Source organism: Musca domestica, unplaced genomic scaffold, assembly GCF_030504385.1.
Source record: "Musca domestica strain aabys unplaced genomic scaffold, Musca_domestica.polishedcontigs.V.1.1 34, whole genome shotgun sequence".
Taxonomy (NCBI): domain Eukaryota; kingdom Metazoa; phylum Arthropoda; class Insecta; order Diptera; family Muscidae; genus Musca; species Musca domestica.
This window is the reverse complement of record NW_026712313.1, coordinates 1,210,405-1,689,480: the sequence shown is the minus strand read 5'-3', so window position 1 is coordinate 1,689,480 and position 479,076 is coordinate 1,210,405. Positions and strand designations below refer to the sequence as shown.

The 479,076-nt window shown below is 34.6% G+C and overlaps 9 protein-coding genes across 12 annotated transcripts in view; 6 read left to right on the top strand and 3 right to left on the bottom strand.

Annotated features, from left to right (window-relative positions):
- Nucleotides 1–69,500, bottom strand: part of LOC101895374 (sialin) — a 92,989-nt gene extending 23,489 nt beyond the window's left edge. The window contains exons 1-8 of one of the 2 annotated variants that reach the window (XM_005183090.4): nucleotides 68,535–69,499; nucleotides 56,205–56,259; nucleotides 21,877–22,425; nucleotides 21,726–21,812; nucleotides 17,382–17,665; nucleotides 17,178–17,310; nucleotides 14,782–15,023; nucleotides 13,414–14,712 (exon numbers count right to left, since the gene is read on the bottom strand). In XM_005183090.4, coding sequence (XP_005183147.1) covers nucleotides 14,539–14,712; nucleotides 14,782–15,023; nucleotides 17,178–17,310; nucleotides 17,382–17,665; nucleotides 21,726–21,812; nucleotides 21,877–22,425; nucleotides 56,205–56,244 — 1,509 coding nt within the window. In that variant the 5' untranslated portion in view covers nucleotides 56,245–56,259; nucleotides 68,535–69,499 and the 3' untranslated portion in view covers nucleotides 13,414–14,538. Of the gene's footprint in view, nucleotides 1–13,413; nucleotides 14,713–14,781; nucleotides 15,024–17,177; nucleotides 17,311–17,381; nucleotides 17,666–21,725; nucleotides 21,813–21,876; nucleotides 22,426–56,204; nucleotides 56,260–68,534 lie in introns of those variants that run through there. The other variant, XM_059125539.1, reaches the window with a different exon arrangement.
- A 17,398-nt stretch (nucleotides 69,501–86,898) lies between these two features.
- Nucleotides 86,899–89,744, top strand: LOC101895203 (serine/threonine-protein kinase RIO3). The gene is made up of 2 exons (XM_005183089.4): nucleotides 86,899–87,912; nucleotides 88,457–89,744. The coding sequence occupies exons 1-2, from the start codon at nucleotides 87,112–87,114 to the stop codon at nucleotides 89,555–89,557; spliced, it is 1,902 nt and encodes a 633-aa protein (XP_005183146.1). The 5' UTR covers nucleotides 86,899–87,111; the 3' UTR covers nucleotides 89,558–89,744.
- Nucleotides 89,745–94,076: 4,332 nt separating this feature from the next.
- Nucleotides 94,077–343,667, bottom strand: LOC101895549 (protein split ends). 3 transcript variants are annotated; one of them, XM_059125563.1, is made up of 14 exons: nucleotides 342,156–343,667; nucleotides 339,108–339,441; nucleotides 316,346–316,853; nucleotides 118,084–118,359; nucleotides 115,723–117,908; nucleotides 115,000–115,563; nucleotides 114,789–114,931; nucleotides 99,883–114,715; nucleotides 99,703–99,818; nucleotides 99,411–99,506; nucleotides 99,053–99,284; nucleotides 98,568–98,978; nucleotides 96,942–97,273; nucleotides 94,077–96,214 (listed from the first exon to the last, which is right to left on the bottom strand). In XM_059125563.1, exons 3-14 carry the CDS (start codon nucleotides 316,438–316,440, stop codon nucleotides 95,927–95,929), a joined length of 19,572 nt encoding a protein of 6,523 aa, XP_058981546.1. In that variant the 5' UTR covers nucleotides 316,441–316,853; nucleotides 339,108–339,441; nucleotides 342,156–343,667; the 3' UTR covers nucleotides 94,077–95,926. The 3 variants fall into 3 exon arrangements, with proteins under 3 accessions (XP_058981546.1, XP_058981548.1, XP_058981547.1); XM_059125565.1 differs by lacking the exon at nucleotides 99,411–99,506; XM_059125564.1 differs by lacking the exons at nucleotides 316,346–316,853; nucleotides 339,108–339,441; nucleotides 342,156–343,667 and adding an exon at nucleotides 120,457–121,245.
- LOC101887662 (uncharacterized) lies at nucleotides 136,096–139,546 on the top strand. The gene is made up of 7 exons (XM_059125566.1): nucleotides 136,096–136,410; nucleotides 138,367–138,477; nucleotides 138,539–138,583; nucleotides 138,641–138,703; nucleotides 138,765–138,946; nucleotides 139,035–139,185; nucleotides 139,241–139,546. The coding sequence occupies exons 2-7, from the start codon at nucleotides 138,426–138,428 to the stop codon at nucleotides 139,351–139,353; spliced, it is 606 nt and encodes a 201-aa protein (XP_058981549.1). The 5' UTR covers nucleotides 136,096–136,410; nucleotides 138,367–138,425; the 3' UTR covers nucleotides 139,354–139,546.
- Nucleotides 343,668–345,726: 2,059 nt separating the features above from the next.
- LOC101894918 (uncharacterized) lies at nucleotides 345,727–346,859 on the top strand. The gene is made up of 2 exons (XM_005183088.4): nucleotides 345,727–346,123; nucleotides 346,192–346,859. The coding sequence occupies exons 1-2, from the start codon at nucleotides 345,947–345,949 to the stop codon at nucleotides 346,627–346,629; spliced, it is 615 nt and encodes a 204-aa protein (XP_005183145.1). The 5' UTR covers nucleotides 345,727–345,946; the 3' UTR covers nucleotides 346,630–346,859.
- An 11,281-nt stretch (nucleotides 346,860–358,140) lies between these two features.
- Nucleotides 358,141–359,444, top strand: LOC131803830 (U5 small nuclear ribonucleoprotein 40 kDa protein-like). Its single transcript, XM_059125562.1, has 3 exons — nucleotides 358,141–358,367; nucleotides 358,426–358,555; nucleotides 358,610–359,444. The coding sequence occupies exons 1-3, from the start codon at nucleotides 358,263–358,265 to the stop codon at nucleotides 359,413–359,415; spliced, it is 1,041 nt and encodes a 346-aa protein (XP_058981545.1). The 5' UTR covers nucleotides 358,141–358,262; the 3' UTR covers nucleotides 359,416–359,444.
- Nucleotides 359,445–361,641: 2,197 nt separating this feature from the next.
- Nucleotides 361,642–362,506, top strand: LOC101891716 (U5 small nuclear ribonucleoprotein 40 kDa protein). The gene is given in 2 exon segments (XM_005188539.4): nucleotides 361,642–361,698; nucleotides 361,701–362,506. Coding segments are annotated over 2 exon segments (819 nt in total). The 5' UTR covers nucleotides 361,642–361,656; the 3' UTR covers nucleotides 362,478–362,506.
- Nucleotides 362,507–367,130: 4,624 nt separating this feature from the next.
- On the top strand, nucleotides 367,131–368,020 carry LOC101892061 (ADP-ribosylation factor-like protein 16). Its single transcript, XM_005188541.4, has 2 exons — nucleotides 367,131–367,633; nucleotides 367,688–368,020. The coding sequence occupies exons 1-2, from the start codon at nucleotides 367,255–367,257 to the stop codon at nucleotides 367,915–367,917; spliced, it is 609 nt and encodes a 202-aa protein (XP_005188598.2). The 5' UTR covers nucleotides 367,131–367,254; the 3' UTR covers nucleotides 367,918–368,020.
- On the bottom strand, nucleotides 367,870–381,165 carry LOC101892233 (tetratricopeptide repeat protein 8). The gene is made up of 5 exons (XM_020038568.2): nucleotides 379,861–381,165; nucleotides 371,065–371,264; nucleotides 370,292–370,998; nucleotides 368,278–368,452; nucleotides 367,870–368,214 (listed from the first exon to the last, which is right to left on the bottom strand). Exons 1-5 carry the CDS (start codon nucleotides 380,705–380,707, stop codon nucleotides 367,996–367,998), a joined length of 2,148 nt encoding a protein of 715 aa, XP_019894127.2. The 5' UTR covers nucleotides 380,708–381,165; the 3' UTR covers nucleotides 367,870–367,995.
- Between the last annotated feature and the right edge of the window lie 97,911 nt (nucleotides 381,166–479,076).

Below are 479,076 nucleotides of genomic sequence, written 5' to 3'. Positions count from 1 at the left end.
CTGTAGCATAATACAACAGACGGACCGGGCTAAGTCGCTGATCAGAATATGTATACTTTTTTTAGGTTAAGATTATTATTTCGATGACGGAATGAGGAACTTGATATACGCTCCATACTAAGTATGGTGGAGGATATAAAATTTTTTGCCATTTTAATTTTCCGTTAAAATAATAAAAAACTCTCTTTAAATTAATAAAAGATATTTTAAGTTTCCATCTTTAACGGCAACATTATTGAATCACTGTACAGTGCAGACATGGACATATTCACCCTAGGCGACTCATGCCGATTTGTATAATCTTTTGAAGACGAACTGCAAGTGCGTTAGGACACGTACGCATGTAACGCAGGACTGCAAATAAATCTGTATTTTCTGATAATTAACAAACCGAGGGAAGAAAATCACACTAATGATTAGAGAAACGTAATACGGATAACAACAATTGAAACTGCCATAATATTTGTGACATTTTTTGGGGAAGGAAAACTAGACAGTTTCATTCGAGAACGAAAGAAAAACACTGAAATAATTACAAAGCAGCCGATTGCACAATCGCCAAACTTCAAAAGATTAACAATCGAAAGAAAATTAATGAGAAACTAACCAACACGCACATGTAGTATGTATGAATTCATCATCAGCAGGGATGTTAAATAGGAAGCTGTGGCAACAGGCAGAATATCTGCCAACGCCATATCTAAGATATAATGCAGTTTTCCAAATCAAACCAAACTATCGTTAGAATTTCACTCTGCATTGGGGTTTTTTAATCGATAAAGGGAATGGAACTGCTTTGCAACTACATAAATACTAAGGGAAAGTTCGGCAAATATGTACTAATGTTCAATTCCAAAAACGTGTTTCGGATTAACAATCAAATAACCAAACACCGACACTTGTACCGAGCAAATATTGAGGCATGTGGCGGAGTGTGGGTTGGGTTGCTTGGCCGTGACAGTCGATAGACATCATTTGTTCGGTTCAATATTCAAATAATAAAAACAATCCCATGCATTATAAAGAAACTCTATGAGGTCCAGACGTTTGTATATCTGACCCCGTGGTGGTGGTGGATGATTTTGCAACGACCAGTAGTGAGTCAGCCAGCAATTAGTACTGGTCATTCGTTCAGTCATGCATGTTAGATTGTGTGAAAGTTTTATGATAATCAGATTGATGTGTGTATGTTTGATTTGAAAGATGGACGTTTGTGACAGTTCTTGCAAATATTTTTATACAATCCATGTAAAGATGGTACTTAAAAAAATATTTTAAAAATATCCATTTTCAAGGTCTTTGAAAAAATATTTTTATAGAATTGACGTTATTGATTGTTCTTAATTTTTTTAAATCAACGTTAAAGATGGTCCCTGAAAATTTGTCCTTGAAAAATCCATTTGATAATTGCCTTTGAAAAATATGTATGAAACACAAATATTTTCACAAAATCCACTCCTTATCCACTCTTTGAAAAAACATTTTAAAAAGATCTACGTTTAAAATGGTCGTTAAAAATTTTTTGTACAATCCGTGCTAATATAGTCCTTGGAGAAGACCGTCCTTGAAAAAGTATTTTTAACAAAACCAAGTCATGAAAAAATTTAAAAAAAGTTAAAATCTTGAAAAAAATTTTTATAAAGACCATAAAAAATATAATATTAAAAAAAATGCAGACCTTTTTGAGATCTTGAAAAAATATTTAAAAAAACAACATGGATGATTATGCTTGAAAAAATATTTAAAAAAATAATATTTAAAAATCCAAGTCTCTGTTAGGCTTAAAGAATAATATTTAAAAAATCCACGTATTGGTTAGTCCTTGAAAAATAATTTTTAACAAATCCACGTATTGGTTAGTCCTTGAAAAATAATTTTTAACAAATCGACGTGTTAGTTAGTCCATGAAAAAATAATTTTTAACAATCCACGTACTGGTTAATCCTTGAAAAATATTTTTAAAAAACCCACGTTGATGACAGTTCTTTAAAAAAAAATTTTAAAAAATCCACGTTGATGATAGTCCTTTGCCTTTGAAAAAATATGTTTGAAAAACAAAATATTTTTAAAAAATCACTCTAAAAAATATTTAAAAAAATCTACGTTTAAAATAGTTCTTGAAAAAATTACTTTGTACAATCCACGCTAATATAGCCCTTGAAGAAGACCGTCGTTTAAAAATATTTTTAAAAAATCCACGCCTCTGTTAGGTCTTGAAAAATATTAAGAAAAATATATATTTTTAAAAATACCACAAAAAATATAATATTTTTAAAAAATCCAGGCCTCTGTGAGATCTTGAAATAATGTTTAAAAAAATCCACGTTGATGATATTCTTGAAAAAAATATTCAAAAAATCCACGTTGATGATAATTCTTGAAAAAAAAATGTTAAAAAAAAACCACGTTGAGATAATTCTTGAAAAATATTTAAAAAAAAAATCCACGTTGATGATAATTCTTGAAAAAAAAAGAAAAAAAATGAAAAAAAAATCCACGTTGATGATAATTTAAAAAAATGTTTTTAAAAATCCACGGTGCTAATGGTCTTTAATTTTTTCCATAAATTCCACGTTGATGAGGTCTTTGAAAATAATAATTTTATAAATCCCACGTTGATGAATATCTTTGAGAATAATAATTTTGTAAAATCCACTTCTTTGATAGGCCTTAAAAATTAATTTTTAAAAATCTACGTCTTTGACAGGCCTAAAAATTATTTTTAAAAAATCCATGTCTCTGTTAGGCCTTGAAAAATATTTTTGAAAAACCCAAGTTAATTATTGTCTTTTAAAAAATATTTTAAAAAATCACGTTGATGATAGTCCTTTAAAAAACATTTAAAAAATCCAGAATGACGATAGTCCTTGAAAATTATTTCTAAAAATCCAGGATGTCGATAGTCCTTGAAAAAGATTTTTAAACAATCCATATTGATAATAGTCCTTTAAAAATATTTAAAAAAATAATCCATATTGATGATAGTTCTTTAATTTTTTTTAATCCACTTTGATGATAGTTCTTTAAAAATTATTTTTAAAAAATCCACGTTGATGAATCTTATTGGAAAAAAACTATAAATTCACGTTGATGATAGCTTTTTAAAAATTATTTAAGTGAAAGTACTCTATAAAATCTTTCTATAATTACACTCTGCGCTACACAAAAATATTTACGAGGAAAATCTGACAGCCTATGGAAATACAGGGTGAGAACCGCAGCCAACTTCAGACTGCTGTCATTTCTAAGCCATCTTCCGACAGTTGTTTAAATTATTCCAGTGACAGCTCATTATATTATTTACAAGCGTACAAACGCATTTTGGTGAGAATTTTCCAGAAAAAAAGTTATTCGTGATGGAATTCAAGCGTGATAGTGTGATTTCTTTATATTTGGCTGGAAAACCACAAGTGGCTATCGTTAGAGCACTCCAGCATTTAAATGTGAATAAATCTTTTGTGTCTCGTACCATCGCTCGTTACTGGTTGCGTGATACTGGTAGCGTAGCCCAACGTCAAGGAAGTGAACTAAGAACTTGATCGAAACCCACGTCGCAGTGGCCGAAAAATGGCTCGTGAGCTGAACATATCGCAATATTCCATTAGGCAAATATTGAAAAATGAGCTCGGGGTAAAGCCATTGAAATTCCATAAAATGCAAGAACTTACACCGCAACAGAACAGAAATAGACTCGAAAGAGCTAAAGAGTTGCTTCGCTTGGCCGAAAGTGGTGAACTGCCGAATTTGGTTTTCTCCGATGAGAAACATTCGTTGTCCAGTAGTTTGTAAACAAGCAAAATGATCGTGTTTACCTGCCAAAGAGGTCTGCTGTAAATGTGCACCTTCGGTTGGCCACCAGAACTCAAGCGCCGGCCATGGTGATGCGTGGGCCGCCATAATAGCCGATGGTCGCTCTCCACTCGTATTAATCGACCGTGGCATCAGAATAAATACCGAATATTATCGCGAAAAAAATTCTGGAGGATGTATTAAGCCTTGGGCACGCAAACTTTTCTTGCGCTCAGACCTTGGACTTCCAACAGGACTCAGCACGCGCCACCCAAGAATGGTTACAAAATTAGGTTCCTCTCTTCATTTCCAGCGTACAATGGCCACCAGAATCTCCGAATACGAATCCGTTGGACTATTGTGTCTGGAGTATTTTGGAAACAAGGTAGGCACAAAAAATACCAAAGTGTCGAGCACCTCAAGCAAATGGGACAAAATACCGCAAAGCAACATTCCGGCAGCGTGTGACGGTTTCATTGGCCGTTTGAAGGCCATAATTCGTGCCAAAGGTTACCAATTCGAACAAATCTAAACTTAGATGCTATTTCCGAAATTTTTTGCTCTCATTCAATAAAATTAAAAAAAAAAATGTAAAAATATGGCATTTGACTTTGTTGCAGTTTTTTTCATCTACCTGTATATATTTTCCATATAACCCAAAACTACTTTCCCCCAATTCTTACTTACCTTGATATTTCATGTAGATTTCCCTTTCCCGTACATTGTAGGCAAAAAAGAAATTGTGTACATTTTTGACATTGGCTTATATAATATTCTCCCTCCACTCCACTGCTCTACACACGTGCATACTAACATACCTACATATGTATGTGTGTACATATGCAAAAACGGCAGCATCCGACACACGCGCTAGCTACCGCACACGTTCTCGTTTGCCTACGAAGTAAACAAAACAAAACGAAAAAAAACACAAATTCTGATGAGTTTTGGTGTCCATCATTCCATTTAGGGTTTAAGCCCATAATTATTAAGATGAATGTGTTCCTAAGTCCACTTTTATAGTTTCATCATCATCGTCGTCATTGTCCTCGCTCTCATAAAGACCCACTATGAAGGGACGACCGAACTTTTTTTATGGGGATGAAAAGATTGGATGGCTGGAGGGAAATTTTGCCCTGTGATAGTTGTGCCTTTGTCGTTGTTGTTGTTATTTATTTTGCATGAAACTTTGTAACGAAATCCTGAATGGGAAGTAAGAATACAAAGAAGTAGGAGGACACACCGAGATATTTAGCATTAATGACAAATATGTAGATTTTTGTGTCGTTCTTTTTTTGTAGACATCTATTTGTGGTTGTATTCGACTGCTTGGTAGTGTTAGTTAACATAAAACTTTTGCAATTTATGTGGAAATATGTGTGTGTGCCTGTTTTCTTTGTAGATGTACGTCATGTGGGTGGATGCTAGAAGTGTAATGCTCGTCTCGCATGGGTTAATACATCACCCATGGCAATGTTGAATACATCTAATGTTTGAGTCTAAGTCCTCCCCCCCAAAAAGAGAATAAAGTTTCTTTTTGTCTTTGAGATGTCAGAATGTATTCAAATATATTCAAATACTGAATCAAAGGCAAAACGTGTCCGAGAGAATTTGCGTATGTATGTGTAGTTTGTTGGAAAGTTATATTGCTTTAGTATGAAGTTAGTATGAATTTCGGTTTTGTGTTGTTAATTTACATTTGGTTGGATTTTATTGGAGGCTTTATGTGTATCTATTAGCATACATACATATGTGGGTGAAAGAACTAAAAAAAAAAATAAAAGAAATTAAAGGTTTACCATTAAATACAGGAATTTTTGCAAAGAGGATTCTTTTATGGTAGGATTTCTAATTTTTAAATTACTGCCGATTTGGTTGTTAAATATGACTGAAACCTTAAAATACTTAAATTGGCATATTAGGTTACATTCTTTTAAGGGAGGGGAGCTAGAACCATTTTAAACCAGATTCGTTTAAATACCTAGTGAAAGTCTTAAAGTCGGGCGGGGCCGACTTTATGATACCCTACACCACTTTGCTAATTTATTAGAGCTCTATTTAATTTTAAGTTCAAAGGACTAAATATGCCGAAGCATTTGAATCTTTTAATTCGGATTTGTATTGCTCATTTGGTGCACAATTAATTTGAAATCGGCTAAAGATGTACGTGGGAGCTATATCCAAGTCTGAACCGATCTCGATAAAATTTGCAAAGATATTTCTGAGCTGTATTGATATATTCCCTAAATATCGTTGTTACGGAGTTTCATATTACGGTTGTGGGTAACAAATATAACAAATCGGATGAACAATATATGTATATGGGAGCTATCGCTATATCTGAACCGATCTTCACCAATTTGACATACTTGCTTCTAGACTCAATTCGGTCGTAAGTGCCAAATTCCATCCCTTTTGGACAAATATTAGACGTTTTGCAACAAATCGAACGAAGTTATATATGGGAGCTATATCCAAATCTGAACCGATCTCGAAAAAATTTAGCAAATGTATTTCTGAGCTGTATTTGCTATAATTCCCCAAATATTGTTGCCACAGAGTGTATATTACGGCTGCGGAGGACAAAAATAACAAATCGGATGAACAATATATATGGGAGCTATAGCTATATCTGAACCTATTTCGATCAAATTGGCATACTTTTTTTCAGGCCTAATTTGGTTGTATGTGCAAAATTCCATACTATCCGGCTGATATTACACGTTTGGTGCACAATAAAAGGCAAATCGGACGAAGATATATATGGGAGCTATATCTAAATTTTTACCGATTATCTTCAATTTCAAATGGGCCAAACAAATGATCTGTGCAAAATTTCATCTGGATCGGGCAATAAATGCGACCTGTACTTTGTTTACAAAATACATGGACAGACGGACGGACATGCATAAATCGGCTCAGAATGTGATTCTATGCAGATCATCAAAAAGAACTATGGGTCTATCTCGTTTCCTTTTGCCTGTTACAACAAATGCACAAAGACATAATACCCTGACCACTTTGTGGGTAGGGTATAAATATATGGGACATCGTAAAAATCCCGACATTCGACAGGTGCCGCCAGGTTTAGGTTGTAACAAATGGATAAACTTATCAGGACATTTGGAGTCGATCTAGCGAGTCCGTTCCTATGTCTGGCTGGCTGGTTGGTGCGTACGATAACTCTCGAAGGGAGTATCCGATTTTCTCCATCGTATAATATTATCAAACTTAGATCGAGTTCGGAGATGGGTAATATCGGTCTACTTCTTCTGGTAAAGTCAGAATTTTCAAAGAAAATAATTTACTGCACAGAACGGATAATCCGTTTTTTCTTCAACTCTTAAAATCCTAATATTTGCATCAGCGTCAAGTGCGAAAATGGACAATATCCGTCCAATCCATCAAGTACCTCCCCCACAAAGGATCAACATTTTTAGTAATTATAACTCTTATAATATCCGATTGTCTTCAAATTACACACATTATACAAATAACCCAAGTTTGGTGTGAAGATGGGATATATCCGTCGACTCCTTCTTGTACCACCCTCGCAAAGGGTCAACACTTTTAATAATAATGCAGCTCATATAACGCGAAATTAACATACGATTCCATTCAGCCTTGGTAGAGATAGGTCCATTTGTTCTAGTACCTCCCACACAAAGGGCAATGTTTTAAATAACAAAACGTTTATAAAATCCGAAATAAGCATCAGGTTCTCTTTATATTTCACACATCTCATTATTTCTACTAACACAAGATCCGCTATGATGATGGGGTATATCCATGAAGCTGATAAAACGCAAAATTAACATCCGATTCCATTCAGACTTGTTAAATCTCAATAAAAACAAAATCTCTTTAAATTTCACACAACCTAACATTTTTGTTAACACAAAATCTCTTGTGAAGATGATACATATCTGCCGCCATCCCGTTCTGGTACCTCAACCACAAAATGTCACAATTTCTAATACTTATTCTCTTATAATTTCGAAACAAATCGGCGATTATATAAACTTGCTATATTAAATATTTCCCTTAGCAGAAATCTGATATGATAAAAATTTATTCGAATTTATGATTTCGTATAAATTGGATATAAATGTTCGATTTCCTTTAAATTTTGCACCTACCAATGTTCTTATCTGAATTAGATGAAGTTGAATATTTCGATCCGTTATATCTGATACCTCAAGCATATCTCCACATAAAGTATAGGTATTAGGCACGTTGTAATATTTAAATCAGATTTGGAATTGGCCAACTGCTTCGGAACCTCCCCCCATATATAGGTGTTTCATTTGTTTGTATGTAATAAAAATAGGAAGAACAAATTAATTACCCACCGAAATGAAATGAAAATTTTAATCTTTATGGATTTTGTCTTTACTAAAGACGATTCAAGAAAGAACTAACTGTGTATCCATCAATTATTTGAATTACCCTATCACCTTGGAGAATCGCCCTGTGATTTTACTGTTTTAAAAGCACAGGTTAGTTTGTCACTTATTGAAAGATTTTCAAACTGTTCTCTCTTATAGTTAATTCTTCAACCACTACTGGCACAGGGTAATTCTTGAAATTACCAAGAATAGGGTGACTCAACTAACATGAGAAATTGTATGCTCAATGTTGATATACTATTCATCTCTAGATGTCGCCAAAATGGTTTTATGGGATAATAAATAAAACAAGTAAAAAAGTAGTAAGTTCGGCTAGGGCGGACTTTGAATACCCTCCACCATTTGGAACAAATTTGGAAATTTAAATAATAATTTGGAAATAAAAAATACCAAATATAGAGATGTATCGTTATTTCGGAGCTATACGAAGACCAGACCTGCATACACAATTTTTTGTCACAGGCTGTAGTGCCCATTACGAATTTTATGTAATTCCTAAAATAGTAAAAACATCGAATATCGTGAGGTACCGTTATATATGGGATATCGTGAACCTAATGGACATTTCTCTTTCAGGGGGTAAGTGCTTAGAAAGAACTTCTAATAAGGATTTTTAAATAATTCTGTTGAAATATTTAGCTAATATCATCAAAACGATATCGTGGACCTATATTGACAATACTTTTCCAGGGGGTAAGTCTCAGAAGAAACTTCTTTTCATGGATTTTCAGACAATTTAATTGAAATTTTTTAATCATTGAAATACTGAATATAGGGGCCGTTATATGGGGGCTATAAGATATTGCGGACCGATGTAGCCCATCTTCGAATTTGACCTACATGCAGACAATAAACTGATCTGTGCAAAATTTTAGCTTCCTATCTTTATTCGTTTTGACTCTAGTGGTTTTACAACAGACGGACAGAGCTAAATGGTCTTAGAATTTCATGCTGATCAAGAACATATACCTTGTTATGTCTAAAATTATTATTTCGATGAGTTCCGAACGGAATGACGAACTTAATATACTCTCCATACTATGTATGGTGGAGGGTATAAAAATAATACAAATACGTCTCGGCATTTTTTGCTTAACTAATTTCGTTCTTAAAATCACTAGCATAATTAATTCCGATTTTATTTTTTGAACAATTTTTTTGAAGCACAGTGTAGAATGTATATGAGCTCAAAATCATCGAAATAACAATTGTAGACTCCTAAAGTACATATATTCATGACCAGCATAAATTATCTATTGTAATAAAATAATTGAGGTAGAGTTCGGAAATTCTTTTTTTTTTACATGGCCAAAATCGATTCACATTCCGGTGTGTAATATTTATAGCCAAGCATAAGTAATCAGATTTTTTTTCCTTTTTTTCAGACAGTACAATATAGGGTCCAGAAATCTTTAACTGTCAGTCAAGTGGACACCATTATTTGAACCTATTTATTGACTCAATTTGTGATAAAACAAAATCTTGATTCGTCCAGGCCAGGACCTCAATGTGCAATAAAACTTAAATAAAGAAAATAAAATAGAACAAAAATCCAGCCCCAAGTCAATTGAAAGAATCGCAGTTCAATTTAAAACTATTGGATTTTCAAGGACGTTTGGTCCAAAGAGAATAAATTTCCTAATCTTAATCACACACTCGAACAATTATTGTCTACCTATGATTATAATGTTTTTTTATATTTTATACAAATTTTTAAATAAAATAAAAAAATAAAGAAATTACAAAAATGTGTTTGATTTGCGATAATATGTGAAAATGGCAAAGGTGAGTCTTCAAACAATTTGAAACCATTTTGTCTGGGTTCATGACGTCACCGTAAACCAAAACCCGATTTTGTTCAAATTTCCCTAAATACCAGGAGCCCAGAATCAAATAGCAAGTAGCTTGTTTAAAAAACAAGTAAAAAAATGGGTCTGGCAACTCCGTGTTTAAAAAATCAAAATTCAGAGCATACTTTCAGGCGCATATATTTTTCGTATTTTACGGCATTTGCCATTTCAGTATTTTGATCTGGCAATTCCCAACATAATTGTCAAATCCAAAGCAGACTTTCAGGCGCAAATTAAATTTTGATTACATGGGTTTGCCAGACCAAAATTTTTAGATTTTTTTATTTTTCGACAAATAGCCCTGCTATTGATTCTGGGCGCCTGGTATTTTCGTGTATTTCAAGAAACCATTTTTCAACTTAATCGTGACGTCCATCAACAAATTTGCCTCGTATGTGTTTATCGAAGTACTTACCAACCCTATTTCTCTCTACTTTCTTCATTTAAATAAATAAAACTTTTATTATATTTTTTTTATTTTATTTTATTGAAAAATTTTAATAAAAAATTATAATAAACAATTATAATAAAATTAAATAAGCCCTGGCCAAGCAGGCTTTTTTTATCAATATCAGGGGGACTGGGAAAATGATCGGTTTCTACGATTTTTTTTTTTTCATCTCTGAGAAATTAATGGGACCGTTTCCAAAACGGCTACTAAAAAAACATCCTGAATCGTTGTCGCTACAAATCCTTTCTTGGCTTTGTTGATGTAATAACAATTCTATAATTCTAAAAATGATGAGCCTCCAGATGTTATTAAATTGAAGATATCCAAATATTCACCGCAGACCCCATTAAGCACATACATTCCTGACTGGGTGGGGTCAAATCACCGTATTTGATATGAACATCCAGCTTGATATTTGATGGTTTCAACCTCTATTTTCAAGCGACCTCTTCAAGCGTATTTTAGTACTTTTAATAAAATGTCACCTTTCGGAAACAGGTCACATATCCCAGCCGAAGTGGTGTAATTTGGTATTTTGAAATCTTAAAAGTAGAAAATATCCTTGCAAAATGTATTTAATGTAGGATGATATTCTGACATATATGCAAATTTTACAGATCTAATAACAACTTTTAATACCCTCCGCCATAGTATGGGTGGTATACCATTTTAGAAACCACAAAGTACATATATTCTTGATCAGCATAAAATTCTATGTCGATTTAACGATGTCCGTCCGCCTGTGGAAATCACTCCAGCTTCCGAACGAAATGAAGTATGTTGATAAAATTTAGCTCAAATGTATATTATGTCCGCAGGTATTGAAATGGGCCATGCAGGTCCCCGTTTTGGTATAGCCCCCATATAAATGTACCTCCCGATTTTCAGTATTTTTATGATTTTAGCGACATTATTCACCGGAAATATTTTAATTTGGTATTTGAAGTTCTTAATAGATACCACAAGCCTATTACAGAACATTGTCCGTGCAGGTCCACGTCTTCGTATAGCCCCCATATAAATGTATATCCCGATATTCGGTATTTTGATAGTTTTAGCGACATTATTCACCGGAATTGTTTAAAATTTGGTATTTGAAGTTCATATGGATACTACAGCTTATGTCAGAAAATTATCCGTGCTGGATCACGCCTTTGCATAGCCCATATAACGGCACCTCCGGATATTCGGTATTTTGATGATTTTAGCGACAATATTCAGCGGAATTATTTCAAATTTGGTATATGAAGTTCGTAACGGATACTACAGCCTAAGACAGAAAATTATCCGTGTTGGTTCACGCCTTCGCATAGCCCCCATCTAACGGCACCTCCCGATATTCCGTATTTTGATGATTTTAGCATTATTCAGCGGAATTATTTCAAATTTCGTATATGAAGTTCGTAATGGATACTACAGCCTATGACGGAAAATTGTCTGTGCAGGTCCACGTTTTGGTGTAGACCCCATGGTACCAACCTATTATTCCGTATTTTGATCATTTTAACTACATTATTCACCGACTTTTTTTCAAGTTTCGCATTTGAGTATTGAAATGGCTTATGACAAAAGTATCCTATGCAGGTCACGTCGTCGTATAGACACCAATATAATGGCTATATTCGGTATTTTTAAGATTTTAACTGAATTTTTAACGGATTTTTTATTTTTGAAATTACCAAATTCTTTCCAAATGGCGGAGGGTATTCAAAGTCCGGTCCGGCCGAAGTTTCAGCTTTTTTACTTGTTTTGAACTAAATATGCTATAATTCAAAAATCTCGAAGACTTGCTTTAAATCTAGTCTATGACTTTTTTTCTTATTTTTTTGAACAATTTGCAATGTTTTTCATTAAAAAATTTTACCAAATGGCAGCACTTTCAAGCTAGTCTTATCTCTTGCTCATTATTTTTTAATGTCAATTTGCAATGTTTTTTTATTTAAAATAATTTTTATTAATTTTAATTTAGCATTACAACAGAGCTATTTGTATCTATTACTCTATTTCACATATCTTACAAAAACTAAGTGATGATTATTTAAAACATATTATAAAATTAAACGTATACACAGAAAAAATATTTTTTTTTTATTAAAATGGTAATTATCTTATATATAAAAATGTAAGATTTTATATTAAAACATAGGTTTTATATTGTAAAACAGAAAAACAGCTATTAAAACAAAATAAATATGTTTCAATACTGTAAAATAAAAAATGATAATGATAATATCCCTTTTGGCTGGGGGGAAAGGGGGGAAAATAAGCGGAACTAGAATAAAATAAAAGTGGGGTTATGAAAAAAAATAAAAAAATTAAATTGGCATTAAATTTCCTATTTGACCAAAGATATTGATATTTATTTTTTTTTTAATTTTCCTTCTATTTGCTATTTGACAAAACATATAACCCAATTTTTGGCAAATTTTTAAATAAAAATAATAAATTACAAATTATTTTCAATATTCAAGTTCCATCCAAGGTATATTTAATAAGGTATGAGTTAAAATAGCTAATAATAATAATAAATTGTAAGGGCCTGCACAAAATATTTCGAATTGGTTGTAAATAAATAATTTATTAAATTTAAAGCTGTATAATTAAAAAATGCTAATTATTATTATTATTTTTTTTGAAAACCCGTTATAAACAGATGAATTGGTGTTCTAATTAAGCTATTTGTATAAAATCCGAAACATTTTGGAGTATATCCTAAGAATTTTCTTTACTAAATAATTTCTATAAATTATCCAATAATTGAATCTCCTGAATTGACAATTTATTCTTTTAAGAACAATGTTATTTTAACTCATGCATATACCACAAAAATATACCTGGGTTATATTAATTCCCCTTAAATAAAAACATGTTCTATTTTATATATAAAAATATTAAATTTTGGAAGCCTTAAATATGTGAAAAATAATATTTGGAAAATTAAGAAAAATGTATATTATAAAATAATTCTAACTAAAAAATAATAATGTCTTTCTATTAATGTGTAAATTATATTTCTTTAATTATTTGTAAAATCTAAAAAAGATTTGGGCAAGTTTGGGAATTTTATTAACATTTTGCATATTTTCTAAGGTGGGATTTCTCGAAAGACAGAGATTTTTTTAATATTTACTATGAATATGAATTAATTTGTTTATATAAGCAAATAATAAATGTACTGTGCATAATATAAGGATAGGAAATAAATTCAAAGTTCATATTAAGACTTCCCACGTTGGAATAATTTTAAATGCAGGTCGATCAAAGAAAATTCCAGAAATGGGGCAAAATATTTAGAAATTGTTGATGTACGTCGAAATAAATAAGAAAACCAATTATTTACGTGTTGATTTCAATCAAATTAATATAAAAAAATAAAATTTAATTGAAAAAAAATCTATAGGTGTTTGTTTTAATTTTTGATTTTTTTAATTGAATAAATATAAAATAAATGTTAAACCACTCATAAAAAGGACTTTTTTCGCATTTCTTTTTTTCCACATACATGAACTGGCCTTGAGTTCTTCTCCAATATCGAGCCCTCATACTTAATGAAATCCGACCTTATCAAAATTATTCCAACCACGTAAATCAATCAAAATCAAATGCAAATTAACTTTACAAAATACATTGAAGATTATTTCCCACCAAGGTTATACTTTTCTTTTACAAAAGTAGATTCATTGAATTCAAACAATTTTGAACCCTTAAAACTTAAACAGCACAGTACATATACATAATATAGTAGCAATAATTGTGGCTAATAATACATACACATACATACATTAATTAACTATAGTATACACATATTTTTGTTTAATTGTTTCATTAGAATAGAGCACCCTGCATGAATTACTATGTTCACTTACTCCATACCATCTAAAACTTTGCTAAACTATAATTAATTTGTTTGTTTGATGTATAATACATAAGAAATTAAAAGAAAATGGCAAAGAACAAAGAAAAAATACACGCTCTCAATATGACAAAAAAAATGAAACTTATCACTAATTTGTATTCACGGTACTGTTGTAGGGTTTAATTAATTTTTCAGTGGTACACCCTCCTCGTTGTGCACATCTGAAACTTTTTTGCGCTCTGGTGGATTATTCCAAGGTTGTAATTCGCCAGTGCCCAGAATTAGATAAACCACAGCACCCGAGATATAGGTAATGGCCAAGATCCAAAACACAATTTGCCATTGATGATAGCATTTCTAAAATGGATAATAAAATGAATTTTTGTTTTGTTCTATTTCTAGAATAGAGGAATATTTTTGTCTTACATCTTCATAGGTCAGAGCGCCAACCATCCATGTGGACAGGAAACCACCAAAGGAGGATAAGGTATTGGCCAAACCAAAAATGGTACCACTGAAGTTGGGTGCAATATCCAAACCATTACCCAAATAACCGGGCGTCACAGCACCATGAGCAAACAGAGCCAATGTGAAAATTGTCACCGACCATGCTGCCTCAGTACCCAAAAAGACCTGGGCAATCATCAACAGACCGGGAGTGGTGAGAGCTAAAAAGAGAAAAAATTTCAACAAAATTAAAAATAATGTGACATTTTTGGAAGGTTTTTTGGCGAAAATATGTTTAATGTGGAGAGTCGGGAAAATGTTTGGGACCTGAAGAAGAAGTGTCATCATTCAGGCTGGGGTATACAGAGTGAGATAAAAATCTGCAACAAAGTCCAACGCCATAGTTTTTACATTTATTTTAAATTTTATTGAATGGAAGCAAAAATGTCGAAAATGGCATCAAATTTTAGAATAAGTTTAGATTTGTTAGAATTGGTCACCTTTGGCACGAATTATGGCCTTCAAACGGCCAAATGAAACTGTCAAACGCTATCCGAATGTTGCTCTGAAGTATTTTGGGCCATACCCAGCGAAGCGCTTGTTTGAGGTGATCGACACTTTAGTATTTTTTTAGCACCAACCTTGCTTTTCAAAATACTCCAGACACAATAGTCCAACCGATTGGTATCCGGAGATTTTGGTGGCCATTGTGCGTTGGAAATGAAGCGAGGAACCTCACGTTGTAGCCATTCTTGGGTGGCGCGTGCTGAGTGCGATGAGGCTGAGTTCTGTTGGAATGTCCAAGGTCTGCGGCCAAAATGTTTTCGTGCCCAAGGCTTTAATACACCCTCCAGAATTTTTTCGCGATAATATTCGGCATTTATTCTGATGCCACAGTCGATTAATACTCGCGGAGAGCGACTATCTGCTGTTATGGCGGCCCACACCATCACCATGGCCTGCGCTTGAGTTCTGGTGGCCAAGCGAAGATGCACATTTTCAGCTGAACTCAAAACGATCATTTTGTTTGTTTACAAACTGATGGACAACGAATGTTTTCTCATCGGAGAGAACCAAATTCGGCAGTTCACCACTTTCGGTCAAGCGAAGCTCCTCTTTAGCTCTTTGGAGTCTATTTTCTTTCTGTTGCGGTGTAAGACCTTGCACCTTTTGGAATTCCAATGGCTTTACCCCGAGCTCATTTTTCAATATTTACCGAATGGAATATTACGATATTTTCAGCTGTAGACGTGGATTATTTTTAAAGAATTTTTTCCAACTCCTTCAGAGCCATAAACGTGGATATTTTCCAAGGCCGAAAAGCCGTAGGCGTGGATTTTTTTAAAGAAGATTTTTTCTAAGGCCGGACGGCCGTAGTCGTGGATTTTTTAAAGAATGTTTTTCCAAGGCCGAAAAGCCATAGGCGTGGATTTTTTTAATGAATTTTTTTCCAAGACCTTCAATGCCGTAGGCGTCGATTTTTTAAAGATTTTTTTTCCAAGACCTTCAAAGCCGTAGGCGTCGATTTTTTTAAAGAATTTCCTTCTAAGGCCTTCAAAGTCGTAGTCTGTTTTTTTTTAAAGAATTTTCTTCCAAGGCCCTCAAAGCCGTAAGCTGTTATTTTTTTAAAGAATTTTATTCCAAGGCCTTCAAAGCCGTAGGCGTCGATTTTTTAAATATTTCTAAGGCCTTTTTTGAAAGAATTTTTTTCTAAGGCCTTTAAAGCCGTAGGCGTACATTTTTTTTAAGAATTTTTTTCCAAGGCCGAAAAGCCGTAGGCGTCGATTTTTTAAAGAATTTACAAGGAGTGGGAGATATAGTTCACTATAGATACTAACGTTGCAAAATATTGATCTTGGAAAAGTTTGAAGAAAATCTATCACACCATTAATGGACTAACATGAGCTGGATCGTGATGACAGACCGCAACGTGTTCCGTCCAAACATATACTGCCAATAAAAACTTTATTTCAATTTGATACGTTGCTCGTCCTATTCACTGAGCAATAACCTGCTATAAGAAGGCAATAACAATTTAAGAAATACCAGCAGCAGTTGTCCGTTCTGTCGTATCTTCATACCAGATCCAGAGTTGATATAAATATTGGAATGAAGTTATGATTATTTAATGTTGTAACCCTTTGTGAAACATATTTCGCTCAAAAAAACACTAGGTTCCAACAGCCTCTTTTTAAATGTGGCATGTTTTGGCCGTTATAGCCACGTGACTAATGTTAAAAAACACAACATAATTCAACTTTTACAAGAAACGTTTCTCAGTTTAGGGGTCCGGTTAAACCCAAACCGGGAGCTTATAGACAAAACTTTTACAACTCATAGCTTAAGTAATAAAAATTCTAATAATTAAAACTTACCAAACGTTGTGAATGCTTTCCTTGTTGCTGTTGTGCTCAAAACTTTCTTTTGACGCAAATAATCGGCAAAACATGAAGAACTGAAGGCCATAATGTACTTGCCCAAATATGGCAACGATGAGAAGAGACCATTCTAAAATAATACAATAAAACAATTATTAATTGATTTAATTTGGATTGTTTTGTAGTATCAATTAATTTTACCTGTTTAATATCGAAACCTAAAACCTGATTCATAAATGTGGGCAATTGATTGATGACAGTGAAGAAACCAAATACCGACAAGCCATGTGTAATGATAATGGCCCACACGGCAGGAGAACAGAACAAATCACCCCATGGTACATAGCTGGGTCGCTTTTTGGATGTTGATGTGCCGATGGCTTCTTCAATTTCGCGTCTTTCCTCGGGTGTAATACGTGGATGGGTGGCGGGTGTCTCATAGACCAAGGTGAACCACAAAACGGACCAGATGAGACCAACGGCACCTGAAATAAAAAGAAAAATATGAGAAACTGGAAAAACTGAAAGGGTACGTTTTAAAGCAATAGCAAGATAAAATCTCGGTGCAGGTGTTTTCAAAATTAAAGATTTTTAGACATTAAAAACCGAAATTGAGCTAAATGATGAAAAAATGTAGGAAGAAGAAAGCTTAGAACAATTATTTCATATTTCCTTACCGGTGGGCTTTTTCCACACATTTTCTTTTTACATTACATTATTACATAAAATTATGCTGTTCCCAGAAATTCGTTCTAATTCCAATATATTTTCCAATGGGTCAATAAACTATAATCAATTCCTTACTTAAAAACAATTATCATCTGACGAGAAATGTATTTGTATCACTTAATATTTGTCAAAAATAAATAAATTACAATTTAATTTATTTAAATATTATAAGAAATCACCCCATCTTGATATTAATTAAATAAACAATTGAAATGTTTACACTCATTTCTATATTTTCCTTAAATATTCAAATATTGTAACTACACATGGAAGTTTCCTAAAATAATTAAGTGGATTTCATATGTGTCAACTGAACCAATTTTTTTAGGTTATCATTTTCAACAAAAATTTTGAGATTATAAAAAATGTAAATTCTGAGAATATAAATAGGTACTCTAAAATTTAGTTGTCCGTTGACCTGAAAATGCAAGTCCAGAGCGGAGTTAATTCTAAATAATAAAAAAAAATAGATACTGATCGTAGTCCCAATGTTATTCTTCCAACATTCCAATGTTATTCTACCAATAGGTCAATAAACTATAATCAATTCCTTACTATATCAAATTATTGCTTAACAATAATTTAAATTCAAATAAACAAAAGGGAAAAGTGAAGGACAAGTCCGCTCATTTTTATCACCTGATAGAAAATATATTTGCATTAATTAATATTAGTCAAACAAACAAGAATTTAATTAATTTAAATATTAAACGAAACCACGTTTATTGTCAAACAAACACAACTAAATATACAAATTAAATTAACAACTGAAAGTGTTTACACACGTTTCGTTTCTTCACTCAAATGATGAAATATAACTATATTTTTGCGGAAGTTTCCACAAATAATTATTGATTTTTATCAACAGCTGTCTCAAAGAGATATAGTGGGGTGATGAACCTATAAAAATACATTTTGACTTAACCTTAACCGTTTTGAAGAGAATCGGGTATTTTATGACCGTTTTAGTTATTCAAAATATTGACCCTCTGTGGGTGAGGAGGAGTGGGCCGTTATATCTGTTGTTTACACCAGATGTTTTGTTAGCAGAAATATTAGAAGGGGTAAAATTTGAAGAGAGTCTGATGCTTATTTCGCATTTGATTGGTGTTTTTTATATCAAATTTTGGTCCGTTTCGGGGATGTACCTGAAAGAGTGGTCGGTTCCTTCTATTGTTCATACAAAATCTTGTGTTGGTGTGAAATTTGAAGATAATTGGACTCTTATTTCACAGTTTATAACAGTTATTATTCAAAATTTTGACCGTTTGTGGGGGAGGTATTGGATAAAGTTGTTATCGTTTAATTTCTCAATTTTGACTTTTAAAAGAATTTTAAAAAATTTTGAGAACTTCTCACCTATCAAGGTGATTTTGGCCAAAATAAGAAGGAAGTTAAATGTCGGTTATACAGCAAGCAAATGTTTCTTTGGGTAAAAAAAGGAGTAAAATGGATAGGAATGTGTCCCCTACTATAACCGCTGTTGGAATTGAAAAAAAACCTAAGCGCAGAAGTCCACAACGTTTCAAAACTAATAGTCGACTTTCTGTAATCGAGTTTCAATTTAAGATTTTCGTTCCTTTTTCCATTTTTATACTAGCCTAATAGTATGCAACTTTAAACGTCTTTATACTATGGACTCCATAAAAAAGGGTCACCAAAGCCAACATCAATTAAATTTTTAATGGTAATACGGCAAATCAAAAATCTAAACTCGATTTTAGTCATCTTGAGATTGGAAAGTTTGAAATCGAAAATCGATTGTAAATGATTGCGGAAATTCAATAGATGGAAAAGTGGACATTTCTGTTAAAGACAAAAATGAAAGATTCTCGGCAGCGTGTACCCAATTCGAACTAAAAATAGCCGAACAAAGAACATAATCGACACAATTTTTTTCTTGGCCTATATTTTGTAGCTTTGCATAGAGTAGTTAGTTCAGTCGAGACACATAGTGAAATATTTTGGGGTAAATTGCTACACGTCTCGTGATTAAAATATAGTTATGAACAAAATTATAGAAAGTTGTGTTGAGTAAGGTGTTTATTTGTCTTTGAATCTTACTTATCATAACATGTGTATTTTTTGTATTAGTCATAATAATCACCCCATATTTTTGCACACTATAACTTTTGGACAGCTGTTTTATTAAAATCTATAATTATTTGGGGAAACTTCCGCAAAAATATTCCATGTGTGCAGTTGCTATATTTGAAAATTTCAGCCAAAAATATAAAAACGTGTGTAAACATTTTAAATTGTTTTTTGTGCCAAGAAGCTTGGTTTCCTTTCATATTTAAATTATTGACCTGTGTTTTATTTGACTAATATTGATTGATACAAATATAATTGACGTCAGTTGATTAAATACAGCGGACTTTTCCTTTGCCTTGCCGAAGAGGCTGTTATTTGATTTTATAAATGTTAATAGGTTGGAAACATCCTTGTATCCATGTAGGTATAGGTCTAAGAGTAATCCCCATATAACGTTTGGACCCAGTTCTTGCAATTTTGAGGATCCTTCCTCAAATAAAATATAAAAATTTTTATGAGTTCTAAAAAATCGCCCATTAAAACCCCAAATTGTTGGGAATTTCAACCAGATTTGTTTAATATTAAAGTTATTCCAGGAGGAAATATAAAGATCCACCCGCCAAACTTAGCGTAATTTTTACCTGTTTTTATTTTTTAACTAAATAACTTAGATAGACTTAGAATCAACGCCCAGACGAAACGCTAAAGCTAGAATCTTGCAATTTTGCACGAGGGTCAGTCTTGGTACGTCTTCGTACTAAAAGAGTACGAAAGGTGCTAAAGGGTAACAAAAAAGTAACTGTATTTGGCAAACGGAGTGAGTAACAATTTGAAATTAGAGTCACTGATGGAGTGCAGGATATATGTATTCGTAGTAAAGGTTGGAAAATAAAATTTGATATAGGATGTTGGTTTTGGAAATGTGTACCTGGTAGGTTTCTAATGGAAACGTGGTTTTAGAAATGTGTACTACAAGTGCACGAAAAGTACTGAATAGTACTATATTTGGTATAATTTAATATTGGGTGAACAGATAGTACTTGAATTCTGAAGTTTGGTATTAGAGTCGCTGTTCATGTGTAGGTTGGACATATGAATATGGTTTTGGAAATGTGTGTCATAATTGTACGAAAAGTACTATGTGGTACTATATATGGTATTGTTAAGGGATAGGGCTGGAATTTTCAAATTTGATATTGGGGACTCTGTTGGTATATGGAATTGAGATATGGAGGTGGTTTTAGAAATTTGTGCTATATAATTGTTCGAAAAGTACTAAATTTAGTAGAGTAAAGGAAAAGGGCTGAAATCCTGAAATTTGATATGGATGTCACTGTTGGTGTATGTGGTTGAGATAATTTCGGATGATTTGTACTATGAATGTACGAAAAGTGCAAAATACCACAAAATATGCCGTTGGGTGTTGTGATAGAGATGGAATTTTGAAATTTGTTATGGAGGTCGCTGCTGGTTTCTAGGGAAACTTTGAGCTATGGTTTTACTATTAACCTCCTCGGTTAACTTCTAAATTGAAGATTTTAAACTTTTACACTTTTTGGCGTAAAAGATAATAATTCTCCAATTATTTTCTTCCGAAGAAGGAAAAACTTAAATAAATAAATCCTTGATAATCTGAAAATTTAGTACGTTTTATGAAGTTTTTATTAAATAAACTGTCAAACTGAGCAAATTGTGCATTTTGAGAATCTAAAACTTAAAGGTGGAATTTTTCCTGATGATGTAGCGGAAACTTACTAGTCGTATATATTTTTGTTAACTTACCAGTTGCATAGAAAACACTGGACCAGCCGGCAACAGAAATCAGGAAACCACAAATAGGCATGGTAATAGCAGCACCAAGGGAAGAGGCTATTAAAAAAAAATAAATTATAATTTTTTTTTATTTTAAATTTTTATATAAATTTTTATTTACCCATCATATTGGACATGAATTTCGATCTCTCATTTGGCGGAATCCAAACAGCAGCAACGGGATGTATGGCTGGCCATGAGGCACCCAACATAAAGCCCAAGACGACACGAACAATAATCAGCAGAACATAATTCAAATGAGCAGCCAAGGGTGTGATCAAAGTCAACAAACTTGCCCACAACATGGAATGACCAAAGACACGACGACCACCAATTAATTCAGCCAAACGGCCACCGGGCAACTCAGTTAAGATGTAACCCCAGAAGAAACAACCCAAAACGAAATTTTGTTGATACGTATCCCAAGAGAAACGATCATCTAGCTCATCATCTAGTGGAGGACTACTACTAGCATTCAGATTGGGCGCCACTGTCGTTGTTGTGGTAGTCGTAATGGTTGTTAGATTTCCCGCAAGGCTATCAGATTTGGTGGCATTTTCTGGCTTGACCATTGCCACAATGGCTATGGTCAGATTTACCCGCAGGGCATAGTTCAGCATGAAGCCGAACATGGTAAGCAGATTCAAGACTTGTCGACATGATAAGAAACCTGGAAGGAAAATAAGATTTTTAAGATTGGAATTAATATAAAATAATTATAAAAAAATATATATAATATATATAAATACATATAACAAAAAAATATTTTTAATATATTTATAAAAATATATATTTTTATTGAATGTATTAAAATAAATTTATGAAAATTAAATATTATATGTTTATATATTATGAATCTAAATACAATAACATAATTTTGGATAAACAAAGCAAGTGGGTCTTATTAAAAAACGATCAATTTATTTCGAAAAATAAAATAATACACTTGCCCCACCTTCAACCCCAATTCCACAAATATTCCCAAATTTCGTAATGTCTTTGGCTTTAACTCCCAATGACAAATCATAAGTGTCAAAAATTTTATCCACATAATAAAGTCATTCTAAATTATGAACAATCATTGGCGCATCCGCAAAAACACAATCACCACCATTAAAAGCATTCTCGAATTTCAAAATTTCCTTGGCATGGTCATTCTGTGTCCGCCAAGTATCAAAGAAAGATGCAACAATAAAGACAAGTTATGTGGTAATATTACAGTGTCTTATGACTCCCATCACAAAGAGTCAATAAACTCTAGAAGAACAATAACGAATTTTGGCGAAACAAAATCCTTAATGTGCTGGTGTGTAAATTTGAACCTTGACAATGGCGTTTGATTTTTTTTTTGAAGTTCTCTTCTTTTTAATGGCTGTCTGTCTGTGGTTTTTAATTTCTGATTTATGTTAATAATTCTTCGAAGATGGTAAATTTTATTGGAATGTCGTGTAGCGAATTATTGGCATGTTTTATTGAAAAATTAATAAACAAAATCATATTTTTTTATTGAGCAGAATGATGAACTAATGAAAAATTTTATTTTTCAGTGAATTTACAAAAAGTGGTCAATTTATCGGTAATTAACCCATTTCGATTTTTGTTTAAAAAATATATATACTTATTTAGGGTAATTTGGGCCCACTGATGTCAGAAAATTACTCTGAAAAAATGTTCGATTTTTCGTTTTTTTAGAAACCAGTGTTCGAAATTACGAACTGTCAAGTTTACACATACAGGGTGAGATTCAAAAACTTCAACCAACTTCAGACTGCTGTCATTACTAAGCCACTCGTCCGACAGCTGTTAAAATTATTCCAGTGACAGCTCATTATATTGTTTACAAGCGTACAAAAGTATTTTGGTGAGAATTTTCCAGATAAAAAGTTATTCGTGATGTAATTTAAGCTTGAGGCTGGAAAACCACAAGTGGCTATCGTTAGAGCACTCCAGCATTTAAATGTGAATAAATCTTTTGTGAATAAATCTTGTGTCGTACCATCACTCGTTACCGTGATACTGGTAGTGTAGCCCGACGTCAAGGAAGTGGACGGAAGAAAACATCAACATCAGCAGAAATAGTTCGAAAAGTAAAGAAGCGATCGAAACCCGCGTCGGAGAGGCCGAAAATGACTCGTGAGCTGAATATATCGCAATATTCCATTTGGCAAATATTGAAAAATGAGCTCGGGTTAATGCCATTTAAATTCCAAACAGAAAGAAAATAGACTCAAAAGAGCTAAAGAGTTGCTTCGCTTGGACGAAAGTGGTGAGCAGCCGATTTTGATTTTCGTTTTCTCCAACGAGAAAACATTCGCTGTCCAGCAGTTTGTAAACCAACAAACCAGAATGGTTACAAAATGAGGTTCCTCGCTTCATTTTCAGCGCACAATGGCCACCAAAATCTCCGGATACCAATCCGTTGTACTATTGTGTCTGGAGTATTTTGGAAAGCAGGTGTATTGGATTTTGAAATTTTGTATTGAGGTCCCTCTTGGTGGTGGGTTTACGATAAAGTGGTGACTTTTGGAAAAGTGTACTACAAGTGCACGAAAAGTACTATATTTGGTAAAATTTTGTTTAGGCTGAACGGGTGAAGCAGAATTTTTGAAATTTTATATTGAGGTCCCTTTTGGTGGTGGGTTTGAGAATTAAAGTTGATTTTGAAAATGTGTACGAAAATTATTACTTGGTGATAAAGTTGGTACAATTTTTTTTTTTTTGTGAATAGATGTGCTTGAAATCTGAAATTTGGTTTTAGGGTCGCTGTTCATTCGTAGCCTAGACATATGGAGTTGATTTCGGTAATGTGTACTATAATTGTACGAAGTACCAGTACTATATTTAACATTCCTTAAAGGGATAGAGATAAAATTCTGAAATTTGATATTTCGATTACTTATGGTATCTGAGCTTGAGATTTGGCGGCGATTCTGCAATGCGTCCTATATTTGTACGAAAAGTAATAAATTGTACTAAATTTGGTATTGGGTTAGGATGGGGATGGAATCCTCAAATTTAGTGTTGATGTATATGTTGGTATTTAGAATTGAGATATGAAGATAGTTTTGCAAATGTGTTCTAAAATTATACGAAAAGTACTAAAAAGCACTAAGTTTTTTATTGGGTAAAGAAAAATAACTTGAATCCTGAAATTTGATATGGATGTCAATGTTAGTATCTGTGGTTAAGATATAGAGATGGTTTTGAAAATTTGTACTATAATTGTACGAATGGTACTATATATAATATTGAGTAAAGATATAGAAATAAAATTCTGAAATTTGATATTAAGATATCTGTCTGAGATTTGGCGGTGGTTTGGAAATTCGTCCTATATTTGTATGAAAAGTACTGAATTTGGTATTGAGAGAAGGGATAGGGCTGGAGTCCTCAAAATTTGATATTAAGGTCTCTGTTGGTTACTGGAATTAAGACATGAAGATGCTTTTGGAAATGTGTTCTAAAATTATACGAAAAATACTAAATTTGGTATTGAGTGAAGGAATAGAACTGGAATCCTGAAATTTGATATGGATGTCATTGTTGGTATCTGTTGGTTGTTGGTGTACTAAAATTGGACGAGAAGTATTAAATGGTAACATATTTGGTATTGGGTGAAGGGATAGAGATAAAAATCTGAAATTTGATATTTAGATTACTGATGGTATCTGTGTTTGAGATTTGTCGGTGGTTTTGAACTAAATCCTATACTTGTACGAAATGTATACTAAATTTGGTATTGGCTGGAGGGATGGAGCTGGACTCCCGATGTAGGTGTCACTGTTTTTGTCTGTGTTTGAGAATTTTGCATAACTGTTGCTGTCTAAGATGGATAGATGCAGAAGGTTACTAAATTTGGTATTGGGTAAAGAGTAAAAGCTGAAATTCTGAAATAAGATATTGACAAAGACCTAAAATGGTAAAGACTAGACAAAATGCATTTTGAGCAAAGGGTTTGTGTCTACAATACATAGAGTAACAGCTCATGGCAGAGACATGTTAATATAAAAACCACAATTACAGAAACAGATAACAAATAAAAATTTGAAAAATCCAAAATTTTGGTTTCAAAATTCTATTCCATAGACCTTCCGAAAATTTGCACATTGCCTTAGCGGTTTAAACCCGTTAACATTGGTAACTATGTTGTCATGATATCGAAACAACAGAGTTATTTTCACAGGGTTACCATATCTTGACCATGTCTTGTCCTATCTTTACACTTCTATGTCTTTGATATTGAAGTCACTAGGGTTTGCATTTCGAGACAATGAAATTGTTTTGACCAGAAAAATTGGATGTGGCTCCATTGTGTTTAGTGGTATTTTTATTATTTTGCAGTGGTATATTTGGATTAATTACATAGAGTGAAATGGCGCCCAATGCGGTGGTCTTACATTATTAAGCCAAATGTAGCTCAACTTATTATCATACGTACGAAAGGGCCTGAAGACTGATGGAGCCATAATCCAATGGACTTATGGAGTCATAATCCAATGGCCTATATTCACTCTACCTTGAAATTTCCTAAACGTCATAGCAGCTGTCAGTCATTATTTTTTATCGTACAAAATTTAGCACCCCCTTTTCTTCTAACCTGTCTAAATGCATTTAAAATATGTATTTTTTATTTAACTAATGCATTTTTTATTATTGTACTTATGACGTAGGCGTAGTGTTCCACCTACATTCCTTCTTCCAGAGCTGTCAAGAACATCGACGTAGTTAATCACAAGGTCAAGACTGATTAAATCTTCTGGCCATTGTCTTATATTTCATATTCAGTTTCCAATATTTTTTTATTTACATTTTCACTGATGTAATATTTTGTTTTTATTGCATAGAGCGCGAGAGGGAGAGTGAGAAAAACAAAAAAAATATAAGGGTCAAAACTATTTCTTGGAATAATTAAATATGTTAAATAGTATTGAAAATGCAACTTGAAACAATCAATGATATTTTAGCTATTTTTATTTTGCAAAACCAGTTGGCTAAAACGTGATTTGTCAATAGAACTGTGCAAATTAATTCAATTAATACACTAAAACCGCTGACTAAATCGGAGAACGCCAGACTATCGTAAATATGTTAATTTCCAGACGACAAAAACAAAAAAGGTTTTAAAAACATACAATTATAATTTGGAAACAATTTTTTGGGAATTCCGGTCTTTTATGGGGGGCTATGTTAAAAATGTCACCTAATTTTTTAATTAATTTGAGACAGGTTTGCAAAGTAACGGTTAAGTGAGATTCTAAAAATATTGCACATAAAAGGTTCTTGGTAAAATGGAATTTTTGAATATTTTTTTAGAACCTTATAACACTGTGCAATACAAAAAATAATTTTAAGGAAAATTAGTTTAGATTATGAAATTAGAGCTAAAAATATGAATACATGTGTATCGGGGTTTTGAAAGTATACAACGGGAAGTAACCCTGCTTTGGTTTGGCGGGAATATTCCGCTCATTTTAAATTTATTTGAAAATATTCGAGGTATATAGTGTTTTTGGCAAAATTATTTTCAATAATATGTTGAATATTTTTGTAAAGCAAATTAAACCTCAATAGAGTCATTGAAGGGGTCTTTTCGGTCTTTTTCTTAAAAAAAAGTTTGAAAACTTCATTAAGATGTGATCGTAGCAGAAGCAAAATTGTTTGTCATAAATTTCTACCATATGTCCCGGAATATACCAAAACTCTAAATCTTACCTAAAAGCCGAAAATCGATATAAAGAAAAAAATCACTTTTATACCCTCCACCATCCTATGGAGGGTATACAGGGTGAGATAAATAAACTAAATTCAGACAGCTGTCATTTCTAAGCCACTCGTCCCACAGCAGTTAAAATTATTCCAGTGACAGCTCATTATATTGTTTATAAGCATGAGAATTTTTCAGAAAAAAAAGTTATTCGTGATGGAATCCAAGCGTGATAGTGTGATTTCTTTATATTTGGCTGGAAAACCACAAGTGGCTATCGTTAGAGCACTCCAGCATTTAAATGTGAGTCAATCTTTTGTGTCTCGTAGCATCGCTAGTTACAATTTTACTGGTAGCGTAGCCCGACGTCAAGGAAGTGGACGGAAAAAACAGGAACATCAGCAGAAATGGTTCGTAAAGTAAAGAAGCGACTTGATCGAAACCCGCGTTGCAGTGGCCGAAAAATTGCTCGTGAGATGAACATATCGCAATATTCCATTCAGCAAATATTGAAAAATGAGCTGGGGAAAAATCCATTGAAATTGCAAAAAGTGCCAGAAATGGGACTCAAAAGAGCCAAAGAGTTGCTTCGCTTGGCCGAAAATGGTGAACTGCCGAATTTCGGTTTCTCAGATGAGAAAACATTCGTTGTACAGCAGTTTGTAAACAAACAAAATGATCATGTTTAATTGCCAATGAGGTCAGCTGAAAATGTGCACCTTCGGTTGACCACCAGAACTCAAGCGCCGGCAATGGTGATGGTGGGCCGCCATAACAGACGATGGTTGCTCTCCGCTCGTATTAATCGACCGTGGCATCAGAATAAATGCGAATATTATCGCGAAAATATTTTGGAGGGTGTATTAAAGCCTTTGGCACGCCAACATTTTTTCCGCAGACCTTGGACATTCCAACAGGACTCAGCACCATCGCACTCAGCACGCGCCACCCAAGAATGGTTACAAAATGAGGTTCCTCGCTTCATTTCCAGCGCACAATGGCCATAAAAATCTCCGGATACCAATCCGTTGGACTATTGTGTCTGGAGTATTTTGGAAAGCAAGGTTGCCACTAAAAAATACCAAAGCATCGATCACCTCAAGCAAGCGCTTTGCCGGGCCAAAGTACCGCAAAACAAGATTCGGGCAGCGTGTGACGGTTTCGTTGGCCGCTTGAAGGCCATAATTCGTGGCAAACGTGGCCGATTCGAACAAATCTAAATTTATTCTAAAATTTGATGCTATCTCCGACATTTTTTGCTTTCATTCAATAAAATTTAAAAAAAAATGTAAAAATTATGGCATTTGAATTTGTTGCAGTTTTCTTTTCTCACCCTGTATACTTTATGGGGTCTACCACGAATATTTAGGGATGTTACAAACGGAATGACAAAGTTAATATACCCTCCTTTAAATATCTATTTAATTTAAAAGTATAAATTTTTGTGAACTTAACATTGTTGGGCTAAAGGATTTGTTTTAAAAATAAATTCAGTGGTCTAGTTTTTATATGCTTTTTATTTTCTGATATTTAGTTAAAATATTGTTTTCTATCGCCCACATAAGTATATATCTGTTTTGTGTTGTCAATATTTTAATAGAGTCCACCATGTGTCTTTGTTTTCAAAATTAATTTAACTAAATCGCAAAAAAACTCGTAGATCTATTTCTTTTTTCGTATTTGTCACTTTATTTTTATCCATTTTCCCTTGAAACTATTTAAGTAGTATATGGAAAGTTTTTTTTATTTCTTCTTCTTTGTCATACTTGCAAAATTTATGTAACACCAACCGACTTATATAACTGCGAAAAAGGCAAAATATAGTCGTTGTTGTTCCTGATAGATAAGCAGCAGCAAAGAAAATGCTTTGTAATTACCAGTGAACTTAATGCAATTGATTAAGATTCTCTTATAAGTAATTCATACATAAAGTGCATATATATGTATATTAGGGTGTTCTCAAAACAAAAACAAAAAAAACAAGTAAACAAAGGCAATAGACGTGCGGGGCCGACCATGTGATACCCAACAGCACTACAATATGTTAGAAGCCCCCTTATGTCCAACCAAATCCATTTTGGAAGATTTCGCATTTGAAATTATGTCACGGAGCACTGCTCAGATATTACCCTTAGCATTTTAGCACTTACGCACTCCGTCGTGCTGTTAGTTGTTGTGCTCCATTTTACAGCTAAATATAATCCAATGGTCATCCAAAATGCTAGAATTGTTCCCTGTCCTTAACTCTCTTCTCAGGAGTGTCGATTGGCTTCAATTGTGTGATCAGCAAATTTTTTCTGTATTTTCTTAAATACTAAATGCAAGAGGTCCCTCTGTATCTCTAAATTTAAACTCATCTACATGATTTGCTTGTCTACGATATTTGGATATATTCGCCAACGAAATCAGCATAAAAAAGCCAGAAGTTGGCCTTTTGTGTATTTCGGTTATCGCCTGTAAGTAATGCTGGTATTTTTTCACACAAAAGTAGTGGTCCATTCTACCCGCTGTCCTAAACTCTAACTTCATGCGAGAATTTGTGTCCTTTGTTTTGTTTATATTTGTGACCTTTATAACAGCTGCAAAATTTAGTTCTTGGTCCATTTCAAGCCCTATATATCTTGCGGACATCTTTGAAAACAATAGACCTTCTGAGCCTAACCCTACCCTTGTGAACATTTTCGTGAGGATCGGACGATAATTGCAATCTGTATTTAATAACCCCAACATGTGTTGTAAAGTGAAAAAATATTATAAAATATACACTTCAATATTATAAGTCAAATAGAAAAAATCGCATGCGATAAAAAATATGAAAATGTTACAAAATCTATATTAAAATCATTACTGACATCTTTTTATGCGATTTTTTAGATTTAATACTTTAATGCCAAGAGGGCATTCTGAATTAACAAATTTGTCAATATCGGTCCAGCCATTCTTGAGATATAAGCATTCTAGCTAACATCCCCTTCCTTTGTATATATACATTGTATATATTTCGCTATATATATATCCGATATATTTACTCTTCGTCTCTTTGTGATTTCGCCAGGATAAAAAATATTCGCGGTTTAATGGAATGTTTGACTTTTATTTCACACAAATGTTATGGTCTATTTCACCCACTAAATATTATTCGATGATCATTGGAAGGCTTCTGCCCAGCCCGAAGCTCTAGCTCCATGCTAACTTCCGCGTCGATCGGTCCATAATTGCAAAATCAGGAAATTTTTCAGTTTTTGGTCCATTTCATCCCCTAAATATTGTGCAGCAAAGTTTTAATACTCTCCACAATTTGGAAGGAACTTGAAAATTAAAAAAAAAAAAAAACAGAAAATACCGCTTAAATAGAAACCGTAATATGGGGGCTATACGAAGACGTATAATTTCTTTACATAGCCTATAGTATCCATTACGAACTTCAAATACAAAATTTGAAACAATTCCGATTAATAATGCCGCTAATGTCATCAAATTACCAAATAAAGAGAGGTACCGATATATGGTGGCTATACGAAGACGTGGATCGACATGACCCATTTACCAACTTATCCTGCTAAATACACACGTGTGCAAAATTTTAGATTTATATCTCAGTTCGTTGGAAAAATAGCGTGATTGCAACAGACAGACGGACATCGAATAAATCGAATTAGAATTTTATGCTGCTCCAGAAATATAGAGTCTATTATGAGTATTTGGAGGAGTTACAAACGGAATGACAAAGCTAATATAACCTCCATAAAATGGTGGAGGATATAAAAGATGAAAAGTGTATGCATTTCAATATTTCTTTTTTTACTTTTCTTGGCACACCCTAATACACCCATGTGGGATGGTAAATATAGCTTTGGCGCGTCAAACATGTGTTGCAATTGTCTCTGACAAGATGTGCTGGAAATTGGGCCACAAGTCCAGTGAGGGATGCATGAATGTTATGATGATGCCGCCGCCACAACAATGACTGTCATCAAAACGCGACTGATAGCACAGTGGCAGATATTTTTAAAGACCGAAAAATAATTATATTGCGCATTGACCTAATTGTAATTAAATTCACAACTGAGGTTCAGGGCCAAGTTTCTTAGGGGGTGAAAACTTCTTCAGTTATCATGTCCACGTTTGGGAGTAGGGTCCACATATAGGTACTTCCTGGGATATTAGACCCTCATATGACGGCCACATTTGGTATTTTTAAGATATTAACGGATTTTATTTTTTGTGAAAATTGCCAAGTTGGTTCTAAATGGTGGAGGGTATTCAAAGTTCGGCCCGGCCGACCTTACAGTTTTTTTACTTGTTTTATGTACAGATTTTAAATATGGCCAAAATACACTGGAACCTTATATTTTAAAATTTTGGTGTGTCCCTCATATAACGGTACCTCCTGATATTCAGTATTTGGAGGTTTCAATTCCTATTTTCTATATTGCTAAAAAGGTTAAATGAATACATTTTTTCAATTCAATGCCTTTGGAAATAGCACTCGAAGAACCCTAGTAACTACCTTTTCCAAGATTGACGCCTTCAGTTCTCCACGGAAAAATTTCAATATCATTTCCGTAAATCTATTTAAAAAAAGTACAAGAAAACTAAAACGGAAATGTGTCTCTTTTTTAATAACAATAACAAATATTGTTCCGATTTTGTACAGCCATTAAAAATAATTTACAAGACAATAGCTTGTTAGAAATTCACAGACAACAACAAAGGCTTTAATTTATCACAAAAACAACAGCAGCAGCAAAAATAAATTAAAAACAAAAAATGAATAGCCATTGAAAAACTTGTTTTCCATAAATTAAATATAGTGCAGCAGGCCTCCAAATAAGCCATTGCCGGCCAGGAAGATATTGGCAACGAATTTTTTTCTTGTTATTAATGCCATTGTAAAATCTCCGTTTAAATGACTTACAAGTGAGTAGAAAAACATGCGTTGTATTTTCAAAATTATTTCCTATCCAATCGAATGGATGATTTTAATTGATAGATATTCGATTAATTGAAGAGTAGATGTGGAGGAGAGGTTTGAATGAATTGTTTTTCTTATTGAATATGAAAATTGTAAAATATAAAAAGCAACAAAAACAAGTTCAAGAGCATCGGTCGGTTTTACCGACAGACGTACATCCTCAACCTATGTGCGTTTTTTAAAATATATTTAGACACGCTTTACGATTATTCAAAATGTTGACCCTTTTATAGTGGAGGTGCCGAAGGTGTAGACCAATATTATCCATTTCGGATCTGACTTAAGTCCGCTATAAATATTGCGATGTCTCACTATTATCTTCATACTCTGCTCTAAAAGAGTACGAAAAATACTTAAATGTACCAAAAATGTAATACTTTGTGTTGACAAACGGAATGAGCTATAATTCTGGAACTTGGAATGGATTCACTGATGAAGTGCAGGATAGTTGTATTAAAAAGTTTTTTTTTCGAAATTCGAACTGTATGATTTTATTTAATATATGAAGGTGGCTTTGAAAATGTGTACTAAGGGGCGAACTGTACTAAATTTGGGACAATTTGGTTTAGGGTGAACGGATGAGGCTGGAATTTTGAAATTTTGTTTTTGGTGTCCTGTTGGTGGTAGATTTGTGATACAGAGGTGGTTTTGGAAATGCACAAAAAGTACTAAATAGTACTATATTTGGTTCAAATTGGGTATTGAGAGAACAAATCTGAAACTTGGTATTAGGACTGCTCTTCATTCAGGCTACACCTGGACATATGGAGGTGGTCTCGGAAACTTGTACTATAATTGTACCAAAAGTACTGAAAGGTATCAAATTTTGTATTAGTACTGATGGTATATTAGTTTGAGATTTGCCCCCGGTTTCAAAATGCGTCCTATATTTGTACGAAAAGTGCTGAATGGCAATATATTTGATATTGGGTTAAGGGATAGGGCTGGAATTCTCAAATTTGATATTGAGATCACTGTGGGTATCTGAAATTGAGATATGAGTTTTTTGGAAATGTGTACTCAATTGTACGAAAAGTACTAAATTCGGTACAATTTCGTATTGGGTGAACAAATGAAGAGAGAGAATCTAAAATTTGGTATTAGGATCGCTGCTCATGTGTAGCTTGGTCATGTGGAGTATGTTTCGGTGATGTGTACTATAATTGTACAAAAAGTACTGGGTGGTACTAAATTAGATATTGAGTGAAGGGATAGACGTAAAATTCTGAAATTTGATATTTAAATTACTGATGGTATCTGGACGTAAAATTCTGAAATTTGAATTTAAATTACTGATTATATCTGCGTTTGAGATTTGGAACTGCGTTCCATATTCGTGGGAAATGTACTAAATAGCACTAAAATTGGTTTTGGGAAAGGAATAGGGCTGAAATCCTGAAATGTGATATAGATGTCACTGTTGGCAACTGTGGTTTTGATAATGTGTACTATAATCGTTCGAAAAGTACTAAGTGGTACTAAATAGGGCAATGGGCTAGAGATACAATTTTGAAATTTGATATTTAAATTACTGATGATATCAAAGTTTGAGATTTGCCGGTGGTTTGGAAATGCGTCCTATATTCAAACGAAAAGTACTAAATGGTACAAAATTTGGTATTGGGTGAAGGGATAGAGATTTGGCAGTGGTTTGGAAAAAGCGTCCTATATTTGAACGAAAAGTACAGTGCAAACATTTGGTATTGGAAGAAGGAATGGAGCAGGAATTCGGAAATTGGATAAGAATCTCACTATAGGTGTATGTGGTTAAGATATTAAATACGAAAAGTACTGAGTGGTACTAAATTGGGTATTGGGTAAAGAGATAGAGTTGAAATTCTGAAATTTGGCATCATTTTTGGGTTCAAAGGTTTACATATGGAGACTTTGAAATATAATCCTTTGTGGGGCAGGTAATAGAATAAGTAGTCCGTTACTCTCCATTTTCTCACATGCCTTAGGATTTGCAAAGTTCGAATGATATCGGATGGTCCTTTCTCTTTCTATGAGGAAAACTATTTTCATTGAAAATGTTGACTTTTTGTTGGGAAGTTTAGACGAAATCAGATATTCCATTCGAGAGTTGTTGTGCGTACTAGCCAGACAGACTGACGGACGGACGTAGTTAGATCGACTCTAAATGACCTACAAAATATTTCGTCCAAAGATACCCAGGATCTAAAATCGTTATTTCGATTTTAGTCGTATCAAATAATAAATATCCTCTGTAGGCATATGGCTGAGGGTATAATAAATAAAATTTGCAACCTGAAATTTTTTTAATAATCCGCGATTATTTTTTAATAATCCACAAGTTTACCTTCAAAAACATTCCTTGTTAATCCAAGAATATAACCTCAAAAATTCTTCAATAATCCACAATTATAACTCCAAAAAATATTCTTTGGAAATTCAGGAAAATCACTTCAACAAATTCTTCAATAGTCCACTTTTATAACCTCAAAATATATTCTCTCAAAATCCACGATTATAACCTCAAAAAAATTTCTGTGGTGGTCCACGATTATAACCTTAAAAATATTCTTCAATAATTCACAAATATAACCTCAAAAAATATTCTTAGGTAAATCAAGACCATAACCTCAACAATTCTTCAAAATCCACAATTATAACCCCAAAAAATATTTTTTGATAATCCACAATTATAACTTCAAAATATTCTTTAATAATCCACTCTTATAACCTCAAAATATATTCTCTAAAAATCCACGATTATAACCTCAAAAAAATTCTGTGGTGGTCCACAATTATAACCTTAATTATTAATAATTAATAATTCACAAATATAACCTCAAAAAATATTCTTTGGTAAACCAAGACTATAACCTCAAAAAATTGTTCAATAATCCGCGATTATAACCTCAAAAAATGTTTTTTTTTTTTGTAATCCACAATTATAGCCTCATAAAATATTCTGTATTAGGCCAAGATAATAACCTTAAAATATTCGTTAATAATCCACAATTAAGACATGAAAAAAATTTCTTTGGTAATCCATGATTATAACTTCAAAGAATTATTTTATAATCACTATTATAACCTCAAAATGTGTTCTCTAATAATCAAAATTTTTCTTTGCAAATTCTTGATTATGAACTCAAATTTATTCTTTAATACTAAATTTTTTCTTTGGCAATCAACGATTATAACCTCAAAAATATTTATAAAAATTCAGGATTAAAGCCTATAAGAAATAAATAAAATTTTTAATTTTTTGTATACAACAAAATTCTGAATCACCTATCAAATTAGCTTTAAGCCGAGATAAATATGTCACACGTTAGGAGTACAAAAAAAAATATTCTATAATCGCCTATTAATTAATAAAATCAAGTCATAATAAATTTTATAACAGTTCACATGACCCACCAAAATTAAGCCTCCATTGAAAAACCTTTGGCAAAAACTTGTTTACGATTTGTTTGAAATACCTACTTCAAAAAAAAAAAAAAAAAACAGAAACAAACAAAAAAAGTACCGCTTAGAGGTTAAACGTGAGTTCAATCTTGTGGTTTTTAATGATAATTTATCTTTTCTTTATTTCTGTTCTGCCAACTTTTAATGGGTGTTATGTATGAATGTGTGTGTAATCCCCAAATAACAACCGCAACATGTGACCGTTTTTTTTTGCGATTCTACCAAAAAAGCCACAACTGACAAAATGAATCATCATCGCTACCAACACTCGAAAAAAAAACGGAAACACTCAACAGATTCAAACGCACACCACAAAGAAGAGACCTCCAAAATTTGTTTGCAAATAAAACCCCCCAAAACAACAATTCGAAATCACTACAAGTATTTTCATCTTGCCAAAGGGGGTGTGTATGTGGCTCACAAAAAATAAAACCAAAAAAAATCCGAAATCCGAATGAATGGCCAATATAAAATGAAATGAAACATGTGATTCTTTTGACGCATGAATAGAGGTGTCCGTATATTTATACATATATACATACATACGTACGAATATTTATAAATGTATCACAGAGGAAACACAAAATTACGGAGTATATCAACACAAAACAATTTTATTGAATTTATGGTAATTAACTGAAATTAACGAAATAAAGCAAAAACTTTTTTGAAATTGAAGTGTGTCACCTTGCTGGAGGGCATGTGTCAAGTGTGACATGATGGTTGTTGACACATTGCTCTTCGTTATTTACAAAAAATACGATAAAAATAAATATTTTTCTACGTAGGAGAACAATTAGATTTTCAAAGAGACTATAATTGAGTTGAGTTATTTCATAGCTTGACATAAACCTTTATAGAATATTCAATGTATTGAAGAAGTCCTTAAGGTTTTATATAAATCTTCCTGAAAGTCTTCTATTGATAACGATCCAGTCTCATATATTTTAAAAATCGAACATTATAGCTTTAATATTGCTTTAATATATTAAATTAGGCAAAATCTTAAAAATGTTTTTTTTTTTTTTTTGTTCTCAAAATACCCATATTTATTACCCCAAGGGTCCTTTAAGTAATTTTCTTAAAAAATTCAATTATTCTTAAAACAAGTTAAAAAGTATCAATCGGTTTTGTCGACAGATGTATACCCTCAGCCAATGTTCGATAATAATGTATGGGCAGAATTACAAGTAAATCGAACATTAATATCCAATTTTATACGAAATCATAAATTCCATATTCGTCTCAGGTTTCTGGTTGAAGGAAATATTTAAATAAACCAAGTTGTAAAGAATCGCTGACTTGACATGACAGATAAAAGCATTGACAATTGTGACCCTTTGTGGGTGAGGTACCAGAAGGGTTTTGCAGACATATATCATCTTCACAACAATTCTTGTGGTAGCAAAATTGTTTGTATGCGTGACATTTGAAGAGAGTTAGATGCTTATTTCGCTTTCCTTGAGCGTTTTGTTTTTCAAAATCTTGAACCCTATGTAGGGGAGATACCAGAAGGAATAGTCCGATCTCTACCATCGTTATAACAGAACATTTATTAATGGAAATATTGATATGTACAAAGTGTGAATGGAATCGGATATTAATTTCGCGTTTCTTTGAGCTTCAGGGATATTCAAAATTTCTAACCTTTGTGGGGGAGGTACCAAAAGGAGTCGACCAATATATACCACCTTCGCAGCAGATCTTGCGTTAATAGCAATTATGGGATGTGGGAAATATTAAGAGAACCGGATGCTCATTTCGGATTATATGATCGTTTTGATTATTAAAAACGCTGACACCAGAAAAAATGGCTCGATCTCTACCATCTTTATAACAGATCTTGTGTAGATAGAAATATTGAGATGTGCCAAGTCTGAATGGAATTGGAAGTTAATTTCGCGTTTTTTTTTTTTTTTTTTTTTTTTTTTGGTCTTCATGGATATTCCCTTTTTGTGGGGGAGGTAGCAGAAGGAGTGAACCGATATATTCCATCTTTACAGCAGATCTTCTGTTAGTAGAAATGATGAGATGTGTGAAATATAAAGAGAATCGGATGCTTATTTCGTATTTTATAATCGTTTTGGTAATTCAAAAGTTTGACCCTTTGTGGGGGAGGTACCAGAAGGAATGGTCCGATCTCTATCACCTTTATAGCAGATTTTGTGTTAACGGAAATATTGCTATGTGTCAAATCTTAATGAAATCGGACGGTAATTTCGCGTTTTATAAGCTTCATAGATATTGGAAATTTTGATCCTTGGTGGGGATGTGTATATTTTGAAGACAATCGGACTCTTATATCACATTTTATAAGAGTTATATTTATTCAAAATTTTAACCCTTTGTGGGGGAGGTACTTGATGAAGTGCACCGATATTGTCCCTTTTTACACCTGGCTTAGCACTAATGCAAATATTAGCATTTGCAAAGTTCAAGCAAGTCCGATTATCCTTTATCTTTCTGTGCAGTAAATTATTATTAATATAAATATTATTATTATTATTATTATTATTATTATTATTATTATTATTATTATTATTATTATTATTATTATTATTATTATTATTATTATTATTATTATTATTATTATTATTATTATTATTATTATTATTATTATTATTATTATTATTATTATTATTATTATTATTATTATTATTATTATTATTATTATTATTATTATTATTATTATTATTATTATTATTATTATTATTATTATTATTATTATTATTATTATTATTATTATTATTATTATTATTATTATTATTATTATTATTATTATTATTATTATTATTATTATTATTATTATTATTATTATTATTATTATTATTATTATTTTTTTTTTTATTATTATTTTTATTATTATTATTATTATTATTATTATTATTATTATTATTATTATTATTATTATTATTATTATTATTATTATTATTATTATTATTATTATTATTATTATTATTATTATTATTATTATTATTATTATTATTATTATTATTATTATTATTATTATTATTGTTATTACTATTATTATTATTATTGTTGTTGTTATTATTATTTTGAAAATGTTGACATTTTGTGGAGGAGGTACTATACCCTCTTTAGCCATATGGCTGAGGGGATAAAAGATCACGATTGTGTGTCCGAAAATAAATAAATATCCACGACTATATCAAAATTGCGATTATATCTTCAAAAAATGTTCTTAAAATCGAAAATAATTCTTCAAAATCCCCAAAATTGTCGAAAATTATCTTTTCGAAAGCCATTCATAAAAATTCCACAATTATATTCTAAAAAATCGACGATTCTTAAATTCGAAGCTTGAATCCAAAAATTTTGTCAAAACTCCACAATTCAAAAATAGTGTTAAAAAATCCACAATTATATCTTCGATAAACATTATAAAAATATTTTCAAAAAATCACAATCTCTAAATATTCCTTACATAGGGGCCCTTATGTGGTTTTGTGTCTACATAGAACACCCTTACGTTGCCTTCCTCTTCCTCTCCAAACCTCATTATTACTTCCAACTATCTTCCACAAAAAAAGCAACAATCATTTATTGTTCTATCACTTATTTCCGTTAACATAAATTAATCAAAACGAAATCTATAAAAGGTCATAAATTTAAACAACAAAACAAAACTGCAACAATGCAAAATAGTCAATAGAATAATTAAATCTTTGTTTATGCATTTTCGCAAACAAAACAATAGTAGCAACAACACATAAACTATCTCGCCAACGAAATGTTTTTGTAATAGGAAATGAACATCGTATTCAAAATTCTATATGTTGCAAAGTGGCGATCAGTGGGGCGAGCCGGCCACTTAAATCTATTTTCGATTGGAGATTTTCCGTTTTACACACCCTCATGGTTTGGAGAACAATATGCTCAGAGAATACAATCATAAAATGTGGGATTCTAATCCCGGCGTTACAGTAGCGTTCAAAAATATGTGGCCCACCACCTCAACCACCAAAGACGTCAATGAAAGAATTTTCATTCAAATTTCCCTCTCTCTATCTCTCTCTCTCTCTGTGTATCCCTGTTTTTGGTGGTTAACCTTGAAAAGAGAAATTTATTTTTTGAAAAAGAAGAAAAACAGCAAAAAAACGTAAATGTCATCATCAATTTTCCACCATATATATGAACGGAATGATAACAAGGACCCTGATGGCAACAACAATTGGTTATTTTTGTGGTCTTTTTAAGGCGTCAATATTTTTTGGAAAATTTTATTATCAAACATGTGCCTAGTCCGTGAGTGGCCATAATTCCCCAAGAAAAACGCCACTACATTTTCCCCCTCCTTAAATGAAAATCCAATTGGTAACAAGCTGAAAATTTAGGTTTTTTATAGCTTCATTTTCTTTGTAATTAAAAAATGTGTCTGCTATTGTTGACATCGTTGTTGTTGCTGTCGCTGTTGTCTTACAACAAAATTGAGTAATGAAAAAGAAATACGCGTGTTTCATTTTCAATACAGAATACCCGTTTTACTTTTGTTCCGACGACGACGACGACAACAACGAGCCCCCCTTTGACCCCCAACGTCTGAGTTATAATAAAATGTAAGGTGCTCTGGCTAGTCGTCGCAAAAATCAGACAAACGCACACACACACACATACTCACATATTGTCATTGTGCCAATTTTTATATGATTTTCGTCGCAAGAGTACATTGATATCCGTCCATTGGTATTTATATAGCTGCGCCAATTGACTGACAACAGTCAGTCGAATATTTTGTATGCCAATTTCCCACCGAAAAGCAAACCATGTGAGCCGGTCCGGTGGGCAATTATCGTCATCATAATTTTAACTGAGACATACAAACAACAAAACAAAAAAAGTCGTTATAATTTCTTGACATTGTTGTCTAATGATCACCACCCGGCCACCACACACCGGTTGTATGTAATTTGCAAATACGATACCAACAAAAAAAGGGGGCGTGGTTTTTGCAAAGGTCATTGCTTATATGTTTGTTAATGTTTTGAGAAAAAAAGTTTTTTTTTTCGAAGAACATCGTGTCGTTTAAAGTCATAAATCAAGTTGCAAAAAAAAAAAAAAAACAGTCGAGCACCTGTTAATTACTATTGAAGCTATTTTTTTGGAATGATCTATTTTAGGGGCTTGGGGGGTTTTTGAATATGGAAAATAAACAAAATATAAAAAATGAAAAAAAAGTAAAAATGCAGTTAAGTACGGCCGTGTCGAACTTTCAATTCCCTCCACCATTTGGAAGGAACTTGAAATTTTTCAAAACAATTCCGAAAAACACCATTTAAACGATGACATTTATACGAGGGATAGCCTCCGAAAACGTGGACCTACATAAGTAATTTTTTGTCATTGACTGTAGTATCCATTCCGAACTTTACATGCGGAGTATGAAACGATTTCGGTGAATAATGCCACTAAAATCGTCAAAATATCGAATAAAGGGAGGTACTCTTATATAGGGGCTATACGAAGACGTGGGCCTGCATACGAAATTTTTAGGTACAGGCTGTAGTACCAATTACAAATTTCGAATATGAAATCATCAAAATACGCAATAAAGCGAGGTACCCTTATATGAGGCCTATATGAAGACGTGAGCCTGCATAAAACAATTTTAGGCAGGAAAAATTGTAGGAAATAATTGGGGTGAATGGTCTCGCTAAAATCATCAAAATACCGAATATCGGGAGGTACCGTTATATGGGTGCTAAAGGAAAACGTGGCCGACATGGCCCATTCAAACTTAACCTGCCTACTGGCAAAATTTTAGCTTTCTATCTCAATACGTTTGAAACATAGCGTGATTACAACTGACAGGCAGACGGACATCGCTTAGAATTTAACGCTGATACAGAATATATATACTTTGTAGGGTATATCATGAACATTTCTATGGAACATCACTTGATCTTCTTTGGAAGATCACCTGGATCTTCTATGCAAGATCACCTGGATCTTTTATGGAAGATCACCTGGATCTTCTATGGAAGATCACCTGGATCTTTTATGGAAGATCACCTGGATCTTCTATGGAAGATCACCTGGATCTTCTATGGAAGATCACCTGATCTTCTATGGAAGATCACCTGGATCTTCTATGGAAGATCACCTGATCTTCTTCTATGGAAGATCACCTGGATCTTCTATGGACGATCACCTGATCTTCTATGGAAGATCACTTGATCTTCTATGGAAGGTCACTTGATCTTCTTTGGAAGATCACCTGGATCTTGTAAGGAAGATAACTTGATCTTCTATGGATGATCACTTGATCTTCTATGGATGATCACTTTATCTTCTATGGAAGATCACTTGATCTTCTTTGGAAGATCACTTGATCTTCTATGGAAGATCACCTGGATCTTCTATGAAAGATCACCTGATCTTATATGGAAGATCACTTGATCTTCGATGGATGGTCACCTGGATCTTCTATGGGAGATCACATGGATCTGCTATATAAGATCACCTGGATCTTCTATGGAAGATCATCTGGATCTTCTATGGAACATCACTCGATCTTCTATGGAAGATCACCCGATCTCCTATGGAGGATCACCCAATCTTTTATGGAAGATCACCTGATCTCCTATGGAAGATCACCAGATAATAAGGTTATCTTTTACAGATGATTATGTGATCTTTTATAGAAGATCAGGTAATATCCTATAGAAGATCTCTAGATTTCGTCACCTGGATCTTCTATGGAAGATCACCTGATCTTCTATGGAAGATCACTTGATCTTCTATGGAAGGTCACTTGATCTTCTTTGGAAGATCACCTGGATCTTGTAAGGAAGATAACTTGATCTTCTATGGATGATCACTTGATCTTCTATGGATGATCACTTTATCTTCTATGGAAGATCACTTGATCTTCTTTGGAAGATCACCTGGATCTTCTATGAAAGATCACCTGGATCTTCTATGAAAGATCACCTGATCTTATATGGAAGATCACTTGATCTTCGATGGATGGTCACCTGGATCTTCTATGGGAGATCACATGGATCTGCTATATAAGATCACCTGGATCTTCTATGGAAGATCATCTGGATCTTCTATGGAACATCACTCGATCTTCTATGGAAGATCACCCGATCTCCTATGGAGGATCACCCAATCTTTTATGGAAGATCACCTGATCTCCTATGGAAGATAACCAGATAATAAGGTTATCTTTTACAGATGATTATGTGATCTTTTATAGAAGATCAGGTAATATCCTATAGAAGATCTCTAGATTTCGTTATGTTTTTACGGAAGATCGTCTTTATTTGATCTTCTATGTAGGAAGTATTTATTTCGAGTCTTATTTTGATTCATTTTTAAATTCTATATTTGCGATTTCTTTTGAAGGTATTGTCAATCACGACTTTTCACAATGTCTTTCTTAGTCACCATAATCACATGATCATCATCATAATAACCGTTAAAATCATGCAGTGGCCTGAGGAGGTGAGTGTCTATTCCATTGAAATAATAAATTATAGAATTACGTCTTTTCAAAACAAAAAAATATAAAGAAAAAATTCACCAACACACCTTTCTCATTGAAAAAAGACAACTAATAGGTAGGTTTCAATAACCTCCCATGTGTTAAAATGTAAATAATGAAATTCCAAAAAACAATTAAGAATTCAAGAGCTTTATTTACTCGTGGCAATTGTTGCTATTCTTGTAATAAAAGGTATTGGAACAAAAACAGAGCAGACCATTTTTCCAAGATATCCAATTGACACAAAAATATTGATTGCCCTTCGAACTAAACAAAATTTCGCTTAAATCCCAAAATGTAAAGCTATTTCAATAATGCGGAATGACCTGTAACCAAACTGGTTACCTATTATTTTCCAAAGAAAAAATGTATTTTTAAATAGTTTTTTTTTATGAACACAACGAGAATACTTCACAGGTTTTTGTTATTTTTTTCAATGATCAGCCCAAAAGCAATGCATGAATGAATGACGAAATGAGTGAATGATCACTCATCGATGCGATGGAAATGCAAACCGCCAGTATCCAGATTTAAGTAGTAGTAACTTATTCAAAAAATAAAATAAAATTAAAAAAACTAAAATCAACAACAACAATAGAATTCGATGACATTGTCTGATAGCCGACCGACTGCGGCAATATCACGACACCAGAAAAAAGATCGAAAATAGCCGCTCACAAAATACACCCAGACACTTAATGAAACGGGGGCTTAACAATGTACTGGTTCGTTAAGCTTTGTAACAGGAAATTTATTTTTATCGAATAACCTTAAATTACAAAATAACAATAACAACTTTTCCTATCTTTTTCAAGTAATTTGTTTGTCTCTTTTTGTCTATTAATCATTATCTGGAAATTCTAGAAATTATTTCGAACATTCCAAACGAAATGAGGCATCATCTTTTGATATTTGTCATTTAAAATTTACAAGGGATTAGATTAATTAATATCAATTAGGTTGGTTTGGACTGCATGTGGTTTCATGGCCTCCGGGGGTAAAAATGTGGATATGCAAAGAAGGCAGAGGATTTGATATAAAGAGGCAAATATAACGACTCCCTGCAACAATTTAGAAATCAGTCGGTTGGCCGATAGTTATATAACTTCTAACCTATAATATATTGAAAAACGCTACCAAAAGATATGGTTTGGATATATAAAATTCGTTCAATACCTAAAAAAACACAAAAAGTTGACTAAAATTAGCAAGAACATTTTTTAAACCACAACATTTTTCATAAAATGATATTGAATAAATCTTAAATCCTGAAAATATTTAAGAGTAGAACGTTTTTAAAAAATGTAAAAAAAATTATGGAAATATTGTTCGCAGAATCATTAAAAAAAGTGTTTGGACTAAAAAAATGAACTATTTTAGGTTAGATTGTTTTGAAGAATATTCTTTAAAATTTCAAAAAACCACAAGGTTTTTGAGGAAATTGATTAAAAAAATGCAAAGAAAGGCCGCGAACAAAATATATTTGGGAGGTCCCTTAAATAAATTCTTTGTAAGCAGGTCATTAAAAAATGGATTTTTGTTAAGTTCTCTGGATTTATTAGAAGATATTTGAAAATAAATTCTTAAAATCGAAAATTATTTTCATAAAATGTGTGAAAAATAATTCTTAAAAAGAAATCGCAATTTTTTTTAAATGGGTGGTGGGGTAAAGTTTTTTTTTAAAAATTAAGAATTTAGATTGAAAAATTCACGCTTTTTACTCAGATAACGATCTTAGAAAAATTTCCAAAAAAATTATTTATTTTTAGTCTAATATTTCTTTTTAAATTATTTTGGCCGCGAAAAAAAATAATTTTGGGAGGTCCTTTAAATAAATTCTTTGTAAGTAGGTCATTAAAAAATGGATTTTGCTTAGTACTCTGAAATTATTAGAAGATATTTGAAAATAAATTCTTAAAATCGAAGATTATTTTCATAAAATGTGTGAAAAATAATTCTTAAAAAGAAATCGCAATTTTTTTTAAATGGGTGGTGGGGTAAAGTTTTTTTTTTTTAAATTAAGAATTTAGATTGAAAAATTCACGCTTTTTACTCAGATGATGATCTTAGAAAAATTTCCATAAAAATATTTTTTTTTAGTCTAATATTTTTTTTAAATTATTTTTTTCATGAATTATTTTCTTAAAAATCCACGAACAAATATCTATTTTATCTTAGTGACAGACAACAAAAAGTTCCAAAATTTTTTCAAAATAGAAATTTTAATTTTTTGTTTTGAATGTTATTTGTTCTTTAAAAAAATATTTAAAAAATACGACTTTTGGTAAGAAGGTCCTTGAAAAAACAAAATTTAAAAATCCACTTTCAAAAATCAGAATTTTTGGTTAAAGGAACATTGCATTTTTTTCTCGCGAATCTACGATTTGTGGGTCCCTAAAATTTTAAAAAATCCAGAATTTTTCGTTACATTTTTTTAGTCCAAGATTTATTTTAATAGAAATAGTCCAAAGGCGAGAACGATTTCAGAGAGCCTATATAATTTCTAATATATCTAATTTCTAAAATCTCAGATTTGTTAAGAAAGATCCTCGAAAGCAGAATCTACAAAATCACGATTTTTGCCTGAAAATGATTTGAAAAGATTTTTAAATTTTTTTCAAATCCTTTTCAGCCAAAAATCGTGAATTTGTAAAATTTTCTTTGGAGGACCTTTCTTAAAAAACCTTAGATTTTTGAACAAATGGTTTATTAAAAAATTTTAAAAGTGACATTTCTTATAAAGAGGGCCAAGAATATTGCAAAAAAATATATTTTGGTATGATTATTCAAATTGTTGACCTTCTACGGAGTTGGTCTCGAAGGAATGGGTCAATATCATTTCGTATCGAACCTAAATAAATATGATATAAATATTGCGACGTGCCAGGTTTGGACTATATGGTCTACTTCCTTCAGTTTATATGAAATATGTGATAATTTTTAGAAAATTTTAAAATGTGCGTGAGGTACCAGACATAGTCGACCGAAGTATTATATTTTCATGCCTCATCTACAAAGATAAAAATATTGGTATGGGCAAAATTAGAATTAATTATATCTAATCATAAATTCCATATTCATCTCAGGTTTCTGACTGAGAGAGAAATTTAGATATAGCAAGTTGTAAAGAATCGCTGACTTGCTTCGCAAGTTATGACATATATAAGTATTGGAAATTGAGACCCTTCGTGTGTGAGCTACAAAAGGGCTTCGCAAATATATATCATCTTCACAACAGATCTTGTGTTAGTAAAAATGTTTGTGTATGAAATTTGAAGAGAGTTGGATGCTCTTCCCGTATTCTTTGAGCGTTTTTTTTTTCAAAAATCTTAAACCCTATGTGGGGGAGGTACCGGAAGAAATTGTCCGATATAGTGCTGATGCAAATATTAGGATTTACAATTTTGGAGCAAAATCGGATTATCATTTCTCCTTTTGTGCAGTGAAATATATATTTTTTCGGAGTGCACCGACATTGCCCGCCTCTGAACTCCATCTAAGTTTGATAATAATATTACGATTTGCCAGGTTTGAACCAAATCAGATACTCCCTCCGAAAGTCATGGTCATCGCTAGATTAACTCCAAATGTCTTGAAACGGATTTGGTCCAAAGAGATCTGGGGTCTAAAACCGTTATTTCGATGAGGCACATTTTGGCCGTATCAAATGATATATACCCTCTCTAGCCATATTGCTGAGGGTATAATGAGGGTAATGACCTCATTATCTGTAAAAATCCCGTCTAGCATGTTTTCCTATTTATTTTGGCCCCTTCACATTCCCTTCTTCTTCTCTTTTTAAGAACTTAAAAAAAAATAATTCTCTTACACAATGCCATCGGACGAACAACACGAACATTGTAACTTGGCAACTACAAAAACCGAGTGGTTCCCTGGAAATTAACGTCAAGTCCATTGGAGACTGATAAAATCACGAGTAATTGAATACAGTATTGAAAATGTTTTATTGTTGCTATCCAATTGCAACTTTATTTCACAAACACTAGAATTACTTTTTATCCTCCTCTCCCACCCAGAGCACGTGCTATGCATGATAAGAATAAAACTCTACTTTGTTTATTGCAAAAAAAAAATCAACAACAAAAATATTTATATTTATATAAATAAGAATTGTGTGATTTATTTCATTAGACCTGACGGACTTTCTAACAAAAACCGCAGAAGTTTTCTGTTTTTTTTTTCTTCTTTTAGTTTTTATAAAAATAAATAAATGCATTATATATTTTAGAGAAACGTGATAATTCTAAGAAATTTTGAAATGCTATTCAAGCACAGAGAAAATTTTGGTACAAAAATGTTTGCCCGGGTTTGATATAATACAAAGAAAAATAGCCAATGGAAGAATGGGAGGAAATGTGAATAGCTGCACGAAATTGTGAGGATAATCGAGTGGTACTCACAACAAAAATTTCACTTATTAAAAGTCCCATTGGTACCTTTTAGTGCCCTCTGAATATTAAAATCCTCTCTACTTTAAAAATGCACAAGCATAAACAACACCAATCGACATGCAATTTAAAAAAACCTGTTGAATAATCGACTAATTTATTGTAAATAAAAAACATGTTTAGTTGTTGTTGGGATTTTTCTTTTTTGAAATAAATAATAAATAAACATTAAAAAAATGAAAAAAAAATACAAAACCGCATAATAATGCTAAAGTAAACTTGAAAAACAAAACGAAAAAAAAACACACAACCATTTGCAACGACATTCCAATAAAAACACCAGTAACGTCAGACAAAAAAGGGGCTCGTCCCAAACCACACAAACACACACAGAGTCACACACACACATATATATTTTTGTTGATACATATTAATGTTTGCATTCGTAGAGGCTGTGGGAAATTTTGAGGTCGGGGCTGTTGTCGGCATAACTGATAATTTTAAAGATGTTGTTGCTGTTTGTTTTCAAAGGGGTTTTCTATTTGTTGATACTAATTTTCCATAGATTAAGCTCCCCTCTTTTCGTAGGTCTCTCCAGATCATTAGGCAAGTTGCATACTAAGCAGGTTTTTATCTTCGAGAAAATAAACAACTAATTAATTTCAAAAATTGAAATGACTACAAAATATGTGTGTCATTAAACAATGAATAATAATTAATTTCAATCTTGAAGTACGTTTTGTTGGGTTTTGTTGCTATGGCATCGTTGGGGGCTTTTGTTTTCAAATTTTCTAGAAGAGCTCTCAGCAAAAGAGAGCAAAAGCATTTTCAGAAAGCTTTTCGTAGAAAATTCTTTACAACATTTTAAGAAAGCGATTTTCGCAGAATTAAGGATCATTAGGTCTTCTCTGAGAAAACCTTCAAGTCTCACTGAGAAAACCTTAAAGTCTTCCATGAGAAGAAGACCTCAAATCTTCTATGAGAAGGAGACCTTAAAGTATTCTATGAGAAGAAGACCTTAAAATCTTCTATGGGAAGAACTTTAAGGCCTCTCGGAGGAGACATTTAAGGCCTCTCGAAGAAGAACTTTAAGGCCTCTCGGAGAAGACCCTTAAGGGTTCACTGAGAACAACTTTGAAGCCTCTCGGAGAACACCTTGAAGGTCTCTCGGAGAAGACGTTTAAGGCCTCTCGGAGGAGACTTTTAAGGCCTCTCGGAGAAGACCTTTAAGTCCTCTCGGAGCAGACATTTAAGGCCTCTCGGAGATGACCTTTAAGGCCTCTCGAAGAAGACCTTTAAGGCCTCTAGGAGGAGACATTTAAGGCCTCTCGGAGAAGACCTTTATAGGTTCACTGGGAACACCTTGAATGTCTCTCGGAGAAGACCTTTAAGGCTTATCTAGAAAGACCTTAAAGTCTTCTATGAGAAGACCTTAACGTATTCTACGGGAAGATCTTAAAGTCTTCTACGAGAAGAATTTTACGGCCTCTCGGAGAAGACCTTTAAGTCCACTCGGAGGAGACCTTTAAAGCTTCTCGGAGAAGACCTTTAAGGGTTCACTGAGAACACCTTGGAGGTCTCTCGGAGAAGACCTTTAAGGGTTCACTGAGAACACCTTGGAGGTCTCTCGGAGAAGACCTTTAAGGCTTATCTGGGAAGACCTTAAAGTCTTCTATGAGACGGTCTTAAAGTTGTTCTCAGTGAACCCTTCCAAGCTAAGACCTTAAAGTCTTCTATGAGAACACTTAAAGTCTTCGATGAGAAGACCTTAACGTCTTCTGTGAGAAGTCCTTATATATACAGGGTGAAATGAAAAAACTGCAACCAACTTCAGACTGCTGTCATTTATTTATTATTCCAGTGACAGCTCATTATATTGTTTACAAGCGTACAAAAGCATTTTGGTGAGAATTTTCCAGAAAAAATGTTATTCGTGATGGAATTCAAGCGTGTTAGTGTAATTTCTCTATATTTGGCTGAAAAACCACAAATGGCTAGCGTTAGAGCACTCCGGCATTTAAATGTGAAGAAATCTTTTGTGTCTCGTACCATCGGTCGTTACCATAATACTGGTAGCGTAGCCCGACGTCAAGAAAGTGGACGAAAGAAAACAGCAACATCAGCAGAAATGGTTCGAAAAGTAAAGAAGCGACTTGATCGAAACCCGCGTCGCAGTGGCCGAAAAATGGCTCGTGAGTTGAACATATCGCAATATTCCATTCGGCAAATATTGAAAAATGAGCTCGGGGTAAAGCCATTGAAATTCAAAAAATTGCAAGAACTTACACCGCAACAGGAAGAAAATAGACTCAAAAGAGCTAAAGAGTTGCTTCGCTTGGTCGAAAGTGGTGAACTGTAGAATTTGGTTTTCTCCGATGAGAAAACATTCGTTGTCCAGCAGTTTGTAAACCAATAAAATTATCGTGTCTACTCGCAAAAGAGGTCAGCTGAAAATGTGCACCTCCGGTTTGGACACCAGAACTCAAGCGCCGGCCATGGTGATGATGCGGGCCGCCATAATAGCTGATGGCCACTGTCCACTCGTATTAATCGATCGTGGCATCAGAATAAATGCCAAATATTATCGCGAAAATATTCTGGAGGGTGTATTAAAGCCTTGGGCACGCAAACATTTTGACCGCAGACCTTGGAAATTCCAACAGGACTCAACACGCGCCACCCAAGAATAGTTGCAAAATGAAGTTCCTCCCTTCATTTCCAGCGCACAATGGCCACCAAAATCTTCGGATACCAATCCGTTGGACTATTGTGTCTGGAGTATTTTGGCACTAAAAAATACCAAAGTGTCGAACACCTCAAGCAAGCGCTACGCCGGGAATGGGACAAAATACCGTAGAACAACATTCGGGCAGCGTGTGACGATTTCATTGACCGTTTGAAGGCCATAATTCGTGCCAAATGCATCAATTCGAACAAATCTAAACTAATTCTAAAATTTGATGCTATTTCCGACATTTTTTACTTTCATTGAATAAAATTTAAAAGAAAATGTAAAAATTATGGCGTTTGACTTTGTTGCAGTTTTTTGTTTATCTCACCCTGTATGAGAATGCCTTTAAGGTTTATCTGAGAAGACCTATAAAGCTACTCTGAGAAGACCTTTAAAGCTTCTCTCAAAATACCTTTAGGGCTTCTATGAAAAAACCTTTAAGGCTTCTCTGAGAAAACCTTTAAGTCTTTTATGAGAAGAACTTTAAAGCTTCTCTCAGAAGACCTTAAAGTCTTCTTTGAGAAAACCTTAAAGTCTTCTTTGAGAAGACCTTAAAGTCTTCTATGAGAAGACCTTCAAGGCTTCTACAGGGTTGCCCATATTCGACGGACCTTTGGGCCCTTTGGGCCCATTCCAATCGATGAGGCTTGTCCGCAGGCAACATTCTTTGCGTCAATTGAATTTTGTACGGGAACAAATGCAAATCAATGCGAATTGGTTCATGGTAAAAATCTGCTTGGACTAACGCTTCAAACGCGGTATGTCATTAAGCGATGTGACATCTCTGTCAAAAGTTATGGCGTTGCCTGATGGGTCCGTCGAATATGGGGAACCCTGTATGAGAAGACCTTCAAAGCTTCTTTGAGAAGACCTTTAAGGCTTCTGACAATGCCTTAAAGCCTTCTGTAAACACCTGAAGATCTTTTCTTCTATGAGAAGACCTTCAAGGCTTCTGACAATGCCTTAAGGTCTTCTGTAAAGACCTGAAGATCTTTTCAGTAAAGAATTTGAATTCTTTTCAGAGAAGACCCTTATAGAAGACTATAATATTTTATCATAGGAGATGCCAAGCAGAAGTTTAATGGCCTCATCAAGCCTTTTGCAGACAGTTTTTCTAGACGCCTGCTAAATTTGTAATCAATTTTCATTATCAAAACAAAAAATGTTGGCTAATCATCCTCAACCATGAAAACCAGACCTTAGACAAAGGAATACGTCATTTAACAAATTTCCACCCTAAATTTTATGGCCCCCATATACATTCATATGCGTCACAGTTTATGGTGTCTAGGTTCTGGTAAACAACCTTAAAAAATGTTTCCAACAGCCACTCCCAACAATCATCCATGGTTGGTATTGTTTTCATTTTATTTCTTTTCGCTTGCATTTGGAAATTCCTTCAACACACGGCCTTGATGAGGCTATAAACCTGAAGAATGATAGTTGGTAGCTTATTAGGGATTAGCTTTCTAGGACATTTGTAATGGTGAAGTCACGCCATGGACATGGACATGGAGCAAAGGATGGAGAGAGAGAGACGGCAATGGATGTGCCAAAATGTCTAGGGAAGTACATGTCTCAAATTTCAATTCAATTTATTATGGAGATGTCAGCGCTTGTTACAGAAGACAGCAATTTGAATGTCTATTACACATTTGAATAAATTTTGAATAAAGGGATATGATGTTGGTAAGGAAAGGAGATTTTATGCAGCATGTAGAAGCCTTCATATTGAGTGTGAAAACTTTTCCAGAACATTCTCGCCTTTCCATTGATCGTTTAATTGATCACCATTCATAGGCAAATATTTCCACTTTTCAATTGTCATGATCACGCCAAAGAGGTTTGCTATATTCAATAAGACAATAAATGAAGTTATAACCTCAATTGTTCACCAATACATGCACATGTTACAGCTATGCCTCATACCATTCATTGTAAGCGAAAGTAAACTCAAAATAAAAACAAAAAAAAAAGTTCGCAAGTACCCAGAAAATTGTCGACTATGAATCAGAGTTCTCGAAAAACTTTGATTTAGACGATGATGATCATGATTTATTTAATGGAGAACGCTGGGTCGCATTTATTTAATGGAGAACGCTGGCTCGACAATAAGGTTATGATGTCCCATTCAATTGTCAAGTGACAAACAAAACAATTTGCGAAAATTGCGTACCGCATGCAATTCACTTGAATGTATGTTGATATTCATACATATGTGTATGTATGTATATTTACGAATACATGTTAGGTGTCATATCGAAAGTTTCACTTTCATTGTCCACCAGAATTGAATCGCATCGCAAAATGTCATTTTGTTAATTGAATGATCTAATTTTCGATGTACTTTGAAAATAGCCGGGACAATCAATTGATTAACAAGAATGTTCTGGAAAATATTCAATGAAGAATGAAAAAACTGCAACTAACTTCATACTGCTGTCATTTCTAAGCCACTTGTCCGAAGACTGTTAAAATTATTCCAGTGACAACTCACTATATTGTTTACAAGCATACAAAAGCAATTTGGTGAGACTTATCCAGAAAAAAAAGTTATTCGTGATAGAATTCAAACGTGATTGTGTGATTTCTTTATATTTGGCTGGAAAACCACTTCGCTGTCCAGCTGTTTGTAAACAAACAAAATGATCTTGATTACTTGCCAAAGAATTCAGCTGAGAATGTGCACCTTCGGTTGGCCACCAGAAATCAAGCGCCGGCCATGGTGATGGTGTGGACCGCCATATTAGCCGATGGTCACTCTCCGCTCATATTAATCGACGTGGCATCAGAATAAATGCTGAATATTATAGCGAAAGGCCATTAAAGGCCATAATTCGTGCCAAAAGTGACCAATGTCATTTTGTTAATTGAATGATCTAATCTAAACTTATTCTAAAATTTGATGCTATTTCCAACATTTTTTGCTTTCATTCAATAAAATTTAAAAAAAATGTAAAAATTATGGCGTTTTACTTTTTGCAGTTTTTTATCTCGCCCTGAATGTGTGAAATTTGAAACGAGTTGGATGCTTATTTCGCTTTCTTTGAGCACCTTCGGTTGGCCACCAGAACTCAAGCGCCGGCCATGGAAGTGGTGTGGGTCGCCATAACAGCCGATGGTCGCTCTCCGGTCGTATTAATCGACCGTGGCATCAGAATAAGTGCCGAATATTATGGTGAAAATATTCTGGAGGATGTATTAAAGCCTTGGGCACGCAAACATTTTGGCCGCAGACCTTGGACATTCCAACAGGACTCAGGACCATTGCACTCAGCACGCGCCACCCAAGAATGGTTACAAAGTGAGGTTCCTCGCTTCATTTCCAGCGCACAATGGACTATTGTATGTGGAGTGTTTTGGAAAGCAAGGTTGGCACTAAAAAATACCAAAGTGTCGATCACCTCAAGCAAGCGTTTCGGCGGGAGTGGACCACAATACCACAGAGCAACAGTCGGGCAGCCTGTGGCGGTGTCATTGGCCATTTAAAGGCCATAATTCGTGCCAAAGGTGACCAATTCGAACAAATCTAAACTTATTCTAAATTTTGATGCTATTTCCGACATTTTTTGCTTTCATTCAATAAAATTTAAAAAAAAAATTTAAAAATTATGGTGTTGGACTTTGTTGCAGTTTTTTTATCTTGGCCTGTATGTGTGAAATTTGAAGAGAGTTGGATGCTTATTTCGCTTTCTTTGAGCGTTTTGTTTTTTAAAATCTTGAACCCTATGTGGGGGAGGTACCAGAAGAAATGGGCCGGTCTCTAACATCTTAATAACAGATCTTGTGCTAATGGAAATATTTAGATATAACATGTCTGAATGAAATCGGATATTAATTTCGCGTTTTATTAGCTTCATGGATATTCAAAATTTTGACCATTTGTAGGGGAGGAACCAGAAGAAGATGACCGATAGATTCCATCTTCCCACCAGACCTTGATTTTATAAAAATATTGGGATGTGTGAAATTTTAAGACAATCGGATTCTTACATCACATTTTATAAAATTTATAATTATTCAAAAAATTTACCCTTTGTGGGGGAGGTACTGATGGAGTGGACCAATAGTGTCCATTTTCGCACCTCGCCTAAAACTGAAGCATATATTAGGATTTCCAAAGTTGGAGCAAAATAAGATTATCGTTTTTCTTTTTGTGCAGAATATGTTTTTTTCTTTTGTTTTTGAAAATTTCAACCTTTTGGGGGGGAGGTACCAGAAGGATTTGACCGATACATTCCATCTTCACACCAGACTTTGGCTTAATAAAAATATTGTGAGGTTCGTAATTTGAAGACAATCGGACACTTACATCACATTTTATAAAATTTATAATTATTCAAAAAATGTACCCTTTGTGGGGGAGGTACCTTATGGAGTGGACCGATATTGCCCATTTTCGCGCCTTACCTAGCACTGATGAAAATATTAGAATTCGCAAAGTTGGAACAAAATCGGATTATCCCTTCTCTTTCTGTACAATAAATTATTTTCTTTGAAAAGGTTGACATTTTGTGTGGGAGGTACCAGAAGGAGTGGAGCGATATTTCCCATCTCCGAACTCGATCTAAGTTTGACGAAAATATTACGATGTACCAACTTTGGATCAAATCGGATACTCAGTTCGAGAGTTATCGTGTGCACCAGACCAGCCAGACAGACGGACGGCTAGATCGACTCCAAATGTCCTGAAACGGATTTGGTCCAAGGGGACCTGGGGTCTAAAACCGTTATTTCGACTAGGCACGTTTTGGCGTATCAAATAATATATACCTTCTGTAGCCATTTGGATGAGGGTATAAAAGAAGAGCCCAAAAATGTTCTGTTTTTATATATTTTTAAAAAGTCCACAAAAACAGTTGCCTTGAATCTCCGTTACATGACTGGAAAAACGCAACTGTCTGTCGGACTGTTGCCAACAGAATGCAGTCGAAAAAAAAGTCGAATGATCGCCGCATCACAGAAAGGCATTAAAACACACCCATTTAGATATCAACTGTATTTCATTTCAATACTAGCGAACAGGCGGTTTTCTACATATCGACAAGTATGAATAAAAAAAATGGGCACAAAAAGAGGCTCGTCACAATACAAACAAAGACGATCGCCGACAATTTTGAATTCCATGAAGCTATTGCCTACACATACATATGTATCCTATACTGACATGCTGTCAATATCAAACGAACACCATGGCAACAAAATGTCATAGACATCGTGGACTATAGACATCTAAACATTTGCATTGAATGGCTCCAAATCATTTAATATTTTTTTCATCTGATCGATCAGAGGACAACAATTAAACTCGGGCAAAGAGTGACACCACCGCTCTTTGTTGGTCAATCTGATATAGCTACATACATACATTCGTATGTATGTAGCTATGGTCAATGTAGTTCATGTTCTCGAGTTAATTAATTTATTTTGAATACAGTATGAAGTCATTTGAGTTATGTTTTTTATTAGGTGGTCATAACCAAATTGATTAATATGAACAAATCTGATTTTTATTAAAATAAATTCGTTCTTTATAATTTAGAAGAATTTCCATACAATTCTAACAAAATAAGAATTTTCTGCGAGTTTATTCAACTTTCACCAAATCTCTTTAAATATTAAATATTTATATTTATATCAATATCAATATGTATCTATTAATCATGTATTTTGAGTACTTACTTCTTATTTTTGTGACACCCTGTTTCTCCGTATTGGACATAGTTCTAGAGATTTTCTGAAAATAAAAACAAAAGATCATCATTAAAAAATATAAAAAATCTAATCAGAAACAAAATAATACTAGAGAGCCAAAAATGCAATATCTCCATTTTTAAATTTGTGTAGGATGTTAAATTTGATTAGAAAATTATTATTTTAAGCCTAGATTACACATGATGTTAAAGTCATATGTAAAGTAAATTTGTCAACAATTATCTGAAGGATTTAATATAGCATACTTTTAGGCGTTCACCAGAATTTTTAATCTGGAAATAATAGCCTAATAGTACTGTATAAATTAATATAAATATATTAAAAGTATAGTAAACTAGCAAGTAGCCGCTACTTCGTCAGCGAAAAGTCCATATTAAAATTTTATATAAGTTTTAACATTTCGTGTTAGGCCTTTTTAGTTCTCAAAATGCACAATCTGTTCAGTTTAACAAAAAATTTTAATCAAAACTTCATACACCGTACTAAATTTTCAGAATCTCAGGGCTTTATACAGTATTAAAGTTTTTCCTCTTTCGGAAAGAATAATAGGAAAATGTTTTCCTTTTACACCAAAAAGTCTTCCAAATCGTTTATTTTAAATGTAACCGAGGAGGATATTAGTAAAACCATTGCAAAATGGAGCCACATCTAATTTTTCTGCCCAAAACTATTTCAACGTTTCCATATGTAAACCCTAGAAACCTAGAGTTTCTAAACCCTAGAATAACCAATTTCAAAATTTCTGCTCTATCCCTTCACCCAATACCAAATTACGTAACATATACACATATCCAAAACACATCTACATCTCTCAATTCTAGACATCAACAGTGATCCAAAATTAGTACAATTTAGTTCTATTCGAACAATTATAGTACGCATTAGCAAAAACACCTAGAGATCTCGACACCAGATACCAACAGAGACCTCAATGGTAAATTTCGGGATTCCAGCTCTACAGGGTGAGATTAAAAAATTCGGAAATAGCATCAAATTTTAGAATAAGTTTAGATTTGTTCGAATTGGTCACATTTGGCACGAATTATGGCCTTCAAACGGCCAATGAAACCGTCACACGCTGTTGCTCTGCGGTATTTTGACCCATTCCCGACGAAGCGCTTGCTTGCTGTGATCGACACCTTGGTATTTTAGTGCCAACATTGCTTTCCAAAATACTCCAGACACAATAGTCCAACGGATTGGTATCCGGAGATTTTGATTTTGGTGGCTGGAAATGAAGCAGGGAACCTAATTTTTTAACCATTCTTGGGTGGCGCGTGCTGGGTCCTGTTGGAATGTCCAAGGTCTGTGGCAAAAATGTTTGCGTGCACGAAGCTTTATCGCGAAAATATTTTGTAGGGTGTATACAAAATATTTTCGCGATAATATTCGGCATTTGTTCTGATGCAACGGTCGATTAATATGAGCGGAGAGCGACCATCGGCTGTTCTCGCGGCCCACACCATCACCATGACCGGCACTTGAGTTCTGGTGGCTAACCGAAGGTGCACATTTTCAGCTGACCTCTTTGGCAAGTAAACACGATCATTTTGTTTGTTTACAAACTGCTGGACAACGAATGTTTTCTCATCGGAGAAAACCAAATTCGGCAGTTCAGCACTTTCGGTCAAGCGAAGCAACTCTTTAGCTCTCTTGAGTCTATTTTCCTTCTGTTGCTTTACGGCTTTACCCCGAGCTCATTTTTCAATATTTGCCGAATGGAATATCGCGACTTGTGGTTTTCCAGCTAAATATAAAGACATCACACTATCACGCTTGAATTCCATCACGAATAACTTTTTTTCCGGAAAATTCTCACCAAAATGCTTTTGTACACTTGTAAACAATATAATGAGCTGTCACTGGAAAAAATTTAACAGCTATCGGAGGAGTGGCTTAGAAATGACATCAGTCTGAAGTTGGTTTCAATGTTTTCATCTCACACTTTATATATAGTTGGGAGCCCCTAAAAATATGCAATAAAATGTTAAATAAAAAGTAACTCTACATATGACTAACAAAGCGTGTAATCGGGCCTTTAGTAAACTGTAAAGTAAACTGTGTCTCTAAACCCTGTAGTCACCTAAAATGTGCGGTCATTCGTTTAGGGTTCTTAAACAAATACACGTTTGCACAGTGTCCCAAGATGGGACTGGTTCATCCAGTATCACTAGATGGCGCACATTTCAAACACTAATAGAGCGAATCCTTCATATTTTACACGAGAATCAAAATTATTTTTATCTTTTTATGAAAAGCTGTCAGAGTGCAGTAATTTAGTACCAAATACCAGCATGGAAAATCCCACGATTTTTCTATAATTTTTTCCTTTTAAAACGTCAATAAAATATTTTTTTCTTTCATCACCCTCCTCATAACTGCTTTACAGCCCAAATAAAGCTGCACAATATTTCCGTCAATAATAATAATTTCAAAACACATTTTGTATATTATGTTGAAACATATAAATGGTCAAATTTACAAGAAATCTCTGATGTTTACAAATAATTTGCTTTTCATATAAAATATATGTAAATTTGGTGATGACGCCAGGAAAACAAAATTTTCTCTGGGAAAAACATTTTGTAAATTAATGTAGCAGAAAATGTATAAACGAAACGAAATTACAAAACAAAAAGAAAACAATTCAAATGGAATAAATTAAATTTTGTCAACAAAATTATGAAAAACGATTTTGTTGGTAATAGAGAAGAAAAACTATGAAAGAAGTTCATAAAGAAAATCTACGCAATTCGGCAATTTTGTAGGTTTTTGGCGAGAAAGTGTTTTGTTGCATGGTAGTTAATATCGTTACTATAATCATAGATTAAATGGCGCCCAACGATGAATCATTTATGAAACACTGTTTGCATTGAACGGGATTTTCTTGGGAACTTGTAAAACATAAACAAACAACAATGGGAAAATCGACCATTTATTGTCCTTCAACTGTGGGGTCATTTGATAAATTACGATTCGAAAGAAAAACATCCATCTCAAATGTGTGTTTTTATACCCTCCACCATAGTATGGAGGGTATATAACACCTCGAAATATACATTATACATATACAAATTATACATTATACATATATTTATACATATACAAAGTACAATACACTCTTGATCAGCATTAAATTCTATGTCGATTTAACGATGTCCGTCCGTCTATCCGTCTGTGAAAATCACTCTATCTTCCGAACAATGTGAAGTATGTTGATAAAATTTTATTCAAATGTATATTATGTCTGCAGGACTTTTGGTATTGAAAATAGGTCACGTGGGTCCACGTTTTGGTATAGCCCCCATATAATGGTACCTCCCTATTTTCGGTATTTTGCTGATTTAAGCGACATTATTCACCGGAAATGTTTCAAATTTGGTATTCGAAGTTCGTAATGAAAACTACAGCCTAAGACAGACAATTGTCTATGCAAGTCCACGCCTTCGTATAGTCTCCACATAACCGTATCTCCCGATATTCGGTATTTTGATGATTTAAGCGACATTGTCCACAGGAATGGTTTCAAATTTGGGATTTGAAGTTCGTAATGGATATTACAGCCTATGATAGAAAATTGTCCGAGCAGGTCCATACCTTCATATAGCCCCCATATAATGGTTCCTCCCGCTATTCGGTATTTTTAGTATTTATTTCACCGAAATTGTTTCAAATTTTGTATTTGAAGTTCGTAATGGATACTACAGCCTATGATAGAAAATTGTCTGAGCAGGTCCACGATTTGGTATAGCCCCCATATAATGGTACCTCCCTATATTCGGTATTTTGATGATTTTAGCTACATTATTCACCGGAATTGTTTCAAATTTTGTATTTGAAATTCGTAATAGATACTACAGCCTATGACAGAAAGTTGTGTGTGCAGGTGCACGTCTTCGTATAGCCCCCATATAACGGCATATTCCGATATTCGGTATTTTGATGATTTAAGCGACATTATTCACCGAAATTGTTTCAAATTTTGTATTTGAAGTTCGTCATGGATACTACAGCCTATGACAGAAAATTTTCTGTGCAGGTTCACGTCTTTGTGTAGCCCCATATAATGGTACCTCCCGATATTCGGTATTTTGATGATTTTAGTGACAAGTTCTTAATGGATACTACAGCCTAAGACAGAAAATTGTCTGTGAAGGTCCACGTCTTCGTATATATAGCATATAATGGTACCACGTCGTCGTATAGACCCTAATATAACGGAATTCTTAATAGAATTCTTAACTGATTTTTTTTTTGGGTATTCAAAGTTCGGCCCAGCTTTTTTACCTTTTAATTTAAATAATATTCAAATATTTAGTAAACACATAGAAAATAAGCATTTATTTCTAATTCAACTTCAAATTTCAAATTTCAATTTCTTTAAATTTCTAAAATTTAATTTTTTAGGTTTTTTGTTTTTTTGCTTTAAGATAGTTTTTAAAAAGTCTCAATTTAGGGTATTAATAGCATTCAATAGGAATTTTCCAATGTTGACATCTCTTTCAAAACAATAATCAAACCACCGTATATAGCTATGGTTTTCATATTGAAATAAAATGGAACAGAAACAAAACTATGGCAACATATAAATATAACTAAAACGTGCCAAAATGTTGTTAGTAAATTATTCCATTTAATATTTAGAAAAAAACGACTGTCAAAAATTCTAAAAAAACGTTTTTTATATTTTCTGATACGGTGATTTTCAATTTAATAAAAAATATATATCAATGCGAAATTAGTTTGGACTTTGAATTAGGCCGGAATATTAAAGTGTTTTCCGTGGAACATAAATAACATACTTACGGGGGCTGGTGGTTTTCCACGAAAGAGTTAATAAAACATTTGGAGGACAATGTGAAATAGTGTGCGAAATTTCAAGGTTTTGTCAAATTTTGCAAAAAATGGATATATACCCTATAAAATACTATTAGAAGGAATTATATGATGGGGAAATCCTCTATAACCCTGGATGGAAAAAAACTTAAAAAAAATAAAAAATCGGACTCGTTGAGACCACAGCCAAATATAATCTACACAGAAGAAAAGTCACACCTTAAATGGCTAGTGCTGTCAATGTTCAGGTTTCTGGATTTTATGAACTTAGTTCACTGCTGGTTTCTTGAGAGAAGCAAGAGAAAGAGAGAGCGAAGAAAAATTTTAGTGAAGAGTAATTTTTTAGCCATTATTTTTTTGGCAGCAGCTCACTCACGTTTCGTGTTTTGTTTCTCTGTCACACATCTTCAGTTTGGTTTACAATTTAAACATGAATCGTCTTACAAACGAACAACGCTTGCAAATCATTGAATTTTTTTATCAAAATAGGTTCTTAGTTAAAAAAAATAAGAGCGTGGTTATTTAATTTTACGACGAAGCTCATTTGCCGTCTTTGATATTGAAGTGAAGATATGCATTGTAAAATTCATCCAGAAAATTACGCAGTTTGGTGAGGTTTATGGTCTGGCGGCATCAATGAACAAGTAAAAAAGCATCTAAGTTCGGGTGGCAGAATCATTCATTTTGAAGGGACTGGAAAATTTTCAAAAAAAAAACCTAATTATCAAATGAAACGCCTTATATCGGGGGTCATGGGCTGTAGGTACTACCCATTAAGATCTTCAAATACGAAATTTGAAACAATTCGGGTGAATTGAGTCGCTAAAATCATCAAAATACGGAATATCAGGGGGTACCGTTATATGGGGCTATGCGAAGGCGTGGACCTGCGCTTACAATTTTCATAGTCATAGGCTGTAATATCCATTTCGAACTTCAAATACCAAAATTTTAAACTTTTCCGGTAAATAATGTCGCTAAAAACAATAATATACCCAATATCGGGAGGTGCTGTTATATGGGGGCTATACGAAGGCGGGGACATGCACAGACAATTTTCTGTCATAATATCCATTAAGAACTTAATATACCAAATTTGAAACATTTTCGGTGAATAATGTCTCTTAAATCACCTAAATACCGGGGTTGAAATAGTTAATTAACTTAGTACTCTATTCAAGGTGAGATGAAAAAACTGCAACCAACTTTAGACTGCTGTCATTTCTAAGCCACTCGTCCGACGGCGGTAAAAATTATTCTAGTGACAGCTCATTATATTGTTTACAAGCATAAAACGCATTCTGGTGAGAATTTTCCAGAAAAAAAGTTATTTGCGATGGAGTTTAAGCGTGATAGTGTGATTTCTTTACATTTGGCTGGAAAACCATAAGTGGCTGTCGTTAGAGCACTCCAGCATTTACTCCAGCTGGTAGCGTAGCCCGACGTCAAGGAAGTGGATGGAAGAAAACAGCAGAAATGGTTCGAAAAGTAAAGAAGCGACTTGATAGAAACCCGCGTCACAGAGGCCGAAAAATGACTCTTGAGTTGAATATTTCGCAATATTCCATTTGGCAAATATTAAAAAATGAGCTCGGGGTAAAGCCATTGAAATTCCAAAAAGTGCAAAAACTTACACCGCAATTGAAAGAAAATAGACTCAAAAGAGCTGAAGAGTTGCTTGGCTTGGCCGAAAGAGGTGAATTGCCGAATTTGGTTTTCTCCGATAAGAAAATATTCGTTGTCCAGCGGTTTGTAAACAAACAAAATGATCGTGTTTACATGCCAAAGAGGTCAGCTGAAAATGTGAACCTTCGGTTGGCCACCAGAACTCAAGCGCCGGCCATGGTGATGGTGTGGGCCGCCATAACAACCGATGGTTGATCTCCGCTCGTATTAATCGACCGTGACATCAGAATAAATGTCGAATATTTTCGCGAAAATATTCTGGAGGTGCATTAAAGCCTTGGGCACGCAAACATTTCGGCCGCAGACCTTGGACATTCCAACAGGACTCAGCACCATAGCACTCAACACGCGCCACCCAAGAATAGTTACAAAATGAGGTTCCTCGCTTCATTTCCAGCGCACAATTGCCACCAAAATTTCCGGATACCAATCCGTTGGACTATTGTATCTGGAGTATTTTATAAATCAAGGTTGGCATAAAAAAACACCAAAGTGTCGATCACCTCCAACAAGCGCTTCGCCGGTAATGGGCCAAAATACCGCAGAGCAACATTCGGGCAGCGTGTGACGGTTTCATAGGCCGTTTGAAGATCAAAATTCGTGCCAAAGGTGACCAATTCGAACAAATCTAAACTTATTCTAAAATTTGATGCTATTTCCGACATTTTTTTGCTTTCATTCAATAATTTTTTTTTAAAAATGTAAAAATTATGGCGTTTGACTTTGTTGCAGTTTCTTTTATCTCACCCATTTGGGTATCAAATGGTATGATATCAAATTCTTCAGATTATTAATCACCACACCCTGTATGACGTATTGAATCATAAACTGGATAATATTGGAGGGAGAGTGGGTGAAATTGTTAATTAACTTAGTACTCTATTCACCCATATTTCTACATTGTTGTAAATAGTGCATTGCCATACCCTCATTGACATTCGTGACCTACTCCAAATGATTTGACCTCAACTAAATGACTATGAAACACAATTCTGAAAGTTTGAAAAACTATCAACTCTGTGATGTATGTTTTGGGAGTAGATGGAGGGGTTATTGCATCTTTAACAATGTATGAAAGAGAAAATTTCCCCGTTTAAATATCGAGGCTATACTGTTTTGCTCACAACTGCAGATCAAATTTCTATTTCATGGTTATCAAACTGAAGAGGCAAGTCAAATTCAATTTGAAAATTATAAAGAAAAATCGCAATGAAAAATGGTCATGGAATCGATATTTCCTCAAATTTTAATATTTATACCCAAAATAATTATACTCTTCCAAAATGGTGGAATATAAACAAAATAAATAAGAAAATAAAAAAAAGCCTCTTCGGGTTTTTTGAATAAAAATATAATATGAAATCTATTATTAGAGGTTGAAATTTTTGGGTGGCAAAACTGAAAACTATTTCGTTGCTGTCTTTTCATGTGGTCGCATGTACAGGCATATATATACTAGATATATACATATGTATAAATAGATCCATAGCATATATTTCATAAAAGATTACAAGTCTATGTTTCTTTTTTAGTTGTTGACATTTTCTTTTTGTTTTAAAATAAATATACCAAAAAAAACTTAGTTTCACAATTAAAATGTATTCTCTTCGAAATGTATATTTATTTGTGGTAAATTTAAATAATATACATTTATTTCATTTTGTTTTTTTGCCATGTCTTCTTCCTCCTTGCCTTTGCGTTGGAATGTTGTTAATTATTTATTTTTGTTTTTGTATTTCTTTCCTTTAACAATTCAAATTGTTTGCTATTAATTCGTATTAAATTATTCCAATATCACGTTTTCACACATTGCTCGGCATTTTGTAAAGTGTCAATTGTGTTAATTAAATGAAGGCTATTGTCTTGCTTTCAAATACTCCGCTTAACCCTTTTCGTAGGGCATTAATGAACAAGGAAATAGAGTGTTATGAGTCAGACACACCCTCTTTGGCTGTCAAAATATATTCTAATGCAATTTTAGATTTCTACACCTCAAAAGTCTGAACCTAAAGGGTTAATGTTAGTATAATATAGTTAATAAATAATTGAAGTGTCTCATGTAGTTTGTAAAAAGTATGTAAATATTGATTAAAATGTTTTAATTTGTATTAATTATTATAATTAATTTGTTCATTTTATTTAAGCAAGTGTATGGGGTAATAACAGTAAGTGATAGTGTTTCACAAAATATTCTTTAAAAAATACAGGGTGAGATGAATAAACTGCAACCAACTTCAGACTGCTGTCATATCCAAGCCACTCGTCCGACAGCTGTTAAAATTATCCCAATGACAGCTGATTACACTGTTTACAAGCGTATAAAAGCATTTTCGTGAGAATTTTCCAGAAAAAAAGTTATTTGTGATGGAATTCAAGTGTGATAGTGTGATTTCTTTATTTTTGGGTGGAAAACCATAAGTGCCTATCGTCAGAGCACTCAAGCATTTAAATGTGAATAAATCTTTTGCGTCTCGTACCATCGCTCGTTACCGTGATACTGGCAGCGTAGCCCGGCGTCAAGAAGTGGACGGAAGAAAACAGCAACATCAGCAGAAATGGTTCGAAAAGTAAAGAAGCGACTTGATCGAAACCCGCGTCGCAGTGGCCGAAAAATGGCTCGTGAACTAAACAAATCGCAATATTCCATTCGACAAATATTGAAAAATAATGGTTTCACCCATTAAAAATCCAAAAAGTGCAAGAACTTACACCGCAAGAGAAAGAAAATACACTCAAAAGAGCTAGAGAGTTGCTTCTCTTGGCTAAAAGTGGTGAAAGGTCGAATTTGGTTTCCTCCGATGAGAAAACATTCGTTGTCCAGCAGTTTGTAAACAAACAAAATTATCGTGTTTACTTGCCAAAGAGATCAGCTGAAAATGTGCACCTTCGGTTGGCTACCAGAACTCAAGCGCCGGCCATGGTGATGTGTGGGCCGCCATAACAGTCGATGGTTGCTCTCTGCTCGTATTAATCGACCGTGGCATCAGAATGAGTGCCGAATAATATCGCGAAAATATTTTGGAGGGTGTATTAAAGCTTTGGGCACGCAAACATCTTGGCCGCAGACCTTGGTCATTCAAACAGGACTCAGCAATATCGCACTCAGCACGCGCCACCCATGAATGGTGGCAAAATGAGGTTTCTTGCTTCATTTCTAGCGTATCTCCGGATACTAATCCTTTGGACTATTGTATCTAGAGTATTTTAGAAAGCAAGGTTGGCACTAAAACATACCAACGTGTCGATCACCTCAAGCAAGCGCTTCGCCTGGAATGGGCCAAAATACCGCAGAGGAACATTCGGACAGCGTGTGACGGCCGTTTGGCCGTTTAAAGGCTATAATTCGTGCCAAAGGTGACCAGTTCGAACAAATCTAAACTGATTCTAGAATTTCCGACATTTTTTGCTTTCATTCAATAAAATTAAAAAAAAATTAAAATTATGGCGTTTGACTTTGTTGCAGTTTTTTATCTCACCCTGTATATATCCTCAGAAGCCATATCACTGAGGGTGTAGAATATTCTCTAAAAGTTCCAGGTAGAGGGTCTGATTCCGTTTAAAAATATTCTTTAAAACTTAAAGATACTTGTTCTAGTAATCCATGAAAAATATCTTTAATATTTTTGAGTAGGTTGTTCTTGCAAAGTATTCTTATAATAAAAAATTAAATTTCAAAAGTTCTGCAATTTTTACAGTATGAAACTTGATCCTTTATTTATTTATTTTATTTATTTATTTTATTTTTATTATTATTATTATTATTTTTTTTTTTTTTTTGAAAAATTCACCATTTTTGGGCTGATGATTTTTGAAAAAAAAAAAACGCTCTTGAAATATATATTCTTTAAAAAAAACACGATTTCAGGCTTCATTTTCTTTCAAAAAGATTTTTTGACAAATTTCTCGAATTTCTAACAACATGTGGAAAATATCCTCAAAAAAGTTGTTGATCTTGTTCTTCAAAAATATCCTTTTAAAAAATCCACAATTTTAGATCGAATATTTATTGAAAATCCCACGATTTATAGTCTGGCGGAAGGTATTTGAAAAATATTCTTTAAAAAATGCGATATTTGGTCGGATTGTTTTTGAAAAAAAAACTGTTACGGATCTCGAAAAAAAAATCCTTCAAAAATACACGATTTCTGGTCTGATGGTTCTTAAAACACATTCTTTAAAAAAGTTTTCGATTGGCTTTTGATAAAATATTCTATAAAAAATCAGCGTTTAGTTGCCTTGGAGAAAATTTATATTTAATGCCTCTGACTGTACAGAAAAATATAACGGTATGACAAAGTCCAGAAGCGTAGAATCTGCTCGATTTTGAACGACTCTTGCTACCACTGAAAAGCGAGGAAAGTATGCTGGCTCTTATTCGAGCGATAAAGAAAAATTGAATCGACCCGATTTTTTCCTGGTTCCAGGAACTCACACGAATTCGAATGAGTTTCAGTCTTTGTACAAATTTGAGCGAGTTTATCGGTGGTGCACAAAGGCAAAATTACTCTCAAAAGTCGATGTTTAATGGCTTTGGCAATACTTCAAAAAATCCAGCATATTTTATCTGATAGCCCTCTAAACATATTCTTTATGAAATCCACGGTTATGGCTCTGATAGTCCATAAAATATATTCTCTACAAATGCAATACCTATTAAACAAATATTTTTTTTTTTTAATTTTACGATTAAAATTATTATAGCCCATGAAGAAACAATCTTTAAAAAATCCACGATCATACAAAAAAATATTATTTTTAAATCAACAATTATAGTCCCTAAAAAAATGCATTAAAAAGTCACAATTATATAAAAAAATAATAAATCCAACAGTTTTGGTCTATTGATTTTTGAAAAAAAATATATTAAAAAAGTCCCCGATTATAGTTCTGACGTTTCCTTAAAAAATATTCATTTGAAAAATCTATTATATAATATTAATTAATAAATTATAAAATAAAAATATATTTTTTGATATTTTCTGTTTTTTTTAATATAGGTATATTATTTAAAAAATAGTATTTCCAAAAAAAAGACTATTTTTTATTCGTGTTTGTAGCCCTCAAATTTCATACAATTTAAATTTTAACAATCTGATATTTTTTTTATATTTTTTATAATCTACGATTTTCTATAAAACATGACATTTCCCAAATATACTATTTTTTCTTTTAAATCCGTATTTTTTTTTTAAAAAAAAGTCTATTTTTATCCGTGTTTATAGCCCTCACATTTCATACAATTTAAATTTTAACAATCTGATATTTCGTAAAAATTCATTTTTTATATATTTTTTTTAATCTACGATTTTCTAAAAAATATGACATTTCTCAAATATACTATTTTTTCTTTTAAATATGTATTTATTTTCAAAAAAGACTATTTTTATCCGTGTTTATAGCTCTCACATTTCATAAAATTTAAATTTTAACAATCTGATATTTCGTAAAAATTCATTTTTTTTATATATTTTTTTTAAATCTACGATTTTCTGAAAAACATGACATTTCCCACATATATTCTATTTTTAATTTAAATTCGTGTTTATATTTTAAAAATCTGATATTTCGTAAAAATTTATATTTTTATTTTTTTTTTTTTAAATCTGCGATTAGAGCCCTAATATTTTTTAAAAATCTGTGAATTTTCTTAAAACGTGTTATTTCAAAAATCCACAATTTTAGTAAAATCCAACGTCATCTAAAAATGCTATTTTTTAAATTCGTTTCAAAAATAGCATTATTTTTTTTAATTTCTTAAAAAAAATGTACACTTACCTTCTAATTTATGTATCGAATATCACCGGAAAGTACAAAATGCACTTAGAACACAATTCAATTGCAAACACCCCACGCAGATTTGTCTAGGGATAAGAGAACCAGACAAATATCCCCAACACCGACAATTTATTAATTATCAACAATAGTTTACTTTTTTCAATGTCACACAGTTACCGGAAAAAATAAACAAAACACATTTGCAAATGACACGCGCGATATTTTTTGACAGTTCTTTATGTCAATATGAACGCCAACGAAAAGAAAAAACAATCCAGAATACACGCAAGGCAAATAAACAAAAAAAAAGGAATAAATTCGGTGGGTTCTATTTTTTGTAATGTTCCAGGGGACGAGGGACGACAAAACGGTACCAAACGTTGTTGTTGATAGACGTCAACACGATAAAAACAACAACAGAAAAACAGTTTTACAGCAACAACATCAAATGTAAAAAAAATACAACGAAATTCCTTTTTGCCACAAAGGCATTCGCAAGTGAAAATTAAAATTGAAAATTCAACGAATAAAAACTGTCACTTTCCACTCGATTTTCTTTTGTGTGGTGGATTTTTACACAAATTGTTCTTAACATATGTTTGTTGTTTTTGCCTTAATTTTTTTTAAGGATTCCGGGGAAAAGTTTTTGTTTTTCAAAAAAATCCCTTATTGCTGGGGGAAGGATCTGTTTTTATTCAAACTTTATTTTTTCACCACAATTTGAATAATTTTTATTTTGAATTTATTTTTCACTTAACTTGACGAAATAAATTACAGAAAAAAAACGAAACGAACGAAAATTCGAAAACTTTTCTGTCAATTTGTTTTCTTTTATTGGGGAATTCTTGTAATTTTTGTTTAGCGTTCAGAAAGAAAATAAAACAGCCACAATGAAATAACGAACTGTTGCGCTGTTGTTTTGTTGGCGTCCGCCTTGCACGCAGAGAGATCGAGAACTGAAATTTTTGCTCGCTGTGACCGGCCTTTTTCTGGTTTCGCTCTCCTTAACAAAACCCCCAATAACAACAACAGCAACAATAAAAACAATAACAATATTGTCATCATCATCATCACCATCGAAAGCGGGCAGGCAGGCAGTCAGTCAGCAGCACCAGCCATGGTGTGCACCCAAACTCATTTGAGTTCGTTACTTGCTTGGTTAAATGGGGGTTCATTGCTTGGAGGGGCGGCCAAAACCGCACCAGCAGCGCTAGCAGACAACTCTACCGACGACTGACTGTAGTAATAATCGTCACAGCTGAAATCATCATGTGTGATATGTGTATGTTTGTTCGCTCGAGGAGCACACTACACACAGTTGACACAAGTAAAACTATCATACAGGGTACGCTATAGCTGTAAAGCCGGGATTTTTTAGGAACATTTTTTAAGGACCATACGACGTATATTAACATTTTTCAAAGTCCATCCTTTCAAGAAACGTAGATTATTAAAGAATATTTTTTAAGGATAAATAGCCCAAGAAATTTGGTTTTCTTAAGAATATTTTTTCAAAGACCATCAAGGCATGAAATGTGGATTGTTTAAAGAATATTTTTTCAAGGACCTTGAAAGCATGAAATGGAATTTTCTAAAGAATATTTTTCAAGGACCTTCAAAGCATGATTTTTGGTTTTTTAAGGATATTTTTTCAGAACCTGCGAAGCGTTAGAAGTGAATTTTCTAAATAATATTTTTTAAGGACCTTCAAAGCATGAAATGTGGATTTTTAACTTTTTTTTACCTTTTGCCTTTTCAAGGTCCCATAGACCATGAAACATGGATTTTTAAAAAAAAAATTCAAGGACCCATAGACCATCAAACGTGTTTTTTTAATATTCTTTCAAGGAAATTTAAAGCGACCTACAGATTTTTAAATATATTTTAAGGATTTAAGGAACGTGGATTTTTTTAAAGAATACATTTTTTTCAAGGACCTTCAAAGCATTAAAACGTGGATTTTATAAACAATACAATTTTTTCAAGGACCTTCAAAGCATTAAAACGTGGATTTTTTAAACAATACAATTTTTTCAAGGACATTCAAAAAAAAGCGTGGGTTTTTTAAACAATACAATTTTTTCAAGTACCTTCAAAGCATTAAAACGTGGATTTTTTAAACAATACAATTTTTTCAAGAACCTTCAAAGCATTAAAACTTGGATTTTTTAAACAATACAATTTTTTCAAGTACCTTCAAAGCATTAAAACGTGGATTTTTTAAACAATACAATTTTTTCAAGGACCTTCAAAGCATTAAAACTTGGATTTTTTAAACAATACAATTTTTTCAAGTACCTTCAAAGCATTAAAACGTGGATTTTTTAAACAATACAATATTTTCAAGGACCTTCAAAGCATTAAAACGTGGATTTTTTAAACAATACTATTTTTTCAAGGACTTTCGAAATATTAAACAAAAGAATGCAATATTTTCAAGGACCTTCAAAACATTAAGACGTGGATTTTTTAAAGAATACAATCAAGGACTTTCAAAACATTAAACAAAAGAATACAATATTTTCAACGGCCTTCAAAACATTTTTTAAATAATAAAATGAATAAACGTGGATTTATCATTTTTCAAAGGATCAAACTATATTGTCGACCACAACTCCCCTTTTACAGAGAGAAACAATTTATATCCCTCTCTTTCTCTCTCTCTCTCTCTCTCCAAAAATTACAACTGCATTTTTACATTGTTTAGCTCTCCTAACCTTCGTGGCGAAATGCAAATTGCAAAGCATTTGCGGTAGCCAGCCACACTGTAACGAGGAAAGCAACGCCTCGACACCAGCGGCAACAGCAACTACAACCACCGCCACAACCAATCATGATTATTATTGCGAATATCATCAATATGTGTGATTAAGATCGTTCGTTTGTTGTCTGCCAACGTCATGATTGTCATCGCTCGTTCGTTCGTCGTTCAGTTTAAGTTTGAAATGCTAGGAGTTGGAATTGTTTTTGTTATTGTTGTTGCTGTTGTTTCTTCACTTGACTTGGCTGTTCATGCAGATCTGTCTTTATTTTTATTTTATTTACGTTCCTACGTAAATACCAATATAATAGGTGGACATTTTTGTTATAGAAAAATAGACATATGGACGTATGTATGATAAGAGGAGGGTGCAATAAGTGGGGAAGATTGCAAGAACCACACAAATTGTAAGAAGTTCGCTGGCGGATGAGCTTTTATAATTTTCCAGATTTTCGGAGAGGATTCTAATTTAGGTACTCTTTGCTGCATTAGGAGCAAAATGTGTTACTTATCCTTTTGGTATAAAATGGTACCATATGTAATTTTCTGCCGCCAGAGGAAAATTGCTTAGATTATATTCTTCCCTCACTGGGTAAAACAATGAAAATCTGTATTACCAATACTATAATGGTATGACTAAGTACATTTTGAGTCTTTTTTGGAAATTCCGTATGTATTTTGCTCTGACCCAATCATACTACTCCCCTTATTCTGGTTTGTTGGCGCCGTCACATATATGTATGTTGTCAATATTATGATTTGCTTGTTGTTTTAAAGCAAATGCCAAAACGTAGTTTTTATTATGTCAATTTCAACTGTTCTACGAGATGTAGCAAGGAATGTGGGGATTTTTCTGTGTTCCACATAAACTCAGGTCTATTGGGATGTTAGTATGGAATTTTCATCATAATCGGAAAATTTGAAAAACTTAATAATAGATTTGGAAATAATAAAAATGGGAAATTTCTTTGAGGGTAAATTCATGGAATTTTCTAAACAACACTTAATTCGGATTTTAACAACATTTTTTTCAAGAAATCTCTGATTATGGTACGTGGTTTCTTTACATTTTTTCCAGAACTATCAAATTAAAAATCGGGGTTTTTTAAAGAATAGGTGTTTAACAAGTAAAATAGTATCAGTCGGTTTTGCCGATAGATGTATACCCGCATCTTGAGTTATGATTGTTCAAACTGTTCACCCTTTATGGGGAGGATTCCGAAGCAGTTGGCCAATATTGACCTAGGACAGATATAAATATTACAACGTGCCACAACGTTCCTACAATTTATATGAGATATGTGCAAATTTTTGGAAAATGTGGAAATATGCGTGAGGTAACAGATATAACGGACGGAAGTATTCCATTTTCATACTTCATCTAATACAGAAAAAAATATTGTATGGGCAAAAGTAGAAGAAAATCGAATATTTATGTTCAATTTTAAGCGAAATCATAAATTCCATATTCATCTCAGGTTTCTGGTTGAGAAAAATATTTAGATATAGCAAGTTGTAAAGAATCGCCTAGTTTTGAATTATATATTGGAAATTGTGACCCTTTGTGGGTGGGATACCAGAAGGGGTTCGCAGATATATATCATATTCACAACAGATCTTGCTGATATTTGAATGCGTGAAATTTGAAGAGAGTTAGATGCTTATTTCGCTTTCTTTGAGCGTTTTGCTTTTCAAAATCTTGAACCCTAGGTGGGGGAGGTACCAGAAGAAATGGTCCGATCTCTACCATCTTTTTAACAGATCTTGTGTTGATGGAAATATCCAAAACTTTGACCCTTTGTGGGGGAGATACAAGAAAAAGATCTTGTTTTGATGGAAATATTGAGATGTACCAAGTCTGAATGGAGTCGGATGTTAATTTCCCGTTATATGAGCTTCATGAATCTTAAAATGTTGAACCTTTTGTGGGTTAAGTACCAGAAGGAGTGAGACGATAAATCTTCGCACCAGACCTTGGGTTAATAAAATTATTGTGACATGTGTAATTTCAAAAGAATCGGATGCTTATTTCGGATTTTATGATCGTTTTGGTTATTCAAAACTTTGACCCTTTGTGGGTGAGGTACAAGAAGGAATGGTCCGATCTCTACCATATTTATAACAGATGGGGTTGATGGAAATATTGTGATGTGCCAAGGCTGAATTGAATCGGATGTTAATTTCGTGTTTTATGAGCTTCATGAATATTCAAAATGCTGACCCTTTGTGGGGAGGTACCAGAAAGAGTGGACCGTTATATTCCATCTTTACAGCGGACCTTAGGTTAATAAAAATATTGTGACTTGTGTAATTTGAAGAGAATCGGATGTTAATTTCATGTTTTATGAGCTTCATTAATATTCAAAATGTTGACCCTTTGTGGGGGAGGTACCAGAAGGAGCGGACCGATATTTCCCATCTTCACACCAGACATTGCCTTAATAAAAATAATGTGTGTGACAATCGGACACTTATATCACATTTTATAAGAGTTATAATTATTCGAAATTTTGGCCCTTTGTGGGGGAGGTACTGGATGGAGTGGACCGATATTGTCTATTTTCGCACATGACCTAGCACTGGTGCAAATGTTAGTATTTGCAAAATTGTAGAAAAATCGGATTAACCTTCCTCTTTCTGCGCAGTAAATAATTTTCTTTGAAAATGTTGATATTTTGTGGAGGAGGTACCAGAAGGAGTGGACCGATAGTGACCATCTCCTAACTAGATCTAAGTTTAATAATAATATTTAGATGTGCCAAGTGTGGATCAAAACGGATTTTCCCTTCGAGAGTTATCGTTTGCATCAGCCAGACAGACGGACGACTCCAAATGGCCTGAAAAGGATTTGGTCCAAAGAGACCTAGGATCTAAAACCGTTATTTCGATGAGGCACATTTTGGCCGTAACAAATGTTACATACCCTCTCTAGCCATATGGCTGAGGGTATAAAAAAGTACTTCAAACCGAATTGATGTGTCATTTAATAGCTTCTGGAGAATCTGCTATAGATTATTTATTAAACGCAATAGACCTTCTTGATTTCAAATGAATCGCTTTCCAACTACCGCCTTATTCATAAATTGGAATTTGATTTCAATATGTCTGTCCCACCGCATCAATTTGATTTCCTAGTCCCAATTTAACAGCAGCAGCAACAACACCAACATTTTGCTGTAATAAATTTCTTATCAATTAATATGTCAATTATTTAATACATTAGTGTTATCACAAAAAAAGGTATTTTTTAATTGCAAATTTTCTAATAGAAAAATATTTTCTCAATCGATCAGTCTGTGTGACGAGTGTGGGATTTGAAAATTGACGCAACTAATCAATCAAAATTCAAATTCACATAAAATAATAAAACAAATATTGTTTTATGAACTTTTGCGTGCAAATAAAATAAAGCTGTGACGAACTTTGATATGTTTTGAAAAAAGTTATTAAAAACAAATAAATAAAAAATAAGGATCGTTAAAAGAAAATAATTTCTTATTTATTTGATTTTATTTTGTATTTATTATATTATTGTTACTATTATAATTATCAATATTTTTTTCTTGCAAAATATTTCCAAAATTGTGTCATGATATATTGCGATATGTAAAAGAACTTCTTAAAATAAATATTAAAAATATTTCTGACTAAAAAAAACTCTATCGATTGCAGTTTAATTTATTCAAATCTATCGTTATGAGTGCGGGCCTAATTAAAGAGTCTCACAAATTAATTAAAATATATGCAATAATTTTCTGAATAAATGATGATATCAATTTTTAAATTTGCAAAAAATTGCGATCCTTTATTTAGTCACATATTCTCATTGTAGAGCTAAAAACAAAAAAATAACTTGGCCTCAATCTGGCACGTGACGATGACAAAATGTCGAACAACAATTTTTTTTTTTTTGAAAAATGAAAATATACTTATAAAACAATGATTAATTAACACCTGTTATTGTTTATAGGAGTTATTTTATTGTTTCATTCGCAGCTAGGTTTCTGGGAAATGCGAAACGTTTTACTCCACATCGAAGTCGCTAAACTTTGAAGACGATGCAATATTACATTTTATGAAAAGTGAATCGTCGGTTAGTGCTCGTACATGGAGGACGATTTCGTACAAGGTGCGTTTCAAATGACACGTATCTTGATAAAATATTAATTGCTTGCATTTATTTATTTATATGGCCTATACGTTTGCCTTATCTAGGGAAATCATGTGTTATGGGTAAATAATTGACAGCAATAGGTGATTAATAATTATGAAATAAATCAACAAAAATTTAAAAATTAATAATAAAAAATTCCATGTTTGATGACTGTGATAGTCCTTGAAAAAAATATTATGTGAAAATGCATTATGATTGTAGTAATAGATCGGTTATAAAGAATATTAACAAAAAAATACAATAAAATTTCTTAAAACAAATTTAAAAATCAAAGGATAACTTTGAAAATTCTTAAAAATAGATTCAAAATCCACGTTTATAGTCCGTGAAAAAAGAATATTTAAAAAATTAGCGATTATACACCTTTAAAAGTATTAAAAAGTTCACGATCACCATGCATTTTTATATTTCTTGCAAAATAAATTAAAAAATCATGAAAAATATTTTATAAATCCACGTTTATAGTTCTCGGAAAATATTTTATAAATCCACGTTTATAGTTCTCGGAAAATATTTTATAAATCCACGTTTATAGTTCTCGGAAAATATTTTATAAATCCACGTTTATAGTTCTCGGAAAATATTTTATAAATCCACGTTTATAGTTCTCGGAAAATATTTTATAAATCCACGTTTATAGTTCTCGGAAAATATTTTATAAATCCACGTTTATAGTTCTCGGAAAATATTTTATAAATCCACGTTTATAGTTCTCGGAAAATATTTTATAAATCCACGTTTATAGTTCTCGGAAAATATTTTATAAATCCACGTTTATAGTTCTCGGAAAATATTTTATAAATCCACGTTTATAGTTCTCGGAAAATATTTTATAAATCCACGTTTATAGTTCTCGGAAAATATTTTATAAATCCACGTTTATAGTTCTCGGAAAATATTTATAAATCCACGTTTATAGTTCTCGGAAAATATTTTATAAATCCACGTTTATAGTTCTCGGAAAATATTTTATAAATCCACGTTTATAGTTCTCGGAAAATATTTTATAAATCCACGTTTATAGTTCTCGGAAAATATTTTATAAATCCACGTTTATAGTTCTCGGAAAATATTTTATAAATCCACGTTTATAGTTCTCGGAAAATATTTTATAAATCCACGTTTATAGTTCTCGGAAAATATTTTATAAATCCACGTTTATAGTTCTCGGAAAATATTTTATAAATCCACGTTTATAGTTCTCGGAAAATATTTTATAAATCCACGTTTATAGTTCTCGGAAAATATTTTATAAATCCACGTTTATAGTTCTCGGAAAATATTTTATAAATCCACGTTTATAGTTCTCGGAAAATATTTTATAAATCCACGTTTATAGTTCTCGGAAAATATTTTATAAATCCACGTTTATAGTTCTCGGAAAATATTTTATAAATCCACGTTTATAGTTCTCGGAAAATATTTTATAAATCCACGTTTATAGTTCTCGGAAAATATTTTATAAATCCACGTTTATAGTTCTCGGAAAATATTTTATAAATCCACGTTTATAGTTCTCGGAAAATATTTTATAAATCCACGTTTATAGTTCTCGGAAAATATTTTATAAATCCACGTTTATAGTTCTCGGAAAATATTTTATAAATCCACGTTTATAGTTCTCGGAAAATATTTTATAAATCCACGTTTATAGTTCTCGGAAAATATTTTATAAATCCACGTTTATAGTTCTCGGAAAATATTTTATAAATCCACGTTTATAGTTCTCGGAAAATATTTTATAAATCCACGTTTATAGTTCTCGGAAAATATTTTATAAATCCACGTTTATAGTTCTCGGAAAATATTTTATAAATCCACGTTTATAGTTCTCAGAAAATATTTTATAAATCCACGTTTATAGTTCTCGGAAAATATTTTAAAAATCCACGTTTATAGTTCTCGAAAAATATTTTATTAATCCACGTTTATAGTTCTCGGAAAATATTTTATAAATCCACGTTTAAAGATCTTGAAATAATCACGTTTATAGTCCTTTAAAAAATATTTAAAAAATCCATGTTTATAGTCTTAAAAATATACAAAAAGGATTTAGAAAGTCGATTTTGACCATTGATGTATACTCTCATGCTATTTTCGTTTATTTAAATATATTTTGACCTTCGTTACGGTTATTCAAACTGTAAAGCATTTAGATCTTGTGTCGATATAAGTACTGGGATGTGCCGAGTTTGAAAGAAATCGGATATACATTTCACGTTTTATGAGATTTGTGGTTTGAGGGAGCGCTCTTTACTGTCGGTTACTCATACCAGCCAGATCAACTTCAAATGTTCGGAACAGGATTTCGTCCAAGGAGACCTAGAATCGAAAACCGTTACTTCAATAAGGCACGTTTTGATCGTATCAAATGATATATACCCTCTGTAGCCATATGGCTGAGGGTATAATTACTCTAGGTCTTTTTGAACCAAATCCGTTTCAGGACATTTGGAGTTGATCTAGCGATATCCGTCTGTCTGACTGGATGGTGCGCACGATAAGTTTTGAAGGGAGTATCCGATTTGAACCGAACTTGGTACATCGTCATATTATTGCCAAACTTACATCGAGTTCGGAGATGGGCATTATCGGTCCACTGCTTTTGGTACCTCCCCAACAAAAGGTTGACATTTTCAAAGGAAATATTTTACTGCACAGAAAGAGAAAGGATAATACGATTTTGCTCCAACTTTGCAAATCCTAATATTGGTCTCAATGCTACGTCAGGTACAAAAATGGACAATATCGGTCCACTCCACCAATTAATTATAATTATAACTCTTATAAGATGTGATACACATATCACAATATTTTTATTATCCCAAGGTCTGGTGTAAAGATGGTAGAGATCGGTCGAGTCCTTCTGGTACCTCCCCCACAAATGGTCAGAATTTGGAATATTCATGAAGCTCATAAACACGAAATTAACATCCCATTCCGTTCGTACTTGGCACATCTCAATATTTCTATCAACACAAGATCTGTTATAAATATGGTAGAGATCGGACAATTCTTTCAGGTACCTCTCCCACAAGGGTCAAAGTTTTGAATAACCATAACGATCATAAAATCCAAAATAAGCATCGGGTTCTCTTCAAATTTCACACATGCCATTATTTTTAGAAGCACAAGAACTGCCGTGAAGATGGAATATACCGGTCCTCTTCTGGTACCACCCCCACGAAGGGTCAAAATTTTGAATATCCATGAATTTCATAAAAAGCGAAATTAACATCCGATTGCATTCAGACTTAGCACATCTCATTATTTCTATCAACACAAGATCTGTTATAAAGATGGTAGAGATCGGACAATTCTTTCTGGTACCTCCCCCACAAGGGGTCAAACTTTTGAATAACCAAAACTATCATTAAATCCAAAATAAGCATCCGGTTCACACATGCCATTATATTTTGTAACACAAGATGTGCAGTGAAAATGAGATATATCGACGCAGTCCTTTTGGTACTTCCTCCACAAAGGTTCAAAATTTTTAAAAAACAAACACTCATAAAACGCAAAATAAGCGTCTAACTCTCTTCAAATTTCACACATCCACACATTTTTGTTAACACAAAATCTGTTGTGAAGATGATATCTGCCAACCCATTCTGGTACCTCAACCACAAAGAGTAACAATTTTTAATACTTATATCTGTCATAACTTGCGAAACAAGTCGGCGATTCTATACAACTCGCTATATCTAAATATTTTCCTTAGCCAGAAATCTGACATGAATATGTAATCAATCGAATGGACAAAACTGTCCAACTGCTTCGGAACGTCCCCCCAAAAAGGGTCAACAGTTAGTATAATCATAACTCAAGGCTGGGGGTATACATCTGTCGACAAAACCGACTGATATTATTTAACTTGTTTTTTTTCTGTTTTTGGCCCATTTCACGAAGAGTATTTTCTAACTCTATTTCTAAATTTCGTGAAGATCGGAGCAAAAACGCGTCCTTTAGCGTTATTACAAATTAGCATGAACACGTATTGCTAGATCGACGCAGATCAGCGAAATAGGAAGATTTATATATAACATCGTGGATCTCGGATCAACATTTCGAGGTGTTAAAAACTTTTTGGCCCTATTAAAACCATTGCACAGTCTTTAAAAATGATTTTAAAAACAAATATTGAAATTATTTTAAAATTTATTTTCAACATACTTACCCTTCCTTATTTAGATGCTAATGGGCATACCGGTCTACTGCATCATTAATTGTATTGTGGCGCTAGCCATAGTTTCGAAATATCTCAAAAAAACTGATGTCTGAAATGCAGCAGCGAGTTGCAACCAGAATGTACTGGTTTCGTCGAGTGTTGCCAAGCATGTCTCAAAAGCATACAACCAAAATTAGGGGGAACACTTAACAGCTCTTCTATCATCGAGAAATGGAAAAATTTTGGAGAAATTACATAGATATTTGTAGTTAAAATTATGTAAAAATTTACCTGGCAACTCTGGTTAAAATAAAAAAATTTAAATTTGATGTCAGTATTTGTAAGCGATGGAGTAAATTATGCTGCTTCCCAGCCACCATGTTTGTATGTATGTTATGGTGTATATCTCTGTATATATTTGTGTGCGCCATAGTTTTTTTGGGGGCTCGCTTAGTATTGGCCTCCAAAAATGTTCAAATAAATTAATGAACGATCTGCAGCAGCAAGTGTTTCTATTTCTATCGGCGTCAGCTTCTACGCATTAAGTTGCTGTGGAATAGAAAGAAAAAAATCTGATGAATAAGATGGCACATAAAACAACAATCAAGTTATTTTCAAATTAATAGAAACTATTGTGATCAATTTTTTATTTTATTAATTTATACATATTTGTACAGGGTGAGATAAAAAAACTGCAACAGAGTCAAACGCCTTAATTTTTACATTTTTTTAATTTTATTGAATGAAAGCAAATTTTAGAATAAGTTTAGATTTGTTAGAATTGGTCACCTTTGGCACGAATTATGACCTTCAAACAGCCAATGAAACCGTCACATGCTGCCTGAATGTTACTCTGCGGTATTTTGACCCATTCCCGGCGAAGCGCTTGCTGGAGGTGATCGACACTATGGTATTTTTTGGTGCCAACATTGCTTTTCAAAATACTCCAGACAGAATAGTCCAACGGATTGGTATCCGGAGATTTTGATGGCCATTGTGTGCTGGATTTAAGCGAGGAACCTCATTTTGTAACCAATCTTGGGTGGCGCGTGCTGAGTGCGATGGTGCCGAGTCCTGTTGGAATGTCCAAGGTCTGCGGCCAAAATGTTTGCGTGTTCAAGGCTTTAATACACCCTCAAGAATATTTTCACAATCATATTCGGCATTTATGCTGATGCCACGGCCTATTAGTACGATTGGAGAGCAACTATCGGCTGTTATGGCAGCCCCCACCATCACCCTGGCCGGCGCTTGAGTTCTGGTGGTCAACCGAAGGTGCACATTTTCAGCTGACCTCTTTGGCAAATAAACACGATAATTTTGTTTGTTTAAAAACTGCTGGACAGCGAATTTTTTCTCATCGGAAAACCAAATTCGGCAGTTCACCACTTTCGGCCAAGCGAAAATGCTTTTGTGCGCTTATAAACAACACAATGAGCTGTCACTGAAATAATTTTAACAGCTGTCGGACACGTGGCTTAGAAATGACAGCAGTCTGAAGTTGGTTGCAGCTTTTTCATCTCACCCTGTATATGTGTGAATATATATTTTCATTGTGATCATAAATCTAAATCAAAAAAATATTTAAAATTTAAAGGTTTAAACGATGATAGTCCAGAAGAAATCATTTTCAATAAATCATAGCTTTTTTAAGAATATATATTTTTTTATTTCCAAATTACAGCCCCGATTTTTCTCGCACACAGTTATGGATCTTTAATACATAAAAAATGTTCGAAAAAAATCCACGAACTCTGCCTTTTGATAGCACGAGACAATTTGCATTAAAATATTATGAAAAAAATTGAAAATCCTTTATCAAACATTTTGACCAAATACTTCACTCCCCAATTTCTATCTAATTAAGGACTTACAAGCCTCTGTTGGCCACCGGCCAACAAATGCAATAAAAATAATAAAACTTAACGATTAAACAACCGACATTCATTATAACAAAGAACGCTTGCAATTTTTAAGACCGAAAACTGCATTTAGCTACCATCTAAGGAATTAAGTTATTTTTAGAATCAAATACAGATCCACCCAATTGTTTTTTTTTTTGTTTAGACAACATCGAAAAGACATACCATGGCGTTCTATCAGACCATCATCGTCGTTGAGAAAGCAAACACAAATCTAGTTTATGGTCCAACGACAACATTTGCAATTCCTTGACTTGGTCAGCATTTCAATGAAAATAGCCTCAAAGTTTGTTTTAGCAGCAGGAAAAAAGGAGGCTCGCCTATGATTTGAACTAAAACCGGATTACAGCTCAAATCGTATATATGGAGGCACAAACTTAATAATTATTTTTAATAATGATGATAATTGGCAATGGGCCAATAAAAGAATCTATAAAATTGGAATTTTGGTATACATGGTGGGTCGTGTTTTTCTCTGCAAGGAACAAAGAAATGCAAATGTTTTTTTTTTTCGCTTTAATAAATTTTGTGGGCTTCTTATTAGGTTATCTAACTAAATTTTGTATTTTTTTTCTAAAAATTTTTAATAATATATAAGATTTATATATTTTGTTCTTTTTATTATTTTATACATTTCAATTGGTATTTTATATTTTGAATTGTAAAAAACATATTTTTATATCCAAAACCATATGATGTAGAGCGTACATACTTTTTGATAGTGTCAAACTCGGCTTAATCGAAATAGCAAATTTAGAACTTTCGTCACTTTGGACCAAATCCGTTTCAATATTTTTGGAGTCGATCTAGGGGTGTCTGTCCATCCGTCTGTTTGGCTGGCTGGTGCGCACGTAGTTTTATTAGCAAACTTAGGTCGAGTTCAGAGATGGACAATATTGATCCACTCATTCTGGTACCTGCCCACAAAAAGTAAAACATGTCGCAAATACAAACTTTTATTTTTGAAGAAAGAATCGTCATATTTTGTTCAAAATTTTTATCAGTGCTAGGTCAAGAGCGAGAGTAGACAAAAATCCATCAAGTTCCTTCACCACAAAGGGTCAATAAAAATTTAATAATTAAAAATGTAAAATAAAACAAGTAATATAGTATCAGTCGGTTTTGCCGACAGATTTATGCCCCCAGCCTTCAGGTATGATTATTCAAACTGTTGACCCTTTACGGGTGAGGTTCAGAAGCAGTTGGTTTTAAGACTAATAAAAATATAACAACGTGCCAAATTTGGACTATATCGACTACTTTCTATCACCTGTGATTTTTATATCACCCTGCGATATAAAAAAACTGCAACAAACGTCATTTTGTAACCATTCTTGGATGGCGCGTGCTGTGTCCTGTTGAAATGTCCAAGGTATGCGGCCAAAATGTTTGCATGCCCAAGGCTTTAATACACCCTTTTGAATATTTTCGCGATAATATTCGGCATTTGTTCTGATACCACGGTCGATTAATTCGAGCGGAGAGCGACCATCGGCTGTTATGGCGGCCCCCACCATCACCACGGCCAGCGCTTGAGTTCTGGTGGCCAACCGAAGGGGCACATTTTCAGCTGACCTTTCTGGCAAGTAAACACAATCATTTTGTTCGTTTACAAACTGCTGGACAACGAATGTTTTCTCATCGGAGAGAACCTAATTCCGCAGTTCACCACTTTCGACCAAACGAAGCAACTGTATAGCTCTTTTGAGTCTTTTCTCTTTCCGTTGCGGTGTAAGTTCTTGCACTTTTGGGAATTTCAATGGCTTCACCCCGAGCTCAATTTTTAATAATTGCCGAATGCAATATTGCAATATGACAAATATTCGGCCTCTGCAACGCGGGTTTCGATCAAGTCGCTTCCTTACTTTTCGAACCATTTCTGCTGATGTTGCTATTTTCTTTCGTCCACTTCCTTGACGTCGGGCTACGATCCCAGTATCACGGTAACGAGCGTTTGTACGAGACACAAAAGATTTATTCACATTTAGATGCTGGAGTGCTCGAACGATATCCACTAGAGGTTTTCCAGCTAAATATAAAGAAATCACACTATAACGCTTGAATTCCATCACAAATAACTTTTTTTCTGGAAAATTATAACCAAATGCTTTTTACGCAGTTTTTTCATCTCACTCTGTGTATATAGTATATAATACTTAATATTTGTTATTTCAAAAAACAATAATAAATTTATTTTTAATTTTTTTTACATATTATACATTTGTTATTTTTTTAAATTTAATATTTTTATGTTACATATAAATAGCTTATATTTAGTTATTTTATATTTTTATTTTTTACTTTTTTGATATTATTTTATGTTTCACATTTTATATATTGTTTTCTATTTTATACCTCTATTTTAGAATTTTAATATCTTATATTTGTATTTTTAGTTTTTTCTTTTTATTATATATGTTCAACATTATATTTCATGTTGTATATTTATAATACTAAATACTTAATATTTATTATTTTATAAAAATAAAAAATTTATATTTTTTCATATTTTATACATTTTTGTTAATTTTTTTAATTAAATATTTTCATTTTATAATTTCATATTTTCGCATTTATTAATTTTACTGTATATTTTCCCATCCTTAGCAGCACCCCCAAGCTCCCTGAGTCTAAAATAACTCATAATTTCACTTTCAATCAAGAAACCCCGCAGAAAAAAAGCACATTGTATGTATGTTTGCAATATTAATTAAAACTTTGGATCACTTGCTCAAACCTTCATATCTCATGGGGCCAAACTAATATTTAAAACTGCATAATAAATTGTTGTAGTTCTATTTATAAATTGTTCTTCGTCCAGTCTTAACCATGGCATTACAAAAAAACTTGTTTCTTTGCCATCTATGCTGCAGACTACATTATATTATATACACATGTATGTGTGTACGTACGTACGTTAGGACAAAGCAGAAGACAAAACGATGTTGGAATTCCAAATCAAGGATCATTATCATTTGGGATCTTTGCTATTGACTGCAAATGAACCAACGTGATTATCATCAACATTGTTGATTCCTTATCTTCATAATCATGTTAATGAATAGTTGGCTACCTTAATTTTAAAGTTGAGACTAGAGTGCAGACAGATGTTGGTTTTTGCATTGTATTGCTCGTAGGTTGAGGTAGCAATTAATGATTCATTTTCTTTTCTTGACTTAGTTAACTCTACCTAGATCCCTTATTAATTAAAATAAAAATGAAATATTAAGCTGACGTTAGGCTCGTTTAAGAATATTGGGAATTTCTTCAATTATAGAAAGAGTTGGAAATAGAAATTTTGACATTTATTTCAGTGAGAGTTTGCAAATTTTTGCTGGACAAATTTCTTCTTGCAATCACTTGCAACTCTTCTTCTTCTCATTCATCGACATTCAATCAGATGTGTTCTATTGTTTGTTTATTTCTTTTTGTGCTTTCAATTTGAAAATATTTTTTTGGAATAAACAAGACTAATTGTTTCAGGAGAACAACTTTACAAAATGTGAAAACCATAAATATTAATAAAAAAATAAAAATAAAAGAATATTTCCAACATTTTTAGACAAACGCCATTAGCAACACGTTTAAAGGATTACGGGGAACACATCAAATCTATCTTTCTTTTATTGCTCATATTTTTATTTTATTGCAAACTTCCTTTTTATTTATAAAAACTTGTAAAATTGGCTTTTTTAATTCTTTTAATGGGGGACAAATTTGTTTGTTTTACAAAGCAGCTAATTAGTTGCAAGCATGGTACAATGATATCAAGGTAGGGCAGAACTACCATATGATTTCAATTTTTTTATTTTCTTGGCCTAATACGTCATCTTTTTTTGTTTATGTATGTGTTTTCTTTTCAATAACAAAAAAATTGTTCAGAAAACATTCAAATTCGGGTGTTTTCAAAATGTTCATTTCAACGCATGCATCGACAAAATCTAGAGTTTTGTAGCGAAATAATCCTTTAGAGACATATAGTACATGATTTTGAAAAGAAGTGTTGACCTTTCATTCAGTTATCGCGGTTTTCAATTATTTATTCAAAATAAATGCAACAAGTTGTTTGATTTTTTATTGTTTTGATACTAATTCTGACATTACAAGCCAAACAGGTAGACCTCTATACTTGCAATTTTTTCAAAGTTGACCTACCTTCTCTTCATTGTACCATGGTTGCAAGCTTCTACAGGAATACCATCTGTTTACTTTTCGCATTTTTCTTGCAAAAGAGAATAAAACTACTTTACTCTCTCAGAAAGATGTTGCTGGACAACCAGAAACATCTAATGTCTAATTTGAAAAGCATTACTCTTTATCTAATAGTTTCACAAGTCCCAACTATCCAAAATAAATATATCGCTTTTACATCATAAAATCCACAAATTCCCCATAACAAATACGAAATTCCTAAAGTTGTTTAAATAACATTTAAATTGATTTTTATTGATCGTATACGTTTTATTAACATATGGTTTCCTTAATGCAAACCATTAAAAAAAACTGAAACAATAGATTGTTGGGTATATATTCATTCATATAATCGCACAGTAATAATTTCTTCCACAATTTCATTTTAATCGATGGCAAACAATTTATTTCAATTGTCAATGGACACATAACATGATTTATGGATTTATTACCCGGGCACTAATCGAACAAACATCAGTAGTATGTGGTTCAAGGAAATAATACAATATAGGTAGGTAGTGGTAAAATTTTATCAGCGGAAGTATTTTTCGAGGATAGATTTACAATTTATTATTTTAGAGGCCTTGATTTAATAAAATCCATACGATTCATTGCTTTTCCGTATGAATGGAGCTCTATTCTGCTCAACATTTTAAACTACAGAAAAAATATTAAGTGGAGTCATATGTCCTGTTCCAGAAACTGCAAGAATTCACTAAATATTCAAACGTTCATAACAACATTGGAGATATAGAAAAAAACATTCTTCTGGTGGGAAATTTTATTCCATTGTATCACATACATAGGTCAATTGATGAAAGATTTTGCTCTGCAACTAGTTGTTGATTACAGTTATATGCATAAATCAAAATTGATGAAAGTTGTTGACAAAGTATTTTTCATATCCATGACATAGATTAAGAGTTGAACGTCAGCCCAAAAATATATCGCATTCTATTTAGTACAATTTTCTTGAAAATATAAAAAATATCTAACAATATTTATTATCATACTCATAAAAACCACGTTTTTATATAAGGTAGCACTGCTGGTAGTAAGCTCAACACAACCATTAATACAGTACCCTGTACAGTACATTGTGAAATTGTGATTGGTGTTATCACAACCAAGTGAATGTCAAACAGCCAAAAAGCACAAGCACAGCTGTCAAAACATTTCACAACTTTTAACTTTTATCCATAGCCGAGACAAAAGAAATTTGTTTTCTTTACAAAAAAAAAACAATCCGAAGGAAAATATTTCGCAATTTTTTATACAAACGTACTATAAGTACCATAAATACAGGATCATCAACTATTTTAAGCATAGTAATTGTAAGTAAATCACACACATACACAATGGCTGCCAACAACAACAACAATACAAACAACAATCAACCACTTCCAATGACGTCGTCGAATAATTGTTGGGGAACTGTTCCAAAACCCATTGTGGAAGACATGAATTTCGCTGCCATTGTAAAAAATCAGAAAAAAGAAAAAGTCCTTAAGCAAGCAACCGAAAGAGAAAAACGTAAGCAGCAAGAAGAACGTGATTTAGAGGAGGCTTTGGTCAAAAGCCTTGAAATGGCCACTATGCAAGATGCCCAGCCGGATGAGGACGAAGATGAATGGGATTTACTTAATGAAGAAGATGACTTCAAATTCATTTTGCCACCAGAAGTTTTGGAATTCCTTAAAAGTGAAGAAGAAGAGCTGGCTGCAGCTGAAAAGGCAGCCTTAGAAGGCTGTGAGTCGGATGCTGTAATTGCTCAAATGTTGCAGGCTCAATTCGACAAGGAATACAATGAAGAAGTAAAGCGTATCGAAAAAGCCCAAAATAAACAATCCAAGATTACGGTGTGCTTGGATAAGTATATCAAGCCCTACATCAGGGATGTGGGTGAAGACCTCGAAAGTGATGATTACGAAGAAGATGAGATACATCGTGAAAAACGTGATTGGGATCGTTTTGAGACTAACGAACGTATACTGGAAGCCATACCCAAGTGTGGCTATGGCATGGATAAGGATGGTGAAATGATTACAAAACATGATGAAAAGTTGTGTGGTGTGCGGAATGCTTGCCGCATGATGTCGCTGCCGTTGGAATTTGCAACTGGTGACGGGGCTGGTTTTGATATGAAACTGTCGAATAGGGTGAGTGTGTGGAGAAACATTTTTAAAGTATTTTTTGAGCCAGGAGAGCTCTCAATTGATGTGATTTTTAAATGCTTTAAAAACAATCAATTTTTTAATTAGGATATTTAAAACGCTTTCTAGCGACTATCAGCGACAATATTTGTGAATTCTTAGTTATTTTCTGAAGGACTGTCTAATTTCGGATGCTAATTAAAGGCTTATTTTCTATAGGAGTTAAAAGATCTCCTTTCAAGGGGAGGTAACCATTCGAGTTTTGCTCTATAGAGGATATTTAAAATCTTGTATTGATCTCGTCATTTTTAGAGGAAATCTCTATATAGCATTTTTTACGAAGACCCTTTAAAGAAGAGTTCTAACAATAGAATTCCTTTTAGAATTCTGTCTATGGAAGACCTAAACCTCAACATCTTGTGGTACTCTATGAGACTTTTTGGAAGCAATTCTAATTTGGAATACTTTAAGTAGACACATATTTTAGAACTTCCTATTTTTTACAATTCCTTTCTATTAAAAACCAAACATAATTTGTTGTACATTTCAGGTTTTTAACGAACTTAAAACCTATTCCCGCAAGGGCCAGAAGAAGAACGCTCGTATGCAGGATCGTAAGGATAATGTCGCCACCGCCGAAATGGGTGTCGATGGTCGTACTCGTTTAATACTCTACAAATTGATTAACAATTTGATTTTGGAACAAATTAATGGCATCATTTCTACCGGCAAGGAAGCTGTTATCTTACATGCAAATTCTGATCCTGCCTTTGTTGGACCAGATCCAGAAAATCCCCTTGTTATGCCCAAGGAGTGCGCTGTGAAAATATTTAAAACCACTCTTAATGATTTCAAGCAGCGTGATAGATACATCAAGGACGATTATCGTTTCAAGGGCCGTTTCAATGTTCGTTTCGGCAAACAGAACAACTTCGTCATCATTAATATGTGGGCCGAAAAGGAAATGCACAATTTAACCCGCATGCAGAGTGTGGGAATCAATTGCCCCGAAGTTGTAATGCTCAAGAAACATGTGCTGGTCATGTCGTTTATCGGTGAAAATAATAAGGCCGCTCCCAAACTTAAAGATGCTATTCTCAGTGCAGCCCAATGGATTGCCGCCTACGATGAGGTGGTAACTGCAATGTACAAGCTATACAATGAGGCTAAATTGGTACATGCCGATTTGAGTGAATACAATATTTTGTGGCACGACGATAAATGCTGGTTTATTGATGTTGCCCAATCGGTGGAACCGCAACATCCCTCAGCACTGGAGTTCCTAATGAGAGATTGTAACAATATTGTCAGTTTCTTTGAGAAGAAGGGTGTTCCCAATTGCCACACCAAGGAGCAGCTATTCGAACACATTACATCCCTCAATGCCGAAACAATTAATGTCGCCATGCTGGAACGTATCCACACCAAAGGTGCCAACATACAACTGGCCACCGCTCCAAATCAAGATGAATGTCCCCTGGAGGCTAAACCATTGGAATATCCATTTGATTTGGCATGGGAAAAAACCATGCAGAATGCCGCCAATGTTGACTGTAAAGTACAAGCTGCATTAGTTGAGAATGCGAAAACTGAATCATCCATGCCACAACCAATTATTGTTAATTCTCTTACTGACACTGCCAACATTTAATTAACACAAGGCATATAACAATTTATCATAAATACACATATTTAAGTAGACTTTTGTGGTATCTTTCTCTGAGAAGATAAAATACTAATTTAAATTATTAAGATTTTAACAAAAACTGTTGTGTGCAGGAAGCGAAACACCCTTTTGACAAAGGTAATAAATGGTAGCTTTAGAAACTCCAAAACAATGTGAAGATCTTTCTAAAAATATTTGGTAAGTAATGTGGTAAATGTCCTATAACTTGGTTTTAATAACCACCAACATAGAAAATTGAGAAAATAGTTTTAGCAACTTCCAGAAATAAGGATTTTATAGCTATTATTGGGATACCTTTTACCGGATTGACCTAATTAGCAGATGCCCCTTATATTTTTATCAAAATCTATAGATAAAAATTTGGAATAAAATTCTTTACATATTGGATAAAAATTCGATATTTTTCAGCGAAAAAATCCTACATTCGATATCGAAAAAATGTTGTTCGCATTTGACTCATTTTGGCGTGAAAAATAATAAAATTTCAATGTATGGAATTGCAAAAAAAGGAGTTTCTTGCAGGCTCCGGAACAGAGCAATAGTCAAGCTAACATGAGAAAACTTGGTCTCAGGCCATCAACATAAAATCCAAAAGAATAGGTTCTACGTAACATTATATCCCTGTATGCGAAAGATTTTGCATCAATGTGAAGTTCTTGGGTTTCAAAAGAACTTAAACTTGTGTTAAAAGAAAATTCCTACTTTTTTGTAAAAGTTTTTATGACGTAGTCCATGTCGGAATCTTTCTGTAAGTAAATATTTCCCGCAAATCAAAACGCTCTAATATTCCAATTGGATATTTTGTCGAGTTCTAACGTCCATATCTCGGAAGGACTCCACTTGAATATCCTTTGTAGCCTCAAATCGTGGAAAGTATAGACTTACACAAGTGAACTCTTATATTGTTGTAAAAAGGACGCCACGGATAATTTATTCTCAAAATGAATCGAAAAGGGCTGTAAACTTGACTTGTTTCCCAATAAATAAATGGAAAATACTTACCTTGATGATGAATTAAATTGACTTTCCTTGTTGCTTGTTCAACCAAAATAACAAAGCGACTATTCACTTGGCGCAATAATTGACAACAATGAAGTTTCTGAACCTTCTTGTCAAGAACATAGAAATGGTAGCCCACTGAAAGTGGTTCACATAACGGATCCTTATCACAATTACTGGGTAACGCACTGCAGTCCACATATATCTGACATCCTAATAATACAAATTCTGTCACAAAAATATTATAGTTTGTTATTGATTTGACATCAATCTCTGATGCTCCAATAAAATTTGTTATTTTCGGAAATTTATTTAAAGAAATATAAATACAAACCTTGTGAAAATGTCAATTTAAATTGTTACGGTACTCCACGAACACGTTACGGTGTCAATAACATAGTTTTTCACGTGTTATCAATATAAAATCATGATTGAAGAGGAAGAAGAAGAAGAAGCAAATCAAGTTCTAGTTTGAATTTCATAAGAGGCATAGACTTTCTGCAATATTTATGTTTAAATTGTGTAGAATTAAGTAATTATTGTGAAAATTTTGTAGAACTTTGTGGGTAAGTCAGTTTTGAAGTTTTTTTTTTTAAATTATTATTATGTAAATATTAGTCTATAAGTACATATTTCCAAGAAAATTTCTGCGTTGCTCAACCGCTATGTTAGGTATGGCGTTACAAGGGTTCAGCAAACACTAATCCAAAAAGACCACAGCAAGACTTCTTGACACTTTTATCATCTATATGATTCCTAGGAAATGTATTAAATATTTGCCACAGGCAAATAACTATATCCATGTATAAATACGTTATTACGGGGGTAAGTCCGTGCTAAACACATTTCTCTACGAGGCACTTTGACATTTTGCGCTCTTAACCATTTTTACTAGAGGTCATTCTTTAGATAAGGTCAGAAGAGTATTTGAATAGTTGATGTCTTCAAACTTTAAACATCTCATTATTTTTGCCAAAATGGGTGGAAAATGGTCCACTTACCTTGATAAATTCTACATAATAAAAACCACATCATTTAGTAAGCGAAGTGTCCGGCACGCGCCACCCAAGAAGGGTTACAAAATGGGGTTCCTCGCTTCATTTCCAGCGCACAATGGCCACCAAAATCTCCGGATACCAATCCGTTGGACTATTGTGTCTGGAGTATTTTGGCAAGATTGGCACTAAAAAATCCCAAAGTGTTGGACACCCTAAGCAAGCGCTTCGCCGGGAATGGGCCAAAATAACGCAGAGCCACATTCGGGCAGAATGCGACGGTTTCATTGGCCGTTCGAAGGCCATAATTCGTGACCAAGGTGACGAATTCGAACAAATGTAAACTTATTCTATAATTTGATGCTATTTCCCATATTTTTTGCAACAAAATTAAAAAAAAATGTAAAAATTAAGGCGTTTGACTTTGATGCAGTTTTTTATCTCACCCTGTATTTAACGTCCAATCAAATAAAAGTGTGTCTTGTTTTTTCTTTCCATTTTTTTGTGTTCTTGTATTGTCTTCTCTTCCGGGTATTATTTGTGTTTCCAATTTTTGAAATCATTATAGACCTTAATATTTTGTGATTAACACAAGTACTCCCAAACCCATTACTAGGAAAACTAAAGAAACTTCTACAATTTAGAATTAGATAGAGATCCGGCATGAACCAAATTCCACTATAGGCCACAGCTAACTTTACTACGTTTACTACTCATCAAGTGTAAAAGAAAAATGACACAACAAAGAGGTTTTTTATTGAATTTGTTTTTCGTTTTTATTTCAAAATAAAAATTAAATAAAATTCTTTTATTCTTCTTTAGATTTTTTGTTTTGTTATGTTTTTAATATTTATCTGTTTTCAGATTTTTCTTCTTCTTGTTGTTGTTTATTTGTTTTTATATTTTTTTGTTTTGTTTTAATAATAATACAACTTAAAATTAAAAAAGATAATAATAATGCTTAACGTGTAAAGATTTTGTTTATTTTTATTCTCATTTATTTCTTAATTTATTTCTTTTTGTTAATAATAATAATAATATTTATATTATTTCTGTATGTATATATATATTTATTATTTGTAAGGTAGTTTTTTTCTCATTTATTAATAGTTATTAACATGCTAATTTGTTGGTTGTATTTTTTTTGCGTTTTTTTTTATTTTTTTCTGGTATGTTTTAAATAGCAATATAATAACGATGTTTATTTTGTTTTACTTTTTTGTAGTTTAATAATATATTACAATTAGGTTTTTTGTTGTGTTTACTTTTAGAATTATAACATACAGTTAATAATATATTATTTACTTTTTTATATTTTATTATAGTTTTTAAAGCTAAATTCTAAGAAATTGGGGAAGGAAGGGGTACTGTACAAAGTTTTTTTATATTTATTTTTAGAATTGTTCATTTTTATAGGACTTAGTAGTAGTATTTATTTTCGCTTTGATTTATATACATTGGGGGTAGGGTATTTAGGAAAATAGTTTTCCCGGAAAGTAGTTTTTATGTTACACAGGAGTTTATGTTTTCTATGTATTTATATAATATTTTGAATTGAAAAAAAAAAAACTATTGTGAGCTCAACAAAACATTGATTGTTTGAGTTTGTCGAAAAGTAGCAGTGACATTTGAAAATATTTAAGTGACAATTAAATTTGCTTTGTGTGTTAAATGTTAAATAAAACGTTCAATTTGTGTAATTAATATTTAACATATTGACTGTGATATCTCGGAGTTAACATCTAATGTATATAATTTCATTCCATTTTCAGTATTTGAAAGTGTTTCATATTTCTTGACATCCCAAATTTTTTGCTAAATTCCTTGCATAGGTTTTTCACTTCACACACCGTGCAACTAAGTTTTCTACTTGTAATACCTTCCATCCCTCTAGATTTTCTACAGTGAATAATGTTATTTTTCCAAGGAGATGGTGAATTCTCACTGACCTAATTGGAATTATAAATAACTTTATACTCTCTTCAGGGTGGCATGTTTGCCTTATTACTTTGAAACAAATCCTGGAATTCTGTTCATAGAACTTTCTCATTAAACAAATATACATTAAAAATTTTCGCTTCTGTGGGAAAAAAATTCCATCCATGGGGAAAGTAGATTGTGGCAAATTCAAGCCCAATAGAATGGGATGGATGTCTTATATGCAGATTATACTCATTTAAAATTGGATGAATATAAATAGTTTTTTCTTTGTTACTCCCACAAGACATCACAGCCAATATGTTATTAACTTAGTTTAAAATTAAATCTTAATTTTAAAATCAGTTTAAAATATTTTAATTACAAAAAATAAATAAATTATAAAACTTGGAGAAAACAAGGGAAATAAAATGTTCCAAAAGCACCGAACCGGATAGATATTCAATCCATTACAATGGAAACGATGATGCTGCTGCGTTAGGTTGCAATTGAAGAAGATTTTCCTTTTATTCTTATTTTTAAATTTGTTTGAGTGTGGCAGTGTCTGTGTGATCTAAATATAAAACGTATTTACATTTGTTTTCTTGAAAGCATTGAATTTATTTTTTGTTTCGGCCATGGAAAAAGATACACCAACAAAAAAATTGTTATTTTAATATGAAACTATTTTCAAGGAAGTTGAGAAAAACTGATTTTAAAATTCACACCAATGAAGAATCTACAGAAAAAGTGGAAGTTTCCCTTTTCTATATCTCTTCGTACTTTTATAGCATGTCTCATTCTTGAGTTAATAATTGATCCTTTTCGGGGTAAAGTGTAACTGCCATCACCATTTTGAAAAACAAAAAATAAAGTAAAGGCTTTCCTCCTCCCAAATGTATTGCGGCAATACATAAATATGGTATATAGAAATTTTCCATTTTTAATAAAAAATTCTAAAAACTTAAAATTAAAAGCTTCTCAGGCGGAAAAATATGGAAAATTCTATAAAACATATGCAATAACAATGCAAAATTAAAATTGAACTTTAAATAACATTTAAACACACTCGTCAAAAAAAAAAAAAAAAAACATTTAAAACAAAAATAAAATAAAAATTTCAAAAAACACTTAAACATTTTCATTTCACTTTGGGACTTGATTCAGAATACATTTAACATAGACACAAAAATTTGGGTTATTTTTATTAACATGTTACGTTATACGGACAGGAGTTACAATATATAATATTTTTTGTTTTTTTATTTTATTTTGAATTTTACTTTTTATTTTTTTCATATGTTGTCGTCGTCATTGAGATCAAAAAATAATAATAATAAATTAATGTATGTAATTGTTTTTGTTTGTATTTTGTTTAACTGTTTTTATTACCTTATTATAATATATTATTAAAATTAGAAAATAAACTAATTACGTAAAAATAACGGTAAATTATAAAAAATAATAAAAATTAAAAAAATACGTAATATATCAAACTATAGTCTATACGTTCATTATTAGAGCAAAAGTTTATATATGATTAACATTAAAAAAATAATTAAATAAAACAAAAATCTTAATAATTTAATATTATGCTTATTTCTTTGCTTCTATTTCTTTCCTTCTTCTTTTTCACAAAAACAAATTCAACATCAACTTATAACAGCTGTTTGTTTGTATTTTTGTTTCCTATACAAAAAGTTTATTATTTATATATATTGTTGTGTGTTTGAAAACCTTACAAAAAAAAATTATATAAGTTATTTATAATTAAAAGAAACACTTAGGATCCAGTATTATTATTTTTTTTATAAATATTATTATATTAGCATTTGTATATATATAGTTCATATTGTATAGTACAAGAGGGTGAAAAGAAGGGAGGGGGAACTGTTTAAATATTATTATCTTTTCGTGTTTTGTTTTTTTTTTTCTTTATACATTTTTTTGTTTTTGTGTTGTGTTTTAAGATATTTATCTTAACCGTTTTTTTTTCTTCTTGTTTTGTTTTTAGTTTCATCGCTAACTAGAGTCTGGTGAATTTGTATTTCTTACGTTTTCTTTTCATTTATATATTTTCTGTGTTAAAAATTTGTAGTTTTTTAATATTCTTATTTTGTTTGTTGCTTCTGTTTGTTTTTTGTTTATATGTTATAAATATTACAATCACTAATAGCATGAAATCACACTATTTGTTGTTTTAAAATAACTTTGCTTTTTTACGTTAAAATTTGGTTTGATCATCATCATCATTTTTCATTGTTATTATTAGTAGTAATAGTAGTTTTATTATCCAACATCATCATCATAATCACGATTTTGGTATTTTTAGAGTGTGGCAGGAAATAAAGTAATATTATTCCTGCCATTTCTTAATCAGTTTAGTTAGTTTGTATTTTTGTGGACGTTTTGTGTGGTGTATTTAGACGGTAGCTATAACTATCAACAGATGAGCGATATCAGCTACACGATTCTTTAGATCTGGTGCTGCCTTCTCTAGATTTTCATTGGCAAAATCACATGAGGGGAATATGTGTACCACATAGGCTGCCTGTTCGCTTCCCGGCATTGGTATATTCACAATTCCGGCAGCCATTTTCTGTTGCAAATAGGTTATAAATCCAGATTGTAGGTTGCGAGATTGTTGCAAGACATCGGCATGATCACGGCCACAGGGCAACGCCAACAGCATACAATGTTCATTTTCAAACTGAAAAAAAAAAAAAAATGGAAAAAAAAATGGAAAAATTAATATTATTCAGTGTACTGGCCTATGGTCTATATGAGGTCGGTCAGTAAGCCCATCTGAAAACTAATTTTGAAGTCAAAAGATTTAATTGTGATTGTGAAACTCAAAGATAAATAAGTCACAAGCTTATAAAAGGTCGGCCAGAAAGATCATCTGACTACTAAAAATTTTATATCAGAAGACATAATTGTGACTACTAAGTTTTGTTCAACTTCAACCAACTTCAGACTGCTGTAATTTATAAGCCACTCGTCCGACAACTGTTAAAATTATTCCATTCATTATATTGTTTACAAGCGTACAAAAGCATTTTGGTGAGAATTTCCCAGAAAAAAACTATTCGTGATGGAATTCAAGCGTGATCGTGTGATTTCTTTATATTTGGCTGGAAACCCACAAGGGGCTATCGTTAGGGCACTACAGCTTTTAAATGTGTTTACATTTTTTGAGTCTCGTATCATCGTGATACTGGTAGCGTAGTCCGATGTCAAGGAAGTGGACGGAAGAAAACAGCAACATCAGCAGAAATGGTTCAAAAGTAAAGAAGCGACTTGATCGAAACACGCGTTGTTGCAGTTTTTTTTTTATCTCACCCTGTATTTTCAAAACATCCATATTTTTTTCTCCCCCAAAATATTTTTTCATATGCCTTTAAGAAAACTAAAAAGGAGAATGTTCCTTGACTTACCTGCATTTTCTTGGCAACTCCCTCCAGTTGTGTCTGTTCCAAACGCATACGCTGTGCTATACGCAATGGTGGTGTACTGCCATCGCTGTTGCACGGCAACGAGGCACGTGCAACATGCGGATTTCCAAAGACAAAATGCATTTGGACTGCAGCTTGATCGGTTTTCAAGGCCAGCAAACCTTGCCACATAACTGGATACCGTTGAAGCAATGTCAGCAGTGAATCTGCTTGAGGTGGTGGTGGAACTTGGCCATGTGCCACGGCTGGATGTGGGGGTAGTTGATGTGTCGATGATGAGGATGCAGCTGTCACTTGCATATTATGGGCATCACCTAAGGAAATAGAGAAAAATTAAAAATTTATTATTTAAATGTAAAAAAATATATATGGGGTCCCAGATTGTATTGGAGCTTTCTATTGCGTTGTCGAAGCACACAAGAACCTTGGGGTTTATTAAACAGTTAATAGGCATAAGCGTGAATAAGTGTTACCGATTTTTGGAAAAAAAAAATGACATATAAAAACTGCGTTTAGTTCTTTATACTATCCACCGTGGGTAAATCTTGATTATGAAAAAATCACATATTTTCAACATTGTTCCCACTGTTGTACCCAAATATAGTTCGAAATTGAGACAGATACTTTCCAAATAAGGAAAATAACGAGGTACCCATATATGGGTACTATTACTAAAACTAGGATCTGCATTGAAAATTCTTTTGCGAGGATTTAATGTATTCGCAGAGAACTAGTATTCTCAAATTATAGCAAAAATTGCTTGGAAATTGAGGCGAAAATCTCAACAATACCAATAATCGGGAGGCGCCGTTATAAGAGGCTATATTCCAGCCGCAAATAATTAAAGAGATTCTATGTAATGACATGATTTGACTGAATTCTTCTATGTAATGGCATGATTTGACTGAGTTCGGACGAAGTCAACATACTTCAGCATTTGAACTAATTCCTTCAATAAAGGCATTTTAGTAAACAAAATGTACAGTACCCCAGCAGCTAAGGTTTGGGGAAGATACCATCTCCAAAATTGCTGTAAAATGTCGTACCAAATGATTCCATAATTCCATTCTTAGAATCCCAAAAACGATTTGAATCTTTTGCATGTTACTATTTTGTAAAACGTATTGGAAGTGTCAAAAGATTAAACATTTATTGGGTATCAATAACCTCAACTGAATAATAACACAATTTTGAAACTCAATCTTTAAATGTTATGCTGATCTTTTTATGGGACCTCTGAGAATATTTCGAGGAGTTATTCGTTTGTGGTTGAATTTTTCAGATTTTTCAGATTTCCACATGTCTTTTATAGGTAATAGGCTTTCAGCCAGTCTGCTTTATTGTTGTTGTATATATGATCAACTTTTTATAGGCTTTCCACAATTAAAAGGCATATAATAAGCCTTCTAGATAGCTATCTTTCATAACTTAATAAGTCTTGATCGTGAATTTGGCTTCATTCCTTGTCGATTTTATCGGGCGCTTGAAAAACAATCATTTTGGAAGCTAACAAAAAAACTGAACACAGGCTGCCTCAAATTCTTTCGCATGTACACTGTATCTTATCCACGTACACAGTTCTCTTGAATCAAATCACTATAATCTTACCTGTCCTAACGAGAATTTGTTCTTTTTCACGCAACAGCTGTTGTTCCCTCTCTCGGTCGCGTTGTTCCCTTTCACGTTCCATTAATTGTTTGGAGTGATGTAGTGCAGCTGAAGTTCCACCAGCAGTTAGTGGTACATTCGTTGCGGGCGGAGCGGAGGGCATAAATGGACTACTACTGCCCGCCGATGGGTGGGGTACAACTACAGTTGGTGGTGGTGCCACCACACTATGAGCCGTTGCTGATCGATGGGCAGGTGGAGGTTCCAAATTCAATTGCCTTGCAGGATCATAATATGCAGATGGTGGCCCACCTGGAGCCCCAGTCGTAGTGGGACGACCAGCTACATCGTAATGTGCATGGGCGGGTAGACGTGCATTATGGACATAAACTTGAGCCACTTGGGGTGAATCTAAGAGAGAGAGAGAAAGAGAGAGGAATGATTTAGTTTCAAATAAAGAGTTTTTAATTAGGCCTTTATCATACCAGTTGCTCTATCCTGAGGACTTTGTAGACTGTGTGGTACAGCCACTGTCCGTGGTACACTGCTAGGTCTTCTCAATTCCAATGGTGGACTGGTGCCCAACAATTGTTCATCATATTCACGCAAAGCGGGCGGATTCAAAGCATCATGCTGGCGCAATATTTGTTGGTATATCATCAAATGTTCCCGCGTGGGAACTGCACGTATTGGTCCACCAGGGAATGTTGCATCATTCTGAAGAGATAGGAAAAAGGTAAGGTTAGATTCTATATTTAAAATAATTTTTGTATACAAATATTTATAAAAACAAAAAAATAATTTGAAAATTAAAAAAAAATTGAATAAATTTGAAAAGTTTACCGGTGTTATAGGAGACGCTTGTTGATGAGCAGGTGGAGGACTATGTGCATTGCGTACAACGCCTTTAGGGGCACTATTATACGTGTTCATATCATGCTGCGTCCATAAGTTTAAATTAGATTGTTTTATGAGTCAAATAATTTGGAATGGAAATTTTTGTGTTATTCAGGATTTACAAAAGAAAACTCCCATATTTTTGGATTGTTTTCTTCTAAGAGATTTTCTAAGTCTGGCTCCCGAATAGCATTTAATTTGCGCTTAAATATTTATTATTAAAAAAAGAATAGCTTACCAGATTTGTTTCAAAGTGTGGTGGCACTTGTATACCACCAGGCATCAATATGGTTCCCATGCGAGCTTGACTTTGTGGACTAATCGTTGGCACTGACGTTCGCAAATTGGCGCCACCTGAAATATAAATTTATAAAATTAAATAAGACATTGTTAAAAATTATTTTCTTTTTTAACTTACCACCAACAACATTTGCTGTTATTGTTGATGTCGACTGAGGGGATGGCTTTCCTCCGGCCTGTTGCTGTTGTTGTTGGGGTGGTGGAGAACCAACGGCACTGAGAACACCACGTGCAACACTTTGACTTTGTAAACTATGAAGCATTGGATTTGTTGGCGGAGCTTTGGACAAATGTGGAACTTGCTGTAAGGGTGGCGATGGAGTATGCTGGGCCGTATGCTGCATATGACTGAGGGCTGCAGATGTTGCAGTCGCCACAGTTGACGATGATGATGGTGCTTGTGTTGGCGGTGCAGATGTCTTGGTTTGTATCACCATGGCAGAATGTTGGGCGAGACCCATTAGTCCCAGTGGCAAAGATGATGCTGAGGTATTTGTTTTCTGTTGGCCAGCCAAGATTTGCTGGTGAGCAGTTGGAAGATGTTGTTGAACTGAAGAAGTTTGGTTTTGTTGCAAATACGGATTAAATGGCTTTACAACCGCCACTGCTGCCTGTTGCATTAGATGCATTGAGGCTGCTGCAGCGGCCGCTGAAGTGGCAACCGCAGAAGGCACCATACCACCGGTAGCAGCAGCACTTTTGTTTGGTGTTGGAGGCGTTGCTTTGGAACTAACCACATGTAAAATTTGCGATGGATGCAACTCGTCACCTTGTTTCATGATGATTGATTGCTGATGACCTGGCTGCTGTGGCATCGTGACCTGTGGTTGATGTTGCATCCTTGGTGAATTCAAATTACTGGCGGCCGTTGCATGTGGTGAATGTTGAGTTGTTGGTGGTGGTATATTCACCAACAGCTGTTGTTTGATTGGACCCATTTGGGCCTGTGGTGGGGTTTGACGTTGTACAATATTTGCTTGTTGTATTACATGGCCAGTAGGAGGAGGAGGTTGTTGTTGTACCACCGTTCCAGATTGTTGATGGACCAGATGATGCGTTTGCTGTTGCTTGGAGGGTGTTTGCGGAGCGTGCAACTGCTGATGGTGATGCTGTTGTTGTTGTTGTTGCTGCTGCTGTTGTTGTCCCCCAACCGAAGCTGACATTTGCAGTTGTTGCTGCTGTTGTTGTAATTTTTGACTATTCAACACATGCGCCTTTAGACTCGTTGGCGGCCTCACATTTGTGTGCTGAGCATGCATCACCAGCGGTGTTTGCTGCTGCATAATGATCGGTTGCTTCGTTGGAGTTGATATGTCAGCCGGTCTGGTTTGTTGCTGGTGGGTCTGAGCTACCACCTGTTGACTGGTAATGTGTGTCGCTGTTGCCGGACTTGATGGAACTGTCGAAGTCTTGACGACAACGCTCACCGAAGACTTATTGAGCAGGGCAGTAGTCACCGATGATGCTGCCGCAGCAGCTGCTGTGGCAGTTTCAGCTTGCACCGGTTTGGTAAGAGCAGTTATTGGTGTCGCCACTGATGCCTGAGACATTGTGGTGGATGGTGTCGAGGACAACGGTTTGTTGCCCATTACACTACTCTCAGATACGGCGGCAGCTGCGGCTACCGCAGCCTGCATCATTTTCTTGGGGTCCAGCGGTGGACGCTGTGGTTGAGCAGCAGCAGTGGCCGACGGCAAATTACCAGCCTTAGCCTGCTGCATTTGCTGCCCGGACACAATGCCAGCAGTGTTTGTGTCTATAACGGGTTTATTAACTGAATCGGCTGCAGCACCACCGGTTGTCTTTTGCGAGGCAGGTGCAGCGGTATTTAGCATTGGAACACCACCACACGATGGGAGAGCTGAATGAATATTTGAAGTATTCACTGTGCCTTGGTTCTGATACGACTCAATTTCGGCAGCGGCCAAAGCCTTCTTTTTGGGATGTTGTGGTATGGTGGAGCTGATGGAGGAGGTAACTGACTGCGGTGCAGAAATATTGGTGTTTGATTGTTGTGCTGCTGCGGAAACTGGCACGGTGGATGATGTCGCCGGTGGTTGTACAACCGATCCACCAACTGCGCTAGTAGGGGGCTGTTGCTTATCCTCCAACGATTGCGTGCCAGATTTTAAAGGATTTTCTGGTGTATCATCCAAATCTACAATTTCATGTACCACACCACTTCCTTTAGATGGCGGCTGTGGTGAAGCAATCGACTGTTCGCTATCCATTTCATTAATGCTTTTACGATCTTTGGATTTTCTTGGTCGACCAATGGCATTGGGAGTAGTAGTGGCTATACCAACAGCTGCTGCTGCCGCTGATTCGCCAACAATTCCAGTCTTAGATTTGGGCTGAGTGGCAGCAGAGGTGCGACCTGATCTTCGCGGCGGTGTTTGGGCACCCTTTGGCAAGGCATTGGAAATCACATTTGCAGCCTGAAGTGGTATGGGCTGTGGATTATTTGTGGACATTGCTGTTGTTGCCGATACTTGTTGTCCAGCACCAGGTGGCACAGCGGTATTTCGCACCACATCTTCAATAATATCATCAATGGTACTGCGATCTTTTTCAAGCAATCTACGAGATTTTCTGGTATTAGCAAGAGAATTCAAATCGCCTTCGGTTTGTGCGGAGTTTGCTCCGCTTGTTGGTGCCGAAGATTGGATTTCTGATTGCTGTTGTGGTTGTTGTTGTTGCGTTGCAGATGTTTCGCTCAATGGAGCCGCCACTGTTGCTGTTGGCGTTGGCTGTTGCTCATTGGCAATTTTCTCGCTGGTCTTGACCACGGGCGTGGGGTTATGTGGACTTTTTATGGTTAAAATCAAACGCGGCCGATTGTCAACACCGCTTACTATGCTGCTAGCCACTGAAGAGCTTGATGGTGCCGCTGATCCGCTGCCTGATTTGCCACTTTCTTCACCAGAATCGTCATGGAATTCATAAACATCGCTTTTATTGTGATGATGAACCTCTGAAAGTGAAGCCAATGTTGCTGCTGCTGATGCAGCTTGACTTCTTGCCTTCTTTTCGGCTGCCGTTAATACCGATGGCCCAGTTACTGAAGAGGAAGCACCAGTGGTACCTGCCACATTTGTAGATGGTACCGTCGAGGGAGTTTGCAACTCTTGTTGTTGTTGCTGCTGTTGCTGTAATAGCAAATTCCTTGGTGGCCTACCTTTGCGACCTCTTGTTGCTGGTGTTGCAGCATTGGGTTTTCTCAAACGTGTTTGAACTCCTGCTGCATTGCCAGATGGTGGTATAATATCTTGCAACTGATTCGCAGCAACGGCAGGTGTAGCATTTGGTATAACAGCTGCTGCCTTTTTGCCACCTCTTGGCTGGCGACCACGTTTAGCTCCGGTACCCCGAGTATTGGGTCTACCTTGTACCGAGATCTGTTCAAATGCTGGCATTTGTTGTGTCTCCGTTTCATCCTCTGTGTCATGATCGGTGTTAACCGTAGTTGCCGATGAGGAATTCGCTGGATTCACATTGTAAGACGCCGTTGATGTAGGTGGCTGTGTCTGAGCCACAGGTTCTGGCACAGTGCTAATTGTGTCCCCTGAATTAGTTTTGGCATGTGGCACATCTGTGGTAGATTTTGTGGGCTGAGTTTGAGGATACTTAGCTGCTGCCTTTGCATCTTCAATTGTTGTTGCAGCAGCGTTTTGCTGTTGTTGTTGCTGTTTGCTTGGGTTAGTGTTGATTGGAAGCGTATTTGTTGAAGGTGTTGCCACAGAGGTTGAGGTCGCCATTGCATTATCATTCTTCTTGATAACGCTGCTGGCAGCCAAACTGCTGGTAGTTGTGGCACCTCCACCACTGTTAGGCTCCACCACATTCAATTCCTTGGCTGACCAATAATCACTATCCTCTTTGGAGTCCTGTTCGATTTCATCGTGTTTGGGTGGCGATATTTTGGTGATATTCTCTTCCGTCAGGGCAGCTGTAGCTGTTATGGGCGAGGCCCTTGTGAGTGAAGTAGCTGGCTCAGCAGCCGATATATTCGCTGGAGCACTGTTATTTGTTGATGACGCCACCACCGGGACAGTAGTCTCCTTATTAACATGTTGTGTAGGTGGGGCCACAATTGTTGATGTGGTTGTTGCTGCCGTTGTCGTGACAGTTGATGCCACAATATTTGTGGGAGTTGGAGTCCTGATTACTGAAACATTTTCAACATGTTTTGGTTGAGTAGCGGCGACTCCGTTATTATCACCAGTTGTTGCTGCTGTTGTTTGTCCAGCAACTGTGGGAGCAGATGTTTGTGGTGTTGAGACGATAATACGAGACACTGTTTCGGTTAGGCCAACAGGGGTTGCAGTCGATGTTTCTTGTTGTGCTCCAGTTGGAACTGGTGAACGTTGTTGTCCTGCCATACTGGGAGACTGTTGCAAGGACTGCAGATGCAGTTGCTGTGGCGATTTTCCAAACACAACATTGGATTGTTGGTGTTGCTGCTGCATGGTGGGTGAAGATCTTTGCTGTTGTTGCATGGCAATATTCTGTTGTTGCTGCGATTGCGGCGTCTGCAAATGGGGAATCCCCACAATATGTTGCTGCACCAAAAATCGTTGCGGTGTTGTTGGTGTTTGTATAACATTTTGCTGCGGCTGTTGATTGCTTGCATGTGCCGTTGGCTGCGTACTGCTGGATGAAGCATGCGGCGACTGGGGTGATGCAGACGATGGATGTAGCTGCTGATATTGGGACTTTATTTGATGTGATTGCAACTGATGCATTGTTGGCTGCTGTGGAGCCTGGGTGTGTTGGAGATGCTGATGTTGCTGAGGCGGCATCAGTTGTTGAGGCGAATTCATTGGCCCGCGTTGTTGCTGTTGATTGGCAACATATTGTTGTTGCTGCTGCTGCTGCTGCTGCATTTTTTGTTGTTGCTGTTGTTGATGGAACATTTGTTGATGCTGCATTTGCATTATGTGCTGATGCATTTGTTGTCGCTGTTGTTGGTGATGTTGCTGTTGTTGCCTTTGTTGTTGTATCATTTGTATTTGTGCTTGGACGCTCTGCTGTTGTTGTTGCTGCACCGAAATATTACCCATTTGCTGTATAATTTGTGGAGAGTGCCTCGAGCTGGGAGATGGCGGAGAATAAACCGCTGCAGATTTTGGTGAGTTCTGTTGATTTTGTAGACCACCAGGACTGTGAGGCGGCATTGTGGATTGCTGAGCCTGCTGTGGCGTGACCGTCACCACCTTGCTGATTATTGTCGGATGCGAAGGAACAGGTGGCATTTTTTGTACCGATATTGGTAAAATGTGCTGTCCTATGGGATGTGAATGTTGTTGCTGGTGTTGTTCAATGGCAGGCTTTCCACCCGTCGCCACCTGTTGTTGCTGTCCAGCGTGGGGTGAACATTGTTGAGGATTTTGGGCATTTTGAGGTGGCGGTATGCGTATGCTCACCACATTCGCCGTTTGCATTGGCGGCGTGGAATAGTTGTTAATCTTGATCATATGTTGCTCTGGTGCACCACCGCTCGGCGAACTGTGCGGAGGCATTTTCTGCAATGTGGATGTTAACAGGTGTTGTTGTTGTTGCTGCTGCCGTGGGGATTGTGTTGAGTTGGGACTGGCCATGGGGCTATTCATTGCCACCGCCGACTGTGTTCCCACCATCAACTGAGAGTTGTTCGGAGACATCTGAGATTGTTGCTGATGCACTGAACCACCTCCCCTTTGGATTAAAATGTTTTGTTGTGATGCCATTGAAATTGTAACTGGAGGTGGTGGTGTGGGCGTATGGGGACTTTGCTGCCTTGGCGTTGGTGTGTTACCACGCGAGGTATTACGCGGACTATGGGGTGATTGGGCTCGCATGCCCATTATATAAGCCGTACTAAGTGGTGACTGTGGCGGCATTTGAATTCCCGAAGATTGTGGTGAATGAATGGCCGTCGATGATGTCAAGGACAATGATGAAGAAGAGGCGGACGAATCATGGACATTTGTGGCTGTTACCACTCCATGTGGTGACAACACCATTTGCGGCACTACAAAATGTGGTGTCGGATCGGGAATGCTAATGGTGGGAGGTTGCATAACATAAGCCATTGTAGCCGGGGTCATGGTGGTTGTCTGGGGCAAAGACAACGGCTTAATGATTGTTGCCTGATGGGGAGATTGGAGAGCTTGTTGTTGTTTGGGTGTTGAAGATGTTGTCGCCGATGGGGCAAATGTTATGGATGTCTTTGTGGGTGTAGATGTGCAAGAGATTGTGGTCGCTGGACCGGATGTCATCGATGATGTAGAAGATGAAGAAGTCATTAATGCAGACGCACCCACCGAGCTAACAACAACAGAGGTGATTGTCTCATTCGTCGTTGCTGGTATAACAGACTGCACTGGTTGCACAGCTGGCTGATCTTGTTTCGAAATGGTTGGTGGTTCCAATTTTGGTTCCCCGGAAACTTGTGCCACATTGCCAGCAGTCGATTCCATCTTTGTTATAACAGAAGATTGTTGTTGTTGTTGCATTGTTTTGGCTTCTGTTGCCCTCTCGCTCATTTGTTGATTGTCCCCTTGGGTATCGGACAATATAGAGGTGGTATTGTTTTGAGCCTTCTCTGATAGCGAGCTACTATTATTGGATTGGGCCGTCTCATCGATTTTCAAACTATGACTACCACTGCTGTCAGCCTCGTCGGCATTCTCCTCGGTATCTGTGTCGATTTGAAGATCACGTACAGACTGTGGTGTATCTGCCGATTTGAGTTCCAACTCTTCCTGGCGCAGGCTTTGTATAGCTTTGCACACCTCTTCGGCATCGGTGTCTTCAACGACCACATCTGTGACGGGATTACTTTCCACCTCACACTCGATGGCTTTGGCGGCAAGGGCTGCTTCTTCGTCGGGCTCGGCCGGTGTCATCATGACCGGTTCGGGCTCTGCACTTACACTATTTAAGTCGTCCAAAGGTACATCGTCGTCAAACGAATAGTCAGCCGAAGAATTTCCAAAGCTTTCACCCAACAGAGCAGAAACAGCACTTTCCGTCTCCTCCTGTGATATGGTGACACGTGATTTCGACTCTTCCAGTTTTTCCAATTTAGAGGCGTCTGGCGGAGATTCCACAGGTATTTTTGGCTCATCAGCCGTGGGATCTAGAGGCGGATTAAACTCGGCCGATATGGATTGCACTGCAGATTCGCTTATCTTTTCATCGATTTCCCCATCAAAGCCGGGTATGAAGATGTCTGGTTTTTTCTTCTGTGTTGGGGGCAACGAGGTGAGCGATGATGTTGTGGTGGGAGAGACCATTGCATTCGATGTTGTTGATGTTGTGGAAGAGGTAGTGGAATCAGTTGATTTATTCAAAGTGCTCGTCGTGGTAGCACCAGCAGCAGCAGCATTGGCTGCGGCATTTCCGACTGTGGAAGACGTTGGTGTTGTGCTGATGGCGTTAGTATTGTGAGTACTGCTGTCCATTGTAGATGAGGTAGGAGTTGTTGGTGTTAATTTTTTCATATTCTCCATTGAATTAAGGCCACTAGTATTGCTTATCGTTGGAGTTTTTGGTATGGGGCTAATCATTTGTTTATCACCTCTCATGTGGGGAGAAAGCGAAAGTAAATCCTTTGATGAAGATCGATGTGGTGTAGTGCAAGCAGTTGCACAAGTCAATGACGTGTTGGGTGTTGTCTTCACCGGTGGTTGGGTGGTGGTGCTTGGCAGAATCTCCTCGTCATCATCACCGATCAGACACGGCAAACTGGGTGATGGTTTACACAGGGGCGAGGTCTTGGTGGTGGAGGACTGTTCGCCATGCTCCTCGTTTGCCAATTTCTGGGCATTTTTATTGGCTGCTGCAATATCTATGGTTAATTTTGCGGTGCTTGCGGATTGGGATGCATTCGTGGCATGTTGAGATGCATTCGAAGATGAAGATTCTCTTCTTTGTTGATGATGTAGCTGTTTCTCTTCTTTGGAACGTTTCTTCTTTTTCTTCTTGGTTTTCATGCCACTGTTCAGGCTAATGTTCGTAGCATGTTCCTTCTCCGCCATGCCGCCGCTCACATCTCGATTCTCATGTTTACTGGTTGGAGCTGAACTTCCCGTTACCTCTAATGAGTTTTCGTCTCCATCAGAGAAACGGAACACGTCGGTCATATCACTGCGATAAGTTGTAGCCGTTGAAGGAGTTGCATCCTCGGTAGCTTTATTATCCGAATCTTCCATAAGTTGGGCTTCGAGAGCACGTCCTGCTGCATCTAAATCAACGCTATTTTCATCCTCCAAAGGTTTGGCGGGAGTTGTTGTGCTACTAACTGCTGCAGGTGATGGCATAAATTGTGCTGCGGTTGCAACCACCGTCATACTCTGATCCAGGCCAGAGCCCCGTGATTTCTCGCGATCCTTACGCTTCTTCTCTCTCTTCTCTTTGCGATGCTGTCGTTCAACAGATCTTTCGATGTGAGATGGCGGACCGCTTAATGAGGGACATTTTTGCTTGTTCTCCTCGTTTTCTTCCACGGTATGTGATTTCGGTGTCAGGGGTTCTTGTTTGTAGGGATTCAAGGCTGCGGAAACAATGGGTCCTGTCACATTGGCTGTCAAGGCATTGCGATTTGGAAGACAATTCAAATCTCTACCAGCGCCAATGTCACTGTCCGTCATTTCTTCTTCCTCGTCGGATATGGGACCGAAAATGTCTTCCATTTTCTCGCCACTTCTCTGTTTTTGTTGAGATGTGGTAAAGCCATCACTACAGCCACCGCCACTGGTGGGCGAGGAAGCTGAGCCCGGAATTTGCAAACTCATTCCCGAACTTTGGCTTGCTAATTGTCGAATCATATCTAAACTCTTGGATTTCTTGGACTTCTTGAGGCGATGATGCTTTTCCTTTTCATAAAGCTTGTCCATTTCAATGCCTTGGCCACCAATATCGGCACTCATGTGACGTAATTTTTCCCTCTTCTTTTCCTTTCTGTCCTTGTGACGCTTCTTTTCACCAACTGTCGCCACATGTGAATCTGTCATTAGAATGTGAGGATTTAATGGCTCTGAGTTCTTTAGCTCATCAAATGGATCGTAGTTAGGTGATGTTGGCAAATGTTTAACCACATTTTGGGGACTAACATTCTTTGCATTGGATTTAGTTGTTGTCGTTGTCGTGGTGGTGTCAAGTCCGCCATCACTGCAGACGCCAGCAACTGTTGATGTGCCTGAACTTTTCTGCATATCAACGGATGACAGTGATTCCTTTGCCGTTGACACAACCAATCCCACGCCGTCCTGTGTTGGTGTCTTCTGGCGTTTTTTGCTCTTTTTGTGCTTTTTAATTTTGCCATGATCCGATTTTTGGAATTTGTCTTCAGACGACTCAACATAATCGTCACCATAAAAGTCCTTATATTCCTTTTTGATCTCATTCACTGTTAGGACATTCGATTCACTCTTTATTGTGGCCAACATTGATGTCTCAGCCTCACTTGTATTGGAATGAAGTAAATTCAGATGTTTCGGTTTTATGTCATCGAAATCCGACGATTCAATGGCACTGGCATGGGCAGATGTTTCCATGTTCTCAACTTCTTCCTTCTTTATTTTGTATTTCATTTGTTTTAGAATCGGTGTTGAGGTGCCATCATCGTTAGATGTTTCAATGGGTTCCTGTTTCAGTTTGATATCACATGGCGGCTGAGACTGAGATTCTGAATCCGATGCTATGCGCGATGTGTGGTGGAGTAAACGTTTACTGCCGCCACTTGTACTGTTGCGGCGTATCAGATCATCATCGGAACTGTCATCAACAGCGCACAATCTGCGGATGTTGTCTTGCAACTTTAGGCCTCTTTGTATTTCCGAATCATCCGAGTCCGAGCAGAGGCGATTGGGTTGCGTGGATGCGGCTGATGATGATGCCTGGGAATTTCGTCTTCTCTCTTCACAGGGAGACTTTTGGCCATCGCGTTGATCCTGATCATCATCGCTTGAGGTTAACGCCCCGCTAAGCATTTTATATGAACTGCCACCGCCACCACTGCGATTATGATGACTACCGCTGCGGTGATGGTGTGACGACATATCTCCCGAATTATCAAAGTCTGAATCGGAATCTCCGTCATAGCTTGTTGAGCGTTTCTTCTCCTCCCTCTTGGCCCTGGATTGTTTCAGTTGACAGAATTTGGCTTTGATCTTTTTCTCTTCTTCCTGCTTCTGCATATTCTTGCAGGATCTAGCTTTAACCTTGTCATACATGGAAACATATGGCCCCTCATCGGGTATATCAAATATTGAATGCTTTCTGTTCATTGAATCTGAATCGTCGTCATCATCGTCACAACCTAAACCACCGCCGCCGCCATCCGTATCTTCAGCAGAGCTAAGAAGAATTTTCCGTGACCCAGATTGGGGTGTGCTCTTATTGTAGGCGGAAGATTGACGACTTGAAGGTGTCTGTGGTGGTTCCTCCGAACCGCGTGAGTGTTTCCGCTCAGTGACATGTTCACTTTTGTGAGATGGTTTTGTTTGAGTTTCCATTGAATTTCCACTGTTATTCGACGATGTTCGTTTTGGCGCGACCGATTCAACTGATGAAGAGATGTGTTCGTCATCTGTTGCCGCCACATTGCTAATATTGGCTGACACTGGAAATTGGCCGGTGGATGCTGTGGGTGCCTCATTTGTTGCAGCTGGTGTGGCATCTGCAATAACAGGTGTGGAATGCCGTTTCTTTTCTCGATGGTGTTCACGATCTCGTTTACCACTTTTGTGGCGACTGTGGTGGCTTCCACCACTACCATGCTCTTTGTGTTTGTGACCACCACCACCGCCACTCCCAGAAACTGGTTTATTTGTAGAACTGTGTTGATGGTGACTTGTTTCTTCATCCTCAGAGGAGATTGATTTCGTCTTAGTAGTTTCCACTTCGTGGTCAGAATTGTTTGGTTCATTTTCGATTTTAACTGTTGCAACTTTATCGCCACCCTCCGATTTTATGGCATTTGTTGTCACTTCTGTCGATTCTCCAGAAAGTGTATTACTACTTTGTTGCTCAGTTTGTGATGACGATTGTTGTTGTTGCTGTTTTTGATGATGATGTTTGTTGCGATGATGTTTTGCATTGTGTTCCTTTTCCGAGGAAGTAGCCAAATTGATTCGGTGGCTCGATGATGATGACGATGACAAACGACTGTGTTTGTTATTTCTATCTTTGCTGTGGTGTTGTTGTTCCTTTGATTCCCGCTTCTCGTTCAACACGGCATTACTTGCGTGATTATTAGCAACATGGGACGAAGGAGTCGAGTGTGTATCAATACGCATGCGCTTGGCGTCTTCTGCATGGGCTTCGGCAGATTCGGCGTTACCACCACTGTTGCTGGCATTGCTATCCTGGCTGCTAAGTCTACGTTTCGGGTGCCGCACTGGCGATGTATTTCGCGATGTTTTGCGATTTTTATGTTTTCCACTGCTAGCTCCCGATGCAGATTCAGCCGTAGTAGCAGCAAATTCACCAGTTGTGGAGCTCTCTTTAGGCTTCTCTGATTCACCATGTCGAATGTGATCCCCAGTTTGATTGGAAGTTGTACCACCGCTGGAGGATAGATCATTACTAGCATTGCCGCCCTTTGTTTGCTGTTCCTGTTGAAGAACGGAAGACGGGTTTTCTTTTCTGCGATGATTTTCCTTGGAGCTGTGAAGTTCGCGCTTTTCATTAGCGATTTCTTCGTGCAGTTTACGTTCACGTTCTTTTTCCTCTCGTGAACGCTGCCTTTCAAGCCTCTCTTTTTCACGCAGTTCACTTTCTTCACGCTCTTTTCTTTCTTTTCGCAGTCTCTCTTCTTGTTCTTCACGTTTACGTCTTTCGTTTTCTTCGCGTTCCTTCCGCTCCAGCTCTTCTCGCTCCTTTCGTTCGCGTTCCTCACGCTCTTTGCGTTCCCTTTCTTCGCGTTCTTTTTTCTCGCGCTCTCTTTGTTGCTGTTGTTCTTTTAGTTTGCGCTCGTTCTCTTCGCGCTCTTTCCGTTCACGTTCTTCGCGCGCCTTTTCCTCCTCTTTGCGTAAACGTTCCTTTTCTCGTTGCACACGCTCCTGTTCTTCCTGCTCCAAACGTTCTTTTTCCAATCGCTCTCTTTCAAGGCGTTCCTTTTCAAGTCTTTCTCGCTCTTCCCTTTCGCGTTCTTCTCGTTCACGTTCTTCCCTTTCTTGTTGCTTTCTCAATTCTTTTTCGCGTTTTTCTTGGCGTTCCTTCTGCTTTTCCGAACGGCTGGAGGATTCACGTTCTTTGCGGTGTTCGACGAAATCTCTTTCGTCCGCATCACTTGACTCTGCCGCCGAAACTTGTGAGATTTGGGATTGAGATGAGTTGGAATTTTTCCGTTTATCGCTTTTGGATGATTTCTTTTCATCGCTGCTGCGATGATTATGTTTGTGCGATTTATTGTTGTCACTACGCTTACTACCACCACCTGCAGTTTCGGATATTGTGGAAACTGAAGTGGGGTTACTTGCTGTTGTTGTTTTCGTTTCAGTGGAGGAACTGTTACCGGTTTGCATTTTCAGCTGCTGCTTTTGTTCTACAGAAACTGTAGCTGCTGTTGTTTTTATGGTTCCCACATTTGTACTGCCAGGAACTGATACTGATTTTGTGAGGGTACGAGGCGACTCCGAGGGAGCTGATGTCGGTGCGGGTCCAACGGCTGTTGGTACACTCAAGCTTTTCGATAGAGTTGATGTCTTTGGCTTTGAAGTAACATTCACCGTGTGTTGCGGCGCTGTAGGTGTCGTCAACGAGGCTGCAGTCACTGGCGGAGGTTGAGGTGGTTGATGGACTTCCATAGGAGGCAGGGGAGGTGGTTTTGACATTTCTGCAGGCGGAGGTGGTATTGGTTGATTGTTTGGCGAAGGAGCTGCAGTGTTTGGCAATGGTGGATGTGTTGGGAATGGATATTGCAAACATTTGCTGCCGCTCGACGCCGTTGTTGGAGCTGGTGGAGTACCAGCTCCCGTTGCACAACCAGAGGAAACAGGAGAAGGCGAAGCCATTGTATTTCCACTGCTACATGTCGCTGTCGTTTTTGCTCCTGTCTGTAGACTGGACAGAGTGGATGAACTATTAACAGATGGAGACATGGATGGACTGTTGTACGGTGACATCGACGCCTGAGGTGAGTTCATGGGCGACAGGCTAGTTAAACGCTGTAATAGGGCACCAGATGTTTTGTTCGTGGTATTCCCCGCCGATGCCATGGGCAACGTGTTTCCAACTACCGGCGTCTTTGTGGCCTGTAAATTTGGCAGTCCCGGCGAAGTACAAACACCTACGGCATTCTTCGCCATTTGAGAAGAATCAGTCGATGGTTCATACCAATGATTTTTCTTTAAACGCTGCAGATCATCATCAAATATCGATTTTTTCGCCAAAACCGATTTGACAATCTCCGACGGTTGTATCTCCTTGACATCAATATCGAGGAATTTGTGACGACTGGCGGGTGTTGAAGGCGTTCCACTGCTCTGCCGTACATCACCCGTAGATGATGATGTGACGGCCGACGTTGCCGCTGTGGTTGCCGAATGATGCAGGTCGGTTTGTGAAGAAGAACGATGATGTTGCCAGGTCGGTGGTGTATTACTGAAATCGTGGCGTTTGGCCACATTTGACGCTGCAGCAGTGGTTGAACTACCGCCGCCCGACCAACGCTCGTACATCTCGTCCAAAGTACGTATACGTTCTTCCAATGAAGGGCTACCGCTTGCTTGGCCAGTTACATCAGAATCACTGGAATTCGAGCTGAGAGAACGTGATCTCATCGGACTAACCATTGATGATGACGACGAGGGTGTAGCGCCACCACCATGATGCCCACCGCTACCGTGATGATGGTGATGATGAGTATGTGGCCGCCAGGGCTGATATCGTGACGATGGACTGGGCAAATAACATCCGCCACCAGATGATGATGATGTTGTCTGTAATCCAGGCGTTGTTGTGGTTGTTGCTGAGGATGTCGCCGATGTTATAGAACTATGACTAGAATGATTACTGTTAATTCCTCCTTCGCCGCTTCCAACTCCACGATTCGATAAGCTGTTTGACAGCATGTGCGAACTACCGGAGTTGGTGCTACCAACTGCAGCAGAAGCAGTTGAAGAACTTGCAAAACCACTACTGCTGTGATGATGATGATAGGATGTCGTCGCACCCATATTCGAAGACGAGCCATTGTTGCTACGATATTGTTGAAAGAACAGAATGCCAAATTTGGGCAATGGCAGTACCATCGGCTCTCGTGGTCGTTCACGTGGTACTCTACGCGGTTCACTAGGTAAAACTTCTGGCCTTTCGTCGCACAACGGTGTACCAGGTCGTGAACCATCAGCACTTTCACCGCCGCTAGCCTCGTGTGAGTGATGGGAATGTAATTGATGACCACGACCTCGAGAGGCATGATGATGGAAATCATCACCACTGCCGAACGACGACGACGCCAAGTTTGCGTTACCACTGGAGGAGCCCGATGAAATTAATGCGGCATTTGTACTCAGAGCACTACTGCTTCCACTACTTCCAATCACCCGTCTTCTTTTACATGCCAGAGAAGATGATGATGACGATGACTGATGTGGTGGCGGGTGATGGTCACTATTTGAACTGCTTGTACTACCATGCCGTGTGGATAAATTGCCACTGCCACCTCCTATGCTGGAACTTGCACCCACACCTCCACCACCACCTCCGGTCGCCATATAATCAATGGACGGTCGGCGACTCAACTGATGTTGCTGTTGATGATGGTGGTGATGAGGATTTATTGAATGATGCGAGTGGTGGTGATGATTTGCTTGTTGTTGGTATTTGTTGAGACTGTTACTGCATTCCGATAGTCTTCTTACTTCACCCTTGCGATGCAACGAATCATTTAGAAGATAATCACAGTTTGAGTTTTTGTTTTGTTGTTGTGTTTGTTCTTCCAACGAATGAGACTGTGACTATAAAATGAAAGATATTAAATCATTAGAATTTTTGTAAGGAAACGCTTTAAAAGAAATATTTAATACATACCAATCCACTGCTGGAATTAATGGAATGATGATCAATTTTTATACGCTTGCGCGGGCTTACTATGCTTTCATCTCCACTGGACGGGTACTCTTCGAGCTGTTCCAACAAAACTGCACGTTCTTTTTGAAACAATCGTACATCACCTGAGGAGAAGGAAAATAGGTTTTAATAAAATTTTCCAAAAAACCTACAATTTTATATTGAAACAAACCTTTTTGTTTTGCAGGACTTTTATCACAACGTCGACGACTTAAAGCCATCTCCAACATATCACTATTGGACTCTTTACCACTACTGTTGTTTACAATAGGACCCAGCCGTGATAACAATGGTGAATCAGACCTTAAACCGATCCCACTGTAAGAGTTCGCATTGGATGATGATGTCGGGTGATTTGACATGATTGCATCTTCGTCGTGCGAAGCTCCTGATCCCTGACTATATTCGTCATATGATCGAAATCTTCGGGTATCGATATAATCGTAGTCCATTGTGTGACGGGAACTGCGAGATCCCCGACTACGAGCTGGCGTGGTGTTACCTGAAGCTTGTCCCACAACAGATGGTAAGGTGGTACCACTTGGATTGGAATTTATGGACGAACCGGCAACAATTGCTGATGACAGTGTAGGCGCTGAGGGTGGTATGCCAGCACTACTACTGCTGCTACTGCCAGGCGTATTGCTGGGGGAACAGCCATCATTCGAATTCTGATGTCGGCTGAATGATGAAGCGCGGGAACGTGACTGTGATTCGTAGCGGCTAAAACGAGATCCTGGAATGACATGACAAAAAAACGTTTAATAAATTAGCAGATCTTTTTAACCCTCTTAAAGTCCAATAAAATATTCTTTAAAACTTCCAAAATAGATGTTTTATAAGGCCATGGGAAATATTCAACCAACATTTAAAAATTCATCAAAAATAAACGTACCTGCAGCTTGCTTTTCCAATTTTTCATAAAATGCATCCTGACATTCTCTGGAAGCAAAGTCCACCTGCAACTTTCGGCCTCGCAGTGTTGCTCCTCTCATCTCTTTTACTGCTGTCTGTGCATATTGTATTTGCTCGTATAACACCAAAGCCAGTTGCCTTTGCCGGTCTATCACCACCTTACTGACCGCACCATATCTCGAAAATTGAGATTGCAAATGCGACTCAGAGATTTTCTCGCCAATACCATCGATCCAAACACAATTTGTAGGCATTGATTTGCCAAAGCCCAACTTTATGCGATTGTTACCCAAATGTTCGCCATCCATTTTGCGCATGGCTTTGACCACAGATACAATATCGGAATACTGACAGAATGCATAGGCGGACATGCCTTGCTTTTTAATGTCGATTTCTATGATTTCGCCGAAGCACTCAAAGTGCAGCCTCAGTTCACTGGCGGTAATTTCCTTTTCCAGATTGCCAATGAATAGGGTACGTGTAGATTTTGGATGGTACTCGTCCAATTCGGCTTCGTAGGGACGAAATTCGTTATCCTCCACATCGTAACCCTGATACGGTTCTACCTCGATCTTACATCCAAAAAATAACTTGTCATGAGAAACCTCAAGAGCTTTTTCCACATCTTCAGGTTTCTTAAAACAAACTAGAGCATAGCGTTCAGCATTTTGCCCCACCACCTTTACCCATGTAACTTTGCCATGCTTTTTGTACTCATGGAAAAGACCGTCCTTTAGTGATGTGTCTGAAGAGCGAGCCGGCAAGTTTCGCACACGTATCGCCAATGGCCGATTGTCTTCGGAATGTACAACGGGATTTGTAGATGGCGTTCCCGAACCAGTAGAACTCGAACTGCTGCTACTACTGCTGCAGGCATTTGAGCCACTGGGATTCAAAGCCGACGATGTTCCCGGCACCGCCACGGCAGATTGAAGGCTTCGTGACCCTCCTCGCCCCGCCGGAGCTGTAGACGTACTTGTCTCGACATCTCGACCACCCACCGGACTTGAGGCATGAGAGTGTGACGAGGCAGTGGATGAGGACGACGAGGAAGAACTATGTGAAGAACTGTAGCTACTCGGCGATCGGGAATGCGAACGACTTGACGATGTGGTACTGCGCCCGTGCAGATGCGCATGGACCGCTGCACGAGATGTGTGATGCGAGGCGGATGTTGAAGGATTGTTGGAAGTGGAGGAGGAGTTGGCATTCGACGATGTAGAATTTGAATGTACATTATTGCTGCTGCTACTGCTACCTTTGTGATTGTGGTGGCCATCTGTTGATGAACTGCCATTAGAGGCGGCTGCCGCCAACGCAGCGGCATTTAGAATCCCGCTAACGTTTCTACTACTGTCTCCTGCATTTGCTGCTGCAGTCGACGATGATGACGACGACGACGTTAGTAAACTATTATTATGATTATTTGTATTACTACTATTGATTGTACTACTAATGCTACTACAACTACTATTATTTGCCGTTTGGTTGTTGTTATTGTTGTTGGCCGATGCTGCTGCTGTTGATGATGATGACGACGAAGAATTTGAGGTGGTATTAGCGGCGGAAGCGGCAGATGTCGAGGATGAAGTCATTGTTGATGATGCCACCACTCCTGCCGTTGCCGCTGATGATGTTGGTGACGCTGAACCACTGCGTGATGATGAGGAGCAGGACTTTAAAAGTTTATGTTTATTTTTATTTAACAACGGATTTCCGTCTGTGCCGGAGTCGTTGTCTCTCTGTTGATGATGATAGTAGCCACCACTGTGTCCTGCAGCACTTGATGCGTTGCCGTACGACGCTGAATTGTTTCGTGGTGTATTGAAGGCTGCAGTTGTCGACGACGACGATGCTGTCGTCGCTGTTGACGATAAACTTGAATTGCTGTTGTTCTTGTGGGCAGGTGAAGAAACGTATGAATATGCGTTGTATGCAGTGGGATTGTTTGTAGAGGAATTTGCTGTAGACACTTGTGTTGCTGTTGCTGCTTGCGTATCTGTTGAGGCGGCAGTTTGATAATGGTTGTTGATATTTGCTGCTGAGACGTCGGCATTGCCACTGCCACCAGGACCGTTTGTATACGTCGCAGCAGCTTCGTACCATGACGCAGGCGGAACACGATTGTTATTGTTGTGTTTGCTTGCAGCGCCACCACTTGAGCTTCTGGAATACACATTAAATTAGATGTTGTAAGAATTTTTGTTTCTATTTTCAGAACTTTATTTAAGGTTTTGTGTTATTATTAATTGTTAAACAATTAAAAATTTTCTGTGCAATATAGAGTGATATGGTATTTGAGAGCTAATAGATACATTTCCACTACAAGATTCTCACTTACCGTTCACTCAATATAGTCGTTGCTGCAGACGAACTGGATGATGACAAACCACCACTTGTAGCATAAGGACCATTTCTGTATACTCTGTCTCTTGTTCGGCTTCTGCTGTTGTCTAAATTGGATGTTGAATTACTACTGCTTTGATAATTACTAATTGTATTATTGCTATTGGAACGTCTTAAATAGGAATCGGTGTCAGCAACTAAACGGGAGTTACGTTCATAATAGCCACTGTTCCGTTCTGAAAAGTTCGGTGGTGATACGTCTTCTGTAGACCTGGTAAAAGTAAAGTAAATGAAGGGTTGTATGTTTTTAAAACTTGAAGATATTTCTTAATTATTTTTTATTACATAGTGTTTTTGCACAATTGAAATTCTTATTATGTGTGTAAAAGAAAACTGTAAAATATATAAACAAAGTGACATTTGTTAAAACATTTTGACAGTTAAGTTGATCGGTTAAGTAATGAAGTGTTGCCATTAAGAAATAAAATAAAAATCGCCATGTTTTTTTGGAGATGCTGTTATTGTTTGACTGTTGATGTCTTTATAGTATTAGTTGAAAATAATATTTTTCCATTCCTAAAAGTTATTTCTTATAAAGCAAACAATGATTGGTATTATTGATATATCACAAAAGACACGAAATGCAAGAACTTTCATTCGAATATACGGAGTTTTGAGTCATGATAGCTCAATTTAATTAGGAAAATATTTTTACAATAAGTTGTTTGTATTTATTATTTTTAATAGTATTGAATACATATTAAAACATATGTTGCACTTTTTTTCTTGTTTTTTTTTATTTTATTTTATGCACAAAACAATAACACTGTAAAACGTAAACGTACTATAAATCTATTTTTTAATTTCTTTTAATACAAACATTTTGTAATATTTTCGGAGACATTACAAAACTATTTGATAATCTTATTTTGTATTTTAATTTTTGAATCAAATCGAGTTAGCGTTGTTTTTAAATTTCCTCTTTTTTATTCTTATACACATGTAAAATCTTTATTTTTCCTTTATTGGTACAGGCAACAGCAATGATTCGATTTTTTAAAACACAGGAAACGATTCCTTCTGTTATTTGGCCAATATTAAATTTGTAATTACTTTAATTTTGTGCATTGAAATTAAAAAGAGAAGTATTAAAATTATAAAAATAAATTTTAGGCACATGTTGGTAATTTTCCTTTTAATTTGCTGATGTTATCGTATCCATTTACACGCTTCTATTGAGTTGTTTATTATTTGGTTTCGCCTCGCGTTCACATTTTTCCGAAGCTGATATAGCAGAACATATTGTATTGTAGAACATGGTATTTTTGTAGTAAACTTAAAATTTTCTAATACTTCACCAGAAATTAATATTTATTTTTAACTATTTTGACACATCCAAATTAAAGCAGACTTGTATTAATAACAATTTGATGTTGAGATATCCAAATTTACATATTTTCATTCAAAACACTCTGGATATTTTATAAAGCATTTTGTGAAAATATACCTTTTTTTAAAAAATATGTAACTTTATAGTTTTTTTTTTTTTAAGATATATTTATTTTACGATATGTTTTATACATTAATTTGGTAATATTCACTAATTGTAACCATTTTTTATTTATATTAAATGCCAAAAATCTGTTGTAACCATTTTTCCACAATTCATTCGTGTCATACAAACTTAAACGCCGGCTTAACTGCAAGCATTGACAACACTGATATATTTTTATGTTTCTTCTTTATCCCATTCTTTTCTTTACTTTGCGCCACTAAATTTCTTTAACGCACACCATGTTGTTTTTTCATCAAATTCATTTGGAAATTAAATCAATTTATCAAATATTCCAATCACTATATACTTTACACTTTACCTATGCATAATTTATTAACAAATAATTCTTTAACATTTAGCTTGTTATATTTTTCTTGCGTTTATTAATATAGTTTCACATTAAAATAAACAAGCCCATTCGTGGAGAGCAACACACCGAAGAAAAAAAAACTACTACTACAATACACTACGGTGAAAGAGAGGAGCGCAATGTTGCTTTTCTGATGTTAGGGTTGCTGCGTGCTTGTTTTAATCACCCGCCGCATACATAGTTGTATTTTAAGGTATTATTTTGTTATGTTGATGGTAATGGTTTTGCATAGAGAATATGACTAAATTAACTATATTGAGAACACTGAATTAAGTAAATAATTTTGAATATTTAACCACTATCCAACTGTATGGCTAAATATTTTGTTTTTTTCTTTTGTTGGTAAAGCAATATTTTCAGACTCTATCCAACGGTGAGTCGTTTAATGCTTGAATATTGCTTTTATGTGTATTTATAAATAATTTAGGCTATACTTTTTTTACATTTCACTCCAATGATGCCGTTTTAACTTGGTTAAATATTATGTTTCTTTGTACAACTTCGTTTTTGTTATCATAGCTTGGCTATATTTCAATTTTTTTGTTTTACACTTTTTGTTGTATTTTTAATTTTGTTGAGCACTGATCTTTCTTGATTTTTTGTTTTTTTATTCTTTTACTTTTATTACATTTTATTCGTTCGTATTCTTCTTTAGTTTTATGAGACCGTGTGTCCCTGTTTACGATGTAAACAAGCTGCGCATTAAATGCAAAATACTACGGTAGAAGAGAAAAAATGCATCCGAAGGCCACGCTAGAATTTTTGGGTCTTTTGAGGGATGATTTCCCACTATCTGGTTATTTGTTAGCAGTGATGAGACTAATGGCAGCAAGCGTACTTTTTTTGTACCTTTAATTTTGTTGGAATTCTGTATATTTGTGTAGTATATTTTTACCTTTTTATTACACTTTTCATTTATGTATATTTGTTTATTAATTTAAATTCTACAAAAATATTCTTTAATACATGCCTTTATTTTGATCTTCAAAGCCACACCATACTTTTAGTACTAAACAACATAACTCCATGACTCCGTTTCATCTCTGCCTTATGTTTCTTTTAATTTCTCTCTCTCTCGAATTCTGCGTGAGAGTGAGGTGAATTTCATTGTTGTTTACCCACATGTAGTGTGCGTATGTGTGCAGTAGTAGTTATTGTCAGTTTACCTTACCAGTAATGCCAATTCATTGCCACTGATTTATTTAGTTGTGTTTTTTTTTCTTTTATTAGAAACGATCTTGTTTTGTTAAATACTAACATTTTTAAATAGTTTATAATGGTATTTATCAGTTATTTCCTTCTCTCATTTTTAATATAAGCATTCCCTAAATTTACCCCATACCATCAATTTTCATTTCACAACAAAATAATATGCTTGAAGGAGAAAAACAAAAACGAAGAAAACATCCCCCTTTGAGTTACCAGGAATTTATTATGTTTAGCTCGCTTTTTCTTTTTTCGAGACAGCAAATGTGTTACACAGGGATAATAATTAAGTAAATGTATGAAATTTTTGTTCGTGCAGAATACAAACAGCTGCCGGGGGTACATTCGTTGTATTTTCTATGTTCCATCGTCGTCGTCGTCATCGACATCATCACATGTCGAAGCATTGTTTTTGGCAAAAATTATTTGTTGGTAGGGGCGCGTTTTATGTTACGAGAATAACACGCGTTTCAATGAAAACCAAAAGAAAAAAAACAACTTTTGTAAAAACAAACATGTTATGGAATGCTATATACAGTTAACTATCCAGCAGGAATAGAAAAATGTAGATATTTTATAGGGAAGGCTCAGAGTGGTAAACGTCGATTTTTTGGGAATATTTTTTAAGAAAAAAATATAATAACATAAGAAAATAAATATATTTTTGGAAACCCAATAAATTTGAGGAATAGAGTCATTTTAAAAAAAATTATTATTTTTGAGACCCAATAAAAATCGATCATTTTTTTTTAAATATTGCTTTAAACCAATGAAATCGTGTTTTTTTTAATTCGAAGATTTGTTAAAAAATATTTTTTTTTCAAAATAAAAAAATTAATATTTTTTGTCAAATATGTTTTCAAAACTTATAAATTAAAGAAAAAATAAAAAATATATTTTTAAAAATTTATAAAAATCAAAGACCTTTATGTTTTTGAAAAACCATTAAAATTTTTGGATAAAAAAATATCGTTTTGACAAGCTATTAAAAAGTTGCAAGATTATTTTATTAAAAAAAATTGAATTTTTTCAAAAATATTCTTAGAAAACGACAATAAAAATTCTAAAAATATTTTAAATATTTTTCGAAAACATGCTTTTTTATGTAAAAAAAAAAAATAAAGACGTAGAGTTTTTAAATTTTTCTAAAAATATTTTAATTGTTTTTCGAAAAAATGCTATTTTATATAAAAACAGTTTAAGATGCAACGTTTATAATTTATTTTTAATTTAAGTTTTTATAAATATATTTTGAAAATGGTGTTTCAAAACCCCATGATTTGTCAAAAAAAAAAAAATTTTTTTTAAAACCATAACAAATTACCGTTAACTTATTACCTAGAAGCTACTAATTTTGAAATCTTTTCCTTTTCTTATGAAAAAGATTTCTTTCAATTTAATTTCAAAATCTGTCATTTCCATGAAACAAAATGTCCTAACTACCAAACTATTCCAAATTTTGACTTCGTTTCGGTTATACATGTTCCCAAAAATGCCACTTAAATTGTGTTATGGAAGATCCGTATTTAAATGATTAATTGCATATTTTAATCCTCAATTTCGTAAAATGTCATATGCGAAGAGATCACCCAGCAAATGGTGAGAGAAGATCAACAAATATAGGTAGCTTCATTTTCAGCCGCTAGCCGCCAGTTTCATTAGCTAACACGTTAGGCAAATGCAGAGCATACCAAATGCCCTATTCAAATGTAGATAATTTTACGGATCAACCATAACTTGTGAATCCTCCGGACCATTAACAAATACAACAACAATATACTAAGCATGCATACTTGTTGTTGTTTTTGTATGATATTTTAAAGCAAAGAAAAAAACAATAGTTTTCTTTATTTTTCGGAAAACAGAATATTTGACTGCTACTGCTGTGTTGAAGGGACACAACAGAACATGTATTCTTTCTCACTCTCTCTCTCGAACACACTCGAGCTACTCTCAGGTATTAGGATTATAATATTTAACTAACGAAATAACAACAATGTTCCAGACAAAAAAGGAATATACCAGAGTAACAAGAACGAACAATTCACCAATAAATAATGTCCCAAAACAATACTAACACCAAACAAGTTTGTTGTGTCCTCTGGTTATCCTCTGTTGTTGTTTTCTGGCTTACTACAACATTCATGGACACATTCTCATTTTCGTTTGTTGTCTACCTGAGTTGAGAGATAACAACAACAACACTAATGACAAGAATATGTTTGGCTCTTCTTCTGTTCTTTAATAGCTGATACGGGGTACTTTGAAAACATGTTTCTTTGCCGGCACCAAAAAATATGTTTGGTTTTACTGCATTTGGAAAAATATCCCTGCGAAGAAGCCAAAAACTGATATAAAAATGAATCAGGTAGCTGGATTTGAAATTGGATGGGTAAGCAGCATTTGAAAACAACAGAGAATCGCACACGCATGCACACAAATACATTAACGTGTTCATTTTATTTAAAATGCCAAAGCAACGGAACAGCAACAAAATAACATCTCATCTTAAATGGAGTTGCCAACCATGTTTAGGTGATAATAAGGGTACTCATTATGAACATGAAATGGCGTGTGTGTGGTGGGAATTGTTAATGTTGGTAAGTAATAAATGCGGATAATTATCTGTAACTTAAATTGGGGCTCTTACCGCTGAAACAATATTAAGAATGAACAGCTTTGTGAGAAAACTAACTAAAATGACAGTCAATGACACCTTTTTTAAACCATGTACTAGAAAACCCAACTTCTGCCCTTTTGACAAACCAGTCGTCTTGTGATATCAATCACAATAAATATTTTGACAACTTAACTAATGATCAGCTGCGAAAAATAACTGGTACTTCTACAAGGTGGCGCAAAAGTAATCCTCCTATAAGAGAATGCTATATATGTTATGATTGGCCCCTAATGACTTAATTACAGCTTGTAAAAGCTTAATCTCTTTTAAAAGGGTGTTCTTTAAAAAAACTTACTAAGAACTGATTTCAAAAGTGACCGATAATAGCTAATCCTAAAAAGGTCTTACGCTTTTTAAAAAGTGCGAACTTCTTTAATCTGCTTTTTGTTGAATAATGACATTTTAATTTTCCTTTTATCTTTGTCTGTCGTATTTTTCAAAAATATTTAATAATATTTTATAGTAAATAACTTGTTTTAAAGACTTTAATGTAAACGTATTACAATGCTCAATAATTTTAATTTAATTTTATTTTTTATAAACAGATACTAAGATCTGATTTTTAAAAAAGTAACAAACGATACATAAATCAATTGCGTTTTTACGCTTTTTAAAAAGGCTGAACTTCTCTAATCAGACGTTTGTTGAATGATGACATTTTTAAACTCCTATTTCCGTGTCCCGATGACCAAAATTAATATTTTTAGAGGGAAATATATTAAGTTTATGCTAAAACCCTGATAAAATAATTAATAACATTTTACAGTACATGACGTGATTTATTAGAAAAAGAGTTTTATGTAAACGTTAGTTGAAATTACTATTGTATTTTATAAGCTTAACCTTTTTGTAATGCTAGGAACACAATTGGAGCGAACGACGAATTTCGCCCTACGCGGCGACAAAATGAGCCGCGAAAATTCGTCGTATGGAACACAATACCGACGAAATTATAAAACAGCTGATGAAGTTGTTTACTTTTTGCTCATTTGTTGACTACAATGAATTATACAAGAACACATAATTCTTTACGTTCTCTATTATAATTTCACTTATGTCCATCTTCTCTATTATAAATTCACTGATATCCATCTTCACTCAGGCGCAAGTACACAAATAAATAAACAAATTAATTATGTTTTTTTTTATACGAATAACAGATAGTAGAGTGACCATAACAAATTTTAAAGTAAAAAGTAACTTTATTTACTAAAACACATAAAATTCGTACAAGTATGGCCACCTTGTACTGTTTTGTTCGCCGGTCGCCGGCGTATGAAATAGAAATAAAGCTAATTGAGTTCGCGGCGACCGACGAAATTTTCGCCGGTGCCGTGATTGTGTGCACTTCCATATACACATATGTGTTTTATTTTTGACGACGAACATACGCCGCGAAAAAATTCGTCGTTCGCTCCAATTGTGTTCCTAGCATAAAGGTTATTCTTTAATAAACCATTACTAAGAACTGATTTCAAAAGTGACCGACAATGACGGATTGCATTAAGGTCTCACGCTTTTTTATAAAGGTCGAACTTTTCCAAGCAGCTGTTTGTTGAATGATGACAATTTTATTTTTCTCTTGTCCCTTATTTTTCAAAAATATTTAATAACATGTTATAGTAAGTGACGTGATTTATTATAGAGTTTAATGTAGACGTAAGCAGAATATTATAACAATGTTTTAAGAGCTCAATATATTTAATTTAATTTTTTTTTAACCGTTACTAACAACTCATTTATGAACAAAGTAAAAAACGATGCATAAATCAATTGAGTTTGCACGCTTTTTAAAAAGGTTGAATTTTCCTAATCAGCTGTTTTTTTGAATGATGACATTTTTAATCTCCTATTTCCGTGTTCTGACGAACAAAACTAATAATTTTAAAGGGAAATATCTTAAGTTTCCAATAAAACCTTAGCTTCATTGAGCTCTAAATCCTTATTAACCTTTTTTTATTAAATTCCCTTAAATTTACAGGCCAAAAAGCAATTGCGGACTTTAAATTACTTTTGGGTTATATCCTTTAAAGATTTACGAAATGGTATGTATGTGTGTGTTAGTACATAGTTCTGGTAAGAATCCAATACAACGACGACAGTAAAATATAAACATTTTAAAAGCGCAGGCGCCATCTACGCGGTGTACACAACAATACACAGACATACCCATATATTTACATATTGTTGGTATGTTTTGAAAAAGTTTACTGCTGCCACTACCAAAAGCAGCTTCTGCCAGTGTTACTGCAATTCCTTTTCGTTGAGCTGGGATCCATCGTCATCATCATTAACAACCCAAGCATGCCTGCCTAGCCTGGCCTGCTCTGGTCTGGCAGCAGTACCATAGTAGTGTTGGCTGCTTTGCCCAGTAATGTAAATGCAAAAAATCAATTCATCTAAAATTTTGCTGTGCAGGAGAGATAAAACCCAGACTCTCTCTCTCTTCCTGGGATGATGTGAGGTAATACAACAACTATAACAAGAAAAAGCTTGTGTTATGTATAAATGACATAGACATGTATACATAGAAGTGTTCCATTTCCATTGGGAGGAGGTGTGTGTGGTTTGTTCGTAGAGCTGTTGTTTGGTGGTGGGTGGGTGATGTAAATTTTTGGGGACTCTTCTTCTTCTCCTTTTTGTATGGGATAAACAAAAACATAACACAACATTTGTTGCTTTTCTCCATGCCATGCCATGTAACGGGTAAGTAACTGAGAAGAGAATCGTATGTAATGAAAGAGAGAGAGAGGGAGAGTGTTTACTACCCATAAAAAGAGAGCAGGGATGTCCACAGAACTTTGTTGGTATTTTTTTCGGGATGATAATGGCTAGTAAATAAATAAAGACACATACAGTCATACATACATGTATATATCCTGAATATATATCTCTGAATGCATGTACATTTTTATGAATGCTGCAAAATTTAAATGACCATTTTCTGCAGTAAAATGGAACAGTGCGCTGAATTAAAATACACAAAAATATCCAGGCAGAAGTAAACTGCATATGCACACAAAAAGCTGCTATATAAATAAATACCTGTGTGTATATAAGCCATATATGCAAAGAGGATATATCTAGGTTCTGGTATTTAATATATATACAGCAGTAGGATTCTCAAATATTCTATGTACAATCGTACATTCACATAGGCTTACACCCACACACACACATGTATGCGTACACATAAATAAACCATTGTTTATATGTGTACGTAGGGAGAAGAGGCTTAAATTTAAATAATTTCTTTCCCCGGAACATTTGTTAATTAGCATGGAGGACGCAAATCCGATTTTGGTATTGCATTTATTTGGTTTAAAGCCGAAGGATTAAAATTGTAGCTTCATTTTGCAATAAGGATATAATTTAATAAATTCTTTATTTCAAACAAAGGAAAATTGTATTAAATGGAATTTAGCTTAAACCCTATCATATAGGTAGTGGTATTATCAACTTGAATTGGATTTTGTGTGTACTTCATAAAAGTCTTTTATTTGAAACTTATGACAATGGAGAAAAGGATATGTTTAACAAATTTCAAGTGAGTCAAATTAGAAAAACTCAGCGTTTGCCAAAAAATAGTATTTCACCAGAAAAATTATTACTGAAAAATAAATTATTAGAAGTATTTTTTTGTTTTATATGTTAAACAATTAAATCGACTTTATGTTCGATCAGGTCGACCATTTCATACCTGAACCATGTGGAAATTAGGCCTGCTTTAAATACATACCAATAAGTGATAGCGCTGAACGTATTTAAATAAGGTTGCACATCAACATAATTGAACGCCATTTAATTACGTTTACCTTAAATACGTCCGGAATGTGAGAGAATTCAGAAATGACAACATTTTAGATTGGACGGAAATATTAATATTTTTTTGGCATTTGAAAACTAAATTGCTGCACGTCATTTAAATATATCCCGGAATGTGAGAATAACAAAGTTAATATACCAACCATTTTAGGGCGGAAAAATTAATATTTGTTGGCATTTGTATTTCCAAAAAACTCAAAAAGAGAATTATGTTAGAAAACTAAAGAAGTAAGAGTAATAATTTAAATTTAAACTATAATAGTTTTATATAAACCATCTTAAATTGTGGCACATCATTTAATTAAGTCTACCTATAATTACACCCACATAGGTGATAGCATTGAACGCATTTAAATTAGGTTGCCCATAAGGACAACTACCTTTAAATTCAAACATGTATGTTATAGCGTTGAACGCATTTAAATTAGGTTGCTTATAGAGACATTAACATACGCTTTGTTCCAATGCCGGCAAGAATCTACTAGTTTTGCAATTTCCTCCGATATTCGATGCCTAGAGTATGCACAAGAAAATTTGTTTAAAATCAGAGCTGTATTTTAATGATTCAAACATACTAGGTCCAATTGTTTAGCCACTATCTAGTTGTTTTTCTCTTTTCCAGACAGTAAATTCCAAGAAAAATTAAAAAATAGGATTTTTCATTTATTTTCAGCGACTAAGCCACACTAACCTTTTACATTTTTTTGAAAATTAATACCTAAACTCAATTATCCTTGGTAAACTCAGGTTTAGATTAGTTTCATGAGATCAGCTGATCATCAGACTAGTAGGGATACGTAGGTCGAAATTCGATCGTCACAAAAACAAATGTGGCTTTTCAAAACTTTAGATTTTTGCGTGTGAGGAACTGGAACCGGTCCCTTTAGAACTCATTTAAACTTGACAAAAACTATTACGTGGATCGAATCGTGTACTAACTCCCTACGTGAGTCATCGAGAGCCTGACAAGAAACGGACGGATTTCGTTAGATCAACTTCGAATGTCTTGAAACGGATTTTCTCCAAATAAACATGGAGTCTAATAACCATTATTTTGATGAGGCACTTGCGGCCGGGAGCGTCAGTTCCATAATTTCAACTTAAGCTCTTCTTTCACTTCCACATATGTATTTACATATTTATATATGCATGTTTGTGCGCATCAGAAATTTCTCCAAAGGATACTCTTCTGGGCACAAGAAATTTATCTTCATCATGTCATTGTCATTGTTGCAGTTGACAATGTCTACAGCACAGAGGTCCTTCTTTGCTTATTACAACGTTATGTCGTTTCGATGCCAGTTAATACGTTACGTTAACACACACATACATACAGATGTATGTTTGCATCTACACTAACTTATGCAGTTATGTAGTTATAGGTTTTCCTATATATACCATAGTCCGGTCCAACCAAAGAGTCATCCAGATCTTTTCATTCATTAGTACTTTAGCATGAATTGTGTGCTTGCCTCTGTGTGTGTGTGTGCATGTGGTGTACCAGGACGTGTAAAATGCATTGCAATGACGACTTCCAATAAAGTTTCATGGGACCCTGGGTGATGATGTCCTTGTTATTTGCCATTACCCCAGGAGGATTACAAACATTTCATCCATGGCTTTCAGTGTGTGTGTGTGAGTGTGTTTGTGTGATTCATAGCTCAAATGATGGCGTTGACGTCCGTTCCTCACTGAATCACCACCATCACCCGAGTTATTGCAGAGGAATTATTGCATTTTCCATTTGGCATTCGGTTTGTCCATTCATTTATTTTTGTTTTGGGTTTCCTTTAATTAATTTAACTTGATTTAGGGTTATATTTTTGGTAAAAGGATTCTGTTTTTTTTTCAGGCCAGAGGTTAACTGTAATTTAGGATGGATATTTAAAATGTTGTGTGTGCGTCGAAGGAGGAGCTATATAAGGAAACATTAAGAGTAAGAAAAGTTTTCGGTATACAATAATAATCGATAGCAATCCTTTTATTGGAACATTTAAGGCATAAGAAATTCAGAATTCAGCCGTTTACTTGGAAAATCTTTCATTTTCAAAAAAAAAAAGAAAAATAAACAAATAAATGAATAAATAAAACAAATAAATAATTTGACATGCCAAACAAGGAATTTAATTTTTCATAAAATAGATTTGTTCAGTGATTTTTCTTTTATAAAAAAATAACTGAATAAATTTTCGACCAACAACAGTTTGCGACTTTATTTACGAAGGGAGTTAGTTCAGATTCATTTCATATAAGGAAAGTAAATCCAGCTATATTTTACTCAATACAATGGTAAGTCAGAAGGAAACTTTTATTTCAAAATATTTCATAAACACAATATAAATATTGCCTTAAAAACAGTTAATTACATAGAAGAGTACATAAATTAATGTAGTTTCATGTAAACTGTTATTAAATTCTTGTACGTCATTTAATTAGGTCTACCTTTAATACATCACTGCGTGTGAGAGCGTTGTACACATTTGAATAAGGTTGCACAGTCTCATAATGACATTCGCCATAATTTGATAACACTGTGCAATACATCAAATGATTACAATGAAAATCCAGGCAATTATGAACGTTGAGCTAGAAAAGGAAAGTTTACATCGAAAAGTAACCTAAAGAGAGGGCAATATTGCAGATAAAAATTCGAGGAATATTTCGGTAGAAAATTTTAAATCTCAATCAAGACACCAAACGGTTTTTTTGGTTCATATTGGGAATTTTGGTTAAAAACTCACATTAAACGGGATCATAGGAAGTTAAAATATTCTACAGGTTCATTTGTCATTAAATTCTACTATAGGTCCCAGAAGACAATAAAAACATTTAATTACATAGAAGAGTACATAAATCTATATCAAAACTGTTATTAAATTGTTGTACGTTATTGGATTAGGTCTACCTTAAATACACCTATCTATACCTGTGAGAGCGTTGAACACATTTAAATAAGGTTGCACGCTCTCATAATGACATTCACCATAATTTGATAACATTCTGCAACACATCAAATAATTACAAGGAAAATCTAGCAGATTATGAAATTACAGCAAGAAAAGCAATTCGTGTATTGGCATTTGGAAAGTTTACATCGAAAAGTAATCAAATAGAGGCAGAAAGATCCTCCCTCTACCACATTTTTTTTTTAATTTTTGTCTGTCTGTCTTTGGTGATATTGTAAATAAAAATACAAGGATTATTTTTGCCGACAAGTGTAACCCTAAAACGAGTCAAGAAATAGGCCTTTTTGTCGTTTATTGAAAATATTGTTAAAAACTCCCCTTATAGTGACCGTAGCCCGTCAAAATATTCTTCGAAATTATTTGTCATGAAATTCTACCATAGGTTCCAGAAGACATTAAAAGTGTACATCTTTCATAAACGTCAGGAATTCATATTTGTTAAAATCATATTTTAGGGTTAAAGCCGTATCTTATGTGAGTTTAGGCAATATTATCCTACAAAACAGCATTTTATAAGGTCGACGTCAAAGACAAAATTATTCTTCATCAAATTCCATGTACGTTATTTAATTAGGTCTACCTTGAATACATCACTGCGAGTGAGAGCGTTGAACACATTTTAATAAGGTTGCACACTCTCATAATGACATTCACCATAATTTGATAACACTATGCAACACATCAAATAAATACAGGGAAAATCTAGCAGATTACGAAAGTTAAGCTAGAAAAGGAAAGTTTACATCAAAAGGTAAACTAAATAGAGCCAAAAAGTTCCTCCCTGTTCAACATTGTTTTATATCGTTTTTACTTGCCAAATAGGTCAGCTGAAAATGTGCACCTTCGGTTGACCACCAGAACTCCGGCGCCGGCCATGGTAATGGTGTGGGCAGGTCGGAAAGTAATGGTTGGCACTAAAAATACCAAAGTGTCGATCACCTCAAGCAAGCGCTTCGCCGGGAATGGGCCAAAATACCGCAGAGCAACATTCGGGCAGCGTGTGACAGTTTCATTGGCTGTTTGAAGGCCATAATTCGTGCCAAAGGTGACCAATTCGAACAAATCTGGACTTATTCTAAAATTTGATGCTATTTCCGACATTTTTTGCTTTCATTCAATAAAATTTAGAATTTATGGCGTTTGACTTTGTTGAATTTTTTTTATCTTACCCTGTAGTCCTGCTATGGAATAAAAATTTATTTGGTTTTCAATTTAAACATTTTCCCCTGAATATCCTTTAAAATTTAGCTGAAGTAGACAAATTTCCTAGAATGGAGATAAAATTGATTTTTTTTCTTTTTCCGGAAAAATTGTCAAATTTCTTAGGCATGAATAAGGCTGCCCTTAAAAAAATCCCAATCAGTTATTGAATAACTTAATTTATTTTTATATTCCAATGTCCTAATCCCAATTGGATCCTTTTAACAAACCCAAAAAAAAAAAAATAAAGTTCTGAGCAACGCATCCTTAGACCCTGGGGATTTTTGCGTCTTCTTCTCCTTCTTGGCACTTCATTTTGCACAGCCAACAATTACTATTCCTTTAGGGTATGTGTGTGTGCGGTGAGGTGTGGTGCGGTTAGGGATGCTGCTCATAGACCTCAAGACCACGACTGCAATTATCCTTTCTTATGATGAGTCACGTCTTTGCAAAGAAACCAATCATTTAGCAAAACTTCAGAACTTTGACTGGCTCTGATGACAGTCTGATGGCTGGGTGATATGGAGAAGGAGGAGGATGTTGGAGGGCGGGCGGTGGAATAAGATGTCGATTTAGATGTTATTGTTGTGTCAGAGAATAAAAGGTCCGGGAAGGAGAGATAGGGAAAATGGTATTTTCCTTGGGTATGGGCGGTATTCTGCTGGCAAAAACTTGTGGCAATTAAAACAATAGCAAGAAAATTGAACAATTTTACACAAAATTGTACTGAAAGAAGAGGAAGCAGAAAATAGGAAACGATTTCGGAATGATGGCTAAAGGGTATCAGAGAACGGAGCGAATGAAGAAACGTAATAGGCAAACCATTACGTGAGATAAACTAATGCCGATATGGCATAAAATAAAATGAAATGTAAGAACTAAGAATAGACAAAAAAAGGAAACAAAAAAATAATAACCAACAAAAACAACCACACCACATAAGTATGGCAAAAAACGAAGGGAAGGAGAAGAAGGAAGACAACCATTGATGCTAATGTTGCTTTGGTGCTGCTGGCGGCATTGCTTGGTGTTCATGCGTTATATAGCAGCAGCAGAAGCTGAAGAAGAAGAAGAAGAAAATGATAATCAAGATTGTAATAAGAAGTGAAGGAAAGCGGGATGAGGCATTGGGGCCGAGGAGCGTGAATTCAAATCCTCCCAGATACAGATATTGAAGGGCAATGAAGACAAACCTTCATTCACATTGATTGAAGGATTTCAATTCTATTCACTCGCCGAGGGTGGGAGGAAATGAATATAAATTATTTGAAAGATGAAGAGAAGGAAGACGGGGAGGGAGAGGAGGAAAGGGAAGCGGAAAAAATAAAAAGGAAGTTGGCATTAAATACACTTGAGTAATCTGGGGTTTTATGTACCCTACCTCTAGGCGTCGAATATTTTAAAATGAAAATTCAGCACATTTTTCAATAGAAAAGTTCAAGGCAGTTACATTTTTCTAGGGAAAAATTCGAGACAGTGACATTTTTCTAGGGAAAAGTTCCGGTCGGTGAAATTTTTCCATACAAAAATTCAGGTCGATGAAATTTTTCCATACAAAAATTCCAGTCAGTGACATTTTTCCATAGAAAAATTCCGGTCGGTGGCAGTTTTCTAGAAAAAATCCGTTCGGTGGCAGTTTTCCATAGAAAAATTCCGATCAGTGGCAGTTTCCCATAGAAAAAATTCAGGTCAGTTATATTTTTTCCATAGAAAAAAATTCCGGTCAGTGATATTTTTTCCATAGAAAAAATTCCGGTCAGTGAGATTTTTCCATAGAAAAATTCCAGTCAGTGAGATTTTTCCATAGAAAAATTCCGGTCAGTGAGATTTTTCCGCAGAAAACCTCCGGTCACTGATATTTTTCCATAGAAAAATTCCGGTCAATGAAATTTTTTTAAACAAAAATTCCAGTCAATGACATTTTTTTAAAGAAAAATTCCAGTCAATGACATTTTTCTAAAGAAAAATTCCAGTCAGTGAGATTTTTCTTTAGAAAACTTCAAGGCAGTGATATTTTTCTATAAAAACTTCAAGACAGCGATATTTTTCCATAGAAAAATTCACGTTAGTGATATTTTTCCATAGAAAAATTCCGGTCGGTGATATTTTTCCATAGAAAAATTCCTGTCAGTGAGATTTTTCCGTAGAAAAATTCCTGTCAGTGAGTTTTTTCCGTAGAAAAATTCCGGTCAGTGATATTTTTTCCGTAGAAAAATTTTTATTCAGTGAGATTTTTCTATAGTTTTTCCGTCAGTGAGATTTTTCTACAGGAAAATTTCCGTCAGTGAGATTTTTCTATAGGAAAATTTCCGTCAGTGAGATTTTTCTATAGGAAAATTTCCGTCAGTGAGATTTTTCTATAGGAAAATTTCCGTCAGTGAGATTTTTCCATAGGAAAATTTCCGTCAGTGAGATTTTTCTATAGAAAAATTTCAGTCAGTGAGATTTTTCTAAAGAAACATTTCAGTCAGTGAGATTTTTCTAAAGAAACATTTCAGTCAGTGAGATTTTTCTAAAGAAACATTTCAGTCAGTGCTATTTTTCTATAAAAAAATTCCCGTCAGTGCCCTTCTATAGAAAAATTTCAGTCAGTGCCATTTTTCTATAGAAAATCTCAATTTCTATACAAAATGTTAATTTGTCAACATTTTTCTATAGAAAAATCAATTCGGGGATATTTGTCTGTAGAAAATGTCAATTCGGTGACATTTTTCTATAGAAAATGCCACTTCGGTGACATTTTTCTATAGAAAATGCCACTTCGGTGACATTTTTCTATAGAAAATGTCAATTCGATGACATTTTCCTATAGAAAATGTCAATTCGATTACATTTTTCTATAGAAAATGTCAATTCGATGAAATATTTCTATAGAAAATGTCAATTCGATGACATTTTTCTATAGAAAATGTCAATTCGATGACATTTTTTCTATAGAAAATGTCAATTCGATGACATTTTTCTATAGAAAATGTCAATTCGATGACATTTTTTCTATAGAAAATGTCAATTCGATGACATTTTTCTATAGAAAATGTCAATTCGATGACATTTTTCTATAGAAAATGTCAATTTGATGACATTTTTCTATAGGAAATTTCAATTCGATGACATTTTTTCTACAGAAAATGTCAATTCGATGACATTTTTCTATAGAAAATGTCAATTCGATGACATTTTTCTATAGAAAATGTCAATTCGATGACATTTTTCTATAGAAAATGTCAATTTGATGACATTTTTTCTATAGAAAATGTCAATTCGATAACATTTTTCTATAGAAAATGTCAATTCGATGACATTTTTCTATAGAAAATGTCAATTCGATGACATTTTTCTATAGAAAATGTCAATTCGATGACATTTTTCTATAGAAAATGCTAATTCGATGAAATAGAAAATGTCAATTCGATGACATTTTTCTATAGAAAATGTCACATTCGATGACATTTTTCTATAGAAAATGTCAAATTCGATGGATATTTCTATGGAAAATGTCAATTCGATGACATTTTTTCAATAGAAAATGTATTATTCGATGACATTTTTCTGTAGAAAATGTCACGTTCAATGACAGTTTTTCTATAGGAAACCTCAAATCATCGAATATTTTTTCTTTAGGAAACCTCAAATCATCTATTTTTTTTGAAAATCTCATAACAGGATTCTACATAAAAATTAAATTTAGCTATTTTTTCTAAAACTCAATTTAATTCAAAATTTGGCGGACTTTTCCTCTTTTCTATTTGCCAGACGTTTTCCATGGAATATCTAATTTCAGCAGACATTTTTCCACAGAAAATTCTAGATCAGCATACCGGCCGCCCCATTGTCCATTCATCTAAGCCCCCATGGAATTCCATATCTCCCTTCCTTTACTTTGCCCAAAAAAATGTTTCCTAATAAATTTTTTCCATTCATTCATTTCCTTTCATCTTAATGACATTCCAATTGTAATTGAAAATTGTAGTTGTGGTGGTGGGTAGTGGTGACGGCGGCAATGGTGGTGGAGGTGGCGAATGGTAATTTATTTTGGAGGCTTAAATTAAATTTATTTTTTATTTCGATAAAAAAAAATAGAAGAAAATCCAAACGAGGAAAGAATGGCGCACTTTATTCACAGCATTGAGAATGGGACACACACACATACACTTGCACACTCACACATTTGGCAAATAACCCTGCAAATAATTGTGGACTACGTGATCCATTTCAGCAGCTGCGGACTGGTTACAACATTGTCCTATGTAATGCAGCTATGGACCATGTCATTGTCAATCAAGAATGTTTTGGTTAAGAAATGTAACGGCAAATGATCGTTTTTTATCGTTTGCTCATTAATTTGTTGTTTTTGCAAGCGCTAGTTTTTTTTGCAGACACGTGTTTATCGTTTTTTTTTTGGCACAAATTTGACATTGATTTTAGTTTGTTTCTGGAAGCGTTGTGCGTCGGTTGCATCGTTGTGCGTGGTGATAAATTGCAAACAAAAGATTGTGTAAACAAAAGTAAAAGATTTGAAGGTAAAAAGAATAACTTATAAAAAAATGGAATGTAGTTCGCGTCATAAAAGACGGCTTTTAAAAGCTGAAAAAGAAGATTTTGTCAAAAGACTATTTAGTTCAAGTGTTGAGTGTGAACAAATTGAAGTAGAAAAAAATGCCGAAGCAGATTCAGATTCAATAGTTGAAATAGAAGAGACAGAAAATGATTATTACAATGCAAATGAAGAATTTGACAAAAGAAACAACTTTATAAGTGCTTTAGGGCAATGGCAGTTAAAAAGCCGGACATCCAACCAGAACATGAGAGAACTGCTAATAATTTTAAAAAATTATGGTTTGGATGTGCCTCTCTCTCCAATGACACTGGTGCAAAAAGTTAGTTCGAGGGCAGATATAATTTCTGTTCCTCCTGGTGAATATGCACATTTCGGCCTGAAACAAAATTTAATGAAAGCAGCACAAATTTTACAAAAATATGAGGAAATAATTTGCGATATTAATATTGATGGTTTACCCATCTTTAAAAGCTCAAATCTTCAACTTTGGCCAATATTAATTAAAGTTATTAATATTAGAAATATAAAGGTGTTTCCTGTTGGTATTTATAAGGGCAAACAGAAACCTCATGATATAAGTCAGTTCCTAGAAAAACTCGTTGAAGAAATTTGCGATTTACAGGAAAATCACTTGTTTATTGGTGGCAAAAAAATTAGTTTTAAAATAAGAGCTGTGATTTGTGATGCTCCCGCAAAATCATTCATTTGTGGGATAGCTCACCATTCATCTGCAAATGGTTGTTCAAAATGTACCCAAGTGGCCAAAAAAATATGCAATGTTTTAACTTATAGTTCAGAAGTAGGTACAATTATAGACGATGACGACTTTGCTAAAAGGAAATATAAAAATCATCACCAATTAAAATTTATTGAAACCAAAACACCATTGGAGAAAATAAATTTAAATATGATAAGTCAAGTTCCTTTAGACCCAATGCACGTTATTGATTTAGGGGTAACTAGGAAAATGTTGATGAAACTAGTAAAAAATAAAGTGAATGAAAAAATTTCAATTTCGAATAAGGGAAATATATCTAAATTACTAGTTTCATTAAAAAAGTGTATTACTAAAGACTTCACAAGAATGCCTCGTAGTTTGGATGAACTTGCGAACTGGAAAGCTACAGAATTTCGTCAATTCTTACTATACACTGGTGTTTTAGTCTTAAAAAACAATGTTGGTGATGATTTTTATTACACGTTTTTAGTCTTTCATTGTGCTATAAGGCTTTTGTCATGTCCAAAAAACTTTGAAAATAACATTGCTGCCGCCGAAGATTTGTTGAAACTCTTTGTTGAAAATTTCAGTGTCGTTTTTGGTCCTCAAAACGTTACCTATAATGTGCACAGTTTGCTTCATATATGTGAATGCGTCAAACAGCACGGTTTGCTGTACAGCTTTTCAGCATATGATTTTGAGAACCATTTGCAAATGATAAAAAAAGATGTTCGCAAACCGACTGATATTCTAAATCAATTACACAGAAGAAATGTCTTGCAAAATTTAATAGAAGAGCCAAAAACATTGGGGTTAAAAGAAAAAAATGGACTTATTTATGGTTACTTGGGTGATGAATACTGGTTGAGCATTAAAACACCAGATAACATTTGTCTTGTAATGCCATTTACCCCGTTAAAAATTACAGGCTTCAAACGAGGAGAGAATAATAAAATTTTTTTTAAAGCGAGACGTTTCAAAAATATTTGTCCTTTTTTTGAAGAGCCATTGGACTCATTATCAGCATTAGGTATATGTATTGCTGATAAGATATTAGAAGATAGTGAGGAAATATTTAATATTGAAAATATTAATTGCAAACTAATATCATTGCCCTTTGAAAATAAAGTGGTTTTAATGCCAATTCTTCATAGTTGCATTTAAAGTTGCAAAAATTAACGTCTCATTTATTTAATATAGCCAACACTTTTAATCTACGCAATTCTAACTGATATCTTCGCAATTCGACAATATTTAAAATGGAGGGCAGAAATCTTAAACATCTAAATACTTGCAACAGACTTTCTAATTGTAAGTAAATTTATAACATACATTTTTCAATTTTCTAAAGCCATATTACTATGTTTTTCAGATAGTGCCAAAGAAACGCCATGCTGTTCTTGCATAGAACTCAAAGGTAGTTTTTGTTAAATATGGAGTTTCGTCTTTATTAATAACATTGTTTAATTTATAGAAATGATGGCTGGGATGATGACTGAACAAAAAAAATTACAGGAACAGCTCTCAAAATTACAAAGTAAAGTATAATGTTTTTTTCGTCATCGTTATTTTTTGTTATATAGTTCTTTCTCTTATAGCAACAACAGAACAGCAAAACAAAATAATAGTGGAAATGTTAGCAGAGCACAAATTACAGCTGCAAACCCTCAATAAGTCCCAGAAAAATGTTACTTCCCTGTCAAGCAAATTTCCCCTCAAATCCGAAGAAGATCTCCAAAAAGTTGAGAGTGAAATATGCGATTCGAATGAAGAAAAATATGTAAGTAATCGTTGCCCTATATTGTATATATGTTGAAATACCTTCAATTTTAAAATTATATACTTTTTCAATATTTTTTTATTTTTAGATATCTGCTGTAAAGTATTTAATCGATGGCAGCGCAATAAAAAATTTGGAACGCATTTTTTCCCGGGAGATTTGCGTAATGTACAATACGGATGGTATTTGTGGGAAAAAATGTTTGAAGAATTTTAAAAGAATATATAAAATTGTTATTGGTAAGTATTCTGATTCTAAAACATTATTAAGTTTTAATGAATTTCTTTATTTTAGCTGCAATAAGTGACTATTCCCCCAATAGCGAAAAAGAATTTCGAGCAGCACTCCAAGTCGTAAAAAAAAGGCACTTCCGAGTTGTTTGTTCCCAAAACAAAAACAAAAATTAATTATATAATTTGTTAATTACATGTAATTTTTAATTTTTTTAATGACAGTGAATTGGAATATTACTTAAGTTTTTTTAATGAATTTATTATTAATTATATTATTTATCTCACTAAAGACTATCAATGTACCTGCAGAATGAAATATTTATTTTTATGTTTTATAGAATAAAACACTAATACTTATAGTACATTACTTATGTTGTATTATTTCCTGTTTTTCTCTGAGTGTATATATCGTTAAATCAGAGAAAAGCGCAAAATAAATAGACCACTTAATGGATTGGTTTCAAAACTAGCCCTCTGGGGTACTCTATGGACTAGTTACACGGATTAGTTTTAAGATCAACCGTATGTGGTGTACCATAGAGTAATGACGTGGACTAGTTTTGAAACTACTTTGATGTAATGCAAAGCTGGGTTACATGGTCCGGCCCTAGGACATAGCAATGCTAAATCGGTTAGGTTTTTTCAATGCATTTGGGTTAGTTTTGGACTACTCCTGGTCTGTTATGGACTACTCTTTACACGCGTGTAAGGGTTAGGCGCATTATTTGCAGGGAAATGGAGGGATTTTTTGGTAAGATATTTGGGGTGCGGATTAAAGCAAACAATTGCATTGTTTGTATACATAGACTAATGGCGTTGATAAATATACGTATGTGTGTGTGAATGTGCCCATATGCATGTATGTGTTTGTGCAGTGAACTATTGTTATTTTAAACTTTCGACCTCAATTAAGGAAAAGACGAGGCAAAACGTCGTAGCGCGAGAAACACTTTTCTGCAGCACAAAATAGTGTGTGTGTTCAATTTTGCTTGCACACAGACAACAGAAGACCCCTCCCAACATACCAAATTGACTTGAGAATAATATTTTAATAAGCTTACAAACATAAGCCTAAAGCTTGAGAAAATCTTGAGAATGTATTGAGAAATGTTTGTTTAACAATTATAGAATAATCGAAAAGGAACCCTTATTCATAAGCTTATTCTTGTAATTGCAGAATAAGCTTACGAAAGTAATATTTTATAAAGCTTATTTTTTCAATGGTAAAAAATATTTATTTATTAATTTTTTAATTATTTTACACATTTCATTCATTGATTGCCATCCCAGCTGTCACTGCATCCTGTTGCCTTGATACCTAGATGCTTTCTTTCCCCTTATTTGAGCTTCTGTATCTCCTCCACTTATTCTTCACTTCTGTTGAATTCCTGCAACTTTTTGACGCCTCCATTCTGAAATGAGATTGAAATAATTTATACTACAGATTCCCAGATTTATTATTCATCATTACCTTAGAGTTTCGTCCGGAAATGGGTCCTAAATTCGCGTGATTTTGATTTTAACCAAAGAAAATAATTTTTTGTTGACAATTTTCACAAAAAAAATCAAAACAAATTTGTCAACAAAGGACAGATTTGAGAAAAGTTTGTGCAAAAAAGTGTTTCTCAAGCATTGTTGAAAAATTCTTATGATAAACTGTTTTCATAATATTATTCTCAAGCTGTATTGTATTTTTGGTATGTTGGGCTGTCTCCCCCACACATATACACACTCCGTGTCATATAGGCAAGAAAATAGTGCAAAAAGTCTGTTAAAATCAAGCACAAAGGTGAGTCAGCAAAGAGAAGAGTGGAAGGGAGAGAGAGACCCGGTAAGGCTGAAGATGAAAGAGCATGTCGAGTTATAGTCAGGGCTCAAAATGTAACTAGGGAGAGAGCTCGGTTTTAATTGAAGAGTAAATAGAAATGTAAAGGTATTTGTTGTGTTGGCGTAAAACCCAGCTGAGAACAAACTTTGCAAAAGGGTTGTGCTAAACGGAGTTGCCATCAATATGTTTAATGAAGGGATATAAAGGAGAAATATCAAATCACAAATATTTTTGATAAAAAGAGGTAATTAACAAATGTTTAGCAGAAAAAAAATTAATTCAGTTTTGTTTTCCCAACAAATAATGAGTTTAGACAAATTATTTGGAAAAACGTCATCCAACTCAGAGATTTTTGTCTATAGAGAAAGTGAATTCAGCGAAATTTTTCATTAACAACTAAAATAGTATAAGTCGGTTTTGCCGACAGATGTATACCCTCAGCCTTGAGTTACGATTATTCAAACTATTTACCATTTCAGATTTAGAAGTTCCGAATTCAATTCATATGTGACCTAAGACTGATATAAATATTAAAACGTGCCAGATTTGGACTATATCGACAATTTCTTATACTTTATATAAGATACGTGCAAATTTTTGGAAAATGTGGAAATATGCGTGAGGTAACAGATATAGCGGACGAAGTATTCTATTTTTATACTTCATCTAATACAGATAAAAATATTGATATGTGCAAAATTAGAAGGAAATAGATCAATTTTTTTTTCCAAATTTATATGAAATCATAAATTCCGAAAAAATACATATTCATATTAGATTTCTGGTAAAGAGAAATATTTAGATATAGCAAGGTGTAAAGAATCGCCGACTTGTTTCGCAAGTTATGACAGATATAAGTATTGGAAATTGCGACCCTTTGTGGGTGAGGTACCAGAAGGGGTTGGCAGTATCTATCATCCTCACAACAGTTTTTGTGTTAGAAAAAATATTTGTATGCGTGAAATTTGAAGAGAGTTGGATGCTTATTTCGCCTTTTTTTGAGTGTTATGTTTTTTAAAATCTTGAATTTTATAAAAATCCCTCTGGGGGAGTTACCAGAAGGAATGGTCCGATGTCTACCATTCTTATAACAGATCTTGTGTTGATAGAAATATTGAGATTTGCCAAGTCTGAATGGAATCGGATGTTAATTTCGCGTTGTAGGAGCTTTATGGATATTCAAATTTTTGACCCTTTGCGGGGGAGGTACCAGAAGGTGTGGACCGATATATCCCATCTTTACAGCAGATCTTGTGTTAGTAGAAATAGTGGGATGTGTGATATATGAAGAGAACAGGATGGTTATTTCGTAGTTTTTGATCGTTTTGGTTGTTCAAAACGTCGACCATTTGTGAGGGAGGTACCAGAAGGAATGGTCCGATCTCTAGCATCTTTGTAGCAGATCTTGTGTTGATGGAAGCATTGAGATATACCAAGTCTGAATGGAGTCGAATGTTAGCTTTGAGTTTCATAAGCTTCATGGATATTCAAAATTTTGATCCTTTGTGGGGGAGGTATCAGAGGGACTGGACTGACCCTTTGTGATAGAGTGGACCGATATTTTCAATTTTCGCACCTGGCAAATATTAGGATTTGCAAAGTTGGAGCAAAATCGGATTATCGTATCTCTCTTTCTGTGCAGAAAATATATTTTTGAAAATTTCGATCTTTTGTGCCCGAGGTACCAGAAGGACTGGACCGATATTGCCCTGAGCTCGATCTAAGTTTGACAATAATATTACGATGTACCATGTTTGGATCAAATCGGATGCTCCCCTTGAGAATTCTCGTTCGCACCAGGCAGCAGACAGACGGAAGAATGGACATCGCTAGATCGACTCGAAATGTCCTGAAACGTATTTGGTCCAAAGAGACCTAAGGTCAAAAACCGCTATTCCGAAGGACCACGTTTTGGCTGTATCAAACGATATATACCCTCTCTAGCCATATGGCTGAGGGTATAATGAGCGTTTTCGGTATTCAAAATTTGTGGGGGAGGTACTAGAAGGAGTGGGCCGGAATTGCACATTTTTACATCTGTCCTAGAACTTGATAAATATTAGGATTCACGTAAATCTGATAAGTCTATCTTTTTTCTGTGAGATAAATTATTTTTTTATGGGGGAGGTAGCAGAAGTAGTGGACCGATTTTGCCAATTTCTGAACTCGAACTTAGTTTGATAATAATATTACGATATATCAAGTTTGGACGAAATCCGGGATAAGCTGTGAACAAGCCAGACAGGTTTGTGGACAACACTAGATCGACTCCGAATGTCCTGAAAGAGACCTATGTTCTGAAACCTTTATTTCGATGGCATAACTAGGGGAAAAGTGAATTTATATAAATCTTTTTTTTATAAAAAAAATAATTATTCACCTTTTTTAAGGATTATTTAAATTCGGCAAATTTGTAGGAAAATTCCACAGAAAAGGACAACCCAGCGAACCTCTAAAAAAATTAAAGGAATTTAGTACCTCGAAATTTGTCTGCGAATTTGGCTCTTTGTAGACTACCCCAAAATGGCAACAATACATTTAAAACACAGCGCAGACTCCAATTGGAATGTCTCTCTCTCTCTCTCTCTCCATACAATGGATTTTTCTGCCTCTCATTAATCTCTCATTGGCTTTTATCTTGGAGGTCCTGGGTAAAGGCTGGGGGTTTTGTTGTTCTTTGCAGTCCAACAAATAAATGTTTGAAGGCATGTATGAGGGTGGGTGTGTGTGTGAGTTGTGAAACTAAAAATAATCACTCATACATGGAAATATGTCTCCTCTCTCTCCCTGGATTTTTACTCAAAATACGGCATTTTATTTTGTGTTTAACCCACACATATAAAATGAGAATTTAATTGGGGGACAATTCATGGGGACTAAAAATGGCTGTAATTTCGGAAAATTGTTCACTAAATTTAATGTGGGTAATGCTGAGATGCTGGGCTAATATTGTATCAAATTATGGAATTCTCATGCGACCCTTATAAGATCCAGCGAGTTTGGAAGTTGGTAATTTCTGGTAGAGAATTATTATAAATGAAGTCGAAATGCGTGAGGTTCCTCGCCTCATTTCCAGCACACAATGGCCACCAAAATGTCCGGATAAAAAATCCGTTGGACTATTGTGTCTGGAATATTTTGGAACGCAAGACTGGCATTAAAAAAATACGAAAGTATCGTTCACCTCAAGCAAGCGCATCTCCGGGAATGGGCCAAAATAACGCAGAGCAACATTCGGGCAGCGTGTGACGGTTTCATTGGCCGTTTGAAAGCCATAATTCGTGCCAAAGGTGATCGAACAAATCTAAACTTATTCTAAAATTTGATGCTATTTCCGACATTTTTGCTTCCAGTCAATAAAATTAAAAAACAAAATGTAAAAATTATGGCTTTTGACTTTGTTGCTGCTTTTTTATATCACCCTGTATTTTATTTCAAATGAATCCGCTCCAAAATAGTTTTTTACCAAACAGGAGGACTCTTTTTTGTTTTGCAAAAATATAGTGGATTTTCGACCTTCCATGGGTTGAAGATTTGTGAAAGGCCTTTACCTGGGGAAGATCTGTCAAAGATCTGTCTTCTATTCATCGAAAATCTGTAAATGATATTGTATATATGGAAAGAGACCATTTTGCTGTTCTTTTGTGGAAATCGCTCATATCCACTCCTCTAAAATTCTTAAAAAAATATTTAAAAAAATCCACGCCTCTGAAATTCTACAAAAAATATATATTTGAAAGATCCACGCGTCAAAAATTCTCCAAGAAATAATTTTTAAAAATCGTTTGAATACTTTTTAGCCTTTAACTCTTCAACCTCACTCCCCTCCCCAAACCCACGTATTTTTTGTATTTTATAATTCAAAATGGCGACAAAATGCTTTCGTTTTCCTTCCTTTCTTGGGTGCTTCCAACAACGACCTCATTTTCGAGAATAAAAATAAATTTTCTTTTCTTCCTTTGTTGGTATTGATGTTGTTGTTGTGATGTTGCTGTTTTATAAAACACACATACATACACATATTTCTAACAAGAAAACTAGCTAACCAGCACATACACACACAAACTACTATAGTTACAGTTCCTCCACTTACATCATGACAGAATAGTATCGAAAGGACGACACAATAACTAACTTTAATCAAGGCATTTCTTTTGGCTTGAAAACATTTCTCCAGCATCAGCAGTAGCTGAATGTTATCTTGGGAGACCATAAAAGAGAATCTCCGGCATGTGTTTAATGGTGTGTGGTTGTGTTAATTTATTAGAGTGACACATACAATAGCAATATTCTTAGTTGGATATAATTTATATAGCAAAAGGATATGAGAGGGGTTTTCGTAATACTTTCTTTGGTGGGAAAAATGGAGAGGGAGATCTTTCATATCTCTTTAATATTTTGGAAAAAAAATTGGACTTTTAAGGTTTTAATTTTCGAAGAAAATTGAATATTTATTTCAAATTTTATATGAAAAATTGTTAATAAAAATTGTGACCTTTTTGTGGGGGAGGTACCAGAAGGAGTTGGCCTATAAATTCCATATTCTCATCAGATCTCTGATTGAGAGACATTTTTAGATATACCAAGTTTGAAAAGAATCGCTGACTTGTTTCGCAAGTTATGACAGATATAAGTACTGAAAAATTCGACCCTTTAAGACACGTTCTAATAGTCCTTAAAAAAATATTTAGAAAAAACCAACCTTTGGAAAAATATTTTTTGAAAAGTTGTATTATTTTTTTCACGTTGGAAAAGTTTTATTTAAAAAATCCAAGTTCTGATAGTACTTGGAAAAATATATTTTTGAAAAAATCAAGGACTGATTGTCCTTGGAAAAATGTATTTTTGAAAAAATTAAGAATTTATTGTCCCTGGAAAAATGTATTTTTGAAAAAATCAAATCTTGGAAAAATGTATTTTTGGAAAAAATATTTTAAAAAATTCAAAATAAATTTAAAAACCCACGCCTCAAATATTCTTGAAAAAATAATTTTTAACAAATTCACGCCTCTAAAATTCCTGAAAAAGAAAATAATTTAAAAATCCAGGCCCCTAAATTTCATGGAAAAATAATTTTTAACAAATCCATGCCTCTTAAATTCTTCAAAAAATAATTTTTAACAAATTCACCCTTCCAAAATTCTTGGAAAAATAATTTTTAACAAATTCACCCCTCCAAAATTCTTAAAAAAAAAAAAAATTTAACAAATTCACGCCTCTAAAATTCTTGAAAAAATTATTTTTAACAAATCCGCGCCTCTAAAAATTCTTCAAAAAATAATTTTTAAAAAATCCAAGCCACTAAAAAAAAAATAATTTTTAACAAATAAACGCCCCCAAATTTCTTAAAAAAATAATTTTTAACAAATAAACGCCCCCAAATTTCTTAAAAAAATAATTTTTAACAAATAAACGCCCCCAAATTTCTTAAAAAAATAATTTTTAACAAATCCACGCCTCTAAAATTCTTGAAAAAATAATTTTTAACAAATCCACGTCTCTAAAATTCTTGAAAAAATATTTTTTTTTTACAAATTTACGCCTCTAAAATTTTTGAAAAAATAATTTTGAACAAATCCACGCCTCAAAAAATTCTTCAAAAAATAATTTTTAAAAAATCCCCTCCTCTAAAACTCTTGAAAATATAATTTTGAACAAATCCACGCCTCAAAAAATTCTTCAAAAAATAATTTTTAAAAAATCCCCTCCTCTAAAACTCTTGAAAATATAATTTTTAAAAAAACCACTCCTCGAAAATTTCTTCAAGAAATATTTTTTAACAAAACCAATCTTCGAAAATTTTTTCAAAAAATAATTTTTAAAAAATCCACAAAATTTTTATTTATTATTATTTTTTTTTAAATCGTCCTTAAAAAAATATTATTTTAAAAAATTTAGTTCTGGTAATTCCATATGAAAAATAGGTTTTAAAAATCCTCGCACTGATAGTCTAAAGAAAAATATTTTTAAAAATTCACGCTCTGATAGTCTTTGAAAAAAAAAATTTTGAAAAAAAAAGTTCAAAAATCTTCAAGGATAAGCAGAATTTTCCTTGAGAACAAAATTTTTAAGAAATCCAAGCTCAAATAGTCCAGGGATGGATTCCCTGGTGATCCTCTGAAAATATTTATAAAAAATCCACCTCCTTCTGGTCTACTGTGGCAGTCCTTGTACTTCCTAATGTCCTTCCATGACAAAAATGTAACCTTTTAAGAAAACTTTATTATTTTTTCATTCATCCATTACCCTTTTACTTCATTATCCAGACAAATAGATTTAACGTAAGTAATTTCCCTAGAATTGTTTTCAAACGTCACGGGAAACCTAGTTTTCTGATAAAACTGAAAAAAATCGAAACAGAAACGTCATATTGATGCAAAGTAGCAAACATAAATTCTCCGAAAACTGAAGCACATAACACAGCAACCCAGCATTTTGTAAAAGTGCAACGTTTGTCCTTCACATTTAAGCTGAACGACGACGAAGCTGATGCTGCCACTGCTCCAGCTGCTGATGATGGTGATAGACTTATGCTGATGCAAACAAGAGCAGAACTAATGGAAAGAGGACAAACAAAATATTGGGTGGCGGAGAGTGGTAAGTGAAAAATAAGTAAACAAAGAATACATTTTACATAAGTTCGTCAATTCTGTAGCAAAAAAAGTGAATATAAAACAATAAGAAGCTTGAGGGGAAAAAGAAGGGACTTAAAATTACGCAAAATAGTTACAAGTTGTTTGAAATATTTAACAAAATTATTTTCGTTAAATTTAAGGGGGGAGAAAGTTGTTTCTGTTTATTTTTTGGGAGAAATTGTGGTTTATAAAAACTTTGGCAGAAAAGGAGAAATAAGTTTGGGAGATTTAAGGAAAAATTATTCTCGCCTTTAGGATTCTTAAAAAATAATTTTTAAAAAATCCACGCTTTTAGGAATTGTCAAAAAATAATTTTTAAAAAATCCACGCTTTTAGGAATTGTCAAAAAATAATTTTTAAAAAATCCACGCTTTTAGGAATTGTCAAAAAATAATTTTTAAAAAATCCACGCTTTTAGGAATTGTCAAAAAATAATTTTTAAAAAATCCACGCTTTTAGGAATTGTCAAAAAATAATTTTTAAAAAATCCACGCTTTTAGGAATTGTCAAAAATAATTTTTAAAAAATCCACGCTTTTAGGAATTGTCAAAAAATAATTTTTAAAAAATCCACGCTTTTAGGAATTGTCAAAAAATAATTTTTAAAAAATCCACGCTTTTAGGAATTGTCAAAAAATAATTTTTAAAAAATCCACGCTTTTAGGAATTGTGAAAAAATAATTTTTAAAAAATCCACGCCTTTAGGTTTCTTTAAAAAATAATTTTTAAAAAATCCACGCCTTTAGGAATTGTGAAAAAATAATTTTTTAAAAAATCCACGCCTTTAGGAATTGTGAAAAAATAATTTTTAAAAAATCCACGCCTTTAGGAATTGTGAAAAAATAATTTTTAAAAAATCCACGCCTTTAGGAATTGTCAAAAAATAATTTTAAAAAAATCCACGCCTTTAGGTTTCTTTAAAAAATTATTTTTAAAAAATCCACGTCTTTAGGTTTCTTTAAAAAATAATTTTTAAAAAATTCACGCCTTTAGGTTTCTTTAAAAAATAATTTTTAAAAAATCCACGCCTTTAGGAATTGTCAAAAAATAATTTTTAAAAAATCCACGCCTTTAGGATTCTTTAAAAATTAATTTTTAAAAAATCCATGCCTTTAGGATTCGTTAAAAAATTATTTTTAAAAAATCCACGCGTTTAGGATTCGTTAAAAAATAATTTTTAAAAAATCCACGCGTTTAGGATTCATTAAAAAATAATTTTTAAAAAATCCACGCCTTTAGGAATTATCTAAAAATAATTTTTAAAAAATCCACGCCTTTAGGAATTATCTAAAAATAATTTTTAAAAAATCCACGCCTTTAGGAATTGTCAAAAAATAATTTTTAAAAAATCCACGCCTTTAGGAATTGTCAAAAAAATAATTTTTAAAAAATCCACGCCTTTAGGAATTGTCAAAAAATAATTTTTAAAAAATCCACGCCTTTAGGATTTTTTAAAAATTATTTTAGGAATAGTCAAAAAATAATTTTTAAAAAATCCACGCCTTTAGGATTTTTTAAAAATTATTTTAGGAATAGTCAAAAAATAATTTTTAAAAAATCCACGCCTTTAGGATTTTTTAAAAATTATTTTAGGAATAGTCAAAAAATAATTTTTAAAAAAATCCACGCCTTTAGGAATTGTCAAAAAATAATTTTTAAAAAATCCACGCCTTTAGGAATAGTCAAAAAATAATTTTTAAAAAATCCACGCCTTTAGGAATTGTCAAAAAATAATTTTTAAAAAATCCACGCCTTTAGGAACTGTCAAAAAATAATTTTTAAAAAATCCACGTCTTTAGGAATTGTCAAAAAATAATTTTTAAAAAATCCACGCCTTTAGGAATAGTCAAAAAATAATTTTTAAAAAAATCCACGCCTTTAGGATTTGTCAAAAAATAATTTTTAAAAAATCCACGCCTTCAGGAATTGTCAAAAAATATTTTTTATAAAATCCACGCCTTTAGGATTCTTTAAAAAATAATTTTTAAAAAATCCACACCTTTTGGAATTGTCAAAAAATAATTTTGCAAAAAATGTATGCTCCTCTGATCCTTATAAATAAATATTTCTTAAATTTTTAACATTTAAATTTTTTGTATAATTTTATTTCCCCCTTTCCTTTCCTGTTCTTTTATTCACAACCATACAATTTGCATATTTATTACTGCAAACACACACACACATACATCAATCATATATGTATATGAATTAAATTATTTATAGAACTTATGTGGCAGTAATATATTTAATGGCAATCAATGCGGTCAGCTATTTTAACAACAATAGAAGCCGATTAAACACAGCTTCCGGAATTGTGAAATGCAGGGGAAAAAAGTAGACAATTTTCTATTTTTGTATTTTGACAGGATGTGACGTTGGAAAATTGGAAAATTCATGCTTTAATTTCCTGCAATTGTTAGTCAGTTGAATTTTTTAATCAGTCATTAGCCGGTGAATGCAAGAGTGTCTGTGTGTGTTGGTGCGTATTTTTATGAAAACCATTAAAACCACGCCCACCGCTCACACACACACACATACATACAAATTAACAGCAACAACAACAAGCAAACTGCATTATTATCAGTAACAAACAGAATGACGTGCTGTTTTCGTTGGTAAATGCGGTGTATTTTGCCACGTTCCAATTATGTTAATTATTTGAATGGTGATTTCTTGTTGTTGTTGCTTTCAACTATTTTTTTGGGGGGACTGGCGCGTCGTCCCTTCTCATGTTTGTGGTATATGTAAATATTTTGTATATACATATGTATGTATTTTTTACATGTTTATTATAATATGCAATTATACAAATTACCATTAGCAATGCATAATGTAAAATTGATGGCATGAAAAATGCAAAAATTTAAAGGCATGTCGAAACAGATTTGAATTAAATAGTAATGGGATTTAAAATAAAATGCAGCATTTTTAGAATTTTCCGACAAAATATAAATTTTTAGAAACATTGGAAAAATAATTTATTTTTTTAATTTTTATCACAGCGGGATATATTTAAAATTATTTTTAATGGATTAAAAAAGGCGTAGATTTTTGAATGAATTTTTGAAGAAATTTAGTACCGAGTGTGGAATCTTCACAGACTTTTCTTAAGGATAATCAGAGTACTTTTCTGAGATATTTTTCCAAGATTATACAGAGTGAAATAAAAAAAAAAAAAAAACTGCAACCAACTTCAGGCTGCTATCATTTCCAAGCCACTCGTTCGACAGCCGTTAAAATTATTCCAGTGACAGCTCATTAAATTGTTTACAAGCGTACACGAGCATTTTGGTGAGAATTTTCCAGAAAAAGTTATTCGTAATGGAATTCAAGCGTGATAGTGTGATTTCTTTATATTTGGCTGGAAAACCACAAGTGGCTATCGTCGTTAGAGCACTCCAGCATTTAAATGTGAACAAATCGTTTGTGTCTCGTACCATCGCTCGTTACCGTGGTACTGGTAGCGTAGCCCGACGTCAAGGAAGTGGACGCAAGAAAAGAGCAGCATTATCAGCAGAAATGGTTCTAAAGTAAAGAAGCGACCCGAAACCCACGTCGCAGTGGCCGAAAAACTGCTCGTGAGCTGAACATATCGCAATATTCCATTCGGAAAATATTGAAAAATGAAAAAATGCAAGAACTTACACCGCAATAGAAAGAAAATAGACTTAAAAGAGCTAAAGAGTGGCTTCGTTTGGCCGAAAGTGGTGAACAGCCGACTGTGGTTTTCTCCGATGAGAAAACATTCGTTGTCCAGGAGTTTGTAAACAAGCAAAATTATCGCGTGATCGGAGCTTGCCAAAGAGGTCTGCTGAAATGTGCACCTTCGGTTGGCTACCAGAACTCAAAAGATGGCCATGGTGATGGTGTGGGCCGCCATAACAGCCGATGGTCGCTCTCCGCTCATATTAATCGACAATGGCATCATAATAAATTATCACGAAATATTCTGGAGGGTGTATAAAGCGTTGGGCATGCAAAAATTGTGGCCGCATACTCAGCACGCGCCACCCAAGACTTGTTACAAAATGAGATTCCTCGCTTTATTTCCAGCGCACAATGGCCACCAAAATCTCCGGATACCAATCCGTTGGACTATTGTGTCTGGAGTATTTTGGAAAGCAAGGTTGGCACTAAAAAATACCAAAGTGTCGATCACCTCAAGCAAGCGCTTCGCCGGGAATGGGCCAAAATACCGCAGAGCATCATTCGGGCAGCGTGTGACGGTTTCATCGACCGTTTGAAGGCCATAATTCGTGGTGACCAAGGTGACCAATTCGAACAAATCTAAACTTATTTTAAAATTTGATGCTGTTTCCGACATTGTTTGCTTTCATTCAATAAAATTAAAAAAAAAAAATGTAAAAATTAGGGCGCTTGACTTTGTTGCAGCTTTTTTACCTCACACTGTATAATAGACCATTGAATTTTGTGTTAGTAGAAATTATCGAATATGTGAAATTTGAAGAGATCAGGATGCTTATTTCGGATTTTATAATAGTTTCGGTTATTTAAATCTTTGATCCTTTGCGGGTGAGGTTCCTGAAGGAATGATCCGATCTCTACCGTTATATTAGGGTCTATACGATGACGTGGACTTGCATAGGTAATTTTTGTCAAAAGGTGATACAATATTCAAATGCGAAACTTGAAAAAAGTCGCTGAATTATGTAGCTAACATCATCAAAATACCGAATATAATGAGGAACCATTATATAGGGACTATACGAAGACGCGGACAGGCACAGACAATTTTTTGTCTTAGGCTGTAGTATCCATTGCGAACTTCAAATACCAAATTTGAAACAATTCCGGTGAATAATGTCGATAAAATCATCAAAATACCGATAATAGGGAGGTACCATTAAATGGGGCCTATACCAAAACGTGGACTTACATGGCCCGTTTTCAATACCAAAAGTCCTGCAGACATAATATACATTTGAGTAAAATTTTACCAACCTACTTCATTTCGTTCGGAAGCTAGAGTGATTTACACCAACGTACAGACAGACGGACACCGCTAAATCGACATAGAATTTTATGCTGACCAAGAACTTTGTGAGGTCTAAAATGTATATTTCAAGGTGTTACAAATGGAATGACAAACTTAATATACCCTCCATACTATGGTGGCGGGTATAAAAATAAAGAGTAGTAGATTAGCTCCGGCCAACTACAGGAAAATGAGCTCAAGAAATTTGCCAGTGCAATATTTTTTTTTTCAATGGATAATTCACCTTGGAATTTCTATATTTTTCTATTATTTTCAAAATTTAAAACGAGAAAATCCTTTTTCCAAATAAATATTTATTATATGGTTGCAGTCGGCGTATGATTAACGATAGCTGCAATTATACGCCCATATGTATATCAAGCATGTCAGAAATAATAAAAATAAGAGAAAATAGAGAGAAATAAACTAAGTCCGGTCAAATTTGACTCAAACTGAAGTCAAGAAAATTTCCAATGCCACTGCTGTTTTATAAATGGGATAAAATATTTCATAATTTCTATATTTTGGTATGTTCCAGAATTAAAAGATTTTTACTGCGATAATCGCTCTTGCAGGTTCTGGAACAGAGCATTTTTCAATTAATAACAAAATTATGCTTCCCAATAAATACTTATTCAAAGATACCAATGGGCGTATGATCAATGACAGCAATTATACGCCCAAATGGCCCAGCAAATATTTGAGAAATTTAGAATATTTTTTTTGGTTTTGGAGAGTTTTGGTACTGTTTCGAACATATAAGAAATATGTATAGATGCAGTCCTAAAACCGTGGAATGTTAACCTTTTTGATAACCTATTTCTTATATAAAATACTATTGTTTTTGGCACTACCACCAATACTCTCCTAAAATGCCTACATTCTAACCTTTTTTGACATTGTCACATAATTTTGGCTACATTTGGCTTTACATAAAATACAGCAAAACAACAAAAAACACCAAAAGAATCTGTTATATTCAAATATTATGTGCACCCTTTCCCAGCAGTTTATGCCCCACAGGAGGTCTTCCATGCCAGCCCAGTCAGTTTGCCATCAACCTCTGTTCTTTTCAATTTGTCTTTTATTTTGTGGAGAGAAGGTTCTTTAGCCGAATGTTAAATCGTGTGATACATATCTGTTTCGAAAAATTTATCAGCTCAGCTAGTTTCTGGTGACTTTTGCAGAGAACCTTCAGTTCGTTTTTTTTTTTTTTTTGTTTCAAAACGTTTTTTTTCCTTCTGGCATACATTAACCTGAAAATGTCATTATGACAGGCGGCGGTGCATTATGTGAAATGCCGAAATGCAGCAAAAAAAAAAAGTAAAAAGAACGATGAAATAAAACTACAGCAACGAAAAGAAGAAAAAAAATAATGACAGCTATGATAAGGCATCGAATTTTTTTTCGGGGGAAAACCTCGACAAATGTAAAATGTCTGATTGGCATAGTTGAGATTAGTAGGCCAGCGCCAACTAAATGTCAATATGAATTAAATGTTTTCAGTGAATTTTGGATGTTTTCTTATACCCTCCGCCATAGTATGGAGGGTATATAAGGTTTGTCATTCCGTTTGTAACACCTCGAACTATACATTTTAGACCCCACAAGGTACATATATTCTTCATCAGCATAAAATTCCATGTCGATTTAGCGATGTCCGTCTGTGGAAATCACTCTAGCTTCCGAACGAAATGAAGCAGATTGATAAAATATTACTCAAAAGTATATTATGTCTGCAGGACTTTTGGTATTGAAAATGGGCCATGTAGGTCCACGTTTTGACATAGCCCCCATATAAGTATATATATTCTCGATCAACATAAAATTCTATGTCGATTTAGCGATGTCCGTTCGTCTGTCCCTCTGTGGAAATCACTCTAGCTTCCGAACGAATTGAAGTTGATTGATAAAATTGTACTCAAATGTATATTATGTCTGCAGGACTCCTGGTATTGAAAATGGGCCATATAGGTCTATGTCTTCGTATAGCCCCCATATAACGGTACCTCACGATATTCGGTATTTTGATGAATTTAGCGACATTATTCACCGGAGTTGTTTCAAATTTGGTAGTTGAAGTTCGTAATGGATGCTTGAGCCTAGGATAGAAAACTGTTTGTGTAGGTCCACGTCTTCGTATAGCCCCCATATAACGGTACCTCCCCATAGTCGGGATTTTGATGATTTTAGCGACATTATTCACCGGAATTGTTTCAAATTTGGTAGTTGAAGTTCGTAATGGTTACTACAGCCTGTGGTAGGAGATTGTCTGTGCAGGTCCACGTCTTCGTGTAGCCCCCATATTACGGTACCTCCCTGTTTTCGGTATTTTGATGATTTTAGCGACATTATTCATCGGAATTGTTTCAAATTTGGTAGTTGAAGTTCGTAATGGATACTACTGGGTGAGATGAAAAAACTGCAACCAACTTCAGATTGCTATTTAATTTCTAAGCCACTTGTCCGACGGCAGTTAAAATTATCTCAGCGACAGCTTATTATATTGTTTTCCAAAAAGTGCAAGAACTAACCCGCAACAGAAAGAAAATAGACTCAAAAGAGCTAAAGAGTTGCTTCGTTTGACCGAAAGTGGTGAACTGCCGATGAGAAAACCTTCGTTGTCCCGCAGTTTGTAAACAAACAAAATGATCAGCTGAAAATGTGCACATGATGGTGCCGCCATAACAACCGATAGTCGCTCACCACTCGTATTAATCGGCCGTGGCATCAGAATAAAAGCCGAATATTATCGCGAAAATATTCTGGAGGGTGTATTGAAGCCTTGGGAACGCAAACTTTTTTGTCGCATACCTAGGACATCCCAACAGGACTCAGCACCATCACACTCAGCACACGCCATTCAAGAATGGTCAAAACATGAGGTTCCTCGCTTCATTTGCAGCGCACAATGGCCACCAAAAATCTCCGGATAACAATCCGTTGGACTATTGTGTCTGGAGTATTTTGGAAAGCAAGGTTGGGACTAAAAAATACCAATATATCGATCACCTCAAGCAAGCGCTTCGCCGGGAATGGGCCAAAATACCGCAGAGCAACATTCGGGCAGCGTTTGACGGTTTCATTGGCCGTTTGAAGGCTATAATTCGTGCCAAAGGTGACCAATTCGAACAAATCTTAACTTATTCTAAAATTTGATGCTATTTGCGACATTATTTGCTTTCATTCAATAAATTTTTTTTTAAAAAAATATGTAAAAGTTATGTCGTTCTACTTCAATTTTTTTTATCTCATGTAAAAATTACGCTGACGTTGGCATAAAATTCCAACTGCGAAAAATCGTTGCTAAATTGAATTGAAACAAAAGTTTCTGCCATGAATTTCTTCCCAGCACTTTGCTGGAAAAAAATGAAAATATTGTGTTGAAAAATAAACCTGCGGGGTATTGTGTCAAATAACGGGAGGTAGTCTGTCTTTAATTACATAATTGTAATTATAAACCGACTGAAAATGATTTTTTTTGGGTTTTTGTTTTATGCCTGGGAAGCATTGGACACAACGAAGTGCTAACAATGTAAATGTGTGCGTTTGTGTGTACGACGGGAAAAACTCCATATGAATTTATTATCGCCTGTTAATTAGCTGGGAAATTTTGAAATATCGAACAAAAGTGGGAAAACCAAGTGGTTGAAACCAATATTGAGATATAGTCTCTCTAGAGAGAAATACAAAAATGTATATTTTTTTTAATTAATATTTTTTTAAATTGAAAAAATTAAAAAAAAAAATAATAATTGAAAAATATATTTATTATTTTGAATTACTTCTTTTTTAAATTAAAAAAAAATTAAATTAAAAGAATAAATTAACGAAACAAATATTTTTTTAAACGAAACAAATACATTTTTTAAAAAAGAAAAAAAAAATTAAATTAAAATATAAAAATATATATACATATTTTTTTAATTTAAAAAATATATTTTTTTTCTTAGTGCTTAAGCGTATGATAGGGCATAGTTTTTGGAAATTCCTACTAAAAGAGTACGAAAAGTACTAAAATGTACTAAAAATTGAATACTTTGTGAAGGACAAATGGAATGAAATTTAGAATGAGAGGCACCGTTGGAGTGCAGGTGGAGTGTACCAAAGGGTTTTTGGAAATTCAAACGAAAAGTGCTAAATTTGGTACAATTTAATACAGATAGTCCTTCAAATCTAAAATTTGTTCTAGTTGGTGGTGGTGGTGGCCTAGTTGGTCGTTGTACGAAAAGTTTTGAATGGTACTAAAATTGGTACAATTTGTTATTGGTTGAAGACATAGTGCTTGAAATCTTATGTTGGGATTACTTTGGATGTAGTTTGGATACATGGAGGTGGTTTAGGAAATGTGTACGGTAATTGTTTGAAAAGTACTAAATGGTACTAAATTTGGTACTATTTCTTATTGAGGAAAGATATAGTGCTTGAAATCTGAAATTTGGTATTAGGGTCGGTGTTCATATGTAGCCTTAACAGATGGAGGTGGTTTCGGAAATGTGACCTATAATTGTACGAAAAGTACTAAATAGTACTAAATTTGGTACAATTTGTTATTGAGTGAACAGATAGTGCTTGAAATCTGAAATATAGTATTAGGGTCGCTGTTCAGGACATATGGGGGTGGTTTGGGGAAATGTGTACTATAATTGTATGAAAAGTATTATGTTTGGTACAATTTGATAGTGGGTGAGAAAATAGAGATGAAAGTCTGAAATTTGATATTTTAGTTACTGATGGTATCGGTTTTGAGATTTGGAGGTGGTTGGGAAATGCGTTCAATACTTGTACGAAAATTACTAAATTGTACTAAATTAGGTATTCGGTAAAGGGGTAGGACTAGAATCAAACATAATATTAAATTCCCTGTTTGTATCTGGAATTGAGATTTGGCGGTGATTACGGAAATGCGTCCTATATTTGTACAAAATGTACGAAATTTTGTACAATTTGATATTGGTCTGTGTAGCCTGGACATATGGAGGTGGTTTCAGAAATATGTACTATAATTGTACGAAAAGTACTGAATGGTAGTAAATTTGTTAGTGGGTGATGAAATAGAGATAAAATTCTGATATTTGATATTTAGGTTACTGATGGAATCAGTCTTTGAGATTTGATCGGTCATGTCGTAATCCTCAAATTTGACATTGAGGTCTCTCTTTGTATCTGAGGTACGAAAAGCACTAAATGGTACTAAATTTGGTATTCTGTCAAGGGATAGGGCTGGAATCCCCAAAATTTGATATTGAGGTCTTTGTTGGTATCTGGGATTCAGATATGGAGGCGATTTCGGAAATATGTACTATAATTGTACGAAAGGCACTAAATGATAGGGATATTCTGGTTGAGAAAAATATTTAGACGTACCAGTTTGAAAAGAATTACTGACATGTTTCCTCACGTTTTAAGAGATATAGGTATTAAAATTTGTGACCCTTGTGGAAGAAGTAGCGGAAGGAGTGGTCCGATATACTCAATTTTTACAGCAGATCTCGTGTTGTTAGAAATATTAGGATGTTCCGAGTTTGAAAGGAATCGGAAGCTTATTTCTCATTTTATGCGTGTTTTGGTTATTCAAAATGTTAGGTCTTTTGCGGGGGAGGTACCAGAAGGAGTGGGTCGATATATATCATCTTCGCTTCCGATTTTGTGTTAGCAAAAATATCGGAATGTGTGAAGTTTAGAAAGGATGGAATATCTAGTTTTCAATTTATGAGTCTTTTGGTTTTTCAAAATTTTAATCCCTTTGTGAGGGAGGTACCAGAAGGAGTCAACCGATACATCCCATCTTCACACCTGAACCTGTGTTAGAAAATATATTGTGATTTGCTAAACTTTAAGTAGTTGGGGAACTTCATTTCACATTTTATTAGCGTTTGATTATTCAAAATGTTGACCCCTTCTTATGGGAGGTACAAGAAGGAGTGGGTCGAACTATATCATCTCCACAATTTATATAACGTTGGTAAAGTTAAAAAATTGCAATTTTGAAAGGAATCGGATGCTAATTTCGTTTTTGATGAGCTCTTTGGTTATTCAAATTTTTGACCTATTCGTGGGGGAAGTACCATAAGGAGTGGACAGATGTGTCCCATCTTTACAGCTTTTATATTTTTTTTGGTTATTCAAAAATACGACACTTTGTGGGATAAGTATCACAAGAAGTGGACCGATATATCCCATCTTTACACCAGTTCTTAAGCTTATTGAAATATTGGGATGAGCGCAATTTGAAGAGACTCGGGTGTTCATATCGGATTTTATGAAAGTAATTATTATTCAAAATTTTGTCTCGTTTGTGGGAGGTACCAGGAGGAGTGGAGCGGTATTTCCCAACTTCACACCACATCTTGTGTTATCAAAAATATTGTAATGTGCAAATTTCGATAACAATCGGACGCTATTTTGGCAATTAATAAGAGTTGTTATTATTTAAAAAATTTGACCCTATGTGGGGGATGTACTTGATGAAATTAGCCGAAATTGTCCATTTTCGCACCGGCATAGGGAAATACTGGGAATTATTTTCAAATTAATTGTAAATTATTTTCAATGAAAATGTTTAACTTTTTATGCGTGGAGGTACTAGAAGCAGTGATAAAAATATTACAATGCACCAAGTTTGGACAGACAGACGGATGGACACTTCTAAATTGACTCCAAATGTATTGAAACGAATGTGGTCAAATGAGTCATAGGGGCTTTTGGTGAGGCAAGTATCAGCCAAATGTCTGAAAATAAGTTTTTAATTTGACACTAATTTAAAAAAAAAAAAAAAATATTTAAGTGATCATTTTTTGAAAAACATTAAAAAGACTACCTTTAACTTTTAAGAAAATATTTTTAAGGAGTCGTCAGAGGGTGACATTTTAAAAAATTATTCTAGAAAGACCAACTGAAATTGACTTTTTTAAAAAAACAATTTTGGAATTTTGGAAAAACATATTTTCGGAAAGGGCCATTGCCGGGTTAAGTTTGAAACAAAAACAGTTTTAAAGGGACTACTTCGATTGAAATTATTTAAAAATATTTTAAGGGAGCATGGGAGGTTGAAATTTATTATTGTTATTTTTATATCGATTTTTAAGCGTAAAATTATAAAAAAAAACATTTTTAAGGAGCCACCAGTGGTTGAGGATACCAATTTTTAATAAATTTTCCAAATTAGTTCCTTTAAGGGTAAAATTTATAAAAAATAATTTTAATGGCCCATCTGAGGGTCAAACTTTTAAAACAAATGCTATTTTATGGAGTCAGCTGAGTGTGACGTTTTGGAAAATATTTTTTAAGAAACATCTGAGGGTAGAATTAAAAAAAAATAATAATTTAGAAGCCATCTGAAGAAGAAGTTTTTAAATATTTTTTTTATTGGATCATCAGAGTTTGAAATTTAAGAAATAGACTTTTTTAAAAAACACAAATTATGCAGCACTTTGCTAATAAATTTTACAAAATTCCTAACTTTAAACTACTTAAAATTTTTTTCAGAAACTCATTCCTCCAAGTCTCCATTACAACACAAAACGTAGCAACTTGAAATGTCCTACGCCTTATCAAACATTCATAATGCACTTAAGGGATTTCAACGTTGTATAAGCTACTCTCATTCCTTTTCCCTGTACCCCCATCCTCCTATTCCACCCCACCTCCTCTATCCACCTCCCTATGGTACCATACGAACATTGAGTCGTTAGTTTTGAGATTAGTCAGTTGTACACATTTGAGAAAGAGAGATGCCATTGCTGCAGGAATTTTAAATTAACCAAAAAGATGGTCATATTTCTATCCAGAATGGAACGTGTCTTGATAAGATGGTGTTGTTGTTCTTGCTGCTGCTATTGATGTAACAAGCACCATAAGGATAATAATCACAAGGATAATGACAACTTTCCATTATTTATATTAAGAAAAGTTTTTATTTTTTTCCGAAGGATGTGGGGTGGGGGTCTTTGTTCTAAATATAGTCAAAATATTTTTGGAAAATATTGAGGAAAAGTTTTACCTTGCAGTGTCATGGAGTATCAGCGGACAAGGTGCTCAGCTGCTATTCGTTAATATTTGGTGAAGACGAAGACATTAAAAACTTTTTAACTTTTAACAAAAAAATAAGAAAACTTTTTTTATCTAAATGATACTTTAAGGAGCAATATCATACCTCATTGGAAGGTAGCTGAAGATTTTCTTTGAAATGGACTAATGGTAAGGGAAATGAATGGGATATGGGGGAGAAACAACGCCTGTAGTGTTGTCAGGTGTAAAATTTAAAAAAAAAAAAAAAACATTAATGTATTTAAAGAGAAAATATTTGCAATTTACAATTAAAAAAAAATAAACTGAAATTTGCTTTCAAAAAAAAAAAAAAATAAATAAATAAATAAATAAATAAATTAATTAATTAAATAAAATAAATAAATAAATAAATACCCATGGTTTTAAATAAAATTTAAAAATTCAAAATAAAAAAAAATATTAATATCTTTCGGTTTTGCCGACAGATATATACCCTTAGCCAATGTTCGATTATTTAAAAATATTTTGACTTCTGCTTGATTATTCAAATTGTTGACCCTCTATGAAGTAGGTTCCGAAGAAGTGGGGCAATATTGTCCATTTTATATCGGACCTAAATAAATATGATATAAATATTGCGACATGCCAAGTTTGGACATCATATCGACTACTTCCTGCACTTTACACATACAAGATATGAGATAATTTTTAGAAAATTTAGTGGATCGAAGTATTTCATATTCACACTTCATCTAATACAGATAAAAAATTGCCGGGGGCAAAATTACAAAAAATCGACAAGTTTTGATCCAATTTTATGCGAAATCATAAATTCCATATTCATCTCAGGTTTCTGGTTGAGAGATATATTTAGATATAGCAAGTTATAAAGAATCGCTGACTTGTTTCGCAAGTTATGATAGATAAAAGTATTGAAAATAGAGACTCTTTATGGGTGAGGTACCACAAGGGGTTCGCAGATATATATAATCTTCACAAGAGATCTTTTGTTAGCCAAAATGTTTGTATGTGTGAAACTTGAACAGAGATCGATGCTTATTTCGCATTCTTTGGGCGTTTTGATTTTCAATATTTTGAACCCTTTGTGAACCCCTTGAGGTACCAGAAGGAGTGCATCCATATATCCCATGATCACAGCAGATCCTGTGTTAGTAGAGATAATAGGATGTGTGAAACTTAAAGACAACCGGATGCTTATTTCGGATTTTATAATTGTTTCGGTTATTCAAAACTTTGACCATTTATGGGGGAGGTACCAGAAGGATGGGTCCGATCTCTACAATCTTTATAACAGATATTGTGTTGATAAAAATATTCAGATTTGTCAAGTCTGAATAGAATCTGATGTTAATTTCGCGTTTTATGAGCTTCATGGGTATTCAAAATATTGACCCTTTGTGGGAAAGGTACCAGAAGGGGTGGACCGATCTCTACCATCTTTATAACAGATCCCATGTTAGTAGAAATAATAGAATGTGTGAAATATGAAGAGAATCGGATGCCTATTTCGGATTTTATAATCGTTTTGGTTTTTCAAAATGTTGACCCTTTGTGGGGGATGTGCCAGAAGGAATGGTCCGATCTATACCATCTTCATTACAGATCTTGTGTTGATGGAAATATTGAGATGTGCTGAGTTTGAATGGAATCGAGTGTTAATTTCGCGTTTTATGAGCTTCATGGATATTCAAAATTTTGACCCTTTGTGGGGGAGGTATCAGAAGGAGTGGATCGATCCCTACCATCTTTTCAACCGATCCTGTGTTAGTAGAAATAATGGGATGTGTGAAATATGAAGACAATCGGATTGTTTGTTGACCCCTTGTGGGGGAGGTACCAGAAGGAATGATGCGATCTCAACCATCTCTATAACGGATCTTGTATTGATAGAAATATTGAGATGTGCCGAGTTTGAATGGAATCGAGTGTTAATTTCGCGTTTTATAAACTTCGTGGATATTCAAAAATTTGACCCTTTGTGGGGGAGGTACCAGAAGAAGTTGACCGATATATTCCGTCTTCACATCAGATCTTGTATTAATAAAAGCAATTAGGATGTGTGAAATTTGAAGACAATCGGGCTCTTACATCACATTTTATAGGAGTTATAATTATTCAAAAATGTTGACCCTTTGTGGGGGAGGTACTTGATGGAGTGGTCCGATATTGTCCATTTTCGCACCTGAACTAGCACTGATGGAAATACTAGGATTTGCAAAGTTGGATAAAAATCGGATTATCCTTTCTCTTTCTTTGCACCTTTTGTGGGGGAGGTACCAAAAGGAGTGGATCGAGATTACCCATCTCATAACTCGATCTAATTGTGATAATAATATTACGATGTACCAAGTTTGGACCAAATCGGATATTTCCTTCGAGAGTTATCGTGCGCAGCAGCCAGCCAGTCAGACAGGCGAATCAACGGACACCTCTAGATCGACTCCAAACGCCCTGAAACGGATTTGGTGCAAAGAGACTTGGGGTCTAAAACCTTTATTTCTATGAGGCACGTTTTGGCCGTATCAAATGATATATACCCTCGTTAGTAATATGGCTGAGGGTGTTAATAATTCAAATATCCTCAAAAATTCTAAAAAAATTAAATTAAAAAATAAAAAAAATTAAAAAAAAATATACGATTACATAAAAAAAATCGTAAAAATCTATGATTATTATTAAAAAGATGGATCCTTTGACAATATTCGGAAGCATATTTGAACTTTCATAATAGCCGATTTTTTGAGAATATTCTTGAGTAAATTTGATCTTCTATATTAGACTTGTTTTAAAAATATTTTCTTTGAAAATTCACAATTTAACAAATATTAAAATTCATGATATTTAATAAGAAACCAAACTTCAAGATTTTCAATTTTAAACTCATGAGTTTTTCCTGTTTTTGCTTATTTTTTTACTAACTTAATTTGAAATCAATACGTTCACAATTACTATAATTTGTTCACTTTTATTACTTTTTATTAATTTTTTCCTTTTATTTTTGTATAAAATTTGGTTTTAATTAATTTCTTATTTTTTTGTTTACTCGTTTTTTTCCTTTTTTTATTTGTTCGTGAGAAATATTTCTTTTGTTTGGCTTTGTCATTTGAAAGACATAAATATTTATTATTTTTATTTATTTTTATTACATCTTTTTCATTTATGTATTGATAATGTTGTGTTTTAGTTAATTTGTAATTTTTTCTCCTGTATCTCCTGTATGTGACGACGTTAGGAATATTTAATTTAATTTTATTTCTTGTTTGGTGAGTTGAATAAGTGATTTATTTCTTGGTATTTTTAAAGATGTAACTGATGTGTTTTTGATTTTAATTATGTTTGTAATCCACATTCATTGTTTTTTTAATTCGTTGTTTTTTTATTAATATATATATATATAAACCTGTTTATTATTTATGTGTGATTTAAAAAAAGCGCATCAATGGCAACACTTCCTCTTACCAATATCTGCTGTTTTCTCAAGGAATTACTCACAGCATCTCAAATATCTTTGAAGAAGAAGAGATGATGAAGAGTTGATTATGAGTAGAAATGTAAACATACCTGAAAAGAGAGAAGAGAAATAATCAAATGAGATATTTTATATAAAATTATAGAGAGAGCATATTAATAAAAGAGAGAGGAAGAAGAAGAATTTAGTGCGTGGGAGAGACCAATCATCGTGGAATACGCAGCATATTTTCAAGGCGAGTATTGAGTCTAAAATTCAAATACTTTTAAAGAAAATAGGAAATTAAAAAAAAATAGAATTTTTGATTTTTGCAATTTGAAGCCTATGTTGAGTTCGAAACTCGTGGATTTTTATACCCTCAGCCATATGGCTACAGAGAATGTATATAACGGTTTTGGGCCTTAGATCTCTTTGGAACAAATCCGTTTCAGGACACTCCTTCTGGTACCTCCCACACAAAATGTTAAAATTTTCAAAGAAAACAATTTACTGCACAAATGGTCAAAAATTCAAATACCCAAAACGATCATAAAATCCGATGCTTATCCGGTTCTCTTTAAATTACACACATCACAATATTTTCATTAATCCAAGGTCTGGTGTGAAGATGGGATAAACCGGTCCACTCCTTTTGGTACCTCCCCCACAAAGGGTCAACATTTTGAGTGTTCATGAAGCTCATAAAACGCGAAATTAATCGACCGTGGCATCAGAATAAATGCCGAATATTATCGCGATAATATTCTGTAGGGCACGCAAAAACATTTGGCCACAGACCTTAGACATTTCAACAAGACTCAGCACCATCGCACTTAGCACGCTCCACCCAGGAATGGTTACAAAATGAGGTTTTTTGAGTTTTGAGACCTATATCGGCCGAGGATTCATTAAGAATAATTTCAAGCCTATCTGGACCTCTTTAATCGTGAAGTCTTTAGGAATATTTTCAAGCCTTTCTGGACGTCTACAATTGCCGATCCTCATAGATTATATTCAAGCATTTCTGGACCTCTTTAATCGTGGAGTCTTTAGGAATACTTTCAAGCCTATTTGGACCCCTAAAATTGTGAATTCTTCAAGAGTATTTTCTAGCCCTTCTGTACCTCTATTTGGACCTTTAAAATTGTGAATTCTTCAGGAGTATTTTCAAGCCTATCTTAACCTCCATAGACGTGCATACATTAAGAAAATTTCCCAGCCTTTTTGGACCTCCATAATCGAGGATCTTTTGGAAATATTTTGAAGCCCTCTATAATATTGAGTTATTTGGGATTACTTTTATGTCTTTCTGGACCTCTGATCTGTACCTATATTATATTTTGAGGCGTATCTGGGCCTCTATAATTTTAGATACTCTAGAAGTATTTTGAAGCCACGATTTATTATCCACGATTTATTCTTCAAGAGAATTCATAAATAAAATTTAGTTTTATATTTATATAATTAAATTTTAAGCCCTTCTTTATATTTACGTCGCAGATTGAGAGTATTTCCAAACCTCCAAAAATCGTGGAATCTTTAGAATCATTTTTAACAATCTATCTGAACCTCTATCGTTTATGAATTCCCTTTGAACTGCAACATAGCCACACCATATATACACAAATAACAACAATAATGTGAAAAATGAAAATAAAAATAAATAAAGCAAAAACAAATTATTTTCAATTGGATTCATTCGCTTTTATTAAAATCAAGTGTTGTTGATGAATTTGAATTGCTGATAACAACTACAACACAAAGCAGCACAGATGCATGTATGTATTACTGTTGTTGTTGTCATTGTTGTTATTGCTTGTGATTTCTGTTGGTTTTTTTCAGCTACAGAAAAAAACACGACAGCAACAAAAATATTTCAATATTTTGCTATATGTTAAAAATTATATGTTTTTCCTCAACACCACCACCACAAAAAAATACTAAAAACAAACTAAAGATGACTAAACATTTGTTTTGAAAAACACCAAAAACGAAAACATACATATGTATATTGTACATACATATGTATATACATATATATACACATTAAAGGTGTTTTGTTTTTGATAATGATTTGATTATTTGCATGTGTTTTTTGTTGTTGTATTTTTATAAAGGATTTTGTTGAAATAGCAACAAAAAAGAAACCACTCATATGTGGCTGGAGGTAGGCAAAACTGCGGTGGCATTCTTTGGATTCATTGAAGGGGAATGCTAATTTTGTTGCTGGTCGTTGGTGTGTTTGTTTAAATTGACCCATATATTTTTTCAGTATTTTCGGATGACCAAAAAATATATAAAAGTGGATTTTTTATAGATTTTCTTCAAGCCTATTTTACGTTAAATAAATGTGGATTTTTAAAATAATATTTTCAAGCCTATTTTTGATTCCATAAACACGGACTTTCAAAGAAATATTTTCAAGCCTATTTTAGGCTAAATAAATGTAAATTTTTAAAGAATATTTCCCAGCCTATTTTAGCCTCCATAAACGTGAATTTTTAAAGAATATTTTCAAGCCCATTTTAGCCTCCATAAACGTGAACTTTTAAATAATATTTTCAAGCCCACTATAGGTTCCATAAACATGGCCTTTCAAGGAATATTTTAAAGCATATTTTAGCCTCCATAAACGTGGATTTTTTAAAAATATTTTCAAGCCTATTTTAGCCTCCATAAACGGAGATTTTTAAAGAATATTTTCAAGCCTACCATAGGTTTCATAGACGTGGATTTTTAAAGAATATTTCCAAGTCCACTATAGGTTGCATAAATGTGATTTTTTAAAGAATATTTTGAAGCCCACTATAGTTTCCATAAACGTGGATTTTTAAAGAATATTTTCAATCCTATTTTAGCCTCCATAAACGTGGATTTTTTAAGAATATTTTCAATCCTATTTTAGCCTCCATAAACGTGGATTTTTAAAGAATATTTTCAATCCTATTTTAGCCTCCATAAACGTGGATTTTTAAAGAATATTTTCAATCCTATTTTAGCCTCCATAAACGTGGATTCTTAAAGGATATTTTCAAGTCCACTATAGGTTCCATAAACGTGAAGTTTTAAAGAATATTTTCAAGCCCACAATAGGCTCCAGGAACGTGGATTTTTAGCAACTCTAATTTAGCCTCCATAAAAGTGGATTTTTAAAAAATATTTTCAGGCCTATTTTAGCCTCCATAAATGTGAATTTTTAAATAATATTTTCAAGCCCAGTCCAGGATCGTGGATTTTTAAAGAATATTTTCAAGACCACCATAGGTTCCGTAAACGTGGATTTTTAAAGAATATTTTCAAGCCTATTTGAGGCTAATTCTGTGCTCCATAAACGTGGAATATTTTCAACCATATTTTAGGTTAATTCTGGGCTCCATAAATGTGGATTTTTAAAGAATATTTTAAAGCCTATTTGAGGCTAATAATAAAATAAACGTGGCTTTTTGAAAAATATTTTTAAGCCTATTTCAGGCTAATTCTAGTCTCCATAAACGTGCATTTTTTAAAAAATATTTACAATATTTACAATTTTAGGCTCCATAAACGCGGATTTTTTTTAAAAAAGTATTTCAAACCTATTTGATGCTAATTCTAGGCTCCATAAAAGTAATTTTGTTAAAAAAATATTTTCAAGCCTATAATTAGCCTCAAATTCTAGGCTCCATAAACTTGAATTTTTAAACAATATTTTCAAGTCCACCATAGGTTCCGTAAACGTGGACTTTTAAAAAATATTTTCAAGCCCTCTATAGGTTCCATAAACGTGGATTTTTAAAGAATATTATAAAGCCCACTATAGGTTCTATAAACGTACCTTTTAAAGAATATTTTCGAACTATTTTAGGCTCTCAAAATTGTGAATTTTCAAAGAATATTTTCAAGTCTAATTTAGACTCGAAAAAGGTGGATTTCTAAAGAATATTTCCAAGCCAATTTCATGCTAAACAAACGTCGGATTTTTAAAGAAAATTTCCAAGACTTTTCTAGGCGACGTTTTTGGATTTTCCAAGATTATTTTTAAGGCTTAACAGAGCTTCATAAAGGTGGATCTTTGATCAATATGCTCTAGGCTATAAGGCTCTCATAATCATGGATTTTTAAAGAATACTTTTAAGCCTATAAAGACCTTTACGTTTCCAATGCTTAAAGATTATTTTCAAGCCTATTGCAACTTTCTACTAGTGGATTTTTTAATACTATTTTTAAGCCTATAAGCCCATTCAAAGCTTTGAAAATTTGGGGTATATTTTCAAGCCTATTTAGACCCTTATAATCGTGGATACATAAAGAAAGTATTCTTTAAGCCTTTTAGGGATCTTTAAGCCTTTTAAGAATCCGACCTCCATTAAATTGGATTTTCAAGAAATATTTTCAAGGCTAATCTAGGCACCATTAATGTGGAGTTTCAGATATTTTCATTATATGCTCCATAAGCGTGTATTTTCAAAGAAAAGTTTTAAGCTTTTTTTAGACTTTATAAAATTGAATTTCAAAAGAATATTTTTTCAGGCCTTCCCTGGACTCCATTCATGGATTTTTGAAAAATATTTTCTAACTAAAATAAAGCTTTACTAGCGTATTTTTTATGTCTATTATTGGCTTCATTTATGTGGCTTTTTTAATATAATTTTTAATTCTATTCAAAGCACAATAGTTATTAATTTTAAAAAAATATTTTCTGACTCCTTTTTGATGTGAATTTTTGAAAATTATATTATTCTAAAGAGAACATTTCCTTTTTTTTGAAATCTTTTAGATATTTATAATTATTATCTAGTTCTTTTGGAATATCCCTTTGGCAGAAATGGCTCTGTTCTATAAGATGGGAAAATCCTGGAATTTGTTTACTTTTAAAATTCGAGATTGCTTACCTACTTTCGATGAGAATAAACAATTTTTGGTTTAAATAACACTTGTTTTGGAACAACATTGTTGTGTGAAAAATGCCCATTCGTTCTCATATAAACAAAGACAAAGGAAAGATTTACAAAAAAAAAAAAAAAAAAAAAAATATTTGTATCTAATTCAAATTGTTTATATATGTTTTGGTGCTATTTATTTTTCTTTATCCTCAATCATGTGAACTCAAATCAATGCCAAGACAACATGTTACCAAAAATAAAACCAAATCACAATGAACGAAGCAGAATGAATACCTTTGGCAAATATTCAATAATTTTTCGGGCAAATACGAAAACTTGGCTAACACCATCAACACACTACCACATCAAAGAATTTAGAGTAACGAAATATTTATTAAAAAAAAACAAAATAATTTACAAAATCAAAAACCCCCCAAAAGCGGTCTTAGCAAATATTGCCCAAAACGCACAAAAAGAAGAGGAGGAAAAAATTAAATGTCAAATTTGCTGCCAAAAACAAACAACAGCAAAAAAGATCAAAAGTTCAAAGAAAATTTGTAATCACAAAATTGAGAAGTAGAAGAAGAAAAACATGCAACAGAAAAAAACCTATTGCATTTGCTATCGCTGCAATCTTTGGGTATTTTTGTAACAACACCGCAATAAAATGTCTGAAAAGACAAGAAAATTAAAAAAAAAAACGCAAAACACAAATACGTAAAATAATCTTCTCATCTATTTTTACGAGAAAAACAATTGGACTCTTTGCAATACAAGATAAAATAATGCAACCAAAAACAAAAAAAAAAAAAAAAAAACTTCAAAATTCGTATATATCGCTCGCATTGTGTGCCAAAACAGGAAAAAAACCGACAAAAGTTATGATGATAACATGGGGAAAATGAAGAAGAAGAAGAAAACAAGGTAGTGTAGCAAAAAAATAGTGCACATGATATTTTGGTAAAATCCAACAAATCAAGAGGGTTTAAATGGGACCGCCATAGTGGCGCCCAAATGAAACAACATAAAAACTGATGTGCAAATTTAACTATGTTGAGGTTCCAAAAAGCCTTGACAATATTCGTTAAAAAGTCACGATTATAAAGCCTATAATAGGCTCGAAAATATTTTTTAAAAAACCACATTTATGGAGGTTTGAAAATATGCTTTAAATGTCCACGACAATGAAGCCCAGAATAGACTTCAAAATATTCTTAGAAAATTCGTGTTTGTGTATCCTTCAGTTGACTTTAATATATCCTTCAAAAATCCTATCTTGTAGAGCCCAGAATAGGCTTAAAAATATTTATTCAAAATCCACGATTATGGGGCTTGAAAAAATCTAGGACATTTTTTTCTGTCGCTCAGTATGTACTTTAAAAAATTCTTTAAAAATCCACGTTTTTGAAGCTCAGTATGTCCTTAGAAAAATCCGTTATGAATCCATGCTTATGGAGCTCAGTATGTTCTTTGAAAAAATCTTTAAAAAACCACGTTTGTGGAGCTCAGTATGTCCTTTGAAAAATTCTTTAAAAATCCACGTTTATAGAGCTTTATTTAGGCTCGAAAAGATTCCCTAAAAATCCACGTTTATGGAGCTAATTATGTGCTTTGAAAAGATCTTCAAAAATCCAGGTTTGTGGAGCTCATTATGTCCATTGAAATTTTTTTTAAAAATCCACGTTTATGGAGCTCAGTGTGTTCTTTGAAAAATTCTTTAAAAATCCACGTTTATGGAGCTCAGTATGTCCTTTGAAAAATTCTTTAAAAATCCACGTTTATGGAGCTCAGTATGTCCTTTGAAAATTTTTTTAAAAATTCACGTTTATGGAGCTCAGTATGTCCTTTGAAAAATTCTTTAAAAATCCACGTTTATGGAGCTCAGTATGTCCTTTCAAAAATTCTTTAAAAATCCACGTTTATTTAGCCTAAAATTTAGCGCAAAATTCACTGTTTCGTGAGCCTCAAAAAGCTTGAGAATATTCTTGAAAAATCCACGTTTATGGAGATTAAAATATGCTTGGAAATATTTTTGAAAAATTCACGATTTTGAAGTCATCACAGCCTTGAAGATATCATTCAAAAATCGACGATAATTATAGGTCTTTATAAGATTGACAATATTCTACATCCTTCTTAAAGGAAACCTGATTAGGCTTGAAAAAATTCTTTAAAATACACATTTATTAAGCTTTTTTAAGCCTTCAAAATTAAATTTAAAACTCGATGTGTATGGAGCCGAGAAAAGACTATGAAATTTTCTTTAAAAACACTGGTTTATTTAGCCTGGAATAGGCTTGGAAATATTTTTTAGAAATCCACCTCTTTAGAGTCTAAATTAGGTTTAAAAAAAATCCACGTTTATTCAGCCTAAAATAAACCAGAAATACTTTATAAAAATTTATTTTTCAAAAATCCACGTTTATTTTGCCTTGAGAGCCTCAAAAATCTTGAAAATATTCATTAAAAATCCCCACTTATAAAGCCTAGATTAGGTTTAAAAATATTCTTTTAAAAATCTACATTCATGAAGATTAATATATGTTTGAAAATCGACGATAATGAAGGCCTTCATAAGGTTGACAATTTTCTATAAAATCCTTGTAAATGGAGCCTTTATTATGCTTGCTCTATAAAGTCGTCAAAATATTTTTTAAAAATCCACGTTTATTGAGCCTTGAATAGGCTTCAAAATATTTTTTAAAAAACCACGTTTATTGAGCCTTGAATAGGCTTCAAAATATTTTTTAAAAACCCACGTTTATTGAGCCTTGAATAGGCTTCAAAATATTTTTTAAAAATCCACGTTTATTGAGCCTTGAATAGGCTTCAAAATATTTTTTAAAAACCCACGTTTATTGAGCCTTGAATAGGCTTCAAAATATTTTTTAAAAACAAACGTTTATTGAGCCTTGAATAGGCTTCAAAATATTTTTTAAAAACCCACGTTTATTGAGCCTTGAATAGGCTTCAAAATATTTTTTAAAAATCCACGTTTATTGAGCCTTGAATAGACTTCAAAATATTTTTTAAAAACCCACGTTTATTGAGCCTTGAATAGGCTTCAAAATATTTTTATAAGTATCCACGTTTATGGAGTCCAGGTTTGAAAATATTCTATAAAAGTTATGGTTTATTTAGCCTAAAATAAGTTCAAAATATTTTTTAAAATCTATTTTTATGAGGCCTTGAGTGAATTCAAAATATTCTTTAAAAATCTACGTTTGTGAAGTCTAAAAATATTCTTTAAAAGTCCACCTTTATAGAGCCCCAAAATAGGCTTGATCTTATTTTTAAAAATCCACATTTGTTAATCCTAAAATAAGTTTGAAAATATTTTTTTTAAAATCCATTATTTTATACCCTTCAAAATATTCTTCAAAATATATTCTCCACATTTAAGAAACCTAAAATAGGTTTTAAATTTGTCTTGCAAATCCCTGATTATGGTTAGGATCAATAAGATTAAAAATATTCATGAAAACTCTACATTTATTTAGCCTAAAAGAGGCTTGAAAACTATTCTTTCATGAAGGTCAATATATGCTTGAAATTATTTGAAAATCCAATTATTTAAAAATCCTTATGGTGCCTAAAATATAATTGACAATATTCTCTAGAAATCCGCGTTCATTTAGCCTAAAATAGGGCTGAAAATATTCTTTAAAAACCCCCGCTCTGAAGTTTATAAAAGACTTTAAAATATTCTTTATTCCCATATATATCAAGCCTCAAATAGGCTTCAACATATTATTTAAAATCCACGAAAATGGAGCCTGAAATAGGCTTGAGAATATTCTCAATAAATCGACGTTTATTTAGTCAAAAATTGGCTTAAAAATAATTTTGAAAAATCAACGAAAATGACTTGCAATTATTCTCTAAAAGTCCACATTTATGGAGGCATGAATACCTTCAAAATATTGTTTAAAAATCGTAGATTTGGAGCCTGAAAAAATTATTATAAAACTCATATATATTAAGCCTCAAATTGGCTTCAACATATTCTTTAAAAATCCACGAAAATGGAGCCTAAAATAGGTTTGAAAATAGTCTTTAAAAATCAGCATCTTTTTTTGCCAAAAATTGGCTAAAAAATAATTTTTAAAAATCAACGAAAATGGCTTAAAATTATTTTTTAAATGTCCACATTTATGGAGCCATGAAAAGCTTGAAAATATTTTTTAAAAATTCCGGCATTGGAGCCTAAAATAGACTTCAAAATTTTCCTTTATATTTATATATTCAGCCTCAAATAGGCTTCAACACATTCTTTAAAAATCCACGAAAATGGAGCCTGAAATAGGTTAGAAAATATTTTTTAAAAATCCGTATTTATTTTGGCAAAATTGGCTAAAAAATAAATTTCAAAAATCAAAGAAAATGACTGGAAATTATTTTTAAAAACTACAAGTTTATGGAGCTCTATGTAAACATATATTTACTCTTTATCGGGGATTTTTTTACTGAGAGTCTATAATTTACAAATCTAAAAATAACCAATTAACAACTACTGCTAAAATCCATCAATCATACCACACCACTTTAGTTCCACAAAACCCCATAATCATCATCATCAGTAGCAGCAGCAGGCCGCAAAACTGTATCTCCAAGCATTAACTGTTGACAAAAATAAATAATTTTGGCAAACAAAACAAATTATTAACACAAAACTTAGCGCCATTTTTTTTGCCAACCTAAAAACGTTGGCAAAAAAATTCGCGCCAAAAAATGAGTTTAACTTCCAAGTAACCAGTCAAGTTAGAGCCACGTTAACTTCCATGGAACTTCGCGCGCAAAAGCCCCTCAATCGCATAAATTTGGCAGCAGATGATGATGACGACGATGGTGATTGAACAACGTTTGTAGCCGGGATGGAGTCAAGCGAGCGAGCGGGCGACCGATCGGCCAACCAACCATCCGTCCATTGGCATGAAAGATAAATGCAAATTTATTTCCAATTTGCTTTTGTTATTGTTGTAAATGCAAAATAGTAAAAAAAGAAAATAAAGAAATCAGAAGAGAAAAAAAAAAAACGGTAAAGTCAACCCAACCAAAAATTAAGGAAATGCTCAAAGAGTCCCCTTTCCCCTGCACCCCCACCACCGACAACAATAAAATAACAAATTTCCAATAAAAAAGAGGGCATTAATTTATTACTAAGCGAAAAAGAACCTACGAACATATCGACATCGCCAGTAGTAAATGCAAAAAAAAAAAAAATTAAATGAAATGAAAAAGAAACCCAAAACGCCAGGAGGGAATGAAGAAAAAAAAAATAAAAATAAAGTTTCATTAGCCAAGCAGTGCTGCAACAACAATGGCAACGAGTCGAGAAGTTGTAAAAAAGAGAAACAAACTGAAAATGTGTGGCAAGAGCAAGGTGTCAATGACATACACACAGCAAAACGTCAATAAACACAAGTGGAGAAACCTATATTTTTTTAATGATTTTTTTTAAACAATAAAAGAAATTTTCAATACTTGAAGAAAAAGTTTGGAATAAAAAATCGATATATTTTGGATTTCCAAGTGGCAAATAAAGATTTAGGACCCAACGATTTTTAATCCTGTCCTGAACTAAATAAAGGCAAATTTTTATAGAATATTTTCAAGCTCATGGAGCTTGTGGACTATTTTAGGCTAAATAAACGTAGGTTTTCAATAAATATTTTCAAACTTTTTATAAAAAATAAACTTGGTTTTTTTAAGTCTATTTTAGGTAAAAAAATATTTTTTTTTATTTTTAAATCTTTTATGCTTTTCCAAATAGTAAATTTAAAAAAAAAAAAATTTCAAGTCTATTTTGACAAAAAGGGATTTTGCAAGAATATTTTCAAGTCTATTTTTGGCTAACAAATGTGGACTTTTAAAAAATATTTTTGAGAGTATTTTGAGGACAACCAAAAAACACGGCACCATAAACATTGATATTTTCAAGTCTATGTTCCAGTATATTTTGAAATAAATCTAGATTTTTAAATAATATTTTCATGTCTATTTTGGAAAAATACATTTTGATTTTTATACCCTCAGCCATATGGTATGGTAAATCATTTGATACGGCCAAAAAGTACCTGATCGAAAAAACGATTTTAGACCATATGTCTGTTTGGACCAAATCCGTTCCAGGACATTTGGAGTAGTGTCTGGTACGCACAATGGTCTAAACTTGGTACATCGCAATATTATAATTAAACTTAGATCGAGTTCGGAGATGTACAATATCGATAAACTCCTTCTGGTATCTCATCCAAAAAAACCAAAATTGTCAAAAAAAAAAACGAAACAAAAAAGGGATAATCCGCACCAACTTTGCAAATTCTAATATTTCCATCAGTGCTATGTCAGGTGCGAAAATTGACATTATTGGTACACACCATAAGGTAAAACCTAACCCCCCCCCCAAAAGTTAAAAATTTTGAATAATTATAACTACTGTAGAATATGATGTAAGAGTCCGATTGTCTTCAAATTACACACATCACAATATTTTTATTAACCCAAGGCCTGGTGTGAAGATGGAACATATTGGTCGACTTCTTCTGATATCTTCCCACAAAAGGGTTACAATTTACAAAATTCACGAAACTTCTTATATCTCCCCCACAAAGGGTCGAAGTTTTGAATATCCACGAAGCTCATAAAACGCGAAATTTATAGCCGATTCCATTCAGACTTGGCACATCTCAATATTTTTATCAACACAATATCTGTATGGCAGAGAACGGAAAATCCCTTCTAGTATCTCCCCCATAAAGGATCAAAGTTTTGAATAACCAAAATGATTATAGAATCCGAAATAAGCATCAGATTCCCTTTATATTTCACAAATCCCATTATTTCCACTAACACAAAATCTGCTGTGAAGGTGGGATATATCGGTTCACTCTCCCACAAAGGTTCAACATTTTGAAGATCCATGAAGCTTATAAAACGCGAAATAAACATCCGATTCCATTTAGACATGGTACATCTGAATATTTCCATCAAAACAAGCTCTGTTATGAAACCGGTAGAGATCGGACCATTGCTTCTGGTACCTCTCCTACAAAGGGTCAACATTTTGAATATCCATGAAGGTCATAAAACGCGAAATAAGCATCAGGTTCTCTTTATATTTTACATATCTCAAGATCTGTTGTGAAGATGAAATATATCGGTTCACTCCTTCTTGTATCTCCCCCACCCCCAAAGGGTCTAAATTTTAAATATCCATGAAGCTCATAAAACGCGAAATCAACATTCGATTACATTCAAACTCAGTACGTTTCAATATTTCTATCAACACAATATCTTTTATGAAAATGGTTGAGATCGGATCATTTCTTCTGGTATCTCCCCACAATGGATCCTCATTTTGAATATCAATGGCGGTCATAAAACGCGAAATTAATATCCGATTCCATTTAGACATGGTACATCAGAATATTTCTATCAACACAAGATCTCTTGTAAAGATGGTAGAGATCGAACCATTTCTTCTGATACCTTCCCCACAAAGGGTCAAAGTTTTGAATAATAACCAAAACGTTTATAAAATTTGAAATAAGCATCAGATTATCTTTATATTTCACACATTCCATTATTTCCACCATTAAAAGATCTGTTGTGAAGATGGGATATATCGGTCTATTCCCTCTGGTACCTCCCCCACAAAAGGGCAAAATTTGGAATATTCATGAAATTCATAAAATGCAAAATTTACATTGGGTTCCTTTCAAACTCGGCAAATCTCAATATTTCCATCAACACATAATATGTTATAAAGATGGTAAAGTAAATATCGGACCATTTCTTCTTTTACCTCCCTAACCTAGCGCTCAAGATTTGAAAAACAACAGGCAAGCATCATAGTCTCTTCAAATTGCACACATCCTAACATTTATGGTAGCACAGATCTGTTGTGAATATGATATATATCTGCGAAGTCCCTCTGATACCTCACCCACAAAGGGTCACAATTTTCAATACCTTTATCTTTATTTATCTGAAACAAGTCAGCGATTTTTTACAATTTTCTATAACTAAATTTTTCTCTCAACCATAAACCTGAGATGAATATGGAATTTAGGATTTCGCATAAAATTGGATATAAATGTTATCAATTTTGCCTATATCAATATTTTTATCTGTATTAGATGAAATATAAAAATGGGAAACTTCGTACTATATCATTTATCTCAAGCCTATTTCCACATTTCCCAAAAATTGTCACATATCTAGTATATAAAGTATAGAAAGCAGACGATACAGTCCAAATGTGGCACGTTGTAATATTTTTATCAGTCTTAGGTGAGGTACGAATTTGTCAATATTGGCCAACTGCTTCAGAACCTCCCCCATAAAGGTTCAACATTTTGAATAATCATAACTCAAGGCTGGAGGTATAAATCGGTCGGCAAAACCGACTGATACTATTTTACTTGTTTTTTTTTTCGTAGAAATCAGTACTTTTTAGTTCCCTGAAAAAAATAAACTTTAAAAATTCCATGCCTTGAGTGGTCCTTGAACGTATACAATTTTAGGCTAAAAACGTGGATTTTTGAAAAATATTGCAAGCCTATTTTAAAGTGCATGGACGTGGATTTCTAAAGAATATTTTCAATTTTGTTTTAGAAAATTGAGTTTTTTATTTTGAACTTTTTTTTACTTATTAATCATCTACATTTTTTTTTGGGTATATCTTACTTCCTGACGTCTTGAGCCACCCGAATGTACACACACATATTGACGGCCATTAAGACACGACTAATTGTAATCTACCACTATTTTCTTGGGTTTGATTAGCGCGCATTTTTTTTGTTATTACAGCTGCTGCTGCAGCAGCAGTGGTACCGTAAAGTGCAATTTAGTTAAGAAAATAAGAAAAAAACTCAACTTAACATGTAATTTTATTTAACAACGAAAATATACAAACATACAGATGCATGTATGTACGTATGTATGCAGGCCACCTTTGTTGTCTGGTTGTTATGGCGGCGGTTTTGGCCGATGTTGTTGGTGTTATTACCATATAGTATAGCACTATTTTGCTGACCATTGTTGTATTGATATTCTGCAAAGCAATGACACTCACACACATTCACACATACATATGAGTATGTTTGTATATGAGAACCCATAAACAGTTTTATATACCAGCGAAGAAAAAAAAAAAGAATACTGAAAATTGCATTTCCTAAACCCGTTGTAACCGGTTATTTCTCTCTCGCCGATCGGCCATCGTCTGAATGTCTCGTCGCATTTAAGACAATTTTTTATTACACTTTGCCCGTTCGTATGTATGTCACTAATTGGCATTGTAACCTTTTAGTTGTAATGATGATGATGCCGAGATGATGTTGTTGCTGTTGTTGATAATTTTGTGTTTAAAAATACATTTGTTTTCTTTGATCGGTGGGTATTTTTTCGTTCTCGTGTTATCGAAACGTTTATGGTTCGTGGGTTTTTTTTTTTAATTTAATTTCCTGACATTGTTGCGGGATTTTCTTTGTTTTTTTTTAATTGAAATTATTCTGTAACAATTGTAGGGACGTTTAAAAATATATAAAATAAGTAAGCTATGAAGTGAGTAAGGACGAATCGGTCGGTTTTGTGTTTTTTTTTTCACATTTAATAGGGAAAATGTTATACTCTGCCTTTGGGCGCCTCTCTAAGTAATCACTAAGCACGAATCTCTCGGTATTGTTGATAGTTTTGGATTTCGCATTTGATATAAAAATATTCATATTTGGTACGTTGGGCGCCACTCTAATGACAAATAAGTAAGGAAGTGAGCGAGGACGTAGTTGTCGTTTGGATTTTTTCATATTTTATATGGGAAAGTTTATATTTGGTACGTTGGGCGCCATTGTATAAGAATTGGAGAAATATACATCCTGCGGTTTTATATTTATTTCATCTACACCGATATATCTCCCCTGAAAGCCGGTTATTGAAAAACGAGGCAATTTTGCAGCATCTTCTGCAATTGATCAATATTTTTATACCCTCAGCCATATGGCTAGAGAGGGTATATGTCATTTGATAGGTCAAAACGTGCCCTATGTCTCGTTGGACCAAATCCGTTTTATTATGTTTGGAGTCGATCTGGCGATGTCCGTCCGTCCGTCTGTCTGTCTGCCTGGCTGGTGCACACGATAACTCTCGCTGGAAGTATTCGATTTAGTCCAATCTTGGCACATCGTAATATTTTTGTCAAACTTAGATCGAGTTCGGAGATAGGCAATATCGGTCCACTCCTTCTGGTAAATCCCCCACAAAAGGTTGAAATTTTCAAAAAATATAATTTCTGCATAGAAAGAGAAAGGATAATCTGATTTTGCTGCAACTTTGCATATCCCAATATTTGTATCAGTGCTACTTCAGGTGCGAAAATGGACAATATCGGTCCCTCCCCCACAAAGGGTCAAAATTTTGAGCATCAATGAAGCACATAAAACTTGAAATAGACATCCGATTCTATTCAGACTAGGAACATCTCAATATTTCTATCAACAAAAGATCTGGGTTAAAGATGATAAAGATCGGACCATTAAAGATTGACAGAAGCTCTTTGGAAGGCCCTAGAATATATGACCTACAAATGACCTATATCAAAAAATAATGACTTCTGTCTATAGAAATCCTTCGACATATTATTTTTTTACAGATAATCATTCATGGGTCTTTGATCCATTATGGACCTCTCAAAATTTCAATAGAAAGGCCCTAAAAAACTTCTAAATTCTAAATTTTTTTGGTCTCGAGAAGAACCCTTTGAAGTTTTTATAAAATCGTCGACTTTTTCTCTGTGGAGGAGCTTTAAAAGGACCTCCGTTTATACAGGCCATTTTAAGGATCCTCTTTCTAAACGTGCTATATTTAAATATTTCTCTCGATACCGGGTGTCTCCGATCCAACCGAAAACCTGTAGAAATCTTAGCCTATTGAAAGACATTTATCTTAATTGTTCAATTTTTTTTATATAACCTTCCATTATTTATAATTAGTGGTCTCATCATCTATTCCTGTCCCATTTCTACCAAAATTCCTTTCAAACAATCTGGCAACATCTCCCCCCACTAAAATGATGATAACTTAAAACCTACTTAACACAAGACTTAAAATCATCGATGGTGAATGGTGGAACGGCTTACCGACATTAAGAAAACATATTAACAAAAACGAAAGAAAAAAAAAACACCTACCAACAACAATTAAACCAAAAATAAACTTGGCCAGCAAAAAAAAAATGAGGTTTAAAGAAATCGAGAGAAAAAATCGCGCGAAAAAATTGCGCGCCTTTTTGTAATGGAATATTTTTTTCTGGGGTTGTTCTTCAGTTTGTTTGTTTGGCCATCAAAGCTAATTAAGAGTCATTATGCTTGCGGTGTGTGTGCGTGTGTGTGTTTGGAAGTTTTTCAGGTCTTCTTTTAAGTAATTCGAGGGGGAAAAAGACGAATATTAGAATGAAAAAATTGCTGTTTGAAGTTCTGTTTTTTTTCGGTCAAACAACTTTATTGTCTTAACAAACAACAGGCCTCCACCGGCCTACCTGCCTTTCGAATGCTTTCAATCTCAAATATCTGGCCTTCGTGGTAATGACGGAAGGTTTTTTCTTGTTTAGGCCTATGACAATAACAAATAACTGAAAAAACATGTTTCTTATCTGACACCTAACCTAAGAAAATGCGGGGCTGTTGTAATAGAAATTTGACAAAACAAGACTTAATTTCAAGGTAAACGCCTAATTGTTGTTGTTGTAAATAATAAAATATAAAGAAGACAAATACAAACAAAATGGCCCCCAGAAGACTATTTGAGGCTTCCACAGAAAAAAGTATTCTGGGAGACCTTCTGATACCAGAAGGTATTTTTAAGAAATCTTCCAAAGACAGTACGACTTGAATTTCTTCTGTAGAAAAATATAAGTTTTACATATGTATTCTATACTAACAAGAGGTAAATAACGTCTTCCATGGAAAGAAGTCAGTTTAAGGTCTTCTATGAAGAGAAGCACTTCAAAATGAAGAGAAGATCTTCAGGGTCTTCAAAATGCCGTAAACGAAGGAAAGCAATCTGGAAAATCTTCCATAAAATGAAGACAGGTAAAAAGTCTACTGACCTTTCATTTCTGAAAGTTCTTCTACAGACGGAATGACTTCTATATTCTTTCTATAGAAGACATTCTGTCTACAGAAGAACTTTCGGAAATTAGAGGACTTTGAAAGGTCTTACAAAAGCCGAGAAACTTTGAAAAGTCTTCTAGAAACCGAAGACAATTCAAAGGTCTACCATAGACAGAATACTTTTACTAGATCTTGTAAAGTCATGAGACCTTTATGAGATTTTCAACAGATCTCCAAAAAAAGGTCTTATAAAATCATTCTATAGAAAGAGATTTTTGAAGAATCTACTATAAATGGTCGATTTTTATTTTATAGAGCTTTAGAAGCTAGTCTTCACACTTGAAATTTCGAAAGCTTTTCTTTAGTAAAAGGTTGATTTGAAAGCTCTTTTATTGACAAAAAATCGTTCTGAAGATAGAACAGCTTTTAAAGCTCTTCTATACATTAGGGTGTTATGACAACCTCAGTAGGGTGTTATGATATCCTTCAAAATGCTTCCTAAAGAAAGAAGCTTTGTAGAGGATCTTCGTAAATTGCTCTTTTTTAGATATATGGCCTTCGAAAGCTCTTCTATAGACAGAAGACCGAGGATCTCTACAAGAGTTTTTCATACGTAGGAGACTTTTTGAAAGTGTTCGGCATACCGAAGATCTATAACAAATTTTCTATAGACCAAAGACTATTAAAAGTTCTGCTAGAGACCAAATAACATTTACATGTATTTAACAGATCGAGGACGTTTAGAAGGTTTTGCCGACCAAATACATTTAGAGAAATTCTATGGACCAAAAAATTTCGAATATCTATTATTACAGATAGAGGACCTTTGAAAGACATTCCATAAATTTAGAAGGCTTTTTATAGACAGATGACCTAAAAAATTTATTTTTTAGGCAGGGGACATTTAGTATATCTCAAATTTTTAGTGCCCTCTGACTATAGAAGCTTCTCTTAAAAAATCATTTGAAATTGTCTTCTGTCTACAGAAGATCATTACGAAGTTATTTACGTGGTCTAGAAGAGCTTTGAAGGGTCTCCATTAATTAAAAGCCTTTAGAAAGCATTTGAAAAACAGATGGCCTTGAAACTTATTTTTTTCGGCAGAAGACCTTTAAAATATTCTGCATTTTTAGGGTCCGCTGACTATAGGAGGATTTCCATGAAGCTTCTTCTAAAAGCTATCCTCAAATTGCCCTCTGTCTACAGAAGATTATTACTAAGTCATTTATGAGGTCTAGAAGAGCTTTAAAGCGTCTTTCTAAAGGAAGGCCTTTAATAGAAGGAAGGTCTTTAATAGATGATGTCCTGGAAAATTAATTTTCAGTCAGAAGACCTTTAAAATATTGTAAATATTCAATGACATTATTAAGTCACTTATGAGATCTAGAAGAGCTTTGAAGGATCTTCCAATAAATTTAAAGTTTATAGCAGAAGTCCTTTAATAGATAGATGACCTGAAAAATTAATTTTTAGACAGAAGACCTTCAAAATATTCTAATTTTTAGGGTCCTCTGACTATAGGAAGATTTCTAAGAAGCTTCTCTTAAAAAATTACTAAGTCATTTATGAGGTCTAGAAGAGCTTTGAAGGGTCTTCTAAAAAATTTAAAGCTTATAGCAGAAGGTCTTTAATAGATAGATGACCTGAAAAATTTATTTTTAGTCGGAAGACTTTCAAACTATCCTAACTTTTTAAGGTCCTCCGGCTATAAGAGCCTTTCTAAGAAGCTTCTCTTAAAAAAATATATTCAAATTGTCTTCTGTCTATAGAAGATTATTACTGTGTCATTTATGAGGTCTAGAAGAGCTTTGAAGGATCTTCCAATAAATTTAAAGTTTATAGCAGAAGTCCTTTAATAGATAGATGACCTGAAAAATTAATTTTTAGACAGAAGACCTTCAAAATATTCTAATTTTTAGGGTCCTCTGACTATAGGAAGATTTCTAAGAAGCTTCTCTTAAAAAATTACTAAGTCATTTATGAGGTCTAGAAGAGCTTTGAAGGGTCTTCTAAAAAATTTAAAGCTTATAGCAGAAGGTCTTTAATAGATAGATGACCTGAAAAATTTATTTTTAGTCGGAAGACTTTCAAACTATCCTAACTTTTTAAGTTCCTCCGGCTATAAGAGCCTTTCTAAGAAGCTTCTCTTAAAAAAATATATTCAAATTGTCTTCTGTCTATAGAAGATTATTACTGTGTCATTTATGAGGTCTAGAAGAGCTTTGACGGGTCTTCCGAAAAATTTAAGGCTTATAGCAGAAGGCCTTCAATAGATAGATGACCTGAAAAATCAATTTTTAGACAGAAGACCTTCAAAATATTTCACATTTAAGGGTCATCTGACTATAGGAGGCTTTCTCAGAAGCTTCTCTTAAAAAAATATCTTCAAATTATCCTCTGTCTACAGATGATTATTACTAAGTCATTTATGAGGTCTAGAAGAGCTTTGAAGGGTCTTCCAAAAAATTTAAAGCTTATAGTAGAATGCCTTTAATGGATAGCTGACCTGAAAAATTAATTTTTAGACAGAAGATCTTGAAAATATCTTATTTTTTAGGGTCCTCTGACTATAGGAGGATTTCTTTGACGATTCTTCTAAAAATTATCCTCAAATTTCCCTCTGTCTATTAAGTCATTATTAAGTCATTTACGAGGTCTAGAAGAGCTTTGACGGATCTTCCATAAATTTAAAGCTTTTAGGAGGCCTTTTATAGACAGATGACTTTAAAAATTAATTTTTATATAGAAGACCTGGAAAATATTCTGCATTTTTAGGGTCCTCTGACTATAGGATTTCTATGACGCTCCTTCTAAAAAATTATCCTCAAATTGCCTTCTGTCTGCAGAATATTATTACTAAGTCATTTTGAGGTCTAGAAGAGCTTTGAAGGGTCTTCCAAAAGGAAGGCCCTTTAATAGAAGGAATGCCTTTAATAGATGATGACCTGAAAAATTACTTTTTAATCAGAAGACCTTTAAAATATTAAAAATATAAAATGACATTACTAAGTCACTTATGAGGTCTAGAAGAGCTTTGAATAAATTTAATAAATTTAAAGCTTATAGCAGAAGGCCTTTAATAGATAGATGACCTGTAAAAATTAATTTTTAGACAGAAGACCGTCATAATATCCTAACTTTTTAAGGTCCTCCGGCTATAGGTGGTTTTCTTAGAAGGTTCTTCTAAAAAATTATCCTTAAATTGTCTTCTGTCTACAGAAGATCATTACGAAGTCACTATGAGGTCTAGAAGAGCTTTGAAGGGTCTTCCATAAACTAAAAGCCTTTTATAAAGAGATGACCTGAACAATTTATTTTTAGGCAGAAGACCTTCAAAATATCCTAATTTTTTAAGGTCCTCCGGCTATAGAAGGCTTTCTAAGAAGCTTCTCCTAAAAAATATTTTCAAACTATGCTCTCGCTATAGAAGATTATTACTAAGTCGTTTATGAGGTCTACAAGAGCTTTGAAGGGTTCTTCCAAAAAATTTAAAGCTAATAGTAGAATGCCTTTAATGGATAGCTGACCTGAAAAATTAATTTTCAGACAGAAGACCTTTAAAATATCCTATTTTTTTAGGTTCCTCCGGCTATATGAGGCTTTCTAAGAAGCTTCTCTTAAAAAATATGTTCAAACTATCCTCTCGCTACAGAAGACCATTACTAAGTCATTTATGAATTCTAGAAGAGCTTTGAAGGGTCTTCCAAAAAATTTAAGGTTTATAGTAGAAGGCCATTAATTGATAGATGACCTGAAATAAAAATTTATAGTCAGAAGACCTTCAAAAAATCTTAATTTTTTAGCGTCCTCTGACTATAGGAGGTTTTCTCAGAAGGTTCTTCTAAAAAAATATCCTCAATTTAGAGGACCATTACGAAGTCTAGAAGAGCTTTGAAACGTATTCGGTGTACAGAAGACCCATTAGAGGGTACTTTGCGGTTGGAGACCTTTGAAATGGCTTCGAAATGGATGCACGGAATATCTTTACGAGGTCTTCTGTCCATAAAAGACTTTTGAGGGTTCTTTAAATAGAGCTTTCTAATGAATTCTGTCTATGGCCGATCTTTCCTCTGTCTCTGGAAGATTTTCTATGTTCGGTCCTCTATGGACATGCTGTCCATTTTTAACATTTTTTTTATTCAAATTTGCAAATAAATCTATGATTTCTAAATAATTCTGCACTGATTTCCTCGGTGCTGTTGCTGAAGTGATGCCCTCTTCTCAAAGACGAAGAAGAAACTACAAAGAAACACTCCAATGACAAAAGAAAAAAAAAAATAAAGAAAGAAGTCTCAAACGAAGCGTGCCACTTACTGGCTGACTGACGGATGGACGGACAACAAAAGAAGAAGAAGACGAAGAAAACACAAATAACAACAACTGACAACGGAGCATAGCCATCGTCAACTCTTTTTTTCAGATTTTGTTGTTATTTTTGCAACAAAGTAAAAAAAAGAAAGAAAGAAAAAACTCTTTCACACTGTGGCGGCACGTATAAATAAGCCAGCAAACAAATACAGAGACACGCACACAATCACACACACACATACACACACAAACAAACACTAACACTGATTCACAAAAAAGAATTGATGCAAAAGTTCATTGAACTACAATTTGTTTGGTTGTCAGTCAGTCTGTCTGTCGTCTCCTCTTCCTCGTTTTTTTTTTTAGAGATTTTCTAGAAAAACCAACAACAACTACAATACTAATGAAAATAGAGCCGATGTTGTTGCTAATAATGATGATGATGATAATAGTTTTAATGATGATGATGATGATGTTGATGACGACGACAACAACAGCTGCAACAAATACAAATAATTTATACAAAAAAATAAAAATTATAGCAACAATCAAATAAAAATGGAAAAATACCCCCCCTTCCCCCTCTTCACCTCTCTATTGCCCCTCTGACAAATGGAATTGAAAGATTGCCCGAACCAATCATTAAAAATCATAATTTGAGCTCCCTGGCAGGTAGCTAGCTGGCAGATTTGATTATTTATTGGCATTTTGAAGAGGTTATGGAAAATGCTGGCGGATGAGGGGATATGGAATTTGTGTTAGATTTAAGGGACTCTGGGCAAAATAGGATTTTCATTTGCCACTGATTTGGCTGGGCGGGAGGGAGAGTCTCTCATCATTTGTATCGATGGACATTATTCACCGGAATTTTTTCAAATTTGGTATTCGAAGTTCGTAATGGATACTACAGCCTTAGACTGAAATTTGTCTGTGCAGGTCCACGTCTTCGTATAGCCCCCATATAACGGTACCTCCCGATATTCGGTATTTCGATGATTTTAGCGACATTGTTTACCGAAATCGTTTCAAATTTGGTATTTGAAGTTCGTAATGGATACTACATCCTAAATCAATTTGAAGACATTTCAAGATTTTGAAAAAAAAAAAAAAAAAAAAACTCAAAGAAGGCAAAATAAGTACAGAATTATTTTGCCCTTTTTGAGCGTTTTATGTTTCAAAATCTTGAACTCAATGTGGGGGTGGTACTAGATAAAATGGTCCGATTTCTACCATATTTATAACAGATCTTGAGTTGATGGAAATATTGAGATGCACGAAATCTGAATGGAAACGGATGTTAATTTCGCGTTTTATGAGCTTCATGGATATTCAAAATTATAAACCTTTGAGTTGGAGGTACCAGAAGAGGTTTGCAGATATATCCCATTTTCACAGCAGATCTTGTATTAGTAGAAATAATGGGATGTGTGAAGAGAACCGAATGCGTATTTCCGATTTTATAATCGTTTTGGTTTTTCAAAACTTTGACCCTTTGTGGGTTGTGCGATTTATGAGCTTCACGGATATTCAAAATTTAGACCCTTTGTGGGGATGGTACCAGAAGTGAACGATATATCTCATCTTTACGGCAGATCTTTTATTGGTAGAAATAATGGGATGTTCGAAATATGAAGAGAACCGGATGCTTATTTCGGATTTTACAAACGTTTTGGTTATTCAAAATTGTGACCCTTTGTGGGGGAGGTACCAGAAGGAATGGTCCGACCTCTACCATCTTTATAACAGATCTTGTGTTGATGGAAATATTGAGGTGTACCAAGCCTAAATGGAATCGGATGTTAGATTCGCCTTCTATGAGCTTCATAGATATTTAAAATGTTTACCTTTTGGGGGGGAGGTACCAGAAGGAGTTGACCGATATATCCCATCTTCACAGCAGATCTTAGGTTGGTAGAAATATTAGGGTTGGCTATATTTGAAGAAATTCGGGAGCTTACTTCACATTTTATGAACGTTTTGGTCATTCAAAATTTTGGCCTCTTTGTGAGGGAGGTACCAGAAGGTGTGGACCGATGTACTCCATCTCCACATTTAATATTGTGTTGTTAGAACTATTAGGTTGTGCCTGGTTTGCAAGAAATCGGATGTTAATTTCGTAGTTTATGAACTCTTTGGTTATTCAAAGTTTTAACTATTGTGTGAGGGAGGTACCAGGAGCAATGGTCCGTTCTATCCGTCCTTCGCAACAGATTTTTTTATGATTAAAATATTGGAATGCGTGAAATTTGAAGCAATTGGACTCTTATTTCGCATTTTATAAGACTTATAATTATTCAAAATTTTGACCCTTTGTGGGTACTGGACAGAGTGGACTGATATTGCCCATATTCCAATCTGACCTAGCACTGATGCAAAAATTTAGATTTGCAAATTTGAAGCAAACTCAGATTATTCTTTCCCCTTCTGTGCAGTATTTTTTTAATTTGGAAAATGTCGACCTTTTGTGTGGGAGGTACCAACAGGAGTGGACCGATATTGTCCATCTCCGAACTCGATCAAAGTTTGACAATAATATTACGATGTGTCAAGTTTGAACCGAATCGGATACTTCCTTCGAGATTTATCGTGCGCACCAACCAGACAGACAGACGTACACCCCCAGGTCGACTCCAAATGCCCAGAAACGGATTTGGTCCAAAGAGATCTAGGGTCTAAAGCCGTTATTTTGATGAGTCACGTTTTGGCAGTATCAAATGATATATACTCTCTGTAGCCCTATGGCTGAGGGTATATTTATATACGGAAATAGGATATTGAATATCTAACATTTGGTCTGCTAAATATTGGCCAGGTCAAAAACCCCCTATCAAAAAAAAACTGCAAAGGTCTTCGATAGACAGGAAACATTTGAAGCCCTTGTGTAGACAGAAGATCTTCGAAAGATTTTCTTTACACTGAAAATAATTCACAGGGAGAGGGTGAATTATTAATTCGATCAAACGACCTCTGGACGAAATAGCTATGGAAATAGGTGCGATTATTCGATGTTGATAAAATGTGTTAGACCAAGTTACCAGACCGACATTTGTATCCATCATTTGGTCTGCCTATATGTTGGCCAGGTCAGAATATTGACTTTAAATTTTGATATTTTAGAAATCATGAATCAATGGACTCTGGAAGAAATTGTTAGATCTTTTATATCCCGCTGAAGGTCTTTCGAGAGAAAACGTAATTTTATTTAAAATATCTTTCTAGGAATTTAAACAGCTCTTCAAAATCTCCTTATCTAGAAATCTCCAAAGGTCTTCTATAGACAAGAGAACTTTTTAAAGCCTTTATATGGACAGAAGACCTTCGAAAGCTTTTCTTTAGACAAGAAATCTTTGAAAGATATTTTATAAAAAAAAAACGTTTAATGCCCTCCATCATTTGGAAAGAATTTGAAGAATTAAAAAAAAAAAATACCGTTATATTGGGGCTATACGAGGGACCTTCGTAAGTAATTTTTTGTCATAGGCTGTAGTAGCCGTTAAGATCTTCAAATTCGAAATTTAAAAAAAATCGATGAATAATGCCATTAAAATTATCAAATTTGGGGCCTATGCGAAGACGAAAACACTCAAAATGTCCTGCATAGACAGAAGATATTCAAAAACTTTTCTATAGGCAGAAGACTGATGTTCTTAAAAAACGTCTTCAGTAGAAAGCAGATTTTTTAAAGACTTCTATAGACAAAAGACCCTTAAAGGTCCTTCTCTAAACCATGGAACTGCAAAATGTATTCAACACAGACCAAAAATCTTTAGAAGATTTTTTTTAGACCGAAAAAAAAATTAATCAATTATTTAATATACCAAAGGCTTCTTGGAAATAAAACAACACTTCAAAAGTCCCTTAAATGGACATCTATGGATCTGAAAATGATCCTATATCTTTAATATGTGTCCATAAAAGTATCACCCCGGGTGCCTTTTCTGCTATTTTTTTACACTTTGCATGTCAAAGTTAAAATGTTCGTCAATTGATCCCCAAATGATTCTATGGCCTGATCTGACATTTCTGGCTACGTCACTGTGTCTCTCTGTACACCATTCGGACATTCACACATGTCAGACAGACAGCTAGCTTCTCGGTCATTTGTCATAATTATTGAATCGATTTCAATATTCGCATATCCATTATCTTCTCCTCTCTCTGTCGAAAAAATATTCATTTGTGTAATTTGTTCGTCTGTCAAACGCTTAGCTGAAGACTAGAAATCTAAAAGTGGTATTCCATGACGTTTCGTGTGTCTGCACAGCAAAAATTGACAGACACCTCGGTCGGTAGTTTGTCCATCATTATGGACGTGCCGGCAAATATTCATACATACCACATATGTATGTATGTATGTGTGGCGCGTTTGTCTGTATGCTTGACTGGCTGACCGCACAGCTGAGTGACACTTTGGGTGAGCAACTCAGCGGGAAAGACAAAAAAAAATAGAGATGTAACATTTTTAGAAACGGTACTATTTTTCGTATATAAAAAGTACATTTTTAGGCCTTCCATACAGAAGATCTATAGACGACCATCCATAAAAAATCTTTTACAGATATTCTAATTTTAGGATATCTTCTAAAGGACATTTTACCATAAAAAGTCCTATAGACTAAATGTTCTAGAGAGAATATTTTGCAGACAGAAGAAAATAAATCTTTGAAGACCTATTAAATGTTCTCTCTATAGAAAAAATTCTTTAACATGTCTTTTAAAGATAGTATAACATCTGCAGATCTTCTATAAATAGAGAAGTAACAAAGCACCTAAGTTCCGGCAGGGACGAACTTTTAACACCCTGCACCATTTGGAAGGAACTGGGAAAAATCGGGAAAAAATGCATTTCAATCGAAAACCGTTATATGGTGGATATACGAAGACGTGACCCTGCATACGCAATTTTTCTCAGAGGCTGTAATACCCATTACGAACTTTAAATACGAATTTTGAAACTATTCCGGTCTATAATGTCTCTAGTATTATAAAAATACGGAATATTGGGAATATATAAATAAATAATTTTTTGTCATGTACTACCAATTAAGATCTGCGAGAAAACTTCGACCGAATGATTTGGGCATACACAAAATTGATAAAAATGAAAATGTTAATAGACACAACTGGGACCTATCTCCCACATTCGATTCTGTCGAAATTTTTAGTTTAATCAAGTTTTAGTTTAATCAAGCCACTAAAAGTTTTTAAAGGTATAGAACATCTTTGGAAGGTCTACTGTACAAGGAAGACTACGAAAATATCTTGAGCGTCCAGCAGACTTGTAAACGGTTTTCTGTGAATAGAAAACCTCTAGGAAGTTTACTTTGTAAAAAGTAGTAGAGTAGAGAGAACCTTAAGAAAGATTCCGGTATATAGAAGATCTCGACAATATCTTTTTTGTACAGAACACTTGTGGAAGTTCCCATTTATAAAAATATTTACTTTTTTAAAGTTATTCAGTAGATCGAAGAATTATGAAATGTTTCTATAGGAAAAAGACCTTCTGTAGATCAACCCTCTATAGAACAGATAACTTTTAAAGTCTTCTATAGAACGAAGTAATTTAAAAATCTTTCCGAGGATCTTCCATACTTTCCAATGTTCTCCATAAGCACTTTTCGAAGGTTCTCTATGCATATACGACATGTCGAAGATCCCCTACAGATAGTAGACCCTTCAAAAGGCTTTGTGAGATTGTGACCTTTAGAAGTCGGAATTCTATAGAAGACTTTCAAAAAATTTTTTTTTCCATAGATGACCCTTAAATGATCATCTCCGAAAGATCCCTTTCCGAAAGACCTGAAACGGCATTCGGTCTATAAAGGACATTTTAAGGACCTTCTTTCTACTGGATATATTTCAAAGTTCTTCCGTCTTTGGAAAAAGCTTATAGAGGTCTTCTGACTATAGAAACTCTTTTAAAGGTATTTTTCTTTAAAAAAGCTTACTTTCTTCTTTCTATAGAAAAACTTTAAAAGGTCTTGATGAGTCCATACAAGAGCTTTCAAAATAATTTTTCTATGGAAGTGGGTTTGGAAATGCATTTCAGAATTCTTCAGTCTGCAGAATATCTTTTAAAATTCTTCTATCTATGGAAAAGAAGCTTTCAAAAGACAGTCCATAGAAAAACTTTAGAGGGTCTTGAGTCCATACATGAGCTCTCAAAACAATTTTTCTATAGAAAATATTTCAGAATTCTTCAGTCTGCAGAAGATCTTCTAAAGTTCTTCTATCTATGGAAAAGGAGCTTTCAAAAGACTTAGTCCATAGAAGAGCTTTCAAATCTCTCTACATATCTACGGTCGCTTGTCTGAAAAAGTCATTCATTACGTCTTCTCTCAATGGAAAAGTTTTAAATTACTGCCTCTCTTAAAATCCTTTTTCTCTCTTTTCTATTTTTCTCTTTAGGGAAGGCCTTTAAAAGGGTATTTCCTCACAGCTTTGGCGTCCTGAGGTCTTGACCCATAGACGACATTCGAAAGGTCTTCTATTTATAAAATACCTTCATTTTCCATTAAAGCTATAAAATCCGAAATAGCTTTAGAAGGTGTACAGCCTATAACAGAGGCGTTCGTTCCTCCAAACTTATTTTATCTATAGAGGGGTATAGATGAACTTTTAGGTCTTCTGTCCATAGTAGATCTTCTGTACATAGAACAATTTTTTGCAGGTCTATTGGAGAACCTCTACAGATTTTCTATAGAAGAGCTTTTAAAGATTCAGCTATAAAAATATTTTGAATACCTTATGTCTATAGAATAGCTCTTTTAGATATTCTGTCCTTAGAAGAGCTTTTGAAAGTCTTCTGACCATTGAAGAGTTTTTACAGGTATTCTATTTTTAGAAGAGCTTTTTAAATTATCTTGTCTGTAGTAAAGCTGTTAAAAGTCTTCTGTTAATACAACAATTTTTAGTGGTCGTCTGCTAATGAAAGAGCTTTTATAGGTTTCTGTGCATATGAGATCACTTAAGGGCTCTTTCGATAAAAGAGCTTTTAATGGTCATTCGTCTAGGGAGGAACTTTTAAATGTCTACAATTTATATTATTTATCATTATCTCTATACAAGAGTTTTTTAAGGTATTATAGAAAAGCTTTTGATGAGCTTTTAAGTCTTCTGAACATTAAAGAACTTTTAAATGTCTTTGGTTTATAGGAGATCTTAACAAGAAAATTTCTGTGTATAGAAACACCCTTTATAGATCTGCTGTGTATAGAATAACTGTTGAAGCTTTTCTCTACAGAAGAGCTTTTAAAGGCATTTTTCATAGAAGAGAAAGGTGTTCTGTCAATCGAAGGATTTTTAAATTCCTTATTTCTATGCATGAGCTTTTAAACTACTTATGTCTAACGAATTTCTTTATAAGGTCTGCTGCACATCGAAGGCCTTTTCTAGGTCTTCAATTTGTAGATAACTGGAAAAAAAATGTCTATAGAAGATGTTGAAAGGGTCTTCTCTCCATGGATCCCTTTTAAATTGTCTTTTTCTATAGAAAACTTTTTATAAGGGATCTATAGAATTCCTGGGTTTTTCTAAGCATTTCCTAGCAAGAGTTCCTGACGTTCTTAGGTTTCGTTTTAAAAGAACCCCTGGTCCTGAAAAAGTACTCTTCAACCACAATTTTCTCACATCTGGTCAAAAAAAAACACCATTAGAATTGTCTGATATGGTGACAGTATCGTTCAACCGTAAATTCTTCTTTAATTACAAAATACCAAACAAATGCACTAACAACAACAACTACCTCAACAACACCAACAAATACGGTACTGACAACTTGCTGGTCATTACTGGATTGGAACGATGACTGTCACATTGATTTATTGTTTTGTCAGTTGGGCGGAATGGCTTGACAAATATCAACAACGACAACAGCAGCAACAACAACAACAACCAGCCAATGGCCAGTCACCCACAACAAATGATGCTACGGGTCGAAGCTGTCTGTTGTTTGCCAAATAAATTTTCAATTCTGTTGTTGATTTTAATTTAGTTTTAAAACAATTCGATTTTGAAAATAAAATTCCGAACGAGTTTATAGTTTTGGAAAGTAAAGGAAGACAACCAACAAGTTTATCAAAGGAAATCTCCATAACGGTTGTTAAAATTAAATGTTGATCGGAATATTTTATATCAAAAACAAAAAAAAAAAAAAAAAAAACAATTAAAACCAAAACATTTGCAATCAAGCGATTGGTTAAAATTTAAACGTTTATCTTTTAATAGCCTGACACAGTTTTTATTTTGGGGGGAATATTTTTAGATGACGTCGATGTCACAGAACAAAAAGTGGGTAATTGCGGAAATTTCCATTTGAAGTTGGCGATGGGTTCGAAATGCTATAAGATATTGTGGATTTCCAATAATCACGTGACTTAGCACTTGGTGAGGCATGCGATCTCTTTTAAAATAAATCAGTGTAAATTATCTAAAGCGGCCAATGTTCGATAATTAAAATTTATTTTGACTTCTGCTTTGACTATTCAAATTGTAGACCCACTATGGAGAAGGTTCTGAAGGAAGGGGGCAATATTGTCCATTTTGTATCGGGCCTAAATAAATCTTATATAAACATTGCGACGTGCCAGGATTGGATTATATTGGTTTGTGAAATTTGAAGAGAGTTGGATGCTTATTTTGCTTTCTTTGAACGTTTTGTAATTCAAAATCTTGAACCCTATGTGGGGGAGGTACCAGAAGGAATGGTCCGATCTCTGTCATCTTTATAACTGATCCTGAGTTGATGGCAATATTGAGATGTGGCAAGCCTGAAAGGAATAGGATGTTAATTTCGCGTTTTATGAGCTTCATGGATATTCAAAATTTTTACACTTTGTGGGGGAGGAACCAGAAGGAGTGGACCGAAATATCCCATCTTCAAATTAGATAGTGCGCTGATGGAAAAAATGCTATGCATCAAGTTTGAAAGGAATCGGATGCTTATTATGCGTTCTACAAGCTTCATTGTTATTCAAAATTTTGACCCATTGTGGGGGAGGTACCAGAAGGAATGGTCCGATCTCTACCATCTTTATAACAGATCTTGTGTTTATGGAAATACATGAATGTAATCGGATGTCAATTTCGCGTTTTATGAGCTTAATGGATATTCAAAATATTGACATTTTGTGGGGGAGGTACCAGAAGGAGTGGTCCGATATATCCCATCTTCACAGCAAAGCTCGTGTTAGTAGACATAATGAGGTGTGTGAAATATGAAGGAAACCGGATGCTTATTTCAAATTGTATGATCCTTTTAGTTATTCAAAACTTTGACCCTCTGTGGGGGAGGTACCAGAAGGAATGGATCGATCTCTACCATCTCTATAACAGATCTTGTGTTGATGGAAATATTCAGATGTGGCAAGCATGAATGGAATCGGATGTTAATTTCGCGTTTTATGAGCTTCGTGGATATTTAAAATCTTTACCCTTTGTGGGGGAGGTACCAGAAGGAGTGGACCGAAATATCCCATCTTCAAATTAGATTGTGCGCTGATGGAAAAAAATGCGATGCAACAAGTTTAAAAGGAGTCGGATGCTTATTATGCGTTCTACGAGCTTCATTTTTCTTTAAAAGTAGACCCGTTGTGGGGGAGGTACAAGAAGGAATGGCCCGATCTCTACCATCTTTATAACAGATATTGTGTTGATGGAAATATTGAGATGTGGCAAGCCTGAATACAATCGGTTGGCAAGCCTGAATGCAATTTCGCGTTTTATAAGCTTCATGAATATTCAAAATTTCTATCCTTTGTGGGGGAGGTACCTGCAGAAGCGGACAGAAATATCTTATCCTTGCACCAGATCTTGTCTTAATCAAAATATTGGGATGTGTGAAATTTAACGAAAATCGGATTCTTGTTTCACATTTTAAAAGACTTATAATTATTCAAAATGTTGACCCATTGTGGGGGAGGTACTTGATGGAGTGGGCCGAAATTATCCTGATCGAGCACTGACACAAATATTGGAATTAGTAAAGACTGCACAAATCCGAAGCATCCTTTCTCTTTCGATGAGGTTAAATATTTTCTCTGAAATTTCTGACCATTTGTGGGGAGGTATCTGAAGCAGTGGACCAATGTTCTCCATTTCCGAACTCGTTCTAAGTTTAACAATAATATTACGATGTACAAATTTTGGACAAAATCTGATATTCCTTTGAGAGTTATCTTGCGTACCAGCTAGACAGACGGACGGACGAACAACCCTATATCGACTCAAAATGTCCTGAAACAGGGTCCTAGGGTCTAACACCGTTATTTCGGTGAGACACGTTTTGGCCGTATCAAAGGACACATACCCTATGTAGCCATATGGCTGAGGACATAAAAAACTGCTAATCTCGGCCAGTTCAAAATTGTAATACCCTTCACCAAATGGAAGTAAATTGAAAAACAATTTTTTTTAAAAATCCGTCGAAAAATAACGCTTATATGAAACCCGTTATATGAGGATATACGAAGACGTGTATACGCAATTTTTTGGCATAGGCTGTTGCAGCGATTCCGAACTTTGAAACGATTCTGGTGAATAATGTCGCTAAAATTACCAAAATACCGAATATCGGAAGGTATCGTTATGTGTGAGCTGTTCGAAGACATAGACCTGCATTCGCAATTTTTTGTCATAGGTTGTAGTACCCATTATGGGCTTCAAACACAAAATTTGAAACAATTGTAGTGAATAATGTCACTAAAATTATCAAAATACCGAATATAGGAAGGCATCGTTATATGTGAGCTATACGAAGACATGGACCTGCAAATGCGATTTTTTTTGTCATAGGTTGAAGTACTCATTAAGATCTTTAAATTTAAAATTTGAATCAATTAATGGCTCTAAAATCATAAAATACTGATTATGAAGGGTGGGGGGAGGTTGTGTTACAGTTATATGGAGGCTATACCAAACCGTGGACTTATAGATAGAAAATAAAACAAAAAATTACAAAGCAAAACCCCTTATTTTTTTCTCATTACTAAGGAATGAGTATCTTCGGACTAGTGTGAGTACGCACCCGACTGCAAATCCGAAGGTTGTGAGTTTAAGTTTCAGTGTCGGCCAGTGAAGAAAGCGTTTTTAAAATCCAGTTTTTGTTGACTTCTGCAAAAAAAAATCAGAATGTCCTTAACTCTTGCTCAGTGGTTACTGATATAAATCTGAAGATTGGGATTTCAATCCCAGCAAAAATACCAAAAAAAATTAATAAATAAATAAATTTGACAGGATGGTATTTAAATTCATCTCCAAGTTTTATAAATAAAACAAATATTTTGAGAATAGCTCCTCATTTTGAGTGACATGCCATTTTAAAAACAATGTATTAGTAAGGCGACTTGAAGGCACCTACGACTACCAAAAATTAATTTCGAATCCAAATATTTGATAATGGGAGTTATTGCTCGGTGTCCCCTTCTCTCAGCCTGCTGGTTATTATTATTATTATTTAAAAGTATATTTTAGAAATTAAATATTTGTTCCAAAACATGTGAAGAAAATCCCAGCATGTTTCGATTTTTTTAAATTACCTACATTGAATATTTCTTTGTTTTTTTTTCTACAACCCCTCCCTCACCTCTTTAATCCCCTCGCACAAGAAAAAGGTTATTTTCTTATTTTTAGAATTTCTATTTTCATTTCTTTGTTTTTTTTTTTTTTGTTTCGATTTCTTTTTGTTTCCTCTTCCGTTGCCACATCACCCACGTTCTATTTAACGTGTGTTAACCCCTGATCTGCTCTAAATGGATTTTGAGCATTTCTTTTAACCGAAATATGGGACACTCATGGAATGACGTTGACGATGATGGTGTGATGATGATGACGAATTGGAATAGGTTTCTTAGCACCCATGCTAGCTAAGCAACATTTATGTAACGTTTAATGCAAGACAGAAGTGCAATGGTGGTTAATTAAAAGCTGCTAATTATTTTGGCAGAATCCAAAATGTTGCCGAAGAAATATTGGTACGTTACGTGTTATAAATGCATAGGAGATTTACATACCTGAAACGAGAAAAAAATTAAAAGAAAACGTTATTGATATAAATTGAAATCGAATATTATCTAAATATATATTAAAGTATTTTAAAATATATTTTGAAATATTTATTGAGGGTATTATAAGTTTGATTGGACCAAAATATGGAACACCTCCAAATATTGGTCCTGCACATAGGATTTTATATATGGACCTATCTCGCCTATCTAGCAATATATGTCCGTCCGCCCGCCTATCCATAGTTAATTGTAAGCACGCCACAGGTCGCAATAATAGCCCGATGTTTTTGGAGATGTTCGCAAAATATTTATGGGTTGAAATTAGTACATTTTGTCCACAGAATTTGCCATAGGTGTTGGAATTTAGGACAAGGCAGAAATCTATCATTTTAGATGACCTCTGAATTATATTTGGTGAGTGAAATGGACCACAACAATAGAAACCCTAAATATAGGGCAAATATTTCCGGTCCAAAAACGAATTATCCCAAAATGGAATTAGACCTAAGGGGGCTTCCAACATACTAAACAGGGTGAGATAAAAAAAAAACTGCAACAAAGTCAAACGCCATAATTTTTAATTTTTTTTTTTAAATTTTATTAAATGAAAGCAAAAAATGTCGGAAATAACATCAACTTTTAGAATAAGTCTAGATTTGTTCGAATTGGTCACCTTTGGCAGGAATTTTGGCCTTCAAACGGCCAATGAAACCGTCACACTGTGTCCTAATTTTGCTCTGCGGTATTTTGGCCCATTCCCGGCGAAGCGCTTGCTTGAGGTGATTGACACTTTGGTATTTTTTAGTGCCAACCTTGCATTCCAAAATACTCCAGACACAATAGTCCAACGGAGTGATATCCGGAGATTTTGGTAAGTGATGAATCTAATTTTGTAACCATTCTTGGGTGGCGCATGCTGAGTGTGATAATGCTGAGTCCAGTTGGAATATCCAAGGTCTACGGACAAAATGTTTGCGTGTCCAAGGCTTTAATACCTTCTTCAGAATATTTTCGGGATAATTCGGATTCGGCATTTATTCTGATGCCACGGTCGATTAATACGAATGGAGAACGACCATCGGCTGTTATGGCGGCCCACAGCATCACCATGGCCGGCGCTTGGATTCTGGTGGTCAACCGAAGGTGCACATTTTCAGCTGACTTCCTTGGCAAGTAAACACGATAAATTTGTTTGTTTACAAATTGCTGGACAACGAATGTTTTCTCATCAGAGATCGGAGAAAACCAAATTCGGCAGTTCACCACTTTCGACCAAGCGAAGCAACTCTATAGCTCTTTTGAGTATATTTTCTTTCTGTTGCGGTGCAGTTTTTTCATCTCACCCTGTATTTCGTTCGTCAGTCTGTCCGTGCTAATAAATTTAAATTTAAGTAGCAAAGTCACAAGCCATGTTGATTTTTTCTCCGGCTCAGAAAGGGTTTATAAAGAGAGACAGAGGCCTTTCATACCTTTCAGGCCTTTCAGGATAAAACGAACTACTTCTTCTAGAACTTCCCCACATAGGGTCAAAATTTGGAATAACCATTAAGTTCATAAGACGCGAAATAAGCATTCGGCTACTTTCAAATTTCGCATATCTTATTATTTCTACCAACACAAGATTTGGTATGAAGATCGGATGTATCGGCCAATTCCTTGTGGTACCTCCCCCACAAAGGGTTCAAAATTTTGAATACCAAAACGTTAACAAAAAGGGAAATAAGCATTCGATTTTCTTCAGATTTCACACATTCCAATATTTCTTCCAACACAAGATCTAATGTGCAAATAATATATATTGGTCCAATCCTTCTGGTGCGTCGCCACAAAAGGGTTTTGAATTTCACAAAATGGTTCAAATATACAGTAATGGCACACTCCCTCAGAATCTCTCCCATTAAAGGTCCGCAATTTGAATAATCATGAAGCATGCCGAAATATATTTTTATAAGAGTTTTTTGTGTATATTGACCATGCCGGGTGGAGGTATTCGAAGGTATCGTCCAGGAGACATGATGCAAAACTGTCATTTCCATGTTAAGAATTTTGGTTCAATGAAAAAGCATATACCCTATATAGTCATAGCAACAATGGTACCAAGATCCTCAATATCCATCCCTTCCGGCCCTGGAGTCTTCAAAAAACAAAAATTCAACAAAAATTTCACCAATCCGAATTTGTTCATTTGGGTCCTCAATATATACTCTAAGGAGTTTCGTAGTGAAAAGGATATACTTAAAAAGGAACTTAAATGGGATTACTTCGTATGCAACTCTAGAGGTTTCCAGACACAAAATATCTTCAAATGTCTTCTATAAATAGATTCTGTTTACACCATCCTCTATACATCTAAGGTCCTTTACATGTATCCTGCATATGTAAATAAAAAAAGGTTTTATTGCCATTTTTAAAATTAACCCCTTGAATATCGCATTGCAGGAGGGAATTCATTTGGTATCTGTGTAAATTTCATTTACCCTACTCTTGTTCTTTATACCCTACACCATTTGTTTGTAATATGGAAAAGGAAGCGAGGATCTTTTGAGGATCTTCATAGAATCACTTTCTGAGTTGATTTATGCATGTCAGTCCGCCTGTCCATATATTCTTGGGAACAAAATGCAGGTCGCATTTATTATTCGATTGAGATGAAATTTTGCACAAAGCATTTGTTTGGCCCAAGGACGAACCCTATTGAAATTGGAGATAATCGGTAAAAATTTAGATATAGCTCCTATATATCCAATTTGCCATATATTGTGCACCAAACTTTTGATATCAGCCCAAATAGTATGGAATTTTGCACGTAGGATCAGATTGGACCTGAAAATAAGTATGCCAAATTTGATCGATCGGTACAGATATAGCCATAGCTCCCATATATATTTTTCATCCGATTTGTTATTTTTGTCCTCCGCAGCCGTAATATGCACTCTGTAACAACAATATTTGGGGAAATATATAAAATACAACTCAGAAATACATTTGCTAAATTTTATCGAGATCGGTTCAGATTTGGATATAGCTCCCATATATAACTTCGTCCGATTTACTTTTTATTGTGCACCAAACGTCCAATATTTGCCAAATTGGAGGAAATTTAGCACTTTCGACCGAATTGAGTCTAGAAGCTAGTATGTCAAATTTGGTGCAGATCGGTTCAAATATAGCTATAGCTCCCATCCGATTTGTCTGTATTTCTTACCCACAGCCGTAATATGCACTCCGTAACAACGATATTCAGGGAAATATATCAAATACAGCTCAGAAATATCTTTGTCAAATTTTATCGAGATCGGTTCCGATTTGGATATGCTCCCATATATATTTTTATCCGATTTCAAATTAATTGTGCACCAAATGGGCAATACAAGTCCGAATTTAAAAGATACAAATGCTTCGGCATATTTAATCCTTTGAACTTTAAATTATAATTCTCCCATAACAACTTTTAATAGTTATGCGCAGCTCTACTAAATTAGCAAAGTGGCCCCGTCCGACTTTAAGACTTTCCTTACTGGTTAATATTAACCCTTTGAATATCACATTGCAGGAGGGAAATACTGCGTAAATTTCATTTACCCTACTCTTGTTTTTTTTCTGTATTTTAATCAAAAACAAAAAAACGCGACACAAACACGAGGAAATTTGTTTAAAAATAAAATTAATTGTTTATGGTCGAGATGGGTGATGGTGGTGGTGGCGTCTTCTTCCTATCTTTGCAGCCGCTGCTGCTGCCGCCGAACATGTGAATCAGTGAAATTGTAAACGAAAACAGGAACAAAAATAACAACAGAGACGACGACGACAACAACAGCAGCAGCAAAAATCTGATGAAATCGATTCTTTTACTCATCATATGCAGGGCATATGTCGGACATATGATAATTCAGATGAGGATGAGCAACGTGCAATGAATGGTCTTCGCGCCTCATCACAAGTCATTCACATGTTGTCTTATTTTATGCATGCGGATGGATGGCGGACCGACCGACGAACGTACGAACGAATGAACAAACAATCGAACGCTTACAATTAAAATAAAGGAGGGTCATTCGTAACCATCTACAGCCGAAGAAGAAGAAGGTTATTGAACATTGTAAATCATCATCAACAGCAACAGAGATAGTCTCCTCCAAGTCGTGGTTTACACATTACAGCTTCTTGATGAGTGAAGCTGTTCCGGTATTGCAATAGAGTTAAGGTCCGGGAGGGTTAAATTTAACATCATATGCAACTTGTATACCCCCTGGTCTTTCTTCTTGCTTCGATACTCAGTACTTTTATTTATTTATTTTTTTATTTTCATTTTTAATTTCCCCAAGCCTGAACTGAAAACCTCCATTGGACTCGTTAGGCCGTAAAATCAATATTAACATTTAATTTAAATATTTTTGTTGTTGTTGTCCAATGATTCATTTTAAATTACTTTTTTATCGGTTTCTTTTGTTCCGGAGTTCTTTTTTTTTCAAGATAACCTATCTGGGTGAAAGTTATCCAGAATTTCACAAATTTTTTTATGAACATAAGACCCATTTAAGGTATTCTATGCGCAAACGGCGTTCCACAGGTTCCCTAAAGACTTTCCTCCTCATAAATACCTTCTGTGGATTTAAGACCGTCTAATGGTATTCTACGAATAGAATACTTTCTATAGGTATTCCATGAATAAAGTACCCCTACCCAATATGAACACTAGACGATCTAAACGCCTTTTTATACCCTCCACCATACTATGGAGGGTATATTGACTTTGGCAGTCTCTTTTGACTTTGTCATCCTCGAAATACTCATGTCAGACCACACAAAAGGTCCACGTTTTCATATAGCCCCCATATAACGGTACCATATATATTTTTTTACCGGAATCATTTCAAATTTTGTATTTTATGTTCGTAATAGATACTACAGCCTATGACAACGAATCACATATGTAGGTACATGCCTTCGAATAGCTTCTTATATTCGATAATTTAATGATTTTATTGGTAATATTCACTAGAATTTTTTCAAATTTCGTAATTGAAGTTCGTGATGGGTACTACAGCCAATGCCAAAAAATTGCTTATGAAGGATCACGTCTTCGTATAGCCCCCTATATAAGGAGTTTCATTTGAGAGGTATTTTGTCAACGGAAATTTTTTTAAATTTTCAAGTTTCTTCAAAATGGTGGAGGGCAATAAAGGTTACTAAAGGTACTACAGCCTAAGACAAAAAATTATCTGTGCAGGTTCACGTCTTCGTATAGCCTCCATATAACGGTACCCCCCGATATTCGGTATTTGGATGATTTTAGCGACATTATTTAACGGAATCGTTCCAAATTTGGTATTTGAAGTTCGTAATAGACAGTGCAGCATAAAACAGAAAATAAGCCATGTAGGTCCACGTCTTCGTACAGCCCCCATATACCGTACCTCCCGATATACGGTATTTTGATGATTTTAGCTACATTATTTACCAGAATTGTTTCATATTTCGCATGTGAAGTTCGTAATAGATACTTCATCCCATGCCAGAAAATTGTCTGTGCAGGTCCGTATAGCCCCCATATAACAGTACCCCCTATATTCGGTATTTTGATGATTTTAGCTACATTATAAACAGATTTTTCTTCAAGTTTCGCATTTAAATATTGTAATAACTTATGACAAAAGTTGCCTATGCAGGTCCACGTCGTCGTATAGGCATTCGGTATTTTTTTAAAATTTTAACAGAATTTTTAACGGATTTTATTTATTTATTTTTTTTTTTGGAAATTTCCAAATTTGTGCCAAATGGTGGAGGGTATTAAAAGTTCGGCCCGGCCGAACTTACAGCTTTTTTACTTGTGTTTACTTGTTAGGATATACGACCTTCTATAGATATTCCTATGTGATTCTAAATTTTTTCTATGGACCTTCCCAATGTCTTTTAAGGGTATATCTTCTACCAGTCATTTGTCATCCCTAAAGGTCATCTTCAATAAGAAGACGACCTGCAAGAAGTATTTTGTGAGCATAAGACCCTTTAGAAGTATTTTGCAGACAGAAGGTATTCAGGGGAGTTCTATATTCAGAAGTCCTTTCAGAGGTATCCTGTAGTGAAAATATTTTAAGAGGTCTTCTATTTTCTGTATATCTTCTATTTCATCTATAGTGAGAAGAATTTTAGAGGTTTTCTTTAACAAGAATGGTTTTTAGAGTGGATCAACAGACAAAAGATCTTCAAAGTTGTTTTATAGACAGAAAACTTTTCAAGATCTGCTGAAGACTTATTTAATGTATTCTATTGACCTTCTAAGGGCCAAAAGACTTTCCAAAGGTCTTCGGCGGATATAGGACTTACCACAGGTTTTCCATGGACTTAATATCTTGTAAAGAACTTCGACAGATAGAAGATCTATGTAAAGGGTGTCGCAACTTGAAGGAAATTTTTAAATTTTAAATAAAACGCAAATATTTCATTGATGGAGGGTCAAAATTCCTCTGTTACGGCTTGAGTCGTCCTCGGCTTATTTACGTAAACCATCGACTTCAAAAAATCTCAAATAAAAAAATATAAAGTTGTTAACTTGCACGATCTAGGCGGCCATTCCACGATACCGATTTTTGATTACGTTAAAGTTGGGACACATCTATTAAGACAGAAGGCTTTCGTTAGATCCCCTAGAGAAACATAACTTTTAGAGGTCTTCTATAGTTAGAAGTCTCTATAAAGGGTTTCTATAAAAAGAAAATATTCACCGGTGATATAAATCTTCTATAGGTGTAAGGCATGTCCGCTGTCTATTCCATGAACAGATATAGACAAATAATCCTTCAGATGTCTTATATAAACCGAAATATATTCAGAGATCTTTAATAGACAGAAGAACTTCCATGGAAAGAATATCTTTTGAAGCCTTCTATAGGGAGTATAACTTTCTCACAGGCCTTCTATAGACAGAAGACCTTTCAGACGTCATCCACAGATGGTGGACCTGGTGGAGGTCTTCTATAAACGGTCTTTAAAAACAGAAGACCAATTAATGGTATTTTGTAGAAAAGTATTTTAAGAGGTTGTCTTCTGAAAGGGTTTCTATTATTTGAAGGTCTTCTTTTATAAATAATAGACAAGATACTTCCAAAAAATCTTCCCTTAAAGGCGATTTTTTTAGAAAGAAGAACTTTTGAGGGTTATAAACAGAACCTAGATAATTGAGAGGCATTTTATGGATAGGAGACCTTTTTAAAGAACGAAAGACCTCTTAAAGATCTTTTATGGACAAAATACCGTTTCGATTTCTTCTATAGAAAGAACACCTTTCAGAGGACTTCTGTGGTTAGACGTTTTTCAAGAGGCCTTCTATTAAAAGAACGTCATTGAAAGGTCTTCTTTGCTCTTAAGATCTTCAGCGGTCATGTATGGACAGCAGTCAAAGGAAATTATGTAGACAAAGGCCTTTCTATGCCTCTGAAGATAGTTATAAATTTAACCTAGAAGCCAAACTTGACCTCAATAACACATTTCAGAATTTCAGCTCTATCCCTTCACCCAATACCAAATTTATTAGCACTTAGTGCGCATATCCAAAACAATTTACAACCTTTCATCCTAGACAGCAGCAGTGATCCAAAATTAGTACCATTTAGTACTTTTCAAACAATTGTAGGACACAAATTTCAATTTAATATTTTTCGTAATATAGTACACATTTCTAAAACCACCCCCTTAACAATTTCAGATACCAACAGAGTCTTCAATATCAAAATTGAGGATTTCAGCCCTATCCCTTCCCCCAATACCACATTTAGTACTTTTCGTATAAATACTGTACGCATTTCCAAACCCGCTCCATATCTTCACAACAGACACCAACAGTGAAATATATATTAAATTTCAGGATTTCAGTTCTATTCCTTCACTCAATACAAAATTTGGTACTATTTAGTACTTTTCGTACATTTACAGTACACGTTTCCAAAAACACCACCAAGTCAACACCAGATACCAACAGAGACCTCAATATCGAAATTTCTGGATTTCATCTCTGTAATTTCCCCTATTACCAAATTATGTACGATTTAGTACTTTTTGTACAAAAATAGGACACCTTTCCAAACCAACGCCAAATCTCCAACATTGTAATATAAATATCAAATTTCAGAATATTATGTCTATTTTTTTTTAGCCAAGACCAAATTTAGTACCATTTAGTACTTTTCGTACAAATATTGTACACATTTCCAAAACCACCTCCATATCTTCACAACAGACACCAACAGTGAAATCTATACCAAATTTCAGGATTTTAACTCTACTCCTTCGCCCAATACCAAATTTAGTACCATTTGGTACTTTCCGTACAAATATAGTACACATTTTCAAAAACATCAGCAAATCAATACCAGATACCAGCAGAAACCTCAATATCAAATCTGAGGATTTAAGCTTTATACCTTAACCCAATACCAAAATTTAGTATCACTTAGTACTTTTCGTACAAATATAAGGCATTTCGTTCGCCAAATATAATGGATTCAATATCATGTATCTTTTAGTACTTATAGTTCGAATATAAACAACCCAGCCTCATCTCACAATTACCCACCAACATCGGCCCTTACTAAATACTCGCATTTTCTGGATATAATCGATCATATGCTCAGAGTATATAACTTTCGGCAAACCGTCTGATACGTTTTAACTTATTCATTGCAGAATATATTCCATTAATTTTTGTGGGCAATGTTATTTTCTTGCCGTACCTACCCCCAAAACAATGAATGAATTTTATTGCCTGGTATTCTGTTTTATTTTGGTTTTATTTACTTTTTTTCAAAATTTGCAAAAAATATTTTATTTGACATTTCAAATAAACAGACAGACAGATATGTTGGATGTGGGATTATATTTTCTATAATTTATTGCCGAACATATGGCCGGATAAAAAATAACAAATAACAAGAAATAAATAATAAACAAGTAAAAAAGCAGTAAGTTCGGCTGGACCGAACTTTCAATACCCTCCACCATTTGGAACGAATTAGGAAATTTAAAAAAAAATCTATTAAAAGTCCTGTTAAAATTTTAGAAATACAGAATATTGTAAGGTGCCGATATTTTGGGGGATATACGATATTGTGGACCTATACAGACAAATCTATGTCTGGGGGCTAAAGTACTCACAATAAAGTTCTTGTGTGGAATTTCGGACAATTCAATTGAGAAATGTGGCTAAAATCATCAAAATACCGAATATCGGGGGTGCCGTTATATGGGAGCTATACAATATCGTGGACCTATATAGACAATTCTCTTTCAGGGGGTAAAGTGCTTACGTAGAATTTCGGACTATTTCCTTAAAAAATGTGGCTAAAATCATCAAAATACCGAATATCGTGGGGTACCTTTAAATAATGGGAGCTATACGATATAGTGGACCGATATAGCCCACCTTCAAACTTGACCTGCCTGCAGACAAAAGACAGATCTGTGCAAAATTTTAGCTTCCTATCTTAATTTGTTTTGATTGTAGCGTGATTACATAAGACGGACAGACGGTCGGACGGACAGAGCTAAATCGTCTTAGAATTTTACGCTAAAATTATTATTTCGATGAGTTACAAACGGAATGACGAACTTAATATATGGAGGGTATACTATGTATGGTGGAGGGAATAAAAATAAATACAAGAATTTTGGAATTTTACTGGAGTGGAATTTCATTTCCTCAGCCTATGGAAAATCGACAGAATTTTTTTAAAGTCGTACTTTTAAGGTACAAGAAGTATCAAATAATAGAAAATATTAGAAAGTTGGAGCAAAATCAGATTATCCTTTTTATTTCTGTGCTGAAAAAAAAAATATATATTTTTTTTTGCAGCGCAGAATTCTAATATTTGCATCAGTTCTAGGTCAGGTGCGAAAATGGACAGTACCGGTCCTCTCCAAGTACCTCCCTCACAAAAGGTCTAAATTTTGAAAAATTATAACGCTTATAAAATATGATTTTAGAGTCAGATTGTCTTCAACATCACAATATTTTTATTAACCCAAAGTTTGGTGTGAAGATGGTCAATATCGGCCCACTCCTTCTGGTACTTCCCCCATAAAAGGGCGAAATTTTCAAACCAAAATATTTTCTGCACAGAAGCAGAAATAATAATCCGATTTTGCTCCAACTTTGCGAATGCTAATATTTGCATCAGTGTTAGATCAGGTGCGAAAATGAACAGTATCGGTCCATTCCATCAAGTACCCCCTCCACAAAGGGTCAAAACTTTGAATAATTCTTACTCTTATAAAATGTGATGTAAGAGTTTGATTGCCTTCAAATTACACACATTACAATATTTTTATCAACTCAAGGTCTGGTGTGAAGATGGGGTACATCGGTTCACTCCTTCTGGTACCACCCCCACAAAGGGTCAAAATTTTGAATATTCTTGAAGCTCATAAAACACGAAATTAACATCCGATTCCATTCAGACTTCGAACATCTCAATATTTCTATCAACTCAAGATCTGTTATAAAGATAGTAGAGATCAGATCATTTCTTCTGGTACCTCCCCCACAAAGGGTCAAAGTTTTGAAAAACCAAAACGATTATAAAATCGGAAATAAGCATCCAATTCTATTCATATTTCACACATCCCATTATTTCTACTAACACAAGATCTGCTGTGAAGGTGGGATATATCGGTCTACTCCTTCTGGTGCCTCCCCCACAAAGGGTCAAAATTTGGAATATCCTTGAAGCTCATAAAACGTGAAATTAACATCAGTTTCCATTCAGACTTGGTACATGTCAATATTTTCATCAACACTAGATCTGTTATAAAGGCGGTACAGATCGGACGGACCATTTCTACTGGTACCTCCCCCAGTAAGATTTTGATGGGATTCAAGATTTTGAAAAAACTCTTCAAATTTCACACATGCAAACATTTTTGCTAACGCAGGATCTGTTATATATAAGGTTATATATAAGTGCAAACCGCTTCTGGTACCTCACCCACAAAGGGTCACAATTTCCAATACTTATATCTGTCATAACATGCGAAACAAGTCGGCGATTCTTTACACCTTGCTATATCTTAATATTTCTCTTAACCAAAAATCTGATAAGAATATTTAATTCATCGGAATTTATGATTTCGCATAAAATTGGATATCGATCGATTTCCTTCAAAATTTGCACAAACCAATATTTTTATCTGTATTAGATGAAATATGAAAATGGAATACTTCGGTCCGCTATATCTGTTACCTCACGCATAATTCCAAAAATTTTTACATATCTCATATAAAGTATACGAAGTAGTCGATATAGTCCTAATCTGGAAAGTTGTAATATTTTTATCAGTCTCTGATGAGATACGAATTGGACAATATTGTCCAACTGCTCCGGAACCTCCCCTGTAAACGGTCAGCAGTTTGAATAATCATAACTCAAGGCTGGGGGTATACATCTGTCGGCAATGCCGACAGATACTATTTTACTTGTTACAATGTTAAAATTACATAATGAAATACTCCCTCTGCACCAATGAAGCTGAGTATGTCGAAAAAAATTCCCACATATTTTCCATTGGTAATGAATAACCTTTCCGAGAACATAAACTAAGCGATTTTATTAAAAACTAAATGTTAAAACTTGACATTTGCACGAAATTAATCGCATTACAAGCTGTGTTTATATCTTTGAGTCGCATTTAAAAAAATAGTCAGTCAGTCATTCATTCATCCAGCTTAGAACAGAAGCCAGCCGCCAGTTACAGACATCTGTGGCGTGTTCTCATTCAGCTTTGAAGTGCCTCAAATTGTTTTCTTCCTTGTGAAAATCTTAGCATTTAACCTAGGGTTCAAGAAACAGAAGGCAATTCAAAGCCACCAAAAAAAAAGAGAAGCAGCAAAGCATAATTGACTATTTAAACAAATTTCAAAAATAAAAGATCTAAAAGAAATATTCAAGCACGATATTTGAAAAAATCGGATTGATGTATAATTCCGTTTTAATTTATGAAAAAGAGTAAAGAAAAAAAAACATCATTAGTTACAGCAGGTGGAGGTGGCCGTGGTGGTAGCCAAATGCAACTGCCTGCTGCATTTGGCCACAAATATGGCGAAAACAATCAGCTATTAAAAACTGCCCACAACAAACATGAGAACCACCGGCAGCTTGCAAAATTGATGCCTTGATTCTCAGCTGTGCCATACAGCAGCAGCAGCTGCTAACTGGCTCCCACTTCAACAGCACAAATTATGCAAATATTTATTCCAGTTTTGGACTAGATTTCAGCCTCAACTCTATGCTAGATTCTATGTTCTGGGCTTAGAGCCGAAGTGGGTTTTGTGCTGCCAAGCAGTAGAACCGCAAATGGCAATAGCAGCCGTCACACAAATGGTAAAAAATTGCCATTACCATATCGAGGGAACCTGTTTATGGTTAAGCCGCGGTCTGTAACAAAAAGCATAGAATTTTTTCTTTGTTAGGAAGAAGAAAAAACCACGGTCTCAGAGATGCCAAACAAGCTATGAAGAAGATGAAGTGGAAAAAAAAGTGCAGATGTTCGGTCAGAGATTTAAAAAAAAAAAAACAAGTAAAAAAGCTGTAAGTTCGGCCGGACCGAACTTTTAATACCCTCCACCATTTGAAACGAATTTGGAAATTTTCAAAAACAATAAAATCCGTTAAAAATTCTGTTAAAATCTTAAAAGTACCGAATGTAGCTAATATATTAGGGTCTATACGACGACGTGGACCTGCATAGGCAACTTTTGTCACAAGCTATTACAATATTCAAAAGTTAAAAAAAGTTAAAAAAAAAATCGGTTATAATGTCGATAAAATCAAAATACCGAATATCGGGAGGTACCGTTATATGGGGGGCTATACGAAGACAAGAATTTGCACAGACAATTTTCTGTCATAGGCTGTAGTATCCATTACGGACTTAAAATATCAAATATGAAACAATTCTGGTGAAAAATGTCCCAAAAATCATTAAAATACCGAATAGCGGGAGGTACCGTAATATGGAGGCTTTACGAAGAGGTGGACCTGCACAGACAATTTTCTGTCTTAGGCTGTAGCATCCATTACGAACTTCAAGTACCAAATTTGAAACTATTTCGGTGAATAATGCCGCTAAAATCATCAAAATACCGAATATTGGGAGGTACCGTTATATGGGGGCTATACCAAAATTGGACCTAGATGGCCCATTTTCAATACCAAAAGTCCTGCAGACATAACATACATTTGAGCAAAATTTTATCAATCTACTTCAATTCGTTCGGAAGCTAGAGTGACTTCCACAGACGGACGGATATCGCTAAATCGACATAGAATTTTATGCTGATCAAGAATATATGTACTTTGTGGGGTCTAAAATGTGTATTTCGAGAATGGTCAAACGGAATGACAAACTTAATATACCCTACATACAATGTTGGAGGGTATAAAAACAATCATTTTCCAAATAACATGGCTCCTTCATTGTTATTATGTTATATTTGTTGTTATTGTTGTTGTTGCTGTTGTTGTTATTCTAGCCAAACAACCGCATCTATTGTATAACATTATTCGCCCATTCTCTTCTCTCTCTCTCCCTCTCTTCTCTTAAATCATAGCCCCATAGATGGTCATGATTGAAAGCTCAAGATTTTGTAACCCAATACTAATGTAAATCTTGTAATATGACTCTTCAAAGCCTGGATTTTATGTTTTCTACTTCCTCTCTTCTCTCTTCACCCCGTAGCGAATTGTTGTTTACATGTTGACCCAAGATGATGAAGAAAAAGAAGCCTTAGATTAAAGCACTGATCTCGTTCTAGACTTGTAACACCAGTCAAACCACAATAGTACATAAATATGTACATATTTATGTATGTGTGAGCATAAACAATGTTACATAGGAAATACGATTTACAAATGGAAATTTGAAGCCTTTTATGGCATTAGAAATTTATTTCCTTTATATCAAACGCACTCGAACACATATCGATCTGAAGAATGAACCAGCAAACCAATAGGCTTCAAAAAAAAATATGTTGATTATTTCAAAATATGTTCTGAAGGAGTGGGCCAATATTGTCCATTTCATATCGATATCAGTAAATATGATATAAATATTTCGACGGTGCCAGATTTTGACTATATTGACTTCCATTACTTTATATGAGATATGTGATAACCGAAAGAAAATATTTAAATGTGCGTGAGGTACCAGATGGTCGACCGAAGTTTTCTTAATTTCATACTTCATCTAATACAGATAAAAACATTGGTATGGGCAAAATCGGACATTAATATACAATTTTATGCGAAATCGTAAATTCCGATATATTCTATATTCATATCAGGGATCTGGTTGAGAGAAATATTTAAATATGACAAATTGTAAAGTATCGACGAATTGTTTCGCAATTTATGACAGATAAAAGTATTGAAAATTGTGACCCGTTGTGGGTGAGGTACCAGAAGGGGTTCGCCGATCGTTATATCATCTTCCCAACAGACCTTGTGTTAGCAAAAATGTTTGTATGTATGAAATTTAAAGAGAGTTGGATGCCTTTTTCGTTTTCTTTGAGTGTTTTGTTCTTTAAAATCTTCAACATTATGTGGCGAGGTAAAGAAGGAATGGTCCGAGCTCTACCATCTTTATAATATATATTGTGGTGATGGAAATATTGAGATTTTATGACCTTCATCGATGTTCAAAATTTTGACGCTTTGTGGGGGGGGAGCTGCCAGAAGGAGTGGACCGATATATCCCATCTTCACACTAGATTTTGTGTTAGTAGAAATATTGGGATGTGTGAATTATATAGAGAGTCGGAAGCTTATTACGAATTTTTATTACCGTTTTGGTATTCAAGACTTTGACCTTTTGTGGGGAAGGTACCAGATGTAATGGTCCGATTTTACCCATCTTTGTAACAGATCTTGTGCTGATGGAAATATTGAAATGTAATGCTTGAAAGGAATCGGATGTTTATTTCGCATTTTATGGGCTTCATGAATATTGAAAATGTTGACCCTTTTTGTGGGAGGTTGCCCGAAGGAATAGACCGATATATCCCATCTTCATAGCAGATCTTGTGTCAGTAAAAATAATGGTAGATGTGAAATATGAAGAGAACCGGATACTTATTACGGATTTTATAAGCGTTTTGGTTATTTAAATCATTGACCCTTTGTGGGAGAGGTAGCAGAAGGAATGATCCAATGACCATCATCTTTATAACATATCTTGAGTTGATAGAAATATTGAGATGGGTCAAGCCTGAATGGAATCGGATGTTCATTACGTATTTTATAAGCTTTGTGGATATTTAAGTGGCCTTTGTGTGGGAGGTACCAGAAGGAGAGGACCGATCTTGTGCCAGTATTAATAATGGGATGTTAAATATGAAGAGAACCGGATGCTTTTTTCGGATTTTATAATCGTTTTGGTTATTCAAATTTTTGACCCTTTGTGGGGGAGGTGCAAAAAGCAGTTGTCCGATACATTTCGTTTTCACTTATGTTGGTAGAAATACTGGGATGTGCCGAATTTAAAAATAATCGGATTTTTATTTCGCATTTTATGGGCTTCATGGTTCCAGAAGGAGTGAGCCGATATATCCTATCTTCACATCAGATCGTGCATTGATTAAAACATTGGGATTTTCCAAGTTTGAAAAGAATCGGATGCTCATTACACATTGTACGAGCTTCATGGTTATTTAAAGTTTAGACCCGTTGCGGGAGTTACTACAAAGAAGAATCCGATATCTACCGTCTTTATAACATAAAAATGTTGTTGTGTGTGAAATTTGAAGACAATAGGACTCTTATTTCACATTTCACATAATTATTAAAAATGTTGGTCCTTTGTGGGGAGGTACTTCATGGAGTGGGAAAATACTCTCCATTTTCTCACTTGACCTAGCACTGCTGCAAATATTAAGATTTGCAAAGTTGGAGCAAGATCGGATTATCCTTTCTCTTTCTGTACAGAAATTTTTTTTTTTCTTTTTTTTGAAAATTTCGATCTTTTGTGGTGGACCGATATTGCCCATCTCCGAACTCGATCTAAGTTTGATAATAATATTACGATGTAACTAGTTTGGACAAAATCGAATACTCCCTTCGAAAGTTATTGTGCGCACCAGCCAGACAGACAGACAGACAAATGGATGGACATCGCTAGATCGACTCCAAATGTCCTGAAATGGATTTGCTCCAAAGAGACCTAGGGTCTAGAAGCGTTATTTCGGTGAGGCACGTTTTGGCCAAATATCAAATGATATATAACCTCTGTAGTCATATGGTTGAGGATATAAAAATGCTTTTTAAACCAAACCAAATAATTAATTAATTGCATGTTAAATCTTAAGTATACAAATTTGTTTTGTTTAGAGACTCACAACGAAATTCGATCTAGAATATTTCTGCCTTTGATACCTTCCCCAAAAATTAGTTTCAAAGCAGATTATGCCTTAAAATAAAATGAAAACGTATTTAATTTACATTAAAAAACGTACGAAATCACTTTTACTTGTAATATACAAATTTAGAATGTAATTTTCTTAAAAACCATTATACCTAGAAAAATGATTTATTCTGAGATTTATAATGGAATTTTGTGTAGAATATTTCATCTTCTGACACATTCTGTCTAAAATGAAATTTTATGTTACTTTAAGGTCTCAAACCGAAAAAAGTCCGAAAAAATTAATATAAAATAGCAATTATTTTTGATCTTAGGGCAACATTGATGCAAATATTTTCTTTATAAATATTGGATATAGAAATTTCTTTTCTTAGGCAACTTATTCTGAAATTCGGTTTAGAATATATTTTCCTTTGATACCTTCCCCAAAAAATGTGGTATTAAAGGAGATTTTGTCTTAAAATGAAAACATGTTAAATTAACAGTGCGAAACATAAACACACAATCTTCAATTGTTAAATATACAAACTTCGAAACTAAATTTCTTAAAAACTATTATTCCAAGATAAAGTATTTATTCTGAGATCTAAAGTGAAATTTTGTGTAGAATATTTCTTCTTTTGATACTTTTTGCCTAAAACGAAGTTATATGTTATTTTCATGCAACAAACGACAACATGCGTAGGAGAAATGGTTCAAAAACTTAGTGAATATTTTGATTTTTTTTGACAATATTCAGGAACCTATTTTCCTAAGAAATAATGGAAATAGAGATTTAGTTTCGTTGGTTACTTATAGTGAAAATTAGTGAAGCCTATTTTAGCCTTTGAAGTCATCCTTCTAAAATGATGCTTTGTAGGAGATTCCTGCATAAACTCATACAAAGTACACCAACCAAAATTCATTCTTATAACTTGATGTATGCTCCAAGGAAAGGACGTCTGATATCTTAACCGACATTTCGTCTTACCATATGTTCACTCGTTTCCATCGTTGAAATTTCAGTAAATTTGGAACAGCTGGATATTTAGAGCTCTAAAGCAAAAATACAGTGACGAAACTTATGTTTTAGGATCGCTGGTTCAACAACATTTACCAATACCCATTGCCATACATATGTTCACAAAAAACGTCGACGCTTTTTGCGGTGAAAGTTTGTCGACAAATAATGAATTATTTGCACGCATTCGTCATCAACATCATCATCGCCGCTTTAATGTTTGACAAAATTAATTGCGTTTCGTTTCTGTTTTGGTTGCGTTGCGTTGCTGTTGTTGCTGGGTTTTTGAGGGGGTTTCTGTGTCATTTATGAAAACATTTGTTAGTTTAAATGAATGAAAAATGGAAAAAAAAAATTAAATGCATTTGTTAGTTTTTGGTTTTCTGGTTATTTTGTATGCAGTTCATACGCAATTTGGTTAATGCATTTATAGCCTTATTGCAATTGTGGCATTAATGCAGTGTGTATGGTATGGCATGTCAAAAATGGAACACAAATCTGCTACGAACATATAAGAAGTTGAAACGAACCTTATTGTGAAATTAAATTAATGAAGTCAGACATCAAAGCTCAGGAAGAGCTACAACTCTTCTGAAGAAGAAGAGCTACAGCTCTTCTGGGAGAAGAAGAACTGTAGCAGCTAGGAAAAGAAGATCTAGGTATTCTATGACAAGTCCTCCTGGCCTTCTATGAGAAAACCTCTTTGTCCTCTATGAGAAAACCTCCAGGTCTTCCATGAGAAGACCTTCAGGTCTTCTATGAGAAAACCTTCAGGCCTTCTATGAGAAAACCTTCAGGTCTTCTATGAGAAAACCTTCAGGTCTTCTATGAGAAGGTCTTCTCATAGAAGATCTGAAGGTCTTCTCATAGAAGATCTGAAGGTCTTCTCATGGAAGACCTATGAGAAGACCTCCAGATCTTCTTTGAGAAGACCTCCAGGTATTCTATGAGAAGACCTCCAGGTCTTCTATAAGAAGACTTCCTGGTCCACTATGAGAAGACCTCTTAGTCTTCTATGAAAAGACATCCAGGTCTTCTATGAAAGAAGACCTCTAGGTCTTCTATGAGAAGACCACTAGGTCTTCTATGAGAATACCACTAGGTCTTCTATGAGAAGACCACTAGGTCTTCTATGGGAAGACCTCTAGGTCTTCTATGCGAAGACCTCTTGGCCTTATATGAGAAGAACATTAGGTCTTCTAAGAGAAGACCTTTAGGTCTTCTATGAGATAACCTCTAGGTCTTCTATGAGATGACCTCCTGGTCTTCTAGGTCTTCTATGAGAGGACCTCTAGGTCTTCTATGAGAAGACCTCTAGATCTTCTATGAGAAAACCTCTAGGTCTTCTATGAGGACACCTTTAGGTCTTCCTCTAGGTCTTCAATGAGAAGACCTCTAGGTCTTCAATGAGAAGACCTCTAGGTCTTCTGTGGGAAGACCTCTAGGTCTTCTGTGAGAAGACCTTCTGGTCTTCTGTGAGAAGACCTTCTGGTCTTCTGTGAGAAGACCTTCTGGACTTCTGTGAGAAGGCCTTCTGGTCTTCTGTGAGAAGACCTTCGGGTCTTCTGTGAAAAGACCTTATGGTCTTCTGTGAGAAGACCTTCTGGTCTTCTGTGAGAAGACCTCTTGGTCTTCTATGAGAAGACCTCTTGGTCTTCTATGAGAAGACCTCTTGATCTTCTATGAGAAGACCTCTTGGTCTTCTATGAGAAGACCTTCTGCTCTTCTATGAGATGACCACTAGGTCTTTTATGAGAAGACCACTGGGTCTTCTTTAAAAAGACCTCTCGATGTTCTATGAGAATACCTCTAGGTATTCTATGAGAAGACCTCTATGTATTCTATAAGAAGACCTCTAGGTCTAATATGAGAAGACCTCTAGGTCCTCTATGAGAAGACCTCTAGGTCCTCTATGAGAAGACCACGAGGTCTTCTATGAGAAGACCTCTAGGTCCTCTCAAAGAAGATTTCTCCTAGGAGAGATATACTTTTTGGTCTTTTATTAGAAGACTATGAAGTCTTCGTCAAAACTTTGAAAACTTTTCCGTCGAAATATAAGCCTCCTTACAACTATTAATTACTTTTTTTTAGGAGGGTCACTTCAGCCCACCCGAAACAAAAAATAAATTACTATTGCCTTCTTAAGAAGTCAAAGAACCAAATGGGGGGGGGGGGAGCTTAATGACACATTAATTAAATATTATTGAATGGTAAGCAGTTCAAGTAACCTCAAATGTCCTCTATATCGTTTTCAAATTAAGCGGCCAATGCACTCGAGGTACCATTTAAAACCGAATCAATATTTCTTGTATTTCTAACTTGACCCCTATTTGTGTTTGGTTTATTTTTCAAACAAATGACGGACAGTAAACCAAAGAAGTGGTCAGACGACTTGACGTTTTCAACAAAACACCCACACACAAACCACATTTTGAAAAAAAAATAGAACCAATTTTGAAAAAAAAAAAAAAAAAAAACATTTGTGTCTAACGCCCACCAACTACCGGTGGTTACCATTCAGTTTCGGTTTCTATTACCTTTTTATTGTTGATTTTTAATTAAGTATTTTTTTAATGAGTTTTCAGATCCCTTTTCACGTTCTCGGCGTTTATTCGCTGGTCATACAAACGGAAAATAGAAAAAAAGTTGAATGAATGGTCGGAAGGGGGATTATAAAATTACAAAACATCCGTTGACAATTTGTTGGTTAGGTGGGGGGAGAAAACCCAATAAATCATGTCATGTGGTGTGGTGTACACAAAACCGAACACATACCTACATATGTCACACCATATTTACATACGTGTGTCACCGAATTGAAAAGAAAACATTTATTTGAAAATCCCAAAACCGAATGACACGCCATGCCAACTCCAGCTGATGAAGGGGGAAATGCCAGGCTTCCGGCTTAAGTCTGGATAAAGTCAAGCAATTGTCTATGTTCAAAAAAGGTTACATGAGGAGGTTCTATTTGTTTTCATGTCCAATTCCAGTCTTCGGAATAGTTTTGGATAACTAGTCCCTATCCATTCACAAATTGTCCAGACTTATAATATTCACTTACCAATTTAGTTAATCAAGATTAATTTTTAAAATCCTTACCTGCAAAAAAAAAAACGAAAAAGAAACAGTGTTATTATTAAAATAATTTAGAAATGTTTTATAAAAAATATATATACAGGGTGAGATAAAAAAAACTGCAACAAAGTCAAAACCCAAAATTTTTACATTTTTTTTTTTTTAAATTCCTGGTCTTCTATGAGAAGACCTCTAGGTCTTCTATGAGAGCCCTCTAGGGCTTATATGAGTAGTAGGTCTTCTAAGAGAAGGATCTAGGTCTTCTATGATAAGACCTCTTGGTCTTCTATGAGAAGACCTCTTGGTCTTCTATGAGAAGACCTCTAGTTCCTCTATGAAATGACCTCTAGGTCCTCTATGAGAAGACCTCCAGGTCTTCTATGAGAAGCCCTCTAAATCTTCAATGAGAAGACCTCTAGGTCTTCTATAAGAAGACCTCTAGGTCTTCTATGAGAAGACCTCTAGGTTTTCTATGAGAAGACCTCTAGGTCTTCTATGAGAAGACCTCTAGGTCTTCTATGAGAAGACCTCTAGGTCTTCTATGAGAAGACCTCTAGGTCTTCTATGAGAAGACCTCTAGGTCTTCTATGAGAAGACCTCTAGGTCTTCTATGAGAAGACCTCTAGGTCTTCTATGAGAAGACCTCTAGGTCTTCTATGAGAAGACCTCTAGGTCTTCTATGAGAAGACCTCTAGGTCTTCTATGAGAAGACCTCTAGTTCTTCTATGAGAAGACCTCTAGGTCTTCTATGAGAAGACCTCTAGGTCTTCTATGAGAAGACCTCTAGGTCTTCTATGAGAAGACCTCTAGGTCTTCCATGAGAAGAAGACCTCTAGGTCTTCTATGAGAAGACCTCTAGGTCTTCCATGAGAAGACCTCCTGGTCTTCTATGAGAAGACCTCTAGGTCTTCTATGAGAAGACCTCTAGGTCTTCTATGAGAAGACCTCTAGGTCTTCTATGAGAAGACCTCTAGGTCTTCTATGAGAAGACCTCTAGTTCTTCTATGAGAAGACCTCTAGGTCTTCTATGAGAAGACCTCTAGGTCTTCTATGAGAAGACCTCTAGGTCTTCTATGAGAAGACCTCTAGGTCTTCCATGAGAAGAAGACCTCTAGGTCTTCTATGAGAAGACCTCTAGGTCTTCTATGAGAAGACCTCTAGGTCTTCTATGAGAAGACCTCTAGTTCTTCTATGAGAAGACCTCTAGGTCTTCTATGAGAAGACCTCTAGGTCTTCTATGAGAAGACCTCTAGGTCTTCTATGAGAAGACCTCTAGGTCTTCCATGAGAAGAAGACCTCTAGGTCTTCTATGAGAAGACCTCTAGGTCTTCCATGAGAAGACCTCCTGGTCTTCTATGAGAAGACCTCTAGGTCTTCTATGAGAAGACCTCTAGGTCTTCTATGAGAAGACCTCTAGGTCTTCTATGAGAAGACCTCTAGGTCTTCTATGAGAAGACCTCTAGTTCTTCTATGAGAAGACCTCTAGGTCTTCTATGAGAAGACCTCTAGGTCTTCTATGAGAAGACCTCTAGGTCTTCTATGAGAAGACCTCTAGGTCTTCCATGAGAAGAAGACCTCTAGGTCTTCCATGAGAAGACCTCCTGGTCTTCTATGAGAAGACCTCTAGGTCTTCTATGAGAAGACCTCTAGGTCTCCTATATTAGAAGATCTCTGGTCTAGGTCTATGTTTTCCCTGAGAAGACCTCTAGGTCTTCTATGAGAAGACCTCTAGGTCTTCTATGAGAAGACCTCTAGGTCTTCTATGAGTAGACCTCTAGGTCTTCTATGGGTAGACCTCTAGGTCTTCTATGAGGTTAGTTGAGGAGTTTTATTGTGGCCTTTAATCGGCCAATGAAACCGTAACACGCTGTCCGAATATTGCTCTGCGGTATTTTGGCCCATTCCCGGCGAAGCGGTTGCTTGAGTTGATCAACATTTTCGTATTTTGTCGGTGCCAACCTTGCTTTCCAAAATAATCCAGACACAATAGTCCAACGGATTGGTATTCGGAGATTTTGGTGGCCATTATGCGCTGGAAATGGAACGAGAAACCTCATTCTGTAACCATTCTTGGGTGGCGCGTGCTGAGTCCTGTTGGAATGTCCAAGGTCTGCGACCAAAATGTTTGCGTGTCCAGGGCTTTAATACACCCTCGAGAATATTTTCGCGATAATATTCGGCATTTATTCTGATGCCACGATCGATTAATACGAGCGTAAAGCGATCATCGGCTGTTATGGCGGCCCACACCCCATCGCCATGGCCGGCGCTTGAGTTGTGGTGGCCAACCGAAGGTGCACATTTTCAGCTGATCTCTTTGGCAAGTAAACACCATCATTTTGTTTGTTTACAAATTGCTGGACAACGAATGTTTTCTCATCGGCGAAAACCAAATTCGGCAGTTCACCACTTTCGGCCAAGCGAAGCAACTCTTTAGCTCTTTTGAGTCTATTTTCTTTCTGTTGTGGCGGAGTAAGTTCTTGCACTTTTTGGAATTTCAATGGCTTTACCCCAAGCTTATTTTTCAATATTTACCGAATGGAATATTGCGAAATATTCGGCTCACGAGCCATTTTTCGGCCACTACGACGTGGGTTTCAATCAAGTCGCTTCTTTACTTTTCGAACCATTTCTGTTGATGTTGCTGCTATTTTCTTCCGTCCACTTTCTTGATGTCGGGCTACGCTACCAGTATCACGGGCGAACGAGCGATGGTACGAGACACAAAAGATTTATTCACATTTAAATCCTGGAGTGTTCTAACGATAGCCACATGTGGTTTTCCAGCCAAATATAAAGAAATCCCACCATCACGCTTGAATTCGATCACGAATAACTCTTTTTCTGGAAAATTCTCACCAAAATGCTTTTGTACGGTTGTATGAGAAGACCTCCTGGCCTTCTATAAGTAGACCTCCTGGCCTTCTATGAGTAGACCTCCTGGTCTTCTATGGATAGACCTCCTGCTCTTCAAGAGTAGACCTCCCGGTCTTCTATGAGAAGACCTCTAGGTCTTCTCTAGAATATAATCAGCTGTTACTGGAATAATTTTAATTTTAACAAGTGGCTTCGAAATGACACCAACCTGAAATGGGTTGCAGTTTTTTCATCTCACCCTGTATATTAAAACTATTTTTTATAATTTTTAGAATTATTTGAAAAAAAAATTCCATTTTTTTTTTTCTTAAAACCCTTTCTTTCCCTCCTTGCTGCCAACATACATATCTCGTTTCCCATCTGAAGGGAAGATTTAATTAAAACAAAAGATGTTAATCAAGTGTTCCGTTTCGTTCCGGATACCAGGCCAACCAAAGCAAAACTCGAACCAGACCAGGCCAGACCACATGCTTAATAATGTCCCCATTGTCTGGCACTTAAGTGGTTGTCGTCTTCCTTTTTTTTTTGTTTCCCATTTTTTGGGATGTCAGAGACACCACTCTCATCATGGCGAGCCGCGAGTATAGGAAATGACAACAACAACTGCAGATAATCTGTTTTTTTTTTCTTCAAGCATTCATTTAATTTGCCTGCCTTGTGGAGAAGCAGAAACAATAAACCGTCCAATAAAGAACGCCACACCAGTCAAAGACATTCTTAATCCCATTATCCTCTTTAAAAAACAAAAAAAAAAAGAAAGAAAAAAAAAGACAAAAATAAATAAATAAATAAGAAACGGAAAAAAACTATCAGCAAGGAGCAGCGGAATTTTGGAAGTCGTTTCGCAAAAAAATAAGGGATTCATTGTCTTCGTGGAGTTCTGTATGTCGTTACTGCCACGAAATTTTGATTTTGAGAAAAAAAATAATATCAACCAAAGGCGAATTCAAGGAAATGGAAAGGAATGGGTTATGGTTAGACAAGAGGTTTGGTTTTATTTTTTTAATAATTCCTTGAGTTATATTTAACCTTGAAGTGAAAAGCAGATTTAAAACCCAAGAAAAATAAGAAATACTTCTGTAGAACATGTGTGTACCTACATGTATGTAGGTATGTGTTTGTGTATGTTACTTTCTGTACCAAAAGATGTTTTTAAAGAAGACCAGACAGTCGCCTCCCAATAGAAACTTCTCATAGAAGACCACAAGATCCCTCCATTGAACAGCAAAGAGTTTTTATGTTGGCGAACATGTGTCTCCTTAAAGAAGAATCGAAAAGCACAAGATCAGAAGGGTTTCTCATAGAAGAACAGAAGTTTATCTCGCAGCAGAGCAAAAGTCCTTCTTTAAAAGAAGAATTTGCTAGAGGCCTTGCTAGATAGGAGCAGATTGCATTTTTATAAAAGCACAGCGCGATATTTTATAGAAGAGCATAGGACATTGCTATTGGAGCGAGAGAAGATCTTCTATTAGTAGAATAAAAGGCGCTCTCACAGAGAGCCGAAGATCTTCTCAAAAGAGGCATTCTGATAGAAGAAGACTGGAGAAAGTCTTCTTCCAAAAAAAGTAAGAAAAAAAAAACAAGTAAATAAGCTGTAAGTTCAGTCGGGTCGAACTTTGAATACCCTTCACCATTTAGAACGAAATTGGCAATTCTCAAAAACAAAAAAATCCGTTAAAATCTTAGAAGTAGCGAATGTAGCCGTTATATTAGGGTCAATACGACGACATGGACTTGTATAGGTAATTTTTTCATAAGCCATTAAAATATTCAGGTACCGTTATATGGGGGCTATACGAAGACGTGGACCTGTACAGACAATTTTCTGTCTTAGGCTGTAGTATCCATTACGAACTTCAAATAGTAAATTCGAAACAATTCCGGTGAATAATGTCGCTAAAATCAAGAAAATACCAAATATCGGGAGGTACCGTTATATGGGGGCTATATGATAGCGTGGACCTACATGGCTTATTTACGAACTTAACCTGCCTACTGGCAAAATATACATGTGTGCAAAATTTTAGCCTTCTATCTCAATTCGTTCGAAAGATAGCGTGATTACAACAGACAGACACACAGACAGACGGACGGACGAACATCGCTAGATCGACTTAGAATTTTACGCTGATTAATAATATATATACTTTGCTGCAATAGGACATAGAATGGAAGAGGGTCTTTCCAAAGAAGGACAGAATATATTTTCTAAAAGAGAATATCTTCTATCAGAAGAGTAAAAAATGCTCTCACAGAGACCAAAGATTTTCTCAAAAAAGTCTTTTTGATGAAAGGAAATCTTGTTCGAGAAGATGGTCCAAAAGTCCCACCCCAGAAAACCAAAAAGTTTTCTTCAAAAAAGGCCGAACGTCTTCTCCTGTTAGACAAAAAGGGTATCTCCAAAAAAGTATTTTCATAGACAACGAAAAGCTATTGTTCTTGGTGCTTTATAAAAGAAGCGTTCTTCTCATAGAGGACGAGAAGGTCTTCTACTCATAGCAGATGTGAAGGCCTTCTCTTGGAAGAAGAACATAAAGTCACCTCTTAGAAAAAGTAGATCTGCACGTCTTCTCCAAAAACAAGAGATGAATGTATTCTCTTAAAAGAAAAGTTGAAAATCTTCTTTTGGTAGAAGAGCTTAAGGTCTTTTTATAGAAGCTTAGAAGTTATACCAATAAAAAAGCAGAGAAGCTCCCCCTATGGAAGAACAGAGAAGCTCTTCACACGCAAGCAGGAAAGGAAAGAGCATAAGAGTCTTCTACAGAGGAATACAGTCTTCGTATAGAAGGTCAGAAGATTTTTTTTTTTTGTAAAGGTGGAGACTTCGTATAGGAGAGCAGAAGACCTTCGAATAGGAAAGAGAACATATTTAAGAGTCGGAGCCCTTTGCATAGAAAAGCAGAGTGATCGCTCTATTCTCGCTCTATCTATTCTTTGCATAGAGGAGCAACAGAAGATGCTCTCTTCTTCTTATAGAGGAACAGCAGCAGATGCTTTCTTCTTCTCATAGAGCAGGACCAGCAGCAGATGCTTCCTTCTTCTCATAGATAAGGAGCAGCTTGGAGCAGAAGACCTTCGAATAGAAAAGAGAATATATTTAAGAGTCGGAGCCCTTTGCATAGAAAAGCAGAGGGATCGCTCTATTCTCGCTCTATCTATTCTTCGCATAGAGGAGCGACAGAAGATGCTCTCTTCTTCTCATAGAGGAGCAGCAGCAGATGCTTTCTTCTTCTCATAGAGCAGGACCAGCAGCAGATGCTTCCTTCTTCTCATAGATAAGGAGCAGCTTCTCATAGAGCACAGCTTCTCATAGAGGAGCACAGGAAGAGCACAGCTTCTCATGGAAGAGCACAGGAAGAGCACAGCTTCTCATGGAAGAGCACAGCTTCTCATAGTGGAGCACAGCTTCTCATAGAGGAGCACAGCTTCTCATAGTGGAGCACAGCTTCTCATAGAGGAGCACAGCTTCTCATAGAGGAGCACAGCTTCTCATAGAGGAGCACAGTTTTTCATGGAAGAGCACAGCTTCTCATAGAGGAGCACAGCTTCTCATAGAGGAGCACAGCTTCTCATAGAGGAGCACAGCTTCTCATAGAGGAGCACAGCTTCTCATAGAGGAGCACAGCTTCTCATAGAGGAGCACAGCTTCTCATAGAGGAGCACAGCTTCTCATAGAGGAGCACAGCTTCTCATAGAGGAGAACAGCTTCTCATAGAGGAGCACAGCTTCTCATGGAGGAGCACAGCTTCTCATGGAAGAGCACAGCTTCTCATAGAGGAGCACAGCTTCTCATAGAAGAGCACAGCTTCTCATAGAGGAGCACAGCTTCTCATAGAGGAGCACAGCTTCTCATGGAGGAGCACAGCTTCTCATAGAGGAGCACAGCTTCTCATGGAGGAGCACAGCTTCTCATGGAGGAGCACAGCTTCTCATGGAGGAGCACAGCTTCTCATAGAGGAGCACAGGAAGAGCACAGCTTCTCATGGAAGAGCACAGCTTCTCATAGAGGAGCACAGCTTCTCATAGAAGAGCACAGCTTCTCATAGAGGAGCACAGCTTCTTATAGAGGAGCACAGCTTCTTATAGAGGAGCACAGCTTCTTATAGAGGAGCACAGCTTCTCATAGAGGAGCACAGCTTCTCATAGAGGAGCACAGCTTCTCATAGAGGAGCAGCTTCTGACCAGGAAATGGCCTTCTTATAAAAGATAAGCACCTCTTCTCGTAGAAGAAGAGCAGAAGTTACTTCTCCCTGGATGGCACAGCTTATAGAAGAGGAGCAGATGGTAGAGGAGCACAGCTTCTCATAGAGGAGCACAGCTTCTCATGGAGGAGCACAGCTTCTCATAGAAGAGCACAGCTTCTCATAGAGGAGCACAGCTTCTCATAGAAGAGCACAGCTTCTCATAGAGGAGCACAGCTTCTCATAGAGGAGCACAGCTTCTCATGGAGGAGCACAGCTTCTCATAGAGGAGCACAGGAAGAGCACAGCTTCTCATGGAAGAGCACAGCTTCTCATAGAAGAGCACAGCTTCTCATAGTGGAGCACAGCTTCTCATAGAGGAGCACAGCTTCTCATAGAGGAGCACAGCATCTCATAGAGGAGCACAGCTTCTCATAGAGGAGCACAGCTTCTCATAGAGGAGCACAGCTTCTCATAGAGGAGCACAGCTTCTCATAGAGGAGCAGCTTCTGACCAGGAAATGGCCTTCTTATAAAAGATAAGCACCTCTTCTCGTAGAAGAAGAGCAGAAGTTACTTCTCCCTGGATGGCACAGCTTATAGAAGAGGAGCAGATGGTCTTCTCATACAAGAGAGCAAATATTCTTCTCGAAGAGGACAACATGGATTTTTCAAAGAAGACGTTATAATTTTATTTTAAACGGTTTCTAGAAATAGATAACATTCAAAAGATCTTCGATTTCATAGAAGACCATTGATAGCTTTTTATTTTATTATTATTTATCCTAGAAGATCTTTTGAAGGCCTCTGCGAGGTATGAAAGACTTTTTACTGGATTTCTAGCTTTAGAGCTAAGCATTTACATTTTCTATATAATATCCCTTAAAGATCTGCTAGCGTTAAAAGGCCTCTGCGGGGTATGTAAGGCTTCATAAATGATTTCTAGCATCAGAGTTAAGCCCTTAAATTTTCTGGTTATAAAATACATCTCAACGGCCTTCTAGCGTTGGAAGTTATTTCAAACAGCTTCTAGTTATAGGAAATCTCTGAAATGAATTATAGTCATAGGAAACCCTATTAAAAGACCTCTCAAAGGTTTTCGGGTTTTCTAAGTTTCGAAGGCCTTTAAGAGAAGTCTCTTAAAGGCCTTCGAAACTTAGAAAACCCGAATTTTATTAATGGAAAATCTCTCAAAAGCAAAATTTAGTTTTGGTAGCCTTTTTCTAGGGTCGTCTTGTTATAAAATATCTCTTAGTGGCTTTCTACCTGTAGAAGGCTTCTTAAAGTTACACATTCTATAGAAGACCTTTAATAAGCCATCAACCCCTACAACTTTTAAGAACCCTGAGACAGCCACGTAATTCTAAAACTTGCCTTTGCCCCTGCTCTGCTTTCGAATGTTTATATGATCCCTCTGTAACAAACAGAACAGAAAAAAAAAATAATTAAATATATTTTTCTCAATATCCCATTACAACAATAACAAAACAATTTCTCATATATAAATCTGATGTAAGTTGGTTGTGCAATAAACTCGACATTGACGTCATTTGAGAAAAAAAAAACCGTCAGCAACAACAACAACAATGTGGCAATTATTACTGGCCATTTCAAAATCGGCATTTAAACAAAATAAAAAAAAAAACAAATTACATTACTCAGCCGGCAATTTGCAATCCCATAACAAAAAAATGCAACAACAACAACAGCAGAAAAAAGTTTTAAATTACAGAACAAAAAGTAATGAAAACAGCATTTCTAAAACCGTTAAATGAAATTACTATTTTGTTGTTTGGTGTGATCGGGCGGAACGAATGAAAAAAAAAATAAAATAATAATACAAAACATTCTAATGTCTACTTTCGTTGTTGTTTTTGTTTTGCAATGACTAATAATTTGTTGAATAATATGGACGCACACACATGTTATGTCATAAACAAAAGGCTATTAAAATTTAAAATTGAGAATGTTTAAAAAATATTTAATAATTTGGCTACATCATACCAGGGGGTGGAGGAGGAGACAGGAAATAAAGGATGAAAGGTGAGGGGATTAAAACTTATTTCAGTAAAAGAAACGAAGGATGGCGATACGAATGCGAATTGGAATCTTAAAATTTTGACTGAAGATCACTCCTGGTCCGAAGGGGTCAGATAAGGTTGGGTTTTTGAAAATTCCTACTAAAACAGTACGAAAAGTATTAAAAGGTATTAAGTATAGTACCCTTTGTATTTTAGGAAGCGTAGAGTAGAGCTAGAACTATAAAATTGGTAATGAGAGTCACTGTTGGAGTGTATGATAGATGTACCAACGGGTTTTTGAAAACTCGCACCATGAGTGTACGAAAAGTACTAAAATGTACTACATTTGGCACCATTTCGTATCATGAGAACGGTTAGAGCTAAACTCTTGAAATTTGGAAAGAGAGTCAAGATTGAGGAGTAGAGTCGACCTGAGGAGGTAGTCTTGGGAGTGTGTACATAAATGTATACGAAAAGTATTAAACGGTACTAAATTTAGTACAATTTTAATTTAGAAGATCGGATGGAGCTGAAATCCAGTAGAACTAGAACTCTTAAATTTCAAATGAGTGTCACTGATGGAGTGTAAGATAGATGTACCAAAGGGTTTTTGGAAATACCCACGACAAATGTACGAAAAGTACTAAAGTGTACTACATTTGGTACCATTTCGTATCATGTGAACGGTAAGAGCTAAAAACTTGCATTTAGAAACGGAGTAAGGGTCGAGAAGTAGAGTGGATGTAAGAAGGTACCTTGTCTGCAAGGTAATAGGAAGGGGTATACGAAAAGTACCAAACGGTACTAAATTTAGTAAAAGTTGAATTTGGAGGAATGAATGGAGCGCTGGAATCCTGAGATTTGAAATTTACATTACTGGCGGAGAGCAGGATTGGGATATGGAGGAATTTTGGGAAATTTGTACTTTTGTGCACGAAAAGTACTAAATGGTACTAAATTTGGTGCAATGTCGATTTGAGGTGGAATGTAGAAATTTGTCAAAAATATTGGACTGTAGGATTGGGGTATGTAGTATGTTTTGGAAAGTCGTAATTATATGTACGAAATGGTACTTAATTGGTACAATTTATATTTTTTCGGCCAACTGGTGGTGATACCGATGCTGAAATTGTGATTTGGGATCACTGTGGGAGTGTAGGATTAAGGAATATAGATAGTTTTGGAAATTCGTACTTATTATGTATTAAATGGTACTTAATTTGGTACAAATTGAAATTATGGTGAACCGCTAGATCTGGAATTTTTAAATTTGAAAATAAGATTTCTATGTTATTGTATGTTTCAGGTATGGAGATAGTTTTGGAAAATTGGAGGAGTGTAGAATTATGTTATGTAGTAAGTTTTGGAAATTCGTACTTATGTGTATTAAATTGTACTAAATTTGGTACATAATGGAATTGTGGTGAACCGATAGAGCTGGAATTGTGAAATGTGGGAAAGAAGATCTCTATGGCATTGTATGTATGGCGCTAGTTTTGGAAATTCGTACTTATGTGTACTAAATTTGGTACAATTTGGATTTGTGTGAACCAATAGGGCTGGAATTCAGAAAGTTGGATTTAAGGTTGATGTTACTGGAGTATAGGATTGGGTTATGTAGGAACGTTTTGCGTACTTATGTGTACTAAATAGTACTATATTTGGTACAATTTGGTATTGGGTGAACAGATAGTTCTTGAAATCTGAAATTTCGTATTAGAGTCGCTGTTCATGTGGAGCCTGTACATATGGAGGTGGTTTCGGAAATGTGTACTACAATTGTACGAAAAGTACTAAATAATATTAAATTTTATCTTCGTTGAAGTGATAGGGATAAAATTCTGAAATTTGATACTTAGATTACTAATGGTATCTGTGTTTGGAATTAGGAGGTGGGTTTGGGAAATGCGTCCTATATTTGTACTGAAATTACTAAATAGTACTAAATTTGATATTGGGTGAAGGAATCGAACTGGAATTCCGAAATTTGATATTGAGGTCTCTTTTGCTATCTAAGGTTGAAATATGGAGGTGGATTAGGAGATGTGCACTAATATTTTTCAAAAAGTACTAAATGGTACTAAATTTGTTATTAAGTAAAGGGACAGGGATGAAATGCTCAAATTTGATGTTGAGGTCTCTGATGGCATCTGGGATTGAGATATGGAGGTGGTTTGGGAAATGTGTACTATAACCGTACTAAAATTTCTAAATAGTACCAAATTTGATATTGCGTGAAGGACTAGAGCTGAAATCCTAAAATTTGATGTTGAGGTCTCCGGTGGTATCTGGTCTTGATTTGGTTGTGTTTTTGGAAATGTGTACTATAAATCCTGAAATTTGATATTGAGATCTCTGTTGCAATCTGGGATTGAGATATGGAGGTGGTTTAAGAAATGTGTACTAACATTGTTCAAAAAGTACTAAATGGTACTAAATTTGGTATTGCATGAAGGGATGGGGCTGAAATCCTCAAATTTGATATTGAGGTCTCCTTCGCTTTCTGGGACTGAGATATGGAGGTGGTTTTGGAAATGTACGCTAGAATTGTACGAAAAGTACTAAATAGTACTGAATTTGTTTTTGGTAAAGGAATGGAGGTGAAATCCTGAAATTTGATATGAATGCCACTGTTCGTATCTGTGATTGAGAAATGGAGATGGTTCGGGAATTGTACAAAATGGTAGTAAATTTGGTAACGGGGGAAGTTTAAAGATCTGTAATCCTTAATTCTGATATAAGGTCACTGTTGGTATCTGTGATAGATATATGGAGATTGTTATGAAAATGCGTACTGTAACTGTACGAAAAGGACTAAATGCTCCCTAATTCGGTATTGGGCGAAGGGGTAGAGCTTCAATTCTGAATATAGATATGGAGCCACTTTTGATACCTAGTTTTGTGAGAATGAATGCGGATTAGCAAAGTGTACTATGATTGTTCGAAAAGTACTAAATGGTACTAAATTTGCCTTTGAGTAAGTGGATAAAGTTTGAATCCTGAAATTTGCTACTTAGGATACTGTTGGTTTCTAGGGCTTCCGTATGGCGATTTTGAAATCCTTTCGGCGGGAAAATTGGATGTCAGACCATTATGCAATGGTCGGCAAACTTCAAAATTAAAAATTTTGAGAATTATTTGGTTGAAAAAGGTCAACATTTTCCTATTATTCTTCCTAAAAAAAATATTTAAAACCTTTAAAGTCTGAAAATTTGGGGGACGATGTATAAAATTTTAAAAACTTTTGGCAACTTGTGCATTTTGAGAACCAACAGGTCCTAATACGAACTGCTGGAATGAATCTTAATTTTTGAGGTAGACTTTTCGCTGACGGAGTAGCTGGCACTTGGTTGTATTTTTCTTATGAAAACAGCTTTCCAATACAATTTTGATCAACTCCGTTAGTAATCAAGATTCCCGCAGATTATGGACCTTACATCAATTTTTCCAAATTCCTTTCAAAGCCTCTGTTATAGCTTCCTCCTACTTTTTTTGAATTTCATCCTCATTCCACTCTGAAAATATCAATAAGTTCCATTCAAAATAATATAGGTACATATAGGTATGTGTGCCAGTCTCATACCCAATGCCCCATCCTCATCCCTCACCCACCACAATTTCCAACCTAACCTAACAAATGAATGATGTTTTTTTTGTCTCACATGGGAAAAATTCATTAGATATGTGTTTTTGTTTTTGTCACACACCATTATTTCTTATCGGAATCTATAATTTTTTTTTCGAAGCAAAAAAAAAATCCCAAAGAAGACAAATAACTAAACAACACGTCATTTACGTTTGGGGGGAGAGAGAGAGAATCAAACCAATCAAATTCCCGGGAGGCAATAAAACTTTGTATTTCGAATAAATCATATTTTTCTTTCACGTTTTTTTTTTTTTTTTTGAACTAAACTAACACGCAATACCCCCACACACTAGAGGTGTTGTATCATCTAGTGTGCTGGGGGTTGGAGTGGGGGGATCGGGTGTGATTTCATAAATAAATTTAAAAATATATAAAGCACTCGAAATACGACCAATATGTGTGTCATTCTGATAAGAAGTACAGAAAAACATAGTCCAATCGGAATATCTGATAATGGACGAAATAATGTCATTGACGAATGGGAATTTTTTTAGGGGGAGGAATGAGTAAAGGTGATTTCTTAATGAAATAGAAAATGGAATTTTTTTAAGAAAAATATAAAGAAAAAAAAAAATAATTAGTAAAAAGACTTTATTGGATTTGGAAATTTTTTGAAAAAAATACTGGTATCAGTCGGACTTCCGTCACATGCATACCATCAGCCATGTCCGTTTATTTAAACATATTTTGTCTTGCTCCATAACAATTCAAATGTTGACCCTTAATGGTTCCGAAGAAATGTGTGATTCCTGTCCATTCAGGATTTCAGTTATATTCCTTCACCCAATACCAAATTAAGTACTAATTAGTACTTTTATTACAATATTGGTACACATTTCCAAAACTAGCTCCATATCTCAATCAAAGATACCAAGAGAACCCCAATATCAATTTTAAGGATCCCAGACCTATTATTTAACCCAATAGCAAATTTAGTACCATTTGGTACTTTTTGAACAATTTTAGTACAAATTCCTAAAACCACCTCCATATCATAACCAACCACACCAACAATAACATCCAATACCATATTTAGAAACATTTAGTTCTTTTCGTATTATTTTAGTACGCAATTCCGAAGTTCCTAAAACCCAGCCTTATGTGAGACCTTCGGACCAAGAGTGACCCTCACTCAAAAATTCCAAGATTGTAACTTCAGCCGGATATGCATTTATTTGTCGACTTTTTTCAACCTTGATGAGTACATACTTTCCAAACGAAATTCTTACATCGTCCCTAGTCCTCAACCTTGATTCTCATTCTAAATTTCAGTTTTTAGCTCCAACCGTTCACATGATACGAAATAGTACCATATCCATAGTACATTTAGTACTTATCGTCCACTTACAGTGCACATTTTCAAAAATTTCCGAATTTCCAAAAATTTCCGAATTTCCAAAAACCCAGCCTTTTCTAAAACCTTCGGACCCTCACCCAAAAATTCCAAGAAAATATTTTTGAAAAAATTCAAATTTGTAGGTGGAATAGTCCTTGGTGGAATCCATGTTTGATGATACAGACAGTCCTTGCAAAAAAATCTTTATAAACTTTACTATGAAGTCTTTCAGATTAGAAATCTCTATTAGACCTGGAAAAATTCTTTTTAAAAAGTCCACGCTTGATTGCTTAGATAGTCCTGTAACAAATCCATATTTGAAGGTCTTATAGTCCTTGGAAAACAATTCGAGTTGGTAGGACGAAAATTCCAGGAAAAAATATATAAGTGCAATTTTGCAGGCCCATCACAGCCTCTCAAAATATTCCATACTAATGTTCATGGTTGAAGCTTTCGATAGGCGCTAAAAATAATTCTTAAAATTCAACGTTTGATAACTGATAGTCCTTTTTTATAAATCCACGTTTGCTGATCGAAAAGTCCTTGAAAATACTTTTTAAAGAATCTAAGTTTTTAGGGTCGAATATTCCTTAAAAAATCCATATTTGTAAGTCGGAAAGTCCTGGAAAAAATACTTGAAATGTCCTCGCTTCAAAACGTCCTTAGAAAAAAAGACCGCAGAAATTTTCGTTAGTAGTAAAAAAAATCCTGAATAAAATATTTAAAAAAAATTTATGTATATACCTACTCCTCGAATGTCAGTGAAATCCTCCCGTTTGTAAAAAAACTCCACGTTAGGATAGTCCTTGAAAAGTAATTAATAGAATTGTTATTGCTTGGTTTTGTAGTAATTCAAAAGATTATTTAAAAATCCTCGCTTGTCTGAAACCTTCAGACCAAGAGTGACCCTAACCCAAAAATTCCAAAATTGTAGCTTCAGCCGGATATGCACTAATTTTTGTCGATTTTTTTCTTCGGGGACCATGGCATAATTTATTTATGGAACCATTTTCTATGATGTCAGCTCCTCCATTTCTGTCGCTTGTTATTTATTTGCAATGTTCGACCGAAAAGCTGTTGACTTTGTCCCATTCAGCTTCGGTACATATGCACAAAATTGTTATGGTTAACTAGACGAACAATTCGTCATGATAAGACATGATAAGATTTTTAATCGGAAAAAAAAACAAAAATGTACAAAAGCGACAGACACACTCGCGATAAGATAGGGCCATTAATGGCTTTGCAGAATTTATCTACGCATTTAACTAAAAATGAAGAATTTTTTTCTTTTGGTGGTAGAATTAGGTAATGTTTAGATGGAGACCCAATTTATTTTTTCGATAATGTTTTGGATAGTTGGCAATAAATTTTTGGTAAAATAATTATTTGGTTTACTGGCTAAAATAAATAAATAATTCCGCGTTGTGATGGCAATGTGTGAAAAGATATAAAACAAATATTTATATTCCGGCACGCAGTTTTTTTTTTGCGGGGAGAAATTATGACGTAAATCCAGGTGTGAAGTCATAAAGGGAAGATATCCCATTTATAGTTACAGAGTATGCCACCTCTTTGGTGAAATTCAGGGGAAAATACACTAGGTTTGGAATTTTGCGGATTATTTTAAAATTATTGGAATTCCTTTGATATTTTTAACCATTACGTTTCAATTATTTAAAAAAAAACGTAATTTATTGACTCCTTTTATTTTTTTATCAGAAAAGAATGGTAGGCAACCCCGAACCTTGCCTAACATTTACTCAAATGCAAATTTAATTTATGCTCCATAACATTTTTGAAGATTTGTTATAAAGTCAATTTTCTGGCTCCTCTTTTGACCTATTTTCTTAACAACAAAGTTAGTTTCTAGAATCTAATCTCTTAGTGCTGGAAACTAATCACATGATCTTATCGTTCGAGAATTAATCGTTTTGATAATTAATTCGACAAAAATGTGACAAATTATTTTCTAGAATTCCTTGGAGCTTCTTAAGTTCAAAAAAAAAATTAATACAAATTCATTTTTTTAGAAAACAAGTTAAACAAGTAAAAAAGCAGTAAGTTCGGCCGGGCCGAACTTTGGATACCCTCCACCATTTGGAACGAATTAGAAAATTCTCAAAAAAATAAAATCCAATAAAAATTATTTTAAAATCTTTAAAATATCTAATATAGGAAGGTGCCAATATATGGGGGGATATACGATATTGTGGACCTATAAAGACAAATCTATGTCTGCGTGTAAAGTACTCACAAGGAACTCCGTGTGTGGATTTTCAGACAATACGATTGGAAAATGTGGCTAAAATCATCAAAATACCGAATATCGCGGGGTACCGTTATATGGGAGCTATACGTTATCGTTAACCTATATAGAGAATTCTCTGTCGGGGGGTAAAGTGCTCACAAAGAACCCCTTGTGTACAAAAAACCCCTTGTGACCATTCCTTTGAAAAATGTGGCTAAAAACATCAAAATACCGAATATCGGGGGTACTGTTATATGAGGGCTATACAATATCGTGGACCTGTATGGACAATTCTCTGCCGAGGTATAAAGTACCCACAAGGAACTCCTTGTGTGGATTTTCAGACAATTCCGATGAAAAATATGGGTCAAATCATAAAATACCGAATATCGGGGGGTACCGTTACATGGTGGCTATACGATATCGTGGACCTGTATGGACAATTCTCTGCCGAGGTATAAAGTACCCACAAGGAACTCCTTGTGAGGATTTTCAGACAATTCCGTTGAAAAATGTGGGTAAAATCATCGAAATACCGAATATGGGAGGTACCGTTATATGGGTGCTATACGATATCGTGGACCGATATAGCCCATCTTCGAACTTGACCTGCCTGCAGACAAGAGAGAGATCTGTGCAAAATTTTAGCTTCCTATCTTAATTCGTTTAGACTGTAGCGTGATTACAACAGACGGACAGGGCTAAATCGTCTTAGAATTTTACGCTGATCAAGAATATATATACTTTGTTGGGTCTAAAATGATTATTTCGATGAGTTACAAACGGAATGACGAACTTAATATACCCTCCATACCTTTTTTGGTGGAGGGTATAAAAAAGTATCAGTCGATTCTGCCGACCGAGGTATGCCCTCAGCCAGTGTTCGATTATTTAAATATATTTTGACTTCTGTTATGATTATACAAATTGTTGACCCTCTATGGAGTAGGTTCCGAAAGAATGGACCAATATTCTCCATTTCGTAGCGCATCTATACGGGGTGAGATAAAAAAAACTGCCACAAAGTCAAACGCCATAATTTTTACATTTTTTTTTTTTATTTTCTTAAATGAAAGCAACAAATGTCGGAAATAGCATCAAATTTTAGAATAAGTTTAGATTTGTTCGAATTGGTCACCTTTGGCACGAATTATGGCCTTCAAACGGTCAATGAAACCGCCACACGCTGCCCGAATGTTGCTCTGCGGTATTTTGGCCTTTTCCGGGCGAACGCTTGCTTGAGGTGATCGACATTTTGGTATTTTTAAGTGCCAACCTTGCTTTCCGAAATACTCCAGACACAATAGTCCATCGGATTGGTATCCGGAGATTTTGGTGGCCATTGTGCGCTGAAAAACAAGCGAGGAACCTCAGGTTGCAACCATTCTTGGGTGACGCGTTTTGAAACCTATATGGGGGAGGTACCAGAAGAAATGGTACGATCCCTACGATCTTTATAACAGATCTTGTGTTGACGGAACTTTTGAGATGCACCAAGTCTGAGTGGAATCCGATGTTAATTTCGCGTTTTATGAGCTTCATGGATATTGAAAATGTTGTTGTGGGAGGTACCTGAAAGAGTAGACCAATATATTCCATCTTCACTGCGGATCTTGTGTTTGTAGAAATAATGGAACGTGTGAGATATGCAGAGAAATGGTTGCTTATTTCGAATTTTATAATCGTTTTAACTATTCAAAACTTTGACCCTTTGTGGGGAAAGTACCACAAGGAATGTTCCGATCTCTATCATCTTTATAACAGATCTTGTGCTGATGAAAATATTGAGACGTGTTAAGTCTAAATGGAACCGGATGTTTATTTCGCGTTTTATGAGCTGCATGGATATTCAAAATTTTGACTCTTTGGGGGTGAGGTAACAGAAGGAGTGGACCGATATATCTCATCTTTACAGGATATCTTGTGTTAGTGGAAATAATGGGATGTGTAAAATATAAGGAGAACCGGATTCTTATTTCGGATTTTATAATCTTTTTGGTTATTCAAAATGTTGACTCTTTTGGAGCCGGTACTTGATAGAGGAGACCGATTTTGTCCATTTTCGTACCTTACACAGCCCTGATGGAAATATTAGGATTTGCCAAGTTGGAGCAAAATCGGATCATCCTTTCTCTTTCTGCGCAGTTAAATATTGTTTTTGGAAAATGTCGACTTTTTGTGGGCGAAGTACCAGAAGTAGTAGACCGATATTGGTCATCTCCGAACTCGATCTAAGTTTGACAATAATATTAAAATGTACTAAGTTTGGACCAAATCGGATACTCCCTTTCGAGAGTTATCGTGCGCACCATCCAGGAAGACAAATATCCTGAAACGGAGGAAGGAAGACAAATATCCTGAAAGAGACCTAGGGTCTAGGTCTAAAACCGTTATTTCGATGAGGCACGTTTGGCTGAGGGTGTAATTAATTTTTTCTCCAGATTTTACAGCCGCTAAATAGGTCACAATTAACACTACTTGACAAATTAACGTCGGGTTGTCTTTAAAACAAATATTTAGAGAACCTCTAAAAACAGGTAACTTGTAACAAATATTCCTAATAAAAACCAAAAATTCTTCCCAAGATTCACGTTTGCAATTCGGATGGTCCTTTAAACACAACTTGCAAAAGTCTCCGTTTCTAATAATGTTTTGAAATGCTTTTCCAAAAAATCAATTTTATTAATACGACCATCCTTAGAAAAATCCCTCTGAAGGTCAATGTTGGATGGATCAGGTAGTTCTTGGAAAAAAATATTAAAAAAAATAAAGGGTTTTAAGTTGGATGGAGAAATGTTGACTCTAATAGTTCTTGGGAGAAAAACCTTAAAATCCACTGAGCTTATTCCTTTTTTTCTCTCTTAAAATCTAATGTTTGACAAATCCACGTTTGCAGGTCGGAAAATCCGTTAAAAAAATTCTCGAATGAATCCAAGTTTGTATTCATTCAACATGTGGTAGGAATAGTCCTCAAAAAGTACTCATTAAAAATCGACTTTAACAGGTCGGACGACATTCCTGTGAAAATCCACATTTGAAGGTTCTACTAGAAGTTATTACACCCTAAAAAATATTAAAAATTCACCTTGTTAGACCCTGAAAAAAAAACTTTTTTTTAACTCCACGGTTGATGGCTCTGATGGTCCCTAAAAAAATCAATATTAGTTGGGCGGGTAGTCCTTGGAAAAAATATTTCAAAAATCAGTGCTTGTAGGTCCGATAGCCGTTGACACATTTTTTCTTAAAAAAATCGAGTTTGCAGGTCGAATAGCCCTTGAAAAGTACTCATAAAAATTCCACTTTTTTTATACCCTCCATCATACCATGGAGGGTATATTAATTTTGTCATTACGTTTGTAACTCCTCGAAATATTCATGTCAGACCCAACAAAGTATATATATTCTTGATCAGCGTAAAATTCTAAGACGATTTAGCCATGTCCGTCTGTCTGTCCGTCTGTTGTAATCACGCTATCTTTCGAACAAATTGAGATAGAAGGCTAAAATTTTGCACACATGTATATTTTGCCAGCAGGCAGGTTAAGTTCCATGTAGGTCCAAGTTATCATATAGGCCCCATATAACGGTACCTCCCGATATTCGGTATTTTAATGACATTATTTAACGGAATCGTTTCAAATTTGGTATTTGAAGTTCGTAATAGATACTGCGGCATAAAACAGAAAATGGGCCATGTAGGTCCACGTTATCGTATAGCACCCATATACCGTACCCTCCGCTATTCGGTATTTTGATGATTTTAGCGACATTATTTACCGGAATTGTTGCAAATTTCGCATGTGAAGTTCGTAATGGATAGTTCAGCCCATGCCAGAAAATTGTCTGTACAGGTCCACGTCTTCGTATAGCCTCCCCCCGATATTCGGTATTTTTATGATTTTAGCTACATCATAAACATATTTTACTTTAAGTTTCGCATTTAAATATTGTAATAACTTATGACAATAGTTGCCTATGCAGGTCCACGTCGTCGTATAGGCAATCGGTATTTTTAAGATTTTAACAGAATTTTTCACGGATTTTATTTATTTATTTATTCTTTTTTTTTTTTTTTTGGAAATTGCCAAATTTGTACCAAATGGTGGAAGGTATTAAACGTTCGGCCCGGCCCGGAACTTACAGCTTTTTTACTTGTTTGTGTGTCAGATAGTCTTTGAAAAATATTCTTCAAAATGTTCACGTTTGGTGGCTCTTGTGGTCATAGAAAATAATTAATATTTTTTGGCCGGATAGTCCTTGATTTTTTTAATTCACCTTTATGGATCGGGAAGTCCTGAAAAAAATCTAACATAAGATAATTTTTGTATCTTTAAAATATCACCGCTTGTAGGTCAGGTACGTCGTTAAAAAGAAATTCCTATCAAAAATTCACATTGCTGTCTGTGAAAGTCCTTCCCAAAAAATCTCCTTAACATTCCTTAGACAAATTCTTCCAAAAATCCTTTTTAATGGAAATATTCTGATGGTCCTTGAAAAAAATATGTTTTTTTTATAAATCCACGTTTAACGGAAATTTTCTCTGAAAAATCTACTTTTTTTGGCTCTGTGGAGCCTTCAAAGATTTTTTTAAAGTCAATTCGGTTGGCTCTGATGATCCAAACATTTTAAAAAATCTAATTTTGATAAGGTACTTGAAAATAGTTCTTAAAAAATGCCACATTAAGTGGCTCTGAAGTTCTTGAAAAAATTGTATTTAGAAATCCAAAACTTAAGGTCTGTTAGTGCTTCAAAAATGTGCCTAAAAAATATTATCCCCATATACTCGGCAAATTATCCACGATCTCCATATAATTTAGCCATGTTTGGATACAAAAAGTCATAGAAGCCAACCACATGTTGTTTAGCAAAAAATCAGGAAATATTCCATCCAAGTGTTTTTGCCTGTCTTTTTTCTTTGTTTTTTTTTTTATTTTATTTTAAATTGTTTATCTGTTTTTCATAATTTGCGGCTTACATATTAAATAAACTATTTTGTTCTTTTACGGACCAAATACACCAAAAAATTCCTAGGCTAGGAAGAGAGAAACAATCTAAGAAGAAAAAAAACAGAATTGTTCTCGTCTATGGTGTGCTGTATTTTCGTTTTGGCCAAGTTAGTTAATAAATGTGTGTGTACGTGTGTCTCTCATTCGTATTGTATTTCAAAACCGGTCTTATGCGAAACGCGTTTATTCTGGTCTTATGTTGACAATTAGTTGTTATTGTTGTTTGACGTTGTTTTTTTTTTTTTTTCTTCTAAAATTTTGCAGCCTGTTTTCAAATGTGTCTGGGTATGGGTTGTGTTGTGAGTCAAGTTGTAGCCGTTGTTGTTATTGCTGCTGTTGGTGGCGACATTTTCATGTTATTGTGTGTTTTGGCCATATCTTCGCCTTTCTGCGCTATCGTCTTTATAGACTACTTGACAAGGGCTTTGTTGTGGTGGTTGTCGTCGTTGTTGTGATATTCACAATACGTCTCTTTTCGCATGTGGTTTGAAATCTGACGTGGAATATTTGCTTGTTTTCAATGGGAATCGGCGCAGAAGCTCCCAACCAACAGCCGAAGCAGCAGCTCCACTTTTTTCGTGGTTGTTGGTATTTGTGTAAATATTATTTGGAGTTGTTATTTTTCCTACGTTCGCATCAGCAGTTTTTTGCCTTACAAATGTGAAAACCTACAACATCAGCAGCGAAGCAGAGCCGAGTCGGGCAGAACTAGTCAGCCAACCAACTCGCCACACATGACTGCTGGCCGGTTTGTGTTTGGTGTTTAGTTGGTGTTGAGCTATCTCCCCGCCAGACCGGTTATCAGCAATCAACTCCTTTTTTCCGATCAGCAGTTGTTTTCCTACGACGGGCAGGCAGGTAGACAGACAGACCGACAATAGACACCAAAATGCATTTATTGTTTGGGAATTTTAAGGAAATTTTCCGATAAATTTACGTTTCATCCACATCTTGTGGATAATTATTTTATCCAGACATTGTGTATAATTTAACTCATTTGCAAAACGAGAAAAATGTATCCAGAATCCGTAAAAAAATTATCCACGGTGTACGGATATGTTTGTGGGTAATTGACAGATTTATCCACAATTTTCGGATAAATAATTCAGGCTTAATTAAAGTTTTGCGGATAAAAAAATCCACGCTTTGTTGATGAAATATCCAGGCTTTGGGGACAAAATATTTACGTTTTGGGGATAAAATTATCCACATCTGCAGATAATTTTTTATGGATAAAATATCAACGGTTTGTGGATAAAATATCAAGGGTTTGTGGATAAAATATTCACAGTTTGTGGATAAATTATCCAAGTTTTGTGGATAAAATATCCACAGTTTGTGAATAAATTATGCACTGATTTTGGATAAAATATCAACGGTTAGCGGATAAAATTTCCACAGTTTTTTTGATTATTTTGGAGATAAAATTATCGACATCTGCAGATAAACTCTCCACGTTTTATGTATAAAAAATCAGCGGTTTGTGGATAAAATATCAACGGTTTGTGGATAAAATGTTCACAGTTTGTGAATGAATTATCCTCGTTTTGTGGATAAATTATCCACGTTTTGTGGATAAATTATGCACTGATTTTGGATAAAATATCGACGGTTAGCGGATAAAATATCCATAGTTTTTGGATAAATTATCCACGTTTTGTGGATATAATATTCACGTTGTATGAATAAATTATTCAAACTTGGGGATAAATTATCAACGTTTGCGGAAAAAATTATTGGATTTGCAGATAAATTATCCACGTATTATGGTTCAAATATCCGCGCTTTATGGATAAATTATCCACGATTTGTGGCTAAAATATCAACGTTTTGTGGATAAATTATCCACGGTTTGTGGATAAAATATCCACCCTTTGTTGATAAAATATCCACCCCTTGCTGATAAATTATCCACGTTTTGTAAATAATATTTGTTTTATACCCTCAGCCTACAGAGGCTATATATACTTTGATACGGCCGAAACGTGCCTCATCGAAAAAAAGATTTTATATCCTAGGTCTCTTTGGACCAAATCGGCTTCAGGACATTTGGAGTCGATTTGGGAATGCCCATCCGTCTTTCTGCCTGTCAGTCTCTCAGGCCGGCTGGTGGGCATGATAACTCTCTACGAGAATATTCGATTTAGTCCAAGCTTGGCACATCATAATATTATTATTAAACTTATATCAAGTTCGGAGAAGGGCAATATCGGTCCACACCTTCTGGTACCTCCCACGCGAAAGGTCTACATCTTCAGAGCAATTTAGTTACCTTATAAAACAAGAAAAAACCAAGGAATAATCAACCAATTTTGTACAAACTTTGCGAATCCTAATACATTTAGCAATGCTAGGTTCAGGTGGGAAAATGAAAAATATCGACAGACTCCTTCTGGTACCTCCCTCACAAAAGGTCAACATTTTTTGAATAATTCGAAATACGCATAAGATTCTCTTTAATTTTCACACCTCCTAATATTATCATTAGCACAGGATCAGGTGTGAAGATGGAAAATTTCGATGTACTCCTTCTGGTACCTCCCCCACAAGGGGGTTAAAATTTTGAATAACCATGAAGCTCATAAAATGCGAAATAAGCATCTGATTCTTCCTAAACTTCACAAATCCCAATATTTCTTGAAAATCACAAAATCTGGTATAAAGAATGGGTAGATTGGGCCACACCTTCTGGTACCTTCTCCGCAAAGGAGTCAACATTCTGAATAACCAAAACGTTCATAAAATGAGAAATAAACATCTGATTCTTTCTTAGGTTCACATATCCCAATATTTTTATCAACACAAGTTCTGGTGTGAAGATGGAATGCATCGGATCACTCCTTCTGGTACCACCCCCACAAGGGGGTCAAAATTTTGAATTACCAAAATGCTCATAAAATGAGAAATAAACATCCGATTCTCTTCATGTTTCACAAATCCTAATATTTCTTGAAACACAAAATCGGGTCTGAAGATAGAATATATCCGACCCCTCCTTCTGGTACCTCCCCACAAAGAGATCAAAATTTTAAATAATTATAACTCCAATGAAATCCGAAGTAAGCATCAGATTCTCTACAAATGTCCCTTTCTTGGCAATCTTGAAACAAATATTTTCTTGATATGTAATAAAAATAGAGACACCATCCTTCAAAAGGGGGGAATATATATGGGAGCTATATGTAAATCTGAAACGATTTCGACCAAATTTTAAAAAATGTATTTCAAAGTCATATCTGTATCTACGTCGTACCGAGTATCATTGTTATAGAGTTGATATTACGACTGTGAGAGGCTTAAGTTATATGAAAGTTATAAGTGGTAGCTGCATCTATATTCTTCGAAAGGAATATGGCAGATGTTGTTCCCATCCTAACCAGGACCTAAAAACGAAATATGGAAGTTCTACCTAGTCCCAGTGATTTTTTGCCACAAAAACATGCCATTGGCCCCATAATGCAAAAGTGAGAAGTAAGTGGATAATTTATCGATAGACGATGAACAAGTTATCCAGCAAAAATTGATCACTTATCCGCCAAACTTGGATCCGCAGAAATTCTACAACTTGTCAGCCAAAAATTGGATAATTTATCCATAGAACGTGGATAATTTATCAACAGGTGGTATATGAATTGTCCACCAAACGTGAGAATATTTATCCACAGAAAGTGGATAATTTATTCACAGAAGTTGAACAATTTATCCGCCAACCATTGATCGTTTATCCGTCATACTTGGATAATTTTTCCTCAGAAATTAGATATCTTGTCAATCCAACTTGGATAATTTATCCATAGAGTGTGGAGAACATATTCTAATTTGCCTACAGGCCTTTCATTTATCCGCAGGACATATATGAATTGTCCACCAAACGTGAGATTATTTATCCGCAGTAAGTGGATAATTTATCCATAAAACATGAACAATTTTTCCGCAGAAATTTGATAATTTGTCAATCCAACCTAGATATTTTATCCATTTTTTATCCATTTATTCGCAGGACGTATATGTATTGTCCACCAAACATGAGAATATTTATCCGCAGTAAGTGGATAATTTATCCACATAAATTGAACAATTTATCCACCAACCATTGATCATTTATCCGTAATACTTGGATAATTTTTCCGCAGAAATTAGATAACTTGTCAATCCAACCTAGATCCATAAAGTGTGGATAACTCATACTCATTCACCCACAGGCCTTTCATTAGGGGATAGCCTCAGAAGGAGGGAAGAAATTCTACTGAAATCTTTAGAAGACCCTTAGAAGGCCTTCTATCAATTCACAGATAATTAATTTAGCAATTCGTAGCAACTTTTGAAGAATTTATCCATTTTTTAGATGAAGAGGCCCCAAATAATACCACCTTAAAGAAGCTCCAAAAAATCGTATGACGTATATGAATTGTCCACCAAACGTGAGAATATTTATCCGCAGTAAGTGGATAATTTATCCACAGAACATAAGCAATTTATCGACCAAACATCGATCAGTTATCCCCAAAACTTGGATAATTTTTCCGCAGAAATTGGATAACTTGTCAATCAAACCTGGATAATATGTCCATAGAGTGTGGATAATTTAAACTTATTTACTCACAGGCCTTTTATTAGGGGCTAGCCTTAGGAGGAGGGAAGAAATTCTACTGAAATCTCTAGAAGACCCTTAGAAGGCCTTCTATCAATTCATGGATAATTTTGGAATTCGTAGCAATTTTTGAAGAATTTATCCATTTTTTAGATGAAGACCATTAGAAGGCCTTCCATCAATTCGGAGATAAGTTTGCAATTTGTATAATTTTTGAAAAATTTATCCACTTTTTGTAGATGAAGAGGTCCCAAAATATACCTTAAAGAAGCTACAAAAAAATAAAAAAATCGAATTTTACCCCCAAAAAAAAAAACTCAAATCCACGCGCATCTCAAATATCTTTACACGAGCTTTAGTTTTGCTATTCACAGCCCCCCATACGTTTTGTATTTGTTTTGTTTTTTAAACAATGTTTTTTTTTTCTTTTCTCCTTTTTTATTTAAATACGAAGCCAAACAAACTGGTTTAGTTTCTTTTGGTGAGGAAGAAAACCAGAAAAAAATTGAAGACAAAACAACTACCAAAACAGAGGTTTTTTTGGTCAAAAAACGATAACAATGGCAAACAACTAAAATACCAAGACGAAGTAATATTGTCATTGTAGGTGTAGGTATATATGTGTACGGATACATATATATAAAAAACGCGGTTCCATATATTCCAAAACAACAACAGGTACCATCTTATTTCGTGTTGTTATTGTGGTCGTGTTCGATTTGAAGCCAGTTCTGGTGGGAGCTGTTCATATTTCTTGTCTTTTATTTTTTGATATGGGGGATTTTTTTCCGCTCCTCGATGTCGATGTTGCTGCTGGTGCGGGAATGGGTGGCTTTGGTGTTTCGTTGGTGGTTGTTCTCCACGTCTGGTTGTCAACACTTTGACAAACCTATTCAAAGACTGGCAATACGTGGTAGTCGTCGTCTTGGCTATTCACCGATTATTTCTGGTTAGCTTTTTTTGTAATTTATTTTATTTCTATTTTTTATTCATTTTTTTGTTTTATTTCCTTTTTTATTTCATTTAGTTTTTTTCGTATTTTTTTTAAAGTTCTTTTGTGACCAGATTTGTTTTTTTTTTTTTTTTTTGTATTAAAAATCCAGACCTGTTATGGCCGGCTGGCTGACTAATGAACGACTCGTTTTCCAACCACATTATCTATGACTTAATTATTATAATTATTGTCTGACAACTATTAACAAAACAAATATGTATGGATGTATATGTGTGTGGTGTTTAATATTATTAATTTTATATATTTTTTTATTTTATGGGTATTTCAAAACAAAAAAAAAATTAATAGCAGCAATAACCTTTGCCCTTTGTGTTGGAATTTGAAAGGAGTCCATCTCGTTGATCTTTATTTTTTTCAGATTGATTAATGTGATGCGGTAAGAAAGTATCGAAAAATTAATTTCAAAACCGTTTTGGGACTGCTAATAGACAAATTATGAACCTAAGTTGAAATATCGAATAGGTCTTCAAAATACACCAGAAGTCTTAATCTTAGCTAAATGCCAGGAATTTGTAAATATTAAAAATAATAAAATTAAGTAAAAAAAAAATATAAAAAAATTCTCCAACAAAATATTTTTGGAGGATGACACCGAAGACAAAAAAATTCTCCATCAAAATTCACCATAAGTCCCCAAAGAAAAGAAATCTCTACGTCAATTAGATATAAAGAAAATATTTATTTCAAAATTCCTATTTTTGTGGATTTTTTTTCGAGCATTCTTCGAGTTAATGCATGAAAGTAAATTAAAACTACGTTTTAGACAAAAATTATTAAAAGAGGATGTAATCTACACAAAATTTCACCGCAAGTCCCAGAATAAAGTATTTATTCAGATTTAAAGGTTTCAATGAAAATTACATTCGAAATTTGGGTATTACAAGTGAAAATTAAAGGTTAGATTTTTGGGTTGAAGCCATACTTGAGTTTGTGTAAAAATCTCCAACAAAATATCATTTTTGGAGGATGACGTCAAAGACAAAAATATTCTCCATGGAATTTCACTATAAGTCACCAAAGAAAAGAAATCTATATTTCAATTATATATCAAGAAAATATTTGTTTCAAAATTGCCAAAAAACTCGAAAATATTTCCTATTTTTTGTGGATTTTTTTCCAGCCTTCTTGGAGTTGATGCATGAAAGTAAATTAAAACTACGTTTTAGACAAAAATTATTAAAAGAGGAAATAATCTACACAAAATTTCACAGCAAGTCCCAGAACAAAGTATTTATCTAGATATAACGGTTTCTATGAAAATTACATTCGAAATTTAGGTATTACAAGTGAAAACTACAGGTTGGATTTTTGGGTTAAAGCCCTACTCTGTGTGAGTTTGTATAAAAATCTCCAACAAAATATCATTTTTGGAGAATGACATTAAAGACAAAAATATTCTCCATCAAATTTCACTATAAGTCACCAAAGAAACGAAATCTATATTTCAATTATATATCAAGAAAATATGTGTTTCAATATTACCAAAAAAAAAAAAAAAAAAAACCCTAAAATATTTCATATTTTTGTGGCTTTTTTGGACTTTCTTCGAGTTGATGCATGAAAGTAAAATAAAACTTCTTTTTAGACAAAAATTATTAAAAGAGGAAATAATCTACACAAAATTTCACCGCAAGTCCCAGAATACAGCATTTATCCAGATTTAATGGTTTCAATGAAAATTACATTCGAAATTTAGGTATTACAAGTGAAAACTACAAGTTAGATTTTTGGGTTAAAGCCTTACTTTATGTGAGTTGATGTAAAAATCTCCAACAAAATATCATTTTTGGAGGATGACGTCAAAGACAAAAATATCTCCATCGAATTTCACTATAAGTCACCAAAGAAAAGAAATCTATATTTCTATTATATATCAAGAAAATGTTTGTTTCAAAATTACCAAAAACGCGAAAATATTTCCTATTTTTTGTGGATTTCTTTTCGAGCCTTCTTCGAGTTAATGCATGAAAGTGAAATAAAACTTCGTTGTAGACAAAAATTATTAAAAGAGGATATAATCTACACAAAATTTCACCTCAAGTCCCAGAATAAAGTATTTATCTAGATATAACGGTTTCTATGAAAATCACATTCGAAATTTAGGTATTACAAGTGAAAATTCTGTGTTAATGTTTTTTTTTTTTACATAAAATTGAACACGTTTCCATTCTAAGTCAAAAATTCCCTAAATACTCCACTTTTTGGAGGAAATGTCAAAGGAAGAAATATTCTAAATCAAATTTCATTATGAGTCTCTCAATAAAAGAAATTTGTATACCTAATATGTACCTTTAAAAAAGATCATAATTTTTGGTATAAAGAAAAAAAACCCTTGTATTTTGGACAAATTTTACATTTTTTTCAAATTCGGTGCAAATTTGCATATTAGTGATATAACGTAACAGTCCAGGAATACAAGTGGATTTGGTAGGTCCCACCTTGTAGAACAAAACACCAATCACATCCACTTGAAATGTGAAATTATAAAAAAAAATGTCAGAGAATTCGGGAAAAAGTGGTAAATACAGGGTGGTGATAAAATAACTGCAACAAAGACAAACGCCATAATTTTTACATTTTTTTTTAATTTTATTGAAGGAAAGCGAAAAATGTCGGAAATAGCATTAAATTTTAGAATAAGTTTAGATTTGTTCGAATTGGTCTCCTCGAGCACAAATTATGGCCTTCAAACGGCCAATGAAACCGTCACACGCTGCCCGAATGTAGCTCTGCGGTATTTTGGCACATTCCCGGCGAAGCGCATGAGGTGATCAACACTTTGGTATTCTAGTAGGGCCAACCTTGCTTTCCAAAATACTCCAGACACGATAGTCCAACGGATTGGTATCCGGAGATTTCGGTGGCCATTGTGCGTCGGAAATGAAGCGAGGAAAGTCATTTCTTCTTGGGTGGCGCATGCTGAGTGCGACGGTGCTGAGTCCTGTTGCCCGAATGTTGCTCTGCGTTTTTTTTGGCCCATTCCCGGCGAAGCGCTTGCTTGAGTGATCGAAATTTGGTATTTTTTTAGTGCCAACCATGCTTTCCAAAATACTCCAGACACAATAGTCCAACGATTGATATCCGGAGATTTTGGTGGCTATTTTGCGTTGGAAATGAAGTGAGGAACCTAATTTTGTAACCATTCTTGGTTGGCGTGTGCTGAGTGCGATGTAGTGCTGAGTCCCGTTAGAATGTCCAAGCTCTGCGGCCAAAATGTTTGCATGCCCAAGGCTTTAATACACCCTCCAGAATATTTTCCCTATAATATTCGGTATTTATTCTGATGCCACGGTCGATTAATACGAGCGGTGAGCGACCATCGGCTGTTATGGCGGCCCACACTTTTACCATGGCCGGCGCTTGAGTTCTGGTGGCCAACCGAAGGTGGACATTTTCAGCTGACCTCTTTGGCAAGTAAAGATGATCATTTTGTTTGTTTACAAACTGCTGGACAAGGAATGTTTTCTCATCGGAGTAAACCAAATTCGCCAGTTCACCACTTTTGGCCAAGCGAAGCAACTCTTTTGCTCTTTTGTGTCTGTTTTCTTTCTGTTGCGGTGTAAGTTCTTGCACTTTTTTGAATATCAAGGACTTTACCCCGAGCTCATTGTTCAATATTTGCCGAATGGAATATTGCGATATGTTCAGCTCACAAGCCATTTTTCGGCCACTGCGACGCGGTTTTTGATCAAGTCGCTTCTTCACTTTTCGAACCATTTCTGCTGATGTTGCTGCTGTTTTTTTCCGTCCATTTCCTTGACGGCGGGCTACGCTACCAGTATCTCGGTAACGAGCGATGTTTCGAGACACAAAAGATTTATTCACATTTAAATGCTGGAGTGCTCTGACGATCGACACTTGTGGTTTTCCAGCCAAATAGAAAGAAATCACACTATCACGCTTGAATTCCGTGACGAATAACTTTTTTTCTGGAAAATTCTCACCAAAATGCTTTTGTATGCTTGTAAACAATATAATGAGTGGTCACTGGAATTATTTTAACATCTGTCGGATGAGTGGCTTAGAAATGACAGAAGTCTAAGGTTGGTTGCAGTTTTTTCATCTGACCCTGTAAAGGTCTGAGCAAAATTTTGGGGGATAGAATGCTTCACTGAATTAATTTCCGTATTTAGGGGTCTCACCCTCTGTATTTATTTTTTGTGTTGCATAGTGTATTTTTAAGTACCTACCCCCAAGGCAGAGGTTCAATATGACTTTGAATGATAAGTTGGCCCAGCAAATGTTTCCTATATCAATCCATGATGTAAAATAAGCCCCACATAGCGATACTGATTGATTTGAGATATTTTGAATTTTCAGCCAACTTTTCCTAACCCATAGAGGCTGCAGTGCGTAATCTTTTAATCTATATGGTTAGAACATATCCTTGATGATTTTGGAATATATTCATCATCTTAATAGGCTAGGCTAGGCTATCGCTCATATTTAGATGAGATAACCCAATTTTTAAGGGATTTCGAAGCCAAGTGGATTAGATAAGTTTTCATCGAAACTTAAGGTTTTCAATATTATTATATCTGAATATTCAATTTCAATATATTTCTGAAGTGCCTTCAGGGTAATAGCACTAGATTTTGAAACTCGCTTGGATCACCTATTTCACTCGTGTGATTACGATCGAAATATTTGATTCGCCCTTTGTTCGATGTATTATCTTTCAGGTGCTACTAGACCAGGAGATTCATGGGACTGTGAAAATACCTACTACATATTTTGTTTCTTTCAAGACGTGATTCTTGGAAATCGGTTCCTTAATCTAAAAATACTCAACAATCTTATCTTTTCGCTACATTTTGTAGAAAAACAAAAAAATCGTGTCTCAGATATAATTACCATCATGTGAATAAAATGTGTGTTAACTTTGATGATAATAAACCAAAGAAGTACCCATACCCTCCTACTACAATATGTGATAATTGTTTAGTGCGTAACGTCTGTTACCAAGTGGCTACAAATTTCTTGAAGGCTTATCATATCATTGGCTAAAGAAGAAACGTGAATTTAACGGCTAAAAGAGGTATTGTGTATGCAACGCACTTGGATATGAGATTAGCTGCCAAAATGATTTGGCAGAATGTGCGTAAAGCTGGCAATTTTTAAGAGAGTTCATTTGATTGGTACATTCGATTAAAGTAGCTAATGAATCATACGAGTGTTAATTAAATTGATATATGAGAATATGGGTTAGAAGTTAATGCCGTCGGGAAAAATATTTGCGAACTTTTAAAAAAAAATATTTGCTTTTTGAATTTTTTGGCTAATAATAATTGTGAATTTTTTTAGAATTTTAAATATTTAAAAATATGTACAGTGGATTTTTAAGCATATTTTTGAGTATTTTTTGGTAAAGGTTTAGAAACCTTTTCATTATTTTATAATTTTCTTTTTTAGAGCAATATATAAACAAGTTAAAAATCATTTTTAATACCGTCCGCCATTTGGAATGAATTTGGAAATTAAAAAAAAAGAAATAAAATCCTTACAAAATTCTGTTAAAAATTTAAAAATACCGAATATAGCCGTTATATTGGGGTCTATATGACGTGGACCTACAGAGGCATTGTTTGTCATAAGCCATTGCAATATTCAAATTCGAAACTTGAAATAAATGTGTGAATAATCTAGCTAAAATCATTAAAATATCGCATATAGGGAGGCACCGTTATATCGGAGCTGTGCGAAGACCTGGACCAGCATAGACAATTTTCTCTTACAGGCTGCAACATCCATTACGAACTTCAAATACGACATCTCAAACAATTTCGGTCTGTATTGTACCTAAACTCGTCAAAATACCGAATATAGGGAGGTACTGATATATGGGGCCTATACGAAGACCTGCATAGACAATTTTCTGTCACAGAATGTAGTTCCAATTATGAACTTCAAATACCAAATTTGAAACAATTCCGGTGAATAATGTCGCTAAAATCATCAAAATACCGAATATCGGGAGGTACCGTTATATGGGGGCTGTACGAAGACTTGGACCTGCATAGACAATTTTCTGTCATAGGCTGTTGTATCCATTACGAATTTCAAATACAAAATTTGAAACAATTCCGGTGAATAACGTCGCTAATATCATCAAAATACCGAATATAGGGAGGTATCGTTATATGGGGGCTATACGAAAACGTGGACCAGCACAGACAATTTACTTTCTTGGGTTGTAGTATCAATTACAAACTTCAAATACCAAATTGGAAACAATTCCGATGAATAATGTCGCTAAAATCATCAAAATACCGAATATTGGGAGGTACCGTTATATGGGGGCTATATGAAAACGTGGACCTACATGGCCCATTTACAAACTTAACCTGCCCACTGAAAAAATAAACATGTGTGCAAAATTTTAGCCTTCTATCTCAATTCGTTCGAAAGATAGCGTGATTACAACAGACAGACGATCAGACGGACAGACAGACGGACATCGATAAATCGACTTGAAATTTTACGCTGATCAAGAATATATATACTTTGCTGGGTCTGACATAAGTATTTCGAGGAGTTGCAAACGGAATGACAAAGTTAATATACCCTGGCGGAGGGTTTTTAGCAATGTACTACAAGTGTACGCAAAGTACTAAATTTGGTATATTTTGGTATTGGGTGAACAGATAGTGCTTGGAATCTGAAATTAGGGTCGTTGTCAATGCTTAGCCTGAACATATGGAGATGGTTTCAGAAATGTGTACTACAATTGTACGAAAAGTACTGAATGGTACAATGTTTGGTATTAGATGAAGGAATAGATTTAAAATTCGGAAATTTTGATATCTACATTACTGATTTAAGACTTGGAGGTGGTTTTAGAAATGTGTACTATCACCAAAAGTACTAAATGGTACTAAATTTGGTATTGAGAGAGGGGATAGTACTGGAAATCTTAAATTTGATATTGAGATCCATATGGAGGTGCTAAATGCCAATATATTCTGAAAAATCTATGAAAATCATATTTTTCTGACTATTTTGAAGTTGCTCTATGCCAAGATTTGCTTCACAGACTCTAGACCGACAATCTTGAGTTTTTGGGAATATTTTCCAATTACCTATTTTTATACCTTACACGACAATGTGGTCAGGGTGTTATGTCTTTGTACATTTGTTTGTAACAGGCAAAAGGAAACGAGATAGACCCATAGTTTCTTTTGATGATCTGCATAGAATCACATTCTGAGTCGATTTATGCATGTCCATCCGTCCGTCTGTCCATGTATTTTTGTAAACAAAGTACAGTTCGCATTTATTGCCCGATCCAGATGAAATTTTGCACAAATCATTTGTTTGGTCCAAGGATGAACCCTACTGAAATTAGAGATAATCGGTAAAATTTAAATATAGCTCCCATATATATCTTCGTCCGATTTGCCTTTTATTGTGCACCAAACGTGTAATATCAGCCCGAATAGTATGGAATTTCGCACATACAACCAAATTAGGCCTGAAAATGAGTATGCCAAATTTGATCGAAATCGGTTCAGATGTAGCTATAGCTCCCATATATATTGTTCATCCGATTTGTTATTTTTGTCCTCCGCAGCCGTAATATGCTCTCTGTAACAACAACATTTGGGGAAATATATCAAATACAGATCAGAAATACAATTTTATCGAGATCGGTTCAGATTTGGATATATCCCCCAAAAATAACTTCATCCGATTTACCTTTTATTGTGCACCAAAGGTCTAATATTTGGGATGAAATTTGGCACTTACGACCGAATTGAGTCTAGAAGCTAGTATGTCAAATTTGGTGAAGATCCGTTCAGATATAGCTATAGCTCCCATATATACTGTTCATCCGATTTGTCTGTATTTCTTACCCACAGCCGTAATATGCACTTCGTAACAACGATATTCAGGGACATATATCAAATACAGCTCAGAAATATCTTTGCCAAACAATTTATCGAGATCGGTTGCGATTTGGATATAGCTCCCATATATATTTTTATCCGATTTCAAATTTATTGTGCACCAAATGGGCAATACAAGACCGAATTTAAAAGATACAAATGCTTCGGCATATTTTTTTTATCATTGAGTTCTTTAGATTTTTAAATATATTTTTCAGCTCTCTATTGTGCATTATGTTATCGATTTATTTTTTATTTTAATTTATTTTATTTATTTATTTATTTACTTTTTTTTTTTTTTTGGAAATTATAAACTGTGTGTTTTTAATTTTTGTAAATATATTTTCAGTTTGTTTTCATCACTGAATCAGTCATACTCTAATCTAAACACCTGTGACTTTTGTTGTTGCAGTTTTATTTTTATTTTTTTAATTTTTTTGCCGATTTATTTTCAAATGACATCATTTCATGTCTGAACACGTGAGAAGTCATTTCGACTATTGCAAATTATGAATTACTAAAAAAAAACTATTTTGAAAGTTAATGTGAGTGAATGTGATTGGATAGAAGAGTTGAGATAAAAAAAAAAACTTAATTAAAGTTTTCGATTAGAATGTATTGATATTAATTATTTTTTGGGAAACAAATGATAGCAATTACACAAAAAAAATTAAATTATCAATTTTATAGATGGAGTGAAAGGTTTAAAATAATTAAAAAAAAAAATACATCTGTGATAGAGGCATTAAATATTTTTATTTTTAAGACAGTACAAAAGAACTGCAAGTTCTCCCATTTTCAACACTTTTGGAAATTTTCCGATTAAGATTCCTCAGAATCCGTACATTTTAGGTATATAGTGCCTTCGGCAATATTACAGATGAAAAAATGAGAAATATTTTGGTCAGAATATGTTTTGGTCAAATGAGTCAATAAAGAGGTATGTTTAGTTCTTTTTTGAAAATATGATCAAAATATATATTTAAACGGGATCGTAATAAGTCAAAATATTCCACAAAAATTATTTGTCATAAAATTATACCATAGGTCCTTGAAGACATCAAAAGTCTGCAACTTACCGAAATGTCAGGAACACATATATGTGTTAAGAGAAATTTTAGGGTTAAAGCAGTACTTTGTGTGAATGTATGCAAAAATCTCCAACAAAGCATCATTTTAGAAAGATGATGCCAAGGACAAAAATATTCTTCATCACTTTTCAGAACAAGTTACCAAAAAAAAATAATTCTCCGTTTTTTATATATTTGACAAAAAAAAATAATAATTGTTTCATTGTTCCCAAAAAACCGAAAATATGCCCTAATTATTCTCGGACTATTTTCGATTTGACACCTGAAAGTAACATCAAATCTCCTTTTAGGCGAAAAGTGTCAAAAGAAGAAATCTTCCATACAAAATTTCACTATAACTCTCAGAAAAAGTCATATACTTAGGGGCAATAGTTTCTAAGAAAATTACGTTCGAAATGTATACGCTACAAGAGGATATTTTGTTTTTACGTTTTTCGCTCAAAATTTTATACATTTCCATTTTGAGTCAAAATCTATCTCAATACTTACTTTTTTTGGAATGGTATTAAAGGAAGAAACATTTTATACAAAATTTCACTACAAGTCACCAAAGAATCTATTTCAAATATATATCTTGAAAATATTAATATCAATTTTGAAAAAACAAAACGCAAATACAGGGTGAAATAAAAAAATGCAACAAAGTCAAACGCCATAATTTTTAAATTTTTTTTTTAACGAAAGCAAAAAACGTCGGAAATACCATCAAATTTTATAATAAGTTTAGATTTGTTCGAATTATGGCCTCCAAACGGGCAATGAAACCGTCACACGCTGCCCGAATGTTGCTCTGCGGTATTTTGGCCCATTCCCGGCGAAGCTCCTGTTTGAGATGATCGACACTTTGGTAATTTTTAGTGCCAACCTTGCTTTCCAATATACTCCAGGCACAATAGTCCAACGAATTGGTATCCGGAGATTTTGGTGGCCATATTGCGTTGGAAATGAAGCGAAGAACTTCATTTTGTAACCATTCTTGGGTGGCGTGTCCTGGGTGCGATGGTGCTGAGGCCTGTTGGAATGTCCAAGGTCTGTGGCCAAAATGTTGACGTGCTCAAGGCTTTAATACACCCTCCATTATATTTACGCGATAATATTCGGCCATTTATTCTGATGCTGAAGGTGCACATTTTAAGCTGACCTCTAAGTGTTCATTTTACAAACTTTGTTTACAAACTTCTGGACAACGAATGTTTTCCCATCGGAGAAAACCAAATTCGGCAGCTCACCACTATCGGCAGTTCACCAAGCGAAGCAACTACTCTTTAGCTCTTTTGAGTCTATTTTCCTTCTGTTGCGGTGTAAGTTCTAGCACTTTTTGGAATTTCAATAGTTTTACCCCGAGCTCATTTTTCAATATTTGCCGAATGGAATATTGCGATAAGTTCAGCTCACGAGCCATTGCGACGCGGGTTTCGATCAAGTCGCTTCTTTACTTTTCGAACCATTTCTGCTTATGTTGCTGCTTTCTTCCGTCCACTTTCACGGGCGAAAGAGCGATGGTACAAGACACAAAAGATTTATTCACATTTAAATGCTGGAGGGCTCTAACGCTTGTGCCACTTGTGGTTTTCCAGCCAAATATAAAGAAATTACACTATCACGCTTGGATTTCATCACGACTAACTTTTTTTCTGAAAAATTCTCACCAAAATTCTTTTGTACGCTTGTAAACACTATAATGAGCTGTCACTGGAATAATTTTAACAGCTGTCGGACGAGTAGCTTAGAAATGACAGCAGTCTGAAGTTGGTTGCAGTTTGTTTCATCTCTCCCTGTAGAGTTTTGAATATTTATAGAGAGCTCTGAAATACTTTGAAAATCTTTTTTTTTAAATAATGGGCATAGTCGGTCCACCATTTTGCATTAGTCCCTTTATAAGGGCATAAACCTCGAGTATATTTTTTTTCCAATCAATTACCCCTAATGTTTGTATTTTGAGCTTTTATTATGAAGGACGCCTCTATCAACATTGGTCCATCTTTTGGAACAGACCCTGTTTAAAAATACCCCCTAATTTTTTTCAAGGGTATAATATACCCCCTTCTCGTTTTAGCTCTACTTCCATATCTGCTGGATTTTTCCTAAAATTATTAAAAAAAGTTGAATTTTGTCGCATAGTTTAATTTTGAAAATTTGAGGTAATTTTGAAAATTATATTCCTTTTTTTCCTATCATAATATCAGGAGGAGAATATTAGACAATAACTAAAACAAAATTTTAGTTTTATCCATTTTGTATTCATTCCTAATGACCCTATATAAATATTGTCTAAGTACACAATAAATACCAAGGCATATGAGAACATACGCACACACCCATATAAATATATACACTTACGCATAGACGTAAAAAAGTATATCATTTGTAATATATGAATGTGTGTGCGTATGTACATATGTGAATAGAAGTACGTCGTATACACCAAGCAATTAGTGTACAATTCAAGGTTATCTAGAGGTTATAACAATGGATCCCTTTGAGCCATCATTACAGGCGGTGTGGCAACAGTGGTCACCCTTTGTGTTCCCCGCGTCTGGCACACAAATACCACATAACAGACAAAGAATAGCATTTTCCTAGAAATTTATTTCGGTTCGGTAATTTTTTTTTTTCGCTTTTCAAATGCAATACCACCATCAGTCAACCAGCCAGCCACAAAGAACGCATCACATTTTTTTTGAAAGTAGAATATTATTCATGCATTGTGGGGTCGTCTAATATTCATATTTAATATTTTCTGTATTATTATTATCTTCGTTTGTTGTAACAAGACATGGCGAAATGTGAAAAGAATTTGGCGTCAGATTTTATTTTTGGGATTTTGAAAAACCAAAATGTTTTTTGGGAAAACAGGAAACAAGCTAATTTTTTGGCAAATGTAAATTTTTGAAAATTGTTGCTTTAAAAATTTCTCAATTTCAAAATTGTGGTTGTAATCATTGGGCAGCAGTTCGATTCTAGAGCTTACTTTAAAGATGTGTTTTTTGGGGAAATTTCGTCTTAATTCAAAAAAAATATAAATATAATAAACAAGTAAAAACATTAAGTTCGGCCGGGCCCTCCACCTTAGGGTAATGGAAACATTAGAATTATGACCCACAAATGCGAATTTTTAGACATATTTGTGGGAAAATGTGGCAAAAATCATCAAAATACCGAATATCCGGAGATACCGCTATATAGGGCAAATTATAATTACAATGTTTCGCCAACGGAGCTAGAATCTATTATGACCAACTAATTCCAATTTTTAGACAACTCCGTGAAAAAATGTGACAAAAACCATGAAAATACCGAATAGCGGGAGATACCTTTATATGGGGAATATACCAAAGCGTGGGCCTATACATACAATGTTTCGCCACACGAACTAGGACCCATTATGACCTACAAATACCAATTCTCAGACAAATCCGTGAAAAAATGTGGCAAAAAACATCAAAATACCGAATATCGGGAGGTACCGCTATATTGAGGCTATACCAAAACGTGGACTTATACATGCAATGTTTCGCCACCGGAGTTAGAACCCATTATGAGCAACAAAAACCAATTTTTAGACAAATCAAAAAAAAAATACTTTGCTGCAGAACCTGCCAGAATCTACTAGTTTTGGTTTTTATACCCTACACCACAAGGTGGTCAGGGTACTATGTCTTTGTGCATTTGTTTGTAACAGCAAAAGGAAACGAGATAGGCCCATAGTTCCTTTTGACGATCTGCATAGAATCACATTCTGAGACGATTTATACATGTCCGTCCATCCGTCTGTCAATGTATTTTTGTAAACAAAGTACAGTTCGCATTTATGAAATTTTGCACAAATCATTTGTTTGGTCCAAGGACGAACCCTTTTGAAATTGGAGATAATCGGTCAAAATTTAGATATAGCTCCCATATATATCTTCGTCCGTCTTGCCTTTTATTGTGCACCAAACGTGTAATATCACCCTGAATAGTATGGCATTTTGCACATACAAGCAAATTAGGCCTGAAAATAATTATGCAAAGTTTGATTGAAATCGGTTCAGATATAGCTATAGCTACCACATATATATTGTTCATCCGATTTGTATTTTTGTCCTCCGCAGCCGTAATATGCACTCTGTAACAACAATATTTGGGCAAAAATATATCAAATACAGCTCAGAAATACAATTTTATCGAGATCGGTTCAGATTTGGATATACCTCCCATATATATTTTCGTCAGATTTGGATATAGCTCCCATATATATTGTTCATCCGATTTGTTATATTTGTTACCCACAGCCGCAATATGCACTTCGTAACAACGATATTCAGGGACGTATATCAAATACAGCTCAGAAATATCTTTGCCAAATTTTATCGATATCGGATTCAGATTTGGATATAGCTCCCATATATATCTTTATCTGATTTCAAATTAATTTTACACCAAATGGGCAATACAAGTCCGAATTTAAAAAATAGAAATGCTTCGGCATATTTAATCCTTTGAACTTTAAATTATAATTATAATCATAGCGTGTATGATTGAATTCTCCCATAAAAACTTTTAATTGTTATGCGGAGCTCTACTAAATTAGGAAAGTGGTGTAGGGTATCATAAAGACGGCTCCGCCCGACTTTAGGACTTTCTTTACTGGTTTTCGATATCATAAAGTAAACACAGGTTATGGTAGTAGAAATGTCTACTTTCTTGCAGTTGTGGAACAGAGAAGAAGTATCATAGCCATGACGGAACTATTTGCAAACTATCTTTTTTTTAAATTATATTTATTTGTGAATCCCCTTGCTATAGCATGATTTTGAAATTATGACTTATTTTTTTATATTTACCCAATTTGTTTAACTCCATCAATTAACATCAATCGTGATAATTACCTGCAAAACATAAGAAAGAAAAAAATAATTAATATCATTAATAACTAATTTAAATTTTATATAAATGAAATTAAGTAGAAATACAATTCAAGCAAAAAAGAAAAAAAATCTGAAAAACAAAGTTTTGAAAAATAGCTGATAAACATTTCTGGGACCATAAGTATAAGGGTCTTCTCTACTTTTTTTTATAAAATTCTGATTATAGAGTCATCAGAGTGAAAAAAAAATTAAAAAATAGCATGGTGTAAAAATGGTGTCTGGAAAATCAGTTAAAAAATCTAAATTTTTTACTGGGTATGGTTCTTCTAAAAATATCCTTCAAACTCTATACTTATAGCTTTGCTTAGCTTGTACAGAAATTTCATCAAAAATCCAATTTTATAGCTGGAGAAAGGATCTTCTGGAATAATCCCAAAAAAAAAAAAAAAAAAAAAAAAAAAAAAAAAAATTGGCTGGGAGCAGTTCCCCCAAAAATATTGAAAAAAAATTTATTTGAGAGGGTTAGTTCGTTTCTTTTTCCCAAATTTAAAGACGTGGTCAATTGCCCCCAATAAAAAAAAAAAAAAATAATTTACAGTTTTGAAAAACAAAAGTTTGTAACCAACTCTTCGACGCAAGAAACTCCCAATTTTTTATATAAAGCTGAATATAGAAAGTCATAGAGCGAATGGGGAAACTTCCGCCAGAAATTTTACTAAAATTCAAGTTTATAGCCCAGACAACTTCCTCAAAAATAATTTTAAAAATTCCAGGATAAGAGCTAAAAAATAACAATAAAAATCAAAATTTTTTGTATGGCATAATTCCTCCAAAAATTATTTCAAAACTCGATATTTTTTGCTGGTTATAGTTCCTTCGAAAATATCCTTAAATATCCCCACGTATAGCTTTGCAGTTTCTATAGAAATTTCATCAAAAATCCTCTTCTATAGCTTGGAGATAAGTCAACTTCAGACTACGGGTCGTGAGCTGAACATTTCGTAATATTCCATTCGGCAAATATTGAAAAATGAGCTCGGGGTACATCCATTAAATTTCTAAAAAGTGCAAGTACTTACATCACAACAGAAAGAAAATCGACTCAAAAGAGCTAAAGAGTAGTTGCTTCGCTTGGCCGAAAGTGGTGAACTGCCGAATTTGGATTTCTCCGATAAGAAAACATTTGTTGTCCAGCAGTTTGTAAACAAACAAAATGATCGAGTTTACTTGCCAAAGAGGTCAGCTGAAAATGGACACCTTCGGTTGGCCACCAGTACAGAACTCAAGCGCCGGCCATGGTGATGGTGTGTGCCGCCATAACAGCCGATGATCGCTCTTCGATCGTATTAATCGACCGTGGCGTCAGAATAAATGCCGAATATTATCGCGAAAATATTCTGGAGGTTGTATTAAAGCCTTGGGCACGCAAGCATTATGGCCGCAGACCTTGGACATTTCAACAGGACTCAGCACCATCACACTCTGCACCCGCCACCCAAGAATAGTTACAAAATGAGGTTCCTTGCTTCTTTTCCAGCGCACAATGGCCACCAAAATCTCCGAATACCAATCCGTTGGACAATTGTGTCTGGAGTATTTTGGAAAGCAAGGTTGGCACTAAAAAATATCTAAGTGTTGATCACCTCAAGCAAGCAAGGGAATGGACCAAAATACCGCAGAGATACATTCGGGCATCGCGTGACGGTTTCATTGGCCGTTTGAAGACCACAATTTGTGCCGAAGGTGACCAATTCGAACAAATCTAAACTTATTCTAAAATTTGTAAAATTTAAAAAAAATGTAAGAATTATGGCGTTTGACTTTGTTGCAGTTTTTTTTATCTCACACTTTATAATTTAAATTTGGGATGACCAGATGGCGCCCAACGCGGAACAAACCATCATGTTTAGAGATGTTTGTCAATATTACTCAAAAGTGGAGATTAACCGAACTTCGCACCGAAAAATATTTTTGAAAAACATTCTTAAGTATGCTCTCAGTCGGGAAGAAAAAGAATCACTTTGCAAATTTCAATATTTTTGTCAGAGATCTAGCGGAAATAGACAATTTCGGCACACTAGTGCCTCCCCCAAAAAACGTCGACATTTTAAAAAATTACAAAGCTTATAAAATCCGAAAGTAGAGTCTAAATGTTCTCAAATTTCACACATTCGAATATTTTTACCAACATTGGATTTGGTATGAAGGTGTGTTAGATCGGACGGACCACTCCTTCAAGTATCTTCTCCACAACGTGTCAACATTTTGAATATCCCCAACCCTATAAAATGTAAAATGAGCATCGGATCGTATGAAATAATAATTGAGTAGTCCATTTCTGCCAGAATTAAAACGAAATTTCCCCCAGTTGGGCGCCATTTAAGAGATATAACCCATTTAAAGCATTAAGACGAGTTTGTTAAATTCCCTTTTTTCTCTTTTGGATTCCCTAAATGTCATTTTCATAGTTTTTCCTTACACGAGAAGAATCCCATAGGATTCCATCTCTGATGGAAGGATTAAACAATGACAAGTATAATATAAGCAGCAGAATATAGATAACCGTAATGCAATGATAAAAATATCACATAAAATTTTATCACTGCACAAAAATGCCAATGACAAAAGGAGAAAAAGGCAGATTCAAGCTCCCCAAAACTTTGCTCCTGAATTTTTGGTTGGTCAATAAAATTTAATGAGAATATTTCCCCCCTCAAAACAACAGCGACAATAGAGATAGCAATGAAATGGCCAAGCACAATGGTAATTCTTTGTTCGACAACTAAGATATGGAAGAGGGACAATGCGTGCTCGTAATTCAAACTTTTGTACGAGCGACTGATAATAACAATAATAATGGTATATTTGAAATAATCCAAAGGGGGGAGGGGGAGGTTTGAAATAGAGGAACCCCCAAATGAATTAACAAAATATGGTAGGAAGCTAGCCCGGAGACAAATTACCCTCTTTATATTCCTGGCCGGGGTACATTAATCATTATTTCAACAGGTAAATTATAACCCTGTTAGCAATCTGAAATGGAGGGAGTAGGGCGGGGAAATAATGACTAATATAGAAATTGCTAGGATTCCATACCCCCCCACCAATAGAGAACTTTTTGTCCGTAACCAATCAAAAATTCAATGAATAAATAATAAGCCCTTTTTAATGAAAAAGAAAGGGCCACTTGGAAGGTAGGCTGGCTAATCTATTATCGTTTGATGGCCATAGAATAGCTATGTATCTGTGTATACCTACACAGATATGTATGTGTGTGTGCGATAATGTAATTCTAGGAAATTGCGTAGTTCCTAAAAAAGCTTTCAAAGGCAAAGCCAACCAAAAAAATAAGCAGAATGGGAGCTTCTCGAACAAAACACACACACACAAAGAGTTTTGCAGCAACAAAATATCTATCCTCCAGCTACTCTGATATTTTATTATTTTCAGGCACAAAACATCATCAGGGTCAAGTTTTTTTCTGCTCGCACTTCTCTTAAATCTCTTCGATACCAAAAGAAAAAAATAATTTATTGTGGATTTTTTTCATTACGTAGCGTCGAAACTTTGTCCAAAAAGCAGTACGCAAAATCCAAAGTCCGTCCATCCATCCACACCCATATCCTTGTATTGTCTAACAGCCAAACGAAGGGACAGAAAAAAACAGAATAAACCTTAAGTCCCAAAACTGAAGGTTAACAGAATGTTAAGTGTGGCAGAGGGGGAGAAATAACAAAAAGCAGGCAAGCGACAACAACAATAAACAAAGAAGGAATTTCAAGAGCCAACAATTATACCTTTGTTGTTTGGACTTCTATGGTCTTATTTCGAGCAGGAAGTGGCCAAAATAAAGTATTTGCCAAGGTAGAACCGAAAATTTTTAAAAATAAAAAAATTTAAAAAAATGTTCCAGGCATAAAAAATGCAGATTCTGTTGCTCAAAATAAAATGGCTTGTTACGTTGGGCACCAATGAAAAAGCATCAATAAAACAATCAGTTTTCAAAGTGAATCAATATTAGAGTAGCAACTTTACAGATTTAATATCTGATCCCCGTAATTGATTATAGCCAAGTGCAGTGGATCCCGCAGGATACAAACATTTCTTCAAAAAATTAAATTCTATCAAAATGTATAAAATATGCTAAAAACATGTTAATCGGAATCGGATGTTAATTTTGCATTTTATGAGCGCCATTGATATTCACGTTGGGCGCCACTTGGGGATGGTTTTATAAATTTTATGTCAAAATGAAGTTGTCCGGGAAATGCTATTGGTTTTCATCTCTTTTAAAAAAAATGTGAGATTGTTTTGCTCGCGATATGACTAAAGCGTATCTTACGTTGGGCGCCACTTTTAAGGCACTATGCACTGAGCCTTTACGTCCAGGAAAATGCCAATGAAGCTGCAAAAAATGACAAAAAAAGTTTAAATGTTGAATCCTACGAAATTTCCGTGTTTGGCGCCACTTCGAAAATATATTAATATTATTTGGAAACCTCCACGAACGTCAATGTATATATGTTAATATTTATATTATTACTCTTGACCCACGTTTGGCGCCATTTTTTTTTTTGTTTTTTTTTTTTTTTTTGTAAAACTTTTTTTTAGAAACATTCAAAACATATTTTGATAATATATTATTTCTCCGTATGTAAAAAAAATGTAAACCTTAATTTGGAAAAAAAATTGAAAAGCAAAGCCTTTGCATTTTTTCTTCGCTTTCATAAAAAATGACTCCATCCCGAAAAAAGAAACCAATTTCCCTTCTTTCGAAAAAATCCAAACCATAATGTGTTAAGAATAAAATAAAATAGTTGATATTAAATTTCATGTGTACAGTTGTGGCGTCTCTCATTCTCTCCTTCTCTTGACGCCTGTCATTCCGAAACGGGTCACATACCACAAATTTGTTTATGAGCCAGCAGCAAACACAAACAAAACCAAAAAATATTCCACCAAGATATTTGATATTAACTTGAATATATTAAAATTATAAAAATGGCGATCCCTTTCATGTGTATGGTATGGGGGTTTCTGTATAAAATGAGCCTTTGTGTGTGTATTGGTGTTGCTAAAAACAAGGACAATTTGGTAATCAAGAAACAATTTATGCGACCTAAATATGACGGCATGGGGTTGAAGGATTTGAACAGCAGGGAGGCCAATGACGCAATTTTTAAAATCTGTATTTTCACATAACTATATTTCAAATATAAAAGGCTAAGAAATATGTTTCAAAACTTCAGGGCACACAAAGGAAATAGGCAGAAGAAAGAGTTTCCAGAATAGGAAAAAAAATAAAATACGAATGTCGTTAATTACGTTTTCCAAAAAAAAAGTTCTCATATTCCTTGCCTAATTATGGATCCGATACAATCGATTTTAGGTTATGTCTACAAAGTTATTTTCCCTTTTTTCAAATTTTCATGATAGGAAGCATCTTAAATTGAAGTAATAATAAGTCCTTATTTATACCACAAATCGAAATACTGTTGTGACACTTGTTGGGCGCCAATCGGTAAAGAAAAGAAATTTTCCAAAAAAAAAAACAAGTTTACAGAAATATTTTCAAAAATCCCCATTTTCGATGGGGATAGTCCCTCTAGGAATTTTTAAAAAATGTACGTTTTTGTTAGGAAGATTTCTTTCAAAAAATATTTTTAAAAAATCGCCGTTTTAGTTCAGCTAAAAAAAAGAACCCATTATTCCGGGACTTTGTCAAAAACCCACCTTTTTATTTGGAATATTTCCCCCACAAATATTTGTAAAAATCGACATATATTGCTAGGTATGTCCTGATATGTGGAACTAGTTCTTCCAAAAGTATTCTTAAAAATCTAAGTTTGCTGTTGGGGATTTTTCCTTCAGTGATATTCCTACGAATCCACGTAGAAAATTGGGAATGGTTCCTCAAAGAATACTTCTACAAATCCAGGTTTACAGCTGAGAATACAACCTGCAAAAATATTCCTAAAAACCTCGTAAATACTGTGAATTTTTAAAATTGGGTTCATATATTAACAATTTCAAGAATCCTCGAATAATCCTCGAAGTTTTGTAGCACAATATATCCTTTATTACCAAAACAAAAAAAAAAAACAACTTTGAGCCTACGTTGGGCGCCATTTGCAAAATTTATCCAAAAATATTCCTAAAAACCTCGTTTGTATCAGGGATCATACAATTTGAGAATTATCCAATAACCATGAATATCAATATTAAGATGTGTCTCTACCACACGTTGGGCGCCACTTGGAAAATAATGTAAATTTAATATAGAAGTAAAATCTGTGGAAAAAATCATGACCAAAAGCTTAGCCATAAACCGAACACTTCGAGTTCCAACATTGTGCCTCACATTGGGCGCCATTTGTAAAATACTGTGAATTTTTAAAATTGGGTTCATCTATTAACAATTTCAAGAATCCTCGAATAATCCTCGAAGTTTTGTAGCACAATATATCCTGTATTACCAAAACAAAAAAAAAAAAAACAACTTTGAGCCTACGTTGGGCGCCATTTGCAACATTTATCCAAAAATATTCCTAAAATCCTCGTTTGTATCAGGGAACATAAAATTTGAGAATTATCCAATAACCATGAATATCAATATTAAGATGTGTCTCTACAGCATCTTGGGCGCCACTTGGAAAATAATGTAAATTTAATGTAGAAGAAAAATCTGTGGAAAAAATTATTGCCAACGGCTTAGCCATAAACCGAACACTTCGAGTTCGAACATTGCGCACCACATTGGACGCCATTTGTAAAATGATGTGAATTCTTAAAATCGGGTTCATCTATTAACAATTTCAAGAATCCTCGAATAATCCTCGAAGTTTTGAAGCACAATATATCCTGTATTACCAAAACAAGTTTGAGCATACGTTGGGCGCCATTTGGAAAATATTGTGAAATGAAATTTAGTGTAGTATTTAAAGAAATTTTTAAATTTGGATGATGAAGTTTGTGAACAATGTTATTCGCCATTAATTGCTATCCTATATTAGAGAATACGCGGTACAAATAGACGCAAATTTTCGAAAATTTAACTTCAGGTGGAGATAAATGTCTCTTATTTTGGGCGCCATTTTCATTTAGCAATAAGACTTAAGTGGATTTTAACGTGTATTTGTTTGTGCCACACGTCGGGCGCCATTTTGTTTAGCTAATGTCGAAGAGTTTTAAAATTGAACGATAAAAATAGATTTAAACATGTAATTGTTTATGCCACGCGTTGGGCGCCATTTTGTTTAGCTAAAGTCGTGGAGTTTTTATAATTGAACGATAAAAGATATATGACTCATGTTGATAGCCATGATTTGTTAAATTTGGTTTGGTTAAATTTTAAGAAGACTTTAAACCCTAAAAAAATCTTCGCTGTTAACAAAGCAAAGATATGAGATCCACGTTGGGCGCCAATTGGTCAACATTGTCGCAGATAGAAACAATACTTTAAATGACCAACCTTCCTGGTCTTAACAATATGTGACTTACGAGAAACATTTTAAGAAAAAACTTTCAAATTCTTTGGAATTATATTTTCCTTTTTGGGCGCCAAATTCATAAATTTGGATCATGAAAAATATGATCCATGTAGTAATTTATATCCTATGTCCTAGTAATTTCTATCCTATTTTGGAGAATACGCGCTGTAAATAGACGCAAATATTCAAAAATTAAATTTCAAATCGAGATAAAGATTTCTTACGTTGGGCGCCATTTTCATTTAGCAGTAAAATATATGTAGATTAAAAATAGTCTTAGGGCTTTGTCGAAGAGTTTTAAAATTGAACGATGAAAAATATATGACCCATTTTGGTCGTCATTCAATGATTTGGCTAATTTTTAAGAAGAATTGAAGCCCCAAAACATCTTCGGTGTTGAAAAAACGCAAATATATCAGATTCACCTTGGGCGCCAATCAACAAAAAAATGCTATTAATCACCAACTTCCATGGCATTAACAATATGCGACTTACGAGAAGCATATTAAGAAAATGCAATTAAGTAAATTCTTGGGAATTATGTACTCCTTGTTGGGCGCCATTTGTCCATACAGTTTGTGGATGAAATTGTCTGCAAATTTTGTTAAATACAAAATTCTGTAACTGATTATATAGCAGCTAATAATATCAAAAATATATATGTATGTACTTTTTGTACATTTTATGGTTGTTCTTGTTAATCAACAACGACAAATTACATGTCTGCCATGAAATAACATCGCCAACAAGACAATTTCTTTAGATGTTCTCGCATGTAATGGAAAAGACTACAAAAAAGGAAAGGGACAAATTTTCAAGTGAAGCAATTAAATAATAAAAAAAATTGCATTATATAAAAGGGTGCTCCGAAAAGTACAAAGGGGTCTATTTATGACATGCAAGTTTTAAATGAAAAAAAAAATCATTTGGAATTTAGGAGCATTTCTTTGAATAGAAAACGATTATGTTTTCAGGTTTCATTTCTTCTACATTCAAGCTTTTTTAAATTATCGCAAGGGACTGAGCTATAAAACCCCCTTACCCTAATACCCCCTAATATAAATTTAAATATAATTTTTATTCATCTTCATAGCCAAATGAACAAAAAATATAAAAAAATTAACGTTAATAAGTCGTCTGTCTGTTTGACGTCATTACCAAATTCTGGTTAAATGCAGAATGCAAAAAATATATTATTCTAGTTTCTTTTGAAAAATATCCTCAGATATAAACTCGAAGGAAGAATTTTTTTAAGGCAGATTTAAAGAAGTCCACCTATCTGTAAAGGCATATGTATTTGCCACCCATTGGGTGCTATTTTGTCAAAAAATGTTTGACCCATGTTGGTCGCCTTTTGATAATTTGAATACTTGGAAGAGCCATTAAGGCTAATTAGGGTTTTAAACGCAATTTTTTTCTTAAATTTCTCTGGAGCTCTTTCAGGGTCATAGTACTTAGATTTTTTAAGAATTATTGGAAGGCCTTTCAGAGCCAAGAATGTGGATTTTTAAAGTATTTTTTGAAAGGCCTTTCAGGGTAAGCTTGGATTTTTTAAAGAAAATTTTCAATTTTTCATTTTCAACGTGTGCTACCAACGTGGATTTTTAACGAATTTTTTTCAAGGCCCATCAAGGCTACCATCATGGATTTCTAAAGAATTTTTTCCAAGGCCCATCAAAGCTAACATCGTGGATTTCTAAAGAATTTTTTCAAGGCTCATCGTGGATTTTTAAAGAAATTTGTGGAAGTCCCAGGAAAGAAGTTTCTGGAAGACTTTTTTAGACCAATTAGAGCTTCAACTCAGTTTTTTAAAGATTTTTTGGATTTTTTTCCAAGGCCCATCAAAGCTACCTTCGTAGATTTCTAAAGATTTTTTTAAGGTTCATCGTGGATTTTTTTAAGAAATTTCTGGAAGTCCCAGGAAAAAAATTTGTGGAAGACCTTTTTAGGCCAATTGGAGCTTCAACTCATTTTTTAAGATTTTTTTTGGAAGACATTCCAGTGCCAAGCCCGTGACCCTTTCAGGGTCATAAACTTGAATTTTTTAAGAATTATTTGAAGGCCCTTCAGAGCCAAGAACATAGATTTAAAAACAAATGTTCGTGCCATAACTGAGGATTTTTAAAGCATTTTTGAAAGGCCTTTCAGGTTAAGCTTGGATTTTTTAAAGAATTTTTTTTCAAGGCCCATTAAAGTTACTATCGTGGATTTCTAAAGACTTTTTTTCAAGGCTCATCGTGGATTTTTTAAAGAAATTTCTGGAAGTCCCAGGAAAGAAGTTTGTGGAAGACCTTTTTAGACCAATTAGATCTTCAACTCAGTTTTTTTAAGATCATTTGAAAGACATTCCAATTCCAAGCCCGTGGATTTTTTTAACGATTTTTTACAAGGCCATCAAAGCTAACATCATGGGTTTCTAAAGGATTTTTTTCAGGGCTCATCGTGGACTTTTAAAGACATTTCTGGAAGTCTAAGGAAAGAAGTTTTTGGAAGACCTTTTTAGACCAATTAGAGCTTCAACTCAGTTTTTTTAAGATTTTTTGGAAGACATTCCAGTGCCAAGCCGGTGGGTTTTTTTAAAGATTTTTTTTCAAGGCCCATCAAAGCTACCATCGTCGACTTCTAAAGAATTTTTTCAAGGCTAATCGTGGTTTTTAAAAAAAAAATCTGGAAGTCCCAGGAAAAAAGTTTGTGGAAAACCTTTTTAGACCAATTAGAGCTTCAACTCAGTTTTTTTTTTTAAACACATTCCAGTGCCAAGCCCGTGGATTTTTTAAAGAGTTTTTTTGGAAAGCACTTCAAGGCTATGTCCATGTTTTGGAAGACCCTTCGAGGCCATAAACGTGAATTTTAGAACAATTTCTTGAAACGAAAGCTACAAGCGTGGATTTTTAAAGAATTTATATTCCTATCGAAGCAAACGTGGATTTTTTAACAATTTTCCGGAAGTCCCAGGAAATAAGTTTCTGGAAGGCCTCCATAATCTTGGATTATTTAAAGAATATTTAGAAGACAAATTGCGCCTCAACAGATTTTTTTTTTTTTTTTGGAAGAAGGCCTTGTCCGTGGATTGTTTTAAGAATTTTTTTTGGAAAGCCTTTCGAGGCCATAAACGTCAATTTATTACATAATTGTTTGAAAGGCATTCCAGGCCAATGTCTTCTTTTTTTGAAAAATATTTTGGAAATCCTTTCGAGGCCATAAACGTGGATTTTTCAAAGAATTTCTGGAAAGACCTTTCGAGGCCAAATTAGTTTAAAAAATTTCTCAGAAGCCTATCAAAGCTGCAAACGTGGTTAAATTGTCTTTGAAAGGTACAGGAACGTTGGGTTTTAAGCATTTTTTCAGGAAATATCAAAGTTTCAAATGTAGAGAATTATAAGAATCATTAGGACAGCCTTTCAAGGCTACAAATGTGGATTTTTTACGAATATGTTTTTTATTTAAAAAATCGGAAGTTCTAGAGAAGCTACAAATGTTTACTCCTTTAAATAATTTCCAGGAGGCCTTTCTGATCGAGATTTAAAATATATTTTCAAAAGTTCCAGAAAGGAAGGATTTTTTAAAGAACTTTTCAGAACTTTAAACGCGGATTTTTATTTTTTTTTTAAGTCCCTTAAGAGCTTCAATCGTGGATTATTAGGAATCCTAAGAAGGCTTTAAAGCCCATATTTTAAAGATTTGGAATTTTTAAGAATCCTCAGAAGGCTTCTCAAGGCCATATTTTCAAAATGTTTGGGGAAGTCCAGTTAGGACACAAAATTGGATTTATTAAGAATTTTTTAAAGATCCTCAAACGTAGATTTTTAAGAATTTTGTAAAGTCCCTTCAGAGCTTCAAGCGTTGATTTTTTAAGATTTTTTTTGAAGTCCTGAGATATGGATTTTCTTAAGATGTTTTGGAAGCCTATCAGGACTTCAAGCTTTAGCTATTTTTACATATTTTTCAAAGCCTTATCTGGGATACAAATTTGAGATTTTCAAATTTTTGTGAAGTTTTCGGGTCTTCAATTTTTGAGAATTTTTTTAAAGCCCCCTCAGGGTTTCATGTGTGGATTTTTTAAAATTTTCTTGGAAGTCCTGAGACCGGGAATTTCTAAGGATTTTTTAGAAGCCTATTAGGGCTGCAAGCCAGAGCTATTTTTATATATTTTTCGACGACTTATCTGGGCAACAAAATTGAGATTTTCAAATTTTTACGAAGTTTTTGAGTTCTTAATTCTTAGGTAGACCTATCTGGGCTTGTTTTTAGAGATTTTTATTGCTACCCGGTTAAGTCTCTTCAAATGTCAATTTCTTGATTTCCTGGGTATTTCCATATTCTTGTAATACACACACACAAACGCAACATAAGTGAACTTAATTAAACTTCTCGATTACATGTTATTGTACATTGTACCCTTAGCCTTCTTCTCGTTCATTTTCCCCTCCCCTTCTCATTTTTTTTCTTCTCTTGTACTTTTTGCAATTATTTTTCATATCTTATGGGCCGATGTGCTGCGTACAATCAACTTGTTCGTCTTGTAGTTTATTTTTACATCTTTCAAACAGACGGAAAAGCAGACGAAGAAGAAGACGCTCTCGTCAGACAGACAGACAGACATCGTCATCAGTGGAAAAGAAGCTACAAGCTTGTAATCCATCACATTGGCCCTGCTAAAGAAGAATAATGAACGACAAATGTCATTTACCCTAAAAAAAAAATAATAAAAGAAGACAAGAAAAGAAAACAACTCAAATGCCTCAGAAGAACCCAAGGAGGGAAAGAGAGGAAGAGAGAGGAGGACTGTGGGTTTGTTGCAGAAAATCTGCTATATTGAATGACATTGCTGCATCAGCCGATCAACACAACTCCGATCAACAAAATATCAAATGAATGCTGGCTGGTTGGCTGGTTTGCACTTGGGAAAATGCAAAGACCACAACAAAATCAAACCATGATGGCGGTGGCGGCCGGCAGCAGCAGCTACATCATCAGATAAGAATGGGATCGCATTGTCACTCACTGCCACAACCACCACCATCATCATCCTTAGCAGCAGCTTCTTCTGTGCAATGCCATAAAAAAGATAAAGCCAAGAAGGAAGTAATTTGATATGTTCGAAAGGGATCAGATGTAGGGCAGCTTCGGTTACATACTCCGCTACTCCGCTAACTAATTTGAATCCTTTCGTCCTTTGTTGAATTCTTTTTTTTTTTTTGGGAAGCCTAATTAGGATTTTGTTGTGAGGAGAAATTTTCAGGAAAATAAAATTGGTGATTTTTTGAACACTTTGTTGTCTGGCAATGTAAGGAGGATTTTTTTCTAAAATGAAACAGGATATTTTATTTCAATATTGAAAAGGATCAGTCGAGAAATGCCATCTTGGTTTATAAAGGTCCTGTTACCTGTGGCTATAAACGTGGATTTTTAAAGATTTTTTTCGAGGACCAAAGAGGCTATAAACGTGGATTTCTTAAGGAATTTTTTCCGAGGACTAAAGAGGCTATAAACGTGGATTTTTTAAAAAATTTTCTTCGAGAATCAAAGAGGCTATAAACGTGCATTTTTTAAAGATTTTTTTCGAGGACCAAAGAGGCTATAAACGTGGATTTCTTAAGGAATTTTTTCCGAGGACTAAAGAGGCTATAAACGAGGATTTTTTAAAGATTTTTTTGAGGACCAAAGAGGCTATAAACGTGGATTTATTAAAGAATTTTTTTCGAGGACCAAAGAGGCTATAAGCGAGGATTTTTTAAAGAATTTTTGACGGACGAAAGAGGTTATAAGCGAGGATTTTTTAAAGAACTTTTTTCAAGGACAAAAGATGCTATAAACGTGGATTTTTTAAAGAATTTTTTGCAAAGCCTATCAAAGCTTCAAACGTGGATTTTTTAAAGAATTTTTTGGAAAGCCTATCAAAGCTTAAAACGTGGATTTTTTAAAGAATTTTTTGGAAAGCCTATCAAAGCTTAAAACGTGGATTTTTTAAAGAATTTTTTGGAAAGCCTATCAAAGCTTAAAACGTGGATTTTTTAAATAATTTTTTAGAAAGCCTATCAAAGCTTAAAACGTGGATTTTTTAAAGAATTTTTTGGAAGGCCTATCAAAGCTTCAAACGTGGATTTTTTAAAGAATTTTTTGGAAAGCCTATCAAAGCTTCAAACGTGGAATTTTAAAGAATTTTTGGAAAGCCTATCAAAGCTTCAAACGTGGATTTTTTAAAGAATTTTTTGGAAAGCCTATCAAAGCTTCAAACGTGGATTTTTTAAAGAATTTTTTGGAAAGCCTATCAAAGCTTCAAACGTGGAATTTTAAAGAATTTTTGGAAAGCCTATCAAAGCTTCAAACGTGGATTTTTTAAAGAATTTTTTGGAAAGCCTATCAAAGCTTCAAACGTGGATTTTTTAAAGAATTTTTTGGAAAGCCTATCAAAGCTTCAAACGTGGAATTTTAAAGAATTTTTGGAAAGCCTATCAAAGCTTCAAACGTGGATTTTTTAAAGAATTTTTCGGAAAGCCTATCAAGGATATAAACGTGGATTATTTAAAGAATTTTTCGGAAAGCTTATCAAAGCTTCAAACGTGGATTTTTTAAAGAATTTTTTGGGGAAACCCTATCAAAGCTTCAAACGTGGATTTTTTAAAGAATTTTTTGGGGAAACCCTATCAAAGCTTCAAACGTGGATTTTTTAAAGAATTTTTTGGGGAAACCCTATCAAAGCTTCAAACGTGGATTTTTTTAAGAATTTTTTGCGGAAAGCCTATCAAAGCTTCAAACGTGGATTTTTTTAAGAATTTTTTGGGGAAAGCCTATCAAAGCTTCAAACGTGGATTTTTTTAAGAATTTTTTGAAAAGCCTATCAAAGCTTCAAACGTGGATTTTTTAAAGAATTTTTTGAAAAGCCTATCAAAGCTTCAAACGTGGATTTTTTAAAGAATTTTTCTAAAAGCCTATCAAAGCTTCAAACGTGGATTTTTTAAAGAATTTTTTGCAAAGCCTATCAAAGCTTCAAACGTGGATTTTTTAAAGAATTTTTTGCAAAGCCTATCAAAGCTTCAAACGTGGATTTTTTAAAGAATTTTTGGAAGGCCTATCAAGGCTATATACTTGGAATTTTTAAATAATTTTTTGGAAAGCCTATCAAAGCTTAAAACGTGGATTTTTTAAAGAATTTTTGGAAGGCCTATCAAGGCTATATACTTGGAATTTTTAAATAATTTTTTGGAAAGCCTATCAAAGCTTAAAACGTGGATTTTTTAAAGAATTTTTGGAAGGCCTATCAAGACTATATACTTGGAATTTTTAAAGAATTTTTTGGAAGGCCTTACAGGGTCATGAACGTGGATTTTTTAAAGAATTTTTTGGAAGGCCTTCCAGGGTCACAAACGTGGATTTTTTAAAGAATATTTTGCAAAGCCTATCAAAGCTTCAAACGTGGATTTTTTAAAGATTTTTTTGGAAAGCCTATCAAAGCTTCAAACATGGATTTTTTAAAGAATTTTTTGGAAAGCCTATCAAAGCTTAAAACGTGGATTTTTTAAAGAATTTTTTGGAAAGCCTATCAAAGCTTGAAACGTGGATTTTTTCAAGAATTTTTTGGAAAGCCTATCAAAGCTTGAAACGTGGATTTTTTAAAGAATTTTTTGGAAAGCCTATCAAAGCTTGAAACGTGGATTTTTTAAAGAATTTTTTGGAAAGCCTATCAAAGCTTCAAACGTGCATTTTTTTAAAGAATTTTTTGGGAAGCCTATCAAAGCCTGAAACGTGGATTTTTTAAAGAATTTTTTGATAAGCCTATCAAAGCTTCAAACGTGGATTTTTTAAATAATTTTTGGAAAGCCTATCAAAGCTTGAAACGTGGATCTTTAAAAGAATTTTTTGGAAAGCCTATCAAAGCTTCAAACGTGGATTTTTTCAAGAATTTTTGGAAGGCCATCCAGAGCTATAGATACTTTTTAAATAGGAAATTCTAGACCACCTAATCGCGCCCTTTTAAAAAATCATTCTTTCCATAACTATTATTTTTTAATTTCCGAACTTCAACCAGCAAAGTAGGCTTGGCTTCGAACATTTGAATATCTCTCTGCATTGAGGTTTATGTTTGCTTCGGAAAAAAGGTTAATGTATTTTTTCATAGTTGTTTTTTATTTTAATTTTTTTTCAGTTTCAAATAAAGCCAACAAACTTTGATATCATTGACCTTGATACAAGCCACTAGTTATTAATGAATGGAGTGAAAAACAACAACAACAACATAAAACATATAAGCCAAGTTTTGTTAACCTCAATGAACATTAGCTGTGATGGCAAGACAACATAAGCAACAACAACAATTGTTGTTAGATATTTTGCTAGCAATAGAAGCTAGGCTTTGTGAGCCAGCCTCAGAAATTTGCTACGCAATTTTGTCGAAGCCATTCAAATGCAAAAAAGGCATGAACGGAACAAAAACAGCTGCGCGTCTGCTTTTTTACAAAAGATAATGAAAAATAAAACAACGACGAAGACGAAGATAGACAAATAGTTGGTTAGCTGAATAGAAGGCAGACAGAAGATCGACAGATATGTGGATAGTTCATGAACTGTGTCTGTGAAGAGATAGAGAAACGAGGATGACAGAAGTTCTACCAATGAAAAAAGAATACAAAAGATAAATAATTATGGCTACTGGCTTCGAAGATTCACAGAAGTCTCAGAGGTCTGAAAATTAACAGACCCAATTTTTTTTTCTACAGCAAACAAAAATTCTTCGGAGACCCAAGGGTCACTGGCAATTTTTTTTTCTATAGAAAAAAATTCTTCGGATACCCAATGGTCTCTGGCGATTTTTTTCTATAGAAAAAACGTGTTCGGAAACCCAGGGGTCCCCGGGGTTTTTTTATGGAAAAAAATTGTTCGGAGACCCAAGGGAAAAAATATTTGGAGATCCAAGGGTCTGGCGAATTTTTTTCTATAGAAAAAACTTCAGACCCAAGGGTCTCTGGCGAATTTTTTTCTAAAGAAAAAACTTCAGACCCAAGGGTCTCTGGCGAATTTTTTTCTAAAGAAAAAACTTCAGACCCAAGGGTCTCTGGCGAATTTTTTTCTAAAGAAAAAACTTCAGACCCAAGGGTCTCTGGCGAATTTTTTTCTAAAGAAAAAACTTCAAACCCAAGGGCCTCTTGCGAATTTTTTTCTGTAGAAAAAACTTAAGACCCAAGGGCCTCTGGCGAATTTTTTTCTATAGAAAAAACTTAAGACCCAAGGGCCTCTGGCGAATTTTTTTCTATAGAAAAAACTTCAGACCCAAGGGTCTGTCGAAAGTTTTTCTTTAGAAAAAACTTCAGTCCCAAGGATCTGTCGAAAGTTTTTCTATAGAAAAAAACTTCAAACCCAGGGTCTGGCAAAATTTTTCTAAAGAAAAAACTTCAGACCCAATGGTCTGGTGAATTTTTTTCTATAGAAAAAACGTCAGACCTAAGGGTCTGGCGAATATAGAAAAAACTTCAGACCCAAGGGTCTCTGGCGACATGTTTCCTAAAGAAAAAACTTCAGACCCAAGAGTCTCTGGCGAAATTTTTTCTAAAGAAAAAACTTCAGACCCAAGGGTTTCTGGCGAAATTTCTTCTAAAGAAAAAACTTCAGACCCAAGGGTCTCAGACGAGATTTTTTCTATAGAGAAATGTGTCAGATTCTTCTATGAAAAATCGTAATCTGTCATTTGATTTCCAAATGCTGACTAGCGCACACCATTACCATAATGTGGTTTTTGTTGTTGTAGTTTTTCAATCTTTTTACCAAGAATTGAAGACAAGCCTACACACAGATGACTGGATAGCGTATCTCTCTAACTCTGCCTCGATGCGGTGTGGGAAACTAGTTTTGGCTCTTGCGCATGCGCGCCTTATTTGAGCTGCTGCAACTGCAGCCACAACAGTAGTGGTAGTGGTGGTGACGGTGGCTGTGGAAATCAGTTTACCGCCTCTTCAAATCGCCAACAAATGTTGTGACTGTGACTATTGCCCAAGTATTTTTTTTTGTTTTGTTTCTCAGAAAGACAAACGCAAATAAAAACCATAACAAAAAAAACCAATAAATCTTGATTATGGTGGATGAAAAGGCAACAAAAACAGTGAAAAGACCCAATCACCTCAAGTAACCCGGGTGGGTGTTGTTTACATTGAAAGTGGCTGGGATTTCAAAGAGAGCCCATTTGTGATGGAGTTAAAAAATCAAAAGGGCAACAGCCCACTGTTTTTCAAAATGTCAAGTAGGGGGGTTTAATGTTAACTTTTGTTTCAATCGAAGATTGGAGATGCAGAATAGATGTATTAAAAGGTTTTTGGAAATTCGAAATTAAAATTTACAAAAAGATCTAAAATGGTACTACACTTCTAAAATGGCACCATTTGGTATTCTGTGAACGGATAGAGGTAAAATCGTGAAATTAGGTATCAGAATCAAGATTAAAAAGTAAATTTGATATATAAGTGGTTTTTGAAATGTATTTTCATGCATAGAGAGAGAGGTTTTTAAATGCGTCCTATATTTCTACGGAAAGTACTAAATTGTATTAAATTTAGTATTCGGTGAAGAGGTATGCTTGAATTCTCAAATTTTTCCTATAGAAAAAAAACTTAGACCTGAGGGTCTGTGAATTTTTTTCTATAGAAAAAACTTAGACCTGAGGGTCTGTGAATTTTTTTCTATAGGAAAAACTTTGACCTGAGGGTCTGTGAATTTTTTTCTATAGAAAAAACTTTGACCTGAGGGTCTGTGAATTTTTTTCTATAGAAAAAACTTTGACCTGAGGGTCTGTGAATTTTTTTCTATAGAAAAACTTTGACCTGAGGGTCTGTGAATTTTTTTCTATAGAAAAAACTTTGACCTGAGGGTCTGTGAATTTTTTTCTATAGAAAAAACTTTGACCTGAGGGTCTGTGAATTTTTTTCTATAGAAAAAACTTTGACCTGAGGGTCTGTGAATTTTTTTCTATAGAAAAAACTTTGACCTGAGGGTCTGTGAATTTTTTTCTATAGAAAAAACTTTGACCTGAGGGTCTGTGAATTTTTTTCTATAGAAAAAACTTTGACCTGAGGGTCTGTGAATTTTTTTCTATAGAAAAAACTTTGACCTGAGGGTCTGTGAATTTGTTTCTATAGAAAAAACTTTGACCTGAGGGTCTGTGAATTTGTTTCTATAGAAAAAACTTTGACCTGAGGGTCTGTGAATTTTTTTCTATAGAAAAAACTTTGACCTGAGGGTCTGTGAATTTTTTTCTATAGAAAAAACTTTGACCTGAGGGTCTGTGAATTTTTTTCTATAGAAAAAACTTTGACCTGAGGGTCTGTGAATTTTTTTCTATAGAAAAAACTTTGACCTGAGGGTCTGTGAATTTTTTTCTATAGAAAAAACTTTGACCTGAGGGTCTGTGAATTTTTTTCTATAGAAAAAACTTAGACCTGAGGATCTCTGAATTTTTTTCTATAGAAAAAAACTTGGACCCAAGGGTCTCTGAATTTTTTTCTATAGAAAAAAACTTGGACCCAAGGGTCTCTGAATTTTTTTCTATAGAAAAAAACTTGGACCCAAGGGTCTCTGAATTTTTTTCTATAGAAAAAAACTTGGACCCAAGGGTCTCTGAATTTTTTTCTATAGAAAAAAACTTGGACCCAAGGGTCTCTGAATTTTTTTCTATAGAAAAAACTTGGACCCAAGGGTCTCTGAATTTTTTTCTATAGAAAAAAACTTGGACCCAAGGGTCTCTGAATTTTTTTCTATAGAAAAAAACTTGGACCCAAGGGTCTCTGAATTTTTTTCTATAGAAAAAAACTTGGACCCAAGGGTCTCTGAATTTTTTTCTATAGAAAAAAACTTGGACCCAAGGGTCTCTGAATTTTTTTCTATAGAAAAAAACTTTGACCTGAATTTTTTTCTATAGAAAAAAACTTAGACCTGCGTAAAAACTTATAGAAAAAACTTCGACCTGAGGGTCTGTGAATTTTTTTCTATAGAAAAAACTTCGACCTGAGGGTCTGTGAATTTTTTTCTATAGAAAAAACTTTGACCTGAAGGTCTGTGAATTTTTTTCTATAGAAAAAACTTTGACCTGAGGGTCTGTGAATTTTTTTCTATAGAAAAAAAACTTTGACCTGAGGGTCTGTGAATTTTTTTCTATAGAAAAAAACTTTGACCTGAGGGTCTGTGAATTTTTTTCTATAGAAAAAACTTTGACCTGAGGTTCTGTGAATTTTTTTCTATAGAAAAAACTTTGACCTGAGGGTCTGTGAATTTTTTTCTATAGAAAAAACTTTGACCTGAGGGTCTGTGAATTTTTTTCTATAGAAAAAACTTTGACCTGAGGGTCTGTGAATTTTTTTCTATAGAAAAAACTTTGACCTGAGGGTCTGTGAATTTGTTTTCTATAGAAAAAACTTTGACCTGAGGGTCTGTGAATTTTTTTCTATAGAAAAAACTTTGACCTGAGGGTCTGTGAATTTTTTTCTATAGAAAAAACTTTGACCTGAGGGTCTGTGAATTTTTTCTATAGAAAAAACTTTGACCTGAGGGTCTGTGAATTTTTTCTATAGAAAAAACTTTGACCTGAGGGTCTGTGAATTTTTTTCTTTAGAAAAAAATATCAATCCCTTAAATTGGTCTTTTTTATTCAATTATTCATTTTTTTAAATTTGATATATCCTTTCCAATTTTATTTATTTTTCGTTTTGTTTGGTTTTTTATTATTGATACAATAATTTTCTCTTGATACAACTAACTATATTTTGTTCCCAAATTGATATTGTTAATGTATTTCGGCACCTTCCCGCCATAAAGCCTTATAACGTAACATTGCTTACGTTACCTGCCATTTTCTTTTTTTTTTTGCATACGTAAGCAAAATCTCAGTTATATATCATCAAAGTCTTATATTTGCATTTTTGAAAATTCGAAAAAAAAACAACACCATAACAACAACAAAAGCACATCCAACCAACATTTAGTCATCCATTCAAAACATATTCATCCAACCAGGCAGCGAGTTGTGATGATCCATTCATCCACATCCAGAGCTCCGATGGTGGTGATAAGTTGGAGGAAGAGTGGTGCGGCAACTGAATTTCGAATGCATTGTCATAATAATGCAGTTTATGGTAGTTGATTTTTAGAGGAATTTGTTTACATTATTTGTTGTTTGGACCAAAAAAAAGATTTGAAAAATAACAGTCATCATGTGAATATTATCTGTGGGTCTCTGGTTTCTAATTTTGTTTTGGTTTTTGCACTCAAAAAAAGAGAAGAAAAAACAATGAGACAAACAACCACAAAATATGACGCATATGGAACAGTGAGGCGAAATAAGCATGTGAGGCAATCCACGAGAGATGGGATGGTCATGCATTATGGTCTTTCTGAAATCAGTCTTCGGGAAATCAAAATCCTATGAATCTTTGATAAGAATGTTTTTTTGGGCCATTTTGGGCCAAATCTTTAGTATCACTGATGTGTCCTGTCCATTCCATTGGGAATAGCTCATATGCGAAACAATTGTTATGTGGCAGACAAACAGACAGACAATTGTAAAATAGGTCTGCATACATTGTCTTACAAATTTTGTTGTTGTTTTTATGTTGCCATCATTGTTGTTGTTTTTGTCGGAATCGTGGCAAAACAATTCAAAAATTTACAAAACATCAAAAAATGAAGAAATTGTTGTTTTGTTTATTTTTCTGTAAATTATTTGCATAATTTAACATTTGCTCTATTGTCCGAATTGAATACAAAACAACATTTTGGAATCATTGTTTTGGTTTCCTAGTTTGGAGACCATACATTGTATGGAGTACAAAGGAGGCAAAAAAAAAACAGAAAAATACGTGACCTAACTCTTGTTGGACTTAGAGCTGGGGCTCTCCAAATTTTTTCTATAGAAAAAACTTGGACCAGAGGCTCTCCGAATTTTTTTCTATCGAAAAAAACTTGAGCCAGAGGCCGGACGAATTTTTTTCTATAGAAAAAACTTGAGCCAGAGGCTCTGCGAACTTTTCTCTATAGAAAAAACTTGAGCCAGAGGCTCTGCGAATTTTTTTCTATAGAAAAAACTTGAGCCAGAGGCTCTGCGAATTTTTTTCTATAGAAAAAACTTGAGCCAGAGGCTCTGCGAATTTTTTTCTATAGAAAAAACTTGAGCCAGAGGCCCGACGAATTTTTTTCTATAGAAAAAACTTGAGCCAGAGGCCCGACGAATTTTTTTCTATAGAAAAAACTTGAGCCAGAGGCCCCACGAATTTTTTTCCTATAGAAAAAACTTGAGCCAGAGGCCCCACGAATTTTTTTCTATAGAAAAAACTTGAGCCAGAGGCTCGACGAATTTTTTTCTATAGAAAAAACTTGAGCCAGAGGCTCGACGAATTTTTTTCTATAGAAAAAACTTGAGCCAGAGGCTCGACGAATTTTTTTCTATAGAAAAAACTTGAGCCAGAGGCTCGACGAATTTTTTTCTATAGAAAAAACTTGAGCCAGAGGCTCGACGAATTTTTTTCTATAGAAAAAACTTGAGCCAGAGGCTCGACGAATTTTTTTCTATAGAAAAAACTTGAGCCAGAGGCTCGACGAATTTTTTTCTATAGAAAAAACATGAGCCAGAGGCTCGACGAATTTTTTTCTATAGAAAAAACTTGAGCCAGAGGCTCGACGAATTTTTTTCTATAGAAAAAACTTGAGCCAGAGGCTCGACGAATTTTTTTCTATAGAAAAAACTTGAGCCAGAGGCTCGACGAATTTTTTTCTATAGAAAAAACTTGAGCCAGAGGCTCGACGAATTTTTTTCTATAGAAAAAACTTGAGCCAGAGGCTCGACGAATTTTTTTCTATAGAAAAAACTTGAGCCAGAGGCTCGACGAATTTTTTCTATAGAAAAAACTTGAGCCAGAGGCTCGACGAATTTTTTTCTATAGAAAAAACTTGAGCCAGAGGCTCGACGAATTTTTTTCTATAGAAAAAACTTGAGCCAGAGGCTCGACGAATTTTTTTCTATAGAAAAAACTTGAGCCAGAGGCTCGACGAATTTTTTTCTATAGAAAAAACTTGAGCCAGAGGCTCGACGAATTTTTTTCTATAGAAAAAACTTGAGCCAGAGGCTCGACGAATTTTTTTCTATAGAAAAAACTTGAGCCAGAGGCTCGACGAATTTTTTTCTATAGAAAAAAAACTTGAGCCATAGAAAAAAAACTTGAGCCAGAGGCTCTGCGAATTTTTTTCTATAGAAAAAAAACTTGAGCCAGAGGCTCTGCGAATTTTTTTCTATAGAAAAAACTTGAGCCAGAGGCTCTGCGAATTTTTTTCTATAGAAAAAACTTGAGCCAGAGGCTCTGCGAATTTTTTTCTATAGAAAAAACTTGAGCCAGAGGCTCTGCGAATTTTTTTCTATAGAAAAAACTTGAGCCAGAGGCTCTGCGAATTTTTTTCTATAGAAAAAACTTGAGCCAAAGGCTCTGCGAATTTTTTTCTATAGAAAAAACTTGAGCCAAAGGCTCTGCGAATTTTTTTCTATAGAAAAAACTTGAGCCAAAGGCTCTGCGAATTTTTTTCTATAGAAAAAACTTGAGCCAAAGGCTCTGCGAATTTTTTTCTATAGAAAAAACTTGAGCCAAAGGCTCTGCGAATTTTTTTCTATAGAAAAAACTTGAGCCAAAGGCTCTGCGAATTTTTTTCTATAGAAAAAACTTGAGCCAAAGGCTCTGCGAATTTTTTTCTATAGAAAAAACTTGAGCCAAAGGCTCTGCGAATTTTTTTCTATAGAAAAAACTTGAGCCAAAGGCTCTGCGAATTTTTTTCTATAGAAAAAACTTGAGCCAAAGGCTCTGCGAATTTTTTTCTATAGAAAAAACTTGAGCCAAAGGCTCTGCGAATTTTTTCTATAGAAAAAACTTGAGCCAAAGGCTCTGCGAATTTTTTTCTATAGAAAAAACTTGAGCCAAAGGCTCTGCGAATTTTTTTCTATAGAAAAAACTTGAGCCAAAGGCTCTGCGAATTTTTTTCTATAGAAAAAACTTGAGCCAAAGGCTCTGCGAATTTTTTTCTATAGAAAAAACTTGAGCCAAAGGCTCTGCGAATTTTTTTCTATAGAAAAAACTTGAGCCAAAGGCTCTGCGAATTTTTTTCTATAGAAAAAACTTGAGCCAAAGGCTCTGCGAATTTTTTTCTATAGAAAAAACTTGAGCCAGAGGCTCTGCGAATTTTTTTCTATAGAAAAAACTTGAGCCAGAGGCTCGACGAATTTTTTTCTATAGAAAAAACTTGAGCCAGAGGCTCGACGAATTTTTTTCTATAGAAAAAAAACTTGAGCCAGAGGCTCTGCGAATTTTTTTCTATAGAAAAAAAACTTGAGCCAGAGGCTCTGCGAATTTTTTTCTATAGAAAAAAACTTGAGCCAGAGGCTCTGCGAATTTTTTCCTATAGAAAAAAACTTGAGCCAGAGGCTCTGCGAATTTTTTCCTATAGAAAAAAACTTGAGCCAGAGGCTCTGCGAATTTTTTTCTATAGAAAAAACTTGAGCCAGAGGCTCTGCGAATTTTTTTCTATAGAAAAAACTTGAGCCAGAGGCTCTGCGAATTTTTTTCTATAGAAAAAACTTGAGCCAGAGGCTCTGCGAATTTTTTTTCCAAATGTTTTCCTATCCTTTCAAATTAATGGAATACTTTAAAACTTTACTCAAATTTCTCAGAAATAAAACATATTTCCCTTTAAAATTTTAAAACTTCCACATATTTTCCATTGTTTGGCAAACTTCCTTTCCATTCATGGCAGTGGCATGCCAAATGCCTGCTCTCGTTGCTGGTAGCTACCGACCAAAAACAGGAAGAACGCAATAAAAGGCTTGACATTTGAGGCAGCTGTTTTTCTCGGGTTCGCTCAAATAGCACCACAGCAGAACGAAGAACTTTGAGTTTTTTGCTGCCGTGGCTGTTGTTGTTGCTGCTTTTTTTCTTTGTTGGCATGGCTATGAATACATATTCGAATGTTTCCGTTTCGCATGCTCCGTATGTCGACATAGCTCCTTGGGCTCCATGGCTAAGGATGAATGAATGAATTTCAGTTTTATACGTTTCAGTGGCAACAACAACAACAAAACAAATACCAAATCATCAGCAGGAAGGAATTTGTATTTTTTTCTTCCCTCTCCAAAACAAAAACAACAACAGAAACCGTATTGAACCCAAACGAATTCATTCTATCATCAAATCCCTGCCACTGCTGGCAATGTCGTGGCCGCCGAACATCGAGTCCAAGAAAGAACACAACAGAATGTTCCATACCACTCCACCAACCATTACGGGTTCTTGACATGCGCTTTCACAAATTTCTATCTTTCATCTGTGGAATTTTCACCCACTCCCCCCTTCATCATCAACCACACCCCCCTCCCAGGCCAGCACCATCAGAAGTAATAAAATTTTCTGTATACTTCCTAGATACCACCGCCAAACTCTCACCTTATTCCCAGGTTACGAGCATTAGCTGCTGAACTGGTGGTGTGATGTTGTTGGGTATTCAGCATTTTTGTTATTATTGCTGTTGTTATTACCTTAGCTACTTCTGGACGAACTTTAGAATGTCGTAACGAACGTCCCAGCCAAATGGCTGGCTTGCGAGCGGGCGAGTGAACATTCAACGGGATGACGTTAACTCAGGAAATAGTTGACATTCCCCTGTAATGTAGTCTTTCATTTGGAGCTCTCCCTCCAGCCCCTTCTCTGCCACTCTCTTACTACCTTTTTTGGGATCAGCGTCAGAATGATTATAAATGGATTTTTCATGTTCGCCGGTGAGCTGTCTTATCTGAAAGTTGTTGACTTGAAGCCAGACACTTGCTCAGGAATATTTTATGGCAGAGAATGGAATGAAATAAATCTATGGGGTAAGAGGTGTGTGGGTATGTGCGTCCAATTAATTTATAATTTTCCAAAAGAAAAAATTTTTTCCATTAAATTCGCAGACTGGAACCTAGTTTTTTCTATAGAAAAAAATTCGAAGAGACCCTCTGGGCCCAAGTTTTTTCTATAGAAAAAAATTCGTGAGACCCTCTGGGTCCAAGTTTTTTCTATAGAAAAAAATTCGTGAGACCCTCTGGGTCCAAGTTTTTTCTATAGAAAAAAATTCGTGAGACCCTCTGGGTCCAAGTTTTTTCTATAGAAAAAAATTCGTGAGACCCTCTGGGTCCAAGTTTTTTCTATAGAAAAAAATTCGTGAGACCCTCTGGGTCCAAGTTTTTCTATAGAAAAAAATTCGAAGAGACCCTTGGGTCCAAGTTTTTTCTATAGAAAAAAATTCGAAGAGACCCTTGGGTCCAAGTTTTTTCTATAGAAAAAAATTCGAAGAGACCCTTGTGTCCAAGTTTTTTCTATAGAAAAAAATTCGAAGAGACCCTTGGGTCCAAGTTTTTTCTATAGAAAAAAATTCGAAGAGACCCTTGGGTCCAAGTTTTTTCTATAGAAAAAAATTCGAAGAGACCCTTGGGACCAAGTTTTTTCTATAGAAAAAAAATCGAAGAGACCCTTGGGACCAAGTTTTTTCTATAGAAAAAAAAATCGAAGAGACCCTTGGGTTAAGTTTTTTCTATAGAAAAAAATTCGAAGAGTCCCTTGGGTCCAAGTTTTTTCTATAGAAAAAAATTCGAAGAGACCCTTGGGTCCAAGTTTTTTCTATAGAAAAAAATTCGAAGAGACCCTTGGGTCCAAGTTTTTTCTATAGAAAAAAATTCGAAGAGACCCTTGGGTCCAAGTTTTTTCTATAGAAAAAAATTCGAAGAGACCCTTGGGTCCAAGTTTTTTCTATAGAAAAAAATTCGAAGAGACCCTTGGGTCCAAGTTTTTTCTATAGAAAAATATTCGAAGAGACCCTTGGGTCCAAGTTTTTTCTATAGAAAAAAATTCGAAGAGACCCTTGGGTCCAAGTATTTTCTATAGAAAAAAATGCGAAGAGACCCTTGGGTCCAAGTTTTTTCTATAGAAAAAAATGCGAAGAGACCCTTGGGTCCAAGTTTTTTCTATAGAAAAAAATGCGAAGAGACCCTTGGGTCCAAGTTTTTTCTATAGAAAAAAATGCGAAGAGACCCTTGGGTCCAAGTGAGACCCTTTGGGTCCAAGTTTTTTTCTATAGAAAAAAATTCGCGAGACCCTTTGGGTCCAAGTTTTTTTCTATAGAAAAAAATTCGCGAGACCCTTTGGGTCCAAGTTTTTTTCTATAGATAAAAATTCGCGAGACCCTTTGGGTCCAAGTTTTTTTCTATAGAAAAAAATTCGCGAGACCCTTTGGGTCCAAGTTTTTTTCTATAGAAAAAAATTCGCGAGACCCTTTGGGTCCAAGTTTTTTTCTATAGAAAAAAATTCGCGAGACCCTTTGGGTCCAAGTTTTTTTCTATAGAAAAAAATTCGCGAGACCCTTTGGGTCCAAGTTTTTTTCTATAGAAAAAAATTCGCGAGACCCTTTGGGTCCAAGTTTTTTTCTATAGAAAAAAATTCGCGAGACCCTTTGGGTCCAAGTTTTTTTCTATAGAAAAAAATTCGCGAGACCCTTTGGGTCCAAGTTTTTTTCTATAGAAAAAAATTCGCGAGACCCTTTGGGTCCAAGTTTTTTTCTATAGAAAAAAATTCGCGAGACCCTTTGGGTCCAAGTTTTTTTCTATAGAAAAAAATTCGCGAGACCCTTTGGGTCCAAGTTTTTTTCTATAGAAAAAAATTCGCGAGACCCTTTGGGTCCAAGTTTTTTTCTATAGAAAAAAATTCGCGAGACCCTTTGGGTTCAAGTTTTTTTCTATAGAAAAAAATTCGCGAGACCCTTTGGGTCCAAGTTTTTTTCTATAGAAAAAAATTCGCGAGACCCTTTGGGTCCAAGTTTTTTTCTATAGAAAAAAATTCGCGAGACCCTTTGGGTCCAAGTTTTTTTCTATAGAAAAAAATTCGCGAGACCCTTTGGGTCCAAGTTTTTTTCTATAGAAAAAAATTCGCGAGACCCTTTGGGTCCAAGTTTTTTTCTATAGAAAAAAATTCGCGAGACCCTTGGGCCATACCCCTGTACTTAAGAACCTTTTTTACCTTACCTTTAATATTTTTCCAATTTATATTCATAACTTTTGTTTTCAACACAAAATGGCATGACATTCATTAACATTATCCTGACAACGACTTCATCTTTTGTGTTTGGAAAACCTTGATCCTGAAATATGAGTCTGCCTTCACCGAATCCTTTATGTTCCACATAAAGCAGGATAAATGAAAATTCCTTCATATGAATAACTTTGTGTGTGGACAACAACATTGTCAACTGCCATATATGCATGCATATGGAAATAAAGGACTCTGACAATAAATAAGGAAAATTATTTTTCATTCCTTTTTCATGAGACAACTTTTATTTGTCTTTAGCTTAGCTGCTCATCTTCTTGGCTGGTTTTTTTCCCATTATGTCTTCTGTCTCTTCATCGCCATCTTTTTACTGGCCATAATAGATTCTTTTCCAAGCGACATGTTTTGAATCCTTTACATCCCTATCTTCAGTCTAGCATTCATAATCATAATGCTCACGAAAAAGACGATAAGGAGAGTGAAAAGGACGAAACGTAAAAAATGATAAACAATAATAATACCCTGCTGCTGCTGCTACTGCCTCGGATTTATGAATAGAAAATGACGCCAGCGAAACAAAAACTTGACATTCAAAAGTCTTCCAACAATACGGCTGTGTTTACATTTGCTGCGAAATGCTTGACAGGATAATTGTGGGTGTATGTGTAAATGTGGGTGTGTGTGGGTGTGTTAGGACATTTTTATCCCTCATGAAAAATGTCTGGGATATATGATTCGTATTTTCTGTTTTGTTTTTCTTTTTGTTTCCATAATCTGCGTTCATAATTTTATGCCCGGCAAAAGGTGGAGCTGGGCAATGGGTTTGAGAACTGGGAAAAATATGAAAACCAAAATCCGGCCTAAACGTAGACAAAAGAAACAACAGAACAGGCAACACCACATGGCTGATAAAAACCCCAAACCCGTTCAAGATTAACTTCAATGGAAGTTTTCAAAACATATGGCAAACGGAAATCCGCAGCTTTTTTGAATTTGAGGGTTTCTTTGTATTCTGTCTGAGCTTAGCTAGACTACGTTAGGCTAACTCTTTTCATTTTTTAAACCTGGTGGTCCTTTCAAAAATTTTTTAAAAAATCCACTTCTGATGGATCCGAGAAATTCTTTAAAAAAAACTTTGATGGCTCTGAAGGACCTTTGAAAAATTCTTGAAAAAATTAAAATCTGCAGACTGCGATTAAAAAATTTAATTAATTTAAAAATTTACGTCTGCTGGATCCTGATGGCTCTGCTGATGGTCCTTTAAAAAATTCCAGTTTGATGGCTCTGATGGTCATTTGTAAAATTCTTTAATTTGATGGCTCTGATTGTCCTTGAAAAAATCTTAAAAAAAAATTCTAAAGGCTCTGATGGCCCTTTGAAATTTTTTTAAAAAAATCTTAGTTTAATGGCTTTGTTGGTCCTTGAAAAAATCCAAGTTTAATGGCTCTGATGGTTCCTTTAAAAAAATCGAACTTCAATGGCTCTGATGGTCCTTTGACAAATTCTTTAAAAAATCCACGTCTGCTGGCTCTGATAGTCCTTTAAAAATCCTCGTTTGATGGCTCTGATGGTCCTTTAAAAAATGCTTTACAAAATATGCTGGTCCCGAGAAAATTCTTAAAAAAACCCAAGTTTAATGGCGCTGATGGCCCCCTGAAAAATTATTTAAAAAATCCTCGTTTGATGGCTCTGATGGTCCTTTGCAAAAATCTTTAAAAAATCCACATTTGAAGGCTCTGATGGTCCTTTGAAAAATTCTTTAAAAAATCCTGGTTTGATGACTCTGATGGTCCTTTGAAAAAAATCTTTAAAAAATCCACATTTGAAGGCTCTGATGGTCCTTTGAAAAATGCTTTACAAAATATGCTGGTCCCGAGAAAATTCTTTAAAAAAAAACAAGTTTAATGGCTCTGATGGTCCTTTGAAAAATGTTTTAAAAAATCCACGTTTAATGGCTCTGATGGTCCTTTGAAAAAATCCAAGTTTGATGGCTCTGATGTTTCCTTTAAAAAAATCGAAGTTCAATGGCTCTGATGGCCCTTTGACAAATTCTTTAAAAAATCCACTTCTGCTGGCTCTGATAGCCCTTTGACAAATTCTTTAAAAAATCCACTTCTGCTGACTCTGATAGTCCTTTAAAAAATCCGCGTTTAATGGCTCTGATGGTCCTTTGACCCTGATGGTCCACTAAAAAAATTCTTAAAAAAAATCCACGTTTGATGGTTCTGATGGTCCTTTTGAAAAATTCCACATCGATGGCTCTGGTGGTCCTTAAAAAAATTCCTTAAAAAATCAACGTTTGATGACTCTGATGCACCTTGAAAAAACTTTAAAAAATCCACTTCTGGTCGCTCTGATGGCCATTTGAAAAATTCTTTAAAAAGTCCTCGTTTAATGGCTCTGATGTCCTTTGAAATTTTCTTTAAAAAATCCACATTTAATGGCTCTGTTGGTCGTTTGAAAATTTCTTTAAAAAAATCAACGTTTGGCGGTTCAGATGGTCCTGGAATAATTCTTTAAAAATCCCTTATTATCCTTGTGAAAAAAAATCAAAAATCTAATATCGAATGGTCCTTGAAAATTATTCTCAAAAGTGATTTTTTTTTTTCAATTTCAAATTTTTCGTCTGCCACAGGTCAAATCTATGACCTTGTAGCGACAGCCGCAGCAGACAAAGCAAATCATACAAACACAAATAATCACTGTTTGAAAAATGAATGAATAAGACATCGTCACAAAAAAAACAAAACATTTTCGGATTGAACATCTGGCAAACTGAAAATTCAACACAAAAATTCAATTCAATTCAATTTCATTTGATTTGATATGCAAGTGCACAAAATACGTAAAACAAGCCGCGCCGCAAATATCAATGGCCTTTCTATGTAAAACGCGAACAACAGCGAGGAAGAAAACGAAAATAACAACAACAACAAAATACTAAAACATAACAAAAATATCGAAAAACAAAAACAGAAACAGAAATGTTGGAAAAACACACAAGAGCGAACAATTATTTCAAGTCAATGGGGATTTAAATTACAAATCGAAATCGATAAAATTAATTATGGCAAAAACTGGCAAAACCATATGCTGTTCCACAGACTTCGGCGTCGACGATGGTGGTGGTCGACATCGTCATCGTCAGAGTATTGAATTTGTTTTGAATTTTTTTATTTTCGATTCATTTGAAAATTAATATCTGGCCATGTGGTGGGCATTTGAAAACTCATTTTGCATAGGAGCCATTTTTTGGGCCATAACAAGTGCATTGGTCATACATTTTTTTTGGCAAGAGATGAAAGAATGAATAATTTTAAAAAGGAAAAATAAATAATTATTTTAAATGTAATTGTGTAATGGACGTCGTCTTCGAGGCCAGATGGGGTTTTTGGGGTGTAATGAATTTGTTTGAAAAAAATAATTTTCAGATTTTTAAGTATTGTTTTTCGAAATATAATTTTTCAAAGATTATCTACAATTAATTCTACATCTGGACACGAAAAGTGGATATTTGAGAATATTAAAAAATATATATTTTTCAAAGACCTTCTGAGGCAAAAAGGTAGATGTTTTTAATATATTTCAAGGACCATCTTAAAGGAACATCTGAGGCACACATGTGGATTTAAAAAATATATATTTAAAAAAAAAGTTGGAGCTACATACGTGGTTTTTTTAAGATTTTTTTAGGGATAAGCAGAGGTTTAAACTTGGATTTTTTGAAGAATTTTTTCAAAGATCAACACAGGTTTAAATGTGGATTTTTTAAAGGTTTTTTTTTAAAGAAGAATCTGAGCAAGCACACGTAGATTTTTTAAATAATTATTTTTCAAGAACCAATAGAGGTCTAAAAGTGGATTTTTAAAAAGACAATCAGATTCATCAAACGTGTATTTTTAAAGCTTTTTTCAAGGATCAACAGAACCATAAAACATAATTTTTAATCAAATTTTTAAAAGGACCAGCCATCAGACGTGGAATTTTTAAAGAATTTTTCAAAGGACCATCAGAGCCATGAGACGTGGATTTTTTAAAGGACCATCAAAGTTATCAAACGCGGGTTTTTTAAAGATTTTTTTAAAGGACCATCAGAGCCAATAAACTTGGATTTTTTTAAAGGCCCGTCTGAGTCGTTAAACGTGGATTTTTTAAAGGACAATCAGAGCCATAAAAAGTGAATTTTTCAAAGGACCATCAGAACCATCAAATGTGGATTTTTTGAAGATTTTTTTAAGGACAGTCAGACGTTCTAACTTGGATTTCTATAGGATTTTTAAATGGCCAGCATATATCCATCAAACATGGATTGGTTAAAGGACTATCAGAGCCATCAAATTTGGATTTTTAAAAGACCATCAAAGCCATTAAACTTGGATTTTTTCAGAATTTTTAAAGGACTATCAGAGCCATCAAACTTGGATTTTTTCAGAATTTTTCAAAGGCCATCGAACATGGATTATTTAAAGAATTTTTCAAAGAACAATCAGAGCCGTCAAACGTGGATTTTTAAAGAACTATCAGCGCCATCAAGCGTGGATTTTTAAAAGACCATCAGAGCCATCAAATTTGGATTTTTTAAAGACTTTTAAAGGGAAGTCAGACGTTCTAATTTGGATTTTTATAGGATTTTTAAATGGCCATGATATTTCCATCAAACGTAGAATTTTTTAAAGAATTTTTTCAAGGTCCTTCGCAGCCATGAAACATGGATTTTTTAAAGAATTTTTTCAAGGTTCTTCGCAGCTATCAAACGTAGATTTTTAGAGGACCATCAAAGCCTTGAATGGGGATTTTTTAAGAGTCATCAAGCGCGGATTTTTTTAAAGCCTTAAAAGGGGGTTTTTTAAAGGGCTGTCAGAGTCACCAAACGTGATTTTTTTAAAGGACCATTAAAGCTTTAAATGGGGATTTTTATGGATATGGATTACAAGGAGCATTTACAGAATATTTTCAAGGTCCTTCGCAACCATCAAACGTGGATTTTGTAAAGATTTTTTTCAAAGACCATCAATGCATTTAATGGGGATTTTTGAGGAATTTTTAACAGCCTTAAATAACAGCCTTAATTCCTCAAATGCGGATTTTTTAAAGAATCTTTTTAAGGTCATTCGCAAAGATCAAACGTGGATTTTTTAAAGAATATTTTCAAAGACCATCAATGCTTTTAATGGGGATTTTTTGAGGAATTTTTAACAGCCTTAAATCACAGCCTCAATCCCTCAAACCTGGATTTTTTAAAGAATTTTTTCAAGGACCATCAAAGCATTTAATGGGTATTTTTGAGGAATTTTTAACAACCCTAAATAACAGCCTTAAACCCTCAAACTTGAATTTTCTTTAAAGAAAACTTTTTAGCCACCATTTTGGCCACAAACATGGATTTTTTAAGGAATAATTTTCAATGACCAAGAGGACTATAATTGTGAAGTTAAAAAAAGTTTTTTAGGACTACCAAGGCTAAAATCAGGATTTTAAAGGAATGTATTCCAAGGAGGCTGAAGACCCTAAAAAATAATTTGGAAACCATGATTTTATGGACTCTGATAGTCCTTAAAAAGTCATGTTTAAATGGTCGAAAAAAGAAACGGTTAAAATCCAACGTTAAGGCTCTGATAGTCCTTAAAAATAATTTTGAAAATTAATGCTCTGATAATTTTTAAAATCCTCGATTAATGTTTCGATAGTCTAAAAATTATTTTTTTAAAAACAAATGAATAAGGCTGTGATAGTCCTTAAAAAGTTATTTTAAAAATCTCCGATTTTGACTCCTTAAAAATAATTTCAAAAATCCACGATCAAAGATCTGATGGTCCTAAAAAGCTATTTAAAAATCCGATGGTGGTTCTTAAAAACAATTTTTAAAATCCACGATTTAGGCCCTGATATTCATTGAAAAAAACTTCCACAAGGATTAGAATTTCTTATATAAAAAATATTTCATATTTCTATAAAAACTCTTTATTTTACCTTTTGCATGCATTTTAAATAAAAAGGGATTTGGATGTTTACCTGAAAAGAAAATAAAGAAAAAAGTAATTATTAGAAAAAGTTTGTAGAAAAATATATTTATTTGTACAAAATTGAAAAAATAAATACTAGTCAAGCATTAAAAGAAAATTTCGTCTTCATAAAATTTCTAAATAGAATGGTACCCTCATCTCAGAAAAACCTCTTCTATAGAATTTATTCTAGAGCCCCTGTCATATTTCCAATTTTTTTTACTATTTAAAACACTGCACTTAAAGTCCATACTGCAGACCTAACCGCAAAGTTATTAAAATTAATGATGGAATTTAATAAAGTAACAACAACGACAACAAAGAAATAAAGATGGAAACCAAACCCAAAGACAACAAAAAAAAACCATTCCCCCACCAACCATTCGATATGTCATCAACGCTAGTAGGGATTCCCTCTCTCTCTATTATGACCAAACTATATGGATATGAATAATACGCTATTTGGTTTTAATTTAAACCCAGTCCAAAAGAGATGGTGGCCATAAAGGAAGGAGAAGGAAAACTGAGAAAAAAATATAAGAAGAAAAAGAAGACTCATAAGTTGCAGTTTTACGATTATGGCGACCGACAACAACGTGGATGAGGATGACAGACAGACAGCAAATGCAGTGATGACAACAAAATTAATGACGCCACCACAGAGACGTGGTTATGATGTGATAAGCAAGCAATTGTCCGACAGTCAGTCAGGCGAGCAGGCAGGGGCATTGCAATAAGGGAGGAAAACAATAGGGGCGATTGAAAAATGTATGGGGTCCAGAAAAATATTGAGAAAAAAAATCAAAAAGCTGTAGCAGAGCTTGTGAGAAAACCTTTAAAAATTATTCAAAATTGTATTCCTTTGTGGCGGAGGTACTAGAAGAAGCAGGCCGATATATACCAATTTCGCACTAGATCTTGTCTTAACAACAATATTGGGATTGGTAAAAGCACAAAATTTAATGTTCCATAAGGAAAAATAATTTTCTGTAAACATTTTGCTCTTTTTGGAGTTGGTACCAGAAAGAGCGTGCACATCTCCGAACTCGATCAAAGTTTGATAATAGAATTGCGATAGACCAAATTTGGATAGATTCAGATACTCCTTTCAAGAGTTATCGTACGGACCAAACAGCCAGATGGACAAGCGGACGTCCGAACATCCCTAGATCGACTTCAAATGTCCTGAAAAAGATTGGGTCCAAAGAGATCTAACCTAATATCTAGAACTTATTTCGATGTGGCACTTTTTGGATGTATCAAATGATATATACCCTCTAAAGCCATATGGATGGATAAATGGAAATTGCTCAACAAACTGTGATAGTCCTTGTAAAAAATCCTTTCAAAAAATCCCATTTAAGGTTGTGAGGATACTTTGTTAAAATTTTTCAAAAAATATTTATTTAAATCCCTGTTCTCCCTTGTGATGGTTCTTGTTAAAATTTCTTTAAAAATGTCACTACTAAGGCTGTCATGGTCACATATAAAAATTCATTTAAAATCCAGTTTTAAGGAAGTGATGGTCTTTGTAGAAGTTACGTAAAAATAATACATTTAAGCCGGTGATGATTCTGTTCAATATCCTTAAAAATTCGGCCTAAGGCTGTTATATTCCTATTAAAAATCATTTGAAATACCCTTTCCATTTAAGGATATGATAGTCATTGTTAAAATTCCTTTAAAAAATCCTCTTTGAGGGCTGTGATGGTCTATTAAAAAATCATAAAAAAATCCTACTAAGGCTATGAGGGTCTTTGTTAAAAAAAATTAAAAATCCGCATTTAAGGCTGCGATAGTCCTTATTAAAAATCCTTTAAATAATTCCCATTAAAGGTTGTGATGGTTCTTGTAAAAAGTATTTAAAAAATCCGAAATTAATACTGCGATGGTAGTTCTACCTAAAAACTCGTTTAAAAAAATAAAAAAATCCTTGTTAAAATTCTTATGGTTGAGATAGTTCTTTTAAAAAAAAACTTAAAAAAACGTTTAAGTCTCTGATGGTCCCGGTCGAAAATGCTTTCAAACATTGATATTTAAGGCTGAGATGGTCTGTGTCAACAATGCTTTAAATATTCCTCTTTAAGGCTGTGTAAGTCCTTGTTAAAAATCCCCGTTGGAAATTATTTTAAAAATCCTTATATATAGCTGTGTGGGTCTTGTTAAAAATTCTTTAAAAAATTCCCTAGAAAAGGCTTTGAAGTTCCTTGCTTCAAGTTCTTCAAAAAAATCCTTGTGAATCCTTGAAAAAAAACACCTTAAAATCTGTGATAGCTAATTTTAGAATCCTTTAATAAAACCTTTATGAGGCTATGATGGTCCTTGTTAAAAATCCGTTGAAAATTTTCTATTTAAGATTGTGATGTTCCTTGTTAAAAATTCTATTAAAAATCCAAAACGAATGAGGGGTAAGTCCTCTTTGAAAATTCTTTAAGAAATTCCATTTAAAGCTGTGGTGATCCTTGTTAAGAATCCCCATTAAAAGCTGTGAGGGTTCTTGTTGAAAATCCGTTTAAAATCCGTATTTGAGGCTGCGATGTTCATCGTTAAAATAAAGCCCTTTAAATAAAAAAAAAATCCGCAATTTAGCCTGTGATAGTCCTTAAAAATCCGTTTAAAAAATTCCCATTTAAGGCTATTGGTAGAAAAGTTAGAGAAAACCCCTATTTTAGGATTGAAAATTCTCGAAAAAATACCCCCTATTTGGGAAATTTTTAAAATCCTTTAAAAACTCCCATATAAAGCTGTGATGATTGTTAGAAATCCGTGGAAATTTTCACATTTAAGACTGTAATGGCCCTTGTTAAAATTTCTTTAAAAATCTCGATTTAATGTCCTTGTGATGGTCCTTAAAAATACGTTAAAAATCCCTTTTAAAGCTTTGGTAGACTGTTACAAAAATCTCTATTTTTGGATTAAAACCCCTTGTTGAAATCCTTGAAAAAATACCTCTTAAAAGGTTAGTTAAAGGGGGTTTAACCCTTTAAAATCCACAATTTGAGGCTGTGACGGTCCTTGTTAAAAATCCGTGGAAATTTTCACATTCACGAATGTGATGGTCCTTGTTAAAATTTCTATTAAAAATCTCGATTTAATATTATGATGGTCCTTTATGGGGATTTTTTTTTTAAAGGATCACCACAGCTTTTAGAGGAAATTTCTTTAAGAATTTTTAACAAGGACGAACCTCTCTTTCGATGAGGATTTTTTAAAGAAATTTTCAACAAGGAACATCATAATATTAAATCGAGATTTTTAAGGGAGGGCCTTGTTGAAAATCCTCTAAAAAATCACAATTTAAGGCTGCGATGGTCCTGGTTAAAAATTCTTTAAAAAAAAAACTATATTTAAAACGGCGGTAGTCCTTTTATAAATACATTTAAAAGATCTCCATTTAAGGATGTGACGGTCCTTATTAAAAATTCTTTAAAAAAATCTACATTTAAGGACACAAGGAAGGCTATGGTGGTCATTGTTGAAATTATTTGAGAAAAATCCCCACTTAAAGCTCTGATTTTTTTTTTTTTTTTGGAAATTCGCTGTTTAATTTTCTAAAGGTTCTTGCTAAAAAATGTAAAAAATCTCAAATTAAAGATGGGATGGTCTTTGTGAAAATTTTTAAAAATTGTTAAAAACTCTTTAAGGAATTCCTTAAAAAAATACCCAGGCCTTAAAAATTCCTTGAAAAAATATCCATTTAAATCTGTGATGGTCCTTGATAAAAATCCCTAAAAAAATCCAGGTTTAAGAAGGGGTTTGTCCTTTTAAACAATTCTTTAAAAAATCTTCATTTATGGCTCTGATGGTCCTGCTTAAAATTTTCTTTAAAAAGTTCACACTTAAGACTGTGATGGTCCTTGAAAATTTAAAAAACTCCCCATAAAATCTCGATTTAATGCTGTGATGGTCTTTGTTTATAATTACTTTAAATTTAAATTTAAAAAACTCCCCATAAAATCTCTATTTAATGCCGTGATGGTCCTTGTTTAAAATCGCTTAAAAAATTCTCATTTGAGGCTGTGATGGTCCTTGTGGGAAATTCTGTAGTAAATCCACAATTAAGTCGGTGATGGATGGTCCTTGCTAAAAATTCTTAAAAAAATCCCCTTTTAATTCTGTAATAGTTCTTGTTGAAAATTCTTTAAAAAATCCACGATTAAGGCTGTAATGGTCCTTCTTAAAAATTATTTGGAAAATCACTAAGGAAGGCTGTGATGAGCCTTGTTGAAATTCTTAAAGAAATCTTCAAAAAAAAATCTTAAAAAATTCCGACAAATTACTGTTTTGTTCTTTAAACAAAAATCCACGTTAAAAGCACTGAATGTAAAAAAAATTAAAATGCAAATTTTTCCTCGTTGACAAATACCGTTAGAAAACTGGTCTTAATTTGCAATATATTTTTATCCTCTTTTTTCAATTCACAGCTAGAACAGTAAAAATATCAAAACAAAAGAATCTAAGGTGCTGCTGCTTAAGTTAGTCTATAAAAGCGTAAATAAGACAACAATAATAATAATTTAAAATAATTTCAATTTGTCACGATCAAGTGCTCTGGGTAATATAATATAATATAAACATATATATACATTCATATCAGCGAGACAATCCCCCCCTGGAGACAGTGCTGCATGCCTCTGTCTGGCAATTTTTACTGGCTTTGTCGTCACCACCACCACCTCTATTACCACCCAATATGGAATGATTTTTATTAAGTGCATGGTTTGTTTTTTATTCTTCCAACGTTTGTCTGTCACTTTAGTTCATTTGCGATTTATTTTTCCATAATTTATTTATTTAACAATTTTTTCTATTTTTTTTTTTTTTTTTTTTTGTGAACACCTCATCCGCCTGCCGGCCAGACGGATGCACTCAAGATATATGGACGATTTATTTTTAAACGATTTCTAAATGAGATACATATTAATGTCGTTTCAATTGACATGTTCGAGACACATGTTGTGTGTGAATGGAAAGGAGAGGGGACCCGGATGGGGGGGAGTAAATAAATAGCTATGGAAATATTGAAATTTATTGGTTGATTTACAAATCGCAATAGGTCTGGGTAAATGGCAATTGAATGGTGATATAAATTATTTCAGAATCATTTTTTCTAAAGAATTTTTAAAGAAGGGCAATAACAGCCTTAGGTGGTGATTTTGAAAGGATCTTTTATTTTCCAAGGATTATCATAGCATTAAATGGCGATTTATTTTCAAGAACTTTTTACAACGACCATCTAATCTGAAATATGATTTTTTTTTTTTGAAGAAATTTTCAACGAGCACTTTTAAGGAAGTAAGGACCATCAAAGGCTTCCTTGGGGATTTTTTAGATAATTTTCAACAAGGACTATTACAGCCTTAAACTTGTAAAAAAAAAACCAAAAAATGCCTTTAATGTGGATGTGTAAAGAGATTTTTGAAAGGACCACTATAGCTTTAAATGTGGATTATTAAAGGATTAAATTTGGATTTTTTAAATAAAATTTTTAACTAGGACCATCACAGCCTTAAGCGTTGATTTTTTAAAGAATTTTTATATAGGACCATCACAGCCTTAAACTTATATTTTTAAAGGATTTTTCAAGGACAATCACAGCCTCAATGAGAGATTTTTTTATAGAATTTTCAACAAAAAAAAAATATATTAACAAGGACCATCACAGCCTTAGGTGGGAACTTTTTAAATTTATTTTTAACCAGAACCGTCAGAGCCTTAAATTGAGATTTTTTAAAGAATTGTTTGAAAGGGCCATCACAGCCTTAAAGGGAATTTTTCAAAGGACTTTTAACTATGAACATTACAGCTTTAAACATTGATTTTTTTAAAGGATTTTTCATAAAGGCATTAAGTGGCCTCAAATGACCTTCGTTACAGAATTTTTAACAAACACCAGCCTTGAAAGGGGAATTTTTAAATGAATTTTAACAAGAATCATCACAGCCATAAATGGAGATTTTTTAAAGCATTGCTTTCAAGAATCGTCACAGCTTTTTTAAAATAAGGACTAAACCCTACTTTACCTCAACTTTTTAAATAATTTTTGAGAAGGGCATTCTGGCTTACAGATATGGATTTGTTAAAGAACCTTAAACAAGAACCGTCCTTGAAGCTAGGTGTCAATTTTTTATATAATTTTTAACAATCGCTATCTGGCCAATAAGCCTAGATTTTTTCATTTTTTTCGAATTTTTTTCAATGGACATCACAGTCTTAAGTGTAAACTTTTTAAAGAAAATTTTAAACAGGACCATCAGAGTCTTAAAGAATTCTTTAAAAGAACAAACCTCTCCTTAAACTTGGATTTTTTAGAGATTTTTATCAAGGGTCATCACAGCCTTAAATCGGACTTTTTCAAAGGACTTTTAACAAGGATTTTTTCAAGAATTTTCAACAGAGACCATCACAGGCTAAAATGGGTTAAGGACAATCACAGCCTTAATTGGGATTTTTTTAAAGAATTTTTAACAATGATTGATTTTATTTTTCGAATTTTTAACAAGCATCATTGCAACCTTTAATATGAATTTTTTAAAAAATTTTAACAAGGACTACCACAGCCTTAAATCAGGATTTTTTTAAAGGGATTTAACAAAGACCGTCAAAGACTCCGTTATGTATTTTTATGAGGATTTGACAGCCTTTAATGGGAATTTTAAAAGGGCTTTTGACAATGATTTTTTACGAATTTTCAACAGGAACCGTCACAGGCCTTAATTGATATTTTTTAAGGAATTTTTAAAAAGGGCAATCACAGTCTTTAATGGTATTTTTTTAAAAGCATTTTTTACAATGACTGCCTTAAATAGCGCGTTTTTTTAATTTTTCACAAGGAACATCCCCAACCTTAAATGGGAATCTTTTAAGGAATTTTTAACAAGGGCCATTGAACCTTAAATGGAAATTTTTTAAGGAATTGTTAACAAGGACCATCACAGCATTAAACGTGGATTTTTTGAAGAATTTTTATCAAGGACCATTAAAGCCTTCAAAGGGGAATTTTTAACCAGGACTCTGGTGGTGTCTTAATTGGAGATTTTTTAAAAAATTGTTTAAGGGACAAATCCCCTTCCCAAACGTGGATTAATGATTTTAGTCAAGAGCCATCACAGCCTTAAATGAAAATTTTTCAAATGACATTTTACAATGACCATCAAAGCCTTAAACGTGAATTTTTAAAGGATTTTCAACAGCTTCAAATGTGGATTTTTTAAGGCTTTTCAAAAAGGACCATGGTAGCCTTAAATGGAGATTTGTCAAAGAATTTCCTAAAAAAAACAATCAAAGCCTCAAATGGGAATTTTTAAAGAATTTTTAACAATAACCCTCACAGCCTTAAATTGTGACTTATTTTTTAAAATTTTCAAAGGGACTATCACAGCTTTATGTGAAGATTTTTTAAAAACAGAAATTTAACAAGGGCTATTAGAACCTTAGATGGGAATTTTTTTTAAGAAATGTTTAACAAGGGCCATCAGAGTCCGAATTGGAAATTTTTTTAAACAATTCTTTAAAAGGACAAAACCCTTCTTAAACGTGGATGCATTAGGGATTTTAGTCAAGGGCCATCACAGCCTTAAATGGAAATTTTTCGAAAAACCTTTAACAATGACCATCTCAGCCTTAAACGTGAATTTTTAAAGGATTTTCAACAGCTTCAAAAGTAGATTTTTAAGTATTTTTGAAAAGGACCATGGTAGCTTTAAATGAAGATTTGTAAAAGAATTTCCAAAAAAGGACAAGGCCTCAAAAAATTGTTAACAATAACCTCCCTGCCTCAAATTCAGATTATTTTTTCAAAATTTTTACAGGTACTATCCCAGCCTTAAATGGAGATTTTGTAAGGGACAATTACAACCTTAAATGGAAATTTTTCACGGATTTTTTTTTTAACACAGACTATCACAGCCTTGAATAAAGATTTTTTAAAGAACTTTTCGCAAGGATCTTCACAGCCTTAAATGTGGATTTTTAACAGAGACCATCAGAGCCTTAAATGGGATTTTTTTAAGAATTTTTAAAAAGGAGCTTCAAAAGTTTTTTTAAGCATCTTCAACAAGGACATTAATAAACTTAATTGGAAATTTGTTAAAGAATTGTCAAAAAGGACCATCACAACCTCAAATTGGATTTTTTCAATAATTTTGAACAATGGCTGGCATTGCCTTAAATTAGGTTTTTTTTTTTTAAATTTTCTCAGAGACCATTCCAGCTCTAAATTGAAAATTTTTAAAGAATTTTTGGCAAGGACCATTACAACCATAAATGAAATTTTTTTAAGAAATTTATTTTAAAGGAATTGTATTCAAATTAAACAGGGACCCTCTCAGTCTTAAATTGAGATTTTTTTAAATAAATTTTAACCGGGCCATCACAGCCCTAAATGTCGACTTTTCACGGAACTTTGAACAAGCCTTCAAACAGCCTTCAGAGAGGACTTTTAAAGAAATTTTTAGCCAGGACCATTATAGCCTTATTTGGAGATTTTTAAAGAAAACCGTCATTGCCTTAAACGAGGACTTTTTTTAAGAATTTTTATTGGGGACAATCACAGCTTTTAATATAGATTGGATTAATATGGATGGAGAATTTTTAAAATTCGTCTAAAATTCAATAAAAAAAATCCAATTTTAAGGCATTGATAGCCCATAAAAAATTTCCGAGCACTTTTTTAAGAATTTTTATTGAGGACAATCACAGCTTTTTATATGGATTTTTAAAGAATTTAAAAAATTTTCTAAAATTCCATAAAAAATCTTCTTTTAAGGCATTGATAGTCCTTAAAAAATTTTCCTAGAAAAAAATTCTCTTCTTAAGCTGAAATAGAAGTTTCCTTCTCATTTGTCCATTTCCTTTCAATCAACAACTTAATTATTTATTTAAATTCAGTTAATGAAATAATTAATGGCCTCAATCAATGACTAATATTTCGAAAGATCCTCCTTTTGTCCCTTCCAAGTTCTCCCCCTGCCAATGTTAATTATTTTCTTATTTAACATTTAATTATTTTGAATTTTTTTTCCTTTCTATTTTTCACAGCTACTTGAAGTAGGGTTAAGAAGCGAAGAAAGAAATGAAAAGAAATTACTTTTAATTGACACAAATTGAATTTCACAAATAAAAAATGAAAATTCGTCATTACACTTGGTCAATTGGTCGTCGAAGAAAGCGAATGGTGATGAACTACTACTGCTGCGGCCAGCCACCACCCAATGAATTATTTATCATGACTGACTATTTAATTTAATTGTTATTAACTAAAAACTATAATTAATAATTTGCAGTTGTATGTGTGTGTTTGTTTTGAATTTTGCCTCTCCACTCGCTTGGCAAATTGCTGACTTGCCAACTTGGCCATTTTTGGGGCGTTAACTTTTTTTGTGTCTTTGTTCCGTTGATTATTTTAATTGATTTTTGTTTTTACTGGCCAGGCACGGGTGATTGATTTGACTCTAATGGCGTATTATAGTCAGTCAGTCACGTTTATATTGTATGGAATTTTTTTTATAATAAAAATCGACAGTCCCCAAATGGAGGGTCTGTAAAAAACAGGACTGCCTGTGTGGTCCTGCAATTTTTTCTAACGAAAAAACCAGGCAGTCCTGGGGTCGTGCAATTTTTTCTACCGAAAAAACCAGGCAGTCCTGGGGTCGTGCAATTTTTTCTAACGAAAAAACCAGGCAGTCCTGGGGTCGTGCAATTTTTTCTAACGAAAAAACCAGGCAGTCCTGGGGTCGTGCAATTTTTTCTAACGAAAAAACCAGGCAGTCCTGGGGTCGTGCAATTTTTTCTAACGAAAAAACCAGGCAGTCCTGGGGTCGTGCAATTTTTTCTAACGAAAAAACCAGGCAGTCCTGGGGTCGTGCAATTTTTTCTAACGAAAAAACCAGGCAGTCCTGGGGTCGTGCAATTTTTTCTAACGAAAAAACCAGGCAGTCCTGGGGTCCTGCAATTTTTTCTAACGAAATAACCAGGCAGTCCTGGGGTCCTGCAATTTTTTCTAACGAAAAAACCAGGCAGTCCTGGGGTCCTGCAATTTTTTCTAAAGAAAAAACCGGCAGTCCTGGGGTCCTGCAATTTTTTCTAACGAAAAAACCGGCAGTCCTGGGGTCCTGCAATTTTTTCTAACGAAAAAACCGGCAGTCCTGGGGTCCTGCAATTTTTTCTAAAGAAAAACCGGCAGTCCTGGGGTCCTGCAATTTTTTCTATGGAAAAAACCGACAGTCCTGGGGTCCTGCAATTTTTTCTATGGAAAAAACCGACAGTCCTGGGGTCCTGCAATTTTTTCTATGGAAAAAACCGACAGTCCTGGGGTCCTGCAATTTTTTCTATGGAAAAAACCGACAGTCCTGGGGTCCTGCAATTTTTTCTATGGAAAAAACCGACAGTCCTGGGGTCCTGCAATTTTTTCTATGGAAAAAACCGACAGTCCTGGGGTCCTGCAATTTTTTCTATGGAAAAAACCGACAGTCCTGGGGTCCTGCAATTTTTTCTATGGAAAAAACCGACAGTCCTGGGGTCCTGCAATTTTTTCTATGGAAAAAACCAGGCAGTCCTGGGGTCCTGCAATTTTTTCTAACGAAAAAACCAGGCAGTCCTGGGGTCCTGCAATTTTTTCTAACGAAAAAACCAGGCAGTCCTGGGGTCCTGCAATTTTTTCTAACGAAAAAACCAGGCAGTCCTGGGGTCCTGCAATTTTTTCTAACGAAAAAACCAGACAGTCCTGGGGTCCTGCAATTTTTTCTTACGCAAAAACCATGCAGTCCTGGGGTCCTGTATTTTTTTTCTAACGAAAAAACCAGGCAGTCATGGGGTCCTGCAATTTTTTCTAACGAAAAAAACCAGGCAGTCCTGGGGTCCTGCAATTTTTTCTAACGAAAAAACCAGGCAGTCCTGGGGTCCTGCAATTTTTTCTAATGAAAAAACCTGCAGTCCTGGGGTCCTGCAATTTTTTCTATTGAAAAAACCAGGCAGTCCTGGGGTCCTGCAATTTTTTCTATGGAAAAAACCAGGCAGTCCTGGGGTCCTGCATTTTTTTCTATGGAAAAACCAGGCAGTCATGGGGTCCTGCAATTTTTTCTATGGAAAAAACCAGGCAGTCCTGGGGTCCTGCAATTTTTTCTATGGAAAAAACCAGGCAGTCCTGGGGTCCTGCAATTTTTTCTATGGAAAAAACCAGGCAGTCCTGGGGTCCTGCAATTTTTTCTATGGAAAAAACCAGGCAGTCCTGGGGTCCTGCAATTTTTTCTATGGAAAAAAACCAGCAGTCCTGGGTCCTGCAATTTTTTCTATGGAAAAAACCAGGCAGTCCTGGGGTCCTGCAATTTTTTCTAACGAAAAAACCAGGCAGTCCTGGGGTCCTGCCTGTTTTGAATTTTGCCTCTCCACTCGCTTGGCAAATTGCTGACTTGCCAACTTAGCCATTTTTGGGGCGTTAACTTTTTTTGTGTCTTTGTTCCGTTGATTATTTTAATTGATTTTTGTTTTTACTGGCCAGGCACGGGTGATTGATTTGACTCTAATGGCGTATTATAGTCAGTCAGTCACTTTTATAATGCATGGAATTTTTCTATAATAAAAATCGACAGTCCCCAAATGGAGCGTCTGTGAAAAACAGGACTGCCTGTGTGGTCCTGCAAATTTTTTCTGGGGTCCTGCAATTTTTTCTATTGAAAAAACCGACAGTCCTGGGACCCCAGGTCCTGCAATTTTTTCTATTGAAAAAACCGACAGTCCTGGGGTCCTGCAATTTTTTCTATTGAAAAAACCGACAGTCCTGGGGTCCTGCAATTTTTTCTATTGAAAAAACCGACAGTCCTGGGGTCCTGCAATTTTTTCTATTGAAAAAACCGACAGTCCTGGGGTCCTGCAATTTTTTCTATTGAAAAAACCGACAGTCCTGGGGTCCTGCAATTTTTTCTATTGAAAAAACCGACAGTCCTGGGGTCCTGCAATTTTTTCTATTGAAAAAACCGACAATCCTGGGGTCCTGCAATTTTTTCTATTGAAAAAACCGACAGTCCTGGGGTCCTGCAATTTTTTCTATTGAAAAAACCGACAGTCCTGGGGTCCTGCAATTTTTTCTATTGAAAAAACCGACAGTCCTGGGGTCCTGCAATTTTTTCTATTGAAAAAACCGACAGTCCTGGGGTCCTGCAATTTTTTCTATTGAAAAAACCGACAGTCCTGGGGTCCTGCAATTTTTTCTATTGAAAAAACCGACAGTCCTGGGGTCCTGCAATTTTTTCTATTGAAAAAACCGACAGTCCTGGGGTCCTGCAATTTTTTCTATTGAAAAAACCGACAGTCCTGGGGTCCTGCAATTTTTTCTATTGAAAAAACCGACAGTCCTGGGGTCCTGCAATTTTTTCTATTGAAAAAACCGACAGTCCTGGGGTCCTGCAATTTTTTCTATTGAAAAAACCGACAGTCCTGGGGTCCTGCAATTTTTTCTATTGAAAAAACCGACAGTCCTGGGGTCCTGCAATTTTTTCTATTGAAAAAACCGACAGTCCTGGGGTCCTGCAATTTTTTCTATTGAAAAAACCGACAGTCCTGGGGTCCTGCAATTTTTTCTATTGAAAAAACCGACAGTCCTGGGGTCCTGCAATTTTTTCTACTGAAAAAACCGACAGTCCTGGGGTCCTGCAATTTTTTCTATTGAAAAAACCGACAGTCCTGGGGTCCTGCAATTTTTTCTATTGAAAAAACCGACAGTCCTGGGGTCCTGCAATTTTTTCTATTGAAAAAAACGACAGTCCTGGGGTCCTGCAATTTTTTCTATTGAAAAAAACGACAGTCCTGGGGTCCTGCAATTTTTTCTATTGAAAAAACCGACAGTCCTGGGGTCCTGCAATTTTTTCTATTGAAAAAACCGACAGTCCTGGGGTCCTGCAATTTTTGCTATTGAAAAAATCAGGCAGTCCTGGGATCCTGCAATTTTTTCTAAAGAAAAAACTGACAGTTCGGGAGAGTCCTTTGAGTTTCCCTTCTTTTTGAGGAAAAATCGTTGTCTATCCCTGAATTCATGTCATGTTCATCTTCATTTTTTTCGTTGGTAATCCTTTGAATGATGCTCGCCTCGCATTCATTTATCATAAAAAGCCTCGAAGAACCAAAGAAATTAGATATCGAGTTTCTTATTTTTGTTATTTTTTTATTCTCAGCTCAAATGCCAAGCCAAGCAAATATTCTCTTCGTAAAGTTCAACCGCGTGGAAAATAAGGCAACTCATGCGTTTAAATTGTTATTTTTTCCAAGAGACCAGAGACTAACAGAGCTGCTGGGCCACAATGAGACCAGCCAGGCCAGGCCAGGCACTCACACATGGAAGTTCTTTCCAAGAATTCGAAACCAAATGGAGGCAGGCTGGCAGGCAGGAACAAAAAAAGGCTTAAAGGAGACCATGTCGAGTGAAGGCTGGGGAGCAGAGGGAGTCCAAAAATGACACAACAAAGAAAACGATATTTTATTACGTTTTATGTTAACACCATCAGCGAGGAACAAAACACCGAAGAAGGGGAAGAAGAACACAAATAGAAGGAGTTGATTTGTTTCGTTTCGTTTTCTTTTCTTCTTTTTTGTTTTTGTTTGTTTTGTTGCTCTTCCAGATACGAGTGTGGCATAGATACCACCAAAACGTGCCTTAGAGTTTGCAAAGCTTTTTTGTTTCGGTTTCTTGTTTTTTTTTTTTTTTTTGGATTTTCTGGCATATCTGAGCAGCATATCTTGGAAATAAAATACATTTTAAGAAATTGTTTTTAGAAAATGAAAAAAAAAATCCAAACACTTCCAAAAAAAGTACCCAACAATTTGAAGAGATTCAAAACAAAAAAAAGGAGGTTCATTTTACGACGCAGACAAAACAGCCATCTAATGTAGCCGGCTATCTAAGATAAGGGCGAGCAATACAAATGGAAATACAATGCAGCGTTGGAGTTTTGTTCTCAACACTCGGGCAATGGAGATGATGCTCATCAGATACCAGGCCAGCATCGATAAGACCCAAAAAAATCATGGCTTTCATGGGGTTTTCTCAAAAAATAATATAAAACAAAAAAATGTGACAACGTCGCAATGGGAGAACTATTTAAAATGTATCTACCCCAAGGGTCGGTCAATTTTTCACATGAAAAAAAATTACAGTGTCGATTGAGGCTTAAAATTTCTATAGGAAAAAATTCAGTATCCTTGGATCGTGAACCTCCAGGATAGACAAATTTTCCATGGGACCCCGAACTGCCGGGTTTTTTCCACAAAAAAAAATTACAGACCCCTGGGACTATGGCTTTTTTTCTCCAGAAAAAAATACAGGCCCCAAGGGCTGTTGGTTTTGCCAAAGAAAAAATAATCATCAATAGATTCCATATTCACATCAGATCTCTGATTGAGAAAAATATTAAGATACACCAAGTTCTCCAGAAAAAAATACAGGCCCCAAGGGCTGTTGGTTTTGCCAAAGAAAAAATAATCATCAATAGATTCCATATTCACATCAGATCTCTGATTGAGAAAAATATTAAGATACACCAAGTTCGAAAAGTATCTCCGACTTGCTTCGCAAGTTATGAGAGACATATGTATTTAAAAATTGTGAGCTATTGTGGCGGAGTTACCAGAAGGAATGGGCCGAGATCTGTCATCTTCACACCAGATCTTGCCTTGATAGAATTTTTAAGATTTACGAAATTTGAAGACGATCGGACCCTTACTACTCATTTTATTAGAGCTATAATTATTCCAAATTTTGACCCTTTTGTGGCGGAGGTACCAGAAGGAGGGGGCCGATAAATTCCATATTCACATCAGATCACTGGTTGACAGGAGTATTTAGACATACCAAGTTTGAAAAGTATCTCCGACTTGCATCGCAAGTTATGTGAGATATTCGTATTTGGAAATTATAACACTTTGTGGGGTAGATACCAGAATGTGTGGGCCGATATCGATCATCTTCACACCAGATCTTGTGTTGGAAGAAATATTGGGATGTATGAAATTCAAAGAGAAATGGGTACTTATTTGACGTTTTATGACTATTTTGGTTATTCAAAGTTATTCAAAGGGGTCAACTTTGTGGCGGAGCTATCAGGTGGAGTAGGCCTACATATCCCATCTTCACACAACATTTTGTGTTAATAAAAATATTCGGATGTGTGAAATTTGAAAAGAATCGGATGCTCATTTCACGTTTTATAAGCTCCAAGGTCATTCAAAATTTTGACCCGTTTTGGGTGAGGTACCCTCTGTAGCCATATGGCTGAGAAAAAAATTGTAGTACCCAGGACTGTCCAATTTTTTTTAAATAGAAAAAATTGCAGGACCCCATTACTGTCAGATTTTATTATTAATTGTATGACCAGGATTGTCGGTTTTTTTTTTTTTCAATAGAAAAAATTACAGGTCTCTCACAGGGACTGTTGGTTTTTTCTCTATTACAGGACCCCAGGGACTGTTGGTTTTTTCTATAGAAAAAATTACAGGCCCTCAACAGGGACTGTTGATTTTTTTCTATAGAAAAAATTACAGGCCCTCAACAGGGACTGTTGGTTTTTTTCTATAGAAAAAATTACAGGCCCTCAACAGGGACTGTTGGTTTTTTCTATAGAAAAAATTACAGGCCCTCAACAGGGACTGTTGGTTTTTTCTATAGAAAAAATTACAGGCCCTCAACAGGGACTGTTGGTTTTTTCTATAGAAAAAATTACAGGCCCTCAACAGGGACTGTTGGTTTTTTCTATAGAAAAAATTACAGGCCCTCAACAGGGACTGTTGGTTTTTTCTATAGAAAAAATTACAGGCCCTCAACAGGGACTGTTGGTTTTTTCTACAGAAAAAATTACAGGCCCTCAAAAGGGACTGTTGGTTTTTTCTATAGAAAAAATTACAGGCCCTCAACAGGGACTGTTGGTTTTTTCTATAGAAAAAATTACAGGCCCTCAACAGGGACTGTTGGTTTTTTCTATAGAAAAAATTACAGGCCCTCAACAGGGACTGTTGGTTTTTTCTATAGAAAAAATTACAGGCCCTCAACAGGGACTGTTGGTTTTTTCTATAGAAAAAATTACAGGCCCTCAACAGGGACTGTTGGTTTTTTTCTATAGAAAAAATTACAGGACCCCAGGGACTGTTGGTTTTTTTCTCTAGAAAAAATTACAGGACCCCAGGGACTGTTGGTTTTTTTCTCTAGAAAAAATTACAGGGACTATTGGTTTTTTTCTCTAGAAAAAAGTTACAGGACCCCAGGGACTGTTGGTTTTTTTCTCTAGAAAAAAGTTACAGGACCCCAGGGACTGTTGGTTTTTTTCTCTAGAAAAAATTACAGGACCACAGGGACTGTCGGTTTTTTCAATAGAAAAAATTGCAGGAACCCAGGGACTGTTGGTTTTTTCTCTAGAAAAAACTACAGGACCCCAGGGACTGTTGGTTTATTTTTTTCTAGAAAAAATTACAGGCCCTCAACAGGAACTGTTGGTTTTTTCTCTAGAAAAAATTACAGGCCCTCAACAGGGACTGTTGGTTTGTTTTTTCTAGAAAAAATTACAGGACCCCAGGGACAGGGAATTCTAGCTGTTTTCATAGAAAAAAATTGCTGGGCCCAGGATCCTATAAAGAAAACTATCAGTCCAGGGGTTTGGACATTTTCATTTTTAGTTTCAATTCTCCAAAAATGTCTACTTTATTTCTCTAAAAATTCCTATATTTATTATTCATTAAATAATCACGTTTTTTTTTTTTATTTTTTTTTTTTTTATCTCTAATTGCATTCCCAAGAGTATCCGCCTCTATGAATGTATTTCATATTTTGTAGTTAAATTTACAAATATTTTACATCAGCTTAACAAAAAAAAACTACTAGAACAATATTTTCAATGTCAAATTCGGTATCACTTAAATCAATAATTGTTGTGGGCATGTGAAGAGAACATTGGTAATTTTAATAATCATTTGTCACGCTATGTCTAGTATTTAATTGTTTAATTTCGCCAGCCATATTAGTTGAAAAATTAAACATTAGAAAATAGATAAAAAGTTTTGAAATTCTGAAAATAAATTTGAATTGGGGAAATTTAGAATTTTTAATAAAGAACTTTACTAATTTACAGTGAATTCATACTGCGTTCATCACTGCGTATAATTGATATTAATTATGTCTGAGGGGTGCGTATGATTAATTTATTTTCAAATATGACGTATACGCATCCCATTTGAAATATTTGTTTTCTTTTTCAAAAATTTGTCTATAATTAAATAAAAAAAGAATAAGAACAATTTAAAATGTTTATTTAATTTTCTAAAAAAAAAATTATACAAAAATGGCTTTTAGGATCAGCCGTAAATCACCCAAGGTATTCTTGCAAAAATTAGAAAAAACAAAACAAACGCTATAAAATGATGTTCATCATCATTGAAAATAGCCTCCATTTTAGAATCATTAAAACGCTTATTGATGGACATAAATCATTTGCTTCTGGCATTAATCTATCCACGTAAGTGTAAACGGAAGAAAGCCTTGACGAATCACTCTGGGAAATTTTCCATGTGCGATTGCTTAGTTGTATTAAATTTTATTTTTAAAAATTTCTTTTCCCATTGTTGTGTTGTGTTGTCTTGACTTTCTGGGTATGTAATTTAATAGAAAGTTTAAGAATACTTCAATTAAAGATGAGCAAGTGGCTGATGCACTGCCGGGATTTTCCAAAAACTTATTTTCAATTCCATAATTTTTCTTGATACATGGGGTTATTTCTATAGAAAAATCCCAACAGTCTGAGGGGCCCAGTTATTTTTTATAGAAATTTTCCAGGGGGACCTGTATATTTTTTTCTAGAGAAAAAAAAAAAAAACAATAGTCCTGGGGTTTTGCAATTTTTTTCTAGAGAAAAAAACCAGCAGTCCTGGTGGTCTGCAATTTTTTTCTAGAGAAAAAAACCCGCAGTCCTGGTGGTCTGCAATTTTTTTCTAGAGAAAAAAACCAGCAGTCGTGGGGTTCTGCAATTTTTTTCTAGAGAAAAAAACCAGCAGTCCTGGGGTTCTGCAATTTTTTTTCTAGAGAAAAAAAAACCAGCAGTCCTGGGGTTCTGCAACTTTTTTCCTATGGAAAAAAGCCAGCAGTCCTGGGGGTCTGCAACTTTTTTCCTATGGAAAAAAGCCAGCAGTCCTGGGGGTCTGCAACTTTTTTCCTATGGAAAAAAGCCAGCAGTCCTGGGGGTCTGCAACTTTTTTCCTATGGAAAAAAGCCAGCAGTCCTGGGGGTCTGCAACTTTTTTCCTATGGAAAAAAGCCAGCAGTCCTGGGGGTCTGCAACTTTTTTCCTATGGAAAAAAGCCAGCAGTCCTGGGGGTCTACAATTTTTTTCTAGAAAAAAAAAACAGCAGTCCTGGTGGTCTGCAACTTCTTTCCTATAAAGAAAAGCCAGCAGCAGTCCTGGGTGTCTGCAACTTTTTTCCTAGAAAAAAAAACAGCAGTCCTGGGGTTCCGCAATTTTTATAGAGAAAAAAACCAGCAGTCCTGCGGGTCTGCAACTTTTTTCCTGTGGAGAAAAGCCAGCAGCAGTCCTGGGGGTCTGCAGCTTTTTTCCTATGAAAAAAAGCCAGCAGCAGTCCTGGGGATCTGCAACTTTTTTCCTATGAAAAAAAGCCAGCTGCAGTCCTGGAAATATGCAACTTTTTATCCTATGGAAAAAAGCCAGCAGTCCTGGGGGTCTGCAACTTTTTTCCTATGGAAAAAGCCAGCAGCAGTCCTGGGGGTCTGCAACTTTTTTCCTATGGAAAAAAGCCAGCAGCAGTCCTGGGGCTCTGCAACTTTTTTCCTATGGAAAAAAGCCAGCTGCAGTCTTGGGGGTCTGCAACTTTTTTCCTATGGAAAAAAGCCAGCTGCAGTCCTTGGGGTCTGCAACTTTTTTCCTATGAAAAAAGCCAGCAATCCTGAGGGTCTGCAACTTAATATTTCCTATGAAAAAAAATACTAGTCTTAGGGCCCGGCAATTTTAATTTTATCCAATAAAAATCTTGAATTCCTAGGGCCTGTTATTTCTTTAATTTTTTGTTTATTTTTGTACAACATATTTCGTTTATGTTTTTTGACCTTGAAAATGCTTTCATCACCGCAACATATTTTTGGGTCCTAAAACATACAGCTATAAATTTGTGTTAACATTGAAAAATATGTTTCTGACATTTCTCATTTGTTGATGTTTTTGTTGTATTTTTGTTTGGCATCACGACTCAATCGTACCTTTGAAATGAATTTCGACATATTTTCTTTGACATTTTTATTTTAGTTTTTTTTTTGCAAATTTATTTGTTTACAAAGAAAATGCCGCCGAGTTCGATTATTTATTTATTGTGAAAACTATTTCAAGATCGATGACAAGACGCACAGCATGAATGACAGACAGTCACTGCCACTGTGTGAACGAACGAACGATCGATCGACCACATCATTTTACTATAGGTTAACAACAACAACAACATATCTGTTCTAGTTCTCGAAAATCGAAGGTCAACATCTTTAAAAAATCAAACAGTTTGTATTTCAGTTTAGTTTATTTTTCTCACAAATACATACATGTAGATATGTGTGTGTGGGCCTTTAATTGGTATGAGGGTGGGCATAGTTGGTAGATCACATCGTATGTTACTCCATACAGGTTTTATTTATATAGGAGGTCATCCGGAGGGTCTTCTGTGTATGAAAGAATTCCTGAAGAAGTTCGATGAGGTCCACTAAATATGAAAAATGTAAAGAAGGTACCCTATTTATATATACCACCTCCTGAACGACCAATTTCAATGTGTGACAATTTTCGGGTCACGGTCTGGGGGCGAAAAATTCCAAATACTGGGGCTAGTATTAGGTAAAAAATTCGAGTGCATTCCACTAATTATAGAAAATGTCAGGCAGGCACCCAATTCATATATTACCTACTGAACTACTGATCTTCTTTAAAAATATGCAAAATATTCTTTCAATTTCAATGTTCGGCAATTTTCAAGTCATGGTCTGGGGGGAGGGGAAATTCCAAATGCTGAATTTTTAATTCTCAGACCAAAATATTAAATTTATAATGTATTCTGACCCAATACCACCGGTCATCAGCATTTGGAAAAGCACCCCTCCCCTGGTCATGACCCAAAAAATTTCGCACAGTGTAATTGGAGGTGCCTTTTGCATAGTCGAACTCCTAATTTCATAAGCTATATTTGAAATTTTCACCCTTCCCAAAAAAGGGCCAAATCAATTGAAAACTACGGCCAAGACCCCGGAATTAGCTGAAATCAGGGAATACCTTGAGGGTTATACTAAAAAGTGGACCAATATTATTAATTTTTTTTTGCAAAGATGGCTGCTTCTTACTAAAAACTCAAGTTATCAAAATTTTCCGAATTTAGATGAAACAAATAAAAAAGCAGCTAAGTTCGGCTTAGTACCCCTAACATTTGGAAAAACTTAAAAACTTAAAAAAATCGTCGAAAAATACCGTTAAAATGAAAATCGTTATATGGAAGGACCTGCATACACAATTTTTAGTCATAGACTGTAGTACCGATTCCGAACTTCAACCACAAAAATTTGAAACAATTCCGGAGAATAAGGTCGCTAAAATCATCAAAATACCGAATATTGGGAGGTAGTATTTTATGGGGGCTATACGAAGACGTAGGCCGGCATTGACAATTTTCCGTCATAGGTTGTAGTACCTATTAGGACCTTCAACTATTAGGACCTTCAAACAATTCCGATCTGTAATGTCACTAATATCATCAAAATACCGACTATCGGGAGGTACTGTTATATGGGGGCTATACGAAGAAGTGGACCGGCATTGACAATTTTCCGTCATAGGCTGTAGTGCCGATTCCGAATTTCAAATACGAAATTTGAAACAATTCCGGTGAATAAGGTCACTAATATCATCAGAATACCGAATATCGGGAGGTATCGTTATATGGGGGCTATACGAAGAAGTGGACTTACATAGACAATTTTCCGTCATAGGTTGGAGTATCTATTACGAGTTTTAAATACGAAATTTAAAATTATTCCGGTGAATAAGGTCGCTAATATCATCAAAATACCGAATATGGGGAGGTACTTTTATATGGGGGCTATACGAAGACGTGGACCTGCATAGACAATTTCTTGTCATAGGTTGTAGTACCCATTGGAACTTCCAATTACGAAATTTGAAATAATTCCGCTAAATAATGTCTCCAAAAATCGTAAATTCTGCGAAGCATAGAGTAAAATATTTGAGGCTCTTTGGGTATGGTTAAGGCTTTATATAATGGACCCTAAAAAGAGTTTGGCCTTGGGACCCAAAACACTTTTGGGGTTTTGATATAATAACCGAATACCATCACCTCAACATAATATTTCCCTCAACCCAAAAGGCTGTCCACCGGAGAGACCTTCTACCTCAAATGTTTGCTGTAGGAGACCTCTAAAAATTCTTCTATCCGTGAAAGTCATCTAAAAACTTTCCTATCTCTTGAAAAACTCAACAAGTTTCTTTTCTTAAAAAAAACCTATAGAAGTCCCACTCCTATATAGCATTCCATAAAATACCCCTTAGAACTGCTGGTATAGGGTACATCACGGTGTCGACAAGATTTTGTTTCAGTTTTTATTTATTCCTCCCATACCAAAGCCAAAACGTGAAGGTATTTTATTTTTAATTATTTTTTTTTTCTATTTTTCAAACGTTTCATAATTTATGACTGCTGCTGTTGTTGTTGTTATTTTTGTATCGTTTTCTTGCCAATCTCGTTTCGGGTTTTCTTCAAATTCAAAACTAGAAAATCTCACAACATAATTTGTCGCCACGGCAATTTTTCTAACATTTATTTGCCATTAAAATATTTCAATTTGAGTTCTACACCGCCAGACCGTCGGTCAGACCGACCACCAGTGTTCGTCATCATTTGTCTGGGCGTTTTTCATTCGCGTAAACGCATATAATAAAGATCTTTGTGACACCCAAAGAGCCGTAGACCCGAAACACACACAAAATTGGCATTAAAGAGTATTGGACTTTGATGTTGAAAATTCAATTAAATTTTGAATTTTGATTTTTTTAGAACAAATTACAGGTCCAATTTTTTTATTAGGGAAAAATTACAGAACTACTGGGAAAAAATTTGCAGACCCCTGGCTGGCAGCTGCGGCCTTTTTTCCATAGGAAAAAAGTTGCAGACCCCCAAGACTGCTGCTGGGTTTTTTCCACAGGAAGTAAGTTGTAGACCCACTGGACTGCTGGATTTTTTCCATAGGAAAAAAGTTGCAGAACCCCAGGACTGCTGGCTTATATCCATAGGAAAAAAGTTTCAGAACCCCAGGACTGCTGCTGGCAGGACTGCTCGAGTTTTTTTGCATAGGAAAAAAGTTTCAGAACCCCAGGACTGCTGGTGGCTTTTTTCCATAGGAAACAGGTTGCAGATCCCCAGGACTGCTGCTGGCTTTTTTCCATAGGAAATAAGTTGCAGACCTCCAGGACTGCTGGCTCTTTTCCATAGGAAAAAATTTGCAGACCCCCAGCAGGACTGCAGCTGGCTTTCTTTTCCATAGAAAAAAAAAGTTGCAGACCCCTAGGAGGACTGCTGCTGGCTTTTTTCCATAGGAAAAAAGTTGCAGACCCCCAGGACTGCTGCCGGCTTTTTTCCATAGGAAAAAAGTTGCAGACCCCCAGGACTTCTAAAAAAAGTTGCAGGCCCCCAGCACTGCTGGTTTTTTACATAGGAAAAAAGGACTGCTGCTGGTTTTTTTCCACAGAAAAAAAGTTGCGGAACCCCAGGACTGCCAGGTTTTTTCCATAGGAAAAAAGATGCAGATCCTCAGGACTGCTGCCGGCTTTATTCCATAGAAAAAAAGTTGCAGAACCTCAGGACTGCTGCTGGCTATTTTCCATAGGAAAAAATATGCAGACCCTCAGGACTGCTGTTGGCTTTTTTCCATAGGAAAAAAGTTGCAGACCCCCAGGACCGCTGCTGGCTTTTTTCCATAGGAAAAAAGTTGCAGACCCCCAGGACTGCTGCTGGCTTTTTTCCATAGGAAAAAAGTTGCAGACCCCCAGGACTGCTGCTGGCTTTTTTCCATAGGAAAAAAATTGCAGACCCCCAGGACTGCTGCTGGCTTTTTCCATAGGTAAAAAGTTGCAGAACCCCAGGATTGCTGCTGGCTATTTTCCATAGGAAAAAAGTTGCAGACCCCCAGGACTGCTGGCTTTTTTCCATAGGAAAAAAGTTGCAGACCCCCAGGACTGCTGGCTTTTTTCCATAGGAAAAAAGTTGCAGACCCCCAGGACTGCTGGCTTTTTTCCATAGGAAAAAAGTTGCAGACCCCCAGGACTGCTGGCTTTTTTCCATAGGAAAAAAGTTGCAGACCCCCAGGACTGCTGGCTTTTTTCCATAGGAAAAAAGTTGCAGACCCCCAGGACTGCTGGCTTTTTTCCATAGGAAAAAAGTTGCAGACCCCCAGGACTGCTGGCTTTTTTCCATAGGAAAAAAGTTGCAGACCCCCAGGACTGCTGGCTTTTTTCCATAGGAAAAAAGTTGCAGAACCACAGGACTGCTGCTGGCTTTTTTCCATAGAAAAAAATGCAGAACCACAGGACTGCTGCTGGCTTTTTTCCATAGAAAAAAAGTTGCAGAACTCCAGGACTGCTGGCTTTTTTCCATAGAAAAAAGTTGAAGAACCCCAGAACTGCTGCTGGCTTTTTCCATAGAAAAAAAGTTGCGGACCCCTAGGACTGCTGACTTTTTTCCATAGAAAAAAAGTTGCAGACCCCCCAAAACTACCTAGGCCCTTAGTCTGAGGATTTTTTTCTGCAGGAAAAATTACATGCCACCAGTTGTTTTTTCCGTAGGTTTTTTTCCGCAGAAAATAATTCGAGGCCTCCTATTAAAAATATTTAAAAAAATAGTAACTTCCATTTTATGCTAATCGCGTGCCCATTTCGGGGCTCTAATTTCTAAAATAAATAGAAAACTGTTATACAAACTATAATACAAATAGAAAAGCGTATAACAAATTATTTCCATTAACAAATCCCCTCCTCCACCTCTCTTGAAAATAAATATCAATGCATCTTAATTACTTATATCAACAAAAATGTTCTCCATTAATCACCTACCGTTTCAAATGATCTCGCTTGTTATCCTCGCGCACAACAACTTGCGTTTCTTGGGCTATTTGTCCAAAACAGACGTTGTTGGTCTCTCGTACCATTTTCGTTTGTGAAACTTCATGGAGGCGAATTATTTTTTAAATGGGCGCACTCCAAACCCATTCAGCTGAAATAAAATGGTTATCCTTTTTTCTTGCAATGGGGGAGGGGGCGGGGTGTATCCTTTATATTTGTGTTGTTGTGAATATCAGCGATACAGCGGCTTTGGCATTAAATCGTTAGAAATCGATTTTTTTTTAAATTTCTCTGGTGGCGATTTTATTTAAAACTTTTTTATTTTTCTTTTGCACTAATTGCATTTATTTGCAATTTTTTATATATTTATTTTAATATATTTTATATATTTCTTATATATTTTTTTGCATTGATTTTTTTAATTATGGAAATATTAACACTTTTTTTCTTGCCATGTAGAATGATTTTTATTTTCTTTTTATCGGCAATGATTTTCGATCTGAAAAGAGAAGAAAGGGAAAAAATGGTTTAATAAGAATTTCTTTTTCTTAAATAAAAAAGGACGACGACTGGAAAAAGGAAAAGAAAATATCCTATCCAGTCGTTTGTAAAAAAATATATATTTTTTGAAAGTCTGCTTTATTAAATCTGATAAACGCTAATGAAACATATTCAAAGTATCCAAAGAGTTGACAGTTTTTTAAAAAATAAATTAAAAACATTTTCGATCTCGTACAATAACTCTTAATGTGTTATAAGAGCCCTAAGATATAAAAAATAAAGGTATTTAATTAAAGTATTTAAAAAAAATAAAAAAAAATAAAATAATAAATAAAAGAATATAGTCTTAAAAATGATAGTCTTAAAAAATGAAGTCATGGTGTGTTAAATTAAAAAAAAGATAAAATCTAAAAAGTCTAATTTAAAAAAAAAAAAAAAAAAAAAAACTTAAAAGAACCGAAGATTAAAAAAAATTAAGAAATTCAATGCTTTTTAAGAAATTAAAAAAAACCATATTCCATATAGCCTTAAAAATTAAACCATCAATATGTCAGGTCTGACGGCCCTGGCAATTTAAAAATATATAAAAACCAGTAAAGAAAGTCTTAAAATCGGCCGGGGCCGACTTTATGATACCCTACACCACTTTGTTAATTTAGTAGAGCTGCGCATAACAATTAAAAGTTTTTATGGGAGAATTCAATCATACACGCTATGATTATAATTATAATTTAAAGTTCAAAGGACTAAATATGCCGAAGCATTTGTATCTTTTAAATTCGGACTTGTATTGCCCATTTGGTGCACAATTAATTTGAAATCTGATAAAAATATATATGGGAGCTATATCCAAATCGGAACCGATCTCGATAAAATTTGGCAAAGATATTTCTGAGCTGTATTTCATATATTTCCCTGAATATCGTTGTTACAGAGTGCATATTACGGCTGTGGGTAACAAATATAACAAATCGGAAGGCCAAGTATATATGGGAGCTATAGCTATATCTGAACCGATCTTAACCAAATTTGACATACTAGCTTCTAGACTCAATTCGGTCGTAAATGCCAAATTTCATCCAATTTGGCCAAATATTAGACGTTTGGTGCACAATCAAAGGTAAATCGGACGAAGTTATATATGGGAGCTATATCCAAATCTGAACCGATCTCGATAAAATTTAGCAAATGTATTTCTGAGATGAATTTGATATATTTCCCCAAATATTGTTGTTACAAAGTGCATATTACAGCTGCGGAGTACAAATATAACAAATCGGATGAACAATATATATGGGAGCTATAGCTATATCTGAACGGATTTCGATCAAATTTGGTATACTTATTTTCAGGTCCAATCTGATCGTACGTGCAAAATTCCATACTATTCGGACTTATATTACACGTTTGGTGCACAATAAAAGGCAAATCGGACGAAGATATATATGGGAGCTATATCTAAATTTTGACCGATTATCTCCAATTCCAATAGGGTTCGTCCTTGGGCCCAGCAAATGATTTGTGCAAAATTTCATCTAGATTGGGCAATAAATGCGAACTGTACTTTGTTAAAATACATGGACAGACGGGCGGACATGCATAAATCGACTCAGAATGTGATTCCATGCAGATCATCAAAAGGAACTATGGGTCTATCTCGTTTCCTTTTGCCTGTTACAAACAAATGCACAAAGACATAATACCCTGACCACCTTGTGGTGTAGGGTATAAAAATACCATAGTCCATATAGCCTTAAAAATTAAACCATCAATATATCAGGTGTGACAGCCCTGGCAATTTAAAAATATAAAAAAATGTCTAAAAAAATATAAGGTCTGAAATGTTTTAAAAAAATATTTTTTCAACATTTTCCAAGTCTAGTTTTATTTTTTTTTTAATTTTTTATGTCTTTAAACAAGGTCTGATGAATTTTTAAATAATATTGCCAACAAATCCATGAGTTTTTAAAACCACTTAATATATAATTTCTATAAAATTAAAAAATATGTATATTTTTACAGGAGACATTTAAATACAGAAGATATGAAGCTTATTATTTTTATTATTTTTTTTTTTTTTTTGAAAATCACATACTTTTATGCCTTTTTAAAAAATATTTTACTTAATTTTTTGTAACAATTCACAAGGTAGTATTTGAAAAATAATAAAAATAATATTCAGTAAATCTAATAACTGTTTATAAAATATATTCCTAAAAATTCGGATGACTTTTTAAAAAGTCAATAAAAATACACGAGGTCTAATAACAGTTATTTCAGATAATATTTTCTACAAATCCTTGAGGTAAGGTAGCATTGTAATAAATATTATTTTTTTCTAAATCCACGAAGCATAACAGACTTTTAAAAAAATATTTTATAATAATCTAAGCATTTGAAATAGTATGGAGGGTATACTAAGTTTGTCATTTCGTTTGTAACACCTCGAAATATACATTTTAGACCCCACAAAGTATTAATATTCTTGATCAGCGTAAAATTCTATGTTGGTTTTGTCCGTCCGTCTGTTCGTCTATCCGTCTGTTGAAATCCCTCTAGCTTCCGAACGAATGGAAGTAGATTAATAAAATTTTACTCAAATGTATGTCATGTCTGCAGGACTTTTGATATTGAAAATGGACCATATAGGTCCACGTCTTTGTATAGCCCCCATATAACGGTACCTCCCGATATTCGGTATTTTTATGATTTTAGCGACCTTTTTCACCCGAATTGTTTCAAATTTGGTATTTAAAATTCGTAATGGGTACTACAGCCTAAGACAGAAAATTATCTGTGCAGGTCCACGTCTTCGTATAGCCCCCATATAATGGTAGCTCCCAATATTCGGTATTTTGATGATTTTAGCTACATTGCTACAGATTTTTTACCGAATTTTTAACGGATTTTATTGTTTTTGAGAATTCCCAAATTCGTTCCAAATGGTGGAGGTTATTCAAAGTTCGGCCCGGTCGAATTTACAGCTTTTTTACGTGCTGTGAATTCATTTGGTGTGATAGAACTTTTCAAAATACATTTTTGAAATCCACAAACTCTGATGACTATTTAAAAAATATTTAAAAAAAACATCAGCTAGGTCTTATAGCCTTTCACAAATTCTTGAGCTTCGTGTGGCCAGCTAGTCATTTAAAAATATATCTTTTATTTTTTTAATAATCATTTTCTATTTTATTCTATAATTTTCTTAACTTTATCTCCAGTTATTCGATACGGCCAAAATGTGCCTCATCGAAGTAACGCTAGGTTTCTTTGGACCAAATCCGTTCAGGACATTTGGAGTCGATTTGGCTGTGCCTGTCCGTCTGTTCTTTCTGAAGTCTTGAATTTTTTTGGCTTTCTTGGTCCTATATTTTTTGTTTCGCGTGTGGAAGTTTTTAACTGAGTCTCCTCTCACTATTTTCTTTCGTGTGACCCGAGTCATTTTTATTTGGAAATTTGGCGTGGGTGCAGAATCACTGAAAATGAAGCAAAAGTTCGCTCTAAGAGTGAAAAAGAGCGCTGATTTGTGAGAGCGTGAGTGGAACAGCAAACAAGGTTTGATTCGAACTGATATTCGAGCTACATCGAAAAATTGACTATGCTTGATATTCTCCAGGAGAGCTCCCGCTCGAATTCGAATGAGTTTCACACTCTGTTCAAATTCCTTCAAGGAATCTACCTAAACTATTCAAAAAATTTTATTTTCAGAATATTTTGCGAAAATGTTGCCCTTGAAAATCTGACCATTTAACACCTTTTAAGGATGAATATATCTCTATAGTCAGGTCCGGAAAAATATATCAATGGAAACGGATGGAAAATATTAAATTTCTGTCACTCTCTTTCCCAGCAGTTTTTATTTCCTTAGCTTTGCTCCCTCCCAATAATTCGCATTTTTTTTTTTTTTTTTTGTAGATTTTCTCAAAAAAAAAGAAAATTGTATATCTCCTACTATGTCTCGAAAGCTAGGATCCCTATATAATATTTTACCTTTCTGTCTCCCTCTGAAATCCGAATTCTCTCCCTCCGCTCTCTGAAAAATCCAGTTTTGATATCAAGAAATTTCCGTTTTCAATTTTTCGTCAATGATTTTATTTATTTTTTTTTTTTCAAAAAAAAAAAATAAATATATATTTCCACATAGGAATTTTTTGGAGCAGCATGGCAAAACAAAAAAAATTATTCAATTCTTGGTTCCAATGTTGTTGTTATATCTGTGTTTTCTGAGCTACGTATTTGGGGGCCAGTAAATTTTTATTACCATTTATTGTCATCAACTTGCAAAAAAAAAACGAAGAAGAAAAAAAATTAAAACCAAAATAAAACCAGTCAAGTCAGCCAAACTGACAGGCAGGCTGGCAACAGCCAGGCTAGCTGAGCTGGTGGTAACGTCAAAAATCCAACCATAACTTGCATGGAAGTCAAGCCACCGGTCCTGTCGTGCCGCCCTGCCTGGCCCGGTTGGCTAGGCCTTCTGTTGTTTTAATGGCTGGATGGTGGAGCTCGATGTTGATGATGATGACGATGATATTTTTGCAGCTACTGACTGACTGGCGCGCTAAACATTATATTTTGGTTTTTAAAATGGGAAGTATTGGTTGTTGGTGAAGAAACATTGGGGTTACACGATGAGCCAGCCAGTGAACAACAATACCATCATCACTGCCGCCATCGTCGTCAGCAGCAGTGGCAGAGCCATAAAAACCATTTTGGGTTCAAACTACACATTTATGGTTAAAAGCTGAAGAAAAAAAACAAATGAACGAACGAAAAAAATTACAGCAACATCGTCGTCGTCGTCATCATAGATGGATGGTTGGACGGACGGCCAGGCCAGGCCAAATTACGATGTCTGTGAGGTGTTGTTTTCAGCAGAGCCAGCCATACACTTAGCCGTTTCGTCGTTCGTTCCTACGCCTGCTGGTTTGATGGCTGGCTGACTGGCTGGTTGGTTTGCTGTACTGTGCTGTCTGTCCTTTCCTCTGGCCGGCCATATGTATGGCAACAACGACAAATAACACACAACGGCAGCAGCAGCAACAACAAAACCAACAACAACACAAATTGTATAAAAATTCTTTTTATAAACGTAAAATTGAAACGAAATTTGGCAACATGGCAGCCATAGTTAGTCGTTGTCGTCGTCGCTGTGCCGTCGTTGAATCAAGTCGAGGCTTATTGAGGCAAAATATCTTTGTGTGTGCATGATTGTTTGTGTATCGTTCGTTTTGGTTTGCTGTTTTCTATCTGTGTGTCCGTGTTTGTTGCTCTGTCTGTGTGTGTGTGCGCCAAGTGAAATATGGCAACATTGCTTTATTTGCTGTTTTTATAATAATTATTGGGTTTTTTAACCATAGCCAGCCAACCAACCAAGCACTCACACATACCCAACCATACACAGCAAAAGAGAAGAGAGACGCCAAGAGTTGCCTTCGTTGCTGTGTTGTTGTCGTCAAACACACAAGGAGTTCGTGTGTACGTGTGTGGGGTATCACCACCCAATCCCAAGCAAATGAGTGAGAGAGAAAGAGCGAAGAAAAATAAAACGGGTAATTTTGAATGTGTGAGATCACAACAATTAGAAAAGGGGAGAGCAGTAGGAAAAGAGAAGAGACATGGTTTGGCAAATACACAGAGACACACCATTCATGGCACGGTGGACTGGACGAATGAAGACGACGACAACAACAACGACGATGGGATGCCTTGGCATGTTTTTGTGAATTGAGGGAAGTTGTGTTGTGTTGATGTTGTTGGGCACAAAAGAGCGGCAGAGAGGTAGAGCATATGGGGTAGCTGTTTGGTTTGCAAACAGTATTCATGATGATGACGAACGAAGTTGACTACACACAAAAAACAGCAGCAGCAACAACAACATTATCATTGATGTTATGTTAAGAGGGTATTGTTGTAAAGCTGTTGTGTGTGCTGTTGTTCTCTTGTTGTTTGTTATTCCTTTATTATGATTATGTTTTTGTTATTGTTTCGTATATTCGTTGTCATCATTGTCGTCGTTGTCGCCATCGTCTTCTTTTATAAAAGAGGGTTCTGTTATTTGCACACACATACACACACACTCTCAAACTGTCTTTATTTGGGCAGTTAAAAGCAGAAGAAGCAAGAATTCGTTCGTATTTCCTTCTTTTGTTTGTGGAGAAGAAAAAGTCAAAATTAAAAAAAAAAACAATTCAATAGAATCCCAGCCATCCAACCATCAACAACAACATCGTCGTCGTCGTCGTCAAAGACAACGACTTAACATAAAAATTTATGCAAGAATTTTCGTTGTTAAAAATAAAACAACAAAAGCCAGTCATTGCGGCATTTTTTCCGTGCTTTTTGCCAAATCCAAAACTCTTGTGAAAACAACAAAAGCTGGATGGATGGATGGATTTTTGTTTTGAAAATTTTGCCGCTGCTGCTACTCAATGAAAATATTCTGGCTGGCTGACAGACAGACTGCCTCTACCTTTAACGCCAGCATTGCGTTGTTATTTCAAAATAGTCTCCACATTTCAAGTTGTTTGGTTAGGTGCCACCATCATCATGAAATCCACGTGTTGTATGACTCAAACCCGGAGTTTTAAAATTGTATTCCTCTTTTTTTTTTTTTTGAGGGGATGGAAACAGGAGTCCACTTCCTATCTAGACTCGATGGCAATTTTATGGTTAAATTAACTTGGACAACTTATCAGGAAATAAGGAGTTAAGGTGTTAAGCAAAAATGGATGGAAATCAATTCTTAAGGCGAAAAAGTCATTAATTTTTTGGATAAATAAAAAAATGCGCACATTTTTATCATTTCAGAGCAAAGTGATTGGCTTGCCAATGAATGGATTTTATTCACTAATAAAAAAGATTAAGCCGATTGAAAAAAATTAATGGGAACTAATTCTTGGGGCCAAAAGTTAATTTTTGGATAAACAAGTAAAAAAGCTGGCAGGGCCGAACTTTGAATCCCCTCCACCATTTGGAACGAATTTAGCAATTCTCAAAAACAATAAAAACCATTAAAAATTCTGTTAAAATCTTAAAAATGTCGAATGTAGCTGTTATATTAGGGTCTATATGACGACATGGAACTCCATAGGTAACATTTGTCATAAGCCATTACAATATTCAAATGCGAAACTTAAAAAAAATCGGTAACAATGTAGCTAAAATCATCAAAATACCGAATATCGGGAGGTACCGTTATATAGGGACTATATAACCGTGGACCGGCCCAGGCAATTTTCTGTCTTATGCTGTAGTATCCATCACGAACTTTAAATACCAAATTTGAAACTATTCCGGTAAATTATGTCGCTAAAATCATAAAAAATACCGAATATCGGGAGGTGCCGTTATATGGGGCTATAGGAAGACGTAGACCGGCACAGACAATTTTCTGTCTAATGCTGTAGTATCTATTACGAACTTCAAATACTAAATTTTAAACAATTCTAGTGAATAATGTCGCTAAAATCATCAAAATACCGAATATCGGGAGTTACCGTTATATGGGAGCTATACGAAGACGTGGACCTACATGGCCAATTTTCAATACCAAAAGTCCTGCAGACATAACATACATTTGAGTAAAATTTTATCAATCTACTTCAATTCGTTCGGAAGCTGGAGCGATTTCCACAGACGGATAGACGGACGGACATCGCAAAATCGACATCAGCAGTCCCCTAGACTTCTTAACGAGGGCTTTCCGGAGCCTTGCAATGGTGCAGATCAATTTGTACCAAGTTCAGACCAGACTCCTAAACACCGACTGATTGCTTTGCGGGAAGCTAAATTATATACTTCGTAACCCAAACCCAGCACTAAGACCAACGTTCTGCTTTTTAACAAACTTAAGGACCCCTTCTAACTCCATTACAGGAGGTGAAATCCATATGGATCCGCATGGGATCTTCGAAATAGGCATAGCGGCGACCTTACTGTCTTCTCGGAGAGTTTAAAAGCCATTAACTGCAGCCATAAGGAAATCAACAGATTTAACGAACTTTAGCACCTCTTTCAAATCCACTACAGGAAGTGGAATCCATACAGGGTCCACCATTCCTCTTGGGATCTTTGAACAAGGCACAGTGTCGACCTTACTGCCTTTCTAAAGATATTTAAGGGCATTCAATTCAACCACAAGGATATCAGCAGATCTAACGGACTGCAGGACCTCTTTCAACTCCACTACAGGAGGTGGAATCCATACAAAAGCCACCATCCCACATGGGATCTTCGAAACAGGCACAGGGACGGCCTTACTGCCTTCCAAAAGAGATACAAGGCCATTTATTGACCCTGGTCCTCTAAACATCGCAGCACGACCAATTCGCACGTTGCTCTACTCGACCTCATCGGAAAGGTAGATGTACCGGATATTCCCATTGATCAGCGGCCAATTATCCTTGCTGATGAGCCCATTGAGATTAGCCCGATCAATGACCGCTACTCTCAGGTCCTCCGGTGGCATCTGTTAAGAGAGTACATAAGTCTGTTTCGGCTTTGGGTCGCAAGGTTTTAGCGAAGCGGTACCATGTGGTTTAACTTTCGTTTCCCCATCGGGATCGTCACTTTTTCTTCGCCTCGGGTTGCTGCCCCTCAGTTAACCTGACACTCTTAACTGTCATTGGCTACAAGGGGGGTTTCGTCGCCTTTGGAGCAGCTCCATTGGACGAAGTTGCCGCTTACATAGACGGTTTGTTTTTCTGCACATTCGTCGTGACCACCCAGCCACCGCTGGGCTCGTCAGAGCCGGTGTGAAGGGTTTAAAGCCATACTTCGGGTTGGTCGGGTTCTTCACCGCAAATCTTTTCAGGATCTGTGATTCCAAAGACTTGGTCGTTGCCTTGTCTTTTGTCTGAATTGGATCTGAAGGCATTATTATTGACAGAACCAATATAAACACTAGTTACGCTTAAAACTATTGTAGACTTGGATAACTTATCTGACGAGGAAGCAATATAGACCCTATGATATCCATCTCCTGGGTGTGACTTCTAAGTCACTTACAGGATATTTTTGCTTGAAGGGAAAGGGATGAGAGAAATCCTTCTTAACCCTCTCCTAAGCTAGGTATAGCTTCAATATAATGGTACCTCCCGATTTTCGGAATTTTGTGGGTTTCTAGCCCAGTTTTCAATCAAATCAGGTGTAATTTAATATTTCAGGTACTTTGTGGTCAAAAATAATAACATTTTCCGAGTTTTGTCTCAAAAATAATAACATTTTCCGAGTTTTGTGGATTTTTTATTTCTTTTTCAATGCCAAAGGAAATCATCTTGTGATCGTCTCAATTACCCATCATTCACGGATACCCTTTAATACCAGTCCAATTTTTCCCTGGTCTAAATGGGGTCCCAAAATCCAAAAAAAAACAGTTGAATGATAGAGAATTGAAATAAACGAGGGCGTTGAAATGGCTGGGTTTGTTGGCTGGTTAACGTTCAATTGAGTTGCGACGACGTTGCTCAATTTACTGGCAAAAACAACAGCAACAACAGCAAAAATAATAATATTAAACTAGAAGAAGAACAAGCTAACCAAAAACACACACACACCCAAACCCAAATGGATACTAAAAACACCAGCCACACACACACTGTGATGAGAAATAATATCGATTCGAAAGGCAGTTAGCACGTTTAGGCTGGCTCGATGGCTGACAGGCGGCACAGCAGTTAAAAACAGTCATCCAGTCAGGGCAGAAAACACTAGCAAGTGACGTTAACATTATATAAAAAAATAATAGCAATAACAAAAAAAACAGAAACTTGTGCGGCAGCAGCAGCAAAAGAATAATACCACCACACAACTACAAAACAAGAGGAAAAATTGTACAAAAGGCAGATCTACAAATCCCTCTCATACACAACACGCACACACGAATTCAAACATGCAGGGACATTTCCTCTGCCAGAGAACCATCGAAAAAAAAATCCCCCTAGCAAACAATTCAGTAAATGCTGCTGAGAAAAATTCAGTATCTTTGCCGTGTCGCTTTACATTGTTGGAAGGAAAGTTCAGCACAACAAACAAACGTTTGTAGCTTTCCCCCTCCCAAAAAATTCCAAATAAAACGAACGACGCACACACACAGGGAGACACACTCAGCACATAATCTCGGTCTCACTGCCTTATTTTTTCACCCAAACAAACAAAAGTTATGTGTATTGTTGTTGCTGCTCTGTCGTTGGCGTCGTCGTCGTCGTGTAGTTTTGGCAATACGCAAACTCTCAATTCCACTCAGCCTCGTCATTAATCGGCAAACCACACAACTACTAAAGCAGGCCAACTCTTTCTAACCTCATATATATTATCATTTGCTCTCCCTCTCATACTCTCAGTGAATGTGGAGATGTGGCTGCTGCTGCTGCTGGCGTCGTCGCCACGGCATTGTTATCTCTGTGTACATTGGTGCCTCTGTGTGTGGTGTGAGTGAATTTTGTGCAAAGGTGTTGTTTTTTTTGCATTCCTGTTTTGTGTTGCCTTGCCCGTGTGTGTGCAGTATCAGTGTAGCTTAACGTAAGAGCCCCCCGTTTAAGGTTTTGTAGTTTCATCAGGTTTTTCTTCATTTACGGAATAAATAGGTGCGGATTTTTTTTCCATTCTGCTGTTATTTCAATTGTTTTCATTATTTGGCGAGTGTGTGTGTGTATGTATGACTGTGCAATTCATTGAGTAAGCCTGCAGAGGTGTGTGTGAGTGTGTGTTTTGTAGTTGATACCAAAAACAGTTCCCCCCAGATTTAGTCAGCTCGGCCGTCATTGCTGTTTGTAGCCCGAGTGCCTTGTGGCGGCTGTTGGTTTTGAGGTTTCATTACATTCCATTTGAAAAATTGATTTTAGTCTTGCGTTGGCTGTTGTTGAGTTACAATCGTTTTGGTTACCTGGCTGGGGGCTGGTTGTTGTTTTATTTAATTTTCTCAAGCAAAGGTCAAACTGAAGGCAAGCTGCATTTTCTTTTGCTCTGGATTTTTTTGGAATATATGACCTGAAACCCCGCACAAAGCTAACTCTCAGCTTAGTTTTTGATGAGACTTTCTCAACCAAACAAAAAAAACGAATTTTTTTGCAAAAAAGAAATTTAAAAGCTGTTCATTTCATTGTGACGTCTTGCCTTTCTTTCTTTGTTTGGCATGACCTCTGCTGTTGTAGGTTGTGCTGCCTGCCTGCCTGCACCGCCGCCTGTCAGACAACAACCAAACGACTACGAGCTGATGCTTGCTGGCTGCAGAATCATGCAGTTCAAATAGCAAATGGAATATTCTAGCTTTTCTTTAACTACACACAATTGCTGTTCTTGTTGTTGTTGTTGCTTTGCAGTGTACTTAATTGCAATAAAAAAAGAGAGAATTTGTTGTAGAGGCCAGGCACCACAATTTCTAAGAGGATGGAATATTTTACTATTTTTGTTCATAAAATGTGGTATATGTCCAGATGAGGCCATATTGAGATATATATATATCCTTCACAATTTGGGCGCCATATTTGTAAAATAAGGAAAATTTGTGGAAACTGCGATTATTTCCTTCCCCGGAATAAAAATATGAAGTAAATCATTTTTCAGGGGAGACAAGGGGAAGTCAACGTATTTTCTTTAATGTGGGGTCGTACAAACCATCAATTCGAAAACAAGGAGTAGAAATGAATAATCCCGATCCGGAAAGAAAACCTATTAAAAATTTGACAATTTAGGCGCCATATACTTAAAATAAAAATCAGAAAAAATACAGCAACCACTCCCCCCTTTGCCTAGAGAAAATCATGATATTGGTAGCTATCAGCAATATTCTTACGAGATAACTCCGTTTTTATACCCTACACCACAAGGTGGTCAGGGTATTATGTCTTCGTGCATTTTTTTGTAGCATGCAGAAGGAAGCGAGATAGACCCATAGTTACTTTTGAGGATCTTCTGAGTTTGATTTTTCCATGTCAGTCCGTTCATCCCCGTCTGTCCATGTATTCTTGTAAACAAAGTACAGGGGTCTAATTACCGCATAGGATATCGTAATCTTATTTTTGAATGATGGCGTTCGATATCGAGTACTTGACATGGAAGTGTCGAATACAACCATGCGAGTTTTTGCCCGTGCCTATTTTTTTGTCGTATACGATAATTTAAAGTATTATAATTCTGATTGGAGCATAATTTGTGCATTAATTCAAAAACATAAAGCACTTTGGCTCAAACCAACCAAAAAGTCCTTCCCGACACAGTGCTGGAAGCTGCCGCTGTTGACATATGTCCAGTAAAGTGTAGTTCTGACAAAATATATTTAAAAGCTTCCTTTGAAACACGAAAGCTTTGTTTAAACCTTCAATGTGAAGAAAAACTATAACAGCGTTTGTGATTTATTAAAATGGGTGTACTTAGATATTTTCTGGCAAAGATAGAGGATTGTTTTTATGGCGGATTTGTTTTCTTAAGACGTTTACATTGAAATCATATTGTGAATCCGACGATGACATACAAAACACAATTCCTCATCCATTTTGCAAATTATGCCCAGGTCGCATTTATTATTCGATTGAGATGGAATTTTCCAAAAAATTTTTGTTTGGCCCAAGGACGAACCCTATTGAAATTGGTGAGAATCGATTCAATTTTAGATATAGCTCCCATGTAAATCTTTATCCGATATCAGGTTTATTGTGCACCAAATGGCCAATATCAGTCCAAATGACCTGAAGGTACATCAAATTTGTAGAAAATCGGTTCAGATATAGCTATAGCTCCCATATAAATGTTTCAACCGATTTGGGTCCTTAAATCCCTCACATGCCTAATATGCACTCCACGAGAATGATATTTGGTACCAGATGAAAGATATAGCTCAGAAATATGTGCCTAAAATTATATCAAGATCTGTTCAGATTTGGATATAACTCCCATATATATTTTTTCCGATTTCAGATTTATTGTTCACCAAATGGCCAAAATCAGACCAAATGTCCTAAGTTTTGGCACATCCGACTGAATTCAGTCCAGAAGCATGTTCATCAAATTTGGAGAAAATCGGTTCAGATATAGCTACAGCTCCCATATATATGTTTTAACCGATTTGGGTTCTTAATATCGGTTCAGATATAGCTATAGCTTCCATATATAAATATGTTTCAACCGATTTGGGTTCTTAAATCCCCCACATGCGTAATATGCACTCCACGAGAATGATATTTGGTACCAGACAATCTATGGAGATCAAAAATATCTCTGCAATGATATCGGATCAAATTAGGATATAGCTCCCATATATATCTTCGACCGATTTCACATTAATTGTGCACCAGATGGTTAATATCAGTTCAAATGAAGTAAAATATTGGCACTTCCAAACCGAATTCAGTCTAGAAGCAAGTAATTCTAATTTGGTTACGATCGGTAAAGATATAGCTATATCTTCCATATACATATAGCTCCTAGTAGCCCAAATTGGATAGATTTTTGTCTGTCCGTCTGTGGAAATCTCTCTAGCTTCCGAACGAAATGAAGTAGGTTGATAAAAATTTACTCAAATGTGTATTATGTCTGCAGGACTTTTGGTATTGAAAATGGGCCATGTAGGTCAACGTCTTAGTATAGCCCCCATATAACGGTACCTCCCGATATTCGGTATTTTGATGTTTTTAGCGACATTATTTACCAGAACTGTTTCAAAATTGGTATTTGAAGTTCGTAAAGGTAACTACTGCCTAAGACAGAAAATGGGCCATGTAGGTCCACGTCTTAGTATAGCCACCATATAACGGGGTACCTCCCGATATTCGGTATTTTTATGATTTTAGCGACATCATTCACCGGAATTGTTTTAAATATGGTCTTTAAAGTTCGTAATGAATACTACAGCCTAAGGCAGCAAATTGTTTGTGCAGGTCCACGCCTTCGTATAGCCCCCATATAACGGTACCTCCCGATAATCGCTATTTTGATGACTGCAGCTACATTATTCACCGATTTTTTTCTAAGTTTCGCATTTGAATATTGTAATGGCTTATGACGAATGTTGCCTATGCTGGTCCATGTCGTCGTATTGACCCCAATGTAACGGTTTCATTCGGTATTTCTACGATTTTAACGGATTTTATTGTTTTTGAGAATTGCCAGATTAATTCCAAATGGTGGAGGGTATTCAAAGTTCAGCCCGGCCGAACTTACAGCTTTTTTACTTGTTATAACTACCTTTCCAGCTGTTAGTTACTCTTCGGACTTATATGGAAAAATCACGGTGTGATCTCTCGTTCATATAATATTAATTTAATGAATCCCCACAATGGTAGCGTAGATTTCAACAAATCCACTTGTCTATATTAGTACCCTCTATGTATGTACATATACTCAATACCATATAGGTATGTTTATTATTAACATACATACACACAAACAAAGAAATCTCTGTGTGCCATTCTTTCATCTTAATGCGATCATGTATGTATGTTCGAAAAAAAACGTATCTCACAAAAAATAAAGAAGAAGAATCTATAAAATAAATTTATACAAACACACACACACACCCATAGCTATCGGCCTTTGGTGTACCCGTAGTTGTGGGAAACCATATAAACTTAACCAAGCATTCAGTTTTCCTGGTGTTGGTGATGAACAACAGCAGTTCTCCAGATTCTAGTCTTTCGAGTAAATAATGCAGAAACAAAACTTAAAAAACAACAACAGCAGCAACACCAACAACAATGACATTAAAAAGTCGAAAAGCAAAGTGGTAGCGATAGAAGAAGATGATGACTGACTGACGGACTGCTTGTCTACCAACCAGACTGGCTGTTTGTTAACTTGCCTGACACACAGCTCTCTGCCACACATAGCGCATCCGTAATAATAATGCTGGATGGAAGTGAGTGAGTGAACGAGTGAACGAAATCGGAAAAAAACAACAAGCTGGCTAGCTCCATGCTTAAAACAATTGTCCATTTAATCTCTGACAATATAAAATTTATAAACTTTAATGGGTTTTCCCCCCATTGCTCTTCCTCTCATTGCTGTTACTGGTCTCAGTCGGCCTGGCCTGGCCCGGCCTCCTTTCCTCCCTCCTCCATTTGTGCAGTATAATTTCACTAAAGTAATTATGTTTGTTCTTTGCCGTTCCCTACCTCCCTCCCATCCATTTTCCTTAGCCTGATGTGCCAGCTTTGTCCCTAAACGGGAAACGGAAATGGAATCTTGGGATTTGCCTTTAAAGCATGCGAATTGTTTTTATGGCATATTTCAAAGGGATTTATCCTCCTCATCTCCGTCCGGCTTCTTCGTTCGTTCTTCGCCTGATGTTGGAATAAAAAATAAGACCGGCAGTATTTAAATTAAATCTTTTTTTTTAAGAGAGGGTTGGGGTTAGGAACGGCAAAATATGCGTCGTCTTTTTAATTTGCCAAAGTAGGGGGGAATACATTAAGGAGGGCTTAATGGATTTTTGTTTTTTTGATTCTCAATAAAAGGAAGCGGGATTAGGGGAAATCAAAAATTTCGAAAACATAACATAGGGGAAGGGCAGAATCACCAGACGATGAACGGAGCTCTTGACAAGGTCACCTTTGTGTAGAAGACCTAGAGATCCAAAAAGAAAATATATCTCTGTAAAAAATTTGGAAGCTTTTGTATCGACGATTCACAAAAATGAGTTGGAGGAATCCATAAATACATTTTTAAACATAAGCCAGTAAGGGTATGGCAAAATTCAGGACATTAAGACTGATATTGACCATTTGGTGCACAATAAACATGATATCGGATAAAGATATACATGAGACTTATATCCTAATCTGATCCGATCTTGATAAAATTTGACAGACGTATTTTTGAGCTCCATAGGTCATCTGGTACCAAATATCATTCCTGTGGAGTGCATACTACGCATGTGAGGGACTTAAAACCCCAAAAAAGAACTATATCCTAATCTGATCCGATCTCGATAAAATTTGACAGAGGTACTCCATAGGCTATCTGTACTAAATATCATTCTTGTGGAGTGTATATTACGCATGTGAGGGACTCAAGACCCCAAATCGGATGTAACATATATATGGGAGCTGTGGCTATATCTGGTCGGATTTTCTCCAAATTTGATATATTTGCTTCTAGACTGAATTCCAAAAATTCAGGACATTTGTACTGATATTGGCCATTTGGTGCACAATTAACCCGAAATCGGATGAAACATATATATGGGAGCTGTAGGTATATCTGAACAGATTTTCTCCAAATTTGATGTACTTGCTTCTAGACTGAATTCAGTCGGATGTGCCAAAATTCAGGTAATTTGCATCGATACTGGCCATTTGGTGTGCAATAAAGCCGAAATCGATTGAAGATATATATGGGAGCTATATCTAAATGTGAACCGATTCTCACCAATTTCAATAGGGTTCGTCCTTGGGCCAAACAAATATTGTTTGGAAAATTTTATCTCAATTGGATAATAAATGCGACCTGCATTTTATTCACAAAAATACATGGACAGACAGACTGACACGCATAAATCGACTCAGAAAGTGATTCTATGAAGATCCTCAAAAGTAAATATGGGTCTATCCTTACCCTTACCACTATGTAGTGTAGGGTATAAATATTGGTATGGGCAAAGTGACAAGAAAATCGAACATTTATATCCAACCTACCTTTTGTGGGCAAGGTACCAGAAGGGTTTCGCAGATATATGTATATCATCTTCACAGCAGATCTTTCTTTGGCAAAAATGTTTGTGTGTGTAAAATTTGAAGAGAGTAGGATGCTTACTTCGCCTTCTTCGATCGTTTTGGCTATTCAAAACGTTGACCCTTTGTGGGGGAGGTACCAGAAGAAAGTGTCCGATCTCGACCATCTTTATAGCAGATATTGTGTTGATGGAAATATTAAGATGTAGCAATGGAATGATCGGATCGCGTTTTATGAACTTCATGGATATTCAAAATGTTGACCCTTTGTGGGGGAGGTACCAGAATTAATGGACCGATATATTCCATCTGCACACACGAAAGATCTGAGGCTTTTTAATGGGCCCATTTGTGGTTATCGTGAACTTTGAAGCATTTGAAAGGCCTTTTTAATGACTTCTGGATTTTTTACGAAAGGGAAATCTATTATTTGTGGGGCACCCGACCGCATGCATAAACTCTGCGCCGTATTGAGAACAATTTTTTAATATTCGGTTTTTTTTAAATCTAGCTGATCCTGGATTTTCTATTAATTTCCACAGAATTATTACGAAAATTTTAAGTACAATGAAAATCAGGGATGAAACATAAAAAAACCTGGAATTCCATGCCCTGGAAAAAAGACAAATATTTCAAGTAAGAGGTACCTATGCCCTTAGCTAAGTTGAGGATGGACTTCAAAACGGCAACGACAAAACAACAGCAGCGCACGCTATGCGTATGTGTGGTGTTTTGCTAACAGCGATAACGTATACGACGTGACCGAAAGATAAACGTCAACGTTACATACAAGCTGCTACAAACTTACACCCCCAGATCACCACTACCAACCCCTCAGAAAAAAAACGAATATCTTGCAGGTTTTATTCTATGATTGTTTTGTTTATTTCTCTTTGTGCGGGGGAGAAGTAGAAGAGAGCTCTATATGAGGAATGTAATTGTAGTTTTGTGGCCCGCCATAAAAATATCAGCTACAAACTACAAGTATTTTTTTGTTTTCGTTTTATTTATTGCCAGTAAAATTAGTTTTGTCAACCAAACAACTACCGACCAAAGTGTGCAGTGTGTGTAACATTATTACTTCTGCCGCTGCTGCGCTGCTCTGATGGGCTCTGTCGACATCGTTTGTTATTGTTTACGTTTAAGGGGGGAAAACACGACAACGACGACGATATTAACTACAGAGAATTTTACGAAACGAAACAAATGACAACAACACTACTCCACCACACATGCCTACCACCCATCATGTTTCGTATTTAGTAATTAACTCTTTTCCCTGTGCTTCGTGTAAAAACTAGTACTCTCTCTCGGCTCATTGTTATGGCTCTCTGCCGTTACTCCCTCTCATTGGTGTTGGGGTTTTTTTTTCCCTGCCTTTGTTGATGGTTTCATGTAAACAGCCATGACACAACATCAACGGCCGCCAGCCATCCATCCCCACCAAAACACACACACACACTCCCATGCATACACCCCTCACCAAAGTAGTTGTGTAGTTGTGGTACCATAACTAAAGCTCTCTGTAACACAGAGAGACAGAGAGGGAGATAAAGTAAGCCAGAGAGCTCTGCCGCCATTATGAGTTATGTGTGTGTTCTATTGGAGGAGATGTCATTGCAGTCATTTTAACATTTTTAACTTGGGTTCTTTACCAGAAAGGAAAAGAAAAAGAACGAAAACAACAAAGGTGAGTAAGTGTGTGTGTGAGTTAATTTCACAAAGTAGTTAGGTAGAAGGCAGTTTTCTTGGTTATTTATTTTTCTTGTTGTTTCTTTTGGTGTTTTTGCCATTTAAAGAAACCCTTCTTTTTATGTGGCCCCCTCCCTCCCTCATTGGTTGTTATTTTTCTCTTGGACATAAGGCGCAAAAATCCAAGGCATAACAAAAGGAAAGAAAAAAAAAACAAAAAACCATGGCATCGCTGCCGTTGCCATTATTTGTCGTTGGTGGTGATGCATACCAAGCCAAAAAGAAGCCGAACAACCAACAGAAGAAGAAGTAGGAAAACCAGAAGAGGCAGCAGCAGAGGCAGAAAAACACGTCTTTGTTTTGCCCAAGGTAGGAACGAAAAACACGACGACTTTTTTTTCTTAAGTAGTTGGTTCAAATTGCCTCACACTCCCAAACTCACGTACTCTCTTCTGGATTTCCTTTGGAAGACCACCTAACACTCCTCTCTCATCCTTGCCATAGCCTCTATTTGCTCCTCATCAACACTACTCAACAAATTATACCAGCCAGCCAGCCGATATGTATTTTAGTTGCTTGTCATCGTCATCATCTTCTGCTTCTTCGCAAATGAAAACACCAACCGAGCTCTGTAGTTGTTTGGCGGCGACGGCGGCAATTTTGTTTAGTTAGTGGCTTTACATTTTGTTGCTGATTTCTACACATAAGGTGGGAGAGGAAATGGGGGATGGGGTATAATAGTACATGTGTGTGTGTGTGTGTGCCTGTTTGTATGCCATAGCTTATTGTTATTATTATTTCACTTGAAATTGTTTGCCGCTGCTGTTGTTTCTGCTGCTGTGCCTGCCAATGTTTGCTTAGTTTTGTGCCATTTTCATCGGTTTCGGTTTTGAAGTTCGTTTGCAAAATGGGAATCCAAGCTGGCTGCCTCGCTGACATGTCGCTGTTGTTGTAGCTGCTGACAGCCCCACTATTTTCAGTCTTTGTTGATTGTTAGACATTAACTGATGTTCTCGAGTTCTTAAGCCAAAACTGGCATTAATTCTCAACTTGGCATTTCAGCGCGGACTTGGAAATAAGAAAAAGCCTTCCTGGAGTAAAATAAATGCAGTCTTTTCTTCAAGTGCAGAATTTTTCTATTGCAGTGTTTTATTTAAAAAAAAATATTCCTTTGATTGTTGGATTTTTTTTCTGATTTTCTGGGTCGCTCAGTATTTTTCCACTCAGCATTGATAGAGACTCGACGTTCGTTGCCGTCATCCGTGCATCCATCAATGGCCGTTTTTTATTCGATTTCATTTAACTAAACAATTTAGTAGCGTCTACAACACATATTTTATTGATTTTTATAAACAAAGCGGCAAGTAGAATAAATAGAGAGGCCTAAATTTTAGCAAAAAAATTTATATTGTTTAAAATTTAACAAGTTCTGGAAAGATATATTTCTTAAGGCATTAGAGATATATTTTATGAAAATAAAAACAAGTTAAAAAGTATCGGTCGGTTTTTTCAACAGATGTATACTCTCAGCCAATGTTCGATTATTTAAATATATTTTGGCTTCTGTTGTGATTATTCAAATTTTTGACCCTCTATGGAGTGGGTTTCGAAGGAATGGACCCATATTGTCCATTTCGTATCGGACCTTAAAAAATATGATATAATTTCTAGAAAATGTCAAATGAGGTACCAGATATAATCGACCGAAGTATTCCGTTTTAATACTTCGTCTAATAAATCGCAAAATGACAGATAAAATTATTGAAAATTGTGACCCTTTGTGGGTGGGATACCAGAAGGCGTTGGCAGATAGGTATCATCTTCACAACCGATATTGTGTTAGCAAAAATGTTTGTATGTGTGAGATTTGAAGAGAGTTGGATGCTTATTTCGCTTTCTTCGAGCGTTTTGTTTTTCAAAATATTAAACCCAATGTGAGATGGTACCAGAAGGAATGGTCCGATCTCTACCATCTTTAAAACATATCGTATGTTGATGGAATAATGAGATGAGATGCACCAAGTCTGAATGGAATCATATGTTGATTTCGCGTTTTATGAGCTTCATTGATATTCAGAACTTTTACCCTTTTGTGGGGGAGGTACTGTTAGTGGACCGATACATCTCATCTTCATAGCAGATCTTGTGTTAGTAGAAATAATAAGATGTTCGAATAAAGAGAACGGAATGCTTATTCCGCATTCAATAATCGTTTTGGGTTATTCAAAACTTTGACCCTTTGTGGGGGAGGTACCAGAAGGAATAATCCGATATTTACCATCTTAAAAATAGATCTTGTCTTGACGGAAATATTGAGATTTACCAAGTCTGAAAGGAATCGGATGATAATTTCGCGATTTATGAGCTTCATGGATATTCACAATTTTGACCCGTTGTGCGGGAGGTACCGGAAGGAGTGTACCGATATGTTCCTTCTCCACAGCAAATCTTGTGTTAGTAGAAATAATGGGATATGTGAAATTTGAAGAGAGTCAGATGCTTATTTCGGATTTTATAATCGATTTGGTTATTCAAAACGTCGACCCTTTGTGGGGGAGGTACCAGAAGAAATGGCCCGATCTCTACAATCTTTATAACAGGTCTTATGTTGATGGAAATATTGAGATGTGCCAAGTCTGAATGGAATCGGATGTTAATTTCTTGTTTTATAAGCTTCATGAATATTCAAATTATTGACCCTTTGTGAGGGAGGTACCAGAAGGATTGGTCCCATGTATCCCTTCTATACAGCAGATCTTGTGTTAGTAGAAATAATAGGATATGTGAAATTTGAAGAGAGTCGAATGCTTATTTCGGGTTTTTTAATCGTTTTGTTATTTAAAACGCTGACCCTTTGTGGGCGAAGTACCAGAAGGAGTGGACCGATATATCCCATCTTCACAACAGATCTTGTGTTAGTATAAATAATGGAATGCCTGAAATATGAAGAGCTCCGGATGCTTATTTCGGATTTTGTAATCGATTTGGTTATTCAAAATTTTTACCCTTTGTGGGAGGAGGTACCAGAAGGAGTGGACCGATATATATACCATCTTCACACCAGACCTTGGGTTAATAAAAATATTGCGGTGTGTGAAATATGAAGATAATCGGACTGTTATTTCACGTTTTATAAGAGTCATAATAATTCAAAATGTTGACCCTTTATGGGGGAGGTACTCGATGGAGTGTACCGATATTGTCCTTTTTCGCACCTAACTTTGCACTGACGCAAATATTAGGATTTGTAATGATGAAACAAAATCGGAATATCCTTTTTCTTTTTGTGCAGTAAAATATATTTTTTTTTGACAATTCTACCTTTTTTTGGGGGAATTACGAGAAGTAATGGACCGATATTGCCCATCTCCGTACTCGATCTATGTTTCATTATAATATTACGATGTACCAAGTTTGTACCAAATAGGATACACACTTTGAGAGTTATCGTGTGCACCAGCCAGACATCGCTAGATCGACTCCAAATGTGCTAAAATGGAATTGGTCCAAAGAGACCTAGTGTTTCATTTTTTTCCTTTGTTATGGAAAAATCTTCCTATAGCTTCTAAAATATCACCCTTTACATCTATTTTATTTAAAGGTCCCAAAAAAGGTTTTGAAAGAAAAAAAGTTTGTAGGTCCATGAAAAATTCATGCCAGATACACTTAAAAATTTGACTTAAGTTTTTCTTTAAATCTACGATTTTGCCTAATTTTAAATTTTGTATTTAAATTAAAAAAAGGGAATTTTAATATTTCTTGAGAGCAGGTTGCATATCTTATGGAAAATATCTATCCAAATAAATTTTTTACTCATGATTATGATTATTGCTCTAATTACTCTACATAACCTATTAACGTAAATTTTGAAAAATCGATCGATAGGGTTTAATACTTACATTATTATAACTCAAATTTTCCCAAATTCAATTCTTAACAACATTTCGCATCGAAAACATTTTTATAGCCAGCCGCGTCTACGTTATCACGCCGTACATTTTCAAGTAAGGTACGCAAACTTTACGTTACGATTACACGATTAATGAAATTGCGACGATCTATTGGCGCGAGCGTTTTTCGAGCAGCTTTATACCGTATCGAAAAGCTAGCTAGACGCGTACCGTACCGTAACAAATCGAACGTTTTTTTTGCTTCGATTCACGTCCGTTGTGGCTAGAGGTAGGCGTAACGGGGACAATTCGTTAATCCTTGGGGCATCGTGGAGAGAGAGAGCTGAAAATGGAAAACCAAATATGACATTTTATGAGGATTTTCAATATAAGAATAAAATATGTATTATAAAATATAATGCACTAAAAACGTTTGTAATTTATGCAAGAGAAAAAGAAAACATTTATAAATAATAATAATAATAATATATATATATTTAACGACTTCAATTTTAAACTGTAAATATTTGTGAAATCGGTTAGAGAATGTATGCCACAAGGTGAACCTACATATTCTGCTTCAGAGGTTGTTATCTAACGTGAGTTTCAAAAATGAAACTTGAAACAACTCCGGTTATAGGAAAACGTGGAACTATACCAAATATTTATTGAGAGGTGGTAATCTCACATATAGATCTCGAAATATCAAATAATAGATGATTTGGTTGGAAATTAAAATAAAAATCTTCAAAATGCCAAGAATCAGGAGTTACCGTTATAAGAGTGCTATGCCTAACCCATGGACCGATATAGCCCAATTTCAATACCAAACATCTTAGGAGTAACACGATTTCTTTAAAATATTTTCAACGACTCATTGGCTGAGAATGGAATGGATTTTTGTAACAAGGGGTTCGCAAACAATAGTCGGAATTTTTGTGGATAAAAAATACGATTATGTCTTCAATTACACGAAATTTCTTATACCCTCAGCTGTGGTATATATCATTTAATAAAGCCAAATCGTGCCTAATCGAAAGAACGATTTTAGGACCAGGTCTTTTAGCACGAATTCTTTTTCAGAATATTTAGAGTCGATAACTCCCAAAGGTAGTATCTGATTTCGTGCAAACTTAGTACATCGTACAAACTTAGTACATCGTACAAAAAGGTGTACCTTCCCATAAGGGCTCGAAGGTCTAAAATAATTAAAACTGTCATATCTTACGAACCAATTCAAAGATTTTCTTCAACCATCCACCTCCTAAATATTCATATCAAACATAGATTTAATGTAATTATGGGACATGTCGGGATTTTAAAAATGGTCTCATATAGACATGGCAAAACAACAGAGGTAATCTCATTTGCTAACGGCAAAGTCCGTTAATTTAAGTAGCAAAGGCTCACATAAAACAAATTTTTTAACCCTTGAATAATTGGTAATGAAAAAGAAAAAGAGAGAGTATAAATGACAGGAATATACAAGATATTTAAAGAAAATACAAAATATATAGCATAAATTTGGAGGTACTAAACTGCTAATTTAAAGGATAAAATGTACAATTATAACTTAATTGGGGTCGAGGCGTAGCTCAAATTAAAGATATTGGAAAATATCGGGGAGTATGCGCTTGGTTTGTGTCTTTGCTACGTCTATTTTATTTTTTATTCATCTGAAGTCCGCTTCCTGTTCTAGAGTTGGAATTTCCGCAGAAATCAGGAAACTAAAAATACAGGTATCTCTACAGTTGAATTTCAAAATCGGAAAATATAACAAAAATGAGAAAATTTTGACAACATGAACGAAAGAAAAAAAAGAAACATGTATAAGCGCTGCTCAAAAACAAAACCTCGCTCACCAGTCAAATTTCTCTTTGTTTTTTTTTCTTTTAAAACAATCAAAAATCCAGTGTTTATATATAATTTATACATTTTTTGTAAAAAATCGCATTATTAATAATTTTGGAAAAATAGATTTTTTTCTCTTAAATAATCTCTTTTTTGGACTCATGTACTAGCACACGATTTTGAACAGTGCTGGTATAACCCACAAGTCCAGTAAATGAGAATGAGTGAAGGGAGTACTTTTTACACAAGGGGACATAAAATAAAAAAAAAGTACTCGTGTTTTTGCATGATATTACCTTTTTAATTCTACCATGGATTATATCTTAATTAAAAAAGATTTTGACTTTTCAAAATGACTCGAAAATTGCAAAGCATTAATTTTGCATGTTTCCGAGTTTTCAGAAAAAAAGTAGAATAGCACTTAAGTTCTGCCGGGCCGAACTTTGAATACCCTCCACCATTTCGAAGGAAAATGAAATTTTTCAAAAAATAACACGGTTATATGAGGATCACACGAAGACTTGGACCTGCATACGATTTTTTTTTTTGTCATAGACTGTAGTACGAACTTTAAATACGAAATTTTAAACGATTCCGATGAATGATACTGCTGAAATCATCGAAATACCGAATACCGGGAGCTACCATTATATGGGGGCTACACGAAGACGTGGACCTGCATACCTGTAGGGTCTATTATAAATATTTCGAGGAGTTACAAACGGAATGATAAAGTTAATATACCCTCCATAGGAGGCCATAAAAACTCATTTTGCAAAAACTAGAAAAATAAGGTAAATGTAAGAAATGTTTTACCATTTTTAATGGTCAAAACCTAAAATGTTTACGAATTTTTAAACTGCCTTTTAATAAATAAGTAGATTTTTATATGTTTTCTTTTACGGTGCGAATCGGTGGTTTTTATAACATACATTTTTCAATAATTTTCACAAATCTCAATATTTTTTTCATTCAAAATTTTCCTACCTATACCGGCCATAAGTTTTCATAGATATTATGAAAAGGTTTGATTATTATTATTTTTCTTATTTTTTTTTAGTATTTTTATTAAATTTTAGGGTATTCCCACATTGACTTGTAGACTTTTTTTAAATTGAAAATCCTTAAGTAAATGACAAAATTATTTTTTATATTTTTTACGTCTGAAAAAAATATTCTTTTTAAGTCTTTCTTTAAAACACCCACCTTCTGCAGAAGTAAGATATTTCCACACTAGAAAAATTTATTTTCCAATATTTCCGATTCCAATTGGATTTTCCTCCTTCTCCTGCTTGTTGTTGTTGCAAAATGCACTTGTAATTTCCACTTTACAATAATTATTATTTTTTATATATTTTATTTCCTTTAATAATTATTTTTCATTACACTGCTTTGCAATTTAATTATTTTCTCTCTTTTCTTTGAGATGCACTTTTCCTTAGATATAAATTTTTTGCTTGTAGATAAAATTTTGCATTTCTTTTTCGCTTTTCGCAAATTCTCTTTTTGCTATTTCCTTTTCCAATAAAAAATAAATTTTCAAGCAGCAATTTAATTATTTTCTTTAGCAATTTATTTTTATTTTTTCTATTCTCATCAGCACTCACACAGAATGATTTTGGAAATTATTGGCAAAATTTTCTTCTTTTTTTCACTCTCTTGTGGGGGATAAATTCAATATTGATTTTTATTTAAATTTTAATTTTTCGATTTTTTTTTGGCTTCACAAGAAACTTATGTTTTTTATTTTTATTTAATTTTTGTGTAATTAATTTTGCTTAATTTTCTTTTGTCGGTATCGTGGTGTGTGGTAATTTGTTTATTTTATTTATATTTTTTGCTCTTTAAATTGTTTTAATTATACATCTTTTTTTTATTTTACTTTATTTTTAATTTTTTTTTCAATTATTTTTTTTTACTTTTTTACTGCTGCGGCTGCTGATGCTTCTTCTGCATTTTTGCTGCTGTTATTTTTCTTATTGTAGTTGTAGGTAGGTTTTCTGCTGCTGCTGCTGCGGCGGATGATGTATTTTTTTCTGCTATAGCTGGTTGCTGTTGTTGTTGTTGCTGTTATTATCATTATTTGTATGGATGTATGTATGCATGTATGTACAATATACTAGTATAGTCGCACAACGAACGACCGACGAACAACCAACAACTAAAGACCGTTTATTATTGTTGTTGTATATTTTTTGTATTTTCTTTTTTCTTGATTTTAATTTTTCCCATTCTTTCTTTCATTTCATTTTTGTGTGTGTGTTTTTTTCTTTTCTTCTTCCTCTTTTGCTTTTGTATTGTATTTTTTTCTTCTTTTTTTTGTTGTGTTGGAGGCAAAAACGTAGAACAACGCGCGTAACGTAACCGCCTTTAACGATGCATATTCATCGCTGTGTACTCAATGACTGATTTTCTTCTAAATTCATCAACACTCAGCACAAAATCGTATCTGTCGCAGTGCGGTGAGAGAGCCAGCATTGGATGAGAGAAAAAGAGAGCCACATCAACGAATACAAAAACGACGGCGCGAAATTTTTAAAAACACAACATTCAGATACGTGAGTACCGTTGAGAGTGTCGGAGATACATTTCGCTGTTTGTTTACCTATTTCGTTCTCTGCACACAATACGGCTAATGTCGAGGGTTTTAAAAAGCGCCAAAATGGAAAAAGACGTTTTCTTCAAGAATTTTGAACAGGGGCTTAATTCTTGAACTTTGAAAATTCCAAATTATCAATTTTATGAAGAAAAATAATGTCAAATGAAAAGTTTTGTAAAGAAAATATTTTGAATTTTATTTTTTTTGCCACTCTATAAACAGTGAGAAATATTTTGCTAGTTTGTTTCTTTTTATACCCTTCACCATAGTATGGAGGGTATATTAAGTTTGTCATTCCGTTTGTAACACCTTGAAATATACATTTTAGACCCACGAAGTATATATATTCTTGATCAGCGTAAAATTCTATGTCGATTTAGCGATGTCCGTCCGTCTATCCGTCTGTGGAAATCACTGTAGCTTCCGAACGAAATCAATAAAATGTCATTCATATATTGTGTCTGCAGGACTTTGAAAATGGGCCATGTAGGTCCACGTATTGGTATAGCCCCCATATAAAGGCACCTCCCGATATTCGGTATTTTGGTAATTTAAGCGACATTATTCAGCGGAAATGTTTGAAATTTGGTATTTGGAGTTCAAAATGGGTACTACAGCCTATGACAGGAACGTGTCCATGCAGGTCGACGCCTTCATATAGTCCCCATATTCGGTATTTTGATGATTTTAGCTACATTATTCACTGAAATTTTTTCAAATTTGTTATTTGAAGTTCTTAATAGATACTACAGCATAAGACAGAAATTTGTCTGTGCAGATCCAAGTCTTCGTATAGCCCCCATATAATGGTACCTCTCAATATTCGGTATTTTGATGACTTTAGCTACATTATTCACCGATTTTTTTCAAAGTTTCGCGTTTGAATGTTCTAAAGGCTTATGACAAAAGTTGCCACGTCGTCGTATAGACCCTTATATAACGTCTACATTAGGTATTTTTAAAAATTTTAACAGAATTTGTAACCGATTTTATTTTTTTTATTTATTTATTTATTTTTTTTTTTTTTTTTGAAAATTGCCAAATTCGTTCCAAATGGTGGAGGGTATTCAAACATCGCCCTGGCCAAACTTACAGCTTTTTAACTTGTTTATTTCAATTTCAAAATTGGTTTGATAGTTTATTGTCCAAGAAGCCGTGTCGATGCGACTACCTGTGCTCTTCTTTATTCCTTCTATACATCTCTGTCGAGGACTACACCAGAACAAGCCGTGGTTTAGAACAGCAGTATTGGCTCTTGATTTATCAAAGGCGTTTGATACAGTCAATTACTCCACACTGTTCGAGGACTACATTACCCATGAAATGATTGATAATCAACTATGTGTGTGGACGCCAGTCGAATGGGGATTTCCGGAACAAAAAGTCCAAACCCCATAGAGAAAAAGGGTGTTCCACGAACAGCGATATCTCCATTAGAGTAACCCTCCGGAATTCGATGGCCTCCACATGACATTGAGATCGTTATTAATGATGATTGTGCATTCATGGCGTCGGGTCTTTTCGTCACTCACGTATGTCTTAGGTTAAACATTTATCTCGAGGAGCTTTCTGCTCTCTTCCATGCTAAGAATATGAAAATATCAGCAGCATCGATCTTTTCCACATCAACTGTGGATATAAGAACACATCTGAATGTGTAGGTTCGGGGACATCACATTGGGCGCTGATAAGGATACCTTGTTTAAAATGTACTGACTCAAGAAGACCTCTGGTTACAGCCCATAATATTTTTGAACCTGGAGTTGGAACCAGGTTACCAAAATCCGAACATAACATGTGAAACTGTTACAACTCAGAAGAGCAGCTGGTAATTCCAACATATCTTTTTATAATTCCATGATTATTTCCAGAGAGTAGAAATTTGAGAAACCTTACTTCTCCGCCTACAATACAAATCACTGTTACCCTTGTTTCTTTTAAAGAAGATAATACATATTCTTTTAAATCTGCAGGTTAAAAACTTTCCACTTTTTTCTAATACTTAGTCCTCATTCTCTTTAAATGACAAGAAAGGACCCCAGTTCATTTTCCAATTTTTCTTGCAAAGAACTCTGACGTTACGTAGTCCACTAACTCTATTCATAGAGAGACTACAATATGTTATCAACTCACAGTGAATGAATCGTGTAATCATTGGTTTGTTTTGATTATTTCTTTTGTCTATCAATTGACTGTGGATGTTAGTGAGGTCCCCCCTCAAGATTTTCTATGACAAACTCCAACAAGAACAGCAGAAACAAACATTAAATTCGTGGCATCTGCTCCAACAAAGCAAAAACAAGTGCTGCATCACAGAAAACCCAAATAGAAGATAAGAGAGATCATCACCCGCATAAAGCCATAGGCCACAAGCAGGCGGCAACCCAAGCAACGCACAATGGCAAATCTCAAAGATGATTTGGATCAATATCTGCTGTTGCAGAGTGAACAAAAGAAAAAATTCAAAGTGCCACAACTGAAAGTACCCGATAAGTTTGGAAAAATATTTCGAAATGCTGAACCGGAGGCCAACAGTTGGTTAAAGGACACGCAGGATAGCTGCTGCCCGAAATTGGTAAGTATTAATAGAAATTGAAATTGAAAATTGATTGTATTTATCTCTTCTTCACCCCCACCGATTAGTCACGCTTACAACGTATTGTCGGCTTTGTTGCTTGCCTGGGCATGGGCACACTGTGCATAACAATATCCCTGTTCTACATTCCTGTACTGCTGCTGAAGACGCGCAAATTCTCGCTGCTTTATACACTGGGTAGCTTATTTTTTATTTTGAGTTTTTGTTTCCTTTCCGGCTTTTTGGCCTTTTTCAAGACGCTCTTCACGAAACAAAGAGCCTTGGTGTCGTCGACATATTTTAGTTGCATGTTTGCCACACTCTACTGTGCCCTGTGGCTACAAAGCACTGCCCTCACCGTACTCTTTGCCTTGGCCCAGATGATTGCACTGGCTTTTATGGTTGTGGGCACGGTACCGGGCGGTGCAACCGGCATGAAATTCTTTGGTTCCTTATTTAAGAGTAGCGTAAGTTCGTCAACAAGTTCGAGTGCTTTGCCGGTTTAAGAGACCAACCTAGTTTTGAGGTAGCTATTTTTTTTTTTTGTATATAGTTTATAGTGATCGACACTGCAGATATTCTCATAATTATTTTTTTTCCTAAACGAAAGCGAAATTATAATAAGATTTATGCGATTTATATACCTACACACTCTACATACATGTGGCATGTAACATAAATAAAGAAATTAAAAAAAGAATGAAACAAGAAGAATCTTAAACAAGCTGCCAAATGATGTCGTGCACTTTTATTTCACCCTAGGATAATTTCCGGAAATCGTATGACGGTAACTGGCCTTGAATAGAAAATATGGATTTTCAGGAAAAACAGTTGCAAAATTCTCAAGGACTATACAAGTTATGACAGATTTTCTAGGAAAAGAATCGTGGATATACAAAATTGTCTTTAAAGTGAATATCTCAAGGACCATCAGAGTCTAATTTGTGGACTTTATGACTATCCAAGTTTTAGTCGAAGACTTTTAAAAGAGAAATTCTCAAGGACTATTTGAGTTATACAGGCATGTCACAGAATGTAAAATCGTTCAAGAGTGAAAACGAAAACGGATTTAGCTTCTCTAAAAAACGGAAAACGCAAAAATTTTGCGTTTTGATATCACTTTCAAAAAGCAGGGTGAAATTGAAATGTTTAGTGATTTTAACGTAAAAAATAAACAGAAGACACATACATTTAACAGAAAATATTGTATTAACCAAATTCTCTTAGAATGAACATGTTTTTGGAATTTATTTTACAAAAAATCTATTATTTTTCTAATCCATGATGAAAATGCAAAAAAATATGCAGAAATGAACGGCAGACTTGTATTGTTGAATTATTGCCATGTTTGAAGAAGAAGGTGTAGAAATGTAAAACTGACAGACCAAAAAGCAAGAAAGGGGAAAAACAAAAAAAACAATTAATTGTTTGGTTTGAGACATTCTAACGTGAGTTCCGTCAATGCATCCTACAATTCCTGGAATTTCATAATTTTCAAAAAAGTACAATTTCGACTTTCTTTTTTCTTCGGAAGACATTCTAAATTTGATCCAATGTGGACAAATTTCAGCTTCAATTGCATTAATAACTCTCCACATAATTGTAGAAACTGTACTTCTCCCAAGGCTTAGCTCCACATCTCTACCTATAACTCCTTGAAATGCACCCGTAGCCATAGCCGGTATATTGGAACGTTTGAGGTGGGGAGAAATTTTTTCCAAAACTAAAACAAAAGCTTCTTTATTTAGCAGATAATAAGTTATAAATCTGTATAAATAAATTATTATTAAAATAAATTTGAAAATAACTCATTGCTGGTGGATCCTTACTCTGCATTTGAGTGAGATAAAGGATCTGATGCGTTCCTCAATGTCCGGCGACGAATTTTTTCAGTAGACCGCTGAGTTATTTCTTCATCCATTACAGCAAGTATTGAAGCCCCTGGCATTTTTACTTTTGGTGTTTATATTATAAAAAACAATTTAAACTCCTTTTTTAATTGTCAATAATTTGTTTACGACCATTTTTTCATGGAGTTACCATATTTTTATTTAAAAAATGTGAAATGATTTTTTTTCCGGATTAGTCAAAACGTACGAGTGCTGAGGAAGCAAAAGCAAATCGTAACGATTTGGAAAAGGTGAAATAAATCGATTTCGTAAAACTTCTGTGACATGCCTGATAATCAACGATTCAATCTTAAGGACTATTAGTGTCTTAAGACTATTAGTCTTAAGGACTATTAGAACAATTTAAGGACCATAAGAGTTATAATTGCGGATTTTTACTAAAAATGTGATATTGGGAATATGAAGAAAGAAAGCCTAAATTGGTTCACTAAGAAATTGTTAATTTTTTCAAGAGAAAAATCTTAGGGGCGATCCTAGCTATAATTCCATGCATCATCAGAAGCATCCAGAGGTTGTGCATAATGGATAATATTTTTTTATGAAAAAATTCTTTTGGACTACCAAAGTTATAGTCGTAGGCTTTTAAAAGAGAAGTTCTCAAGGACTATTCAATCTCAAGGGCTATTACTTTTTTTGCTATTATTTAAGGGTTATCAGAGTTAAAATTGGAAATTTTTAGTAAAAATGTAAAAATCTTAAACATATTTTTAAATCTAAAAAAAATCATAGGGGCAATCCGAGCTATAAACCCATAATCCGCCTTCGTGGAGCATAGTTGTTTGATATCAGTTGCGCCCACAGGATGGTGGAAAGCCAGTAGATATATTGGGTAGAAGCGAATTGAAAAAAAGCAATGGCAGGCAGTCAGCTGGTCTGGATGGAGTCTCGGCTTGAATACCCGAGTATCAATGATGCTTAGAATGACGAGGCGATGTTTTGGTGTCCTCTAAAATAGTCAAACTTCTGTGCTGGTCCCTACATAAAGAGGACCCTTCTAATGCTGGGGTGTTATGGGACCACATGTCCATTAATTTTACAGCTTTGCAGTTAGGATATTGGGTGTATACTAGGGGAGCTTCGTTGATACCTTGGCTCCTTAAAGAAGGCGAACGAATATTGTTGTTACACATGGTTTGTTTGATATCCGCTAATCCGTTTTAAAATCCATGTTCAAAAATTCATTTGGCAGGTTAATTAAAGAGGTGCAGTGTATTATCTGGGCCTGTATTACATGCCGGGCTCAACGAATATTAAGGTTTAGTCAGTCCCTTCCCAAAACAAAGACATATGGAAGACAAATTATAATAAATTGTCAAGGCCTCAAAAATGACAACGACTTTGGGAAATACCTTTTCATCTGGAAAGGTGGTATCAAAGGAAAACAAGCAGACCAATAAAAGCTCTCCTTTCTATCCGTTAGTAGGTCTGATCTAATAATCGTGGTATGCACACTAACTGACCACTACAGTATCACATATCTGAAGTCAAAAATGTATAACAGTGTTCCTCACTGCTGTAGACTATGTGAAGATTAAAAAGAGGTAGAGACGACAGAACACCCACCATGCAGATTTCCAAACAAGAGATAAACGATATTTTGCAGGCGGGAGATAGAAATTCTGACTTTTGTTTGTCAAAGTTTTTCTCAACTTTATTTATCCCATGATGAATACAATAGACCAAAAGTCTCCGAGTGAATCCCGTGTAGCTACACATCCTTAAACCAAATCATAAGAGAAAGATACTTGCATTTTTTTAAAGAGAGAATATAGATGACCGCCTGGTTTTTAATCGTGTTCTTTTAAAAAGAAAAAAAGCCAAGGACTATCCAATTTGTAATCATGGATTTGTAATAGAACTATCATAGGTGTTTCAAAGCTATAATTGTAGATCTTTAAAAAGAAAATAATTTTAAGGACTAACAGAACTATAATCCTGGATTTTATTCGAGAAAATTGACAAGATTAGCAGAGCTTGAATTGGTAGATTTTACGAGAAAAAATTCTCAAGGTTTTAAGAAGGTCCAACAAACACAACGTGTGTTTAGCGACGAAGCTCATTTTTGGTTCAATGGCTAAGTAATAAAGCAGAAGTAATTTCTATATAAAAAAGTGATCACAAATACTAGCTAAATAATAGCTAAAAACGCCGAAAACTCAATATTTAAGGAGTTATGGCCATTTTAAAATATTCAATAATTCATGCCTAAAAAAGTGATCACAAATAATAGCTAAAAACGCCGAAAACTCAATATTTAAGGAGTTATGGCCATTTTAAAATATTCAATAATTCATGCCTAAAAAAGTGATCACAAATAATAGCTAAAAACCCCGAAAACTCAATATTCAAGGAGTTATGGCCATTTTAAAATATTCAATAATTCATGCCTAAAAAAGTGATCACAAATAATACCTAAAAACGCCGAAAACTCAATATTTAAGGAGTTATGCCCATTTTAAATATTCAATAATTCATGCCTAAAAAAGTGATCACAAATAATAGCTAAAAACGCCGAAAACTCGATATTTAAGGAGTTATGGCCATTTTGAAATATTCAATAATTCCTACTTAAAAAAGTATAATAATTAAGGAGTTATGGCCATTTTAAAATATTCAATAATTCCTACTTAAAAAAGTGATCACAAATAATAGCTAAAAACGCCGAAAACTCAATATTTAAGAATAGCCAAAAACGCCGAAAACTCAATATTTAAGGGGTTATGACCATTTTAAAATATTCAATAATTCATGCCTAAAAAAGTGATCACAAATAATAGCTAAAAACGCCGAAAACTCAATATTTAAGGGGTTATGGCCATTTTAAAATATTCAATAATTCATGCCTAAAAAAGTGATCACAAATAATAGCTAAAAACGCCGAAAACTCAATATTTAAGGAGTTATGGCCATTTTAAAATATTCAATAATTCATGCCTAAAAAAGTGATCACAAATAATAGCTAAAAACGCCGAAAACTCAATATTTAAGGAGTTATGGCCATTTTAAAATATTCAATAATTCATGCCTAAATAAGTGATCATAAATAATAGCTAAAAACGCCGAAAGCTCAATATTTAAGGAGTTATGGCCATTTTAAAATATTCAATAAATCATGCCTAAAAAAGTGATCACAAATAATAGCTAAAAACGCCGAAAGCTCAATATTTAAGGAGTTATGGCCATTTTAAAATATTCAATAATTCCTACTTAAAAAAGTGATCACATATAATAGCTAAAAACGCCGAAAACTCAATATTTAAGGAGTTATGGTCATTTTAAAATATTCAATAATTCATGCCTAAAAAAGTGATCACAAAGTGATCAATAATTCCTACTTAAAAAAGTGATCACAAATAATAGCTTAAAACGCCGAAAACTCAATATTTATGGAGTTATGGTCATTTTAAAATATTCAATAATTCATGCCTAAAAAAGTGATCACAAAGTGATCAATAATTCCTACTTAAAAAAGTGATCACAAGTAATAGCTAAAAAACGCCGAAAACTCAATATTTAAGGAGTTATGGCCATTCTAAAATATTCAATAATTCCTACTTAAAAAGTGATCACAAATAATAGCTAAAAACGCCGAAAACTCAATATTTAAGGAGTTATGGCCATTTTAATTATTCATGCCTAAAAAAGTGATCACAAATAATAGCTAAAAACGCCGAAAACTCAATATTTAAGGAGTTATGGCCATTTTAAAATATTCAATAATTCCTACTTAAAAAGTGATCACAAATAATAGCTAAAAACACCGAAAACTCAATATTTAAGGAGTTATGGCCATTTTAAAATATTCAATAATTCATGCCTAAAAAAGTGATCACAAATAATAGCTCAAAACGCCGAAAACTCAATATTTAAGGAGTTATGGCAATTTTAAAATATTCAATAATTCCTACTTAAAAAACTGATCACAAATAATAGCTAATAACGCTGAAAACTCAATATTTAAGGAGTTATGGCCATTTTAAAATATTCAATAATTCCTACTTAAAAAAGTGATCACAAATAATAGCTAAAAACGCCGAAAACTCAATATTTAAGGAGTTATGGCCATTTTAAAATATTCAATAATTCCTACTTAAAAAGTGATCACAAATAATAGCTAAAAACGCCGAAAACTCAATATTTAAGGAGTTATGGCCATTTTAAAATATTCAATAATTCCTACTTAAAAAAGTGATCGCAAATAATAGCTTAAAACGCCGAAAACTCAATATTTAAGGAGTAATGGCCATTTTAAAATATTCAATAATTCCTACTTAAAAAAGTGATCACAAATAATAGCAAAAACGCCGAAAACTCAATATTTAAGGAGTTATGGCCATTTTAAAATATTCAATAATTCCTACTTAAAGAAGTGATCACAAATAATAGCTAAAAACGCCGAAAACTCAATATTTAAGGAGTTATGGCCATTTTAAGATATTCAATAATTCCTACTTAAAAAAGTGATCACAAATAATAGCTAAAAAACTGATCACAAATAATAGCTAATAACGCTGAAAACTCAATATTTAAGGAGTTATGGCCATTTTAAAATATTCAATAATTCCTACTTAAAAAAGTGATCGCAAATAATAGCTAAAAACGCCGAAAACTCAATATTTAAGGAGTTATGGCCATTTTAAAATATTCAATAATTCCTAAAACGCCGAAAACTCAATATTTAAGGAGTTATGGCCATTTTAAAATATTCAATAATTACTACTTAAAAAAGTGATCACAAATAATAGCTAAAAACGCCGAAAACTCAACATTTAAGGAGTTATGGCCATTTTAAAATATTCAATTATTCATGCCTAAAAAAGTGATCACAAATAATAGCTAAAAACGCCGAAAACTCAATATTTAAGGAGTTATGGCCATTTTAAAATATACAATAATTCCTACTTAAAAAACTGATCACAAATAATAGCTAATAACGCTGAAAACTCAATATTTAAGGAGTTATGGCCATTTTAAAATATTCAATAATTCATGCCTAAAAAAGTGATCACAAATAATAGCTAAAAACGCCGAAAACTCAATATTTAAGGAGTTATGGCCATTTTAAGATATTCAATAATTCCTACTTAAAAAAGTGATCACAAATAGTAGCTAAAAACGCCGAAAACTCAATATTTAAGGAGTTATGGCCATTTTAAAATATTCAATAATTCCTACTTAAAAAACTGATCACAAATAATAGCTAATAACGCTGAAAACTCAATATTTAAGGAGTTATGGCCATTTTAAAATATTCAATAATTCCTACTTAAAAAAGTGATCACAAATAATAGCTAAAAACGCCGAAAACTCAATATTTAAGGAGTTATGGCCATTTTAAAATATTCAATAATTCCTACTTAAAAAGTGATCACAAATAATAGCTAAAACGCCGAAAACTCAATATTTAAGGAGTTATGGCCATTTTAAAATATTCAATAATTCCTACTTAAAAAAGTGATCACAAATAATGGCTAAAAACGCCGAAAACTCAATATTTAAGGAGTTATGGCCATTTTAAAATATTCAATAATTCCTACTTAAAAAGTGATCACAAATAATAGCTAAAAACTCAATATTTAAGAAGTTATGGCCATTTTAAAATTCTCAATAATTTATGCCTAAAAAAGTTATCACAAATAATAGCTAAAAACGCCGAAAGCTCAATATTTAAGGAGTTATGGCCATTTTAAAATTTTCAATAATTCATGCCTAAAAAAGTGATCACAAATAATAGCTAAAAACGCCGAAAACTCAATATTTAAGGAGTTATGGCCATTTTAAAATATTCAATAATTCCTACTTAAAAAAGTGATCCCAATAATAGCTAAAAACGCCGAAAACTCAATATTTAAGGAGTTATGGCCATTTTAAAATATTCAATAATTCATGCCTAAAAAAGTGATCACAAATTACTACTTAAAAAAGTGATCACAAATAATAGCTAAAAACGCCGAAAACTGAATATTTAAGGAGTTATGGCCATTTTAAAATATTCAATAATTCCTAAAACGCCGAAAACTCAATATTTAAGGAGTTATGGCCATTTTAAAATATTCAATAATTACTACTTAAAAAAGTGATCACAAATAATAGCTAAAAACGCCGAAAACTCAATATTTAAGGAGTTATGGCCATTTTCAAATATTCAATAATTCATGCCTAAAAAAGTGATCACAAATAATAGCTAAAAACGCCGAAAACTCAATATTTAAGGAGTTATGGCCATTTTAAAATACTTAATAATTCATGCCTAAAAAAGTGATCACAAATAATAGCTAAAAACGCCGAAACTCAATATTTAAGGAGTTATGGCCATTTTAAAATATTCAATAATTCCTACTTAAAAAAGTGATCACAAATAAAAGCTAAAAACGCCGAAAACTCAATATTTAAAGATGTTATGGCCATTTTAAAATATTCAATAATTCATGCCGAAAACTCAATATTTAAGGAGTTATGGCCATTTTAAAATATTCAATAATTCCTACTTAAAAAAGTGATCACAAATAATAGCTAAAAACGCCGAAAACTCAATATTAAGGGAGTTATGGCCATTTTAAAATATTCAATTATTCATGCCTAAAAAAGTGATCACAAATAATAGCTAAAAACGCCGAAAACTCAATATTTAAAGAGTTATGGTTATAAAAAAGTGGTCACAAGTAATAGCTAAAAACGCCGAAAACTCAATATTAAAGGAGTTATAGCCATTTTGAAATATTCAATAATTCCTACTTAAAAAAGTGATCACAAATAGTAGCTAAAAACGCAGAAAACTCAATATTAAAGGAGTTATGGCCATTTTAAAATATACAATAATTCCTACTTAAAAAAGTGATCACAAATAATAGCTAAAAACGCCGAAAACTCAATATTTAAAGAGTTATGGCCATTTTAAAATATTCAATAATTCCTACTTAAAAAAGTGATCACAAATAATAGCTAAAAACGCCGAAAACTCAATATTTAAGGAGTTATGGCCATTTTAAAATATTCAATAATTCATACTTAAAAAAGTGATCACAAATAATGGCTAAAAACGCCGAAAACTCAATATTTAAAGAGTTATGGCCATTTTAAAATATTCAATAATTCGTACTTAAAAAGTGATCACAAATAATAGCTAAAAACGCCGAAAACTCAATATTTAAGAAGTTATGGCCATTTTAAAATTCTCAATAATTTATGCCTAAAAAAGTGATCACAAATAATAGCTAAAAACGCCGAAAGCTCAATATTTAAGGAGTTATGGCCATTTTAAAATATCCAATAATTCCTACTTAAAAAAGTGATCACAAATAATAGCTAAAAACGCCGAAAACTCAATATTTAAGGAGTTATGGCCATTTTAAAATATTCAATAATTCATGCCTTAAAAGTGATCACAAATAATAGCTAAAAACGCCGAAAACTCAATATTTAAGGAGTTATGGCCATTTTAAAATATTCAATAATTCATGCCTAAAAAAGTGATTACAAATAATAGCTAAAAACGCCGAAAACTCAATATTTAAGGAGTTATGGCCATTTTAAAATATTCAATAATTCATGCCTAAAAAAGTGATTACAAATAATAGCTAAAAACGCCGAAAACTCAATATTTAAGGAGTTATGTCCATTTTAAAATTTTCAATAATTCATGCCTAAAAAGTGATCACAAATAATAGCTAAAAACGCCGAAAACTCAATATTTAAGGAGTTATGGCCATTTTTAAATATTCAATAATTCCTACTTAAAAAAGTGATCACAAATAATAGCTAAAAACGCCGAAAACTCAATATTTAAGGAGTTATGGCCATTTTAAAATATTCAATAATTCATGCCTAAAAAAGTGATCACAAATAATAGCTAAAAACGCCGAAAACTCAATATTTAAGGAGTTATGGCCATTTTAAAATATTCAATAATTCCTACTTAAAAAAGTGATCGCAAATAATAGCTAAAAACGCCGAAAACTCAATATTTAAGGAGTTATGGCCATTTTAAAATATTCAATAATTCCTACTTAAAAAAGTGATCACAAATAATAGCTAAAAACGCCGAAAACTCAATATTTAAGGAGTTGTGGCCATTTTAAAATATTCAATAGTTCCTACTTAAAAAAGTGATCACAAATAATAGCTAAAAACGCCAAAAACTCAATATTTAAGGAGTTATGGCCATTTTAAAATATTAAATAATTCATGCCTAAAAAAGTGATCACAAATAATAGCTAAAAACGCCGAAAACTCAATATTTAAGGAGTTATGGCCATTTTAAAATATTCAATAATTCCTACTTAAAAAAGTGATCACAAATAACAGCTAAAAACGCCGAAAACTCAATATTTAAGGAGTTGTGGCCATTTTAAAATATTAAATAATTCCTACTTATAAAAGTGATCACAAATAATAGCTAAAAACGCCGAAAACTCAATATTTAAGGAGTTATGGCCATTTTGAAACATTCAATAATTCATGTTAAAAAAAGTGATCACAAATAATAGCTAAAAACGCCGAAAACTCAATATTAAAGTAGTTATGGCCATTTTAAAATATTTAATAATTCCTACTTAAAAAAGTAATCACAAATAATAGCCTGAAACGCCGAAAACTCAATATTTAAGGAGTTATGGCCATTTTAAAATATTCAATAATTCCTACTTAAAAAAGTGATCACAAATAATAGCTAAAAACGCTGAAAACTCAATATTTAAGGTGTTATGGCCATTTTAAAATATTCAATAATTCCTACTTAAAAAAGTGATCACAAATAATAGCTAAAAACGCCGAAAACTCAATATTTAAGGAGTTATGGCCATTTTAAAATATTCAATAATTCCTATTTAAATATTTAAGGAGTTATGGCCATTTTAAAATATTCAATAATTCCTACTTAAAAAAGTGATCACAAATAATAGCTAAAAACGCCGAAAACTCAATATTTAAGGAGTTATGGCCATTTTAAAATATTCAATAATTCCCACTTAAAAAGTGATCACAAATAATAGCTAAAAACGCAGAAAACTCAATATTTAAGGAGTTATGGCCATTTTAAAATATCCAATAATTCCTACTTAAAAAAGTGATTACAAATAATAGCTAAAAACGCCGAAAACTCAATATTTAAGGCGTTATGGCCATTTTAAAATATTCAATAATTCATGCCTAAAAAAGTGATCACAAATAATAGCTAAAAACGCCGAAAACTCAATATTTAAGGAGTTATGGCCATTTTAAAATATCCAATAATTCCTACTTAAAAAAGTGATTACAAATAATAGCTAAAAACGCCGAAAACTCAATATTTAAGGCGTTATGGCCATTTTAAAATATTCAATAATTCATGCCTAAAAAAGTGATCACAAATAATAGCTAAAAACGCCGAAAACTCAATATTTAAGGAGTTATGGCCATTTTAAAATATTACATAATTCCTACTTAAAAATGTGATTACAAATAATAGCTAAAAACGCCGAAAACTTAATATTTAAGAAGTTATGGCCATTTTAAAATATTCAATAATTCCTACTTAAAAAAGTAATCACAAATAATAGCTAATAACGCCGAAAACTCAATATTTAAGGAGTTATGGCCATTTTAAAATATTCAATAATTCCTACTTAAAAAAGTGATTACAAACAAAAGCTAAAACGCCGAAAACTTAATATTTAAGGAGTTATGGCCATTTTAAAATATCCAATTATTCCTACTTAAAAAAGTGATTACAAATAATAGCTAAAAACGCCGAAAACTCAATATTTAAGGAGTTATATCTATTTTAAAATATTCGATAATTCCTACTTAATAAAGTGATGAACCGTATTCCTGCACAATATGGGTGAAAACATTTTGCCTGAATTTTTGGTGTGAAGCATCCAGTGATTCAATGCCGTTCTAATTTCTTTTTCGAGAGGGCGCAGATGAAGTCGCCTTAGCCATCAAATTACAATTTTTAATAAACCAAATCCATAAATTTTATATTTATGTACATAAGCCTATCTTAATTTGCTGTAGTTTCTTGCACTGTGAACCCTCCTATGAATGTTAAACTCATTAGTGGCATCCATCTGAAAATGCATTTCTCTGAGGCACCCTGTAATGTTAAACCACTCTCACTTGCTCTCTCTCAACACAAACAACGTTGTTATTTGTTTTCGTTTACAATTGACGACCAGGCAAACGCATTGTGGCCAATATTAAAAAATAAATAATTGATAAATAATAATAATCAAGTTTAACTTACAAACATGGCCAAAAGACCCGGTTCCAGTCTTGTGTTGGCCCAAGAGCCAAAGAAAACTAAAAGTGATTTGGTGGCATACACAAATCGTGACAAGGCCTTAATGGAGGAGGTAAGTAATGCCCAATCAAGTTCAATAAAGAAAAATGAAATAATTTCTTCTCATTTAGGGTGTGCGAAGAACCTCGAATCTCCAGGCACCCATTATGCTGCTCGAAGGTCATCAGGGAGAGATTTTTACAACGGAATTTCATCCGGAGGGAGAAATGTTGCTATCATCCGGGTTTGATAGGCAAATATGTAAGTTAATGGCTTCAAATATTTGACAAATGTGTAATAGCTTCCTTCTGCTAGATATCTGGAACGTTTATGGTGATTGTGAGAACATTTTGGCCATGTCTGGCCACACGGGTGCCGTTTTGGAAGCTCATTTCAATACCGAGGGTTCACAGGTATTCACTTGCTCGACAGATAAAACTCTAGCCATATGGGATATTGGCACAGGCCAAAGGGTGCGACGCTTAAAAGGTCATACGAACTTTGTAAATTCCCTACAGGGAACACGTCGTGGCCAACAAATGCTGTGTTCCGGTTCTGATGATCGTACCATACGCATTTGGGATGCGCGAAAGAAACTTTCAGCCCATATGTTGGAAGCACCGTTTCAAGTGACCTCGGTTACATTTAATGACACATCCGATCAAGTTATATCCGGTGGCATCGATAATGAGGTGAAAGTCTGGGATATACGTAAACAACAAGTTTTACATTCACTCAAAGGGCACACGGACACAATTACAGGATTATCGTTATCACCCGATGGATCTTATATCCTATCAAATTCTTTGGATAACACTTTAAGGATATGGGATATACGTCCCTATGTACCGGGTGAGCGTTGTGTGAAAATCTTCCAAGGTCATCAACATAATTTCGAAAAGAATTTGCTACGTTGCGCCTGGTCACCGGATGGTAGTAAAATTTCAGCTGGTTCTGCCGATCGTTATGTCTATGTATGGGACACAACAAGCAGAAGAATTCTATATAAACTTCCCGGACACAATGGTAGTGTTAATGACGTTGATTTTAGCCCCAAAGAGCCGTTGATTGTGTCGGCTTCTAGCGATAAGACTTTGTATTTGGGTGAAATAGAAGACTAATAAATGGAATGAATGAAATGTAAAAAAGACTTACCATGTAGTTATGATTTTTTGTGGAACAGGAATATTGTGTGCAATATTGATGGATGGGAAATTTTGTGTTGAATAATTGTTATCTTTTAATAAAGAATAGCGACATTGTTGGCGCAATAATTTGCATCTATGAAACACGATCAAGCGCACTGAAATGACAGCAACAATGATAATCACATAGAAATGATAGCCCGCCATAACAAAATCACATAACGGATCTTTATCACAATTACAAGGTAAACGCACTGTAATCCACTATTGTCTCAGCATTGCTTTTAAAAAAATATATTTTTCAAATAATGATCTATATAAGGTCGGCCAACAAACTAATCTCATAAATAGACATATTGTGAACTGAAATTCAAAGAGAGTGAAATCACAATGGTGTAAAAACTACTAATTTTATTGTCAATAGTAGTCTTCTTGGCCGACCTTATATAGGCCTTGATGTTCGTTTCCTTCAAATTTGTCAATTTTCTGAAACTACCAGTAAAAATGTATGTATGTTTTTATTAATATTAGTTTTATATGTCAGATTTCTTGATAGGCCTTAAAGTACGTTTACATATTAAATCTATTTTATCCTTATCCTCAGAATTGTCCAATCTCAATAAATTTACCTTAACCTTTTTATAGTAAAATTTATTTAGATTGGTAAATTATCAGGGTTTACCCTTGTGGAGATTTGGCATGTAAACGTACTTTTAGAGAAGGATACTCCAAAAAATGCATGGCAGAAGAATACAGGTAGATGCATCAACGCTTGGGAGCATTGATACATAAAAAAAAATTTAAATGTTTTTTCAAATATAAGTAGATGTTTATATGTTTTCTCATACTACGTCATTTGGAGGCTATTATAATTCGCGTTTTTCAACAATTTTTACAAATTTAAATAATTTTTCATTCAACATTTTCAATTCAAAAATTGGTCCCAGCAGCTGTGTCGACGCGTCTACCTATATTCTTCTACAATGAAAAAATGTTTTTATACTTCCAACGAAATAATTTTATTGTGACTTGTTAACTATCACAGTCAAAGTACATTACTTGCGAATATCTATATCTATTCACATGGGAATGATAGCTCATAACGAAAATTCATCATAATCACTGGGCAAGGCACGGCTATCGAGTGTCTGAAAAAAATCGAATTGGTAACAAATTTGCTCTGATTTTACATATATTTTGCGGAAACCGAGTATCACCTCGATTGTCAATTTACCATTCTCATCGAGTAAATTATCTATTCACATAAAAATGATAGCTTGTATTAAGGCGTCATAACGGAACATTATCATAATTACTGTCAAAGCATTGCTATTGTTAAGTGTTTCAAATATCATTATAATATTTATCATTGTTATTTTGTCATATGTTTCCCTTTTGCTTTCTCTCAATGTTTGTAAAAGTATAGAAATTTAAATATTTAAATATTATCAATTGCAGGCGTCGTTTTTTCTTGAATGGGAACGCGTTACGTTGGCAATAACTAAATTTATTGGTTGCTATCACTGCAATGTACAATAAAAAGAAGAAGACAAAAGGAGAGTACAAGCAAGTTCTAGTTTGAATTTGGTGGGAAAAGGTGTTATATCGTAGGTTTTTCTAACAGAAGTGCATAAAATAAAGAATTGTTGTGAAATTCCCGTACTATTTGCATTGGTAAGTCAATCTAAACATTTTTTTTGTAATTGGAATATCCATCTTTTATATATACTTATAAGAATTCTATGGAATTCTTTTCCATGAGTGGCGTTGCAAATTCTTGGTAAAGTAAAAAAAATAAAGTAAAACTATCATAGAAACAAATTCAGAATAATTTATTCCTGCTAACTGCATGCAAATGATATTTAAAAGAAATGTCCATGGCATACCAAATATAGAAAAGTATAATCCAATTTCCATCTAGTGATGATATCTAGAGGATCCTTTGGTAAAATCCAGTTTGAAATTCTGCGAAACACAATGCCGTGATCTTGAGTGCGGCCCAAGTCCCGTGTAGCAATACTATTGCCCAGGTCATGAGAATTTCTCTAGGTTATGTCCTACATCGGTTACGCGAAAAATTGTTTTAGATACCATACTTTTTGGAGAATCTTGAAACATTTTCACAAAACAGTTAAATGAACTCAAAAATCAGCTTGTTAGGGCTCCAAGAATATAATCACTGTAATTATAAAATATATTGATGCCTATGACGGTTTCATGTTCACCTTTGTATGGAAGCAACTGAAAAGTTGTAAGTGCATTCCATTTTGGCCATGTCTGGCCACACGGGTGCCGTTTTGGAAGCTCATTTCAATACCGAGGGTTCACAGGTATTCACTTGCTCGACAGATAAAACTCTAGCCATATGGGATATTGGCACAGGCCAAAGGGTGCGACGCTTAAAAGGTCATACGAACTTTGTAAATTCCCTACAGGGAACACGTCGTGGCCAACAAATGCTGTGTTCCGGTTCTGATGATCGTACCATACGCATTTGGGATGCGCGAAAGAAACTTTCAGCCCATATGTTGGAAGCACCGTTTCAAGTGACCTCGGTTACATTTAATGACACATCCGATCAAGTTATATCCGGTGGCATCGATAATGAGGTGAAAGTCTGGGATATACGTAAACAACAAGTTTTACATTCACTCAAAGGGCACACGGACACAATTACAGGATTATCGTTATCACCCGATGGATCTTATATCCTATCAAATTCTTTGGATAACACTTTAAGGATATGGGATATACGTCCCTATGTACCGGGTGAGCGTTGTGTGAAAATCTTCCAAGGTCATCAACATAATTTCGAAAAGAATTTGCTACGTTGCGCCTGGTCACCGGATGGTAGTAAAATTTCAGCTGGTTCTGCCGATCGTTATGTCTATGTATGGGACACAACAAGCAGAAGAATTCTATATAAACTTCCCGGACACAATGGTAGTGTTAATGACGTTGATTTTAGCCCCAAAGAGCCGTTGATTGTGTCGGCTTCTAGCGATAAGACTTTGTATTTGGGTGAAATAGAAGACTAATAAATGGAATGAATGAAATGTAAAAAAGACTTACCATGTAGTTATGATTTTTTGTGGAACAGGAATATTGTGTGCAATATTGATGGATGGGAAATTTTGTGTTGAATAATTGTTATCTTTTAATAAAGAATAGCGACATTGTTGGCGCAATAATTTGCATCTATGAAACACGATCAAGCGCACTGAAATGACAGCAACAATGATAATCACATAGAAATGATAGCCCGCCATAACAAAATCACATAACGGATCTTTATCACAATTACAAGGTAAACGCACTGTAATCCACTATTGTCTCAGCATTGCTTTTAAAAAAATATATTTTTCAAATAATGATCTATATAAGGTCGGCCAACAAACTAATCTCATAAATAGACATATTGTGAACTGAAATTCAAAGAGAGTGAAATCACAATGGTGTAAAAACTACTAATTTTATTGTCAATAGTAGTCTTCTTGGCCGACCTTATATAGGCCTTGATGTTCGTTTCCTTCAAATTTGTCAATTTTCTGAAACTACCAGTAAAAATGTATGTATGTTTTTATTAATATTAGTTTTATATGTCAGATTTCTTGATAGGCCTTAAAGTACCTTTACATATTAAATCTATTTTATCCTTATCCTCAGAATTGTCCAATCTCAATAAATTTACCTTAACCTTTTTATAGTAAAATTTATTTAGATTGGTAAATTATCAGGGTTTACCCTTGTGGAGATTTGGCATGTAAACGTACTTTTAGAGAAGGATACTCCAAAAAATGCATGGCAGAAGAATACAGGTAGATGCATCAACGCTTGGGAGCATTGATACATAAAAAAAAATTTAAATGTTTTTTCAAATATAAGTAGATGTTTATATGTTTTCTCATACTACGTCATTTGGAGGCTATTATAATTCGCGTTTTTCAACAATTTTTACAAATTTAAATAATTTTTCATTCAACATTTTCAATTCAAAAATTGGTCCCAGCAGCTGTGTCGACGCGTCTACCTATATTCTTCTACAATGAAAAAATGTTTTTATACTTCCAACGAAATAATTTTATTGTGACTTGTTAACTATCACAGTCAAAGTACATTACTTGCGAATATCTATATCTATTCACATGGGAATGATAGCTCATAACGAAAATTCATCATAATCACTGGGCAAGGCACGGCTATCGAGTGTCTGAAAAAAATCGAATTGGTAACAAATTTGCTCTGATTTTACATATATTTTGCGGAAACCGAGTATCACCTCGATTGTCAATTTACCATTCTCATCGAGTAAATTATCTATTCACATAAAAATGATAGCTTGTATTAAGGCGTCATAACGGAACATTATCATAATTACTGTCAAAGCATTGCTATTGTTAAGTGTTTCAAATATCATTATAATATTTATCATTGTTATTTTGTCATATGTTTCCCTTTTGCTTTCTCTCAATGTTTGTAAAAGTATAGAAATTTAAATATTTAAATATTATCAATTGCAGGCGTCGTTTTTTCTTGAATGGGAACGCGTTACGTTGGCAATAACTAAATTTATTGGTTGCTATCACTGCAATGTACAATAAAAAGAAGAAGACAAAAGGAGAGTACAAGCAAGTTCTAGTTTGAATTTGGTGGGAAAAGGTGTTATATCGTAGGTTTTTCTAACAGAAGTGCATAAAATAAAGAATTGTTGTGAAATTCCCGTACTATTTGCATTGGTAAGTCAATCTAAACATTTTTTTTGTAATTGGAATATCCATCTTTTATATATACTTATAAGAATTCTATGGAATTCTTTTCCATGAGTGGCGTTGCAAATTCTTGGTAAAGTAAAAAAAATAAAGTAAAACTATCATAGAAACAAATTCAGAATAATTTATTCCTGCTAACTGCATGCAAATGATATTTAAAAGAAATGTCCATGGCATACCAAATATAGAAAAGTATAATCCAATTTCCATCTAGTGATGATATCTAGAGGATCCTTTGGTAAAATCCAGTTTGAAATTCTGCGAAACACAATGCCGTGATCTTGAGTGCGGCCCAAGTCCCGTGTAGCAATACTATTGCCCAGGTCATGAGAATTTCTCTAGGTTATGTCCTACATCGGTTACGCGAAAAATTGTTTTAGATACCATACTTTTTGGAGAATCTTGAAACATTTTCACAAAACAGTTAAATGAACTCAAAAATCAGCTTGTTAGGGCTCCTAGAATATAATCACTGTAATTATAAAATATATTGATGCCTATGACGGTTTCATGTTCACCTTTGTATGGAAGCAACTGAAAAGTTGTAAGTGCATTCCAGGGTCTTTATAACAATAACTATATTGCTTTGGTTGGTTGCTAAAAACTGGTGGTAAAACTATGGGAAATATGGAGTACTAAGGTGTAGCTGTTGAAAGTTTTTATTTTTACCTGCAATCGGACCATAAACCAGATATTTCCGAAATTTCAAGACTTTCAAAGGATGTTTCAGATCATAAAAGTACAACAAAGTCTCTTGGGCGTTAAACAATGTTCTCTCCAGCTATTCAAAAGATCATACATACCTCCAAAATTTATTTGATGCCTATAAATTGTCTTCTATGCTCCTTTCTTTGGAACACTTTTGGGAAACTAATTTTATGGGCGATCTTTAGATAACGAAGAAAGTGAAGACCTATTGCAGGCCCTGGTTCAAAGCGACATCCAAACCTTGAACAACAGCATGGCTTTCTAAATTTCCACAAGACTTTCAAGATATTCGAAAGGCTTTCTAAATCTTCGAAAGATCACCCAGATTCTCAAAGAGATTAAAACCTTAAAAAACTTCAAAACCTCAAAAATGTTTTCAATTCAACCTCTAGCGTTTGGAAACTTAAAAAGATCTTTCAAAGTACAAACTTCAAGACCTTCTGGAAAATTTCTACAAGTCTTCGATATCATGTTCATTAATCTAGAATTTTCAAAATCTCTAAGGTGTTTGCGACATCCAAAAGTTCTTTAATTTCTCTAAAATTGTATTCAAAATTGTGAAAAGATTTTCTAGATTGGCACAAGGATGCCAGGGCCTTCGAAGACCTTGCAGACTTTCTTATATCGGCAATGTTTTTTCTTTTTTCATATCTGAAAAACAATGTTGATGGGATTTAATTTGGCTATCAGACTATTTTTCTTTATCGTTGCCAATCCATTTTAACAACCAAAAATTGCTGAAATTTGATACTTTGAAATCTGAACGCGTATTGTTCCAGAACCTGTAAGAATTTATTATTTTTGCCATTTTTATACCCTATACCACATTGTGGTAAAGGTATTATGTCTTTGTGCATTTGTATGTAGCGAGATAGACCCATTGTTACTTTTGAAGATCTTCATATATTAATTTTCTGAGTCTGTCCATGTATTTTTATGAACAAAATGCAGGTCGCATTTTTTATCCAATTGAAATTACATTTTCCAAAAAATATTTGTTTGGCCCAAGGACGAACCCTATTAAAATTGGTGAGAATCGGTTCAACTTTAGATATAGCTCCCATATATATCTTCAACCGATTTTGGGTTAATTGTGCACCAAATGGCCAATATCAGTCCAATTGACTTGAATTTTAGCACATCCGACCGAATTCAGTCTAGTAGCAAGTATTAGATATAGCTATAGCTCCCATATTTAGGTTTCATCCGATTTGGGGTTTTAAGTCCCTCAGATGTGTAATATTTGTAATATATTATTTGGTACAAGATAAATTATTTAGAACGTATTTTTGTTCTCTTCTAATTTGTATTGAGAACGGATCAGATTAGGATATAGCTCCCATATTTATTCGACATCAGGTTTATTGTGCACCAAAAGCAAAAATCAGTCCAAATGGACTGTATTTTGGCAATTCCGACTGAATTCATCCTAGTAACAATCACTTCAAATTTGGTGGAAATCAGATCAGATATAACTATAGCTCCCATATATATGTTTCATCCGATTTGGGGTTTTAGGTCCCTCAGGTTAGCAATATGCACTCCATAACAATAATATTTGGTACAAGATGTTAGATACAGCTCAGAAATAAGTGTTTCAAATTTTGTCAAGATCGGTTTAAATGTGGATGTAGCTCCCATGTATATTTTCAACCGATTTCAGGTTTTTTGTGCAAGTGCTTCAAATTTTGGTGATAATCGGTTCAGGTATAGCTATAGCTCCCAAATATATATGTTTTATCCGATTTTGTGTTAAAGTCCCTTGCATGCGTAATATGCACTCCACAACAATAATATTTGATACCGGACATTAGATACTGCTCGAAAATGCCTCTGCCAAATTTTATCGACATCATGTCATGTCGAAGACATATCATGCACTATAGCAATGTTATTTGGTTCATAGTTGGTATGATATACTTCACATAAATTCCCAATATAAACTTTTTTGTTACGTGAGCGTGTAGGGTATCATATAGTGAGCCCTCCCGACTTTCGACCTTTCTTTACTGGTTTTAATATGATACAGGGAATATCAGTTATAGCGGTAAAAATTACGAATACTTCTTGCATTAATATTTTAAAGAGCAATTTTTTTGAATTTTGAGGGTCTCAATGGGTTATTGTCATTATAAATTTATCGTAAATAGTATTAAAATATACCTCAAATAAATCATGATACGTTATATTCCCGCGAAAAAAGTCTCTAATGCTGCCAATCAGTTGCTTCTTTTTTGTCTCATAAGCAACGTATCCTTGGTAACAAATCAAAGTGATTCGTTTAAATTGTTATTTAATTTCCATTGGCGGAGTAATAAGAATTCTTCATAAGAAAAAAATGGTGTTATGTATCTGTTTGGGTCCCAAAAGATCGGGTAAAACACATTTGCTGAAAGCCCTACAAGATATTGAACAAGTTGATGATAATTCCTTTTCGACTCCCACAATTGGTACGAATATTTACAATATTGTGTTTCCCATTGATACCAATGGAGATGACAACAAACCGAAACCACCTCCACCACCAGCAACTGAAACGGATGACAATGAAAATAAAACGGCGGAGAAGAGAAAGAAAAAATTACCTCCTCTAAAGTCAATACGTGTTTTGGAAATTGGTGGAGCTATGGCACCCATATGGCGCCAGTATTTCAATGATGTCAAGAAACTAATGTATGTTGTGGATACATCGAATTTGTGTCAAATATCGGCAGCAGGTGAGTTGTAAAAATATCTTTTATTTATTTTGTAATAATGTTTCCTATTTTCAGGTGTTCTCTTCTATTCCATCTTGGCTGAGCCGCGTTTGCAAAAGGTACGCATTCTATTGGTATTGTCCAAAATGGATTATGCCTATCGCCAGATGCGCAATGAGGCCTTGCTAATGCTACAAATGTCCAAGTTGAAAAGAGAAATTAGGCAAAATATTACAATTGTTGAAGTTAGCCCTGTGACAAAAGTTGGTCTAGATGGCATTTACAATTGGCTGAAAATACCTTAAATCACAAATTCTACAACTTTATTTAACACATCTATAGATAGTGAAAGATATATCATGATATATACACACTGGAATAAATTATAATTTATAATGTTCATCCATATATTTTAAGTTGGTTTCAACTTCTTCCGATTCGGGCATAACATCTTTGGCAGCACTCAAATAGGATTTTGCCTTCAGTATATCACCCGTATAGGCAGCCAAAACCGAGAGATTATTGAGGGCAGCTCCATTCCTGGCATCGGAGGTGAGGCAGAGTTGTAGACATCGCTTGGCCAAATTGAAGTCACCGGTGGTCTGAAAGGGGAACATCATATGGAATTATTGAATTTATATGACATTTGAAATGATGCAACTTACAATTGCAACAAAGCTAAGATTATACCAAATATCGGCTTTTTGTTCCGATGTCTTGGCCGTTAGAAGGGCTCTCTGAAAGCAGGGTAAAACCAATTCAATTTGACCTCCATACAGGCAACACAAACCAATGTTGCAATACAGCTCACACGAATGAACGCCCAGGGATAAAATGCGCCTGAAATTAGATTAGATGGACAAAATTGTTAATTACAAGTTGGAAAAAAATGGTAAAAGAATTTAAGATATTGAAAAAAGCGGAAAGATATTGAAAAAAGCGGAAAGATATTGAAAAAAGCGGCATCATATGACTTCGATAAGGGATATTTTAAAAAAAATATTTATTGCAGCATAGAATACCGGACCGAGTTTCAACAAATGGTAAAATTCGGTTGAATATGAACAAATCTATTCTAGTTGGGCTGATATTACATATATGGGGAGCAATATCTGTAAAATCGGATGAAGATGTATATCGAAGCTATATAAAAATCTGAACCGATCTCTGGTGGCCGGTATCAAATATCATTGTTGTGCATATTGCGCATGTGAGGGACTTTAACACCAATTCGGATGAAGCATATATATAGGAGCTATATTTATATCAGAACCAAAATTTGAAGCACTTGCTTTTAGGTCGAAATCCGTCGGAAGAGTCAAAATTCGGTCCACTTGGACTGATATTAGCCATTATTTGAACAAATAACCTGAAATCGGATTAAGGATATATATATATGGGAGCTATATCCAAATCTTAACCGGTAAAATTTGGAAGAAGTATTTCCAAGCTCTATAAGATATCTGGTACCAAATATCATTGTTGTCGAATGCATATTACGCATATAAGTCCCTGAAACACCAAACCAGATGAAACATATATATGGCAGCTATAGCTATATCTGAAACGATTTTCACCAAATTTGATGTACGTACTTTCTTTTAGACTAAATTCGGTCGGTCATTTGGACTGATATTGGCCATTTGATGTACATTAACCCGAAATCGGGTGAAGATATGTATGGGTGCTATATCCAAATTTGAAGCGATCTTGATACAACTTAGCAGAGGTATATCTGGGCTGCATCTGATGCCAAACATCATTCTTGTGGGGTGCACATTACGAATGTGGGGGATTTAAACACCAAATCGGATGAAACAAATATATGAGAGCTATAGCTATATCTGAACCGATTTTAACTAAATTTGTCGAACTTGCTTTAGACTGAATTCGGTTTGTACTGATATTGGCCATTTGGTGCACAATTAACCCGAAATCGGTTGAAGATATATGGGAGCTATATCTAAATCTGATCCGATTATCACCAATTTCAATAGGGTTCGTCCTTGGGCCAAACAAATATAGTTTATAAAATTTCATCTCATTCGGATAATAAATGCGACCTTCATTTTGTTCACAAGAATGCATGGACGGACGGACTGACATGCATATATAGACTTAGGAAGTGATTCTATGAAGATCCTCAAAAGTAGCTTTGGGTCAATCTGGCTTTCTTCTTCATGTTACAAACAAATTTACAAAGACATAACACCCTTACCACTATCTGGTGTAGGATATTGTAATTGTATGATTGCCTGAATATGCCTTTCTGATTTCACAATCGGAATGTATATCCAAATTCAATAAAGCATTGCACTTCCAGTCAAGTCAAATTTTCGTTAGTCTAATGAAGAATCCCAGTCTTCATTTGTGAGGTTGACATGACAAAGAAAATATCTTATTTAATTTGCTCTTGACCCGATTAGGCCGATTATCTAAGTTCCTAAGGGTCCTTTGGAAAACTTGTTCCTTGCTGATTTGTTCTTTACTTAACGATCCTAAGAATTTTTAAAAAGTTCAAATTTTCAGAATATAAATTAAGAAGGAGCATTTGTTTCAGACCAGTCGTTTTAACCCCCATTCAAATCTACTTCTTAACCGGCAAATATTTGATTTTAAATTGCCTTCACTTAAATATAAAACCCCCTCTATTGAAAATACTGCTTCTCCATTTGGTACCTGTAATACATTAGCGCCATTTCGGGATTATTATCGTAGAAATAATTCAAAGCAATACAAGCCAGTGCCTCAATGTTGATGGGATTTAATTTGGCTATCAGACGATACATTTGCATGGAATCCTCCACTTTCGACATTGCATCCAGCAGACGTCCCTGTTCAATGCGAAATGTCACATCGAATGGATGACGATCTACAGCAGATTGTATCAAAACCATTGCCTGTTCCAGCTGATCCAAGCGCTGATATAGGCGAGCCAACAAAATATACGTATCGGGATGTTGAAAATTTGTCAACGACTGCTGCAGATATGTTTCAGCTTTACGAGGATATTTCAAAGCCAGTAGGCAGCGACCCATTTGCTGTTGCCACCACCATTCATCACAACTGGCCAGCGAACGTAACGATGCCGAGGAACCTCTTTTTTGTTTATGCACCTCCATAACAGCCTCGCACAGCGAATAGGCTTTCAACACATCCGCCTCGTGATAGTATAGGAACTGAAATAGGGCCTTGACCAGAACTTTGCGTTCCGCGTAAATTGTGGGATTTAGACGAGAGGCCTGATACAAAGGGGCTGTGGCATCGCCTATTGTAAAAGCGGCCGCCGAGGTGGCTCTCACTCGAGATGCGGTGCCACAGCGGGAGGCAGGCCGACCTCCCATTGAAGAACCTGGCCGACTAAGGCCACTGGTACCGGGACGTGCCTGTGGGGAAGAAAAACAATAGTATTTACGTACAGGAATTTTTGTGTTACATTTATTTCTCCTTACCATTCCTGATGTTGGCCTACTGCCCAGACTAGATGATAGGCTACGTCTGGCCCCATCACTTCCAGCTGTTCTTTGACCCCTCGACACTGCTGTCGCACTGCGTAGGTTACTGGTACTTGGCCGTGGTATAAAAGCGGTTTTTATCGATGTTCCCGGTCGTGCTGTTGTGGCAATGCGCTCAAATTCAACTTCTTCATTGACTAAACATTTTTGAAATAAAAAGAATGGTTGAGAATTTTAGATTTTTTGGATTTTTGTTTATATAGGACAATATTTTAAAATGTATAAGAAGTGAAGGAGATGTATTGAATTATCTATAGTCATTGTGTGTGGGGCTAGAGCTAGAATTCTAAAATAGGGATTTTGAATAACTATTTGCTTTTTTTATACCCTCCACCATAGTATGGAGGGTATATTAAGTTTGCCATTCCGTTTGCAAAATTTTACTTAAATTTATGTCATTTAAAATGGGCCATTGGTATTGAAAATGGATCATGTATGTCCACGTTTTGGTATATCATCTATATAACCACCCTATTTTCGGTATTTTGGTGATTTAAGCGACATTATTCATCGGAAATGATTCAAATTTGGTATTTGAATTTCGTAATGGATACTAAGGCATATGCCAGAAAATTGTCCGTGCAGGTCCTCGCCTTCGTATAGGCCCCAAATAACGGTACCTCCCGATATTCGGTATTTTGATGATTTTAGCGGCATTTGAAGTTCGTAATGGCATTTTAAGTTCGTAATGGATACTATGGCCTATGACAGAAAATTGTCTGTGCAGGTCTACCTTTTGGTATAGCCCCATATAATGGTACCTCCCTATATTCGGTATTTTAATGATTTTATCTACATTATTCTCCGGAATCGTTTCAAATTTGGTATTCGAAGTTCGTAATAGATACTAAAGCCTAAGACCGTAAAATGTCTGTGCAGGTCCACGTCTTCGTGTAGCCCCTTTATAACGGTACCTGCTGAGATTTGGATTTTAGCGGAACTAACTGTTTTTTTTACTTGTTTAACAATTCACTTTGTCTTTGTTGAGAGCACCCTGATCATCACTTTTTTAAAGAATATATTTAGCCTCCCATTATTGAGAGCCCTTATACCGAATTTCAATGGCCCATTTACAGAAGAACAGAGATATAGTAACGATTTTCTTTAAGTTGTCTATTCAATGTTCTACTTAGAAGTCCCTTCTTTCCAAGAGTACATATGGTCCGTTTAGCATTTCATACGATGTCCTTAATCGAGTTTTTTAAACATTTTTACAGATGTCTTCAAGTTGTTTTATCGTGGATTTGTTGAGAAATTATTGTAAATATTTTCCTCCCTTCATGTTTTTAATATCAGATTTTTGTGATTCATGAATGGCGTTTCCTCAACCCTTCCATAAACAGCCCTTTTTGGCTGAGAAGTTCCTTTTGCTATGAGATGTCACTTTTGAGGTTATATGAGAAGGGCCTTTTATGAGGACTCACTATTGACCTACTATAATAAGTCCTGTCAGAACTTTTATAATAAGTACCTTCTGGTTTTCCGTAAGAAGTCTCTTTTGGGTTTCTATAAAAAGTACTATCTGGTGGTTCATAGGGAGTCACTTCTGACCTCTAGTTTATTCTGGCATTTCATAAGAAGGCTCATCTGATAAGAACTCAGTTTTAGCCTTTCGTATGACGTTCTGTTTATCTTTTCAACATTGTCCCTTGCGGCCTTCCATTGCGATTTGCACCAGGCCTTTATAAGAAATCCTTTTAGAGCTACTATAAAAACTCCTGGGCTTTAATAAAGAGGTCCTTCCTACACTTTTAAGATGCATCTTCAGGCCTTCTACGGGAATCATCCTTATAAAAATCACTCTCTGGTCTCCTTAAGACGTAGTCCTGAAAAAGGCCTTCAATGAGAAGTCTCATCTGGCCTTCCGTAATAAAAAGGTCCGTCGGGTTGTTTAGAAGAAGTAACTTTTGGCATTCTATAATAAGTCAATTCTGGCATTTATTAAGAAGGCCCATCTGGCATCTGATAAGAAGTCCGTTTGTTTTAGCCATTCATTTAAATTTCCGGTCTTCCATAGAATTTGACGCTGGGCTTCATAAGAAGTCCCCTCAGGTCTACTATAAAAACTCCTGGACTTTAATAGAAGCTCCTTCTCATCTTTTTAAGATGCATTTTCTGACCTTCGACGAGAAGCTCCCTCATAAAAAGTACTTTCTGACCTTCTTAAGACTTTCATAAGAAGACCTGAAGAGGGTCATTCATTAGAAGTTCTTTTTTGCTTTATTATTCCCTTCTTTTCGCCTTACCTTTTAAAGATGCATCATCTGGCCTTCTACGAGAATCCCTTTAAGTGCTTTCTGACTCAAAAGAAGGCCTTCTACAGGAAATCTCATCTGGCCTTCCGTAATAAAAAGTTACATCTGGTTGTTCATAAGAAGTCACTTCTGGCATTCTATGATAAGTAAATGCTGGCATTTCATAGAAAACTCAAGCTTTTTTGTAGTTTTTTAAAAAATGCCCTTCCGGTCTTCCATAGAATTTACTTCTGGCCTCCAAAAATAAGTCCTTTCAGACATATAATAAAAAACTCCTGGTCTTTAATAAGAAATTCCTTTTCATTTCTTTAAGATGCTTTTGGACTTTTATAAGAAGTACATTCGGCTCTATCTAAATTACTTTTTACCTTTCAATAATAAGTTTGTTCTGGCACTGTATATGAAGTCCCTTCCGACCTTCCATAGAACGTTGTTTTGGACGTTTTTAAGAAATATGTAAAAGTCCACTTTTGCCTTCCACAAGACCTGACCTGACACTCTATATGAAATCTCTTTAAATTCTCCTATGGGGTATTATGTGACTTTCTATAAGAAGGCTTTTCTGGCCTTTTCTAAAAAGTCCTTTCTGGCCTATAAGATAATAAAATTTCCAACAAAAAATAAATAAAAAATGTCATCTCTAATATGAAATTATGACCACCAGCATAACTATTCTTTTTTCCTTTAACATCACAAACTAATACAATTTATGAGTGACGAGAAGAAGGCACCAAAGAACGGCGGTCATAAACTGACATTCGACCGTACCAACAGCCAATAAGCATATCTTATGAAAACAATGGCAAGGTAAAGAACAGAAAAAAGTGCATTCTATCCCAGCGCTTTTTATAAGAAGTCCTCATTGATGCCATGAAATGTTTATGAAAAGAGATCCATATTTTTACAAAGAAAAACCACAAAGTAATAGAATCTTCTTTACTATGTAGCCAGCGACTGAGCGAATGAGTGAGTGGAGTGCTGGACAGCGAGAAGATTGTATCTGTGGCGAATGGTGGTGGATTTAGCAATCAAAGCAAATGGTAGATGCATTGGATGCATGGTTGAATGGTCGTCGTCCTAAAACCTTTACAGAGCCTGTGCTAACAAATTACATGTATGTAGCCATGTATGTTTGCCGAAAACACTTATACTTAATTATGATGATAAACACATAAACCTTAACCTCAAGAAGAATTTAATCCAACAATATGACCGACATTCTTGCCATTGCTAGCCTAGCCACCAGCAAAAAAAAAAACATCGTCGTCGTCGTGGTCGTCACAAGTCAAGCTTAAAATTTTTCTACGTTTAGCAGAGAAATTAAAAAAAAAACTGAGACGGGTTCGATCGACTGAAATTCACCCTTCATATTTTTAGGCATAGGCTAGGAAGTATTTTAAAAAATTTCAGTTTATAGAAATGGACCTTGCTTTGAAAGGTCTTATAGAAGGTTCTTATAGAAGACCAGTAGGTCTTCTTATACAAGTACAGTAGGTCTTCTTATAGAAGTCCAGTAGGTCTTATAGAAGACCAGTAGGTCTTCTTATAGTAGGCCAGTAGGTCTTCTTATGGAAGACCAGTAGTCCTTCTTATAAAAGACGAGTAGATCTTATGGAAGACCATCAGGTGTTCTTATAGAAGACCAGTAGGTCTTCTTATAGAAGACCAATAGGTCTTCTTATAGAAGACCAGTAGGTATTCTTATAGAAGACCATTAGGTCTTCTTATAGACGACCAGTAGGTCTTCTTATGGAAGACCAGTAGGTCTTCTTATAGAAGACCAGTAGGTCTTCTTATAGAAGATCAGTAGGTCTTCTTATAGAAGATCAGTAGGTCTTCTTATAGAAGATCAGTAGGTCTTCTTATAGAAGACCAGTAGGTCTTCTTATAGAAGACCAGTAGGTCTCCTTATAGAAGACCAGTGGATCTTTTTATAGACGACCAGTAGGTCTTCTTATAGAAGATCAGTAGGTCTTCTTATGGAAGACCGGTAGGTCTTTTTATAGACGACGAGTAGGTCTTCTTATGGAAGACCAGTAGGTCTTCTTATGGAAGACCAGTAGGTCTTCTTATAGAAGACCAGTAGGTCTTCTTATAGAAGATCAGTAGGTCTTCTTATGGAAGACCGGTAGGTCTTCTTATAGAAGACCAGTAGGTCTCCTTATAGAAGACCAGTGGATCTTTTTATAGACGACCAGTAGGTCTTCTTATGGAAGACCAGTAGGTCTTCTTATAGAAGATCAGTAGGTCTTCTTATGGAAGACCGGTAGGTCTTTTTATAGACGACCAGTAGGTCTTCTTATGGAAGACCAGTAGGTCTTCTTATAGAAGATCAGTAGGTCTTCTTATGGAAGACCGGTAGGTCTTCTTATAGAAGACCAGTAGGTCTCCTTATAGAACACCAGTGGATCTTTTTATAGAAGACCAGTGGATCTTCTTATAGAGGACCAGTAGGTCTTCTTATAGAAGACCAGTAGATCTTCTTATAGAAGACCAGTAGATCTTCTTATAGAAGACCAGTAGGTCTTCTTATAGAAGACCAGTTGGTCTACTTATAAAGACTAGTTGGTCTACTTATAAAGACCAGTAGGTCTTCTTATAGAAGACGAGTAGGTCTTCTTATAGAAGACCCGTAGGTCTTATAGAAGGTCAGTAAGTCTTACAGGAGACTAGTAGGTCTTCTTATAGGATACCAGTAGCTCTTCTTATAGAAGACAAGTAAATCTTCTCCTTTAGAAGACCAGATATAGTTTTGGAAACATTCCTCAAGGATCAAACGATTGTAGGGTACCTTGAAAATTATTTTTTTCTCCTCCTTATAGGAGTAGGTCTTATAGAATCCAGTAGGTATTCTTATAGAGGACCACTAGCTCTTCTTATAAGAAGACCAGTATATCTCTATTAGAAGACCATTGTAGGGTACCTTGAAAATAGTTTTTTTTTTCTACTCCTCCTAACCACATTACAGCAACCGCCGTCATGTTGATGTTGACGACGACGACGATGATACAAACGAACCGAACAAAAAAATGGACATTGGGGATGTAACCAACTGTGGTGGTGCCTAGTGGCGGCTAGTGATGGTATGCCGGCCTCTTAAAAAAATGCCGGGCTCTTAGAATGGAATTGGTCAACAACATAGTGGTTGTGTTGAGCGAGACGAAGGAGGGAAGAGACGAGGTTACAGCAGCAGTGGCCGGCCGGCAGTAATATAAGCATCTTAAATGTTTGGAGGCACGCATCCAAAAAGTATGCGCATATTTAAGTTGACGATGCCAGGTTGGGCCATGCCAAGCCATGCCAGGGCAGTTGGCATTCAGGCAGTTGTTGTCGCCGCCGTAGTCGTCGTCATATCGTAGTATCTCTTTATTATTGTTGCTCGTTGTTGTAGTAGTTGGTGTTGTTGTACATATAGTACTGCCCACATTCCATTCTGTTCAATCACCTTGAAAAAATCTTGAATATCTTTTGGTTTTTATTGTTATTGTTGTTGGTTGCTGTTTTTTGGTTCTTCATTGAAAACTAAACTGAAAACAGCGCAAAATTCTGGATTCATTTTGATGCTTGTAAAAATGTTCTTACATTGTTGTTGTTGTTGCACAACATTCTTTCGTTTTTGCTGTAATGCATTTGAAGCGAATTAGTTTTGGGGTTAAAGGATTTTCTGTTGGAAATGTATTTAAGAAGGCAAGGAAAGAATTGTTGGAAGACAGAATGGAAGTCTTGATGAAGGCCAGAAAGCACTTTTTTTGAGACCAGAAAATAATTCTTACTGAGGGCCAGAAGAGACTTCTTACTAAAGGGGCAGAAGGATATATTGTGATACCTTTGGCAGCTCTTTTTACGGAACGTCTGTAATAATTTCTTAGGTAAGACCAGAAGGGGCTTCTTTAGACTTCTTGGACTTCTTATACAACTTCAGAATCAGATAGTATCGTAACCATCTCTTTGTATTTGTAAATTTACCTTACTTACGGGAGGATCAATAAATTTTAAAGAAAAGTCATGTCTAGAAAAACTTCCGATAAGATCCTTAACACAAAGGACAATCATTCTTAAACAAGTCCACAATTAAGCCACATTTGTACAAATTCTTGAAAAAATCACGACTTGAAGCTGGCTAAATTTAAGGACCACAAACAATCGAAATACACAAAAAGGATATTTGAAAAATAGCAAAACAATTACCATTAAGGACCGTGTTAAAAAAACTGCTTTAATTCTTAAGAAATCTGTCATTGAGGCTGGATTTAGAAAAACTCTTTCCAAAGATCTTTAAAAAGTTCACTATTAAAGGCCCCAAATTAAATACCTCAAAGGAAGCGGCACCAAAATTGTGACTCAATATTTATTAAATTCTCGAAATATTCTAGTTTTTGGGCCTTGAAGGGGTCTGCAAAAACTCTTTAACAAATCACGTTTAGGGAGCTTAAAAGGAGTGCACAAAAAGGCTGCGAGGGAGACCAGAAAAAAATATTATGAAATTGCATTTCACAAAAATTAAGTTTAAGGACCTTGAGGATACCGGCAAATTTCTTTATAAAAAGACTGTTAATAAGTGCACCTACCTTCTTTAAAAAAATTCAAGTTTAGGATTCTTAGGGAGACCAGAAAAATTCTTCATTTAAGGACGCTTAAGGATTTCCTAAAACATAACATCCACACAAACGACCTTAAAAGGAGGCTGCAAAAACCTTTCAAAATCTTGTTTACGATGTTTAAGGAAGAGGCCGCCAAAGGCCAAAAAATCAAAGTTTCAGGACTTTGAGGAATGTAAAATAATTTTTTTATTTGCTTTTAAAATTCCCATTCAATGACGCTGAGGAAGGAGAAAGTAATGACAGTAAAAATAACAAAAAACTTATTTAAAATGTCCACATTTTAGGACTTGAAGGAGAACAGAAAAAAATAAAAATAAGATCCAAACAAAATTTTAATTAGGATTTTTAATTAAGATTTTTTTAAATATCCAAGTTTATGGACTCGAGGAGGTTGGTGGGATCTACAACATTTTCTTAAAGAATAAATATTTAAGGCCTTGAAGGAACTCTCGAACTTTTTTTAAAGTATCCACTTTTAAGGAAGCTAGAAAATTCTTTAACAAAAGCACGTTTAAAATTCCTGAGGGAGGTTTGGAGAATTCTTCAAGAAAATTCACGTATAAGAGCCTCAAAGAAGGCTAGAAAAATTCAATAAATATTAAGGATCTAGAAGGAGGCTAGAAAAATTATTAAAAAAACACATTTAAGGACTTTGGAGGAAGCTAGAAACATCCTTTAAAAAATAATGTTTAAGAACCTTAAAGAAGGCCCAAAATGATTTTAAAATTCAGGCCAGAAAAATCCACGTTTAAGGACCTTGAGAGAGGCCAAAAAGGGTTTTTAAAATCCTTACAGGAGGTCACACGAATACTTGAAGAAATCTACATTTAAAGATATCGAAGGAGGCTAGACAAATTCATTAAAAATCCATGTTTAAGGTCCTCAAAGGAGGCCAGAAAAATTCCTTAAAAAATCTACGTTTAAGGATCAAGAAGCTAAAAATTGTACAAAAAAACCACTTTTATTGATCCTGAAGGAGTTCTCAAGAATCGTTCTAAAAATCCACATTTTAGGATCTTGAAGAAGGTCACAAAAAATCATGGAAAAGCCACGTTTAAAGAGCTTTAAGGAGTGGTGGGTGGCCTCCTTTGAAGAATATAAAAGAGGCCAACATTTGTTTGACAGAACCGCGTTTGAGGATCCTTAATGAGGCCACACACATTTTTTAATAATTCACGTTTAAAGACCTTGAAGGAGGCTAGAAAAATTCTTTAAGTAATTGCATGTTTGAAGAAGCGCTTGAAGAAGCCCACAAAAATTCTTTAACAAATATGGTAGGATCTTTAAAGAGGTCTAAAGATTCTTAGCATGTTCACGTGAAAGGACCTTAAGGACAAATTTTACAAAAACACAAAATTTACAAAAACACAATGGCCACACCAATTGCTTACATTAAAGTAGGCCTAGATATTCTTAAAAAAATATGCTTTCAAGTTTCTCGAGGAAGGTTTTGGAAACATTCACTTTTAAGGATTTTCGAGGGGGCAACAAAAATTTATTAAAATATCCAGAATTCAGGTCCTACAGAAGGCTAAAGCTTGAAACTTAAACCTCTTTCAAATTGTAATACTCATTTTTTTTTTTTGATACCGAACCTTTTTTTTGCCTCTCCTCCTTGCTTTCCCTCCTTCCTCGAAGAATATTCAGTCCCTTTTTTACCTGAACCTGACTACTTTAAATTTATATGAGTTGCATATTTTTTGAAAATATCAATTAATTCTCGGTAGCAGTGTTATTAAAAAAGCCCATCATTAATTCTTGTTTTGTGAAAGCCCTAGGGCGAGGACAGACGGATGGACCCGGACAATTTCCCAAAAAACACATTGTTGATTACCAAGGAGGAGACTCTGGGCAGATTCAGGGCGATGTCTACATACCAGCATCATCGGCATCATTTGTTTCCAAGTCATCAATGTAGATGCGTTGCGTAAGTGCGCGCATTTTTAATTGCCAAACGCCTTCCATCATCCACGTGGGCATAACGCTAAAGGACGACGATGATGACGATGTGGCTCCTGTATGGCCCCAAGATGAGTTCAAGTTTGTGTTAGAGGTAGTAAATGATGATGCAGACCCTGTGGTAGTTGCCGAGTTGCTGATGGTGCTACTGCTGTTCACATTGTTGCCATAAATTCCTCGCTGCTGTCTACCCTTGATGGCGCCCATGCGTTGCAAATTGCTACTGTAACGTTGAACGTTGTTGCCAGCACTGCTGCTACTGTTGTTACTTATGTTACTGCCTCCCCGACCGCCACCTCCCCCAGTGTGGTATACATTCGAGACAATGCCTGGTGGCTGCTGTTCAGCAGAAATATTGTAGTTCGACTGCCTTGGATTGGCCGCTTCTTCGCCATCGGCCTTCTCCTCCCCCTCCTGATCTGGTGGCGTATTGAACATTTGGACATTATTTTCGTGACCTGCTTGCAACATTACATTGCACACCTCAACACATTTTTCATAATTTCGACGTCGATACAGGGAGACAGCTTTGAAATATTGCAATTCCAGACTGGCCAATGATTTCTCAATGGAGACGGGTGCCGCCGTCGCCGTCGTTGTTGTTCTCTGGAGTAGACCAGTAATATCAGACGTTGCTGTTGTTGGCGTCGATTCATCGTCATCTGCTGCAGCAGCGGCAGGAATATTATCATCATCATTATTCATAATATTTGTTTTAAATTCTTTGGAATGTCGGACTGTGGCTGGGGCCATCATCGTCAGCATAATTTCGCCTCTCTTCTTTTTTCGTTTTTGTTGTTGTTTTTGGCGTCTGTCGCTTTTTAGACGTCCTTCGATTTGTTGCAAATGGCCAAAGAAAACAAAAAAGCGACAAAAACAATTTTTTGGAATTGATTGTTGGTTTGTGCGCTATTATTCTTAACTTGGCTGGTTCTGGTTCTTCTCCGCTGCACCACCACTACCAACCATTCTTTGAGTCTCTTGGCGATATCTTTGTTTTTTTTCTTTATTGGAATTTTAAGACCGGATGTTGAATGATTTTGTGGTCTTTTTTGATTTGAGTTTGAGCCATTTTCATTTCGAATTCGAAGTTAGGGTCAGAATTATGTTTATGTTTCTTTTATTAATCGTTTTTTGGGAAAAAATTAACACTTTTTCACAATTCCACTTTTCCGACTGGGTTTTGTTTTTTTTCCTGCGTACTTTCCTGTGAGTGGCCACAAATGCTGTCATGGGTTACCATGGCGACCATAGGGTAGCAGGAATGATGGACATTTGAATTTGGCCTGGGGGTTGAAATGTCAGCAGCAACAGTCATAAAATGTAATTAAATGTTTCATTTTTCAAACGGAACAAAAACCATTATAAAATAATATGTATATAAGTATGGGGGTCGAATGATTGGGGGTCATGGTCAGATTACACTGACCTGTAATTAGTTGGATGAAAATAAAAAATAACAAAATTTCATTAAAAATCTAATTTGACCATTTTTAAAGAATTTTTCTAGCCTCCTTCAAGCTCCTTAAACGTAATTTTTTTAAAGAATTTTTCTAACCACCTTCAAGCTCCTTAAACGTAAATTTTTTAAAGAATTTTTCAAACATCCTTCAAGCTCATTAAACGCGGATTTTTTAAAGAATTTTTCAAGCCTCCTTCAAGCTCCTTAAACGTGGATTTTTTTAAGAATTTTTCTAGCCTCCCTCAGTACCCTTAAACGTGGATTTTTTTAAAGAATTTTTCTAGCCTTCTTCAATCTCCTTAAACGTGGACTTTTTAAAGAATTTTTCTAGCCTCCTTCAATCTCCTTAAACGTGTTTTTTTTAAAGAATTGTTATAGCCTGCCTCAGTCCCCTAAAACGTGCATTTTTTAAAGAATTTTTCTAGCCTCCCTCAGTACCCTTAAACGTGGATTTTTTAAAGAATTTTTCTAGCCTTCTTCAATTTCCTTAAACGTGGATTTTTTAAAGAATTTTTCTAGCCTCCTTCAATCTCCTTAAACGTGTTTTTTTAAAGAATTTTTCTAGCCTCCCTCAGTCCCCTAAAACGTGCATTTTTAAAATAATTTTTCTAGCCTCCCTCAGTACCCTTAAACGTGGATTTTTTAAAGATTTTTTCTAGCCTCCCTCAGTACCCTTAAACGTGGATTTTTTAAAGATTTTTTCTAGCCTCCCTCAGTACCCTTAAACTTGGATTTTTTAAAGATTTTTTCTAGCCTCCCTCAGTACCCTTAAACTTGGATTTTTTAAAGATTTTTTCTAGCCTCCCTCGGTACCCTTAAACTTGGATTTTTTAAAAAATTTTTCTAGCCTCCCTCAGTACCCTTAAACGTGGATTTTTTAAAGAATTTTTCTAGTCTCCCTCAGTACCCTTAAACGTGGATTTTTTAAAGAATTTTTCTAGCCTCCCACAGTATCCTTAAACGTGGATTATTTAAAGAATTTTTCTAGCGTCCTTCCAGTTCCTTAAACGTGGATTTTTTAAATAATTTTTCTAGCCTCCCTCAATATCCTTAAACGTGGATTATTTAAAGAATTTTTCTAGCGTCCTTCCAGTTCCTTAAACGTGGATTTTTTAAAGAATTTTTCTAGCCTCCTTCAAGCTCCTTAAACGTGGATTTTTTTAAAGAATTTTTCTAGCCTCCCTCAGTAACCTTTAACGTGGATTTTGTAAAGAATTTTTCTAGCCTCCCTCAGTAACCTTTAACTTGGATTTTTTAAAGAATTTTTTTAGCCTCCCTCAGTAACCTTTAACGTGGATTTTGTAAAGAATTTTTCTAGTCTCCCTCAGTACCCTTAAACGTGGATTTTTTAAAGAATTTTTCTAGCCTCCCTCAGTACCCTTAAACGTGGATTTTTTAAAGAATTTTTCTAGCCTCCCACAGTATCCTTAAACGTGGATTATTTAAAGAATTTTTCTAGCCTCCCTCAGTAACCTTTAACGTGGATTTTGTAAAGAATTTTTCTAGCCTCCCTCAGTAACCTTTAACTTGGATTTTTTAAAGAATTTTTCTAGCCTCCCTCAGTAACCTTTAACGTGGATTTTGTAAAGAATTTTTCTAGTCTCCCTCGGTACCCTTAAACTTGGATTTTTTAAAAATTTTTTCTAGCCTCCCTCAGTACCCTTAAACGTGGATTTTTTAAAGAATTTTTCTAGCCTCCCACAGTATCCTTAAACGTGGATTATTTAAAGAATTTTTCTAGCCTCCCTCAGTAACCTTTAACGTGGATTTTGTAAAGAATTTTTCTAGCCTCCCTCAGTAACCTTTAACTTGGATTTTTTAAAGAATTTTTCTAGCCTCCCTCAGTAACCTTTAACGTGGATTTTGTAAAGAATTTTTCTAGTCTCCCTCAGTACCCTTAAACGTGGATTTTTTAAAGAATTTTTCTAGCCTCCCTCAGTACCCTTAAACGTGGATTTTTTAAAGAATTTTTCTAACCTCCCACAGTATCCTTAAACGTGGATTATTTAAATAATTTTTCTAGCCTCCCTCAGTAACCTTTAACGTGGATTTTGTAAAGAATTTTTCTAGCCTCCCTCAGTAACCTTTAACTTGGATTTTTTAAAGAATTTTTCTAGCCTCCCTCAGTAACCTTTAACGTGGATTTTGTAAAGAATTTTTCTAGTCTCCCTCAGTACCCTTAAACGTGGATTTTTTAAAGAATTTTTCTAGCCTCCCTCAGTACCCTTAAACGTGGATTTTTTAAAGAATTTTTCTAGCCTCCCACAGTATCCTTAAACGTGGATTATTTAAAGAATTTTTCTAGCCTCCCTCAGTAACCTTTAACGTGGATTTTGTTAAGAATTTTTCTAGCCTCCCTCAGTAACCTTTAACTTGGATTTTTTAAAGAATTTTTCTAGCCTCCCTCAGTAACCTTTAACGTGGATTTTGTAAAGAATTTTTCTAGTCTCCCTCAGTACCCTTAAACGTGGATTTTTTAAAGAATTTTTCTAGCCTCCCTCAGTACCCTTAAACGTGGATTTTTTAAAGAATTTTTCTAGCCTCCCACAGTATCCTTAAACGTGGATTATTTAAAGAATTTTTCTAGCCTCCCTCAGTAACCTTTAACGTGAATTTTGTAAAGAATTTTTCTAGCCTCCCACAGTATCCTTAAACGTGGATTATTTAAAGAATTTTTCTAGCGTCCTTCCAGTTCCTTAAACGTGGATTTTTTAAAGAATTTTTCTAGCCTCCCACAGTATCCTTAAACGTGGATTATTTAAAGAATTTTTCTAGCGTCCTTCCAGTTCCTTAAACGTGGATTTTTTAAAGAATTTTTCTAGCCTCCCACAGTATCCTTAAACGTGGATTATTTAAAGAATTTTTCTAGCGTCCTTCCAGTTCCTTAAACGTGGATTTTTTAAAGAATTTTTCTAGCCTCCTTCAAGCTCCTTAAACGTGGATTTTTTAAAAGAATTTTTCTAGCCTCCTTCAAGCTCCTTAAACGTGGATTTTTTTAAAGAATTTTTCTAGCCTCCCTCAGTAACCTTTAACGTGGATTTTGTAAAGAATTTTTCTAGCCTCCCTCAGTAACCTTTAACTTGGATTTTTTAAAGAATTTTTCTAGCCTCCCTCAGTAACCTTTAACGTAGATTTTTTAAAGAATTTTTCTAGCCTCCCTCAGTAACCTTTAACGTAGATTTTTTAAAGAATTTTTCTAGCCTCCTTCAATCTCCTTAAACGTGTTTTTTTAAAGAATTTTTCTAGCCTCCCTCAGTCCCCTAAAACGTGTATTTTTTAAAGAATTTTCCTAGCCTCCCTCAGTACCCTTAAACGTGGATTTTTTTTTTTAAGAATTTTTCTAGCCTCCTTCAATCTCCTTAAACGTGGATTTTTTTTTAAGAATTTTTCTAGCCTCCCTCAGTCCCCTAAAACGTGTATTTTTTAAAGAATTTTCCTAGCCTCCCTCAGTACCCTTAAACGTGGATTTTTTTTTAAGAATTTTTCTAGCCTTCCTCAGTACCCTTAAACGTGGATTTTTTTTAAGAATTTTTCTAGCCTCCCTCAGTACCCTTAAACGTGGATTTTTGTAAGAATTTTTCTAGCCTCCCTCAGTACCCTTAAACGTGGATTTTTTAAAGAATTTTTCTAGCCTCCCTCAGTAACCTTAAACGAATTTTTCTAGCCTCCCTCAGTATCCTTAAACGTGGATTTTTTAAAGAATTTTTCTACCCTCCCTCAGTAACCTTAAACGTGGATTTTTTAAAGAATTTTTCAAGCCTCGCTCAGTACCCTTAAACGTGGATTTTTTAAAGAATTTTTCTAGCCTCCCTCAGTACCCTTAAACTTGGATTTTTTAAAGAATTTTTCTAGCCTCCCTCAGTATCCTTAAAAGTGGATTTTTAAAAGAATTTTCTAGCCTCCCTCAATATCCTTAAACGTGGATTTTTTTAAGAATTTTTCTAGCCTCCCTCAGTATCCTTAAACGTGGATTTTTTAAAGAATTTTTCTAGCCTCCCTCAGTAACCTTAAACGTGGATTTTTTAAAGAATTTTCTAGCCTCCCTCAATATCCTTAAACGTGGATTTTTTAAAGAATTTTTCTAGCCTCCCTCAGTAACCTTAAACGTGGATTTTTTAAAGAATTTTTCTACCCTCCCTCAGTAACCTTTAACTTGGATTTTTTAAAGAATTTTTCTAGCCTCCCTCAGTATCCTTAAACGTGGATTTTTTAAAGAATTTTTCTTGCCTCCCTCAGTATCCTTAAACGTGGATTTTTTAAAGAATTTTTCTAGCCTCCCTCAGTAACCTTTAACGTGGATTTTTTAAAGAATTGTTCTAGCCTCCCTCAGTAACCTTTAACGTGGACTTTTTAAAGAATTTTTCTAGCCTCCTTCAAGCTCCTTAAACGTGGATTTTTTCAAAAATTTTTCTAGCCTCCTTAACAAGGATTTTTTAAACTTGTATATTTTAAAGAGCTTTTCGAGGTTCCTTCAAGTATCTTAACTTGTGTCTTTTAAAGAGCTTTTCGAGGCTCCTTCAAGATCTACCATTCTGTGGTGGATTATTTAAAAACTTTTTTACCATTTTGAATTAGTTAACAAAAAAATCGAGTCTACTCCAAGATCCTAGTCTCCTAGAACGTCTTTTATTTAAAGCATTTTTCTGACCTATTTAACTTCGATTATTTAAATAATTTTTCGAAACTCCCTTTTCGAGGCTCTCTAGCCTCCTTGAAAGTGGATTATATGAAGAATTCTTCATTTTTGAATTTTTGTGAATGTATTTCGATATCCTCAAATTGGTTTCCTGAACACACTGTGACAAAAATTCCATGACCATGGGAATTTTTCAAAACCTAAAAGTATTTAAAACTAAATCTATCTCACCATTAATCATTCGGTGGAGTTTGAATTTATGCAAATATTAGAGTAGTGTGTTTTGTTGTTATCCATTGAGATATTTACATTTTTATATAAATTCCTCCACCCATCATCAACCTATAATGAATAATAGGTGAATTAAATAAACTCAACAAAAGTCATTTGCATTTCAAATTGTCGACAGAAATAAACTCGAAAATTATTTTACAAAAAATGCCTTTTCACACATTCTTGGCCTATGGTGATATGTTATTTTGTATCCTCAGCCATATGGCTACAAAGGGTAGATATGGGCTTCGTCGAAATAACGGTTTCTTTGGGTCAAATCCGTTTCAGGACATTTGGAGTCGATCTAGCAATGTCCGTCTGTACGCCTGTCTGTCTCTGGCTGGCTGGTGCGCACGATAACTCTCGAAGGGAGTATCCGATTTTATCCAAACTTGGTACATCGTAATATTATTGTCAAACTTAGATCGAGTTCGAAAATGGGTAATATCGGTCCACTCATTGAATAATTATAGCTCTTATTAAATGTGATGTAAGCGTCCGATTGTCTTCAAAATACACACACAACAATATTTTTATTAGCCAAGGTCTGGTGTGAAGATGGAATATATTGGTCCAGTCATTCTGATACTTCCCCCACAAAGGGTCAACATTTTGAATATTCATAAATGAAAGCATAAAATGTCGGAAATGGCATCAAATTTTATAATAAGTTTAGATTTTTTCGAATTGGTCACCTTTGGCACGAATTATGGCCTTCAAACGGCGAATGAAACCGTCACACGCTGCCCGAATGTTGCTCTGCGGTATTATGGCTCATTCCCGGCTAAGCGCTCGCTTGAGGTGATCGACACTTTGGTATTTTTTAGTGCCAACATTGCTTTCCAAAAGAATCCCGACACAATAGTCCGACGGATTGGTATCTGGAGTTTATGATGGCCATTGTTCGCTGGAAATGAAGCGAGGAACCTCATTTTGTAACCATTCTTGGGTGGCGCGTGCTGAGTGCAATGGTGCTGAGTCCTGTTGGAATGTCCAAGGTATGCGGCCAAAATGTTTGCGTGCCCAAGGCTTTAATACACTCTGCAGAATATTTTCGCGATAATATTCGGCATTTATTCTAATACCATTGTCGATCAGTAGAGAGCGAAAATCGACTGTTTTGGCGGCCCACATCATCACAATGGCGCTTGAGTTCTGATGGCCATTTTTAGCTGACCTCTTTGGCAAATAAACAAGATCGTTTTGTTTGTTCACAAACTGCTGGACAACGAATATTTTCTCATCGGAGAAACCCAAATTCGACAGTTCACCACTTTCGGCCAAACGAGGCAACTCTTTAGCTCTTTTGAGTCTATTTTCTTTCTGTTGCGATCGGTGTAAGTTGTTGAACTTTTTGGAATTTCAACGGCTTTACCCCGAGCTAATTTTTCAATATTTGCCGAATGGAATATTGCGATATGTTCAGCTCACGAGCCATTTTTCGGCCACTGCGACGCGGGTTTCGATTAAGTCGCTTCTTTACTTTCCGAACCATTTGTGCTGATGTTGCTGTTTTCTTTCGTCCACTTCCTTGACGTCGGGCTACGCCACCAGTATCACGGTAACGGACGATGGTACGAGACACCAAAGATATATTCACATTTAAATGCTGGAGTGCTCTAACGATAGCCACTTGTGATTTTCTAGCCAAATATAAACGCTTGAATTCCATCACGAATAACTTTTTTCTGGAAAATTCTCACCAAAACGCTTTTGTACGCTTGTAAACAATATAATGAGCGGTCACTGGAATAATTTTTACAGCTGTCGGACGAGTGGCTTGGAAATGACAGCGGTCTAAAGTTGGTTGCAGTTTTTTCTGTCTGTCCGTCTGTCTGTTGTAATCACGCTATCTTTCGAAGATATTGAGATAGAAGGCTAAAATTTTGCACACATGTCTATTTTGGCAGTAGGCTGGTTAGGTTTGTAAATGGGCAATGTAGGACCACGTTTTCATATAGCCCCCATCTAACGGTATCTCCCGATATTCGGTATTTTAATGATCTTAGCGACATTATTCACCGGAATTGTTGCAAATTTGGCATTTGAAGTTCGAAATGGATACTACAGCCTGAGACAGAAAATTGTCTGTGCAAGTCCAAGTCTTCGTATAGCCCCCATCTAACGGTATCTCCCGATATTCGGTATTTTAATGATCTTAGCGACATTATTCACCAGAATTGTTTCAAATTTGGTGTTTGAAGTTCGAAATGGATACTACAGCGTAAGGCAGAAAATTGTCTATGCAGGTCCAGGTCTTCGTATATACCCCATGTATCAGTACCTCATTATATTCGGTATTTTGACAATTTTAGGTACAATACTCACCGAAATTGTTTGAAATGTCGTCTTTGAAGTTCGTAATGGATGCTACAGCCTGTGAGAGAAAATTGTCCATGTTGGTTCAGGTCTTCTCACAGCTCCGATATAACGGTACCTCTCTATATACGATGTTTTGATGATTTTAGCTACATTATTCACCGTTTATTTTAAGTTTCGAATTTGAATATGGTAATGGCTTGTGACAAACAATGCCTATGTAGGTGCACGTCGTACAGGACCTTCGGTATTTTTAAAATGTGAACAAAATTTTGGGCGAACGTTATCTTTTTCGAATTTTTTCAAATTCGTCCTAAATGGCGGAGGGTATTCAAAGTTCGGCCCGGCCGAACTTACGGCTTTTTTACTTGTTCTTGTTACTATAAATGTAGATTAAGAAATAACATCACACTAAACATATAGATATAGGCATAATTACGTTTTGTATTACTGTGTTGTAAATTTAGAAAATAAAAGCGGCATACAACCCATCTCCGATTGTAAATTAAGTATTGAAAATATATTCCCGAAGAAAATTTATTTGTTCAACAAAATTTGTGTTTTGTTGAAATTATTTATATCTTGACGCTACGAATCGGTGATAAATGTGTCAGGCTACGACTGTGGAAATTACAACAACAGGTTGTACATATTTGAAAATATTAAAAAAAATATAAATTTATTTATTTGTATTTATTTTGAAATGAATCATATGGAAGGTATTTTCGAGGTATTCATAAATATCAGTCACTATGTCAGTCAGCCAAGCAGCCAGATAGTTTGGTTCGGCTGACACACCCATCGCAACGGAATATTATCACCCCAATCACCACGCCGTCCGTTATCAAGTCCACACATTTGTGAAGACAAGTGAGGTATTAGGAATAATGTCGAACTAAAAAAAAAACTCGACCAGATAATGAGTGACAAAAGCAAATCGATCGATTTATGACATAGCCGGTGAACGAACGACCATATCTTTGATTGGATACTTGATATTTAATTTATGGAGGGCAGGCCTATTCTTAATGTTGACACAAATAGTTTGTTTTATTTTGATTTAGAAATATGGGGGGTCAGTAAATTCCAATCGTCACAAAATAAACACAGAAAATCCCCCTTGGAATTTTGTGATAGCATTTTGGTGTGGGTATCATGTGATACCTTGCTTCAATGTGTAACACATGATTTTTTTTCTTGGCGACAGGGTAGGAGTCTTGAAAAAATCCACCACTGAAGATTAACATGAAAAATAATTTTAAACCAGGTAAAAAAACATGTAGTTCGGCCGGGCCGAATTTTTAATACCCTTCACCTTAGGGTAATGGAACCAATTATGACCCACAAATACCAATTTTTAGACATATTCTTGGCAAAAATCGTCAAAATACCGAATATCGGGAGGTACCGCTATATAGGGCTATACAAAAACGTGGACCTATACATACAATATTTCGCCAACGGAGCTAGAACTCATTATGACCAACAAATTCCAATTTTTAGGCAAATCCGTCATAAAATGTGATAAAAAAACATCAAAATACCGAATATCGAGAGATACCGTTATATTGGGGACTATACCAAAGCGTGGACCTATTCATACAATGTTTCGCCACACGAACTAGCACCCATTATGACCTACAAATACCAATTTTCAGACAAATCCGTGAAAAATGTGGTAAATATCATAAAAATACCGAATATCGGGAGGTACCGTTATATGGGGGCTATACCAAAACGTGAACCTATACATGCAAAGTTTCGCCACCGGAGCTAGAACCCATTATGACCAAAAAATGCCAATTTTTAGACAAATCCATGAAAAAATGTGGCAAACCCCTGGAAGCAGGATATGAACTAAAAATGCCAAAATTTCAAAATACCGAATATTGTATGGTACCCTATATGGGGCTGTAGTAAAACGAGGACCTATACAGACCTTTTTTTTTGCCTGAAATGTCGGTGTCCACTAAGAGTTTTAAATATCCAATTTCAAACAATTCCGCTATAGAATGTGCCTAGAAACATGTTATATGCGGGGCTATAGGAAATCGGGGATCTATACAGACCACTTTTTTAACTGAGAAATTTGTATTAACATTTCAAACAATCCCATTAGAAAATGTGGCTACAATCGACAAAATAACGACAGGTAACTTATAATGGGAACTTGAGAAAATTGTGGACTTATATAGACCATTTTTTGACTGAGAAAATTGTACCCTCTACAAACTATAATTATGAAATTTCGCACAAGTCGGTTGGAAAATTCTACTTAAATTGTCAAAATGCCGAATATCGGAAGATATTGTTATATGGGACCCATAACAAGATGTGGACCCATATCGAGTATTTTTGGTGAGAACATATTTATCCTACCCACTGAGAATCCGAAATATAAAATTATAGTGGATTGATGAGCCAATCCTTTAAAATACTGCGAAAATCAGGTGGTACAGTTATTTATGAGCCCGACGTGTAACGGAGGAGCCCGGACCCATTTCGAAGTAGTGAATTTTTAGGTATTTTAGAGCATTTTCTTTAAAAATCTGATTTTTTGTCGGTTGTTGTAACAGCTTCACATGTTTTGTTTGATTTCTGCTAATCCGGTTCTTACTCCAGGTTCAATTTTTTTTCACGGGCTGTGACCAAAGATCTTCTCAATCTCATGGCAGCTGGTTCTATGTCACCGACTATGTGGCTTTAGCGTGGCCTGCTAGTGCTACGTAGTGGAAAAACATCCAGACCTTTCAGAATGCTGCCCTAAGAACACCTCCTCATGACACCAGTGTACCATCTACATGAGAAGGCGGAAGTCCTTCCCTTACTTTAGCATAACCATATGCTTTCGTTGCAGTACCTGCTTGGAGGTTATTGTGGGCGACCTCCTAATCATCATATGGTGGATACAACTTCCCCACCCAGGAGTGTCAATTAGGACATACATGATCTAGAGAGGAGGGTCCAACGCTATAAGAGAGATGAAGAAACCTATCTGGCAGGTCTGATTGGCATTCATACTGAAGCAATCACAGATGTCACTATGGAATCCATCTCCCATCCATCGTCAGTTTTGGCCCAATTACGTTCATGATGGTGCAGTCATCTCAATTCGTATTGGGTACGAATTGACGAAGATGTACGTGACGTTTGTCCGGCGTGTGACACAGGCCCACACAATACGCTGCACTTCTTTAATTTCACCGTCAAACCTATCCAACTCACTCCAAAAGATCTATGGTAACAGCAAATTAAGTTTTTAAACCCCATCCACAACCGGGTGTAATAAATGACATGACTTGGCATCCCGTCGTAATTTCTCCCATCTCCAATAGCAGATTGAACGATTTCATAGGTCCTGAACGCCATACTTTCCTTAACCATCGGAAAGCTCACTGGCCAGAATTCAGAGAGATCACCAATATTCGCTTCAGAGAACTATCCAATACTTCTAATGTTTGGGAGAGAGACATCATCAAAGCTGCAGCTGCTCGCTATATACCTGCTGTTCGAATACCGGAAAAATACCAAATCTGCAGGAGCATGTGTTACAAAGAGAAAATAATTGGCTAGACCATCTGAAGTGTTGCAACATTGGAACTGATATCAGTAAGCTTTGTTTCATGGTTAAATCGCTCTCGAACCCTGGAAAGAAAGAGATGTGCAGAATATTTCAGCCGACAATTTATCGAATACCCCGAGAGCGTTAGGCCAGCTAAGAGTACTACGTCGTATCAGATTTTTTTCCGACGAGGAGGCATCACCACAGTTTACGATAGGCGAAGTTTCAAAGTCATCCGAAACGCTAAGTCAACCAAAGCCAAAGATTGAAAAAAACTGAATACGACGGGAGTTTAGTACTTGACAAATGTTCTCTACCTGTTGCTAGTCATTCTCATCGTTCCTGAGAAGCTTGGAAAAAAGGAGCAGATGGTCAGGCATTTGTAAAACCTTTACCAGATCTCGACCACAGACACCAACAGTGTCATCCATATCAAATATCAGGATTTCAGCCCTATTCTTTTACCCAATACCAAGTTTAGTACTATTTGGTACTTGTACCTCTATCCCTCACATAATTCCAAATTTAGTACCATTTAGTACTTTTCGTACAGATTTCTAAAGCCACTTCAATATGCCCAGGCTACACATTAAAAGCGACTTTAATACCAAATTTCAGATTTTAAGCACCATCTGTATACCCAATACCAAATTGTACTAAATATAGTATTATTTAGTACTTTTTGTGCATTTCTAGTACACATTTGCAAAACCTCCTCTTTATATCAAACCTACCGCTAACAGGGAACCCAATACAAAATTTCAAAATTAATGCTTCTTTCGTTAACCCTAAACCAAATTACTGAGTACACATTTCCAAAACCACAAAATATCAAGTTTTTACCTTTATCCGTTCACATGATGCCAAATGGTACCGTTTTAAAAGTTTAATAACATTTCCTAATTTCAAATTTCAGAATTCCAGTACCATATGGCACTGATAAGTACGAATCTCCATAGCTTCCTACATATCCCAAATCCTGCACTCCCACAGTCTCATTCCAAAAGTTCAAAGTTATCCTACACTCCAGTAATCCTAATTTCAAATTTTAATATTCTAGCTCTAACGGTTAACCCAAATTTTAAATCGTACCAAATTTAGTACCATTTAATGCACAGAAGTACGAATTTCCCAGATCTATTAAGGGTCAAAATTTTGAATAATTATAAATCCTATAAGATGTGATGTTAGAGTCCGACTGTCTTGAAATAACACACATCACACATTTCCCAAAGTCTGGTGTGAAGATGGAATATATCTTTCCACTCCTTCTGGTACCTCCCCCTCAAGAAGTCAAATTTATGAATTTTCATAAAGCTCGTAAACCACGAAATTAACATCCGATTCCATTCAGACATCTGCACATCTCAATATTTCCATCAGCACAAGATCTGTTATAAAGATGGTAGAAATTGTACCCCTCCTCCATAAACGGTCGAAGTTTTGAATAACCAAAACGATCGTAAAATTCGAAATAAGCATGTGGTTCTCTTCAAATTACACACATCACAATATTTTTATAGACCCAAGGTCTGGTGGGAAAATGGGATGTATCGTTCAACTCCTTCTAGTACCTCCCCCACAAAGGGTCAAAATTTTGAAAATCCATGATGCTCATAAAACGCAAAATTAACATCCGATTCCATTCAGACTTGGCACATCTAAATATTTCTATCAACACAAGATATATTATAAGAATGGTAGAGATCGAACCATTTCTTCTGATACCTCCCCCACATAGGGTTTAAGATTTTCACATTTTCCAATAATTTGCACATATCTCATATAAAGTTTAGGAAGTAGTCGATATAGTCCAAATCTGTCACATTGTAATATTTTTATCAGTCTTATGTCAAATACGAATTGTTAAATATTGGGCAACGGCTTCGGAGGTTCAACAGTTTGAATAATCATAACTCAAGGCCGGGGGGTATACATATGCCGGAAAAACCGCCTGATACTATTTTATTTGTTTTATTACTTTTCGTACACTTATAGTTCGAATTTCCAAAAACCCTTTGGTACATCTAACACCCACTCCATCAATGATCCCCATTCCAAATTAATGACTTCTAGCTCTACTGCTTCCTCAAATACGAAGGGTGCCTATTAACACTTTTCGTACCGTTCTAGTATGAATTTTCAAAAACCCTGCCTTATCTGACACCTTCAGACCAAGAGTGATCCTTACCCCTAAATTTCCAGATTCTTGCTTTAGCCGTTCCGTCTGGGCGTTGAGGAAGTCAGTCAATTACTTTACTCTTTTATTGATTTACGTAGATAACCTCTGTCTTGATTTTAACAGAAATTTTGCTGATCACGAATGTATATAACCTATGGGAGGTCTCCGATGAATATTTCGGAGCATGTTACCAACGCAATGTCACAGTAGAGGGTGTAAATTTCATTTTTCATTTAAAATGGGATGTATTTTTGTTGCCAGCTTTAGGATTCTAAAAAGACCATTGATTTTTTCCAAAACCTATTAACCCAATTTTGTTTTGCATTTATTTTATTTCTTCCCAGATTTCCTTGCTGCAACCCCCACCTCGTCCAGCATGGCTCCTGTAAACCCCATCCTACTGAAAATTGTGATGAAAAAAAGCAACACACATCCCGTTACGAAATTACAGGGTGATCAAAAGAAAATTTTTGCTAAATTAATCAGCAATCTCTTTAGTCCGACATCGCAAGTTGTGCTTTTGGATGCACCTCCCGGTACTGGAAAGTCGTTTCTCATCACAACTTTTGTGCATAATATCTCGTTGAGTCATGAGGTTATTGTGACACAAAAACATTTGATACACGATTTCGAGGCGGAAGAAGTGAAGGCGGGAAATATTTACAATTATTTGAAGGAATTGATTGCATTTCAGGGAAGCGATGTTATCGCTTCTTGTGACCGGCTATTTGCCGACAAAGCTACCCTGGAGGAGTGTTTGGTAAAAATCTACAACAGCATCATGAAAATTCGAATAGAAAGTGACGTTCTGATATTGGATGAATATCATGTAGTATCGCCCTGGATGCTAATGTGTTTGGTGTATGCCGCCAAACGTTTGGGCAAGCATTTGATCTTAAGCGGTGATGGCAATCAAATGAATAGCCTGCATCCCAGCAGATATCATCAAGGAATGGGTAATCGTGAGTTGGCCATGGCTATGGCCGATCACAGTTTTACGCTGCAAGAACAAATACGCACAACGAGTGAATACTATTTGCCAATCCTCAATAACATCCGAAAGAAATTCGAAAACAACAACGAACCCAGAATAACATTTGATTTGTTGTATTACATTTACGAACAACTCAGTGATAAATTTTTCGAACACCCTTTAGAAGCCATCTATCTCTCCGATGACCAGGAGATTCTCAAGAAACGCCAGGAAGAGATCGTACGCCAATGGAAAAAGGAAAAACTGACCATTTTTTATGAACATTATAAATTTCGTTATCGCCTGAAAAATGCCCCCAAACCCGATCCAAATGATTATTATTATAATCTCTACTTTCGAAATCATCTTTACGAAGATGAATCTTCGGATTATGAAGAAACGGAGGATGAGTGGATTGATTTTAAGGGAGAACATAAGGAATTCCCAACGGTTCTGCCGCTGGTGTTGGGTGCAACTTATATCTATGAAGATGAACTTGTGGTGCGTCTCATTGCAATCGGAGAACACTCGCTGCAGGTCAAGGATTGTGCCACCAACAAACAATATCGTGTTGTGCGGCGAAACATAAAGAAATGTTATCTACCCGCAGACATGGTTAAATGGCTTAACAGCGAATGTGACAAGGCCCATTGTTATTGTGTCAGTGGTTATCCTTTGAAGCTACCACTCACCAACTATCAGACTCTTCAAGGTAGAACTATAAAAAACCACAAAATAGTGCTCAACGTCGATCACGCGGAGCCCAAAAAAATTTACATGGCTCTGTCACGTGTGACATCGTACGGCAAACTGGGCGGTATACAAAGTTCCCTGCTGCCCAGCTTGTACTATACGGCTAACATAAACATGGACGAATACTACTACAAAATCCATAGCCCTAAATTCAAGATAAACGATGGTAAATTTAATTGCCTCCAAGTAGGGCAAATGCATGGTATAAAAGTTGCAAAAATTCCCACCCTACAGAGTGTCGAAGAATTTGAAGGCAACACCAAAACAAATTGTCGCATTTTGAAATCGGCCTACAACGACAGAGAGGGGGTTTCAACATCTTCTTCACCACCTCCAAGTGGCATCTTGAAAATATCGAATTTTTTTAGTAGCCATCCAGTGTTACTACAGAAGGTCTGCGAAGAAAAAATGCTACTTGAACACTTTAGGAAATTCATCCAGAGCCGCCCTGAACAGGGTAAAAATGTCATGGAGCCCGAGGAAAAACGTCCAAAAGTTGCTAAATAGTATTTTTGTTTAAGAAGAAAAAGAAATATTTTTAATTTTAATTCCATTGCATGAAGCCTATTTTTTTAAGACTATCTCTTTGACTTGGTATCTGATTAATATAAGTATAATCTGTATAATATCAATGACTTGGTATCGTGAATTATTTTGTTTTTAATTAGTATTAATGAAATATGTTTAAGGCATAATTTATGTGAATCTAATTTAGTTTTAAATTATCTTTTAATACAATTGAACTTTTTTTTTCATTTATAATTCCAAAATGCTTTCATTTTTTGGTCTTTATTTACTCTTCACGGGTAGTTTTATCTATAGAAGACCCTCAAAAGGCATAGAGATTTGAGAAATCTTTTGGCAACGTTAATTTAGTTTTCTATGCATAGCAGATCTTTACATAGACTTCTATTCGCAGGAGAGCTTTTGTTAATAGAACATCCTTAAGAGGTCTTCCATAGGGTGGGATAAAAATTGCAAAAAATTAAACGCCATAATTTTTACATTTTTTTTAATTTTATTAAATTAAAGCAAACAAGTAAAAAATGATTAAGTTCGGTCGGGCCAAACTTGTAATACCCTCCACCTTAGGGTAAAGGAAATGGGCTCTTATTATGACCCACATATACCAACTTTTAGAAAAATTCATGGAAAAATGTGCCAAAAATCATCTAAATACCGAATATCGGGAAATACGGCTATATGGGGCTATACAAAAACGTGGACCTATACATACAGTGTTTCGCCAAAGGAGCTAGAACCCATTATGAGCTGCAACTATCAATTTTCAGAGAAATTCGTGAAAATGTGTGTTGACACACACATCAAAATACCGAATATCAGGAGGTACCGTAATATGGGGACTATACCAAAACGTGGACCTATACATACAATGTTTCGCCACACGAACTAGGGCCCATTATGACCTAAAAATACCAATTTTTAGAAAAATCAGTGAAAAAATGTGGCAAAAACCATCAAAATACCGAATATCGGGAGGTACCGTTATATGGGGGCTATACCAAATCGCAACGTTTCGTCACCGGAGCTGGAACCCTTTGTGACCAACAAATACCAATTTTTTGGACAAATTCGTAAAAAAATGTGGCAAAAATAATCAAAATACCGAATATCGGGAGGTACCTTTATATGGGGGCTATACCAAAGCGTGGACCTATACATACAATGTCTCGCCACACGAACTGGGACCTGTTATGACCTACAAATACCAATTTTCAGATAAATTCGTGAAAAAATGTGTCAACAACCATCAAAATACCGAATATCGGGAGGTACCGTTATATGGGGACTATACCAAAACGTAGACCGATATATCTCGTTTTCAATACCAACCATCCTAGACACAATACAAATTGCTCTACTAAATTTTGGCGCTCTACGTCAAATAATGTGGGCTATATCGTGATTTCAACAGACAGACACCCAGACGGACAGACAGACAGACAGACGGACATCGTTAAATCGACTTATGCTGATTATGAAATTATATATACTTTATGGGGTGTACGACGAATATTTAATTATATTACAAACGGAATGACAAAGTTAATATACCCTCCTTTCCAAGGTGGAGGGTATAAAAATGTCGGAAATAGCATCAAATTTTAGAAGTTTATATTTGTTCGAATTGGTCACCTTTCACCTCTGGACAGAGTTGGGTAGGTTTTTTTAATTTTATTGAATGATTTCAAAAAAAGTCGGAAATTGCATCAAATTTTAGAAGAAGTTTAGATTTGTTCGAATTGGTCACCTTTGGCACGAATTATGGCCTTCAAACGGCCAATGAAACCGTCACACGCTGCCCGAATGTTGCTCTGCGGTATTTTGGCCCATTCCCGGCGAAGAGCTTGCTTGAGATGATCGACACTTTGGTATTCTTTAGTGCCAAACTTGTTTTCCAAAATACTCCAGACACAATAGTCCAACGGATTGGTATCCGGAGATTTTGATGGTCATTGTGCGCTGGAAATTAAGCGAGGAACCTCATTTTGTAACCATTCTTGGGTGGCGCGTGCTGAGTGCAATGGTGCTGAGTCCAGTTGGAATGTCCAAGTTCAGCGGCCAAAATGTTTGCGTGCTCAAGGCTTTAATACACCCGTCAGATTTTTTTTTGCGCTTATATTCGGCATTTATTCTGATGCCACTGTCGATTAATACGAGCGGAGAGCGACCATCGGCTGTTATGGCGTCCCACACCATCACCATGGCCGGTGCTTGAGTTCTAGTGGCCAACCGAAGGTGCAAATTTTCAGCTGACCTCCTTGGCAGGTAAACACGATCATTTTGTTTGTTTGCAGACTGCTGGACAAAGAATGTTTTCTCATCGGAGAAAACCAAATTCGGTCAAGCGAAGCAACTCTTTAGCTCTTTTAAGTCTATTTTCTTTCCGTCGCGGTGTAAGTTCTTGCACATTTTGGAATTTCAATGGCTTTACACCCTGAGCTCATTTTTCAATATTTGCCGAATGGAATATTGCGATATGTTCAGCTCACAAGCCATTTTTCGGCCACTGCGTCACGGGTTTCGATCAAGTCGCTTCTTTTCGAACCATTTTTGCTGATGTTGCTGTTTTCTTCCGTCCACTTCCTTGACGTCGGGCTACGCTACCAGCAGCACCTTAACGAGCGATGGTACGAGACATCAAAGATTTATTCACATTTAAATGCTTTAGTGCTCTAACGATAGCCACATGCGGTTTTGAAGCCAAATATAAAGAAATCTATCACGCTTGAATTCCATCACGAATAACTTTTTTTTCTGGAAAATTCTCACCAAAATGCTTTTGTGCGCTTGTAAACAATACAATGAGCTGTCACTGGAATAATTTCAACAGCTATCGGACGAGTGGCTTAGAAATGACAGCAGTCTGAAGTCGGTTGCAGTTTTTTCATCTCACTCTGTATATGGCTGAGGGTATAACAAAAACGAAATTAGCTTATTTGTTATTGCCAAGAATAATGGGGAGATAAACCACTACCGCATCCTTGCCGTTGTCGAAGACCTCAAAATCAGAGATCTATCAAACTTCAACTAGATTGCCTAAATTCTAGAAGCGAAAACCCAATTCTATTAGCGAAGAAAATTGATGCATCAGAATGTTTTCTAATGAGAGATATCAAGCACAGTAAACTATAATAACTGGTCTGATGTTAGCATCGTCAGCTCGTTGTTTCCGCATTTTCAGTTCCAGATCATATACCTATTAGCATTACGGTTTAAATGCCAATTAATTACAATCAAACCAAGTAGCATAGTCTGGCGGCAACGTAAACTTTAAACTACCGCTCCCCCTTTTGTAAGAAATGAAGATAGAAAGAGAGCAAAGGACTATTATTATTAGGACGGCCAAATTCAATGTTCAAAATGGACGAATGTTAAGTGGAAGCCCACCATTTGAAGCGCGAGACTTTCTAAACTTTATCTCCGGGTGATTCAAACACCAACTCTGAGGGAAGAAGTTCACACTTCTGATAAATAATATCAGGAAAATAAGAAAAAGGATCCACGCCAAGGATGCTTAAAAATGCATGAGGAAGCTCCATTTCAACTAACCAAGGGAGAAGTCAGTGATGCGAACCCATAATAAAACTCATCAGCAGGAATCTTCAAACCAACAATCTACCAAATATCGAGAGTCATAAATGTATATCTCCCTAGTATCACACCTGATAGAGGCCTATCTCCCTAGTATTAACGATATTACACTAACGATTACAGACCTCACAGATGTCGTCAAAACCTGATTTTTATTCAATGAAAAAGAAGCGACTCGTGGAGGCTGGAAAAGGTGTGGAGTCGTATATGCCCATATCCAGCATATCACCACAACATGTTGGTTGAGGATCAATTCCTCGGCGTATTCTAGGCAAGGTGAGGGTCTTAATAGCTAGGAACTTATATTTAAATTTAATTTATTTTTCGAATTTCAGCAACAGTGACACCAAGAAGACTAAAGAATGGTTCAAAACGAGACATCTTTCGCTCTTCCGTCTAGATGATACTTTAGAGAACCAATGAGTGATAACTTCAATGCATAAGTGACTTAGTGAACGATGTAAGAAAGCGATAAAAAACGGTCATCCTTCTAATGGGGAAATAAAGACACAACATAAGGGTGAGTCCATATCTAACTTTATTGTTATATAAATATATATAGCTATGCAAAATACTACAATTTAAACTTTGTAGGACTGCATGCTTAGACCTAAGTTTTACGAAAGATTGAAAAATACTTTTAAATCCTCAGCCATATGGCTACAAAGAGGGTACATATCCATTTGATACGGCCAAAATGTGCCTCATCGAAATAACTGTTTTAGACCCTATGTCTGTTTGGACCAGATCCGTTTTAGGACATTTGGAGACGATCTAAGGTGTCCGTCCGTCTGTCTAGCTGGCTGATGCGCACGATAACTCTCGAACGGAGCATCTGATTTGATTCAAACTTGGTACATCGTATGATTGTCAAACTTAGATCGAGTTCGGAGATGGGCAATATCGGTCCACTCCTTCTGGTACCTCCCCCACAAACGGTCGACATTTTCAAAGAAAATATTTTTCTGAACAGAAAGAGAAAGGATTATCCCTTTTTGCTCCAACTTTGCGAATCCATATATTTGCATTAGTGCTATGTCAGGTGGTAAATTTCGGTCCACTTCTTCAAGTACCCCTCCCACAAAGTGTCAGAATTTTGAATAATTATAAATCTTATAAAATGTGATGCGTGAGTCCGATTGCCTTCAAGTTGCACACATCACAATATTTTTATTAACCCAAGGTCTGGTGTGAAGATGGAATATATCGGTCCACTCCTTCTGGCACCTCCCCCACAAAGGGCCAACATTTTGAGTATTCATGAAGCTCTTAAAACTCGAAATCAATCATCCGATTCCATTTAGACTTGGCACATCTCAATATTTCCATCAACACAAGATCTGTTATAAAGATGGTAGAGATCAGACCATTCCTTCTGGTACTTCTCCCACATAGGCTTTAACATTTTGAAAAACAAAACTCTCAAATAAGCATCCGGCGCTCTTCATATTTCACACATCACAATATTTTTCTTATCCCAATGTCTGGTGCGAAGATGAGATATATCGGTCCACTCCATCTGGTACCTCCACCCACAAAGGGTCAATATTTTAAATATTCATTAAGCTCATAATACACGAAATTAAGTTCCAACTCCATTCATCTCTTGGTACATCTCGTTATTTTCATCAACACAAGCTCTGTTATAAAGGTGGTAGAGATCGGATCATTTCTTCCGGTACCTCCCACACAGAGGGTAAAAGTTTAAAATAGCCAAAATAATGATAAAATCTAAAATAAGCATCCGGTGCTCTTCATATTTCACACATCACAATATTTTTATTATCCCAAGGAAGTTGAGATATATCGGTCCACACCTTCTGGTACCTCCCCCACAAAGGGTCAACATTTTGAATATTCATGAAGCTCTCAAAACACGAAATTAACATCCGATTCCATTTAGACTTGGCAGACATCTCAATATTTGTATCAATACAAGATCTGTTATAAAGATGGTTGAGATCGGACCATTTCTTCCGGTACCTCCCCCACATTAGTTCGTGATTTTTAAAAACAAAACCCTCAAAGAAAACGAAATAAAAATCCAACCATCTTCAAACTTCGCACATCCAAATATTTTTTGCTAAAGCAAGCTCTTTTGTGAGGATGATATTTATCTGCCAACCCCTTCTGGTACCTAACCCACTGTATCTTTGAATATTTTCCAGAAATTGTCAAATATAATGTATAGCACTATAAAATTCATGAAGTAGTCTATATAGTCGAAGTAATAGCCAAATCTGGCACCTTGTAATATTTATATCAGACTTGGATCAGATACGAAATGAACAATATTAGAACCTCCCACATAAAGTGTCAGAAGCTTGAATAATCATAACTTAAGTCAACATATATGTAAACAAACAGATATTGGTCGAGGGTTTCCATCTATCGGCAAAAACGACTGAACCTTTTTAACTTGTTTCATTTTGTTCTTGATACAAAAGGCCTCTTAGGACCCAAAGATGCCAAGCCAGTGAACAGGTCAGGAAGTCAAATTCTTCAAAGATATCAGTACCGTTTACAATCTCTCGTAGAATAGAAAGGGATAAAGCTTCTATTCTACGAGAGACCTTCTGAATGTCTTTCGTTAATTGTGTTGCCTTTTAAAAAAAAACCATACTCAAAAGGTATTATTTTTAGAGGTTTCCTACCTTAAAGTGGGGCTTTTTGGAAAATTTGAGGGTCTCCTATCTTTTTAAACATTACTGATTCTCTATAGTTTATCGAAAACCGCAGAAGGCCCCTACAACTTATTTTATCAAATGAACACAAATAGAAGTTCTTCTATTGCGGATGGTCTTCTGTGACTCATTATTGCACCTGTAATTATTTTGCATGCATCGGTTCCTGTATGTATTATCAGGTAGCTCACCCTTATCACATTGCCTCTTTCCAAAGATTCCGATTTTTTACGAATATTCCACCCTAACGGTGACAGAATACACATGCCTTGATTTTCTTCTCATATTTTGTTTTGTTTTTGCTACTGTCTGTCATGTCATAATTGGATTCTGTTTACATTTTATGATTGTTATTTATGATGGGACTCCAATGGGTTCTTCTCCTCCTCATCATCATCATCACCATTATCGTTATTATCCAGTATATGATCTCTGGTCGTTGTTATTGTTTGAATTGTGTATCATTCTGCTGTCAGCATTCATTGCTGACTTGTACTGAAGGCGAAGAAGGTGGTGGAGGAGATACAGATAACTTTATGCTATCGTAGTTAAATATTATATCTGTCCGTTTCTTTAAACGCTAATAAATATTTATCTATTTGGTTGTGGTTTGTTTGTTTATTTGTTTTTTGCTTATTTATTATTATCTACGCTTTTCCGTTTTGAGTTTTTTTGCATATTTTAACGATGAGTTCAGCAGCAAAAATGCCATGCCATGAGAGTTGGGGAGGGAGAATAAAAATTTGGTGGTAAATTACAAGGAGATTATAGTTAGTAAGGGAATTGATAGGGAGAAAGAAGGGCATCTCAAGGTGTTCGATATTTTAGAGTTGCAGATATTATAGTTAAGAGGGATCGAGGAAAATTTTTAAGGATATTCATTTATTTTTTTATTAATTTTTTATTTATTTTTTTATAAATTTTTAATCTTTTTTATTAATTTTTAATTTTTTTTATTATTATTTTTTTTTTCAATTCTAAAGACAATAACTTTTCTATAGAGGTTTTATGAATAAAATACCTGTTCAACTTCGTCTATAGATTGAAGGTCTCTAAATGGTCCTTCAGAACGTATTTTGGCAAATCTTCTACAGATAGAGTTCGCTCTCTGAATCTTTAAAAGTAATTATTAAATAACTGAATTAGTATCAGTCGGTTTTCCCGACAGATGTATGTATACCCCCAGTCTTGAGTTATGACCCCCCAAAAAGGGTCAACAGTTTGAATAATCCCCCAGCAGTTGGCCAATATTGTCCAATTCGTATCTGACCTAAGACTGATATAAATATTACAAAGTGCCAGATTTGGACTACTTCCTATACTTCATATGATATATGTGCTAAATTTTTGGAAAATATCTATATATGCGTGAGGTAACAGATATAGCGGACCGAAGTACTCCATTTTCATACTTCATCTAATACAGATAAAAATATTGGTATATGCAGAATTTGAAGGAAATCGAACATTTATATCGACGTTTATGCGAAATCATAAATTCCGATAAATCACATATTCGTATCAGATTTTTGGTTAAGAGAAATATTTAGAAATAGCATGTTGTAAAGAGTCGCCGATTTTGGAAATTGTGACCCTTTGTAGGTGAGATACCAGAAGGGGTTCAGAAGGCGTTAGCAAAAATATTTGGATGTGTGAAATTTGAAGAGAATTGAATGCTTATTTCGGATTTTATGATCGTTTTTGCTATTCAAAACTTTGACCCTTTGTTGGGGATGTACCACAAGGAATGGTTCGATCTCTACCATCTTTATAACAGATTTTGTACTGATGGAAATATTGAGATGTAACAAGTCTGAATGAAATCGGATGTTACTTTCGCCTTTTATGAGGTTCATAGATTTTCAAAATATTGAACCTTTGTGGAGGAGGTACCAGAAGGAGTTTACCGATACATTCCATCTTCACGCCAGACCTTGGGATAATAATAATATTGTGATGTGTGTAATTTGCAGATAATCGGTCTCTTACATCACATTTTATAAGAGTTAAAATTATTCCAAACTTTGACCCTTTGTGGGGTAGGTACCAGAGGGAAATGTCCGAACTCTATCATCTTTATAACAGATCTTGTGTTGATGGAAATATTGAGATGTAACAAGTCTGAAAAGAATCGGGTATTATTTCCTCGTTTTATGATCTTCATGGATGTTATATTGGCCCTTTGTGGGGGAGGTATCGTGAGGAGTGGACCGATATATCCCATCTTCACAGCAGATCTTGTTAATATAAATAGTGAGGTGTGTGAAATATGAAGAGAACTGTATCCTTATTTCGGATTTTATGACATTTTGGTTATTCAAAATTTGGACCATTTGTGGGTGAGGTACCAGAAGGGATGGCCCGATCTCTACCATTTTTATAACAGGTCGTGTACTTATAGAAATATTGAGATGTGCCAAGTCTGAATAAAATCGGATGTTACTTTCGCGTTTTATGAGCTTCATAGATTTTCAAAATGTTAAGCTTTTGTGGAGGAGGTACCAGTATACCAGAGTATACCGATACATTCCATCTTCACGCCAGACCTCGGGATAATAATAATATTGTGATGTGTGTAATTTCCAGATACTCGGAATTTTATACGAGTTAAAATTATTCAAAACAAAACACAGTCGTGTTTGTGTTAGTAGAAATAATGGGATGTGTGAAATATGAAGAGAATCGGAAGCTTATTTCGGATTTTATGACGTTTTGGTTATTTAAAATTTGGACCTTTTGTGTGGGAGGTACCAGAAGGAGAAGTCCGATCTCCACCATCTTTATAACATATATTGTGTTGATGGAAATATTTAGATGTACCAAGTCTGAATGGAATCGGATGCTAATTTATGAGCTTCATGGATATTCAAAATGTTGACCCTTTGTGGAGGAGCTACCACAAGTAGTATACTGATACTGTCCATCTTTACACCAGACTCACTTGGGTTAATAAAAATAATGTGGTGGTTGTAATTTGAAGATAATTCGACTCTCACATCAGATTTTATATGAGTTATTATTCAAAATTGTAACCCTTTGTGCAGAGGGAGTGGAACGATGTTGTCCATTTTCGCACCCAACCTAGCACTGATACAAATGTAAGGATTTGCAAAGTTGGAGCAAAATCCGATTAACCCTTCTCGGTCTGTTCAGTAAAATATTTTTCTTGAAAATTTCGACCTTCTGTGGGGGGATGTACCAAGAGAAGTGGACCAATATTGCCAATCTCCGAACTCGATATATGTTTGACAATAATATTACGATGTAGCAAGTTTCAATCAAATCGGATACTCCCTTCGAGAGTTATCGTGCGCACCAGCTAGCCAGACAGACGGACGGTCATCGCTAGATCGACTCAAAATGTTCTGTAACGGATTTGGTCCAAAGAGACCTAGTGTCTAAAACCATTATTTCAATGAGACACGTTTTGGCAGTATCAAATGATATATACCCTCTTTAGTCATATGGCTGAAGGACGGTATAAAAACACACACATTATAGAGGTATTTGATGTGAGTTTATGAAAAATTCTCCCACAAAGCATAATTTTAGATGAATGACGTCAAAGGCAAAAATATACTACATCAAATTATACTATAGGTCACTAAGGAAAAGAAATCTCAATTTCCATTATATAAGAAGAAAACATTTACATCAATGTTGCCATGAGAACGCGAAACTATTCCTTCATCTCTCCGGTTATTTTTTTCATAGAACTGAATCTTCTCTATGCTTTCTATAGATATATGCCTTTTAGAGATCTAAAACCTGCCAATAAGGCGTCCTTTACATTAACTGCCTTAGAAAGAAAAAAAATTTTAGAAGTCTTCTTTAGCTAGAAGACCCAAAGGTCTTACATAAATTGCTTATTTTTTTCCTGAGTAACTCCCAAGTGTTTTTAAGCGTCGTATCTATCTATCACGCTTGTTTCCTTTGCTACCGCTGCAAAATAATTATCTCTTCACATCGAAATTTAATTCGCAAATATTTACGAGATCTACTTTTTGTGTTCAGCTGATAAACAAATAAATGTCAACGCTGCTGCTCCGACTGCGACGGAAACAAGAAGACAGCGCCACATTCCAATAGCATTTAGTGTTGCTGAATGAATATTGGATGACTATTGCTGCTGGAATTCGAACAGAGAAATATTTAAGGAATGTTCGCGCTACCGATCATGATCATGGCGGAGTGGTAACAAATAAGGAGAAAAAATAAGTAGAATGCGTAAAACCAGGTTTAGCAAATTTTTGCACATTTTTTTTCGGGCAAAACATCCCCTTCTTTCTTTCCTCCTCGGGCATGGTGTTCATTGGATAGCTGAATCTGTTGCCTAGGCTTTCAATATAAAGTATCTTATCTATTTAATGACTAATCACCTGAATGTGTGGAAAATAAATTGTAAAAACAGAAAATATCAACAAATAACAATAACAGTAGTAGCAACAGCTATATGAGCCTGGAATGCATTCTCTGACGACGCTGACTGTTGGAAATATTTGCAATTTAAAATCATGTCTGATTTGCGGTCTTGTGAATGCAGGTCGCCAGGTTTTTAGGAGGAAATTGATTTGTAGTTATCTAGAAATAATTTTAGAAGTTTCGATTTTCATACCGAACTTCTTAAATCTTCAAGTCGATTATTTTCAACCACGTTTTGAGATTTTCTGATTTCAATTTCATAGATTATTTTTATATTTTAAAGCCTTCAAATGACTAATGTGGATTTTAATTGTTTAAGGATAGACTTTTCACCCTCAATCATCTGGTATATATCGGCATCAGTTCGTTTTTATTGAGTTTAGAAGTACCTCATGGTAGAATAAAGAAGGTGACCTGCATCTAACATGCATTTTTCAAAAAATATTTTTTAAGAATCAGCACCAAACGTGCATTTCTATTTTTTAAGGACTAGCATCAACCAGCCCGTGGGCTTTTTAAAAAATATTTCTAAGGACCACCAAACTTGATTTAAAAAAAAAGATTTTTTCAAAGACAAGCATCAAACGTGGATTTTTTAAAAAAAATTTTTAAGGACCAGAATCAAACGTGAATTTTTTAAAAAATATTTTTTTAAGGACCAGCATCAAACGTGGATTTTTTCAAAAATATTTTTCCAAGGACCAGCATCAAACGTGGATTTTTTTAAAAAAATATTTTTTCAAGGACCAGCATCAAACGTGGATTTTTTTAAAAAAATATTTTTTCAAGGACCAGCATCAAACGTGGATTTTTTAAAAAATATTTTTTCAAGGACCAGCATTAAACGTGGATTTTTAAACAATTTTTTTCAACGACTAGCATCAAATGTGGATTTTTTAAAAAATATTTTTTTAGGGACCAGCATCAAAGTGGATTTTTTTAAAAAATATTTTTAAAGGACCAGAATCAAACGTGGATTTTTTAAAAAAATATTTTTTCAAGGACCAGCAAACGTGAATTTTTTAAAAAAAAAATTTTTCAATGACCAGCTTCAAACGTGGATTTTTTAAAAAATATTTTTTCAAGGACCAGCATCAAACGTGGATTTTTTAAAAAATATTTTTTCAAGGACCAGCATCAAACGTGGATTTTTTAAAAAATATTTTTTCAAGGACCAGCATCACACGTGGATTTTTTAAAAAAATATTTTTTCAAGGACCAAAAACAAAATCAAACGTGGATTTTTTAAAAAATTTTTTTTCAAGGACCAAAAAAAAATGAAACGTGGATTTTTTAAAAAATATTTTTTTAGGGACCAGCATCAAACGTGGATTTTTTTAAAAAATATTTTTCAAGGACCAGAATCAAACGTGGATTTTTTAAAAAAATATTTTTTCAAGGACCAGCAAACGTGAATTTTTTAAAAAAAAAAATTTTCAAGGACCAGCTTCAAACGTGGATTTTTTAAAAAAATTTTTTTCAAGGACCAGCATCAAACGTGGATTTTTTAAAATATATTTTTTCAAGGACCAGCATCAAACGTGGATTTTTTAAAAAATATTTTTTCAAGGACCAGCATCACACGTGGATTTTTAAAAAAAATATTTTTTCAAGGACCAAAAACAAAATCAAATGTGGATTTTTTAAAAAAATTTTTTTCAAGGACCAAAAAAAAATGAAACGTGGATTTTTTAAAAAATATTTTTTCAAGGACCAGCATCAAACTTGGATTTTTTAAAAAAATATTTTTTCAAGGACCAGCGTCAAACGTGGATTTTTTAAAAAAACATTTTTTGGAAGGACCAGCATCAAAAGTGGATATTTAAAAAATATTTTTTCAAGGACTAGCATCAAACGTGGATTTTTAAAAAAATATTTTTTCAAGGACCAGCATCAAACATGGATTTTTTAAAAAAAATATTTTTTCAAGGACCAGCATCAAACGTGGATTTTTTAAAAAAATATTTTTTCAAGGACCAGCATCAAACGTAGATTTTTAAAAAAAAATGTTTTTTTAAGGACCAGCATCAAACGTGGATTTAAAAAAAAAAATGTTTTCAAGGACCAGCATCAAACGTGGATTATTTAAAAAAATATTTTTTCAAGGACCAGCATCAAAAGTGGATATTTAAAAAATATTTTTTCAAGGACCAGCATCAAAAGTGGATATTTAAAAAATATTTTTGCAAGGACTAGCATAAAAAGTGGATATTTAAAAATATTTATTCAAGGACCAGCATCAACGTGAATTTTTTAAAAATCATTTTTTCAAGGACCAGCATCAAACGTGGATTTCTTAAAAAATATTTTTTCAAGGATCAGCATCAAAGGTGGATTTTTTAAAAAATATTTTTTCAAGGACCAGCATCAAACGTGGATTTTTTCTAAAATATTTTTCCAAGGACCAGCATCAAACGTGGATTTTTTTAAAAAAATATTTTTTCAAGGACCAGCATCAAACGTGGATTTTTTTAAAAAAATATTTTTTCAAGGACCAGCATCAAACGTGGATTTTTTAAAAAATATTTTTTCAAGGACCAGCATTAAACGTGGATTTTTAAACAATTTTTTTCAACGACCAGCATCAAATGTGGATTTTTTAAAAAATATTTTTTTAGGGACCAGCATCAAAGTGGATTTTTTAAAAAAACATTTTTTGGAAGGACCAGCATCAAAAGTGGATATTTAAAAAATATTTTTTCAAGGACTAGCATCAAACGTGGATTTTTAAAAAAATATTTTTTCAAGGACCAGCATCAAACATGGATTTTTTAAAAAAAATATTTTTTCAAGGACCAGCATCAAACGTGTTTTTTTTTAAAAAAATATTTTTTCAAGGACCAGCATCAAACGTAGATTTTTTAAAAAAATGTTTTTTTAAGGACCAGCATCAAACGTGGATTTAAAAAAAAAAAAATGTTTTCAAGGACCAGCATCAAACGTGGATTATTTAAAAAAATATTTTTTCAAGGACCAGCATCAAACGTGGATTTTTTAAAAAAAATATTTTTTTCAAGGACCATCCTCAAACGTGGATTTTTTAAAAAATATTTTTGCAAGGACCAGCATCAAAAGTGGATATTTAAAAAATATTTTTGCAAGGACCAGCATCAAACGTGGATTTTTTAAAAAATATTTTTTCAAGGACTAGCATAAAAAGTGGATATTTAAAAATATTTTTTCAAGGACCAGCATCAACGTGAATTTTTTAAAAATCATTTTTTCAAGGACCAGGATCAAACGTGGATTTCTTAAAAAATATTTTTTCAAGGATCAGCATCAAACGTGGATTTTTTAAAAAATATTTTTTCAAGGACCAGCATCAAACGTGGATTTTTTAAAAAATATTTTTTTAAGAGCCAGCATCAAACGTGGATTTTTAAAAAATATTTTTTCAAGAGCCAGCATCAAACGTGGATTTTTTTTTAAAATATTTTTTCAAGGACCAGCATCAAACGTGGATTTTTTAAAAAATATTTTTTCAAGGACCAGCATCAAACGTAGATTTTTAAAAAAATATTTTTTCAAGGACCAGCGTCAAACGTGGATTTTTTAAAAAAACATTTTTTGGAAGGACCAGCATCAAAAGTGGATATTTAAAAAATATTTTTTCAAGGACTAGCATCAAACGTGGATTTTTAAAAAAATATTTTTTCAAGGACCAGCATCAAACATGGATTTTTTAAAAAAAATATTTTTTCAAGGACCAGCATCAAACGTGGATTTTTTAAAAAAATATTTTTTCAAGGACCAGCATCAAACGTAGATTTTTTAAGAAAATGTTTTTTTAAGGACCAGCGTCAAACGTGAATTTAAAAAAAAAAAAATGTTTTCAAGGACCAGCATCAAACGTGGATTATTTAAAAAAATATTTTTTCAAGGACCAGCATCAAACGTGGATTTTTTAAAAAAAATATTTTTTCAAGGACCAGCCTCAAACGTGGATTTTTTAAAAAATATTTTTTCAAGGACCAGCATCAAAAGTGGATATTTAAAAAATACTTTTTTAGGGACCAGCATCAAACGTGGATTTTTTAAAAAATATTTTTTCAAGGACTAGCATAAAAAGTGGATATTTAAAAATATTTTTTCAAGGACCAGCATCAACGTGAATTTTTTAAAAATCATTTTTTCAAGGACCAGCATCAAACGTGGATTTCTTAAAAAATATTTTTTCAAGGATCAGCATCAAAGGTGGATTTTTTAAAAAATATTTTTTCAAGGACCAGCATCAAACGTGGATTTTTTAAAAAAATTTTTTTTAAGAGCCAGCATCAAACGTGGATTTTTTAAAAAATATTTTTTCAAGAGCCAGCATCAAACGTGGATTTTTTTTTAAAATATTTTTTCAAGGACCAGTATCAAACGTGGATTTTTTAAAAAATATGTTTTCATGGACCAGCATCAAACGTGGACTTATTAAAAAAAATATTTTTTCAAGGACCAGCATCAAACGTGGATTTTTTAAAAAATATTTTTTCAAGGACCAGCATCAAACGTGGATTTTTTAAAAAATATTTTTTCAAGGACCAGCATCAAACCTGGATTTTTTAAAAAATATTTTTTCAAGGACCAGCATCAAACCTGGATTTTTTAAAAAATATTTTTTCAAGGACCAGCATCAAACCTGGATTTTTTAAAGGACTAGTATATCAAAATGTTTTTTTTCAAGGACTAGCATCAAACATGGATCTTTTTTTTTTAAATATTTTTTCAAGGACTAGCATTAAAATGTTTCTTAAAGATCAGGATCGGCTGGTTGGTTTAAAAACATAAAGAACTTCATGACCAGCATACTTTAATCGAGGATTATTTAAAGAATTTTTTTAAAGGACGTAAGTAGGTCCTTGAAAAAGGACAAGTAGAGTATAATCGAGAACTTTTTTAAGGACCAGCAGACTATAATTGTGGATTTGTTCAATGAATTTATTTCAAGGACTTACATACTATAAAGGCCAACAGACTATAACAGTGGATTTTTTCACGGACACTTACGACTATGTTTGTGTATTTTTAAAGATTTCTTGAGGTCCTTTACTATTAAAATTGTAGACTGCAATCTTAAATTTTTAAGAAAATATGTATATAAGGACCTGTAGGACTATAAGTTTGAATTTTTAAGGCACGTATTTCAAGAACAATAATTGTGGATTTCTAAATAATATTTTCAAGTTCCGTTCGGGTTATAATCGTGTATTTCTCGAAGAAACATTTTCCAAGACCTTAGGACGGTAAATATTTAGAATAGTATTTTACAATGGGCTGAATTTTTGGAAGAGTATTTTCCAAGGATCTTTAGGACTACAAGGGTGAATTTTTCGACGAATGTTTCAACAACTGTTAAGAATACAGGGTGTGATAAAAAAAACTGCAATAAAGTCGAACGCCATAATTTTTACATTTTTTTAAATTTTATTGAATGAAAGCAAAAAATGTCGGAAATAGCATCAAATTTTAGAATAAGTTTAGATAAGTTTAAATACTCCAGACACAATAGTCCAACGGATTGGTATCCGGAGAGTCCTGATGCTGCTGAGTCCTGTTGGAATATCGAAGGTCTGCGGCCAAAATGTTTGCAAGCCCAAGGCTATAATATACCCTCCAGAATATTTTCGCGATAATATTCGGCATTTATTCTGATGCCACGGTGGCCACGATGATACGAGCGGAGAGCGACCATCGACTGTTATGGCGGCCCACACCATCACCATGGTCGGCGCTTGAGTTCTGGCGGCCAAACGAAGGTGCCCATTTTCAGCTGACCTCTTCGGCAAGTAATCACGAACATATCTACAGAACATTTGCATATCTACAGAATATTTTTAAAGGTCTATTATTGCCATTAATCTTCGATTGCTGAGGAATATTTTTTTTGGGATTTCTAAAGAATATTTTATAAGGACTTTCGAAGTCCAAGGATTTCCATAAAGATTATTTTTTAATGGATATTTTTTTTGGATTTCTACAGTACATTTCTAAACGTCTACCATTACCATAATCTCCTATTCCTGAGTAATATTTTTTTGGGGATTTCTAAAGAATGGTTTTCAAGGACTTTGGAGGTCGTAATCGTGAATTTCCATAAATATTTCTTTTTTCTGGATATCTATCGAGTATTTTAGACTTAGTTCCCAAAAAATTGCAATTGCTTTTTATTTTAATTTAAAAATCATTCTTCAATTCTACTACACAATTGAATTCTACTACCTTGTCATTTGTTTATTGAAATTATTTTGCAATTGAAGAAGGCGAAAAATAAAACAAAGAAATTGGATCACTCAATGGACACCGACTGACATATTGAGTTCCCGGACAAAGACAGCAAATTGGAAACAAATAAAAGCAACAAAGTATTTTTGCTGTTGTTGCAACAAAGATTGCAACGACCACTTGGCGTCATTAGAAAATTACAAAACGAAAACAGCGACTCAATATTTTCCCATGGCCATCAGAAGTAGGGCTTTTGATACGGACAATATGTGTTAGGTTTCAAAATCAATATTAGCGGTCATTCGAAGAAGTAAAATACTGAATTGAATTTCGTAAACTATATCTCACAATTCAGAATTGTGATGGGAAGGAGGAGGGTCTTTCTTTGGAATTGGGGAAATTATCGAAACCAAGAAAATACTTCTTTTTTCATGTTAAGGGAAAATGGACCTTATACCGGAAGCGAGATGAACCCATAGTTACTTTTGAGGATCTTCATAGAATCACTTTCTGAATCGATGTATGCATGTCCGTCCGTCCGTCTATCATTGTATTCTTTTGAACAGGTCGAATTTATTATCGGATTGAAATGAAATTTTCCAAACAATATTTGTTTGACCCAAGGACGAACCCTATTGAAATTGGTGATAATCGGTTCAGATTTGGATATATCTATATCCATATATATATTCAACAGATTTCGGGTTAATTGTGCACCAAATGGCCAATATAAGTCCAAACGTCCTAAATTTTGGTACATCCAACCGAATTCAATCTAGAAACAATTACATAGAATTCCGAGATTATCAGTTCAGATATGGCTATAGTCTTCACATATATGTCTCATCCGATTCGGTTTTTAAGTCCCTCACATTCGTAAAAAGCATTCGACAACAATGATATTTGGTACTATATATCAGATACAACCCAGAAATACCTCTGCCAACATCTATCAAAATCGGTTCAGATTTGGATATAGCTCCCATATATATCTTCAACCCTTTTTTGGGTTTATTGTGCACCAAATGGCCAATATCAGTCCAAATGACCTGAATTTTAGCACATCCGACCGAATTCAGTCTAGAAGCACGTACATCAAATTTGATGAAAATCGGTTCAGATATAGCTATAGCTCCCATATATATGTTTCATCCGATTTGGTGCTAAAGTCCCTCATATTCGTAATTAGACAACATTCGAATTAGATAACAATGATATTTGGTACCAGAAATCTTATAGAGCTCGGACATACCTTTGCCGAATTCGATCGAGATCGGCTAAGATTTGGATATAGCTCCCATATATATCCTATATCCGATTTCAGGTTTATTGTGCAAAAAATAGCTAATATCAGGCCAAATGGAGTGAATTTCAGGACGTACGTTTCCAGTTGGTAGAACTCGGCTCCGATCTATATTTTTTAATATAATTCTTCTCTAAGTATTATCATGCACTCTATGAAAATCGATTCAGAATTGGATATGCCTACCATATATTAGTTCCCTCTGAAACTGAATTAGAACTGCTCTAAAGCCAAATGTTAATGGGTGCTACTTCAAATAAATTATTTTGTTACGGGAGCTCTACTAAATATGCATAGTGGTGTAGGGTATCACATAACGAGCCCCGGCCGACTTTTGAACTTTTCCTTACTGATTTCAATATATGATCTTTTCCAAAGATATTCACAGTCCCCTATTATGAGCGCTCCCAGAATAAACACAAATTGACATGCTTCTTTATAGCCCCCTGTCATAAGCTCGCCCGGCTTATGTCTTCAAATCGCTTATCATTAAAATTCAAATAGGAACCTTTTCCTCTAACGACATAACTGGCTCATAAATACCACACACATATCAAAATGCCAAACTTCCGCCTCCCCTCCATCTCCCTCCATCTCTCCCCGCTTATTCAACATTCTTTGGCAATTAAATAGTTGTCTCTTCTGTCCATCGATTGCCACCGTAGCACACGCTTAACCATAACTTGCTAAAAAAATAAATAAAAAATATTGAAAGCCCATCAAAAATCCGAATCCAAACGAACAGCACAATGACATCCATTGTCGTCTGTGGGCGGTGAATATTTTAACAGCCAGCCAGAGCGCGATCAGTTTGAAACTATTATGCGCCACATACAACAATGTAACGAACGACACCCACCCACCTACTCGAAAACGTTCGAAATGAATTTTTGATGTTTGCTGGAATGACAGAATGAAGGAAGGAGCCAGGGAATGAATGAATGAAGGCAACTCATAAACGGCAGGGGTATTGAATGTCAATAAAAATATTCATTCGATACGACACAGTGAGCCAGCAAACAAAAAAAGAAATATTTTTATTTGAATCAGAGGTAAAAACAAAGCTGTTCGCACAAGCCTAGAAGGTGAACGTTGAGATGCGGAGTAACTTAAATTAAAATTATGAAAAAGTCTCTAAAAAGTCTTTCAAAGTCGGAAGGCCATGTGGAGGTCTTTTATAGGTTTTTTTCTTCAAGTCCAAGTCGTGGATTTATTAAAGAATATTTTTTGAAGGACCAGCTAAGCCAGTGAGTTAGTAGACATAGGGGGATTTTTTTCGCAGCTGTTGTCGGAAATCGGATTTCGGAAAAAACAGGCACGAAAGTTGTAGCTGTAGGAGCTCCCACTGCTGTGTCCGTTCTGATTCATCTCAATCTGCAATAAAGTCCATCCTCAAGAATGACGCAATCTGTATAGACTGGATCCATAACTATACATAAGTGAGTTGAGTAGGTTTGGATGTGCAGTGAAAAAGGTTCAGCATGTCATGTAGGCCTGTGCCACATTCTGGGCAAGTGCCCTGCACATTGCTGTCAATCCGGACCCAATACGAATTGAGGTGGCTGCACCGTCTAAATATTAATTGTGCCAAAACTTCAGGCTGGAAGGGTATGTTCTCCGAGTACGGCATTCACTTTAGATTCCTCCATGACTTTTGTGATCGCGTCAGAGTGAATACTATTTATTCCAGTTGCTTCAATATCACCACAGAGACTGGTTCTGATGACATGTGCAACGTCTTCCATCGTAAACTGTGGCACAACCACCTGCTCGGCTGGGAAAGATCGTTCACGGCGTAAGATCTTTCTCTTATCCCTGTAACTTTCGGGGTGCTCTATAAATTTCGGGTTTGTCAGTTCTGCGCTGATATCCGGTCTTCCAGTTTTCGAGAGCGACTCAACCGTTGCCCACAATTTACTCGATCCGGTACTAAATGCTTCAGAATTTCTACCCACTTTTTATACCCTCCACCATACATAGTATGGAGCATATATTAAGTTCGTCATTCCGTTTGTAACTCATCGAAAAAATCATTTTAGAGCCAACAAAGTATATATATTCTGGATCAGCGTAAAATTCTAAGACGATCTAGCCCTGTCCGTCCGTCTGTCCGTCTGTTGTAATCACGCTACAATCTAAACGAATTAAGATAGGAAATTTTGCACAGATCTCTCTTTTGTCTGCAGCCAGGTCAAGTTCGAAGATGGGCTATATCGGTTCACGATATCGTATAGTCCCCATATAACGGTACCCCCTCGGTATTCGGAATTTTGATGATTTTAGCCACATTTTTCAACGAAATTGTCTGATAATCCACAAAAGGTGTCCCTTATGGGTACTTTATCCCTTGGAAGAGAATTATCTATATACGTCCACGATATCGTATAGCCCCGATATAACGGTACCCCCCGATATTCGGTATTTTGATGATTTTAGCGGTATTTCCCAATGGAATTATCTGAAAATCCACACACTTTACCCCCAGATATAGATTTGTCTATATAGGTCCACAATATCGTATACCCCCCTATATATCGGTACCTTTCGATATTAGGTATTTTAAAGATTTTAAAAGAATTTTTAATGGATTTTATTTTTTTGAAAATTTTCTAATTCGTGTATTCAAAGTTCGGCCCGGCCGAACTTACTGCTTTTTTACTTGTTCCGCTTATACTCGTCAACTAACGTGTTCACTTCCAGAGTGAGTTCCCTGACTCAGGGATTATTGAAGTTAGTACGGCGAAGCTCATCTCGCTCATTTGCTAATCCTGATGTCTCTGCTGGGAAATTAGGTCTTTTATTGCTAGGTATTCAACCAGCAGGTATAGGGAGAGGTACTGCAGCTTTGATGATATCCCGGTACCACCTATATGCTATCTAAACATCAGATGGATTCGTCAGTTCTCTGAAGCACGAAAGATGTTGATTTTGCTAATGATGTTGCCACTGTATGAGAGCTTATGCAGTATACGCTCACAAAGCTGTAGTGATGGTAAGCGCAAACCAGATCCATTCATTCCACCTGTTGTTTGGACTGTCAATTAAGATGGTTGGGGCGAAAACGTTGCGGGACGGATGATGGAAGGCTATTTTGCACTCTACTCTTGCAAGAATTTAATAGGAAAGAGTTGGGGACTCTCCCCCGCGAACATATACTGGATAAAGGTGGTTCGAATTAAAATGTAAGGCGAATAGCTCGAAACTCTCAGGCGTACAGTGAGCGACCTTAATCATAATGCAAAAGATTGCTCCGGTCGAACTTAGTAAACAGTCGCAGACTGCACGAAGTGCCATAAGGCTGATCGAGCAGAATATTCTGCATACTTATAAGACTTAACTTAATAGGAAAGAGTTGGGGACTCTTCCCCGCGAACATATACTGGATAAAGGTGACACGCATTAAAATGTAAGGTGAATAGCTCGAAACTCTCAAGCGTACAGCGGCAAGCTTAATCGTAATGCAAAAGATTGCCCCGGTCGAACTTAGTAAACAGTCTCAGGCTGCAGGAAGTGCCATAAGGCTGTCCGAGCAGAATATGTTGCATATTTACACGACTGGGTCATTCAAGCTTGCTGGTCTGAATTAAACTTTAAACCTCATGAAGGCAACAGCGATTACATATCTCCAAGCAAGAGGTTTAACAGAATTGATCAACTGACTTTAAGCAAAAATGAATGGAACGGAGCTAACCTATCTCTAATCGGCAGATAGAGAATAAGACAGATCAGAGATGGAAGAAGCCATACGGCTTGTAATTTTGCCCATACCAATATTTTTATCTGAATTAGATGAAGTATGAAATTTGAATACTTCTGTCGACTATATCTGGTACCTAAGGCACCGTTCAACATTTTCTAATAATTATCACATATCACATAAAAAGTGAAGGATGTAGTCGACATAGGTCAAACCTGGCACGACGCAATATTTATATCATATTTTTATATAGGTCCGATACGAAATATTGACAATATTGGCCTATTTCTTCGGAACCTACTCCATAGAGTGTCAACAATTTGAATAATCGCAAAAGAAGTCGAAATATATTTAAGTAATCGAACATCGAACTGATACTTTTTAACTTTTTTTAACACACGATCAGGTGTAAAGATGGGATATATTGGTCCACTCCTTCTGGTACCTCCAACAGAAAATATGTTAAAATTTCGATTACCCGACACACTTAAAAAATTTAAAAAAGCATCCGATTCTCTTCGAAATTCATCCATTCCAATACTTTATCCTTTTTTCAACACTGATATTTCCATATATTTCTTTCAACCAGTGATCTGATAAGAATATTGCATTTTTCGGTCCACTCCCTCTGGTACATCCGTCACAAAGGTTAGGGACATTTGTCGGCAAAATCGACATATACTTTTTAATTTTTATACCCTACACCACATGGTGGTCAGGGTATTATGTCTTTGTGAATTTGTTTGTAACTGGCAAAAGAAACGAGATCGGCCCATAGTTCCTCTGTCCATGTATTTTTTTAAACAAAGTACAGGTCGCATTTATTGTCCGAAGCAGACGAAATTTAGCACAAGTCATTTGATTGACTCAAAGACGAACCCTATTGAAATTGGCAAACGGCCAAAATTTAGATATAGCTCCCATATATATCTTCGTCCGATTTGTCTTTTTATACCCTCCACCATACTATGGAGGGTATATTATACCCTCCGTTTGTAACTCCTCGAAATACTCTTGTCAGACCCAACAAAGTATATATATTCTTGATCAGCGTAAAATTCTAAGTCGATTTAACCATGTCCGTCTGTCTGGCTGTTGTAATCACGCTATCTTCCGAACGAATTGAGATAAAAGGCTAAAATTTTGCACACGCATTTATTTTTCCAGTAGGCAGGTTAAGTTCGTAAATGGGCCATGTAGGTCCACGTTTTACTATAGCCCCCATATATAAGTACCTCCCGATATTCGGTATTTTGATGATTTTAGCGACATTATTCACCGGAATTGTTTCAACTTTGGTATTTGAAGTTCAAAATGGATACTACAGCCTATGACAGAAAATTATCTGCGCAGGTTTACGTCTTCGTATAGCCCCCACACAACGGTACCTCCCGATATTCGGTATTTTGATGATTTTAGCGACATTATTCACCAGAATTGTTTCAACTTTGGTATTTGAAGTTCGAAATGGATACTACAGCCTATGACAAAAAATTGTCTGTGTAGGTCCACGTCTTAGCCCCCATACAACGGTACCTCCCAAAATTCGGTATTTTGATGATTTTAGCGTCATTATTTAACGGAATTATTTCAAATTACGTATTTAGAGTTCGTAATGGAAACTACAGTCTGTGACAGAAAAATGTCTATGCAGGTACAGGTCTTCGTATAGGCCCCATCTATCAGTACCTCCCTATATTCGGCAGGTACAATACCCACCGACATTTTTTGAGATGTCGTATTTGACGTTCGTAATGGATGCTATAGCCTGTGACAGAAAATTGTCTATGCTGGTCCAGGTCTTCACACAGCTCCGATATAACGGTACCTCCCTATATACGATATTTTGATGATTTTAGTTACATTATTCACCGTTTATTTCAAGTTTCGAATTTGAATATGGTAATGGCTTATGACAAACAAGGCCTATGTATGTCCAAGTCGTATAGACCCCAATATAACGGCTATATTCGGTATTTTTAAAATTTTAACAGATTTTTTTTATTTTTTAAAAATTTCCAAATTTGTTCCAAATGGTGAAGGGTATTCAAAGTTCGGCCCGTCCGAACTTACTGCTTTTTAACTTGTTTCAAATACGTAATATTAGTCCAAATAGGATGGAATTTAGCGCATACGATCAAATTGAGTCTAGAAACAAGTATGTTAAATTTGGTGGAAATCGGTTCAGATATAGCTATAGCTCCCATATATATTGTTAATCCGATTTGTTATTTTTGTCCTCCTCAACCGTAATATGCACTCTGTAACAAAGATATTTGGGGAAATATATCAAATACAGCTTAGAAACACATTTGCCAAATTTTATAAAGATCGGTTCAGATTTGGATATAGCTCCCACATATATATCTTCGTCCGATTTGCCTTTTATTGTGCATCAATCGTGTGATATCAGCCCAAATGGAATGGAATTTAGAACATACGACCAAATTGAGCCTAGAAACAAGTATGTTAAATATAGTGAAAATCGGTTCAGATATAGCTATAGCTTCCAGATATATTGTTCATCCGATTTGTTATTTTTGTCCTCCTCAATCGTAATATGCACTCTGTAACAACGATATTTGGCGAAACATATAAAATACAGCTCAGAAATACCTTTTCCAAATTGTGTCTAGATCGGTTCAGATTTGGATATAGCTCCCATATTAATCTCCGTCCGATTTACCTTTTATTGTGCACTAAACGTGTAATTTTAGCCCAAATGGAATGAAATCTAGCACTTACGACCAAATCGAACCTAGAAACGGGTATGTCAAATTTGGTGAAAATCGGGTCAGATATAGCTATAGCTCCAATATATATATAGATATATTCGTTCTTCATAGGCGTAATATGCACTCCGTAACAACGATATTCAGGGAAATACAGCTCAGAAATCCTTTTGCCAAATTTTATCGAGATCGGTTCAGATTTTGATATAGCTCCCATATATGTCTTCATCCGATTTCACGTTTATTGGGCATAAAAAGCGTATTATTGGCTCAAATAATATGGATTTCGATGAATAGCGGTTCAGTCACAAATTTAGTAGAAATTAAGAGGAGGATATACCTCTCATACATTAGTTACTTTCGGCCTTAGAGCCGTATTCAAAAACGATCGTAGTTGGTGTGATTAAATTCTCATAAATTCCCCATGAAAACATTTATTTGTTATGGTTAGCTCAACTAAATATGGAAAGTGGTGTAGGGTAGCATAAAGTCGGTCCCGCCTAACTTTGTCCTTTCTTTACTGTCTTTTCTTGAAAAATTCGACTTGTCTCATTTTACTTCTCACGCCTGGAAATCTTACATCAATTGCTATTTTGGAATACATTAGCACGTACTCTCCGATATGTATTCATTCATTCATTCATGCTCTACGGCCTATCTACCTACTTACCTATCTGGGGGGGGCAATGAATAGTGGCTGGCTGCCTGGTTGTGGCTGTGAACAGCCACATAATTGCCACTATGGTGTGTTTATTGCTTTTTAAATAAATAAACCCAATTATTTACACACGCCTAGTATATTCAGCAAATATGCATTGGAAATGGCAGCAACGAACCAAAAAAAAAAATACTGTGACAAAGTTCAAAACAATTTCGTACAACAATGGATTTTTATGTGACAACCTTCAACAGAAATTAATGGACTGCCATTAAAATACGTTTGTTGCAAACATTCCACGATACTCAGGCGGCAATGCTGGCAGGCATAATTTTGGTCGATTGGTTGGTTAAGGACAAAAGGTGGGCGTATCACTTGAAATATTTGCCTAAATTAAAAATAATAACCATTTATGGATATTCGATTTCTGTGGATACAATTATAAAGTCGTTAGAAAAAATGTTAAATAAATTCAAATTTGATAAAGGTCCTTGAACAAAAAAAAAAAAAAAAAAAAAAAAAAAAAAAAACTAAAGAAAGTCTAAAAGTGGGGCGGGGCCCACTTTGTGATACCCTATACCCTTCGTATATTTAGTAGAACTTCATATAAAAAGATAAAAAAAATATAAAAATCGGATAAACAATATATGTGGGAGCTATAGCTATATCTGAACCAATTTCGATCAAATTTGTCATACTTATTTCCAGGCTTAATTTGGTGTTACGTGCCGAATTCCAGACCATTTGGGCTAATATTACACGTTTGGTGTACAAAAAAAGGAAAATCGGACGAAGTTATATATGGAAACTATATCCAAATCTGAATCGATCTCGATACAATTTGGGGTGTACTTGATATATTTCCCCAAATATCGCTGTAACAGAGTGCATTTTACGGCTGCGGAGGGCAAAAATATCAAATCGGATGAAAAATATATATGGGAGCTATAGTTATATCTGAACCGATTTCGATCAAATTTGACACAATTGTTTCTAGGCTCAATTTGGTCGTATATGCAAAATTCCACACTATTTGGACTGATATTACACGTTTGGTGCACGATAAAAAGCAAATCGGACGAAGATATATATTGGAGCTATATCCAAATCTGAATCAATCTCGTTACAATTTGGGAAAGGCATTTCTGTGCTGTACTTGATATATATTTTGCCCAAATATCGTTATTACAGAGTGCACATTGCGGCTGCGAAGGAAAAAAACATCAAATCGGATGAACAATATATACGGAAGCTATGTCTATATCTAAACCGATTTCGAATTTGGAATACTTATTTTCAGGCTTAATTTGGTCTTATACGCATAATTCCATACTAGTTGGGCTGATATTACAGGTTTAATGCACAATAAAAGGCAAATCGAACAAAGATATATATGACAGCTTTATCTAAATTTTGACCGATTATTTCAATAGTGTTCGTCCTTGGCCGATTATTTCAATAGGGTTCGTCCTTGATCAAACAACTTGATTTGTGCAAAATTTCATCTGGATCGGACAATAAATGCGACTTGTGCTTTGTTTACAGAAATTCATGTACAGACAGACGGACGGATGGACGGACATGCATAAATCGACTCAGAATGTGATTCTATGCAGATTATCAAAAGGAACTAAGGGTCTATCTCGATTCGTTTTGCCTGTTACAAACAGGGTGTAGGGTATAAGGACTATTTAATAAATCGCTTGCTTGGCTGGTCCTTGAAAAAAATATTCTTGAAGAAATCGATGGCTCAGGTTAGAGGATGTGTAGTTACAATTGAAATTGTAACTACCTCATTTGGAGACCTTTCGGTCCATCGTGATCATCCTGCGTGACAGAAGAAGGCGAATAAGGAACAAAAGTTGAGGTAGATGAAATGAGATAGATCTTTGTATAGAAGTGGAGAGGATGGAGAAAAGTGTCGAATAGAGTTTGTCTTTAACTCTAACACCAGAACCAGTAAAGCCCTTTTGATAAATTTTAAATGCCCTTTGGCATTCTTCTTCGATATTTGATCCATCTGTATATATCGTCAGACAGATTACGGGTAGAGGTAGGTTGGCTCCCTCCTGGTCATCCCTGCTTGAAGTCAGTATCTTAATTCTGTCAAATCTAATGGTTGGTTGCAGGTATATAATCGCTGTTCCCTTCATGAGGGTTGAAGTATACTTCATTTCTTAGAAAGTCCAACAAGCTGGCATGGACCGACAGGACGATTAGAGGTAGGTTGGCTCCGTTCCCGTCGTCCCTGCTTGGAATTAGTATTTTAATTCTGTCAAACCTCCTGGTTGGAGATATGTAATCGTTGTTCCGTTCATGTCACAGCCTTATCGCCCAGCCTGGTACAGTATACTAAGTTCGACAGGGGAGCGATGTTTAGCATTATTTTTAAGGCTGCTCGAAGAATACTTTTTTGATGCGCCTGTGGTTAGAATCGAAGCTGCTTATTGAACTGTTGGTCCTTGAAAAGCAATTTTTTAAAAAATCAAATTTCGAAAACATTTTCTTCCAAAAATCCATGTTTAGACGTCCCTTGGTCGTTGAAAAAATATTCTTCCAAAAATTCAAGTTTAGACGTTTCTAAAAATCCAGGTTTGTTGGTACATTGGTCCTTGAAATATATTTTTTAAAAAAATTCAAATTTGTTGGTCTATTGGTCCTTGAAAATTATTTTTTATTAAATCCACATTTGTTGGTCCTTGAAAAACATTTTCCACGTTTGGACGTCTCTTGGTATATTTTTTTTTTAATCCACGTTTCGACGTCTCTTAGTATATATATTTTTTTTAAAAATCATCGTTCATTGGTCTGTTGGTCCTTGAAAAAAATTTGAAAATTATTTTTTAAAAAATCCAAGTTTATTGGCCTGTTGGTCCTTGAAAATATATATTTTTTAAAAAAGCCAAGACGTCTCTTGGTCCTTGCAACATATTCCTCCAAAAATCCACGTCTTTTGGTCTATTGGTCCTTGAAGAATATTTTTTTTAAAAATCTACGTTTATTGGTCTATTGGCCTTTGAAAAATATTTTTTTAAAAAATCCAAATTTGGACGTCTCTTATTCCTTGAAAATTATTTTTTTTTAAAAATAAAAGTTTCGACGTCTCTTTGTCTTTGAAAAATATTTTTCCAAAAATCTACGTTTATTGGTCTGTTGGTCCTTGAAAAATATTTTTTAAAAAGTCCACGTTTGTTGGTATTTTTATTTTTATTTTTTTTTTTTAATTTTATTGAATGAAAGCAAAAAATGTCGGAAATAGTTTAAAATTTTAGAATTAGTTTAGATTTGTTCGAATTGGTCACCTTTGACACGAAGGCTATAGCCTTCAAACGGCGGTATTTTGCCCCATTCCCTACGATGCGCTTGTTTGAGGTGATCGCCACTTTGGTATTTTTTAGTGCTAACCTTGATTTCGAAAATACTCCAGACACAATAATCCAACGGATTGGTATCCGTAGATTTTGGTGGCCATTGTGCGCTGGAAATGAAGCGAGGAACCTCATTTTGTAACAATTCTTGGGTGGCGCGTGTTGAGTGCTGCCAAAATGTTTGCGTGCCCAAAGCTGTAATACACCCTCTACAATATTTGCGCGATAATATTCGGCATTTATTCTGAAGCCACGATTAATACGAGCAGAGACCGACCATCGGCTGTTATGGCGGCCCACACCATCACCATGGCCGGCGCTTGAGTTCTGATGGCCAACCGAAGGTGCACATTTTTAGCTGACCTTTTTGGCAAGTAAACACGAACATTTTGTTAGTTTATAAACAGCTGGACAACGAATGTTTTCTCATCTGAGAAAACCAAATTCGTCAGTTCACCACTTTCGGTCAAGCGAAGCAACTCTTCAGCTCTTTTGAGTCCATTTTCTTTCTGTTGCGCTGAAAGTTTTAGCACTTTTTGGATTTTCAATGGCTTTACCCCGAGCTCATCACGGTAACGTGCGATGGTACGGGACACAAAAGATTTATTCACATTTAAATGCTGGAATGCTCTAACGATAGCCATTTGTGGTTTTCCAGCCAAATATAAAGAAATCACACTATCACGCTTGAATTCCATTACGAATAAGTTTTTTTCTGGAAAATTCTCACCAAAATGCTTTGGTACGCTTGTAAACACCATAATGAGCTGTCACTGGAATAATTTAAACAGCTGTCGGACGAGTGGCTTAGAAATGACAATGGCAGTCTGAAGTTGGTTGCATCCGTTCCATCTTGGAAAGGAGGGTATATTAACTTTGTCATTCCGTTTGTAACATCCCTAAATATTCGTCGTAGACCCCATAATGTATATATATTCATAATCAGCATAAAATTCTAAGCCGATTTAACTATATCCGTCTGTCTGTCTGTTGAAATCACGATACAGGCCACATTATTTAACATAGAGCGTAAAAGCAGAATAATCTGTATTGTGTCTAGGATCGTTGGTATTGAAAATGAAATATATCGGTCCACGCTTTGGTGTAGCCCTCATATAACGTTACCTCCCGATATTCGGTATTTTGATGATTTTGGCCACATTTTTTTAATGGAAATGTATATATATTGCATGTATAGGTTTAGGTATTGGTATAGCCCCCATATAACGGTACCTCCCGATATTCGGTATTTTGGTGATTTTTGCCACATTTTCCTGCGACTAGGTCTAAAAATTGGTATTTGTGGGTCATAATTGGTTCTGATATTTCCATTGCCCTAAGGTGGAGGGTATTAAAAGTTCAGCCCAGCCGAGACCCCGGCTCTTTTTTTATTGAATTGTCGCTGGAGGAGAGTGCAATAAAGCCTTTCTTCACCCGTTCCACCTAATGTTTAAAAAAAATATTCTTTAATAGATCCATGGCTCTTTAAAATCCAAGTTTCCTTAAAAAATCCTTTTTTGAGGCTCTGATGGCGGAATCCAGCCAAATTAAATGTATTCCATATTTTAGGTTGCTGGTTTTGTTGTTGTTTTTGCTGCTGTCATTTCCGAAAACAACATTCCACTGTTGCAAAAAAAAAACCACGACGAAGAGAGGAAAAACAAAAACATGATAATCAAAAAAGTCCATTAACTTTGATTATGGGTCATTAATCAAAAATTCTCATATAAATATAATATTTCATGCTTGCTTGCAACATGGCAGCAGCAGCAGCAGCAGCAACAACAAAAACACCAACTACAACAATTTGGAATTTTTCACCACAACTTGGGCTAAACAATGGAACGAGGCCTTTTAGAGGAAAAAAAGATGAATGCAATATGGTTTAGTGATGTTTTCCTCGCCTCTAGCCTCCCAACTTCCTTCCAATGGCCCCTTAGAGTGGAGGCCAAAAGTTCTTTGGAAATATTTGGAGAACTTATACACTCAGAGGAAAATGGGAGACTTTGAAAACCCCAATATTTTTTTTTTAGAAATTTCTCGGATTTTTTTTTTTAGAATGGAGTCCCTTCCCTTAACTTTTTGTGTCCTCAGCCTTAGAGGACTTTGTTGATACCATTCTGTTTTCCTACCCCTCTTTTCCTTCAATAAAATGACCCCAAATTTCTCTAGATGTATTCCTCAAGAATTTCCTCGCTTAGTCCACCGTCTAAGTGGAACCCCTCAACGAACCTCACTGCACCTCCCCTCATTTGCCACCACCCCAAAAAAAAACTTCTGTAATACGCGTTGGAATACAAGCGAGAATGTTGTTGCCGCCGATGCCTGGTATGTTATTGTCTTTTCAATTCAAAACAAGTAGCCACAAATTAAACAAAAAACGAACAACAACACCATCACCACTATCATCCTCCTCAGCCGTGGGGTTAAGAAGCAGCTGCGGCCCAGGAGCACCAACTCCAGCAAAAAAAAAAACCCCAAGACGAAAATGAAAACAAACTTCTTGCAACAATGTGTGGTTTTTTATATTAGCTGTCATTTTTTTCCTGTTGTTGCCTCTTTTCCGTGCTTTCAGGCCACAACAACATGAACAGATAACACAACAAAATATGTATGGCAACACCAAGAATTGATGTTGTCGTTGTTGTCCGTTTGGTCGGATGGTTGCATCCAAAACATTTTTTGTTTTGAGGCAATTGCAATGACACGAAATATTCTTCGGCTTCTTGTTGGACAAAATGCACCAACCACTTAGTGAGCCGGGATTGCTCGGGGCAAGATAGAGTAGAGTGGACAGTGGAATCACAAATACAGAAATATTCACAAAAGAAAAATTTTAAATAAATGCTAAACATATTTTTTCAAAGAGTATTTTTTATTGAAATATGAAATGGAGAAAGGACCATAAAACTTTGGCTCTTTTAAGAATATTTTTCAAGGACCATTCACAAACTTTGGTATTTAAAGCATTATTTAAAAAAACAAAAACAGAAAACCTGCATTTTTAGAGTAATATTTTTTGTTATTGCAAAATTGCCAGGCTTAATCCCTTTATTGTTGTTTTTATAAAAACAACGTTTGTTTATTAGTAGAGAACGATGGTAATGTTTACCAGGGGGTAAGGCAGGGAATACCTGGGTTTCGGAAAGAGCCACCAATCCTCATCAGTTCCCTTGTTTTTTGTGGATTTTTTCAGAACAATAAAACGTGGATTTCATAAAGAATATATTTTAAAGGGTACTTTAAGAAGTCAAATACATATTTAGAGCCACCAAGGACCTTTAGGTAGAGTTGTGTAAAACTAGTTTATACTTGAGTACATCTTTTTTTAAACGTATGAGTGATTTTACATATTTCATATAACTCATACGCAGAGGTTTCATACAAGCGACCGGAGTTCACGGACCTAGATAGGGAACTAGTTCGTTCGATCGAACTAGATTGACACAACTCTACCTTTAGGCATATAAATGTGAGCAAGAAAAGATTTTTATCAGGACCCGATAGTCCTTTAAACGCGTATTATTTAAATATTTTTTAAAGGACATTGAGACCAATATCCTTTGATTGCTAAAACATGTTTTAAGAACTTTTTGGGCCTTCAAGAGCGGATTATAAAAGAGTTTTATTTCCAAAATCTTTTAGGGTCGCAAACCTGAAAAAATAGTGTCGTAATGTTTAATTAACTTTTTTCAAGGACCTTTCGGCCTGAAAATCTGGATTTTTTAAGGCGTGTTGTAATTTTGAAATGGGTTTATTTTAAGGTAATTGCTTAAATAAAAATATTAAAAATATTAAAATATTTTTTTCAAGGTCCTTTAAGCTTATAAACGTGGATTTAAAAAAAAATCAACGTCTTTTAATCCTATAAACGTGGATTTTTTAAAGATTTTTTTTTCAAAGACATTTTATCCTATAAACGTGGATTTTTTAAAGATTTTTTTCAAGGACATTTTATCCTATAAAGACCTTTAATCCTATAATTGTGGATGTGTTCAAAAAAGTTTTTTAAGGACCTTTAATCGTATAAACGTGGATTTTTAAAAGATTTTTTCAAGGTCCTTTAATCTAATAAACGTGGATTTTTTAAAAAAAAATCAAGGTTCTTTAATCCTATAAACGTGGATTTTTAAAAGATTTTTTTCAAGGTCCTTTAATCCTATAAACGTGGATTTTTTTAGATATTTTTTTCAGGGACCTTTAATTCTATAAACATGGACTTTTATTTTTTTTTCAAGGTCCTTCCATTCTATAAACTTGGATTTTAAAAGATGTTTTTTCAATGTCCTTTAGTTTTATAAAACTGTTTTTTTTAATATATTTTTTTCAAGGTCCTTGAATCCTTTAAAAGTGGATTTTTTTATTCGATTTTTTCAAGGTCTTTTAATCTTATAAACGTGGATTTTTAATAGATTTTTTCAAGGTCTTTTAATTCTACAAACGTGGATTTTTTAAAGATTTTTTTCAAGGTCTTTTAATCCTATAAACGTGGATTTTTTTAAAAGAATTTTTTTCAATGTTCTTTAATCCTATAAACTTGGATTTTTTTAAAAGAATTTTTTTCAAGGTCCTTTAATCCCATAAACGTGGATTTTTTTAAAAGAATTTTTTTTCAAGGTTCTTTAATCCTATAAACGTGGATTTTTTTTAAAAGAATTTTTTTCAAGTTTATTTAATCCTATAAACGTGGATTTTTTTAAAAGAATTTTTTTCAAGTTTATTTAATCCTATAAACGTGGATTTTTTTAAAATAAATTTTTTCAAGTTTATTTAATCCTATAAACGTGGATTTTTTTAAAAGAAATTTTTTCAAGGTTCTTTAATCCTACAAACGTGGATTTTTTAAAAATTTTTTTCAAGGTTCTTTAAACCTATAAACGTGGATTTTTTTAAAGATCTTTTTCATGGTTCTTTAATCCTACAAACGTGGATTTTTTAAAGATTTTTTTCAAGGTTCTTTAAATCTATAAACGTGGATTTTTTTAAAAGAATTTTTTCAAGGTCTTGTAATCCTACAAACGTGGATTTTTTAAAGATTTTTTTTCAAGGTTCTTTAAACCTATAAACGTGGATTTTTTTTAAAGATCTTTTTCATGGTTCTTTAATCCTACAAACATGGATTTTTTTAAAGATTTTTTTCAAGGTTCTTTAAATCTATAAACGTGGTTTTTTAAAGATTTTTTTTCAAGGTTCTTTAAACCTATAAACGTGGATTTTTTTAAAAGAATTTTTTCAAGGTCTTGTAATCCTACAAACGTGGATTTTTTAAAGATTTTTTTTCAAGGTTCTTTAATCCTATAAACGTGGATTTTTTAAAAGAATTCTTTTTTCAAGGTTCTTTAATTCTATAAACGTGAATTTTTTTTTTAAAGAATTTTTTTTCAAGGTTCTTTAATCCTATAAACGTGGATTTTTTTAAAAGAATTTTTTTCAAGGTTCTTTAATCCCATAAACGTGGATTTTTTTAAAAGAATTTTTTTCAAGGTTCTTTAATCCTATAAACGTGGATTTTTTTTAAAGAATTTTTTTCAAGGTTCTTTAATCCTATAAACGTAGATTTTTTTAAAAGAATTTTTTTCAAGGTTCTTTAATCCTATAAACGTGGATTTTTTTAAAAGAATTTTTTTCAAGGTTCTTTAATCCCATAAACGTGGATTTTTTTAAAAGAATTTTTTTCAAGGTTCTTTAATCCTATAAACGTGGATTTTTTAAAAGAATTTTTTTCAAGGTTCTTTAATCCTATAAACGTGGATTTTTTTAAAAGAATTTTTTTCAAGGTTCTTTAATCCTATAAACGTGGATTTTTTTTAAAGAATTTTTTTCAAGGTTCTTTAATCCTATAAACGTAGATTTTTTTAAAAGAATTTTTTTCAAGGTTCTTTAATCCTATAAACGTGGATTTTTTTAAAAGAATTTTTTTCAAGGTTCTTTAATCCCATAAACGTGGATTTTTTTAAAAGAATTTTTTTCAAGGTTCTTTAATCCTATAAACGTGGATTTTTTTAAAAGAATTTTTTTCAAGGTTCTTTAATCCCATAAACGTGGATTTTTTTAAAAGAATTTTTTTCAAGGTTCTTTAATCCTATAAACGTGGATTTTTTTAAAAGAATTTTTTTCAAGGTTCTTTAATCCCATAAACGTGGATTTTTTTAAAAGAATTTTTTTCAAGGTTCTTTAATCCTATAAACGTGGATTTTTTTAAAAGAATTTTTTTCAAGGTTCTTTAATCCTATAAACGTGGATTTTTTTAAAAGAATTTTTTCAAGGTTCTTTAATCCTATAAACGTGGATTTTTTTTAAAGAATTTTTTTCAAGGTTCTTTAATCCTATAAACGTAGATTTTTTTAAAAGAATTTTTTTCAAGGTTCTTTAATCCTATAAACGTGGATTTTTTTAAAAGAATTTTTTTCAAGGTTCTTTAATCCCATAAACGTGGATTTTTTTAAAAGAATTTTTTTCAAGGTTCTTTAATCCTATAAACGTGGATTTTTTTAAAAGAATTTTTTTCAAGGTTCTTTAATCCTATAAACGTAGATTTTTTTAAAGAATTTTTTTCAAGGTTCTTTAATCCTATAAACGTAGATTTTTTTTAAAGAATTTTTTTCAAGGTTCTTTAATCCTATAAACGTAGATTTTTTTAAAAGAATTTTTTTCATGGTTCTTTAATCCTATAAACGTGGATTTTTTTTAAAGAATTTTTTTCAAGGTTCTTTAATCCTATAAACGTAGATTTTTTTTAAAGAATTTTTTTCAAGGTTCTTTAATCCTATAAACGTAGATTTTTTTTAAAGAATTTTTTTCAAGGTTCTTTAATCCTATAAACGTAGATTTTTTTAAAAGAATTTTTTTCAAGGTTCTTTAATCCTATAAACGTGGATTTTTTTTTGGCCTGTAAATATAAGTTTTTTAAGGAATAATTTTTTTTAAATACCAAGATTCTTACAAAAAATATTTATATAGGAAGCACCATCAAATTATATTTTTCTATTGGCCTTTGGAGCCATCAAAGTTGGATTTTTAAAAAACATTATTCCAAGGACCTTTAGGCCTATAAACACATATTTTTATACTTTTTTCAGAGCTTTAGAGCTGCAAGGACCTCTACGCCTAAAAAACTGACTTAAATTTTCTCAGGGACAGTTAATTCTGTAAACACGGATTTTTCAAGGCTTTCCATTGAGGATCGTTAGTCCTATAAACTTGCATTTTTATAGAATTCTTTCTCTTAAGGACTTTGACTTAAAAACTTGAATTTTTTTTAACGATTTTTTGTCAGGAAACTATGTTTCCAAAATTGGGGTTTTAGAAAAAATTTCCAGGTCTATTAGGTCGATATTTGAATAAATATTTAGGATATTTTTCATATACCTTTTGACTTATAAACTTTTAAAAATAACTTTACAATCGATTCTTTTTAATGATTTTTGAAGGCTCATTTGACCCACTAAACATGGTTTTTTTAAAGAATTTTTTTCAAGGATATTTAGGTAGATTTTTAAGGGAATTGTTTTTTAAAGACTTGTAATTTCGTAATTTGAAATGTTTAAATACTGGTAGCGTAGTCCGACACAAGGAAGTGGACGGAAGAAAACAGCAACATCAGCAGAAATGGTTCGAAAAGTAAATAAGCGACTTGATCGAAACCCGCGTCGCAGTGGCCGAAAAATGTCTCGTGACCTGAACATATCGCAATATTCCATTCGGCAAATATTGGAAAATGAGTTCGGGGTAAGGATATTTAAGAACCAAGCTCAACAAAAAACTGTTCAAGGACTAACCTTGTATTTTTAAAAGTAAATTAGTATTATTTTATCAAGGATTATAAGGGAGTTATTATTGGTCAAACAAGAATTTTTATACCCTCCACCTTGGAAAGGAAGGTATATTAACTTTGTCATTCCGTTTGTAACATCCTTAAATATTCGTCGTAGACCCCATAAAGTATATATATATGCATAATCAGCGTAAAATTCTATGTCGATTTAACCATGTCCGTCTGTCTGTCTGTTGAAATCACGATACAGCCCACATTATTTGACGTAGAGCGCCAAAATTTAGCAGAGCAATTTGTATTGTGTCTAGGATGGTTGGTATTGAAAATGGGATATATCGGTCCACGTTCTGGTATAGTCCCCATATAACGGTACCTTCCGATATTCGGTATTTTGATGATTTATGTCACATTTTTTCACGGATTTGTTTGAAAATTGGTATTTGTAGGTCACAACGGGTCCCTGTGCGTGTGGCAAAACATTGCATGTATAGGTCCACGTTTTGGTATAGCCCCCATATAACGGTACCTCCCGATATTCGGTATTTTGATGGTTTTTGCCACATTTTTCACTGATTTGTCTAAAAATTGGTATTTGTTGGTCATAATGGGTTCCAGCTCCGGTGGCGAAACATGTATGGGTCCACGATTTGGTATAGCCTCATATTACGGTACCTCCCGATATTCGGTATTTTGATGGTTTTTACCACATTTTTTCACTGATTTGTCTAAAAATTGGTATCACTGATTTGTCTAAAAATTGGTCATAATGGGTCCTAGTTCGTGTGGCGAAACATTGTATGTATAGGTCCACGTTTTGATAGGGTCGCCATATAACGGTACCTCCCAATATTCGGTATTTTGATGATTTTTGACAATTTTTTTTCAAGAATTTCTCTGAAAATAGGTAGTTGTAGATCATAATGGGTCCCAGTTCGTGTGGCGAGTCATTGTAATTATAGGTCCACGTTTTGGTATAGCCCCCATATAACGGTACCTCCCGATATTCGGTATTTTGATGGGTTTTGCCACATTTTTTCACTGATTTGTATTTGTAGCTCATAATGGGTTCTAGCTCCTTTGGCGAAACATTGCATGTGTAGGTCCACGATTTGTTATAGCCCCCATATAACGGTACCTCCCGATATTCGGCATTTTTATGGTTTTTGCCACATTTCTTCTAATGTTTCCTTTACCCTAAGGTGGAGGGTATTAAAAGTTTGGCCCGGCCGAACTTAATGTTTTTTACTTGTTAAAATTATTTTTCGATTTTTTTTTTTTATTTTTTTGTTTTTCAATTACCAAAAGCGTATTTTTAAGAATATTTTTTCAGAGAATGAACATGTGTTTTTTAATTTATTTTTAACAGTATTTCATCAAGTACCAATGTTATAAGAATATCTTTTTCAAGACCCCCAGGACCCCTCAGTCCACTGTCTTGCCTGTTGGCATGTTGTCTTAGCTATGTCGAGGTTTGATTGCCACTGTTTTTGTTGTCGTTGTTGCCTTGTTGCTTGCAGCAGCAGCAGCAATACAATATTTTAAGTTAAGATTTTTTTGTGTCGTTTGTTGCTTTGTTGCTATTGTTGTTGTTGCTGCTGTTAAACATTTTGTTGTAAATTTCATTTGTGTGTTAAAGTTTGGTTATTTTATGCTTCTGGTTTGTGCTGGATGTTTGGATGTTGTTTATGAGGCTGGTTTTTGGTTTGGTTTGGTTGTTGCTCAAAGGTTTTCTTCTTCTTCTACTGGTGGCGATGGTTGTTGTTGCTGCTGCATGTTACTAATGTCATGATGACGACGACCACGATGATGAGGATGGCGAGGATGCTGGTATTGTTATTGTTGCTGCCGGTATTGATGGTTGTGTTATCGTTTTGTTGTTGCCATCTCATAGCTGGCTTGCATCATGATCTGGCGGCTGCTGCTGCAGTTTTCACCAAAGCACCAACAACAAAAACAACAACCGCCACAGCAATAACAAAAAATCAAGCTCACATTAAACACCAAAAACTGCTACTGTTCAGCATTTTTTAGTTATTTCGGATTTTTTTCTTTTTTGGTTTTGTTTCATTTCGTTTTTTTTTTCAATGTTTGGATCGTGTTGCTTGACTCCTTGCTAACAAACATATGTACATACATGCATACACACATACGTATGATAATACATATGTAAGTTTGTATGTATATGGTGAAAGAGGAGGTGATATGGTCGGTCTTACAAAAACATATACCTCATGCATGCCTCAAACATTAATGTTGGGGTTATTTTCGATTGAATATTTCGCCAAACATTTGTATGATTTAAAAAAGCCACATGGATGGACATACCTACAGATATAGGTATATATATATGTATATTTGTATGAAATTATTGGCCTAAAGGGGTTGTGCATAGAAAATCCGATGAAAGCATAGAAAAACCCGATCAAAAGAAAAAAAAGAAATAATCAATGAAACTTTAAAAAATTCGTAAAAAAAGACAATTTTATGAAAATTTTCAGTGACCAAACATTTTGAGAATGCCCAGGATACGTCACATCCATTGACGATAAATTATCCTTAAAACAATCCTTTTCAAATTTCAATGTTTCAATTGAATTTTCTGTTATCCTTCCTCAAGATAGTGTTTTACTGAAGCCATATCTGCATGTTAGGGGGACAAAATGGAGCTCAAGTTTAGGGGTGCAAAATTCCTTTGTGGTGGAGGACTAATTTTCGATAAGTTACGTTAGGGTATGTAAACAAACCGACAGAAGCTTGGATTCGAAGAAAATCTACAACATTTGGAATTATTAAATTTTGAAATTTAAAATGAGAATTTCCTTGAAGATTTTGAAAGATTTTATTTTTGAAATCTAAACTAACACACAGTGTATACAAGGTACAAAAAAGGATATCGAACAAGTTCAAAAGTATCAGTCGGTTTTGCCCACAGATGTGTACCCTCATACAATGTTCGAATAAATGTTGAATATATTTTGACTTGTGTTATGATTATTTAAACTGTTGACCTCTATGGAGTAGGTTCCAAACTAGTGGGCCAATATTGTCCATTTCGTATAGGACCTAAATAGATATGATATAAATATTGCGAAATGGTAGGTTTGGACTATATCGAATACTTCCTTCACTTTATATGACATTTATGATTATTTTTCAGAAAATGTTGAAATGTGCCTGAGGTGCCAGATATAGTCGACCGAAGTATTCTGTTTTTATACTTCATTTAATACAGATAAATATATTGGTATGGGCAAAATTACAAGAAAATCGAAAATTTATATCGAATTTTATTCGAAATCACAAATTCCATATTCATCTTCAGTTGTTGGATACTCATTTCGCTTTATTTGAGCGTTTTGTTTTTCAGAATCTTGAAACCTATGTGGGAGGGGTACCAGAAGAAATGGTCCGTTCTCTATATAGAAATATTGCGACATTCCAAGTCTGAATGGAATCGGATGTAAAATTCGCGTTTTATGAGCTTCATGGCTATTCAAAATTTTGACCCATTGCGGGGGAGGTACCATCATTCCATCTTCACACCAGACCCTAGGTTGATAAAATTATAACGATGTGTGTAATTTGAAAACAATCCGACTCTTATATCACATTTTATAAGAGTTATAATTGTTCAAAAGGTATCAGAAGAACTAAACCGATATATGCCATCTTCGCACCAGACCTTGGGTTAATTTAAACATAGCGATGTGTGTAATTTGAAGACAATCGGACACTTACATCATATTTTATAAGATTTATAAGTATTCAAAATGTTGACCCTTTGTGAGGGAGGTACTTGATAGAGTGGATGAATATTGGCCATTTTCGCACCTGACCTAGCACTGATGCTATTGTTAGGATTTGCATAGTTGGAGCAACATTGGATGATCATTTTTTTCTACAAGCTGAATTATTATCGGTGCAAATTTTGACCTTTTGTGGCAGAGGTACCAGAAAGAGTGAAAAATATTACAATGTACCAAGTTTGGACGAAGTCGGACACTCCCTTCGAGAGTTATCGTACGCAGCAGCCAGCCAGACGGATAAAGCGACTGCAAATATCCTGGAATGACTGTTACCGATTCTTCTTCGATGTCTGGGTTTAGAAATTTAGCTACCTTTATAGGCTGTAGCCAGAAATCTTTTGCTTGGAGTTGGGTAGACTTGGCTAAAGGCACGCTGGGCAGGCGTTTCGCATATCTTTGTCAATTCGTGCCCAATATGAATTGAGACTGCTGCACCATCCTGAACTTAGTTGAGGCAAAACTAGCCTGGTTTGCCTAGGTCCCCGACGTTCTTCAGTTGCAATGGATGGAGGGGTGAACTCCGAGGATGGCATTCATACGGTATTTGTTAACTACGTCTGCGACTGCATCAGTATGAATGCTATTCAGAACCGCTTGATGGCACGCCTGGGTGGCGAAGTTCTGTCGACCATATGGTGGTTAAGATGACTCCCAATGATAACCCCAAAATAGGTATTACAACGAAAGCATAGGATTATGCGGACGTAAGGGAAGAACCTTCGTCTCCTCATGTAAATGATCGACAGGAGTCATGAGGAGGCACTCTGCTGCAGTTCTAAACGCGACAGTCTGGAAGGTCTGAATGCTTTTCCACTGCGTTGTTCTCGTAATTCGCATATCACACTTGACCGGCGTAGCTAACCACAGACCGATCTATCGCTTTATCAAGGTTTCCTTTCCCGCGCCCCAAATGCTGCCGGCTAACGCCTGAGGACTTTGTTCCTACTTTTCAATTTATGGCAGATAGCTGTGGCTTGCGCAGACGACTTGAACATGCTGTCGATTGTGACCCTACGGATTTTGGGGTAGTTAGTGGTCGCAATTATTTGTCCCTCGACCTGCACATTCAGCGGTGTTCTTATCTCCACAGTCCATGTGGCAAATAGTGTGACCGTTGATTTGCTGGTGGATATTTACATATTCCTCGCATGGAAGAAGGCGGCAAGTTCCGCGAGATAGCTATTCACCCTGACACATTTGTCATCAACTATGGGATCCGACGCCATGATCGTACAAACATCCGCTTATGTTACGATCTCTATGCCATCTTGAGGGCGCGGAATTCCGAAAAGGTAGAGGAGATATCACCACACCTTGGGGAACTCCCTGTTTCACTCTACGGGGCTTGGACTTCTTGTTCCGGAATTCCACGTATGACAGGCATCCAAACAAAAAATCCTTATAGTTAGCACAGGACATGGACCTGACGATCTGTTTACTTCTTATTGAAGATATGTAAATGTTGCTATACATTTATATATATTCTCATAGAAAACATTGCAATAAAGTCAGACCCTAACAGCAAATCTGTTTTATTTGAAAAATCTTTTTAGATAAGAACTGTGACCTTTAAGTCTTAAAATCCTGCATGCAACATACAAATTTTGAATACATTTGTAATACAGTAAGTTTCGAAATTTTAATTCAAATTAATATATTGAAAACTGTAAATTTGAATTTCGTGAACCTGAATGTATATTTTACTTATTTGTTTGGTTGCGTTCTTTTGACTTTTCTTCCTCAAAATATGAGTTTTCAAATATCAAATCAATCCTTTTTTTGGCTGTGTTTGCTAAAATTCTGGAGGTACAGCAAGCAAAGCATCCACAAAAAGGAAGAAAACATCATCCTTTCCTTTCCACCCATCCAACCAACCAGCTAGCCAGCCAGCCAAAAAAACACCAACAACAGCAAATATAGAATGCGCACGCGCGCATTCATTGCAATGCAAACGATACTACAAAAACAACAAAAATAACAAAAAATCATTTGCTAGTATATACAGAATGGTCGTCATACGGTATGCGACGAGGACGTTCTGTTCCCGGTTGGTATGGAGAATATCGATGTTGTTGCTGCTTTCTTTTTATTTTTTTTCAGATTTGTGAATATAATCTGAAAGTTATTTGTGTGTAAAATGAAGAACATACAAAAAAAAAACGAAACGAAACGAAACGAAAAGAGGAAAAGAACAGAACCGAACACCATCTCACCACCTTATACTAAAAAGTAGTGCTTAAAAATTACTGAAGTGGCAGAGGTGTGGCGGAAGAGGGAAGGGGTTAAACAAACCTTCAAATTGACCATAATCTTTGGGCGGCATTTTATGTATGTATGCTGAAAGTACCTTCAGAAGACCCACGGAACGGCTTCAATTCCTTGAAGACTTGTACAAGGTCTTCTATCACTAAGAAGACTTGTGTAAGGTTAATATTCTTCGACAACTTCTTGAAGCTCTTCGAGCTATTGAAAACCTTTGGAATGTCTTCCGATTATAGCAGACCTATGAAAGGACTTCTAGCTACAGAAAATCTGTCAAAGGTTATCTGACTATAGAAGACCTGCGAAAGATCTTGTAGCTATAGAAGACTTGTGGAAGGTCTTGCGACTATAGAATTCCTGTGGAAAGTCTTCTGACCTTAGAAGATTTATGTAAGGTCTTCCAGCTATTGAAGACCTGTGGAATGCTTTCTAGACCTGTGAATGGTCTTCTAGCTATAGGAGACCTGTGTAGGGTCTTCTGGTTATAGAAAACCTGTGGAAGGTCATCTGGCTATAGAAGACCTGTGGAAGTTATTCCAGATATAGAATACCTGTGGAAGTTATTCCAGCTATACAAGATCTGTAGAAGATCTTCTGTCTATAAAAGACATAGGAAGGTTTTCTAGCTATAGAAGACCTTCAGAAGGTCTTCCAGCTATGCAAGACCTGTGGAAGGTTTTACAACTGTAGAAATGTTATAGAAGGTCTTCCAGCTAAAGGTGAAAGGTCTTTTGACTATAAAAGACCTGTGGAAGGTTTTCCAGCTATAGAAGACCTGTGGAAGATTTTTTGGCTATAGGAGACCTGTTGAAAGGTCTTCTGGTTATAAAAGACTTGTGGAAGGTATTCCAGCTATAAAAAGGCCTGTGGAAGGTTTACTGGCTATAGGAGACCTTTGGAAGATCTTCTGGCTATAGGAGACCTGTTGAAAGATCTTCTGGCTCTAGAAGGTATGTGAAAAGTATTCTAGCTATGGAAGACCTGTTGAAAGTTTTCCTGTGGAAGGTCTTCTAGCTGTAGAAAACTTGGGCAAGGTCCTGTGTCTACAGAAGACCTGTGGAGGGTTCTTTGGGCTATACAAGAGCTGTAAAAGAACTTCTTGCTATAGAAGAGCTATGAAATATTTTCTGGCTTTAGAAGACCAGCGAAACTCTTCTGGATATATGAAACCTGTTGAAAGGTCTACTGGATATAGAAGACTTGTGGAAGGTCTTCTGGCTATAGAAGATCTGTGAAAGTTCTTCTGGCTCTAGAAGATCTGTAAAAGGTATTCTAGCTTTAGAAGACCTGTTGAAAGTTTTCTGGCTGTAGAAGACTTGTGGAAGATATTCTGACTATAGAAGTCCTGTGGAAGGTCTTCTGGCTGTAGAAGACTTGGGGAAGGTCTTTTGTCTACAGAAGACCTGAGGAGGGTCTTTCGGCTATACAAGATGCTGTGAAAGTACCTCTGGCTATAGAAGAGCTATGAAAGATTTTCTTGCTTTAGAAGACAAGCGAAACTCTTCTGGACATAGGAAACCAGCTGAAAGGTCTTCTGAATATAGAAGACCTGTGGAAGTTCTTGTGGCTATAAGGGACCTTTGGACGATCTTCTAGATATAGGAGTCCTGTTGAAAGGTATTCTGGTTATAGAAGACTTGTGGATGGTCTTCCGGCTATAGAAGTTTCCCAGGTCTTCTATTCTGGTTTTCTGGCTGTAGGAGACCTTTGGATGATCTTCTGGCTATAGGGGACCCACAGCTAGAAGATCTGTGAAAGGTATTCTAGCTTTTGAAAGGCTATAGAAGACTTGTGGAAAATGATCTGGCTGTAGAAGACTTGGGAAAGATCTATCAAAGATTTTCTGACCAGCGGAACTCTTCTGGACAACCTTTTGAAAGGTCCTTTGGATATCGAATACCCGTGGAAGATCTTCTGGCTATTTAAGACCTGCGGGAGGTTTTCTGGCCATAGAAAACCTGTGGAAGTTCTAGCTATGGAAGATATGTGAAAGGTATTCCCTCTGTAGAAAATAGAAGATTTGTGGGAGTTCTTCTGCCTAGAAGAGACCATTGTAGTTTCTGTTTCCATAGAGGACCTCTGGAAGGTATTTCCCCTTCTACCTCAATTTCCCACCACGTCCCTCAACTTTCTGGCATTTTTCTCCTGTGTTTGTCTTTGAATAACAATCAACCGGGCCCAGGCATACAAAACTTGAACCATATCATATCTGCACGGCATGGCAATTGGAAACAGCAAAAAAAAAAAAAAACAGAACAGAAAGAAAATAAAAACACAAAAGAAAACAAAAAAACAACAACCTCAACTAAGTGCCCCGTTTGCCCGCTTTTGTTTTGTTTGGTTTTGGTTTTTTGCGGATTGGGTATTTTTCTTAGGAATTTATTTAGAACAGAATTTCAACTGCTTTAGATACTTTGGGATTTCTTCAGCCGGTTGTCCTCTGCTCACCATTCGTCTTGTCCTCGTTGGTGTTGTCGTTTGGGGACGTTGGTTCGTTCTTCCGTCCTTGCCATGGTTGTGGTAGAGGTTGTTTGTCTACTTAGTATGGATGGATGGTCAGACCCATCCAAAACACAGGAAGATGGGATCTGTGGAGCCTTTTTCAAAAGAGTTGGAGAAGGGAGGGGCGTTGGGGTGATAAGGGAGAGAAGGCTGGTTGGCTGGCTGAAGGCTTGTTTCAACAACTTGAATGTTGTCAGATTGCCTGCTTTGCTGCCAGTCTCCGGGTATCTGTTGTCGCTATTCAAGTTCTTCGTGCCACGAATGAGGGAATGTGCGCATGCGCACGGGCCCAATGCTGCCGCTGCAGCCACAGCGCAGATCATGTTCCTATGTTGTGTTTTTTCGTATATTTTTATGTGGAGCCCTCTAAGGCATTTTGCCAACGTCGCCATTGTTGTTGCCGTTGTTGTTGTTGTTGTTTAAGGTAAATTACTAAATAAGGAATTTTTGCCATAACGAAAACACCAGCAACATAACATCAGGAAGGCAAGGCAAGGAACCAAAAGCTGGTCGCCTCATAAAACAGACACAGGAGAAAGAGCTGTGCCGGAGGAGAAGCAGAAGAAAAAACGATTAAATAAAAGCTGCTTTTGCAGACTCTCAACTCAGAGGCTCCTTTCGAGCATGATTGCCACGACGAGGCTGGAGAAGGCCATACTGATCAACGTTCGGCCCGTCATGATGACCATGAGGTAAAATGGTTTTGCATTTTTTTCTTTCTGGGGGAGGCGGGGGAGAATGCGGAAAGGAGTGGGGTACAAATTTTTTGATGGAAAAATAGGTGGGTGGATGATGTTTGAGCCAGCCAGCCATGCCAAGGAACGCTGAAATTTGAACGCCAAAGAATTCGACAAAATAAACTTACAATAAAAATACCTTAACTGCAGATTTCGTCGTTGTTGTTGCTGGAATTCGCTTTGCAATAAAACGAAATAAATGCACGCGCGCTGCAACAACAACCACAAAAATATGGTGAAAAATTCAGCCAAAAAGAAAAGCAACAACAAATATTATATGGTTGGTTTGTGGTCGGTCGTCATCATTGTCATCGTCATCATCATCATCAGCGTCGTCGTCTTCGTCGTTATTGTTTTATTGCATTTTTTCGGAGTTTTCGTCACTAATCGGTATCAAGACAGCAATAACCAGCCCGCTTTGCAACGTGCAATGCTCGTAAAAAGATGCCAAAATTGGACTCCAATACCAAAGAGAGAGAGATGGGTTGTTGTTGTTGGTCTAACTATTGCTGCCGGTCTTAAGACTTGATTTGCCATGCAACAAAAGTAAGGGGGGCACAGTGGTAATCGGAATCCTCGAAAAAATATTTTTTAAAAAACGCACACCTTGGCTGGTCCTTAAATTGTTTTAACTACCCACCTTGGCTGGGCCTTGAAAAAATATATTTTTAAAAAATCCACGCCATGGCTGGTACTTGAAAAAATATTTTATAAAAAACCCAGACCTTGGCTAGTCCTTTAAATACATCTTTAATAAATCCAAGCCTTGCCTGGTCCTTTGTTTTTTTTTAATAATCCACCCCTTGGCTGGTCTTTAAAAAAATATTTTTTAAAAAATCCACTTCAATCTTTAAAAAATCCTCGCTTCGGCTAGTCCTTGAAAAATAAATCTTTAAGAAATCCACGCCCTGTCTGGTCCTTTATTTTTTTATAATCCACCCCTTGGCTGGTCCTTGAAAAATAAATCTTTAATAAATCCACGCCTCGCCTGGTCCTTTATTTTTTTATAATCCACCCCTTAGCTGGTCCTTTAAATATATTTTTTTAAAAAATCCACTTCAATCTGTAATAAATCCACGCCTTGGCTGGTCCTTTAAATATATATTTTTTAAAAAATCCACTTCAATCTGTAATAAATCCACGCCTTGGCAGGTCCTTTAAATATATTTTTTTTAAAAAATCCACTTCAATCTGTAATAAATCCACGCCTAGGCTGGTGCTTTAAAAAATATTTGTTAAAAAATCCACGCCTAGGCTGGTGCTTGAAAAAATATTTTATAAAAAATCCACGCCTTGGATGGATCTTGAAAAAATACTTTTTAAAAAATCCACGCCTTGGATGGTCTTAGTAAATAATATTAAAAAAAAAATCTACGCCTTGGCTGGTCCTTGTAAAAATATTTTTTAAAAAATCCACGCATTGGCTGGAGCTTGAAAAAATATTTTATAAAAAATCCACGCCTAGGCTGGAGCTTGAAAAAAAAAATTCTTGAAAAAAACCCCAACATTGGCTGGTGTTTAAAAATATTTTTTAAAAAATCTACGCCTTAGCTGGTGCTTAAAAATATTTTTTAAAAAATGCACGCCTTGGCTGGTGCTTAAAAATATTTTTTAAAAAATCCACGCCTTGGCTGGTTAAAAATGCACGCCTTGGCTGGTGCTTAAAAATATTTTTTAAAAAATCCACGCCTTGGCTGGTTAAAAATGCAAGCCTTGGCTGGTGCTTAAAAATATTTTTTAAAAAATCCACGCCTTGGCTGGTTAAAAATGCAAGCCTTGGCTGGTGCTTAAAAATATTTTTTAAAAAATCCACGCCTTGGCTGGATAAAAATGCACGCCTTGGCTGGTGCTTAAAAATATTTTTTAAAAAATCCACGCCTTGGCTGGTGCTTAAAAATATTTAAAATATTTTAAAAAATATTCGCCTAGGCTGGTGCTTAAAAATATTTAAAATATTTTAAAAAATATTCGCCTAGGCTGGTGCTTAAAAATATTTAAAATATTTTAAAAAATATTCGCCTAGGCTGGTGCTTGAAAAAATATTTTATAAAAAATCCACGCCTTGGCTGGTACTTAAAAAAATATTTTTTAAAAAATCCACGCCTTGGCTGGTACTTGAAAAAATATTTTTTAAAAAATCCACGCCTTGGCTGGTGCTTAAAAAAATATTTTTTTAAAAATCCACGACTTGGCTGGTCCTTGTAAAAATATTTTTTAAAAAATCCTCGCCTTGGCTGGTACTTGAAAAAATATTTTTTAAAAAATCCACGCCTTGGCTGGTACTTGAAAAAATATTATTTTTAAAAAATCCACGCCTTGGCTGGTCCTTGAAAAAATATTATTTTTAAAAAATCCACGCCTTGGCTGGTCCTTGAAAAAAATATTATTTTAAAAAATCCACGCCTTGGCTGGTCCTTGAAAAAATATTTTAAAAAAATCCACGCCTTGGCTGGTGCTTGAAAAAATATTTTAAAAAAATCCACGCCTTGGCTGGTCCTTGAAAAAATATTATTTTTAAAAAATCCACGCCTTGGCTGGTCCTTGAAAAAATATTATTTTTAAAAAATCCACGCCTTGGCTGGTCCTTGAAAAAATATTATTTTTAAAAAATCCACGTCTTGGCTGGTCCTTGAAAAAATATTATTTTTAAAAAATCCACGCCTTGGCTGGTCCTTGAAAAAATATTATTTTTAAAAAATCCACGCCTTGGCTGGTCCTTGTAAAAAATTATTTTTTTAAAAAATCCACGCCTTGTAAAAAATTATTTTTTTTAAAAAATCCACGCCTTGTGGCTGGTCCTTAAAGAAATATTTTTTTTTTTAATCCAAAAATTATTTTTTTTAAATCCACGCCTTGGCTGGTCCTTGTAAAAAATATGTTTTAGGAAATCCACGCCTTGGCTGGTCCTTAAAAAAATATTGGCTGGTCCTTGTAAAAAATATTTTTTAGACAATCCACGCCTTGGCTTGTCCTTGTCCTTGAGCAATTATTTTTTAAAAAATCCACGCTTTGCCTGGTCGTTGAAAAATTATTTTTAAAAAATCCACCCTTTGCCTGGTCCTTGAAAAATTATTTTTTAAAAAATCCACGTCTTGCCTGGTCCTTGAAAAATTATTTTTAAAAAGTCTTGAAAAATAATTTTTAAGAAATCCACGCTTTGCCTGGTCTTTGAAAAGTTATTTTTAAAAAAATCCAAGCCTTGACTAGTCCTATTTTTTTAATCCCAACATTTGCTGGTCCTTGAAAAAATATTCTTCAAGTAATTCCTAATAGGAAGGTAATTTTTGTATCCTTTTGCCCCACTGTGCTTGGCATTCATGTCGCACTTATTGCATGACACTTTGACGATCGGTCGTCCACTATTCAGCAGCTATTGAATTGAAGAATATATACACACACGAACATACAATTTAGTGTATGTATGTGTATGGGAGTGCTGCTCCACACACACACACATTTAGCTACAAACATTTGTGGTCCCCCTTTACAATATACATTTGAATGGGGGTAGCTCTCCGGTTTGGTATGCTGCCAATATTTGGCATAACATCGGCACTTGCATACATTCATGGCAATGGCGAATGTGCATGACTGGCTTGCCGACGACATACCTCACTACAATGTACAAACATGATGGCATGAAAGCCGAGTTAACTACCGCCGGCCTCCGTCAATGGTTGCTCCTTTGCTCAATGCCCCATACCTGTTCCAGCACCACCACCACCACCAGCAGCGGCAACTAAATCCAGCAACTGGTTGTTGGTTCATTTTATGTTGTGCGGAGTTTGTCCAATGCTTGGCCTGGTCAAGCAACGCTGGAAACAAAAATGCTCTTCTCCCCTATGCCTTTGCTCGGCCTTCTCCTCCATGGCACCGTTGCAGTTTTAAAGCTGAAGAATGCATGCAAGTGGTTTAGGTTAAGATTGCATGGTTAGTTGGCCGGTATCTGGTTATTGACGATGGGTATTGGTGGTGTTGTTGTTATTGTGTCTATTGGGCTGAATCGTTTGTTCGGTCAAATGGTCGGTAGATTGGAATGACGATCGGTGGTGGTGTTGGCTGTTGGCTGGCTCACTGGCATGACAACGGGCCAATAACCAAAGCCCGCTTTTTTCCTGTCATTGCTCAGAGTGGTACTGATGTTGATGTTGTTGTTGTTGTTGCTTGGTATGGAGTGAAAGTAGGGTACGCAGATTAGCGCACTAAATGCACAACAGCACCAGAAAAGACAACAACAACGGTGAGCAAGTTATTAGAATGAATGACTGGAATGGAAGACGGGTAAAATTTGAAAAGGATTAGAAATTTTGAAATTAAACAAAATTTGAAAAGTCTAAGAACTTTCGTTATGGTGTGGATTTATTAAAGGACCAGCCAAGGCGTGGATTTTTAAAAAATAATTTTTCAAGGACCAGCCAAGACGTGGATTTTTAAAAAATACTTTTGCGTGGATTTTGGATTTGTTTTTTTTTTTAAGAAATCTGTTTAAGGACTAGCCGAGCCGTATATTTTTAAAAAAATATTTTTTCAAGGACCAGCCGATCCGTAGATTTTTAAAAAATATTTTTTTCAAGGACCAGTCACGGAGTGGATTTATTAATGAATATTTTTTTCAAGGATGAAACAAGGCGTAGGTTTTCTAAAGAATATTTTTTCAAGGACGAAACAAGGCGTTGATTTTTCAAAGAATATTTGTTCAAGGACGAAACAAGGCGTAGATTTTTTAAAGAATATTTTTTCAAGGAGGAAACAAGGCGTAGGTTTTTTAAAGAATATTTTTTCAAGGAGGAAACAAGGCGTAGATTTTTTAAAGAATATTTTTTCAAAGAGGAAACAAGGCGTAGATTTTTTAAAGAATATTTTTTCAAGGAGGAAACAAGGCGTAGATTTTTTAAAGAATATATTTTCAAGGAGGAAACAAGGCGTAGATTTTTTAAAGAATATTATTTCAAGGACCAACCAAGGCGTGGATTTTTTAAAGAATATTATTTCAAGGACCAACCAAGGCGTGGATTTTCTAAGAAATATTTTTTTAAAGAACCAGCCAAGGCATGGATTTTTTTAAGGATATTAATTCAAGGACCAGCCAATGCGTGGATTTTTGAAAGAATATTAATTCAAGGACCAACCAAGGCGTGGATTTTTGAAAGAATATTAATTCAAGGACCAACCAAGGCGTGGATTTTTGAAAGAATATTAATTCAAGGACCAGCCAATGCGTGTATTTTCCAAGAAATATTTTTTAAAGGACCAGCCAAGGCGTGGTTTTTCTAAGAAATATTTTTTAAAGGACCAGCCAAGGCGTGGATTTTCTTAGAAATATTTTTTAAAGGACCAGCCAAGGCGTGGATTTTCTAAGAAATATTTTTTAAAGGACCAGCCAAGGCGTGGTTTATCTAAGAAATATTTTTTTAAAGGACCAGCCAAGGCGTGGTTTTTCTAAGAAATATTTTTTAAAGGACCAGCCTAGGCGTGGATTTTCTAAGAAATATTTTTTAAAGGACCAGCCAAGGCGTGGATTTTCTAAGAAATATTTTTTTTAAAGGACCAACGGAGCCGTAGATTTAAAAAAAATATTTTTGAGGACTAGCCAAGGCGTGAATTTATTAAAGAATATTTTTTAAGGACCAGCCAAGGCGCGGATTTTCTAAGAAATATTTTTTTTAAAGGACCAACCGAGCCGTAGATTTTTAAAAAAATATTTTTTGAGGACTAGTCAAGGCGTGAATTTATTAAAGAATATTTTTAAGGACCAGCCAAGGCGCGGATTTTCTAAGAAATATTTTTTAAAGGACCAACCGAGCCGTAGATTTTTATAAAAAATATTTTTTTTGAGGACTAGCCAAGGCGTGAATTTATTAAAGAATATTTTTTAAGGACCAGCCAAGGCGTGGATTTTCTAAGAAATATTTTTTAAAGGACCAACCGAGCCGTAGATTTTTAAAAAAATATTTTTTTTGAGGACTAGCCAAGGCGTGAATTTATTAAAGAATATTTTTTCAAGGAACAGCCAAGTCTTTGACTTTTTTATATATTTTAAGGACCAGCTAATGTTTGGATTTTTTTAAAAAACACTTTTTCAGCCCAAGATTAGATATTTTAGAACATTTTTTCAAGGACCAGCCAAGGCTTGGCTTTAAAAAAAAAATTTTTAAAGAACCAGCCAAGTCTTTGATTTTTTTATATATATTTTTAAGGACCAGCCAATGTTTGGATTTTTTTAAACATATTTTTTTAGCCAAAGATTAGATTCATTAAATAGATTTTTTTCAACATCTCTGGAATGTTATTCCCAAACTCCAATCATAACTTCATTTTCAGAATGCAACACAGCCTCAAGCTAGTGTTGGTTTGGCATTTGATTGGATTGTCTTCGTTTGGGGGATGGGGGGAGTATGGCGACATCCATTGATGATGATGATGTTGTTCGTTCGTTTTTGCTCCATCTGCCAGCCAAACGAGCGCTGCCATAATCAAAAAAAAACTAACAATAAATAAAGTTTTGTAAATTCCTTGGAATTTTTCAAGTTCTTTGTTGCAAATTTTGTGTAAGTCTGTCTCTCTGTTTTTTATAAGACTTGCCTGCCAGCCTGCCTTGACTCTGATAATTTTCTGTTGTTGCTGTAACAACATCATTTTTTTTGAGTAATTTAATAAGAATTTTTATGATTACCGGGAAATAACTTCCTAGTTTTGTTGGCTGCAGATGTTGGCGTTATTATTATTGCAACAATGAAGATTTGATTGTTGTTGCTGTTTTTTTTTCTTTTTCAGTCACAAGGCGGATTTCATCTTTGGTAAAATAAAACTTATGGGAATTTATGGTTTGTAAATATTTTGTATTCTTTTTGTTGGAAATTGGAACCCATGTCTTCGTGGTGGGAAATTGTCATAAGTTTGACATTATCAAGAATTCTGCAGGATGAGAAACAATGTTTCATCGAAAAGGGTTATTTAAATGAAGGCAAGCTCAGAAAGCTCTGTAAAAAATATTTAAAGAAAATATTTTCAAAATATTCACGTTTGAACAGGTTGCCTTGGCAGGTCCTTGAAAAAATATTTTTGAAAAAATCCACGCCTTGGCAGGTCCTTGAAAAAATATTTTTAAAAAAATCCACGCCTTGGCAGGTCCTTGAAAAAATATTTTTGAAAAAATCCACGCCTTGGCAGGTCCTTGAAAAAATATTTTTGAAAAAATCCACGCCTTAGCTGGTTCTTGAAAAAATATTTTTGAAAAAAAATCCACGCATTAGCTGGTCCTTGAAAAAAAAAAAATTTTAACAAATCCTCTTTTGATGATCCTTGAAAAAATATTTTTGAAAAAATTCACGCCTTGGCTGGTCCTTGAAAAATTTTTTTTTGAAAAAATCCTCTTCTGATGATCCTTGAAAAAATATTTTTGAAAAAATTCACGCCTTGGCTGGTCCTTGAAAAAAATGTTTTTGAAAAAAGATTCCTGAAAAAATATTTTTGAAAAAATCCACGCCTTGGCTGGTCCTTGAAAAATATTCTTTAATAAAACTACGCCTTGGTTGGTCCTTAATAAAATATTCTTTAATAAAACCAAGCCTTGGCTGGTCCTTGAAAAATATTCTTTAATAAAACCTCGCCTTGGCTGGTCCTTAATAAAGTATTCTTTAATAAAACCAAGCCTTGGCTGGTCCTTGAAAAAATATTCTTTAATAAATCGACATTTGGATAGGTCCTTGAAAAATATTCTTTAATAAATACACGCTTATATAGATCCTTGAAAAATTATTCTTTAATAAATTCACGTCTTGGCTGGTCCTTGATTTTTTTTAAATCCCCGTTTTGTATGGGTCCTTGAAAAAATATTCGTTAATAAATCCACGCCTTGGCTGGTCTTTAAAAAACTATTCTGTAATAAATCCAAGCCTTGGCTGGTCCTTAAAAATATATTTTTAAAAATCCACGTTTGATGTTGGTCCTTAAAAATATATTTTTAAAAATCCACGTTTGATGTTGGTCCTTAAAAATATATTTTTAAAAATCCACGTTTGATGTTGGTCCTTAAAAATATATTTTTAAAAATCCACGTTTGATGTTGGTCCTTAAAAATATATTTTTAAAAATCCACGTTTGATGTTGGTCCTTAAAAATATATTTTTAAAAATCCACGTTTGATGTTGGTCCTTAAAAATATATTTTTAAAATCCACGTTTGATGTTGGTCCTTAAAAATATATTTTTAAAAATCCACGTTTGATGTTGGTCCTTAAAAATATATTTTTAAAAATCCACGTTTGATGTTGGTCCTTAAAAATATATTTTTAAAAATCCACGTTTGATGTTGGTCCTTAAAAATATATTTTTAAAAATCCACGTTTGATGTTGGTCCTTAAAAATATATTTTTAAAAATCCACGTTTGATGTTGGTCCTTAAAAATATATTTTTAAAAATCCACGTTTGATGTTGGTCCTTAAAAATATATTTTTAAAAATCCACGTTTGATGTTGGTCCTTAAAAATATATTTTTAAAAATCCACGTTTGATGTTGGTCCTTAAAAATATATTTTTAAAAATCCACGTTTGATGTTGGTCCTTAAAAATATATTTTTAAAAATCCACGTTTGATGTTGGTCCTTAAAAATATATTTTTAAAAATCCACGTTTGATGTTGGTCCTTAAAAATATATTTTTAAAAATCCACGTTTGATGTTGGTCCTTAAAAATATATTTTTAAAAATCCACGTTTGATGTTGGTCCTTAAAAATATATTTTTAAAAATCCACGTTTGATGTTGGTCCTTAAAAATATATTTTTAAAAATCCACGTTTGATGTTGGTCCTTAAAAATATATTTTTAAAAATCCACGTTTGATGTTGGTCCTTAAAAATATATTTTTAAAAATCCACGTTTGATGTTGGTCCTTAAAAATATATTTTTAAAAATCCACGTTTGATGTTGGTCCTTAAAAATATATTTTTAAAAATCCACGTTTGATGTTGGTCCTTAAAAATATATTTTTAAAAATCCACGTTTGATGTTGGTCCTTAAAATATATTTTTAAAAATCCACGTTTGATGTTGGTCCTTAAAAATATATTTTTAAAAATCCACGTTTGATGTTGGTCCTTAAAAATATATTTTTAAAAATCCACGTTTGATGTTGGTCCTTAAAAATATATTTTTAAAAATCCACGTTTGATGTTGGTCCTTAAAAATATATTTTTAAAAATCCACGTTTGATGTTGGTCCTTAAAAATATTTTTTTCAAAATCCACGTTTGATGTTGGTCTTTAAAAATATTTTTTTTAAAAATCCATGTTTGATGTTGGTCTTTAAAAATATTTTTTTAAAAATCCACGTTTGATGTTGGTCCTTAAAAATATTTTTTTTTAAAAATCCACGTTTGATGTTGGTACTTAAAAATATTTTTTTAAAAATCCAGGTTTGATGTTGGTCCTTAAAAATATTTTTTTAAAAATCCAGGTTTGATGTTGGTCCTTAAAAATATTATTTTAAAAATCCACGTTTGATGTTGGTCCTTAAAAATATTATTTTAAAAATCCACGTTAGATGTTGGTCCTTAAAAATATTATTTTAAAAATCCACGTTAGATGTTGGTCCTTAAAAATATTTTTTTAAAAATCCACATTTGATGTTGGTCCTTAAAAATATTTTTTTAAAAATCCACGTTTGAAAATATTTGTTTTAAAAATCCATGTTTGATGTTGGTCTTTAAAAATATTTTTTTAAAAATCCACGTTAGATGTTGGTCCTTAAAAATATTATTTTAAAAATCCACGTTAGATGTTGGTCCTTAAAAATATTTTTTTAAAAATCCACGTTTGATGTTGGTCCTTAAAAATATTTTTTTAAAAATCCACGTTTGATGTTGGTCCTTAAAAATATTTTTTTTAAAAATCCATGTTTGATGTTGGTCTTTAAAAATATTTTTTTAAAAATCCACGTTTGATGTTGGTCCTTAAAATTATTTTTTTTAAAAATCCACGTTTGATGTTGGTTCTTAAAAATATTTTTTTAAAAATCCACGTTTGATGTTGGTCCTTAAAAATATTTTTTTTAAAAATCCACGTTTGATGTTGGTCCTTAAAAATGTTTTTTTTAAAATCCACGTTAGATGGTATTTAAAAATATTTTTTTTCGTTTAAAAATATTAAATAGGTCCTTGAAAAATATACTTTAATACATCCACGCTTTAATAGGCCCTTGCAAAATATAAAAATATATTTTTTTAAATCTACGTTTGATACTGATCCTTGAAAAAATATTCTTTAGTAAATCCACTCTTCAATAGGTCCTTTGAAAAAGATTTGTGAACAAATATTTTTTAAAAAAATCCTCTGATGATCCTTCTATGCCGTGGCTGGTCCTTGCAAACATATTATTTTTAAACCCAATCTTAGCTGATCCTTGAAAAAATATTATTTTAAATATCCAAGTTTTATGGCTTTAAAAATAAAAAAATATACTCATAATTATTCCATTGGATTCTTGGCTGCCGCCCATTTCAAATCTACGTGCGATTGTTGGTGTTTGTAAAAAATGTTCTAAGAGGTGCGCAAGCGTGCCCGCGCACTCACTCGCTTCTTGTTGTAACGGCAGCGAACAAATATTGTCGCGTTTCATGACAACGTCGATTTTTACATTCCTCGTTACATACATACAACATTATGTATGTGTGTATGTATGTACGTACGTATGTATATTTGTCTATCTGCGCTCAAGTCATAATGTTCAATTTATTCGCATTTACAATTTGCAAAGCTTTAACAACATGCGCTTGTTATTTCAGAAGCGAATAATACACAAACAAACAACGACACCAACAGCAACAACAACAACTCCTCGTATGGTATTCCATTGGGTGCGGCGGAATTCCAACTTTACCATATAATTCAATATCATCTATTCAGCCATTTGGCAGGCATTATTACATATGGGTTTCGTTGGTTTTACATGCGTTTACATTGCGCATACCTTCGCCGATCTCTTTCGAAATGTTGATGTTTGAACTGAAGTGTGCAGAAGGTGACGGGAGACCGATTAATTTATGTGACATAACCTCCACTTTGAACAGGAGGGTAATATGACAAAATGAAATGGAATTTCGTAAGGGGAGATAATGGTTAAGGGAATTCTAGGTAGAAAGAAGACTAAAGGGGGGTTCTATGCATATAGAGAAGAACCAAAGCTCTTCTATATGGGGCGAAAAATCGACGATGATGGTCCTAAAAAAATCCACATTTAATAGTCTGGGGGTTCTTGGAAAAATTCTTTAAAAAATCCAAGTTTCATGGTCTGGTGGTTCTTGGAAAAAATCCTTAAAGAATCAACGTTTCATGGTCTGCAGGTCATTGAAAAACATCTTTAAAAAATCCACGTTTCATGGTCTGAGGATCCTTGGGAAAATTCTTTAAAAAATCCACGTTTCATGGTCTGATGGTCCTTGAAAAAAATCTTCAAAAAATCCACGTTTCATGGTCTGAGGGTCTTTGAAAAAAATCTTAAAAAAATCCACGTTTCATGGTCTGATGGTTCTTAAAAAAAATTCTTTAAAAAATCTACGTTTCATGGTCGGATGGTTCTTGAAAAAAATCTTACAAAAATCCACGTTTCATGGTCTGATGGTCCTTGAAAAAAATTCTTTTAAAAATCCACGTTTCATGGTCTGGTGGTCCTTAAATAAAAATTCTTTAAAAAATACAAGTTTCATGGTCTGATGGTCCTTGAAATAATTCTTAAAAAAGTCCACGTTGAAAAAATTCTTAAAAATTCACGTTTCATGGTCCTTGATAAAACTCTTTAAAGAATCCACGTTTTATGGTCTGAGGGTCCTTGAAAAAATGCTTAAAAAATACACGTTTTATGGTCTGAGGGTCCTTGAAAAAATGCTTAAAAAATCCACGTTTTATGGTCTGAGGGTCCTTGAAAAAATGCTTAAAAATCCACGTTTCATGGTCTGAGGGTCCTTGGGAAAATTTTTCGAAAAATCCGAGTTTCAGGGTCTGAGGATCCTTGGGAAAATTCTTTAAAAAATCCACGTCTCATGGTCTGATGGTCCTTGAAAAAAATTCTTTAAAAAATCCACGTCTCATGGTCTGATGGTCCTTGAAAAAAATTCTTTAAAAAATCCACGTCTCATGGTCTGATGGTCCTTGAAAAAAATTCTTTAAAAAATCCACGTCTCATGGTCTGATGGTCCTTGAAAAAAATTCTTTAAAAAATCCACGTCTCATGGTCTGATGGTCCTTGAAAAAAATTCTTTAAAAAATCCACGTCTCATGGTCTGATGGTCCTTGAAAAAAATTCTTTAAAAAATCCACGTCTCATGGTCTGATGGTCCTTGAAAAAAATTCTTTAAAAAATCCACGTCTCATGGTCTGATGGTCCTTGAAAAAAATTCTTTAAAAAATCCACGTCTCATGGTCTGATGGTCCTTGAAAAAAATTCTTTAAAAAATCCACGTCTCATGGTCTGATGGTCCTTGAAAAAAATTCTTTAAAAAATCCACGTCTCATGGTCTGATGGTCCTTGAAAAAAATTCTTTAAAAAATCCACGTCTCATGGTCTGATGGTCCTTGAAAAAAATTCTTTAAAAAATCCACGTCTCATGGTCTGATGGTCCTTGAAAAAAATTCTTTAAAAAATCCACGTCTCATGGTCTGATGGTCCTTGAAAAAAATTCTTTAAAAAATCCACGTCTCATGGTCTGATGGTCCTTGAAAAAAATTCTTTAAAAAATCCACGTCTCATGGTCTGATGGTCCTTGAAAAAAATTCTTTAAAAAATCCACGTCTCATGGTCTGATGGTCCTTGAAAAAAATTCTTTAAAAAATCCACGTCTCATGGTCTGATGGTCCTTGAAAAAAATTCTTTAAAAAATCCACGTCTCATGGGTCTGATGGTCCTTGAAAAAATTCTTTAAAAAATCCACGTCTCATGGTCTGATGGTCCTTGAAAAAAATTCTTTAAAAAATCCACGTCTCATGGTCTGATGGTCCTTGAAAAAAATTCTTTAAAAAATCCACGTCTCATGGTCTGATGGTCCTTGAAAAAATTCTTTAAAAAATCCACGTCTCATGGTCTGATGGTCCTTGAAAAAAATTCTTTAAAAAATCCACGTCTCATGGTCTGATGGTCCTTGAAAAAAATTCTTTAAAAAATCCACGTCTCATGGTCTGATGGTCCTTGAAAAAAATTCTTTAAAAAATCCACGTCTCATGGTCTGATGGTCCTTGAAAAAATTCTTTAAAAAATCCACGTCTCATGGTCTGATGGTCCTTGAAAAAAATTCTTTAAAAAATCCACGTCTCATGGTCTGATGGTCCTTGAAAAAAATTCTTTAAAAAATCCACGTCTCATGGTCTGATGGTCCTTGAAAAAAATTCTTTAAAAAATCCACGTTTCATGGTCTGATGGTCCTTGAAAAAAATTCTTTAAAAAATCCACGTCTCATGGTCTGATGGTCCTTGAAAAAAATTCTTTAAAAAATCCAAGTCTCATGGTCTGATGGTCCTTGAAAAAAATTCTTTAAAAAATCCACGTCTCATGGTCTGATGGTCCTTGAAAAAAATTCTTTAAAAAATCCACGTCTCATGGTCTGATGGTCCTTGAAAAAAATTCTTTAAAAAATCCACGTCTCATGGTCTCATGGTTCTTGGAAAAAAGTCTTAAAAAAATCCACGTTTCATGGTCTCATGGTCCTTGAAAAAAGTCATAAAAAAATGCAAGTTTTATGGTCTAATGGTTCTTGAAAAAATATTCTTTAAAAAATCCAAGCTTTAAGGTCTGATGGTCCTTGAAAAATCCACGTTTCATGGTCCTTGAAAAAAGTTCTTTAAAAAATCTGACGGTCGGACGGTCCTTGAAAAAAATTCTTTAAAAAATCCACGTTTCATGGTCTGATGATGCTTGGAAAAATTCTTTAAAAAATCCAAAAATCAGACCATGAAGATGGTCCTTAAAAAATATTCTCTAAAAAATCCACGTTTGATGGTCTGATGGTCCTTAAAAAATATTCTCTAAAATTCCACGTTTCATGGTCTGATGGTCCGTAAAAAATATTCTCTAAAAAATCCACGTTTGATGGTCTGATGGTCCTTAAAAAATATTCTCTATAAATCCACGTTTCATGGTCTGATGGTCCGTAAAAAATATTCTCTAAAAAATCCACGTTTGATGGTCTGATGGTCCTTAAAAAATATTCTCTAAAAATCCACGTTTCATGGTCTGATGGTCCTTAATTTTTTTTTAAATCCACGTTTTATGGTCTGACGTTCCTTAAAAAATATTCTTTAAAAAATCCACTTTTCATGGTCTGAACGTCTTTAATTTTTTTAAAAAATTCCACGTTTCATGGTCTGATGGTCCTTAAAAAATATTCCCTAAAAAATTTAATCCAAAATTTTTTAAAATATCCACGGTTCATGGTCTGATGGTCCTTTAAAATATTTAATAAAAAACTATTAAAAAAAATCCTGAAAATATCCACGTTCATTTTTCAGATGGTCCTTGGAAAACATTCTTACAAAAAAACGATTCCTGTCCTGAAAGTCTTTGAACAAATTTATTTAAACAAGCCGCGATTGTTGCTTTCTAAAAAATCCTGGAAAATAACAATAATTACTTTGGTGGTCTTTGAAAAAAATCCTCTAAGAAATCCGCAATTGACGATCGTTTAGAAATAATATTTTTTTTAAATATCAACAGTTGATGGTCCTTTAAAAATACTGTTTAAAAACTCCACGTTGCTGATGGACCTTGGAAAATATTCTTAAAAAACTACAATCGATTGGACACAGTTGGTCCTTAAATAATTTCCTTTTTTCTAAAATCCACTCTTGATGATCTGGTGCCCCAGTGTCCACTCCTTCCACAACTTCCCATATAAATTCCATTACCACTCTCTAATCAATTCCATAAAATTTCCATATGATTTCAAAGAATTTGAGTTCCATAAGATTGAATGTTGTTTATACGTCTTACATTTTCATCTGTAGAAGCAAAAACAGCAAAAAAACATTCAGAAAACTTCCCCTCCAGCATTCCAACTTAATGTGTCGCAATTCTACGTAAATGCAGTAAATTTAACAGATCACAACAACCACACCAACAACAATACGAAGAAAAAAATCCAGACAGAAATAAAAATTCTTATGATAATTTCCAGCGTTAAAATATTCAGTTGAATCAGTCGGTTGACGACATATGGACAACTTCTGGGCTATAGCAACAACAGCGTTTTGGGATAATGTGAGAGACTGGAGCCAGGGTCACAATTTGATAAAGTGATACGTTTCGAAAGGGGAATGAATGCTGTTGGTTACACCCATTCCCCTCGCACTTCATTTTGGAAACAAACCAATTTTCTCAATGTCCTACTGGCATCGAAAACAACGAGTCTTAAGTGGTAACCCTAATGTTATTCATAATCTCATTTAATATATTCACGTTCCATATACTGCGATCCTTTGGCATTACCTCGACTAAACGACTTCCTTTCAATACTTTCATTTAAATTTTTTTTAATACAAGATATTTTAACTTAAATATAATCCTTAAAAAATCGTTAAAAGCTCAAGTTAGATTGTCGGTTGGTCCATGAAACGAATTATTTAAAAAAAAAAAAATCAGATTTTTGCTCTTATGTGATCATATCTGCATTCATTATTTGCAGGATATTCTAAGGCGTGGATTTAAAAAAAAAAATAATATTTTTTCTAAAGGAGCATCAACCTTTAATTTTTAAAAAGATACTATATATAAAGGGCCCAACAAACGTGGTTCGCATGCGGAAAAAGAAATTCATAATAATAATGTACATATACTTAACGTATTTTCAAAACCACCTTTATATCTCAATACTACCAATTCCACAATCCTAAACTCCCACAGGAACCCCAATTCTAAATTTAAGGATTCCATCCCCACCGGTTCGCCTATGTACAAATTGTACCAAATTTAGGATCATGTAGTTCAGAGAAGTACGAATTTCCCAAACTTTTCCCATAACCCAATCCTACACCCCAACAGTAATTCTAATTCCAAATTTCAGAATTCCAGTTCTATCTGTTCTTCCAAAATTTACACATAAGTACGAATTTCCAAAACTACCTAAATACCTCAGTCCTAGAATGCCATAATAATCTTATTTCCAAATTTCAGGATTCCAATTCTACCGATTCTCCCAAAATTTAAGTTGTACTAAAACACCGTTTTGAAAGTGGACCTTTGAAAATATTCTCTCAGCGACTCGTTATTGGCGTGGATTTTTATAACCTCAGCCCATATGGCTACAGAGAGCATAAATATACGGCCAAAATATGCATCATGGAAATAACGTTTTATACCCTTGGTCTCTTTGGACCAAATCGGTTTCAGGAAGAAAGAATCATCCAATTTTTTTCAAACTTTGCAAATCCCAATATTTCTATCAATGCTGTGCCAGGTGTAAAAATGGACAATATCCGTCCACTCTTTCATGTACCTCCCCCACAAAGGTTAAACATTATGAATAATTGTATACTCTAATAAAATTTGATTGTCCGATTGTCTTCAAAATACACATCACAATATTTTTATTTACCCAATGTCTGGTGTGAAGATAGAATGTGTAGGTCGACTCCTTCTGGTACATTTCCCACAAAGGGTCCAAATTTTGAATACCCATGAAGCTCATAAATCCCGAAATTATCATCCGATTCCATTGAGACCTACCACATCTTGATATTTCTATCAATACAAGATCTGTTGTGAAGATGATACATATCGGCCCACTCCTTCTGGTACCTCACCCACAACGGGTTAAAATTGTGAATAACAAAAACGATCAGAAAATACAAAATAAGCATCCGATTCTCTTCAAATTTCACACATCCTAATATTTTTATTAACATTAGATTTGGTGTGAAGATGATAGATATCGGACAACTCCTTGTAGTAACTCCCTCACATAGGGGTTAACATTTTGAATAACCGTGAAGCTCATACAACGCGAAATGCGCGTCCATTTCCTTTTAAACTCGGCACATTCCAATATTTCTATGAATGCAAGATCTGGTGGGAAGATGGTAGATATCAGACCACTCTTTCTGGCACGGATCAATTTTTCAATAATTTTTCTCATATAAAATGCTAAATAGACATCCCATTCTCTTCAACCCAATCCCAATATTTCTACGAGCACAAGATATGGTGTGAAAATTATAAATACCAACTCAGACCTTCTGGAACCCCCCTACCAAAGGTTAAAATTTTGATTAAAAAATATTGAAAAACGGCCAGATTTTCTTTATATTTTTCAAATCCCATATTTTTTTAGTATATGATGAAGTGGAATACTTCGGTGCACCACGTCGGCAATCTCACGCACATTTAAACAATTTTCAAAAATTATCACACACCTCCTTATGCCTGGACACGCACATGAACTGCGATCCTTAGATCAAATTTAAGATTTCAAGCACCATCTCAATTTCAGATACCAACAGTGACCTCTCAGTATCAAATTTCGGGATTCCGTCTCTTCGCACTTCACTCTATAGCCAATTTACTACTTTGCGAACAATTATAGTATGAATTTTCAAATCAATCTCCATATCTCAACCTCAGAAACCAACAGAGACCCAAAGTATAAAATTTCAGGAATTCAGCTCTATTCCTTCACCCAATACCAAAATGTAGTACTATTTAGTACTTTTCGTACAATTACAGTACACATTTCCAAAACTACCTCCATATTTCAACTGCCTCGATATCAACAACAACAGAGACCTCGATATCAAATTTGAGGACTCCAGCCCTATCCCTTCACCCAATACTAAAATTTAGTAACATTTAATACCTTTAGTACGAAATGCGTCCTACGCATTTCCAAATTACCAGCAAATCTCAAACACAGATATAATCGCTAATGTAAATATCAAATTTGAGGATTCCAGTCCTATCCCTTCACCCACTACCAAATTCAGTACCGTTTTGTACTTTTCGTACAATTATAGCACACGTTTCCATTGTGACGCAGATTTCATAAAATATTTGTAAGGACTTTCGATTGACGTGTTTTTTTTAATTTTTAATGACTTCCAATAGACATGGATTTTTTTTTTAAATATTTCCTTAAGGAGTCTCAAGAGACGTGGATTTTTTACAATTTGCTTTAAGGGCTTTAAATTGACGTGGATTTTTTAAAACATATTTTTAATAACTTTCAATTGACGTGGAGTTTTTTAAATTAATTTTTTCAAGGACTTTCAATAGACGTGGATTTTTTAAATAATATTTTGCGGGTTTCAATAGGCGTGGATTTTTTTAAATAATCTATTTTTTAAAATATTTTTTGAGGACGCTTTGTTGACGTGGATGTTTTTAAAATATTTTTTGAAGACTCTTTATTGACGTGGATTTTTTTTAATATTTTTAAGGACTTTCAAGGGTCGTGGATTTTTTTAAATATTTTTTTAAAGACTTTCAATTGACGTGGATTTTCAAAATATTTTTAAGGACTTTCAAGGGTCGTGGATTTTTTTTAACTATTTTTTTAAAGACTTTCAATTGACGTGGATTTTCAAAATATTTTTCGAAGGACTTCCAATACACGTGAATTTTTTTAAATATTTTTTAAGGACTTCAAATAGACGTGGATTTTTTAAAATATTTTTTAAGGACTTTCAATTGGCGTGAATATTATTTTAAATATATTTTTTAAAGACCTTCAATAAACGCGTATTTTTTAAAAATTTTTTGAGGACTCTTTGTTGATGTGAATTTTTTTAAAGTATTTTTTCAAGGACTTTCAATTGGCGTGAATTTTTTAAATATTTTTTTTTAACATTTTATAAGGACTTTTAATAAACGTGTATTTTTTAAAATATTTTTTGAGGACTCTTTGTTGACCTGGATTTTTTTAGATTTTTTAAGGACTTTCAATTGACATGAATTTTTAAAATATTTTTGGAAGGACTTCAATAGACGTGGATTTTTTAAAATATTTTTCTAAGGACTTTCAATTGACGTGGATTTTTTAAAATATTTTTAAGGACTTTTAATAGACGTGGATTTTCTAAAATATTTTTTAAGGACTTTCAATAGACGTGGATTTTTTAAAATATTTTTTTAAGGACTTTCAATAGACGTGGATTTTTTAAAATATTTTTTAAGGACTTTCAATAGACGTGGATTTTTTAAAATATTTTTTTAAGGACTTTCAATGGACGTGGATTTTTTAAAATATTTTTTTAAGGACTTTCAATTGACATGAATTTTTAAAATATTTTTGGAAGGACTTCCAATAGACGTGGATTTTTAAAATATTTTTCGAAGGACTTCCAATAGACGTGGATTTTTTAAAATATTTTTTAAGGACTTTCAATAGACGTGGATTTTTTAAAATATTTTTTAAGGACTTTCAATAGACGTGGATTTTTTAAAATATTTTTTTTAAGGACTTTCAATTGGCGTGAATTTTTTAAATATTTTTTAAGAACCTTCAATAAACGTGTATTTTTTTAAATACTTTTTGAGAATTATTTGTTGACGTGGATTTTTTGTAAATATTTTTCAAAGACTTTCAATAGACGTGGATTTTTAAAATATTTTCTAAGGACTTTCAAGGGTCGTGGATTTTTTTTAAATATTTTTTAAGAACCTTCAATAGACGTGGATTTTTTTAAAATATTTTTTAGGGACTTTCAATAGTCGTGGATTTTTTAAATATTTTTTAAGGACTTTCAATTGACGTGGATTTTTTAAAATATTTTTTTTTAAGGACTTTCAATTGGCGTAAATATTTTAAATATTTTTTAGGGACCTTCAATAAACGTGTATTTTTTTAAATACTTTTTGAGAATTATTTGTTGACGTGGATTTTTTGTAAATATTTTTCAAAGACTTTCAATAGACGTGGATTTTTAAAATATTTTCTAAGGATTTTTTTTTAAATATTTTTTAAGAACCTTCAATAGACGTGGATTTTTTTTTAAATATTTTTTAGGGACTTTCAATAGTCGTGGATTTTTTAAATATTTTTTAAGGACTTTCAATTGACGTGGATTTTTTAAAATATTTTTCTAAGGACTTTTAATTGACGTAGATTTTTTAAAATATTTTTCTAAGGACTTTTAATTGACGTGGATTTTTTAAAATATTTTTAAGGACTTTCAATAAATGTGGAATTTTTTAAATCCACGTTTTTAAAATATATTTAACCATTTTTTTTAGATTTTTGAGCTCTCTGCTTCTCCTTTTTTTTTTGAAAAATAAAGCTACACGAAAACTAAAGACCAGGTGCAGTTTTTGTTTCATTCCTTTTTTTCGTTCACCCGAAATACGCAAAAAATAAATGGTTGCCGCCAACAATTTCCAGGCCCCCATATCACCTCCTATCCTCCTTGCCTCACTCTAGCAGCAGAGTAGCAACAGCTCCACCGAAACTATGCTGGAGATGACAAAAAAACTACACGCTAAGCTGTTGGAGATTTCTTAACTTAAGTAAATAAAATAAGAAAATGCTGGTGAAGGTGCAGTGGAGGAGGGGAAGATAGGGGCTAGTCATTCGAATCGTCGCTTGGTTGCCCGTTTAAGCTTGGGCAAAAAATGTTTGATATTTAAAAAATGCGCGCCAATTTCACGCATACAACCAAAAAAAAAAAAAAATAAAAAAAACAGAAAAAACACAGCGAGAGCCAGCCTGCCTGCCTGCCTCGCAGTCAGCATCATTGGACCATGGCAACAGAAGACTCTAAACAAATCGCTGAAGGGAAGCAGATGTAGTTGTTGACTCGCTGTGGAAGTGTCTGTCTGTCTGTCTGTTTGTCTGCTTTTGGGATGTTTAAGTTTAAGCCTGGACAAAAAAAAAAACAGCAATGTCCTCCACGAAAACGACAACAACACTAAAGCAGCAACATTTTCAAATTTTAAACGAAAATCGAAAAAGAAGAAATAAACCAAACTCGCCAAAGGGACCCTACCAAGAATGCCAAAATAATAAAAACGATTATGGACCAGCTTGAGAGGCGACCAGAATAACAACAAAGAATAGTTTCAACATAACAGCTATAAAAGTTACTGCCACAAGAACGGCAGCAACAACAGGAACAATAACAACAATGGTCACAAAATTATTTAGCAGCACCCTCTGCTGGATCAGCGATAGTAAGAATGTCATGAAGTGGGAGGGGATCCGGAGAGGGGGATAGTTGTTTCTCCTTTAGCATCAGAAGTCCATAAAAAACAGTACAAAAATGTAGTTTATAAGGGGGCAAGGGGAAAGTGCAGGGGACAGGGGAGGAATGTGAAGTGTGGTCAATGGAAAATCTCCAAATATCCACGTCTGTTGAAAGTCCTTAAAAAAATATTTAAAAAAATCCACGTCAATTAACAGTCCTTAAAAAATATTTTGAAAAATCCACGTCAATTAACAGTCTATAAAAATATATTTTGAAAAATCCACGTCAATTAACAGTCCTTAAAAAATATTTTTTTAAAAATCCACGTCAATTAACAGCTTTTAAAAAAAATATATTTTTTAAAAATCCACGTCAATTAACAGTCTATAAAAATATATTTTGAAAAATCCACGTCAATTAACAGTCCTTAAAAAATATTTAGAAAAATCCACGTCAATTAACAGTCCTTAAAAAAAATTGTAAAAAATCCATGTCAACAGACCTTAAAAAAAAAATTTAAAAAAATCCACGTCTATTGAAAGTCCTTAAAAAAAATTTAAAAAAAATCCACGTCAATTGAAAGTCCTTAGAAAAATATTTTAAAAAATCCACGTCTAATATTAAAATATTTTAAAAAATTCACGTCTAATATTAAAATATTTTAAAAAATCCACGTCTAATATTAAAATATTTTAAAAAAAACACGTCTATTGAAAGTCCTTAAAAAAATATTTTAAAAAATCCACGTCTATTGAAAGTCCTTAAAAAAATATTTTAAAAAATCCACGTCTATTGAAAGTCCTTAAAAAATCCACGTCTATTGAAAGTCCTTAAAAAAATATTTTAAAAAAATCCACGTCTATTGAAAGTCCTTAAAAAAATATTTTAAAAAAATCCACGTCTATTGAAAGTCCTTAAAAAATATTTTAAAAAAATCCACGTTTATTGAAAGTTCTTAAAAAAATGTTTTAAAAAAATCCACGTCTATTGAAAGTCCTTAAAAAATATTTTAAAAAAATCCACGTCTATTGAAAGTCCTTAAAAAAATATTTTAAAAAAATCCACGTCTATTGAAAGTCCTTAAAAAAATATTTTAAAAAAATCCACGTTTATTGAAAGTTCTTAAAAAAATGTTTTAAAAAAATCCACGTCTATTGAAAGTCCTTAAAAATATTTTAAAAAATCCACGTCTATTGAAAGTCTTTAAAAAAATATTTTAAAAAATCCACGTCTATTGAAAGTACTTAAAAAATATTTAAAAAAATCGACGTCTATAGACAGTCCTTAAAAAATATTAAAAAAAAAAACTCGTCTATTGAGAGTCCCCAAAAAATAATAATCGCCACATTGACATCACAGAATAGAGAGGCTTCTAAATGTGTTCCTTCAGTAGAATTCTTTTGGTTTTTTCTGGCTGATGCTGATGATTGCCTGACTGTTTGACTTCGTGCTTTCATGAATTCCTGCCTGATTGGCTTGTGAGATGTTCCTGAAGTTGGTTGGTTCGATGGTGCTCTAGGTGATGATGTTGCTGCTGCCGCCGACCGTCGATGCGACAAATAGGAAGGAAAGGAAGAAGAAAAAGAAATGTGAACATCCCAACACACTCACACACACATGGCAAGAAATACCAACGTAAAGGAGGCACTATGAGTTCGGAAATCATGCTGCTGCCAAACAATCAGGCATCCATCTCAAAAACTTCAGGCTGTTTTTGGCATACGATATGAGCTGAATGCTAGTTGGTGTTGTTGTTGTAAGACCAATCCCGGTTATGTTCAGGTTGTGTGTCTGTGTGTGTGCTGCTCCCGCTGTAACGAATGAAAATATTTCGCGTCTTTTTTTTTCTTGCTCACAAAAACCAGTCTTGCGGAACTTGGACTGACAGCAGCATTGGCAGTTTGGCCAACAAGCTCCGCGCAGCACAACCAACAAGCTGCGGTCTTGGCAGCGTGCAAAAAAATCGCAATAATATTCACTGCAGCAGCAGTTCGCCATCAATAAAGGAAAGGTTTTTTCTTTGCGATGTCCACTGCCATAGCTACACCACAATCAGGCCTTACTCTTTTCTTCCCTCCTCCTCCACTTTCGGGGCAACCGTGGTCGGTTGGATGCTCTCACCACTACATCCAAAATACTCAAAAAAATACCTCTGGCCCGAATCTAAAATCCAACAGATAATGGCATTTGAATTGAATTGAAGTCCAAAAATGCAATAACAACAACCAAAATAACAACAACAAATTTAGCAAATCAAGCTCGCATTATGTTTTGGAATGCGCCCAAGTGACGATATTGTAGCAGATTGAAAATTGCGCTTGTTTTTTTTTTTTGTTTCGGTTGGGTGCCATTCGCTTTATTTCGTGGAAGGAGGAGGGTTAAGGAACAGTGTTTCGCAAAAGGAAATGTTCCAAGGCATAAGGACTTTCAAAAGATGTGGATTTTTTTAAATTCTTTTTTCCAAGGACTCTTATACACGTGGATTTTTTAAAATATTTAATAAGGACTTTAAATAAATAGTCGCGGATTTTTTAAAATATTTTTTAAGGGCTTTCGATAGACGTGGATTTTTTAAATATTTTTTCAAGGTTTCTGAATAGACGTGGATTTTTTTAAATAATTTTTTAAGGACTTTCAATAGACGTGGATTTTTTTAAATAATCTTTTAAGGACTTTCAATAGACGTGGATTTTTTTAAATAATTTTTTAAGGACTTTCAATAGACGTGAATTTTTTAAACAAATGTTTAAGGACTTTCAATAGACGTGGATTTTTTTAAATAATTTTTTTAAGGACTTTCAATTGACGTGGTTTTTTTAAATAATTTTTTAAGGACTTTCAATAGACGTGGATTTTTTTAAATAATTTTTTAAGGACTTTCAATAGACGTGGATTTTTTTAAATAATTTTTTAAGGACTTTCAATAGACGTGGATTTTTTAAAATAATTTTTTAAGGACTTTCAATAGACGTGGATTTTTTTAAATAATTTTTTAAAATAATTTTTTAAGGACGTGGATTTTTTTAAATAATTTTTTAAAATAATTTTTTAAGGACGTGGATTTTTTAAAATAATTTTTTAAGGACGTGGATTTTTTTAAATAATTTTTAAGGACGTGGATTTTTTAAAATAATTTTTAAGGACGTGGATTTTTTTAAATAATTTTTAAGGACGTGGATTTTTTAAAATAATTTTTTAAGGACGTGGATTTTTTTAAATAATTTTTTAAGGACGTGGATTTTTTAAAATAATTTTTAAGGACGTGGATTTTTTAAAATAATTTTTTAAGGACGTGGATTTTTTAAAATAATTTTTTAAGGACGTGGATTTTTTAAAATAATTTTTAAGGACGTGGATTTTTAAAATAATTTTTTAAGGACGTGGATTTTTTAAAATAATTTTTTAAGGACGTGGATTTTTTAAAATAATTTTTAAGGACGTGGATTTTTTAAAATAATTTTTTAAGGACGTGGATTTTTTAAAATAATTTTTTAAAATAATTTTTAAGGACGTGGATTTTTTAAAATAATTTTTTAAGGACGTGGATTTTTTAAAATAATTTTTTAAAATAATTTTTTAAGGACGTGGATTTTTTAAAATAATTTTTTAAGGACGTGGATTTTTTAAAATAATTTTTTAAGGACGTGGATTTTTTAAAATAATTTTTTAAAATAATTTTTTAAGGACGTGGATTTTTTAAAATAATTTTTAAAATAATTTTTTAAGGACGTGGATTTTTTAAATAATTTTTAAAATAATTTTTTAAGGACGAGGATTTTTTAAAATAATTTTTTAAAATAATTTTTTAAGGACGTGGATTTTTTAAAATAATTTTTTAAAATAATTTTTTAAGGACGTGGATTTTTTAAAATAATTTTTTAAGGATGTGGATTTTTTAAAATAATTTTTTAAGGACGTGGATTTTTTAAAATAATTTTTTAAGGACGTGGATTTTCTAAAATAATTTTTTAAGGACGTGGATTTTTTAAAATAATTTTTTAAGGACGTGGATTTTTTAAATAATTTTTTAAGGACGTGGATTTTCTAAAATAATTTTTTAAGGACGTGGATTTTTTAAAATAATTTTTTAAGGACGTGGATTTTTTAAAATAATTTTTAAGGACTTTCAATAGACGTGGATTTTTTAAAATAATTTTTTAAGGACTTTCAATAGACGTGGATTTTTTAAAACAATTTTTTAAGGACTTTCAATAGACGTGGATTTTTTAAAATAATTTTTTAAGGACTTTCAATAGACGTGGATTTTTTAAAATAATTTTTTAAGGACGTGGATTTTTTAAAATAATTTTTTAAGGACGTGGATTTTTTAAAATAATTTTTTAAGGACGTGGATTTTTTAAAATAATTTTTTAAGGACGTGGATTTTTTAAAATAATTTTTTAAGGACGTGGATTTTTTAAAATAATTTTTTAAGGACGTGGATTTTTTAAAATAATTTTTAAGGACGTGGATTTTTTAAAATAATTTTTTAAGGACGTGGATTTTTTAAAATAATTTTTTAAGGACGTGGATTTTTTAAAATAATTTTTTAAGGACTTTCAATAGACGTGGATTTTTTAAAATAATTTTTTAAGGACGTGGATTTTTAAAATAATTTTTTAAGGACTTTCAATAGACGTGGATTTTTTAAAATAATTTTTTAAGGACTTTCAATAGACGTGGATTTTTTAAAATAATTTTTTAAGGACTTTCAATAGACGTGGATTTTTTAAAATAATTTTTTAAGGACTTTCAATAGACGTGGATTTTTTAAAATAATTTTTTAAGGACTTTCAATAGACGTGGATTTTTTAAAATAATTTTTTAAGGACTTTCAATAGACGTGGATTTTTTAAAATATTTTTTTAAGGACGTGGATTTTTTAAAATAATTTTTTAAGGACGTGGATTTTTTAAAATAATTTTTTAAGGACGTGGATTTTTTAAAATAATTTTTTAAGGACGTGGATTTTTTAAAATAATTTTTTAAGGACTTTCAATAAACGAGAATTTTTTAAAATAATTTTTTAAGGACGTGGATTTTTTAAAATAATTTTTTAAGGACGTGGATTTTTTAAAATAATCTTATAAGGACTTTCAATAAACGTGGATTTTTTAAAATAATTTTTTAAGGACTTTCAATAGACGTGGATTTTTTTAAATAATTGTTTAAGGACTTTCAATAGACGTGGATTTTTTAAAATAATTTTTTAAGGACTTTCAATAGACGTGGATTTTTTAAAATAATTTTTTAAGGACTTTCAATAGACGTGGATTTTTTAAAATAATTTTTTAAGGACTTTCAATAGACGTGGATTTTTTAAAATAATTTTTTAAGGACTTTCAGTAGACGTGGATTTTTTAAAATAATTTTTTTTCAGGACTCTCAATAGACATGGATTTTTAAAAATATTTTTTTTTTCAGGACTCTCAATAGACGTGGATTTTTAAAAATTGTTTTTAAATATTTTTTCAAAAACTCTCAATAGACGTGGATTTTTTAAAATATTTTTTCAAGGACTCTCAATAGACGTGGATTTTTAAAATATTTTCTCAACGATTCTCAATAGACGTGGATTTTTAAAATATTTTCTCAATGATTCTCAATAGACGTGGATTTTTTAAAATATTTTCTCAATGATTCTCAATAGACGTGGATTTTTTAAAATATTTTTTTCGAGGACTCTCAATAGACGTGGATTTTTTAAAATATTTTTTCGAGGACTCTCAATTGACGTGGATTTTTTAAAAAAAATTTTTCGAGGACTCTCAATTGACGTGGATTTTTTAAAATATTTTAAAGGACTCTAAATAGACGTGGATATTTTTTAGATATTTTCTTAAGGATCTCAATTGACGTGGATTATTTAAATAATGTTTTAAGGACTCTCAATTGACGTGGATTTTTTAAATAATGTTTTAAGGACTTTCAATAGACCTACCACAGGTATTCCGTAGCAGGTCTTCCTTTTACCTTCCACAGGTCTACCTTCCTCAGGTCTATAAACAGAGGACCTTGCACATGTCTTTTATAGACAGAAGTCCTTGCAGTGGTTTTTTGTTGTAAGAAGACCTTTCAGCTCTTCTATAGATACAATACTTTTCACATGTCCTCTATAGACAGAAGACCTTCCAAGGTTCTTTCATAGATAAAAGATCTTCTACAGGTCTTCTATCGACAGAATACAGTCAATAGGTCATCTAAAAGGAGGAAACCTTCTACAGAACTGTTATAAACAGAATATCTTCCACAGGTCTTACATAAATCGAGGACTTTCCAAAGGTCTTCAATAAACAGAAGACCTTTCAGAGGTCTTCTATAGCCAGGTGTTCTGTTGACTAAAACCCTTCACAGGTCGTATGTATACAAAAGAGCTTTCACAGTCTTGTACGGCGAGAAGACCTTCCAGAGATCTTCTATGGAAGTCCAACATTTTAACCACTGTGTGCAGCAACAAAGTTAGTTTCTTCTCTTTCCCTTCCTCCCTCTTCTCTATCTCTCTTTTTGACCGTCGAATATTTGGTGGCTGTTAAATTTTTTTGCGTTCCAATTTTATTGCCCAGCTTGGTTTTGATATTTTTTCTATTTCTCCTTTGATTTCTGGCTGCTACAATTCCTTCCATTTGCTGGCTACCTAGAGTGGACCGCTCGCTGTCATTACCCATAGCAGCCAGCCAAGCAGCCAACCAGATCAGCAACAGTGGTGCAGTCTCCAACATCTTCACCCATGGCCATACTCTAAAACGAAGCATAATTCCGAAAGGAATTTAACGCACACTCTGGCAATCGGGTGAGCGGTCGTCGTATTTGCCTCGCATAGCCCCTGTATTCGATCAAGTATTGGGGCAGGGTGTGGTTTGGAACTGAACTGAAATGTTTCGCTAAAGAAGAGATTTTAGGATGCTGGTTATGGGATCAAATCAGGGACGTATAAAGGGAGGGGGTACAGAAGTTCCGCCCCCTCCAATATGGGTACTTTTGAGTCACAGTTTGTATATTTTATGTAGATGGTCCCCCGTCGAAATAAATTTTTAAGTACGTCCCTTAATCACATTGTTGTTGGTTTGATGTTGTTGTTTTCGTTGTTATTGTTGGATAAAAAGTAAAATATTTGTTTGCTGCTACTGTTTAGGGATTTACGTCCTTCCTACTGCACCGACTTGTTATGTTTGTTCCGTACGTGTGTGTGTGTGTTTGTTTTCTTGTGCCACACCATTCCGACTTTTGACAATCCACACAAACAAAAACCATTTGTTCTTGTGACAGTTCGTCTGTTTGTTTAGTCGTAGGTTTGCGTAGCTACTGTTTTGGAGGATTTCGTCAATGGGCAAACATTTACAGGACGACGGACACTATGGGCTGGAGGTACCCTACAAAGAGGTTGTGGATAAATTATCCACGGTGGTGGATACATTATACACAGTGGGGAATAAATTATTCACGGTGGTGGATAAATTACCGACTGTGGTGAATAAACTATCCACTGTGGTGGATAAATTATTCTCTGTGGTGGATAAATTATTCACGGTGGTGGAATATATCTAGGTGTGAGTATGTGGTGGATAAAAATTATTCACTGTGATGGATAAATATTATTCACTGTGGTGGATAAATTATCCACGGTGGTGGAAAAATTATCGACTTCGGTGGATCAATTATTCATTGTGGCGGATAAATTATCCACGGTGGTGGATAAATTATCCAAGGTGGTGGATAAATTATCCACGTTGATGAAAAATTATTCGCGGTGGTGGATAAATTATCCAAGGTGGTGGATAATTTAACCGCGGTGATGGATAAATTATGCACGGTGGTGGATAAATTATCCAAGGTGGTGGATAAATTATCCACGGTGGTGAATAAATTATTCATGGTGGTGGATAAATTATTTACTGTGGTGGATAAGTTTTCTTCTGTGGTGGATTAAGTATTCACGGTGGTGGATAAATTATCGTCTTTGGTGGATCAATTATTTACTGATTTAACCGCGGTGGTGGATAAATTATCCACGGTGGTGAATAAATTATTCACTGTGGTGGATAAATTATTGACTATGGTGAATAAATTATTCACGGTGGTGTATAAATTATTGACTGTGGTGGAAAAAATATCCATTGTGGTGGATAAATTATTCTCTGTGGTGGATAAATTATTCACGGTGATGGATAAATTATCCAAGGCGGTGGATAAATTATCAACGGTGGTGGATCAATTGTCCACGGTGGTGGATCAATTATTAATTTGGGTGGATAAACTATCCACCGTGGTGAATAAATTATTCACGGTGGTGGATAAATTATTCACTGTGGTGAACAACATATCCACAGAGGTGGATAAATCATCTACGGTGGTGAATAAAATACCAACGATGGTGTATTGCATAATTTTTGGTCAGCTAGAAAACAAAAACAGTTGTGCTATTGCTTACTTCCAGCTCATCACCAATTTCCTTCACTCAGTAGACCAAAATACCCAACGAACGCATCACAACGACGACCAAGAAGAAGAACAAGAACACAACGACAAACGATGGTGACAACGCTCTGACCAAGACGAATAGATAGTTTATCGCAATTATTTTATTATCACACATCAAAGGGCCAGCACCGCTTTTGTTGGAGCGTCCTCTCCATTCGGCTGGACTGGCAGTTCGGTTGGCACCACTTGCCATGGATGAGCGAACGCAGTGCTCATTTCGTGAATTCATCTGCTTTAGATTTGATTTAAATGTTTATTTGTTGGTGTTTTGATTCGTTTGTTTTTCTGCTCCCACTGCCATTCAACAAACATTTCTGTGAAATCTGCCGACAAAAGAATCAAATTTGAAAAATCTTTATGTCAATAGTTTTTGTAGCTGTTGTTGGAATTCCAACAGCTTAACTGTTACAATTTTGGAATTTAGTTTCTGGATTTCAAATATAGAGTTTGATATCTAAACTGTTTCGAATCTAAACAATTGGAATGTTTGTTAATTTTGGAAATTGGGGTAATTCTTTCCGAAGGTGTTGTATCATATCGGCAAAACCAAATCATTTAGTTTAATTGGTGAAACTTGAACAGCATTTTAATGGTTTCGCATGTGAGATTTGAAGCTGATTTTCGAATATGTTTAATGTTGCAAATTAGAAAAATTTGCAAATTTATTTAGTTTTAATCTGTAGGGTGAGATGAAAAAACAGCAACGAACTTCACACTGCTGTCATTTCTAAGCCACTCATCCGACAGCTGTCAAAATTATTCCAGTGACAGCACATTATATTGCTTACTAGCGTACAAAAGCATTTTGGTGAGAATTTTCCAGAAAAAAAGTTATTCGTGATGGAATTCAAGCGTGATAGTGTGATTTCTTCATATTTGGCTGGAAAACCACAAGTGGCTACCGTTAGAGCACTCCAGCATTTAAATGTGAAAAAATCTTTTGTGTCTCGTACCATCGCTCGTTACCGTGATACTGGTAGGTAGTGTAGCCCGACGTCAAGGAAGTGGACGGAAGAAAACAGCAACATCAGCAGAAATGGTTCGAAAAGTAAAGAAGCGACTTGATCGAAACCCACGTCGCAGTGGCCATTCGGCGAATATCGAAAAATGAGCACGGGGTAAAACCATTGAGATTCCAAAAGGTGTAAGAACTTACACCGCAACAGAAAGAAAATAGACTCAAAGGAGGAGAGAGGAGAAGAGTTGTTTCGCTTGGCCGAAAGTGTTGAACTGCCGAATGTGGTGTTCTCCGATGAGAAAACATTCGTTGTCCAGCAGTTTGTAAACAAAACAAAATGATCGTGTTTACTTGTCAAAGAGGTCAGCTGAAAATGTGCACCTTCGGTTGGCCACCAGAACTCAAGCGCCGGCCATGGTGATGGCCATCATAACAGCCGATGGTTGCTCTCCGCTCGTATTAATCGATCGTGGCATCAGAATTAGTGCCGAATATGATCGCGAAAATATTCAGTGTATTCGGTGTATTAAAGCCTTGGGCACGCAAACATTTTGGCCGCAGACCTTGGAAATTCCAACAGGACTCAGCACCATCGCACTCAGCACGCGCCACCCAAAAATGGTTACGAAATGAGGTTCTTCGCTTCATTTCCAGCGCACAATGACCACCAAAATCTCCGGATACCAATTCGTTGAACTATTGCGTCTGGAGTATTTTGGAAAGCAAGGTTGGCACTCAAAAATACCAAAGTGTCGATCGCGTCAAACAAGCGCTTCGCCGGGAATGGGTGTGACGGTGTCATTGGCCGTTTGAAGGCCATAATTGGTACCAAAGGTGACCAATTCGAACAAATCTAAACTTATTCTAAAATTTGATGTACTAAATAGTACTATATTTAGTACAATTTGGTATCGGGTGACCAGAAAGTACTGGAATTCCGAAATTTGGTGTTAGGGTTACTAATCATGTGTAGCCTGGACATATAGAGATCGTTTCAGAAATGTGTCTATATTTGTACGAAAAGTACTAAATAGTACTAAATTTGTTATCGGGTAAAGGAATAGGGATGTAATTCTGAAATGTAATTGAGGTCTCTGTTACCAGATAGATAGTAATAAGGATACGGAGATGATTTTGGAAATGTGTACTATAATTGTACGAAAAGTACTAAGTGGTACTAAATTTGGTATTGGGCGAAGGAAAAGGGCTGGAATTCTGAAATTTGGTATTGAAGTCTCTGTTGGTATCTGAGATAGAGATATGGAGATGGTTTTGTTCGAAATTTGGAATTGGTTGGTAAAAAAATTGGATGTTGGTTGAAGGGATAGAGCTAGAGTCCTCATATTTGAAATGGATGTCAATGTTGGTGTCTGGGATAAAGATATGAAGGTGATTTTGAAAATGTGTACTACAATTGTACGAAAAATACTATATAGTACTAAATTTGATATTGGGAGGTAGAAATTGCGGTCCCTGTTGGTATCTGGAATTAAGAAATAAAGTTGTTTTTGGAAATGTGACCTATATTTGCACGAAACGTACTAAATGGTACTAAAATTTGGTATTGAATGAAGGGATAGGGCTGGAATCGAAGCGAAGGAATTGAGCGAAGGAATTGAGATATGGAGGTGATTTTGGAAATGCGTACTATACTTGTTCGAAAAGTACTAAGTGGTACTAAATTGGGTACTTGTTGAAGATATAGAGCTGGAATCCCGAAATTTGACATTGAGGTCTCTGTTGGTATCTGGGATTGGGATCTGGTAGTGGTTTTGCAAATGTGTATTATAATTGTTCGAAAAGTACTAAGTGGTACTAAATTGGATATTGATTGAAGAGATAAAGCTGGAATCGCGAAATTTGATAATGGGGACCCTGTTGGTATCTGGAATTGAGATATGGATGCGATTTTGTGCGTGCTATAACTGTACTAAATTTATGTTAAATCCCGATGATACTAAATATAGATCACTGTTACGGCCTAGGATGGAGGGATGTAGATTGTTTTGGATATGCGTACTAAATGTTACTAAAATTCTGAAACCACTGTTGTTTTCTAGGGATTACATAGGGAGACGTTGAATTAGTTTTGGACAGAAAAAACGGAAGTGAATCCACTTTACTAATATCTTTCTCGGCAAATTTCCAATGAAAGATTTTGAACACTTTTTTTGGCATCAAAAGTTAAACATTTTTCTATTACCTTTTCCGAAAAAATGAAAAACTTGAATAATATTCGAAAACCTTGAAAGTGTGGAAACTGGACCTTTCTAGGATCTTCTACTCATATATGGTCTACCCGCAGAAGATATCTACAATGGTATAATACAGATACCTATATTGTAAGGACTTTCACCAATAGTGATAAATTCATATCTACCTCAAGGGACCTAATTAATCTACTATTTCTTTGATTCCCAATTTTTACCTATTTTATTGTTGTATTAATGTTTATACACCCATATGTGTATGTATACATATACGAAAAAAATAAAATAAAAAACCCCTTAACATAAGTTCAGCACTTCGAAAATTATGGATGTCAAAATAAATTGACCTTGCAAGTACATGACTTGAATACAAATGAAAATATGTTTCTCTCCCCAAAAAACACGAGGTTTATTTGCCAATTAGAAACACTGCATTTAAGCGCATTCTTTGGTGTGGCGGGAGTTACCAGACTTCGTCTAATTTAATTCCAAAATTTAAGGATTCCAAGGAACCTAATTAAAAAAAATAAAAATAATGAAAATATGGAACTTTTTCCCTTTAAAGAAAATGTAAATGAAATAAAAAATAAATTGTCATTTTTCTGCTTTTGTAATTCATTTCATTATCAATTTTAAGAAATTAAATATGCTTCCATAACTCCAAAACATAATACATTTTTTTAAGTTGTAGTCCAGAATCTGCAACATCTGGTAACCTTGTTTAAGGAATTTCTTGCCATTAACCAAGATCACAACTGCTAAGAACAAAACTCAATCGTGCACACTCACTCACACTCATTTGAAACACACACACAAGAACTCCCTCGTTCTCACTCCCTCTCTCTCACTGTACTTTTCATGATAACAGGAAATTCCTTTACTCTCAACAAGGAATCCTAAAGAAAAATATGCAGCAACACCGTGTGTCTCTCTTCGAAATCACAGAATAAAACGGCCTCAATTCACGCACACACACACATAGAGATGTGCACATAAATACATTCTTTGCAATAAAAACAAAATAAACAACTTAGCTGCAATAATTGCCTCAATATCATCAACAGCACCAGGAGCAGGTACAATACACAGATTCATTTTTACACGCAAACACTCGCAAAGCGTAACATTCAAAAAGAAATCCTCTCAGAATAAAAAACGGCAAGTGAGAAGTGCGAGAGAAGAAAATTTAAAACCGAAAGACGCAAAGCAAATCTCCGAAATGTATGAGCACAACACCACTGCAATACACTCTCCCAACACCCATGAAATTTAATGGGAGATCTCACAGTGGTTTTATGTAGAAAAAGTCGCAATGTAATTTGCATTAAGCATTTTTCCTAGAATATCTTGTATAGATATAAATTCCCAGCCAGCCAGTTTTATACCAAACTCGCAGTCATGACATCTAGTTTTGTATGGATACGGAATATGCTGTGGAGACTGCTAATGTTTTTGGCCAGTCTTTATAGATTTTTTTGATGCCTAAATAGATTTTGAGAAAAAAATGGTCAATTGAAAAATCAGGTTCAAGGTTTTATTTTTAATTTTTAAATGTTTCTTCCTTTTATATCCAGATGTTGAATCAACTTTCAGTGGAACTGTGGACAAAACCTTGGGAGTCAAAGGCAAAAAGAAATATATTTTTCAAACAAACAACTTGGTGAAAACTGACGCTTCCTGAATTCCTTCGATACACTGGGAAGGTCTTCAATATGGTTACCGGTAAGTCTGTCTTCTTTTCCAAATTTTCCGTGAATTTTTCCAAAGGACCATCAACGTTGATTTCTTGTGAAAAATTTTTTTTTTCGACGACCATCAGGCTATAAACGTTGATTTTTAAAAAATATTTTTTTAAGGACCAACAACGTAGAATTCTTAAGAATCATTTTCCATGGACCATCAAAGTAATAAACGTGGATTTTTAAAGAATATTATTCCAAGGACCATCAACGTATTTTTTTTGGGAATCTTTTTTAAAGGACCCTCAAGGCTAAAAACGTGGATTTTTTTAGAAATATTTCCAAAAACCAGATTTCTTAGGAATCTTTTTCCAGGGACCACCAAGGCTATAAACAAGGATTTTTAAAGAATATTTTTTAATGACCAACAACGTCGAATTCTTAAGAATCTTTTTTTGCACAAATTCCATTACCCTGGTTATGAGGATGGAGGTGGTAATGTCCCACTTCGTACAGCGCAGAATTGGGGACTCGTGAAGCTCGAATCGATACATTATGCTCTCTACGCCTCTTGCATTTCCTCTATCCTGACTGGCTGGATAGATATAATGGTAAAAAGCAATGTAGTTATTTCAAGCTTGGGAGGTTGCTGGTGATATATGAAATAATTTTCAGTTTTGACAAACTATCAAGTGCCTTTAAATCGAGAGCCACTCTTGACTGGATGGAACCCCTTCTTGAATTACGCGAATTCATCAAGAATATCAACTACAGCAATTTATTGCTCGCCTATATGCCTATTTACCCCACATCTCCTTTAATTTGGCGCTCTTGGTATCAGAAGAGCTCAGTGGCACTTTAATTTTATCAATGGAGACGCCGTCCTGTCCTCCATGTACCTCGAATCCCTTCTTTCTTGTTGGCTATCAGTCATATCATAGAATACAGTTTGACAGTTCCATCCTGACGAAAAATATTAGTCCTCTTATGCCGAAAAATGAAGCCAGAACACTACGCGCACTTCCTTAGACTCTCCATCAAACTTAACGTGATGTGAAAACAGATCCGAAATGCTTATGCTGCAGTAAGGGTTTTATCTATCATTATAATAACAACCATACTTCGGAGTTAAGGAATATTGCGTACATTCTTTGGTTGCTGAAGAAGACCTTTAAGGATCTGGTCAGGATGAAGCCCAACTAGCCTTTCTTTCTGTAATCGCCAACCATGTTTCAGCATTCTTCTGAAGATTCCGCAACAACTCTAGTTTTGTATAAACTCTTCGATTTTTTCGAAATTTTTTCCATTGGTAGGTATTTTCACCCCGATTCTCGGATCCTCTTACCCGATATAGACAATATATAGTATCGTTTGAAAGCTTATAAAAGTAATTAGCACAAATTGTAGCATTTTGGAAACGTAAGAAAGTCAACTATGGGCCCTTTTTCGACTTTTTGGGGATTCTATAAAAAATCGGAGTGACTATCATTTGACTATAAGTTCCGAACCCCGCTAATAAATAATCCAATCATGTCACCACTTATTGGTAAGGTATTTTCATAAGCTTTCAAACTTATATTGTCTATATCGGGTCTTGAACCGAAACCTCTGCGGAAAAGATCTGGGCTTATAAAAAATCCGGGTTCAAAAAATGGATAATTTGACCATACCTTCCGAAACGCTTACCCAATCATGTACCACTTGTTGGATAGGTACTTTTATAAGCTTTTCAACGACTAGTCGGGGTCTTAAACCCGAACTTCCGGGTCAAAAATCTGGGTTTCCGGGTCCGTCACAAAAAAATGCTTTCCTGCAATCAGGGAAAGGTAAGAGTGGCATTAATTTTGTTGACACCCATAATGGGCCCTTTTTCGACATTTTGCGGGGTTTTATAAAAAATCCGGGCTTAAAAAATGGATAAATTTAAATGGGTCCGTCCAAAAAAAACTTTCCCGGAATCAGGGAAAGGTAAGACTGGCATCAATTTGGTTGACCCCCATAATGGGCCCAGATCTTTGACCCAGAAAATCCGGGTTCAAAAAAATCGATAATTTGACTATAACTTCCTAACCGTTGGTTGACTCCCAGGGAAAGGTAAGACTGGAATCAACTTGGTTGACCCACATAATAGGCCCTTTTTCGCCTTTTTGGGGGTTTTATAAAAAACCGGGTCCAAAAAATCGAAAATTTGACTATAACTCCCTAACCATTAGTTGACCCCCATAAT

What these genes read in the sequence shown, in the direction of transcription:
- LOC131803830 (XM_059125562.1), top strand. Translation starts at nt 358,263, where the DNA reads ATGGCCAAAAGACCCGGTTCCAGTCTTGTGTTGGCCCAAGAGCCAAAG. An exon ending in ACAAGGCCTTAATGGAGGAG is followed by an intron (nt 358,368 to 358,425) that starts GTAAGTAATGCC and finishes CTTCTCATTTAG; the next exon opens with GGTGTGCGAAGAACCTCGAA. An exon ending in CGGGTTTGATAGGCAAATAT is followed by an intron (nt 358,556 to 358,609) that starts GTAAGTTAATGG and finishes TCCTTCTGCTAG; the next exon opens with ATATCTGGAACGTTTATGGT.
- LOC101892233 (XM_020038568.2), bottom strand. Translation starts at nt 380,707, where the DNA reads ATGCTGACGATGATGGCCCCAGCCACAGTCCGACATTCCAAAGAATTT. An exon ending in AAATGATGCCGATGATGCTG is followed by an intron (nt 371,265 to 379,860) that starts GTATGTAGACAT and finishes AAAAATGTTTAG; the next exon opens with TCAATGAAGAAGTTGAATTT. An exon ending in GTAGGCCAACATCAGGAATG is followed by an intron (nt 370,999 to 371,064) that starts GTAAGGAGAAAT and finishes TCTTCCCCACAG; the next exon opens with GCACGTCCCGGTACCAGTGG.
- LOC101895203 (XM_005183089.4), top strand. Translation starts at nt 87,112, where the DNA reads ATGGCTGCCAACAACAACAACAATACAAACAACAATCAACCACTTCCA. An exon ending in ATATGAAACTGTCGAATAGG is followed by an intron (nt 87,913 to 88,456) that starts GTGAGTGTGTGG and finishes TGTACATTTCAG; the next exon opens with GTTTTTAACGAACTTAAAAC.
- LOC101892061 (XM_005188541.4), top strand. Translation starts at nt 367,255, where the DNA reads ATGGTGTTATGTATCTGTTTGGGTCCCAAAAGATCGGGTAAAACACAT. An exon ending in GTGTCAAATATCGGCAGCAG is followed by an intron (nt 367,634 to 367,687) that starts GTGAGTTGTAAA and finishes TCCTATTTTCAG; the next exon opens with GTGTTCTCTTCTATTCCATC.
- LOC101894918 (XM_005183088.4), top strand. Translation starts at nt 345,947, where the DNA reads ATGGCAAATCTCAAAGATGATTTGGATCAATATCTGCTGTTGCAGAGT. An exon ending in ATAGCTGCTGCCCGAAATTG is followed by an intron (nt 346,124 to 346,191) that starts GTAAGTATTAAT and finishes CCCACCGATTAG; the next exon opens with TCACGCTTACAACGTATTGT.
- LOC101887662 (XM_059125566.1), top strand. Translation starts at nt 138,426, where the DNA reads ATGGAGGGCAGAAATCTTAAACATCTAAATACTTGCAACAGACTTTCT. An exon ending in TTCTTGCATAGAACTCAAAG is followed by an intron (nt 138,584 to 138,640) that starts GTAGTTTTTGTT and finishes TTTAATTTATAG; the next exon opens with AAATGATGGCTGGGATGATG. An exon ending in AATATATAAAATTGTTATTG is followed by an intron (nt 139,186 to 139,240) that starts GTAAGTATTCTG and finishes TCTTTATTTTAG; the next exon opens with CTGCAATAAGTGACTATTCC.
- LOC101895549 (XM_059125563.1), bottom strand. Translation starts at nt 316,440, where the DNA reads ATGGTACGAGAGACCAACAACGTCTGTTTTGGACAAATAGCCCAAGAA. An exon ending in AAGCGAGATCATTTGAAACG is followed by an intron (nt 118,360 to 316,345) that starts GTAGGTGATTAA and finishes TACTTTTACCAG; the next exon opens with GTCTACAGAAGACGTATCAC. An exon ending in CACACTTTGAAACAAATCTG is followed by an intron (nt 99,507 to 99,702) that starts GTAAGCTATTCT and finishes TTATGGACGCAG; the next exon opens with CATGATATGAACACGTATAA.